This window comes from Zosterops lateralis (assembly GCF_965231275.1).
Source record: "Zosterops lateralis genome assembly, chromosome: 1".
NCBI classification, from domain to species: domain Eukaryota; kingdom Metazoa; phylum Chordata; class Aves; order Passeriformes; family Zosteropidae; genus Zosterops; species Zosterops lateralis.
The window spans coordinates 143,558,717-144,046,303 of record NC_139762.1 but is presented as its reverse complement, the minus strand read 5'-3'; the positions used below and the strand labels follow the sequence as shown (position 1 = coordinate 144,046,303).

The window sequence follows — 487,587 nt, the reverse complement described above, 5'->3', positions numbered from 1 at the left end:
CACTGCCAGGATTGGAGTGTCCACAACATCTCTGGGCAATCTGTTCCAAAGTCTAACCACTCTCAAAGTGAAACATTTCTTCCTAATATTAAATTTCCCCTCTTTCAATTTGTACCCATTACTCTTTTTCTATTGATGTCTTTTCTGCCTTAAAGTCATGAGCCAAACAAGACTAAAATGATAAAAGCAGTTGCCATTTAATGAAAGTCATCCAGGTGCATTTATGGCAGAATGCACATGTGCTGTAGGACTTCAGTGCTTTTATAAGTTTGGCAAGTTAGCATAATTGACAAGAATCCCCAAAGAGGAATATAGCTAATGAAGTAATTCCCTCTCTTAATATTGCCCCTATTGAAGTCTCCCTCTTGCTTCTAGCCCCACACTGTTTATGTCTAAATACATGGGAAAGTGACATGGCCTTGGTTCACTGAAGAAGCAAGATTAGAATAAGATTCCAGGAACACGTTTGTCTAACAAAATGCTGAATTTACCTAAGAAACTACATAATTATACAATAATAGTCTACAGAACTAAAATACATGAAAAATATAAAAAAAGCAAAAATCTTTTGGCATCACTATCACTACAGTTCTTGATGAAAGTAACTCTCCAGCTCCCCTGTAGGCCCCATTCAGATACTGGAAGGCTGCTATGAGAAACCTCCTTTTATCCAGACCAAGGAGCCCCGACTTTCTCAGCCCATCTGCTGAAATGTTCTTCTCCTTCAGCTCACGGGACTGCCTAACACAGAGAGAGTGCATCAGGGAATGCATGTCAGCCAAGCCAGAGTCTGGTTTGCCTTCTTAAACTGTATATTCAATCACTGTTGCCTCTGGTGTGAGGCTGGCGACCTGGTAAATCGGGGGCCACGGCGAACTTACAAACTGGCCGGACAAACCACGCGTGACACCAATATGATGAACGGTGGAATGCGATTTATTTCCCATGGGCACCTGCTTAAATAACCTCGGTGCGCCCACGTGACTCTCGGAAAGGGATAGACAGCAGGGTTACGGGGCAGTAGCATGGAAAGGAGGAGGACCCTATTCTCCTCGTACATCGCGTGATCTTCCGTGCGATTTTGCTAACTACATTTCCCCCCTCTCTATGACTAATAAAACTTTCAACTTATACAAACTGCATAAACATAACAACAACAAAGAACTGGAACAACTTGTTAGTAGAATGTGCGAGCAAGTTAAACTTGTTAACCAATAAATGCTGACATTGTTGTCTTTTCAAGCTAGCTGTCTTTGCTCTAAAAGCATAATGTCAATTCTGCTTAAGCGAGCTTTAACAAATTGGGTTATTTTGTTAAGCAAACAAGGGCCGAACACGAGGGCAAGCAATATGGTAACCACTGGTCCGATCAAGGTGGAGACAACGGGGGCAATCCGAGGATGTTGGCTGAACAGGGAATAGAACCAGTTTCGCTGCTGGAACTCTTGGCCACGGCGTATAAGTCTTTCTTTAAGTTCTGCCATGGATTGCCTGATCGGACCTGAATGGTTAACATATGTGCAGCATTCCTCGTTCAATGCAGTGCAAAGTCCTCCCTGTTGCATCAGCAACAGGTCCAAACCTCGTCGGTTCTGCAGCACCATCTCCGACAAGGAGAACAGAGATTCTTCCAGTTTTAAAATGTTTTTTGTGAATCTCAAGGAGGTCTTCATCAATTGCTCGCTGGAGCTGCAACAAATTCTGTTTCTGTGTGACCAGCGAAGAGATGCCTGTAGCTGCTCCTGTTCCACCTAGAGTTAGAAGTACTGCCAAACTGACAGCTGTTACCAGTTCTCTCTTTTCGCGATAGCGTGCTTCAAAGTGGAGCATCACCTCATCATCTGTGTGGTACAGGATCCTAGGGATGACAGCGACTTGAACACAGAAATCGTTAGTTGCATCAAACTGCCTGATGGAGACACATGGGGTGATACCTGTGGTATGACAAGCCCACACACTCCCTGGTGCTGGAATGGCCCCTGACTGTTGTTGGTCTAGGGTGATCGAGGTGTTACAGTGCTGTTTGTTTTGAGTGGCTAGGGATCTGCTGCCAATGCACAGTCCGTACCCTGAGATCATTCCCAGAGTAATTCCCTTGCGGGAAGTGTCCCACTTACATTGTTTGGGATTGGCTCTTTTAGAATATTCAAACATTGTGCTGACACCTATTCCTTCGTAAAAGGGTGGTTTGGCGTCATAGCACAACCAACATGACTTGGTAGGTTAGGTTGTGAGTAGTTTAGTGACGCAAACGCAGCGTATAGCATTCGATCAAACAGACCCTGCAAGGCTACTTCGGGTCTGGGACTGGCTGGTACTGAATCGGGCTCTGCCGTTGCAACGAGCGTTTTCTCTTTTTGTGAGGTTATCAGCTCGTTGGGCCCTACTGCAATGTATCGTGTGGGTGGATGAGTTCTGATGATCTGTATAACTGTGCCACGGCCAGGGGCCAGGCGTATTGAGTCGTCCCGACGCCTGTACACTGACCACAATCTGCCGATCGCCCATGTTGGGTCTTGGGGTCGCAGTACTGTGACTGTGAGGTGAGAGCAATTTCCCGGGGATTTACCTTGGTATGTACTTTTTGATATACAGCCGTGAGGCCAACTTGTTACTTTTAGGAATTCATCCTCCTTTGGAGGTTTCCACCAGTTACCTGTTACTATGGTTTCACAACCCCAATACCTACAAAACCAGTAACCTGATTTAGTGTAATAACTCTTTCCGGGGTTGTGGCTTGGACACCAGTATGTCACTTCTTCAATAACTCTTGCCTTACCGGATCAGTCTCTCGTAAAGATGTCTGTCAGACGCACCGTCCACGCGGGTGAGTTGGTTTCGGGCCGACCTATCACATCGCCGGTGATAAAGTTCCTAAAGGTCCAGATGCTGGGCTGGTAGGGATGTTTACCTGTGCCGAGATGAGCTGATGGCAGCGCAAAGCAGATGCACCAGAACAAAGTCGGAAGTTTGACTGGCAACCTGTAGTGGACAACCTGTGGAAAGACACTCGAAGGCAAATTGTTATCTAGTCTTTTCACTGGAAATATTCGTGCTGCAGCCTCCGGCAGGTCTGCAAGCGCTGTTTGCACCTTTCCCCAGTCTGTCAGGGGCATGGACTTAGTCTTTTTTCTATGTACATGCCTCATGGGCCAGTCTGTTTGTTTAAAGAAAACTGCTGGTGTGACCTCTGCGTCTGCACTAGAATCTGAATCATCACTAGACTCTTCACTGGTGTGGCTGTGTCCCTTATATTCAAATCCCTGTCCCTTGTATTCACGTGCCTGTTCCTTGCACTCACGTCCTCGTTCTCTGCACTCACTTCCCTGTTTCCTGCATTCACATCCTCGTTCCCTGCATTCACGTCCTTTGCACCACCCCTCTCGGACCGGCTTTGAGACCTGCTCGACCTCCTCCTCCTCCGAGTGAGAGGAAGTGGACTGGTCAGAGACTTCCTGTCTCCTGTGCTTTTTGCTCTGACTCCGCCCTCTGGGTTTCTAGTGGGCGGGTGTGCCACTCCTCCTGCTCTGCCTCCTTTCCAGAGGCATTTCTGCCTTAAAAGGAATGGCTGGGGAACCCGTTTTCCGATTGGGCTCCGACTTCTCCTCCCCTCCGCGGACCGCACCTCCCGCTTTGTAGTCACAAACGCGCGTGTCTGTGGCACGAAATTTCACGGAGCTCCGCCCTTCTTCTTCAGCCTCAGCGCCATGTTGTGGCGCGTATGGAGGTGGCCTTAAGTCTATTTGCCTTAAATTTGCATCCACAACGTTCTCCCCAGGGCTCGGGGGGCTCTCTGATAGGTTAGAATCGACTGCAGACTGGGACTTTAGGACCGGAGATGTGGATCGCGATCGCGTGTTAGTTTCAAGCGCCCGCCCGCTCTCCGCGCCAGGACTCCCCAGCACGGACCGTGAAAGGTTATCAGTTTCAAGCCCCCGTTCTTTCTCAGCGCGATCATTTTCAAACGCAGTCTGTGTGACTGCTCCGATGCCCAGCCTGGGAGTTAACCTCAGGCATTTTTGAGCCGCAGCCCACGTCTCCTGCTCCTCCAGCGCTTTCTGCAGCGCTTTCATCACTTTGCCCCAGCTTTTAAGATTTTTGCTGGTAGCAGAGACTATAACGTCTCTCGCAAGTGCATTAGTACACCTCTCCCAGCATTCTGAATGCAAAATATCAACGGGGCGATCAATTGCTCCCAGAGTTAAAAGCCCCTTAACCGCAGCATCAAAATCTTTTGCTTTACACTTAATTCCCCACTGTTCATAAATTTCTGAAATTACCTTGCTAAACATTTCCATGCCAGCGGTACTGAGGAGCGTCCTCCTCCATCAGGGTCGGTCGTAGCGCCCTGGTCGCCTCCCGTTACCAGCGTGTCACCCATCGCCCAGAGCGCACACACCCCGCGTGTCGGGGGTGGGGCGCGTTCCCGGGTTTCGGCACCACTTGTTGCCTCTGGTGTGAGGCTGACGACCTGGTAAATCAGGGGCCACGGCGAACTTACAAACTGGCCGGACAAACCACGCGTGACACCAATATGATGAACGGTGGAATGCGATTTATTTCCCACGGGCACCTGCTTAAGTAACCTCGGTGCGCCCACGTGACTCTCGGAAGGGGATAGACAGCAGGGTTACGGGGCAGCAGCATGGAAAAGAGGAGGACCCTATTCTCCTCGTACATCACGTGATCTTCCGTGTGATTTTGCTAACTACAAATCACTGGATTAGAGATAGAGAGAAAAAAATGCATGCCTATTCTTTAAGGTTTTTTGTCTATGGACCCTCTGCCTCTCTTCTTTTTTTATTCTTTCTCTTTTTTTTTCTGAACAGATAACCATAGTTCTAGCAATGGCCAGAAAATAACTGGATTTTCAAATTCTTCAAATATGTAGTAGTATGTACTCACTTTCTTATGTGAGTATTTACAGAATAGGTCTTGAAAGAAAATAAGCCTGGTTTTTCTTCATTAAATACATTTTTGTATTTCATTTTCACTAGGAAAGCTATGTCATATCCTCCTTGAATTAAATAAAGACATCTTGAAAGTTGTACAATGAGAATTTTAGCATGTTTTACATTCACACTTCAAACACTGACAAATAAGTGGAGTAATCAAATATCACTATTTCAGATTATTATTAAATTTGTGATGGACTAAATTTTTCTTCCATAGCACTACATGCATTTCCACAAAATTCTACAGACATGCCATAAAAAATTAAAAAGCAAATATTGAAAAAGTTTGGAAAATAATTGAGGGAAGAAAAACATACATGTCCCTTGTATTCAGGTACTCAGTTACCCTTCACTCTGGTGGATACAGCGGTCCCTTTGAAATTCAGGTCCTAAAGTATTTGTGTCAATACTGTCAATGTCTACCAGGTGGACTCACAAAGTCTATGATGAATGATCAGGTAGTGTACAACTTCATACTGTTCAACATTTCTGTAGCACATCACTTGATAAATGACTATGACAGTAACTTTTAACTATAGATTCAGGAGTTTCTTTCATGAATGTTTTTCAGCATATATAACACTTTGTCCCACCAACCAAACTCTTTTGAGCTGGTGAGAACCTAAGCCCACTTAAAATTATAAAGCCTATCCTCCTTTTTGTTAGCACATATAGTGATCAATAGTATTTAGCAGATATTTAAGAAAGGGGAGGACAAGTCCTACCTACTTTTACAATAATTTTATGAATTTCAGTTTTTGACTAAGCTGGTAGAAGGAAGTAAGGGAGCTGTTCCCTTTGCAGCATCATGAAGTATAAATTATTTTCTGAAAGATGAGCAAGTTTTAGTATGCTTCCATAGTTTAACCCCAACGTACACATATGTCAATATTTTTCTGCCCTGCTTTATGAACAGAAATAAAATGGAGAATGTTAAGGGAAGGAATACTAATTTTTTCTCTGTTAAACGCCATAGTTCTAGGTTGCTTTTTAAATTTAATATTCTAATATATGGTAATAGTTATTGTTTAACCTCTGAAGAATATGTAAGGGAGCGAGGAGTATGACTGCCATATGTAATTACACAAGTGGAAAATATAAGACAAAGAACACAAAAACAAAGGACATGGTGAAGAATGAAGAATAAAATGTGTTCATTGAAATCAAATTACCACTATACCTTAAAAATGAGAGCCTGTATCAATGTTTTCCTTTAAGAAAGTGAACTTGATCAAAAAGCATTGGAGTGGTGAGGGTTAAATATTACAGAAATAGTACCTACCCCACCTGAGAGTGTTCTCTGAAATTAGTTTGAGTACAACTTAGACAATGTATATATTTTCCCCGCTGGTGCAGACTCATACCTAAGGACTGAAAACTAACAAGACCAATCCATAGTTATATATGTACACCTTTTTATCTTGGTAAAAACAGATGAAACTCCCAATTTAGCAGCTAGTTTCAAGTGGTGCATTTCAAAGAAAAGGTCTATTACCCAGGGGAAAAAAGTTAAAAATGAGAAAAAAAAAATGAGAGTGACTATTTTAGATATAATAAGGACTTTTATCTGGAAGCACTGTTGTCACTGATATTAATCTATTCATTAACTTATTTAGCATGAATTCATAATCTGGCTGACATTTAAAGTAAGGTCTCCACTGTGTCTGAAATAATCAGTTTGTTCTGCATGGCAAAACTATTTACTCTTGTTATGTTAAAAATGAATCACATTAAGAGAATCTGACTTCAGCTGGCAGTTAATTGAGATCAGGGATACGACTCTGGTAATCGCTTTACAAATGAGTTACCTGTTTGCATTCAGTTCTGACTCTCAGCTCCTAGCAACTGTCAGGTCTTTGTTAATAGATCTGTATCAACAGAATTCTTCAGAATACATCTCTGATGAAATGAAAAGAACATACCTTTTACTATGCTTACTAGTGGCCTTATTGTATTGTGAACTGCTTTTGAAAATCAAGATACCTACTGTTAAGATTGCATTTGACCTGAGAAAAAGCAATAAAATTTTAATAGTATTTTAACAATAAAACAAAGCATTGCTTGCATTTGATTATGTCACAAGTAGTATTTTATTGCCAGACTGATTCATAAGAAACTCACTTGTCTTTTAAAAACACTGTGAGTAAAATACTCCAGGACAAACTGCAGCTCATGGAGATCCAAGCAGTTATTCCTGCTAAGAGAAAACTCTTGTGTAATACTTTCTGATAACAACAAGCTTAGTCTCCTTGACCGACCTAGAAGAAAAAGACACAAACAACCCATCTGACAATGGGACTAGAAGGTTGTTGTAGCTCCCTTCCAACTATTCTATTTGTCTATTCTATTCTTCTATTCTATTCTTCTATTCTATTCTTCTATTCTTCTATTCTTCTATTCTTCTATTCTATTCTATTCTATTTTATTCTATTCTATTTCATTATACACACACTAATTCTATACTCCTTCTTAGTAGATTATATGGATCTGCAAGGGAAGAGTTTAACAATAAATGCCACCAGTACTACAGACCAAGGAACTATGGAAGATCACATTAGTAACTCAAAATCAATCTTTATATATAAATTTAAGGACACTGATATTTGTATTCATAACTTTATCTTTTATGCAGTGTGATATGCAGGAATAAAAAAAAATTACAGATTATGGTTTCTCTTTAATAACAGATATTTAAAAATGTCAAATTATCCATTTTGGTTCAAAAAGTAACATTAAAACAGTGTTTCCTCATAAAATAGCCCAAATCTTTCTAAAATCAGCTGCTTGTGTTGAATTAGTTTAAAGGGTCAAGACGCACTCTGGATATTCTGTCATTAGTTGTGGATGATTCAGCTCAATTTCTTTTTTGCTTCTTAAAATACAACATTCTTCAAGTATCTTAGAGTACTAAAAACTTGCATCCACTTGCAGACCACATATATGAAATCCTCCTTTCTGACTTCACTTTCACTATTAACTGCCATGTAGCTATAACAGCTATACTTTACCTGTTACAGCACAGTGGGTGTTTTCTTGAAACTTTCTACATGTAATAAACTTTGCAATATATTGTTTCATGAAAGTGCAAGCTGGTGGCATATTAAGATACACTTCTGTCACCCTGCACAACCTTACATTCAATCTGTCATTGTAATGAAATATTGTACTCATCCTGATGTAGTCCTGGGGTAATATTACACTTAAAAATATATGTTTTGGATAAATCATAGAAATATTGACACTTACCTGACTCAAGCATTCTTCAGATTTTTTTAGTGTAGCCAGTCCCTGTTTCAATCTATCATTTCATGTCATGAAACTTCAGGAATAACTCAACAGAAACCATGCAAAATATTTTTATGGCCCATACTGAAAGATTTACTGCAAGACTACTAATAAAACCAAATAACAGTTTAGCAAAATACTACTTTTTTTAATATTATTATTTTGTCAGTCATATATGTTTTCTTATCAAAATTGTATCACTTGGAATCAGAATTTTGGAAATTAAATTCCTCGGTCTTGTAATTAAGTAGCCTGAAGATATATTGCATGACATAATTCTAAGCAAAATTTTGTTGCATATTTTCACAATAATACCCCGAAGACTACTATGTTATAACACATTTGTGTACCAACATTTCAGGACAGAACTTCCTCTCTGCCCCCTCACTTAATTTCAGATGTGTGATCTGTCTTCATTTCAGTTTGAAAAGTTCCAACAAAGTTTATTGCAGTGAGGAAAACAAGAAGTAATGTTAACCATGGACTTGTTTTTGAAATGAAAAACAGCTTGTTATAAATCAGACATATATTCCATGTGCCTTTTTTTCTTTTCCTGTGCTGTAACAATAACCAAAGAGAAAAAAAAAAAAGATGCACTACTGCAAGATCTACTACTTTTTTTAATAGATACCTTTCTTCTTGATTTTTAGATTAAAATACAAGAGGGTTTTTTCCTCCATTTTGAGAGCACTAAGCATACCCAGTGCTGCCATTTTCCCCTAAGTAAGCATTTATATTCCCGTATAAGTGGACTGATTTGGAAATATAAGCTGAAGCAAATAGATTTATAAATTCTGAGTAATCCTCGGATGAAATTTTAGTGCTTAAAATTAGGAAGAATTTTCCTAGAGTGATTCAGAAAGGTGGCTTTTATACAGACATATTTTTAATCTTGATATCGTATATTACATATATGTACAAATAGTTTACAACTAAATAAATGTTAGTTTTATCTTGGCTCAGTAGATTAACAAAGTTGGATCTGATCCTAGAAAAGGCTGAGTCCCTACACTTGCCTTCAACCAGAGAGGAAACAGAAAATGCTCAGCAACAACCCCTCAGTGCAAAGGGTTCTTTAAGATACTAGCACATCTACTAAAATTCCTCTTTCCCCTGCACACCTTTTTTTGATTTTTGGCATATACTATCAATACAAATAAAAAGGTATTTATTGTGAAGCCCTGTATTTTTCTGATAAAATGCAAAAGCTTAAAAAGGTTTTTGTTTCCTTGTCTTTTTGGAAAGTTAGAATGTGAAAGTTTGGAAAGCTAGAATGTAAAAAACATTTGAATAGTATTTAATTATAAGACTATAATATATAATTATTAATTATATATTTAATTATAAGATTTTTGTGAACTTCAGAACATTACTGCTTCATTAAGTTCAGATTAAAGGAAAGAAAACTAATGTACAAATTGCGCTCATTTTTCCATAAAAAATAAATAATTTAGTTATTGATGACTACAGAAGTCATCACTGTGTATAACATGAAAACAATATTGAGCCTAAGGATTTCGTAATAACGTGGTTTGACACTGAGCAAAACCAGGCATGCACAAAAACCATTCACTCATTTTCCTCTGCCATAGTTGAGCAGAGGAGGGGAACAAATAAAGGGCTCGTGAGTTATGATGAAGTTTAGGAGAAAAATGCCCTAAGAGAAAAACATGTTTAAGTTTACGCAGTAAGAAGACAATTTATTATTAACAAAGTCAGAGGAGGATAATGAGGAATAAAATAAGCCTTTGAAACACCTTTTTCTCTCCCAGCCCCTCTCTCCTTCTCACAGACAGCACATGGAGAGAGGGCATGAGGGTTTTGGTCAGTTTCTCACTTAAAAAATCTTTGTTCAGTTCACTTAGGGAGAGGAGTCTCTTCTGCTGTGTCACAGGGTCCTTTTCATGGGAGATAGTTCTCTGTGAAATTTTCCTGTGTGGTTCTGATTTTCATGAGTAGCATGAAACCTGCAACCTGAGTGTGTCCCTCCCACAGGCAAACAGGCTTCCCAAATCTGTTTTATATGAGTCATTAGTTCATGGGGTGGAGTCTTTTAAGGATGAGCTGTTCTAGTTTGGAAGCAAGGGTCTTCCTTCCCTGTTTGGGTGTCCCTCTACAGCTTTTTTAGCATCCACTCCCTCCAGCACGAGGACCTTTGCCCACAGGCTGCGAAGGGCTTTTTATATCCCCTTACATACCTCATAAATTACAGGGAAACAATTTGTTTTATTACGTTGTTCACCACAGTTTGCAGATGAATCTCAGCTCCACTGCCTGGAGCACTTTTTCCCCCTCCTTCCTTTCACTGACTTTAGTATCAACATGTTGTCCCTTTCCAAATGTCTTCACTTTCTCATTTTTCTCCAGCTAAAAGGGAAAAAATGCTGCTGGTTGCATGTGCCATTGCCAACAAATTCCACCAGTTCAAATATTTCTGCAGGACTTCACACCACTGAGGAGTTGAGGAGTTGAGGAGTTGAGGAGTTGAGGAGTCAGGCCCCTATGTTGGGGCATTGCTTGCCAAGCTCCTCACCACCACAAAGGAGCATGTGGTCCCCGCCACGGCACTGTCTCCATTCAATGCCGTTTTTTATGCAAGGTACCAAAAAGGAGAAGCCATTGCTGCTGCCTCTGCTGTTCTGCTCCCAGCACAGATGGTTAAAGGCAGCTGAGCAGGTAAAGTTCACTGTGAGGTGTGTGGAGATCTTGGTGGCCACATGGCCCCAGCACTGGCTGCATGGCCCCAGGGCTGGTCATGCCAAGATGGCCCCGAGTGGCTGTCTCCTCACCCCTGGAAGAACAACTTTTTTTCTTCTTAAATATATCATCACAGAGACGTTACCAACTTCTCTAATTGGGCTAGCAATATGTCATTCATCAGAGCCTTCAGGGATTGGCTCTGTTAGACACAGTAGAGGGTTCAAACAGCTTCTCTCTCAAAAGCTGCCTCTGTGGCTTTCCCTTCCATGAAAAAAATAAAAGCCAGGTTGTGTTAAACCAATACAAATAGTTGTATTTTTTTCTGTTGCATATTATGCAGTACAACTCAGAATCATCTGCAAGTGTCTTGAAATTAGTTTTCATCCTCTGTTATGATGGAAGAACAAAGTATCATTCACTGAAAATGAATCAACCAAACATAGAAATTTTACAGTTTAAACAAATCATAGAATCCTGATCAGTTGTGGTTTGCCTTCACATCTGTTGCATAGCAATCCAATTGTCAGAATATTTACCCAGAAAGGTGTGTTTAGCTTTCAATTTGACAGGAATTATCCATTGAGCAGAACTGAGTTCTACTCACCAGAATGCATGAACCTGTTATAATAACTAATTAGATGAAAACAAAAAATAAAAACAATATTGAGTTCCACAATGCGAGATTATTCCCAGGCTAGGCTGGGATTTTGCAAAACACAGCTACTGTGTACAGTACAGTGACAACAACAAAATAAAAGGCAGATACTCATTCGCCTTCCTCACAGAAAGCCAGAATAATGCCACTTATAATATCAAGGGGGGGAAAAATTACAATTCTTAACAAAAATGAAGTTATTTATGCTGTCAATCATAATTAAACTAAAAAAAAAAAAAAAATCCTCTAACTCAAATCCAAACCCAAAAAACTCAAAACCCCATAAAAATTCTAAACAGCTATCTTCCTGTGATTAGGACTTACTATAAGCACTTAGTATGTGGATTGATTATTCTGTTTTTCAAGACTTTGCTCAGAAGACAAATTTCTACCATACTGTTAAAATATGAATTTATATTTCATATTTAATTCTGATGTATAAAACACCAATGAGCAATATCAGAATTAACAAAAAGCAAGTAAGCTAAAGCAATATGGCAGATATCTATCAAATTTGTAAATAGGACAATCACTTACATGCATTGGTTATCTAAAGAAGAAAAAATGACTGTGCAATGATAGAACATTGTCTGTGGCATTTATTATTTATTTGATTCTTGGATGTGCATAAAAAGGACAACTTTAATTGAAAAGAAAGAATTCCTAAAGTCCCCTTGACAGCTGTCCTACCAAAAATCATAGTAATTTATAAACTCTGAATGTATATAATAAAAATAATGAAATAAGCAATATTTCATCTTCTGATTTGGCTCAAAAATAAATTGACTTTTTGGGAGCAGTGAAAAAACGCAAACCTCATTTGAATAGCTTCTAGCATCTGGTATTTCTTCCTTATGCTAATTCCAATTGTACCAGTATAGAAGAATAGCTGAAAGAATTTTAGTGCTGCAATCTTATTAATGTTGGTCCTATTTTTCTATTGTAGCAAATAGAAAAGGATCTATTCTATTTAACACACAAACAGAGATATTCTTATAGCAAGAAATATCTTTTAGTGAGGTAATTAGGTAGATTCAGGAGCTTCTAAAAATGTATGGCAATTTATACCAGTCAATGAGCTCTCAAGTAGTCTACCAAATAATGTATGTCTTTAAAAGAAAAAAATTATTACTTTAATTCATGTGTCTGTGTCTGCACTGATGACTAAGGTTTACCATATATTCTTCTTTTAGCTTATGCTTGCCAAGTGTTAGCCTCAAAAATACTTTAGCTGACCCTACAGTTAGGTGGTTATTTTCTTCTCTTGAAAATTCTGTTAAAATGGTAGGAATTAAGTCAAAACAGTCCTATGCTGTCTCACCCTTTTTAAGCAGCAAACATACACCATATACTACATGAGGAGACAGCCAGCAAGAATCCCACAGATTCATGTACCTCATTTTCTAACTCATTTTCTATTACCCTTGAGACAGTCCTTGACAACTCTGTTATCTTTCCTATGTTTAAGTATCAGCACATAAATGTTCTCATGTGTCCTTGGTGTCTATGCTCCCACAATGCCAATGAATAGTGCAGTTCATTAAAGTTATTTATCCATATGTGTGTAGTGCCATCCAAGATATGCCATGAAATCCACTTCACCTCTGGACGCTGCTGTAGAAAAACATTTTTATCCTGTATGCCCTTTGTATCATTTGCCAGACATATCAATGTCTTGGGTACTCTAAGTCATCAAAGTGATGCTGGACATCTATCTTCAGGGAGCAGAATTGTTCTGCTCATGAATGCAGAGAACAAAGCTGGGAGACACTGCATCTTTGCAGCAGAAATTGTAAAGGAAGAAAAAAAGCAGATTTGTTAGAATGAAAATATGAACCACAGAAATTGTTTCTTTTGGGAAGGAGTTTCTCCTTCAAAGATAAGAAAACTCATACTTCTAATGAAGTCTGCTTTAAAATGATAACTCTAAGCTTCAGTAATTATGAAAAGGAATTAAACTGGTTTAGTGTGAGGGCTTTTTTTCATCCAGTAGACCCAGTTCTCAGATCATTATACTGTTTATACAGTTGTCAAACCAAGAGGAACAGTTTCTTATTCACACCAGGAATTTTTATTTTTTTAATAAATATAATACTGAACGCAATGACTTAACGCTTTACGAATTTTTTTGTAAATTAATAAGATTCCAGAAAATAAATCTTATTTACAGACTGATTTATCTATTGAAGGCAAGTAGATGATGTTCTACATATTCATTTGCAGCTCTGGTGGGTCGATTCCAATCAGATGCCAAATACCCATCCTGCCATTCACTCATACCCTTCTATCACGTGATGGAGCAAAAAATGGTAATCAGAAAGATACATAGTTCAAGATAAAGTTTAATAAGAAAAGGAAAAAATACTTTTGGGAGAAAAACAAAATAAGAAAATCTTTTGCTACTTTCTACTGGCAGGAAGATATCTAGCTACTTAACTCGGGACATGGATGTGTTACCTAGGAAGACAAACATCATGACCACAAATATTCACCTCCTCCTTACCCTGAACTGAGCATAACATCACACAGTATGGACCACCCCATGGTTCAGTTTGGGTCAGCTGCCTTGGCTATGTCCACTCCTAGCCTCTTGCCCATCCCCAGCCTTCTGAGAGGATGTAATGAAAGGTAACCAGAGGTAAGAGTGATCCTGAAATAATTTGTTGTATTATAAAAGACATTAATTACCTATTTCAATTTGTTTTAGTAGTTTCATCTTTGGCTATAAATGACTGCCTTTCTTTTGGTCTTGGAAGTTAAAGTGGAAGAAGGATTGCTGTTGCTTCTACCTTTTAATAAATGGTTTAAGTCCTGAAACTTCAGAAGATTAAACAGTAAAAGTAAGAAAATAAGAAGGGTAAAGAGAATCTCAGGTAGCTACTTTGATACTCAACACAAATGCAACTTTGCACAAATGCAAACTCCATTTGCTTGAATGTCTATCCCCAGAAGAGAAATTGAAGATAATAACAGATTATTTTATTTTCTACACAACTTAGAAAAGTAGGAAAGCATTAGCATAAAATCTTTCTAAGCCTTTACTTGCCAATCTTTATCTTCATCTTTGTATTATCTACTGAATCATTAAACTGCCTACAACAGACATAATCTCTTAATATATATCTGCCAGCAGAGAAAGCTTTCCTGGACTCTGCTAGATCTATTACAAGCCTATGCTGCTGCTAGTATCCATTCCTGAATGTAGGTTATGACTTGCTCACTTGTGTTTCAACTATTTTCGTCCAAATCATGTGTCTTGGTTCACTTGTGGCTTATCACTGTTGCATTTACATCACATTTTGGCAGAATGAACATACGTTTCCAGTGATCTTATGCCTTTGCTCCCACTCATAAGGCTCCTTTCTGATATTCCTGCACCTAGTTTTTCTGCTGAGAATAACACAGGAATGTAGAAGTAAAGTATTTTTGTGGATATGAACTTCAGGCAAGTCAGTGGTAAGGTAAGCCTGGTTTTAGGGCTGTATTCTGAGAACAGAACCAAAGTTTGTGCTAGTCTTGCTTCATCTCTAAATTTCAGGTGATAACATCTCAAGTTAGTAAATTAATTGATGCACTGAAGTCTTTTGAATTGGCATAGCTGTTTTGTGGATTGGAGTGCAAAATGAAGCCTTGAGTTGACATGGTACTGTATAGATAGCCATCTGAACTACAAATCGAATAGAATTAAACTATTTTCACTTACTCTAACAGGGTTTTAAACATAATCAGTTATTCCTGTGGCTATACAAGAAATGATGCTATGTTTCTGTGTTTACTATGAAAGACAAAACACCTCATGCAGAATCTCTATTCAGGGTAATTAGATTTCTTCCATAAAACAGCTGGTCTTCTTTGTATTTTATGAACAGTTTAGGAAAACTACACAATAACAAAAAATTGTCCAGACATAAGTGGTACTAGCTACATACATGCATGACACTAAGAGTGTCTTCTCTATGAAAAGTAGAGTAGATTGCTCTTCTCCACATGAGTCTCTTCTGCCTTTCCTTATTGTGTTAATATGAATAATGTAAAGAATCTGTCAGAATTACTTACGTGCTCACCAGAGAAATCTGACTGTAGCTAACTATCCCGTGCCTCATTCCTTCTATTCAAAGAGAGGATGAGAGATAGGTATAGAAAGAAACTACAGAGATTTCTCTGCAGCAGAACCGAGAAGTGTAGCTGTTAACATTTTCCTTTATGTTTGATGGCCTACAAAAAAGATACAGTTCCTAAGTAGCAAGCTGTGTGTCGATTTGCTATAAAAATACTAGATTAACTTTCTGGAACCTTGGATAGCTTTAACCAGTCTCCACTTCCAGCTCCTTGCTAGGTTTTCTATATAATTTTTTTTTCCTTTGCCCATTTGCTACATCTAAGAGCAGGAATGTGATGTCACTGAACAATCATTAAAATAATGATTCATATATTTGTAGTGTCATTCTGGTACAAAAATAGAGCAAGTAGAAGAACATTGCTACATAGCAATATGAGTGGCAAGTAAATACTTTCCTACAATAGAAGGTGGCTCTGAGGAGGAAAGATGAACTTAACACAGAGCTAACCAGAAGATGGCGTTTTTTCTAGATAAATTGTTTCACCAGATGAGTAGATCAACTAGCTGCATGAGATGACCAAATCAAGCAGTTAAATCAGCCAAATGAATCAACCAGTTCCGCAACTGTTTGTCCTGCGTTTATCAGAAGACTAAAAATATATTCCTGAGTTAGTGAGACCAGCACGGAAATACAGATTTATTTCTTAGCAACTCAAATTGTAAGAAGTGGACAGTGATTGAAGGGAATTTCAAAGAAAACAGTTGTGGTTAACCCCACCCACAGTAGGATTAATAATCGATATGATGTACAACTTATTATATAAATATTAATGAATATTTAGGTATACAGAATTAATATCGTAAATGTCCTTAGAATTCAGCTACCTACAAAAAATTTAATGTTTACCTTCTTATGTGTCACATATTTTTTGTAATTCTTTGAATTAGCCAGGTAAATTTAACCTGGTAAGTTAGCCAGGTGCTAAATGCAACATGACTACATCTGCAAAAAACAAAGTTGAACCCTTTGTTTAACCTTTACTACAAAAGTTTTACAGAAGAATTTTTTCTGTTTTATGAATTATCAGTGTGAGCATGGACTGCCATCAGTCAAATTTTCTTAACTTTTTCATAATATTTATTTTCCTATATATGTTTTTGTTCCCCCTTACTCCTATACTTAACTGATCTAAAAGGACACTAATAGAAATTTATGAGGATGACATGAGAAATTTCTTTGTCTTAATAAATACCCTAAGTACTGGAGCTCACCTCTTCACTACTGTGAATATTGAGTCTGATTTCGAACATTTCATAGATGGGAGAGAAAGTATAGTTTTTCTCCATGATCTACCTAGCTTTGTGGCCTACATTAATATATTTCTCAGTTTTTACTAGTTTTAAGGGGTCTTTACTGCAGTTAATTGGCTGTTTGGAAACAATGAGATCGATTCAAATTGCACTGGCAGATGGAGCAAGAATTGAGAACTGGGGTGTCTAAGCTCAGCAGATGATTCAGACCACCTACTGTTCCTATCTGCCAAATCCTTGAGGAGCAGAAGCCTCAAACTGAGCTGTCAGCACCTAAAACTTCTTTGCGATTCTTGAACGAGTTGACAATTCACTCCCTTCCACAAAAGACCCCAAGAGACAAAGTTCGTTTGGTGTGTACAGACAGTACACTGACAGGTAAACATTGAATTCAGACCCATATTCCCTTTAAACTATCTGTTCATTGGAAAGAAATGCGTAGACATACTCCAGGGACTTCTCACTACCAGCATCTGACTCTACTGCCCTAATACTGTTCACACTGGCTCAGAGATGGATGGTGCCATGGAGTTATATACACACGAAAATAAAATGTTCTCTCTCTATGTCTTCTTCCATGATGTTATTTAAGGCACTGCCAAGTGATTCTAATTTACTTTTACCTGTGATAAAAAGACTGGACCAATTCTGATATGTCTCTACGTGCCGTGGTCAGTCATTCTGCAAACCATCATTATACATATGTATGCACACATGCTAAGTTATAGTATAGAAAAGTCTCTAAATATTTTATCTGCCCCAACATTTAACATTTTTAATATTCCTCTATTTGAATATATTTCTTGCACATCCTAGTTACAGTTCCTGTGCTTGCTTCTGCTCCACAGTATTTCACTTATCTGACAGATATTTTATTTAGAATGGATAAGAATTTTAACATCCCTTAATTCTGTACTTGCATGATATTAAAGGTTGGACTTAAAGGTTGAAGGTTGGGCTTCAACATTTTGTTGGTCTTTTCCAATTGGATTCTGATTCTTCAAAAATTCATGTCTGGAATTTAAACACATGCTTGGCTTCTTTTTAAACATGGGCCTTTTCAAGGCTTTGACCAATTTCCTTTGTCTACCTCTGTATTTTAATATAAATTATTTTGGCCCATTTTGCTTTACCTGCAGCCTTGTATTTGGGTTTCCAATTATTCAGCTGAACATATATGCTGCATGCATATATATATATATATATATATATATGTTGCCTTGTTTAATGTCACTTCCATGTCTCGTTAAGTGTTTACGTATTTTTTTACTATTCCCTGAAATTTCTACTGTTTAATTAGATATTTTTCCAGATCACATTAACAAGACTGACTTTGACAAGCTTCTCTATTTTTTTCCCTAAATGATATTTCCTTTAAACATTATTTTTATCTATTTAGATTTCTCTTAGTATGTCTATCACCTGCATGAGATATAGATAATGCCTGCCTCTCTAAATCCCACAGAAAACTTTACCTCATCTTTCAGTTCAATTTTTCCTCTGCTTTTTATAATCAAATTGTCATCTGAGCTTCTAGAAGTCTTGTGCAATATTTCCTATCATTCCAAGGGCTGTTTAACTGCAGCAACCAGTTGCCTATAGGTTAATAACAGCCTAATACTAAGTTTTCTATTCTATTGCATCTGCTTGCAATATATCCCAGTTGCTTCTCATTTCTTACAAAAGCAGAAATAGTTCCACATCAAACAATTTTTTAATAAACCCCTAAAAAATTGAAAAAAATTGTCAAAACAAGTCATCGAAATTTCTCTCTTCTTTTTTTTTTTTTCTTTTCTGTTCTCCAGTGCACAGGATTTTCCAGTAACAGCAGAGTTAGAGCATACAAAAAGCATGGACTGAAGTGCCCGCAGCATCTTGCCTTTGCTTAAGGAGATAGCTCTTATAACACCTATCCTGACCACAGGAAACTTGTTCTCAGGGCCTGCTTATCTCTAATGGGTCCAGATCAACCTGGGACCCCTTTGGGTCCAGATCAACCTGGGAAAAATGTCCTGAACACCATCGAGGAGGGATTCTGAAAGGGAAAGGATGGACTATCCTAGAATCCTCCTTGTAAAAATCATGTCTCTGTGCAAAGCAAGAATATATCAGTCTAGAAGCAGGAGTGTTTTAACATAGTTAAAGGGGTATGCCTTTACTAAGGTTCCTGGTTTTGTTCTGCCATTGAGCTGATACTCAAACATCATCCCACCTACACATACTTAATGCTTATATGCAGTCTGGGACATGATGTAGTATGATGAGAATAGTCAATGAACTTGAATAACTTGCTATCATGATTCAGAATCTGGTAAAGAGACATAAATTCAGTTGCCTAAACATATATATTTGGAACAACAAACTGAATTTATGCTGCCTGATGGTATTTAAAACCTCCTCACAGAGCTGGTAGATAAGAAACGAGGAAACTTATAAAGTCTCGGGACCACAGGCTAGAGTGCAAGCAGGTATTATGAGTATCTCAAATGATAAGCAGACTTTGGCAGCTGCATGCAGCCTAGAATATAACCCATGTACATACATTTTTAGATAACTAGCTTTTAACACCAGAAGAACAATTTTTGTTTCTGATTTTAATGTTCGACTTAATGCAAATGAAAGAAACACACCTAAGAAATATAACTTTTCTTTTTGCAAACAGACTGACCTTTAGAATGATGCCTAACCCTGACTTGAAAGGCTGAAACTATGAGAATACATCACATCTCTAGATCAGCTAAATAAAGATTTATTACCTCCAGGTTAAAAGCCTATTCTTGTCCAGTTTCAGCATCAAACTATCAAATCTCATTAGGCCTTTTTCTGCCAATTTAAAGGAGTACCTGCCAACAAAAAGACCCAAACCAACAAACCTGCAACGTATTTATTACTAGGCCATCATCTTGAAAGTTCAAATGTCCATGCATAAAAGAGAATGTGATTTTATTTTACCACGAGAAAATTGCAGGACTATCCATATCTTGAAGGAAAACACTTTCCATACTCATTAGCCATATTTCCTTAACAGTCCTCCTTCTCTCTTATAGACAAGAAGATTAGACATTAGGATCATTATTGGACATATATTTAGGACAAATAAAATTTGAGCACTTTATTAAGTAATCAGAATAAAAAGCAATGCATAAAATGACACAAAATATCTGTTCACTAAAATATAGTCTTCATAAACATTCTTCCCATTACACCCTTGGCAGAAAAAAAAATAATTAAAAAGCACCAAAAACCAATCAATTAAAAAACCCAAAATAATCAAACCGAACTGAACAACTCCAAAAAAAAGAGAAGAGATTTCAACAAGTTTCCAATAATTTTTAGTATTTGATGTGCAAAGGTATGATGGCCAAAATAAAAAGCACAAAACTAATGCATCAATTTTAACACTAATACCACAAGTTTACCTTGGAGGCCTTGGGATCTAATTAATGCTTAATTATATTACATAAGAAATCAACAGGGCTTTCCAAGGTGATAAAGACCAGAACTACCCAGCATTATATTTTTATTCATTTTATTGGAACCACATTCAGATACATCATCACATTAGGTGTTTTTCACTTATTAGAACAAAAGCAATCTGTAACAAATGGCAGACAATTTAGGAATACAGAAGGAAAAACAGGTAGTGAAAGACTGATAAATGGATATTGAGACTGAGAATATGAAAAAAACAATATTAATTACAGTTAGGTCGGCCTGAACAGCCTCAGAATGGACACACATACTTTATTTAATATCACAGAATCACACAGAGTGGCTGGGATTGGAAGGGACCTGTGGACATCATCTGGAGCAATCCCATGCTAAAGCAGGTTCACCTAGAGCAGACTGCACAGGACTGTGTCCAGGTGGGTTTTGAGTATCTGCAGAGAAGGAGACTCCGTCTCCTTCATCTCCAGGCAACATCTCTCTGACGACATCTCTGTGCAGCCTGTTCTGGTGCTCGGTCACCCTCAAACTAAAGTTTTTCCTCATCTTCAGATGGAACTTCCTGTGTTTCAGTTTTCATCAGTTCCCCTGCATTCTGTCACTGGGCACCTCTGAACAGAGACTGGTCCCATCCTCTGGGTACCCGTCTTTAAGATATTTGTATGCATTGATAAGATCCCTGCACACTCATCTCCTCTCCAGCATAAACAGCTGAGCTCTCTCATTTGCTTTTCACATGCTAAGCCATTGTTTGCTGGAAATGCAATAAGAGATTGACTAAGAAGTATTTTGTTTGAAATTTTAAAGAAAAAAGAACATTCTTTTAATTTTGGTTATTCTCTGGTTGAAGATAACCATACAGCAAAACAGAAAATATAGACAACAGAAAACTCCAAGATGTATCCTTACAAAAAGAAAAAAAAAATGCTGCTTTCACATGTAGACATTTTGAAAATATGTGGAGATACTAGTGGGCTCTCAAGATGGTTAATCTATCCATTACCTTGTCCTTATTTACTTGCTGGATGTAAATGCGTAGTTTTCTCTAAATATCTAAAATTTCAAGGTAACTACAGTGGTTTTGTGATGGTGCTTAACAGGATATAATCCACTATAAAACAAATATAAACCCAAAATATTTTCCAAGATCTGCATATCTAACTACTTTATTTCAGAGGAATATAAATTATGAGTATTTTTCAGAGTTTGTTCATAATATTTTAACTTAATAAACATCTACTTCACATCTCCTTGAGAGCAGTATTAGAACTGTGTAAAATATAAATTATAGCTTACATTACCATTTCTATGACAGGTCCTGAACAGGATTTGTAGGTGTGTACTGAAATTAATTAGTTTAAAATGAGTAAAATATAACAAGCCATCTTCTAGGGTTATTTTAGTAGTTTCTTGATAAAAAAAAAAAAAAAAGACAAAATATTCAACATATTCAAATAAGTTTTAATATGACAAGATGTGTGAAATATCTCTGATTCTCACATTATTTTCAGTTCTTTAGGATTTTCATATAAGAATTGAGGAACTTGCTTTTCCTATCATCATTAAGTTAAAAGCCTCTAGTAGAAAAAAGAAAAACAGAACCAAATCATCTTGTTCTCTGGTTTTCTATAAGGCAAAGATCAACTGGAGTTCACATTTTAACAAGGAGCAAGACAGACTATTGATCTGCTCTACAGGAAGCAGAGTAGAAAAGTGACTGATGCCATGGTGGAGCAGTGAGGATCACTCTGTGGATGAGCCCAAATAATTTCGATGTATTTTTCTCATGTAGTTCTAAATCTTGTAGTCCTGTTCTCCATGTCACAAGGTTACAACAGCTTTACTTTTACAGAGGTAACTATGGGACCCTTAACTGTTTGAATTTTAAAAATTTTATGTCATCATAGTGCTCCTAGATCTCCCAGATCCAATTCTTGATTTTATCAATAAGAGTATGAAAACTTTCATGAGTCAGCCTAACCAGGAGCACAGAATTATTTTTAATATGGGATATAATTGTGACAATAAAGGATTTGTGAATTTTGCCTTCTACCATATGTTATTGAATTCTGGAGGACAATAAAGTAATAAATGGTTTTGATAAACTCATGGGTATCTAGGGAAGTACACGGGCACTGCACACCAATCCTTTTGAAGAGTTTTGAGCATTTCAGAAGTTCTAAGATTTTGTTAACTTCATATGACTTCTGAGCAAGATGCAAGGGTTTTACAGTAGTCATTCACAAAGACTTACAAAAACCTATTTATTTCCTACTTGAAACTTAACTACTGAAATACCATTAGTATCTTCTAAACCTGTGTAATTTCAGTAACAGTCAGTAAGTTTCTGGCAACACAGAAATAATAACAATCTGAAATGCTTGTGTGATGTTGGATGAGTTTTCAATTGCCCTGAAAGTTTCTGTCTATAGTGCATATAATTACAGGATAATTGAGATTGTAAGGGCTCTCTTGAGATCACCTAATCCAATACACAAAGCTAAAGCAGAGTAGTTTCAAGAAGCCTCTCCAGAATCTTGCCCAGATGGGTTTTCAATATTTCCACTGATGCAGACTGTGTAACCTCCCTGGGCATCCTGTTCCAGGGCTCAGTCACCCTCTCCATGAAAAGTATATTCTGGTGCTCAGATTCAAATTCATGTGTTTCTAGTTTGTGTCCATTACTTCCTGTCCTGTCATTGGGCATCACTCAAAAAGAGTCTGCCTTTTATCTTCTTTGCGTGTTCCTATCGGTTATTTAAATAGAGGGATGAGAGCCCAGTGAGCTTTTCTTTCTTCAGACTGAATAATCCCAGCATTCTCATCCTTTCCTCAGATGAAAGATGTTTCAATCCTTCAATCATATTCTTGTACTGAGGAGTCCAGCACTGGACACAGTGCTCTGGATATAAGATAATCACATTGCTTTAAAAACTATTAATTAATTATTTAATTTATCCCCACCAAAAAGTCCATCTTTTATTACTACATAGAATTATTCACCCTCAAATTAAAATTCTTCACAGAGACATCATACATGCCTACTTCTATTTTCTGTATTTTTTTTCGTTTTAAATGGGGCTGGAATTCCCTTTTCAGAACAGAATTGAATGCCAGGAAATACCTTAAATGTCAAGAAGATATAAGTTCTTGCACTAAAGAATTCATAAAATGGAAACCTCACACCCAGCAGAAATTCTCTGTTGGTACTTTGTTTTGGTTTATCATTTGGTAGGCCATGTTTGAGCCATATGCTTATTTAGACATAGATCTATTAAAAGCATCTTTTTTCACCAAATCCTGTCTCACTGACACTGAATTAGACAAACAAATATCTTTGTTGTTCTCAAAGTACAAGATCTCCAAGGTAACAGTGAAAACAAGAAAAAGTAAAGGTGGGAGAGTGCAGTAAAAGCTTAAGAAAATAAATTACATTGGCATGTGTGAAGTGATGAAAGCACAGAAGTATTGATTTTTTTTTTTTTTTGGGATGTATTTAGAATTCTGATTTACAGTACCATGTGCAAATAGAGTAAATATATGAATTACTATATCCAATGAATTGCATTAGGAGTGGGAAAGAATCTTGTCCTAACAAGTGAATTTTTACAATAAATTCAAGGATGTAAATTTTGAGGAAACCTGTGGAAAAGCATGTTTTGTCTTGCATGAATTTAAATTCCTATACTGTGCAATGCCAGTCTCAGTCATATCACAAAGATTTTCAAATATCTTGCTCCAGATCATATGAGTAGCATTAAAAATTCCAATCATCTTGACTTCAGATATCAAGTGAATCAGCTGGAATATTTAGCATTTCTATTCGTAGTTCCTGTTTTTAGGTAGTACTTCTAGTCTTTTTTTTTATTATAGGCAGACACAAACATAGATATATCCTATGGATATAGGAAAATAAAACTGAACATATGTAACAGTTTTGTACATTTGCAAAAACAAGGTTTAAACACCTTTTAACCAATGTTTGCAGAGGAAGGGCATAACTAGTCAAATACAGAAGCCTTCATAGATAGCATTCAGGATTTCCAATCATTGTAAAAGGCTGCCATCTACTGGAAAATATTTAATTAAATCCTGAAGCCATCTTATGACCGTCCATCAAATATGGGAATCCTCTTACTGTCAATGAAAAAAGGAGAACCCTTTGATATTTCAAGGTGCCTCGTTTTTGTCCTTGAGATTAATGATTAAACAATTTGTATACGACAAGTGATTTCAGATTGTAGAATAGCAAAAATGAAGAACTAAAATTTTAAATTGATTTTTGTCAGAGAGCATAACTTAAAATTAAATACATGAGTACTTAATTTAATGTCAGATAAATTCTAACTTCCTTCAATCTGAAGGACAGATATCCATTTTTTATGAAAGGAATGAATGGCTGTGATTAATCATAAAATGTTTAGTGAGATTCAGTACTTTGCAGTCAGATAGTGAGAGTAGTATCTTCCTGAAGTCATTGAAAATGACATTTAGAAAAATTTGGAGATCATTAAGTGAGTAATATATACGGACTTTTAAAAGATTACTTAATTAGCAAAGACATAGCACTGCATTTCTCCACCTTTGTTTTCTTGTGAAGGAAAAGGAGGCAGTGCTGTGGAGATACCCCAGGCCAGCTCATCCCTTTCAAGAAAGAATTCTTTTGGTGAGTTCTTGGACCTATTTATTAATAAGAATGATGCTTGGTTCTTTCTTATCACAGTCAGAGTCAACAGGGCAAAGAATAATGTTGCATTCCATGCCACATACAGTCCTTGAATTAATCCAATCTAAATCTGTCCCTAGACATGTATATTCACAAATTACAATGAAAAAGAGAGTTCTGTGGGTTGGAACTCAACTTGTTTATAGCCACCTGTTTTAAAACCACTGTTATCAGGACTATACAATGATTTCTTTTCCTAAAGGAGCTGGATACCTAATCCTGCACATATTTAAAATGAAATTTAGAAATTTAACTCAAATGCCTTCATTAATATCTAGCGTGTATTATTAATGTAGTTAAGGTAGTGTCAATTAGTTACCTATTAAATGACAATCATTAAGCAATTAAGTTAAACATACCCAAGCATCACAGATTATAATCCTAAGAAAAGTAAAACTTAATTTCAGAATGAAAGCAACTTCATATCAAGGAAAGAAGATCTGGGAATAACTAATGACCGTTTCAGGAAAAAGGGAAACACCTTGGGAAAGATCTCAGTTTTGGGGTTCTAGATTTCTGTTTTATAGTTATGCTAGTGTAAACCTCTGTACTGTATTTGCTTTATGTCTCAGCATCCTCATGTATTGTTTTGGTTGAGATCTGGCTATTTGCTTGATTAAGCAATCCTTTTGTCTGTATTAAGTTTATCTGATGAAAGAAGCAAATTGATTTTAATAATTTTTCTGAGAACAAGAAAGCATTTTCATACTTAAGACATACCAAAAATTTAATTCCTTTTCTTTAAAAGAAAACACTAACAGTTCTCATGGCTCGTGAGAAGAAGCTTAAATATTCAATTTGAAAAGGTTCAGAAAATATAATGAGAAAACCACATGTACAAAGGCTTTGTCAGACAATTCTTTAATGGGAAGACATTTTATCAAGATTTATTGTTTGTCATTAATATTAATGGTATTTTTGAAATTTATTCATCTTAAAAAAAGATCTAGAAAGGGGGTGTTTGCATGCAAAGAAATGCATGTAAATGCCCTTTTGTTTAAAAAGTAAAATTAAACCAAAACATCTAAACTCTTATCCAAAAATTATTGGACCTACATGAAAATTAGAACTGATTGAAAATATTGCATTATTTAGTCCATTAAAAAAACGTTAATACAAAATATTTAACAACAAAGAATAAAAACAAGAGACTTTAAATTCTTAATAAGTAGTAGATTTCACACTCACAAGGAGAGAAAGAGCCTCAAACAGAGATACCTGTATGATTTATGCCTAAAAGCTACTAATCTTGCATTTGGAAATAAGAGAGAGAAAATGTGAGAATGAGTCAACATTAACTATTCTCAGGCTGCAGCCTTGAACTTTCTTTCTGTTTTGTTTCCAATTCTCTTATTACCCACAACTTCTCTGAGAAAGCTGCTCCAGTGTCTCATCACCCTCACAGTAAAGAATTTCTTTCTTGTATCTAAATTAACCTACTCTCTTTTAGTTTGAAGGCTGTTTCCATTGTCATGTCACTACATGCTCATGTAAAATGCCCCTCTCCAGTTTTCCTGTGGGCTCCCTTCATATTCTGGAAGGTCGCAATTAGTTCTCCCTGAAAACTGAAAAAATCCAGACTGAACCTATCCAATCCATTGAAGGAGAGGTGCTCCAGCCCTATAATCAACTTGTGGCTCCCCTTTAACTTTTTAAGGCCAGGTTGGATGCAGCTCTGAGCAGCCTGGTCTAGGGTAGGGGTTTGGAACTAGATGACCTTTAAGGTCCCATCCAACCCATACCATTCTAGGATTCTATGATTATCTGCTTAAGTAAATTTCTCCAGAGGAAATACTGGACCATTACATGTAAGAATTACTAGGAAGAAGGCAACAGAAAACAAAAACAATACAGAAAGCTCTTGTGATGGGAGAAAGTTTGCAAAAAAACCCAGAAAACCAAAACAAAACAAAACAAGCCCACCACTTTAAAATGTGTACATATGTGAGAAAGTGGCTGGAGACCACGGAGAACCAAACCTATCAGGCTCTCAGCTTTCATGCTGAGATGAGTGTGCTGACATAACTGCCTTAATATTTAAAACTCTCATCTCTTCTGGCTATTGTTTTGGAGAATAAGTCAGGCAACACAGATAGATGCTGTAGAAATCTGCTGAAGAGGGCTGCATACCATGTGGAAAATGTGACTTTCTTGCTGCTAACACTAACTGACACTGGTGACTGGGAGAGACTGATAAGATTCGCTAGAGGGAAAGAAGAGTTATTATACCAAAATAATAGGATTCAATTGTTGCCTCACTTGAGCCTTACTCAGTCTTGACAGAAGTAGCTCAACACAGTTTATAAACAGTTTAGAGGAAAAAACAGGGAAACAGATGTGCTCTTTTTTACAAGAGGCAAATACACTTCATATACTGGGGGATTCTGAATTAGTTGTAGCAAATGCATCTGGATCCAGATGCTGCTACTTCTGCATTATTTTAGAGTTATTAAGCTTTTTCCTTTTTTCATCCTAATCAAGGGTCTCAGCCCAAGGAAATAAAGTCTAGATTTGTTCTAGTACTTTTATGCCTGATTCTTATACCAGTAAATCAACATTTTTTTTTCACACAGGAGAAAAAAAAGTCTTGAAACACTACACTGATCAGAAAGCAACTCAGTGGTAGATACATTAAGCAGACAGCTCTATGTAACAAAATAATCAAAATGAATTTAGGTGTAGAAGGATTATGTTCTAGGACAATTTACAGACATATCCTTTCTGAATCTCTTTTTGAAGAAGGAACAATAAAGTCTGCTGTTCTTTTTGTTTTAGTTCCTTTAGTCACCAGTATGGCAAGAGCCACAGGCATAAGAATGCCTTTTTATAATAGATGTGACAGTAGCCAAGTGAAATCATTGTCTTTTGAAAAGATGATTTTTTTTACAAAAGCCACATGAAATATCCCAATTTACTGACACATTTTGCCCTGACAAAGTGTTAGTCAGTGACACCATACTCACCTGTTGTCTGGTTATCTGGGAAGAATCCAATATGATTTATCTTTTCCAAAGCATTGGCTCCTTCTCTCTGCCTTTTGCAAATCCTGCTAATAATCTATTTAAACCTAGTGGATATAGATATTTTCACAATCTGAATTCAAACCAGTCCAAATCATCATATTCTGGATGATAATGCATGTAGCAGACACATTTAGTGTACATGACAATTATTTGAGTTCCTCTGTAAAATCCCTATGTATCTGGCAAGAAAAGTAATAATAACTTTAAATTCTAGTTAAAATTAGTATTAGTTTTAGCATTTTCATATTTATATCTTCCTTCCAAACCCTAAAACTGCACCAAAACCAAAATGTGAGGCATAACCAATGTGGCCTAAAGAGAACAGGTCAACATTCTAAATGGAATTGCAAAAATACGAGCTCAATGAAAGAAATGTGGCCAGAGTATTTGAGAAATAATGCTGACATATATTATTAAGATGTTTGGATACATTCAGTTCCTTTACAGATTGCATGATATCACAAATTGGCATTTACAGTCCTCCAGCAACTGGATTGATTTGAATGGATTTTCCCTGTGAATGGTGTAGTGACAGGTGCTAGATATGTTTATATTTTCATTAGTGATATGGAAAAAAAAATACATTAAATATTACCTGAATTAAAATATTGCCTTAAAGTAAGATATTTTGTAAATATCTCCAAGATATAAAAATATGATAAATACTTGCAAGCATGAATAGCAAATTATCTAAAAAATAATTACAGTGGAAGATCCTGAGGAAAAATAGACAGAAAAAATAATTCATTTTATGTGTTTAACATGTTAGTTATGTAGAACTGCCTACAAAGGCCTATGATTATTATAAGAGGCTTCTAGTTTAGGTATGAAATGGAAATAATGATAATGGAACTAGTAGAAAGGCTCCTGCAAAAAGCATCTGAAGTTGAACTTAAAGCCCTTGGAAACATTTACTTGGATAATATTAATTACAGAAAAGGGAATGTCTAAGTATCTATTTTTTGTATGAGGCCACAGTGAAAAATATTGCAAGAGATGTTCACAGTACAGCTTCTTAATTTTCAAAGCTCATATTGAAGATCATTTGGGGTGCCTGTACTCAACAGCAAATTACTTTTGAACAATATTCCTCATTTTTGACACGCCAGTTAATTGATGAAGCAAGTTTCACTATCACTACCCTTCCTGACAAGGAGTGGTATTTATTCAAACCAAGACATTACTGTTTGATTTGAACAGGCTGTGAAATATTTTTTACTTTCAAGGCAAACCTAGGTACTCCTTTTGGAATTCCATTCTGGATAAGGTGAAACCAGTGGTTGAGTAAGAGAGACAGAAAGTGATTTCTTAAACAGATACTTTTGTGTGCATTTGTTAACTCATCATTATACGTTCCCATTTTCCTTGAAGAACAAAGGAAACAGAACTAGGCAAAAGCCATTATACATTGATGGCCTTAACAAACCAGATAGGAGGGCATATTTTAAACTAAAAGTTAAGCTATGGGAGGACATTGTGACATCTCACCCATAAGAATGAAGAAAGCGCTTAAATTTTGTAAATGCTCATGGTCAAAAAGAATGACAGAAATCCGAGGATGCTGAATCAAAAATTTTATTGGTAAATTACATATTAGACATGGAAATTTGTATCTTAGTCCCTGCCTCACTATATAAGCATGTGGAAGTGAGTTTTGGATAAAAGGGTAGTGTGAAAGGGAAGAGATTAATAGGAAAGGAGGAAGGAAGGAAGGAAGGAAGGAAGGAAGGAAGGAAGGAAGGAAGGAAGGAAGGAAGGAAGGAAGGAAGGAAGGAAGGAAGGAAGGAAGGAAGGAAGGAAGGAAGGAAGGAAGGAAGGAAGGAAGGAAGGAAGGAAGGAAGGAAGGAAGGAAGGAAGGAAGGAAGGAAGGAAGGAAGGAAGGAAGGAATCACCTGTCCTGGTTCCAGGATTCATCCTGCTGATGAGATGTCCAGCACCCCAGCTCCACCTGGGCTTGGGGATGGATACTTTCTTATTAATGGGCTTCTCCAACCTGAAGATATGTTCCTCATTTTCTATGAAGATTAGTTATGGTGCTCTTTTATCTATTACCTGCTTATTCTTATCTTCTATAACTGTCCTTGGTTGGATTTACCATCTGGCTATTGAGACTACCAATTAGCCCCTAATTTTCTGTGAGTCTACAGACATGCCTCCAAGATAACTGGTAAAATCAAATATAACAAGGAATTTTTTAAATGTAAAACACCAAGACTGCATTTTATTATAAGTTAAAAAAAAAATTAGAATGTTGCCTGGAACTTCAAGAAATTGAGTTCAATTGTTGAAGTTGCTGTAAAATCAAGAGTAAGCATTTTTTTCTCATGGTACTTTTTCAAACTACTACCAAGCATTCCTGGAACTTCAAGAAATAATTTTTGAGCTGTTCGGTTTACACGGTTGTTTCAGATCATCTGTTGACTCCCAGGGACGAGATTGAAATAACTTCAGCACAGCAGGCACAGTAGGCAGGAGGAACAATGGCAAACAAGTTCAACATGTGAGAATCATACCTATAAAGTTCCTGGGGAGTGTTCATAGCTACATCATTTCTAGAAGATTGATTAACTGTGGGAAATGATAAACTGCCTGGAAAAGCACATGCTGAGGAGGCAGGGTTTCAAAGACATATTTCTGACACCAAAGAGACTACTGTACCAAAGCACTGCATTGCAGGTCCAAAGAAAGCAAACAGTTCTGTTTGAAGATCACACCCACATAAGTTTGTTCTTGAAAAAATATAAAGCATTTGATACCCAGAGAATAAATTTTGTGAGCTTTTACCCTTCTATAATTTTATGATGACCTCATTATTATTTCCAAAATGTATCAATTATGTCATTTTGATGACACGTTTCTGAATTCAGATAGATTTTCAAAATAATGCTGATATAGAGAGGAAAACTATTTTAGCTTTCAATTGTGTAACCTTCATCTGTCTTTGTAATAAAGGAGTAATAATAGTGCTTCAGTTTCTGTTTAAAAGAGTTGATAACATTTAAGAATATATATGCATGTATTCTGTTTCATTCTATTGAAACACTTCTTACTTATTTGAACTCATTGAATAGTTTGTTTTAAAATAAAATATATCACGTGTTATTAAATCTCTTTTAGTACTTTCTTTAAACTCATATCTCAATCAACCAGAATAATATTGTCAGTCTTCCAAATACATCAGTGATAATACTGATATTTTCTAGTGCCATTACAGTTTTAATATTTTTCCATTTTATGTTCCAGTTGCGGTTTAATCCTAGTCAGCAACTTGGTACCGTGCAACTGTCCACCCACTGCCCTCCACGCCCCATGTGGCATGAGGGGAAGAACTGAAAAAGAAAGACTCATGGGTTGAAATGAGAATATGTATAGTAATTAAAAGAAAATGAACTACAAGAATACCAAACTAAGAATAATAAATATTAAAAATAATGAAAAAGACAGAGCAAAGTGACAAAATCCAAGAGAAACTACTGATGCCCAAAAGAATTTCTCACCACCCATGACAGACGCCCATCCCCAAGCAGTGATTACCCTCTCCCAGCCAACTACACCAGTTGATATACTGGGCACAAAGTCCATGGTGTGGAACATCCCTTTGGCCTGTTTGCTTCATCTGTCCCAGATGTGCAGCCTACCATCTTGCGCATCTCCAGACCAGCAGAGCATGAAACACTGAAACACCCTTGACTCTGGGTAAACACTGCTTAGGAATAACTGAATCATTGTGTTACCAACATTATTCTCATACTAAACCCAAAACACAGCAATGTACCAGTTATTAAGAAGAAAACCAACTTTATCTCAGATGAAACTAGGGCATTTGCTCATAAATAAGAAAAAATAATTTGGACAGTAACAGACAACCATTTAAAACCCTCTCTTCTGCTCAGGTAGGGTCAATACAACCTAGATCACCTACACAATGTTTTGGCATGTTTAGGTTTTTTACAAACTTGATTTCTCATTGTATTTGTTCTTTCTCTCTGTATACTAATATCATTCAGTTCTGGCAAACTTTTGCCACACATTGCCATTATAACTACTTTGTTGTTCTCTGTTTTTCCTTGAAAAAGAAAATTATAATTAAGACCTATAAAATGAGATGTCTTCACAGCCAATCTTCAGCCAAGTATTAATCTACTCTGTTTAACAGAATGTGGATAGACTGAGGATACTAGGTGATTTTATGTCTCATATTTAAATCTTCTTTCTATTTTAGGTCTTTTTTTTTTTTTTTTCTTCTTTTCTTTTAAACTAATTTCTGGATGACAAAAATATGATGCCTACTATGTTGTGGTATTCTGTTGCACACAGCAAGAGAATCTCAAAATTTTAACACAGGCAAATGGTGATAATTAAAAGAGACTGAAGTAATTTACCTGTAAAAGGCCATAAATTAACTTTTTTTTAACACTTAGTTAAAAGCATCATGTTTTTTTAACTTTGCTGCTTCTAAATTTTGTTTCTCAATTCTGAGATAAATTAAAGCCTTTCAAATTAAATTGAGTTTGTTCTAATAAACAGAAAATTGAATAACTTACAAGTGAAAAAGAACAACAGGTTGCAAACTTAATTTTTATCATTTCTTGAATAAATCATCATTGTAGTTATAGACAGCTGCTGGGCAGCTACCCTATTGTGTTACAGTTTCTATCACTTATAACGTGACCAGCCTCCAGAAGTGTGTTGCATCAGAAGCTCACATTATTTTCAAAATTAAGCATAGTTTGAAAGTGGTGAATAGAATGAAAAAAAAAATTGAAATTATTACACTTTTCACAGTTTATATTGCAGAATTTATTACAAGTCTCTCAGAGAAGCAATTAAACTCTGTATTTGTGTGTAGAAATTTTTCTCTCCTAATTTACGCAGGAAAGACTCTTTCAAACATACACCTGCTCTTTCTTTTAACAATTTAATGTTTTAGGTAAATTGCTTTATAAACACGAGACTAAACTTAATTTGGAAAGGTATGTTTTCCCAAAATTATGCAATTTATCCTATTCTATTTTCTTCTATTTTTTTTTTTTCTATTAAGAATGTCATCATCCAAGCATTCAAAAAGTAATAATTAACCCTCAACTTCCACTTTTCCAGCTTTCATGAACTAAGAATAACAATATTGTTAACATTTTTGACTGGAAACTGATTAGGTGTCAGAAAATTCAGAACCATTTATATAAGTATTTAGCTATAAATTATGAAAAAACTCTTCTGCTTCTAAAAAATAAAATTAATCTTTTAATTTCTTTTAAAAATAAATGTCCTACATGACTATCTCATTAGAAACCAAAGTAAACCCAGGATAACCAACAAATTCCTAATTATACTCCAAACTGCTATCAGTATTTATACTTTTTCTCAGAAACATGGTACAATTGTGGGTATGTATACTTGTCTCACATTATCTCCATTTAGCTTCTTCGTTAAAAAAACATTTTAAAGGGAAGAGAAAATGAAGTTTGAGTTCATCTTTGGCACCACAGAGTGACACTAACCTGCTATCCCTTAACCCCCAACATTATTTACTATCTGTTTATTTGCAGGATGGCTTGTAATTAAGAAATGATGTTGTCCTTTATAGGTACTGTGCTTGACTTTTTCCCAGTCTCTCAAACCCTTCATAGCTGTTACTCAGAGGCAACTCTTCACAATCTATCCTTTCCTCAACATAGAGAGCAACATCTCCACCTCTCTTTCCCAGGCTATCTCTTCTGAAAATCCTGTGGCCCTGTACTGCATTCCTCCTGTCGTGTAACCCATTCTACCATGTTCATGTGATAGCAAATAAATCAGAGTTTTGTTATTTCATTTGGGTTCCCAACTCCTGTTCATTACCCATCTGTGTGCACTGGTGTAGTGTACAGCTGGGCTATTGGCCTCTTCACTTTTTGGGAGACATGCTCTCTAATTCCTTTGGGAAGATTAACAGACATTTCCCTGATATTCTCTAAAGTGCTGTTGTTTCCTTGTTCCTTACTGATTCCCAGTAGAATATCTCCTCTGGGGCAAAAATTAGATTGTTAACAGAATCTATCATCTGCTTTCTGATTATAAAATATATAACAGTTTTGGTAACATGACTGGGTCTTTATTTTAATTAGTTACTTGACTCCTTCTCCACCTTATGAACACACAACTTATTGCTGATTGTAGAATGTTTTATCATTAAGACAGAATTCACAGAGAAGAAACTCCATAAATGCCATGTGCTTAGTATACAGATACTCCTTCAGCCATATGACATCCTGGAACCTATCCTTTTCACGCAGGTAATAGAAAATAAAAATAAGTCACAGTCATAGAATGGTCTATAAGAAAATAAAATTTATGAACATAAAAATTATCAGAGATTTTGCATCTTGAATGTTCCCTGAAATTTTCAAGCCCTTTTTTAAAAAATCCTGGTTTTAATCATAAAAGAGTTGCAGAAGACTGTTGACAGTTGAAGAAACAAGTTTTAGGCCAAAAAACCTGCCTATATACCAGGTTCATACACGTATGTCTTACTCTGCTTTCCTCTTGTTCTACTTATTCTTTTTATAACAAAGTGACATTCTATTTAGATCAAAATTTTAAAAGCTGTATATTTACATTAAATATTTAAATCAATCTGTATCAAGCAAACTTGACCTTCCATTTAACTGAGCACCTACAATGGAGTACTTAATGTTTGCATTTTCATTATAAATTTGTTATTGCAAAAAGATATTGCACATTCTGTTGCACTGCAACAAAACCAGCTTCTTACTTCTTTTTTCCCAAAAATGTTTTTGTAAGTACCTACATTTATGAACTTTTTGAATATTTTTATTTTGTTGAGATAGTTATACTAGTATTTCTTTTTTCTTACAGTTAGTATATTGTCCGAGTAGCTAAAATGAAGAGGTTGCAAGATAGATCAGAAGAATATTTTTTTCAAGATCTTTTTTCAGAAACTGCAACACAATTGATTACCAAAACATTTTAGTGTGTAGAACTACGGTTCTTTAATTTGTAGTCGAAAGTTGAACACGAAGTGCATTTTCTAGAAAAGTTAATCTTCAGCCAGAGACAAGTTACAACAAACTTATGCAATCCTTTATGCAATGATTAAGGTATACTTGAATCCGGTATGAAATAATCATGTTGTAATAATGATAATAGCAGAGAGAAATGTAAACACAAAAACAGTGCCTGAAAGAAGTAGCTGAAAACTCTGAGATGTGAATACATAGAGATGATTTAAAAGAGACAGCCAGTATAAATGCTTTCACATTCTTTTTATTCCAGTGGCAATAAAGTAACAGAAAATAACAGAAAACTACTTGGCCTGAACAAACAAAACGGAAGAGTTTGAGATATTGAAGTTCTTACCAATATCATATTTCCAGGGCATACTCAACCACCATTGCATTAAAAAAGCTTTTAAGGATCCAACATTGTATGGCCAAGTATAGACACGATTTTACGGACACAGATTTACATAAGATTATAGAATAAAGGATCTAAGTCACATTTAAGTGTTACAGAATAAGTATGACAGTAAGTATTTGGTATTTGACTTATTCATAAAATACTGAATGGAGAATTTTTACAAAGGTGAACTGAAACATGAGAATATTTAATTTTGAACTAAGGGACATATTAAATGTAATGGCTTGATTTTGACTAATTATTAATATAATACATTTTTATTTCCACATATACATATTATATAAAAAGCTTGTTTCAGCTACATAAAAATTAAAGTATCAGAAAAGGTCTCACTTTTTGCTTTCTCTCTCTTTAGAGAAAATGTTTCAATTTGAGACATAACAAAGGCACATTACAAAGTAATCAATCACAATAGATTTCCAGATGTAACATTTGACTCTATGTTCACATCTCTTGTACTAAGTGTTTATTCTGTGCTTACTATTATAGCAAATAATTTCCTGGTGCTAATTGCAGGTACTTAATGAACAGCAGAGTACAGTCTAACTGTGAGGAAAAGGAAAGTTGTTTGAGATAAAGGAAGAAAAGAAACCCCAACAAACTAACCAACCAAAAAGAAAAACCAAAAAAACCTAAAAGTTCCCAAACCAAAAAACAGAGAAAGAAGGTTTAAAAGAAAATGCAAGAATAAATCAAGCTGAAATCTAAGTGACATAAGAATTTAAGAAAGGATGCTGAAATATTTCAAAAAGTGAAATGCAAGAAGGCCAAATAGGCTATGCTTCCATCCTCATGCAGACATAAGGGGATTCCTTGAAATAAAATTAACAGTGCCCATATTAGCACTGTACCCTTGGCAAAGAGAAAGCTACATTTTAAATTTGCAGTCATTAAACCATATTTTATTATGTCTTTAGAGTATCATAAATATTATTTTAATAGATATTTTACGTGCAATTGGAGACACAGTGGTTCAAAAGGGATAAATTTCTACATGCAGCCCTCTTTTTAGTTTATTTCCCAAGTTGAATATGCTGACAGAAAAAGTTCACACAAGTTATATTCCTGTTACCTTGAGTCAGTTTTAAGAAAAGGATGCTTTTATACTAAATATAACATTTATTATCTGTTCCATCATCGTGAGTGTTTCCATTTCTGTAATCATCTGTACTGAAGGTCAGACATAAATCCAAAGAATTGGCTATGAAAATTTCACCCCATTCCCTATGGGCTGATCAATATTCTTACAACAAGCAATGCTATTTCTATACCCTTCCCAGGCATTAAATTTGCCCAAACTGATAACATTTGTGATCTACAGACAGAATCTACAGTATTATCCTGGTTCTGGAATGGTATTCTCCAATTTAGCACTCCCACTAAAACCACACCACTGCTCCCTCCCCTTCCTGCTCCTAGTGGAAGCACAAAAAGCACAAAAAAATCACAGGTTGGGATAAGAAGACTTAACTGGAATCAACAATGAGGGAAGAAAAAAACAATGACAGCAACAATATTAATACAAAAAGTTTAAGACAAAGAAATTATTTACATGGAAAGCCTACAACAATAAACAAACACTGATCTGCTCTTCTCTACCACCTTTTCTCCTGACCACTCAGAACACCCTTTTCCTCAGAAGCAAGAGTCCCTTTTCCCTGCCCCATTATTGACATGAGGTGGTAATTGAATAATATCATGGTCTTGGCCACTTGTGGCTATTTCAAAAAATTAACAGTGTCCTGGACAAAAACAAATATTCACTAATCATTTTATTTTCTTAACAATTAAAATAAGAATAAGGAAAGGATATACATAAGGTGCAGAGTTTTAGTGATTGAGATTTTATGTGACAATGGAAAAGTTTTTGAAATAGTCAATTTATTTGTATCAATCCTTTGAAATTACCAGAGTCTAGTTGTTTAATTAATACAGACCATTGCTTCTAATTGTACTAAAATTACACCATTCATTCTTTTATTACTGGTGCCATAGATGTTGCTCTCATTTATGCAGGGTTTTAAAAAATATTCTTAATATATTTTATTTCTCTTCTATCACTGCAAAAAAACCTCTTCATTTTTCTTCCCAGTCAGGTCTGGTAATTATGGAAGAAAATATAACCAATCTTTTCTTTACTTAGTGATCTGGAAAAGCAGGTCTTCTCATTCACAGAATACATTTTGGCAACAGTGAAATTTCAAAATACTGATATCAGAAACAAAATGTTTTCATTTTTGCATGATTAATTTAGCACACTTCCTTTTACCTAAAATTAATTATTAAACAATAGAAAAAATATTTACTCAATATTTTAAAAGAAAAAGTGAGATCTCAAATGGGTCTGTGGACCAAGACACTTCACACTAAGTGATCCAAAGTTAGTTGATATCACATATTTAGAAGGTATTTTGGTCTGTAGTGTGAAGCTGATAGTCATATGTAAACGTTTCGATATAAAAAAATGTTTATCAAACACAGGGAAAGAATAGAATGATATGGATACCTAATGCTTCCTTAGTTCATCCACATCCCACCAGATAATGAATGCAACCAGAATATCAGAATTTAACCGTTTATTTAATGAAATTATGATGATGAACCCAAATGTAAGGTGAGAACAATACAAATTATTTGGGAAAAATGCTAAGGTTTACAGATAAAGTGCACTTTCTAATGATTTCTTAAGCATCCATCTTCCACTACACAGCCAGACAAATAAGCTAAGAGTCCAGTGAAATAATTTTTGATTGCCAGTGGTATAAATGATTTTCTAGCTGGCAAAACATGGACATTCCCTGTAAAAGTGAAAGGTCAAATTTCCCAAGAAGAAATGTCATTCATGCACTAGAAGGACATCCTTAAATGGGAAGAAAGAGGTTTCTTTTCATTCATCTGTCATACTGTTACAAGTCATATAGCATCTCATGGACAAATCCAGCTCATGTACTGAGAGATGCCTTGGGACATAATGTCAGTAAGGTTAAAAAGACAAAAAACTTGGTTTTTACAGATGTATTTTCTTTGAGTCTTGCCACATGCTTCACAAAACCTTTCTGGACCTAATTGATTTTCTTTGCTTCTAACATCCAACCAAAAGATCTGAAACATGTAGCTGTACTTTTGTGCTGATGGTCTTGAATAACATTTGCTCATGACACTGGAAGACATATGTAACTGCACCATGGAGAATACCAGAAATCAGTTCTGCATGTTTAACCAGAACTCAGTGGTGTTTCTTAGATCTTGATATACATAATCAAAGGATGGCTCCACTTATGCTGCTGTCTGTGGTCAAATGCAGTCAGCATCCACATGCTTAAATTCTGTGCTCCTTCATGAATATTGTTATTTTCCCATGGGAGATTTATATGTATTTTTTAAATATGGCAACATTAAAATATTTTGGAGTTTATATTTTCAAAACGAAAATGGCCTTTAATCTTTAAGGTATCTTTTAGTCCAGATGTAGATTAGTCTTCCTTTAAAACTTATCACTGTTTTTTTTCCCAGGTGTTGTTCAAGTAATCCCTAGTAAATTTTTTTGCCACACATAATTTTTACTGTCTGATTTTCTGATTCCTCAAGGACCAAAAGTAACATGGAAATAGTAGAAGGATTTTTTCCTTATATTTTATTTATAAATATAGAGACATACGGATATTCTTTCATATGCATCTTTTAATAAATATGTAAAAATTTAAGTACTTGTTATTAAAATAATTTTAATAATGACAATGTGAAATGTACATATTTTTCACACTTCATATTCAGCTAATGAAGAATGCTTAAAGCAATGGCATTATTGGTATGCTTAGAGTTTTCAGAAGTGGAAGTTGGAGAGATAGAAGTACTCTCCTCATCTCCCAAAGTAGTAGTTTTCTAATTAGTCAAGTAATTTACAGCCTCAGATTTCTAATCTTTTTACTGGTTTTGTTGGGTTTAGTTTATTGTTTGGGGGTTTTGTTTGTTTGAGTTTTTCACAGAGTTACTGTAACATGGAAGAACAGACTTATTGATTCCTTCCATTGAACATATTTATAAAAGTATTTTTTATTATTTGCACAGCATTTTTCCTCATTTCTATTTTTATTATTTCACCTATTTTATTGTTTCACCTCTTTAATTTTCATTTTTACTACTAGGTATTCCATTACTTCCAGCAGCAGCAATTTCTCATACGTATTTTGACAAGCTGCTAACTATAATCTAGAAGTTGCAGCAAAGAAATATCAATAAGTAAATGAGAATAAACTAGTTTATTTAAAAACTGGAAAAATATTTGTATATAAAAATAACTTTGTGTTCTAGTTTCTACTGAAAATAAAATTTATTGTTTGCTTTAAGAATCCAGATAATCAGAAAAATATTTTCATGGCAACAATTCCCCAAAGATCCAACAAAAAAAGATGAAGATTTTGCTGGGCTAGATGGAAATACATACGAAAAAATAGATTTATTCTTTAAAAGATCAGATTCATGCCAGATATTGCAAATTTTGATGAAATCTTGTAATGTTATATTTGCATTAGATCTTATTCAGTTAGCAGGAGCATTAGCCTTGCTAATAAAAAATATGCTTGGAAAACAGTGTAAATATTTGTACTTTTCAAAGTGCAGATAAACAGTCACATTATGTCATTGCAAATATTGAACACTCTTATCAAAACTACAAAAATTTGAAACTAATATTTACTCTGTTCCCTTTGAAAACAAGACCAAAATAAGAAAGAATGTGAAGTTTTAAGTGAACTTAATAATTCTGAAATAACATTGCCCTTAACACTAGAAACACTAGAAACAATATTGTGCTTTTTGCTTGTTTGAATCATTTTTTGGTTCAAGACACAGATTAAATTTCAAATATAGTTTCAGCTGTTGTTACAGCTTGACAGTTTTTTGGAAACAAGCTTAGAATAGGAAGTCTTAAATGTCTGATGAACAACAACTTCTACTAATTTTCTAAGGAATAGTTATGAAAGCATTCAAATAGGACATAATATAGAAACTGATAAAAAAATCTTAATTTAAAATCATACCATTTTGAGACTTAAAACATAATTGTTTGAGATCCATTTATTGTTGTCATAATTCTAGGGAAGTACATGCCTAAACTCCAAGCTTTTGTCAAGAGGATATAGATTTATGTCTGCTGGAATCTACCAACAATTTTTATTTCAATAGAAGGGTAAGGGTTTTGAGAACATACACCGAAAAATCACTATGAAGAATCAGAAACTGCATAAGTTAGATAGTAAGATATGCTGATAAAAATGTGATTAAAACGTGTCTTTAGTCACTTTGTTGTCATCTTCAGTAGAAATGGATCACTGACATAATTCATAGTCTTCGGAATCAGCTGGGGATAGGATCCATTCCCATATTTACACTATCTTTTCAGTGGTTGCCACACCTGTTCAGACTACAAGGGAGTTTGAATTATTTATTATCTTTTGATTAACTTGATATGTTGGATTCTTTTTTATCTTTTGCAAAACTTGATATGATCTCATCCTCTATCTCTCAAATATAGTAAATGCTTTCAATAGCTGAAGAATATCTTCAGGCATCAACATAGTACACAGTTGTATGGGATGGCATGTGGAAAAATGATGTTTGTTTAACTTTGCCCATGTGGTCTGGAAATCAGCTTTTCTGATGATAATTTGTGCAATGACTTCTGTTGTTACATTTCCAGGTAGCAACTGGAATTCCTCACCCCACTTCTCTTCCTGCAAAAGCTTCTGCTACATTTGTCCAGGTCTACACCTCCTAAGAAAAGAAAGCTTCCCCTTCAAACAAATTGAAGAAACATAAATTTCTCCAAATTCTTTGAACTGGCTTTACATGAGCTCAGTGCTTCCTTTAAACTGTCCTTCTCCTCATCTCCTTGCATACCAGTGAATGACTTCATTACAAAATGTTAAGAAGCTCACCTGCAAGTGAATATTGATGCTCTATTCCTTCTTGAAGTGAATACTTAGACATCTGATGATATATAGGCACTGGGTTAATGACTAAAATCCACATGTCCCTATTTCAGAGTGGGGTATCTAATTATAAAGCTATATAGTGTCTTCTTTTGCTTGTTAAACAAATATTGAATTAGCTTTTCTTCAGAAAGACTAAAACTAAGCACTCTTTCCACTCTCCCACTGCTTTGGGATATTAGTTTATAATTTAGAATCTATATCTGGCAAAGAGAAAATTTCTCTAGGCAGAAGATCATCTGTTTCTCCAGATGCTTCCTAACCACTGAACTATCGGATTAAAGAAATGCAGAGAGTTGGAAATCAGGCATTTTACATTCCTGCATTTATGTGCTGAGTTCCATCTGATAGTGGTTCCTGAGATAGCTTATGAGATCAATTTTTGGAAGCAAAAATGTCAAAACAATGCTTGAATCTGATCAGACTTAGATCTCTAAGGTCTCTTCTTACAGTCAAAATGGTGAGATAAATGTTAGGTGGGATAGAAAATGGACTGAAAATTAATAGGACTCTTAGGATTTCCTAAATATTCAATTCCACACAGTTAACAGAGACAGCACAGTGCTGGGGCTAACAGTTTTAGTTTATTAATTATCCTGGAAGGTGGGACAGAATGCAGTCTCATCAGGTTCATAGATGACACCAAACTGGAGGAGACCTGTCAGTGTCCAGCACACTGAAACATAAATTATTCTATATTCTGACTCTAAGAGTCCAGAAAACAATGAATGATGACATAGTGACGAGTTTTAAGGTAAGGTCTGACACAATTGATTTGTCACTTGGCAATGGCTGCATGTATAAATCCCAGTACCAATTATAAAGGAATAAGATAATTTTCACTAATTTATAAAAAAATAGCACATTTACTATGATTAATATAAATGCAGCACTCCCATAGTAACAAAAAAAAAAAAAAAACAAAAACAAAAAAAAAAAAAAAAAAAAACAAAAAAAAAAAAAAAAAAAACAACCAAAAAAAACCCAAACCAAACCAACCAACCAACCAACCAAAAAAAACCCCAAAAAACACAAAAACAAACAAACTTCCCCCCCCTCCCAACTGAATTACAGTTTATTTCTATTATTTGGTGGTATGTCCCACAGATCTACGTAAATATGACACTTCTCAAAAAAAGGCTTCGAAAGTGAAAACAACTATTCTACTCTCAGGGTTTTAATCCGGTTGTTTCCTCACCCGAGATTCCAAAGCTGGCTGATGGTTCGTGTGGGCACGAAGGGAGTGATTTTCCCTCTGGACCTCTGAAGGATTTAGGGTCTGCTGTCTGACTCTGTGTCTCTGTGTTCTGTGCTGAGCTCGGTGCTCGGTGTTCGGCGCGAGAATGATGAGGAGTCTCAAGGTCTTGGTTTTCTGGTTTCTCGCGTTGTTTATTAGTTCTTATCTTACAATTCTCTGTGTCCGGCCAAGATGTTCACAGCAGCCTGGACACGAGGTGACTCCCCTTCCCCTGTGTCCGGCCATGGTGTTCACAGCAGCTCGGACACGAGGCGACTCCCCTGTGTCCGGCCATGGTGTTCTCAGCAGCTCGGACACAAGGCGACTCCCCCCCTGTGTCCGGCCATGGTGTTCACAGCAGCTCGGACACAAGGCGACTCCCCTGTGTGATGGGAGGTCACTACCTCTTATACAGATAACTACGTACCCATTGTTTATAATTCTATGCCAATGTCTATCACCTATACTAACAGGGTCATTTCTACTTTGATCCAATCCACTGAAACTATTTTGTGCCCACGTCACTGCAGAAGATGGATGCCAAGGGAGAAGATGAAGAACCCAGGGCACCGCCCTAAAATCACCATCTTGTCCCTTTGCATCTACATTCTAAAAATCCATAACTACAAAATCTTCTGCACAGTGATAACTACACTACTGTCAGTAACACCTTTGTGACTTGCAATTCTTCTCTGTGTTAGATGTTTTTCTCATGGACCAAAATCAAAGCCTGTGTCTTCCTGGGCTCTGTGCCAGGCAAATCCCCCTGCACAGACCCCAGACCCTCTTTTTTGGGTCCCAGGCCTCTCTACCGAGGTCTGTGACTTCCCAGGGCGCCCAGAGGGATGCCCTGGACTCCAACATTCTACTCTCTTTTACCATGGAATAACAGTCTGCATGTTGTCCAAACGAAATGTTAGCTATTTTAATTTAAATCTTCCCATTAATTACTTTCTTTTTTTAGTAGGTGAAAAATCACAATGCATTCTGCTCCAGAAATGTGAATTTTGAGTTTGCCATGCAGAGAAATTGGAAAGTATCTAGAAAACTACTTGCTGAAGAGTCCAAAATAAGAAGTGCTCCATTTTATTCTTCTAGCATTAAAATTTTAAATAATCATGAAGCAACTCAACTTTCCAAATTGAAGTTTAACTTTTAAATCTTTCCATGCCAAGGAACATGTAAACAATTGTGAAATAGATTCATTGTTAGGTAGAACTAGATATTAATCACGCTGAAGTTCCAAATTGTAAAGAATTTCTCTCTTTAGAAGCTTTAACATAGTATTTTAGAAATCTTTTTGGAAAAACATAATATGGTTTCTATGACATATGAAATGTAGCTTATGTGGTTATTTTGTTTATTTGAATTTCTAGTTTAGGTCTGTGGATTTATTACAGTATCATTAAACAGAGAGAAATTACTAAACAGATGCTCTTTGCCAAATATGTTGGAAAAATGTTTGCAATTCAGAAACACCTAAAGGCATCTAATAATCCAAGCATTTTTAGCATCAGCGGATAATTCCATATCTGATTAAATGCAGCAGGGGCACCTCTATCAGATTTTCAGCATGTGCAATTTCAAACATAACAAATTGGCTAAAACAAAAACATTCTGATGAGAAGAAATAATTTATACATTAGAGGCTTTCTCCACTGTATCTTTGCAATTCAGATAAATTGCTGGGTAAAACTGTGCCGCTGGGATGTTATGCCTCCATCTGACAATACATGGGTTAGAGAAAGGTAAACCTTATGAAGAAAATCACAAATTAAACCTTTGGTATGTCAACAGAAAACAAAAATCTAATTAAAGCATAAGCATTTTTTTTATTTCAGAGACCTAATCAGTATTATTGCTGTTGCTTTCATAGGAGATAGAAGCAGCTACTGCACTTCTATCTTATTGTGTTTGCAAAGTTGGTTACTAAATCAAATATATTCTTTGGGCTTCTTTTCTGGAGTGCTAGAGTTGCAAAAAGCTGTGGGGCACTTGAGATGTGTTCATTAATTTGCCCTAAGATCCATGAAAATGGAAACTTTTTCATAAAATCAACTGAAAAACCCCAAACATAGCTGTTGCTTGCTTTCTATAGTTATTATAATACAAGAACCAATGAACACTTGCTGCTAAAATAAAAAGTAATTTACTTTATACCTAAAATAAAGTCGAACAAGACCCACTACTTCACAAATGTCTAAATCATTTTTAATTTTCTCTCCATAGGTAGGACCAACATAGGTAGACCAGCTACAAAACATGTCACACTCTGTGCTGTCTATACTTGCAGCAATCTAGTTTCCCAGATTCTTTACAAGAAATCTGTTTCTTAGCACTTAGAGCATCTAGATAAGATTTAAAGTTTTTTATCAATTTCATTCAAAATTCTGAGCCTTTTGAAATGCTTCTGTACCTGGCAGGAATGTGTTTTCAACTTTTTTTTCTTTAAAGAAATTCTCCAACATGTGATTGGAAAACATTAGCTGTAAGATACTTCTGTACCAGTAAGCATGACTTATTAATTTCATTATTACATATAGCTCAATTTTTGGGCATTCTTATTGTTATGAAATAAATACAGATAGAGGATCATTGCTACTGGAAGAGAATCAACATCCTGTTTATCCAAAAATCATATTTACTGGCTTCCTTAATATTTTTGAGGACGTATTCTCAGAAAAAAAGTTTCATTATAAAAGAATGTAGTTATAGCCAACATCATAAATTTAGTTCAGTTCCATCAATAGGGCTGAAAAAAGGCAAGGATGAAAATGAAAACCAACAGAACACAAGAAGTTTCTTCTCAGTGTTTAAGAAAAAGATTTTTTACATCAGATCATGATCCCAAAAAATGGATCAGGCATGAAACTGTTCAGACCTCAAAAGTATTTGTGAGGTCTTTCAAAAGGAAAAAAAAAAAACAACAAAAAAAACCCCAAAACCAATAATCCAATTGTGTGAAAAACATTAAGATGTCTGAAAAGTTAAACTTTTAAAAAAATATTTTAAGCTGGAATATATGGGAATGTTTCACCTTTTGAGAAGTGTGACTACAGGCTACATGTGACAAATGTGTGGCCAAAATAAATAGATAATAATTTTTTCCTACATTTTTCCCGTGTCCGTGTGTATATATCCATGTAAAACCTTAAGGATATTCTACTGACTTCAGTTTCTCAGTATGGGTATCACTATAATTATCTTTTGTGTTTGACTATAACAGATGTCAGCACCTAGATGCAGTCAAAACATAAGGCATATTTTCTGCAGTTCTTGTGTTTGTGTGGCCAGAAGACACTTTAGTATATGAAAGATATTAGCTACATCTATTTTGCTGGCAATACTCAGAATTATATTTTCATTTATTGAATTCTCTTTTTATGTAACCAGGACAGAAGCGAAAAAATGTATGTATTCTGTTCTACATGAGCAACCATCATGCCACACAATAGACCCTACAGGTTGTTTGATTTATATATGCAAATCCCAAATACATAATGGGAAAAAGTTTTCTTTTGTTTTGATAAGCTTAGTGATTCACACCAATAAAACATAAGAGACAACTGCTAAGACAATTTTAAAATTTCATCTATAACATCATATTTTCTTCTAAAATAAACTACCCTCTGATAGGATCATCCCATTGGACATTACAAAATTTATTTTACCTAGTGTAAAAATCATTTAAACATTCCCAGTTGTTAAGCTTGATTGAATTTGAACATTACTTGGGGTTCATAGTCTGTTCAAGACAGAATGTGTAATGATCAGACAAAAGACTCTCAAAAACAAAACTGAAAAGCCAGAAAGACTGAAAAGCAGAGACTAGAAAATAAACTAGAAACCAAACAGGAACAGAATGAAAGGAAAATGTAAGGACATGGGCAATTCAAAACAGATTACCTCATTCCTCTGAAAGACTGAAACAAATACCAACAAACGTCTCAAGAGTGTGGTAATGGTTCTGGACCTTAGGTAGCTTTGAGCTACAGAAAAACAATTATGACATAAGAATATCAGCCTTGATCTCACTACAGATACAATTTTATGTTCCATAATTTTTTGTACGTTTTATCATGCAGAGTGTATGCAGATTTACTTGTTTACCAATCTCTATGTGATACATTGCCTGACTTCATAAATTAAGTGGTTTGATTTTTTAAAATTACCCATCTCTATTGGATTCAAATGAGTTAGTAGTCCATAATACCCTCATTAAAAGATGGAAAGAGCTGGCCTCACCTTTATTTTCAACTAAGTTTTCAAGCAAATATTATCTTACCTGCTGTGCTTTGGGATTAACCAATTTTAATGTTCTGGCATGTTCTATTGTACTATTCTCCATAGAAGTTACTAGATGGGAAAATGCCCTGCTTAGAGGACAAATTTAGGGATAAGGTGATCATCAACCTATTCAGTCTCAGCCAGATGGATTTCACTTCAAACACATCCACAGCATAGCTTTAAGGGCCCCAGGAGCCTTGGAGATGTAACCTTGACTGCACAGAATATTTTGAAGACAGAAAGCAGATAATTACAAGAAAAGAAAATGTAGGAATATTCAGGTGGGACATATTGTTGTTATGCTCAAAGGATGGTCTCAACTAAATTTGCTATTATAGGCCTTGTTTCAGTTTCTTTTCAGTCTAATTACAGATATATCTTACCTTAGTAACAAGATGCACCTCAAAATTATATATTGTTCTAAACTTTAAAAGACACTAGTGTTTATCACTCAAGACTTTGAGGCCCATACAGTCCCTAGGTTTTGCATTATTTAATTCCTCGTGAAAATGTTGAGGTTGAGGAAAAAAAATATAGGCTATTTCTATACCAATTTTAAAACTTCTGTAAAGAATAGACCATTATTTCCCTGCTCCAACTACTTTACAGAGGTCAGCATCTGCTCATTCCAATGATACTAGAGGTTGGCACAACTCCATCACAGAAAAGTTGTACTGGCAGTTCCTATAACATGCTAGTCTTGACAATAGAAAAGTCAGCAGGATCGGAATGTCACAGTTATTGACAAATATTAGTCAAGTAATACTTCTCTTGACTTCTATTAACGAAGGACAAGGTAAATCTGTTTCTGCTAACTGTGATTGAATTGACTTTTCAGTTTTAGAAGGAGGACTTTTAGTACTTGTTTTAGCCACTTAGAAGTACAGACAGACGTGCAGTTGTGTTAAAGAAAGGAAAAGATACACTTTTTTCTCAAAATGCTTTCTCCACCTCCCTCCTGAGGAACCAAGCAGAGTAATGACTATGCACATACCTCATAATTCCAGCTTCTCAGAAGCCAAAGCAGCTGCAGATTCTTATAGATTTTTTCCCCACATTATCATAGAAAATCTGATTACAGGCAAGTCAACAACTATCGATATTTTAACACGTCTAAGCTAGCAGCAATGACTGCATAACTTATAAATCATTATATTTCTCTTGAAATATCAAATGGTTCTTCCAATAATATTTTTGAGAACCAGATGAAGTAATACGAATTTGTGTCAAGTTTAGTCTTTGTTTATAGATCCAAAGGAAACAGGTTTTTTCTCACATTAGTTCTTGCATAAATATTTGAAATGATAATACACATCATAGTTATTTTACAACTGCCTCAGAATGGTCTCTCCTTTTGTGTTTACTACAATCAGGCCTTGTCTTCAGAAGTTTCAGTGATATCCAGTTATGTTCTAAGTTTTGCCCAACATTCAGTAATTATTGGGAGAAGAAAAGTTTTTGTTATGAAGACTTCCAAGAGGGAAAAAATGGTGTTTCACAGCTACATATATTAGTCTCATTTTTCCTACTATACTTATCTGTTCCTCATAGAAATTAAAAATGCTCCAGATTTACAAATTTGGTTTTGGCCTCGGTGATGATATTTGATTTTGAATCAAGGGGACCCATCAAAAGGGTGCCATCAAAACAACCCATCAAAAAGGTAATGAAATATTGAAACCTACATATAGTTTTAAGCCTACAAGCTACCAGCTATGATCTGATCTTCACTGGATAAAAACCAGCTGACTTGAAAAACCCTATGCAATTCGTACCAGCTAAGGTTATGCTCCTTGTTTCTCACCACGCTTGCAAAGAAGATTGCAAACTTTAGTGCTACTTATCAACCTCAATGTTGAAGTACAGTATCAAAATTTATCATATTACCCTGGGAAACTTACCTTCTAGAGTGGACCATGGAAGAGAAAGCAAAGAAAAATCTCCACAATCATATAATGGTGGTATGTCTACCTCACTGATTCACACAATATATCTGTTAAATAACATTCCTTCCTAATCAATAATATCTTATATAATGCAAAATTTTAATGTTACTGTCTATGTCTTTTATATATACTTGAAATTACAGGTTAAAGTATATTTACATTCTACTACAACTATGTATATTAAGGAAAAATATGCTTTAATGTGAAAAACTGCAGATTGCTGGAGTATATACCCCCAAATAGTCGGAACCATCAAAAATTAATAGTCATTGATAATCATTGTAACAGAACATTCATTTCATGAATGGCACATTTTTTAAGCATACTAAGGAGAGAGGGGGAAAAAAATGACAGCAAACTAATCTCTTAAATATCTAGAACACTATTATTCGTATACATCAAAACTCATGTCATGCCTACTATAATTAGACTAAAATCCTTACTTAGTCATAAATTCTGAGCAGATTAGGAACCTATAAGATTTGGGCTCTTGCCAGCTTTAAATATGGCTGTAAGCAAACACCATTTTGCAGCATGCAGGCTGCTTTTAACTGTAATGTCTCAGGAACATCTATTACATTTTCTTAATATCTACAGAGGGTTAAAAAAATCTTTCACAGAAGGCTGATTAAAAAAAATAAATTCTGAACCACTCCTGAACATCAGATTATAAAAAAATAGGACTAAGGAGTCATTTCAGTTTGCAGTGAGCATCAAAACATTGCAAAATGAGATGGAAAGAAAGATCAAGAGAATATCTGAATATTAGATCATATTAGAGAAAAAAATTCTTTGGATTTTTATGAGGCCAAATTCAAGGTCCAGAATATGGTCAGGGCAGTTCCAAACATAAATACATGCAGAGTGGAGAATGAATTAAGATCAGCCCTGAAGACAAGGACTTCTGTGGAGGGAGTAGTGAATGAGAAGCTCAACACGACCCAGTCATGTGCACTTGCAGCCCAGAAAGTCAGCCCGTCCTGGCTGCATCAAAAGTAGCATAGTAGAGGGATGTGATTCCTCCTCTCTAATGTGAGCTCATGACAGCCCAACTGGAGTACTTTGTTCAGCTATAGGGTCCTCAACACTGGAAGGTATGAACCTGTGGGATGGAGCCCAGAGGCAAGACATGAAGACAGTCAGGGGGCTGGAGCACCTCCCATATGAAGACACGGCTGAGAGCTGAGATGGCTCAGGTTGAAGTTACCTTGTGGCAGCCTTTCATTGCCTAAAGGGGGCCTACAAGAGAGTGGGAGAGGGGCTTTTTGCTTGGACATGTTATGATAGGAGAAGAGGGTATGGCTGTAAAGTGAAAAAAGTTGGATTTAGATCAGCTATTGGGAAGAAATCTTTTACTGTGCTGGTGGTGAGGCACTGGAACAGATTGTCCAGAGAAGCTGTGAGTGTCCTGTTCCTGTAAATGTTCAAGGCCAGATTGAATAGAGCTACGAGCAACTTGATCTAGTAAAAGATGTCCTTGCCCATGGTAGGCAGATTGAGACTAGATGATTTTTAAGGTTCCTTCCAACCCATACCATTCTACAGTTCTGTAAAATAATGTTCCCTTGTATGAAGATTTGTTATATATAAACACACAATTCTATGTACTATTTAGCAACTGAAAAGAGGAAGTATTCATTAAATGGAAGTTACTCAGACAAAATCAAGTACAAACACTACCATGTGAATGCAGATGCAGTTTACAGAATAACATTTTTTTCTTAACAGCAGCTATTTCTTCTGCTATATATGTCTTTGTGTCTATGAAACACCTGTAACATAATTCTATGTGTCCCCAACACAACAACTTAGAATACATTTATTGCTTATATAGATCTTGCCTACCAAGTAGCAGAAATAAATATATTTATTCATCATTTCTTTAAAAATATCTGAGATAGTTGTCACGTAGCTTGTTCAGTCACCATGCCAGTACAACACAAGTGCCACAACAGTCCTGTGTGCAGCTTTCTGGGACTGCCTCATTTGCTGCTTGGAATATTGTGCTGCCATAATTATACTGACAGCTGTACTAGAGAGATCTCATTTATGTCCAGTTTTGTCCACACAATATGCATTTTCTAGATTTCTATGTAGGCAATACCCTCAGAGATATATCTCAATTGAGGCAGGGTACAGTTCAGTGTATGCTGAACTTAAGTATTGACAGACATCTATTTCCCCAGTAATACTGCAATGTAGTTCTAAAAAGCAATCTATTAAAGACTTCTGGAAGAAAAAATATAGGCAAGTTAATGTTCCGCAAACCCATTCCTGTGACCCAGTCTCATGTAATGTAATTGTCCTTTGGGGATTATGAATTATTCTTCATGCATTCACTCACTTTTGATACCGCGTTTTTTCAGTAGAAATTCCTTGTTTTATACCCAAGACCTCTTTAATAATAAAAAGCTTCCCATCTAAAAGAAAAATTAAATATATGCTTTAAAAGACTATGACTATTATCCAGACATCTCCACATGATAGTATAATATAATTTGAAATGGAAATAAGAGGAAAAACATGCACATCTTGCATCCATGAGTAAACTTTACTATACAGAACAGTTTGTATATATAATAATTATAGTAGCTTGCCAAGAAAGACATCTTTCTTAAAAAGTCATTAAGTGAGGACATTTAATAGAAAGACACTGAAACAATTTCTATAATTCTGTTATGTATGGTATACTTACCTTCCACGGCAAACTGTCTTCAGTATGTTGTATGCTGAAAGTTTTAAAAGGTCAGTCTATGTTCAAGCTCATTTGTCTTCATTCTCATTTACTTATTTGCTTTATGTTCCACAAAAAAGAGTCTTCAAATGTTTTCCTTATTTATTTGCTTAACATCATCAATCCCACAAATAAAAAGTCAAGTGGCAAGATAGTAGATAAACAAAGGTGATTGGAGCAGAACATTATCTAAGACTAGTAAAATACAAGTCTCTGTTGAGGTAATAAAAGCCCTAAAAATGGTATTCAGCTGGCATAATGTCTAGAAAAGCTAAAGAAATAGAGGGTTATAGTTATTCTGCAATAACGCCTCCCCACACCATTCTATTTTTACAATTTTCTCCTATTCCAATGTGGGTCCTTCATGGAGAGTGGTTCTGACAGGATTCTCCTCTGGGTCTCCATGGGTTGCAGCTTTCTCTAGTCTGTTCTGGCATGGGGTCCTTCATGGGCTGCAAATGGATATCTGTTTCACCATGGTCTTCCATGGGCTGCAGGGCAACAGCTTCCTTCACCCTGGTCTTCTCCATGGTCTGTGGGGGAATCTTGGCCCTGAAGTCAGGAATGTCTCATCCCTCTTTTTCCCCTTTGACCTTGGAATGTACAGGGCTGTTTCTCTCACGTTTTTTTCACTCTCTCACAGCTGGTTTCTGAAAAATATCATCACAGAGGTATTGAAAGTATTGCTTGAGCTCAACCATGTCCTGCAGGAGATCCCCTGGATCTGACTTTAACCAGATAGAACCATCTGTACCTGGGATGGAACAGCCCCTCTCCTCTCTTCTCAGACGCCACCCCTGAACTGCTGCCGCTGCCAACACTTGCTCACATAAAGCAAATACAAAGGGAGAGAACAAAGACCACAGTTCAGCAACAGAATCTGCTGTGGAGTTCTTCCTATTTCAGAGGGGTCAAGCCTATGACAGCTTTCCTTACTCCTATTACTTTGTTTTTAGGCTTAACTACATGTTACCTGGAGAAGGGATGAACAGTAGCGCAGTTATTCAGCTTCTTTGATAAACTTCAATTAGGGACTCTCCAGTAATAGCTGTAAAGCTCCAGAACTCTGTAACTGGGTCCTTTAAAGGGGCTTATGTTTTTGTGGGATTTTTTCTTACCCTGATTTAGATGCAAGGGAGAAATACTGACAAGATATTCCCAAGAAATCAAAACAACTTTACTAGCAAACTTCAGAAAATTAGGGAACTCTGGCAAAAGTTTAAAGCAATATTCAATCAACATCATGCATTTCACAAACAAGCTCTAAGCCCATTCAACTTAGCAAATTCCAACCTATCTGAATTTAAGTTACTCAGACTTCATGAAGAATGAATTAGAAGTAGAGACACAGAAAATAGCAAATATAGCTACCCCTCAGGTTTCAGCTGATGTAAAATCCAAGGGAAGATAGACTCAAGGCATGTGCTTTTATTGTTCTTTGGCTTAATTACCCTTTGGCTTTCCTGGGCCCTGCCCCCTAGTGGGACTTCTGGTCTAGTGGCCAGTCAGGAGATGGGTTAGGGGCTCCAGGGGAAGATAAGGAGCATTTCCTACCATGTGCGAGGGCCTGGTGACCATGGCAGAGGCTGGGATGCCACCCCAGTGGGGTGGGGAGTGTAGAGCAGGGCATCACCTCTCTGGAGCAAGACCCAGACTGTCCTTTCCACTCACACAAGTGCCTGAAAAGTTTCAAGCCCAAAATCACCTCCAGTCTCTCACAATTGTAGATCACCAAAATTAAAATGTAAACCATGCCTGAATTCAGGAGTGCACAATAAACACTATCTATTTGTGAAATTTGTGTTTTGCCAAGTCTTGCATTTCTGGTGATTTGGTATCAAAGCTAATTGATCTCAGAAGAATAATTTCAGCTCTCTGTGAAGTTCACAGGAGTTGCAGATGATTAAACAAGGAAGATGTTGAGATTTTTTTAAAATTTATTTTTTAAAACAAAGGTTCCTCTCCTTCCTTCCTCTCCTTCCTTCCTTCCTTCCTTCCTTCCTTCCTTCCTTCCTTCCTTCCTTCCTTCCTTCCTTCCTTCCTTCCTTCCTTCCTTCCTTCCTTCCTTCCTTCCTTCCTTCCTTCCTTCCTTCCTTCCTTCCTTCCTTCCTTCCTTCCTTCCTTCCTTCCTTCCTTCCTTCCTTCCTTCCTTCCTTCCTTCCTTCCTTCCTTCCTCCCTCCCTCCCTCCCTCCCTCCCTCCCTCCCTCCCTCCCTCCCTCCCTTGAAAATGACTCAATCACTCTTTTGTTAGAGGATCTTTACCTGAAGTTTATCTTCCTATGAACTGAAAAGATCCAGCACACAAAGTAAATTCATATCTTCAACAGAAATAGAAACTATTTTGAGGACTGAGCAGGAAGCTGAAATGGTAATGTCCAATTGCAGAGAGTTCAGCCATGATTCTTTCTTCATACTAAGAACTAGACTGGGCAGCACAGAAAGAACACAAATGTTTCTTTCAGTTCAGTTCCCAAAGCTGTGGTTATCATGTAAGCATATGTCTGATTTATATTTAATCACCTGAATTTTATTCTTTCAGTCAAGAGCCAATTATATGGCAGGAGGTTTTAAATAAGTTTATGCTTCTTAAATAAAACAAAAGGATGCTAGATATTGGTTTTCTGTAAGAATACCAAGTTTTAACATACATTTCAGTCATACACAGGAATATTTATTAACCATTATAGTGGATGAGAGTCAATGCAAATTTAACACGTTTAGTCATCTAAATTTTGGATTTGGGCAATTCAGGTCAGTTGCCTCGATACAAGCTATTCTCATTTGAGATTACATATGAGAGGATCTACAAAAGACTGATGCTGTCCTGGGTTGCCACCTGAAGTCCAGTGCTTTCAAAGAAAATGGATGCCTACCTTTTGGAAACAAGGTCTGAATCTAAACAGGAATCAGAGCCTTGAGTAAGTCAGTTCATATCAGTTGCTTAAATACAAACATATATTGCTATTGTAACAGCAGCAGAGTATTCACGTCATCTATATAGATACATGAAGATATATGTCAAGTATGGTACAAGAGATGCACACTAGGGAGATGCCTAAAATTTTTGACCTGCAGTTACAGACAAGATAATAACAACTTGTGAACATTTAAATAATGCCACAAGACTGTGTTTGATGAACTGAACTATCCCATGCAAAGCAATCAAGCTCATTTTAAAATATACATTGTCACTTCAAATTTCACACTTATTTAGCTGCACTGAGAAATACTGTGTGCCAATGGGATCAACCAGCTGAGGAAATATTTTCAGACCCTTCACCAATTGGTTCTTCAGGGAGAATAAAAAGGCATCTCTACACATTTTAACTAACAATGCCTCTTTAAAGTCTACTGTAAGTGATGTACAACATCATTTAAGGTAAGAGAAACCAGTAACTGCAGAATTTGTCCAGTTGATGTATGTTTATTTTAGATAAGCTAAGCAATGTTTAAGTGAAATTTGACCAGCTGTTATACAGGTTCATGGAGAGTCTGAGTTCTCAAGTTGTTTTTCAGGCCATGATGTTGTTCCTTAGTGCTGCACTATCACTTGGTGAGGTTAGATTTGAATTTTCCTTTTCATTGCTTTCTTCTCCCCATAGTTCTACACAGTCATTCTTCACAGTCCTTCTTCATAAGATCTCAGCTGTTATGCAGAACTCATTTCTGTCTCATCTGGAGCTGTATCACACACACCAAGTGCAGGTGACCCTGAATTCTGTCTTAATTACTGTGGCCTTCAGTACTGCCTTAATCCAGTTAATATTCTTCCTGCTTTAATACTATGACAAAAAATGTAACAACAGAAAAGACAATCAGCCTTCAGAAGAACTAGCTGCTAATTCAGAAAAGTAAATGGGCTTAATGGAATTATGGCAAAGGATTTATGTCCCTGATATTAATACATCATGATCTTAAGAACTGGGAATAAAAGAAAATCCCAGGATATTAGGGGTGAAAACTTTTAATCCTTAGGCTTTTCTTCTAAGTAATTTAAAAAATCTACTTTCTTTTGTAGTGTCTCATGTAAATTGCTCAAGAACAATTGATATTCAGTCTTCTAAAAGATGCTTAGGAAGTTGAAGAACATTTATTTTCAACTACGATCTATTTGCTCTGTAGTTTCATTCAGAGCTATTCCCTTTTTGATCTATGATAAGATATCAGCAAGACTGATCCCATAGAGATGGTGAATTTCAAAATCTGTTAGTTCATAACAGCTAGTGTTGGGGCACTCAGTTTTATGTACAGGCACTGGAGCAAAATAACAGAAGGAAGCACAAATGTTTCAATCTTTCCTTTTGGACTGTGTAGGAAGCCTGCTCAAGACCCTCCACTGTACAAGCCACAACTCAGTGTTCTATGCTAATTAAATCACACAAAAAAAATCAGGTAGACAAAACCAGAAATTAGACCAAAACATATGCTACTGTTCATCAAGGGCAAGTCTCTTTTTAAAATCTCTTGCCAGCTTTCTCATCCTTAATCATTTTCTAATTAGGCATCTGTCACAAAGAATAATGTTTGTAAATTTATATGATGCCAGGAAAGCTGCAGCAAAGATGACACAGAGAAACATATTGTCATACTATGTGAAAAGTCAATAATCTTAGAAAATATCTCAGGGAAAAGCAAATTCCAAGAAAACACACAAATTGATATTCTCTCTCTCTCTCTCACCTGGAGACTGTAGGAACAGTAGAACAAGAATTCTGGGAAGCAGTGAACACAGGATCTCACTTTTGAAGAAACCCTAAATGGTTAAACTTTAAAATAATAATTCTAAAGAGTCTTGACTATTTACAAGGATGTTGGTTTAAATAACAGATATTTTTGATAAAATATGCTGTATCACCTAAGAAGAATCCCACAAGTACTCTTACAGAATTCTAAAATATTATTTTGTACCTAGCCTAATTATTATTTTTCCTTTTTGAATGTTTCATGCTATTCTTTGATCCTTATGTTGTAAATTCCTGAAATTGAACATGGACAACTTGTCTCTTTGATGTCTTTACCCACCTATAGAGCAACAAACTGACATTTCCAGTAACCAACAACCTCAAACAACAATCTCATACATACAGCAAGAGTATCGTGTCTATGTGACTCAGTAAAGAGATCAACATTTCATTTTGTAGCAGGTGCTGATTTTATTGATTCAATTGATTGATCTGTACCTGTGCAGTGAAAGTAATATGAATGCCCTGCTACATTGTTATAGTAAATGAGATAGTTCAACTCTACTGTTGAACTCATCTGTTTAATGCACTTTGGAAACTACAACCTGCAGTTGAGGAGCAGAATCACAAGAAAGAAAAAGATTGGAGGTGTTTGTATTATTGTTGAGGTTTCTTGCCATCTGAATTTTAGAGATTTTTTTGTGATTCTTATTGTTCATGAGTTTCATATCCTAATCAAGTACATGCTTCATATTTTAATATACTCTTGTATCTGTGTTACATAGTATGTTTGAACTGTTAGTTTGCAAAGATACGGACTGTTCATTTAATCTAATCTATTTAGAATAAGTCAATTTTAATTTATATTAAACAGGTCTTTGATAATGAGATTCTCTTCAACATGTCTTTCAATTTCCCCATAGACCTGTAGAGCTTGACAAGGACATTTTTGGCAGTTATGATTTAATTAAGTATTCCCCAAAGAGTTGTTATATAAAATAAAGTCGTATAAGCAACTGAAAGCCATTTAAAATCAATACCTTTAGAAGACATAATTCCCACCATTCCCATCAGTCTTGAAAGAAGGCTTTGATTTAGCATGGACTATCTCGTGGGATGGAAAGTTAAACTTTGTTGTTGTTTTCATAGTCTCCAGAAACGTCATTTATAAGACATGTCAGAAGCTTACTATTATCAATTAAGATATGCTGAAAGAACGTTTATCTTACAACCAGATTTGTATCCAGCCCACATTCTTATAGGATATGAACTATAATATCTGCTTATTGCTCAAACTACATCTACTAAAAATATTCTTAGTTGAAAATTGTCACCTTTTTTTCACTGAAAATTTATTTTTGAAGGATTAAAGAAAAAGTAGAGAAGAATGAGTATGAAGTATCTGTTTTGTGTAAGAGTGTGATATTCTAAAAGCAAAAGAAAACCACATCTAAATTTTGAAAAAATTAATAGAATTGTTTGTTTGGTTCTTTTTAACATGCTGTCGTTAATTCTAAGGAGTAGTCCCAAATGATGACTAGTTTTTGCTTTTGCTTTATTTCCAGTGAAGGTTGTCCTTTTACCTTTTCTCTTCCTATTTCGGTATCAATTTTTTAGTTTCAATTTCCTTATACTGATACATTTGTTTTTCAAAAAGATAAAAAATAGTCTGAGACTCTAAAATGAAGAATACTGTATGCATTTTTCTTTAGTGTGTAAACGCAAACAGTATCAGCAAAAATAAATGGAAAACCTAATGGAAAAGAAAAAGGAAATTTATTGTCCTAAATTGTGGACATGTTTTTGCGTTATATTAAGACTTTCTGCGAAGGAAAATTCTAAATTCTGCTTTGATTTAATTTCTTGACATTTTCCACTGTTAACGTTTTTCCATCTTTTAAAATGTGGACTTAATTTCAAAGATCACTAAGATTAAAGGAAGTTCTCAAGAAGACACAAAATGTCTGCTCAAGTCTAGAAAAACTTGCCTGTCAGGTAATTGTCTAGTTCCTTCTTAACACTCTTGTGTGGAGTATTGGCATACTCCTTGATATTAGTCTGTAGTCCTTCCCAAATTTTGGGTTTCATTTTACTGAACCCTTGATACAGAATTTCCTGATGCTGACTTAAAAAGATGAGTTGCTTTAAAAAAGCATTTTTCTATCTGCTTCAAATTTTCTGTCTTCCAATGAAACTGAACAATCACAACTTCTTATGCACCATTTTGAATAATGCTATTTCACCTCTTCATCTACACCATACACTAAACATGCCTGTTTTCTTTACCTGCTGCTTTAGCCTTTGCAGGATCACTGCAATTTTAGCTATCAATTCAAACAGAAGATTTCAACATAACATTGACTGGGCATCTGTATATGTTGTCCTTATTTAAAGCAGGTGAAAAATTGTGAATTCATACATTAACTAAAAATGGGCAGGAAATATTCAGTATCCACACTGACATATCAATACCCACAGTGTTACATGAACAGATAGGAGTCTCACCCGTGAGAGGAAAATAACTCATTATCTCCATTTCAAGAAGATTAATAAACCTTAGTAACAACTGTTTCATTTTCAAAAAAGACACATTGAACTCAAATGAGAAGGAAATGGAAGAGAAACAGTATTAGTAATATTTTCTCACACAGAATCTACAAATTGCATTTAACAGCACTGCTAATTTTACAAAAAAAAAAAAAAAAAAAAAAAAAAAAAAAAATTGGGAAGGCTTGGAACAATACCCACAGCCCTGCAAACATCACATATCATGTTAATACCAAAATATGAACTAGAAATATTTGACAGCTTCTTACATTTCTATCTATGAAATGGTACTACCTTAACTCCTGTACCATAGATGTAGGGTGATGTCTAGACTGATAAACTGTGAGGAAGAAGCAAAGACGTGCAAAGGTTACTAACCACATGGAATATTATTGAAACTTCTGTATCTGAATGTGCATTCTATCTTGTATATCAAATGCTAAACAAGAGAAGTGAGAAACTGGGATTATAGAGAATAAGGTCTAGGATGGCTTCCAATACCAGGAAGTATCATTACTTGATGGCATGGAAAAACATCAAGAATAATAATGTTACTATTGGTATTTACATCATTTTATGGTGGTGATGGGAGCTGACTACAGGTAAGTATGAAGTTTCCAATGCCAAAAGGAGAGCAATTTTATTCATAAATTGTGTAAAGAATTAAATATTTTAATATAAGCATTTGAATAATAGAAGTGTGATGCATCTGTCAAGATGCTGAGCTTCCAGAGAGGAATGTAAGCTGCGCCTATGCAGACATCTTTAACTGAGATAGTTACTGAGTTTCCTGCCAGTCAGAGAGAAATGGGTATGTGTGGGAAATAATTCAAGTCAGCTTAATAAAAATGTTTAAACCGGGTCAGAGTAACTGTCACCTGAACATTGTCTCATTTTACATTTTACATTAAGCCTTTTTTGGATAATTATCTTAAATAAAGCACTGTTGGCTAGAGAGAAGAGAGAGGAGAAAACTGATTTGATTTTTGTGACCCCTCAGTTCCACTAGTGCAAATAATCACTCAGAATTGTCTGCAAGCTATGGTAATTTAACATGAGTTACTCAAGGGATAAGGGACATTCTTACTGTGCTGGTATATTTATGTAACTAAAAGACAGAAAGATACAGAATAAACTCTGTCTGGATCAGGTGAAAAATTTAGGAATATTTGACAGTAACATTTTATTGTAATAACATAACATAGGTCTACAGTCAGTGGCTTTCACAGCTCCATTAGGTCAGAATTTGGCATATGAACCATATTTGTATGTTACAATCTTTCTTTCACCAATTCCTTTACTCTTGCAATCCATGGTTCATCAGGTGTTTTTTGTTTTTTTTTTTTTTTTTAGGTTTTCTCTTAAAAAATGAAGTCTAGGAACACTTTAAGAACAACTGCAAGCCTCTATCAGTGTTTAAATGCTGTTAGCTTTAACATTTGAAAATAGTCCCAATGAACATGTGGATGATGACAGACTCAAGACAATCCTGTATCCAAGAGCTGAATTTTTATTCCTCTTGCCAAAGGGGACTCTGCATTGGCAGCTTTTCTACTCCAGTGCAGGTGTTTTCTCCTCTGCCCACGGCTGTTGTGCATGACAGATGGATCAATAATGCAAAAAAAGAAAATTCTGAACTTAGAATTTAAGAGTATTTGATGGTGATTTTGGAACAGGAAAAACAGTTTGTTTATATTATTTTGATTATCTGAAACTGCTTTATTCTTCTTTTTAAGGATTTTAAGTTAGGAATAATCTTACGTTACAATATAGACTGAAAAGAGGGACTCTTCAAACACCGAGTAGCTGTTGTGCAAGATCACTTTGCTCAAATTAAGATGTATGCCATCTGGCAGGTGTCTTGTACCTGTCACTGGGGATGATGATCAAAATTAAGACTCTTTTTGAGCAAGGTTATAATATGCATATCTATAAGTCTTAACTTTGGGATTTAGAGGTGCCATTTTTCACTGATGGTCTCTTTTATCTTGTCGTTTTCATCAGCCCAGATTCTGAGATCTCATCCCAAAGAAAATATACAAAAACTGTTCTATTTAATCCATGTGAAATAAGTTGAGACTAATCTAGTAAAAATTCTGCGGGTCAGAGCATTGTTATATACTTTTTCCACATTTTTAATGACTGATATCTGTTTCTCACTTGTTCTAATACCAATGTAGAAACTCTCTTTTCCATCTTTCTAATCAGCTCTCAGAGACAGTTGAAGACATTATAAGTAAAGGTCTCATTGGAAGTTTTCAATTATGGACTGATTCCATGAGGTAAAAAAAAAAAGGAACTAACAATTTTATATGTAATTTTCCAATTACTATTTGATCTTTAATCAACTATAGGGTGAATATAAAATTGGTATTAACTAACTATTCTCTGAAAATATTTATTAATTGCAATCTTGGGTATAATATTTTTATTTCAGTGAAATATCATGTTAACTCAGACACACTCCCATTTCTTTAGCATTGATTGAGCTTTACTATTATCTAAGATTTCTATGTCTTCTGAATATACCAGCTTCTTTGGTGTGTATCATGAGAGATGTCGGGCAATACAGGTAAAAAATGAAAATATTTTGATTATATTTTCCTAAACTAATCTCCTTCCTTCCTTCCTTCCTTCCTTCCTTCCTTCCTTCCTTCCTTCCTTCCTTCCTTCCTTCCTTCCTTCCTTCCTTCCTTCCTTCCTTCCTTCCTTCCTTCCTTCCTTCCTTCCTTCCTTCCTTCCTTCCTTCCTTCCTTCCTTCCTTCCTTCCTTCCCTCTCTCCCCTACACACAGAAGTTCAAAAAGAAAGCTCTTCTCCCTTGCCTTATTTTCTTCTGCTATCTTTTCATATTTTGTGAATTAATTTTTTCTTGTTGCATAACAAATTCTATGAGTTTTCCTGGAAACATAGTTAAGACATATTGAAATCAAGGGCTCTAAGTTTTTATCTCTGCCACACATTTTCTAAACGTCCTGGGCTGAACCAATATTGCTATTTCTTGTTTTGCCCTAATAAGTTTGTCATGCTATTTCTTGCAGACCCACCTGCTTTGTTTTATTCTGTTAGTAACATTTCAATTGCAAACATAGATTCCACATACTCAGCTTGTCCCATCAGTGTCCTGCATCAAAAGCTGTAGGAAATATTGTAGGTCTGATTTGATTCTAAGGAAATGATTGAATACCAACTCCCTGGGTCATCCTATACAATCTTCCCTTCAGACTCCAACCTGCCATGTCACAAAAGTCATTCTTTGAGAAATAGCAGAAGGAACTTATTTCAGCATGAGTAAATTAATTTGGCTACCTGTCTACCCTTGTTGAAGAATATTCTGATATAAGCTCCAAAGTTAAAGTAATATAGACCACCACATTGTTTTTAAAGCATTCAAGTTATGATTGCAATATGTTAATAAAATGTAAACATAAAAATTCAATAAGAAAATACATACTTTTTTCAGTATATTTAAAGGTATTCTATGATAAGTTCCTTAAACAATCATGTTGATCTACCAAAGTTGCTTTCTCAGTTTTCTTTGAAATATGATAGCAAATTAACCTGATTGCATTGAGCATTATCTAGCCTCATCTGAAGCACATATTTTACATGAATAAAATATGTAAAATCTCCTCCTTCAGTCTGGTACTATCACGTGATGAAGCTTGTTTTAACTAAAGAAATATATATTTTTTTTGCCCTTACCTTTGAAGAATTGACCATATAAACCCCATTACTTTCTTCTAATGTATCTTTATTGCCAGTTGGTATATGCTTTGCTGCATGTATTATACAGAGAATAGTTTTAGTAATTGTTTTGAAAATTAGGATGGCAAATGATATAAGAATATATTATGAATAGGAGCAAGAAATAAAAGAAAATAAAAAAAACCCTCCAGCTTTTTCTAGCAGGTGGTACTTAAATATAAATTACAGTATGTGGGTTTACTGGTTTGCTCATTATTGTGACAATCAGATTAATAAATTTTCTTTGATTGAAATTGAAAATAAATAGCAAAAATACCAGTAAAAAATCTAAAACCAAAAGCGATGTTTAGACAATGATTTATGATGTGAAACTGTTGAATTTATGAAATACTATTGTCCTCTCTAATATGGTTCATATCTCACGCCCATGTGAGACACTAGACTTCTCACACATAAAAAGCATCACCACTGTAAACAGTGCAGTTTCTAACTTTGTTCATACATAAAGTCTGATGTAAGATATTTAAGACCATTTCCAACAATACCAGCAGTCTTTAGAGAAAATTTTGACTAAATCAATGTCTTTTCTCAGCTCTTCTTTGAATATATAACAATAATTACATTCCATTAAGAGAATATTTAACTTGTCATACTGTCAGAGTATACAATTTTTTTTCCATGCCATGTGTTTTCAGGAAAGTTCTATCAGGCAGAACATCAATTATTTTTCAGCACAGTTTTCTTTTAAGTCAGTTCTATGACTTTTTTTAATATGTTTTAGAGTTTTTTAGCTGCAATTAAAAGTCAATAATATGAGTATTTTTACTTGAATGTAAAAAACCAATTGTTTAAAGGATATAACATAGAAGTAACATTCTGGATAATTATCTAATGTTTTAGATGAAAATTAATCTGTTTGGGAAGCAAATATCATACATACAATAATGTGGTGCTTAAATACCTTGGTTCACTAGTCTGGAAATATAAATGAAAAAAAAAAAAGAAAAATATTTTGGAATAAAAAATGGAAATCCAACCAAAAACTTTAAACACCTTCAAAAATTTAAGTTTTTATTTTTCATGTTTTGAAAGTCTCAGGGTAACATCATTTCAAAGAGGATTCAGGATTTCAAGTTAAAGATGGAAATTTAAAGTGGAAAGCAATTTTAATAATTGAAGCTACAATTCATCTAGAACATAGCTGTGATAACAGTTCTGCTTAAAGAAATTATTTAAGCTCACTGAAAAGTTAATGTGAATTAGAAAGCCATTAGATCACTTGTGATTTAGAGTCACAGGACATGTAAAATGTAGGTTTTTCACAGCAGAGGTGACAAATCACAGTTATTTTGAAACTTTTGACCAAAACAAATGTGAAGAATCGACAGTCTGAGAATTATCTGTGCCTTACTCTCCATGAAGGGTGACAATGCTTCTAATAAGCTTAACTGCAACTTTGATTTTTTTTTTTTTCTGGCTTGCTTTGATTTTCTTTTTCTGTTGTTTTGGTTTGGTTTTGGCTGGGGTTTTTTTGTTGTTGTTGTTTTTTTGTTTGTTTGTCTGTTTGTTTGTTTGTTAGATTTTTTGTTTTGTTTTGTTTCGTTTTGTTTTGTTTTGTTTTGTTTTGGGTGGTTGACTTTTTTAGAATACATTTGTTTAACACTTCTCCGTATCCCACTGTGTCTTGGCTTAATGAATCTCAGGCCATTAAAATTTGGTATGAATTTGCACAAAGGTTTGCAAGAGAAGAAGAAATATGATATTTGTCAAATATGGATCCACTGCCTATCTAGGTGGTGATGTGCTTGCAATAGGCTCTGTCTGTTCCTTTGCCAATGACAAGTCACTGGTGAAAAATAAAAGTAATTCAAATCATGAGAATAATAGTCATGTTGATGAACTGGCATGTTAAGCATGTTGAGATCAAGCCTATATTTCCGCTGCTACATTTTTTTATTCTTCTTTTAGATAATCATAAAGGCTTACTGATTACATTTTTAGAAATCTCTTGTTTAAATATTTGTGTTGCAAAGTCTTGTAATTTTTAGTTGACAGAACACTGTATGATCCTTCAAAAGGAGAAACAAAGAAGTCTAAAATAATATTTTTGGTGCTTTGTATTTTCTGAAATAATACCACGCTTAAGTGTGTATAATTGCTAAGTAAAAAAAAAAATAATATTAAAATCATGGTAATTTAAAAATATATATTTAACCAAAAGTTTGACATATTCTCTTGGTCTATAAGCAGTGTAAAGAATGCCAGCTGAAAAAAATTTCTATAAAAGAAGATATCAGCCATAAAAATGTATGTTCTGTTATTGCTGAATAATCAACTCACTTGCTAGTTCTAACAGATTCTGACAGTTTCTGGGATGAAATTCAAATGTAGATGAGAAAATACCTCTTTGAAATCTTTAGAGTTGTCAACAAACTTATCAAAGTTGTACAGCTGCAAAGCTCTGTAAACACACTGGGTACAATGGTATAATGGCTGTTTCTGTGAGAATCTATCCAGAAAGAAAATGCCATCTCTTTAAAGATACTGAAGAGTATGTCTAAATAACCATAATAAACATAACTTTAATGACTTCTATATTCATATGGCTTTGGATCCAATATCTTGTGGTTATTAAAAATCTGTTCTAACATTCTTCTCAGCAAACACAGATTGAATATGTGATTGAAAATATACTGTCTACATAGTCTGTGAAAGTTTAGATTTTTATCCTTATATCCTTTCCTTATATATTTAATCCACTTGGCAGCTCTAGTCACAGGTCTATGACTCTTTTACTGTATGCTTCACAGCTTTTTACTTCACATTGGCCATTAACTGGGAAATTTGATTGATCAAATTGGCAATTCTAGGTACTCCAGGGCAAACTGCAAGTTCTCAAGATTACTCTTTTAAAATATATAATATATTGGACTCAAAACTGGCTGAACATCCAGACCAAAAAGTGTAATAATCAGTGTCACCAAAACTAGTTGGAGACAAGTCAGTGACAATGCACCCCATGAAGCAATACCAATTCCATTCTGTTTTCATTCCATTTTAATTTTCGTTAATGATCAGGATGATGAGACCAAGTGTGTCCTCTTCAGGTTTGCAGTTGACACTAAGTGGGAAGAGTAGCTGGTGTACCAGAGGGTCCTGCTGCCATTCAAAGGGACCTTAACAGGCTGGAGAAATGGGCTGACAGCAATGTCAGGAAGTTCAGCAAAGTCCTACAGCTGGAGAAGAGCAATCCCATGCATCAGAATATGCTGAAGGTTAACTGGATAGAAAACTACTTGGTAGAAGCAGCCCTGGGCCTCCTGGTGGATCCAAGTTCATCATGAGTCTGCAATGTGCCCTTGCCACAGATGAAGGTGTTAAGATCAAATTAGTGAGAGATGGCTCTATACCAATCAACATGTAAAGTCAACAGGGCAAAGTCAACTTCACTATTTATACATTTTTCCAAACAGAGGAATTAATGCTCATTGGCTATAGAATTCCCTTGTTCTATTGGCTAAGTGCTTCTAAATGCTAATTAGTCAAATGCTCACTCCTTCTCTTCTTTGAGTGTTGGCTGTGAGTATACGGTTGCAATCTCCCCCTGGCAGAATTACCTTTTGCACAGTCCAAATTGATTTCAGCACAACTGCAGAGCTGGTTTCCTTGTGGCCCATAAATTCTGCCATTATCAGTAATACATTCTTGTTCCCCAGCTATGTTTACGTCCCCTCAGGACTGAGGTAACATTTAGACATGGTGGACAATAGCCCTTCCTTTATCTTATCTTATCTCAAGTTCTCATCACTGGTGACTCAACAAGGGTGGAAGGATTTTGGTGGTCCCAGATACCATCTGTCCCATAACTGTGGATGATGTTTGTGTGACCATGTGTACAACCAGTTGCTTCTTTACCATTGTGTGAATTTTGTGTGGACTCATTACCCAGGATATACTTACCAGATCTTGCCTCCCTTAGCCTGGAGTTAGCCTCACCTTGTTGCTCCATTCCGCACTTATCTCATGGCAAAATCCTTCTGTGGTAACAGTGTTTGAGACAGGCAATTGTGCTTTTAAAGTCTTTACAGTAGGCTAGTGTTATACTGGGCTGCATCAGGAGGAGTATGGCTGGCAGGGCTCGGGGAGTGATCCTTCCCCAGCACTGGTGAGGTCACATCTGGAGTTGAAATAGCAAATAATAATAATATTAATATTAATAATAATAATAATAATAATAATAAATCATGAGGCTTGTTAATTTATGTATAACTAATGATTCCCTTGATTCTGAATATACAATACATTGCCCTAATCAGAAAGTTTTTTAAAAAATTATACAAATAATTTATTTTGCTGGTCAAGACATTGAACACAGTTTCGAGAGAAAAAAAAAAGATTTGTACTTGCACCATTTGAAATCCTGTACATCAAAGGAGGCTCCAAAATTTATATGACCTTTAGAATATATCTGCATATATAACATGCAGCTAAATTCTTAAGAAAGCATATGCTCATTTTTTTGCTGCTCTCATGTCTCAAGACATTTCATAAAAAATCAGAGGTATAAAATTTGTTACAAGGCTGTCCTTTTTCTCCTCTCTCAGTATTCATCTCTACTAGTGTAGATATCAACTATCTTGTTATGCTACTAAGATAAAAACAAATGTATGTTATCATCTTTTTTGGTTCTCAGTTGTTTTTCAGCTTCTTTGACAGAAGCATATGAAGAATACGAGTTATACTTAAAGGTCAAATTCCTCCTCCTCTTGAAAGATTGGCCAGCATTACTAACAATGATAGTGTTTCTGTTCATAGATTCATTTTTCTTTTCTTTAAAACTGGTGTGTCAGGACGAAGAAGAAAGCCAAATATCCCAGGAGAAATGTCAGTAGTACTTTAATTTCTCTTTTTGTCTTAACTGGTAAACTATATTTTGAAGTGATTTTTAGTTCTTTACTGTTCTAGAATTAAGAGCTTCTTTGACACTAATTTTATAGAAAAATCTTTATACAGTAAAATTCTTTGCAGAGTAAATAAAATTTCAGTTCCTCTCCATATATTTACCTTTTTCATATACAGGAGAAAAGAAAACCACATGAAATTCCTGTTGCATGATGCTCAAAAGCAGATACTGATCTTAACCAACAAATGCCACATTTCAAGAATAAGTAATCAACAAGGAAAAGAAAATATAGTTGTTTTCCAGAAATGTATCCAGTGTTTACCCTCAGCTCTCCTTAGTAATTTTGTCTTTTTTTATTTTCACTGAGAAAATATTCTTGATTTCCATTACTCGTGGATATCTCAGCTTGTGATGTCCCCAGACAAGGGTACTGTATTCTACTTTCTTCCTGTGGTGCTTTAAAAACAATTACTCCATCACCCTTTCCCTTTTGCAGCTTCTGACTGCATCCTGTTCTTTTGTGTCCTCTGTTTCCTCACATTTGTTTTCTTAATATGTCAATTTTTTAAGGCTTCTCATGTTCTCAACTGTCCTTTGTCTTCTATATTCTTCTTTGGCTTCCTTTTCTGCATTCCATAACTCTGTAAAAAAGTTGTAGATGACTTCAACTTATCAGGGTCTTCATATTTCTTTTGCTATGCATATTTATTTCATATTATTTTCTCTTTTTGGGGGACCAATGCAACAGCTTCTGCTGGTGTAAATGTCTGTTAGGAGTATGCCAAAATCAAAAGAATTTGGACAACATCAATGACCAAGTAAATGTGTTTTATGCTGTGAAGGGCAGTTTTCTGCCAGTTTATGTTTTGTGGGTTTTTTGTTTGGGTTTTTTTTGGTTTTTTTTTTTCCCCAAGGCAAACTATGTTTCATAGTTGCAAGTATTAGTATGTTTCTCACATGACAAAATTCATATTCATAATTACCTGAATATAGTGTGGTCACTAGGGCCCAGCTTGTATCTAAAAATATAGTGAAAAAATTAAATATTTTTTCTAGAAAAGTTCCATTTCTTTTACTTCAACTATAAATTTAGGTGTAGAATTTGCTATTTAAATAAGCAAATGTTGCAAAAAAAAGTGTCATATCAACTGAAATGTAAACTAGCACAACTAGTATATTATTCATGATAAAGTGACTTGTTTGAAACATTTTACCAATGCTACCATTGGGATACCAAATCAAAGTGATGTATAGACTTAAACAATAATGTCTTTGAACTGTGTGTGCTGACAATACATCTCAGGATTAACAGTAACCTGAACAAATCAAGCAAGCTAAAATCATACTTGTTCTGCTGATCTAGAGTTAGGGAGCATCAGTAACTATATTAACCCATGTTAAATTTTGGGAAAATAAAATTTTAAAGCGTACTGTTTTATCATACTATTAATAAAATATTGGATTAGTCAAAAAGAACCAGATAAAAATTGAAACAGCAATTCAGCCAAAATGATGTATGAGTAACAATTCTAAAAAAATAAAGAAGAGCTTTAATATGTCACCTAAAACTATGAAAAATTTACTCATATAATATTTTATGTACTAGTATAGTACAATAAATTTATCAGATACTCAATCCTCTGTTTTTCAAATGTAGAAAAAATTCCAAGTTATAAAAGAAATCACATTGACTGTAGGTTTTCAATAGAAGGAGGAATGAATATATTCAAAATATGAATATACTTCAAAGCATCATGACTGAAACATAAATGCATCTATGGAGATTACAAGTTAAGTTCTTTTGGTGAGCTACCCTTGCATTTCATTTAAGAGAGAAAAAGAAATAACAAAAAAGAGAGCTAGAACTTCTATGTAATTACAATTCTTTGTGGTAGAAATGAAGAATGGCATTGTTGATCAAAGGGTGCAAAGAAACAAGCCCAAAAGGCTACTACTTCTCAAAAAAATGCATTGATGCTTGAAGGTTGTAAAGATTCCCAGCTCCCAAAGACAGGCAATCGAGGGAGACAATAGCAGAAATGTGATCTTGCAGCATATTTCAGACTGAAAAGGCCACATGAAAAATGATGAATATCCCATTGTGGCATCTCTAAGCTGAGGATTATCAGATGACTAAATAATTGATCACTTGTTCATGTTCTCTTTTCTAGTGAAAGAATTCGTATGAAGTGACAGAATTCCATCAAAAGAGACTAGGAGAAACCCATCACAGACCTATCAGAGTGGTGGTTAAACCATTTATGTATGACCTGTAATATCTAATAAGTATATTACATCTAAAATTTTCAGAGTGAGTATTTCTTTATTTCATTTTAATTGTCTGATTAATAGGTTCTTATGTGAAGATAATGCCTGTATCCCTTGAATGATCAATGAAAGAGAAGGAGACAAACCAGAGTGGAATGAATCAGTATATTAGAAGAAGGATAACACTGCTTTCAAGAAAACCTTAGACCACTAAAATGTAGTAGAACTGACACAGAAGATATGACTGAGACTTCTTTCTAGAGTTTTTATTACCACTTCAATATTTCCCTCAGACTTCCTACATTGAGTGAATATGCTTCTTAGTGAATGTAGCCTTATGGCTTTAATTAATATACAGCTCCTTCACAATAAATTCAATACAGAAAAATATTCTGTGTTCATCCAGCACTTTTACCTTTAGCAGTGCTTCTACTCACTAAATCTCCAAGGGTGCTTCAGATGCATGAGTCCAAGCACCCCTGTAATAAATTGTGTTCAAAAGTTATTTCTATAATCTCTTAGAGCCATTTTGATGCTGTCCCTTTGCCCACTTTACACGTATACTTCCGATATATCTCAGGGTCTTTATGGCTATAAAGTGTGCATTCAGAATGGTCAGTCTAAAGGAGACATCTGAGCAGTCACGCATGATAATGCCAGTTTGGAGTAGCTTATTCTCTTCATTCTCAGTTTGGAGATGCCAGAAGGGGGAAGTTGAGTTTAGCACCGCATATTTTTATAGAAACGTTGTACAAGGCTTAAAATTCTGCTTGTCAGTTACTTAGAAATCTACATGTGAACCAACATGCAAAAGGATGAAAGTTAATGGAACAGAAAATGGAGCTGCAAGACATTAATGCAGAAAATGCCTATACTTAACATTCTGTTCTCATCCGCTCCAGTACCACAGAATTTTACCTTTAACTTTGAATTACAAATCTCAAACATAAAATTGTACAATGTCAATTGAACAACAAAGGAACAACCCTTTAAAAGGCATTGTATTTTTATTTCTAGGTAATTTTTCGGAACACATTCAGTCAATTGCTTTGTTTACATTTTTCATACAGTGGAAGTAGTGAGTAAAGCCGCAGACACAAAAAAGAAATACATTAAATTTCATTATGTTATGCCTTTTTCAAAACTGCAACATTATAGCATATAGATTGAATGTGTGCTGGAAAACATTAAGGATCTATTTTTTTTAATGTCGTATGAGGACTTAACGAGGCAATATTGACTACCTCAACTGTCTAATCAATGGTGACTGATTAAAATTCCACTTAGATCTACCACCAATAAATCCAGATACCATCCAAAAAAACTTTTACATTTAAAAATTTTTAAGGGAGGTGTGCTGGTTTTGCATTGATTGACATTTAGTCAGGAGGGAAGAACCCACCCAAGGAAATGATTTTTCGAAGAGAAGCTGCTAACAGTTTCCTTTGTGCCTGACAAAACCAATCAGTGGCTAGTTTGAATATTGACAACCTGTTAAACCAATTAAAGAGCTGAATACACCTCTGTGAGATTCATATTTTAAGACAAACAAGCCCAGGTTACCTGTTACCTTCTACCCTGGGAACAGGTAACAGGCCGTCCCAGCCTTCTCTAATATATATTAAAAAACCCCAATTTCCTTATACCCTTTGAAGTTTTGAGCCTGCTTTGCTCTTTTCCTAATCCTATCTCACTACAAAAAAGGAGTAAATAATTATAGTGAGTGCATTGGCTCAACCCCCTACATTATTTGGTGCGTTGGCCGCAAAATCTCAAATTGACAAACAAAAACCACTACAGGAGGGAACTATTCTCTCCTCTCTTTGACTGTCTTTCAAAATTGATTAATCTTTGGAGCAGAAAAATGTACTGAAATTTAAGGAGCTACCACGAGAAAAATTGTTATAAATGGAAAACCGCCAAGGAAAAATTTTGAAGAAAAATTGACAAAATAAAACATGAAGATTAATCCGTTAGTGAGAGACACAGAGAAGAGCACACTGAAATGATAAGTGAAACTTTGTATCAAGTGTGATCAGCTCCCAGTTACAAAACTTGGGAGTTTTAATGGACTTTTCACTTTTGAAAAAGTCTTTCCTGGTTTTTTTTTTGTGGTGTTTTTTTTTTTTTTTTTTTTTTTTTTTTTTTTTTTTTTTTTTTTTTTTTTTTTTTTCCTGTATGGTTCTTTAAACTGTAGCTATTAAATTATATGTTTCTGAAGACTGTGAGGACTGTACTGAGAAGGTATGATCATTGCCAATTTTAAAGGAAACTGCAGGAGTGTTTCTAGTGCCTAAGAGACTATAGAACAAAACATTAAAAATTATATTGCAAAGAGAATATTAAATATTGCACCTCTTAGTTTTGTATCCATATTTTTCTTACGGTATAAATGATAGCAGTCATATTTTGAGATAAATGAAATATTATCTTAACAAAATAAAGATTTTTGGGCTGCCAACTCATGGGGTTTTTTATACCACAGCAAGAGAGAAATGAGAGAAAATGATAGTTCTATCCCATGGAGGTAGTCCCTGATGCAGACAGAAAACAGGATAAAATCAGTCATAACTACAGCAATTGTCTCATTTGAAAAGGATCAGTCAAAAAGCAGCAGGCTGTAATTTGGGCAAGATCTTTTTCATTGTTACTTGCATTTCTCTATATTTACATTTCAGGTGTTTGAATTTAAGCCTGTTTCATTAGTGACTTCTTACATATGCCAGCACTAATGAGAAGTTTCAATGGGTAATTACCTAATTTCTGTAATAAGGAAAAACATAACTGAGTGAAAAGTGGCCAAAGGGCATTCCAAGACTCTCAGAGAGGGTATCTTCAGCACCTAGACAGCATACTGTGTTTAGTCAAAAAGAGTGTGACCACAAAATCAAAGTGAATGATGTTTTCCATTCATAAAGCACTTGCAAAACTCTATCTGAAGAATCAGCTACTGTTTTGGGCCATCTTGTACAAGGCAGATGCTGACAGTCTGAACAAAGTCTTGTGAAGAGCTTCCAAGGTGGTAAGGGGGTCTGGAACATATGCCATAAACGCACTGATTCAACCATGAAATTAAACCTGCCTTTAAGTAAGAGGTCAGACCCGATGAGATTTGGAAGTGTCTTTTAGGAGAAATCTTATCATGATCCTATGATTTGCAGAATGAAAATCAGATTTCAGATCGTTGCAGGCCCTGAAGCAAAAACTAAATAGTATCTTGGAGGGAATACATGCAGGTGAACCCATTCAATAACCAGTCTGCAGGGTAGTTCTCCTTTATTATAGGCAAGCATTACCAGTTTAGGAAGGCCGCAAGTACTGTATTTTGTGTAGTTCATGCTTATGAAATAGTTGTACAAATAATTTAGACATGAAGCAGACTCAGTTCTCTTATGTTCCCAGCGTTGAGAAGTGCTCACATATTTCTCATCTGACTTTTGTGGTTGCTCTTATTTCCTTTTTGTCACTCATTTTCTTATCCAGCTTAGCCATGCTGGCAACTTTGACAGTCTCACTGCGTCCAGTACAAGTGAACAAGTGAAGCTTATCAGAAGTTACCCTCTTTTTTTTTTTTTTTTTTTTTTTTTTTTGTGCCTTTGATCACAGAACTTGAACTTTTTGTACCTTTATCTTTTATCAAAACAAACTTTCAAATCCTTTGAAGTACAGCAGCCTCAAGAGTGCTGGTATCTGCCTTCCTCAATCACACATGGCTACAACTGTTTTCTCACTGCTCCTTTGTGCATGGTGTGGGAAAGCACTGCTTGAATGAGACAAATAGAAAAATATTACAATACGCCTTTACATCAAAACCATAAGAAAGGAAGAGTCTACTGAGATTCATGCACTTGAAAGAATGTCCTTGAATGATTTAAGAATGGTCTGACATTATGGATACAGCACAATTCAAAGATGAATTGAAGCAAGGTATTTAATGCCAGCTGTATCAGAACTGTGAATAGACTTTCTGGTTGAAATCTTGTCTCATTTGGAGTGTTCCTGCTGTTTAAAATTGCATATAAGGCATAACATTTTCTTCTATTTAGTGTTTCATCTTTCGGAATGTGTTGTCAGGCAACATCTGTACTTCCAAGGTGAGGGTGAACTGCTGAGGACTGCTCACTATTTTCACAATGTTCAGCATCCTAAAGAATTGGCCAGTGCCCTCCTGAAAATGTTCTTTATTTTGATGACGTCTGAAAAAATTATAATCATGCACGCAGAAGAGGAAGTTGAACCAATCATGTCTGCTAATACGTAGTGCACAAAAAGAATCAAAGCAGAAGCATATTATGGGCATCTAAAATAGGTAATATCACTCAAAGAGCCATAGATGACACAGACTGGAAAAGTTTCTAAGGGAAGAAAAATATAATAGCAACACTGATTGGCAATCTGTGACATGCCAAGTGAACAGCAGGAGTGTGGGAAACAGTGAGTGCTTTTTAGAGAAAATTTACTATGCAGAGGTAGACCTTCCAGCTGAGCAGGAATGGAAGCATGAATGTGAGAGAATGAAGCAGAGAGCATTATTGAGGGTTACTATCAAGTCTGGAATATAATGGTGAAAAGAAAATAAGGAAAAGCTCAGAGGCCTTAGGACAATAAAATCATTGTTTGAAGTGTATATTTTCCTAGTTTAGTACCATATTTATCTGTTAAATCAGTATTTCTGTAGATTGAGCTATAGTGGAAATAATACTAGCAGACATGAAGCTAAATTATAAATTGCTTTCTGGAGGAAGTCTGTAAATACTGTTTATAACACATGACTCATAGCAGGATGAAATACGATGAAGTATTTTGCACAATCATTTAGGAGAAATGAATGAGTTTTAATCAAGATTAAAACATATTCTCCTCCTCTTCTTAAGAAAACACCTCATACTTTTCATGTGTTGCTCATTTTTAAAATTCTCTCTTTATTTGTCCATATGCAGCTTTTCATGGACATAAAGTAAAAAATGTTTATAGTCTTTATCTGATCATACATTTGGGATTAAATTTAATGGGTCAAAATGCATAAACTATTAACATATGTTTCTAAACAGATAAGTTAAAGAAAAATTTCACTACAGATATATTATCATGCTGAAGATTTTCAGAACACATTAAGAATGAAAAGAAAAATAAAACTTTTTATTCTGCTTTGTGCTATACTGAGATAATCATGCCTCTGTTTAACTTTATTAAACACTTATTAATCCAATTTCACCAGGGTGTCATGAAGACATATCATTAAAAGGGACTGTATGAATCCAATTTTGTTATTACAAAAATTCAAAGCATATTCTAGAAGGATAGATGAAGAACATTTGTCTCTGTTTCAATCGTAGAGCTTTAAGCACTGTATCAGAGGTACCACTATGGAATATTTCACTAAAGAAAAGTGTGCACAGGTTTTTCAGTGTTAGCAAATATATTCACTACAAATTATTGTCCTTTGGCAATTGTCCTATTCTCCCTTGATTCCTGTAACAGAATGCTATGAGTCCAGGTCTTGTCTGGTTTTGAGAGACATCATGGAATTATTTTATGTTTCTCTATTTCTCAGGAAAAAATCATTTTCTAGGTACTATTAGACTCAGTAGTAGTAGAATTTAACTTGTTGATTACATTAGCAGACACTTGAATGCCTCCAGTAAAATCTTGAAAACCTATCTTATTGGTTACATCTATTTAGGGTTTTGTTGGTTTTTGTTTCCTGACAATGTATTTAAATATTGATAGCTTTTTTTTTTTTTTTTTTTTTGGTGAGAGCTATGTATAGATTATAGATAAAGCATTTTGAAAGCCTACTATTAGATTTTTATTTTAACAAAATATGAATGTGAAACATCTATGAGTTTATATCCAAAAAAAGAGTAGCTATTCAACCATAGAGAGTGACATTTGGTGATCTACCTAACTAACTACAAAGTTAAACAATTAATATAGCAAAGTAAAGTAATGAAATAGGAACAGCAATCACAATTTTTATATCTGTGAGACAAACACATCCATTTACTGTCAGTATTTCAAAGCTGGAAAAAGCTGAGATATGACATCTTTTATGAGAGATTTCCAGTCTAAACTTTAAATACAGTCAACTCCATCCTATGAAATATATAAGGGAAAGTCCTATAACAGACAGGTAATTCCATGTTCCCTATAACCTTGTTCATTGAAGGCATTGATATAGTAATTTCTGCAATGAATTTCACCATTCCCACAATAAATTTAACAACTGCTCAATGTCCAGATGGATATCAATGATGAGTTGTGTCCCTCAGGGGTCCATATTAGGACATGTACTGTTTAATGTCTTCATCTATGACATAGACAGTAGGATTGAGTGCATCCTCAACAAGTTTGCAGATGATTTCATGCTTGGCAGAGCTGCTGACATGCCAGAGGGACAGGATGTCATCTAGAGGGACTTGGAAAAGCTCGAGAAGTGGCCCATATAAAACTCATGAGTTTCAGCAAGGCCAAGTTCAATGTGCTGCACCTGGACCACAGCAACCCCCAGCATCAACCCAGGCTGGGGGATAAGCAGACTAAAAGCAGCCCTGCTGAGGAGGACTTGGGGGTGCTGGTGGATGGAAAGCTGGACATGACCAAGCAATGCGCTCTTGCAGGCAGAAGGCCAACTTTTTTCTGGGCTGCATCCACAACAAAGTGGCCAGCAGGTTGAGGGAAATGATTCTATCCTTCTACATCACCTGGAAAACTGAGACCCGCACCTGGAATACTGCATCCAGCTCTGGAGTTGTTAGAACAGGAAAGACATGGATCCTTTGGGGTAGGTCCAGAGGAGAATGAAAAAAATTATCATAGAGCTCCAAGAGTTCTTCAGTGTGAAAAGACTGAGAGAGTTGGGTTTGTTCAGCCTGCAGAAGAAAAGTTTCCAGGAAGACATCATTGAAGTTTTTAGTACTTAAAGGGGACTTATAAGCAAGATGGAGGCAGATATTTTAATAGGTCCTGTAATGATAGGATAACAGGTATATGCTTTTTTAAAAAGAGGGTAGATTTAGACTCCATATTTCTTTATGAGAAGAATGGTAAAACACTGGAACACATTTCCCAAGGAGAAATCTGCAACCCCTGCAAACATTCAAGGTCAGGTTGGATAGGTCCCTCAGGAACTGGGTCTAGATTAAGCTGTCCCTGGTCATGGCAGAGGGCTTGGAAGACGTGACCTTTAAAGGTCCCTTTCAACCTGAATCATTCTATAATTCTATTATTTGATTTCAAAAGAACTAGGCTGCTATAACTAGTTCTAAGGCAAATGGCATCTGGGGACAACCAATATTTCCAGAAGAATTTAAATCTCCAGGTATTCACTCAATTCAAGAGAAACATTAAACTCTCTGCTTGCCCAGTGTAGGACAATAAAGTCACGTTAACACTGTAACTTCTGCAGTATTCAAGGGGTGATGTTAATTAGACTCAAAAAAAAGGAAGCTATGATTTCCTCACTGGGCACAGGCTTTTCTGTACATTTCCAGGGTAATTTTCCCTGTGGCACTCTTTACAACTCCTTCTATTCTAGTTCTTGCCTTTATTCTCTTTGTCCTCATCTGTAAGGTCACTGAAGTAGCAGAGTATTTTGTACATCTCCAGCTCTATTCAATAAATAATAAAAGTCAGAAAATGGACTTTCCTTTATATCCATTTGCTGAAGTCCATAAATACTAAGCTTTATTACAAGAAGTTGTGGACATTTTTAAGATTAGAGAGACAGAGAAAAAAAAGGGTATCTGCAGTTTGTCACAGAAACTCATATGTAATCAGAACTGAATACTGAATGAAAGGAGTGAAATCCATACATTGCCTGTTTTCATTGCTTAAAATATAATATAGTCCTCAGTTGTCCTATTGCTTTCAGAAAAGAGGAGGAATGGTTTAAATTTTTGATAATGCAATGCAGAAACTTACAGTGATAGATGTCTTGTTTGGACATCATAAAAAGGCATGTAAGATAGGAACACAGTTGCCTTAATATATCATATACAAAGACAGTAGTGGGGTTTTTCTTTTCCCAGTTATTCATTGTTTTTACTGTAATAACAGCCTAAAAAGTCTGGAAAAAAAAGTCACTGTTATCTTTCAGCGGGTGCTGCCATTTACTAACAATAAATCCATGAGGACTATATTCAGTAGTCTACCCTCATACACTTATATCCCAGAAAACTCCCGGGCAGAGCTGCTTTGTATGTCTGCTGGCTTCGTGACCAGAGGTCAAGTCTAAAAGCTGAACCTGAAGGTTTTCAAAGAGATCTTCTCCAGGGAACTTAACACCTTAACATTTAGGTCTCTTTCATGATTAGCATTTAAATGTGGGTCAATAGTTCAGGTCTGAGTCAAGCATGTGAACCATGGAGAACAGGTTCACTGCCACCAGTCATGCTGTTTTGCTTCATTTGTCCTTCATTGTCCATTTTTAGTAGTAATGGATACTATAGCTCTTCTTGCTGCCTCAAGTATCACAGATTCTAATAAAAAATAGCATTAGAGTGTTTATATCTGTTAACATCTTAAGTACAAGATTACCTAATCTCTGAGAAACTTCTGAATAGATTAATCCCACACAAGTTTAAGTGGTATGTCTGTTCTAAAAGAATAATAATCTTTCATGACCAGTGATGGTTGATCATGATAGGGACATCATAGGGATACCACCTTGGGTCCTGGGTAAAATCAGATAAGGGAGAGCAATGAAAACAGAGAATAGGAATTAAATGCATGTTGAACATACTTATGTAGCTGTTTTAAAATACAATGTCGATTTGAAAACCAGTGAAGATATAGCAAGGTGCAGAGTATGTCAATCAAAGTAAATCCTCCATTTTGCTAAAAAGCTGCCATCTTGTAATTGTCTTGGCAAAGTGAAATACAGATTTTAAGGAACAGTTAAAATTCATCCTAGAATAAAGTGCGTAAAAATGAATTTTTAATTCTGTGCCTATCTGTAAATAATGTTTCAATACTCATACATGTATTTTACAGTCTATTTTCCCAGCATGTACCACAAATACTTAGTAAATGTAAGGTAATAAATACACTTGTCAACTTCCAGTATGATCAGTTTGGAATTTCCTACTAGGGCCAAGTAGAAACCCCACAGCAAAATTTAGCAAAAGTCACCCCAGCAAAAGGAGGGTTTAAGATTTGTACTAGACACTTTAGGGACATTAAAAAGAAATGGAGATACACTAATGAAGATGCTTAAGGCAGCAGAGGAGAGCACGGCAAAGCCAAGAATTAGATTGATGTATCCTGTACCTAAACAATTGTTTCATCCACTATGTCACCCAAAAAATAGGGTTTAAAAGCCTCATAATTTTAGACTGCACTTCTGTTATTTCTAAAATTAAAACATCAGGAAAAATGATTTAGAGAGAAATACTCATTTGAAAGATTGTGATAAGAAGTAACAGTCTCTGGTATTTACCAGAGTTTTAAATACCTTTTGTTCTAAAAAATTGTTCAAAACAAACAAGAGACAAAGCCATTTAGTGCAGTTCCCTTCTTATATAATCACCATGCCTGCAAATTTGTTTTATATTTAATTAAATGATTGCACATTACAGTTAAAATTAAAAGTAATTGCCATTTGATTAATATTAAATTAATGGCCTGAGGGAATTCACCTTTGTTTAGACTCTTGTATTATTAAGAGAAAAATAATTTTCAAAAAAATGCTTGATTTACTAGGCATAGAAAATGTGAAAATATCTCATGTAATTAGATGATCAAATACAGAGTAGTATTAAATTGAACTGCAAAGCAAGTCAAGTGGGATATGAAGTGATATCAGTCCAGTGACATAAACTCACTGTTGCTAGGGGCTTTGATATCAGCCAGAAATATGATGAGAAAATTAATTAGAGAAAAATCATTACTGAAGACATAATACCCCTGATAGTTATTACCCATCATCTAAAAAAGGACTCCCATAATTTGATAAATTTTGTTATTAATGTGGAAACGGATTAATGTTTGCATAATAATGCTGTATTTCACCAGTTGCTGTCAGCATCCTTGAAGAAATTAGCTACAACCTGGAAATGTAGTAAATTATGGAAATCACTGTCTAAATTAAGATAATTTGCAAAGACAAAATATTCAGGCTTTCCACTCTACTTTTTTTTTTGTTGTTGTTTCAATGTGAATTGCTTAAATATTTATCTCATTTAGGTGTGCTTCTTGTTTGTTTAATTTGCTTTCGTTGACATAATTGTGGTTACTTTGCAATTCCATCTCTGATGTATTCTTTGCTGTCTTAGAGCAAGATTTTATAACTATTCAAATTAAAAAAGAGAATAAAAAATATTTTCTGTTTCTTCGGGAAACTTGGCCCCTACTACTGTCAAGAGAGTGCAGAAAGTCACTACTAAGAGTTAATGGGTTTGCAGCACACTCAACCTGCTTTAGTATAATAAGCTAAATTGTGAGTGATAATTGTGCACCCACATGATCTGTATGAAAGCTCATCACAGCAACGGTCTCTGTACTGGAACAAAAACAAAATCACTAAAGGCGTGATTCCCAAGAGGGATCAGGGACAATTAGATCATAAATGCAAACACAATTTTTCCAGAGCATGCAGCAAGACATAGTAAAAACAGTATACTGGTTTTCCTGGAGTTGTTGTTTTGTTTGTTTGGTGTTTTGTTTGTTTGTTTGTTTGTTTGTTTTTTCATATATAAACCTCATTCTCCTTTTTGAACAATAGACTCATTATTATCTATCAGAAACTGTATTCTGGGCTACTATTGCAAACACTGTCAGTAAATATCCAAGCTTTTTTATACTCTCTCCAAGAAACTACTACCATATAATCCTAGAAAAAAAAGAATTATAAGCCATCTAGTTAGTTCCCTGGAAGTCTTGTAGTCCTAACTCCTAGTCAAAATGGGGCTAACTGGAAAATTAGATTAAATTGTTAAAGATCTTGCCTAGCTGAACTTTGAAAACCTCCAAGGATGGAAAGTCTGAAAATGCTTTGAAGAATCTGTTTCATGGTTTAACAACTCTGATTTTTAAATTCTTCTTACTTTCATTCCAACAGCTCTTGTTTATTGCCTCTGGTAATTTTCCTGTGAGCCCCTAAGATGAACCAGGCACTATCTTCTCCAAGCACCCTCCTCCTTAAATAATGTAAGACTGCAATTAGACCTATCAGGATGTAGCAACTGGAAGCAGGATGCAAGGGCAACACTAGGGAAGGCACAGACATTTGTGTCACAGGCAGTGCCCAGCAAGGCAAGCAGAGTACACGTCTGGTGATGGTAATCAGGTTTAACAAGAATACAGGTAGCCAAACAAGTCTCTCTTGAAAAAGCAGACCTGAAATCAACTCAGGAAGTTGAGTTCACGAGTCAAAGTTGGGATAGATCTGGAAATAATTAGCCAGGATTAGAAACCATACAGAAATTGCCAGACAAGGCTGTCACGATGAAACAAGTCTGAGGTCAAACCTGGAAGCCAAATCTGTGAGTTAAAATTAGTGGCTGAATGAAGGTTCTCTAACGTTGATACAACACGGTTTGGGCCAGAACCATACACAAAACCTCAGGTTAAAAACAGATTTCACATGAAGGGAGAAGACTCTGATGAGGCTTCTTAGCAGAGGTATTTGAGGCAGCTAGTCCTCTGATCCTTCTCCCAGACTTTCCTTGAAGACCTCTAAGGACATCTGAAGCTTCACAAATAGCCCTGATTATCAGGAAGCTGACTTTTGAGTGTACGCTCCCAAATGCTATCCCTTCACTACTGTCAGTGAAACCTGCTTTCCTGAACTCCTTACTGGTAAGGTCTAAACATCATTTAACACCACTACATGAATTTACCACCTCGGAATTCCACTCACTAGTGCATTTCTATACTTTTTGTTCATTACACAATGAAACCATTTTGAGAGAATGTTTTTGGGGTTTTTTCCCCATAAGGTTGTGATGCAAACACAATTTTAAAAGGGGCTGATTTTGCCCCAAACAAAGATGACTTACTTTCAGTCATGCTTCTGGTTGTATGTACAGATATAGCTATTGCCTCCAAATGCACTCATGAGGTGATGATATCCATGCCTGTTTTCTTCTTTCTTCCAAGGAGACCAGTGTTGATTGTCAGGCATGAGCCTACCTCATGTATTCTTATCCTGGTGTAACTACTGAGTTTAGTACTATACTTGATATACAGATAGTTATGAGAAGACATTGAAGTGCATGCTCTCTCCACAAAGTGAAACTTGACATCATTGAAAAAGTAGATGCTGAATATCTGAATGTTAATTTTGATTTTCATCCTTTACCCTTCTCTACACACCCAGAGTCACATCTGCCCATCTACTAACACTCATGGGCTTATTTTGCTTCATAGGATTAGTAAAATTTTATGTGGCTAAGCTAAATGTTAGACCAGAAGGAATGGTTATCCTATCAGTCAGAAGTGGCATCTCCCAGAGACGTATGTGTTTCATGTGAGCTAGATATATTGCAAAGCATTTTGAAGAGGAAATGAGTGGTATTCAACTTATACACTTGTAGGGCTAAACTGTAAATGTCACTGTTTCCTCAAAAGAAGGTAGGCATACTATTTCCAGTTGAAGAACTCCAGGCAGGGAGTATACCTGAATGCTTTGATTAGGTCTTGTTGGTTGTTTAAAACAAAAAAATCAAACAGTATCCACTTGTAAGAATTTCCATTTTTGAGAGTTTTTTTTCTTTAAAGAACAGAAAGCTTCCCTAAAGTAAAAAAAAAAAAAAAAAAAAAAATCTGGAGAAAACTCTTATGTAGCCTTTTCAAAGCTGCTGCAATATTGGAAATCATGGAAAAAGCAATATAATATCATGCGATTTTTAAAAAAAGTTTTGAGGGATGCCTATTACATTATTCTCCAATTTAAATCTAGAATAAAATGTTTAAATAAAAAGGAAGATGATTGTAATATGGGAATGGTAATGAACTCAGGATATGCCCTTTTTCCTACTCCTAGACACCTGCTCAGTGGCCCCTGGTTGTTATTTTAAATACATACTTACATAAACAGATGAGCAATCTGTGTTAAGATATGTGTTAAGAAATGGCATTAATTGTTTTTTTGATCTATTTTATAAATGTAGATACAGTCATTGAAATGGACTTAAACCATCTCAACTTACACCAATTCATAAAGTATTAGTACAACTTTCTGTGGATGGAAGATGAGGCAAAAAGTTTATCATCATCTGTTTTTCTCCTATAGAAGCAGATCTTTCTACTCATGTTTGATGATTACCACAAGAGTGACCAGATGTCTTAATGCTAAATGGAACTTACACACATATATATGTGTTATTAAACCTACATAACAGGAAAAAGGAAGAGATTTGTGGTTAAAAGCACCAGGCAAATGGATTTTTAAGGCACTTTCTTATAAGTATTAGATAAGCAAATGTCGACTGCAAAATTATATACCTGTCCATGCATTTTACATAGACACACATGTTTCACATCTCCTTATAAATATATGCATCTTTGAAGATTTGTATAGGTGCAATAAATTTCTTAGTTAAATAGTAGCAAACACTAATACTGACTCTCTTCTTTTCAAGAAGGTAATGTTTAACATTTTGATTTGCATCCAAAAAACAAGCTTATAGCTGGGATACAGTCATATTTCCAGCATTATAACAGACCTTTGTTACTGTGTGAATCACCAGTTTATGAAAATTTAATTTGAAACTAATCATCAACTCTACAATCATCCTCTACGTATTAGAAATAACTTTTGCCACTAGTGGATTAGTATTATTTTTCATATTATTCCTGTGATACACACAGACTATCAGAATTACAGTAACTCACCAGACAAAAGTTGAGGTTGAACTTTTATTATGTATCTGATCATGTTCAAATACATTTATTCTCAAACATTTTCTCTAAGATGTACAAGTTCTAGTATGCCTAATCTACAAGAGGCTTTTAGGACACACCCATATGCAATTATATGGCTCATGTGTAATTGAGTGTATCTAACAAATTGCTTAGGCAAAATTTAGTGTTCTGAGTAAACACTGACTTAAAAAAGAGATTTCTACAATGTCCTACTTACTGTATTGTCTGCCTATTTCATTCCCATCTGTGGTGGTGCTTAAATTCAATTCCAATTGGGTTTTCACTGCTCCGGTTTGGTTTTATAATTTGTGTTTTATAATTTTGTATTTATTTCTATTGTTTAAGATGGCCTCTCCTTCCCTCTCCTTCTCTCCTTCCCTCAGACTTTCCTTCCCCCCCCCTCAAACCTTCCCGCCAAAATCTTGGTTGTCCTGGTAACCCCATCCCATAATAGTTGTTTACCACTTTTCGGTTACCTGTCAATCTTTAAGTTATATAACTTCCCCACCCCCTCATCATGTATTCCTCCTCCCCAAGTTACTTGTTATTGGTTCAAAAGTTGTGCATTGCCTCATTATACGATGGCAAAAGGTTGTAATTGGTCCCACGCAATCCCACCCCTGAACCCACTCAATAAAAAGCCGTGCCATTTCGAGGCCAGCGTCTCTCTCCGGAGCGCGGCCTTGGGACCACGCATCCCTTGGTTGCACACCCTGAGAGTCCCGCCTTTCTATTCTGCGCACTATCCGCACCGTGGTCGAGTTTGCCCACGCCTCTGGCAAAGTGAGCCCCTGGATGTAGTGGCGGCAGGGCTGGCCGGAACTGCACCCATTGGAAAAGCCGATCCACTGCAAGCTGGCGCCCAACGTGGGGCTGTCACGCGTGGGCGAACATCTGGCAACTCGACGGCGGCGGCACTGACGCGGCGCACGCGGTTTGAGGGCGTCGCGAGCAAATCCGGTCCATCGGGACCTTTTACGGATTTTTCATTGTCGTCGCGCCTCCTGGTGGTCAGTTGCGCTCCCGGGAGGAAGAAAAGGGTAGCTTTGCAGCACCCAGCAAAGTCCTTTCCAGTGCGGATCGGATCCCAAACCAAACCGCCGTTTCCACGCAGGAACCAGGGACGGGTAAGCGTGTGAGCCCCTAGCCCTCACCCTACCCAAAAAGGGGGATCCAGCCCAGGAGAGACTGTCCTCGGGGGATCCAGCCGCGCGGCGCCCGGGGGGGGGTTGTTTTCCTCTCTCGGATTTTTGTTTCGCGGTTCCTGTTTTTATTTCGTTTTGTTGCTTTATGTTTTGAGTTTCCGCGGCTCCGAGCTGGTCCCAGCAGCGCTCGGGATCGGGGGAAGCGACACGGGCGCGCCGCGGCAGGTATCGGGAAGCCACGAGGCAGGAGCAACACGGCAGAGCCCGTGGTGTAGTGGTTAGGGCTCAGCGCTTTCGCCGCGGCGACCCGGGTTCGAATCCCGGTCGGGGGACCGGGATCGCGAGAGCGGCGCTGTGCTCGTCTTTTTGCCGGCCCGAGCGCGGGAGACCGGAGTTCGATTCCCGGTCGGAGACAGCCCCGGGACCGGGACCGCGGAGCGGCGGGACCGGCCGGCGGCTCGGGAAGCCGGGGCCAACCCCCGTTTTTGGTCTGCGCACGGGCACAGACAGGGTTTAAAGCGGGGCTTTTTGTTTTACGAGGCACCTCCGGGAGGGGAGGCAGGGGAGGGGACTGCCGACTGGAGTTTTTCGTGCTGGAATTCAATTTTTAGTTTATTTTGTGTTGCGGTAGGGTTTGGAAGTGAAAAATGGGTGCCAAGCTCTCGGCAGAGCAGAAAGGCGTTTTTCGTTGTTTTGTTGGAGTTCTCAGTTTTAACCATGTTAAGTTTTCTAAAGGAGAACTGAAGCAGTTTGTGCGCATGCTCTGTCTGCATTTCCCCAGAACGAACCCGGAAGTTGTGACGGACCCCCGATATTGGGAGCCCGTCGTTTTAAAACTTACCAAATTAGCTGCCTCTGGGGACAAAAATGCAGCGAAATACCTGTTCTGGTCGCGGCAAATTCAAACCGCCGTAAAAAACATGAAAGGAGTGCAGAAAGAGCGGTCTCCCCGAGAAAGGTCTGTTTCCCCCCGTTCTTCCCGTTCTGTATCCCGTTCCCTCTCACCCTGCCGTGGCATCCTCAGAGGCGCAGCGGGCATACCCCAGCCCGCCAGCCCTGGCGCTCTCAGGACGCCATCCCCCCGCCTGGGTCAGACAGAACCGTCTGCCCGGGATGTCCGACGGAGCACTGGCCACGCTCCCGAGGAATCTTCCCTTCCCCAAACCTCCCTAAACAAACCCCGAGTTCGGTTCAGTGTTAGCGGAGGAGAATGCACGCAAAATGCCCGCGCGGAGCCGCTCGGCGCCCGCGCGGGGGGCGCAGGGGAAAAGCCGCTCGGAGCCCGCGCGGCAGGCGCGGAGCCGCGCGGCGACCGCATGGCAAGCGCACGCGCCGCCCATGCGGAAAAGCCGCATGGCGTCCATGCGGCAGGCGCATGCGGCTTCCATGCGGCAAACGCACGCGGTGTCCATGAGGCAGGGGCACGCACCGCCCATGCGACAGGCGCACGCAGCTTCCATGCGGAAGGAGACCCCGGCGCCGATGCGGAATGCGCATGCGGCTTCCATGCGGCAGGCGCATGCGGCGTCCACGCGGAAGGCACGCGCGCCGCGCGCGTGGAATGCGCACGCGGTGCCCACGCGGGAGAAGCGCGTGGCAGCCACGCGGCAGAGGCGCTGGCACGCGGCGCTCGCGCGGCAGAGGCGCGGAATGGCGGCGGCCGCATGGCGCGGTCGTTCTCTTTGTCCGCCCTGCCCGCCGTCCCGCTGCCGGAGGCGCCGCTCGCCGCCGCCGCCGCCATGGCCCCGTTCCCTTCCCCTTCCCAGTCTTCCAAGTTTTCCCCCCCCAACCCTTTTCTGTCCCCTTCCACTCTTCCCCGAGGCTGTCCCTCTCCTGAAACCCCTTCCTATGACCCCCCCACCTGCCGCTTCTCCCGAGTCTCCACCCAAAACCACTCCTCCGAAGGCGTGCCTTTCCCAGACCCTGGCACGCCCCCCTCCCGTCGCAAGCCACCCCCCTTGGTGACGCCCAAGTCCCGCCCACTGCCTCCCGGTTCCCACGCCCCTTCTTCCGGTTCCCACGCTTGGGGCAAGGAGGGGGAGGGGTGGGATCCAGGAATTGATAACCCCCATGTCCCTTCTATCGCTCCAGTTACCTACAGGAGGGGTAGGGGAGGGCATGAGGAGGCAAAGTGGCAGCAGTTGTCCCAGAATGTTGTCAGGGAACTCATGAAGGCCCTCAAGGAGTACGGCCGCATGAGTCCGTACTTCCTTGGTTTGTTAGATGGCCAAGTTACCGGGAGTGAGGTTGTCCCCCATGACATCAAGTACCTTTTCAGGTGCTTGCATTCCAGAACTGAGTATCAGCTCTGGTTTGCAACCTGGAAAAGGCACTTGCAGGACGCTCTCCCAGGGTGGTCAAATGACCCTGACACAGCTGTGGACAATGAAGGGAACATGATAACACTGGCACATGTAATGGGTGAGGGAGAATGGGAGATGCCACAAAAACAAGCTGAAAGCCTCCCAAAGCCGTTGTTAAGGCAAATTGCTAAGGTTGCTGTCATAGCGTTTTCCACCATGCGGCCTTCTGGCCCCATGGAATCGTATTCAGATGTTTTTCAGGGACCTCAGGAAAACTTCCTGCTGTTTGTGGAAAGGCTAACGGTAGCCATAGAGCAGCAGGAAGAGGATGAAGTGGCAAGGGAGAGGCTGGTCACGTCGTTGGCGTTCAGGCATGCCAATGACGTCTGCAAACAAGCCATGCTGCCCCTTCCACGGATTCCCAAGCCGACATTACAGGACTATGTCGAGGTGGTAACTGAGGTGGTCCCCCTGATGACACCAGTAAAGCCAGAGAGGCCGGAACAGCGACGGAAAGCGGTGAATGCAGCAACCACAGAGACCCCAACCATCCATCAGAACAACGCGGCCGTGGTACCAAAAGGGAGGCGTCCATCTGGAAATTCAGCTGACAGGCCTTGCGCCTTATGTGGCAAGCAAGGACACTGGTGGCAGGCTTGTCCCCTGAGACGGGAGTTTCAGGAATTTAAACAAGCCAAAGAGGGAGGAGGAGGAAATGGGAGGGGAGGACGCTCCCAACAAAAAAACGAATAAGGGAGCGCGGAGCCACCCAGTGCGATGACCCCAGTCGGGTGGCCCAAGCCGGGAGAGGAGGAATGAGGAATGATGATTTGAGTTGTACCGGACATGACATTTTAACGGACTTGACTTTTTCTTCCCAGAGGCAGCAGAGGAGCCCTCTGAGAGGGAATTCACCGGACAAGACAAGAGACTCCCCTTTGAGGAGTCCTCCACCTGATGATCCTGACCCGAATGTGCCTGTTCCTTTCACAGGAAAGTCCTTGACGACAACAAGCGAAAGAGTGCCCTTTCATCTTCAGTTGTCTGATGCCCTGTGGATCCGTGATGATGAATGGCACCGCGTGGCGGTATCTAAAAATCGAGGTACCTGGCACAAAATTGGCACAACATATGTAGTCGTGGGGGATTGTAAACATACCCCGCCAGAGATTGAGATTGTTCCCCAAACCACTCCTGCGGATCCCGAGTGGTTTGAACTCTGGCTTCGCTGCACGAGTCCACCCATTTATCTGTCAAAGGGACAGATAGTCGCCCAGGCAATACCATCACTCCCTGAAAGGGTGTGTCCTGAGGGCGACTGCAAAAACTGCCACCCCCAGATAAGCACAGTCGTGTACATTACACATGACAGACCTGAGGAGGTGTGCAAACTAAGGGTGGGCGAGGAGACCACCACCATTAAAGGTCTCCTTGACTCGGGGGCGGACGTAACGGTGATCCCAGAACACCTATGGCCGTCACGTTGGCCGCTGCAGACAGTGGTGGAGCAAGTTGAGGGTGTTGGAGGCCTTCAATTGGCAAAAAAATCAAAGCACATGGTGCAAATTAAGGGGTCCAATGGGCAATTGGCAAACATCCAGCCCTTTGTTTTGAATTACAAAGCACCCCTGTGGGGGAGAGATGTCCTGGCCCAGTGGGGGGCAACAATTGAATTCCCTGACCCTCCACAAAATTTTCAGGCTGCGGTCACTGAACGGCGCCCCACCCAAAAACTGAATTGGAAAACAGATTCTCCAGTTTGGGTGGAGCAGTGGCCGCTTTCTAAGGAAAAGTTAAAGGCGCTGAATGAGCTCGTGGAAGAGCAACTCCGGAAGGGTCACATAGAGGAGACCACCTCTCCTTGGAACACCCCGGTGTTCGTGATACAGAAATCGGACAAGACCCGATGGAGGCTTCTCCAGGACCTCAGACAAATTAACGAGGTCATCGAGGACATGGGCTCTCTCCAACCAGGGATGCCTTCCCCAGCCATGTTGCCCCAAAATTACAATTTGGCCGTGATTGACATCAAAGATTGTTTCTTCCAAATTCCTCTTCACCCCGACGATGCTCCGCGGTTTGCGTTCTCGGTTCCTAACATCAACCGAGAGGCCCCGAGGAAGAGGTATCACTGGAGGGTTCTTCCCCAAGGAGTGAAGAGCAGTCCTGCCATTTGCCAGTGGTACGTGTCTTCCTTGCTGACCCCCGTGCGTGCAGCTGCACACCAGGCCGTCATCTTTCATTATATGGACGACGTGCTCGTGTGCGCCCCCAACGACGACCTGTTGACGCATGCGCTTGACCTGACAGTGGCTGCACTGGTTGCTGCAGGGTTCGAGTTGCAGGAAGCAAAAATTCAAAAGATGCCACCTTGGAAATATCTTGGCCTCGAAATTAATAAGCGGACCATTGTTCCGCAAAAATTGGCGATTCAAACTAACATTAAGACCTTAGCGGATGTGCACCAGCTGTGTGGGGCTTTGAACTGGGTGAGGCCTTGGCTGGGTCTCACTACCGAGGACCTAGCACCTCTTTTCAATTTATTGAAAGGGGGAGAGGGGCTGAGTTCCCCTAGGTCACTCACCCCGGAGGCACAGAAAGCACTGGAAAGGGTTCAAGAGTTGATGTCCACCAGACAGGCAAATCGATGCCATGCTGATTTGCCTTTCCGATTTGTCATTCTAGGGAATCTGCCGCACCTCCATGGAATGATATTCCAATGGGACAATGGGGTGACCAGCATACCCCGGAAGGACCGAGGCGGGAGAGATCCTCTTCTTATTATAGAATGGGTCTTTCTCAGCCATCACAGGTCCAAGAGGATGACACGCCCACAGGAGTTGATGGCTGAATTGATCCGGAAGGCCAGAATCCGCATTAGAGAACTGGCTGGTTGCGACTTTGAGGTGATCCACGTACCAATTCGGTTGAATTCGGGCCAAATTTCAAAGGCAATGTTAGGGCACTTGCTTCAAGAGAACGAAGCACTTCAGTTTGCCCTGGACAGTTACACTGGTCAAATTTCAATCCATCGGCCTGCCCACAAAATTTTTAATTTGGATGCTCAATTTAAATTAAATTTAAGAAGTGTTCAGAGCAAAAGACCGCTCGAAGCCTTGACAGTTTTCACAGACGCATCCGGAGGGTCCCACAAGTCAGTGGTGACTTGGAAAGATCCTCAGACTCAGCAGTGGGAGTCTGACGTTGCTGAAGTGGAAGGATCCCCTCAGATTGCTGAGTTGGCCGCAGTCGTCAGGGCCTTCGAAAGGTTCTCTGAACCATTTAATTTGGTAACCGATTCGAGCTACGTTGCAGGTGTGGTGTCCAGAGCGGAGAACTCAGTTCTCCAAGAAGTGACTAACATTGCTCTGTTTAAGTTGCTCTCGAAGCTAATAAGGCTGATCTCCCACCGAGAGCAACCGTTTTACGTGATGCACACCAGGTCGCACACGGATTTGCCAGGGTTCATAGCGGAGGGAAACAGGAGGGCTGATGCTCTTGCTGCCCCTGTCGCAAAGGCCCCGCTGCCTGACGTTTTCCAGCAGGCAAAGCTCAGCCACCAACTGTTCCATCAGAATGTGCCAGGTTTGGTCCGAGAGTTCAAACTAACCCGAGATCAGGCCAAGGCCATTGTGGCGACGTGTCCCAGCTGCCAGCGACATGCAGTCCCAACCCTGCATGCCGGGGTGAACCCCCGAGGGCTGAGCAGCAACGAGGTTTGGCAGATGGACGTTACTCATGTCTCCCAGTTTGGGAGGCTGAAGTACGTCCATGTGTCTGTGGACACCTTTTCTGGAGCAGTCTATGCATCCGCCCATACAGGGGAGAAAGCAGGGGATGTTGTTAAACACCTTCTCCAAGCCTTCTCTTTCCTAGGCATCCCTAAAGTCATCAAATCGGACAACGGGCCAAGCTATATTTCCAAGGAGCTCCGCAGCTTCCTCCAGCAATGGGGAGTAGAACACAAGACTGGCATCCCCTACTCCCCGACAGGCCAAGCAATTGTGGAGAGGACACACCAAAACATCAAAAGAGTCCTCAATCAACAGGGACAAATTCTAAAATTGGAGTCACCCCAAATTCGATTAGCCAGGGCCTTGCACACAATTAATTTTCTAAATTGCTCATTCGAATTGATGAATCCCCCAATAATTAGGCACTTTGGAGGGAACCCAAATTTAAAATTAGAATCCAAACCGCCAGTTCTCGTCAAGGACCCGGAGACCATGAGAATGGAAGGTCCTCACGATTTAATCACTTGGGGACGCGGATACGCCTGCGTATCGACACCCACCGGACTTAAATGGGTGCCGGCCAAGTGGGTGAGACCTTATGTTCCCAGGGCCTCCAAAGAGTCAGATAATCAGGTGAAAAATGTAGCTTGGCGAAGAAAAAGGAAGCCCGTTAGTCCGGAGGAAGAGAGGTCCGCTCCTTCCTTCCCCATTCCTCACTGGCTTTTTGTTAATTAATTTATTTTGTTATATTTTAAGTTACAGGAGAGACCAGTCAGATACCAACTGAGAGCCCCAGAAGGACTGGTTTGACCAATTGTTTGGGAACTGGGGACACTCAGGCTGGGTCAATTCTGCTGTAAACACAGGACTCCTAATTTTGTTTTTGTTACTTATAATTGGAATTGCATTTGGCATCATCCGACGAGTCACCCAAAAGACCATCACTGCAGCCACCTCTTCACTCAGCGTGAACAACGTCTGGGCCAGTGTTCCTCCCGTCGAGGAGATTGAGATGCAGCAACTCTCGCCATGGGAAGATGAGGAATACCCTGACCCAGAGGACTTCTTCACCGGAGACTGATGACGAGAGGTGGCTCACGGAACAGAACATCTATCCCCCAAGCAGACACTACCAAAAGCCATCACAAAAAAATAAAAAAGGGGGAGATGTGGTGGTGCTTAAATTCAATTCCAATTGGGTTTTCACTGCTCCGGTTTGGTTTTATAATTTGTGTTTTATAATTTTGTATTTATTTCTATTGTTTAAGATGGCCTCTCCTTCCCTCTCCTTCTCTCCTTCCCTCAGACTTTCCTTCCCCCCCCCTCAAACCTTCCCGCCAAAATCTTGGTTGTCCTGGTAACCCCATCCCATAATAGTTGTTTACCACTTTTCGGTTACCTGTCAATCTTTAAGTTATATAACTTCCCCACCCCCTCATCATGTATTCCTCCTCCCCAAGTTACTTGTTATTGGTTCAAAAGTTGTGCATTGCCTCATTATACGATGGCAAAAGGTTGTAATTGGTCCCACGCAATCCCACCCCTAAACCCACTCAATAAAAAGCCGTGCCATTTCGAGGCCAGCGTCTCTCTCCGGAGCGCGGCCTTGGGACCACGCATCCCTTGGTTGCACACCCTGAGAGTCCCGCCTTTCTATTCTGCGCACTATCCGCACCGTGGTCGAGTTTGCCCACGCCTCTGGCAAAGTGAGCCCCTGGATGTAGTGGCGGCAGGGCTGGCCGGAACTGCACCCATTGGAAAAGCCGATCCACTGCACTCATCATAGCTAAAAGGAGTGCTTCCATAGGTATAGAAAGGCTAATTCAGTGAGCAAAACACAAACTTATTCTGGATACCATTTCTACCTCTTTCTCTCAATTCCTTACTTAGGAAAGTTCCCTAAGACAGGCTTCTGAGGCCCATTGAAAGAGTGCTAAAATAGGAGTCTCTTATAGTTCATTTCTGAACTATGGATGTTGCATTGAGAAGAGGTATTCTTATGGTTTTCTTGTAAGAAGTAAGTGCTCTTTCCTTTCATCATATACACATATTGTCAGTATATGTCAGACTGATATGGACATCTTTCCTTATGAAAGCAGATGCTTACACGCATGCACAAGCACACAAGTCAATACATAAACTTTAGCCATTCAGAAATAAACTTGACATTTTACATTTAAGCAAAGTCACCAGGGTCTTCTGAAGAAGCTAAATAAGTGGAATGAAAACACATATATAATGTTTCCTTCCTATTTCCTATTATAAAAAGAACACTGCTGAATAAAAACATTAGTGAAACAGGTAAGATTCCTCTTTCCCTAGTGTCTCAAAAATTAGCCAGTAATAATTTACGCTTTTAAAATATGCATGAGAGAAGAGAATATTCTTTCTATTTTGTTTTTAGATTTCAGTGAGTTCTGAATCAGATTCTTTTCAGCCATACTAATAGCCTCTGTAGTACATTTTACAGTAAATTTCTTCAATTAGTCCTTAATTAATTAGAAAACATACATTAGGGTTGACAAGCATGAAAATGTTCTCTGAAAAACATTCCTTAATGAACCACATCTTGTAAGAAGCAATGGTCAGTTTTGTGTTTCTTTAGGCACTGTTTTAAAAAATTCAACTATATGAAAAAACTGGTTGATATTCTTAATCTTTGTATATAAATCTTTCCTCAAATACTTTAAGACACATTCAGCCAAATAATAATGCTCAGATAATAGCTAAGGTTAAATTCTAATTCTCAAACATTTCTACTCTATTGGAAATATCCACATAAGCAAAACAAATGTTGATTCCTTCATTCAAAATTCATCTTTCTTCTCTTATCTACAGCATGGGAAACAAAAAATTATTTCAATATTCTCTTTTAATGTATAATTTTACATCATTGAAAAGGTGGTAAAAAAAATGCAAAAAGAAAGGTCAGTATTTTAGGTTAGTGTTCTTCAGTCTAATATTTTCAGTTATATTCTGGTAAGAAGACTGAACAGTAGCAGCGAAATTGCTCCAGACACATTAGAAATATTGTTTGCCAATTCCATTTGCAACTGAATCTTTTTTCTTCTCAAATCACAATGCACAAAATATATATTATTGATTTGACTGATTAATATTTTAAAACACTGTGGAAGTTTTTCTGAAAGGTAGATCCAAATACAAGGTAAGGAAATTTTTAACTTAACTCTCAAAGGCATTTGTTGTGCTAGAGAGAGCTAGGAGGACAAAAATAAACCATGGACCTAGTTGAGAGAATGAGGAACAAACTGCATTACAAAGCTGACTTCATAAGTTTTATGAGAGAGAAGGTTGGAGACATAATCAAACATGATGGTAGTTAATCTTAAGATCAGGACAGAAACACTAAATGCAAAGAAAATCGTCAGAGGGAATAAAAAAGTGTTTTCACATCAAAACAAAGTACTGAAGACTGCAAATTTGTCCTTACTTCTTTATCAGTTTAATTCTTTGCAATTCTTTTTATCTCTTAAGTTTGAAAATGCTGCTGTCACATCAGTGAAGCCTTTTGCAGATAGCCAAGCACAATTTTTCTTCTTTCTAAATTTACAGATTTATACTTATTGATTATGATTCCTCATGATAAATATCATTAGCAACTCAATGTAGAGAGTAGTTTCAGGTGTGAATGACTTCTTACTTCTCTCTGGGTTGAATCCCTGATGATAAACTGTTCACATGACAAAAATTTCCTTGATTTTTTTTTCCTATGAAATAAGCTAAGATAGTTCAATGTGCAGTAACATTCCTGTGTCATTTCCTCAGAGGTCATGGACTCCTTCTTCTCTCAAACAACCCACCTGTTCAACCTGTAACAGGGTGGTAAAATGAAAATATTTTGCCTGTTAGGTTGGTTACAGAAGCCATTAACTTCATCTCATACACTTGTAGGAAGTCTAGTCTAACTTCTTTCTCCAGTCACAAATACTCCCAGGTCACCACACTAATTTCTGGTTTAATCCTTCAAGAAAAAAAAAAAAAAAAAAGAGCCAGGAAGTAGGGAAGACATAAATGGAATTTACCAACCACCTAGATGAGTACAAAAGGGAATTTCATGCTGTATCTTCTTTTTCTCTCACTGTAAGAATGCAAATGAATTACAATATCAGAATGTGGGGTTGGGAAAATTTATCGATAAAAATTTTCTACAGCCTATCTTGTATTGTGTTAAATGTGCATGGCTAATTGACTATTTATATAAGTGACAAAGGAAAAATATTTAGTGTTAAAGGAAAGACTATGGCTTTCTTGAAGAATAATAAAAAAAAGTAGTTTCTTTGTACAAGTTTTTTAAGAATGATTCATATCTAGAAGCTTCAGTAAAAAGAAGAGGTACAAAAAACATAAATCATCTGATATAAACCATCTGAAATATTTGCAGAAAACAACCTGCTTATGAAAGTTAAACAAAAGGTTAAAAAGACTGGATTTTTTTATAAGCTTCCTATTTTTATGAAAACAAACAACAAACCAAACAGAACCAAACCAAACCGAAAAACAACCAAAAAAGTCGTCTCTGACATCTATGATGAATAGATATCTAAAAATCAAGTTATAATCTAATACCATGTTTCATAGAGGGAATAAGGGTACTGAATTAAAAGGAACCATATCATAGCAAGATGGATAGAAGAAAAATAACTAAAGGTATTAAACTGTTAAAACTTTTATAAAAGAAACTGTGTTTAACAATACAAACAACTAAATGATGCATGGTGTGCTAGCATGAAAACAAATTCAGAAGATCAGTTCTGTATGTAATTAATACAAAACAATTGTTGACATGAAACTGAAGGTGCCTTCTGTAAGTGCAACTGTATTCACTGATGAAAGTATGATTTGATCTGTTCAGGTATGAAATGAAATGTACTCTTTGTATGAATGCCTGTACTCTTCCCTCGTTTTTAGAAAAATCCTGAAGTAGAACCAAAACAGTCACATGATGATCTTGATGCAATATTTATACTCTTAAATTCAATAAATTCAAATTTAAATCCATAGAATGAAGGGTTTATGTTCTGTTACTATTAAAATCAAGAACACAATAATGCAAACTCGAAATGCTTTTATCAACACGGAGCTTGTTTTGCTCAGTGTTGCTTCTGTCAACTGCTTTTTCTCAAACTGCATAGCTGAAGTCCTGAGATCACAAAGTACTCTTGAAAATCTTTCTTAGTAAAAAAGCCTGTTTAATATATTTTATCTTCTGTAAACTCTGAAGTATTGTAAGGACCCTAAAAATGTCTTATTCTGAAAAACATTTGACACAATTAGGAAAATATAAATCACAAATACATTATTCCTTGAGAGGTGTAACATACTTTCTCCCCCTTGTTGAGTCCAAAATTTTTCTAAATTTCAGTGTCCTCTTGAGTCATTGTGTTTTGGTGAATGAATTATCCTCTGCCATTTTTTGCTATGTGCTTGCCTGGTAAGATTTTATTCAGGTTCACCTATGCAGAGAATCTATTTCCCTCTGATGATGAGATACTGGGTAAAAGTCATCAAACATGAAAGCCTCATACTGCATCTGAATAGTGGCTTTGGTGATTTTTTGAAGAGCTATTTACTCCTTTGTTGTGGTGTCGTAGAACACATAAGAAAGATAAGAGACTCCAAATATTTCAGAAGCAAAGAGCATAGGAAAAAGGTTTATTGTCTAATTCTTACTACCTTTTATAAGGTGCTCTGATACAGATTTAACATGACTGGTGAAAAGGAATGACACCTCTCTAATCCCTTTGGTTAAACTTAAGAAACAGCAAACACCACCTGGAGAAAGGATAGTTGATAGATTGTTTTGAGAAGAAGCTTTCTTGAGAAATTTTTCCTTGGGAAAAAGTTAGCATCTGCTAGCAGGCTAAAATCTCTCGGACTCAGAAATATCAGGCCCACATTGCAGGGAAAAGTTTGAGCCATGTCATTGCCCTCAGATATGCTGCTCTAGATACTTTATTTCTGCTGTGCTACTATCACAAATGAAATGAGAGTCATAAAGACAGCCAGAGAAATGCCATGGATGTTGAAATGAAAACAAACCTTCATTTTGAAGCTCAAATATATCTGGCTTCTACACAAAATTCTTTCCTTTGAGAAAGTTCCAAGTCATGGAAAGAAGGGTGAAGTTACCACAGATGGGCTGTGCAATACAGTGGCTGTGCTTGCTTAGACAAGTTCTCCCCGTGTTGTCTTGGAGTATTATTACATGGTTGGGATTAGATTAAGAATTTGTTGCTGGTCAGTTAGAACCAACAGGTAGATGGGCAGTAGATATTTCCATCTTTGTAGTGTGGATATGAGATAGAGTAATCAATTGTAAAGCAGGCTGCTCCACTAAACCCAAATAATTGTCATTAGCTAGGAAGCCTCTGTCTGTACATACCTGTTGTGATTTGAAAGCAAAACGAGTGAGAGGCTCCAAGTCAGAGATATAATTTAATGAGAAGAAAGGTAAAAAGGTAAAAATAAAATAAAATAAATGCAATAACACAAAGAATCACTGACAGGGTCAGAATACAACCTGAGCAGGATGGTGGAAGCAGTCCAGGTGAAGTGCTCTTCCTGAAGCAGTGATCCTGTAGAAAGGTCTGGCAGCCCTGCTCCTCTGGGAATCCAGTGGGTAAGTGCTCCTTGCACTGTCCCACATACCAGCTTATATCCAGGTGAGGATGCTTGGCTCCTCCCCCTGGGCAGAGCATCTCACAATAGCATGAGAAGTGTGAAATGGGTCCTTGATGGCCCATTAACAGAGATAACCCCTGGAGGGAGTTACCTGTGACTCATGGGCCATTAGCAGAAAACACCTCAAAAGTCATTAGCAGAAAACACCCCAAAGGCGTTAATGGGCCATTAGCAGAAAAGGCAGGGGGCTTGGGAAAACACTAGCCCACCTGGTTTCAACAGTTCATGAAGATGGTGATAGAATAAATACTTTGTGTACAGCCTACACTGCAACCCAGGACAATACCTGGATGACACCAAAGATGGGAAAAAAAAATATCTTTTCTCTTAATTGCTCAGTAGTTCTCAAACATTCCTAATGATCCTCAGGTCTTTAGCTACTCCTTGGAAACCAGGGGATGGTAAAAACCCAAGGGTGTTTGTTTAATATTTCCTCTAAAAAATTAAACAATATTTTCTTATATTGAGATTTTGACCTTTCTTTGATTATCTGTGCCTTTGAGTCATACTTAGTTGCTTTGGCAATTGATGGGCACAGAAAAAAATTTATTTTGTGTTTGGTTTGAGTTAGATTTTTTTTTTAGCTTAATAAATGTCTTGAAGCATCTAGCTACAACTTTCTATTTCACATCATGTCCAAATTTCAACACTCTAGATGACAGCCTATCACCTACAGAAACATCCTTGTTATGAAGTGAAGTGTCTAATGGAGCTTTAGTGTATTTTATTTTTAAATGTGGTGAAATCTGATACACATTTGATCTGTGTACATAAGTATTCAGCAACTAAGAAGTTGAGGTAGATGACATTGGTCAGTCTTCCTTTGTTGACCATTGCCATCACTCCACCATAGAGGACTACTGGACCAGTCAGGCACAATTTGCCCTTAGTGAAGCTGTGCTGTTTTGGATCACATCCTTGTCTTGCATGTACCTTAGCACTGCTACCATTTGTTTCAATGAGCAGCATCAATCATGAAACAAGTCATTAAGCAGTTGTCTGCTGGGCAGGTGGCACAGAACATGGAAAAAAAAGATGCACACATTTTTTGCATTGTCTGTGATTCAGCTGACTCTGTTTATTAGGTTAATATACAAATCAGGGAACTCCACAATATATTAGTTAAAAATGGTCAGAGGTAAAGTAGACATTCTCAAAACAAGCATACCATGGTTAAAAAAAATTTGGCAGACTTAACTTTAAAATAGAAAAATAGTGAAAATAACTTTGACTAAAAAGCAAAGTCACTTAATTGTTTTCTAAAGAAAATGGCAGATTTTAGAATCATGAAGTAGAGATATGTAGTATAAAGTAGTCCTTTTTAACTGCAACTTGAGCATTGTAGCTCACAAGGTATAGCACTACTTCATGTAAATGCAGATTAAATCTAGAAAGTTCTGTTTCTCTAAAGTCTTACAATAATATTGAATATTTTCATGAGAAAGAAGGAAAATTTCAAAAGTGGTGTCTGAAGCAGAATTTTGGTGATAGTTCTAAATGTGAAGGCTAAGAAAATCGCTGTAGCCCTTTACTAAAGAAAACTACAAGCAGATAAGATAATTGGCAGCTACAGTAATGTTGCAACAATTTTACTACCTGAAAGAACACTATGACTGCTGTTCTTGACCTTGCTAACTCTTTTGTTGGTGGAGTTATTTCTCTGGAAAGACATAAAAATACACATATCTATCAGCAATCAAAACTTTTTCTGTTCTCCCTGTGTAAATCCCTCCAGTTTAGAGCTGGAAGAAAATTGCAATATCAAAATGTAGATAAATAGAAAGGAATTAAACCACAAGAACTGTCAATCTAACACTCCTCACAGATGATACTCATGAAAAAAAACCCACCAAAATTCAAGGAAAGGTACACTTTGGTAATGTTTTCAAAATAATTTATATCTTGAATTTCTATTAATATTGTCCTAGATATTGAAGGGCTGGTTAAACCCCTCTTTGAAGCCTGTATAGAGTTATAATGCTAAAGTATGTTTTTTAATCCATACTTTTAAAATGTAGTAAGTAATTCTCATCACAATGATTGATTGTTACAATCATAAATTTTCAAATACAGAAAAAAAACCAACAGTTCTTTATATGACTGAAGAATAAATTGAATTGTTTTGTTGCAAGGACACTAAAAAATAGGTTTTTCTATTTTGAACACCATTAAACATCAGATCCATCATATGATTTCTTTTTTTCCAATCTCTATTTTGCAGGACGTGTCAGACTAGCTTGGTAAACTGTAGGATAACAGCCACTTCAGTATTGTTCCTGCTGTCAGATTGAGTGACTTGGCTAAAGGGTTGATGCTTTCAGCTTATGTAGTTGATGAGAATGCAAAAGTATTAGTATTGATTTTCCTCCAGAAGCAATCAAAATTGTCTACATTTACCTTCTAAATTTAAAGCCATCTTCACTAGACTGGTATAAAATGACCAGTGTATATCAGTATGTAGTCATTGTCAACAAAACATCCATTTTAAAGACTGTATTTTAAAATGTCAAAATCTATGAATCTTATTCACTTGGAATAACACTTTACTCCTAAAGTAGACCATGAGCAGGGTTTTCAGCATTGTTGAAAAATCAAGCCAGTTGTAAGTTCCTGGCTTAGGGATTTCTATTTGTAAATGTGGTTCATGAGTCATCAGCTGAAAGTTGGCATCCTTCAGGTGAGACTCTACAAACATGTACTGCTCATATGCTTGACAGTGTCTTTGAGAATTGCAGTGCAACTTCTAGAATCTGGATTTAGGCCCAGTTTTACAAGCTGTGGCCATTATATTTTCCCCTTTTCCTTAATGAGCTGACTTCAGTGCAAACACCTCTAAATCTTTTACACTACAAAAGCACCCAGCATTTGTCAGGAGAATTATTACAATTCAAAGCACAAGAGCTCATTGGATTGAAAGTGAATCAACAAAGGGAAAAAGAATCTTCAAAACAACCTTACAGAAAGCAAATTGGATTGCTCAGTTATCATTTTTGTACTGTAAGCAGGAGTAAAGGAGACATGACAAGGTAAAACTGTTCAGCTGGAGTAAAGAAAAATCTTCTATGACCTTGACTCATTTTTGAAAATGTCAAATTTTAAGAAAAGTTGAATATTAATTTAAAGATTTTGGGGACATATTTTAACACGTTGTGGTATTCCTTTAAGTCCTGTTACCTGCAGGAAATTTTCTGGGTTTTTCAGTGAAACAATCACAATAAAATTAATTCAGTTATGAAAATATGGAAGAAGCATCCTGAAGCATTTTGATATCAATCATTAGAATAACCAGAGTTTGTTGAGATATTGTAAAATTTATTACTGTATTTTGTACTTTTTCTTAAATGGTCCTTTTTGGAGATTTGACTGTACTTTAATTCAAAATCTTTAAACGTGTTAGTAGAGAAATTCCTGAAAAAAAAGTAACAAAGAAGTTACTTTAAATGTATAGTTATTCACACTTTTTTTCTGGTGATGAAGTTGCTCAACCTTTTATTGAAAGAAATACAGAGGAAATATTAAATTATTTTTCTTCCACACTGCACACATTAATGGTTAAGATTTAGGGTCTGAGACATCAACAAAGAATGCTCCGACTTGTTCACAAGTGCTTCTCTATAAGAAATCTGACTACATTAAAGCTTACACACAGAACTATATTGTACTCCACGCCTCAAAAAAAAAAAAGAGGTAAATTTTTTTCCAGCTGTCTTTGAAAGTGATTTTTCACTGGTTTATTTTTCACACTAGTAGGGATGTGATGATTTTTTGTTTTATTTTTAAAAATAGAGCTGAAAAAGGAAAATAAAAAAAATTTCATTTTTTAAACAACACTTCTCATGGTCTTGCTTCTTCTCTTCCAGTTTTTTCCTACTGAACTTGGACACAGGTAGAATTATCAGAGGCTGGAGACCATTCTTGCCACTGAATTTAGATGTGGCTATGCTGTTTGAGAATGTTTGAGAATCTGAAACAATGGATTCGGGCTACATTGTGCAATTTGATCATTCAGACATTCCATGACTATTTATTTTACAGATTTACAGATGCAAATTCAAGTTCTTTGTATTCCAAGAATGGTGGCTCTTAATCTGCCTCTATTTGTCAACTGGTCTCGAGAGGAATCCATACTAGCTGTTCCAAGTCAGAGGTAAAACCACCCCCCACCTGCAGGTCCTGTCATCACTGATGTCTGATTCTGCTATGAAATCAACTTGGCGTGCCAGCTGGTAATCTAGCAGGGCCTACCTGCCATGTCTGCACACTACTCCACAATTCTAAATTTAAAATTTTTGCAAATGACTGCAGAGGAATTTGTTATATCCTCTGGTTTGTGGGTTTTTTTCAGCTTGCATTAAGGAAGATGAATTTTATTCATCTAACTGTGCCAGAAATGCATTTGGCATTTTGCATTTATACAGTTGTTTAATCTCTCTTTAGGCAGCAGAATCTTCTGATTCTTCTATTCTGTTTAGAGCCTGTCCATTGTCTGCTCCCACTGCAAACAACTGGAGTTTTTCCATTAACTAAAACAGTAGTTGCTTTGTGCTCAAAAATAAATTAATTCCTTTAGAAGATTTTTAAGCAGTTTAGTCCATCAGTCTGTCAGTCAACTTCATGCTTTTGCATTGTCTAAATTAACTTTTACATAATAATAAATATGTGATTTTTAACTGCTTAATTTTATTTCAAGCTACAATACTTTTTTTTAAAAGTTTATATATAAAATATTTCTCAAAAATGCAAACTGTTCTGGTGAGGTAAACTCTTCAGTCAGTCAAATTTCATATTTTCTATTTTTCTTCCACTAATGGAAATGGTTCATACTAGGGGATGGTGATATCTCAGCAAGTATGTAAATCTCACAGTACCTTGACCTATTTGCAAAATTGAAAAGTCTGAACAAAATTTGACTAAACGTTTGTGGGAACTGACCTTCTCAGGTGCTACATGTTTATTTATATGATGGAAGCTGTAATTATTCCTGAGATACCGCCACCTGAATATTGCCATTTTGCTCCGTGTGAGAAAAAGCCTTTCTGCACTGCAGCACCTATCAGAGTGTGCTAAGCATAATGCCAAAGTTTTACCTGAACCTATATTTGCTTTCAGCTGAGGTTAAGAATACCCATTAACTGTGTCCTCATAAATGATTCCTACTTATTATTGCTGAAATACAGTGAAGCACAGTAAAAGGAGAAGTCATACAGCATGAATATACAGATGGAGTAGTTAAAATGTAGAAAGAACATGTTCAGGATTCTAAATACATATTTAGAATAAATTCTTCACTGACTTGCTGTGATTTCAGCATGACTGCTATGAATATAAGACAAAACAGAATTTAGCTGTAGAGTTCAGCCATCAGTCACTTGAGAACAGTAGTCAAAAGACCTAATTAGGTTTCACAGATAAGGTGATGGGAGTGTAACATGGTGAAAGAGCAGCACTATTTGAACTTCACATTAAAGCTTGTTTTTTACATTCCCTAACTTTAATACACTAGCTTGAAGCATGGTTCTGAAATCTTCATACACTATATTTCAATTTTCTGTAGTCTTTTACTGTAGCTCTCTACCAAGGATCATTATTTTAAACATTTTTAAGGTTTATGCTTGCAGTTTTGATTTTCTTGGCTGGTTTGAATATGTTGCAGTACAGAAGGTTATGAAACCAATAGATGGATGATAATGTGCATATACACACATAGTCATTGCATAACACTGATAAAATTTGTGAAAGAAACAACAGTAAAAGCCAATCTTTTTCTCAATCCTAAAGAAAAAAATCAAGAAGCAAACTCTTCATTTGCAAAATCGATATTCAAGTTCTATATGTATTTTCTTTTATCTACTACATGGCTTATTGCATCTGTCCCCTTTCTTACCTCTTCCTGTTTACAATTAAAGTGTAAGCTAATTACACTTTAATTATAAACAGTGTCCTTCTCAGAAATTTCCCATCCAACTATTATATTTATTAAGCTAACTATATACTAGAAGAGTGGCACTTGATGGTAATACAACACTTTTCTCGACTTTCTAGGAAGGGAAAGAATCAAAGTTACTGCATTACTGCATGCAGTAACAATCAAACTTTCAACACTGGGTGATGCACTGGAAGTGTCCAAGAAGAACCTGCACAGCTGTAACACTGCCCTATCTTACACAGCTTTACCCACCAGCTGCTCAGACTGTAACTTTTGCAAATCAGGTGACTAACTCTGGGTGGATTTTTTTCCTCAAGTCTGCAATGGATCTCATTGCAGTCAACCATGTTAGGGCTTATATGAGGCTGATCAAGCATGGAGAGCCTTGTGCATCACCACGAGATTTATATATACATACCAGTTATTTAAAACTTTCACAAAGCTTTTCCTTAAAATACTTGCTACTTTGTTTCCCAAAAACTTTAAAATTCTATGTTAAAATACTTGAATTACTCTTCTGTATTTGTTGTAGGAAGAAGCCAATCTGAAAGCACTGCTCAAATAAGGAAGACCTGGACTACATCTCTTCTGTATTTATATATGTCAACCCTAATTGATTAGATTACTACTGTAACTAGATTACTACACAGAGAAGTGTGGATGGGTTTTGCCGTGCAACTGCTGCCAGATTTATATTATCCTCAATCAGCTGGGACAGAAGCTAAAGGAAAATAGTCACAAAGGTAACAATAAAAATACAGCACTATATAATGGGAAAGTAAGAGAGAACAGCTTGAAAATACCTAACTTATAAGTAAATTGGCAGCTAATGCCCACAATCTACTTTTAATCCAAACAAAATAAAACCAAAACAACTTGAAAAAGAAACAACCAAACATATCAATCCCACAACTGTGGCCCTGTGAGGGGAAACATATTCTGCTTGGTCCATGTGATTCATCACAAATGAACCAGATAGGCTTGGCACTTATCTGACACGAGTGTGAAGTGTGTGAATAAAATATCATGATGAGACTCACAAGGATTACCGGAGACAAGAACAAAGTTCTGCACCTACCAAGGAATAACCCACTGCACAAGCATGAGCTGGAGCCAGGCAGTTGGAAAGTTCAGAACAGGTCCTGGTGTTCTTGATGGGCAGCAAGCTGAGCATAAGTAAACAAGGTACACCTGTGATAAAGAAGGCCAACAGCACCCTGTGGTCACTCAGCAAAAATAGACAGCAGGTGCAGGGGGGTGATTCTTCCTCTCACTGATGGTGAGACCCCATCAGCATTCTCTGTCCAGTTCTGGCCTCTCCAGCAGAAAAGACAGGGACAAACTGGAACAAGGCCAACAAGAAATCATAAAGATGACTGAGGGACTGAAACATCTTTCTTAACAAAAGCAACAGAAAGGTCAACACTGCTTAATCCAAAGAGGAGAAGGTTCAGGAAGAGTCTCGTGAATGTATAAAAAATCTGATAAAGAGAAGCCAAAATCAGAAGCCAGACTCCTTTCAATGAGAGAAGAGGGGGCAACTGGAAGAAATAAAAATACAGAAATTTCCATTTATTTTTTTTTTAATTGTGAGAGATTTACACCCTACAACAAGTTGTCTGGGCAAGTTGTGGAAGGTTTAATCTTGGACACGTTCATAACCTAACTCAGCACAACCCTGAGCAATACATCGAAATTGAGCCTGCTCTGAGCAGTGGGGCTGGACTCTGTGATCTCCAGAGAATCCTTCCAGCTTCAAAGATTTTGTGATTCCATGACAAGAAATAAAAATGTATTTTTATCTCAAATAAGAACTGCTATTCACTCACTTTGCCCATCCTACTTAGGAAACAAATTTAGGTTATACATTACAGCATTGTGTGGTCTGGCCCTTACACAAAATCCTCAATGACTGTATTCCATAAATAATATTTCCAGTATTTTTAGTTTAGAATAAGTGTTTGCTTTTCTTAAAGTGCTTCCTTAAGAATTCTCTGAGTTTTAAAGCCATGCCTGGAGGAATCTGAAGTTCAATAATTCTTGCAAAATTGCATGGCAGATTGTATTGCTTATGAAATTCAATTACTCATAAATAAAATAAGCTTTTGATTTCTACCCAATTTATACTTGTGTCTGGTACAGGACTTTTAAAATTTGTTTTGTTTAGCACAACAGTAGCAGACTGGCTCCAAACCACAAATCTGTGAAGGCTGAGTTTATCTGTACAGGCAGCTCTTGTGCATTGTATCAATTTTGCAAAAGTATTGACAATAGCATAAGAAGTGCTAGCCTATTAATCACAAATCTTCTATGTGGATTGAGTCGATTTATACAAACTCAGGGCTTTGTTTTCCAATAAAAATTAAAGTTAATCATACAATGTTTTGCTTCAACACAGGAACTGAAGCAAAAGCAACAAAAATATATAGCAAATACTCTCTCTTCCAAATGCTGGTAAGCTATTCTATCTGTACCCTAATAAGTGAACATTGCTATAAGTCTTGTATACAAACCCTCAAATAAGGACTAACCCATGTTATTATTGGCAGGTTACCCATACAACACCAGTGACATTTCCCAAAAGAAGAAAAAAATATATTGAATATGCTCAAAATTAGAGATCCAGAAACAAAGTGATAGAGACAAAAGGAAAGACTAAAAGCAACACTTCAAGCTCCTTTCAAACTTAGTCTTAATTTCTGTCGTTAATTTATTTGTTCTTATCCCACTTATCACAGTCTTTTCATCTACTCACATTGACAAACCAAACAGTGGTATTGTTAGTATCAGGAACAGGTTTATCTGCTTTCTCAATTGTTTGAGTACATCACAAGTGTTGTTCTCTTTATTCTCACTTTAAAAATACTTCTATCCATGTTGATCTTCTTAGCAAATCTCATCTGTGTATATATGGTCCTAGAAATTTACATAATTATTTCTCAGTAGATTCTAAGAAACTCAGCGTGAAAAATCTAAATCCCATTATGAATCCACTCTGTGGTCATTTATTCTGTTTAGAATGTCTTATTACTATTTTACTTGAATTATCCACACATATTTTGATGTTTTAGACATCCATCTTTACTATAAGCCACAGAAATCGGTCATGTTTTCAGCAGCAATGTCTCAGTTGATGATGATATCTTTGCTAGTCATGAAATCTATACCTCTTTCTTTTAACTTAGAATTAGGTTTCTATGGTCATTATAATTCAGATTTTTTTATGTTTAACTTCTCTAGTTTTTGTAATAAATGAAAGAAAAGCTTACGAGAAAACTAAGAGCTAAATTCACTGGTATTACACAGTTTTTTACATAGCTTTTTACAAAGAAAGAAAGAAGAGCAAAAGACATAAGAAGACATAAGAAGAGAAAGAAAAGAAAAGAAAAGAAAAAGAAAGAAAGAAAGAAAGAAAGAAAGAAAGAAAGAAAGAAAGAAAGAAAGAAAGAAAGAAAGAAAGAAAGAAAGAAAGAAAGAAAGAAAGAAAGAAAGAAAGAAAGAAAGAAAGAAAGAAAGAAAGAAAAAGAAAGAAAAAGAAAGACATAAGAAGAGATAGAAGCACAGTTGTTTTTTTTTAAATTCTGGACCACTTCCAATAAAAAACCCAAACCAATAAAATATAAACTTATATTTATCAATAAACATGTGAATATAGCTATAAGACTTTATCTACCTGCTGTGAGTTGCAGTAGGGTTTTCCTCTGAATGATATCTTTTTCTTCAGAGCTGTGTAAAAGAAAGGAAAAAAAGAAAATATGTTCACTTTTAAAACGGTGTGGAAAATATTATTTTATAAGTCATGGAATACAAAAGGAGTTACGCAAAATATTTTGCATAAAAATGCATATCATTAAAATTTTGTTTCAAATGTTAAGAAAGCTGGAATTTACTGGTTTTATCCACTGACTTTTGCAATTTTCTGCTTCTTTTGTGAGCAGTACTTTCATAATAACTGTTTTGCCTCTCCCTGCACCTGAAATTGGGTGATATTCCCCTCTCTACTGGATGTTTTCTATCTTCCCCAATTCTTATTTTGAACAGAAGGTGTCAGAACATCATTTCCTTCCCCAGTTAAAGAACCTGGGCTGACAAAACAGTATTCACACTATCTTACACTAAAAAAGATCCCAAAACTCTTTGAAGAATAGGGTAGGAAAAAATTGAGTGTTCAGAAGGACTTTGAATCTAAAGGTAAGTTCACATGCTCAGCCTGTATAGAGGACAGAATATTGTGGGAGACTAATTCAAGAAATTGAAGCTAAGAAAGAAATCTCTAATATTTTGGGTTTAATTAGGTTTAATTTAATAAAACCTTATTTTTTATTAAGTTTAATTTTTTTTTTTTTAAGTGCAAATGAAAATTATTTCTGTTCTTGTTTCAGAATGTAAAACATTCTTATGCTGCAGTACTGAGCAGAGATAATATTGCTAACATGGTCAACAGAAGAAAAACTTTCTCAGTGATTAAAAATCAGATATTCCTAAGGACTGAACTTGTATGATAAATTGTAATTAATATTTACATTGAGTTTCTCCCTACTGGATTGTGTTTTTCACTGCTTTTACCACATTCTCTATTAAATTTTTCTTAGATTTAAAAGCAAAAGAAATGGAATAATCATATGCTTATTAATTTTAGCCTTTATTTCCTTGGCTTATATTCACAATGCGATGATATATATGTATATTAATAGACAGAGCAAAGCATTCAGAAAAATAACTTTCTTAGTGAAAAATATGCATGTATGAAGACATTTTGGGGTTTTGCCATTTAAAAAATGAGCCTTTTTTGTTTTAATTTTTTTACCATTAAAAAAGTACCTTTTTTCTTTTGATTTGGTTAGAATAACACTTGGAGTACAAGTGATCGTAATCCAAAAATAACCTTCTAAGAGAAAGACATGCCAGCTTGTTGAAAAACAGAGAAATTGGGAAATTCTTCATTTTTTTAATGGAGTGAATTTCTATAACTGTAAAGTCAGTAAAGCAGAAGCATTTCCTCAGAAGTGGCTTCAAGTAACTTTTCTGTCTTCTGGACAGCAGTCATGTGAATGAGCACTGAATATATATGACCAGTATCACATCCTAGTATGTAAACAGAAGTATGAACTGCGTCTGAAAAAATCAAAATCTGTTGGAAAATAGATTGAAAAAAGGCAAATGTCCTGATTCTCATAAAGAACTAGATGAGAGTAGTTCTATTTTGAGCAATTTTCATTATATTTTTATATAGTAAATCAAATGTACAAAATTTCCCTCAAGAAAATATATGCAGGTATCAAGGCAGAATCATTTTTACAAAAAAATTGGTAAAATAAAACCCCTTAACACCAACATAGCATTAGGAAGAAAACATTCTTTATTCATCCAGATCCTCATTTAAGTGATTTTTTATTGGAGCTTGGCAAGCTTTGCTGTTGGTTCACATTAAGGCTTTTTATACCTCTGTGTTGTTTCTGTGATGTGTATGTGATATAGAATATTAAGACTGTGTTTTATAGCAACTCTGATAAGCAACTTCCTTTCTACTTTCCTACTGAGACCTTCAAACCACCTCACAGCATTCTATTGGGCTGAAACAGAGCAAAAAAATATTTTCAGAAACAGAAAGATCACATGTTGGCCCTCCAGAACTGGAGAACTTGGTACACAGTTTCCTCAGGGAAACAGTCTCATTAAGTTAATGTCATTTTTAGTGAATCAGAAACAATTTAGAAAACAAACACAAACTGTTTAAAACATTATCACTCTTAAGTTGAGACAAAGCTGTTATTGGAGCTTTAATAAGTGTGGATTTAGAACAAATTTCCATTTTTTTTTTTTTTTTTTTTTTTTTTTTTTTTTTTGCTACAATTTATTTCAATTTATATGTTTGTAATCAAGATAAGCTGCTATTTCGTATGTTTTGAGATTTGACAGGTATTTGGAAGATACTGCATTCTAGACAGTCATTTCAACAAAGCAGTGGTAGTACCCACACCCAGATTGATGGGGTTGCCATTGTTCCCCTACTGAAACTTAAAAATCCCCAAATACATATTTTTAAATTAGTTAGATATAAGACAACTTGAAAAAAGTGATAGGGGTCAGAAGAAGAAAAGTACAGGCTTGAGTTCCAGATTTCAATGTTTTGCTGTAAATTTATTATTTTACTTCTTTCTTCTCTCCTATCCAAAATCTGTAATCTTTTCTGTGTGGATGGTGGTGCTGTGGAAACAGGAGAATTAGGAGGATACTTTGAAAGTTTGTTCCTTACACTTGTATTTTATGCAAGTAGCAACATGTTTCTGAGGATTGGCACAAGTACTGTGGATGCCTAGGGCACATTGTTGTGTGACAATGGGAGGTTGACACTGGGACCACAAGAAAAACAGCTCAAATATTATCATTGAAGTCATTATGATTTTTAAAAAGAGGTGAAGAGGGAAAAAAGTGGATGTCCTGATCATATAAGAAATGCCAGACAACTCGATATTTCGAGATGATACATAAACAGAGCCCTGAGACAAATAGAGATCTAATTCAAAGCTGAGCATGTCGTGTTTTCCTGCCTTAAAAGCTAAACCTTTATATTGCCAAATATGTTAAAACAAACATTAATTTCTTTCATAGGGATAAAAAAAACCATATCAATGTCACAACTGTCAGTGGCAATTTCAAAAAGTTTATCTTCAAGTCCTGCACTCTTGACTTTTTCATAGATTAGGAATTTACCTACCAGTGATTTAAGCTTGACTGCACTCTCTGTCACTGTCTATTATTCTCTGCTGTCCAAGGAATATTTTGACAGAGGTCAAAATACCACTCTTTGTTTGTGTATGTATGTTTTTGTCCCTTCCTAAATATTTTTTTTAAAGGCTTTCTTAAAAGTATTTTCTTCTCTATTGCTTTGCTTTATTTTTCATCCGGGGCATGTTTATGACTATATTATTTCACAGTAAAATTTGAATGTATGCATTTCCAGGGGAAAAAAACATGTTTACTGCAGTCAAAGTGAAAAAAGTAAAGATGCAGAATGAGATACTAAGCAATCATCTTCTTAAATGTTTTGCCTGAGAAGAATTTGCTGTTCTATTTTTTTTGTAGGACACAGGCATTGGATCATCCTGAGCACAAACTACTGAGAAGAGATCTTCAAAAACTGGATGCTCAGTGTTGAATTCAAAATTATTATCCAAAAAGTTGGAAGTGTCCATGCTTTTAAACTTTAGGATTACTTTTTTTTCCCCAAAGTATTCTATTAAAAAATTTGTTATTAAATATCAGAAATAGCACCAAACCTGAGAGAGTTCAGAAGTGTTTGAGTAATCCTCTCAGGCACATGATGAGACTCTTGGGAATGGTGCTGTGCAGAGCCAGAAGTTGGACTTGATGATTCTTCAGTGTCCCTTCCAACTCAGCCTAGTCTATGATTCAGTGACTCTGTGTAAACAAAAATTTTAAAATTGTTCTTATGAAATATTCTTAGTGTCCATAAAATACAACTTTTCTTGGGTAGCTTTTCTTAAAAAAAAAATCAAAGTGTGTTTCTCACTATAGTCTTGAAAGATTTGCATTTAATAAATCCATTTTTGATTAATAACATGAAATATAGTTTAATTAGCCAAAAGAGGGAGTCTTGAAATGTGTGTTAATAGAATAAAAGCTAAAGCACTGGCATTAAATGTTTAAATTATATGCACTTCTATCAAGAGTTTAGAAGAATTCATACTTGAAAATCATAGAAAAGGAGGCCTCTGATGACCTTTATGACGACCTCAGGGAGTTGACATCAAGCTCAGTGGTGGAGTTTACATGCTTGAAGAGCAGGATGCCATCCAGAGGGCTGGACAAGCTCAGGAAGTGGGCCCTTGTAAACTTTGTGAGGTTCAACACAGACAAGTGCTGGTACTGCATCTATGTCAGTCAGGGCAACCCCTGGTGTCAATCCAGGATGAGGGATGACCAGACAGAGACAGCCCTGCCACGAAGGGCCTGGGGGTGCAGGGGGATGAGAGGCTGGACATGACCCAGCCACCTGCACTTACAGCCCTGAAAGCCAAACATGTCCTGGGCTGCATGAAAAGCATTGTGGCCAGCAAGGAAAAAGAGAGGATTCTGCCCCTCTACTCTGCTTGCATGGTACCTCACATGGGGTACTGCATCCAGCTCTGGGTACCCCAGCACAGGGCATTGACTTGTTGGAGACAGTCCAGATGGTCCATGAAAATGATTAGAGAGCTGAAGTGCCTCTCCTGTGAAGAAAGGCTGGGACAATTGGAATTATTCATCCTGGAGAAGAGAAGGCTCTGAGATGACCAAATTTGGCCTTCCAGTACCTGAAGGGAATCTATAAGAAAGATGAAGAGAGACTTTCTTCAAAGGGTGTGTAGTGATAGGACAAGGGGGAATGGCCTCAAAACAAAAGAAACTAAATTTGGATTAGATATTAGGTAAAACTTCTTTACTGTGAGGATAGTGATGACACACTGGACCAGGTTGCCCAGAGAAGTTGGGTGTCCCATCCCTGGAAGTGTTCAAGGCCAGGTTGGTTGAGCTGCTGAACACCCTGGTCTAGTAGAATGTGCCTCTTTCCACGGCAGGTGTTTTGGAATTTTATGATCTTTAAGGCCCTTCTAACCCAAACCACTGTATGATTCTATGGTTCTTTTTAGGATGGGAAAGGTCACCTGAATCATTCAGTCAACTTACTGCTAGAAAGCAGGGCATCTGACTCCCCCACAAGAGTTTATCTGTTGTTTATTACCTGATCAGATAACTTAGGACAAGCTGTCATGTTGCGAGTTTTTTTTGTACCATAGGGTTAATACTGGTCTGGCATCTCCAAACTGTCAATAAATACCTACTATTACTGCTATATTTCATCTTACAGTTGAAAAACAATGTTGCAGGTACCAGATGATCTCTTTTTATAAAGATCTCCCAGTATGGATATGTTAGAAAAATAATGACTCTACATAAAGAAACTGATGATCAAGAGTTTCATATCTTTGCTACATAGTGACAAAGGACACACATTAGCTTGGGTCCTGTCAAGAAATAAAGAGTTTTCTGGACTTTCCTCTCAAGGAAAGGCCCTACAATGCAGTTAAAGCAACAGGAGATGCTTATGATTCTGCTACTGTTAATATGTCAGAGAAGGTCTATGAAAAATGCATTCAAGTCTAGTGATAAGTAAAATACTTCCATATAGTTACATTGCTAAACATGGAGCCAAAACGATGGTACAGGATAATGAAAACAATTCTGTAACTTGGGGACCTGGATGAGGATTTGTTTTGAATAGAAAAATGTGTTGAAAAACAAAAATAGGAGGTTCCATTTTAAACTTTTTTGTCTTGTGCTTCAGAAAAAAGGAAAAGTTGAGTGATGTCAATCAGCTAATCTTTAGTTAATTTCAGTTTGTAATTGTCTCCTAAACCTTTTAAAATCACTATGAAGTCTGAATACTATAAAATATAGTGAACATTTTTATTACTTGAGAATGCACAAAGAATATTTTGGTAGAAAACTCTAACATTCTGTTTGACAGTTGAAGCTGTCACTTCCACAGCAATTAAATTACAGTAATTTACACTATTGCATTTTGAGAACTTCTCATCTGTTTTACTGTAACTCCCACTCAGCTGCTCAGTCACTCACCCTCCTTGGTGAGGCAGATGGCACAAATAAAGAGAACAAGAACATGAAAGCCCATTGAGATAAAGCAGTGAAGTTGCTTGCTAAATTTGCTTTGGCTAAATTAATTTATTTATTGCCTATTCAGGGAAGGTTCAGATGGGCAAACACTGGAACAGGCTTCCTAGAGAGATGTTCAATGTCTCAAACCTGTCAGGGTTTAAGATGTATTTGGACAATGTCCCTAATAGCATGCTTTAACTTTTGGACAGACCTGAAACAGTCAGACAATAGTTGTACATCACTTCCAACTGAAAAGATTCTATTCTATTCTATTCTAGTCTATTCTATTCTATTCTATCCTATCCTATCCTATCCTATCCTATCCTATCTTATCCTATCCTATCCTATCTTGATAGATTAATGTACTGAGAAAAAAGGTATAAAATTTTTTAAAAAAATTTTCATCCACCCTGCCCTCAAGCTCAGCTTCACTCCTTTGATACCCATCACTCTCCCTACTCTCTCCTAAAGGACAGATGGTATGGAGAGGTCATAGTCAGTACTCAGTGGTTACTCTCTCTCACTTACTCTTCTTCACACTTTTCCTCTACTCTGCTATGGGCTCTTCCATGGGCTACAGCTTTGGTGCCTGCAGGATCTCTTTCTCCCCCTAGGATTGTGGTGTTCCCTCTGCCATTTCTTCCACTTTTCCCTCTCTTCTCTGATGTATCTGATGTTTCTAGAAAATGTTAACATAGAGGTGCTGACAGCTTGGCAGGTGAGATCAGCTGTGTCCTGTGCTGGCACCAGGTAACCCCTGACCTCTTCTTAAAGCAGCCATTCCTGCTACCAAAACCTTGTTGTGGACAGCCAATTCTCATCTAAATTTTCTTCCATAAAATGAAAACTACATAGAGTTGCAACTCTTAATTACATTTCAGATCCTATATTTCAGTTCAGATTCAGAAAGCAAATTTTATATTAAGGGAAAGATAGAAGATAAAAAATATACCTGAAGATAGGTTGAAATAATTTAATAGAGAGTAGAATTAGAACTATATATCTTAGAATCTTCCTTCAACAGCAACAAATACACCCATAAGTTTACCCTGACTTCTATCATTTTGTCTTTCCTATGTAGACAAAACATGAGATGTACAATTGCCATTTTATTTTGCTTTGCAATGTCTAGAGATATTCTTGAGGATAATCCTCCATTTTAGATAATTTCATAATGTTGTCCCACAAAAAAATAAGGTTATCTATTACAGTTAGGAAGGAGAGTAGGAGAATATGGGGTGGCTAGAAGAGACCCCTTATTGTCAGGGTAGACGATAATAGTGGTCTGGTATGATGCTCCTATTATTCAAGAATTATTATTTCAAATTGCTTGTAGTCAAAATGAATATACTCATCTGGTATTTGAACATATCAGAAACTTAATTTGATTTTAGTTTAGTTCTTATGCAAGTATAAAGATGTGGACAGTGTCTGCAAGACCTTGATTATAACACTGTATTCCTCAAACCTCCATCATGTTATTTTGATAAATATATAATGCACTATTAACTTAAAACATGAAAAGCATATTTCATTCAGAAAATCTGCTAGGACAAATAGTGAAACAAACCACCTGAAAAATTTATTCAGACATTCATTGAATTATTTGTAGCACAGGTTTTCAGAATTAAGAGCAAGCAGAAGAATATTCATTTTCTTCTTTGGTATATGTCAAGACCCATATGAATTCATATTACTTCTTCAGTAGGATATATATTGACACAAATGCACTAGAAAATATTGTTACAATATAGTGAGATTATGATTTTTAGAAAATATGAATATATATTAATCAGATGGCTTACTTACTATGATACTTACAGCATCTGTAAACAAGATTTTAAAAATAAGGACTAAAAAAGTTTATATTAATTAATACTGATTTTAAACTATTACCAAAAAAAAACATTCACTATGAGTTGCACTACACCCTAGAGAGAACCCAAATTTACTTTGAAAATAATATCTATTTTGGATTCAGAAAGTAATCAATATAAAATTGAACTAATAGAAATAATTGAGATACTATCTGAGAACACTAGTTAGGAACAATAGCAAAAAAAGTTTTATTTACATCCTTTTGTCTACTGGCATAGTTCAGCTTATAAAGCCCTGGAAAAAAAATAATTCATGTGTCCTGTTATCATATTTTTGTCAATGAACAGTACATTTTCTATTAAGTTATAGGGTGATTGTCATTGGTTTAATAACATAAAAAAACTTCAATTCTAAAAGATGACTAAAGATTTCCTAAGATATCCTAAAGCACCACACATATTTAAGTTTGTTATGAAAATTGAGGCACGCTTTCCACGTTGTTATTTAGGTTACCAGAATGGAGCTAGATTCAGAAGCTGGTAGGGTTATTGGGTTTCACTTACTGTCATTCTTTAGTGTTTATTTTCTAAAATAAATTTCCACTAAGGAAAATTACTTATACAAAGTACTAGGTTATTATGTTCTTTCTCCATTTTCTCACTATTCTTAATTGTAACCATTGCCTGATGCCATATTTGAAGTCATTATGCTCCATGAATTCTCAGAGAAGTTTCTAGCAAAAATTTAAGATCTGTAAATAACAGGCAAAAGTCTTGTTTCAAATAATTCAATGACTTTTCACTGTTATTGACCGCAGTCTTGATGGACTTACCTCCTTTATGCTACTGCCTCCATTTCTCTTAAATGGAGTGCCAGGGAAATGGTGAAAATACAAGTTCCATTGCAACTTATAGCCACATGAAGATATATTGATTGCACTTAGAATTGGGGAGGCCATGAAGACACTTTTGTGTCCTTTAGAATGAATAAAGCTCAGCTAAATTTCCATTGCCTTCAGCGTTGCATGGAATTCACCACACATTTATAAATTAATAAAAAGGGTTAGAATTAAATTCAACATAAGTAGCAATTAAAATTTCTGAAGTAGCATAATGCTCTACATTAGTATTTTCATGGTTTTTGCTTTTTTAAGTGGAGAGAGATTGCAAGCTGGAAAAGGAAAGAAATTGCTTTTGTTGAGCATTAAAAAACTTATCAGTGAAGATCTTATTTCACAGTCTTTGACTTTGATATTATCAGATCTGAGAAGGATCAGAAGAAACTACTTTTGGCATATGTAGGAATAAATCTTGGCAATTTTCTTGTTTGTTAGCTGTTTGAATTTTTGTAGATTATAAAATCCCCAAAACCAGAATGATTGTGAAGTGGCTTGTGAGACATATTTTCAAGATTATAATTCACAAATGTGGGAATAGATAAGACAGAGCGTGAGACAGATTTAATTAGCATAGTTAGTTTGATAACCAGGATGCCATGGCAGGAATAATCACACCTCTGAGATTACAAGAAGATGGGATTAAACCGGTTTACGGGAAGAGGAGAGATTCAATCAACCCCCTACAAGAAAGATATTGTCAAATGCAAGAGTTTGTATGATCTTTTAACCTAATTATTGCAGTAGAGATTATTAATCTTCCTGAAATGGTATATAAGCTTTTGGAAAACCTGAGTAAAATGAATTCTGATCACCAAATCAATTTTCCCGTCTCGCTAGTAATCGCCGATACATAAACACATTTACCTGTGTATTGACAAGACCATTCTAGATGAGAATTAATGGAGTCCAGTAAATTTGTGTCAGTGAGAAAAAATAGTGTTGATGCACACAATACTGCCAGATAAAAGGGTACAAATATTTTTTTTTCTAGATAAAGGGAGTTAATATTGTTGCTGACAAAAGCATATGCTTCTAATAGCAGTAATGCTTAATTTCCCTTCCTAGGAGTTACTTCTGAGCTAAATGAGCACGCAGTAAGGTGGAAAAACTGGCTCAATGATTTTCAGAGCACTGCAGAGGCTACTGATGAATGGCTGAAAGATTGGTCAAAGATGAGTCACCAGTGGTGTGTACCCCATGGGTCAATACTGATCTACTGTTTAACACCTTTATTAGTGAGGGGCAGAGTGTAAGTGAGGGACCTCAGACAGTTTGCTGACAACACAAAACTGGGAGGAGTGCCTGATACACCAGAGGGCCGTGCTGCCAATCCAGAAGGACTCTGACAGGATGGAAAATGGGCCAACAGGAACTTCACAAAATTCAAAAGGTGAAGTGCAAAATTCTGCATCTGGGAGATAACAAACCCACACGACAATATACACTGGGGGCCACACAGCTGGAAAGGAGCTTCTCAGAAAAGGGCCTGGGAGACCAAATTCATCATGATCTGAAGGAAGTGTGCATAATAGAGTCAAGCCCTTTTCAGTGGTGTCCAGTGACAGGACCAGAATCAGTGGGCACAAACAGAAACATAGGATATTTCTTCTGAACAACATGAAACATTTGTAACTGCAAGCATGATAGGGCACTGGAAAAGATTGTCTAGAGACACTGTGCCATGTTGCTCCCTGTAGATATTCAAAAGCCATTTGAACCAGGCAATCATCTCCAAGTGGCCCTGCTTGAGCAGGGAGGATTGTTGGACCAAATGAACTGCAAAGATCTGTCAACCTTTCTATGATTCTGTGTTTCTAAATTTATATGTATGTGGCAAGACAAGACTATATAAATGTTTGTATTAATTTATTGTTGTAACAGCTACATCTAAAAAATTCCTTAAAATATCATGATGCTACTCATCTTCATGGGTGAAATTTTTCTTCAAATCATTTAAGAATTTTCCTTTAGACAACAAAGATTTACAATGGGAGGATGAAAAATTCAGAGTTACATTGCTATTTTTGGTCATGTTTTGGGCTTCAGAGGATTTTTCTCCTTTCTTTATGTAATTACTATAACTTTGCTCTTTCATCTCTCCCAGCCACATACTCTTGTCATTCACTGGAAAGTCTTTCACTTTACTTTTTGTTTACATATGAATTTACTGGTACTTTATTCTCACAGTATGGTACATTTTCTTCTGTTTTTTTTTTTTTTTTCTTGATTATATGGAGTAGTATAAATTGAAAGCAGAATTTCAGTCTGCAAATTAATGCATTATCTGTGCTTCACAACAGAACATCAATGATTAAACCTTGATAGAATGCTCTTGGCTATAAGTGTCCTTAACTTTAAATTATCAGACATAATGCCTACTAGATGCTAGATGACATGGATGCAGTGTTCACTCATTCATTATACTCAAAAGACAATTCAGACTCAATAAAAAATAAAATTTCACTAGTAAGTGGAATTAGATATATCTCCATATGAATGAGTTACTGCTTTGCCACTTGATAGTCTTGAGCTATACAGGAAAAAAGAAATAAAAAAGATAAAGCTCAAAGATAGGAAATCTATCTTCATTTCTAAAAGACCCTGATTTTAAGAAGGATTAACCTTTCTTGTGCAAATGAACTTGTTATTGACTAGTGTCAGTAGCATGCATAATGGTTAAAATGGAAAATATTAATATATTCATGCATATGTATTTATCAAGCTTTGTGCTATTTTTTTGGCTGTTTTGCTTTACTAAAATATGGACAGGTCAGTTACGACTCTTTCCTATATTTTATTCCCTAAGCTTGCACATTCTCCATAACTTTTATTGTCCATATTAATTCTTGTGTCACTGAAAAAGCAATATCCAAATGTAAATGCTAGAGGTCTCAGTGAAAGGAGAAAAGGTTTTGTTTTTCTTTTCTTTCTTCTTTTTTTGTTTCCTTATTTCTTCCTCTTCATATATTTTTCCTTTCTTATTGTCTTTTTTTTTCCTTGTCCATGGTTTTTTTTCCTGTATTTTCCTGGTGCATTTTTTCACTTTCCTGTTGTAAAATTTTCTCAAGAGCATGGGCTCTAATTCTCTGAGTTACACCTTGTATTTTATAAATTTAAAAATTCCATTCATTTATTGTTTTGAAAATCAGTATTTTTTATCCCTTAGCACCATTTGATGAGCAATCATTCAATTCACACCTCCATGTTTCTCCATCACACAATGGCTTGTCTTGAGTGACAGGCTCTCTGGTTCCTTTCTTCATCTATTCTCCATGGTTTTGCTTTCTTTTTCAAACAATTGTGGAGGTAAGGAGTTGCTGAATCACAAATCTGATAATTTACCCATAATCACACATTTCTTCTTACCTATTTCTTATTTAAATGGTTTTCAGTTGTCTGTTCTGTGGGCGACATATCATGGAATGTGACTTTCTCATGCAATACATTCTATTCTGTCAAATAATTGATGGATGTTTTCATGATACTGAGTAAATTTTGTGCTTCATAAGTAGATAATTTACTCATTAAAACTATTGGTTCAAATTTTTACTAGTCGAATAAAATCTTGTAATTTGCACTATCTTTAAGTTCACTGACTGGTTCACTGACTTCATTAAAAATGAGAAAATAATTTTCACTGAAATCTAGTTTAAGTCTTCTTAGAAAATAAAATTATGTGAAATTCTACAGTTTTTCAATTTCAGTATTTTCACTAAAAAGCTCAAGAAAGGTCTCTGAAACTCTCAGTGACATGCTTCTTACCATAAAGTGGAGTAAAATATGTGCATGCTTTATTGCAGTGCTTGAAACTTCACAGCCTGACAAAAAAAGCTGGATAATTTATTACTGAGGAGATTCAGCTTAGAAACAGAGTGTGGTAGTGCAGTGTACCAACTTGGTGTGTGCTTTTGCAATAAAATGTAAAATTACTCCTGTGGTACTTTGTCCTTTGCTATTCTTTATTACTATTTTTTCCCAGGTCATTTCTTCAGCTTTAATTTATAACCACAGCAAAAATAATAAAACCAGTATCTTGTATTAGGTAACATTCAGAGTGTCAATTCTTACAGCATGACAGATATTACCTTGAATATCTGGTGCGTGTGCAGATTTATGATTGCAGAGAAAACACATAAAATGATTGAAAAACAGCTATCATGTCTAGGTTTCCATTTCTGCTTACATAAACCCTTTTATTCTTCAACATTTTTTGTCCCTTTTAATTTTTTTTTATTTCCATTTCCTTGCAGGATGGCTAAGACAGTTTAACTTCTTCCCTCTTGGATGTTCTTCTGTTTTTTGCTACCATTACTTTGGCAGAGAAGTCAATACAGGTAAAACTGATATGACTCTTCCACAGTCAAAGTCCGGAGTACTGAGTCCAAATGACTCAGCCACTTCAAATTGCATCAGGCTGAAGCTTGATAAATGAGCTCTTAGTATAAGGTACTTAAAAAAATAATAAACACCCTCCCCCAGAAACAGCCTCACAACAAAACAAAATCAAAACTTCTAAAATTAATAACCTGCCTAAAAATATGAAAGAACAATAATCTAATTAGAGAATTTCAATTTACCTATACTTTTGACAAGCTGTAGTAGTATTTCAGACAGTTGTTTTTTAAGCATCCTATTCTTTAAGTACACATTGCTATAATTATTAGCTAAAATATATGTGAAATTTATAAATCTTTAAAATCTTTAGTCACATTTGCTTGCATGACAATTGTGTTTTTTCTTCTAGTTTTCCATACATTTGATTGTTTTAACAATTTAAATATAAATTTTGTGCAATTTATAACTTGAAAGGCAATGACATTAAAAATTCACTCTTCCATTTAACAGAGTTCAGAAAAGGCCATTGAATTCCTTAGGAGCTTCATAAATTCAAATTCTTCTTCATGAACTCTATGAATAATGGTCTGACTTCTTTCAAACTCACTGTGTATAAAACGAACATGAATTGCAGCAACTTAGAATTATTTCAGTGTTACTGCTATAATTATTACCTTGCTAGGTATAGTATTGAGAAAATGCTTCTTTTCTGGGTCATCAGAAGTTGCCTATGTCTGATGCTTTAGAGATACAAGACCTGTATATTCTCGCAATAAATTCATATGCCCAAAACAGTTTCCAACAATTTATTCAAGTTTACACTTTATTTTTCTGTTTCATTGTAGAGCAGTAGATATCTGCTGCAGCCTGTAGTTTTATAATATCCCCTTAAGCAGCTGCTAGTATTATTTAAAATCCACAAACCTTACCGGAATTATAGTATAGAGATAATTTCCATAGATGCAAATATTTGTTACCATCTACACAGAATTATGTAGACCTGTGTACTACATTAAAAATATTTGTCCATTTATCTAGTACAATTATCTCTTTCATTACTCAACATAGTTCTTTTTTTCACAGAGGAAAAAAAATTTGTGTGTGTTTGTGCATATGTTGATGACATATGACACTTACATTGATGTGCATATGACACAAGGATTTGTCATACGTGGTTTCTGACATCTCTGTTCAATTGTTTATAATAATCTCTTTTCAGAGATTTAGGGCTGGTCCTCAGGGAAATATGACTTGACGCTTTAGTGCAAAATGCCCATCAAGAGATGCTGCCAAGATTCATCTTTTTTCCCCAACATTTTACTTATGAATCTGTATGAAGAAAGTCTGAGAGCAATGCCTTTCATCAGATAAAACCCAAATTTGTCCTTTTGATTTTCTAATTAAGTTCTCTATTCATTTTACTGTGATATGCAGATACTGTACCTGATTTCTTACAGTACCCTGATTAAACATGGTCCATCAGCAATGTCTTTCTAAGTAACTACTGCAGTCATTCATATGTGCTTCATTAACTTTAGTATCTGAGTATTTGAAATTTCAGGATGAAAAGAAACCAGGCTAATAATTTAGGTATAGTGGATTTTGCCTTAGCTCTTCTCTGTGCATGGTTAAATGACTAAATCAAAGGAAATGGAAGCAGAAATAGCAGTCTTCTGGGTCACTTCCTATTATTTCTTCTGTGATCTTTTTGAGGAAACCATCTCTTATCATATGGAAGTACATTTTTAAGGTCATGTGATGAGAAAGATGTGGCCTCAGAAGTAGGAACATAAGTTTTAAAACCAATCCTAAATAAGAAGGAAAATGAAGATAGTTAGCAGAAGAGTCAACAAGGCTTACAAATAAACACAAGTAAACTGAGGATAAACAAATTAAAACAGAAGGAAAAATACACGGAAGCTACTGAAGTGAAATAATGTAAAAATGGGAGAAAAAAATCTATAAGAAACCATAGCTGGAATGTTAAATTTATTTTAAAATACAGAAGAAATAAGAAAAACTTTGGGTCTGATAATCTATGGTGCCCAGGCCAGATGATGTATGGCCGCACTGACAAAGAAGGACTAGATAATAGCAATAAATTGGAAGCAAATAAATTGTCATTATTTACTATAGTTCCATGTACAAATGAGGTATACCAATACATTCATGTCATGTGACTTTAAATTGGCAAATAAATAATAAGAAAGTATAATGAAGCAACAATTCAATACTGTTTGACAGAAACATACAGTATTCAGCTATGAATTTTTAGGGGAAATAATGTGCTTATTATTTTCAAAGTCAAAAAAAGATTGCCAGTGATTTTCTGTCTTTTACATAAGTAGACACAAATTGCAGGTGTTTAGTCTTGCCCTTAGTAGTTGATTTTTGTTGTGGGAAAGTGCATGCTTTTAAGAAATGTTAATGGGGTTTTTTGATTGGCTTTTAACCAAAAATATTCCAAAGTATGTTCTCTTTATACCAGACCAAATAATAGAAAAAATATCTAACACCTCACTGCCTTTTAAAACTTAGGCTCTTTTAGTCTAAGAGTCTTTTAGACTCTGAGGGTCTATTTAGCCCCTCACTGCAATATCATAGAATTTCTGACTCAATCAGGCTGAAAGGGATCTCAAGAGGTCGGTAGTCCAACCAAACAGGCTCAGCTGTAAGAGCAGACCAGGGTGCTCAGGCAAATCTTGAAAACATTCAACAAAAGATACACAGTTTCACTATGCAGCCTCTTTCAATGCTTCACGGTCTTTGTGGAGTAGAAGTTTTTCCTTGTAAGTCAGACTGCTTCCATTTCAATTTATAACCACTGTCATTCATTCTCATATTCAGGCTGCTCATAAATAACCTGGCTCTGTCTTCTCAGTAACTTCTTCACAGCTACTGGTAGGGCTATACTGGGTACCCCAAACTCATCTCTTCAGCCTGAACAAGCCCAGCTCCCCCAGCTGTTACTCTGAGTGTAAGTTCTATAGCCCCATCCAGATTTGCAGCCTTCTAAACCCATTAGATTTTACCTAATTCATTCTTTGTCCTGGAAGTGAAAACTGAATGCAGTTTCCCTTATGTTGTCTGTATCTGAGGTTAATAGTCTGAGTATGTTTTCTGGCCTGAGAACAACTGTTTCCACAAAAATCTCTGCATTGCATAGCTTCTAGTACAGAAGCAGATGTAATAAATATCTGCTATGAACTTTATCTAATTCAAATCCATTTAAAATACTGCATTCTGTAATTGATACATTTCTCTAAGAACAAAAACCTTAAAGACAGCTTTTGTTTCAAGAAAGCCCTGTGCAGAAAAAAAATTACACTGCGTAGGGAGAGACACCTCTTATCTCTAATTAGTAGCAAATTGTGTGTTTACCTGAAAAATAGAAGCTCAGAGTTATAAAATATTAGGAATTTTATGCTTTTTTATACGCTGAATTTTACACCTATAATCAGGGTCATTTACTTATAGTAAGGAACCCTGTGGAAAGGAAAAAGGGTAATATGACTGTTTTGAACTGATAATGACATTTAAATTCTCCCTATTATTAAGAAAAATATTTGAAAAAAAAGCCAAAAATGCAAAAAAAAAAAGCAAAAAAAAAAAAAAAAATTGCCTAGTATGTACCTGCAATATTATAAATTGCCTTAGGATGCCTATTTAGACCTTTTTGCTGTCTTGCTATTCCAAGATGTTAAAGTCTTTATTCATGGCATTTTTATTTTAGTTTAATTCCATGTTTGGAAGAAGAAATTAATGGAAACTTTATAAAGTGGAAGAATCTGAAAATTAAGAAAGTAGAAAGAACTCTCATTGGAAGCTGGCCAGTCTTCCACCTTGAAATTTCTCAACTGAAATGTGTCATAAGATTATGTGAACAGAGCACTAAGAAACACAGTGACAGTAGATTTGTGATTTGTGGAGTTGTATGTTTGCTTTTTTTTAAAGCTGGATCAATACCTTGTTATGTATGGTGGCATAAATGAGAAGCTGAACATCAAAGAGGAGGGAAGTCAGCATTGTCACCTGAATTTTTTCCTTCTAGCAGGAGGAATGCAAAGTTCCCTAATGGTGGTTGTGACAGTTAGAGATCATCTGGCTTGGACCAAATAGGCTGAATTGTCATGGTTCACAGTGTTAAAATGAGCTCACAGGGTTGAACTGGGAACCCTGGCTGACTGGTTGGGCCAAAAGGGACATTGACAAGAGTCCTAAATATGGGCTGTAGGTCACTGATCACACCAATTTGCTGTTTCTCCTGAATTGGGATAATGGATTTTGTTAATTTCATTGTTTCCATGGAAACTAAAAGAAAATCTATGTTCATGCTTTCTTTAAAACCCTCTGCCTCACTTTCTTCCTGCAGTTCACACATCTTCAGAAGTCTTTCCCCACAATAACTCATCTTTTCAGCTTTCTTCTTTAAAGTAAAATTTTTAGTCTTTTTAGGAAACTGTCTACATTTTCCACCCATGTTTAACTTTTGAGTATACCTATATGTTAACACATATTCCTTGTGAGAAATCAATGGATTTAGATCATGCAGGTAATTTCATAGGTTACAATGACCAGCCCTCAGGCTAAGGACTTCCACTACATACTAATAAACTTTTCATCCGAAACTCCTAGCACAGTGGTCATAACATAGAATTAATCTAAATTGCTACTTCAGTATATAGCTGTTGATACAAAGCTTCTGAACTTAACTATCATTTGACAATTTTCAAACAATTGATTTACTGTTATAGTTATGTTGTCTTTAGTCTATTGTTTACAATATATTTAAAAATCAACTTTTCAGGAGATTTTGTCATGCCAATTCATCCATTTATTCTAAAAAGACCCGAATGGAATATAAACCACAACCCCATTAACAAAACATAGTTTCATGTCATAAAGCTGGAAGATGTACTTGAATTGTGTGTTATCTGAAGTATATATTTATACTGCGGTAGTTAACTAAAGTTCATTTTGTCTGAGTAGAAGCTGAGGAGAACTGAAAGACCCAAACACATAAACCTAGGATTTACTCTCTTACATCTGCTTCATACTGTGAGATATACCTTCCTTGGCTACTTTTTTATAACAAAGGTTAAGAGACTGAGGTGATGGACTATGAATCAGAATCACCTTGATGATTTCACTCCTGATGTATAAGCTCTCCTGAGAGCTCTGAGGAGTGCAACACAAGAAAGTCTTATGGCCAAGGCTAAGGTCACTGTGGGCAAATTTGTCTGTGAGCATCACGGACTGCTCAGGATATTGTGGCATGCTCAGGTTCTAGCCAGCATAATTCAAAACTCCTGTAGACCCTGCATGGATGGTTGTTGTCTAGATAAGGCTGCATGACTCTAATGGGAAGCAGCAGCTAAGACACAGATGTGAGCACAAATATTGCTGCAGTTGATGGTCTCAGGACAAGCCTCCAACAGAGAAGTCCAAATTAAAAAAAAAAAAAAAAAAAAAAAAAAAAAAAAAAAAAAAACACAATAGAAATCACATGATTCAAATAATTACCCTATTGAGATCCAGCCTAAATATCAGTAGGTTTTCTCAGACAAGACAGAAGGGCTTCAGACATATCTAGGTAAGTGACAGCTGAATATAATTTTGCAAGGTAGTGACTTTAGATCACCAAATTTCATCAAAGTTATGTGCCTTTTGGTTGGAAGAGTGAGAGCTAAATTACCTATTGGATCTAGATCTCAGACAGCTCTAGGGTGACATTAATCCTTAAAACCCTCCAAGACAACTTCCAAATGGTCAGACAATATAAACACCTTTGATGTAAATGCAGGCAAAAGTTATGTATATTTGTTATTGAAAGTTGTATCACTTACTGACAAGGAAAAGTCTCAGTAACTTAAATTTATTTATTTAATTTAGGTTTACTAAATTTATTTAATTTTAAAAATTTGGCAGCTGAAAAATATTCAAACAATTTCAGTAAAAAAAGAAAAATATGTAAACACCATGACATATAAAACAGGGTTTTTTAGCTACATGTCCAGAAAGAGAAAAAAACATAGAAGAGGATATTTCAGGATACACTCAGTCATAGACATCAGAAATGGAAGTCAATACATAAATACAACACATCCATATTTTAAAGATGTTATTTGTATTTAAGGTCACAGAAGATGTTTCTGAAGGTTAATATAAGTTATATTCATTTGACTATCAGTTATACATGGTATAGATTAGGTATCATGTATTTATATAAATATTTAAAGTAAAATATTTCTCTCTCCTTTTGGAAAGATAGCAAGAATTTTTACTATTTAAATATTTACTGAGAAAAAACTGTAATTTAAGTGCTGATTAGTAAATGGAAATATGTGACACCTCATGAGCAATAACAAGTAAAAGGACTTTTTAAATCAAGTACTGTATCAATGATTTATTTGATAGAAGCCTCCTACAAGTGGAAGATGAGCTCTAGATGTTGTTATCATAGATTAAAGAAATGATGAAACAAGAGCATTTGAGATGAGGGAAGGGTAAGTAGAAGGCACCAGGGAATGGGAGTGAGAACAGAGCTGAGCTGTAGTTATGAATATAAGAGATGAAGTATTTTTTTCTGGTTTTCCTGCCTGTGCTTAGTCTTCTTAAAATGCAAAGTTTGAAGTATTTTACTTTTTTTTTTAAGCTACCTTAACCTTGCATGATGCAATGAAACTTCTGAACTACTTTTTTACCCCCGTTTTATCCTCTTCTCCCATTTTAAAATAAGCATTCATTGGGAACATTGAGGTCATGGATTTTTGATCTTCAGAATTACATGAATATTGCATTGCTACTGTAATCTTTGGATCATATTTCTAGACTGTAAAGAAAGAAAAAAAAATCAAGAATCAATACAAAATAGAGAGCATACAGATGTGATGGCTCTGTGGGGGTGCAGCACGCCTTGTCTTAAACTATCATCTACCAGACGAAACAGTGCAGCACAATTCCTGCAGTCAGTTCCAAGGAGGAAGCTAAAAAACTGGCAACAGTAAATAAGGACATCCATGACACCTGGATGTAATAAATCACTGGAGATTAATCTAAATTAAAATCATTCAAAGCATTGAAAGTAGATCGTAAAGTTGATCGAGAGAAAAAGTTTTTTAAACTAATGATACTTTAATAGAGTAATATAATCCAGTTAATGCCTAGAGGGTTGTTTCTGAGGCAATTATAAAGGAAATCAACAAGAAAACAAAAAATATAATTAATCATAAGTGACGGAACCAGGAAGGACTTCTCTCATTACACATTTTGATCCTCAGCATTTTCTGGACAACTCATTATTATTTAATGTAAGATAGTTTTGAGCAATCCTGATTGTCTCAAATTCCTTTGCAATCTGAGAGTCTTCTTGACTGCTTTCCCTGTTAATAAGTTTTTCCCCTTTTTCCTTTCCTTTTTTTTTCTTTTCTTTTTCCTTTTGTACAGTTTGGACTTCTTTTTTAAGTTTTGCCATTGCATTTTCACCTGTCATATTCTAAGAATGTGATTAATTTCTTTTTTATATTAATATTGATATGATTTAGGATCTTATATTTCAAGCAATGATTGCATTTTAATACTGATTGAACCTTGCTGAAATGTATCATGTTCTGCTCCTTCACTCTTTTTATATTTACAACATTTATGTCTCTATTTCAAATCTTTAATTTTATTTCCCACCATAGTTGTCATATACTTCAAACCATGAAGCGAAGAGCTCCATATGTGAACACCAACTGTGAACCTTAAAACTATGTAATATATCATTATTACTTTACTGAAACACAGCATTGGTGTTTACTTCATGTCAGCATCATACTGAACACTTGCTTTTTGTTGTTGTTGTGGAACTATTACTGGATATTAGGTGTATATTTGGCTTATTCGGTGTATATTTGGCTGTGCTGCTTGTTTCTTTCCCTCTTACCATGTGAAGATCTAGAAGAGAAAGATTATGCAGAAAGTGTCTGGCTGTTTTGCATCAGGGCTTACAGTGATTGCTCCTCTTAAAAGAAATAACTCTCACATCCTGGCTCTGGGACACATTGAATATGTAGGAATCCTGCTTCAGTCAGCTGTCATATTCACAAAGCAATATAGTACATGCAAGAAGTTGCTCCCACCTCCAGTTGAGGTTCAATTCAGAAGCAGGAGTAATGATGCTTTGATATGTTAGTAAAAGAACTTAGTTTTGATGGTTTTTCTCGTAAAAAATCAGTGGCTTAAAAAGGAAAAAAAATATACTTGAGGGGAAAAAATTATCTGCTCTTCAGAGAAAAAGTCTGTTATTACTTAGTCCATAAAGTCTTCTGAGCTCAATCATCAACATAGTTATAAATTTTATAGCATAGGAAAGAAAGATAAAATATTAAAGGAGGATAATCCTTCTTTTTATATTTATTCACATGTTTAATTTCTTCAATTCTGTACTGTGTTATTTTTCATGGTACCCAATTCAGATGATTCATTCCAGCTTTTGTATATAATTCTTTTTCTATATTGTTTTGCAATAAAATACAAATAGGTGTTTAAATAACAGAAGAGCAGTTCAGAAAGTCTTTTGAGATTAAGTAAAGAAAATATGGAGTAAGCAACACATGAAATGAAAATCTAACTTAAAATAGAGTATATCAATATTTTTCTGGAAGACACAGTGTATTAGTAAGAGGAATTTAAACATATTTCAAATTCAAGCTGAACTTAGTCTTTATTATAATGGTATAGGCTTGAAAATATTCTCAGATTTCCTAGAATCATAGAATCATAGAAAGGTTGAGGTTGAAAGGGACCTTAAAGATCATGGAGCTTCAAATGCCCCTGACATGAGCAGGAACACTTTTCACTGGACAAGGTTAGTTAACTACATAATCTGAATCTGCACAATATACAGTTAAAACTACAATTCCTGGTTTTCTGAAGCATTATAGCTTTTGAAGATGGGGGAAAATTTATGTATGCTTTCATTTCCAAGGCCAAAAGAATATGTATCTTTTAGTAGTTCTCTCCAACTTAAAACTTTTGGGTTTGGGGAGTTATTCACAAAAAGGAAACCTAGAAATATGGGTTTGACTGTAGCAGGTCTGCCTATTTGTGCCTTGTGAAAAATGTGCTTCAACCACAATCCAGTAGGCTTTTCATCCTCTACCACATTTGATTTTTCAGTACAATTTTTCTTTCAATCCAGATATTATGAACTGGGATTAAAAAAAAAGGGATGCGAACATCTGTATATGTGTGTGTGTATCTGTGTGTTTAAGGTTAGAGGAAGCCCAAAGTAGACTCTTGTTGATATGCTGAGTGGTGTGAAGTGACTAGACATCTCAGAAGGGTTTATCCACTCTCTACTGCTCAAATTACTAGCCATAGGAAGACACTATTTCCTGGGATAAATGCTTTTAACAATATCCCATTTTTGGGATAGCAAACCCAAATAGCAACCCTGTTATTGTATGCAATAATTTTCTTGAACATAAGCCTGCTCTTAGTTCTGAGTAATGATTATTTTCACCACATAGACTCTCTTGAAACTCTCCTATTTCACTTTCTATGTTTAACCCTCTAAAAGATGAAATAGGAGCTGTATTTCCATAGCACTTCTCTGTGTCTTTAAAAGTAGCATTCTGAGAGCTATCTTCCCAGCTTTTGGGTTATGAAATTTTAATTTGCAACATGAAACTGAAGTATTTAGTGTCTATGCAGTTTTTGAAACAGATTTTTTGCAAATATTAAGATTAGATTTATGTCTTTCATTAAAAGCCTCTCATCAAGATTTACAAAATATTATTTCTATACAAGAAGCTGCTTGCCTCTTTTTAATGACTTTGCTAGTAATTGTGCTGTATATTCTGTATACAAGCAATGATTTTAATTTTTTTAAAACTTTATTAAATGTGTAAAAAACCAAACTATTAAAGGAGATTACAAAAATTATTAATAGTTGGTTTTAGGTGTAATAGACAATCATGAATCATTGTCATGATTGTTCACTTTGCCTCATGATAAACTGTTGTATCTCTTAGAGGGAAGTTTATCATATGAATAGATGGTTTAAATGCAGTATTATACTACAGTACAGTACTATTGTTCTAAGACACTTAATGGCCCTACATTCAACACTTATAAGCATTTACAAACACTTTATCTGGATTTTAAGCTCTTACTTGTTTTACAACGTGTTAAGATGTAAATGAGATAAGTTGTGTAGCTTTGGTAGGAGACCTTAGTTGGATTGTATTTAACAGTAAGAGAAGAGGACAAAAAGGGTCCCGTTTTCTGACTTTGTTTTGCTTCAATTTTTTTGTTTCCAACTAAAAAAAGGAAGCACCAGGTCACTTGAAAATAGAAAATTTAATGTTACAACGAAAAGCAGTATCTGACTAAATTTTCCTAGAAAAAAAAGAAATTGATTGTCCTATCATGATTTTTTTTCATATTTCCCAAAAATTCTCTTTCACTCTTAGCGGGACTCTCTGATTAAGCAAAACCATATGCAATTGCTCACTTGTATATCTGAAGATCTTGTTCTAGAACAGAAAGTTAATTTCTAAATTACAGCTTCCTTGATGTTTTCTAAAATTGTTCTTAAATACCCCTTTTTTTTTTTTTTTTTTTTTAATTATTTGATACGTGGGGATCATTTTCTAGCTTGAGGAATGTGGATTGCTGAAGTCACTTTTAATACTAAAGAGTAGGTGAGTAGGCAGATAACTGATTCCTCAAATTCATATTCTGATTATGACTTTAAATAATTTGGTGACTGCAGCTATTCCAAGCAAAGCTGTGGTTTGTAATACAGAAAATTTGGATTCTCCCAGCTCATACTGAGTTTTTTTTGAAGGTGTTTGGAGATTTCCTTAAATGTAAAAACAGCTGCAAAGAAACAAAACTGTCTTTTTATAGTTGCTTCTACAGCTTGCAAGTGTAATTTACCTTCATGGAACAGGAAAGTAGGAAGGTTCTTTGATTATCATATCTACTTCCATATTTCCCAATATGGTGGAAAATATCAGATAGGTCTAGAGAAAGGCACTCCTTCCTCATGATCACTCTGTCTATGACAGCAGGGTTTCCAGCTTTTCTCATTCTATTTTTCAAGGTGTAGTCTTGTATTTCAATAAGGTATTTCTATGTTGTATGGACTATGCAACTGAATTTTGCTCAGAATTCTTATTTTTTAGATATTTTCTTCAATTAGTCTCAAAGCCAACTATTAGAGCTTATGTCTTTTTTGACTCTAATTGTAGGACTGTGAGTAAGAACACCTCTTTTTATTGGCTGTGCTCTAGAGGGATTTAAATTCACTCTGAATAAATTGGGAAATTCAGCTCATCATCAGTGATTATTTCTAATAAATAGTTTTTTTTCCTTAAACTAAACGAATATTAATTGTTTCAGGAATTACAGAATAAAATTTCTCAGAGCTAAATCCAACCTAAATCATATTTTAAAATTCATGGTGGCTTTAAATGTCTCTATGGCTTCTGGCATCTGCTTCCCTTTTCTCCTGCTTTTCTTCTTAAACATAGTCTACATGCCTCTTTTGAAATGCACTCCAGGGAAGCTCAGTGTTAAAAGTTAATGTCCACTGGCTGAGGCTTCACACTGTTTCAGCAAAGACAACTCTCTAAAACACAGTGCCTATGCAATTCTAAAGTTTCTGGTTAGACAGGCTCTGTTTTCTTCTCTTTTTGCCCAAAGCAAGACTTAAATCTCTTCTGTTCATATCAAATATGATTTGGAAATTTGGAGAGAAAAACTGATTATGCGCAATAAATAAATATACTAAAATTATTTTCCTATTTCTTATATTCTACATTTCTACATTTCCTACATTTACTCACAAGACATAAACAAATAATACATACATTTATATATGGAAATAACTTTTATGGTGCCTTTTTTACTTGATTTTTTTATACATAAGCACAAAGGTATAATTCAAAAGGAAAAAAAAGTGATTACATAAGGTCATAGAATAATAGCCTGGCTTGGAGGAGATCGTAAATATAGTCCTTGAGGAAAGGATACCTTTCATTAGACCAGATTAGTCAGACACAACATGAATCTCACACAAATTCTTCAATGACTTCTACTCAAGCTGGCAAAGATTAGATTTTTTTAACGTCCAGCAGATGCACAGCTCCCTTCTGATCCCTATGATTACACTTGTTCTGCTAAATGAAGTATGATGAGGTATTTTCCCAGACACAAAGGCCAATGCATCCAGAGAATAATCTTGTAAGATCTCGCAGCCTCCAAAACCAGCTAGGGATGTTACTGTCCTAAACTGTGATTGAGAAGCATTTGGGGGGGTGCTAGTTCGCACAGTCCCAAAGTTCTAAATGTAAAGGACTATTTTGATCATTCATTAGTAAAGAGAAAATAATTTCTATGCCCAGTAATTATGCATGGCTCTGTTTGATTCATTAATCCAGACACCTGTGGATAACACAGGCCACCTGTGTTATCCCAACGGGTGTAACAATTCAAATTATGACAGAGCAGCTGAACCCAGCACAGGCGCTACTTACTAAGGTAAGAACATCTTAGTGAAGCCTGACCCTTTAGCCTGGATCAGCAACCTTAGCAACAATCTGCTGCAGCAATTCATCATATAGACTGTCTTGAGTTTGATTTACACAGACAGGAAAGCCACAGCAGGGATACTGGTACTTGGTGTTAGATAAAACAGAGTGCAGGTGAGTTTCTCTGAAGCAAAACTTCAGTGTCTGAAACTGTCCCTCGCCAGCCATTGTTCTCTTCATACTGGTAAATGATAGTATGCAGTTCATTAACAGATTGGAGGGTTCACCTGATCTCTCAATGAGGATGAAGTATTTTATAAATTAGGAGAATTGCAGGGGTTTACTACTATTCTCATGGGGTTTTTTCAGTGTTCTATCATAAGCTTTCCAAAGTCACTATCTTGTGTCCAGATATACAGAAAGTATTTAGAGGTGACACTTCAGTATTTTATACATTTATTTATCTCTTGTATAAAGGAGCCAGATGTTATTAGCCTGCATATATGAAGACATTAAGGGGTCATTACAGTGTTATAAAGAATAATAAAAAAAAGTGTATTTCATGATTCTTAAGGTCATACTGGCATTAGTTAAATTTATTGAGGAATGTCCCCAGTCACTGAGGCTGACAGTCAGTGAATGGCCTGAATTGATGCTCACAGAGCATGGGCTGCACCAGGGGCTGGCTGCAGGCAGCCTAACAGGGATGAATCTTGGAATGGTCTAACTCCTAAGCTGCTCCCAGGAAGCTACTCTCAGAAATGCAAAGCAGTTGAATATTTCTCATGTTACAGCACAGAGGAAGAAAATGAATTTTATGTATATACCAGTGTACACCTTTGCCTCCTGCTGCTACTATTAATTGCATGAAACAGCACAGCAGTCTAAAACGAAATAATTTCTCAAGAATCTGAACATGATATATCATGAGTAGCATTACGGCTAAAAGCAGAACTTTTCAGTAACAGAGATATTATTTTTCATGCTTACATTACAATATGTTTTAACATCTGTATACTGAAAAAAAAAATCTGTTTTTTTGTGACTATACTTTTGAATGCAAAATAATTAGCTAATAAAATTTTCTAGTAATAAAACATTAGTCTTTTTCATCTACATTATCTAAAACAAACAAAAAATTCCAGACAGAAACAAATTTCAGACGGGCTTAAACTGATGCCTTTGCTGATATCTGCATTTACTCTGTATCAATATATATCCAGTTTTTAAGATTTCTACATAAAAATATTAGCTCTGTCAAATTGAATTTAATGATCCTAAAATGTATTTTAAAACATATCATTATGATTATTCTGAAATACAAAAACTAAAATTTAAAATGTAAAATAGTCCAGGTTCATAATCTCATGGGTTTGAAACCGCAAGCAGTGCATTTATGTAGATCTCCAAAATAAAAATCTGATTCATCCAACTGAGCCAATGTGCTCAGCTAAACTTCTTATGTTAATGGACTCATCTTCACAGCCAACACAGAAAAATAGGATTTTTCTAGAAGTCATTGTGGATTTTCTGCTTTCCACTGTGCTGAACAGCAATTCACAGGTGGAGTTACCAGTTAGATCCAAACTTCAAGAGAAACACTCCAAAGTCATCTTCCTTTATTCTGTCCAGAGGACTCTTTCTTTGGGAGAATGTCACCAAAGAAGGCCAGCTCCTTCCCACCTCCTGTGTGTAGCAGTATCTTCTGCAGTGTGACTCCATGGAAGTTGATTCTTTTTCTTCCCACCTCTCCTGTTTCTCACAGCTCTGTCCAACTCTATTCTTTTACCTGTGATTACTGCTGAAAAAGACTAACTGGATACAGACAAGTAGAGCAGAGTAATTTCTCAGGAGCACTATAATAGTTCTGACCAACATTATCCTAAGAACATGGTATCTTCACCATCTGTACAGTTGTCAGTTGGAGGACACTTATAAACTCTGTGAAGAAAATAGCACTTTGAAAAGTTTATCATGTGAGTTTTGTTCAGATGTGTATCTCATTCTGCTCACTTCCTGTTGACCTCCAGATCTTCTTATACAACATCTCAAAAATTCTGTAAGAGTGAAATAAACACTAGATATACTGATCTGATTTCTCCTTAGCATTGACAAAGACTAGTAGTTGCACAGTAAATTGCTCTCTTTGGTTATGCATAAATCCCATTTGTTTTTCTACGGAGATTGTAAAACCTAAGAATTTAGGAATTTCCAGAAGATAATATTCCTTGGAACTTTGCCAGATCTTAAGTTGAACCCTAATATTGAGTTATGTTTTTAAGCCAATGATTTTGTAAGTGTGTAGGATATTGGATCTAAAATACTAAGCAAAGGGTAAGAGATTAATTTTTTTAAAAAAAATCATCTAAGAACATATGATAGGAAAAGGAAATAGGTCAAGAATGGCAAAAATTAGGAAGTTCATTTTCAGAGTTTGAAAGTGGTGATCAGCGGTGAAAAGGAAACTTCACTACCACATTTTCTTTACAAGTAGCTGGTGTCTCAAGCCAAATAATAGAAGAGCCAGAAGGACTGGTGTAACCCCTTCAGCTTTTGTAACAAACATAAGAGTCAGGCAGTTCAATATTCCTTCAGATCCCCTGAAGTTTGTAGTGTCATTTCCAATATAGGAGCAATATAAGACTATTCATAATAATTTTCCTTATCTCCATAATGGTGAAAAATAACTGTTCTGATATTTAACACCTTCCCTATCATCTGAAAATTTTCAAGAAGCAAGCACTCAGTTCAAAAACTGGAGCAGACAATAAATCAAACTGTTACTGGCAATCTTGGTGCAGAGCTGGGAAAATGGAAAATGCATCACCTTAGTAGTCCCCAAGGTCAAAGTCAAAGCACATTTGGAATATTTACAGAAAATCTATCTGAGTACACATTTCCAAAGTCAGATATTATACAAAGCATTGCTTTCCAGGCCAACGGGTTTCCCCCCAAAAAAATTATTACTCAAAATAAGCTACCCTGAACTTGTACAAAAAGTTTTTCTATACACACAGTCTTTTTTCAAGTCAAGAGATATGCCTCAAGAAATAACCCCCAAAAAACCAAGTTACATACGAATTCTTTGAGTAAAATTACAAAATGGCCTGTTAATTGTCCTAGTTATTGCAAATAGACACAAAATTTCTGAATAAGACAATGTTTTCCCCAATGAGTATAAAGCTTATTGGCAGAGAAAATAATTCCATACTTTCGGTAATAAATGAGTTTTCAAAACTACTAAGACTTGTAAAGGTAAGTAAAGGCAAATAGGTAAAGTTAGACTTCTTAAAATGCAAAGTTCAGTCCTTTTCACCTTGTCCCCGAGAAGATGCAATAGAAGTAGAAATGCTTTATATCAAAGCAGTGAATCTGATCAGGATTTAATTATTTCATATTTTGCCTAAATAGGCTTGAAATGCAAAATGAGAGTCCTCAATTTTTCTTCCATAACATGTGCAGAAAGAAACACACAGAATGAACAGAAAATGGATACAGGTTTTAATTTCTGAGAATAGCTATTCATGGTGTGCCATAATAAGTAACAGAATGTACTGCAACAGAATATTAACAATGTGAAGAGACTAACCAAATAATTTATTATCAGAAAGGACACTGGCTTCCCAGGATTAGTAAAAAAACAAATGGACTAAAAATCCTGTAGTGAGGCCTTTCAGTGTGCCTTCTGAATATTCATCTGTCTCTAAACATTTAATATTGGCAACATTGAGGGACTGGACCAATTTGAAAAAGTATGGCAATTTGAATATTTTTAGGCCAGAATACATTTCCTTCAGTATTTGTCAATTTCTGCAGTACTCATACATGTTTCTCCAAATACATTTTCCCAATATTTTTACCCAAGTAGGAATGTTAACTGTACCGTATTTAGAAGACAGAGAGGTTTTTTCCCCTCAAAAAATATGTAATAGTAATAAAATCAGAAGAAACAAGTCTGAAAATAGAGCTAAAAGGTGCAGTTTCCTTAGCAACAAAAATTCTCAGATATCCTTTAAACTCCAAAACCTTACAAAAACTGGAAAAAGCATCTACTGTGTTCACATTCTCCCCTCCCCTGTATTCTGAAGCCTTGCTTTGTAATTATGGGTATTCATACAGACAAGTGAAATGCTCTGTGAAATGGAGGACTTCAGCTCCTAACAATTTTCTTTACTTATATTTTTGAGGTGGCTTATAAAAGTGTACAGATTGACTATTTTTACACAATGGCTGGGAAAAATGTGAGGAGGAAACTAAAGAAAATGTCATTTTATATACACACACATTTAATACATATATATATATACATACATTATATGTATGTATATGAAATCTAGAAAAAAACCCACACACAAACAAATTAACTAATTAAAAAAACTCAAAGTCAAAGAAACTAAAAGAGAAGTGCTGCTGTTCACGACACACAAAGGACAAAGCAGGCAGCAGAAAGTCAGGCAGGGAAGGCGCTATTTTTATTTTTTGACTCCTTCTTATATACACTTTGAACAGTGGGCCAAGGATTGGCTATACAGGTTTCCACGTCATTGACTTTATTGGTGAATATCACCATCAATCATGTTTCTCCTCCCAGAAGAGAAACATGTAAACAAAAGTAGATAAGTTCTAAAAATACATTGTTTTCATGAAGCTGCATGAGAATCTTCACTGCAAAGATTTAAACAATGGAAAGCAAAAAAAATTCAGAGCGACAGAGAAGAGAAGATTGATAATCAGAGGATGGAATGTAAGTAAGGGGGTATTTCACAGCAATTTGTGTGGGAAAGGACTAAATGTAGCAGCAAGAAAAAATACAGAGAAATGAGAGAATTGTCACAGAGAAAAATAGGAAATAACCATGTGAATAACTCACAGGTAAAGAAATCGGATTTTAAATATATAAAAGGTAAATGCGTTTAACATAAAAGTTGATAAGAAAATTCAAGCAAGTATTGCTTTTCTATTTTGGTTTCCTGTATGTTTTTTGCAGAGTTTGGCCACAAGCCCATGCTGAACTACATGCGTTATATGAGTTTAAAGGAAGACAAGATGAATCTGTACAAGTGTTCTTCTGGTATCATCCGATGGCATCCTAACCTCCAGTGCAGTGGACAAGAAATACCATGCAAGACCAGGTTTCTTTCAGAAGGAAGCTCTCTGACACACTGGCAAAGACATTTTCTAGGTAGCTCCCTGTGATGGCATAGGGTTAAAATGTTTCTAAAAATCATGGGAATTCTAAGACTCATGAGAATACAATAGATTCAGAGGAGGTAGAAAGAAAGATTGGGCCTGGATAGACCTGGGAAGGGAACCAAAGCTACACAGGCCCTGGAAACAAAGGTTAGGTTTTGTCTTTACTAGATCATGTACAGAAGAAAGTGCACCTGCATAATCATCATATGATAAATGATATGATTGTTAAATGTAATGAGTGTTTGAATATGATTATTGTTTAAGAATCATGAGAAATGCTATTTGAGGGGCCTGATGGAAACTACAAGAATTCATGCTTGGATAAGATCAATGCATACAATAGAACAATATGACTTTAATAATTAATATATATAGTTATATAATAAAACATTATAAAAACATGTCAATTTTGAATCCATGTGGGAGTCAGATTTAGGTCTGTATCCTGTACCCCTGATTCCCAGAGCTCTTCAATAAAAGCACCTGCATATAATCATTCTGTGATTATGTGTTTCAATGCTAACACCTGTGTATAACCTGGGTACTGCTTCCAAAAGCACCCCCAAGGATTAGATAATGAGCCAGAGCTGAGGTCACTGAGCTCAATCAGTTGATAGTGGGACCAAAATTCCACTTCTTAGTATTCAAAGTAGGTTTTTTTGCAAGTAGTCTTTAGTGCTAGGTGATTTGATTTCAAAATATTGTGTATAATAAATAAAAAGTGATCAGATTAATTTTTTCTGACTCAGTTTAAGTTAGAAATTCCCTACTAATGCCAGAGATACGATTGATAATGATGTTGAATGCCTCTTGCTTTCAAACCCTAGAATATCTAATGTTTTCCTGGTGTAGTTAAAAATTAATTTCAAATGTTGAAACAATTGACTTGGATATGAAATTTATTTCCTTTCTTTATTTTATCATTAATCAAAATATAAATGTTTCATGCACCCAGCTGGATGTTTCTTTACTTCTTTTGTTTTCTTCTTGCCTCTGAATTCTTCTTTGAAATACAATTACTATTCATCAAAATATTTATTTAGAGACAATTTGTTTTTTCTGTATGTGTACTTATCAGTTAATCAATTAGTAACCCTATGACACTTTTTCCCTTAAGTCACTGCATGGAGTCTAATTCATGATAATTCATGCTGAGGAATGAAAAATAAATTGGCATATTTTCATTTTGGCAGATAATACTCTATTTAATTCCAGGCTGATTTAGTTTATGTATGAGGTATAAAGTATTCAAACTGAAGCTTATTTTTAGGTGGAAGTTCTATTGTTTATTATTTTTTGCCTTCTCTCCCCTTTCCCTTGTTGACATCATATTTTGCAGAAATATTTTTCAGTAAACATTCAGAATTCCATTACACTGTTATTGGATGGTTAAAACCAAATATTTTCCTAACTTACTCATTTGAGTGTGTCAGCTTGGAAAATTTTTAGAATATTCAGCTAAGATTCCTTAAAATCAAACAAAATTCAGTTCTTTGTAGTCACCCTTAAGTTGGTGACTCTAGATGTTACAAGGAACAAAGGATGTGTCTGCACTGAAATAAAACAATTTAGATTATATCTGCACTGTTGCAATCTCTGTGACTATTGTAGGAAATGGTTTAACTGCTTCTGTCATTTTTTCAGTGATACTATGAAGTGCAATTCAGTGCAGTTTATCCTGTTCTATACAAACTGAAAAACAACCTCTGAGCCAGGAGACATTGGCTTAATCCTTGACTACATGGTATATTTCCTACATTATTATAGGTGGGTTATTTAAGGTCAGCTCAGGAAAACCTCGGGTTATAATTTACATTCCTGAGACCAAATTGCTATTGCTTTCAATGAGAAACCAAAAAAAAAATCTATAGGGAACTTTTCAACAACATACTTCACTCTTGAAAATATTTGTTTTATCACCAGTTAATTGAATTTTTATCATGGACTTCCTTCCAAGTCCAAGATGGAGTTTCTGGTCAGAGCAAAAACTGGAGGCAAAGCCAGAACAATTTTTAATCATAACAGTTTCTCATATGTTTGAGCAAAATACAGATCTTTCTTCCCCCTATATTCATCTCTTGCCATGTGAATACTTAGTGGGATCAAAATCTGAAAAAGTGTTCTAAAATTATATTCTTCATTTCCAGATAACACTACTAATCAGCATATTTATTTTCTCTCATTTGCCTGTTCTGTTTATTTGGACTAAGTACTTGAGGAGCTTAAAATGAGGCTTTCCCCCATTTGGTACTTCAACTTATACTCATAGAAACAATTGTCTCTTCTATCATTCGCTGTTTCCTTTGCTATGCCCCAGCTTCATTCACTTCAAAGACGCAATTTGATAAATCCATCAGATGCTTTCTCTAAGTCAGAGCAATCATATATTTGTCTTGTTATTTCTTGTAGGAAGAATTCTCCTGCATCATTTTGTAAGACCTTGACAAGCAAATCTACTGAGAAAAAAATGACGTTTTGCTGCAGTTTTTACAGCAGTTGTGAGTTTTAGTTTACTACAGGTAGGTGTTACTTGTTATTCTTTTTTTTTTTTTTTTTTTTTCCCTTAAATACTCCTGTGCCTAGACAGAAGTTTCTTTTATCCCAGACCTGGTAAATAGAAAATTAAATTAAAAATCATTAGCCTTAAAAATTTATGGGGTTTTCCTTAAGTTTTTACCAATAATATTCAAATAGGTGAAGCCTGTGCTCATTAATGGCTCCTTTTAAACCTAATTGCTTCACTGTTCCTCTCTGGCCTTTGATTTCAATAGAACTTCTGACATAAACTATTGTTCAGTGTGAGGAAAACAAATTGCATTCATAGAGAACTTTTAATATTTTCCTCATTACTTTTGTTATTGTCCTTTTCACTTTTAGTTAATAAAATATGTAAAAAGCCCCTGAAACATACCTAACCCTATAGTAGCATACAATAAATACACTGTGTGCTGTCCATAATGGAAATTTATGTCATGGGTGGCATCTTTGATATTAACAATGAAGAATTTTCTAAGAGAAGAGAAGCCTGCCTAATTGTCTATGCTTGGTTTTGGCTTGGATAGAGTCAATTTTCTTCATAGTGCCTTGCACTGGACTCTGTTTTGGATTTGAGATGGAAACAGACTTTTAACAACAAAGCATAGCAACAAAATGTTTCATTATTTCTGAGCAGTGCTTACGAAGTGTCAAGACGTTTTCTGCCTCATCTTGCCCCAGTGAGGAGGCTAGGGATGCACAGCTAGGACAGCAAATACTGGTGATATTCCATACCATACAATGTTGTGCTTATGAATTAATTCCTTGTTTTATTTTGCTTGTGTGCACAGATTCTGCTTTACTTATTAAACTATCTCAATTAACTTTTTCTCTCCCCGTTCTCTTCCCCATCTCACCAATGGGAACAAAGGAGTGGCTGTGTGGATCTGAGTTGATGGCTGGGATTAAACCATGATATTGTCTGAATTGCCTAAACTTGGAATCACTTGACTCATGCAATGGCTGACACTGGAAGTGACCTATGGAAATGATCCTGTCCAACCCCTTGTTAAAGGGGGGCCATCAAGAGCCAGTTGCACAGAACCATCCCAGACTAATTTTGGTTTTTCGTCCTCCAAAGAAGAAACATCACGACCCCTCCAAGCAATCTATGCCCATATGTTTTTTAGTCTCACAGTAAAATGTTTTGTGATGTTCAGAGAGAATCTGCTATGTTTCAGTTTGTGCCCATTGTCTTGTTTTCTGTCACCAAAACCACTGTCAAGAGCCTGGGTATGTCTTCTTTGCACACTCTCTTCAGATATTTACAAACATTGCTAAGGACTCCCCTGAGCCTTCTGTGTTTGAAGCTGAACAGCCGCAATGATATATCAGCTCTCCTTATTTGAGATGCTCCAATCCCTTAATTATCCTTGTTGGACTCTCTTCCATTTGTTCATGTCTCCATTATGGGCCATGAAACTTATCTGTGTGTTTGAAGGATACATCTAAGAGTGATTTTTTTTTCCACATTCTCATAATCTTAACTGAAGTTCCCCATAATCTTAACTGAAGTTCCACTTTTAACCAACATCCAAAAATCTTTTCTGTATGCACAAATTCTTAAGCATGATTTAGAAGTTGCAATGCTGTAACATAAACCTTCTTTTCAGACGTCTTTCAAAATCAGATGCAATACTTACTACTCTCAGGAATTGCAGAAATCTCTGAAACTTCATAGTAGAAAAGAAGGGAAAGAACTATCTGTTCCTTTACACTCTCATTAACCACTTTCTTTACTTACCAAATGAGTTTAAAAAAAAAAAAAAGGAAAAAAAGGAAGTAACTGCAGCAATTAGATTTTCCCTTAAATTGGAAAAAAATGAAATAAACATGGACAGAATAATAAAGAAACACCAATTTATAAAAGTAAGATTTCATTCTGAGTCTTTGAACTCAAGTGTCTGAATTTTCAGACAACTCCCAAAGTCTCTAAATTCTTCTTTGTTTATTTCACTTTCTCTTTGAAACAAGTGAGGAGAAAAAGAAATCTATAACTAAGAAAGAAGAAAGGTAAACTTCAAAAGATTTCCGCTTCACAACATCTGAGTAAAAAAAAAAAAAAAAAAAAACTTGAGGAAGAATCTAAAGGGATTTTGTGATGCTGGGTTTTTTTGTATGTTTTGTTGTTGTTTTTCTTGTTATTGAAATTCTAAAAGATATACTGCTGTGTTTAAAATATGAAGATGCATGAAGTAAAAGTTATATGATATGTGATTCAATTAATAAAACTATAAATACATATATGACCATATGAGAAGGAAAGTTTTATTTATGACATTTTGAAAGGTTTACATTTCTGACATTTGAGAAAGCAAATAGGAGAAATGTTTACATTTTCTTGTCTTTGTCTATGAAATATATAGTGTTTCTGTTTAGAAATTAAGTTTACTAAATTCCAACATCTGTAAAACTTCATTTACAGAAAATCTAACTTTATATAATATTGCTAAAATATAATGCACTTTATGACAAACATCCTCCAGTTGGTTTTATAGTCTGGAAAAATAGGAACAAAGAAAAAAATTTCCTTACCTTCTTTCTTCTTTGATATACTGATCATCAAATCTAATCTTCTCCTTTAATTTAAAAGCCTCTTATTCTACAAATAATACCAGGTATTGATCATCTACTATGCCCCTGAGAAAGTTCTGACACTCAGTCAGGTTAGGACAGCATGTACATCCAGCTACATGATGTAAAGGGTTCATGGTTATTTTAGAGGAAATACTGGAAGGAACAGACTTTATGTTTAATTTCTAGCACTTCTACATAGTAAATGAAAACACTTTTCCACTCTAAACAGCAGATAGGGTAATTTTCAGAGTTTCATTGGAAAGCACACTGTGTCTAACAGTAGTATTTTACACAAAAAGCTTTATGAAATATATTTTTCTGAACTTTTGAAGAATTACAAAACTTTAAGCAAACTTTGGCAATGGACAGTCACACTTTTGAACCAAATTGTGCAGGGAAAGAGGGAGAGGCAATCCTTGCCTATGGCTTTTGAGACAAGTGTATATATATTGTATATATGCTGGTGCTAAAAAGAAAGGGTCAAGTGGTTTTAAATCCCTCTGTGATATTCCCCTCAAACCCCACAAACTGTATGGAGATTCATACTTTAACTTTTTTCCCCTTAATATTTCCCTGCTGTTTCAATGATGTTCAATGTATTTTGTCACTATGTAACTGGAAATTGGGTATCACTACAGCGGAAGAAAATAACCTCTCTTAAACAAAGATCTCATTGCATGGATAAGGAGAGAAAACAATTTATTTCAAAAGCATTAATCTCCTCAGAGGGCTGCAATTTAACTGACAAACCTAAATTTCTCACATATTTTGTTGTAAAAAACAGTAAATAATGAAGTGTGAGATCCAAAGCTTTCATTATTTGTAAAAGCTTTGTTAAGACAGAAACCAAACTGACAAGTTCTTTCATTTTGTTTCTGGTCTAATCTACAGGTTAGTTATAGAATCCATTAAGAGAGAACTATTTTCACTGTCTGCTTAAAAAAGATGTTTGTTTTTCACTGACTCAAGTATTTTGCAGAACAAAATGGGGAATAAGCTTATTTAATTTCCAAGAAGGAGAAAATAAGACAAACAGGGACAGTCAAGAATTTGTCTAGTTATCTTTTCAGGGAATCCAGGACCTCAGAGTATACTTAACAAGCTCTGAGCAGACAGAACAAAGGAACTGGTTTAATTACAAATATCAACCAATTTATTTCCGTCACAGGCAATAGTTTTTGAACCATCATGTTTGTATATAAGGGAACAATGGCAAACAGCTGACTTCCACCCTTTATTCATAGTTCGGATAGAAATACATTCCTTTAATGAAGGAATGTGAAAAGCTGGAGGAAGTAATTTATTTTCCAGCCAAAGACAGTCCTGCCAATTGTTATGTGATTAGTTATATTAATTGTTAAAAGATAATATGAGGATCAAGGGAAACATATTAATTTACTAAGATAAATGAGGGAATGGAAATATAGCTGTGCTATCTGAAAACATACCACTGTCTAGTTTAGGAAGCCATACTGGTGTTTTGTTTGGGGATTTTATTTTTAGTGTGTCTGAGTTTGCTTAAGGTACAAGGGTCTTTGTTGAAGATGATTGCTCCTAAAATATAGACATATTTTGATATAAAGACGTAAGGCACCTAAAATATAATTTTTTGTCTGCTTCATAGGATCATTTCAAACAAAAATCTTCTGGTTTTTAAAGCTTTGCGTATTAAATGAAAAAGTCTGCTTGCTAGAATATTTCTCTCAAATCAACTATTGATAATGTTCACAATGATATAAAATTTGAGAAACAAACATTTTAATGACTGAGCTGCTATATTTTTGTTTCTTATTAGATATCTTACACTGGTAATTAAAAATAATAATAATAATAAAAATAATGGCAGGAAGAACATTAGCAAAAGAAAATATACACATGCGAATAAGGTAGAAAAACTACATAACAGATTTTTCTCACTTGTAATGACACAAATGTTATAATGAAAATATAAAAAATATTATACTATTTTGTATTGCCTGGTAAGAAACATGATTCATTGATCAATTAAAATGAGCACTAAACAAGAAGTTTGGAAAGCTTAAAATAGTACTTTTGTTTGATATGTAGGGAATATTTTTAAAATGTAGACATGTAGGAAATTTCTCTCTTCTGGCTATTTCACACACTCAATTCACTTATTCTCTCCCATGGAGATGCTAGACAATAGATTGCTTTTGGTTCTTTTTGACATTCATTTATGGACCTATTTCCCATAATTTAACAAATCTTAAAATCCTACTGGTACCATCTCTGCCCACATCCCTCTGCACTAATAAATTACAAAAGTTTCTATTTGCTTACAAAGAATTTCTATCTTTCATTTTTTAATTTAACATTAAAAATGCCTTTTTTGTTCTTGTATTGCAGGATTTAATGAATAACAGTTCTGCACTCAGCTACTCACCACCTTGTACTAGTTGATCAAGATGGAATTTTCTTCATTGTGGCACATAGGGTGTAATGTTTTGCATTGGTGACCAAAACAGCCACAGAAACACATCAGTGTTTTAGCTATTGCTGGACAGTGCTCACACAACATCAAGGCCTGCTTTGTTTCTCCTGCTTCCTCATTAGCAAGAGGACTAAAAGTGAAAAAGTATTTGGGAGAGAGCAGAGCTGGTACAGCTGATCCCAACTGACCAAATGAATATTCCATATCATATGTTCTGTACTTGGCAATAAAAGCTGGAGGAGAGAAGGAAGAAGGGAAGGAATCTCAGAATTATGGTGTCTGTCTTATTTCAGTGTTTGTGAGCAAGTGGCTGTGCCAGGCTAAAGTGCTGACTGAATTATAGCCTACAATACACCCTCACAATACTGTATATGTAATTTTTTTCTATGTTTCTTTCTGAATTATAAAAAAAAAAAATACTTCAGTGAAGAGCTAAGATGTTTCAAGCATTGGCATTGCAATAGTCTGCCCACGGAAGTGGTGGAATCATTGTCTCTGGAATCCAACAGGCATGTGGATGAGGAACTTGGGGATATGTCTGTAACACAGCAGTGCTGGGCTAGAGGTTGGACTCAATGATCTAGGAGGTCATTTTCAAACATAATGATTTATGACTCTTTAAATATTATTTCTCATGTGCTAATATTCCATCCATTCATTATACATATATTTAATTATACATCTATATTATTCTGTATTTTTGAATATATATGCTGCGTTTTTACTACACAGTTATTTGCATCCAAAATGTTTAAAGTTCACAAATACTTAGCAGATTAGAAACAGAAATCCTTTAAATTGGAGAAGACTAATATAGGAACATATTTCTTCTAAATCTTAGAAATTTGATTGTCCCCACCTCCTTACATCACCTCAGTCTCATTTTATCAACATGTCACTTTGCAAAAATTCAACATTAATAAATACTCTGGTGATTAAAGCCTAAAATAATGGAGTACTTACTGTGGTACATCTGAGCATGCTGGGGAGTGTCAATTTGCCTTTTTAAATTGAGCAGACACTGACTTAATTTTCATGATGGCTGCAGGAATTAGAGCAAGATTGTGAAAACACATGACTTCACATGTCTTATTCTCCATGAATTGCTAAAAATTAAGATTAAACCCTTTCACCTTCATCTCAGCTAAAAGCTAATAAAAAGCCCCTCTTTAGTTTCAGTGGGGTCCTTCTAACAGTTTATCCTTTCATCTGTTCACTCCTCTGTTGTAACTGAATATATGCATATACTTAACAGCAATTTTGAAATTATAGATAAAAGTAATAGGAGTGTTTAGAATACTGACAAACCAAGCCTGTTTAAAACAGAACTTTACACAAATCTTTTGTTAGCAAAGCACTTTGTTTGAATGGCCAATTCTTGCAAAATAATGATCTTTAACACTGTGTATAGAACAGTTGACCTCTAAAACTTAACTGTGAATATACATTACGTAGTAGAAGCTATATATTTAGGATTGGTGATTGGCATTCTTGGTAGTTATTAGCTACTGAAGCTAAAATGATCAAGCCTAGGAGAAATTGAAACTGAAGTGTCTCCTCCTGGCACTCTTTACCATATTATTCAGTTTTGATAGGAATTTTGGTAGGATCTACTGCCTATTTGCATTGTCTTGTGTTTCATTCTTTTGATTTTGAACAATTTTTGTTACTTACAGGAGACAGATGTCCATCTTTTCTTTACTCCTTTAGAATCCATATTGCTTACTTTGGCTATGACTTCACAGAGTCATAATATTTATTTCTAGCAATCTCATAACACCAATACTCCAGCATTGCTATTTGTTTGGTAGAGTACTTGTTTAGTGCATCTGTAAAATTATATTTATTTTCAAGGCAATCTAATATCAATTAGATCCTGCATAATTCATTTATATGTCTCATGCATCTCTGTCTTGGCTACACTTCACACTGATCTCTGTTGTTGGTATATTTCAGCAATGCTGATTTTTATGTTTGAAATATACAATTCCCTTGTTGACTGACAGAAAGACAAAGAATAAATTGTCAAGTTTAAGAATGTATACAATTTCCCAGGCAGCATTTGAGACTGAATTACATGCTATTCCAAGGCCATCTTGTTAAGTAAATCTTACTGTGGTCACCTTTCAGCTGCTGAGATAAAGCAGCCAGAAAATACATTAGTCTTAACTTTATAGACACTAAACCTTATGACCAGACATCAGGTATCTTTCTTTGTGTGACATTATGTCTTCATGTTTTGTTTCTCTGCTCTAAATAGAAGGAAATTTTAGTAGTGAATATTAATTCTGCTGCCATGGTTGCTTACCCTCTACTATATCCTTTTCTTGGGAATTGAGAGACATTTAAAGCAAATTGCCTAATGACAACTCCTGGAGTTTCACAATACATGAAAATCTTTCGAATGGAGTACTATCAAATCAGGTTTCACCTAGGAAAAAAAATCATGGTAAGATGAATTTTCTATCCATTAGCTTGACTCTTTAAATTAGCTTCTTATTAGTAGGATTGTAAACAACTGAAAAGTGTTGAAAAATTCAATTATGGATCATGTATCTCTAATGGAGTCCATCTAGCAAGAGTTACAAATTGAACTAAATGAACTGCGGACATCTGTTCTCAGGAAACTTTTTGTGATTCCATGATGCTCTACCTTTTTCATCATACTCCTTTCTTCTTTCAAAATAACCATCTAAATTTAAAATAAAAGATGAAAAAAAAAAAAAAAAAAGCATATTTAAGAAAAAAATCTTCTGGTGTGTTGAAGACAAACTCTTCTCCAAAGGCTGATGGGAGAGAAGGAAGGAGGCATGAAGAATAGTATCAGCTTGTTTCATCTGAATGCGAACATCAACAAAACAAATTAATTTAATTTGTTTCATAACCTGCAGTCCAAAATTAGGAGGCTTAGAATTCCTATGTGTTTCACTACCATCCTGCCAAATAGTCACACTCTGCTGTATACTGAAATTATCATTAATGTAACATCATAACTTTTGGAATTAGAAACCACATAATTATTAAAGATTAAAGATGTACCATTTACATTAAATTTGACATGTCCAATAACTAATTTAATTCAGGTTAATTGCTAACAGATTTCCTTCTCATTGATTGTGCAGTACCCCTCTTCAGGCTGCATGTGACACAACGGATGGCTTTATTTATTCATTCAATTTCTGAAATTAATAGGTTTTTTTCTGATATGATCTCAGCCCCCTCAAAATTAGTTCTGACCTATAGCAGTTTCATATTGACATATACTGAAAATCCCAAAAAACAAATCCCCTTGGATTTTCCAGAATTATTGTGACTTTTTCCCCCACTTCCTTACTATTTTTTCAGGAAAAAAAAAAATCATTAAATCTTTTCAATAGGTCCTCTTCCCTTCCAATATGTACCTTTTAACTTTACAGATATGTCCTTTCCTGCTAATCCAAAGCACATTCAAATAGGAAAACTTTTCCTTTTGCATTTTTTGCTTTAGCAGAACAGGTTAGAAGTCACTCCAGCAGTGTCAAGACTTGAGACCCACTGAACAATTCTTGGGTCTTAAAATATATACCAGAAGAAGCCAGATAAAACTTGTCAAAATAGAACAGGTTGTTGTCACCAACACTGATCTGCCATTGCAACAGTGAACTTTATGGTGAAAAAGAACTCTCTAAAACAAAAATCCTGAAAATTGCTACATAAATTTTGTTGATCACAATAATAAAAGGCTGAGGTACTTTCGATAGAAGAAAATTATTCTAAGAAAAAAACATGTGAGAGAGGTAGATAACAACACAGAAGGGTTTTTTAATGCTTTGTTTCCATGCTAATATCCATCAAAATATTTGTATGTTTATACACATTATGTGATAAGGTGTCACTTTTCCTGTATTTTCATAGTGTTGAGTCTGTGCAACTCAAATGGAATATAGCTCCTCTGGAGTATTAAAAAATCACATACACTCAAAGTCTCTCTGATAAAACTGCTGGACAGTAAGAAAGGCCCACAAGGGGAGACAGTTATCTAGCAAAAATGTTTACAACACTTCGAATATTAGAAGAGCAAAATTTAATTTAACAATCTCTTGAGGACTTGTTTGTTTTTACAATTGATAGAAATTTCATCCCGTAATATCCAAATACTGTAAAAGATAATGGCCCCAGTTATGACCTGCTTTAAAACAAGTGCACAGAAGCATTTCTTGTTACTGCACAAAATATTTATATATAAGCACGGTAGCACCATGACCTGTCCACAGTCCCAATAAACCAGAACAAGTCCACAGAGCTTTCTCTGATCAGCAGGTCATAATTTCGTCATAGTTTGTTGCTCTCCAAGTATTTATTCTTCAAATTGCATAGGTCTAGGTTACACAGTGACTCAATTAATGGAAGCCATTTCATGTTTCTTACCATCTTTATAACCATTAGTTCTTATTGAAAGACTGTCATCATGACTGCTTAAGTATTTAAAATATTTTGTGTCAAATTGTATTCAAGCCTCAAGAATGATGGAGAACTTGGAAAATCTATTATGTCAGATGCTAAGAGATTTACACATTTATGCAGTTCACTGAGTGAATATCAGAGAAAGAAGCTGGGACAAGCTAAACCTCAGGGCTATTAGAGAGAAACAACAGGACAAGGAGTGTTGTTTTTGGCTTGGCTTAGTTAAATTTCTTCACAGTAGCTTGTATGTGGCTATATTTTGGATTTATGCTGGAAACAGTGCTGATAGTATAGATAATATAACACTGCTGAGCAACACTTGCACAGCATCAAGGTGTTTTCTGCTTCTCCTGCCATCCTAGCAGTGAGGAGGCTGTGGGTGCACAAGTAGTTGACACGGGATACAGCTGACTCCAGCTGCCTCAGGAGATATCCCCTACCATATGTCATCTGTTCAGCATGCAAAGCTGGAGGAAGAAGAGGGAAAGAGGACACCATTGGAGTGATGACATTTGTCTTCCCAAGTCATAGTTACTCCAAATGGAGCCCTGCTCCCTGGGGATGGCTGGACACCTGCCTTCTTGTGGGAAACTGTGAATTAATTCCTTGTTTCACTTTGTTAAACTGTCTTTGCCTCAACCCACTAGTTTCCTTTTACTCCTCTGATTCTTTTCCCCATCTCACTGGTGTGGGAGCTGTTGATTTGGGACAGTTTTTCCAGATGGGGTTAAACATAACAAAAGGATACAGCTGAACCCCAAGAAAAGTATGAAGGGAAACAGCAGAGACAGAATGCAAGTATTCAGGAGCAGGTGTAGATCTGGACAGTTCAAATAAAATACTCAGAAGCTGATCCTACATCAGATGAAATAATGTGTTATAGAGCAATGCCTAGAATCAAGTTTAAAGGCTATCAGGTGCCCTGGGTCCTTGAAAGGAGTGAGTAGCTTGTGCTTTGTCAAAATCAGCTGTGCGTGACAACAGCATCAGTGGCTGTATTGCTGGGGGAACAGCTAAACCCTGTATTCATGGCAACACTAATCACCATCCTTGCACAAGGAAGAAAATCCTTTTTCTAAACATAGTAAGGTATTATGCATTTTTGAAGACAAAATAGGGTGATTCCTTTACTAAGTCTGTGAATGGAGCCAATTTCTATTGCATTACTCTCCGAATCAAATACTCAAGAGAAAGTTAGTTTTACTTTCAATTGTTGTACTCTTTCTAAAGAATTCTAACACAATATTTATGCCAAATGCTAAATACAAAATGTTAAATATCCATTACACATGCTAGAAACCATTACAGAAATTTTAAAAAATACAATTCTTATGACAGATGGGAAACAAAAAAGATGATTCTAAGTTAGAATTAGAGGATTACACCAAAACAAATTAATTCCTGGCAGAAAGAAGATGACTGAGAAGAAAGCCCTGGAACTGGGAGAATATCTGAGTACTTCTGAGTCGACTCACAACAGAAAGACTTTTTATTCAAAAACTCCATAAAGAAAAAACTTCTTTTATTGTTATTCTTTAATATAATCTAGAGAAACTTTTTTGTGTGCCATGTGTTTCTATTTTCTGTCAGGTTCTGGTAATTTATTCTTCACTCATCTACTGATGGGTAACTTGCCAGTATCTTGATCTGATCCTGAAGACATACTGGTCCCATTTGATTGAACATCAAATTCTCAGTCCCAAATCTTAAACTATATTAAGTAACAGTGACATGACAGCTAGAAAAATATCACAGTTTACTCTTACAGTCTGTGCATGGGGAAGGGTTGGCCTCTGTTTTGGAGCTATTTATCACAGAATTCACCCAAATCCGAGTTCAGTATCAACTCAGAGTCATTTAAATTAACGTTCAAAATGTAATTATAGGTCCAGCTCTATGGTATACACATGATAGTAATAAAGAGAGGAAACTTTGGGAAGGTTATTCAGACCATGCACTTAAATAAAGTGATGTGGTTTCATTGCTACAGGTGAATTTCTTTCCTCAAGCAGCTGACCTCGGGGTAGGTGTGTTTCACTGCATCCAGAGTTTCAAGTTCCCTCAATTTCCACATCCAAGGGCTGAGCACAGTATGCTCTTCCTTTCTGGTCTGCACAGATGGGTTTCTTCTCAGCTTGCAAAAGATTGATGTAAATACAGAGCTGGGAAAACGGGTAGGAATTTCTCTTGGCTCTTCTGGTTGCTACCCAAACACAGAAACTAGTTACACAAGGTGCATGCTTGACTCCTGTGGCTGGAGTCAGGTAGTTGGGAATATTTCCCTCTCCCTGTGTTTCCCAGTGTTATTCTGCACAAAAGAATCTACTTTACAAAACTACAGTCAGCAGTGGGACAGAAGAGAGAAGAGAAAAAGCAAAAGTGAAAATTGGTAGGTTGATATAAGAATTTAATAAGTGAAAGGGAGAAAAAAGGGTTGTATAAAAGCAATCACTCAGCATGTCCCAGAAACAAATTGATGCCCAGCTAGTGACTGGGAAACAGCTGCCTTGGATAACACCTACTTTTGTTTTTGATGGTGATATTACTTAGTATGGAATATTTATTTTTAAAAAAATTTACATGCAAGGCTCAAGGCTGGCATTCAGTAGTGTTATGAAGGAAGTGTGGTTTCAGAAGCTCTATGTTCTGATAAGATTTTTGCTCTCTTTGCTCATCTTCCCTTTCTAATCTTGATATAACAAAAAATGGGGGAAGCCTTGTATATAGTTACAATGAAAAGGTGGGAATTCAAAGACTGAAGAACTTAAAGCAGTACAGAAATTATAAAGAGAAATAGACAAGCAAGCAAACAAAATTAAAAGGACAAGTTTTGGCAGGTCATAAGCATCCTTGATTTTGGAAATTAAAATTAAACTCATGTAGAAGTACCTAAATCCTTAAAAATAAAGAAATGCAGGAGAGAAAGTAGTCAAAAGCTAAAAGTCTTCCTTAATTTGTTTTTTTTCTCCTAAAACTGACAGGTGAACAAATCAAAATTTATTCCTATGGACTTCTTCATATATTGCAGAAGAACCGAACCAGTGACTTAAATTTTGGCTCTATCCTTTGAGAGATAGAGCCAAAAATGACCTTATAATAAAGTTTTACTGTATTAGGAAACCCAGATACAACTGATAAATTGTTATAAAATCCCCCTTTACAAATCATGCATTATAAGTATTGATTTGCTCTTACTACATTTATTTTTAGTAAAAAATACTAGAAAAAATAATTCTCATTTTAAAGATGTGCCCTTTAAAAGATAATTTTCCATATATTTAACCAGGTTTTCTGTACTAAGAACACATTGAAATCTTGAAAAAAGGAATAGGAAGAAATTTCATGATACCACTATATTTCCACTTAGGTAATATTGATACCAGAGCAATCACATTTAATAAAACCAAAGTTTGATTTTTATATTTACTGTAAACCCGAAGTACCTGGGAATGCACCACAGTAATGTCACCTGAGCTCTAGTGAGCATAAAAAAATTTCTAGCATTCTTTTATTTCCAGGATTAGATGTAGATGACAGTGACTAGCTGGAAATACAAGCATATTTTAAATATAAATAAAGTATTTTTATTTATATTTAAAAATAAACAATTTAAAAAAATAAAAAGATAAATAATTTTGCTTTTACTGAACTCCTTGTAACAGTGATCATTTTTCCATTCTATAACTGTACACTGCTTAGCACAGTGATAATTTTATTATTCACAACTGTGGTTCGTTAATGTTATGAAAATACAATTAAGGACGACAATAATTTTAAGATGATGTGTGGTTACCCACTGAACATTAGTATGGATTAATAATAAGTGCATGGATTAATGATTTCCTATCCATATTTGATATAATTTCACATTTTTAGCATTCTAAAGTAAGTACTGGTACATAGTATTAACAGAAACAGTGACACCTGTTTAATTCAGTGATATGAAATAATGCTGACAACTTTCCCATCATGTAATTGCACTACCTCCCTTGTCACTACACGGGAATTCCAACTGGTGCACATTTGGAGTGTAACTAAGAATCTTTGCTGGCATTTTTCCTGATCCTATCTGAATCACAGCTCAGCCCCACACAAACTCTCGTTTCCTTCCAGTGGGATGGGGACAGAACAGGAAGGACAAAAGCGAGAAACGTTGTTAATTGAGAAGACACTGTAATAAGGAAGCAAAGCCATCTCCAGTATATCATGGCTTCATCACATGTAATGGTGACTTGGGAAGACAAACTGCACCACTCCAAAAGCAGCCACACACACACACTCTTGTCTTCTCCTTCTCACAGCTTTCTGTGCTGAGCATAATGACATAAGGCAGGGAATATCCCTTGGGTCAACTGGGGTCAGCTGTCCCAGCTGTGCACCTACACCCACCTCACTTATGGGGGTAAGTGAAAAGCAGAAAAAACCTTGCACTGCTCAGCAAGAACAAGAACATCCCTCAATCAAGAGTGTTTTCAGAACAAATCCAAAGCACAGCAATTCAACAAAGGGAGTGAAAAGTCCTGCACCTGCACAGTACAGACCAAGTGTGAACAAGCAGGACAAGAGCTTTTCAGGAATAGGCCTGAACCTGAGCCAGACCAATGATGTGCCTTTGACACAAAGGTAACAGCTTCCTGGACCACAGTGGGAGAGTTACCAGCAGGCCAAGGCAGATGTTTCCTCTTCTCTACTCAGCACAAGTGAGACCTACCTGGAGTGCTGTGTTCTGTGCTGAGCTCCCCAGTATATGCAAGGTGTGCTCAAGAAAGTCCAGTGAAGGGACAGGAAAAGAAAGATGACAAAGGGGCTGGAGTAACTTACATTCAAGGAAAGTCTGAGCTGGGGCTGCTTACCCTGGAAAAGACTCAGGAGGATTTTATCAGTGTGTATAAATAGCTGATGAGGGCGAATCAAGAAGTATGAAACAGAATCTTCTCATCAGTGCCCAGTGACAGGACAAGAGGCAATCGAAACTGGTTGAAACAGAAGAAATTTTATTTAGAAGTAAGGCCCAAATCTGTGCTATGAGGATCATCAAATCCTGAAACAGACTACCCGAATAAAATTGTGGACTCTCCATCTTTTTATTGTTATTGAAAACCTGACTGGACAAAGACCTGAATTCATCCTGTCTGAGCAGGGAAATTGGATTTCCAGAAGTGCCTCCCGGCTTCAAAGATTCTATGATTTTATGAAAATTCATAGGAAAGTTTTGAAAAGGCAGTCCTTTTGTATTTTATGCACTTCCATTATTTTTCATGAATTTTAAATTGTTCATAGTAGGCCTGCAGTGGCAATTCATTTAACCTGCCAAGCAAATGCCTTCCAAATTGAGAAACATTAAAAGCTGCACTGCTAAGTAGTAAGGGTTTATTCTGCCTGACCTCCCTTAAGATTTCTAACATAGAACCAGATCATAAATATGCACAGCATAGCAGATGTCAATCCTTATGAATACATATAAATATTCATCAACTTATGGAATTTTTAGCTATCCACTCAGAGGTTTTACGTTTGAATAACACCAAGTTGGGCAGAAGTGTTCCCCTGTCCAACAGTAGGAAGCTCTACAGAAGAATCTGGAGGCTGAATCTGTGGGCCAAGGCCAATTGTATGAGGCTCAGCATGGCAAAGTGTCAGGTCCTGCACTTGGGTCACAACAATTCCATGCAGTAGTGCAGGCTAGGCTGGAAAGCTTCCTGTTCCTAAAGGACCTGGGGATGTTAGTCAACAGCAGCTAAACATGAGCCATCAGTGTGACCAGGTGGCTAAGAGTGCCAATGGCATTCTGGTCTCTACCAAAAATAGTGTGGCCAGCAGGACTGGGGAAGATCATCCCTCTGTACTGGACACTGGTGAGGCTGGACCTTAAACCCTGTGTTCAGTTTTGAATCCCTCTCTACAAGAAAAACATAGAGGTGCTGGAGTATGTCCAAAAAAGGGCAAAAAAGGTGCAGAAGGGTCTGGAGCACAAGTATTATGAAGAGTGTCTGAAGGAGCTGGGGTTATTTAGCCTAGAGAAAAGGAGGCCCAGGTGAGACCCTACAGGATACCCCAACCCCAAAAGTGTTCCAGGTGAGGCTGGATAGAATTCCGAGCAATCTGGTTTCGTGAAAGGTGTCCCTGTCATGGCAGGGGGTTGGAACTAGAATATGTTTAATGCCCTTTCCAACCCAGGCTGTTCTGTGGTTCTATGATATCACTCTCCATAGCTTCCTAAAAGGAGGTTGTAGCCAGGCGGGTGATGATCCCTTCTCCCAGTTAACAAACAATAGGACCAAAGGAAATGGCCTCAAGTTTTGCCAGGGGTGGGTTGGGTTAGATATTAGGAAGAATTTCTTCACAATAAGGGATGTCAAGCACTGAAACACCCAGGGAAGTGGTTGTGCCATCATCACTGAAGCATTTCAAAGATGTGTAGATATTGCACCAAGAGACACAGTTTAGTGGAGGACTTTGCAGTGTTCGGTTAATGGTTGTAAGTGGATATTTGTTTCAGGTTTGAAAGAGAATTTTAAAAATTTTCAGGTGCTAGGCTAAGCCAAGAGCTAGCATTCCTAAAATCTGCTCCTGCATCAATTACAATGGTGAATACAGAACTGAATCCAAGCAAAACAGAGTCATAGCCCATAATTATGAAGTAGATAATTTTCTGACTACTTTAGAATCTGAGAGTTTATCTACTTATTGTAGAAGAATTCAGATTTGTGCCCTATACTTAATGCTATCTGTCTGCAATAGGTTTGCATGGCAAGGTTTTGGTAGTGGGGGTGCAAGAGGAGTGTTTTCTCTGAGAAAGTGCTGGAAGCTTCTTCTGTATCTGACCAAGGGAATGCCAGCTGGCATCCATGCACATGATAACTTATCCAGTCCAGGGAAAAAAGTTCATTGCACATGAGCAAATACAGCAGAGAAGAGAAGAGTGAGGATATCTGAGAGAACCAGCTCTGCAGACACCAAGGTCAGTGAGGAAGGAGGGGAAGGAGGTGTTCCAGGTAGCAGAGAAGAGATTCCTCTGCAGTTTACATTGAAGACCATGGTGGGACAGCTGTGCCTTGCAGCCCATGGAGGTCCATGGTGGAGAAGAGATCCACCTGCAGCCCCTGGAGGACCCCCCACACAGGTGGATGCCCAAAGGAGGTTGTGACCTCGTGAGCAGCCTGCACTGGAACAGGCTCATGGCAGGTCCAGTGAACTCATGGGGGGAGGAGCCCATGCCGGAGCAGGTTTTTGGCAGGACTTGTGATCCTATGGGGGACCCATGCTGAAGCAGCCTGTTCCGAACGACCTCGTGGAAAGGGGTCCATGCTGGAGCAGTTTGTGAAGATCTGCAGCCTGTGGGAAGGAAGTTGCAAAAGTTCATGAAGAACTCTCTCCCATGAAAGGGCCTCCATGTTGGAGTTGAGAAGGCATGTGAGGAGTCCTCTTTGTGATGAGGAAGGAGCAACAGAGACAATGTGTAATGAAGTGACAATAACTCCCATTCCCTATCCCCCTGCACTGCTGCTGAGGGGGGAGAATTGTGAGTACAGTTAAGCTTGAGATAGGGTTAAGGATTGGGGGAAATTTGGTTTTAAGATTTTCTTTTACTTGTCATCCTACTCCGATTTGATTGGAAATAAATTCATTTAATTTTCCCAAATCAAGTCTGTTTTGGCCATGATGCTAACTGCTGAGTGATCTTGCCCTGTCCATGGAAGCCATGACACACCTCCCAAACTACCATATTTTCAAGTTCTAAGGTATATAGGAAAAATGTTCTGCCTGTCCAGATGTCTTGGGAAATTAAAGGCCAATTATTTTCTTTCCTATTCAGGCAGCTGGTTGACTGTGTCTCTAACTTTGTGCGCATTAACAAATTCACATTAGATATTTCATGAAATATTAGGTAACCCTAATAAATTTCATGGTCTCTGTCCTTCACAAGCAGTCTGCAGAAACCAGCAGGAGACAGGATTACACATTCATCAGTAAGAAACTCTCTTTCTCAGTCCTCTGTAAATTTTAAGAGATTTTCTGTCACAGCAGTTCCATTTAATATAACTTGTGCTGTAAGTTCTCAGGGTTCCAAAGGAATGACCTCATAGTCAATGTGTACTTTATTAGCTATAGGATTATAGTCCAGCCTTGTTCAGACATCAGAGAGAATCTCAGAACACTCAGACATGTATCACCATTGCATCAATATAAAGAAATTGTATCTCTCAACTGATTTAGGTACTCTTTTCCAAATAATTTTTTTAGACATTTCCGCACAGTTCTGCGCACAAAGTAATCAATATCTTTATGAGAAATGCTCCAAAGAAATGGAAGGGGTACTTACGTGTGCAGTATTGAGAAATGTCTTCCACTTATAGACAAGAGCTAATAGATGAGGCTCTACTGGAAAGACTTTTTACTTAAACTTAGCCTGCAACCTGAAGTAATCCTCTAATAACAAACTTAGTGCTTTTTTAGAATGAAAAAGCTTCTAGATCACAATTACTTCAGGAGATGTCCAGCAGTATTCAATCTCATTCTTCTAAAGGGTTTGGAAATATGCCTATTCTTCAAAAAACAGATATTCTTAGAGGAAAAAAAAATTCTATTTATTCATCCTGAAGCAATGAAATGTCTGAGCACAAAGAAAAGTATCATTGCTGCTGTATGACCGGCATGTAAAAGGATTTTGGAGTGAATATGTCAGAGCATATCATATTTTTAAGTGTTGTATGTCAGCTGCAGAATATATTTAAGGGTTCAGTGGCACCAACAGAACCAAGTCTAATCCTACAGGACAGAGAAGGGACACAGATTTTTACCTGTAGGCAACAATGTGAAGATGACAATTTTAGATTAGACTTAAAAATGACCCATTTAGAAGAAGATTTTGCATAAGGAAATTCTTGGTGTGCTTAAACCAAAGAATAACTTAGACACGCACGAGATCTGTTTCATTTGGGATCTGAAAACTATTCGCACCACTGAAAAATTAATCAAGACATTTTCTTTTTCTCTGAAATACTTACTATGTACTGATACTCACTTGTGTGCTATCAAGTAAGTAGAGTTAATGTTTGCCTGGAGTATATTTTTCTCACAGGCTTCTACCTCACCTTGTAAATGTTCTTATTACGCAATTAGCTACTTTCACAAAACCTAGTGGGTCTGATTCTTTCAGGAGGCACTTGACACAAGACGAAACAACTTCTTGATCATATTCAGACTGGAATATATGATTACAGACCATTTCTACAAAATTATTAAGTGTCTTCCTGATTTTAATATAAACTAAAAACTCTAAAGAATTATAAATGCACTGTATAATCAGTATTTTCAAATTTCTAAATTGCTTTAAATGCACATATGTATTTTGTGGACAAAATGTAGAACAAAAATTGAAAATAGAAAAAGTGGTACATACACGTAGAATGTACTGAGGCCATTTTATTTTAACTAGCACTTTCTATTTTTTTTATACAGTGTATGTGTGTGTGTGTATATGTATAAGACATTTTATTCTATGTTAATAGTGAAAAATTTTGAGTAAACAGAATGTGAATTTCTGGAGGATCTTTAAGAAGCCCAGAGAATAATAAAAGAAATACCCCCCAGAATGTAAATTAGGAAAACCTCTATATGTTTCTATTGTTAATCTGCAACTCAAGGCCAAAAAACTGTATTTTATTCAGATCATTAGAGTTACACGGTAAGTCTGGTACCCCATGAACCATGCATCTAATAATGAGTATTTGACCTCCAACAATGAAAAAAAACTGTGTCATCTTTAGACAGAGATTTGCCTATTGGAAATGTCATGAAGCAAAGAAAAACAACTCCTTAGTCACTTATGCAGTTTCTTGAATACTCAAACTTTAAGTTAAAAACCAGCAATTCATGGATGTGCTAGCAATACCTATAATGACATACAGATTGAATTAAGATTTGATTTAAGATTATAATTAAGTTCCAGCATTTAAAAATACTTGTGTAGATGTTGATCATGTTGTTTTAGCTTTGAACAAAGATGTCATGAAACTTACACTGGTAAAACATTCTCCTTGTGACTCTGTTTTAGAGGTTCTCTGATCAAAACACAATTATTTTTTCTGCCTTTGTTGAAATTGTCTCGATGTATTCTCTTCTTCTTAGCAGCATGGTCAGCATGGGAAAAGAAATTATGAAAGGGGTTTTCTGAAATCATACTCTTATATTAAGTTTAAAAATCATCTGCTCTAAATATGTCTTCCTGTTAACAAATTGATTCATTCCTACACCCATTATTACTATCTACACAGCACAATTTCAAGAAACGTGAAGGCTTTTTATGTAAACAAACCTGTGTTTTAAAAAATGGTACACATTTTGGTATTTATGCACTGGAACAAAAGCTTGTCCACTATCAATGATTAGTGATACCGCATAAGCCCAAATATTTTTATACCAAATTCACATTTGTGGGAAAATAGTTCACTGTGCATTACAAGAATCCTTAAGGCATTTTCTGCAACAGTTCTACATACAGAATTTCCTAAATAAAAAAATTTTGCTCCTATGAGACATACCAGTTAGCTCAAATGTAGTGAAACATTGAAGAAGCAAAGTTGTTGAGATGTAGGAGACATTTAAAATCATAGAATTAAAAACCGAACCAAACCGAACAAACCAAACCAACCAAACTAAAATCCCTATAAAAACAAACAACAACAACAACAACAACAACAAACAAACTCATGAGTTGGAAGGTACTAATTCAAGCGCCTCAAAAGAAGGACCATTTTAAAGGTAGATCCCATTTCCAAGTTACAGCTACTTGAGGTTAAATTCATTCCCATTTTGAATATCTGCAAGAATAAGGGTATCCCAGGCTCTCTGGACGGCCTGTTCTAGTGTTTAAACACGTTCATTGTCAGTATATTTTACTAATATCTAATCAAAATCTCTTTTTCTGCATCTTGTCCCACTTAAATTTCATTTCTTCTATTCTCCTCCTGTTGCCAAAAACCACAGTAAAATCCTTCAATTTTTTGTAAAAAATATTTTCATTTTCTTTCTGTATATCACATATTTCAAGCCTCTAATCATCTTTGCAGCCCTCTACTAAGCTTGTTTTGTTGTTTTTGTTTCATGTGTGTTTTCTACTGGGAAATGAAAACTTGATGCAGGACTCCAAATTTACTTTTAACATTGTCAAGGGCAGGTTACCCGCTGTCTCTACTATTGTTAATACAGTCTATTGTGCAATGGACTTTCAAGGTGGAAGATCTCCTTGACAAGTTATATTCACCCTGTTGTCCATAGGAAGCCCAGCTCCTTTTCTGCAGAGACAGTTCTCAGCCATTCAATCCTCAGTTGCATGAGATTATTAATGTATTTGACTTTGCTGGGCTTCATACAGCTTTTTTCAGCCCATTTGAGAAACCTGCCCAGGCACTTTATGACTGTCCTCTTCTCACAGACTTTGTTCTCAACAACAACACTTTCTAAACATGCATCTGTACACACCATAAATATTGTTAATGAAGACATTGAATAGTTCTGGCCCTGGTCTTCACCTCTGAGGAGCACCACTGTTAATAGTATCCAGGTGGATTTTACACAGCTGACTGTGGGCCTGATATTTCTGAGTCTGAAAGATTTTTAGCCTGCCTGAAAGAATTTTAGCCAAGGAAAAATTTCTCAAGAAAGTTTCTTCTCAAAACAATCTTGGCAAAGCATCCTTTCTCAAAACAATCCTTTTCCAGGTGATGTTTTGCTGTTTCTCTAGTTAACCACTAGGATTAGAGAGGTGTCATTCCCATTCACCAATCATGTTAAGTCTGTATTGGAACACTTTATAAAAGATAGTAAGAATTAAAAAATAAAGCTTTTTTTTTCCATGTTCTTTACCTTCTGAAATACTTGGAGTCTTTCTTTCATGTGCTACAGCAACAGCTGACCACAGTCCAGTCAGGCCAGCCCTCCTGCCAGTTTTCCATGTTGTACTACATCTTTCCAATTTGGCAACAAGAATATATGTGAAACACCTAATGAGTCAGGATAAATAGCCTCTACTGTTGTTCACAGGATCAGTTACTACAGAAAGCAGTCAGGTCCTCGAGGTATAATTTGGCTTTGGTAAATCTATGCTAGCTCTTCCCATCAGTCTTTGGTTTTGTCCAGCAGTCATGAGGAATGCACCTCACCCTAAAGAGAAAAGCAACAACAGGTTTTATTGAGGGAAAATAATATCATTCAATAAATTTGGTGAAATTTAAGACAGCTTAACATCAGTTACCAAGATTCCATAAGTTTAGTAGCAAGGTTCACCTTATTTACTGCATCAAAGAATGATACAAAGGAAAATTGAGTTAGGTTTGAGTTGGAAAGATTTGCACAGAGATCCTTCCATTGAGTCACAAGGTTGAGAGTGGATCCCTCCACCTTCTAAACTTATAGAGCATAAATGCATCAAGGTCCAGTCTTACTCTCAAACTCATATGATGGTTATGATGAATGGAATTATCTGTACAAAGTTTGTAATAATATTGAGTAGCTACATGGATTAGCAATGTTTCATTAGTTCAGCATGGTATCAGTCACTCACCAAGGATCTGTCACAACCAAGGCATCTCTCTGCCTTGCACTAGGAAGAATCTCGTAGCCTCAAGTAAGGGATCTCTAACCTTGAGAGACATTCCTGCTCAAGGACAAACATACCTGGTATGCAGCATAAATGCAATTCAGGAAGAGCTCAAATTAATTAATAATACCATCAGGAGGGCTTCATCCTGATGATAATATTTATAGAATGAAGGGAATGGCTGTTAGGCAGTAGTATAGACAGATAGATATCTTTATTTTAGCATTTTTATCTTATTCTGTACTCTAGGTTTCTTGCATATTTGGACTTGGAAACCAACTTTCAAAATCTTTTTCTGAGGCATCTTTCCTTTTATGTGAGCCAGGATCTCTCCAGCTCACAGATTTATTCCAGGGCAGAGTCCTTTTGCTCATTATTCTGTCCAATCCAAAGTATGGCTATGGATCAAGTGTATCCATCACAAGCTTCTAGTGAACCTATTTTGAAGTCCTTCTCAATAGGTTAAGAAGCTTATTAGCAAATGCAATATTTCTCCACCCATCAAGTCTCTCCAGCAATCCTAATTCTTCGGAGAAAGAGCTATAGTCAGAAAAGCCAAAGTTTTGCTTGAAATATCATATAACAAACCAGGCACTGGATTGCTAGATCCATCAGCTCATATGTAAGCCCTTCCTTTTGATGGAATTGAAATGTTCCTTGAGCTGCCATGTTGCATGCTTTACAGCCTATAAACTCCCTTGAGAGTATCACTGATGTCAATGTAGATGAGCAATAAGACATAAGACAGAATTCAGATGAACCTCAGCGATTTCTCTTCATTGTGCCAGATTGAGTTCCTGACAAGCCATAAACTTCACAATACAGAAAATCTGTTTGGGAGACAAAGGCTGATACCTGCAGAATGATATCTCCTGCTACTATCATTTGCTGCTTCCATTTGGTGCCAGTACATAGATCAAGCTGAACTGGTACAAATGTCTTCTCTGAAACTTCTTCTTCCCTATAACACATCATAACCCTATACCTGTTTTAAAAGAGCACATCAAGAAGTTAAGTTGGTTTTCGGTGTTTTTTTTGTTTGTTTGTTTGTTTGTTTGTTTGTTGTTGTTGTTTTGGTTTTTTTTGTTTTTGTTTTGTTTTTGTTTTGTTTTGTTTTGTTTTGTTTTGTTTTGTTTTGTTTTGTTTGTTTGGGTTTTTTTGTTTTGTTTTGTTTTGTTTTGTTTTTTTCCCAGAAATCAATCATACCATTCTATGACACCCATTTTAGAAGACTGAATCTTCCACTGGTTTAGTGCAGCCATAAGATGTCCATCCTTCTGCATACTGTGACACATTCTCACTGGGAGAAGCACTAGACACAGCCCAGAACCTGAGACCAGGGCAGTTGCTGCAGCCAGGCCAGGGACTGTCTATTGTCACACAGGACTGCCACAGTCATGTCCTTTCTATCAATCCCCTGAAGCCTCAGGTACCACCTCCACTGTTTCCTTTCTCACAAGCCATTAAGGGCTTAGTCTGTCTTTGGCAGCCCTGTTTGCTGAAGCCAGTATATCTGACTAATTCAAGAGCTACTTTAAAATTTTATGCTGGATGCTTCACTTTTGATCTTCATATGTGCTTGTGGTGGGTTGACCTTGGCTGTCTGCCAGTTGCTCACCAAGCTGCACTCAGTTCCCCTCCACCAAAAGGACAGAGGGAAAAAAAAAAAACGAAAAAATGCTTGTGGATAGAAACAAGGACAGAAAGATTATTTCCAAGTACTACCACAGTACTAACCAATCTCAGTTTGGGTAAACTAATGTAATTTATTGACATTTACTTATAAGAAAGTAAGAAAGTGAGAAATAAAATAAAATAATACTAAAAGATTTTCTCATCAACTCTTCTTTTCTCTCAACTTCCCTCTTAACTCTTCAACCTCCTTCACACCTGAGCAGTGCATGGGGATGGAATCTGCTGCTCCTTTCTTGTTTGCATTCTACCCCCACACGAGTGTAGGATATTTCCCATTGAATGCAGATACTCAAAAACCTCCAAAATAGTTCTTCCCATGGCCTACAGATCTTTAGGAACTGCTCCAGTGTGGGTCCTTTTCACAATCTTTCAGGTACAATCCTTCAGACTTTTCCAGCATGGGTCCCCCAGCCAGGGAGGCCTTTCCTGGCAAAAATCTGCTGTTTATGGCCTACCTTCCATGGGCAGCAGTTCCTACCAGGAGCGTTCTCCAGGGTGCGCTATCCATGGGGTCACAGGGAACATATGCCTGTTGTGTGTTGTCCTTCATGGTCTCCAGGGAGGGTATCTGCTCCTCCTCAGTTCTCTGTGTGCTGCAGGGCAATCTCTGCTCTGGCATCTGGAGCGCCTTCCCCCTCCCCACCCCCCCAGATTCTTCACTGACATTTGTGTCTGCAGGGCTGTGTGCTGTGTCAAACAGTCTTGCTCCTCTCTCACAGATGTTGCAGGGGGTTTTTACCCCTTCAGAAATATGTTATCACAGGGGCACTACCAACACTATTTATTTCTTCAGCTTTGGACAGCAATGGGTCTGTCTTGGAGTGAACTGAAACAAGCTTTGCCCACCATGGGAGCAGCTTCTCTCATCTTCTTACTGAAACTACCTCTGTAGTCCCTCTACTACCAAACCCCTGTCAGGTAAATCCAATACAGTGTCGAGTACTCTGGTATCTTTTAGATACCACATATGGACTAGAGATATCTTGTTCAGCTCAGCATAAGGAGTTCAAACCACGAAAATAGATGTTAACTAAAATAAGAATCTTATCCAAAATAAAATAAGCCTACTGTACAGAACAGTGAATATGTCAGCTATTGGTGAATTTTATTAGCTGTGGAGTCTATGCACACTGCCTTAGTGTACTAAGGAGAAACACCAGCACTGTGAGATGTTCTCTAAAGTTACAAAAATTGCAAATGCAAAAAGAAAATTCTGCAAACAACACTAAAACTTCCAGATGTAGGGCAGATAAGAAACAAGATGCATAAACTAGCAAAAACTTGGAAGGCTTAGTATTAATATTTTTAAAGTAGCTTGGCATTCAGTGCCAGAAGTTTACTACTTCACACACACCTATAGAAAAGTATGTCAAAATGAATATTTTTATTTCTTGTTTTCCATATGGACAGGAAATCCCCACTCTGCTAAGGCATTCTTATAAAGCATAATAATAAAGTTCCTCTCCAAAACAATTGGAGAAGATGAAAGAAAGGCTTGGAAGAATAACTTTGCTATGTATTGGTAGAAGTTACAGAAGGGTAGGGAGGAAGAGTTCAGTTAGGACATTTGTCTTCCCAAATAACTGTTATGGATCACAGTGCCCTGAATTTGTGGAGATGGCTTAATATGTGCTTACTGATAGGATGTTGTGAAGGAATTCTATTTTGTTTTCCTTGTTCACAGAACATTTTATAATTTACTAAACTGTTTTTATCCCAAACCACAAGTTTTCTCACTTCTGTCCTTCCTATTGTCTCCTCCAACTCACAGATGTGGCAGTGAGTAAACTGCTCTGTGAAGATTAGTTACCTGCCAGGGTTGACACACAACATTTTAGTTGGCTACATAAAGCTTTGAAACTTTGAAATGCTCATATCTTGCACAGACAAGAGCAGAAACATACTTTCCTCCAGGTTCTCAGTGGGAGAAGATACAAAGAGCTATCTACATTGCACACAAAGAACACAATTTTATATTCATTATAACAAATTTTCTGTATTCAAAGATGACAATATCCCATACAAATGTAATTATCACAGTGATTCCTATTATGAATGAGTAACTTAAATTATTAGGCAACAAAATGCATTTTTCCTTATGAATATGATTTCATGGAACAACATATTGTTGCATATTAGGAGCTCTTGCAAAACCTTGCAGAATGGTTTCCGTCTGATCTCTCCCTATTATCTTTTGTTCTGTTTCAAAATGCTACAAGAGGTACATTCCCAATTTTATGGCATTAGCTTCTGGAGTAACACATGGGGGTTACAAAGTAAAAATGTGCCCAGACCATGAGACTTTAACAAAAAAGGAATTTATACTTTCTTAGACTTCTAAAGTGCTTAGAATCATCATTTTGATTTGTTCTATTCCTTATGCAGCAACATTTTTCTCAACTACAGCATATTATATCCTCTATTTTGCTACTGGAGGAATTCCGATAAGAAACGCATTAAAATCTAACATTGTATAGGAACAAGGAATTTATAATTTACATCAAATTTAGATAATTAATAGTTTTGAAATCAACATATGGATATTTTATATATATATTAAAATATATACTAAAAACTATATACTAAAATATATAATTTAAAAACTATATAGTTTTAATAACAAGGAAAACAATCAATTCAAGTGCCATAAAAATTTTTCATATAGAAATGGGAGTGACCTACCTATTTAATAATTAGGTAATGTATAGACAACACTGTCATTTTAAACAAAGGGAGACAGTAAAATATAGAAACTTCATATTACAAAGAGCTACATAATTATTATTTAGTAATGAAGGTATTAATTCAGCAATTAAATTACATTTTTTAAATTGTTTTAAAATCTATGCTAGATATTAATGCAGGATTACTAAAATTTTCAGGTGTTCTTCAGATTTCAGACTCTTCAGCTCTAATTTGCTGTGGTACGTATGGGGCTCCTCTGGAATTAAACAAAGGACCATCCTCTGAATGACTTTCAGCAGGAGGACAGTGAGGTATTGTCCCTATTTCACAAAAATGTCTACTACACAGCACTAGCATATTATTTACACCAAAGATTGCTAACTTACATTTCCTTCTGCACCTTTTTTTGAATAACATCTTCTGTATTAAAAAAGAATTTCACTGAAATGCTGTTATAGTATGATTTCTATTCTTGTTGCATCACATACTTCTTGTGAAAGATGAATGTGTTAAATGGGTTCTGAAACGTGATTTTTTTTCCAGTTACCATTTAATTACTTCTCATATCTGTATGCACATTTTCATTTTACAAACTTAATTCACTCTGAAACTGACACTTAGTGACAGGATTTCTAGACAAATGAATATATCTAATCTGTAATGAAGAATTTCATGCCAGTATCAAAAGCACTTGGAGAAAGAGATTCAAATAGATACTTCGCTGAAGTAAAAAAGAACCAAAAGAGAATTTTAGATTATCTTGTTATCAAAGACTGTTAATTATGAGGTTCAATTTTATTCAGGTTTAAGCATGAACTTTGGAAACTTCTGAGTTTTAGGAAGTCATATTTATCTTTATGAAAGAAGTCACTCTGCTAAGATAAGAGGAAAAGGAAGTTGAGAATTCAGATAGGTCCCAGCAGCCTAGAAGATGGCAAATGATGTCCTGATTTTCAAGAAAGACAAGAAGGAGGACAACAAAAACTACAAACCTGTCAGGCTCATTTTGGTGCCTGGCAAATTTATGTAGAAGATAATTCCATGAAGTATTGTAAAACACCTGAAAGACAATGCAGTCAATGGTCACAGCCAGCACAGCTTCATGAGAAAGAAATCCTGCTTGTTTAACCTGATTTCCTTTTACGACAAGGTAACCACTAAATTGATCAAGGGAAGCCAATTGATGCAATCTTTTTGGATTTCAGTAAAACTCTTGACACTGTTTCACACAGTCTCCTTCTAGACAAAATGTCCAGCACACAGCTGGATAAATATATCATGTCAGGGGTGAGCAACTGGCTCATAGGTCAGGCACAGTGGGTTATAGTGAATGGGAAAACCTCATTGTCCTGTAACTAGTGAGGCTCCACAGGGCTCCATCCTCAGACAAGTTCTCTTCAACATCTTCATTAACCTGGATGCAGGACTCAAAAGAGTACTAAGTTTGTTGATGACACCAAAAACAGAGGAGCTGTTGACTCACTCAAGATTGGAGAGGCCCTGCAGAGACCTTGACAAATTGGAGCCTGAGCAATCAGCAACCACATGAAGTTTAACAAGGGAAAGTGCCAGATTCTGTACCTGGGATGGGGCAATTCTAGATGTAAGTGCAGACTGGGGAAAGAGATGCTGGAGAGCAGCACCATGGACAGGGCCCTGGGGGTCCTGGTTGATGGCAAGGTGACCATGAGCCAGCAGTGCCCTGGCAGCCAGGAGGGTCAACCCTGTTCTGGGGGACATCAGGCCCAGCATCACCAGCCAGGCAAGAGAGGGGATTGTCCTGCTCTGCTCTGCACTGGGGCAGCCCACCTCGAGTTTTGGGTGCCACAATACAAGCAAGATATTAAGCTATTAGAGAGCTTTTAGACAGCTCGCTAATTAAGCTGTTAGAGAGCATCCAAAGGAGAACAAAAAAGGTGAAAGGCCTTGAGGGGAAGCCATATGAGGAGCAGCTGAGGTCACTTGGTCTGTTCAGCCTGGAAAAGAGAATGAATGCAGACCTCATTGCAGTTGCAATTTCCTCGTGAGGGGAAAAGGAGGGGCAGGCACTGTTCTCTTCTCTGTCTGGTGACCAGTGACAGTACTCAAGGGAATGGCCTGAAGCTGTGTCAGGGGAGGTTTAGGCTGGATATTAAAAAGAAGTTCTTCACCCATGTGAAACAGCATGAAAATGTGGTTGTATTTTGTGTAGAATTGAACATTTTTTTGATCCGGAGTTGGTTGTAAAAGGGAAATAAAAAATCCATAACTTCTGAAAAATCCATTATTTCTCAAATAAGTTGGTTTTGTCAAAGACAGGAATAGTCAAAATTAAACACTGATGTTCCTATATAAAACATACAGCTTTATGTTTATATATGCTTATAATATGTTTATATAAATCCCAAGTTAAATACTCGTCAAGGCAAGTGATGCTGACAGTTTAACTCCTTAAAGGAATTTATTGATCTGGCTTAGGCTTTTTTCTGAGAAAAGACTTTCACATTTTGAATAGTTTATGACTTTAGAATGGGACATGATGCAAAAGTTCTCAACTTGTGACTTCTCTCAGGGAAGAGAACCCTGCTAATGGGTTGGCCTTTCCTTTAATTTTGGAGAGAAAATTTTCTAGAAAAGATAGATCTATATTTTTTTATCTTACGTAAAACAACATCTGACTTATAACATTAACAATGAAATAATAGAATGCGAAGCAGGACTAATGACGGGATGTAGGTTCCACTTGATTCACAAAAAAAATCCTAATTTTGAAGATGTTATGATTCTGTTATGGACATTATACTTGAAATAGGATAGTTCCTTTAAAAATAAAGTGTTTCAAAACAAAAAATGTGTTCTCTACAAAAAAAAAAAAAAAAAAAAAAAAAAAAAAAAAAAAAAAAGTAAAACCCCTGAAAATATAACTTTAAATTACTTGTAAAACATTACAAAAGAATAGTTCAGAGTAGAAGTCATTGTTCCGAGCTCTCAGAAACTATAACTTCTATGTATAATGTTTTTTCTCTTTGATCTAAAAGAAAAAACAGGAAATCATGAAGGGCAGGTCAACTCTATCAAAGACAGAAAGGGAAAGAAATTTGATCAAATGGGCATTTCTGTTGAACAGGAAGTTTCTCTCTGAGAAATTTACTCAAAAATGTCCATGAGAAATTGATATGTAGCTGGGAGTATTTAAGATTAATGAGCACTGCAAGAATGTAGTTGACATAGGGAAAGAAAATCTGCAAGTCTGGAGGTGGATGGCAATAAAGGCCCCTTACAAAACTAATAAATAATCCAAAAAATCTTGCTTTTAAGATTATGATCAGCAAATACAAAAATTGACATAAATGCAAATACTACAGCATCAAGTTAAATTATAGTACAGAGTTATAATTAATTATTTTATAACATGGTTAAAAATATGACTTTTGTTAAAATAAATGCCTGCAAGGATAGTCAAAATGAAAACAGAGTCAGGAAAAGAAGACTTAAAGAATTGAAGATTGCTTGAGAAAGCTCAAATTAAAAAGGAGTATAATGCAATGATCATAATTTGAAATATTTTGCTTAAATTGATTGCTTGCTCTAAAGAGAAATCTTATACCTAGCTTTCATATTGAAATTTAGCAAGATTTTTAATAAAATAACTAATTAAGAAAAGTACTTGATCAGTTCAAATCAGTAAACAAGTATGAACTGCAAATTGAATCAGAAATAAATATTAAAATCAGAAAAAAATCATATCTGTTATATCTGTTTCTCGTGTAAATATCAGTATATGATGGAATTCAAAATGAGTCAAACCTCTTCTGACTTCTTCCTTAAAAATAAAAGACAGGTGCAAATTCAAAATTAGACAGATAATACTGAATAATAATCTAGCAGAAAAATCCTTTTTTTTTCTGCTGACTCCTGTTATGATGAGATTGTTGAGGGATTCCTCTGCCTCAATCAAGGTGCAAATAAGGCCATATGTTGAAGTCAATAATATGAATTTTATTTAACAGTAAATGTGAGGTAGAGAGATAGAAATAAATAGGAAAGGGTCAGGGAGAGGGAAGGGAGAGATAGAGAGAGAGAGATGGGGAGAGGGGGAAAGAGAAAGGGGGGAGATTAGGCAGAAGATAGCTCCCATACATAGATCCAGAGGCATCCTCTGGGTTCTCCTTCACTCTAAGCTTCTCAGTACTGGGGTCTGAGTCGATCTTCTGGGGCTACCACCTTTATACAGTCCACGTTCTAGATATCCATGGGGTGGTCAAAGATGCAGTTCCCATAATTTTGGGTCATGTTTCTTTGACTGGTGGTATGTGTATTAACATTTGCTTCCTTTCCCAAAGTGGGAATTTTTGTCCAGATACACTAACCAGGATGTACTAACCAGATTTTACATCCACCAGGTTTGAAATAAGCTCCTTCCTGGCATATATTTCTCTTGACTATGCTTATTTTAAGTTGCTGCTGTGGTGTCTTACGGCAAGTTCCTTCTATGGCCTTCACAGTGCTTTGAGACAGGCAGCTGTATATTTTAAGTCCTAATAGCTCCGCACAGATTATTGATTACACCAAAATCTACACTATAAGCAGTTAAAAAAAAAAAAAAAAAAATCAAAGGAAATAAGACTCTTAGAGAAGATAATACATCTGTGACTGAGGAGCTTTTGAATTTTTTTTTTTTTAACCTTGCCTATTATTAATAAAGCAAGAACTTACATGCAATATACACAGATTTCGGTCATACAATGAGGTTTAATTTAGAAGAAAGATCTCAGAAATTAATATCACATTTTAATTTCTTGATAAGGAATTTTTAATAAAAGGAACTGTTATGAAAAAAAGTAAGTTATTGCTTTTGTTTTGCCAGGATGCGATGAGAAACAAGGGGAACTTATCTTAGACACAGCCCTATTTAATATGCTTATTTATATTCTGGAAGGTTTACAGGACACTGCATGAATATGATTCACAGGTGATGTATAATAAAAGGCAGAACAGTTACAAGAAAATAAATTAACAGTTCCAGAGAGATTAGACATATGACCACAGATTTCTAATGTAAGTAAAACTAAGTACAAAGTATCAAACTGATGCAATTCATACCTCACAAAATTAAAGAAACTGTAGGTTATTTAAGAAATTATTCAAGAAGGCAGTAAATTCTGGCAGTAATTTTAAGGATTTAAGAAAAAAAGACATTAACAAAAAGTATCAACGAGATTGACATTCCCTGGTGACATGATAGAAATTCCATCACTTGAAACATTTTGGAATAGCCTAGGAAGAATAGAAATGAATGTACAATAAAGTAAAATTAGTAATTTTGAAGTAAAATTTCTTAAAATTACTTTTTTAAAGCTCACATTGAGATGACTGTGTATTACTGATATAAAAACCAATTAACTGAATAATTTGTAGGTACTTCCTTTTCACTGTCATCTGCATCTGTTGTACCACTATAACACTTACTTTGGTAGACATATATTTTATTGGTATATATAGTGTAAAAAAATAAAAAGCACTTATCCAGTCAGTAATTCAGTGAAATCTTATTTTCTTTCTTCTGTCAATTAACTATACGACATTTACTACTTTTAAACAATATGGCTCAAAATTTTCAATCTGTCATTTATCTACAGATATGCAATATGTCAAAATCTCAATATAGCATCATTAAGATGTGAAATTTTTTCTTATCAGAAAGCCACTATTGCATAACATCTTGAAAGCTTGGAGTTTTGTTAAATACAGAGAATCACAGCTTGTCAGAATCACCAATTACCACCTGGGACATAGAGAAGAAGAAGAAAAAAAGAAAACATGAAATGTACAAATTTTACTTCTACTCAGAAGTTTTTTTCTAATGATACCTTGATGGTTTTAACTTTGGGTTAAAAAATTTGCTTAACATTTTCAATTGAAAATAAAAGTTTTTTACTAAATACATTGAGTTTTTGTGGCCATGAAAAGTTTCTGTTGGGCTAAATAATTCATATGATGTTTACTTTAAGATCATAAATACATCAGAAAAGTATTTCTCCATATCAGAAAATCAATCAACTGGCCAAACTTAAACTATAATAAACTTAAAGTTAAAAATTTTTAGAAACAATTTTTTGAGACAATAGAAACATATCGCAACAATATTAGCACAAGAAGGTGAAGGGAAAAGGAAAGATTAAAACACTGAGAATGCCCCCAATTACTGTAATGCAACATGAAAACAGCATGAAAAATCTCATCAAAAGTTTGCCAAATATGTCTTTGTTGCCATAGAACAATAGGGGGAAAGAGTATATCTCCTGACGTGCAATCTCTGAGTGCGAAATAATATTTATTTATTCTTGTAAAGTGGAAACATCACATTATTTTTAAAAGTAAATTACTATTAAAAATATTTTACATTTAGCAAGTATTATATGGTTTAAAATTTTAGTGAGTTAAGTGATAAATCACATTGTCAAGTGACCACTTTATGCTGCATAAACTAAGGACATTGGCTGGCTGTTATACTGTTAGCCCTTTGTTCATGATGTAGAAAATATGGAATCACATAGAAAAACAGATTTTATTAGCAGGTACAGTATACTGTGGTTGTGTTCTGAAAAATATTTAGAAGGGTATGTACATGCATTTGATATCAAAATAATTAAATATTGAGAACTAATAAGAGTTCAGTAAAACAAGGATTTATTATTTTTTTCATTTCATATTGAACCAAAAACTCACAAAAACCTTTTACTTGACTGAGATATTTTATTATTGAAAGTCAGTCAATATAAACAAGTTGCTCAGCATGTTACAGTTCTTTTTTGTTTTTTTTTTTACAGTGACATTGAAATGAATGTGAAGAAGAAAATATATGGTTTAATATTTTGCTGTTGATTTATAATCACTACCCCTGTTGTCTGCATGTAGGAGACCAGAGGAATGGTTGACTGGCTCAAGAAAGTCAGGTGAGAAATGGGTGAGGGAGCAGGTGGGATGGAGCACCTTCTCACACTCTGTTGAGTAGTGAACATGATGCAGGCCCATACTCTGCTGGGGGCAATCAACTACATAGGACCACTGTAAGCCCCAGAATGGTGCCAGGGATATTTTGAGATTGTGTGAAGTGCAGGCACAAGATTTTGGCACTGTAATTAGCATAGGCCAGCCTGGGGGTTCTGGAACTGATAAAAGATCAGCAAGAACTGATAAAAAATCAGTGTGATGTGCTCTACTACCCTGGATTTGACAGCTGTTGAGATCACATTGATTCCTAGGGTAGTGGTTATCTACTCTCTCTTTGTCTTTCTACTTCTCTTCTTCTGCATTCTTCTTGAAATACATTGTAATCCTGACTAAAAGGTCTAGTCAAAGCTATGCCAAGTGTATTATTATATCTGGATATTCTAAACTTTGCAAGCAAAGTTGTGTTATTGAACCTGCTTTGTTTCTCCCATGCACCTCTCAGAGTATACCCAACTACCTTTCCCTAAACGTGTCAAGTGGGATGGTCCATTACAGTGAATAATCATTCAGTGTTCATCACAATGTCCAGACAGTAAAAGTTATTCAAAAGAGATCCACAGTTAGAAATACAGAGGAGTTAATGGTGTTCCAGGGTCCCTGAACTAAGGAGACATATTGGTGCTGCCCCTCTGAGACATCCTTCCCACTCTTCCCAGGACCCAATTTCAGTGCCATGGGACCCCTAAGTCCTGTCTCAGAGATGTCAGCTGGGCCAGCCTCCAGCTCCCAGCAATTGCACCCCAGGAACTCCTGGCCATGAGATCTGACGATCACCATGCTCTCAGGAGCTGAGCTTAGGGCAAAGCTCACACCAAAATATGCAGCCATCCAGGTTTCTGTGGGAAGTAGCCTCTAACTAGTAGTGGATGACAGGAGTGAGAACAGCTATGTGAGTTGTGACCAAGTGGATGACATGATCAGCCTGGTGACAGAGCTACAGGAGAATTAGAAATGTTAAGGAGCAGCAGAGAGTCTAAAAAAAGGTTAACGGGTGACACCATTTTCTGCCTCCCCTGAGACAGAAACAGGAATAACCACCAGAAAAAAAGGCCAAGATAAAGAGGATCCTATAATCATCTCCCCAAGAAGCAGAAGGCTGTAGCTTAAAGGATAGGAATGAATGGAAGCAAGTCCACTCTCAGGGCAACAGGCAAACCCTAAGTCCATCTCTAAGTCAAAGCATCTATAAAAAAGATGTTTAAATGTATCCATGAAAAAAAAAATAACCCCATTCATGTAAAGCATCCATAGAAGGACCTTGTATCAGAAGAGAATCTTTCAAAGGGTTCTTTTGTCTTGACATGTCTGAATTCAGGTGAATGAGACAAGATGTACAGATGCAAATAACCTTGCAAATGAAATCTGACAGTTCATTTATCTGTCACTTCTGATCATTTTATAAATTTATTGGGAATATTCAGTGTTTCAATTGCAATTTATAACAATCACAGACAATGGATAGAACCAAAAGGAAAAGCATTTAATTTCCCAGATATTTGAATGAAACTAAAACACAGAATTTAAAAAAAAAAAAAAAAAAAAAAGGTTTTTCTTAGACCATATGTTCCAAGCTAGTGCTCTTCTCACTTAGAAAAACACATCTTTTAACTAGATTGATGAACAGTTTAAGAGTGATCAATCTTTATAGACAGGGAGTTATGTCAATATTGAAGTGCATAAATATAATTTAACAGTCATTCATAGTATCCAGCCATATAGCAATTCTATTTTTACAATATAGGGACAAATGCAAATAATTAATATATTTTCTATGACACAACCTAATTGTGATTAGATAATTGCTAAAGGGCTCTCAGTTAATCATCTGGTTTATATGCCTTGCATCTAGTATCAGTCTTTTCTAATATAATGAGTTTTTTTCTAATACTACACATCAGAAAATAAAAAAATAAAGTAGTGGTATGATTGTACATCACCAAATATCACAGAGCTTATTTGGATTAACACTGAGCTTTGTTTAAAGTCATATTTAAAGCCCTGATGTTCAGATGAACCTTCTCACATCTCCCGAAAGAAGAAAGGCAATAGGGCTGGCTTTGAGCACAGGCAGCAAAACAGCTCAGACTATGATTTAAAGATAATGCAGAGCCTCCTGCATGCAGAATCACACTGTTGTAAAAAATCCTGTAAGTTTTTCAAGAAGAATCTTATTAGTTTCTTGAAAACCATTGTTCTGTCTCACTGGTGAGCCAAATCTTTTTTTTTATCTCACACTAAGCCATCAGAAAAATTTCACAGGAACACAGAATATTCTGAGTTGGAAGAGAACCATAAGAATCATTGAATCCAACTCCTGTCTTTGCACAAGACAACCCCAAGAGTCACAAAATGTCCCCAAGAGTATTTGTGAACTCTGTCAGACTTAGTGCTGTGACACTTTCCTGGGAAACCTGTTCCTATGTCCAGTCAACCTCTGTGTGAAGATCCTTTTTTTAATACCTAAACTAAATCTCCCTGACACATCTTCATGCAATTTCCACAAGTTCTGTCACTTGTCACTAGAGAGAAGAGATCAGTAGCTGGTCCTTTGTTTCCTCTCACAGACTGCAATGAAGTCCCCCCTCAGCCTCCTGGAGATACCAAGTGACCTCAGCCACTCCTCATAGAACTTCCCCTCAAAGCCCTTCACCATCTTTTTGCCCTCCATTGCATGCTCTCTAATAGTTTAATATCTTCCTTATATTGTGGTGCCCAAAACTGCACAAAATATTCAAGATGAGGCTGTACCAGTGCTATTCCTTCTAACCCCTCTCAGGTCTGTGGACTGAGCATTGTCTGACAGCAAACTGGTGAGCCAGAAAGAGTTTTGGAAATTCCCAATATATAATCAGAATATATAATCAAATTTTTACAGAAGGGTGTCTGCATGAATAGTCAACTATTATGAAATAATCTTGAGAATAATGCAGTTTTGGTGGTTTGTAAAAGCAGTATCTTATGAGTAACTACTCTGAAATTACAGTTAATTCCTGAATGAATAAAATATTTTAATATAGAACCATTGTTAAATATTCTGAGATGTGCGTTAATAAAACAAAGGCCTTTCAGGAAAAAAGTCTTTTGGTGCTAGTAATATTAAAAATATAAACTAGGATATTGTAAGTAATCAATACACAGTAATTTTGGAAGAATATGACAGAGAGATATTGCTAATATTTCCCCAAGTTGCTGGGGGAGAGCATTATTTAAAAAACCCAAAAGTGATTTTGCAATTACTTAAATATATGGTAAACCAATCTTTTGTCATAGTTTAACCCTAATAGCATCTAAGTACAACACAGACACTTGCTCACTTCCCACTCGAGTGGGGTCAGGGAGAGAATCTGAAGGGTAAAAGTGGAAACCTCATGGAATGAGATAAAGACAGTTTCCTAAGTAAAGCAAAAGCACCACACAAGCAAAACAAAACAAAGAATTCATTTGCCACTTTCCTTGGGAAGACAGGTGTCAGCCACCCCCAAAACAGCAGGATTCTGTCACACGTAGTGGTGACTTGGGAAGACCAACACCATCAATTGAATGTCCCCCTGCCCCTTGCTCTTTCTTCCTCCAGCTTTATGTATTGAGCATGACACCATATGGCATGGTATATCCTTGGATCATTTAGGAACAGGTGTCCTTGCTGTGTCTCATCCCAACTCCTTGTGCACCTCCAGCCTTCTCACCAGTGGTACAAGAAGAAAAGATCTGGATTCTGTAAAAGCACTACTCAGCAAGAGCAGAAACATTCCTATGTTAGCAACACTGTTCAGCACAAATTCAAAACACAGCCCCATACCAGCTATGGTGAAGAAAACAAACTCTAACCCAACCAAAGTTACCACAACTTTGTTTTTATCAGCTAATGAAAAATGCTTCCTCTTAAAAAGGAATGTTTGCTTTAAAAAAAATATTTGTCCTCTTCTTTTTCTTTTTTTTTTTTTTTCTGACATTTTAACAGTAATTTTTTTAATATGTTATTCTTTGCAAGTTTCTATTCAGGCATTGTAACAATTTGACTGCTATATTTAAATGTCTAGTATGAGCTAATGAGTCCTCTCTGATCTTTTTTTCCTGATTCTCATTATCTCAGTGTTTTCAAAGATGTATTATAAACAAGCAAATTGCAAGTGCATATTTTTTGGTAATGTTGACTTCTATTTAATAAATGCCTGTTGCTGTCATTGCACAAAAATATGATCAATTGTTATAGTGTAAAAAATATGAGGAATTATAAGAAGTGAAGATAAAACATTTCATTTTGTACAGTTTTGATAATCTTTTCCCTACTGTGGAAAATTTTCCTCTCTAGCTTGAAAATAAAGGGCACACCCTAGTCCATAAGCATATAAATATAAAGAAATATTTTTCACTCTCTCTTCTACTTTTGCATTTGACAGAAGTGGAAGGATGGAACATGATCTAGAGTAAGAGACACAGAAATTCTTTTTAGAGTATATTTGTTCTTAAGAGTAGATAAATAGACTAAATGAGACAATTTTTTTTTTGTGCCAGACAAAATCTGTGTCTATCTTAAAAGGTCAGATTCTTTTTAAATGTGGCATTTTAAAGAAATAGATAAAAAAAAACTAGTCCAGTACAAATTCCTCTTTCTTTCTTGCTGTATTTAAATGAATTAGATCTTTTGTTAGAATTATATTTTTTAAAAAAATCTAGTGCACAGGAAATTAATCAAAACAACTCTGCTGAAATCGTAGGTCAATTAGTTCACATCCAGGACTAGCCAGCATTGTATACCAAGGCTCATTTCCACCAAAGCTTCATGCTAGTATTCACAGTGCCTCACATATATTGCCTCACATATATACACATGTATGTTTTTCTGTCCTTCCTCTCTAAACATCCAAGGAATTTTCTTTATAAACCACTGAGTGGTTTCCTTTAATTGCTCCAGGTTACATTGCAGACTAGATGCCTCTTTCTGGATGTGTGGCAGGTTAATTTCTGGTGTCTCAATTCAGCTATGAATCTTTTTTTTTTTCAAACTGTCTATTTACACCAGAAATTAGGAATTGATTATGATTTATGTATGTAACATAGCTACATCCTCAAATAAAACTAAGAAACATGATACTCATTAATGTATTTTCACCTTGAAACACAATCTCTCAAATGAACTGAACATCAGATCTGTTTTGAGTGATTTAACATATTGTGTTGAAATGTTTTTATTGAGCTGATTAATATCTCCAAGATTTCTCAAGTGAATCTTATTTAAGCTTTTCAGTGACAAGCTGAAAGCTTTCAGCTCATATTTTATCACAAAAATAACACAAATTAAGCTAAAAATGCAGTAATTGAAGACAACACAGAAGTTTTGTCTCTGAAACTTTGGTGTCACATACACAAAAACATCATTTGATTTAAATAAATTATTGCCTTTGTACAGTGCTGGAGCAGGATATTCACAGAGATGGGCACTGCCTAACAACACAGAATCTGCATGATGTTAAAGCATTCAATAATTTTTACTTACTCATGCAAGTTTTTATGCAAATGTATAAGATTTGGAACACAACCTGTATACTTTCCCTCTGACAGTGACTTTTTTATCTGTGCACCTTAAAAAATAACAGTTTCAGTCCAAATACAGTCAAATTCTTCATGAGCACAGTTTTCAATAGAATTGTATTTTATTCCAAATTATATTGACTTGAAAATGTTTTATTCCCAAGGTCTGTCTATTCAATGATAAGTTATGTAACAGCTAAGATCCCAAATGAAGGTTTAGATTCTCATAAATAACAATGATCTATAAAATAGAATATGTTCATCGTTACTGATATATTGCACAGAAAGTTCTGAATAATGAAGCATTCTGACTGAGGAAATCTGCTATCTAATTAATAATTGCATGGAAAATAAATATTCCTATAGCTCAACAAAAGTGTAAGATGTAATAGCAAACTCAACCTCCAGTTTCATTAGGATCAATCAGGTTGCTCAAAGTCAGAAATTAAGTTAAGTACAACTATCAGACAATTGTTTGGTGTTGTTTTATGAAAGTGAGAGTTCACAGATTCATTAATATGTATAAATATTCATATTTAAATATATACATACATACAAGAAGAGTGTAGTAGATAATTAAAACTGAGTTTAAAAGCACACAGTAGTAATATATATAATTTTATTTCCATAACAATTTTTCTGTATTGACCTGAAGCAATCAAGAAGCCAATTTATTTTATTCTATTTAGTTTTATGCTGAATTATTTTTTCTTCCGAACTATTTGAAGGACAAATAGTATTATATTTTCCTGCATAGCCAACATAATTTCTTTAAATGCTGTATCAAATGACTTTTGGATTTTTAGAGTTTTCTAGATAGCTTCAGAACAACATTTTATCTAAACAAAATAGACAGACTATTAAAAAAATTCTAAAGCCTTTGGATGAATATTTATTTGTTAAATTTGAATTATTGCTCTAAATGTGACCCTTTTTGTCCATTTTTTATGGCCATATTACTGTTAGCAAAGTCAGAAGAAAACCAATTTTTTAATTTATTTGAATGTATGAACATTTTTTTCATACCAGATCATTACAAAAGAAAATTTAAGACAGACAGCCAGACATAATTTTGTGGAAAACTCCGTACAGGTTGCTTACAAATGAAAAGAAAACCTAAACACTCCTCACCCTCAAATTCACCCATATGCAGATGTCAAATGTTATAATATTAGAACCTTAAGTAATAAAGCATTGTACAAACAATATCTGTATAAGAAATCATATTAATTGTACTTTCAAAAAAATTTAACAGTTTTTACTTTTTTTTTAATGTTTGTGTTTTCCAATCTTGAATATTAGTGTAAATTATGCCATAATTGCACATTATACCATAGTTACCATTATAAAGAATTATCATTCTCATTCTCTACATGAGGAAATGCTTTTATGAAGAAAAATATAATGCAGCAACATTATTTTAATACACGTAATTTTGGGAAGATGAATACACAATGAAGGCTCTCAATGTTTCATGTGATTTTCCTGTAATGTTTGTGAAACAGCTCATTGGGATGCAATTCATGCCACTTTTGTGTGACAGATTATTTGTAATAAGGACTGGGAATTCTGAGTCACTAAATGGCTAGTCAGTTTTTAAACTTTAAAGCAAAGCTGAATTAAATGAATTTATTTTTTTATAATCTACCAAGTGTTCCCATAGCACTTCATCCACTACAACTGAGACTGTGAATCTCATGTCTCCCCACCATGAGTCTCTCTGCCTAGACTGAGATTCCACAGGTGTCCTGCTGTTTCCCCAAATGAAAGGTGTTAAACTTAATTTCATGAACTTTCTCCACTCTGTGGACACTGCTGTAGTATATGGTACTGTAATTCACAGCCCTTGACTTCTCAGCTTGACTTCTCTCTACACAAAGTTCTGTTATACCTTGTGTCTGCCAAATTCTTCCCTCTCTGATCTGTGATCTGTTCCTCACCCCATGGATTTTATGCTTGTGAATATGTCTGCCTTCCCAACTGACTCACATGCCTCACCTGAAAACATGGGCAGGTTGGACCTTCAAATGCTTGTATCTGTCTGAAAACAGAATTTATGAACTTCTAAAGCTAGAGGAGAGCAAATTTACTCAAGCAAGATAACAGGGAGAGACAAGAAAAACTCTTCTACAATTTTTGTCTGTATGGAAGTCTTGGCTACCAAGAAGTAAGTGGCAGGTATCTCTGAGTTTGGGATTTGAAAGCTACCAGAAATCCTACACTAGAAATTAATGTTGCCCCATCATGATGGTGGTGCAATTGCTACAAATCTGTATTATATATTAGCATGAAAAAAACTCAAACCAATACAATAGTTCAGATATTGTATGTTTATTTCGTGTGTGATCTCTGAATGGTATGAATTATAATATTCATTTAAAAGAAAAACCTTAAAAAAGAGTAATTTTTCTTTTGTTTGGATTCATGACCGGGTTAAGCTTGTACACCATTATAAATGTAACATGATGATTCTTAGGACTTTTAGTTTCCCTGCATGCTCAGCAACTGGAGCAAATTTACTACTTTTGGAATAATAACAGGTGATAAAAGGTAAACTGGCTTGTTCCATAATTACAATGAATTAATTGCCTCTGAAAACATTAGAAGTAAATGAATAAAGAATTGAGGAAAAGAAAACAGTAGATGGGGGAAAAAAAGGAACTGCCAGTGTAGATACAACATTTTTTATTTCTCTGTAACTTAGGGATCAAATCAATCAAGTTCAATATGTGAAAAAGATTAATCCCACATGAAAACCTAAACAAAGCAGAAGTTAAACTCACAAGGACTGAAAATATTTTAAAAATATGTGGAAGTTTAGTCAGAAAAAGTGCTATCCAAAGAATACTACAGTTAGGTATATGGGGAATAAAAAAAATTCAAAATTAATATTTAATTGAACAAAAATATTAATATTTTAAACAACAAAGACTAAGAGGGAAAAAAAAAAACAAAGTAATTATAGTCCATTTAGAATATAATTTGAGACCTGAAACGGAAACAAAAGATGAGAGCAGCATAATGTGAAAGTCTTGTAGATCTGCATGATGTGAGAAAATTCTGTGTCATAAGACATGGCATTAGTAACAAAACATTAAATAACAAGCTGATGATATAATCAAAGTTTTAAAGGCTGAAATTTAGAGTGATTAAAAGCATCTCCATGACCTTGATTCTGCAAAGGTAATGGAACTAATGAATATATTGCCACATAAGAATTTTATGTGATGTTACACTGCATGGGAAACAGTGCCAAAAAATACGGTTTAAATAAAATAAAATTATCAGATACTGTCAAGTCCTGTTTAAAGTTAAATCTTGGGATGGAAGAAGAGATAAATTCTCAAAATGGCTGACTTTGGTCTTCCCAAAATCGCTATATCCCTTAAAGAGATTTCTGTCTTACATAGAATGCAAAAATATACTTAAAGAGGAGAAATTTGTCAGAATTTACAATATAAGATTAACAGCTCAAAAAGCATATTGCTATGTTCTGTTTTTGTAATCTGAAGGAAAACTTGAAACTGATTAGTTAAGGGGGCTAATAGAACCATTGCTTTGGTCCATTCTTGTCTATAACAGGAAGTTGCAAGCAACAAGCTGGAAAACTTTGAAGAGAAAAATTGAAAAATTCCATGTTTTTCAATGGACATATAAAATACATCTTATCCATCCCAACTGGCCATATTTAAAAAAAAATGTATATCACTGTAAGATTGTGATTTACTCTTTTTTTTTTTTGGTACAAATTAATTATTGAATAGTTTACCACAATTTTCCTGTTTTCAACAAGTGTGAAAAATGGTGAATATGTGTTTGTAGCTATCAAATTGAAAATGAGAGCAACTGTTGTTTAAATGAGAATTCTACTAGGGAAAAACACTGGCACTGTACAGCCTGTTAAAAGAATATTGTTACACAGGATACATCTATTTATTCCAGAGTCCTAGTTCAGATTAGCACTGAATTTGTTTCACATGTAACTGTTGCAGCAGGCTTCTCGTTAGAGATATAAATGAGCCAAGACACATATTCTCATCATGAAAATTTCCTGATTTATTCTTCCTCATAGCCCAGCCAACAGACTCCAGCTCCTCACTGACTCTGCAGCAGACTCCCTCTGTAGGCTTCCCTTGCAGTCTCTGACTGCAGGCTTTTCCTGCTAGACTGTGACTGCAGACTCCAACCACAAACTGACCTCACAGCAGCAATTTGCTTTCCCATTTGGTCAGTCCTCCCCTAGCCAGCTAACCCACTCTTTCATCACATTCATCCTTATTGGATATAGCTGTGGCTATTAAGGGCAAGGCTGTTTTCGATAATTAGCACAGCTAATTGGGGCAAGGCTGACTGTAATCAATTTTCCTACATGTAACTAAACTACAAGTGCATGTAAAGTGTTCCAAATAGTGGTGACCTTCAGTTTTAATTGGAGCTAAGGCTACTCCAGAGGAACTGCTCTGTCTATGTATATGTACATATCCATCCTTACATATTTATATATGCATATATGTATGCATATTATATATACACAGATAATACATCTATAAAGAGGGTTTGGATGCTGCTCTTCAGTCTTTGTTTCACTCCACAAGTTCATTCCTAGTGGGCATGGTACTCGTTGTTAAAGTCGGTACAGACACAAGTATTCAAATTGTTCTCTGGAACCCTGTTACTGAACACATTTCATCAGTCTGAACTTCCTTTTTAGCCAGTTTTAATGTCTGGAATTTTTTCCCTTTATTTTTGCATCAAACTTATTTATCATCACAGCTTCTACAGCCAAAATAATGCTGAGCCTCTGGATGCTTGAAAAATATAATATGCTAGTACTGGTGTTTCATATATAATAGAAATAGTCAGTACAGCTTAAAAGAAATATTGCAGTAGATTAATCAAATAAATATAATAATGAAATTATGGGGAGTTTCTTTGACACCTCATACAAAGCTTAAATTCAACCTTAAATTTCTTGAAACACTTGCTTTTTCTTGTTTGATTCCAAGTTGGGCTATTTCAGGATGATTAAAATGTTCTAGTCTTCTGCATTTAAGAATTCTGCTACTACATCTTCATGTTCCTATTACAATTACATTCTATCCCATCTGGACTATTTCTAATACAGAGTGATTATTACTGCCAAAATATAAATCTCCAAAGTATGGATATGTTTTCCAATTATTTCTCAACATTTTAAAAACTGTCTTTCATTTGTGTTCTAAACAGGCCCTGCCAGTCTTCCATCTTCCCTGTGGATGAGTTTGGTTTTTTTCATGAACGCCAGAACAAAAAGGTATGAGGAGTTTATAACATCTTTCTCTAGACAATAAATTAGCCTCAATGAAAACTGTGTGGTAGCTCTAAGAAAACAAAGCAACACAGAATTCTATCATAATCCAAAGGGCAATCAAAGTTTTTTCGAGACCAAGAAGGAGAAAAGAATTTTGCCACTTTTTCACTTGTAATGAAAGGTTAGACAGAGGAAATATTTTCATGCATCAAACTCAAGATTTGATTTTTAAAGCAAAATAAATATAGAACTGAATTCATTAAGAGTGAAATTGACAATGGTCCAGACCTTCCTGGACCCAAGATTAGGTAAATTCTTCAGATCAGTCTCTGTAATAAATATGGACAAACTACTCAGTGGGGGGGAATAAAATTGGAAAAGTTATTTTCCTAGGTGTTACATTGAGGCTAAAAGTTCTGGAGGACAATCAAAAGCAGGAAGACAACATTAAAGTTCTGTAGTTCTGTTTGTGGAAAAACATTTTATTAATCTGAATAACAGATTGCAAATACATTTTACTAAAGCAGAAAAATCCCAATTATGCAATTTAGTAAAAGATAAAAATTAAGAAGTAAGAAAGTGTGAATTGTTTTTGTTCAAAAACAAATGAAAGAATTACATTTAGCTATAAAGGAAATGCACTAATTTTGAATAGACTAACATATTTTTATTTTCAGGGCTTAAAAATTTCTATAGAACTTACAAATATGTTACAAAGTAGAGGCATTTATAAATAATTCAAAAGGTAATACTTACCAGTAATTTCACTATATTGTTCTGTATCTGGCTCCTTAAGGATCTGGAAACAGGTTAGAGTAAAATGGCCATCATGTCCAGTCCTAGAAGATCCTCCTGCCTCTTGAAACATTTTTTCAAAGGAACCCTGACTTAAATACATCTGCTCTTTAGAAGTTTTGCACTGTGATCCAATTTTCTGCCATTCTGTAGACAGGAATCCTGTGTTTTCTCTTATGCAGCTATTTTGGTTTATGCGGTTTCTTAGATTTTATATGATTATAATGGTAAAAATATGGGATTGAATTCAAATTAAAATCTTATTTGAAGATTGAAACAATTACACTCTGCATTAGAGAAAAGAAATTCCAGGAGTTTACATACTGGAATGACAGTGAATTTATTCTGGTTTTTTCCTCTTTGAAATTCGAAATTCTGGTTTAATGTTGATTGGTGCCATATTATGGGACATTGATACTGAAATGTAAATAGCATCAATATCAGTTAGTGTTATTATATTTGCTTTTGTTATAGGAAACAGATTACACATTCCACTTTAAATTGTACACTTCAGTAATGACAAATTTAAGTTCTTAAAACAGTCATAAAGTAACAAAAGCTGTGAAGCAGAGAAACAGTCCAGTCAACAGTTATAGTTAAATAATATTGACAAAAACACCAGTGCAACAGAGCTGTCAAAAATCACTGTTGTAAGCAGATGGATTAGGGATTGAGAAGATATGGAATATGTTCCAACTAGAAACACCAATTTATCAGATTCTGACAACACTGAGTCTGCAGAAAACATTGAAAGGGAGGGCAGCCAAGGCTCAAAATAAGAAGTGATAATAAAAATAAAATAAGAAGCCAAAGAAAGCACTGAGTGGGAGGACAAAACCGAAAGAAATCTTTGCACTGATGTAAAGTCCAGTCAAATAGTAGTCAAGAATAGAAATATAGAAAAGCATAAAGAAAAAAACCATTAACAGAGAAAAATATGATAAAGGAAAATTATTTTCTCTCATGAAGCAAATTTCTCCCTTCCAGGATATTATATGTTAAAGCAAGGCGAATTACATACCTTGTTGGTTTGTGGTTGGTTGGTTGGTTGGTTGGTTGGTTGGTGTCCTGGGTTGCAGTGTAGGATGTACACAAAGTATTTATTCTATCACCATCTTCATGAACTGTTGAAACCAGGTGGGCTAGTATTTTCCCAAGCCCCCTGCCTTTTCTGCTAATGGCCCATTAACGCCTTTGGGGTGTTTTCTGCTAATGACTTCTGGGGTGTCTCCTGCTAATGGCCCATGAATCACAGGTAACTCCCTCCAGGGGTTATCTCTGTTAATGGGCCATCAAGGACACATTTCACACTTCTCATGCTACTGTGAGGTGCTCTGCCCAGGGGGAGGAGCCAAGCATTCTCACCTGGATATAAGCTGGGATTTGGGACAGTGCAGTGGGCATTTATCCATTGAATTCCCAGAGGACCAGAGCTCCCAGACCTCTCTACAGGATCACTGCTTCAGGAAGAGCACCTCACCTGGACTGCTTCCACCATCCTGCTCAGGTTATATTCTGACTCTGTCAGTGATCCTTTGTGTTATTGTATTTATTTTATTTTACTTTTACCTTTTTACCTTTCTTCTTATTAAATTATATCTCTGACTTGGAGCCTCTTATTCATTTTGCTTTCAAAACCACAACAGTTGGTTGGTTGTTTTTTTGGGGGCAGGGGCGATTGTCGGGTTTTACGTTTGGGTTTTTTGTTTGTTTGTTTAGGATTTTTGATTTGTTTTTTCTTACTGTGTTTTGCTTTTTGAATCAGCTCCTTGTGAAATCTACCATAAAGTGGGAATTTAATCTCATAAAAAACAACTTGGTGTGTTTTCAAACATAATTTCAAATCACTTTCAATGTGCTTGAAACACATTCAGTGAACTGGGCCTGTCTAATCTAAACTTTTTAACAAGAATTAATTTTGTAAGCATGTTTTTAAGGTGAAATATCATATATAGACATTTAAACCAGGATACAGTGAAGGAATTTGCAGAATAAGTCTGTCTAGTCTTGTAATTAATGGAAGAAAAGAAGGGAAAGGAAAAATACTGTTATGGAAAAAAGGGTTAGTCATGAGCATCTGTGTATATATCATCAATTTTACTGCAGGTGTTTCTGAAAGGCAGACACCCACTCATAGCCTCTGTTTGTGAGACACATAGCACCAAATTATGCAGTTCTCATTCCAAATCCATTAAGGGTACTCTAAGGCTCCAAGTAATATCAGTAATCCACGTCAATGTTTACATAATTTTACATCAATTGTTAGGAGTCTGCACTTAAAAAAGGCAAAATCAGAATCTAAAATTACAGTTAAATGGATAAGTAAATAATGAGGGAGGGGCCAGCCAATCTTACAAAGCAAATTAAAAAAAGTAGATCTAAAAAAACTGCCTCCCTGGTCAGTGTCAGGTCAAGGAAGTTGAAAGCAAAATGCTTGTCATCGAAAAAAAGGCTCAGAATAGGTAAAAAATTTAAATAGTTTACACTTCTCAGAAAAAAAGTGGGTACCAACATCCCCTGAAACTCAGACTTGAAATAGTAATTGTGGTTGGTGGTTTGGCACTAAAAAGGAAGAAATTAAAAATATAGAGGATAAATTATTAGAATTGTGAATGTTGACAGTGACCTTTTACATTAAAAAAAAATATTTAGATTAAACCTTTTGAGAGTACTTTATGAAAAATTAAGTCAATGTTGTTAATTCTTGCTGATTTAAATTTTTTCTAGTACTGTGCTGTGGAAACCTTTCAGCCCCTCAGGAGAATCCCCAGGGCCTTGCCCTGGAAAAATATACCATAGAGTCTCCAGCTAGGCTGAAAGAAAAGGCTTCCCCCATAGTGCCTTGCAACACTATGTGATGTACCCCAGTTTTGCTTTCCCCATATGTCCCTAATTCTCGTGGTTTCTCCTTTCCCTGTTTCCCCATCGGTTATGGTATCCCTGGTATCTCCCATAGGGCACTACCCTGTGTTCTGCCCATTGTACCACCCCTGTGCCCTCAGACCACTGGTTCCTAACTCCTTACTTAACCACTGAGCACCACTTGGTCTTTTGTCCCTGATTCCCTTCGGCATGTTGGAATAAACCTTCACTGGAATTTATCACACAAAAGGCCCTTCTTGCCTCTCTTCACTGACCTAGCCATGTGTGTGACTGCTTTGCCTGAGTGCCTACCTGAGCTGCCTTTCCAAAAGAGATGCTTACTGGGAAATAGATAGCAGCAAACATCATCAAAAATCCCATGTTGCTACACTGTACATTAAAAGTATTCTAGTTTTCTAATAAAGGGTCCTACCCTGTGCCTTTCTTTACTCACTCCTTTCACTAGGCTGCTCTACCCTCAAGTGCTAAGAGGGAACTGACCAGGCTAATAAAATCGACTTCAGTTTTGGGAGCTCTGTGTTATGCAGTCTTTCCTCTCTGACAAATGCAAGGATTCTGACTGTCCAGCAATCAACTCATCAGCTCTTTTCAGTATTTTGAAACCTTCCTTGAAAGTTCTGAAGCAAAGGAGCTTTTAAAAATCTTGCCTGCTCTCATTAGGCTGATATTTCATGTAAGTTTATATCTGTTGGGGATTTTTTCTACATTGCATCCTTTCATTTAAAAAGAGATTGATTGTTTTCCAAAATAACTGTCTCTTATTTCTCATAAGGAAGGGCTATATAAAAGAAGAGGATCTAGAATTGGGACACTTTCTTCATCTAGCAGCACCTAGAAACTGGAAAGCTTCAAGAAACTGATAGTTCATGGAAGCACCTAATTTTTCTAAAATGTTTGGGTTGGCTTGGGTTCTTTGAAGTGAGGTTTTTGTTGTTGGTGGTGGTTTTTCTTCTTTTTTTGTTTTTTTAGGGAGTGGGGGAGGAGCTTTGGTCAGTTGGTTTGTTTTTCCCAATGAAGTTACTTAGGCTTTTGGCTGTTGGGAGGTGGGGGAAGAGGGGTTAGGATGTCCCACAGAAATAAACATCCATCTTTTTCTGCTTTGTTAGATAAATTACCTTTTTGACACCCATAGACTTGACTAATTCAAAAACAGAGATAATAAAACAAAGGAAACAACTGAAATTAAATTCCAGGGGATAAAATTATGGAAAAAACTTTGAAGAAGTTGTGCATTTGGTCTGTAAGGTGTGCTTGTGAGATTCCCTTTATTTTATTCCCTGGAAGTAAAGAGAAATTAAGCTTTTTCTAGTGAAGCACACTTTCATTAAAAAAAAAAAAACTTCCATGTGAATGTCTTCCCTTCTTCCTCACCACTTGCAGAATGGGCAATATGTTTGAACAAAGAAAACATACCAACTGAATCAAAACCAGGTATATTTCATATCTGTAAACATGTAATCAAAACCTATGGAAAAAAAGATTATTTTAGAAATTTAGCAAAAGCACAGAAAATATCCATTTGTAAAGTGCCAGATGATAAATTTACTAAGTTTTTTACAGTTCAATAGATATTTTACTGTGCATCTGTTCTCCTCCAACCTGCTCTGTTCTTTCTGCATCTGCAACAATGAAAGAGGAGCCCTTGTTATTCATTATTGAATTGAATGCCAGCAGCTCTTAGAACTTAACCTCAAGGTTAGTGAGGAACTAATATATCGCTTACTTTGGCTGGCTTCTTTGTAGCATCCTTTGTTAATAGGACCCAAGAGACAAATGAATAGGCATAATCATGTCAACAAAACATGCTACAATACTGCATAAACATTACTACAAACTGATCACTCTTATCAACATATCCAAAGGGACTTCATAGCCCTTGCAGCATTTTCAGAGATATAAGGATAAGTTAAGGGGGAGCATAATTCTCCCTAAGACAGCATGTCTCCTGCTGTCCTCATGCACAAATGCTTGAGAAGCCAGAGTTTAAATTGCTTTGGAGTTTTGTGGTAAGGTCTGTACATATAATGAAGTGTATTCAAAAGTAAAGCTCAAGGCAGTCCAATACAAGCAGAAACATGTAGCAAAAAAAGTCCTTGATTTTTTTAAAGCCCTGCTCATTTGCTCCACAAAAGGTCTCTTGTGACTTTACAGTAAGGCTTGCTTTTGGAATTGAGAAGGATAAATTATAGAGATATAGAGATATAGAGATATAGATAAATTATAGTCAAGTAGACTATAGAAAAATCTCAAAGGCATATTTTGACATTGATGTGCTCCTCTCTAAGCTCTGGTAGGCCATCATCATGCTGGCATCAGTGAAATTTGAAAAGCAACTTGCAGTTTACGGTCAAGAGAGGTACAGTGATGAGGTAGGTTTTATGGGGGAAAAATTAATTATTATTAAATCAAAGGAACTTCAGCACATAGCAAAGTTACTAAATCTTCCTCATGAGAAAATATGACAATGAGCCTGAATTCCTATATAAAGCATACCATTAGAGTTACCTTTCACTATGTTTCTTTTCTTCCCTTAATAAACAATAGTGAGTCATCTCTGGACAGCTGGTGAAGTTACAAGATTCAGATAAATGCTTTCCAGGTTGCAACTTGGCTACAACAGAAGAACACGACATGAAAAATAAATGAGCATACAAAAATGCGTAACACTATTCTGTGAAATCTAGCATACTTTTTCCTTCAGAACTTTTTTTTCTTCAAAACCAAATCTGAACTTGGAACAAAAATTTAGAGAATATGAATTTAAAAATTATTTTATATTCTTTCTAAAATTAAGAAATATGAACATGTATACTTTGGGTAGATCTTCTTGCAAATTGAAAATCAATAGTAATATAATTGCTGTTGTACCATTATTCAAGCCATGGTCTTCTGATTTCATGAAATAGATTGATTGTTGACTCATGAAAGTGTATCAATCCCATTAGAACTAAATGAAAGACAGTAAAAGTAGAGCTGCTGCTAAATTAGTTTGAAAGTTCTTTGTTGCTACTTGATACTGTGAAGTATCTCTTCTTTCAATTGGTTTTGTGAGGACCTCACAGTAGAAAGGCTAAAGTTACCGCTTAGAACTAAGAGTTAAAGAACAGATGAGTTTAAACATATAAAACTGGAAAATAGTTATTTCTGAATCAATACTACACATGCTGCATCAAAGAATCTGGATACAAAAAGAATGGTTGATGCTTAATACCAAAACCAGAAATCACTGTTGGAAGTTCAGTCACTGGAAAACTATTTTACTGTCTGGATTGTACCTCAGGCCTCAGAATGCAATGGGTACAAATGGATATATAATTTATTTAATATATGGCTAAGTATTTTATTGTATATTTAAACCAAAGAAGTACATTCAGGTAATGATGTGTTGAATTTATCATGACAAATTATGCAGAACAGAATAATTTCTCAATTATCATTGTTGTATTTATTTGGTATCATTCTTAAAAATATTCAGGTGCTATTTTTTTGTATGTATATATATATATATTTTAGACAGTATCTCATTTATCAAAAATATAATCCCTTCCACCAAAATATTGAAGAGCCTAGTTTTATATTATGCAAAAATAATTTTATTTGAGGTCAACTTTCATTCTATTTTAAAAGTTGAAAATAATTCAGAATCTAAGGAAACCAATTTTATATAAAACAAATGGGGTTTGGTTAATTGATTTTTCTTTTACTTTCTCTTTTACCCTAATTTTAGAGAAAAAAAAAATCCTTTAAAATGTTACTGGAAACATTTGGTTGCTCTTTTGAGACCCTCCAGTGAACTGAAAAAATCCATTATTTACTCAGCACTTCTCTTCAGCTTTGCTTATTTTGCACAGGTATTTGGCTGCCTGGGCTGCAGTGACCATGAAATGGTGGAGTTCAAAATCCTTAGGGTGGGAAGGAAGATGAGCAGTGAGCTCACTACCCTGTATTTTAGGAGAGCAGACCTTGACCTCTTCAGGGACCTGCTTGATAGAGGATGGTGGGATAAACACCTGGAGGGAAGAGGTAAACCAGAAAGCTGATTGATATTCAAGGATCGCCTGCTCCAAGTTCAGGGGCAATGCATCCCAAGGATGCTTTGAGGAAATCAGGCAAAAATGCCAGGAGGCCTCTGTGAATGAACAAGAAGTTCCTGGACAAACTCCAACACACACACAAAAACAAAAAACAAAAAAACAAAAACAAAAACAAAAAACAAACAAACAAACAAACAAACAAAAAAACACACCTACAGAGGGTGGAAGCAAGGATAGGCAGCCGGCAGCCTGGGTGGGATACAGAAAAATTGGCTGAGCAGTTGGGGACCCAGTTAGGAAAGATAAAGCCTTGGTAGAATTAAACCTGCCCAGGGCCATCACAAGCAACAAAAACCACTTCTGTAGGTACATCAATTAGAAACAGAAGACTAAGGAAAACATGTGCCCTGTACAGAAGGAGAAGTTACCTGTTCATGGAGAAGGCTGCAATACTCAATGACTTTTACACCTCAGCCTTCACTGGCAAGTGTAGTCACACTGCCTTAATCACAGAAGGCAAAGGCAGGTACTGGGAAAATAAATAGAAACCCACCACAGGAGAAAATCAAGTTTGAGAATATCTAAGGAACATGAAGGTACACAAGTCCATGGGACTTGATAAGATGTGCCTGTGGATCCTGAGGCCTAAACCACTATCCATAGTATTTGAGAAGTCGTGGCAGTACAATGAAGTTCTCACTCATTGGAAAGGGGGAAATTTAAGTACCAGTTTTGAAAAGGGAAAAAAGAAAGACCTCTCCCTTTTTCTATTTCTCTCTCTCTTTCTCTACCTCACATTTAAATGATCAACACTACTGGCTTTGGCATATGTTCTCATTTGCACCTCAATAGGCCAGAGGCATCTCTCTAATAATTTCAATAATATTGTATCAGCTGTTAAACAGAGACAACAGGAAGGCAGAAAGTTAGGATTCCTTTTAGGTTGTTGTTGTTGTAGCTTTAAATCAGCTAAGTGCTTTAGTGTCAAATACAGAGATGAGTCATGACTGATGTATGGAAGAATTTAAAAAGCTGAAAATATGCCCAGTTATTTGCACTAGTTAAGGCTCTCTGACATTTTTATGCTGTTAGTCTCCAACCAGAACTTGTTTATCCTCTCAGAAGTTACATGTCAGTGGAGATTTTGAGTACTGACAGATAACATTGACAATAAACTACAAACTGTATCCCATCATAGCTTTTAAAACAAATTGTATGCCTCATTGTCTTGTTTCATATATCATTATTTCAGTAGTCTACCAGGAAGGAAAGAAAAGATAGAATATTAAATACAGTCTTAAGGCACAGGATTTCGGGGGGGGGGAAGCAAAAATGAGGGAAATACAATGAGATGGAATGAGACAACACAATGTTATATAATGCTAGAAAATACCTCAAGTATTGTATCTTGTTTTCCCAACATAGAAAAGACAGTGATCTGCTGGAGTGGACCCAGAGAAGAGCCACCAAGTTGATCAGAGGAATGGAGAACCTCTTCTATGTGGAAAAGCTGAGAGACTCGGGATTGTTCAGCCTCAAGAAGAAAGCAGTTCAGGGTGACCTACTTGCAGCCTTCCAGCTCCTGCAGGGAACTTACAGGAAAGATGGGGCAAGACTATTTACAAGAGCATTTGCAGTGGGTTTAAACTGAAAGAGGAAAATGTTTCAATAAGACATTAGGAAAAATATTCTTTACTGTTAGGGTGGTGAGGCACTGGAACAGGTTGTCCAAGGAAGTTGCATACGCCTCATGCCCTGGAGGTGTTCAAAGCCTGGTCTAGATGATGGTTTCCCTGCCCACATCAGGGTATTTGGAACTAGATAATCTTCAAGGTCCCTATCCTGGGTAACCCAAAATATTATTGTATTCCATATCTACTTGTGCTCAAAATTGTTACTGTCTCTTTAAGAGCTGTTCCCATGGCTGGATAAGGAAGCACCAGGGTCCAGGTTTGTCAGTTGCATTCAAAAGTCAAAATACCCAAGCCAAGTTTCATTTTGCCTACTGTCTTTATCTCAAGGCAGAGACTTCGTGTATTTTGGGGTTTTTTTTCCTTTGTTTCTCCCTTTCATCTTGGACTGACTCAAGGCAGATTCCAGGAGTGCCTGCCTGAAGTTGTGGCCTCATGCCTGGAAGAATGGAGTGCCTGCTCCATGTCCAAGTGCCCACAGTTCTCCAGCAAGGACAGATGGCACCAAGTGTTTCCAGCCCAGCTGCTTTGCCTTGCCTTTCCTCGTCTTGCCATCTCCTGCCAAGGGAAATGTGAAGTATCTTCATGAGTTCTGGCTCTTGACTGAGTCCCAGCCACTAGAGTGTTCCAGACACCTTTCCTAACAGAGCTGCTGCTGCCAGAGAGATAAGTGAGGGGACAAAGCTGGTGCCCTTTTCCCTTTGCCTCCCTACATATGGTTACCCATGGCAGCTGCCATTCTTAGGAGAGGTCACTCTGCCATTTTAAGTTTCTCTTTGTTCCTGTGAGGAGGGGTTTGTGAGATATAGCAGTTTTGTATCTGTGATTATTTACTGTTAGATTTTTTTTTTGCCTGTTGCTGTTTTGCTTCTTACTAACAAGTACAACTCACTTGCCAAACATTCATTTCTCTTATACTGTCTTGTTTTAATTTAAAATTCTGCATAGAGAATAAATGCCTCTTTCTAAAATAGGTCTAACATCTTTTGCTACTAAACTTCTATATTTTTTTTCTACCAGACATCTTGATAGAATACTGGAAAAGAATAAGAGAAAGCAGAATATTATTTAGTATATAATGCCATATATCAATGGATGTGCTTATTTACAATGCAAACAAACTAGATATGACAATGATACTTTAGTATCTTTAGTTGTTAGTACTTTCCCAACACAGCAGACCTTTTCTATATGCAAACTGACAATTTTTATTTTCATCCTGAAATTAAATCATAATGTGAATGTCTGACAATATAGGTAACCAGATTGTCAATAGATTTGGCAAGGAATAGACAGATACAAAGAAATCTTCCATTTCTCAAAAACATGCTTATTTTTCTCAGCTGGAAGAGAAAATGCTTATGTTATTTGAATGGATATACTTCAAAAAGTACACTTTTAGAAAAGAAATCTGACACTGTGTAGGAATTATCACATATGAATATGTATGCCAATCTGCATTGTGATACACATGTGCATGCCATCAAATATGATATATAACATAAGAATGTGCAATTAAGAATTGAAATGTATGATTCTTCTGTGTCTAGGACCAGAAATTCACTTGTCTTACATTGATCTTCCACTGAAATACCTAATTAATTTGGCCTATTTTAATAACTCATAGTGAATTTAGTTGAAATCCTAAGATTTAAAAAAGCAGCTGCATATGTAGAAGAATAATCATAGAAGGGTTTAGACTGGAAAAGATATTTAAGATCATTGCATCCAGCCATTAACCCAGTACTGCCTAGTCCACAGCTAAATCATGTCCCTAACTGCCACTTCTACACATCTTCTAAGTATCCCCAAGGATGGTGACCTAACCACTCTCCTGATCAGCTTGTTCCAGAGACTGACAATCCATTCAGTGAAGAAACTTTTCCTAAGATTCAATACAAACCTCCCTAGTGCAACTTGAAGCTATTTCTTCTTGTCTTGCCAATTGTTACTTTGTAAAAGAGCCTGATTCCCATGTGGCTACACCCTGTTTTCAGGGTGTTGAGGGGAGCAATAAAGTCCTCTCTGAGCCTCCTTTTCTCCAGGCTGAACAACCCCAGCTCTCTCAGCAGCTCCTTGTAGGACTTGTGCTCCAGACCTTTCGTGAGCTTTGCTGTCCTTCACTGGACACGCTCCAGCACCTCACTGTCTTTCTTGTAGTGAGGGGCCTAAATGAGCACAAGATTCAAGGTGTGGCCTCACCAGGGCCAAGTACAGGCAGAAAATCATTTCTCTTGTTCTGTTGGATGCTCTTTTCTGACACAGGCCATGATAACATTTGCCTTCTTGGCTGGCTCGTGTTCGACTGTCTGTCGTGGTTTAACTCCAGCCAGCAACCAAGCCCCACACAGACTTGCTCACCCTCTCCTAGCAGGATGGGCAAGACAATTGGAAGGGTAAAAGTTAAAAAACTCATGGGTCAACATGAAGACAGTTAATTAAGTAAAGCCAAATCCACACACACAAGCAAAGCAAAATAAGGCCTTTGTTCACTGCTTCCCATCAGCTGGCATGGTTTTCAGCCAGTTGTAGAACAGCAGGGCTCTGTCAAACATTTCCACCTTCTTCCTTATTCCTCCCTCTCTATATACTGAGCATGATATCAGAGCCTGGAATATCCCTTTGGCCTGTGTGGATCTATTTTCTTGGTTATGTCTCTAGGGAAGACCAGCTTCCCATTCACTCCCTTCCTTCTTGCCATTGTGGTAATATAAAAACGAGAAAAGACTTTGACATTGTGCAAATGATACTCACCAATAATAAAAAGTCTCTATAATTTGCACTGTTTTCAGTCTTTTTGAGATTCAGTTATTAAAATTATTAGAGATACCTCTGTCTGAAATTAAGGTGTAAACAGGACCATATGTTGAAATCAATAGTATGGATTTTTATTTAACAGTAAATGTGAGATAGAGAGAAATTGAAAGAAATAGGGAAGAGAAAAAAGGAATAGGAGTAGAAAGGTGTATAATCTCCATTACAAGACTTGATTGCTGCAATTTACAATGTCTGTTGGCCAAAGCTGGTCACTGTGTCAAACTATCAGGGTGGAGAAAAGCCACCAAAACAGCAAAGTTCCCTCGGTTATATTCACTCCGGTTCAGGTACCTCACCTGGGGCGGGGAGTTTCACACTAAATGACATAACACCGTGGATTACAGGACACTTTAGAGACTTTGACAATTTCTAAATCGTTACTGCCTATTAGGGCAGTGCAGTTGAGTCAATTATGGCCCATTATGGCCCATAAGCAGAGATGAATACCTTCAAGATACAGTGCAAATGTCCCGGTACTTCCTGGCAAGCGAGTTATCACAGCTGAGGTCACTTAGGAAAGGTCAAAGAGGCAGTACAGGGTTTGCCTCTTTCCTTACTGCTTTTCTTATCTCATTCAACACCCAGCTGTAGCCTGAGGTGATGAGTGCTCACCCTCTGCCCCTGGGTGGTTAAGAGGTCGATTGTTTGAGTCATTAACCAGTGGCATTTTTCACAAGCCCAAATCCAAACCACAGCCCCATACTAGAAGAACTTCTAGTTACACTGTGAAGAATATTAACTCTATCTCAGCCAAAGCCAATTCACTGTCTACCAGCATCCCCAGGTCCTTTGATGAGCAGCTTTCCAGCCACTTTTCCCCCAGCCTGTAGTACTGCAGGGAGTTGTTATGATCAAGTGCAGGACACAGCACTTCACCTTATTGAACCTCAAACCACAGACTTTGGCCCAGCAATCCAGCTGGGCCAGATCCCTTTGAAGAACCTTCCTGTCCTCCAACAGAACAGTGCTCCCACCCAACTCGGTGTTGTCTACAAATTGACTGAGGATGCACTCAATCCTCTTGTCTGTATCATTGGTAAAGACATTAAACAGGACCAGCCCCAGTACTGAGTCCTGGGAGACACCATCTGTGATCAGCCACCAGCTGGATGTACCTTCCTTCACCACCCCTTTCTGTGCCCAGTTATCCAGCCAGTTTTTACCCAATGAGCAGGGCATGTGTCCAAGCCATGAGCAAAAGAAGCTATGCAAAATAGTGTCAAAGGCTTTAATCTAGTCCAGGTAGACACATCCACAGCCTTTCCCTCATCTACTAAGTGAGTCACCTTGATATAGAAGGAGATCAGGTTAGTTAAGTAAGACAGTAAGAGTGGATAGATGATTTTTCTCTCTATCAGCAAAGTTCATTAAAGCTGTGAAGGGAGAACATACTGGCAATCTATACAGATCCACAATCCTTGGGTGAAATACTCTACTTGCTGGTAAATTTTATGGGCTCTCTTTCAGTGGTAATTTTTCCTCACTCTAAGAGAGCAAGCTACCGTCAATATGGTAGAAGATCCCATAACCACTCCTTCATTTTTCTTGATATATTGTAATCAGAAGCAGGCTGAAATTGTTGCTGGACTTAAAAATAAATCAAAAAGATGTGATTTATAACTGAAGTGTTTCTTACTTCAAAGGTTCTCTAAAAAATGTAACCAAAGTGATTCTACTGTCACTCATTTATAAACCATTCTGATGACACTCAGGAAACTATAAAAATGACCCATTATTTTTAAACCAGTGATAATTTTGAATTAATGATAACTCCATTAGTGATAGAAATTACTTTATACCCATAGTGCTTACTTTATACTGAACACCCGGATTCTTGCAGATTCTATCCAAAACACTGTAGTGTCTAACAGCCATTAATAAGAAGAAAGCCAAAAGGACCTAAAATGGAAAACTATATTTTAAAACACCTGAATTGTTCAAACCTTAAAGAAAGACAGCAACACTGCAGCCAAAAATGAGCTTATAGCGTGATGCAGTGGCTTAAAAGAAAGTCAACCCATTGAAGTGTAAACTCAAGTAGGACAACACAACTGAGACAGCATATCCATTTGTGGCACCAGCTTTTAAACCAGTGGTGGAACAATTGAGAAGTGTGCTAAAAATAATACACTACATCTACAATTTTTCTCCTGATGAAAGTCCATGGAGACTGAATTGGAGCCTAATGTTTTACTACTCTGCAGTGACAGCACTAAATAGATTACATTCTTGTTAATTCAGCACTCCAGCACAATTTTGTCATTAGATTGAGCTGCTTTTGGCAAGAAGTTTTAGCTTCCACCTGGGATATTTCACATGCACATCACAAATTACACATCTTTTTCTCTCATCATACTGCTCAGTGTGGCTTTTTTATCATTAATCACTATGATCAACAAAAATGGGAAGACTAAATTGGTAATAAAAATGTTTATGCCAGTACAATCAATTTTACATGCAAATACTCAGCCTTGCACTCAGTAGGAAGCTAGGGAAATATCTGGAATGTGGTCAAGAAGTTTGGTAAAGCTACGGTTTATGCATTCCTAATAGCTAAGATATTTTCTTTTTCTCCAACAAATGTGAATTCTAAACTTGAAATGGAGTCAAGCATGACCAAATTACAGTTTTCTTTTACTTTGAGGGTTATTAAAGACTGGAACATCTCACCCAGGCCATGCTGCAGAATTTACACTGGTAAACATTTAAACCGCAGATTACGTATAGTACAAAAAGTAAAGGCATAATGGTGTAATTATTAACATCTATGACTGACTGTTCTGAAATAGACATGGATAATTTTCCTTTTGGCCTTTAAGTTTGTGAATCTATCAAAATGTAGTTCAGAAGGCTTATGTAAAGTAATGGTTGTAAGCTGTTTGACCAGAAAACTCTAAACATCCAGGGGAATCAAGTAGACCTGTGATTTACCCATAAAAAACAATATAAGAATGTTATCCTAGAATTAAAGACCTGGTTGAAAAAAGGGAAGGCTGTACAGTACAGTACAAAGACCACAAATTTTAACAAAATCTGTAGGAAGTTAATTTAAGTGGTGATTAATCAAGGCCACACACCAGGGTGTTTCATACTTTATAGTCTTGTTCTATTCCATTTAGGAAAGACAGTGAAAGCATCTACCAGGTAATGCTAATTACAGGAGTATTTGCTTTGAAATTTATGGAAAAAAGAACATGAAAAAAATTGCATTTAACTCCTGTTCATTTTGCTTCACTTCGTGTGCACTTACATAGCAGACTGCCATGAAATTACTCCAGTGTAGTTTTAAATGAGAACACATGGGTTTTACAGAAATCTATTTCTTATTTGATCTTGGGTTAATTTACCATCAAGACATAGTTACTACTTATCATCAAGACAGTGAGCACTTCCATTAAACACATTTCTACCTGTCAGATCCCTTTGAAGGCACAGGCAGGCTATTCAAAGACTGAATTGAAACAGTGAACACTTGAACTTTTAATACTGAGAATACAGAGAGTAGAATAATGAATTTATCTTACTAAAGTTAATTTCCTAAACCTTCCTTGGCCAGTAAGGCTCTAGGATCAATGTTTATGTATTTTTACTTGAAAAACTTAATTTTCAGAAATTCTGACTCTGCAAACCCCATTAAAGCTAATGAAAAACAGTTTTGAAAGCAATAACTGATTAGAAATGTTTCAAGAACATTTGCTGTATGTAGACCTACATCATTACATGAAATATCTACTTAGAAGGAACAGCATCAAGAGATGATTCTGTGAATTTCTCTAGAAAGCACAGGGTTTGCAGTCTTTATGGCAAACATTAACAATTTAAGCGAACATTAGACATGTACAAATAAATACATATTATTTATTTAAATTCTAATATCAAAATTAATTTGATAGTTTTTAATGAATTATAGAACCTCTTCTAAATAATGAGAGTAAAATTCTAGTCACTTTACCATAAATTCTACAGTCTCATCTGCCGGATACATAACTTGGTCTCTTATGAAGCATCAAAATTAACATGCTAAATTAAGCTAAAAAGAAAGTTGTTAGTCCTAAACTCTGAAAGACGATTCAGGGATTTCCTAACATGAAATCAGTTTATGTAATTCAAAGATAAAATTAAAAGAGTTTAGTCATCTTTATATTTAGTAAAACAAATATGTTGCCATTGCAATTTAACAAATATATGTAAAACAAATATTGTTATCACTCTAAAATGATTAGAATATTGTTTCATATGCAACAATGATTTCTTAAACAGTTATTCTAAAAGCATCCATTTTAATCTGCTTAAAAAAACATGACCGAGGGTAGTAGAAAAAGAGCAGTGCATTTCTGCTACAACTTTTATTCTGTAAACCTTCACTTTTCAAAAAAGCAATTTACTCTTTAGTTGAGTGCTTTGCTTTATTACAGTTTTATATTTGCAGTTCCTGTGGGAGAAAAAACAAACCCTGCTTACAAGGAAGAAGCTGCAGGTCAAGAGACAGCATCACCAGCATGTTCTGCATGTTAATCTTAGCATTTCAGGAAAAGCTTTGTTAATTCTGGCAGACAGTCATTAAAAGCAGGGCTGCATAATGCTCAAGATAACCATATGCCTTATTTTCTGTGAAGGGAACATAATGTCATAGGTTTCTTCTTTCCACTTGTGTAAGGATTTTTATTTATTTTTTTTGTAGAAATGGTCATATTTACGCCATCACATTGGGCATCTTCTAATGCCAGATTTCATTCACAACAATGTCCCAGAGGTTCTGTCTCCTCCATTGTTCTTTTTCTCCATAACCATTTTGTTAAATACCACTCTTGTGAACTTTCCCTTTCTAGCTGCATCTATGCTTTCTCCAGATCCTTTGGACACTCTCCCATCTGTTCCTCTTCCAACTGAAATTGAAATCATAAGTACTATGGCACATGTAATTTTGACTTCGAAAAAATACCTCATTATGGTTTTTATCCCTTTTTATTTTCTCCCTGTCCTAAAGTATAAAAATCAGGGAAGCTATTAATTACACTGAAAAAATTGAGGTTTTGTTATTCCACTTCACTTTTTTTAATATACATTTTCAAAGAGGTGGACATATTTGACTATTAACTCATTGAATATATATATATATACATGAGTACCTTGAATTACTATATACATCTTCAAGGAATCAACTGCATTAAGCTGTATGATGTAGACCTCTTGGGCTGGATATCTTACTGATTTTCACCTGTAGACAATTCCATCTGTGTGCACTGGCTGCAAACTGGTGAAAATGACTACTTTTCTGAATTAATGAATCTTTACATCCGCTTTGTTCTGATGTAAAGAAATAAAACAGATGACAATGAAAAATAGGACATCTGATGTGGAACCTAGCTTACAGTTGAGTTCATGACAGAAAAATGTGTCACAGGCAAAACTGAGGCAAAGAAAGCGGGAGGGAGGAATATTCCATATAGTATGAGAAGTTGGACCACAACTGTCATGAAAAACTCTCAGAACTATTTCTGAATGGCTAAATTCTTGGAACTATCTCTTTATAGTATTCTGATCTTAAAATGTCACATTTTATTACTCTCTAACTGGCTTATGCATTTAGACTGGTGTGGAGTGCCCTCAGGGCTCACCTGTGGCCTGAATAACAACAGATGTCAAGACAGAAATTTGAATATACACAATGTGTGCCAATGGGACTGCCAAAGTTCTTTCTGAGAGAGTTTGCCCTCATCATGTGAAAGATGACATGACCGTCAATCAGCTTAAAAAGTATTTAGGGGATTCACAGAATCATTTGAAATAAAGACTTCAGCTTGAAGAGAGATAACATAAAGAAACATGAATATTTTTAAACAGTGGGGAGAGATTTTGGGCTGAAAGCACCAGCCCCTGCTGCTCCCTACCAACACTGCAAACAATCAACTGATGTGAAGTGCCTGACTGCAGTACCAAAGTGAGATGTGGCACACAGAGACCCACACTCAGAGGACGTGAACCTGAGCTTGTGGAGGGCTTTCTCACTGGCATAGAGATTTGAAATTTCAATATGAGGTTTATATCTCATATAGGATAGACTTTTGTTCTCCATTAGCTTTCTTAAACCATGATAAGTTTACTGTTGCTTAACAAGGTTCCTTTTAAAATACCATAAAAATCAAATGTGAGCAAGAACATGTGGAAAATATAATGCTGATGCTAACATTTAACACCACTCTACAATTAGCTTAAAGGAAGTTGTAGGAAGGTAGGAGACAGTCCAAGGTAACAAGTGACAGGACCAGAAAAAAATGGACTCAAGTGCCAGGAGAGGTTTTGATTGGATATCAGGAAATATTTCTTCACTGAAGTCCTGGTCAGACAATGGAATAGGCTGCCCATTCCTGGAAGTGTTCAAAACAAGTGTGTAGCACTAGGGGAAATGGTTAATGATGAATGAAGTGGTGCTGGGTTAATGGTTGGACTCAATCATCTTGGAGGTCTTTTCCAATCTTAAAAATTCTATGAGCCTATGTTTGATCCTCCAAAGGGAAAGTGCAAACCTATAGATGGATTACATTCCTTTTGCATTGACAAATAGTGCAGCCAACACAGACTGCATTCCTTCACTGACTCTCCACAGAGCCTGACAAACACAATGCAGAGATCCATGGAGCTTTCCCCTATCTGGGTACAGGACTGAAAATAATTTTCCTGTATTGACTCGACATAAAATACTGGATTGTACAAGCTGGATCATCATATTTTTGTATTTAGCTACTGTCTTTGCAGAGCCCAATGCTCTGCTGAGGCACATAGTGTCCATGCAGTATTAAGTATATACTTATTTCTGAAAGCTTAACAATTTTTTAAATAGACATTAGTTCTATCTGCATTTTAGCCTCTACTCAAGTTTTTTTTTTTAAAAAAAAAAGGAAAAGAAAATTGCCTAAGACCTTCAGGAGAAGACTAGCAAGAAAGAACACCAATCAGTGGACTGTGAGCCCTGAACATCCCTAGCAAAATTCAGGATAAAAACCTCTGCCGATATCAAGATGTTTCCCATGTTTCACAAAAGTTCTTAACCATCTTGAATAAGCATCTATTCTTAACCATCCAAATTCTGCTTAAAAAATGTTATGCTATTGCTGACAGCTATAGAATCCATTTATCTCCACGCATAGTAACTGCAGCTGGGACATTCTTAATGTGAACAAAACAAAAATCTTAAACTGAGATTCTCCAGGAAATATTTCTGAACATTTGTTCAAGTTAAAAGAAGATGCTGAGGAAAATATATATCTTGTGGCTTAAAAATAACAGCAAACCCCATTCTTCAGAGAGTGTGCATAGAATATTTACCTATACCATTTTCACAGCAGGAAAGAAACTTCACTTACTTAAAATCTAGGCATGTAGAGTCTTCACTAATGACATTGTTTGGCCAATCTAAGTGTTTGCTGATATATATTTTAGAAAATATAGCTTTTTCTGTGTATCAACTGAATGAGTCCTTTTTAGTAGAAAATATTACAAAATATGTAAGAATTCTTAACATAGTGCCTCTTTGTTGTAGTTTGAAAGCAAAACGAATGAGAGGCTCCAAGTCAGAGATATAATTTAATAAGAAGAAAGGTAAAAAGGTAAAAATAAAATAAAATAAATGCAATAACACAAAGGATCACTGACAGAGTCAGAATACAACCTGAGCAGGATGGTGGAAGCAGTCCAGGTGAGGTGCTCTTCCTGAAGCAGTGATCCTGTAGAGAGGTCTGGGAGCTCTGGTCCTCTGGGAATCCAGTGAGTAAGTGCCCATTGCACTGTCCCACATACCAGCTTATATCCAGGTGAGAATGCTTGGCTCGTCCCCCTGGGTAGAGCATCTCACAATAGCATGAGAAGTGTGAAGTGGGTCCTTGATGGCCCATTAACAGAGATAACCCCTGGAGGGAGTTACCTGTGAGTCATGGGCCAGGCATTAGTGGGCCATTAGCAGAAGACACCCCAAAGGCCATTAGCAGAAAAGGCAGGGGGCTTGGGAAAACACTAGCCCACCTGGTTTCAACAGTTCATGAAGATGGTGATAGAATAAATACTTTCTATACATCCTACACTGTAACCCAGGACACTCTTCAAGCTCAATCTGCCATCTAAATAAACTGTCCAGGTGAAAAGAAGCCCTTTTCATTGATATCACTTAGCTTGCTTAGAGAAATCTCAGTGTCTCCAATATTCAATGGATATAATTTTTCAAATACATTCATCTGGAAAAATTCTCATATTTATGTTAATAGAATTCCATTATTCTATTATTTAACATACTGCAAAGTATAACAATTCTCCATTGACAATGTAAGAGGAATAAATGTGAGTCAGTAAACATTAAAATTAATTATGCCTTTGTAGCTTAGAAAAGTCAAATTAGCATCTTAACAATAATGGCAATTGCATGTTTTCTACTGCACAGAAATTTATCACCTTTTCCACAAAACATAATGGAGTCAAACACAAAATTTGCTGATTTCAATGGTTCTTAGAAGATAATTGTGATCAGAAATTTCATTTTAAATAAAACACTGGAGGGTCAATGATAATTACTCATAAAGCTGTCAGAGCAGTTCTTCAAGGACATTGAATAGCTGGAACTACAATAGAGTAGAATTCCAGACACTGCAAGTCTAATTTGGTAGATAGATTAATTCTACCTTGCAGTCAGAGCAAGATTCTTGGCCCACACCTAGTTTTTATCTTTCCTTTCTGTAATGAAATCAGAGGAAGAAAAGCACCCAACAGAGTTTTAGGTACAAGACAGTTACATTAAAAAAGGATAGCTATTTGCAGAGTTTAGCTAAGTGTGTGCCAAGTGGAACCCACATTTACCTAGTGTTGGTGGACATAACTTTTTCTGAACTAGATCACTCACTGAAAAGGAGATGTTTGGATTTTTTGGGAGGGTAATGGTGGATGGTTTCATCATTTTTTTTTCCTTTTTGTTCCAATGAAATGTGAATATTTCCTCCAGCATTTGACTCTCTGTCTGAAGTTAGGTCTGATAAAGCAAAGACTCGCTAAGACAATATCTTTATTTTTTTTCATTTTTTTCATAATAATAGTCTTATTACTTTCACCATCATAACAATGTCTAAAGAATGGGCTAATGCAAAAAAAATGGCTGAAATTAAATCAATTTAAATATGTTTTCTCAATGTATATTTTTTCTGTCCATCCACGAATTGGAAAGAAATATCACTGAAATCAGAGCTTTCTGTGTCTAGGTACCGAAGGGTAAGTGCTGCCTTAATACTATTGTCTAAGGTGAGGTTAATTAATTAGGATAAAGATTAATTAATCTCTACCCTTCTCTCTCTTTGAAAATAATTTTTATGTTGAGACCATGACAACTGTTAATCCATATCGGACTTATAAATGTAGAAATAGTGAAGGGGGCAAGGCAGAGGAAGATTTAAAGAACATTGTCTTAGAAAAAAAACCAAAAAACTGTTCTAAATTAAAGACAAATTCTACTTTTCTTTACCATGATCCATTGATTTATCTGGCACTTTAGAAGGAAGGATGCTTGGAACATGACTAACGGCTGCAATAGCATATTTATCTACAAGCTGTGATCCAGTCTTACAAGGCTCTGTTCAGAAAAGTGTTATTGCTAGAAGTGGTGACTCACTTTAAAAGAAGTTGAAGGTACTAGCCATTTAAGTATTTAAGTGGAGCTGCTTGCCTAGATTCAGATGACTGAGTTTCCCCTCTACTGTTTAAACTCTTTGCAATCTATATATCCTAGAAGACATACAAACAGCATGGCTAATGGAATGAATAATTGCACCAGTAGTACTGTTAATTACAGAATCAAAGTGTCTTGCAATAATCAGATGGCAAGAAGACAGAATTGGCTCAAAGAGATTACAGAAAGAAGAAAATGCAAAATCAAAACCAGAACAAAAAAAAAAACCCAAAAACAAACAAACAAACAAACAAAAAGAAAAAAACCAACCAACAAAACAAAAACAAAAAAACCCCCAAACAAACAAAAAAAACACCTCAAACATGAAATTTCAGGAAATTGTATTTTAAAAAACACATTCACAGACGAATACATTTTAAACTGCTCTATTGACTTGACTAAAAACCATAATTAGAACCTATGATTATAATTTAAATTTCCCAAGCAGTTCAGTACTGTCTTTGGAATTTTATTTTTGTGTCCTCTGTACAGCTGAGCAGCAGGTTGCCAGGGGTCAGTAATGGCTACTTCCAGGGAAACACACCATGGGACCTCGGGGTCTGTCCCATCATCCCAGCCAGAAGGAGGCAGCTGGGGGCCCTGGGGTAAGCCCAGGACTGAGGCACCTCCTTGGAGATGCAGATGTGCTGAAGTCAAGAAAGGACATGGGTCCTTTGGACGAGGCAGGGCCTGAGGGCCCTGGGGGACTGCCAGGGGGCCTTTACCCTCAGGCCATGTGAGGGGTGTCCAGGGCTGGGCAGGGACAGGTAGATCAGGGAGTACTTTCAGTACCTGGACAGGAAATTCACAGAGCCATCGTCCCGCAAATCAATTCATAAACTTCTTAACTTTTAGAATTTTAAATATAGAACTTTTTGTCCTTCTCTAAAACAAAGAATTTGCACATTAAGAAATAATGGATATTCTAGACTGACATTGGTCCAAAGCCACCAAGAAACTCTGTACAAAAGTGGGGCACAGATGTGCTGCCAGATGCTGTGAGGCCTCTTTGTTTGTCAAAAGAACATTTTCATGTTCAGTATGCTCGCATTTTTTGCATAGTCAGAAGGTGAACTAGAGAAAAATATCAGGAACCCTAAGAAGTCTTTCTAATTTACACGAACACTGTTTGATTAAGAACAAATGCAATTGCATTATATATGTACACGCACACATATATATGTATATATTCCAAGTCTTATTTCTAGTTGTTTTAAAGGGAAGAATGGGCAGTTCTTCTCTATAGCTGACATCCCACAGGGCAGAGTGGGTTTAAAGTATCTACTGAGTAGCTGACATTTATAAATTCTCCAGTCATATGTATAAAAACCCAAATATTTAAAAATCTTAGTTTTGGATACATCCTTGTGATAAATAGACTGTATTCCCCTGGTCTCTGCTCTCTTAATAATAGCTAGAGATCAAAATGTTCATGCCATCCATCCAGTCCAGAGTCCATGATCCTTCTCCAACATCATATTTCTATTTTTATTAACTCTTATTAAAATAATTGAACAGATTTGTTGGGTAGTTCACAAACATATAAATGTCATTACCAGAATACATTAAACAAACTTTCTTAACTGTTGGTACCATGTTAATGTACCTTCTTGGTGGAAAGCTGATTTGCATTTTAATCTTTTTGTGATGAATTCCACTTTTTGGTTGCTTAACAAATATTTTTGATTTCATGTTCAATTGGTAAACTTCCTGGTAAAAATATCTCAAGATGAAGTCTTTTGTCATGTGCACTGCAACATAAGAAAACTTCTTTTATTAGAGATTGTAGGAATGCAGGTTTTGTTACTTGTTTGTGCACAGTGTAAGACATGTCATTCATTCATTAAAAAAGAAGATAATAGTCTGCTATTGAATAATAATACATCTACTCTTTTAAAGGGTAGAAGCAGAAATATAAAGCAGAAATAACTCTTTAAAGCCATTAAAATAATTGAAAGTTATATAATTATATTTCTATGCATCTCTTTCTAGTTGTAGTGCTTCTGCACTACAAAACATTAGCATTTGACTATGTGCAGGATGACATTTAAAATTAACTTTTTATTCTCTTAATTGGCTTCATTTTTCTTTTGGTAAGATGAATTCCCATCACTTAATTACTTCAAGTGCACCAGCTGCAAAACCACTTGACTTTACCAGAGGGCCTGAAAAACTAATCCAGACAGATATGCTATTTAGGAAAGAAAGAAAATCCTCTTTATGTATAATTTTGGTAATTTTTTTTTTCAATAAAAAATGACTCAAAAAGGAAAACCATTTTTCTTAAACCACTACAATATAATTAAGTCCCCAAATTCAATATACACAGAATATTGCTTCAATCTAGTGAAATTTAGCTTTTAGCATTTAAATAATAATTTATTGCTCATAAACTAGAGAAAAGTTACATAAATCCATTCCTCATCTACTCCCAAATGCATGGTTTCAGACTGGAAAACAAATCAACCAACCTACATTCAACTTTGTTTTCTGGATCTACATAGTTCCAATTGTGTAAATTGTATCTAAAGATCTCTTCTTTGGCTAGTGTTTACTAATTTTAAACAAAATTTCTCTACAAATTTTCCCTTTACTGTTGTTCTGACAAATTATTTTATGAAAACTCTGCATGTCTGAATGTGGCACAGTACCCAAAAAGGGGACAAAAAGCTGTAGGCAAGATCATGGGAAACAAGCTCTCTGTGCAAAAAACCCCATAGCAATTTCAATCAGTAGAAACTGGTAAATTAATTGTTAGAAATGTAAGGCTATTAAAAAAACATATTTAACTTTTCATGCCAGATAGGAAATTTTAACCATCTGACAGGAGCAACATTTACTGGACTGTGTAATTAACCATAATTAAATTACCAGATGGATCAATATCTCACAGCTCTGCTTGTAGAATGGGTGCTTGGACTATAGACCAACTGCAGTGGCAGTATCCTCTCCATATGTCCTGATATCCTAGCACCTCAGTCATTCCTACTGAGATATGCATTTGGGTGCACCTACTCTCTACATACAGTTAATTTTCTTTGAAAAATAATCTGAATATGAAGAGGAAGTGGGAAATAATTCTGCCTACTCCTAACATGAACCCATATATTTGTATCACTTCTAAGACAAACAGGTCCAGTGTGTTTTAAAGTATTACCCTGCAATGTAGGTGCTTCCTTTCTTCATCCTCTCCCCTTTCAAGAAACTTAAGGAGGTTAATTATACCTTTTTTTTCTACCAATGATAAATGAAAATTTCAAGTGTGATAATTTCACAGCTTTCAGCAAATTATATTAAATGGAATGGTGGTGATACAAGAAAGCATCTTTGAGAATAAGATGATTTGTGTAGTCTATTGGACAATCAAGAGTTATATTTTGATTCCAAACTGGTATGGGGGATGTGCAAAAAAATACCCCATCTCCAAAAACATTGCTTTCATGGCACAAGGTGACAGAGGACTACTAGCAGGATCTTATTTCAAATGAACCATGCAAACATCCACCTGATGTGATTATCTGATCTGTATTTAGGACAAAGAGTCAAGCTGGGTAATGATGTTATGCCTACTTATATGGGCACAAATGTTATAATAAATTATATCCTATCAGTGAACGTGTGTATACTTATGGTAAATCATCCTGAAGTAATTACTGAGTGGTATTTTACAACTCTTACTCTAAATGGTCTGTTTTACCTCTCAGTACAGTATGTCAATGCTGAGTAAGTGATTACTGTAGGTTATTAAACTGGTAATATTCTATTTGTTTATAAAGCACTTTGTGATCCACTAGCATAAAACACAAAATGCTATCAGATGTCTGGATGTTTCTTATTAAATGAAAATAAAGGCGTGAACTACATATTGTGCAATTCCTGTCAGTTTATGAGAAAGCTTTAGAACAAAAAACCTTCTGATACAGCAGTAGATGGCTGTATAAGGCACAACAAAATAAACACAGTTCTACTCTGTGCAATGGAAGATTTCCCTTGAGTGAAATATCTTCAGAAAAAAAAGACAAAACCAACCAACCAGCTAGCCAAAAAAACTCAACAGGTTTTCTTTGGAAAAAAAAACCCAAAAACCTACTTGAAAAGAAAACTTGAGAGTAAATGAAAATTTGAATTTATAAAAAGCAGACTAACAGAAGTCTGGCAGACAAAAATCTAAATTATATAGCATAGGAGACTTACTTTTAGATATACATAAAAAGAAAAAACAAAATGTTCCCCAAACTCTCTAAAGTAGAAGAGAATTAATAGAGTTTAGAACTGACAGCACTCTCTTCTGAATTAAGGAAGAAGCCTATACTGCAGACAGTACTTCATAATCCTCTTCAATTAGAAACACTATTGAGACAGTTGTGAGAGTCATAGACATGCACTATTAAGTTTCTCTTGTAGTTAGCTGTTGCAGGAAATTATTTTCTATCCTTGCTAAGTCAGTGAGAGTAACTCTTGACTACCACTGTAACAACATCAGGAGTACAGATCACAGTATCACGGAGTCATTTAGGTTGGAAAATATCTCTGGGACCATTGAATCCAACCTTTGACCAACCACCACTTTGCCAACTAGACCACGGCACTGAGGGCCACATTCAGTCATTTCCTGTGCACCTTCAGGAATGGAGATTCCAGCACCTTCCTGGGCCATACATTTCTATGTTTAATAACTCTTTCCATTCCTCCTGACATCCAACCTGAACCTCCCCCGGCAGAGTTAAAGACATTTCCTCTTGTCCTGTCACTGGTTGCTTGGAAGAAGAGACCAACCTCCACCTGGTTACAGCTTCCTTTCAGGGCGTCCTGGAGGGTGATAAGGTCTCCCCCAGCCTTCTTTTCTCCAGGCTAAACAACCCCAGTTTCCTGTTGGGGAGATAAGCATCTGAGCCTGCTTCAACTGGTGAGTAATGAAGTGGTTTCAAGAAAGTTTGAAAATGATTTTTAAGGCCACATTACCTCTTAGATATCTAATCTTGCTGTTTCCCAGTGGAAAAAATTAGATTGTAGAGTGAATCTTAATCTTCGTAGAAATTTCTGATATCATTCCTTGCTCTACTTATATATAGATAATTCTATAAAACAACAGGGCAAAAGCCAATGTGAAATGCCCTCATAGAAATAAAGGTAACTCAACAATTTCTAAGAAAGAAATTTACATTATAATAAACAATCCATGATCATCTACACTAATAACAACAAATAACACAAATCTCCTTTTTCTTTTGCTTATTACTCTACATATGCTATCTTATAAGTAAACAGGTACATTTCTAATAATAATAAAAAAATCATTTACTTCTGAGCCACAGCCACTGCTTTTCACAACAACACTAAGAATGTTCAAGGATCATTATGTCTATAAAGACTTTTGTTTGGCTATTTTGTATTTCTCCCATATACTGAATCAACCGAATCAACAAGTCCTCCTGACTCAAGCTCATGCTTTTCTCATCTTCATGCTTTAAAGAAAATTATCTATGAACAACTGCTCCCACACTACTTCAGTAACAGGACTCTGAAACAAACTACTACTTTTGTGCACTCAGTGCATCAGGCAGAAAGCCTAAAATGGGGGGGACGGGGGGAAGCAAAAATCCCATCAATTCTGCAATTGCCTTTACAATATTTTATAGCTATTTTGATAGAAATGCTGGAGCATGCAAAATGGAACAGACTTAGGAAGGAAATCTTGTACTTTAAAAAGTAATATTACTATGACTAGTATTGTCACCAAAAGTTATATTGTTTCCAACAGTATCACCAAGTTATTGATCATTTAGAAGACATATGACATATACCTCTCCGCATTTCACATTGTCTGCTTGTGAAGGGGACATTTAACATGCAGATCTTGCATTCCCTACAGCATAGTTGAGAATGAGTAAAAAGGGAGTGTCTAAGGAAGATGACATCCAGTATGCATTCTACATAGAGCTGCAGCTGATATGAAATGACATGAAATCTGAAGCCTGTTCATAGAGTTCTCTTGCTTTACTGAGTAATGTTTCAGGCCAAAAGAATGTTTCAACAGTGTTCAGAGATCTGAAATCATAACTCTTTTTATTAGAACTGAAAATCAGAAAAAATTAGACAACTATATATATTTTTTTTTCCCCTTCTCTGGTATTCTGAAACACTACATCTTATCATGTTGATAGGACTAGCTATCTTAGTCCTAACATTGTTTTGAAGAAAGTTATCTATAACAGTGTTTTCATCACAAATGGTTCTTGGGTTTCTGTTTCACTTTCTTTTTGATGTTTGGATCAATTAATCTTTTCTACTTTTTTCTGCAGAGGGAAACATAACCAGTGTTTTCTCTGAAACATGCAGTTACAGCATTTAACAGTACTGAATTCCAATCCAGCTCTCGAAGCATTATGTGTCTCTCTCTTTGATGTGTCATAAAGAGAAAAATATTTGGGCTGATAACAAATAGATTCATTCTAAACTATCGAGCCACCTGTGAGTTTCAGCCACATGATACACTTCCGTAAGTCTTTTCCAGAATATCTGAAAATGCTTTGAGAAAAACTGAGTAATTCACAGATGTATGGTTTTATTTATACCCATCATCAAGATAGAACAGTTAGTTACAGTTATATTTGACCTCAGCTTAGAATCACTGATTTCATCTGAGGAATCTCAATCATAAGTTTTCACAAGGTTAACAAAAATATACAATGTTGTTTTAAAAGACAAGATTCAATTCATCAAAGTCATGTTCTAATGCATACATAAAGGAGGAAATGTTAGGGTAAAGAAAGATGAGGAAAAGAGTAAACTAATCTATTCCTGAGTTGTTGGCTTTAAGAACTGTGAAAGATGCCACCAAATCTACCAAAGGGGTGAAAGAGAGATGACAAGAGGTTCTCCAAATAAAGTAACATGGAAGTAATTTTTAGAAGAGAAAGACAGAATCTGCAAGGTACTCTTGTAGTTGTTAAAAGAACCAGAATGGTTAAAAAAGTTAACATCCTTCAGCATATGGATCTCTTTCAGAGAAATGTAGCCTGTGAGACAGAATGCTCAGAGAGAATCAATGACAGAAAGAGGCTCCACAAAACGTCTGCTAAATGAAGTATTTAGGTTTGACTCTTTTAGGTTTTGTTGTTTTTTTCTTTAATCATCCATGCCACCATAAACATTTGAAGTTTCACTGAAACATTTGAAGCTTCACTTTCTCCACGAGTTATTGAAAGCTAAATTTTTTTACTAGAATTTTGACTTCTTCTGAAAAATAGACAACTATTCATCTTCACGATGACTGTGCATACCTAGTTGGGTAAATCCTCTTTGGTTCTCACTCCAAAATGCTTTTCCTTGATTACACAAAGTAAAAGCAAGAAATGAGGAATATGAATCCTCATTTTGAATATTTTGCCAAACATTTATCAGTGGCTTAATCTCCAGAGGAAAAAATGTTTAAAGACTTAGATATAAGGAACTGTTGTGGTTTAGGAATGGTATTCCCAAATCTAGTTCTCTCACGAAGACCTCTCAAACCACACTGCTGCTTGCTTGCTTTCTCTCACCCTTCTCCCTTCTCCATCCCCTCTTCCACCCTCCTGCACCCCTGAATGTGGCTAGAGAAGAACATTTCTGGCACAAAAGGGAAAGATCACAGGTTGAGATAAAAATTTACTGAAAACAGCAATGAGATAAGAAAACAAACAGTAACAGAAACAATATTATTAACAGAAGTATACAAAAAGAGAGAACAGGTTCTTCCCCTGCTGCCAGGCTTTGATGCCTCTCCTTCCCAGAAGTGACAAAGTCCATATTCCCCACCCCTGTCAATGATGCAATATGCTATTGAATAACAAAATATCTGAGCCATGCTCCTTCCTACTGATCTGGGCCAGAAGCAGGACTAGAAGTAAATTTTAAATTCCTAGTTTAGGAAAAACTGTACATGTTAAAGCAACCAGCTCCGATTTACAGTGATGTTGTATTTAATTACAAGTAGTACACTGTTTGATAATGTTCTGAACAGTTTCCATTATTCTGTCAAGTTTGCACAATCATAGATATGATCTTGCAATTTTAGATAATGAAAGACAACATTGCATATCTGGAGAAAAGGACAAGGTTGGCACTTGATGGATATTAGACACTGACAGAATGAAAAATGTATCAAAATTTTAAAAAGAAGTCTGCCTAGCTAATTTTCCTGATCCAAAGAATTGATTTTTATATGCAAAATAAAGCCCTGTAATTTTCAATTCATTTGCTTTTTCAGGAGGATGGCATATCCTGGAACTGGTTTGTTAGTAATGAAACTCCACTGACCTTTATCCCAGGCAAAGAGGACTATATGGGACTGTCAGAGAGCTGATATATCATTTTCATTACTGAAGATACCCCTCACTACCATTCTTCATTTCCACTTAACATTTTGAAATACTGTGGTCTTTAAACCCACGTAGTAAGGTATTTGAATTATTGTTGCTAGCCAGTTCACAAAGAGACATTCAGAACTTTCTGCCATTCTCTAATCTAATCTAATCTATTAATTATACCTTCCTTGAAAAGGACTAGACTAAAAAACCAAAACCAAGACAAAATAGCAATAACAACCAAAAATCACCACTCAAATCCCCAAACACAAAAAGAAAACCATTCAGAAATTTTCTTTAAGACAAACTGCACTACATAATAAAGGGATTACCTACAGTGAAATATCACCATCTTCATGAGACTGAACAAGAGTAAACTATATGAGTCAAGTAACACCAAAAAGCACTTATTACCACCACTAAATTCTCTTCAGCCTCTTTGTGTATTTATTCCAACTCCTTCAGATATGAAGTATAAACATAATTTTTTCTGCTCAAATAGCAAATTTAGCCTACTGCTCACCAATTCAGAAACCAAAGGTCTTTACAGAGATGCCCACTGGAAACACGGAAAACTATAAGCAGTAGTAGTACTTGCAAGCAAAAAGGAGTCCACATCAATTCAAAAAGGAGGAAAAGCAATATGCCTTCTCTCTGATGTTCCAGCATGAGATAGCAAGGCGTATTAAAGAAACAGAACACATTTATTATTATTATTGTTATTATTATTATTGTTGTTGTCGTTAATTTTGTTGTTAATTGATCCCATTCTAAAAAATCTTATGTTAGCAGTAGGAACAGTACTCTACAAACATAATAATTTATTTGATATCCTTCCTTAATTCTTACAGAAATTACGTAATTGCACTAGGCAATCTCATATTGTCTTATACTTTACAAAATTGGAATATGACATAGTGTAGTGGGATGGAACAATATGACATAGTGTACTGGAACATCTGCATCCAAATCATTGCACTGAAAATTTCTAGTAGTATCCAACACATATCTAATTTACTTTTAATGGATTAAAAAAAGAAACAAACCTGCTCAGTAATTTTACATCAAAATACATCTAGATATAGAAAATACTAACATTTCATATTCTAGTCTAAAACTTGTAAATTCAAATTATTTTTATGTAACAGAAGAGTTTGTTCTGAAATGTATTGAGAAGTAACACATTTTTGTCTCTGGGTAATAAGCCAGAATAAAGAAAACAATTAATGCAGTAGTAAGCTAATATGAAGAATAGGCATTTGCCAGAGGATAAATTAGGCTTCAAGTGGGAGACCATTTCTGAGGCACGTCATGAAACATAGATGTAGAAAGACAGCTCATCTAAAGTGAAGGAAGTGAAACAGAAAGACAGGAGTCTATAATATTTTTTGACTATAAATTATTTATAAAACTTATTATATAATAAAGTTGAAAGACTAACCAGGGGTACTGATGTACCACTCTTAACTGAATAAAGTTAAGGTCACCTTTAATTTTTTCTCTGTTGTTTCTCATATTTCGAGCACCTTACACAGTTAATAATTTCTTTCAAATTAATTTACATTCTTCAAAGTAACAAAATTATTTTTCAAAACAAATTTTCAAAAGTCCTCCTTTAAAGATTATTATGCTATTGATTTGAAATTATGAAGTAACTATATTACTTTTTCCATTATCTCTCATCAGTGGTATTTTTAGATCCCATTTTACTTTCTATTTACATATCTCACATGTACATCTTACTGAGATTCAGTCATGACAATAAAAAGGATAGTACTCCATTCAAAAAGGAAAAATATATATAGGCTGTCTGAAGACATTATATAATTTTTAAGCCTAATAAAGTATTCTACCTCTAACCCATCTATTTTTTTTTCTGTCCCCATCCCCCCTTGCCCCCCCACTCCTTGAAGGAAACAGAAATATAAAAAAAAAAAACCAGTGAGTCAGTTAATAGCTGTTCTGGGAGATATAAATGAAAGAAAAAAATTGCTTTATGTTAAAGAATTGAACTGGAATTCAGAATGTCCAAGTGTAATCCTTGCTTTAGTAAGCCATCCATAAAGTTCCAGCAGGATAAGGCACTTCTCTATGCTCCAATTCCATCATCTTCCTTCTCCAATTTTAGGTTATTCAGGAAAGACTTCCTTGTAAAGTAGACAAAATTGAACTTTCCAAAGAACTATTGCAATAACCAATACAAATTGTTCTACTTGTGAGATATGAGACCAACACCTAAGTGACCTGGGATGTTTGAGTACCAAGAATGAGATGAAGGGAAGAGAAAAAAAAAATGAACATCACCTAACATTACAATACTCTTGTCCCAATTAATGGAAATCAATACACAAGTCATTCCTAATTTTATTCTTTTGAATTGAAACAGCTTCAACCTGAATGACTTCATAATGATTTATAGGTAAAGACATAAATTTTACAGGTGGAGGAGAAAACTCATATATGTATCCTACTTTGACACTATAATCCTCAAAAACATTTTATGTTCAAATAAGGGAATATGAGTATTGTGAGACATCAAAATTTACTACTAGTCTCATTAAAGTTTCAAAGACATAACTAATTTACATCATTTTTTATGGCTAGTCCAGTTAAAATGATACTAACATTCATAGTCTAAATTATGTAAACAACTTAGACCAAATCTTATTATTAATACACTTAGAATTTATTATATATAAAATTTCTTGTTCTCCCCTATGTCTGCTGTTTATTCCTAGACTGTTTCCCTGTCCATCTCCTGGAGGACAGTAATGTTAATCATGGAATTTATTTTGTTTTGGCAGGAAGAAATATGTTAATGGTCCTGATGATTTCTTCTTTATTGTGTGGATCCACTTCAGACTATTTTTCTTTCTATAAATTTATGTAGTTAATGTATTTTAAAATTAAGAATATATTTATATATTTTAGATACTCTTATTTCTTTTAACTACTGTAACCTTTGTTCTGTCTAACTCCCAATCTGCACCACAATAGCTCACACTGTTGAATTTTTCATAGCTTCAATCTTAAGTGTACATTTTTTTATCATCTCATTCTTACTTCTCTGCACCATGGAAATCTCTGTCTCACTTTTATTATCAGGGCCTCATATTTAATTCTCTACAGAAAAATTACTCCTTATTACTTCAGAAAAAGTTATGGTTATACCATGAAAATATAAGCAAAAGCACTTAAAAACCCAACCACAGTAAAAAAAACCACTGCACAGGCAAAAAAAACAAGGAAAAAACCCAAACAAAAACAAACAAACAAACAAACAAACAAACAAACAAACAAAAAACCCCAGAAAAATCTACCAAAAAAAAAAAATCAGTACAAAAATCAGTGTCCTGTTGCTAGAAATGGCAATGCTCTATATACTGGTCTGCAGGGTATAAGCCTGAGTATTATAGTAGGAGTTATATCAAAAAATACCTCTCCCTTTTGCTTTTTAAAAAAAAGAAGAATCATCACTGTGTTTTTCAGAGGATTTGATCCTGATGTCATGCTTTGACATGATCCTAGAAAATGCTGTAGACTGAAATCTTTCAGGAAAATTAAATAGAGGAACGAATAGTACCAAAATCCTGACTGGTCTTAATGCAAGCTATATTCTGAGCCATCCAGCTCTGTCAAGACGTGGTGTCAGTCATCAAAAATCTTCACAGGAGAAGGGAAGGCTATGGACTGTAGGTTCACCTCAAGGGAATAAATTTTTTTAGACAAGGAGGCAGATTTTTGAATTTCAGTTATGAATGCTGTTGAAAATACTGCACAATCCGCACTGCAGGCCTAGATGAATTAAGATTAGAGAAGTATAACAAAGCAATGAGGAAGAGAAATACAAATGAGCGACACCTAAAATAAAAAAAATTAAAAACTACAGAAAACACATTATTTAAAATATTTTGACCAAAGCCAAATATGATATTTTGATACACAAAAGGACGTGTTGTGCCCTCTATTTCTCACCTCTATGTCATGAACACTGGGGTAACATGTAATCAATAAAATAAAATAAAACAGTATGAAATGTATTAAAAATAGCATATTTTCCCCTCATTTTAGCTCTAGAGATACAGGACTAGTGCTATTTGTGTGAATGCACTTCAATCAGAAGACTTCTCATCTTACAAATCTTCTCATATTCTTACTGCAGCCCTAGATTTGGTATCGCTATTTTGAGAGTAAAGCTATTGATGTTTAAATCGAAGGAAATTGTGACTGAATTTAGAAGCTGATGAGTTTGGGGAAGATAACAGTCTAAAAGGTGTAGAAAATAATTAGTTGGGGAAGATTTATCCAAAATTGTACGCGTAAAGATTTCTGCATTCTGAAATATGGCACACAAAAAATGCTAAGAATGGTTGAAAAAAAATTAAATATAATGTTTGCTACTTAAATAGTATGTCAATAAGGAAGCCAAATAAGAGACAAATGTGTTTCCATACCAATTTTAAATATCTACAAGGAATAAGGTGTCTGAGGAAACAAGAAACAAGAAAAAACAAACTGAAATATCTTTCCCTAGATTAACATATTTATGAAATAGATGCACCAGAAATTTGTTGACAGTGACTGGCATGGTAAATGCAAAAATGAATGTGAGAGCCTAGTATGACAAAAAAAGAGAACTTCAATTCAAAAAGATTAACATATTCAGAACAGAGTTTAAGGGACCAAAATACTAATCTTAAATGACAATATACATCCGGGTAACTGTTAGAGAGTTACCTGAGAGAGTGTCTGGCCAGGATAATGACACTGATTACCAGATTCTCAGCCAAGAAAGTGAGAACAGGCAATAAAGCCTTACTGGATAGCATAAGCATCCTCCCATCAATTAGTGAAATGTCACTGTGGGAAATTAAACAGATAACATTTTAAGAATCTAAAACTATGTTTGTTCTAGGATCAGCTAATCAGAAAATCCCTCCAGTAAGAAAGTTACTAATGATTTGATGCAAAACAATGATACTGTTCAGAATCCTATAGAAGTATACAATTTCATAATTGTGATGATTCACTTAGATTCAATAGATCTAAAGAAGAATGAAGGACAAAAAGAAGCTTATAAACAAAGTCAAAAGTAGGAAGACGTTTCATTAAACAGTTGGATAAGAGACAGGAAAAAGGAGTTAAGAATAAATGTTCAGTTGTTCATGCAGCATTGACAGTGACCAGAAGTCTTCCACTTGCATTTATGTAATTCAGCATAGATATTAATTGTTAAAACAGATTCTGTGAGGACCAAAAAAAAAAAATTATTTTACCTGTACATGCATCTCTGAGTCACTGGTCAATGATATAGCAGGTGAAATTCAAGGCATATATATGGGGGAGAAAAAAAGAATCCAAACCATTATTTTGTACACATGTAAAACCAGTGTTACCTGAGTATAGCCACTCAGGAGCAAAGTTCTTCGCTGAATATTAAATCCATTAAAAATACAAGTTCAACCTGCAGAACAAATCAAAAATAGAAAAGCAATTATTAAGAAGCATTGAGAAAGAAAGCAGGGGACAGAGAAGAAAATGTCATTATGCCACTATTTAAATACATGGCTTACCCTCAGCTAACAGCACTGTTCTTCAGGGGTCAGTGCTAGGTCTGATACTGTTTGACAGCACTGCTGATCTCCATGGTGAAGAAATGCAGACACTCAGTTTTATAGATAATACCAAACCAGGAAGAGTGGTTAATATTTTAGAGTCTGCTATTCAGAGGGATTTCATCGAGCTAGGGAAATAGGATGATATCTGAAGTTTAAAAATGGCAAATGCAGAGCCTAATTAGTACAGATTAATAAAGGCTGGGGCCTGACTGGCTGGGGAGCAGCTTTACAGAGAAGGAAAGGGCTCTTGAATAAGCTGAGCATGAGGCAGCTGTGCTTCCTTGCTTGTAACAGTAAAATGAAGGGGAGAGAAAAATCCAGTGACGTTCCTCTAAAAGCTATAACTATTACCGTTTGATGTAAGGTGACACTATTATTAAAGGAATCTCACAGTCCTAACTTTGCATTTCTTTTTTTCACAAGTGGAAAGTTAACAATCTACAACTGAAAAAAAAATACTGAGAGTGGTTCAGGGGAAAGAGTCAGAACAACTTACTTGTAAGGATTCTAAGCTGCTTTGAAGGAATAGCAAACAACAGCCATGGAATATTTCACCTCAAGCACTTTTTAAAGTAGGAAAATTAGAGCTGATTTTTCTTCAAGCTTATTAAAAAGGGTGCACAAACTAATATTGTTATCACAATTGCCTAAAGAATTTCTGTGTGACTAGCAATGATTTTTACAAAGTATAAATTAGAACATCTATTCCATTTACTATGTAAAAGCATATAGAGAATGATCAGCAACATCTTCAGAACATTTGGACCTGGAAGACTTACTATGATTTTTTCCTTTTGTGTGTTACTGTTGAAATCTTTCTTTGACATAAGCAGCACTTAGTGGAGGAATATATCTGTGTGGTTTTGACTGAGATTAAATCCTTAATTCATGTCTTCTAGAAAATATTAGTACTGAAAAAGGGAATGTTATCTTTATTAAAACACACACATGTACAAGAGAACATAATCTACCTGCAGTAAGTATATCATAATCTATTGCACATCTCAGTAACTGAAATCACTAAAGTTCCAGACTGACTACAATCTGGTCCTGGTAGTTTTAGAGAATGAAGATTTAAAAAAAAAATAAATTTGTGGAGCATCCTGTATCCTTCTCCCTGCTATTTTTCTGCATATGTTATGTCTATGTACAAGGCTAGAGAGAGAGAATGAACTTGCCAGTGAATTCTGTTAAATTACACTTTCAGAAGTTTGTTTAAAACCTGCTTTTTGCCAATACCTTTGACAGTGATTCATTTGCCACACCACTCATTCACAACAAACCATTATATACATTAAAAAATATTAGGGGCTCTGGATACATATATAAAAGAAGTATAAAGGAAATAAAAATTATGTTGTTTTCATCATTGTATATCACAAACCTCAGATAGTTCGTGCAGGCAAAAGTTAAGCTCCACATGTTTTTCAGAATCTGAAACATGAAACAATAAATTGGTGATATGGCCTAAAGTAAGGTGAAAATTTCTTTTCAATACAAACTCTTTCTGTATTGAATAATAGGTGGAAGTATATGTGATGCTTATTGAATAATCAGATTATTTGTAAGTCTTGAAAAAGTAGAAATAAAAAGAACTTTGAACTTTGAGGAAAAACTAGTCAAACTATATATCCTTAGGGTTAAAGTTACCATAAGACTGTAAATAATATATTTGCATTCAAGATCACTGAACAAGAAATATAAGTTACAGAGGAAATTTCACCAGGATTATAATTTTTCTACTACACCCTGCATAGTTATGTGTAGTTAAAAACATAATACACGTAAGAAATCATTTGATCAAAACTAAATTGAGGTCAAAAAGGACTGTCTGAGTGTTAAACAGATAATTGCTGACATTTTCATTACATGAGAACATCAGGTCATGAGCAGAAACTGAAATTAACAAGGAGAAAAATATTAAACAGAATCTGACTAAACTGAAGTTGCACTTTATTTGGCTTAGTAAGAGAAAGTGCCTTGTGTCATATTTTTGCTGACAAAAAATTACTAAACTGTGATCTGAAAAAAATTGTAAAGATGCTCAGGCCCATAAATATGTCAGAGTCAAAGAACCTTAAGGATAGTGCTTGACTTTCTTAATCACTTCTCAAAAAAGAATATGAGCTTCTGAGCCAACTACTTTAAAGTCATCATACGGGAATATACAGAAATACAAGAAAAAGCTTTTGAAGAAGTAAAGAGAATAGTTTCAAATTCTCCATTAATGAAATTTTATAACCCAAAGGAAAGTCTAGCCTTAGAAAGTGACACATTACAGAATAGTGAGGAAACCACATTAATGCACAGAGAATGTCTAAAAGTACTTATGAGCTGTTATTTCTTAGTTAACGAATGAGAAAGAATTAGCGCTAGACCTTTAAAAACCTCACTAGAATGTTTCATAAGATCTGTCAGGACAAAAAAAGCTGTACAGTGTCATGTCCCCTCAACTTTGCTTATGTTTTAAATGTCTGGAAGCATTAATTTAAATGGAGAATGGAAAACTGGTTCATCAGCATGCACATCTAACAGGATCTGGCAGAGTTAGGATCTCCTGCAATGCTTTGCCAAACCCTACGACAATGCAAGTGTCACACCCATTCCTTCCATACAGTTAATGTTCCCCATTATCAGAAATTAAACCTGAAAAGCCATATTGCATTTTCCTCATCAGAATTATGTCACCTTTTCTCTTGAGAACCTCTTCAGTTCCTATATACTTTTTCACCCAAAACACTCTGTACTCCAAAAAAACTCATGTCAAGCAAACCAAATTTGAGTACTCACCACTTTCAATAAAATTGCATTTCCAGAGTTAGGTTGAACTTTAACACATTTCACTTTTAAATTCTTGAAGTCAGGCTGCCTCATGGGACAGCTGCTCTTTGGGGTTTAGGGACAGCAGGGACTGCCCAACTCATCAGGGCAGGGCAGGGCAGGACTTGGCATCCCAGGCCATTTGCTCCATCTCAGCCAGAGGCAGCTGGGGGACACTGAGGCAGCCCCAGCCCTGGGAAAGTCCTTGGGCACAGGGTGAAGCTGGGCAGGGATGTCAACTCACATGTAGGGGTCAAGAACAGGCCCTGTGAGGGAAACCAGGGTCAGACATGGTCCCAGACTGGCCAGGAAGGGTGTTTGCAGGAGGGTTAGGTTTGGTTATGCTCAGTCAACAGCTGGTCACCAACACAATAGATATTTCTGAACAAAAGCTTTTCTGCACACCCAAAAATCGTTTTCTCTGGGTGTTCCCAGGGTATCTCATCACTGGGAGATCAGAGGTAACAACTGAGAATCCAGTTGGTGGTTCAGTGGGGATACAGATATTCAACATGATTCTGCTTAAATCTCAAATTTAACAGATGCTGTCACAATCCAATTAATAAGTCTCCAATTAACAACAGGACCTGGTTAATAGCCATGTTGAATATGGTGACTGAGTCACAGAGTTTCCACTGTGTGACAACAAAACAGCAGATACTATACAGGTATGGTTGATTGCTGAGAACTCAATCAAAGACATAGATTTTTTTGTATTTTTGTAAGATAGAGAATATCTAAATTATAATGTCTTCTAGGTAACACATGTATACATAAGATAGAGTTTCTGATTGTTTTCAGCATCAGATTTTAGCCTTTTATGGACAGAATGAGTTTAATTAATGATGATATTTTCTTTTATTAAATTCAGAATAGCGTCATTTCAAATAGTTAAAGGGCAAAAGGAGGATCAATATAGTCTTTCAAAAATTCAAGGTAAAATTTTACCTTTGTATATTTCTCAAGAAAATCACTCAGACCATAAAGGATTCAAATCCTGAGACAAGCCAAAATACAAAATGTATTCAGTGTGTCTATAATCCTGTTTGACTTTGTGTCTGGAATTGTTGCCCTTAGCAATTGCCCAAAAGGTCCTTCCAGGAAGAAGCCTAAATCATCTTCTCAGTTTAGTCACCTACAGTAGTTATAAACAAGCAAACAAACAACAACAACAACAACAACAACAACAACAACAACAACAAAAAAGGTGTGGCAGCCAGGTATACAATGCCATGAAACATACACAGTTCACAGGAGTGGATACCTGCACTCTTAAGAAATTTGAGTTCATTTTTATCTGTATCTAAATGTGCCTTTTCGTCTGAGGTTTCCCTTCACCTGAAAAGCAGTAAAATGTTGTATCAGAGCTAAACATAAATTGCGCCAGCCTTAAATAAGAATGAGGAAAATTGGCAAGTCTGGTACTAAGGTTGACCTCAAGTCTACTCCTGCACTGTGTTCCCAATTAGGCTCACCCAAAACTTGATTTTAGCAAGTAATGTTCCAACCTCTGAACACTTAATACCAGGTGATATTACTTAACAAGAACTTTTTCATTTCTTATTCAGTATTTAGCTAATCCAAAAGCAAGCAGGACATATGTCATGCCAAAAGTCATGCAGGAAAAAGTGCTGAAACAGTTTATTTCTTCATGAATATTCATTAAATTATTTTAGAAAAACACATTTTTTTTGTGATTGGTATGCTGTAATCTACTTTAGCACTAAACACATTGCAAAATATATATCTTTAAGCAGATAAGGATCGAAAAGGTAATTTTTTGGGAATATTCTCAGTAACCAAGGACAACATCCTCCAAGAACTTTAAACATGAAAATAAAGCATAAGAACTGAGGAGAACTAAAAGGTTTTCCAGCTATTTAAAATTAGATATATTCTCTGTATTCCAGAGAGTTTAAGCATCGAAAACCAGTAATTTTAAGTTCAGTTAGTAACTTTTAGTACAGAAGTACATTCAGGTCACAGAATGATATAAGCTAAGAATAAGAATTGAACTGTTACACCTAACTACTCATGGTGTTGTTGCCAAACTCAGCAGAAGCTGCTAAATCAATTTGAGCAGCTAGTACATATGGTGCCTTATTTTTCTATAGATATAATAATGACAGCACCACCCATACACAAGTCCTTTCGACTACAGGGTTGGCACATTATTGGAGTTACAACCCACATGCAAATATTCATCCACTTACTAGTGACAACTGAGTTCTGATTATGTTATATATCTGAACAAAAGACAAAGAACTGCAGGCATTAAATAGCTAACAGAATAGTTCATTTTTCAGAAGAATATTGAATGTGACAAATAATAGGTTTCAAATGTACCTAAGACATATTTTTGCATATTCCCAAAGCTAGAAAATTCCACATGACATAATTTGTGGTTAACAACTCCTTGAGTCTGCCTGCGAGCACTTACGTTGTCATCGTTGAGCACAGTAAGAACAACTGAAAAATCAACAGAGTTGCCCAAGGTTTTCTGAGAAAATTACACGCTGGAGAAAATAGACTGTGATTGTGCTTTAAAATCCCAGCAACTCTCAACCAAAGGCTGCAGAAAGGAAACAAAAAAATCCCCAGTTCATTCAATGACTGTATCCAAACATCTCAAAAGAATCAGATGTAAGAATCTCTCCTTTATTATAACATTGATATTATTTCAAAGTGTTTGTACAGTAATCTACACTTGGCGGAAACTCTGCATAATTGTCATACTGTACTTGCAAAAAGTTTCAAAATCTGGCATCAAATCAAATTTTGGGAGGCCATTGTTTCCTTTCCACTGAATCTGATGGCTTACTGATATTCTATTAGACAGCAATATAAAATCAAAGCAACAGTTAGAAAATTAGAGAGGCACTTGTCAAAGGCTGTTAGTGTAGGGAAAATTAGTATAACAAATAGCTTTAAGAGCTGCTCTTTAAAATTAAAACTTTCAATTCACATTTGGCATTATGGATGAATTAGCTTACCAAACACCTACCAGACTTGCTGAGCACAGTGAGGACAGATGAGCACCTGCAAACTTGGGCTGGAGTCTATGTGAGAAACATATATTGATTGGTTCTCTTAATCCTGAGAAGACTTCTTATTGTGTACCTAAATATGGACATAATTATCTGATTTTAAGCCTCAGGGTCTGAGGCTGAGTTAAATATGTTTCTGCTTGGAAATGACACTTTGTATATCAATAATAATCTACAAAGTTGAGAACTGAAAAAAAAAAAAAAAGACCTGGTCATGCTGAATATATGAATATCTGCAGATTTGCTTTAGGACTACAGCCCTCACATGAACAATATTCTACAGATGATGAAGTAATGCTTTGCCAACAGACAGCAGATGGTTGTTAAATGACAGATGAGGGTCTACATTTGATAGAGTCAACAAACCAGGCTGTAACATATGTAAAACTAGTAATCCGTATGCATGTTTCAGAGACTAAGAGCTCACTGATGATTATAAAAAGTTAGTTCAAAATCATTCCTTTTTCAAGATGTACTTTGCCTCAACATTTTCCTGGTTGAAACCATGTCTTTATCACCTAACTTCAAGTGGTAAATGCTAATAACCTCATGTGTGATGAGAGAGAAAACTGAGTGGTTTGATTAGGAAAGGCTTTCTCTTTCATCAAATGCCATCCTCTCAGTAAATGAGAAGAGGCTCATCCTATTGACTCACATAAGAATTTGGTTTGATATTGCAAGAGATGATGACTGATCGGCATTTTTATGTGGCTGGTAATCAGAATAAGGCACAGAATCACAATACTAGAGCGCATAGACCTACAGCACGGTGTTGCCCTGGTCTGCTGATTCATGGGTTGTTTGTAAAAGAAGTGTTGTGGTTTGAAAGCAAAACGAATGAGAGGCTCCAAGTCAGAGATATAATTTAATAAGAAGAAAGGTCAAAAGGTAAAAGTAAAATAAAATAAATACAATAACACAAAGGATCACTGACAGAGTCAGAATACAACCTGAGCAGGATGGTGGAAGCAGCCCAGGTGAGGTGCTCTTCCTGAAGCGGTGATCCTGTAGAAAGGTCTGGGAGCTCTGGTCCTCTGGTAATCCTGTGGGTAAGTGCCCCTTGCACTGTCCCACATACCAGATTATATCCAGGTGAGAATGCTTGGCTCCTCCCCCTGGGCGGAGCATCTCACAATAGCATGAGAAGTGTGAAGTGGGTCCTTGATGGCCCATTAACAGAGATAACCCCTGGAGGAGTTACCTGTGACTCATGGGCCATTAGCAGGAGACACCCCAAAAGTCATTAGCAGAAGACACCCCAAAGGCGTTAATGGGCCATTAGCAGAAGACACTCCACAGGCCATTAGCAGAAGAGGCAGGGGGCTTGGGAAAACACTAGCCCACCTGGTTTCAACGGTTCATGAAGATGGTGATAGAATAAATACTTTGTGTACATCCTGCACTGCAACCCAGGACAAGAAGAAACAGAAATAACATTTTCATTTTTAAAGTATATATTTTTTGCAGATATTTGTGTAAGGAAAAGAAAATCAGTCTTCATTTTTATAGTCAAGCAACATTCTATCTAATTAAGTTCCTTTTGTAGCAGGAGATACTATCTAGGAACATGTATTTTTATTTCTCCAAGGGGTTAATTCTAGTGTTAATTAAAAGTTCTTTTGCAGAAATTTAGACCAAATAAGGAGCTGGAAAAATGTCAAGGAATGATTTTACCATCATGAGAAGGCATTTCGTTATTTTTTCCCTTTTCTCATCAGTAGGAGGTTATAAAAACTGTTTCCTTCCCAACACTCTGAATATGATTTTGTGTTTTAACTACTGCTGAAATCTTTATTTGAAAACCAGATTGTGAAATTTCTTATTTTTCAATTACATCTTTCAGCTTTGCTCTGGGGTTTAAAATACCAGCTGAGGCACAAGTCAAAAATCTATGCATACAGACTGGCTTCTACTATTCCAGAGATTAATATCTCTGCACCATTTCAACAGAAGACTAAAAAGGCTCTTAAATATTACCTTGAAGAAAGCATGAGTAATTAATTGTTTCTGCCAGAATTCTGATAAGTGAAGAGAACATTTTAATGACTGAACAATATTGCAGAAAATATGAAAATCAAATACTGGTTCTGACAGTGGAACCCTCGGGCCTTTTCTGTTTTATTTCCAGATTGATTTAAAGTCCATTGAGTTCTGATTGACTTTTTTTTTTTTAATTGTGTAGTTTAGAAACAGAAATGTGCAAGATTTATTTGTATATGGTTATTAATATTGACTAGATTTTTACACATGCATGTGGGCATGTGAATTTGATGTGGGATGTAGCTTTAGAGTTCTTTTCATCTTTGTATTGATGTTGAATTCTTTTAGAGCCTTTTTTTATAAAGTGCTCATGTGTGTCTGCTATTTCACCACACACAGAGGACAGGCAGGCAGCAGCAGGTCAAACAAGGAAAGCTTCTACTCCATTTTCTGACTCCATCAACTTATATACACTTTGTACAAAAGCCAAAGATTGGCTAGAAAGGTTAACACCTCATGGACCTCGTTGGTCACCATTGCCATCAATCATGTTCTCCTCCCAAAAGAGAACTATGTAAACATATAGATAAATTCTAAAAATACATATAGATTACATGAAGCTGTGTGTTTTCAAACATTGAAAAGCAAGAAAATTCAGAGCAACACTCATGCATGGAAATATTGTTTTTGGCTGTTCTTTCATTTATACTTATAGTACTTTTTACCTGTTCTGGGCCCAAGAAGCTTGGTACACTTCTGTAGGGAGGATTGAAAAACAATCCCAGTTAATAATAGATAAGAAAACGATAATAAAGAATGGGGTCAGAACATGATATGGCCCTTAAGCCTTAGACTGCAAGGTGACCTCTCTTCACATCAAGTGAAAGCACTCAAGGAATACAAGCCTGTGGATTTTGTGGGGTTTTTTTTCTGCACTGTGTTAGTAACCTGGAACAGAATAAATTACGATTTCAAGAACTGGAATAAGCTGAGAATTTAGATAATATTGTACGGCTTTCTTTGTCACTGCCTTTGTTATCATAGCTGTCATCACACCCTGGGGAGTAGGTCATGTCACCAGTGCATGTCTGCAATTTAGGAACAACAGGTGTGTCAGGCAATGTCCTAAATTCTCCTGCACCATTGCAAATCTAAACATGAGTCATGCATGGCAAGGCCCAAGAGGAAACCAGGTTGGTATGAATATCACAGCTGAGGATAAGGATTAGAATGTCTCTTGCTGACATTATAAATACACATCAGCTGAGACTGATGCTAACACTTTTCCTTCTGGCCGTATGATATAAAGCTTCTGTGATAGGTATAAATATACAAAGGACATTTAAATCTTGTGTGTCTGTAAACATACATGTTCCAGATCTAACTTTCAGTCTGAGAGAAAATGTGGCATCAGAAAATGAAACAAGCTGGGTATAGCAAAATTCTAAGAGAGCTCTGGGAGGCATGGAGAAAAGGATTTTGGGAAGAATGTCTACTGCACTTTGGTAAAAACTGGGAAACCTTGGATCTTCATTTCAATTTTCGGAGTGAATACTAAAGCCAAGGGGAAAACCCACAAGAATATCTTACCACAGCAGAGTGGACAATACTTCAGCACAGGCTGAAATCAATGCTCAGCATCATCCTGGTCAAGGAAGCTAAATATCTATTTGCTTTTGAAATTCTACTTTACAACCTCTAAGTATTTCTCAGTAAATTATCTCACTCATCATTTGTCTCATCATGGTAACAAAAATACTTCTTAAATCGGTGGAGTCGGGTGACCATAAAGATCTATAAAGATGCCCAATTTCCCAGAAGCAAGGCAGAAATATCTAAATATGTATTTCCTTAAACATTTGTAAAAAATATGTTCTTGTATTATTAGCATAAGCTTCTTAATTTCTTGATTTTTAAATGCAGAGTTTAATGGAAAGTCAATTTATGTTTTCATTTACTTTAATGTGACTCTGAAAATCCACAGAATTAGAAATGCACTACTCACTGATATTGGTAGAGATCATGAAAAGTCACGAAACTAGAGAGCCTGAAGGTTGCACAGTCCTGCATTCAGAAATGTGAAAAAGTCTTCACCTCAGCTCAAAACTGAGTACATATAATCATGCTCTTTATTAACCTCTCTGTACTCCAGCTGAGCACTCCCTCCACTTCCAGCTGCATTGGCTGAGCAAAGCAGGGAGCTGGGAACACCAGTGTTCTCCATGCTCCTGGTTTATGTGTAATGCTGCACGCCAGGCAGAAGCAGCAGTTCAGAAGAAAGCTCATTTTCTAATGTGCTCCACCAAGAACAAAACACACCAAGGATAAATCAGCTACCTATAAATATTCGGATAAATTAAATAAGTGACTGCATTTTTAGATGGCCACAACCTAGTCAAATATAACTGGATTTTGTATAATAAATATATTTTTCCTTTACCAAGCACTATTCCTTTGAAACACAACCAGACATGCAAACACCCATTCAAGCATGTACCCAAAAAATCCTTCGGATATCTTTTAATGCTTCCATTACATGGGAAAATTTGCCCCAAATTCAATCTTACTGAACAACTTTTGCTGAAATGATGAAAATTAAATTTATGTTCAGGAAAAAAATTATGTTCCATAGAAATTTTATCCTGAAAGGTAGTAGAGTTCTTATAAGCTGAAGAATGTCTTAGAATGAAAGGTGTCAGCAATTTCTACCTGCTGTCCTTATCGTAAACACAATTAGGTAATGTTGGAGCTCTTGAAATGTTAGTGTTTGCAAAGTACAAGGGAGCATGTTGCAAGTACAAACCCTGATAGTCATCTACCAACTACCGCTGCTATCAGGTAGTTGCAGCATGAAACTGGATTATTACACTTAGAAGATACCACCCCAAGTCTGGCAAGCACAGCATAGATAAACCAGAAATAAAAACATTTCCTGGTTTGACAGCAATTTTTTCAAGAGATATCCTGTAATTTTCATGTCTTACAGTTTAAGCAGAGGAGAACATAGGAAGGTATGTATCTGCTATAATAAAAAGTTTTCTTTATTCATGGTTGCTATTAGTTCATCCCCGATGATCTGAAGGAAAATTGTAGACGGCAAACTCAGGCTGAATATTACATCTCTCAAATCACAGAGTTCTAACTGGGGAATGTGACAAATTTTCTGAAAACTAAAAAAGGTAGTCAACTGCTTTTTTTAAAAAAAGTGCCTTTCCTTAGCATTTTTCTGAACACAGCTCATGATGTTTTAAGCTGTTAAAGTGTTTGGGTTTTTTCTCTTTATGCCACTTACTCCTAACAAAATCTACAGTCCCTAGTTGCTAAATCACTGCATTTCCTTCCTAGAATATTTTGTAATAATTATTTGATATGATAAATAATGCTTGTAAAGACTCCCCCATCTCAAATAAAACTAACCAAGGACCTCACCCTGCATATAGTTTCTAAGGTGCTTCCCATTAGAACAGATATAATATATAATATATAATATATAATATATGTTGGATAAGAGTTTCATAGACTGCAACCTCTCTTGAAGGTTTAGGTTTTTAATTAACCTTTCCTGTTAGGTTAAACAGATAGCTTTATTGCTACCTCGAAAATTACGTGGGGGTTTTTTTATGTGCTTTATTTTCTTGGTTGGTTATTTTTTTTAGAATCCTCAGTTTCTTACTTACTTGCAGACATCTTCATCAGTTGCTCAGTTATAATGGTTGGTGTTGTAGTGACGAATCACAAGTTTGTATCTCAAATTCAAGAGCAGGCATATTTATAGCAGCACAAATCTTACCATGAATTCATTAATACACAATACTCTAAATAGTATTTATTTTTTTAAACATGAAATAAATACTACAAAAATATTAAACTCTAGTTTTGAGGAAAAAAGCTAAAATTTGGGAGACAAAAAAACCCCACCAATGTTATAAAGTAACTAATAATGTAAAAAAGATATTTAGGAAAACACAAGTCTTAAAGAATAGTGTTAAAATATGTAATAGTATTCTTTCAGAGCTTTATTTAATATCTGTCACTTGCATTTTGTTAATTAGGATATTGTCAAATAATTTCTCTTGACATAATGTAACTACTGCAAAGCATTCCCCAAAATATTAGATGAAAACATTGAGTATTTAATTTAATTCATTAGTTTAATTAGCTGCTTAAAAAAATAACTCTGTAGCATACATCTAATGAAATCAATAAATTAATAGACAAGGAACACATGATGCACACTGGATTCATTACTCTCCTCAGTGTCTGAAACACTGATGTATTACAAATATTACCTGAATTCAGTCACCAAAGGAAGGTACTTAAAATTATATCTGTCATAATATTAAAAACTCAATCACAAGAATTCTTAGTTTAAATTTTCTCCAATTCTACTAAATAACTCTGCCAGTGGTATTTGATCTGTTCTGCTGCCAACAAAATCTTGCCATTTACTTCGAGCAAACAGGAAGCACACAAATGACTTCAATAATTTTTAAGGTATTTCAGAAAAAAAATCTGTACTAAGTTTTAAAGAGATAATTTAAAAATATTTCTGAAAAATGTGTACTATGAATTATTCTGTGATGAATATATTTGATAATTAAAAATTTTAACCAATATGTAATTTAAATATTTATATTATTTCCTAGTCAGAAAATAATTGCCTTCTAGTAGAATTCTAGTCTAAAGATTTCTCTGGCAAGCACCGGTGTCACAGAATTATTAAGTGCATGGCATAGCCTTTTAATATACTGGAGTATGTACTTCCAGTTGAATTCCACTTATAGATTGATTTTTTTTTTTTTTTTTTTTTTTTTTTTTTTTTTTTTTTTTTTTTTTTTTTTTTGTAAGCAAAGTCTAAATACAGAGACAATGATCTATGACTTTTTAGGGGATTTTTCCGAGGAAGAGAATGGTCTAAATATTCTCCTTAAAACTTCTTGTAATATTTCTTGCTTTGATCAATTTCACTTTAACATTACTTTAACTCTACTGTTTCTTAAAGCCTTGCAGAGAATCCTTTTCTACTAATTTACAAATTATTCCAAATACATTTCTAGTAAATTTCAAATCACCTTTTACTCTCTTGCTGCTTCAATCTCTGATCAATTATATAGACAAGTTTAAGGACTTAATAGAAGTAAGATTACTTTTGCTGTTCAGTAGAGCTAGAGGGAAAGAAAACATCTGCAGAAGTAGATGGGTGTGATGTAGGTTGCAGGTGTTCAGATAACACTTCAGAACTCAGCACAAGAGACTAATTGAGTGTTCAGAAGACTTCGAGGAAGACCTCAGAGACAAGTTCTTGTAATTATCTTACTCTACTTCTGTGACAATATGAAATGCATAGGTGTGAGTCGGGAACTTCTAAAAATTAAAACTATTTAAATGTGTAAGATATGGGGTTATAATTGTTAAGGCTGTTAAGGCTCATGTTTACCAGAAAGCCCTTTAGGAAGACACATCTGCAGGCTGGACAGTTGGAGATCAGCTGGGGGGCGAGAGATATTTATGACTCATGGACAGCACACTGCAGCTGAGCCAGCCAATGGTGCCCTTCTCCTGTTATGTTTTGGTTTCGTCTGGTTGAGATTAAAGATATAAAAGCGTGGTAACTTCTACAATAAAATTATTCCTTTCGCATGCACAAGGGGGACCCTGTCCTTTTTCCCCACTGCTACATACATGGACAGCTTTTAAATAATTGATTGAGGGATCAAAACATACCATATATAACATTCTAATAGAGCTATCAACTGGATTCAAATTGCAAATTTTTAAACTTGTAATTTTCTAGTAGTGAATCATAGAATAATAGAATATCCTGAGTTGGAAGTGACCCACAAGGATCATTAATATCCAACTCCTGGCCCTGCACAGTATCATCCCCAATTGCCACACTGTGTGCCTGAGAGTGTTGTCTAAACACTTCTTAAACTCTCTCAAGCTTGGTGCTGTGACGACTGCCCTGGGGAGGCTCTTTCAGTGTCCAACTGCACTTTCAGGGAAGAATCTTTTCCCAATATCCAACCTAAACCTTCCCTGACACAGCTTTAATGAGAATCCATAATCCTGAGATATATAATCTTTTCTAAAGTAAAAGTAAAGATCTAGTCTAACTTTAGCACTGAAAAATATTAGATGACAGCACTTTGTTGAGGCCTTAAGACTGTTGATAATGTCTTATTTATATATTGAGCCAGGAATCACAGGGTTCGTTTTTCTGAGTTTTCAGCTATTCATGCTTTTTTTCATGGAAGAGGGGGAGGAGCTCTGCCCAGAAATTTATCTTTCAGTGGAGCTTCAATATTTGATTGTTTTCCATGTACTAGAAGGACTTCTAATATATTTTTCTCCTGTGAAGATGAATAAAAGCAGGATATTGTCCTTGCAAGATATCACCTCTTCTGAGTGCTATATCAGCATTGTCATTTTCCTTTCCTATGATAAAAGCAGTTAATGCAATGTTGCCTGTCAGGAAACTGCCAAAATTGCTTGTGAATAGAAAGGAAAATACTTTGTTATTTGTAGAACAGCCTTGCACATTAAAAGGATGTCCTCTTCAGCCTCTGTTGCCTTGCTTATTTTTTTGTTTCTATTTTTTTTCTTTTTCCTAAACCTTAAATTTTTCTGGATGACATTAATTCTTGTTTAACTGCTTTCTTCTCATACGGATAAAACTAATAATTGCTCCCATATGCATTAAGTAGTCCACTTCCATTCCAAGTTTTTGGAAGTAAAATATAGACAATTTTCAAGGAAAATTCTTAACATGAAGTTTGGAAGAATGAAAATAATTTTCTTTACTTTCCTCCCACCTTTCTTGAAAAAAATCACGTTGAAGAATTCTAGAAGGAAAATAAATCCGAAAATCAGATGGAAAAGTTAGCACCTAAAATTGCCTCCTAGACTTTAAGCAATCATCATACAGCAGTTAATCAAGAGAAGATCAAAATTAAAACTAGATTTCATTGTATCATTCTCTGTAAAAGTTAATTAAAAAAAATGAACAAAAACCTCAAGCAAATAAAACAAAACCATGGTAGAATTCTGTGTGAATACTTTAAAATTTTCTGCCCTATTACGGGTAGATTAAATATGATGTAAAATAGTATTGTAATTTATTAATTATATTTTAAAAATCCAGCAAAACCCAACAAAATAAACCAGAGAATAAACACATAAAAAATAAACAACACAATGGAAAAAGTTAAAAGGGGATGTACCCCAACACTTATATCTCAAAAGTAAAATTAAACCTCTTGTGACCTTTGTAATTAATGACAAGAAGTGTTTTCTAAACTTTAATATACAACTATTGTAGCTCAGAGATGCTTATTTCTTTGAGTAAAATGGCAAGCTGAACACACTGAGTGGGATGAAGATAAGTGTTAGTGAACTCCACTCATAAATGTTATGAAATAATATCTCAAATTATTCTTACAATTATTCTAATTATGAAAATTAGCTTCTAATTACTATGAGATGTGGATTTGTTGAAGTTTTTTTAAATTTATCTGTTTGTAACCTGAAGATTTTTTGTGGAGCGTAGTTCACCTTATCCATTGACACAATAAAGTACTTAAATTCTTCCAAAAATGTGTGCATATTGTGCTGTTAAAGAATCGTTCACTTCCTGCTCATGAATGTATGAAGACTCAAGGTTCTGTCTGAAAAATGTTTATATTGAATAAAAATTTTTATTTATCAAAAATGACAGTTGTTAAAAATGCCCCATATGCTTGAAGGCACTAATTTATATTTCAAAAAGACCATGGCTCCTCTCTTGAGAAAAAGTAACCCACAACAGCCAATATAGACACCATCATTTTCTTGATCTTTTAAAAGTCCAGAAGAGAGAAATAAACAATGAAAATATTTTTGCCTTTGAAAGTGTTTGGTCAAGTAAAAAAGCAATGACAAGTTTCTGTCTTCACAATTAGTCATGTAATCTGCTGACTAGATAAAAGGTTTTTAATATCCTATTATTATTATAATAATTATTATTGTCGTTAGATAGGATGTTACAAGTCATTGAGATGTACTAATGAAGGTATTAATTTATCAGAAAAGCAAAGGCTTTCTTACAGATGGAATTGATACATCTCTCTTATTCTAGATAGATCAACGAGTAGATATGTCTGTTTTCGGAAATGTTTTGATTTGACAATACAGTATTTTTAAGGCCATAAAAGCACAATACGATCGCCACAAACTTGATGAAACACTAAATAATACAAAATGAGTGTGATACCAGAAAAGTGAGTGATACTGTGCTGGAAGCAAATTGCTAATGGAAATGGGTAAGTACCCATGTGATACTGTCATCATTCACCTTGCCACAAAAAATAGAATCTTCTCAAAACTGTTGCAGAAAAAAAAAAAAAAAAAAAAAAAAAAAAAAAAAGGAAAATAAAAAGAACCCAAAACACAGAAGATGAGGCCCTCATGTTTAAAAGAAATAAGGAAAAAAATTCAGTACCTGAAATCAGATGAAGTATAAAGAATAGGTATTTTTGGACTTAAACGGATATTAAATATAGCTGATACTGTATATTTTGTAAACATTTTTATCTCATGATAACTTTTTATGTATTAGCCTACCCCAAATTTCTTTTCAAAAATAGTAAAAATTAAAGTAATATTTCATAATGCATAATATTTAAACTGTTATGAATAATGTAGGTGTAGGGTTTTTGTAAATGTTTTGTAGATCTCAATACAACCATGAAATACTAACACTCAAGGTTGGGATATCAAACTCAGTGCTTCCTAATACCATAACCTATATTACAATTTCATTGGAAACAAGTAGCCACATAAAGGGCAGCCAAACAGCTCACTCATATCCAAACCTACATACACACACATGGCAAGGAGCAATTTTTTTAGCACTTCTAGCAGAATTTATTATCTCTGTTGCATAATTTGTACATCTCCTTTAACATTACAGAAGTCTTCTGTGCTTCCTGTGCATCCCCTTCATCTTCTCCTTCTGAAATGTTGGTTTTGGAAAGGAAGCACAAGTCAGCAATTAAGGATAGGATCAGCTCTCAGACTGTGAAACAACCAGCAATTTTTGTCTTCAGCCTGGAGGTCACATTTCAGACTAGTAGTAAGTAGTTCTGAAGAGGTACATCTGAAAGAGTGGTACCTCTGGGGTAGGGAAAAGCTGAAGATATTCCAAAATTGTGGCTTCACTTAAGCCAGTCCCCTTCATGCATTCAGCCTCCTGAAAAGTGGTTGTTCTGATCATGTGTTTAATCCCAGCTTAATGCACCTTTTCAGAACAACGTTTTGGGCTTCAGAGGGAAAGCTGAACAGTAAATGTTACTCAAGCTACACAGTATTTTAAAGATTAAAATATCTACCAGTTTATTGCAAGATCTGCTAATCATGTGCTGCCTTGTTACCTCCCAACAAGAAGAGTTAAACAGTCTTGCAGTGGAGTGGCCACACACTTAAACACTTATTACCAAGACTTCCAGTCAGCTATCCATCTCCATAATTTTTTCTAGACTATTTCCAGGCTGTTGTTAAGCTAAATTTGATCTCTCATGATCTAATTTCTGTAACTCTAAATATTTTATATGAAACTGAGATCTAGTAAAAATGCTTTCATGTGAGTAAACATCACTGAAATTCTTTTTAGAAGTAGCAAGGATACATTTAGTTACCCAAAGCACTTGCAGGGAAAGTCATTACCTTCTATCTTAACTTTTAGTTTAAAAGTTTTCAGTGTTCTTCATTTTTGAATTAAATCCATACAGTCAAGAGTCTTCAGAAAGTCATCTGGTTGCTATTCCCTCTGTATTTTGACTGGATGGGGTTTTGCTGGGGTTTGTTTGTTTGGGGTTTTTTTTGTTTACTTGTTTATTTGGGGTTTTGTGGTGTTGTTTCTTTTTTGTTTGTTTGTACTTTCTTATTTCTACAATCAGTTTCTTTTCCTTTTTTTCCCTTAGAGGTGTGACAATCTGGATTCATGGAGCTGATTCCCTTCTTGCTGCCTACATACACTCTGACATTACAACCCCACAGGCTGCAGGACATTTCCAGGGAAAAGGTTGAGCTCTATATTCATATTCGTTCCTGTGAAGTGACAGCTAGCAGCAGTGAAGGCAAAGCACACAGACATGTTCTCTGTGCTGATCAGTCCCTGTCCTTTGCAGAAATATGTAGTACTTCTGCAGCAAATTGTGGATGAATAAAGGTGTAAGGATGTAATTTATCACAAACACAAGTATTTTCTAACCCCTACCTCAGCAGCAGTCAGTTCAGTATTCATAAAGCAGAATCTGTGGAACTTGCTCCTGAGTGAGCTGGCTGATATTATTGCCAAGTCACTCTCCATCATACTGGAAAAGACATGGTAATATTTTAAAAAGGGGATAAAGGAAAATCCAGGGAATGACAGACTGTGAACCTCACCTCTGTGCCTGAGAATTTCGTGGAACAGATCATCCTAGAAGACAAGCTAAGGCACATAAAAGACATGGAGGGAATTCAAGGTAGCTGGAATGGCTTCACTAAGGGTAAGTTGTGCCTGACCAATCTGGTGGCTCTCTGTGATGGAACAATGGCAGTGGTTGACAAAGAAAGACTGACTGATGTAATGCATCTAGAATTCTGTAAAGTTTTTGATAAGATTTCATGTGACATACTTATCTCAAAATTGGAGTGACATGGATGCAGTTGATAATGAATCAGCTTGATGGATGTAGCCAGAGAGCTGTGGTCAGTGGGTCTATGTCCAATTGGAGATATGCACCAAGTAGGACCCCTCAAGGCTCTGTCCTGGGACCAGAGTTTTCACTGTTTTCATAAAGGACACAGACAGTGAGACTGGGTGCACCCTCAGCAAGTTTGCAGACAACACAAGGCTGAACAGTACAGCTGAAGAATGGAAGAAAAGACCCAGACCAACATGAGAAGTGGACCTGTGGAAATCTCATTAAGTTCAGCAAGTCCAAGTACAGGGTGCTAAGTCTGGATTGGGACAGTCCCAAACATGAGTACAGACTGGGAGTTTAGTCATCACTTTTTAAGCATTCATTTTGTTTAACCGTTGTACAAAAAAATTTGCAAGATATGGAAAGAGAAGCTTGTACATTCCAGCTGATGAATGTGTTAAATAAAAATATATGGCATTTTGTATTGAATATTAACTAAAAAGCTAACCACTGAAGTAATTCTTTTCTCTCTGTGTGAATAAATGTAGATACAGATAAACCATGTCCTTCCAAAGGAAAGTAAACAGTGTCTATTCAGCTGTGGAAATAATTTCTGCATGTAGTGTATATGTTTGCACAGTCACATCTGTACGTTATAAGGACAGCATATATTTTTCCCATTCTAGACTATTTAAATTCTAGACAGCTGTTAAATACTGACTGAATCTCTGGTTTAATAAAGCCATGGGACACTTATAAGCATAGAAATCTATAGACTTGTGACTATACACTTTATAGTTTCATGGGGCTTTAAAATCTTGAATGTTTATTTGAGAAGTTCCATGTTTTAATGGCTTTTTTTACCATAATCTGAAAAGAGTCATCCTGCCTGACACTCCTTGAGATATTAAGAAAGATTTATGTTCACTTGCTTTAAAACATAATATATTTCCACTTATTATGGAAATAGGATTCTTTTGTATAATTCTAGTAAAATATTTTCATAGAAAGTGCTAATTAGGATAAATTACATTTGAAAAATTTGACTTTCATTTCATGGACTGAGTAACAAAAGAAACAGTGTGACTATATTCTTACATTTGCAGTAATTTAAGATGATTTCAGGGCCCTCTTTTATTTTGAAGCTGTCTCAGAATCTAACTCAGTTGTTAAGATGAGACATATTGCAGTATAATTCAGGAGGCAGAGATAATTTCAGTTAATTATCATATGGGTTCATCAAGTGCTTGTATGTGATTCTGAATATATAAAACCCAACTAATTTTAAATCCAAAGAATAGGTTTTTTATTACAATAAATATCCATATATATGGTATTTATTCCTAATAGCATCTATGAATATGTCAAAAGTCTGAGAATATTGTTATAGTGTCAGTCAAAATCAAATGCCAGCTATACCAGCTACTGCTAAAAATCACAAGTTCACCAAATGAGAACCTGAGAGCTCAAACTGAAGCTCTTGCCTTTCTGGTGGCAACAAAAATATTTGACACTTCATGAAGCAATGTCACTGACTATCACATTCTTTAGTGACTGTTATGATTTAAAAAGACTGAGTGGACTTTAAGTCTCCACTACCTTTGCTCCTAGATATTACAATTATTTGATCCTAAGTCTTCTTTCTTCTTTTCTTGTTTTGTGCTTTGTTTGCTTATGGCGTGCTACATCCACACACCATTTAAAATATCTGTGCCCCATGTAAGTAAATTGCTAAACAGTAGGCATTTGACATACAGCAAACATAGTTGAATTTAAGGTATTTTTATGTCTGTGGTTTTTTTTTCTGATCTTTCTCTATTTCTTTTCTCTCTAGTTATAAAAGAAAAGGAAATTTTAAAAAAGGGATCTAAATGGCTTCACAAATAAGAGAAGCTAAGAACAAGACTTTTTCACCAAAATAAAGTATTTACATTAATTCAGGATGTGATTTTATGTGAGAGGGAGATTAAGTCACATTTTGTATTTGCACTCTTCGTCTTTTATCACTGCTAATTGTTTGATGTTTTGCTTTCATTGTGCCATATCAATGACAAAGTGTTGAAGACAGTAACTGTATGCAGACCTTATCCTGAAATGCTCCCTGATTCAAAATGCCCCTTGAGTTCAATGATATTCCTAAGCACCAATACAAATATTTATCAAGGAGCCATATATTTAACTAATGAATATAACATCCCTGTTTTCTTAGAGAAAATTAGAAATACAATATAACAGCATGAATACTACCTGGGATACCTCTGCCTTCTATTCAAGCAGACTATTCTAGGTAGACAAAAACAGATGTACAGAATAAGAGGAAAGGGAATGTATAGTACTGCCCTAAGCCTCAGTAAGGTTTTTGGATTATTTTTTAAACTGCCTTTTGAAGTTTCATGCTGTATCAAGGCAACTTAAGCTTTTTTTTTTTTTTTTTTTTTTTTTTTTTTTTTTTTTTTTTTTTTTTTTTCCCCAATATAAATGTGGGTTTTGGGGGTTTTTTTTGGTTGGTTGGTTGGTTGGTTGGTGTTTTTTGTTTGTGTGCTTCTTTGGGGTTTTTTTCAGGGTTTTTTTTCCTCCTTTCCCCTATAGTTTCTAACAGTATTTTAGGTTTTCAGGGGACATATCTGGTCTAAAAGAAGCTAAGAAACAATGTAGAAAAACTGCATTATTGTCCTTTGGTCAACTACATTAGGACTTTAACTATGCTTATTTAGAACAAAGCAACTGTGTTCCATTTTACTCAACTTATGTTTGTTAGTTCTTTTTTTTGATTTCTTTTAAAGTGATGATACATTTCTTGACACTGTGATGGCACTGAGTGCTTCTTCTTGTCCATTCCTCAAACAGAATTTCTTCAGAAGAGCTGTTGCTTCATCATTCCAACAACTCCTTATTTGCTGGCACTAATAAGAAATAAGCTTTTTGTAGAGGCAGTGTTAAGATTCAGTAATTATGAGTACTCCTAAGCCATAAGCCCTTTAGATGTTCAGAGACCTTTATCAAAGTTTATTCTTTACAAGCGAAAAATATAATTGCTAACGATCTGCTATGTGAAAACCAAGCTAGACGGAGAGGAGTATGACACTGAGGAGAGATTACACCAGATTTGGCTTTCCTGCACAATCCTTCATGAAGTCCAAACTTGTCCTTAGAAAACAATGAATAACAAATTTCAGGAAATAGATACTTCATATTTATAATCCAAATGGCAATGGTAATAATACTGTTATAAAAGTGACATAATATTAAGTAAACCTTTTACTTCCCATGGGAAAACAGTAAGGTAGAAGAGAAGAACCGTTGCATCATCTACTTGTATCTGTAAGCTTCATGTGTCCTTTCCAGATATGAAATGCTGTCAGCTATGTTGTGGTGGTGCAGGGCTGTGGTGGTGGTTGCTGTGGGGTTTGGTTTGTTGTTGTGGTGGTGGTGGTGCTTTTTGTCACTTTTGGTTTGGGTTCATGTTTTTTAACCTTTGGAAATAATAGAGCAATAGAGACACCTACTGGTATTTTTGCAACATGGAAAATTAATAAGTCTCTTGGGAAAACACTAAAATATTTACTGTGTATTATGCTATTTTGCTTCCTATTATAGGTTTTGAGATTTTAAAAAAAGAACATGAATCTAGGGAATAAAAAGCCACTGTCCATATTCAATTCATAATGTTCCAGATATGCAATGTCCTCTTATAATTCCTATTTTTTGATCATAATATATTTAAGAATTCTTAATGATGTTAGACTTGAGATTAAGAGACTATAATGCTTTTATTTCTTAATGTATAACTTAAATGACAGGTGGCCAAATATATATATAGTATAGCGTGGAATAAATTTATTGTAATGCTCTTAGACTCTTTTGGACACCTAATGCATTCTCCATTTTTTCCAGTTACTGGCTTAAATTTTGAAACTAGTAGCAAAGTCCTGTATTTTCCTTTCATTCTTGGAAAAAATAGCATACCTAGATAATTACTGTCTGCTTCTATTTCCTTTTATGATGTTACTGACAGTTCTTGAGTGAAAGAGCTCAGTGTTTACAACTACAGCTTTCTGGAAAATGTGGATAAATACCGTATTGAAAGTGCCTGAAAAAAATGTTAGATGTTTTGTAAGCAACTGGTGGCTTTCATTTAAGAGACAGAAGGCCAGTTGGATCACTGTTCTCATTTTTTTTCTTTTTAAAGTTCAAGAACAAAACCATTTTACTTTGTGATTCTTGGCTACCTGGCTTTCACTCAATTAAAACCCAAACTGATTATGTACTAATTATGATTCAGAAGATTTCCCAGAGGGAGTAGAGGCACAAATCTGATCTAATATGGTGTGACAGCTGGCTGCTATTCCTTTCTTATTATTAACGTCAGTTCTCAAGAAGGTCTGTGCCACAGCTTGTTTTATCTGGGGAAAAAACACTGAAAATTTGGAAAAAAATGTAATATCCTTGAATTGACTAGAGTCCTAATCCTACATCAGAGATACCTGGGTTTAACTCAAATTATTGCACTACATTTTCAGAGTGAAGAAAACTAGTTAAATCCTCATATTCACCACTGGTTCCAAATGCACTCAATTATATAGAAAATAACTATATAAAAAATGTTTAATTTGTGATTATCTCCTTGCACATGACCCTAGTGAGACTGCCTCTCAAGTGCTGAGTTCAGTTTTGGGCCTCTCATATTTAGGTGCTGAAGGGTGTCCAGAGAAGGACAATGAAGCTGGTAAAATGTCTGGAGCACAAGTCTTATGAGGAGCAGCCAAGGGAGTTGGAATTGTTTAAGCTGGAGAAAGCTCAGGGGACCTTATCACTCTACATTTCCCTGAAAGGAGGTTGTGGTCAGGTGGGGGGTCAGACTCTTCTCTCAAGTGATAAGTGATGTGACAAGAGGAAATTGCCTCAATTTGCACCAGGGGAGATTTAGATATGATATTAGGAAAGAATTTACTCACTGAAAAGATTGTCAAGCATTGGAACAGGCAGCCCAGGGAATTCATCGTATCTGGAGGTATTTAAAAGACATGTTGAGCTGGCACTTAGGGACATGGCTCAGTGGTAGAGTTGACAGTGCTGGGTCAATGCTTGAACTCTATGATCTCTTTTCCAACCTAAATGATTCTAACTGGGTCAATGGCTTGAACCCTGTGATCTCTTTTCCAAACTAAATGATTCTATTATATTATGATAAAAAAACTGTTTAAGAATTTTTGACTAGGGATTATGCTAATTTAAGTGAATCTTAATAGCTCCTTCATGTTCTGAAGATTTTCAGGCTTCTAAGAGGCATTGACCTCAACTAGAAGTTTTCCCAATAGTTCAGTTTTTATTGTAACTCTACTTGATTATTTATTTTAAGAAATAAATTCAGGAATTTAATTTTCATGAAGACCTCTATGAAAGTGGCATATGAAAATTTATTGAGATAATAGAAGACAGTATGTCATGTGAGGTCTTTGCTTGTTTTCTACAAAAAGTTTTCTCAGTATTAAAAATAGTGATGTCAGATCTCACCAGAGATAATATTTTCTGTGGTGAATTGGTCACATGATCTAGTATTTGATTAAAGGTTTCTCCTGCATCTGACATGGTCCTCCTGGGGTCCTAAGAAATAATCTTGTGTGTGTGTGCACAGTATCTGAAATAAGTGGATACAGCCCACCAGGGTAACTCACAGGACAGGGTAATATTCTGCCTGCCTATCACATGAAGGCAAAATAGATACTGGTACTTCAACTGCTGAACCTGAACTAGAGACTTCTTCAGGGTAAAGACATAAAGTCTGGTGGATACTGTTTACTAGAAAAACCCTCAGGTCTGAATCATCTCCAGAAGCATCCTGCTGAAGATTTATCTTGAAGGAAACTGGCTGGCTTGTCCCAAAAGGGGATGAGACACAGCATTATATAATAGAATCAAATGAAGGACCAAGGAGGAAACGAGGTAGTTAAATAATCACATGTGAAGATGCCATGCAAATACCATGTGAGAATTTATAAATTTAGTCTCTGTACAACATGGACATATCAGTCTAAAACACTAGAAATTCTTCCAGTTTCTATAGAACTCTTGCTTTGACGGTTTAGGTGTTCAGCAGCTGCTGTGAGTAGGGCATTTATTCCTGCAGTTTCCATATTATTTCCTTTGATTTTCTTGATGTTCGGTGAAGTTACTGAGCATTCTTAAATACTGATTCTGGACATATTCAAGGCTGAGTCAAGAAGTTTGTTGAATCTTTGGTGATATAGATAAGCTTTCAAATAGGAAAAAGAGTTTAGTGGGACAAGAAAGGGATTTTTGTATCTCCTTTGTTCATGAACTGACTTTAACTTGGCCATCAAAGACCGCCAAGCAGTTGTTGCCAAAAAAATGCTGCATGTCATCTTGTGATCTCTTAAGGAGTCAGTTACCCCTAATAAAACTACATCCCCACACTCCAGCTTTGCCCTGCAGTATGCTAATTACAGTATTTCTATAAACTTTATGAACCAGATTCATTATTTTCCTTCTTACAAGAGAGAAACACCATCATCTGCCTGTGGAATAGCAACTCTGATGTTGCATCTTAGCTTGTTCATAATTTCAATTCACTCTTGCTTTCATCCATTAATAACAAGGAATTATTAGACAACAGAAAGCAGTAAATTTTCCAGAATTTCTTCAGACCTGAAAGCTCAACTGGACAAGTGGCAAAAAATATGAAGATCTGTAGAATACTAGCCATAGTCTCTGTCAAACCCTGTCTAAAAACATTGTACATCATCATGGTTATTTATGAATATGTACTTTATAGCTATTAAGTATGTCATTGTTTTTATGGTAAGGATCAAGGACAGTGTTTTAGACAATACCAAACTTCATATGTAAATATATTTTTTTTCATATTTTCCATGTGTGAGGATGTCTCACAAATGTTTTTTTGAAAAAATCAATGATTCAGGACACAGAGACCTATGAAATTTCCTTTTCTCATCAAATTTCTATCTATAAAACCCATTCTTCCTGGAAAAATCTGTATAATCCCACAATATTGAATTTTCAGCAGTTATATAAGTATACAACTTGAATATTGGTGGCTAAAACAGAATAAAAAATATTATCACATGGTCTATCATTATTCCTCTTTTGTGAAATGCTAATTTCTGAGGACATTTAGATGCATCTTTACCCTATTCTGTGAAAAAAAGTATTTTTCAGGAAATTGCATATAGAATTATACTTGAAATTTTCAGACGGAGGTAGGAATCTGACTTTAAAAATAGAAGTGTGTTATGGTCTGCCAGTCCCATTAATCTAGTGCTACTGATGTTTTATGTCATCTCTTCAAAACAAGAGAGAGATAAAATTTTTTTGGTCTCAACTGATGCATGATATATATGAGAACACTCATATATATCATTCAGTTTTCTAAGCAGTGGTCTATGAACTACCTAAAATATTATGAGTATCTAGAAAAAAAATGCCATTTCATATCAACTCTTTTATAACACAAGGTTATTTGCATGTATTGAATGAAACTTTCATCTCTTCCATAAGTTTATCATGACTGCTCCTGCTGTAATCTTGTACCCACATCTATCTGTTTCTTTCAGACTGCTTTCATACTTAAAAATTACCTTTTAAATTTTGCAACATACTCCTCAAAAAATAGAAGAAATTGTAATAACTACAGCTTCTGAATCTTTAGAGAATACTATAAGTCTTATCAAGGTCAAAGTATAAAAGCCCTTGATTTCTTATCCAACCTTTTTTGCTTTTATATGTCACAGAGACATAGGAACCCACACAGAATTTGAAACGAGATGCTGCCAGTCGAGGAAATGAATGCTGTATTTTAAACAGGGTGTGTAAAATCTCTTCCAGAACTTCTGGACACATTGGATGTGGTTGATTTAGAGGCCAGACAGTTTTTTTAATTTAATTTTATTTTTTGCTCCAATAAAAGGGAGGTGATTATTTCAAAGCCACGAATATTAATAACAAGAACCTAACAGGTATTTAATTCCTTAATTTAAATTAAATACCTATTTGTCCCTCAGCTTCCTTTACATGAAGCTTTAAATGAACAAATAACATCAAGCAGCAGCATACAATCGAGCAGAAGCACCTGAAGCCTGGAACATTTGATGATGCAGGTAATGATGATGATTAAAAATAGACACAGCTGTCATTTGAAGAATAGCTTGAATTTTTGAGACTTCTACTATGTAGTTCATGTAGCCTCACAAACTTACCATATGGTTACCTCTTGGGGCATGTCTACACTAATTGGTTTATCTAAAACTGAGATGCATTGAAGCAAAAGCTGCAGTGTAACTGCTCTGATGCAATTGCATCTGAGATAGGTGCCAAAGCATGCTACTTCTGAAATTATTACTTCTACATGAGGGAAATTTATCTCAAAGCATGTGCTCAACCATGGCGCGCACATTTGTGTTTTGAACTGCTGCCTTGTCCTGTGTGATGCCTTAGGAAGACAGACCTGGAACAGAGACAGCATAGAGCTAGAGAATAAAGTAGATATTTATTGAAAGGCCTTTAAGGTACACTTTGGGCAGTACAAGAGCCTGGCCAGGGCTACACTCAAGGTGGACCCAAAATGGTCACAAAACAGACAACGGGCTACAAGGTCTCACAGTTTTATAAGTTTTGGTCCATTTGCATATTGGGGCTTAATTGTCTAATTACAACTTCAGATTAGGAAGTCCCCTCTTTCCTGTTTTCTCTCTGCAGTCCACCATTGTTTATGCTGTTGGGCCCAAAACTTGTATCCCCTGTCCTTGACCAGCAGGAAAAGAATTTGTTTTGTCTACATATTCTGTGAGGAGAGGTTACTAACACTTAATATGAGGCCCAGAACTTCACCCCTAAGCAGCAGAGAATCTGAAAAACAGGAAAGCTAAAACTTATGGTATCACGTGCACTGTGTGATCTTTTTTGGTGCAGAAAAGGAAAAATACTCCAATTATCCTACTCTTTTAGATAGAAATCTAATTAACATTCTTATTCATGCCATAAGCTGAAAAATTCATAAATGAGAAGACTTCTTTATAGAGTTCTTATAGGAGTGTGTAGGACAGTTGAGGAACACAACATTTTCATAAAATGTGTTTTTTAGGACAACATGGAGAAGAGGGGGTAAGGATTTGTTTCTCTTTATTTAAAATTCTCTACCATGTGTGCTGCAGCCTTGCACATAGTATCTGATTAGCAGATAGATTTGAGTAATGAACAATCCAGCAGCTGTGGGGTGACAGTGCAGTGTACCTTCAGGAGATGATTATCCAGCAGGCAGCTAGGCAGTGGCCAGCATTACTGCCCAATACAATAACTGTTAGAGGAAAACTGAACACTTTGCTGAAATCTGGGAGACAGAGACCAAGCAATGTGACTATCCAGGGAGCAGCTTGCCTGTATGTGACATCTCCTGAGGGCATATTATCTTCTATGCTTTTTACTCCACTGAAGAGTGAATATTTTGTTTATAGGAAGGTACATTAGTATGCTGTACCTGTCTTCATGACTTCTAAAATTTAGATAACAGCATATCAACAAATTTTTCAGGGAAGTCAGCAGAACTTCAGAATTTGTTTCTCAGCATCACTGAGGGATCTTATATAGGTTTAGAAAGATCTTTAGAAAGATCTCAAGTCTATGTGAAGGGCTGTTATGCATTTCACATGAAACATTCTTGTATCTTACGAGAAATCAAGGCTTCCTGTCAGGAAAACAAAAGAACTTCTTTGCCTTTCAATTAGGAAAAAAAAAATCAAAAACCACAACCCAAGACCTAAAATCAGCAAATGTAAATAAACCAAGTTGTAATTATTAATATTTCTTCACAAAAAGATGTTAACACAAAAAGTTAATCCTCTTAGAGATTTTAGAAGGGTAATAAACATTTTTCTAGGTGCAGGTATGTTCCGTGTTTGTGCTAAGGAGGAAACACAGTACCTTATCCAGTTAAATTTCTGCAAGAAAAAAACTGAATTGAATAGGTCAGAAACTGAAGTTAAGGAATGACTTCTCTAATAAGCTGAGGATTAAAGCAATAGTAGAAATATACAGGCAGTCTGTGTAGTCTGACATGTTAGAGGGACTCAAATGTGTATGTTTCCCCTTCTAAACTGTTTTCTGGAGACCGAAACCTGATTCCATTCTGTTGTACTCACACAGGTAATATAAGAAGAATTGAAATAAGAAAAGACGGATGATAGATAAAAACATTGAACATACATTTCAGGTATACTTGTTTTTTCCTGTTAATCCTGTTCATCAGCTTTGTGTTTTTATCCTGATCAATCCTGCATCTTCCAGTTAGGATGTGTCTAATTAAAATGAGGCCCTACTCTGTCAGATGCAGGGCTAAGATTGAATTCTAATCTCAATGTTGGAATGTATATCCCTGTCCCACAAAATGAAAAGGTAAAGATATCTCCAGAGGGTTATTTTGACAGGGACATAGCCATCAGTTTGAAAGCTAGTGAAAGACATTTTCAGCCTCTTATTTAAGAATGTTTGGTAACATTTGGTAAATTTGAGATCCCATTTTTCATTCCCCTTATCCTGTGTTACAGATTTTTCAGTGATGTGACAGTAATTTTGTAATGAGATAGAGATGCATACGAAGGGCAGCAATAAACTCAATATGCTGTTTGTGCTTTTGGTTTTTCTGCCTGTTTATTCTGTATATAATGCTCATATTCATTTCACTGCAAGATTGTAAAGAACATTGCTCAGGAATTATGGATCATGACCTTGAATATTTATTGTTTTATTAAATTTATACTTTTGTGGATTTTGAAAGACCCAATATTTTAGTGGGAAATCACTAAATTTTCTTTAGCTTCTTGAATTAATAACTATTGCTACCAAGATTTGTTACTTACTTTTTTGAACAGCTATGCTAAAGAGTTTACTATTGTTTCACATCCAAAGAAATACTCTATGCTCAAACTTGTGTATTTTTCCCTGTGTCTGCCTTGCTTATATCTTCAGACTGATAAGACTGAAATAGTAATGCTGAATTTAGAATTCAACAAATGAAATGAGGACTGGAAAAGGACAGCAATGTGTTCAGACATGCTCTAGATGCATCCTCATGGTTGCTGATAACTGATAACTGATAACTTGACTCAGGTATAAAGCATTACAAGTATGATGTTAGAATCCAAGTGACAGAAGAATTCAATTTTAGATTGAAAAACTTCTTTTGAGAGAAGTTCCATTATACACAATTTATTCCAGTGTAATTTGCTGCTGAAAAGGGCATTTTGCTGTCTTCCCTCTACTGCTGCTTGCTAACTTTTATTGCTGTCCCTACAGCTATCTAAAGGGCATGACATCTGGAGAGTTAGTCTGGCCTGTTTTGAAAGTAATAAATTAAAACTGGTTTTCTGTTGAATTAAGAAGCTTAGTTCAGACAGTATGCAGAGTTGGAGGGGAACTCTGAGTATCACTGATTGCAGCTTCTGTCTTGTCTTGTCACCCATTCTTGTTTGATCCAACACAAGTGATAGGGTTGAGATGCGCAGCTAAATTGTCAATCAGGAGCAGTTTGCATCTTATGAAAAATTTAATCAGCTCTCCATGAAATTTTCCTGGATCATATTTGAATTGGAGATGAAAATACAAAATAGAAAAAAGAAAATAGAATAGACCAGATCTTTCCACTTGGAAGGGACTTTCAGTTGGAAGATCTAATCCAACTGCCTGATTTAAAAATAATTAAGGCATATTGTCAAGAGTATTGTCCAAATGCCTCTTAATCACTGACTAGTTTGGGAGTTTGACTGACCACTTCTAGGTAAAGCCTGTTTCATTTCAAATTGAGGCAGCACCAACACTGAATACAGCAGTTTAATCACCCTTTTTGACCAGCTGATCATGCTGTGTTCGATACACTCCAGGATGTAGTTTGCCCTCTGGGCTGCCCAGGCACACTGCTGACTTCTATTGAGTCTGCTACCCAAGATCCAGCACTGTCAGATCCCTCTTTGAAGGGCTGCTCCCCAGCCAATGTCCCAGTTTATACTTGTGTCCAGTGTTACTTCCTCCTAAGTTCAGAATCCACCATCCCGTCAAATATCATGGAATTCATTTCCATTAATCATGGCCCAGTGCTCCAAACTATCTAGATCCTTCCTCAAGTCCTCTTGTCCCTCAAGAGGGACAATAGCACCTTCCAGTGTAGTATTATCAGCAAACCTATTAATGGTGCCTTCAATGTCTAAGCCCTGCTGTTCAGTTATTCTTCCCCAAGCACACCACGTACCAGCTCATCCTGCAGCTGGATAACTGACTACAAGGATGTTGTCAGGGACAGTGTTAAAAAGCCTTACTAAAATCCAGAAAACCTACACACGCTGCTATGTCCATGTGTGACCTTATCATAGAACAATATCAAGTATAGGTCCAATTTTTTTTAGACCACATCTTCCTAATAAGCACACTTAACAAAACTTGTTATTTGGTGCAACATTGGTCAGTCTCAACCCTGAGTTTGGCCTTTCATGTCTTCTCCCTGCATAAATGAATCACAACTCTGGGCTCTTCCTGTGAAGCCTTGCCTTTCTTCCCTTGCTTCCTGAAATCATATAGTTTCTTCTTTCCCTTGAGCTTCAAGATGACTTTCCTGGCCTGTCAAGCTGGTCATGAGCTCTGCTTGTTTGACTTGTGACACAACAGAATTGACTGCTCCTGTCCTTCTAAAAGGGGTTCTTAAAGACTGACCAGCATTTGTGGACTCCTGAAACCTCAAAAGCATACTCCCAGGATACTCTGTGATAAATAGCTTCCTGAATAACAACAGCTTAAGATTTGCTCTAATGAAAATCAGAATAGCAACTCTGCTATCCTGGAAGTGAATTGAAATTTCCTATTTTGGCCAAAATTTACCACATAAGAATAGATGGGTACTAAGCAAAAATCTTAAGTGAGAATGTCTGCAATTGTATATCAGATGATATGGCAACAATGATTATTCCATTTTTAAAAATGGACACATACTTCTGTCTGGCAATAAAATTACTATAAAATGAACTGGCAACAGTCCCAGTCTGCACTTTGTTGTCTTAGGATTTCATCTCTCTTGCTAATCAGCACCAAGAGGAAGCTCTGAGCCTTTCATAATTGTGAGCTATTTATCTTAATTTTACTACGTATTTTTTAATATTTATCCATATAATCTTGTAAAAATGGCTAATTTTCTAACATAAAAATATGATAGGTAACTGAAAGTATACACCCTGCTCAGAAGTCATAGGAGCCAAATTAAAGTTCTGCAAAGACCAAGAAGTAAAGCTCTTTATGGAACAGAAGTTTTGACGGGAACATACAACACCAGCAGCTATGAACTGTCACTACACACATTTCTTCTGGCCAAGGATGGCTTTTTTTGCTTGTGAGTATATTACCTTCCAGTGAATTTAAACCCCTAAATTTTATTATCTGAATTTTATAATTCATTGGACAGTATGACAGCGATTAACACTACTTTATTAGTGGGATCTCACTTACATATTATCACTATGGTAATATATTCCAAAATTCCTGCTCATTAAGAAAAGAAAAAAAAAATATTAGGGTGGCAAGATAAACACAAGTTATCTATTTGCAGCTAAGAGGATCTAAAACCTTTTTGCACAAACAGGGTCAGAAAACCTCTGTTTGAAATAATATCTATTGAGAAAATTCTTACTAATGTACCTAAAATATTATTTTGTACAAGAAAATTCTCCAAAGTTAATATCAAATAGTAATTTAATTACTGCTAAGTAAAACTAATTGAACAAGAACAATATTGTTCTAATTTTAGTTGGATCATATTTCTCACCTTAAAATTTGTGATGCTGTTTTCTTAAATGCAATGGCATTAAATTGAAAAATGGTCTACAGATAAGTTCATCTTTCTTTAAATTTATGCTCTGGAGTTTTGTTCCACCCCATGAAGCCTACCAAGAACTCAGTGAGCAGTAACATTTAACCTTTAAAATAAATTATCATTGAATTACATTAATATTAAAAATGCCTTTTATGCTCAAGCAAGGTACTTGGAATTCAGATTTTAAAAAGCAGTGGAAGCACAAAAGAAAATCAAGAAGTAATCTATAACCATACTTGTTTTGCAAATTAAGTAAAATGAAAAAAACCCTGGCAATATTGAGTTATATTTTTCTCCATTTAAAAAATATGCTGATATACCATACTTAATAAAATGAGAATACAAATCTTACTAGTTTCAATGCAGATTGTTTAACATATGGAATTTTTAAAAATATTTTTGTCAGTGAAGCATATCCTTAGATTAAGTTTTAGAGTCTTTACTTTCTTCTTTGTTTTCACTTAAATAGCCTGTATTTTGGGAGAAATGTTCTGGCCCCACTGAAGGCAACATGAGCTTTTGGAAAGCAACGGGAGTTCCTACCCTACAGCTCTGTAATGAGTTCAGTGCAGCTGGAACTCTGCATCTCCCTGAGTCTCAGTCAGGTCAGTGGCACTTCAGGTCAATGCAATGGACCACTAGTACAAAGGATATTTCAAGATAATTCCCAAAACATCATTCCTGCAGAGAAACTCAGCTATACTTAACTTTAGTGCTGACTTCAACAGGACAAAGAATATTTATAAGCTTGCATGACTTTGCTTAACGTTCTAGAGAGAAAATAGAGCATCTATAAGAAACTCTACTTTTGCAATATACAATCTAAAGGTAAATATATTTTTCAAGTAAGGAAATGTATATTCAATCACTCTCTAGTGTTTTACCACATATTTAGCCTGACCACACAGGCCATACAAACACATATTTAGTAAAATTTAATTAAGATAAATATTATTTACAAGAGTATAAAATCTTGAATTCCTGATTCTGATGTCTCACACTACCACTCCCACAGGAAAAAGAATAAAGAAAAGCTAACTAAAATAAACAAATCCCTAATCACCTGATACTTCAAAATGCTTAGTTTTGGATTAAGATGAAAAGGTAAAATTTGCACTCACTGCTGTTTTATATTTCAAGTTAACTTAAAAAGAGCAATTGTTTCACATTGAACTTCTGCCATTTCTGTAAAACCTGAGCATATAAAAGATTAATGTGTTACAGAACTGTACTAAGAAACAGAACCATATTTGTAATACTGTCTTTCATGTTTCATGTTATTGCATTTAGTACCCTGGCCTAGTCATGACTGCTTTCAAATGTACGGAATGTCATCATATATGTTCTAGTATAATGAGTGAGTCTTGCCCAAACATGTTGAGGTAGTATGGCAGCTAATGATGCTGAGCATAACACTTATTTTGGCTTTCCAAGGGAGATGTATAATTTAAAAATTTCATCCCTTTCAGCTCCCTCTACAGTCAGCAGAGACATTGTCAGCTCCAGATGGTGATACAGTATCTCTGTTCTCATGCCCTGGCTGCACTCCTCTTCTGAAGTTGGTGTGAAGTTCTCCCCTCATCTCTGAGTGTCAGCTTCTTCTGGAAAAGAGAGTGACTGTAGGTCTATCTTGTATTTAATATGTCAAACAATAAGCAAAATAGTTTTTAAAAGATGGATCATTTTGTTATTATTATTTTTAATTTACTAAGCTATTTGTTTGTGTGTTTGTTTTCTTGTAACAGCTGGTGTAACCACAAAGATACATATCAACAGTTTTGGTTCAGGTCTACCAGGAAGGTTTAAGTTGTTTTTTTGTTTGTTTGGGTTTTGTGGGGTTTTTGTTTGTTTGTTTGGTGGTTTTTTTTTTGTTGTTTGTTTTGTTTTGTTTCTAATTTCTCTTTCAGTACTGTCATTGGTCTGCTGGTTTCTATGCTTAAAAGAAAAGAAAAAAAAAAGTTATTCTAAACAGCTTTATTTTTCAGTCTGAGTTTTACATGAGAAATTTCACTGTAAACCAAAACTCACACCTATTCAGTGAGCTGTACAGATGTCAGAAAGTCAATAAGACTGTTTTGTCAAATTTTAAGTTTTGTTAAGACAGTAATTTCAATAAAGCTAACATCCCTGAGACTATCAATATAGTTGTTTTTGCAGACCTGGAGGCATCTGCCAAGAACGATTTCGTTCTGGAGCATTATTTTTGGATGTTTGAGCATGGCACCTATCATAACATGTCTCTGGTCTAAAGAAATCCATGAGATGTGCATCAGTAAACTATAATTTCTTGTCATGGTCTGAGGACGGCCCTTGCAACTTTATTTACACAAACCTGATCTTGAAATGGGGAAGAAAACCCATCACACAGGAGGAGCATCAGGTTAAAGGACAATGTTTTAAGAGGCAAAATCACTTTTCTTCAGTTAAGCTTTGGTTTGTATTTAAAAACTGATTGTAAATTTGGGATATTGTTATAATCATACTATTAAAAAAGTGTGGATCAAGAATATACCCAAACCCTGATAAAATACACCTTTATATTTTAGATATAGAAAATCCTGTAGAAAAATTTAAACTTCATGGAAGCTTAAGTTTGGGGTTTTTAAAATGGTATAATAAGTGAAATTCATGCTCTCAGAAATGGATTTATTTTAGGATATAGATAAAAAATGTAGAATTTAAATTTACATAAACATATACATGCACTTATTCTCATAAGGGAGTGATACTGGAGTTATGCAAACAGAAACCATTTGATAATTTTGTCCTCTAGGCTCATCATACATTGACACTTATGCAAATAAAACTTAATTCATAAACTTGGATTTACTCCCAATTTATATTTGTGCTAGTGAAATGAGAATCAGACCCATTGATTTTGTGACAAACTGCTACTATTAGTGTTTTTTTAAAGGTGTCTTGCTTTTAAATGAATGTAAAGGTTGATTGCTTTCATACTGCATACTTACTGCTTCCTTCTGTCCTTGACCTTTATCTGAGAGACAAAATTTCAGGATTACTTGGCAACAGACTTTTCAGAAAAACTTGAGCTGGTATTCTGTATTTTCCCTTTGATTTATATTTCACAGGGAAAAAAAATTAAAAGAGAACAAAAAGCAAATGAGAGTAGATTAAGGATGTTACAACAGTGAAAAGATATTTATATTTATATATATAAAGAGATCACATTTATATATTTATGCGTTTATATTTTTTTTAAATAGCTGAACATTTTGAAATTTGTAATCTCATTCATAGTATTGGGGCTTATATCATGCAGAGTGTTATGACAACCTGGAATTTGTCGAGATTCACAAGAAGAATCAGAAAGTGCATAGTACCCATGAAATGCAAAATCTTTTACTGGTAGGAAAAATTAAGGACTCAAGTTCCAGGCTTGTCTGCATGTGGCAATATGCAAGCCACCACTCATCTGCAAGTCTGTCTATCTGTCTCCAAGATTTCTGATCACCTAACTCCCCTGTACTTAGGTAAAGACATTTGTTCCTCTGCTCAATTAGCTTCAACCTCTAGGAATGAATCACCATTAATTTTACAGTCTTGCTTTTTAAAACTTGCCCCTAAAAGTCAGGAGAAAATGTTCCTTAGATTCCCTGCATATTTTCCCAAAGTATTTTCCTTCCTTTTAATATATTTTTTTACCTTTGTCCAAACCACTATGAATCTTTGTACATTTAAATACACAATATGTTGCTGCTTTTTAAAGAATTGCCAATGGGTTTGATTTATTTTTGCAAGAATATTGCTTTGCATTGTAAATATACTATGAATTTTCATCATGGAAAAATGTATAAAATAATTAAAGGTTAACCCCTTACCCAAGATACATATGAAATCTTTTAAGCATGATTGCTCCATAGAAATTACCAAGGAACATTCGAAATGCACAATTTTTAGTGGAAAAAGGTGTAATTATATGAGATTGATCAAGCATGACTTCCCTTTGAGTAATCCATGTTGACCACTCCTGATGACCTTATTTTGTACTACATGCCTTGTGATAACCTCCAGAATTACCTATTCCATCACCTTTCCTGGTGTGGAGGTGAGGCTGACTGGCCAGTAGATTCTTGGATCCTCCTTCTAGTTTACACACATTGGTGACCAGGACAGGTTAATGGAGCTCCTACCCTAGGAACTTACTGTTATAGTCTGATTTTTCTTTCAATCTTCACTGAAAATGCTTATAATGACCATATCTTAGTCCGTTTCCAGTGATCATCTCTAAACAATATTCCATGCAAACATATTCTTAACATTTTTGCTAAAATACTGATGCTAAGACTGGCAAGTCAAGACCAACATGTTATATTCATTTTCCTGTTTTTATTTAGTGAAAACATTTTAGATATTTAGCTGAAATAAATAATTTGTTTTAGATATTATGTACTATTATTCTACAGGCAAGTGTCATAATAAATATTTTACAAGCTATGTAAATACTACATTTCTTTCACCATGGCATAAAGAAACCAGGTGAAGGAACAAATGTGAGATAATAATAACAAGGGGATAGAAAAAGGTCTGGCCATCTGTAAGGAGTGTGCTGGCCAGAATGCTTCTCTGACTGTGTCCTACCCTGGTTAGTGCAGTCTGTTCTGTTTTCTAGTTAAACACCATTTCTAACTCATTTCCTGAGACAAGTCTCTCTCCTGTGCACTGGAGCATAAACAGGGCCTGGAGAGACACCAGCTTGTTGTGTGTCCAAGGTGGCAGCAGCTGGAGGGAGTGTGGGTGCAGGGGTCAGGCTGTGATTGCTAGCAGAGATCAAGCAGGCAATCCAGCAAAAAGGTGGCATAGTCTGGGAGACAGGGGGAGGAGTTTGTCTCTTGGAATGAGGCACCTGGACAACAGGGACCACAGCAGAGTGTCCAGTCCAACCCCCAGACAGACAGTGGAGTCTGGTGGTAGATGGAGAGACTCGTTCACTTGTGTGTGTAACTCATAAACTCCCTAAAGGCACTGCAACAGCCTGTCTTTTCTTAGACATGATCCTTTAAATGATCTAAGTTTCTCTTGACAGTTGTGGGGAGAGATAATCTTCTGTCAAAATAAACCACAAAAACATGTTTCCATATTCCTTTGGGCAGATTGTCTGACTTAAATTTGGAGGACCACATCTTAGTAAACCCCCTAAGGAGATTTTTACCACATCTACTTGTAATGTGGTTAGATTTAGAATACTTGAAGCATTAAGGCAGTAAGAGTTTCAGAATATTATAAAGTGCAGGGGAAAAAAAAATGCAGTGACTTTATCTGATACAAGTAGAATTTGCAATGAGAAAAAAGCATTCTAGCAATGTCAATTAATGATGAGTCCTTCTTTCAAAGATTTATCAGACCTTAGGAGAATTGTTGGTATGAATTTGGCTTTCTATATTCCAGATGAATATTTTAATCATCAAGATAGGATCTCAAACTCTCTAGAGTAAAATTCATGCTTAACAGTTTTATAGACATTCCAGTAGACAGAAGAAACTGAAACAAAAGTTGACTAGTGGCTAGGGAGTAGGAATGAATCTTACTCAGAAGAGAAAAATCCTACATGCAATGAAAGCCTTCCTAGTTCTTGTTGACCTAATATTTAGAAAAAAGAGTATTCAATACTTTCATTATGACATATGTATTGCGTGGGGTGAAAGATTAATTTTTCTCTAAATTAAACTTTACATTTGAAAATAGCTTCTCGGCATTGCTACATAGAACATTCCTACTTCTAAAATATTAATTTTCCACACATTAACATGTCACAATAATTTGTATTCATTATTATCTATTATTTATATAAAATGCACTGAATCCTGAGAGTTGACATAGTAAATGGATGTCAACCATAGCAACATTGAGAAGGCTGTTTTGGGAAGCAAGGCTCAGTGGTTCATGATTTATTTCTTAAAATCTGTACTTTTTTCTTTAGCACAACACTCTGATGTTATGATTTATCTCTATGTAAGGTCCATAAAACACCGAACCCTTGCAAATAGCTCTAGTGGTATTAATAGAGAAAGAAAAAAAAATTGTCTGCTTTCCTGAAGACATCAATGATGCCAAGAAATTTTTGGTTTTTATTTATTTTTCAAATATTCATAGCTCTGTAAACTATTATTGTATAGTTCTACAGTTTCTTAGCAAACTTCAGTATGTTTTTAGACAAACACACTCCTGGAATCCTATTCTCATGCTGCTTTTTCAGTGAACCAAGATCATTCCCCTTCCTCACACATTTAGACATAAACAATGTAGGGATAGAAGCAAAGGGGGAGGCATTTCTAGGGGGCCAAACCAAGAGAGGGAATTACTCCATTAACTGTACTTGGGAATTCTTGTCAATTATGCAAATTTACTAAACATAAAAATGTCAAAACCCTACATCACATATGCTTCTGCCATAAGTGCACCTGGAGGACCTTCAACAAATGGTAACCACTTCTCATTTTAATCTTGTTTGGCTTGTAATTTTTGGGCTGAGGCATCTTCTACAATAAGGAAGTGGTTCAATAATGTGACTCTTGTGTCTCTTCAGTACTAAAGAGAGATATTAGCCACCAGTAGGTTTGATTCTCCTGCTCCATTTTATTTACTTTCTGCATTCCATTTATTCTTTCATGTTATCTAAATAAATAATTTCATTACCCAGTAGAGTTTATAGTGCTCAGTTGAAAATGAGTATTCACTGAGAGTCTAAGGAGAGAGATTTGAATTCATTCCTAATTGACACAATGCTTAACAAGTCTCAGTTAAAGTGAGAGTTACTTTCTGCAATGAATGCTTGATATTTTGAAAAGTCTAGCAGTAGAATCTAAGTGTGACTACAGAAATATTCTTAACATTTAAGTATGCAGGCTGCAACCATAAGCAGTGGAATAGCATGATGTGTGACTGTACACATGTGCACTTAGAATTTTCAACCTGTCAAGGGGGAAAAACAATTAATTGCTTTATTAGAAAAGAAGTGGCCACCTTCCTAATATTAGCAGAAATGCTAATACTCAAATTTGCTTCAAGTCTACACCTTTCCTGTCACACAAAGCATAAGAAGGAGCTCACGGTGATTCAACTCAAGGAAAGAAAGAGACATTTATATTACTAGCAAGGCAATGCAGGAATTATCTAGAATTGGGAATATTGTTTTCTTTAAAATTATTGATTGATATTATATGCCAACAAAATTAATACAATTATGAATATGTATATATAATATATATAATGGATAATTTATTTTTTAAAACATGGGAACATTTTTTTTTCCTGTTTCAGCTTTACAATTTATTGTCCTATGTACAATGATTTTGAACACACTATCCTTATTTCATCTGCAAAGATATAGGATTCCAATAGGAAAGTGTTGAAGAAGAATATGACATTAAGTGTCTTCTAACTGAATGCATCCTGCCACACCATGGAAACTTTCTGTGCTTTCCAAGCTATTTCATCTGTACTAAATGGTAATTCTAGAAACAGATTAGCATTGGCTGAGGCTACAGTCTTTAAAGAGGAGCCATTGCATCTGAACGAAGAATAGATGGACTTCTATTCTGACTCTAGATTTTGCTAGCAGGTGAGTTAATGAATGAGAGAGATATTTTTGTAGCAAAAGCATACAGTAACTCCTGTACTGGTCCAGAATTTAAGATAAAAATTTTCAGGAAATATCTATAAGTTAACATGGAGATTATTTTCAAAAAAATAAAAAACACCCAAAATGTCAGTGGCAAAAGAAATGCCAATAAAATGGCATTGATAAAAGCATAAATATATTTAAATAAAGTTTTCAAAGTTAAGTATTCTGATTTCTTCTCCTTCAACAATAGGAATTGTGAAGTAAGCCAACTCTTACAATACAAATCTAGGACAGTCAACAAGGTTTGCTTATAACTGTTCTTGCTGTTAGTTGAACTCCAAAAATTCTTGCTGATAAGGTTTTCATAGTGTATGTCAATCTGTATTTTCTATTTCAATTTAAATTCCATTTTCTTCAGATATACTTGATACTTTATTCCACAAAATTGCTCTACTTTGAATTAAAGGTAATTCTCTTGTAATTCTTAATTTTCTACTTTTTTTTTTTCCTGTTTTGTGTCCTGAAGTAGTGGTCATCTTTTACAAAACAAACTGATCAAAAGGACTGGGTCATCGCTGAGATAGTTTAGCCTTTTCTTGCAGCAAAAACATGGAAGTAAGGAAAGTCTGATTTAACACAAAGTAATTTGTCCTTCAGTGGCTAAGAAGACAAGAAATACTCCTCATATTTTCCTGTTTAATTTTAAGTTAAACACAGAAAAAATATGTATAGAAAAAGAGTGCAGAGTGCAGAGCCAAAGAGGCAGCTAAATGCAAATTTGCCATTTAGTCGTACTAATTTTATAATTCTGGGTTTCAAATTTCTAGCTTTGCATTGTTTCCAATGTTACTTCAAAATTTAAATTGATATCCCCCAGAAAGCTATTTTATACTGCATTTATTTGTAATTGAAAATAAAATACACAATGGATTGTTTGGGTAATAAGGGTTTGGTAGCAGGAGGGGCTACAAGCTACAAGGTTTGGCTTCTATGGAAGCTGCTGGAAGCTTTCTCCATGTCCAGTAGAGCCAACACCAGCTGGCTCCAGGATTTATCCACCACTCTCCAAAGCCAAGCCCATCCATGTTGGTGGTAGTGCCTCTGGGGTCACATAGAGAGGAATTGAAAAACCTTGTGCAAACAAAACTGCTGCAACAGCAGCCAAACAGGGGAGTGAGACTATGGGGAGAAACAGCTCCTCCAACACAAGGGACGGTGTTGCTTCGCGTATCTGTCTCTCAGGTCAGCTCAGCGTCAGCTGGGCCACCCTGCTAGCTCTGATACGCCCAACAGTACCTTTGCGTGGGTCCTTGGCTCCGCAGCGCTTTTGCCTTAGCTGTCTCGGCCGTGGTTTGAAAGAGGGGACACTCCGGAGGCTCAGGGAGAAAAGGTTTTATTCGGGTAACTCAGGGGCAGTCCCTGGTTCCAGGCCTGTGCCTCTGGGGAGTGACCCCCAGCCTCGGTTACAGGGGGTTTTTGTTCCCCCAAAATCTCAGGGGTGGATACAAGTTACAAGACCAATCACACAAAGCCAGGTGGGTAAGGTCAAAATGCAATACACAACATTAACAAATCAGGTGAATTTGGGATGTGGTCCTGTGAGACCCACCAATCCCTGTCAGACACCTCTCCTGAAGGTTCTGGGGCCTGGGGGATGGTGGACATGTGGGGGAGAAACACAATGGGATGGGGGAAAATACAATAGGATGATCGAAACCCAGGGCAGAGGATTAGAGTTGTCTTGGCAACTCTTATCAACCTCTGATAAGCACAATCCAAGACAGGAACTTTACCAGGCTAGGGTTAAAGTCCAAATCACATCAAACCTACAACTAAGAAACTTATGATACCATTCCAGCACCCCCACACCTCCCCCTTTTTCTTTTATTTGTGTCACTGGTCTGGAGTGTAGATATCTGAGTCACACTCGCTGCTGGAGTCAGAGTCTGGTGGGAATTCGATGGCAGGTGTCACTGAATGCACTGAGGGGGCAGTAGTGGGGAAAATTGCATTCATGATCAGGCTTTTGACCAAACTAGAAGCAATGGCTACAATTAAGATGATGAACAGAAACAACAGTCCGGTTTTGATCCACGAGCTGGCGATGTTAGAGAGTCCAACACTTTTGAAGAGGTTGTCAAACCAGTCCCCTGTTTCTTCGCGTTTTCCCCTCTCTAAGGGCTGGTTTTCTGCAGCGTGGGACGACGGCACTGACGGCTTGTAGCATCTCCTTGAGAGGAGGTGTCGAGCCTGGTTCTCTGGGTATCAGATTTATTGCAGCAGTGCACTCCTCGTTCGCATGAGAGAAAGCCAACTGCTGAATCACTTGTTTCTGTCCCTCCTCTCCATCAAATTTGCTGAAGCAAGTTCCACAGCTGAAGCAAGTCGCTCCACAAATTTGACATAGGGTTCTTGTGGTTCCTGAAAAATGTCTAAGTAATATTGTGAGGGGCCATCTGGCCGCATTTTCAGAAAGGCTTTGCATGCTTGATTAGCTACAAACTCACGGACATTTTGGGGAATGTTGATGGCCTGATCTGAGGCTGCTTTCCAATCACCTTCACCTAACAGGTGGTTTAGGGTAATAGGATTGCCTGCATTATCAGTTGCTGTGGTTGGGTCCTCTAGCAAACCTGGCAATGCAGCTTTCAGCAGTTTTTTCCAAGTGACCTCCCATAGCTCAAACTCCATTTTGCTTGAGAGGCACTTGAAAATCTGCTTCAAATCAAAAGGTACAACTGTGATTCCACCAAAGGAAGTAAACAACAAGCCTTCGAAGTAAGGGCTATCTCGCCCATACTCCTTTAATGCCTTCATGAGGTCTTTAACAAGCGTCTGTGACAACGCTTTCCAGGTGGCTACCATGGTTCCCTGCCCCCTGCTCCTTCGGTATGTCACCGGAGTAACTGTGGGTACCCTATTTGTGTTCGCACCCCCGGGCTCTTGCTTTGCTCCCTCCCGGACCCCAGCCGCAGCCTCAGGTTCCCAGTTGTAAGCTGGGGGCGGCTCCCAGCCTGCCTGTGGCACGGGTGGCTGTGGCCGTTGAAAGCTTGGAAAAGCATTCCCCAAAGGAGGTGCAGTTGGGGACACCGTGTTCCCGAGTGGGGGGTAGGGCGGGGGCGGTGCCAGGGTAGGGGCAACGCCGCACGGCAGTGAGAGGGGGAGAGAAGCTCCGCCCACGCCACGCGGGGGCTGCGGGGGGGCGGGCTGGGGCAGGGGCGCCCCGGCCGCCGGTGGGTGCCACGAGGGGGGAGGGGGAGGGGGGGCCACGGGGTCCGGTCCGCTCAGCCACTGTCCCGGTAACCCGGCAAAAGCGGCGGCAGCGCCGGCATTCGGTGGGGGGAGGGGAGCGGGTGGCTGCGGCTGCGGGGGGGGGAAGGCAGCAGCCCAGGCAGTGGGCGGTCCCAGCTCCGGGAAGGGCGCCGGCAGCCCCGGCGGGGGAGGGGCAGCCGGCAGCCCCGGCGGGGGAGGGGCAGCCGGCAGCCCCGGCGGGGGAGGGGGGGCCGGCACCCCCGGGGGCAGCGGCGAGCCCCATGCTGTTGGGGTTGTGCCCTGATCCCCTCCCGGTCCCAGGGTGGGCAGGGGAGGTAGGGGATGCGGGGCTTCCCCGGGACCACGTGGCTCGGGGAAGCTTGGATCCGGGAAGCATGGCTGGGGAAAAAGGGGGTGGGGAGGGTAAGGAGTTTCCCCGGAGGAAGGAACCGCCCACTTCGGGGCTGGGGCGGGCAGGGGGAAGGTTCTGGGCGGAGTCGGGGCGGTGCCCTCACAGTAGGAGTTGGGTAAACCCCACCCCTGGCTCTGCGGGGGCGTGGGAATGGGCGGGGGAAGGGGCGGGGGAAGGGGCGGGGGCAAGCCTTGTGAGGAAAAAGGGGGCGGGTAGAGGGAAGGGCCAGTGGGAGGGGGCTGAAAGGGATTCTGGGAACAAGAAGAAGGGGGAAGGGCACAAAGAGGTGATGGCTGCACCTCGTGGCTGCCGCCATTATGGGGGCATTTTCCTTTGTTCTCTGGGGAGGGGGGGGTCTCCGTGTCTCCCTTTGGGGGTTCCTCACAGCCGTTTTCGCTGCCGGACCCGACCGGGGGGGTTAGGGACTGGTGGTCTTCCTCGGCGAATGAGAAACGGACTCTGGGTTTGTTGGCTGGGGAAATCGGGTGGGTCGTGGGGGGGGTTTGGGCGTTCTGGCCAGCCAGACTGCCCCGGGAGCCCCGAACAGCCCGGCCGTGGCTGCGGGGCGCGGGGGACCCAGGAATTCTCAAAATGCTTGGCGAGGGGGAACCGTGGGACGCCGGAGCATTTTTTAAAATACCTGGGGGGGTTTTGGGGGTTTTAGGGGACTTGGGGGGCTTGGGTTCTCTGGGGGAGGGGAAAAGGGGAGACCTGGGGGGTTTGGGAGATTTCGGGGAAGCCGGGGAATGGGACCGGGGGGGCTGGGGGGACTCGGGAGAGGCAGGGGGAGGGGTATGGGGGGAAGGGACTGAGGGACGGCAGTGAGAGAATGCAACTTCGTTATCTTGCATTCCTGTGATCTCTTTTAAGGCAGCTTTTATTTGCCACGGCCAGAATGCAAATTTTGCAGCTAGGACGTCTCCTGACTTCCCTAATTTTTCCAACTTTTTAGAAGCATTTTCCCAGAACCAAATGCTGTTCACTTGGTCCGAATTAACATTCGGAAAATGCAAAAACAAATACCTAATAAACTTTTTCAGTTCCTTTTTTGAGTATTTAACTTTAGCAACAATTAAAACTCCAATTAAACTTTCAAAAACCTCTTTCTGGGTGGTGTTTAGTCCGTTGCCCATTCTGACTAGCTGTTCTCCTTTTCCACCACCCCTTCCCAGCAAAACCACCCCCCAAATCCCTGTGGGCGTCCTTTCCTAGGGGTAAGGGCTTCCTTCGGGTGGACCCCCGGTCCCCCCCTGTCCTGTCCCTCCTAGGGTTCCCTGAGGCTTCCCAAGCCTCTGTGGTGGGTATTCTCTACTCCCTTAGAGGAACAATACTCACCAAGCCCTCGGGACACTGGAGACGTTGCTGGGGCAACCACAAGCCGGAAGGGGACTCCTCTGGGCAGGAGCTGTTCCCTTCTTCCACCAGGGGTGCTTTTTAGCAACCCCAGTGGCTCCGTGAGATGCTGAAGGCCTCGGGACACGACAAGGCGACGTCCTCTCAGAAGGTCTCTGGGTCACAGGGTCCGAGTCTTTCTCGGGCCTCCATGTCAGCCCCCACGGTACAGCGGGTCAAAAGGCGTCTGCAGGCCCCACGAGGTGGGCGCCAATCTGTTGCTTCGCGTATCTGTCTCTCAGGTCAGCTCAGCGTCAGCTGGGCCACCCTGCTAGCTCTGATACGCCCAACAGTACCTTTGCGTGGGTCCTTGGCTCCGCAGCGCTTTTGCCTTAGCTGTCTCGGCCGTGGTTTGAAAGAGGGGACACTCCGGAGGCTCAGGGAGAAAAGGTTTTATTCGGGTAACTCAGGGGCAGTCCCTGGTTCCAGGCCTGTGCCTCTGGGGAGTGACCCCCAGCCTCGGTTACAGGGGGTTTTTGTTCCCCAAAATCTCAGGGGTGGACACAAGTTACAAGACCAATCACACAAAGCCAGGTGGGTAAGGTCAAAATGCAATACACAACATTAACAAATCAGGTGAATTTGGGATGTGGTCCTGTGAGACCCACCAATCCCTGTCAGACACCTCTCCTGAAGGTGCCTGGGGGATGGTGGACATGTGGGGGAGAAACACAATGGGATGGGGGAAAATACAATAGGATGATCGAAACCCAGGGCAGAGGATTAGAGTTGTCTTGGCAACTCTTATCAACCTCTGGTAAGCACAATCCAAGACAGGAACTTTACCAGGCTAGGGTTAAAGTCCAAATCACATCAAACCTACAACTAAGAAACTTATGATACCATTCCAGCACCCCCACAGGACGGGGTTCCAGGGCTGGAGCAGAGACCCCCTGCAGCCCATGGTGAAGACCATGGTAAGGAAGCCTGTCCTGCTGCAGCCCATGGAGGCCCACAGTGAGCACAGATCACCTGCAGCCCCTGGGCAACCCCACACTGGAACAGGTGAATATCCTTGAAAGGGTCTGTGATCCCATGGGAAGCCCACACTAGAGCAGGGTGCTACCAGGACTTGTGACCCCCTGGGGCACAGGTTTGTGAAGTCTGTGAAGACTCATTTGGAGAAATTCAGGGAAGTTTGTCTCCTGTGGGTGGAACCCCAATGCTGGAGCAGAGGAAAAGAGTGAGGAGGAATGAGAGGAAAGACAACCCCCATTCCCAGTCCCTCCGAGACAAAGAGGGGAAGAGGTAATCAGTAGAGGGATAGGGGGAAGATGTTTTGAGATTTGTTTTTATTTCTCATTATCCTACGCTGATTTGATTGGTATTGAATTAAATTAATTTCCCTAAGTCAATTCTGTTTTAACAGTTCCTAACTGTAGACCTTAAGTATACAAGAAAACCCTTTAAAAAAATCTTGGTTTAAATTTCTTTTTTCATGGAGAATTACTGATCTTCCAAAGACAGTGACCCAGTTCAAACTTCAAACTACTAGAACATTCATGATGTGCCAGAGTGATAGCTGTGAGAAAAGACCCCAAAATTTACATATTGTAGGAAAATTCTTTCATCTTTAAAACAAAAGAAAAGGGTATTATATAAATATATATTATATAAATATTATATAAATATATTTGGATATTATATAAACATCTAGAATAGATGGAATGAATGATGTTAAGAAAGTATAAGAGGTCTTCTCAGATCATAGCATGGCCTAGGGGGCAGGATGCACCACCACAGTCCACCCCATGACTAAAGCAAACTTCTGTGGGCCTTGTATTTGTTTTTCTTTTAATGAATCTAAATGACAATATTAAAAAAAAAAATCAAATATTTTATTCTACCATGCCTACCTGTTAATGCTTTCAATGACAGTGTATATGTGTTCCATATTTGGAGCACAGCAGCTGGAAGATACTTTGAGAAATCTAAATGTGGAGAAGCTGTTGATCTTCTTTAAATTACATGAATTGATGGATTACACAAGTACATTCAAGAGAGGGATAAAATTTCTGCCACAAGATCACATACACAAACCTTGTTTTGAGAAATTATCTCCTTCCCAAGGCTACCCTGAGAAGGTAGGAAGGACCAAACTTCATTAGAGACACTGAATTTGCATTCCAGAAACGTAAGCCTGAAAAATAATTTCCAAAACTGCTTTTTGGAAACATTCCAAAGGTTGATCAAGTTAAATACAGTGGTTCTTAGAGATAAGACATTAATTTTAAAAAATCATTCCCCTGGAAATTTTGGGAAATTTAGCACCTAGAGAAAATATTGTATTGTAAAATTATAACATTTCCGATAGATTGTAATATAAAATCAAATTACTGATCCCCCCTAGTGGTTTTAGCATTTATTTTACTAATACATTTGGATCGGACTCATGTCTGGTCTCTGTAACAGACATGGAACAGCAGTGGTCCAGGGCTGTTCAACTTTTCACACATCTTAGAACATGCTCCTGTGCTTTGTCATACATACTTTGTTCTCACATCTGACATCCTCCTAGCTAACTTAGCTCTGGATGAGTGCAGTCCTTCATTATACCTCCCTGTGTACTGCAGAGGTACCATTCAAATTTGGTACACTGAAGAAGGACTACAATCAATTATAGAACAGAAAACAGAAAGTTAAAAACATGGAGTTCCATTTGTTAGCTTTATGACAACATAACTTGGTAGTATTTTTGTGTGCTTCCAGTATGTAGGGAAAAAGAAAAGGTAAACAGAATAAATAAGTTCTTTCTCTCCCCATGTCCTTCAAACAAATGAATAATTAGGTAAATAAAATTATTCCCTACGGCACCATAAGGCAACTTAGAGGTCTGGCCATGATGGAGCAGTTTACCTAAACCCAGTGCAATGTTAATTATGAACGTTTAAACAATTTGCAAAAATAACCTGTTCTATTTCTTTTAATATCAAGACAGAAATGAACATATAGACATGCAAAGTTACACATATTTGCATAAAACTCCTAAAACTGCAGATAACCAACCCTTTCATGTATTACAGGATAAAAATCTTTAATGAAATGTCTTTCAGGTTTTCAAAAATATGATTAATTCTATAATACAACTTGTATTACAAATTTTCTACATAGAGGTTATATAGCCCTGGAAGACCCTTAGCTACAAATGTCATGTAAAAGATGCCATATCGAGTATTATTGTTTTGGATGTTATTCATTATTAAACTTGTACTGTGGTGTTTGAGTTAATTTAATGTATTTCCTTTTGTGTATTTTCTAACTAATTCAAGAGAACACAGTTCTTTCCTCCCATCTGAGAAACAGTCGATAGCTTGCTACATTACAGGAATAAAAATGAATACAAATAAGCTGATAAAAATGAACTTGCATTGTTAAGTTTCACCTAGCAGGATGACCTAGAACTACAAGGGAAATAATACATGACTTGGATTACATTTATTACTGTAAAATGTATTAGTGCCTCAGATGCTTTCAGATGCTATGAGACAGGAATCATTATATAAATATATGTGCACATATCAACAAGATATCCAGAATTTGTAATAAAAGGATAGAAATTTCCCTTCTTACTAAAAGAGTTGAAATCCTAGACTGAATTATAAGCTATGCATACAGTAACTAGAGGTTAACATGTTTCAAGCCAGCTGTATATTCAACCAGGACACTAACTTTCATAACAAATTAAATTTAATCACCAATTAAACAAATCTATGTAAATTTTGAGACATTGTCTCAAACTTCAATATGACACTCGTTGAGGGGGAAAAAAGATAGCCAGAATAAAACCTGTGGAATGTGCAAATTTTTGCAATATTTGTTTTATGTAAGTTTAATTAGCAAAAAATGAGGTCTTTTGATTCACATTCAGGATAGGTAGGAAGGACCAAACACTTTTGGGGTAGGGGAGTTTTCCACTGTCTTTTGCAATAGATTCTGGATCTGTTGCAACACTTGGATCATGTGCATTCGTCTGGTGGAAAGCAGGAAAAAGCCTGAGGGCATTTTAGGAGCCTTTAATTGTTTTGAACACCTTCTAAGACATCAGAGCTGCTTCTCACATCAGCAGTTGAGTCAGTTATGTCCCATCAAGCCTTCCCCTGGGAGGATAGGGGAGAAATTTTACATCTAAGCACTTGTTCAGGGGAGGACAATCACCATGATAAAAGGTGCCAAATCCCAAGGATTTGCCTCTTGTCAGTGTCAAAAATGGCCTGTTTTGTCTTTTGGGAATTGCCACCACACACCCAAAAACTTCCCTCTTACCTCTCAGGGATGCAAACCTGGCCTCAGCAAAGCCCCCTGGCACCTCCAGGGTTGTTTTTAATCATTAACCATTAATAGTGAAGTCTCTCAGAAGGTGGAGGTGTGTGAGAGCAGCTTGGTGGGCACCTGGCAACCAACCAAGGTAAAACATTCCACATAACTTAAATGAATGAAGGTAATTAATTCCTTTGATGCTGTTAGCAAAACAGTATAAAATCATTTGGCATTAAACATCTTGGTCTGTATTTTTATTGGTAGAATGTTTGAAAAGTGAAAACAAAATGAAACAAAATATCTAAAGCTATCTACATCATAATTTCAACAATATAAACCCAGCAGATTACTTTTTCATCAGATCTCAAGCTTGAATATTGAAGATGATTGAGACACTAGTTGGAATTACTTTTAATTATTTTGTGTAAATGATATGGTGTTCAGAACCAGATATTTCCTTTTTGTGTTTAAGACTCATTTATAACAAAGAGGTTCTCTTCTTCTGATAATAATAATAATAAAAATAATAATAATAATAGATAATTATTTCCACATCTGATCATCTTTAGCTGGGCAGGTTCTATTTAGAAAAGCTCTGCACCCCCACCTGTTTAGATTATTTTTCTAAAACTTTGAAGGTGAATAAATTTAGTTTTTGCTTTATAACTACAGAAACAAGGCCATCTGAAGAGAAACTACTTTGTCAAAGACAGTTACATAATAATATAGAAGAGCTCTAGCAATGAGTTTATGAGAGGATAACAAAAACAATAGAATGGGCTGCAGTGGGACAGTGAGATAATATTTATCAGCATGTCAGGAAGCAGTCTGAGCATATAGATCACCCCACCTTTGCCAAGATCTCTTTTAAAGGTCACCACAGGAAAATTTTGATGAGAAATTTGAAGAAACATGATGCTGCATCTTTGTAGGTGTTAACAGAAATAAAGAACAAAGGTATTTCGTCTAAAAGTGACCACATGTGCTACAAATTTCATGTCTTGCACTCTTTGCTTGTAAGATTTACAGATGGTAAGTGGAACAGGCTGTTGCAAAGCAATCAAGCTATTTGTACTGGATATTACAAGCAGGTAGTAATTTTCTACCTTGTAACATTTCAAGGACATTTTTTCCACAAAAAATAATTGTTTTTACAAAAGCACAGTAGGGCCCATGATGAAAAACAGCAAAAAAAGAACTTAGGCTATTGACTCTTCCAAAATTCTCTCTCCTGGTAGGACAGTGGTTAATTAATAATGAAATAAGTCAGCTTTACTGAAAAAAAATAATCAGTTTAGATTTTGTTGCCTAGGAAATCTGGCAGTGCTATAGTAGTTGAGGTTACTAGATGAAATACAGGTGAAATCCCATAAGAAGGCATATTACAAGTGAGTATGAGTTGATCATTGTTACTGCCATGTAAACTCTTTTTCTTTTTTACTTTTCTATTGAGGTCTTTAGTCTTATATGATGTTTTAACCTTTTTTTGCTTCTATAAATTTAAAAACTTTCATAGCTCAGAAAAAAAAGTAATTTACTGTGATGCACAAGGTCAAATATCAATGACTATAGTTCTTAATTAGTACAATAATACATTTACTGAATGTATTGAACCCTTGTGCCATCCAAACCAGTAGAAGGACCTAGTTTCATGCATGATTGAGCTCAGTTTACATTATACTCCCTAAAAAAGTAGTCGAGGAGCTAAGCAGCTACTAAGCAAGCAAGTCCCCCACAAAGTCTGAACAATGAGATCAGATGCAAGTTGGAATGTTTTCTATTTTGAGGACATCCTTGGTGTCAATACTGTCATGTGCACTCCTTTTATCCATGCTTAGCCCAGAGAAAAATATTTCTGAAAAGTTTTTATGCGAACACATCTTTTCAAGTTTTAATGAGGGAGAATCCCAGTGTAGCATCCACCTTTTAAAAGCAGTTTAATTGAGCTGAGTTGAAATAAGCTTTGAAAATAATTTCCAAGAAGACTACAGGCAACTTAGGACATATTCTACATTATTTGTAATATCTAGGGCTATCTTATCTACAAGGAAAACAATAAGAATTTATGTGTTACCAGGTGGCTAGGAAAAGAACACAAAAGCCAATTTTAATATAGGGTGATAGTTGAAGTAAGTATAGTGTGGTAGGCACTCACTGGCCCACACTCCATAGTCTCACAATCTTCTTCAATAGGAGATTGCATGCATCCCAGCATGATGAATAGTCTCTGATATACCTATTTTCTATGAATTGGTGTAATCAGTGACCTAATCAAAATTTCAGGCTTCAATAAGAGATTCTGGCCCTGATTCTCCTTCTTTAATTATGTACTGTGTGAATGATTTTTTTGTTTGATTATTCCACAGAGTGCCCAACGTTTTTTTTTTTGTCAAATAGTAATCATTTCTCTATTCATTCTTTCCATACAAATCATGATGGTTTAGATGTGTAGCTTAACCTTTACTTCAATTTTTAAAAAATTCTTTATTGTTTTGTTTATTTTTTCTTTGCAGTTATTTTATATTTCAAATTCTTATTTCTTCTTTCTTTGAATATTTCTACAGACCAATACAAGTAATTCCTTTCAAGAACACAAGGCCAGAAAAAATGTAAAATTAGAGGTGTGGGTGATTTACATAGTTTACATAGTTTACTTTATTCACAATTAATTTCTTAGTGAAAGTTTATAGTAATATATTTCTCTTTTTGATCTTCACCTGTGTTTTACTATATATATTCAGAAAGCCAAGATTCTAAGGTGCTAATATTCTTCTAAGTAGTGATAGTTTAGGAACTATTATTGCACATATGTACAATTACTTTGTTGAAAAATAGTGAATAGCAAATTTGTGGAGTTGTCTAAACCCCCTCCCTACCCCCCAAAAGGTTTTTTTTCTTTATTTTAAATTAATTCACCTGTCTCCCCATATCAGGAAATTCTTCTACATCTTGTGTTTTGTTTCTCCTGAAACACACTATATCAGCAAATTCCAGTACTCACTAATCATTTGTTTTTCTGAATGATTCAGGTAAAAGGAATAATAGGAATTCCAGTAGAAATAGATGTAGTGGTTTGTGGTCAAAGTATTTCTTTCTTTCTTTTTAAATAAAAAAAAATCCTTTTACGTATAAAGAAATTAAACATTAATTTGGAGGTGGTAAAGTTTTCTACCATCCCTGGTTGATTTGTATTTTTATGTGCGTATGTAATTGATAATTTAAATATAAGCAATGGGAAAAAATTCTAATAAAATCTTCATGGAAATAATAAATTGAAGGGGTTATGCTGAGCAAGTTTTTGTGCCAAGATACAGAGAGATTTTTAAAATTATTAAAAATTACAGAATTTAATCTTAAATTTGGTGATATGGTAATGTGTGGTCCTAAGAGAAACAGAATAAGCAACAGACTGCTCTAAAATAACAGCAGTATTCATACCAACATAAAGAAGCTTGTTTTCTGTGCATATGTCTTGCTTACATAGATAATATCATTGAATCACATTCTACTTGAAAATCCAAAATCCTAGAATTCTGTATCATGGCAATACTGTATTTTATATAGAGCAAAGTCTATTTCAATAGCATGAAGTAATCTTAAAACAGCTGAATAAATATTATATTCTCCTAAAAAAAAAAAAAAAAAAAAAAAAGTTGACACATTATTCCTGAGCACTCAAGATCACAAAGTGATATCTTTGCTTCCTGCTTTGCAGTTGATACAAAGACCAGGGACCAAAGTAAACAAGAAGAGTTATAATTTTCAATGTTCTCTAAATGACTCAGAGGAAATTAGATAAAGAAGAGATGTTATCTATGTCAGTAACTGCAATGGCACTAATTAAGCTTAACATCCTTAGAAATGTTGACTTAGTCCTACTTAAAACTAAACAAACAGATTATGCTTGGCTCAGAAAACAGACAACTTGTTTTATATCAAAGTAATAAAGAAATTAAAGCAGCAATCTGTTCAGGTGAAAACATTTCAGCAGTCAAGGATTATCAGCCTTAACACAGGCAGCCCAGGAGTACCTGTAAGGGTTGTTACTTTTGCTTGTTTCCTGATAGCCATTTTTCTGGCCAAATAAAAAACTGGCAGAGCAGATGGACTTAAATAACTTCCAGTTTAGAATTGAATAAAGATTACTTGAGCTTTTCATCAATCAAAAGTGAAAATTTACATCAGCTCTATTTGCACTGAGGTAATTTTTCACCTGTCTCTAAACAGATTGTATTTCATGTTCACCCAAAACATATCTTATTCAGTCATAAACAGCCATTTTCTGTTTTAAATATTCTCTCTTCATGCCATTAAAAAACATCTCAAACATAAAAAAAATATTTTGTTGGACAATATTGATACTCATTTTAAAGTTTGATTTCTATTGACAAAAAAAAAAAATCCAAAGAAAGAAAACCAAGCAAACAATTTCTTCCAAAATTTAAAGAGTATTTTTAACTCTATGTTTTTATAATACAAGACAAAAAAAGCTATGTTCTATCTGATCCTGATTTCTTTTTTAATTTTGCTATATCTAACTGGCCAATGTTGATCAGTAGCACAAAATTAGATCTGAAGTCGACTTTTTTTTTGAACAGACAATAATTATGAACTAAAAATAATAAATTATAAATAATGCTCCCTGTTTATAATAATTTATGGAATCTTAAGAATTCCATGTAAAATCTGATAGGATTAACCTGGAGGAGGTAACCTTTTTTTCTTGTTGTTGTTATAGTGAGGAAACACATATCTGAGAAAGAAATTTTATGATAATAAAAATAATGGATAAAAATACCTGATTAGCATAAAATGAAGGACTAGAATGGATGGCTGCCCTAAAAAAACGTGTAGAATATTTTTTGGCATCAACACAAAATGTGAAGTAAAGGCAGAGATTATTGTACAGACTAATCTGGATGTTAAACTGTTATAAGTTTGAGACATTCTCATAGCCATTCTTCTTTTCTCTGAAAGACTGTGGATCTGAGAGGACGCAAATGAAAATAGTGAAAACTCCCTTTCTAAACCAGCACAGAGGGTTTTTGGTTTTCTTTCAAAAAGCAATTAGAAATATTAATTTACTTTTACATAAACCTGAAAAAGAATTGTACCAAGAATGAAAAAATCTTATGGATATGGTTTCAAAGAATTTGGATCAAAATGTTACTTTCTGTAGAAGCAAATTAGTCTGGTCTCTGGAAGAGACCAGAGTGGATCATCAGATCCAACCTATCCTAGAGTACATTCCACAGGATTTGGTCCAGACAGTTCTTGAATACCTCCAGTGAGAGAGGGAGAGAGAGAGAGATAGAGAGAGGGAGATCCACAACCTCACTGGGCAATCTCTTCCAGTGTGTTGTGACCTGCACAGTAAAGTTCTTCCTCATGTTCAGGTGGAACCTCCTGAAACACAGGAGCATTTTCCTATTATTTTATTAAGTTTAACGTCCTTAGAAATATTGACTTAGTTCTACTTAAAACTAAACAAACAGATTATGCTTGGCTCAGAAAACAACTTGTTTTATAATAAAGTAATAAAGAAATTAAAGCAGCAATCTGTTCAGGTGAAAACATTTCAGCAGTCAAGGATTATCAGCCTTAACACAGGCAGCCCAGGAGTACCTGTAAGGGTACTCATTCCTAGTCTTTGACTACTACATATTTTTATGCATTGCCAATGAGTTTTTATTGAAAAATACAGCAACCCTCCCCCCACTCTCAGCAACAGAACTATATTTTGCATCATGATGCAAGATGACTATATTTATTTCATTTCAGTGACAGGTCATATTTCAGAGTTTTTCAATTCAAGCATATAACACAAATAAGAAAATGTTTATTATAAACCTTGTTGATAAATTGCATTGATAAAAGAAATTCCTAATAAAAAAGGAATGAGTCTGAAGATCAAAAATGAACTATTTCCATATATAATAAACAGATAAAAACTTGTGTTTAATAACAGACTCTATGGTGTCAGCAAAATGGGTCTCACTTTGTCATCTTGGCTGGATTCTCCCAGTCTTGCTCTGAGGTCAGCAAAGCTGTAGATTTTTCTTGGGTGCTGTCTTGCACATATAGCCACCCCAGCATCTGTAGAAAAGTATTGGATATTGGTGCTTGCTGTTCCCTTCTCACCCTGAGAACCATGGTATTGCTACAAGAGAGAAGGCAACACTCCCCAGCCCCTCTTGGGTTTTGCTCAGACCTCAGCACCGCAGCCAAGAGCAGTCTGAAGCAACCTCAGGTAAGTCAGTGCAGATGCACAGACTTGGAAAGATAATTCTCCCGAGCGGAGGATTTCAGGAGGACTTATTATATAATTTTCTGATAGACTTGTTGGAGTTGTTTGGTTTTTTTGTTTTGTTCTGAGTTGTTATTTACTTTTCCTCAAAACCTCTGAAGTCTATGGGTGTCCTAGTACCTTTCATCTGGAACCTGAGAAAGAAAATAGTGACATTCATTAAAGGTTTATATTGTTTTACCTTTCTCCATCTCTGGAATGATTTGAAGAACTCCAAATAAGAAATGTAATATTAGTTTCCTACTTTGTACATATTTATTCTTTTCACTATTTGAATACATAAAATTTTATCTTTTCTCTCTTCATCCTTCATAATAAGAGGAACATCTTATGGAATAAATTCGAAATTAGAATATGAAAGTTGTAATGACTTATTTCAGTTATCATTTTTGGGTCTACCTTATACTTCTTGGACATCCTAGTGGGTCATTCTCTCTGTTACAGATTATTTCTTGTGTTACTTTCTTAATTTGGGAAATAGTAGACTATATTATTTTAGTCTGTCTACTTTAGATCTCAAGTACAGGAGACGTAGAGTTTTGAACAAGGTATTTTCATCTCTGTGTTTGGTTGTGTTCCAAACTGAGGTTGAATATAGTTTGTCCTTTTGATTTATAAGCTTTCACATACAAAAAGTTGCAGCTGTATACATGGGGACAGAATTAGGTCTACGGGGTTATTACTATTCATTGAAAAAAAAAGCAGCAGAAAATCTGCTGGTATTGCAGTCTTCCAAATTTAAAACCTGTTACAAGTGGAAGGTAAGATCCATTTATGGACTTTAACTATATTCTTCTGAAGAAGAATCTTACTTTTTGTCTCTGATGTCATTTAAAGGGCAAATACAGAACATATTGAAAGAAAATCATGTATCTTCATTCCTTCAAACAAACAGAATTAACTTTTCAGGGAATTAGAAGTAATATGGTTTTCATTAAGTGTTTCATGTTGTACAGTTTTCATCATGTGACTCAGCAATGGGAAAAAAATTGTTACTAATGGACAGATACACATGATAGCTTTACTTAAAATGCAAAGTTAAAAAGCTCAAAAATCCTGTTGAAGTGTTAATTTTACTTGAAACATCATAGAAGATGCTAGAACCTTCATCCTATAAAATGAATTCTAAAACTTACATTTTTGGGGAATTGGGAAAATACTCTTAATTTTCTTTTCTTTTCCTATCTTAATGAATAAATCTCCACTCTGTCAGTTTGCTTTAAAGAATAAATAATGATATTATAGTTTTTATCTGTGATGGTAAAAGTAAGTGGAATAGTTTTAAGGTCAGGCAAATGCAGAAGAAGGAATAACCAAAGCACAGTTGACAACTAAGTGGAAAAACATGCTTTAGCTATAAGTCAAATCAAATTGCCAAACAAGAAAACCAAATTTGAATAAAGAAAAAGAAAGTCTTGGCCTATATACACAACCAAGTTACATAAAAATAAATATTCCCTGTTTGCCATGAAGGAATGAAAAGTGAAAATGAATTCTTACAATAAAATATCACAGCTGCACGCTAATGAACACATTCCAAAGTGACGGGAAATGCACTCCAGGGAATCCTAGCACCTCAAGTAAATTTAAAATAAATAAATAAATAACAAAAAGAGAAATGAGAAAAAAAGGAAATATTAATGAGAACTCAAGACCAGCTAGTTCTAAGAAAAGCACAATATGACTTCCTGAATTTTCTTTCAGTGATTTAAAATATAGATGAAAAAGAGTTCCTGCTGTCTTTTTCCATGCCACAAACGACAAAATATAAGTAAGACTGCAGGAAAATGTAATCTAAGATGTCTGACTTCATTTCAGACCCCCAAGGAAGTTCTCACAACTAGACACACCATTTTTCACATCACATGTTAACTTTAACTAATGAAAAGAGTACTTGTATCTGAATCTAGTAAAAGAAATAATCGAATCTCCATGTATATGGAACTCCTATGTGATCTAAGCATATTTTCCAACTTTTCCTGTATTTGCTTCAGAAGGACATTTGTCCCCAATAAAGTCTGTGAAGGAAATAATGTAACAATAATCTATAAACGATTAATATGACAGTAGTAAACAAATAACTGACTAACCAAGAACACAATACCTTACTGCTGAATTATTTTATCTGGTGATTTTATTAACTGTGGTTTTGAAACAACCACAAGGTAATATCACAACATACAGAGAGATCATTAATTTACATCCTACAACAAAAGAATAAGGGTTTTGAAATCAAAGAAAATAAGAGAAAATCCCAATTTTTTCCCCAAGCAATAAGATCAAAAAAGATTAAAAATTTAATATTTTTATTTATAACTTGATTAAATGCATATTAAAATTGGTAACTATGAATATTTAGGCACAGAATTTTTTTCTGTGTTTAATCTGCCTTTTTTTCTGGTCCATATTATATGAAAGATGAGAAATTTCACATGTAATTTTGTAACTCTGAAGTATTAGATTAGATGATGCTTAGATAGATTAGATAATATTAGATAACACTAATATAAAAAAAAAAAAAAAGAAAAAAGTTAGCCAATATTAAAACTGTAACAGAAGGATAGTGTTGATTTATTTTCATTTATACTGGGTTTAATTGTGTAAATTCTTGAATAATTCTCGCCAGAAACAAATTTTTTGCTGTTCTGCTCCGAGAACAGCGTAAACAAAAGTAAAAGAAACCCATCTCAAATGAAAGAAAATCTCTTTAGATGTCCGAGATCAAGTATTTAACTGTGTTTGTAATGACTGGTACTGAAACTAATAAGACCCTACTCTGTACCTCGCCCTAAATAAACAAATAAATAAATAATAAGTAAATAAATAAGAGAAGGGTAAGGTGAATGGCTGAGTAGATTTGGGCTTAAGAACCATTGTCAACATGCAAACAAAGCTATGTACTTCTATATTTAACTTTGCCTTTTCTACTGAGCAACAGTAGCTTTGGAGAGTATTACTTCTTAGGGAAAGATTAGGCTAAGAGGCTTAGTTACCATGGCTATAGTATTTAGTATACATATTTGATAAGATTTCCTATGTCTTTTCCTCTTATCTTACCACTTTAATTTTATCATTTTATTTCTGCAGTAGAAAGGAAAGTTAATAACTACCAAAAACTTCAATACTTCTAAAGCAGAATATAGCCTCTCATTCAAAAAACTAGCCCTTAACAGCTTCCTTGCCAAGTTTTCTGTGTTTGTGTCTCATAAACCTTTACCTTAACAGGCAATGAAAGGATGAATAAGGAAAAAATTTCTTCTATTCCTTGCATAGACATCTTGAATCTGAGAGTAGAAGTATGAAACAGCTAAAGATGAAACATTCTCATCTTCTGTTATTAAAAAGGTCTTCCATCATCTGTTGTAGTCACAGGGCTTTATAGCAGTAACTTTCAGGTATTGAAGTGAAAAGTAGATTTAAGTCTTTGGTTCAATAAGTAGCCTTGTTAATATACCACATCCTGTACTATTGAGAAGAAGCTCAGACAGGGATTCCCCTTTGTAATACACATAAATTGTTATCACCATAAATTCTTAAACAAACAAACAAACAAATAATCCAAACCCCCAAAACTGGCAAAAACCCCAACAAAACTTAGTTAAAGCTGTCTTAGCTCAAACATTGAATAAAATCACAACTTCATTTTAGGATTCTGTACATGAGTGTACTATTTGCTATTAGACAAGATGATGTCAACAAGAGGTTTGTGTTGTAGGACTGCAATTGTCCATTTCAGAGTGATATTGAACTGAACATTTTTCCAAAACCCTTGTCAGCTGTTACATGCTTGAAATATTTCTAGTTGAAAAGCCTTTTTTTTCCTTATTATTTCTTTTAATGTATTGAATTGAATAATTGAAAGAGGTAACTTTTTTTTTTATTTATTTTTGAGGATTGGTCTTTTACATTCATAAATAAGGAACTTTCAGTTATACTGACACTTTAGTTCATTTACCTTCCCTTTGAAAGAATGTAGCAACATTTGATTGACACAGAAGAGGAGTCAGAACATTATAATGAGGATTCTATAATTTTTTGTATTTGTTTTGAAGGAACTTTTTCCAAAGCAGAAAGAAATGAGACCCCATGGGAGATGTATGAAAGCTTCCAACTTCAATTCCCAGAAGTAAGTTTATCATTATATTTGTACCAGTGGAGAAAGAGAAACATCCACAGCTTTATGAACCCCTTATACTAAAAAATTATAAGTAGAACAAATGAAAAATGATGTATGTGAGAGGTTTCTTTTATTTACATATTGCATTTTAAACTGCTAGGTGCAGTAATGTTTACTCTTCAGGTTTGCTTGAAGAGACTAGAAATGTACTGGGTTTAAAATAGAAAGCTTAAATTCTCATAAAAATACATCAAATACTGAGAGAATTTTCAGGGGTAAAAAAAGAAAAGCTGTTAAGATTAGAAATAAACTAAACTGAAATACTCAATACAGCAACACTGGAAAAGCAAATGAAATTAGATCACCCAACTTTGAAAAAAAATCCCTTCAACTATCATGAGTTTCAATATCCCATAGACTGAAACCTTTATCAACTACTTTTCTGCATATGTTTCCTAGTATAATAATTAACTATAAATTTGAATATTGAATTTCCTCAGTCCTTCAGTGACTCTTATATGTTAGTCTTGCATGTAAAAGACAACAGTTAATAAACAGGTATAGAAATGTTCAGGTATGTCAAATGTGGCCATTTTGCCAAAAGATTTCAGGAGAAAAAAAAAAATCCAAAAGTATCTGTGTACTGGATTAAGTGTAAAACCAGAGAAACTCTATAGTAGGAACTCTCTTTTACTTCTGCTGCAGATTCTGAGTTATGGGGAAGAAACATATTTTACTGTATGACAGTATTCCGGCTGTACAGTGTGTTATTATCAAGTACCAATGGGTAATATGGGGCTGTTTAATAATTTGGAGTTTCTTTCCAGCTTTGTCTATAAATTAACTAAGAAAATGATACCAAAACTGTCATTAACTTCGTAGGTTTCTAAAAGTTATAGCAAAATTAAATAAAAGTAGAGGACTAATTTCTGCTATAAGAGGATTTCAGGGTAAAATGCAGTTTTATTTATTCATTAAATATGCATTTAAAAAGATGTCTATGTGTATGTTCCTATCTGGGATGAACACTAACCTACTTTCTCTTTCAACATGTTAAACTCTGCAGATCTCTATAAGCCTTGTTGAACTTCACAGCTTTTCAAATGTATAAAAACTGTAAAATCAGAAACAGAGCCCCAGCTCTGTTCTAGATATTATGCATAAGAAATATTAGAATAAAATAAAATACTCCTCTCCCATCATAATCTGAATGATAGGCTTGATAATTATTATAGGCAAAATTTGTCAAAAGTTTTATCCTTAGTTTCAGTTTTCATATTCACCTTGGGAAAAAAAATAAATCATGCTTGGTTTAATAACAAGCCAGTAAGCTAAAACACTGGTTGAACAGTACCAAAAAATAAAAATAAACATTCTATATTCGGTTCAAATGAAATTGTTTGTTAATCATCAGAGATATTTTTGAAAATACAACAGCCACACCTGACTGCTGGCCTGAAGTGTCCAATATAGGATGTGGAAGTAACAAGAATTTAAACATATGGTGGACAATTGCATTTCTTGATGATAGGACAGGGTGAGTCGTCATAATTCTTTTCCTTAGTCTCCCACCTCATGCATTCATAATTTATTCTAATACTATATATTGAAACTTTGAATAGGTGTCAAAGGTTTCACTGCAATGTTTCAACTTTCAGACTTAGCATGTAAACTGAGATGATCTACATAACCTGTTTAATACCAAGTTACATAGAAAAATGTGGAAAATTATATTATAGCCAACCGTTTTGCCTATGTCCTCAAAGCTATGCGTCCAATGCATGTACAGCACAATGCAATGGAATATGAAGTCTGTACATGAGCCAGAAGGGTGTTCAGGTGGCATCTTGGCCTCTTGTCGTGGTTTGAAAGCAAAACGAGTGAGAGACTCCAATTTAATAAGAAGAAAGGTCAAAAGGTAAAATAAAATAAAATAAATGCAATAACACAAAGGACCACTGACAGAGTCAGAATACAATCTGAGCAGGATGGTGGAAGCAGTCCGGATGAGATGCTCTTCCTGAAGCAGTGATCCTGTAGAAAGGTCTGGTAGCTCTGGTCCTCTGGGAATCCAGTAGGTAAGGGCTGCTTGTATTGTCCCAAATCCCAGATTCTATCCAGGTGAGAATGCTTGGTCCCTCCCCCTGGGCAGAGCATCTCACAATGGGATGATGAGTTGTGAAGTGGGTCCTGGATGGCCCATTAAACAGAGATAACTCCTGAAGGGAGTTACCTGTGAGTCACAGGCAAGGCATTGATGGGCCATTAGCAGAAGAGAGCCCAAAGGCAGAGGGCCTGGGAAAACACCGCCCCACTTGGTTTAACAGTTCATGAAGATGGTGATATAATAAATACTTTGTGTACATCCTACACTGCAACCCAGGACACCTCTATCAGGAATAGTGTAGCCAGCAGGACCAGGGAAGCGATTGCGCCCTATACTTGGCACTGGTGAGGACACACCTGGAGTGCTGCCTTCAGTTCTGGTCCCCTCACTTAAAAAAGGACATTGAGGTGCTGGAATGTGTCCAGAAAAAGACAACAGGGTTTGTGATAGGTTTGGGAAACATGTCATATGCGGAGCAGCTAGCTGGTGGAGCTGGGTTCATTGGTTTACAGTAGAGGATGCTCAGGAGGGGACCTCATTGCTCTCTACAAGTACCTGAAAGGAGGTTGTGGTGAGGTGGGGGCCGGTCCCTTCTGCTGTGTCTGCAATGACATGGCCAGGCAAAATGGTTTTAAACTGAGATAGGGGAGATTAAGATTAGATATCAGAAAAAAAAATTCACTGTTAGGGTGCTCAGGAATTGGAATAGGTTGCCCAGAGAGATGGTGGAGTCACTATCCCTGGAAGTGTTTAAGATATGTCTGGGTCTGATGCTGGGTATCTGGCTTAGTGGTTTAGGGTGATACTGCTGGATTTGCAGTGGTAGTGCTGGATAGATTGTTGGATTGATCATCTTACAGGTCTCTTTCAACCTTGATGGTTTTATGATTCTACGAAATACATTTACTCTTACTCATCAATTTTTTTTAGATCTGCTTCCATTTTGCATTAGCAAAATGAAGATGTTTTAATTGTTGGACCATGTCTATATAATCTGAGATTTTTTTGTTTAAAAAGTCCTCTTTCTCATAATGGTGCACATAGTACAGCATAATACACTGAGTTTAATAACAACTCTTTATTTTTTAATAGCTTTTTCTCTTTACAAAATATAAATATAAAATTTTCTATTATATCCTAGATTTTATTTGATGCAGTGTGGCTGAAAGACAAACATCAGTGAAATAGAGGTAAAAAACACTCTTAAGGGAATAAAAAACACTCAGCACTTCCCACACTCACTAAAATGTACAAACAAGGAGATACTTCTATCTAGTGCTTAATCCACAGTATCAGAGAAACAGATACAAAACCTATGATACTACTTTAGTTTTTTTCCTGTCAGAAGCTTTACTTCTGAAGCAAACTGGCTGTAGTAATTACATAGATTCCCTTTATCTTGAGAAAGATTTTTTACCTAGCTTCAAGCCAGGTATTAATACTTTTCCTCTGTTCCCTTGTTATGCACAGAGCCTCACTCATGGGACACTGTCCTCCATGAGTTTCTCCAATGTAATTCCTATGGGCTGCATTTTTTATGTACTGCTGCAGCAAGAGTCCCCCAGAGGGTCACAAGTCCTGCCAGCAAACCTGTCCATGGTGGGCTCCTCTCTCCACAGGGCCACAGGTCCTTCCAGGAGCCTGCTCCAAGGTGAGTTTTCCACAGGTTCACAGCGTCCTTTGGGAACATCCTTCTGCTGTGGTGGAACTTCTAGGAGCTGCAGTGATTCTCTGTTCCACTGCACATATCCATGGGCTGCAGGGGCACAGCTGCCACTCTGTGGTGTGCACATCAGGCTGGAGGGGCGACTCTGCTCTGGGGCCTGGGGAACCTCATCCCCCTCCTTTCTCACTGATCTTGGTCTCTGCAGAGCAGTTTCTCTCACATATTCTCTGTCTCCAGATGTGCTGTCCCTGAGGCTCCACCACTAATCCTTGATCAAAAGCAGATCTGTCTTGCAGTCAACTGGCATTGGCTCTGCTGTACATAAAGGAAGCTTCCAGCAGCTTCTTGCAAAAACCAACTTTCATCTCATCCACTACCAAAACCTTGTCATGGAAACCCAATAAACTTTCAAACAGTTATGCATTTCTTCACTTTTTTCTGTAAAAATAATTTTTAATTGCTTCATTAGAACTTCATAAGAATTATTTTTAGGAAACATTACTAATAGACTCATTCAATCTATCTAGAAATCTCTTAGAGTTCCCTAGAATAGAATTTTCCTCTTTTTTAATTTAACAAATTCTGATGAGAATGTGTAGATAGGTAAAAGGTGATTTTCGCAGATACTAAAAGTCTCTTACTCTCTCATTGGTGATGAATCACACTGTGAGGAAGACCTGAAGAATTGTGATTTATACAGAGTGAGAAAAGGAAAGAAAGATTAGAAGCAACTTGAATTTAAACACAAGAAATGTTAAACTCTATGAAAAGAAATATTCATGTCTTAAAAGTGCATGAATAGCCAAAGGGAAAAATTCAAGCTATGTCAAAATATGCCCTGTATTCTGTATATTTTTTGAGTGGTCAGACATAGAAACAAATAAAAGAAAAATGTGAGAGGGGAAAAAAACTGTTCTTTTTTGTTTGCTTGCAGCTGTAATACCAGACATAATAAAGATATGGTACCAGATCACCTTAAATGGAGTTCACTAACATCAACAGAAACAAATTTAATTTATTATTGCAAGTTAAAAGTGCAACATTTTAATCTGCATATTGGTTTTGCATGGCTTTGGCTTTGGTTGGGAGGAGTGCTACAGGGGTGGCTTGTGTGAGATGCTACTAGAAGCTTCCATCATATCCAGCAGAGCCAATCCTTGCTGGCTCAAAAGATAGATGTGGCACTGGCTGAGACTGAGTCAATTAGAAATGGTAGTAAAACCTCTGTGATAACGGATTTAGGATGAAAGAAAAACAGAAAAATTGTTGCCCAGTTTTAATCACAACCAGAGAAGAGTGGAGTGAGAACATGTGAGAGGAACATCTCTGCAGACACCAAGGTCAGTGGAGAAGGAGAGGCAGGAGATGTTCCAGGTACCAGAGCTGAGATTCCTTTGCATCCCATGGTACACCCATGGTGAGGCAGCTGTGCCCCTGCAGCTCATGGAGGTCCATGGGGGTGCAGAGATGCCCCTGCAGCCCATGGAGGAGTCAGTCCCACAGCAGAGCAGGTGGATGCCTGGAGGAGGCTGTGACCCTGTAGGACACTCATGGAGAGACGGGCCCTAGTGCCTGTTGGAGCAGCCTGTCCTCAAAGGACTGCACCCCATGGAAGAGTGGCCCACACTGAGCAGTGTGAGGACTGTGAGATGGGCTCATACTGGAGAAGTTCATGGAGAACTGTCTCCCATGGGAGGGACCCCATTGTGCAGCAGGGGAAGGACTCCTCTCCCTGAGCAGCAGCAGAAGTCTCGGGTGATGAACTGATCATAACCCCCATGCCCTGCCTCATTGTGCTGCTGGGGCAGGAGGTAGAGCTGGAAGGAAGGAGGGGTAGGGGGAAGGTATTTTCAGGGTTTTATTTTACTTCTCATTATCCTGCTCTGATTTTGTTAGTGTAATAAATTCACTTCATATCTCTAAGCCTATTTTGAGCCTATTTTGCCCCTGATGGTATTTGATGAGTGATCTCTCCTGGCCTTTGTCTCAACCCATTAACATTAAATTCATTAAATTTTGTCTCCTCTGCCCAGCTGCAGAGGGGAGAGAGTGAGTGGCTTTCATGGGTGCCTGGCATTTGGTCAGTGTCATCCCACATTTGGTTTCATTACTATGCAACAAATTATTTCAAGTATGAAAAGACCATGAAAACCATGAAATATCGTGTAAAACTGGTTTTACAACTACATTCTGAAACTTCCCTTTATGTTTACCATTTGCCCAGTGGTTTTTGTTGTGGATTTTTCTGGGTTTTTTTTCTTGTAGTGCTTCAATAAATCAAAAACCTCTTTGGCTGAATGAGTTTTTAGGTAAGCAGGAAGAAAAAAAACCACAAACAATTTGGAAACAATGTCAGCTCAGTGCAGGTAATAAGAACAACTTGTTCTTGCCAAAGTCAGAATAATGTTTTTTTCATTGTTTAGAATGATTCATCTAAGTTTTCTAATACTTAGGATATCAATTGGATTTACTTGGGCTGACCTCTTTTATGGAGGTGAATGCTTGCCTACACAAAACAAAATTTCATTTTGCCTCTGGATAACTGTGTCTTAGTATATTTCTTCAAAAGCTGAAAAACTTTTGACCGAATTTATCAAACCGGGTCATTGTTTTGAGAGTGTTGCTAATATCTCCAAACGTCTCCAAATCTACACAGGGAATAATCAACAAGCAAAGAGACAAGTGGAGCAAAACTACTTTATGTAATAGAATTTCTGTATTGTAGACCCTAAGATGCTTTTCTTCCTACCACACAGACTGGAGAAATGGAGAACTAATTCTCCTTTCAGTTTTTTGTTTGTTCCTTTGTTTATTTGCTTTTCTGCACACCTGGGTTTTTTAAGAAAATAAGCTAGAACTGTAAGGGGACAATGCACCCAATTTTTTGAGGCAACCAAGATGTTTCTGGAGATCTGAAACTGGCATAAGCATCTGCATGGACACAATCTTTTAGATCTTGCCATCCTTCCCCTGAAATTTTTCATTATAGTATCTCTCTTACTGGGAGTGAAATTCACTCAAGATGTCCTGGAAAGCCAGGTGTAGCATGCAATTTCAGAAGCACATCTAATACAAATGGAAAAGCAAGCCACATGCATAGCAGTATTTCTGCAATTAATACATGTTGTGGGAAATGTCCCTGTAATGGCATTATGGAAGTTACAGCATGGAGAAACAGCATGATTGGATTTATTTGAACACTAACCCAAGAATATATTCTGTAATAGTTGTGTGGCCTGCATATCCTATTACAGCATATACAACCATCCAGGTGACACATGCCTTGTTGTAATGAATTGCAATTAATATTATAATGAAAGCTAAGGAGTGTCACATTCCAGTGGTGAGTTTGCTTTGCTAGATAGAAATCTCTGGGTATATGTGGCTTACATGGGGTTTGCACAGTATTCAGATGGGACAATTCAGATAGAAATATTTTATCCTTCAACTTCAAAACATGTCCTCTGCTTATCAGTATCAATTTAAAGCTCCAGATTCTTCTTGCTTGATTGTCTCTTGCAATATAGGAGTAAAATTGGCATCTTTACTGGCAGGTTCTGAAAAATGAAGTGATTAGAGTCTTGACAGAGCATCATGGAAAATGTTGAACTTTCTGTTGCTGATGTGGGAGATTTTGTGCTCTGAGACTACAAATCAGCATGCTTTAAAATCAGTCCCTTCACTCCAAAATGGCACTTCATTCCATCTAACTACATTAAAAAGATAGCTCTATTAAACACAAAAATTATACTCTCACGAGAAGTATAAGATATTATACAGAAATCTTTTAAGAACATATTTTACAATAATAATTTACTTCTAATCATCTTGAAAAGATTTTCAGATACTTGTCTATAAAAAATAAATTGTAAAACTTGAAAACAAAAAATTCTGTCAGTCAATCATAGTGTAGCTAGTGATGAGGTAATACATTTATATGAGTGCAGGAAAGACTTCTAGTTTTTCTTATAAAGAGAGAAGTAAATGAATGAGGGAAATAAGATTGGAGAATGTATATAAAGTCATTTTAGATTGCTCTGTGGGAAGGACTATCATAACAAACTGGAAATAACAGGGATTTAAATGTTAAGATTTAATATTATAATTATATAGGTTTTGAAATCAATAACTGTTGTGCTATAAGTCAGAACTAAAAAATATGATTGACAGGTGTATGATAATCAAAAAACCAAGGTACCATTTACTGAATATGAAAGGTTAAATATTTTTTTTATTTTCTATGTGACAGATCTACCAGGAAGATTTTGGAGTTCTCAGTTGTAGTCTTTCCAAATACAGAATACAGGAAAAGTAAAATAGCCTGTTATCCTGCCAGATTACATTTATTTGCTGAAAAAGAAGAAATGCAGACTGTCACTACCTATTATGTCATGTTGACTGGTTAGATGTGTTTTTAGAGAGTATTTAGACATTTTGATAAGAGATCCTCAAGATACACTGCATCATTCCAAGGAAATTATTTTCTGTTCTTTGTACCTAAACTGGTATTAAACTCTTGGTATCTTTTAGGATGGGAGGAAATGGCCTCAAGTTGTACCAGTGGAGATTTGGATTGGATATTAGGAAAGAATTCTCCCCTGAAAGGGTTGCCAAGCCCTAGAACAGGCTGCCAAGGGAAGTGGTTGAGCCACCATCCCTGGAGGTGTGTAAAGACTTCAAGTGGTGGACTTGGCAATGCTGCGTTAATGGTTGGACTTGATGATGTTAAAGGTCTTTTCCAGCCTAAATCATTCATGATTCAATGATCTCATCTGGAAGTATAACTCATTTGCATAATAGCACTGAAAATTTTATTTTTCTAGACCTCTCTTAGGAAGGTGGACAGCACCTGCTATGCTATAGGACTGCCAGAGACAAATGTCAATTCTAACATGATGCTGCAATAAAAAACCAAGGCAGCATTAGTCCCTGAAGCCCAAGAAGCCAAAAAACCCCAAATTACTTTTTAGATGTTTCAGACAATGAGAGTTACCACACCATTAGATCATTTAGTAACTATCATTAAAAGAAAACAACAAAACCATTTGTTAGCTCACTTCAGGTTACTGTCATCAATGATCATAATAATACATTTCAATTACATTGGCCATTATTTTTTAAACAAATCTCCTGCTTTATGAAACAATCGCTTCCTGGATGGATCAATACAGTAAAGATAGGAAAATAAACACTGCTTTTTACATTATCATTGCTCAAATGTTTATTTTCTGAACTTCAATAGCATACCAGCTATTAAGGATAATTCAAACTCTTTCATCAATTTTTTACTTTATTCAGTTTTGCATAAAAAATTAGTTCAAATACATGTGACAATTTTAAAGTCCTAAAGTTGTGTTGGATTTTGCTTGGATTGCCAGTCCTTGGTGTCAGTCACCAGTCTCAGGTGTTACCAGCAGAGTCCCCAGCTTCCCCCTCTATTCATCTATATGTCTCTTCTCCAATTTCACACACTTCCTCCACCTCCAGCATCTTTCCTCCAGCCAGTGGCTTCACCACTTTCTTTCTAGGTCCCCTCTTTCCAGGGCCACTTCTTTTTGGTGAACACTTCTCTTAGGCTTTTGTCCCTGGTTTTCCCAATCTATCCAGGCAGGTTTTATGTGCATAGACACAATGTATGATCAGTTTCCCAAGTGTTGTTTCTGATTCATGTATCTTCATTGTTTGAAGGATTCAGGAAAAGATACTTGATTTGTCATTATTTATAAAGTTTATTCTAAACCTAGACTTTGTGATTTTTAATCTGCAAAAGGAGAGAAGTTCTGCACCTAGGGAGGAGCACCCCTATACATCAATATATGCTGGGTGGAGACGTATGGAAAGCAGAATTGTCAGAAAAAGACCAAGAGGTCCCAGTGAACACCATGTTGAGCATGAGCAAACAAAGTACCCTTGCAGCCAAGAGGACTTATAGGATCCTGGGCTCCTTTAGGAAAAATGTTGTCACTGGGTTCAGTGAGGTGATCCTTTCCCTCTTTTCAGCATAGGTGAGGCCACATCTGGAGTACTGTGTCTATTCTTGGCTCTTCAGTACAAGACAGACCCATGGGAGAGAGTCCAACCACTAAGAGGACTAAGGCACTGCAGCGTCTCTCATATGATGAAAGATTGAGGAAGCTGGAACTGCTCAGCTTGGAAAAGGCTTGGAGGGAAGACCTTATAAATACTTGGAGGGAGGGTGCAAAAAAGGTGGAGCCAGGCACTTTTTAGTGGTGTTCATTGACAGCGAAGGGCATAAAGTGAAACATAGGAGGTTCCTTCTGAACATCACAAAATACAGTGGCAGTGGCTGATTTCTGACACAGATTAACCAGGGATGTTGTGGAGTTTCCCTTCTTTGCGGTAGTCAAAAGCCATCTGGACATGATCCAATCAACTCTACATGGTCTTGCTTTAGAAGAATTGGAAAGGATGAGCTTCAGATGTCCCTTCCAGCATCATTATTCTGTGGCTCTATGATTCTGTGATTTTACATAATGGCTCTGTGTCTAAAGGTTAATCTATTTTAATTTCAAAAAGAAAAGGAATGTTATTGCATTTTTTTTATTTAAAAAATAGAATAAAAATACTGCAGAAATATTTCTAAAGCCTTAAGGACACAAATAGCAAGGAATTTGTTTAGGTTTACTCATTCTTACAAAGTTTTTGAAAGATTTTCATATCAATATTTTAAACTAGAAGCCTCTGACATTAAAGGAGAATATTTTAGCTTCCCCGATGTCCAAACTTGTTTCAAGAATCTCAGAATTTATTTTTAAATTTTGGAAAGAGCTATGTAGCATTAAAGAGAAAGACTGAGAATATTAGGATTGTTTAAATAATTATATCTGGTTAAATCAGAGGCTGAAAAAATTTCAAAAATTTACCCTTCATGTTGGAAGGAAAACAAACAAATCAAAGTCTCATATATACTGCCTTGGAGAGATCAAAGTGAAATGTCTACTCTGAAGTACATTTCATTTTTGACAGACACTGTAAGAAACGAGAAAGTGAGTGAGACTCTCTGCCTTCAGCACACCTTAGCTGCTATGCTGAAGGTGGTGAGCTAGGGTATGAAACTGTAGCTTGAGTTTTAAAATAGACTCTGTGTGACAAATATTAGAGATGAACTGTGAACACTGAATTACTTGCCTAATTAATAATTCTAAGGAGAAATTGTATCTTATTGGCAAAGTCTCTCTGATTGAGAGGCTCCCATGGAATACAATATTTTGATAATTCAATGTATTCTAGAAGATTACATTTTCTTTGGCAAGTTTCCAACTACCTACCTAAAACTTACACAGGAGATTTATTTTTTTATTTGTTCCAGAAAAAACTAAACGCAACAATTCAAGAACTGTTTGAATTCAAGTATTTTATCTTATATTTTTATACTTGAAAGAAAGCTTAGTCAAAAGTCTAGAAAGGCCAGAATAATAAAAATTACCTAAAAAGAAGACAGGATTCTTTGTCAGCATCATGAATCATAGCTTTGAAGAAAATAAGGCAGAGTTCAGAACTGTATGTTATTTGTGTCTTTCTTTTCACTGATCTGGAATTTTATTCATTATTTTCATCTTATTGAATATAAAAAGTAGTATTGTATGTGTAAATTGATATAATGCTTGCAAATTTTGACGCAGCAGTTAAGTAGGTTATGTGAATGCACTTATGAAGAATGAAGATGTACACAATACGTAACCACAGAGGACATTTTAAAAATAGCTTTCAGAGTAGCCTTTTTTGTTCCATTTGCATTTCTTTTTTAGGCATTGAGAAATTCCTTCCCAGTTTTAAGGGGGAGGTTGGGCCTACGGTCATCCTGTCCCGAGACAATAGATCCAGACAGGAAATTCTTTCCCAGACATAAATTATTTCACTCCCTCTTACTTCATAAAATAAGACAGAACACTGAGATCTCTTCAGGAAAAGAAGCAGCATCTTTCTGCAGTAGTGTAGAAACAAGGCAAGTCTTTGCTGCATGAACAACATTTATAGTCTGGAAAGTCAATGAGTTAGAATTTCATGAAGTTGCAAATTGACTTGCATTCAATCTCCTGATTTTTTTAAAAGGAAGAATGAGATGTTGGAAAGTCTTTGAAGACAGCTCATTACTATTAATTTCTTAAAATCCAAAAGTTTCCTTTGAAGAATAATACCTGAAGAATTTGAAAATATTTCATTTCACTTTCTTCATTCATATTTATTTATCATTTATTTCTTCATACATGCATAGTCTTCCTGTAGAGATATTTATAGAGGAAGATAGACGGCAGAGAAGCACACTGCAAGGTTTTTGCTACTGCAGGGATGAGTAACAGATGAATTCTGAAAGTGCAATTGCAACATTTTTCATAAAAATCAACAGTAGGCTTCAACTGTCAGTTGTTGAGCTACAGGATTTAGTAGAATGGGTTAGGAGCCATCATCTGCTGACAGGTCATAGCACATTTCCTCTTCAGTTGCCAATATATTTTAGAGCTTTTATGTGCTGTAACATCTTCTGCAGAGTTGTCAAAACAATGCTAATGCCTGAGCACAGCTCAGGTCACATAATCTCCACCTCTCATCTTTGTCAAATGAGCCATGTACTCTGGCACAGATAAGAGATGTTGAAAAACTAAACCATAAAAATTCCGACATGTGATTGGTATTTCTGAAGTGACTCACTACCATCAACATAAAGGGAGCTCCTCCAGGCTGATCATTTCTCAGCACACTGTTGCCACTACAGTGTAAAGGCAAAGCTTCCAGTTAAAATAATCCCGAAGCTCTTTTTCTGACACAGTTAAACGGTAATTCCAAACAAGAACCAAAGGAGTAGAACAAATCTTCACTGCTCTGTGGCTGTAATTTCCAGCTCCTCCAGCCTTTTGCAGTTTACTTTCAGGAAAATTCATTCCTGTATTAGATTAAAAAAATGGTTGAGTTCAGCTTTCATGCAAGATTCTCTAATTACCTCCCAAAAGTGATTAGAATATGCGACCATCCTAGCACCCTGAAAAAGAAATTCTGTGCCTCTGAATCAATTAATTACATTCACAGAACTGTTCTTTATATGTGACAGGGAATCAAGAATGATTTAACAATAATCTCATTGGACAATGTTGTATGACTCAGGGGAAGGAAGGAAGGAAGGAAGGAAGGAAGGAAGGAAGGAAGGAAGGAAGGAAGGAAGGAAGGAAGGAAGGAAGGAAGGAAGGAAGGAAGGAAGGAAGGAAGGAAGGAAGGAAGGAAGGAAGGAAGGAAGGAAGGAAGGAAGGAAGAAAGAAAGAAAGAAAGAAAGAAAGAAAGAAAGAAAGAAAGAAAGAAAGAAAGAAAGAAAGAAAGAAAGAAAGAAAGAAAACAAGAAACAAAGAATAAAGTAACATGCATAAAGAATCATTTTAAGAGCTCATATATTTGTGGCGGCACTCCATATCTGTTAATAATTAGTGAAATATTTTTTAGGATTTGTGTGTATATATGACAAGGCATGCATTTCTCTACACATTTCTACAGCTTCTTTTTTTTTTTTTTTTTTCATAAAATAATTGTGTGAATTCCCCATAAGGGAATTCATGAGGATTTGAAAAGTTATTTAAAAGATAAATTCAAAACTATTATAATAAATATCCAAAATTATTATAATAAATATATGTGTGTATAAAAGTTTTGTAAATTTCAGTCTATGCTAAACACAACAAATAGAAATTATGAGGCTGAATTTAATTTCTCCATATATATATAAGCATATATATAAGCAGATGGAAAAGTGTGTTGTGTCTATGTCTAAATCCTTAAAATTTTTCCATTGTAGTAGGGCTAAATTATCTGCTGAAATGCAGTTTCAATTAATTTTTTTAGTGGAGTTCTAATTCATTATCTTATTACTGACTTCCTTGAAGAATAAAATCAGTTGCTAAAGCCTGATTAAAACATTAGGAGAAATGATAAATTTTGAATTAATACATTGTTCAGGGTGTTTATATTCTTTCAAAGTTAATGAAGGAAAGTCAACCTGGGTTACATTGTTGAGCAGCTATTTTCCATCCCCAACTGAGCAGCAAAAAACTTTAGTCAGTAATAATACAAAAACCAAGAACATTTTTAAGTCTTAAATCAGACAAGCAGATTTTTAATTTAGCCCTAAAGCTAAAGAGAGATATTTTACAATAGAAAGAAAAAGACTTCATCCCAGGCCTAGAAATCTCCAGGAGCAAGGGAGAAGGACATGGTTTCAAGACTAAAAGGTCAAGAGAATGGTTACTGACAGTCTTAACAGCTGGGGTGGATTTCTCAGTTGGATATTACAGCCCCAAATTATATGACATTTGGTGGAATTTTTTTTTAGTTTGTTTTTCTTGAAAGACTAAATTGACTCTTTAAATTAAAAGTATAAATTAGAAATGGATAATAATGTTAAGTCTCAGCCTTTCTTGTTGTCCACTTATGTGGAACAAGAAAAAATGTTTAACTTCTTTGAATAGGTCATGAGATTAAAAATGCTGATTAAAAAATATTGGCAGAAATGCAATATTTCAGGGAAATACTAAATCATATCAGTATTTCATATGGAAATCAAGGAACCAAATCATTCAGTTTCCTAAGTCTTCAAAATAAATTTAGAGTGATTCTCCCAGGCTCCTACAACTCATTTTACAAATTTCTGCCGCTCCCCATCTGCTGAGTTGTTTGTCTCTCCAACCTCATGCACACCACAGCTGTTCTTGCTGTGAACCAGCCAAAAAGACCACAGCATTGGTGAGCAAAGCAGCAGAGGTCCCAGAGAGGCAGACAGCAGCATTACCAAGTGTCAGGGCATGAGCTTGACCAGGTTTGCAGGCCAAGATTTATTTAAATGCATTTCAGAGGTGAAAATTTCAAGGTTTCTTTAGCTGATGTCTCTTTTTTCCTTCTGGTCTGCAGATTTGACCAAACATCTCCTGTAAGAATGCATTTCCCACACCCAGCAAGTATTTTCCATATAGGGAAAAGTCTAAGACTCACCCCTTGCATTTCTTATAAGGTAAAGAACCCAGAAACTTCGATTCCCTTTAGACAGGGATTGGCAAGAGAGAAGCATCTATTGAACTTTTTCACTGTTCTTCAAATCCTTTACCTCTCCCTGTTGGCAGCAAGCCAAACTGTCCCTCCTAAAACAAGCAGTATTTAGGAGGGAACACAAAGGAACTAAGAGGCATTTTGGACTGCTTGTAGCGGGGTGCCAGAGGTTTCCTGGACACCTGTCCATGGCTCTTCTTTTGTTTTCTGCAGCATTTGTTATTTTTCATTTATTAAACCTTTTATTTTACAAAACACCTCTGAAGACCAGTCTCGCTCAAATTATTTTAAGCCAATCTGCAAGGGCTGGACCCTCAGAGACTGATACACTTACAGGTGGCTCAACACTCTAGCCACATATTAAACTGCATCAACCTCCCAAGCTTTCCTGATGTCTAGAGGAACTCCCTTCCGATGTAGCTGTCCACCTCAGTGCCAGGCTCATTGGACTATTAACATCCCAAAAAGGCAGAAGTAGTTTTCCTGGAAGCAGCTACATTCTGTTAGCAGCTGTAGAAACTACCATCCAACGTTCCCCTTGCTGACTCATAGAGCTCATTTAACTATTGTACTGGTTTGCAGAAATCTTCTTAGGAAGCAATTCATTAAAGAACAGCTGGAGAAACTTGGAAACTCAGTGCAATCCTGTGGGATTTCAGTTCCATTATACAAAACCCAATACTTTTTAACTTTTCATGATTTGAGTTCGGCTGCAGCCATTTGTAAATGTTATACATGTTTTGCAGGTCAGACATTTTGTTTCTTAGGCAGCTTATGCAAGCAAAAGCTTATTAATGGCTTTGCAGGGATATCCTTGGGAAAAAAAAAAAAAAGAAAAAGTTGGAAAATTCAAAGTTATAACCTTTTATTTTTAGTATAAGTTATGTAATTAGCTGCTTTTGCTGATGAGAGGTACTTATTTTACAGTAGATTTGCTTCATGATAATTCTGCTCCTTTTTTACCAGTCATTCTGGTTCATCCTGGTATAGATTAAGATAAACATCCTAATCCTTACATTTATATTTTCTTCTACCCGCTTTTAGACAAAATTTTTTGTTTAGGAGTCTTACTCTATCGACATTAAGTAGGATTTACTGTTACTAATACTGATTACCAATGTGTGGTTACTGATTCTTTTCCTCTCCCCTATGGGATACCAAACTGCCGGATATTCCAATGTTTTGCCTGGAGTCCTAGAAGCATTAGCTACACTACTCAGAGTATGCAGCCTGAAGTCTGTGCACTCCAGGTCTTAAGTCTAAGTGCCTACATCGCTGTATTTAATTACTTGTCTGAACTCTGATTGCCTGCTACCCTAACCTGTCTTTTTATCTGCTACACTTAGTACTGAAACTGCTTTCTGAGAGAGACACCAAGCTGCTTTATCTGGCCATCACTAATCATGAGATGGTTCCTACAGCCAAAAAGATACATCTAGGGACTATAAACATCTGCTCAAGTGTTCTGATAAGCTCAGCTCCTCTTTTCCTATATTGATTATGACTACAGATAGCATTTGCTGAGACAAGTACTATGTGGAATAATTTGTCCCAGAGCTCATAGAAGATACAAGTGCAAGATTCACCTTATTGCTTGTAAATTAAAGTCTTAATTATTAAACTATTTTTCCACTTTGTCACAGTATTGTTTCCAGTCTTTGTGTTCTCTTGCTAGTCCTTATTATTTCTTACTTGTTCAAAAAATTTTACTCAATTTAAAGTGGCAAAAACTTCGTTAGAGTCTTTATGGTCCTTAGCTAAGCCCTTTGTATGATTATTGGAACATTAAGGCTGTTAATCTTTTAACCTTTAATAGTTTGCATATCCCTTGTTAGTTTTCATTGTTCCGTGATCACTTGTTTAATCCATTCACTGCTTCACTGACATGTAACAATGGTCACAGACAGAAACTCCAACAATCCCCTTGTATTTGAGATGTGAATATATCAGCGTATACTTTTGTCTAGTAACAGTAGTGTTCTAGCAGAATATGTATAGATGTTGTGCAAAATTTTAGTGGTAAGAGCCCCACAATATTCAGACCAAGATACCGTAGGAAAGATCTCAAATTTTATTTTCAGACTTGCTCCAGCAGTTCCATGTCCTTATGTTGGCGACACCAGAGCTGGATGCAGCACTCCAGGTGGGGTGTCATAAAAGCAGAATAGAGAGGCACAATCAGCTCCCTTGACCTATTGGCCGTGTTCCTCTTGATGCAGCCCAGAATACACTCGGCTTTCTAAGGCTGCAAGTCCACATTTCCAGTTCATGTCATTTTCCATCAACCAAATGGCAACCAAGAAACTAAAAGATAGACTCAGTAACAATCTATGACCCTGGGTGACAAATTGAGCTGCTGAAGCAGAAAGAATATGGGGTACCTAGCAGCACTAGAACATTTTCAGATCTCTAAGAAAGATGTTAGTCACTCAAGATAAAATATAAAACTACAGGCTCCATTTTTCTTGCCTTAGTTTGAAAAATATAAGTAAGGATATAGAGAGGAAGGTAACAAATAGTTGTATACCATATGCAGCTTACTGGAAAATCTTGAGGCAATGGGTAAAGACATTTGTTTATATACTCTATTTAATAGTAAAATGTATTTCGTTTCTTTGAAATTATAATACTGTTAGGTATCTGCAGTGTTGTAGTTGAGGAGCAAACTGTTTTCAATGCATTTCTTTTAGTCGTAAATGCTTGGATGATTTCCTCGTCTGTTTTTATTTTTCCTTGTGTAGATGTAAATTATTTTTTCAAAATGACAATGACAAACTTCTAGATCTGATTTCGAATATTTTACACTTATCCTAAAGAAGTAACAGAATTCCAATAAGAGTAAAATAACATAGAATCAGGGCCGTATAAGGCTGCACATTATACATGGAAATCTACTCTTTACCAATCTCTCCATGTTTACAATTAACTAGCTGAACAATATAAAGAATCCTCTGGAATGAAAAATATACCTTTTTACAAAATTACTGATTTTCCACTGGAAATTAAATAATCATGTCAGGTCACAAATAACGTTTTGGACCTACAAGTAGAAATGTAATAACAGAGAAAACTGATTCCCCAGGTTTCTTTATGACAAAGGGCAGAAAATGGACAGAAAAATGGCCAGATAAACCTGCAATGACATAAAATTCTCTCCTTAAAGAATTTTCAAGGAAATGATGGAATTTGCTATTTAATATCTATGTCTTGTGCTTGCCAGTTCCAAAGGACAATTCACTATTGCTATCAGGACACACACCAGCAATCTCCTGGCCTACAGGCTGTTTACGGGCAATCTTAAGACTGATTCTCTTTCTCCACAAGTCAGATAAATCACCTCTGATATCACAAATATATTTTTGGTGTCAATCTGCACAATTTCTATATTTCTCTGAGTAATAGTGTTTGAAATGAGAATATCTCAGTCTAAGAGCATGAAGATATTCTGGTTCTAATTACAATACTGCCAAATATAAGAAAGCATGAGATAAAGTGGGAGATACACATATTCATCACTCCTAAATGACAGCTCATGAAGTTAATACAATTTACTGTGCAGATTAACCTCCACCTGTGCTAGAGACAAGCTGAGTAAGTCTAAGTCACATTGGCTACCCAACTAAACATCTGCTCACTATAATGGGAGCTTAAACATGTGTAGTTTATTTGCACATGTGGAAACATGAATTTATTGTCTTAATGCTAAGTCCCAGAATGGACTTCTAGAAAGGCAAGAAAAGAAAGAACATGCACAGTTTTTTAACCTGGCATCACATGATGATTAAGTGTAAAATTCAGAAATTTATTTATATATTTATATATTTATTTCTATTACTTAGATATTTATTTGTTATATTTAGTAATTTATTTGTTCAATACAACTCTAATAAACTTCCATAATTTATTGCAATAGTACTGAATGCCACTTTGAATATTTATCTTGTATTTTCTTTTTTCCTAAAATGAACTAAAGCATAGAAAGCCCATTTTTTCGAAGCTGTTAAACTGAAACCTAGTAGCTCAACAGATTTTGAGTGAGATTCTATATCTAAACCCCAATAATTTTCTCACTCTTTGAAACAGTAGTGAAACTAGTACAGGATGTCAAAGGAGACGTATGGAAATGAGCGAAAATATATCCTCTGAAGGCCTCTGTACTATTTTTATTTCTTCCTGCCAGGGGCTGCAATCAAACAATGTACAATGAATATTCATTATGGAGCTGAGTAATCGATTCTATTATTTGCTTTTATACACTTCACAAAACTAAGTTCAGAAGAGAAAGACACATCTGGTTGGATGCTGCAGCAATGTCTCTCTGACTCTTTCACTTCCAGAATGCTGACAGACACAGTATTCAGGAAATGAAACATTCCCAAACTGTTCAAAAACTAATATGAAACACCATTTTTGCTGTTGTAAATAACTTACTTTTTTTTTGCTGACAGCAATATAAATGTGCATATTTATGTTATCAAATGTATGATCCTTAATAATTTGCTTTAAGAGGGACTAGGTATCATTCTATATGTGGAATATTCTTCATAAATGCCCTGATTTACATAATTTTCAAGTTATTTTTATTTACACTTTCATGTTACTTTTACAACAGATCTATCTCTAATGAAAATTGATATGATCTAAGTCTTGGGAGATTTATGGAAAAGAAAAAAGTTTAGTAAAAGGTAGTATATAAAATGTGTTTCAGTCTGGCAAGAAGCTGAAAGACAGAAACAAATAATTTTGTTTTCTTCCTAGGTTGCATCACTGCTACCATGTGAATGAGTTCTTTTTCATGTTCTCGTAGCTGTGAGCAAGACTGTCACGGGAAATCGTCTTAAACATTTTGCTTATCCAAACGTACAAAAACTTCTCAAACCTTCTTTAACTTTACAGGTCTAATGGGAGTAGAAATCTTTCAAAATGTTTGTTTCCACCTGTATTCTCTAACTTTTAGAATATTAATCCAAATCTCAGTGTGGTTCCATTGCTGCAATGCCAGTATCATTTTAAAAGCTTTCTCTTCAGAATGATTTTCACTCTATAGCTTCCCTCACTCTTTTATGTTATTCACAGTAATAAAGGCAATTTATGTGGCTCCTTAGTTTAATAGAAAACAGGTATTATTAATTCATGATCTGTAATATTAAGCTGAAACCTTATAAACTCACAACAGAAAAGACAGTGTTAACAAATATTTACACTAAAATTATTAAGAGATTCATAACAGTGCATATAGAGTTTGACTGGTATTTCTTCCTATAGATAAGACAGCACAAAACACAATTAAGAATACTTAGAAACATCTCCTTCACAATTTAAGAATGATTAATGTTGTTCTTTGTCTGACTGGAAAAAACTTTTGAATATAAATGTCTTAATTTCTGCTTAATCAACAAATAGTTCCACAATACACACACAATGTTATAGACAGTTTTCAAGTTTATCTCTTCATGAACTCATGTGTCTTTGTAGAAAAATCTAGAAAACAATTTGTTGAAAGAAGCAATTTAAGTAGTGATATGAATTTCAGAAGAAAATTAATTTTTAAGAATTAACCTTCGTGTTTCCATCACAGAGTTTGTATCCTTGTTTGTTTTGCCCTTTTCTTTGAATGTAGACTACTCTTACATGTTCTTAACTTTGGCAGTGGTTGATTTGCAGATGTTTTCGAAAGTTGAGCAGTGCAGTGTAACCAGTATTTCTCTGGAGACTTGTCAATAGAATATATGAAATTGGTAGATGAGGAAGAAGGCAATAGTCAACAGAAACTACACGCTCTTGGTTTACTGTGTGGAGTGGGAGATCTTTTTTTTTTTTTTCAAAAGCAGGTTTTGTGCTAATTTTTCAAGTTTCTGTCTCCTACCAACAGGGAAATATAAAAGCTATTGGAAATGCTATCTGTTGAACAATGGCTAAATGCATTTAGACTTTAGTCCCCACAAGTAAGTAATAGGTATTTGAGCCTTCTCCCCCATTTTTATAAGGGCAGTGAAATTGTGTGATCAAGAGCAAAAGTAATCTTTAATAACATAATACAAAGGATTTAGGCAATTTGGCTCAGTATCAGATAAACATTTACTCTGGGAATCCATGTAAATCAGAGGAATCACTATTTGTGAGTCTTGGCCCTGGACGTGCTTAATCAGCCAGAATTTTCTATTAATGACTTCTGAATAGTCATGACAAAACTAATTACTTTTAAGATGAGCAAAGAGTTTTGGCAGGAAAAGACATGACATTTTATAATGGTAAATAATATCTCTCCTTCTCAAAATGCATCACTGCTGTACTATGCACAGTGCATACAAAGCAGAAATGGGCTATGTGTTAAGTTCATCAATTAAGAATTCTAATGAAAGGGTTTTTCACAGTTCTGAGGCCTTCAAGTTATTCTTAACAAGAAATTTAGAAATTTATAGGATTGATCTCATAGTTTCATGCTTGTGTTTTTCTGCCTCTTTTGCGGCTGGATCTTTTTCAGTTTGGTTAGCTTTCACTAAAGTAGAGGTGAATCCAAGGAGAACAACAATGGATTAAAGAATAAAGCACTGTTCAGGATTTGTTGCAAGGCTATTACAGACTGTTCATCTCAGCTTTACCTCTCACTTGGGTCCAAATTCTTCAAGGTCATCTTCTTTACTTTTAAATACAACGTAAGTCAAATTATTAGCGTTGATATACAAATATATTCCTGAGGATTAAAAAAAGCATATAGATTGTGTTCCTTAGGATTGTTTTCCTTAAATCCTCAGTGATTTTGCTCTCAGCCTGTAGTTTAAGGATATCAGCATTTCCTTTATATTATCTAGTCATATTTCAGATTTGAGGGGGCAGTAACCACTTAGCAAAAGGTAGAATTTAAATGGATTTGCAATTTATTATGGTATCACTTGACATTTCCAAGCTATGGCATATGATACATTAAATTACAGCTATGATAACAAAATATTATTATCCAAAGAAGATTTTTTACAAGAACCACAAGTGCCAAATTCTCTTCCTTGAATTTAAATTGTTATAATATGCTATTTCCTCTTTTGTAATGATAATGGGCATATAGCAATTTTCATGGTAGAATTGTTAAACATTTTAGAACTATGCACAGTATATAATTGATATGAGATAATATAATGTTGTAGGGCTGTAAAAATAGGGGAACTTTTTGTAGGCTGCTATTTAGATTCCAAGCTAACCAAAACCAAAGGCTACAATACTTATAGTACTGTTCTTTTGCATTTATAGAAGAGTGTTTATAACACAACAGTGTCTTGGCCAGTGCTGAGCTGTACTCACAGAGCATCAAGGCTGTGTCTCCAGCAGTCCCTTCTTAACAATGAGAGGCTGGGGGTGGAGTAGAGGATGGGAAGGGACACTGCTGGGATGTCTTACCTAAACAGACCAAAGGTATATTTCATACCTGCAACATCTGCTCAGTAATAAAAGCTATGAGGGGGGAAATTGTTATAAAAATGCTTCTTCTGAAACAACCCTGAAGGTCCCCCCTTGTTTCCCTCAGCCTCCTTTCAATCGCATCCATTGTTCATGTACAATTTTCTTTTTCTTAGAATTAAATTCACTAGAATTTGTTCATTTTTTTCTCTAGGCTTTTCTGAAGAGTTTCTACTTCAAAAACAGTCCAATAAACTTCTAATAGATTCAGCAGTATTTAAGTATCTGTCTTCTGAAATCAGTCAAAACTTAAAAATCTACTTTGTCTTAACAAGACGCATTCAGCAGACTACTTTTATTTTGTGTCTTTATTAGGCAAATATGCCTTGACTGCTGTCTGATTGTTCTAAGGTTCTGCTTAAATTTATTATTTTGTTGTGGAAGACCATTCAAAGAAAAAGATAGCACCACTAAATTTAATGTTGCTGTAGTTTTCCTCATTAAAAGGCAGTGTTTTCCCACTGGCCTTTGGAATGTCTAACCATCAACTATTATTAAAAGATCAGTCAATTGTTTGAAATTCATTATGAAAGCATTTTTCAGATGGTATTGTTAATTGAATTTGACATTAGATGCACTTCAGGGTAGGGTAATTACACTTTGCATGATATTGACACTGTTTAGTCACATGTATACTTTATTTTCTTTGATCATTCTTAGAACAAAATATAACAGTATTTAAACAGTTCTACAGATTTAAGACCATCCCGATTTTTCATTTCACAAATTCTTTTTTCACTTGAATACAAACTCAAAATGATGGAATTTACAGTTTTAAACTGGTTCTTTGTTATGTTAAGGTATTTAAATGCAAGCTGTCTAATAAGACTTGCCCCTCTGACCAAGAGCCATAATTACATTTAAAAAAAACAAATTAAAAAAAAATCAAAGAAAATAAAATTATTGGGAAGAGGAAATCTGAACCTTTTTTATTTTTAGGTGCTGGCCCACAAAGGCCTTCTTTTCTTTACTTTGCTGAAGATATCTTGTATTCTGAAAAGTCTTCCTTTAACATTAAATAACATAATTAATGATCATTATCTTTCAGTTTTGCTTGCAAACATCAGAAGTGTTTCCTGATATACTATTTCACATATATTTTCTTGGTCTGAGCGTGACCTTGTGAGTGTCTGAGCATGACACTGTATGAGAGAATCAAGGATTCATCCCAATTTTAGCAACATGAAGGTTGAGTCCTACTCCAAGCAGTGTGTCTTGGTTCCCAAATCCCAGTGGAATGAGGAAAGGACAATGTTTTCTACCCTTCATGCATAGTGGTAGAACAGAGAACCTCATTCCTCCATGAAACACAGAGAGGTGTCACTTTCAGGTCACTTCTCCCAATATCTTGTGTTACGTCACATTAGAAATCTGTGGCAGAACTGGCAAGTTAAGCCCATCTGTGGACTCTCAAGTGAAAGCTGGAAGTACTGTTTGTAAAGAATGGAATATTTTGAAAAAACAAACCTATGTTCATAAGAGATGTAGCTAGGAAAGAGTCCACAGATAAATTATAAAATGTGAATCTGAAGTGAATTTTCTTTTTAAAGGTAGTACTTCTCTTAATATTGTAATAGGTACTATAGCTGATATTCAAAATAAGCTGCTTGTAAATGATAGTAAAAGCCTTGCACTGCCTCCTAAGGGCTTTTTCTAGTTATTTCAGGGAAAAACTGAAGTACATGTTGAATAATCTCATTTTGCCTTCTTCATCCTATTAAAAACTATCTTTTCTTCTTTTTTTTTTTCATTTTATTTTCTGCCTTCTATGGTTATGTTGCAAGAAGCCCTTATTTATGCTGGAAATTCTCACCATAGTTCTATTTCAGAGCAGTTTATTTCTATTTCAGAGCAGTTTATTTCTCGAGTTATCCTAAAAAAATTGCTCTGATTTATTTTTATAGATGTCTCAGTTTTCTTCTTCACCAGACTTAGCTAAGTAATTAAAAAAACAAAGTAAGTTCTATGAAAAGGTACTTGTGCTTTGACACTAGTTAAGTACTAGGACAAAAATTAACTCCATCCCAGCCAAAAGCAGAAATGCAATGTAAAAGAACCAGAAATGTTGGGCAATGATCTACTACAGCCTACAGTAAATGGTGATGGTAAATAACTACTTCAATCTCAGTATAACAGTAATGTAAGGAAGTCATATTGCTTAATTTTGTGGACGACCAATCAGTTGCACATAATGAAACCAATCACAATATAACAGATTTAGGGATTACACATAATATTACAACTGTCTTCCCCAACAAATTGATAGGAATATAATTCATGCAGTGAATATAAAGGCTCTTTTTTTTCCAATTAAAAATCTAGAGATAACTGTCCACTGTACAATAAAAAATATTTCCATTTCACTAGGGAGACTTTATTAAAACAAAACAAAACAAAAACAACAACAATAACAACAACAACAACAACAACAAAAACCTAACTAAACCCTATTTGTCTGTAACTTGTAATTTTTCTAAAGACTGCACTTGAAATTTTTAATCAGAAAAAGAAATCTCTTTCTGTGATATGTTATTAACGTCATATTAGTTAAAATTCTACTAGACTTTCAATTGTACAGCTCAATTTTTATCTGTTTATTACTTGGATCTAGGATCTTTTCTCCACTCTAAGTCTTATTCTGCCAGGACACAACTCTGGGACATTTATATGCAGAAATTATAGGTAATAATCTTTTGTGATGTTATGAATGGAAATTTGATTTTCAGTTTAATAGAGATTAAGTTTACATTTTTAGATGTGATGCACTTCCCTAAGTATCTTACCATAGCTGTTGTTCCATTAACACAATTCTCCTTTAACTTTCAGTTCAGTTCAAACTTCTGTTCACTGCCACACTACTGATGCTTAGTTTCTGATTCTCTGTACTCTCATTTAATCTTTAAACTCAAATAGATCACAGAAAATCATGGAATAACCTGAGTTGGAAGAAACACTCAGGTATCATTGAGTTGAACCCCTGGCCCTGTATAGGACTGTCCCCAGGAGTCACAACATGTGCCTGAGAGTATTGTCCAAATGCTTCTCTGCCTGCCCATCCACCCTCTGGGGTGAAGAACCTTTTTCTGATATCCAACCTTAACCTCCCCTGGCACAACTTCAAGCCATTCCTTTGGGTTCTGTTGCTGGTGACCAAAGAGAAGAGATCGATTATTTACCACAAGATTGATTCTTACTTCAACTGTTGTAAATAGAACAGCAGTTAGTCTTTCTCCAAATCCCTTTGAAACACCCTCTTCTATGACTAAAAAGCAAAGAAAATAACTTCCTGTGCTTGTTTGTACTAGGTAAATAATACCCTTTTATCAAAATCAGCATTTTAATAGATACAGAGTTTAAGAATTCTGTCAAAAACCTCTTCCACAAAAGCATACATCACACAACTACAAAGAATTGAGAACACAATTCAGATGTATATACAATTATTAAGCTTAGAAAGGGATTTTGTGGAATTAGTTTTGCGATCCTTCTTGTAGCATCAGAGAAAAAAGATGACCAAGACTGGAATATATGAGGTATGTCAAATATTTTCCCATTCCAATATTTTGGATCTCCATGTTTTAACCAATCAAGTTTTGCACTAGGGAAGATCATATTCAAATGTCAAGCGGGAAATTCAAGTGTTTTAACTGAAGGTTCAATACTTTTATCCTTCCTGATTATGAGTTTTATGGCATGTCCAGCCTAGATCATTCATTTTGTGTATGTAATCATCTGCTGTTTTGGCCCTTTCCTGAGAAGACCAGTCCTTTTCATGAGTCCTTTTCATACCTTGGCAAAGATCCCAAGCACTGTATGGATCTGCAACTCAGCTTCCCTACTTTTAAAACGTTCTGCTAAATTATCAACTCATCTCTGGAAACTGTGTTCCCTCCTTTTGTAAGATAAGACATCTTTGATTTGTAAAGTGATAATGATTATAATGGATACCAAAGGATGTATTGTATTTGTAGATGTGTATGTGTGCATTTGCTTACATATGTGTAGACAACATGCAGTGAACATTGCTATGATTCTTAATTTTTAGTAATTCCTTTAGACACAAGAGATGTCTAAAGAATGTATTAGTAAGATAGTTTAGTAGGGAAAATGAATCTCACCTTCTACAAAAGCTAAATGAAACAGCAAGTATGATGCTATGAAGCACATAGAAAAGCAATGCTGGCTGGAACTTAAGAAAAAAAAAAAAAAAAAAAAGGAGCAGTTTAAGTGTGGACACTAACATGTGTGTGAGCTTAGGCATGAAGTTTTAGAGGATTTTGAAGAGAGTGACTGAGAATTAAAATTTGGGAAGTGGGCAAAGACTTCTAGCAGTCAGATTTGCTGGCATGCATGCTGATCTTCCCAAGCACACAATATTCTGAAATCATTTCCCATACCTGTTCCTTACTTGGAAGTCTGGTCAGATTAACTATGAGCTAAAGTTTATGCTCTCAAGCAGCCTCGGGGCTTAGCTTCCAGCAATCCTTTAGAGTTAGCGCATTAGTCATCTTCAACTGGAGATGAACTTGAAAAATAGCTGAAATATCTTCCAAATACTAGCCAGATGCAGAACTGCCACAGGTTCTACTCATGGGAAAATGTCACTATGCCTGTTAATCAACATTTTATTTCAGCTGAATCTCTTTTGACAACAATGTTTCTGAGGACAGTATTCAGGCATGATATGAGAAACTCAATAACATCTCACTGCAGGTGTACAGGTTATGCCATGTCATTTGTGACCTCAGCCAGCCAAGTGCAACATTTTCATCCTGTGCCTCCCTTTCATAAATTCCAACTTTCTCCAAACTGCCTTGATCTTTCTCTAAATTCCACTTCTTTAGACAGGAATAGTTTTTAGACTTATCAGTATCCCAATGTGTTTATATATCAGAAAGAAATAGCATAAAAATAAATTCTATTCATCAGTGACAGGAAAATGCTTTAATTTTCATTAGTTTTGACAGGACTTAGTTTGCCATAGGTAATACACATTTACAAGTTGTATTTTATTAGCACATCACATCATGTTACAATGAATTAGAATTTGTCATGTAGTATTAATATTATGATGTATCTGACAGGGCATTGTTTCTATCTAAACACACTAAGAAACCAGTAAACTTACGGGAATTTAATGTGTTTTGCCTGTATCTTCAGCTCTTAAAAGGTGAGGGAGTTTGTTGTTGGTCAGCTGAACAGGTATGTTTTGGCACCAAATAGTAAAATCTATTGACAGAAATCTTAGAACTTTTTTTTTTCTCATGATATTCTGGCTTTTAAAGATTCAATTATTAACAAGTTTTAACACAGTGTATAAACTCCAACATGCAGAATCCACTAGTAGCCTAATACTGTGCCATTTAAGGAATTAGGGACTCTGTCACTACCTTCAGCTTTTTGTTCCCTTTTTGAAAAAGTGCTCAAGCTCAATTGCACTTCAATGTATGAAGTGCACTGTATTCTAAGCAGAGTTTATTCTGATTGTTTCATGGAGTACCATGGTAGGATTGAAATGCTAAGTGAAATCTGGTGCATACTGAGGAAAAGGAATTAGGAAGAATAAATTAGACATGTTTTCAGGAAATGATGGAAGCACACTGATCTGATGATTCCATATACAATCATTTGCATATTTGAAGGAGAGGTAATATCTCATGAGACTTAGAAGAAATTATTAATCTATTCAAATATTTATTTAGCTTTATTTATTTAGAAGAAGGGATTAAACAAATGCGTACCAAAATATATGTCTAAGTGATTTTTTCTTAATCTGCACGAGCTGTCAACATTAAATCTCCTTTATATGCATGGAGTTAATAAAACCCTGATTTTTTTTTTTTTCTTAATAATGTGATGAGTTGACTTTCTCTGGCTGTTAAGTGCCCACTGAGCCACTCTCTAACTCCCCCTCCTCTGCAGGACAGCAGAGAAAATAAGATCAAAAAATCATGGATTACAGTAAAGTCAGTTTAATGAAGACAAGCAAGGATACATGGAGAAGTGAAACAAAACAAAATGATTTATTATTTATGTCCACTCCTCATGCAATATCTAATGTCCAGCCAGTTCCTGAGGAGTAGACACTCTATATGTATCTTGTCATGTTTTATTAGCAAACTGACTAAATCACAGATGTTACTCAGGATTTCTTACATATTATTCTATGTTTTCTACTTGAATAAATCCTGAATGTTGCAATTTTATTGCTAAAGGGGGAAAGAAAAGAAGCTTCCTGCCACTATAACCAAAGGAAAAGAAAGTGCCTTGAGTCAAATTAATTTTTCTTTTTACTGGAACCCAAATTCTTAAGCCTTTCAGTAGAAAAAAAGTTGTAAAAAGGTAGCTTTGTACAAATGGCACCTTTTTAGAAGTTTCCCCTTAGCCTATAAGCAGAATAAATTTTAAACCACCTGGAAAACATAGATTTTTATTTTGTTTTCAACAGCATTAATAGAATAGAAGAATTCTAGGGGTTATTTGGGGTTTGGTTTTATTTTATTTATTTTGATGGTATATTTTCACAGTTTTCTATTAACTCTAAGTCAAAAAACCCCTTAGTTTTGATAGCTAAGGAGTACAAAAATTTCTTATTTCATAAGGCACTGCTAACACCTTAAATGTGAAACCGTTTTAAAATTAAATTAGACTAATACAGCTTTATACCTAAAATGTCAAAAATTCATATGCATATTTCAATGAGCATAAAATAAACATGAGAAAGACTATACAAAGTACCCTCCCCATATTCAATCTGAAACAATTATGCCTAGGAAGAAAGATGTAAGAATGATTTTTTTTTTTTTTTGTATATTTATGCTGAAAATAGTGTAAAAGATAGAAATAAACTGTGTTTTGTGATTACTTTACATATTTTCCTCTTTTTTTTTAAGCTTTCATGAAAAGAAAACATTTATCTGAAGAAGGACAATCATACACATAAGTTAATACCAGAATATCAGGTACAGCAAAGTGTTGTGTCTCACAAACCAGTTGGGGGCCATTTGTGAGAATAGTTAATAAACAACTAACACAGACACACTCACCTTTCTCATCTGGCTCACTAACTTTGAGAGAAGAATTTTACACAAAGTTTCTGCTGAGAACCAAAACAATTTTTTGATGCCAGGAATCTACAGAAGCAGTTGTGCTGGGTTTATTTCACGTGAATAAAGAAGAATTGGTTGGTGAAGTTCCTGTTGGGGACAACCTTGACTGCAGCTACTATGAGACAATGCTGTTTGAGATCCGGAGAAAAATGAGCAAGAAAAACAGCAGATCTACAACCACAAGCCTCTCTGTTTAGTGCTCTGCTTGGTGAGATCCTGTCAGAGACAGTCCTGAAAAGAAAAATGGCACCAGAGAGCAGGTTGGCCTCCAAGGACAATCTCCTCAAAACACAGAAGGATTCATTCTGACATGCAGGAAAATTGATCAGCTGGAGCAGAATGTCGGTGCAGATAAACAAGGAACTCCTGACTGAGCTCAGATACAGAAAGGAGGTGCATGGAATGGTGGAGCACTGGCCTCTTGAGTGGTACCAAAGAGACACTGCTTGTATGTGTTGGGTTGGAGATCCAAAAGCCAAAGCAGAGTGAGAGTTGGCACTCAGAACAGATGTCAAGGGTAGGAAGACAAGCTTATAGAAATTCACCGGTAGAAGAAGGAATGTTGAGTGAACTGCTGTCCACTGCTTGGTGGGGAGAGGACCTGGTGATAATAGACGTAGACAAAGCTGAGGTACTCAAAGGGGTTTTTTGAAAGCTTTACTTCTAGGTCTTAGAGGCCCCTGATCCTACATTCAGGCTTTGTGGGAGTCAAAGTCAAGGCAGAGTGAGAGGTCACTTGGTCTAACAGAAGCTCACAGCACAATTTTGCAGTTGCAGGTGCTGTCGAAGCTTGCTGATGTCTTTACACCTTTTTTTCAAAAAAAAAAGGAAAGAAAGAGTGTGGGGAAATGACAGTCAGAAGTCACTTCTCAGTTTCTGGAATTCAGGTCCAGGTAGCTCCAGAAAGGAAAGAACAATGAGCAGAAATCTGAAATGAGTTATGTGGAGAAATTTGCTGACACTGATAGCATTTTTGAGATAATTTAAAATTGCTTTTAAAAAGTTTATATGTCAGTCTCTAAGACGTGAATAAATCATGAAAAGCACAAGACCATAAATCAACTACTTGGCACCAGCACTTAGCTCATTGGCACCAGCAGTGTTCTTTCCCCAACCAGAGTTTTCTCTTAATCTTCTCTCTAATTTGTGTACAGATTTGAGTAAATGGTCAAGTAGTGAATGGGGTTTTTTTCAGAAAACTGAAGATTATCTAACAAATATTATAGACTTTCAGATGAGAAACCATTTCCATTTCGATAGCTGAAAAGTTATTTCTTTCGCAAAACCAGATTTTTTCATACCTATTTTGTGTCCAATGAAATCCCAATTGATCCGGGTATGTTCTTTGGTCTCATATAGTTTTACTTAAAAAAATGAGGGGAAAATGTTGCCTTAAATCCATGAAATGATGATCTGGCACAAAAGTCTCCTTTTTATTTTGCTATCAGTCAGCTTGTCTAGAGCTCCTGACAGTGCTTTGCCTCTGACAGAGTCATATATAACATGATGTATTTGTATGTAACACATCGTTGCTTGGATATGCACTTGATAGCCATGTTATTAAAAAATGAAATTACTTCAGGTTTTTTAAGATCACTAAAGAAATTACTTTCAAATTTTATATACAGCAAAGAATATAAAATATTTATACAAAAACATAAAACTGATGCTCCTATAAAATTCACAAAGAACAATTACGTTTATTGAGACTGATTATTTTATTACTGAGACTTTTTAAGCCATCAGTACATATTTCAATTTAAAAGGTTCAATTAAACAAAAATCATATATTTATTACTTTTAAAGAGGGAGTATTAAACAATGAAGTTTTAGTTCAGATTGACAGACCTCTACTGAATTTCATTCTGTTCCTTATCAAATCCCTTGGTCTATATTTAACCTGCTACAGAGGAAGAAAAGAAAAATCAAAGCAAGAACTCACTAGGCAGAACTTCTTGAGGTAGTCTCCAAATTAATCCATAAGGGAAATCAATATTCCATTTCTATAGGTATATAAAAAACCAAAAAACCCTAACCAACCAACCAACTTACCAGAATAACCCCAAAAATACCAAAGAAAACCTCTCCAAACTGATGTCCCTTATTGTGTTCTTCAATGCAATTTTTCTTATAAATTTAGAAACTAAAGCAAGCAACTTCCTGAAGCCAATGGCATGGTGTTTCTTTGGCGAAGAGTTCAAGGGAATGAAGATGAGATAAGCTTTATTACTTCTTGTTTAAGAAAAGTCACGGAATTCCAGGATGCACAACATCTGTTCAGAAGGACTGCTTGCACAGCAGGAATTGCCTTTCCTACATCTGGGAACTGGGGACTTGGCATGTACGTGAGGACAGCTGCCTCACTCTGCTTGTCATACACTGTGTAGATCAATTCTGAATAACCTGAATGTGCAGGGACAGGTTCAGGTGGGGAACTAGTCACTTCTCACACATAATTGGGCTGAGAGGATTGCCATATAGGACAGTAAAGCACACAGCATTGTCCTATAGGACAGCACTGTCCCAATGGAATAGCATAATTATTGTACATTGACAGGGGACAAGTCTAAACTAAAATGAGCCATTTGAATTAGACATTAGTGAGAAATTCTTTGCTGTGATGGGACTGATGTCCTGTTCCTGAAGTGTTCAAGGCCAGGCAGGGCAGGGCTTTAAAGCAACCTGACCTAGTGGGAGGTGCCCCTGGGCATGGCAGGGAATTTGAACTAGATTATATTTATGACTCCTTTTAAACCAAGCCATTCAATGCATCTACAATGCACTCTGTCATGCCTCAAAATGTGAATTCCTGCTTAGAGAGAGATACAAACAGACATAGATACAAACCTTTTTACAGTGTTTTCCTTCCCCTTCCTGTGGAAGTCAAGACAGCCCTGCACTCAAAGTGCTTCAATAAAAATTTCAGAGGGCTTCAAGTATCACCACCACGTTATCTAGAAGTCCTTCATGCCTTTTCTATGTAGCAATCCCATGGACAACTCCCCACAGCTGAGGCTCTTTCTCTCTTCTCCCTGCTGTTCTGGCTTGCTGCTTCCTGTCCCTAGCATGGCCACCTATTCCTGTCTGTCCCTCACACAACCTCCTGAACCTTCCTCCTCACAGCACAGCCAGCAGACTCCAACTGACTCTCTACAAACTAACTCACTATTTTATCACACCAAGTTGTGAGGGCAAGGCTCTTCCCACTCTGGTAATTAACACAGCCGCAATATATTGGAGGCAGGATTGCCTTTAGCACTATATCTGTCTTCCTACACCTTCCTCTTCCTCTTCCTTTTTCCTAGTCAAATCATGATCCCTTTAACTGGCCCACCAGTGAGTGTTAGTTCTGGTAAACTAATCTGCCAAGCTGATGTTGAACACCTCTCAGTGAGCCTTCATTTATTGAGGTGTTTTTCTGGTTCAGTGGAACTGGTGGTATAAATAATAGTCTGTTACTTTTTCCTTTTAACTATTTTTGTGTAGCTTTTAATCTGGGGGTCTCAGTCTTTCAAAAATAACTATTAATCCAGGAAAATGTAATTATTACACTATTAGTGTTTCTTGAACCACTGAAATGTTTTCTTTTCAGAATCAAAATATCTATCAAAATATTGTCACTTCATTCTGTTCACTTTAAGTAGGTTGTTCTGAGACGTCTGAGCTCATGCCAGTCTAGATTTTCCACTGTTGGTGCACACACAGTTCTAGCTATGAAATATGACACCTGGACTCTGTTGAACTCATGTCATGAACTGATTACTAAAAGGCTTTTTGAGCTCTTTGTCTCAGCTATGCAAAGCAGAAACTCATTCCATAATTGTTCATTACTGTTACAGGTCTGTAATTTTCACAGAGTGAAGATCTTAATTACAGAGGAATAGCTGCTACCTTGCTTGGTTTTTCTAGCTGGTTCCATGGCAAAATTTGTTGAGGGATATAGGAAGATATATTAAAATCTAAGACATTTATTCTTACAGAAACTTTTTATGGGAAGGCTTATGAATCTCACTCTGTTCATTTAATATTTGCCCAAAACAAATAAAATATTTCCTTAATATATTCCTCTGTTTCTCTAGGACCCGTTTATAAAATATCTGAAATGTAAAAGAGCCCAAAATTCTGAATCTTATTTTTTAAGACTGGTAGCCATTTACAACTTTGGCCATACTCTCCTCTTGTAAGCTGTATGAAGTAAACACAGTAATCATCTGCCCTCTATTTGTAATGGTATAATTTATTTAAATATTTTCTTGTGGCTATACTGGAAAAGTGAATCAGTCACTCAAATCTCTACATAAAATGCCAGGCAATAACTTCAGGAACTACATGACATTGCTTCTGGTGTTCAGCCTAGGGAACAAAACCACTAGACTATGTTGCTCGAAGCCCCATCCAACCTGGCCTTGAGAATTCCCATGGGTGGGGCATCCATAATTTCTCTGGGCAACCTGTTCCAGTGCCTCACCCCCTCACAGCAAAGTTTTTTTCCTAATATTAAACAAATTCTACCCTCTTTCAGTTTAAAGCCATTCCCCCTTGTCGTATCATTACACACCCTTGTCAAAAGTCCCTTTTTCGCTCTCTTGTGCCCCTTTCAAACACTGGAAGATGCTCTAACATCTCCCCAGAGCCTTCTCTTTTCCAAGCTGAACAACCCCAACTGCCCCAGACTGTCTTTATAGGAAACGTGCCCCACACTCTGACCCTCCTCTGCCCCTCCTCTGAACTCACTCCAACAGGTCCAGGTCCTTCTTATTTTGAATTTCTCCCCTACTCTGTCTCAGCAGCCTGTTCTCAAGATGACCTCGCTGTCAGAAGGCTCTATACTGCTGTCATACTGCTGTACACTTGTAGAGCTAAAAAGAGATGTGAACTTTATTTAAATTCAATTTGTATGGGCAAATATCTGGATGAGAACTTCAGAAAAAAACCTATCAAACTACAAAGAGTTCTCTTAAAAATTAAATTTCTTCAATTTTACTGTGACACTCTGGTGTGAAGACAGAAGAGATTTTGAACAGACAAGTTTCATGAATACTCCCTTTCCTAAGTTTCCTGGGTTAACTCTGCTGAACAAAATTTCATTAATAATGTAATTAAGAACATGCTTAGTGTAACTCTAATCAGCTACCAGCAGCCAGTGTTTTTTGCCATGGCATTGCAATGATTGCCCTTATGATGTGGTGGGTGGGGGGTTTGTTTGTTTGTTTGTGATTTAATTTGTTTGTTTGGGTTTTTTTTAATTAAGAACTGTGTTTCACCTTTGCGGAAATGTAAAGCAATATATTTGAAAAAGTATTTACAGTTTACCTGAAGGGACTGTGAATATAAGTATCCTTAACACTGAATCTTTTGGTGCCTAAGGCTTATCAAAATATCCTGACAGGGAAAAAAAAAACAACAACAAACAAACAAACAAACAAAAAAAAACACCCTGAAAAAAAGCAAACAAACAAAAATCTCTGCAAATGCATCCTAATAAAACTCTTTATAGAGGTTTTTACACATGAAGAAACACCTAATCTATAATTACACTGAAAGAGAGAGATTCCACACTCAGCACCTGCATTGATTTTTTGCTGATTTATTTAGGATTTCTCACAGACAACCTGAAAAACAAGTGTACTAAAACCAATCATTCAACTGTCAATATCCTGATGTCATAGTAATATTAAAGGATCTGAGATTACTTAATATTTCATAAAAGTTTGTCATGTGATCAAATGCTCTGATGTCAATGGGACCATCCATACATGGAAGTTAAATGTAAGGAAGGTTTTCAAGAAAGCAACAAAAATTCTGTTACATTTATCTTAACTGGACAAGAAGGATACATTCTGGTGTGGACAATATAGACACAAAATATGTCTTTAATTGGTTGGTTTAAGCACCTAACTAATTTCTACTCAGCTAAAGCTATACATGCACTGTGATTTAGACATCAAATGACATCTTCTTTATGACAAGGACCATTTGCTTAAATGTTTCCTGAAATTGGTCCAAGTAAAAAGGGAGAGTGAGATATGAAGAGATATAGGAAAAGGAATTAAACAAAAGACCTGAACATTCCATCAACTAAGATATTTTCCCAGAAAAAGAAAAAAAATTTGGAAAATCTTTCCACTTATGATGTAGTGTTAGAGAAAAAATGGCAGGATAGTGTGCTTTAAATACTTCTCTTTAAAATGTTGACAAAAATAGCAAAGGGGTGCTTCAAAATACTGGTAATCACTAACACTTGCAAGAGGAAGAACATATACTTCAGAAGTCCAGAAAACCAATTTACTTATTTTGATATGACAGCTGTTTCAGTGAGAGCAGTGATATCAGTGATTTTAATCAAATGTGTATCACAAAGTTCTGCAAAATTACTTCCCATGAGATACAAGATTCTATAATATTTATTTTTAAATATTTTATCACTTTTGTTTTTAGATGTCTCCTTTTTTTTTTTTTTCAGAAGACCTGCTTTAGAAGAGGCATTTATTTTAACCTTACTGTCTCTTTAGGAATCAGAGCTGATAATCCTCAGTGTACAACACAGTACTAGAAGGGCTATAATTATGTTACTGAAAGAGGACAGAAAGGCTTCTATAATTGTTCTGCAGCAACATTCAGTGCTGCAAAACACTAACAAACAAAAGATTTGGGTTTGTTATGGGGTTTACTGCAAGTTGAGTTTGGATAAACACTATAAATTTTTCTGGCTTACTATTTTATGACATGTTGTTGTAATTAGTAGAAAAAATGTTGAAATGCTTAACCAAAGCAGCCCCTATAACACTTCAGAAAAGCCTTGATGGTTTAGAAAAAGTAGATGGTTTCCTGTATGCAAATTAAGAAGGCAAGGCTGGGTGTAAGAGTGAGTATGAAAGCAGCGGAATTGGTTTTCCGGGCCAGACTAGAAAGCAGAGCAGGGTAAGTATTTCAGTATGTTTAGGGTCTTTCATTATTACCCTTATCCTGGAGCTAGATGTCTAATCAACTTTACAGAGAACTGACAGCCTGATGCATTAAATAGTCTGATTGCTCACCTTATTGACTCATCTTTTCCTCTAAGCTTGCCTTTTGCATCTGAGTTGAGCTTCCCTATCACTTACTGATGGTATGCCTGCCTTTCCTGATGTATGAGCTGACAGACAGATGCAGATTCTGAAGTTCCTCAGCAAAAGCTATCTGAATTTTTAGTGAAAATATTAGCTGACAGGAACAATAGAAGGTTTGTGCATCATGAAATATTTTGTATGAAATAAAAACATATCGCTAGCACTAAGATGTTTTGTAACCAAAGTCTGCCAATGTTGAAACATTTAGACTCTCTTTAGACTTGGATTTCCCTCTCCCAGATTCAGTGCTCCATCTGAGGGTGTTGGTTTTGCACAGCCTGGTTTTTGGTAGCAGGGGGGCCCACAGAGGTGGCTCCTGTGGGAAGCTTCCACCGTGTCCAGCAGAGCCAGTCCTTGGTGGCTCTGAAGGTGGACATGCTGCTGGTTGAGGCTGAGCGAAGTCGAGATGATGGTAATACCTCTGTTATAACAGATGTAAGAAGAAAATCAAAACAATGTGGTGCAGTGGAGTGTGGAGGTGTGAAAGGCAATTCCAGTTTGATTAATATTAAGTTTTGTGTTGAAGTTATGAAGTTGAAGTTATTATGTGTGTTTAATGGTTGACCCCTGTTCCCCCCTTTCTCCTTGCCTTAATGGTATGATCTTAAGTTGTTTACCCCTTTACCGTTACCTGTCAATCATTGGTTATATAACTCCTACCCTTGTCCATCACCTTGGGCCTCTCTCCACCTTCCCGAATCTTCTATACCTGGCACTGGGTGATTGGGCAAAATTAGGAGTTTCCCCCTCCCATAGTTATGTTATTGGTTTGTGTTATGATTGAAGGTCTCCGAGCCACACCCTGATGATTCCTGATTGGTCTCTCACTTACCCACCCCTTCTGTACCTCCCCCGTTTAAAAGTTCTTGAATCCTGAGTTTCGGGGTCTCTCCAGAGAACCGACTCAGGGGAATAAAACCCTCTGTTGTTGGAACCCTCAGAGTCCCGTCTCTCTTTTAATACTCATCCCATAGCTGTGGTCCTGCCAGCCTGACTCAAAGGCCCCTGTGTTGCGGAGGTGTCAGGGCTGACAAGTGCCGGCAGCACTTGGGTCGTCAGTCGCTCGACGGCGGATCCCCGCAGTGGAGCAGTTTTAATTTCAGATAGAGAAGAGAAGGAGGTGAGAACATGTGAGGGAAAACAACATGGCAACACCAAGGTCAGTGGAGAAGGAGGGCAGGAGCTGCTCCAGGCGCTGGAGCTGAGATCCTTCTGCAGGCTCTGGTGAGACCATGGTGGCGCAGCTGTGCCCCTGCAGCCCGTGGATTCATGAGGGATGCAGAGATCCACCCACAGCCCATGGGGATCCATGAGGGATGCAGAGATCCACCCACAGCCCGTGAGGATCCATAAGGGATGCAGAGATCAACCCACAGCCCGTGGGGGAAGTGCCCATGCCAGAGTGAGTGGATGCCTGGAGAAGGCTGTGATCCCATGGGAGACCCAAATAGAGACAGAGGGCCCCACTTCCAGGCTGGAGCAGCCTGTCCTTGGAGGACTGCACCCCATGGAAGAGTGACCCACACTGCAGCAGTTTTGGGAGGACTGTCTGCCTGTGGGAGAGACTCAGGCTGAGGCAGTTTTTGGAGGACTGTTGCTCGTAAGATTTGGAGCCACACTGGAGAAATTCGCAGAGAACTGTCTCCCATGGGAGGGATCCCATGGCCTCGCGGGGGAAGGATTCCTCTCCCAGAGCAGCAGAAGAAAACCTTGGGTGATGAATTGACCAAAACCCCCATGCCCTGTCTGCCTGTGCTGTCAGTGAGAAGGAGGTAGGGGTTGGTAGGGGAAAAAAAGGTGTTCTTTAAGGGCTTCTTTTACTTCTCATTATCCTCCTCTGATTTTTTAGTAATAAACTCACATTGTATCTGTAAGATGAGCCTGTTTTGCCCTTGGAGCGTTTTCTCCTGGTCCTCATCTAAACTCATGAACACTTAATTAAATTTTTCTCTCCTCTCCCTCTGCAGGGGAGAGTGAGTGAGCAACTTTCATGGGTGCCTGGCATTTGGCTAGCGTCAAACCAGGACACTGAGCCAAGCCCCCAGGCTGCAGCCAGACACTGCCTGAGGAGGGCTGCTGCACTGCTGACAAAGGCCAAAACTGCCAATTTGTAGTTGAGCAAATGATAAAAATAATGGTGTATCAGCACATTCCCTTACCCTATTTAGTTTAACTGTTGCACATATTTCCAAGCAGTCTTCTGTAGGGAAAACAATGCAGAGATACATGAGCTAGCATAAATTTACTTGGAGAAAAGGCAGCCAACAACAAATGGCATGCCTATTTTAGATAAGGCAGAGATACAGCAGAAATGAATTTTGATTAAATAAACTTTTTTTTTAATACTGCATAGTGGCCAAGACATTGTGCTGCACTGATGTGTGCAAGCACTTCTTTTGGACTGTTGTCAGCCCATAAAGCTGGGTGTTTTTAAGGTCTCCCCTACCCTAGCACTCCTCTCCACATTGCCATTGACTCACTAAGATGTGGAACATTATATGTCTGTTTTTCTTCCCTGACAATGGTTTCATGGAAAAGGTGGAAAAACTGGTTTGTTTACTGGGACAAACTTAGGCTCCCTAGATACCTATGCAATGTGAAAGTGATTGAGTGGGGTATTCCAACTAGTACATTAGTAGCACATTACAGGATTAAGCAAAATATAACCAAATAAAATACAGTCATGCAGATAAGACTAAATAACCAAAGAAATTAGGACAAGTCTTTTATCTTTATATTGTTTGGTGTAATTCAGGTCATACCTGTATTGATTTACTGTTAGCAAATTATTTTGGAATTACTAGAAAGTGAAGTTACTTTATCACATTTTCTACATTCATTTCCATTGCACATTATAGGTGCTAACTCATCTAGAGGAGTTAAGAACTGAAAGGATATTGATTATGGATTTTTCTTCTCATCTTAGAGATTCAAACTGAATTAGGTTCAGATAAGTAAGTTGGGTAGTATAGGAAACTTCCCTTATCATCTGAATTTGTTTTGCAAGTATATGTGTATAAGCCAGTATCATGATATTACAGTTGCCTAAAAAGAGGAAAATAAATTTCGTTTAATATGGTATGCTCTAAAGTCATCTAAGTGGATCAATAATTAGGTTCCAGAATTTCTAACTGTGAAGAGTGCTGTTCTCTTCAATCTTTACCTAGTAAACAGCAGTACTCAGAGACTTTGAAGCACAATCTAGTATGGGCACAGAAGTCACTAATATACCCAAACCCCATACTTCCATTCATTACATTTGGAACAAAGGAAAACCAATATCAAAACATTCTGTTCTCAACAGAATTTTCCATGGTACCTTGTAACTTGGAACAGTGTATCTAGTGTGACTTCCATGAAAAAAAATCCAATAAAGAATTGTAAGAACAGCCCTATTTAGGTCACCAAAAGAATGAGAAATTAATCAAATGAAGTTATTCCATGGTAGTGTTGGCTCAGCAGCAAAATGACACAAAGGCACATCCATGCAGTTTACTAAAGCTTAATTCATTTGGATACTTGTGATCAAAGGCTTCGAATGATTACAAAGAAATGTCAAGGTTGTGACATCGTGGCTAGAATAAATCAGGTAGAAAAAATAAGACAGGAAGGAAAAGAAATGAAAAGAAGAACCCCAACAACAAAATTACATTTCCAAAATTGCTTTTTCCAGGGGAAAAAAAACCAAAACCAAACCCTGCTTATTTTTCCCCCAGAAAATGCATTTTCTGAACTATGAAACAAAAGAGTTCCTCTCGTTTTTTCTTTCAGACTTTGTGTGACTGTCACAGTGCAATGGTGGCACCTATTGGTCTAAGATATTTATGAAAATCACACTCTGCAAAGGGCACTTTTTTTCTAAATTAATACAGTTCACTATCTTTCTGCATGCTGGGAGCAGCACTAGAATGACAATTCCTGCATTGAGGTGACAGCATGATTCATGATAATAGCTCTGAATTTAGTAATTTCTGATTCATGATTCTTCCCACATGTTGTGACTATATTCTTGAATTGAAGCAACTGCACCTGAGCTGATCGTTTAACAGGTAGTGGGTCTATCAGCTCCCTCCAGAATAACTGGATGGGTGCTCCGTTCTGTGCATGAGTCATTTCCTCAGGAGAGAGAATAAATAAGGGGAGAGTACACGTGAGAATAGGTAATGAGAGTCCTGTGTGAATCAATCTGTGCAAAATGGGGTTTGCTGTTTCTTAATCTGTCAGACAGAAAAGTACAACGAAAAAGCTGAGGTGGTGTGAGGAAACAACAGGCACAGTGCAGATGGGGGTTCACAGCTGTCCCTGAGCACACTCTCCTGAGCAGAGGTGCTAAGCAAGCACATTGGTGATCTGCAGTTGTTTAAGCAAAATGTGCAAAGTGTAGGCAAAATTATCTGTTTTGTTTCCTCCAACTTTTTTTTTTCCTGGATTTTCTCTTTAGGACAAAGGGCTTCTCAAAAAATGACAGTGAGAATCTGAATGTATTTTCACTACAAAAAATAAGTGCTAGATATTGAGAAATTATGATAGTGATTCAAATTACAAACCAAAAATGCTCCAATATATTCTGCTTTGAAGAAACAAAGAATCTCAACAGTAGCTGCCTTATCATTCCTTGCTTACCTGCCTTGCTTGGCCTTCCCTCTCTTGCCTTTGTCTTTCTTCTACATCATCCTAATAAAACTCCAGCATATATTTAGTCTTTTTTATAAATAGAAAATAAACTGGAGCTGGGCTATTTTTTTATAGAAAAGAATTTGAAATTTAGGTATTTTAAGTATTTTAATTTAGGTATTTAGGTATTTTAAGATTAGAGAGATATTTAGACTAGTCAACATATCTTGTAAGCTGAGACCACTACGACTTGTTATTGTCTCAGGTAATAACTGCATTCATAGTTAATTCAGAAAGGGAACTTAGTTAAAATATGAATGCTACACAGGCAAATCTGCAAGAAGCAGAATGGGTAAAACGAAGTGTAAGAGAATCTTTTTGAGACACACCATAATAGAAGTTCAGAGGAAAAGTAAAGGAACAAAATAAAAGCTTACATAGCAGAATAAAAGGGAAGAATAGAAATATAATATGTCCTTCAAAAGGTGGAAGTCATTCCCAAACCATGTAAAAAATAAAAAAAGAAATTTCTGACAAGAGTACAACTGTAAAAAATGAGGCCAGAAGATGTGGAAGGGATGTGAAAACTACCGATAAAATATTTTTTCACAGCTCAGTAAGAAACACTTGAGAGAAATTGAGGGCTGGTGGGTAATTGGTGAAAAAAGACCATTAAAGGAAATGGGTGAAAAAATTCTAAAATACTTCTTCACCTTGGAGTTTAATACAAACAAGTCAAAGGCAATTTCTTTCCAGACACTTTCTTTGTAGTACCGTCCTAAGGAATAATAACTTCCTGAAGCTGAATAAACTGCAAAGAAGTTATTTGGACCAAGTACTTTTTATAATCAACCTATTTACTCCTATTTAATAGATACTGTGGACAACTGAGGAATGGATGGTCATGGACGCAAATTTTAAAAACTTCTCTGAAAAAGAACTGGAAAATATAAGAAAAAAGTGTGATTTTCAATAGGGAAAACAGAAAATAATGTAATGAACAGAGAAGGCAGATACATGGAATAGAACCCTTAGAATCTATACATATTTAGAAAAAGATAATATTTTGTTAAGAATTCAAAATTATTTTAGAGCTTTGAGACATTCAATGAGAATTTAACTAAGGAATGAATATGTTGTTAACTGATTATATGATTTCTGGAAAGAATTATTGGAAGTTCTTGTTAAATATTAATTTTTTCCATGTTTGGTAAAAATTCATATTCTTTTAGTAGAGTATAGAAAAAGACACTCTGCTGTCTAAAGCCATGGTACCTCCTCAAAATAAACACAAGATAAAACAACATGGTAAGGTTTTCCCGTAGAAGAGAATACTTTAAATGTATGGAAAAACAGGATTCTTCAGCTCAAGAAAGAGGTGATTGAATCTGACAATGTACTATAAAGTTATAAACAAATATGAGAAATTAAAAAATATTATTTGCTATTTCTTGTAGCAGAAATTTAATCTTGAATCAACAAATCAAGTATCACATGCAAAATAAAAAGTATAATAATAAGCATGAGTTTTTACATAAAGAAAAAATATATATTATTTTTACCCTGATAATATTTGATATTTTGAACACCTTAAAAATATTGATTTGATTCTTACATGCAAGTCAATTTCTGTGAGCCAGAGGGAGAGGAAATCATTATATTCTCTGTATCCATAAATTTTTGCATGAATGTGAATTTTTGGCTGGTGCCTAACACCACATCAGGATGTTACACCAATATTTCAATCACTAGAATTTCTGTTGTGCTGGGATTAATGAAACTGTCTCATAAGCATAAATGTGCACCTATTTTTCATGATTATTCACATCTGCTTTAATTTTCTGGGGTTTATGTATTTCAGTGGTTGACTTATAAGGTTCACTATTAAAATCGAGGTATATACACGTTGGTTTTTTTTAATGCTCTGGCTACCAGCTGACACACACTGGTACTTCCCTGAATTCATACTTTTTGGCCATACCGTATCTACTTGGTCTCAATTTACTCAAGCCTTTGCCCTTTTTACATCACATTGTCTGTCAACTCTTAAATCTATAATTTGAAATATAATTTCACAGAGAGATAATTCAGCCAAAATTATGGCAAAGGTCAAAAACTCATTTGATTTAGTACTAGGTTGGCATGTGTTTAAATCTCCCCCAGAAGTTTAAAATTCTCATTTTCCAAAGGAATTTAATATTTGAAGAGATCACTTGGCCGCGATGTTCCCTGTTTCTGAAGACAATTATAACAGGTCACTCCCTTCATGAAATGAACTGCAGCAAAATAAAATTTCATGTCAAGGTAGTTTAGCATTTAAAAAAAAAAATGCTACTTCTTGAGAGATCTATACATGCAGGAGTCCCAGCTGTTTAAACTGTCTTTTTTTTTAGCCTAAGCTTACTATAAGAAAAATCTACAGGTACATGTAGCCTAAGACTACAAGGCAGTCTCATGCCCAGATGAAACAGATCACACTAGTGATGTTAATACATCAAGTGTATTAAAATAAACTTAAAATACTCATGTTTCCCTCACTCTATTTATATTTCAGTACAAGGAAAAGCAAATGAACTTTCAGGTGAAAAGAAATCTAATAATCTCACAATATACACTATCATCTAATGGATATTTTTTATTGGCTACACAATAGGCTGGGGCCAATATCATCAGTGTTCAAAGGATTCACTTCTGTGATATGAACTGGTGTCAGCATTCAGTGGGTTTATGAACTTCTAGCAAATTTAAAAAAATATTTTTATATTTTTCCCTTTATTCTGAGAATGATCATAATGGAGCATAAGCATTCTTCTTTTGCTCATAATATTTTGAACTGATCTGTTTAATATTTTGGTTGGACCATACTCTCAGGCACAGTGTGACTCTTGGGCCTGTCTTGTGTAGGGCCAGGAGTTGGACATTCATGATCCTTGTGGGTCCCTTCCAACTCAGGTTATTCTGTGATTCTACTAAATAACCAGTCAGTCTACGAAATACCACAATAATACAGTTTTTGTTCACATGGTGTTCAAACTAGCTTGTATTAAAAGATGTAAAGGTATAAATTAGAAAATATCTTAATTTTGCATCAAAGTATGACTTTGCATCTTTTAGTAGTTAAACATCTAGAGTATGCTTCTCCTGCCTCTCCAGGGACCATCTCAATCTAAGAACTAAAGAAAAATTGTAGGTAAAAAGCATGTGTAGCATGGCTATATCTTTATTTCATTCTCTTATTCTCTGATATACTTACCTGTGAGAGCAAATTCTTTTTGGTGGTGCTTGTATTGCAAATCTCTTTCTTTTTTAAGGAAGCTGAAATGTGTAAGTCTGCCTTCCTTTCTGTCTTCAAAGATATATAATGCAGTAATCTTTTCTGGTTGTTTTTTTTTTTTTTTTTTTTTTTTTTTTTTCATTGCTTTATAATTCCACTCCTTAAAATCAATGCATAATGTTTGTCTTTTGTTGAAACTCTAAGGATTCCTTGGCCACATCGAATAATATTACATGTCTCCTTGTGGTTTCCAACAGTGAATCTACTTTTCCTTGCGAGTGTTGGAAATTTGTGTAAATTGTGTAGATTCAGGGACAAAAATAGGAACATATTTAAAAATACAAAAAATATAAAGACCTCCGACATGATTTTGGTTTTTACAAGACAATATACTATCATATGGGTTGAAGAATAGACTAGTTCTGGTCCCACTTTGTCTTTAATCCAGTAATCTCAACAAGTTTTTTTTGTGAATAGTACCAGTCAGAGAAAAAAAAAATTACATCCACAGAATATTTTTTAAATCAGAGCAAAGAAGTCAAAATGCCTCAGTATTGACTAAAACAGAATAAAAGTTTTGGAAATATTTTTCTAACATAAAACATTTAGTGCTGAAGTCTTTTATATATTTAAATGAACAAAAACACAATGATGAAAAAATTTTCCACTAAGGTAGTTTAGAAATTTCAAGGCCTATTAGGTAACAGAAACACTCCCTCCTTGTTGACTTAAATGAGAGTACATCAATTTAATTTATTATATTTTAATTTCATTTGTTCCAGTCACTGGATTATATAAATTTCATATTTTACTACTAATGTAAAACATTATATTAACACTATCAGAAACAATTCTAATGTAATTGCATTCTAAGCTTCTCCAGCTTGTCAGGGATAAGACATATTACAGACACTAATGATATCACTTTAACATTCTTTAAATATTCCTCCACATGTTTTTTAATCTTCTGAAATTATGAAGAACACACATATATTAAAATCTTTATTTAATACAATTAAGTGTATTTTTAAATCTAATTCTGTTGATAACTTTATTTTGATAGCACTCTATTTTGCAATATCACTGTACTTGAAATAATATTAGTTAATTGTGGAGTCCCTTGTGCCCTTAATGGAATTTCCAAGTGCCTTGCCCTGGAAAAGCGAAGATTAAATATACCCCTCCCAGGTGTAACAATAGTTTCTCCCCCACGCATCCTTGCAGACATTGTGCAATCTTCTCTCTGGGTTTTGCAAGCCCATCACCCACCCCATGGTATCTCCTTTCCCTGTTTCCCCATTGCTATGGGGCCTTGGTGTCCTGTTCCTCTCTTCCCTACGGTCACTTGCCCCCTGTCCTGCCCTCCTGTACCACCCACAAATCTGAGACACTATAACTGAGAAATTCACATGATCCCCATCTTTGGCCTCCAGAATCCACCTTCAGCACACTGGAATAAATGCCTGCTGGAAATTGATTTGGGGCTGGGAGCTTTCTGCCTCTCTTGCTGAGCCAGCCTTGTAACGTGTGTGGATGTGTGAGCTTGAATGCTTGCCTGAATTCCTCTCAAGCAGTTTCCCCACTGGAGAAGCTGACTAAGATCTAATTAGGCTGTAGCTGCACTCAGAAAAAGATGCACTGTTACAGTTAATAAATAATCATTTTAATTGTTGCTCATATGAAAACAGCCTCACTACACAACCACCTTATGACGAACTTTGGTATTAACACTTAATTGTTATCTTCTCAACACACATTTTAAATGAACAGGCTAACTGCATCTGTCAAAAGCATAAACCTTTTCTCATGTAGCTACCATATATTTCTGTCCAAGGTTATACATTTATTTCTGCCCTAAGAAACTAATAGGACTCAGGTAAGTAATTAAAAAATATAATTTGTTTACGCCTGTGTAGTCATTTGTATGCATTATGCTGAAAGCTTTCATATAAACCATACATCAAAATATTAATATATTCAAAATCTATTAATGAAACAAAATTAAAATATACAAAAGGAATTACTATGTCTTTCTAGTTGTTTCCTCAATATCAGAAATCAAAATATTGAACATCAATATAAAAATGAACGAGACTATGTTATGTCTGTTATGGAAGACTTAACCTAAAAACTTTGCTTTTGTTATTTTATTAGACTTTTTTGGCTACCCACCATTGGTGTGAGATTTTCACATTTTCGCTTCTAAAAAGAACTTTTTTCAGAAGGGTGTTATACAATCTCAATATTTATGCAAGTTTATTAGCACAGTTCTGGAACCAAAATGGTCTGGATACATTTCTGATTTTCTGCTTTATGTTCTGTTCAAATACACTTAAATTATAATTCCTATAGACAACCTTTCCTTTCTCATTTATGTTCAACTCCTTTGCTCTACCTATCAAACAAGATTGTCTCTTCCATAAACACAAGGGCCACCAACTCGACATTAGAGCAGGTTTAATTCTTTAGGTACATATCTAGGGTGAGCTTTTTTATCTACGAAAGTTCCTGATTCCTTCTTTCTGTAGCTGTTGGCCATGGAATTATAAAACTTTAATTCAGCACAGGTTATTTTTTTCTATTAAGGTTAAATTTCTATTTACCAGCCTTTCAAACAGACTCTTTTCTGCTGCACCAGAAGGTGTAATTTTGTTTTCAAATTGCTGCAGAGAAGACAAGAGAGATTATCATAGTGTTGCTTAAGTTTTAATTTCAAAAAGTAAGATGATTACTATTGCAAGTAGCTTTGTTCTGTGTGCAAAAAAGGAAACATTCTATGTGCTACCAAATCAGTCCTGTGAACTTTGGGTTCTTTCTTTCAACAGAAAGAAAGGAAAAAAAAGGAAAGTAAATCTGACTACTATATACTTTTAATATATGTAATGTTTTTCCATAAAGTAAGAATGTCTCTGGGATTTCTTGCTTTAAAAGACCTAAAATTGATTTTTATAATTATGTTTGAAGATGTCGAATTGAAAAATGACACAAAGTAGTTTTGAATCCATGTATTTTTAATATGTCTATCCCTAGAATCTAAAGATTACAAGGAAAATTGTAGTGATTAAACTTAATTTTCACAGTCTGACTAACACATGGAATGGAACAATTTTATCTTTCTGTCTATCCTGTTATTTCTTTTAACTGCCACAGATATTCTTTTGATAAGCATCAGCGCAATTCCACCACCATTACTCAGATATTACTCAAAGAAATGTCCATTAAGAAATAAAAAAATAATTCAGGTCAAAAACTTTAAGGCTTTGCTTCAGTTTTTAGTATTTCCATTAAAAATATAGATGATAACTCTTCCCCCCACCCCCAAGATTTGGGATTTTTTTAAACATTTCTGAAACAATGTTTTCATTAAAAAATATATCAAAATTATGAATAAATTTTAAAGCAAAAAGGTGTTATATACGCAGCCACTTTGTTAGCTACCACAACCCAATCATACCTCTGTGATGAATTATGGAATGAATTAGCAAAAATTAACAAGGTCTTTCTACCAATTTAATGAAAACTATTGTTATTGAATAGGATAATAATTTTATAATGTTCTCTGTGTGAAGTTACTTGCACCAACTTTGTGAATTCCTCTCTCTGAACTTAGGTGACCATCCAATCCTGATTCACAGGGAGAGCCATAGCAGCACCATTGCAGTTTGCAGCCACTTGGACTTTGCATTGATCAAATAAAAAAAAAAAAAAAAAATTGGCTCTATACTGAAACAAGAAACCTTTCCTCCTGATGATCTCATTAGACTATGATGAATAATGTCTCCAGGGAAGTCATCAAAGCCATGTCATCAGCATTATTTAAACCAGAAGGTTTAAATAATCTATTTTTCTTAATCATTTTCATTAGCATTGTCTATAAACTTAGGCTGATTGGAAATCTCATTGTACTAGGTGCATGGTTAAGTGAAGTCCTTGCTTTGAAGAGCTTAACATCTAGTTAGACTCGTTAGCTGTGACAGCAATGTTCAAAATATCACAAACATTTTTAATGCCTGCCACAGGTTTTCAACCAGTACCACCTCAGGCTTGAACCTAAAAACCCATAAAATAGCAGGACCAGAATTTTCAAAGAAGTATCAGGCTTGTACACAAAATAGAAAATAGGGTCCTGAAGTGGGATAAATTAGAATCTAGAAGCCTATAATTACAATTCCTACCTCCTTTTTTTGATTTGTGCTGCTATTTTCATCTCCAGGAGAAACTTGTTTTCTTGACATAAAAAAAAAATAATGCTTTATCTAACTCTATCATTTAGAAAGACTGACATATTTAAACAATTCTATAAACTAGACACAAACCTGAGGTGAGCATAAATAATGCATGGTGTAAGTCGTGTCCAAAAGCAATCCTTACACACGCATTTAAACAAAAACTATACATACATGCAGGTATCCAATGGTACAAGCATTATTAAAGACACAAAAGACATTGAAACACTGGCAGCTTTTTTTTAGTGGCTTATCTATTTAGGCAAATTTAACCCCTGCCTCACTGGAGTGTGGAAGAATCATGCAGCCACACTGATCTGAAAATTGAGTTAAATATAATGTACAGTCTATGTCAGTGAGCTCCTCAGCACTGAGTCGCAAGACACTCACAGACATTATGTGTAATTACTTATACCATTCTTATCACTGGAGTACCAAACTTTCTTGCAGAGGACCGTTAAGCAGTGGGATAAGTTAATGCCAGGTATGTTGTTTTTTTTTTTCTCTCCTATTTGTCCTTCACCCAAAAGAAAACTTCTCTTTGCAGTAGTGTAATGTGTTTTAGTAGCATTATATAATTGTGAGAGACAGTGTCAGAGAATGGGGCCAGAGGGTAAACTTTCTTTAGCTCTCCAAAGACAAAAGAGTGAAAATGTGAATATGCAAGCATTTCAGCTACTTGCTTGGAAAAAGGAGAAAATTAAAGTGTACACACCTGTAGATAATGCATAATTTACACACAACTCATAAAATATACATAGTGCAATGTAACTATGTGCATAGTGCAATCACTTTAATTGCATATTACTTAACATCGCATATTGCTCTCATCATTATACACTAAGTAGTATTTTCTATGTATTCTTTGTGCATTATTACAATCTTACTACATTTAGTATTACATTTCTCTATATGGTGTGATACAATTTAACATGTGGCCAGAGTGTTATGAACCAGGTGTAAGTCTATCAATCTCTGAGGGTCCAGCCTTTGCAGATTGGCTTAAAGTAATTTGAGCCAGACCGCTCTTCAGAGGTGCTTTGTAAAGTAAAAGGTTTAATAAATGAAAAACAACAAACATTACAGAAAACATAAGAAAATGCACAAGTGTCTAAGAAAACCTCTGACACCCTGCTAGAAACACTCCAAAAAGCCTCTTAGTTCCTTTGTGCTCCTTCCTAAATACTGAATGTTTTAGGAGGGACAATTTGGCTTGCTGCCAATAGGGAGAGGTACAGGATTGAAGAACAGTGAAAAGGTCCAACAGGCTCTTCTCTCTTGGCACTGAACCAATTGCAATGAGAAGGGCACAGAGCTTTCTAGTTGAACTTCCTAAAACATCTAAAGGTAAACTGAAACTCTTCCTTTATAGAGAGGGGGTAGGGGATGCTTTACTAAAATGGTGATCAAAGGATTTAGGAAGACCTCAGGTGGCACTCTTCAACTAAACAGATATATTGCCCAGTGGGCTGGGGCAGAAGAGCAGAATTAGTGTACAGGAACTGTCTACGCGGCAGAAAGCTCTTGTGAGACATGCAATCAACTGTTTCAGCAATTAAAAATACAGCAAAGCACTCACCCATTTCAGGATCCATGGAGAATTTAGACTTCAAACTTTTTGCAGAGTTCAGTTAAGAAAACTACAGTGAGAAAGTCATAAAACAGAAGATCAAAGAATATTCTTTTGGGGAAGACCTAAAATATATGTGTTTTCATCCAGAAAACCTTATTTAGGCTGTTTTTCTTGCGCATTATCCTCTACTGTTGGAACCATGTAACCTTTGAATTAATTATTAAATATAAAGATTAAGAAAGAATGGCAGTACAGCCTGGTGTTCATGGAATTCCCCAGTCTGATGAATAGCTAGATCCTAATGCAAGCACCCTATGACTTTTTATATTTATAATAAAAACCCAATTACTTAAGTAGCTACTCCAAAACATAAATTCAGTAAAATACAGTTTCGTAAACTTTAATAACTGGATACAAAAAAAAATCATGGAAGGGAAGGACTTTTTTGACTTTGTCTCTCTTTCTCACCACTCTGTTTCTAATCGGCAAAAAATCAAATTAAGTAACCTAAGTCAAGTTTGTTTTGCCTGTGATGATTATTGGCAAACAAGCTTCCTGTCCGTTTCCTAGTCTGGAAGTTTTTTCATCCAATTTTCTCATCTTGTCCTGTGGAAGAGGGGAGTGAGAGGACAACTTCTTACGGGTCTGGTATCCAGCCAAGGCAACCTACAAAAAGAAAAAATCTTTAATGGATGTATGGAATGGAATCTGAGAAAGAGCAAAATAACATGAGACCGAGGATGGAACAGTGCCTACCCTGGTAGAAGACTCTAGAATGAATTCATAAATATAAAGAAATTTTGTTTATGAAATTGGAATCAAATCTTAAAAGAGGCTTCTAAAAAAGATGATTAATGACAAAATGTATATATACCATATTTATTTCTGAATTTGCTATACTGTCTTCTCATATAAAAGAAAGAAAAAAGAATAAATATATTGATTGCAAAGAAAATGTAATAAAGTATAAAAAAAAATCTGGCTGCATACATGAAATAATTTATTCATATCTCAACTGCGTCCTGATTTATTCTGAAATTCATAAAATAGGTTTACTGTTTGAGAAACAATAAATGTCATCCTTTTAAAGAGCCATAAAGGGTAGATTTCCAGACTTCTCTTGTCATGACTTTCGGTTTTTTAAATAGTAATAAATATATGCAGCATATCTGATTTTTTCAAAAGGTAGCTTCAAAGTAAATAATTTCGAAACAATAGGAAATGCCTTAGTTTTTCTCAGATACTTCTTTTCTATATTGATGACATAAATTAATATAAAACAACAAAGAAAAAGAGTTAATCGAATACTCACAGTTTAAGGTCATAATTCTACATATTCATAAGTGCATTTGGAATAAGCATGGATTTTTAAAATCCATGTATTTTAAATTAGTTGAGAAATTCGTGTTTCTGTGATTTTGCTATTTTAGCTTTTATATTCTTGTTGCTTTAGCTGCTCTTATTTCTAGTTAATAGATAACTGTTCTAATAAAATAAGATCAATATTCTAAAAAAATGAGGCAGTAACTCAAAACTCATACACTCCAAAAGTTTTAATAAATGTAATCCACCTGCAGAACTTAATAGTCAATTGCTTAGCTAAGAAATTTAATGTAGTATTGTTAAGCAAGCCAGGCCTTAAGTTATCCTTTAACTAGGGATAAATTAAAGGTTTAGTAGTAGTTGAAACAATAAGATTGGGACTCAACAGCAGGAAGGGAGCTATGGGAAGCCTTTATGTTTCAATGTATATTAACCCTGGAAAATTTTTCTTTCTTTGAACATCCTTGGTGAATAAATGACTGCTTGCCCATGATACTGGCCAACTTGTTGAAGTTTGAATCTTTAGATTCTCTCCTTTGACTCAGTAGTCTAAAAAAATAGTTTCTGATTTTCACATATGTCAAAGAAAATAATAATCTCTTTGCCTGCACAAGCACTGCAACTGGATGTACTCTTTTTCTTTGTGAAAAATAGCTTTTTATGAAGCAACAGACAAAGGCTATTTCAGGATTTAGATTATATTTTCCAGTGATTCAATACAAATTTCAAGAAATAGAAGAATGCTCTCTTTGGTAGCTTAACTCAGCTACTGGATATTATCCAGTGTGTAATATTCTTTTTTCAGGAAACAAAAATAAAGATTTCCTCCTCACAGTAAGTCTACTGAAAACAATTCTGCTATACCTGATATAAAACATGAGCAACACAGTACTAAAAATATTTTTCCAGGGCAGTATCTCTAACCATCCTCTAAATTAGAAAAATAAGCTGCTCAATCTCGTCTAGGATATTCTTATGCTGTATAATAAATCCCATCAGTCTCTGAAGTCATTACTATGTGGTATTCTCTCATCAGTCAATAAGATAAATGCATGGCAATAATCAGTATGATAAAATGATACATTTATGATTATGTGGGAAGATGACGGAGGGTAAAAACATAATTGTACAGAAGTTGTAGGGAAAAATACAGTTGTTACTCCCTGGACGGAACAGGATCAGCATACCCAACCTCCCATATACAGTAACATCAAAATTGGACCAAATGGAGGGTGGAACAGATTGGAAACACTGTGGCCAGGCTCTGTTGAAATCTTGCAGAGGGAGCTCGGTGGTACTTTTTAGTTCATAAGCCACACATGAAAACCAAGGGAGATAAAGAAAGCTGTTCTGCTCTAGAATTAGCAGCTCTGGTGAAATCCTTCTCCTTGGACAGACACATAAGCCCATCCACAGGTTATCACAGGTACTGTGCAGAGATACCCACCCCTAGGTACAATCACTCCTTAGTGAGTGTGATGTATGACTAAAGTCATTCATGCTCCACACAAACACATTTTTCAATCTTAATCTGTTATAACTTTATTAATAAAGAATTTTATACTGTAAACTGCTCATGTCAGTCCATCAACGGCACTGGCAGTCCCTGGAAGTGTGCAAAGGTGTGGAGACCCAGGAGGGGATTTCTCTGGCGGGTGACCCTGAAAAAGTCAGTTGAGTCATGCTCTGATCTAGTGAACTGCCCAGTGAAGAGTCCCCAAAATGGGATGAGGACACATTGGTTGGGCAAAAGGCTCTCAGCTTTTCTGGGGTGCTGGCTGACAAATCAAGCACCAAGAGTTTGAGTAAATCTCTGCTTTTCACGTGACAGATGGTGTCTCACATGTGATGACTTAACAAATGAATGTAAATGCTGCTTTCAGTTTCAGTTGAATAAAATTGAAACTATTCTTTTAACATTAATTTAGAATGAACTTGCTGATATTCAGAAATAAAATTTTGAATCCTTTTAAACTGCAATTTTTAACATATTCAGGGATTCAAACATAGGTATACCAGTCTGCATATTTTTCACTAACAGTTACTGTAGTATGTTTGCTACTTTTCAGTTAAAAGTAAGACTGAGGCTTTCAGGGAGACAGTTCATTAAACCAGAAAGGAAACTGCAATATTTTAATTTCTATCTTGCTTATAATCCAAATATAAATTTTAGAAATGAAATAGTGATGAGTTTTGATCTACAATACAGTACAAATTCAATTAAGCAGTACACATTCTAAATAAAAAAATGTTTTTATCTCCTGGTATTTCAAATGAGAAAATTCAATCACAGAAACAAATGAAGCATAGCAATTTTAGATACGTATTTATTTTATTCCTTATCTTCAAAGTCTTATTTCATTAGCCTGCTTGATATTTCAAACTACTCTACCAGACTGTAGATAACTTAAATAAGAACATATATTTGTGATAGATAAAGACATCATCATTCACTTTACTTTATCTCATCCATTGAGAAATTTTATTTTAATGTGATTTCATTGAATTCCAGGCCAGCTGACATTTATGCTTTGGTATAGTGAAGGCAACCTCTGATTTTGGGGATGAGTCACATTTTAAAGAGTTTTCCAATTAGACTACATAAAATTCAGCTGAGATGCAATAATTTATTACAGCTGCCACCAATTAATTAAAAAAAGGAATACTGGAGTTGATGAAAGTTTTTCCAAATTATCTGTGACATTATCTCAATTTTTTCAGAGAAAATATCAGGGCTTGGTGTTCATCTTTTTCTTCCAGTGAAAACTACATCTATGCTTTTTCTCCATGGTCTGACTCACTGCTACTGTCTCTATCTTATTAAGCTGGTAAGATTGTGTAATGAATTTAACATCTAGGATTTTGGGGGGAAAAAAACCATCATTGCCATTCAGGGATGCCCACTGCATACATGTGTGCTTGCAAAGAAAATGCTGTAGCCTAAATTAAAAAAAAAATACAGTTTATTGAACTCACAAAGATGCACATGGACATATACATGAATTAACAGCATGGAAAGAGTTAACGTGCTTGGAAAGAGTAAGACCTAGCAACATGAAAATGATCCAGAAGCAAACATACCATTCTGCAATTCCTAGTCCAGATATGCAAAAATGTTTCCTCCTAGATATCTTTTTAATCAAGTACTTACCCTATAACAGTAACTTAAGGAAATGCAGTTCATAAATTTCCGTCCTTCACTGGTCCACATATAATGCTAGATCTTTCCTAAAAATACATGCACTACTTGTAGCATCTGCTCAGACTGAATGCAAGTTGAATTCTTTCGCTTGTTTTGTTGAAGGCAACTTAATCTCATTTTTTCAGGAGAATGTCAATGCCTTGTAAGCTTGAGGTTTGATATTTCTCATTAGTTTTCTCTCACATCCATAAGAATCAAAGATATTCCTTCTCTTCCTACCCCTATTTACTTCCTTTCTCCCCTAACCAAGATTTAATGATAATTTAAACCTCTTCCTATTTAATTAGGAATTACCTACCCTGCTGAAATGTCAGACAGATTAGACCATCCTTCCCTGGCCTGCAATCAGTGTTTTTCTGTTAGAAAACTTAAATGCATAAAGCAGAAGTTCATATGGATCACACACCACTGTGATAGTCCTAAACCGATAGTATTTCAACATGTGGCAGCCTATTTTCTCTTGTTCTTTTGCTGGATACCACCAAGAACAAGCAGCTCCCTTTTCTTTGTTTCCCCAATAAAGCATTTATATATATTGCCAGGACTAACCCTAACCCACTGCCCCTCTCCTGCACAATGCAACTGAACTCAAAATTGAGACTCTCACTTCCCAAAACCAAGCCGTTTCAACAGAACTTAGCAGAGGGTACAGATCATCTCCCTCAACCTGCAGGCAACAGCCACTAATCCAGAGAACACAGTTACTATTCTTTGCAGCAAGAGCATGTTATTGGTTCAAGGCCAACCTGGTGACCTCCAGGATCCCCAGGCCATTTTCTGTACTGATGTTTTCTACCTGTTCTGCTCTTGACATGTACTAGAGCACAGGGTTGTTCCTTCCAAGGGCAAGACTTTGCATTTCTTTTGGTCAAATTTCTAAATTTCCTCTCAGCCCTGTTGAGGTCCCTCTGAACCGAGCACAACCCTCTGATTTATCAGTCACTCTTCCTAGCTTTGTGTCCTCTGAGAACTTGCTATTTATGCCCTGTCTCATCAAGAACAGCATTGATGATTATACTGAACATTACCGGTAGCAGTATTGAACCCTGTGGTAGACTCTTTCCTACTAGCCTCAAACCAGACTTCATGGTGCTCATCACTGTTACTAAGCCTGGATTTAAAGACAGTTTTCAATCTGCTTCACTGTCTGCTTAGCTAATATATACTTCATCAGGTCACCTAGAAGGATGTTTAAGGAGACTGTGTTGGAAATGTCATTAAAATAAAAATAAATAATGTCCATTCTCTCCACTCAACTACCATAAGCAGTCATGTTCTTCCAGTTCATAATTACATTTCACTTCACTAGCCTGAACAAGCCACATCTGTGATGGATTTTGTGTTTCCTTCCTTTTTATTTTTGCTATCTAAACCTTTATTTTCATATTCTAATTTGAGTATTTATCATGCCTGAACATCATTTATTCTGAAATACTTTTCTAACATCTATTTTTTTTCAATATGGAGTAAATTCTTCACCCTAATCACCAATAAGCCTTACTATTTATTTATAAACATCATCCTGGAACAAAAGCCACAGCAATAGTGTGCTACTTTCAATCTTCAATAGCAGATATTGACTTTCAAAAGCATTGGACTGTCTTTGAGTAATCTACGACAATCTTCTTCATCTTGAAATGTGCAAAATATAATCAGACTAACCTGCTCTAAACATGTCACATCTGTATTTTAAGTAACATTTATATAAAACTGACAATACAGCATTTAAAAATTTTATTTTTTTTCATACACAGAAAAAAGTACAGCACAAGCTTGTGCTATCTTATCATAATAAAAGATATTTTCAAAACTGTTTATATGCAGGCCATTACTTTATTGGAGAGTTATAAAACACCTTCCCTTATCCTCACAAAATAGCTTCTTTCTCTCATTCTTTCTGTTTTTCTCTTGTTTTGGTATATTACTGGCTCAAAAAAAACTGCTAGAGCTACCACATTTAATTAGCATAACAAAAAATGTATTTCTATTCTTCCAGGACTGCCTTTTGACTCAAATACATTTAGAGATGGTGAGGGGTACCGTTTATAAATCCCTCTTGGGAGGTTATGTGCTCAAGTCACGTTTACATTAAAGAGATTTGTTTGTGTAGCTCCCTATAGACCATTTTGAAGATCTGCTTCTTGGAATATCAAATTATATTTTATTTGATAGATGTGAAGTCTAGTAAGAATAACAGAGTGAATTTTGTTGCTTGCTTGTCCTTCAGCTCAAAATTAGCATCTTGAAAATTATTTAACTTAGACTGACTGATAGGCAGATAAGAACTGAAACTACATAGCCTTTCTAATGCCAGTATTAAAATATTGTCATATTTATAAAGCCCAGGTAGCACTGGAGGTTTGGGATTTTTTAATGCTATGATAAATAATTTCTTTTTTTCTTAATTTTTTTTCCTCAATTTTATAAGTTTCTATTATGCAAAGAGGAAGAATAAAGAGGCATTCAAGATGAAAAAAGAATGACATGTAAGAGGAGCTTTGATGGTAATATATGCAGTTTATGTATTTGTACTTCCTATAAGTCCAACAGATTCTCGAGCCAGGAAACCAATAATTTTCTCTTTATAGTCAAATAGTGAAAAATTACAGTGTGTCTATTTAGGGTCACACTGCCTAGGGTCACACTCAAAATAAGAGCAATTCCTGTAATAAGCAAAATGTCCTTATGATACATTTATATAGAGATAGATAGATAGATAGATAGATAGATAGATAGATAGATATTTAATATTATCATTACCTGAAACTTAGTGCACCTAAAAAAAATGTGAAGGCTACATCTGAAGTTAATAAGGATAACTGTCTCCTACAGATTGTATCAAAACTTCATTTCTTAATGAAGGACAGGATTCAAACCATAAGCCCTAAACTGATGACACTTCTCAGCACTTTGGGTTGGCTAATTTTGCTGCTTTGCCGCTCTCTGGTTATCTTTTTCTCATTATATTTTTCTATTTTATTAAGTTATCTTTTATTTAATGAAAAAATGGGCTGGAAAATATCGTTAGGGTGATTAACTTAATGAAACAAGTACTCTTTAAGATGAAAAATCACAACTACTCAATCTTACTTCTTTTTTTCTTATTAATATTAGTATTCATTGAGAAAAATACAGAGAAAATTTAATTCTTTTAGAGAGGAAAATAAAGAAGAAATATTAAGAACAAAACACAAGTAATTTACAGCTTAGTTCATAATCAGGTAAAGAATTACTTACTGTACAATGAAAGATTTTGGAGAGGATGGTGGGAGTTACATCAGTTTGGTCTGGATAAAAACACTAATTATAGTTACAAAATCTCTATTGATATTTTTGATTGATTTTTCTAATTTTTTAATTTAGCCAAGTTTTCCTATTTGATATAATGACGTAAAATAAGGAAAAAAGTATTAATGGGATAAATTAGATGATAATGTTTGTTTTGATGGTTTGGCTGTTCTGGTGAATACCCATGAACCTGCAAAAACCATTCTTAATTTGCTCACTTCAGAAATATCTGAATAGACACAATGTACCCTTGATTAGCAAAACTTAACTAGAGCATCTAGTAGCATTTCTTCTTTAGCATCATATTTTAATTTCTTTCCATTTCTAGTACTGAACAGAAGCCCAAGGCATGCCTCATCCAAAACAAACAACCTGACAGGAGGCCACTAAAAGCAAAAAGACACTGATGAGCTTTGCTGAAAGTTCTTTGTCATATTCTTTGGAGGTAAAGTATGGCTCTGGGACCTTGTCCTTCCCGTGTTCCTCGTGACCACTTATAGTTCAGTGGAGAAAAACAGAGGGTGATAATTCAAAGTGTGGGAATTAAAAAAAATAAAAATGTTTGAGACATGAAATCTGCTGAAAGTGGCAGCATAGAGTTAAGACTCAGGGGAAAAGAGAAATGTTACTGCATGAAACCGAAATTACAAAAAAAGGAAAGAAAAGTTGGACTTACTTGGACATCAAGACTGAGACTACCAAATACGATAGTAACAGCTGAGAAAAAGGGAGAGGTACAGGCAGAATGTTGAGATGGAGAATGACACAGGCTGCAGGGAGAAGCCCTTAAACAAAGAATGGGCTGGACTGGCAATAAGTCAAAGAACCTTAATGACCACCATAGGATAAAAATGCAAGACAGCACTTCAGAAAATGGGCAGAAGAGTGTGTTCACAAAACTATATTGACTGCAGATTATGAAAATGAAACTGGTATTCCCTGATGTTAACAAGTATTTGTAAAACACATTGATGCAGAATGTGGTGTCAACACTGTGATGTAAAATGTCAAGCAAACCGAGTGAAAGACTTTGTCATATTCTTCAGCCATTCCATTCTTCAGAGCTAGGAAGCAAACTTGGGTATTTGGAGATGTTATCATTTAAGCATGAATTCAACATAATCCTAGAGAAATAATTCCTGCAGTGTTATTACGTTCAAAAAGCAACCATATAAAAGGCAAATAGTTATCTTACTTGCTTTTGTCATATATTGATGGTGACTGGTCCATCAACTGCTGGGAGCAGTCAAGGGGCTGGACCACTTTTCTCCCATAAAGGGACACCTTTTGGATAAGAACCACACTCTATGCATGCTGAATGCTTTTATTGGGGAATAGAGATATTACTTTAAATACATTTTTTCAGTCAGATCACTGGCAATTCTTGAACCTTGACCTGTCACAATTTTATATTATTAAAAAGTGTTATTCCATAACACTGTTAGCATGAATCCTTCACAAGCACAAGCAGCAAATAATACCCTCAAATAAAGTGGGAAGACCCATTGAGGAGTCTCCTTTATGCTGTTGGTGTGTGTCCATGCCTAAGTCAGTCAAACCGCCCTCCGATCCAGGACTGTTCAGTGAAGGGTCCCTTTAATAGGACACTGACAGACTGGTTGGGAACAAGGGTCTCAGCTTTCCTGGGACACAGACAGGCAAATCAGATTCCAAGTGTTGCAGAAATCTCCTCTTTTCATGTAACACTGTTCCAAGGGACCAGCCAAGAAAAAAGTATTTGCAAGGCACTCTGAGTTGTAGGGGAAGAGAATTTACCTACATGGGCATAAAACATATTGTGCCATATTCCCTTGGGCTCAATGAATTCAGCCTGACCTTGCCCAGTATGTGGGATTAAGGTCAGATTTAGATTTATTGGAGAGTTTATACATAGACATCTGCATGGACACACAAACACAGGTGAGTGAAGTTAAATTCAGGTTATGCCATACTCATTTGTGAATTTACATTGTGATACAGTCAGAGGACAATCAGCATGTGTAAGACTCAAGTTACAACAGAGAAACATATTTTACATTTCTTAAAATTTCAAAATTTGTCCTTAAAACCTACACAACATTTTCAGACATTCCGGATTTTCTCCTAAGGAACATAGAGATCTAAATTTTTTGAAAGTGATTTCTGACAGTTTTTTGTGAAAACTGTCAGGAATCACTAAGACCTTAAAGACTCAAGAGACAAAAATCAATGCCTGAGATTTTAGAGGGAAGGAAAAAGTAATTTAGAACTCTCTTCTGTCTTCTTGAAAAGAGATAAACATAATAGCAAACCAAAGTCTGGGAACTGCTAGGTGCTTTCCTTTTCAAGCTCTCCTTTTTCTTTCCTGTTATTGTATTATGGCCTCTAGGTAGAATTAAAGTGATGCTTGTGCATTATTTTGGAGGACGTTTTTGCCTCATTAAGGTTTACCACTTCCTACTTGTACTTATTTTAGCTAATTGCAATATTGTATAATGTATGACATATGACACTTCTACTTAACAATTAATCTGGTAGGAACTTAGATACATCATCCAAGGGAATTTAATTTTTTTCCTTGAAATATTTTCACCCATCTAGATTAGTTATTTAGGAAATTCCTGTTGTTCAAAATGTTAAATTTATTACTCTCAGTTTTGGTTAACTTGTAGAACATAACAAAGCAATTAAAATTAAACCAGAAAGAGAGAAGAAGTTAACATTTCTGACATGTATGGGGTGACCTATGTGGTGCTCTATCTATAGGCAGAACGGCACTTCTTCAGTGCTATTGACAAAACAGGATATAGAAGCACAGAACCACATCATGGTTTGATTTGGAATGGATCTCTAAAGGTCATCTATCTAATTTTCTTGAAATGAGCAGGGATGGCTTTTCTTAGAGGGACAAAATCCACCTGTGCTCTTATATAGATGAAAGTTTTTTTTGGTTGGTTGGTTGGTTGGTTGGGGTTTTTTTTGGGTTTTTTTTTTGGTCATCCACCTGTCTTCATATATGGATGAAAGCTTTTTTTTTTCCTTTTGTCCACAAGTTATTCCACAATTGTCTGCCTCAGAACTCGTAGCATTATCTTTTGGGAATACATGGACCACTGATTTGCTTTTTATGCTTTATAAAGTTGAATATTTATATAGGAAATTGAGACATTTACATGGGATTATTATTATTATTTACAGTTGTCCTATACATGATGTTTCAAACCTAATAGATAGATACATTGATAGACGAGCCATTTTAGATAACTGGGTTGAATATTTTCTTTGGGAGCACGTAGATTCTGAGCTCAGTTCTTAGCAGGCTGCTAATGACAAACGTGGATGGTTATTATGTTATTTGTGCTACTGAGACTGTGCCGTGCCAAGATATTGCCATCAAAAACCTGTGGTCCAAGGCACATTTCCTTGCCACAGACTTTCTTTCCTGCTGCCTTTTTTGTTTCTGGACATATTTACTCTCCTTTTAAACAGAAACACCCTTGGTTTTAGTTGTTCTTAAGGCTTACCATGGAAAAGATTAGTGTTCCAACTCTCTCAGTGAGGTACTTATGCTAGACATTCACTGATGCTTGAGATCCCTTGAGACTTGGTATCTTCAGGTTTTACCATCATATCCACAGACACCCTAACTGCCTATTAAATACAATAGGGTAAGACATATATTGCAGACTATGTATGTCAAACTGCTGTATGCACGTGTCAGTTCAGATATCTAGAAAAACAGCAGTCAGACACATTATAAAGTCTAATATAGAAAGTTTTTCCCTATGAAGGGCAAGTGCTTTTTCTCATCTTCCTTCTGTATAGAAACCTAAATTGTTTAATTATGCAATTCAATTAGAGTATTTATTTTGAAGGCCTGTAAAAGAGATCTTTCCCTTCATATAAAAAAACCCACACAAACCTTTTCCAGAAATCAACATTTCTTTATAGAGCATTTCCCTTTCCTTTGTGTGCTTCTGCCAAAATTCAGATGAGGGAGGTCCTTTCACTAGTCAGATTTGTGAGTGACAGCCATCACACTTAAATAAAATTTACTGTAATGTAATTTCTTTGTCAGTTATGTGCTTATGTCCAAATAAAATGAGTTCTAGTAATAATTTCACATTTAAAAAAATACCTTAAATGGAGAAGAAATATAAGCATTCAAGAAAACTCTGTTGCACAGGTTATAGCACAATTATAGTACTCTAGGTATCAGAGAAGGAAATAAATTCCCTGTGTTCATCCACTATCAATAAAAAATTGATCTCCACATTATCTGCTTATTTGTAACACATATGATGCTGGAAGGAAGATCTCATGAGTACAGAGCCTCTGGCTCTGCCCCTGTCCTCTACTTTTCCCTGAGCATATTAAGTGCAATGTTTTTCCTTTCATTGCTCTCTTTTTATCTACTCTTCTAAACCTCTTTGTTCCTCTGTTTGGTTTTCATCTACTCTGAACTGCTGCTGTGGTACTGAATGCTGATGAAACAACAACTTATTCATACTCAGAAGGTTATTTTTCAGCTGTATTTCTTAGCATAACACAGCTATCCTGAATTTATACAGGGAATCTCTGCATCCATGATAAAGGCAACTAACTCAGCTGTTTGCAGGTAGCCTGGAGGTGTGAGGGATTGCAGGCACGGATCAATACTGCAACACAGAGAGAGATTGATAATGTGACACCCTTTCAACTCATCACTGATTCTGACCCTCTTCCTGCAATCCTAATGCCCTGCAGTGTTACTGCTGCTCACTCGAAGCTCTGTCATTGTCACCAGGCGGGGACATTACTAATCTCAATCCCAATCCCAGCCTTCCTCTGCTGGCTCCTCAGACCAGTCAGCTGACATTTCTGATCCCTTTCTGACCTGAGTGTGTCAGCTGCCACTTTCAACAAAAATGTATGGTCAGTTACATTAGCTCAACTTTTTTTCTGGTTCTGTTTTTCAGAACTGGAAGGAAAGTATTAAAACCCCTAGGACTGAAGTTGCCCTTTGAGGTCACGGAATCCACTTCCCTCCACATAATGGGACTGGTAGATCACAGCAGAAGTGGTCATGTGAATGCTTACATTTGTACCATGAAGGCACAGTACAAAACAATTTTTAACAGTCAGAAAAATAATAAAACACTTAATCAGAGAAAACAATATTGTGTTTTGTCATAGGAATAAAAAATCTCAGGAAATAAAGTCTTCAGAGGAAAGAATACAGTTTTTAAACTCATCCCTATTTTTCACCTTAAATAAGAGAATATGAAGGCAGAAGTGCTGAATTTGAAAAAAAATATAATATACACATGATGTGTATCACCATTAATGGGGACAAAAGTCAAATTTCTTTCACAAGCTTCATAAGAATTTAGTTTGAAAGGACACAAAATAACTCAAAAATTATTTCTTTTTAATTTTTGTTTGGCATCTCTGTTAGAGGGTGGCAATAGACTGAATATCTAGGTTCTGCATTGCTGTATAGTATTCTATCCCCTCTAAATTGCATCTGAAATCTTTCAAAACAAAAGCTGTTTTGGCTTTTTTTTAGTTCCTTAATAACTTCCTCTGTGACTGATATAGATAAAAAGCTGTGGTTTTTTCCATAGACAGTGTAGACCTCTTGTTTACCCTTTTCATTTTACAATAGTTCATAGTGATCCATCTTCTAGAACAAACACAAACAAGATGTGTTCAGCAATTTTTCCCATCACTGCAACCCTTGACAGAATATAGATTGAAAAAAAAAAATCAGTTCAGAGAAGGTGAACGTGATGCTGATCAATTGTTGGAAGCAGCTTGACAAAGTGGGAAAACTGAAGCTTTTTCAAATTGTGTAGTGAGCCATCACAATGTTGCTGATACTCTATGCAGGTACTGATTTTCTGCACAGAACTGAAAGTTTATTATTTCTGTAAGAGATACAAACTACTGGGACTACCAGATCTGCTAGTGCTGTTGTAACATCAGATAACATGGAATATATAAATATATATATGTATGGCTAGTAGCTGAAGATATGGTTCTTTTTCTATTTATTGTCATAGTATAGAACTTCTACTTGTACAACAGATAACTTTACAGAAAAATCCACAGGATTTAACAAGGAAACAGCATAAATTTACAGAAATACTATTTTCCTTACAGAGAGGATTCTATTTGTTCAAAAATGCTGTGAATGTAATTCTTACTATAAAAATTTCTAGAGAGTTAAAATTTCCCACAAATATAATTTGCCCCTAAAGGCATGTGGAGACTGATTGCAGCAGTGATTTTTTTTTTTTTTTTTCCTACAAGGTGTGTTACAACTCTCTCTTCGGCTTGCATTTGTTCACCTTTAGCTGTGATGTTATTGTCTAGGTATTCAAGGCGCTTGCTGCTTTGGGAGCAGTGTCTTGTTGTGCAAGACATCCTGGAAATTAGCGTCTACACCGAACAAAGACCAAGGACTGAAGAGAAGTTGCTGTTGATAAAGAAAAGGCAGTTCTGCCACTCTCCTGTTAGGCATTATTTTAATGATATACCCAGCACTCCCTTACTCTGATTATTTCAGTGGACTACTTCTTAGGAGGGTTTTAGGTAAAGACTTCACAGATTTTATATCTTAGACAGGAACAGCAGAGATTTGAGATCACCTCTGGCCCTGAACACATTTCTAAATGTACTGTAAAGATGGACTAACTAAAAAAGATCTGAAGGGGTGGATGGTTGTTTCAGTTTACACTAAGATCAGGTCACAGCAGGTACACACACCACAGCCCACAGGAAGCTGCTCATCTGGATAAGAATGTCCTGTAATTCCCTCCCACCTGTCATATCCAAGTCCCAGCTGCTGCCAGGACTTGAGGATTCACCAAGGAAGCTTTAGAAAACAAAGAATTGATGGTGTTACTGCTGTTCAGATGAAAGAATTTTTTGATCCAAAAGACTGGATCCAACAGCACCACATTTTCAGTTATGCTCTCTAGAAATCTTTTAACAATAATAAAGTGGAAAAATATTTTGCCATTCTATTACTTTAAAGAAGAGTAACATTTAAGATGTTATTTCACTCCAAGTGTTGATATCTAGATTTTAAGTGTTCTAGAGGGTTTTTGGGATTTATCTGTTTAATACATTTTATAACTCTGGTAGGTTGACCTTGGGTTATTGCCAGATGTGCACCCAGAAACTCTTATCCTCCTTCTCAGTTGGAATTCTCTGAAAATTGGGTGGAAAAGCTCATAGGAAAAAAATAGAGACAGGGAGACCCCTTACAAATTCCTATCATGGGCAAAACAGGTGTGACATGGAAAAATTAGTTAATTACCAGTTAAAAAGTCAGAGTTAGATAGTGAGAAATGAAGGCACAACAACATGGTCTCACTTCCTCCCGAACACAGAGGGAGTGGGTGCTACAGCCAGTCTATAATAGTTCCTTTCAGCTGTTTCCTCCTCAGACTTTTTCCTCTGCTGCAGCATGCACCCTCTTCATGGGCTGCAGTCCTTTTCTACTCCAATGTAGGGACTGCCAGGCTGCAGCTTCCTTTAGTACTTACCTTCCTGCTCCAGTGTGGGATTCTCCATGGTCTGTAGTGTGGATCTCTGCTACACTCTGGTCTCTGCTTGAGTACCTGGAGCATCTTCTCCTCCTTTTCTCTAACCTCAGTGTTAGCAGGATTGTTTGTTTCACTTTGTCCTCTTTCCTGCTGTGCAGTGTTTTTTATCATGTCTTACATTAAGTTCTCCCAGAGAACCACAAACTCCTCTGCCAAGTTCAGCTGTGTCCTGCAGTGAGCCCATTTTGTAGCCATCTGGAACTGACTGTCCATCAAAGAGAAGTCCCTGGCTTCTCCTCACAAAGGCCATCCCTGCACCCCCCACCATTACCAAAAACTTGTCATTTACACTAAACACCAATAAGTTATTAGATAAATTATGTTTATTGCAGATACACAGAGTAACATATACACTGCTTCCAAACATTCTATGACTTCTACACTTCTTTTCAAGTTGGTTAAAATTGATGAGCTTAACACACAAAAATTTTAAGAAAAGAGACAGCTTCAGGGACTGACTAAGGAATTGTGATACTTCTGGTAGGCATAATATTTAGGAAATTATTTTGTATTTTCCCTGTATTTTTAGGTTAATACAAAAGGAAGCCTGTTAAAATCTACAGTTCATGAAGAATAAAGTGGCCTAGCACAGACATATTTTAAAAGTCAATAAATTTAATCAGTCAAAAATTGGAGCTAGTGCAGACCTTATATCAAGGTGTTTGTGACTTTATTGTTTGTTTGTTCTGTTTTGTTTTATTAGTATTACATGTAGGTATGGAGCTGGAACAAACTCCAATGAAAGTACAAGGAGGTGAATTGTGTTCTCATTGAAAATATAAAGCAATGATTGAAGCACTGTACTGACACAGAACAAAGCAAGTACTAAAAGTTAGCAGGGCTACCAGCCAGTGTGGCAGTGGGGAGTGAAAGATGATAGGAAATTATTGAGGACATGATAGAAACAGATGGACTCCTAGGATATATGTTTTATTTATCCTATTAGAAAAATAGAACAATAGAAAATCTGTTCCATATTTATATTAAAAGACAGGGATGCACAGAAAAATCTAGAAATAATGCTTGACTGAGAATTCATGTGAGCATGCCAGTGGGAGAGAACAAAGTGCTGTTGCGATGGTCTGGGCAATAGATGAAAAACAATTAACTCAAAGGTTGCCAGTACAAATGGACCTGAAAACCTTCCTGTGGGTAGCCCCAGAGCCTACTTCTTTCACCCTGGTCCTTTTCCTTTGCAGGTGAATTCACATCTGTGAGTGCAAGCACCAGCAGAAGGATGGACAGAGAGCTGAGTAGGGGAAAACAGGATCAAGAACCAGTCTACAGAGAGGCTGAGAGAGCTGCTGATGTTTAGTCTGGAGAAGAGGAGGCTGAATGAAGACTGTATCCCTCCCTACGAACACTTGCATGGAGGTTTTGGAGGTGGGGAGGACTGGTCTCTTCTTCTTAGTAGCAAGCCACAGGACCAGAGGAAACAGCCTCAAGTTGTGCTAGGGGAGATTTAGATTAGATGTTAGGGGAAACAACTCTTCACCAAAAGAGCATTGGAACATACTGCCCAGGGAAGTAGATGAGTCATCATTGCTGGAGGTATTTGAAAGACATGTAGAGGTAGTGCTTAGGGATATAGTTTGGTGTCGAACTTGGTTAATGGTTAATAGTAGGACTTAATGATCTTGGAGGTCTTTTCCATCCTAAATGATTCTATAATTCTATCGCCTGAATAAATTTTTTGCTGTAGATTATGAAACTGTTTCTCCAGCTCTGCTGTTGTACACACAAACTTTGTCCAAGAGGCCTCTTCTTTAAAAGACCACAGAAATGTAGGAGCCATGGATAAACAGTGGAAGGAGTTTTTCAAGAATGGACAGGATACTACTGTGACAGAGAGTTTTGAGATTCTCTGTATCTCCTAAAAGACCTGTGAATCTTCCTTAAGTATCCCTTTTGTGCCATGTGGTGTGTTTACTTACCCTTCCAAAGCACTTTCCTTTCCTAACATTAAGCTTCCATGACTCTGATGCTGCTGGTATCAGGTGACTTTTTTTTGGTCTACAGTTGATCTTATTTAAAGAGGAGCTTAGAACCATAAAGTCTTTACAACGCCAAAGGGAACACCATTTGTTCCAGGGAATTCACATTTGAATGTATAAATGCATTTTAAAGATTTGAATTTTAAGCACATAGGAGAGAAAAGTTTTGTATAATTCTGCATACTATCTCTTTTGTGAGTAAAAAAATGCACCTATTTTACCTACAGTTCTTTTTTTTCATTATTTTTTAACAATAAGTATCAAAACTATTTTGGGTTTTTTTTCATAAAATGAACACAAATACTCTCTGAGATGTTCCCTTAAAAAAAAAAGGTGTACTGCACTCTCACCTACTGTTTATTTGCTTTTAAAGTCCTAACAAGACTTCTGGGTTGAGCTGTAGTTCAAGGAAATGGCAGGGGGAAAATATTATATAAACTATTAATTTTTTTGTCTATATTCAATTAAGGATGTCTTGAATAATCTAAGCATAAGAAGTATTTTCTGTTGTAAAACAATATCCTTCAAGGTGAAGCCTGAATTAATTAGGAATATAATCAAGTTTTATACCTTTTTCACTATTCAGTCTGTAAGTCTCTTAGGCTCTACAAACAATTCATTGTAATTCAGCAATATGATATAAAAGGTCTTGAAGGTTGTTGGGTTATTATATTCACCTCCTTTATCTTTTATAGTAAATCCATGTTAATAAAACTGAACATGTTTCTTGCTGTCTGGAATGAAATTCTTCTGACAATTTATTTAAGAAGTAAGAGCTAAAGTTAAAGATGAAAAATTAAGTTTATAAATTAAGATATAATAAAAAATTGGAAAAATCACAGAATTTATAAACATTTGATAAATTCACATTAACAGCCTTAATGTTGATGGAGAAATAAAAATTATGTCATGCTTCCTTTTTCTTTATGTTCACATGAATTTATATCTAATTAACTAATTATGGATTAAACTGGATCATATTGATTTTTTTCCAATGATTACTACTTTAGATTTAGCCAATAATTCAACCATTTCCCTTTCAAAAATGACTTGGCTCCTTGAATTTGGATTCAATGGAAAGTGAAATAAGAAAATTAAAACTTACTCTTCCATTTAACCTTTTTGGACAGTGAGTAAAATTATATCTGGTCAAAACATGCTATAGAAAGTGGTTATAATTAACAGTGATAATATTTTCTCAAAAGTTCTCTTTGTTTGTATATCATACCTGAAGGTGGTCTTTGGGAAAAAGATGAAACACAACAAAAGCAAAAAACCCAACTAAATTGATGACTCCAAGAGATATGTTCCCTCTATCTTATGTGATACTTTGTAACGCCCTGTTTTCTTCAGCTAAAAAGAAAAGTCTAGTCCCAGATCTTGAAAACTGAAGGTCTGATTAGGGCCTTCCAACACTAAAACCCCTACAATTTTATTTTACAGCTATTCACTCTAGGAGAGTAGCAGGAAATTCAGCAATAGCAGCCTGCCATATCCTCAGGTATGTGAAACTGCAGGTCATCAGTGATTCCCTCTGCCCTCTGTGCAATCAGAAACCTCCCAGCTAAAGAAGGTCAACAGCAATACTACAGCTTCTTGGTTAATTGGCAAATTTCCTACCTTTGCCACTTCCCTACAGTCTGTCTTCTGGGAGCTGCTGACAAATTTCTGAACAGGAGCAGGGAATCCTGATAATATCACCTACTAGGACTGCGAGGCATGCTCAGCTCTCAAATTTAATTTTAGGCTCTCTGGAGACTCACATGTATTCAGATACACTGGTTATATTGGACTGTGGTTGAAAGCTACTGTTACCTTAAAATAAGAGGTGTTTCTACAGCAGTTACAGGATTTGAAGAGCTTTTGTGCTGAGATAAATGTATTTTTTCCTACATCATGATGAATATATTGCTTTCTCCTTTTTCTTATCCAAATTAACTGATATATTTAAATAAAATAAGGGATTTTTTGCTAATTAATGCATTCGGTATATATGCAAACAATGCATTAATTGGCAGAAAATTACCTTCAATTCAGGATTCTTACAGAAACCACAGTTATGCATGTAGGGGGTGTGTTTGTATGTATGTGTTGTCTGAGGAACTTTGCATTCAGTTTTCATTTCTGATTTTTTAATCTTTGGAAATTTCAAATCCAGTTCAGCTTCTTGGAAGAGTACTGATGCCACAGATATAATTTTCCCACATATTTTGAGAAAATAGTTGATTAATGGATGAGGAAAAGAGACTCCCATAGAGAAAATATTTTTTTAGGTATCTGAAAAACTCAAGTTGGACTCATTACTGAACATTGATTACTTCCAGGAAGAAAAACACCATATCTGCCAACCTAGATGAGAAAAACACTAAAGGCAAACCTTCCATTTGCAATGCAACCCTTCACTTCTTAACTTACCTTTCCAAACTGAGAGCAGAGTTTCACAAATGTCTTCACCCTTGTGGCCGGTGACAGGACCTGGGACAATGGCATGAAGCTGAGTCAGGGGAGGTTTAGGTTGGACATCAGGAGAAGGTTCTTCAGCCAGAGGGTGGTGGGGCACTGGAACAGCTCCCCAGGGAATGATCACAGCACCAAGTTTGACAGAGCTCTCAAACACATGGTGTGTCTCTTGGGGATGGTGCTCTGCAGGGCTGGGAGATGGATTTAATCATCCTGATGGGCCCCTTCTAACCCAGAATATTCCATGATTCTATGCAGCTGTGAAATGTAACTTGAGAACACCACTTAGATCTGACTTGTAGCATCTTAGGTAATCTATGTTGCAAACACTGGAAAATTAATTTCTATTAATAATAGAAAACATTGTTAGGTCAAAAAGGATCAATGAGCACTGGGATTCCTGACTTCTACATCTCCTCTGGCCTCTCTTAGGAAAAAAAAGGGAAAAGGAAGAAATCCCTTTCCCTCTCCAAGCGCAAGGTCTCATGTCCTGAGACAGCTCTGCCACTGCCTTGGAATTTCCAGCCTCAAACTTCCTCTTGAAGATCATGTTTTCATTCTTTCTTTAAATATTAGTCACATGAGATCAACATTTCTTCTGTCTACACATTAAGAAGTATTTCTGTTAAGTGCATTTAGAACATTTTTTCTCGTACTTTTTTATACTTTGCTAAGCAGTAAGTTGTTTTATTATGATGATCATAATGTGCAAAAATATGAAACCTTTAGGTATACTTATAAAACAAATACATTTTAGTAATAAGATTTTGTCTAAACACTTACAGAGTTTCACAGAAATTCCAATCTCTCAGGGACTGTTACTTCCAAAATAAGAAATTTCAGGAAAAAAAAAGATTATTGAAAGTAAAAATCTTAGAGAAGAAAGTTGAAATTAAAAAACAAGAAAAGTCTTTGGTTCTGTGATATAAATATATAAAAGATGAGGTGTGTATATAAAATACAAAAGCTAGATGTTCTAATTCTAAAGCTTTTTACAGATTTTATCAAAATACAATGCACAGGCTTTACCTAACGATTCACCTTTGCCTACCCAGATGGACTATGGGAGTAAAAGGTGCAACACAATCCTTAATTGCTGCCATTTATTTGAATTCCTTATGTTAAAATAAATTGGCTCTGTTCCTGACTCATGTTCTCAGAGAAGCTCATTTGAGTAACAAATTATCTTCACAGCAATTCCCAGTGCTTACAGGTAACTTAGATTTGTATGTGGGGGGTTTTTGTATGGGAAAATTTTCCAAACTATTCTGTGAAATACTTTAATCAATATGCACACAGTGATTTAAGATTATTTCCACTACCCCCATTATTTTAAAAAGGTCGTGTTTATGACTGTGTATTTCTGTGCTATTTCTGTTATGGCTACTATTAATAATAGTATTTAAGCCAATTTAGTTTTATAAGTGGAATACTTCTACTGGCTTTGGATATCATACAGGTCTGATCAGCAATTACAAGAGTCATCTTTGTATTTATTTTTGCATTATTGTCCCATGCTTAGACATTTCCATCCCCCTACTTCCTCACTTAATTTGTTTACCTTAGAGACAGTTTTACAAAGTTAATAATTTCAAAATTCTGATTGATCTCATCTATTACTGGGCCTTACTGTATCTCTATTACTGGGCCTTACTGTATCATTTTCTTCTCATCTACTTTTTTCCCCAGTTTACGCATAGAATTTTATGCAGACTGGCATCTGCAAACATGTGCAAAATTAGAGTACTTTGATGAAGAAAAAAGGTATTGTAAAGGACTACTCATAAGTGCATGATCCTATCAATACTTTTGGAAAAAGCGTGGGTATTTATGTGAAAACCAGAAAAGGTATGTTGAAAACCCACATAGGAAGTTTCTGCAGGGCATTTCTAGAGCCAGGCAAAAGATTCATCAGCATTTTCTCTCAAACTCACCAGCAGCACCACAAAGAACAACAGCTCTAAGGACAGACACTCCATTGCTGAATATATGTTGAATGATGTGTCTGCTGCTATCATCCCTTCTTCTGACAATCTACCAGGACTTTGATGCATTGCCTGAAAACCCTCCTGGAAATTTGAGAGGGTTAATTCTTAATTCACATATTTGACATCTACAGGAAGTGTTGCTCACCCTTCTGATGAATCTTACTTGGCTTTCTTGCTTGGAGAACACCTCTGTGTTCAACAAATAATTTTCTTTTAAGACTGAAAGATGATGTATGTGTTTAAAACGTTACACTCAAGCAACTGCTTGAGATGCATTAGTTTCTTGAGAAGTTGAATTTACCTGATTTAAAGGCTATTTAAGTTTTATGAAATAAAAACAGATTTAGTCGTCAAGAAGGTCAAACAATGTAATCAACATTCCAAGTCCCTCAAGGAAAAAGTGTGTTTAAATTTTATTTTGTTCTACGTTCTGAAAAAAAAAAAATTAACCAGTACTGTGACTAAATTGAATAACCCTAAACAAATAATCCAATGTAGTATTCTGCATGATAAGGACAATTGGCTGCATCATTGTGTGACCTCTGGAATGGTTTCACTCTTTAAATGTAACTTTTATGGGCTTTTTGAACATTAGGCATAGCTGATAAGTCATATAGCTCTGGGAGGTCTTATGAAGCCCCTGTATGAAACAGTCATATTGTTTCAATGATGAAAATAGAAGGAGTTTATGAACAATAAACAAATTCATTTCAGAAAATAGAAAGCTCTTTAGGAAGCAGTAGTAGCTGTTGCCAGTGTAAATAAATAAAAAGCAATCATCTGTAATGTTTACATTTTTGTAGATCACACCTTATAACCCCAAGTTTGCCGCTCTGTCTTTTGTAGAAAAAGTATAGGCTGTGTACAGTTAAAATTAGCAGAATGTAAAAGTGTGGAGGTTTTTCTTGGTTTGATTGGCTGGGTTTTAAATTTAGTATATTATAGAGAATTACTGAATGTGACATGCATATTCCTTAAAAACCTGGCCTCAGTTCTGCCTGTCTCTCACTTATTCTGGAAGATTTATAAAATAATCTGGGGGCAGGAAAATGTCTCTTTGCTACATCCAATCTAAATGTTGAAGAATGTCCGCAGCCCAAGGTAAGATAACTAAAAAAGGAAAATTGAATTAAAGTAACATTGGTTAGATTATATAAAAAACCCTATTGAAACACAAAGATATTTCATGAGATATTTTAAATCCCAGTGCTAACATTCAAAAAAACCTTATAATTGTAATTTTGTTACTATTCTGAAAATCAAACACAAATGACATAGAGTTCTTAGTTTTAGGCAAATTCTGCTAGTCTTAAATAATTACTGACTTCAGAGAACAAGTTACTTCAGTGAAAGGTAGTAAACAGAAATGAGTACTATATAAAAAAGAGTAAGCTCCACTAGAAAGAGTTCTACATGAGATTTCACCTCTAAATATAAAGTCTCTTAGACTTTAATAGTGTCATCAAAGCTCCTAAAATATTTTCTGACTTTCTTGTTTTTCCATTTTCTTTGCTTATAAAACAATGAAATACCAAAGGAACCAACCTTTAAAGAAAATTAGTACCCATAGTACAGAGTAATGTATTTGTGCATTGATAAAACCACGTTAATCAGGTTAATATTGTCTATAGACATAAAATAATATAGAAAAGTATAGTGCATTAAAACCAAGGTGTTTGTAGAACTACTTGCATATCTTCATTAATTTTCTTTTTCTTACTTGTTTAACAAAATAAAAAATTACTCAGAAAGTGAAGCCTACGAAACATCAGGTATTCGTATGCATCCCACATATCCAAACTTCACTTGCTAATGAACTAATGATATTTAACCTGCTCTTTTAGTTACCATGCCTGTAGCTGAGCATCCAGCTTTTCCAGTGATTTATCTTCCTGGCTCTGCACGATGTCCTGCTGTTACAATGCTGCCTCCTGCTATCACAGGGAATGCACAGAAGCTCTGTCACCTGTCTGAAGATAATTACAGGATTTCAGTCTCCAGAGGAACTAATCAATGTTGTATTAGTTTTCCGGAGAACTCAATTTTCCTTAAAAAAAAAAAAAAAAAGGAAAAATAATTTAAAAGGATAAAAAGACAAGTCTCATTTCATGCAGTAGTTTCAGAACATCTATACATTAAGAACAATCAGTTTAATAATCTGGAAGAACTAATATTGGATATAATGAATTGTTATGGAAAACACTGTGGTTTTCTTAATTGTTTATCACTGCACTGTTTGTGCACACATGCTGATATAAAATCCCAGGCCAATGATATATCTTGATTGTTGTATTTCTCATATTCTGAAAAAGACCCATTATTATCCAATTTTTAAATTAATATTAAAATGTAACTACAAATTTTAATGCTACATCCCCTGCTACAAAATCGGTTCACATTTTTCCTATAAGATATATTGATTTATATATTTCCATATCATCACAATTTTAGTATCCTCCACTATGCTTATTTACATGAGGAGTACTGTAGTGCTTAGGTTCCTGAATGCTCAGTGTTGGCACCACCAAATATTACCAATGCCTGCAGAAAACATTCTCTCAGCTGACTAAACCAAGGATATTCTCTTTCCAGACCACAATTTTGAAAAGAACAGAAAAGGCAGAATTAAATGAATGAAGAAAAATAATTATATTAGATAGGGAAAGGTAATGCCTCCTACTTGCTTTCCTCATGGATTATAGAAGTAGGAATAGGGATGTGCTCTCTTCCATTTTTCCTTTCCTTTTTTTGTGTTACCTTTTGGCAAATCACAATTATTTTATTCCTGCCATGAGCAGATATGGGGAATAAGATGGCTGTGTTGGTCTTGGAGGGGACATTGTCAGTTATGAGAAGAGGAGAGGTGTCTCTATAAGACATACAATGAAGGACACACACACAGTCAGTCGTCAGGGCAAAAAGAGAGAGAAGTTTATTTTCTTACTTCAGTTTACATAGATTTTGGACAATGACCACGGATTGGGCAATAAGGTTGACACATCTCTAACCACACTGGTCAAACTAGAAGTTCATCAATTTTCTCACCTCCAGAGAAGAATGTAAACATCACTTAAGAATAATCTCAGTGAAATTTCCTACATCCCATCCCCAAGATAGGAACCTGAAGATTCCAATAAGGAAATGATTTGAGAAACTTAGAAACAGGTCAGACCTTAAAACTTTTGTGGAAGAAACCAAGCTTGTGGCAAGCGACACAGGTAAAGTTGTAGAATTATTCAAACGGAACTTTTTTTTTAGTCCCAAAACTACCTTGTGGACAAAAAGAAGCACAGCAAATAGCTGGAGTGGTCAGGATCTTCCCAGCAATCTTGTTGGGAAGTGTACAAAGTTCATAGTTCCTCCTAAGGTTTTGGCTTTTTTTAGTGCCCCATGTTACCACGACTTGCTTCCTTCTTACAGGGCTCCCAGCCCTGCTTCTGGTGCCAACTCACCCAGCTCCAGGGGACATCATGGGTGACTGCCTGTCCAACGGTGACTGCCAGGTTTATTTGACCTTGTTTATCTCTGTCCATCACAGAGGTTCAGCCCAGGCCAGGCAACGGTCCCGTGGCCACCAGTTTGCTGTCAGAGCAAGCTGGCAGCAGTTCTGGCTCAGGGAAGCTCTGTCCTGGCAGCCCAAGTTGATACCTGCTGCCATTTTCTAGTGTCAGAACTCCATTTGCTGACCCACCAGCAAGTTATGGTGTTTGGTTACAATTTTGGCCTTGAATCTTCTTTAAATATAGAGCTCTTTGGGTACAGTTTGATGGTGTGTCTTTGAAGGCACACCAACAATAACAAACGGTGGTGGTGCCTGCATGTATTTGCACCCTTTTGACAGAAACTTCATCTTGTAGAAGACTGAACTGATTGCTGATCTCTTCTCTGCTGCCTCTCAATTCCTGCCTGCATTGAGCACTTTTTCTTATCTAGAAAGATTATTTAAGCCTAACTTGCAGGCATTCTCTTCTTCAAACCAATGGTTTGGTAAGTGATTTCAGCATCAAAACCACAATGCTGCAAATTGATGAAATGTACAAAGTTTATTCTTGACCGGCTCACACACAACATGTGGGTTGGTCTGTAGGATAGAGATGCCCATACATGTTAACCTTCTAATAATAACACAAGAATGCAGTGACCTGAGCTATCACATTTAATATAAGGGCTCCTTCCTCTCTGTTAAACATTTTGAAATCTTGTGGATTTATGTATTTAGAATTTTATGTAATTTAGAATTTTACTGAGCAAGAGACAAGGAAAGATGCGAAAAAACACATTGTAGAGCAGCTTGTTATTCAAGGTGATGTAAATAGATGCTGTAAAAAAGAATATGCATTGCTGTTGAATTTTAAAAATTGCACCCTTATATATATTCATCTTACAGAATGGAGGAACAGAGATTAAGGAAACTAATGTTCTTCAAGATAGACACCAAATCAAGTTTCATTTTTTAAAATAATTTGTGAATTCTGTCAAGATACATAGAGCAATAAATGAAGCTGCCTTGTGCCTTACAAATCTGGAATGATGCAAATCCTTGAGAAAAGAGTACAGTATAGTAATTTATACAGAGAAAATAGGAGCTATTTTACTGAAAGAATGAGTAGCTATTGTATAATTTATTGATCAGCTATAAATAATTGATGGTAAGTATTAATATTTTTTTAGCCTCTGACACGACCTTAGTTTATGAAAATATCTTCCCTTCTGATACTGCTACTGGTCACACAATAAAATAAGAAACATATTGAAGAAGATAAAAAAGACATGTAGGTTGAAATTTAGCACAGGCTGATTCCTATATGATGCGAATATCAAACAGATAGAGTGAAGGTCTCTTTTCCTTGACAATTCCCTACATAATTGTTCTAACTCTGCTGAATGTAAGGACAACTCTATACATAAGTAAGTGAAGAAGCAGACAGTGTCTACCCTTACTCTCCAAGTAAACAAAAACCCCAAAGATAGAAGTTTGAGGCTGGTCCATTCTAGCACCAATAGGAATTCTTCTGCCCAACTTGTTTACCAGCAGTCCTGGTTTCCCTGGAGAGGTACCAGTTGACTGGGGTTAGCAAATATAAGGTTGTGGGAATAGTGCCAAACACCTGGCATCTTAACTAAGATTAGAAAAAGAGAATATTGACTCAAGAGGCTCTGCTAATCTGTGCCTGTGATTGAAGGTGCTGTGGGAAAACTATTTTGGTAGAAAATACATCACATATGTGTGTGACTTACTGAATTTGAAAACAATCACATGCATGGAATGCTTGAGACACTTTGTGCATTACAAAATCAGCACAGGCCCCAGGGACCAATCAGAAGGCAGTGGTTTATCTGTAATGAAATTAAAATAGAAGGGAGCTCACATGGGAAAAAGGGAGAGAAAAAACAAAACCTAGATAGCTCAAAACTATATTGCTACATCACTGCATCTTTTTTCCCATCACCGACAGCTTTATTTTTTACATTTAAAATTTTCTTTACATTTGATCTCATCCCCAACATAAGATCCATCTACAGAAGTGTTCTAAGGAGAACCCAGGAAACTACAGGCCTATCAGCCTGACCTCACTGTTGGGAAGGTCATGGAGCTGGTCATCTTGAATGCCATCACATGGCACATGCAGAAAACCAGAGGATCAGGTAAAGCCAGCTTGTATTTACGAAACACAGGTCCTGCTTAACCCACCTGAAATTAAATAAAAATAAATATTTCTTCATAAACAGGGTTGTAAAGTATTGCAACAGGAAAGTGGTGGAGTCATTATCCCTGGAACTGTTCAAATAATGTGACAGATATGACACATGAGGACATGGCTTATTGGTGCTAGGTTGATGTTGGATTTTATGCTCTTAGAGGTCTTTTCCAAACTTAAAGATCCTATAATTCTGTGATTCTATGACAAATGTGTAAAATTACTCTGAATTACCAATGATAAAATAAATTTCATTAGGTCACCATTCTGAATGCTTTGCAAGGATCTTTAATCAAGAAAATATCAAGGAAAATGTTCCTCAATAGCTTGGAAAAAGAAGAACAAAAAAAGACATAAATAACTTAGAAAATAGTTTGTAACAAAGATTTAAAGACGAGGTCAATAATATTATAAGGTAAAATAGTGAGTCAGGATATATCAGTGGGTTTAATTCTACAGGCTTTTGCACATTATTGTATTCCATATGCTGTGGTATTTTTAAAATATGTAACTATTTTACTTGGACTTTCAGATATTGTATCGGCATCATTAAAATCAGCTTCAGCTTTTTACAAGATCTTCTTCAATAAAACCAAATGAAAATAAATTCAGCACATGGACACAGAATACAGGACAGACCTCCAGACTGGTAATTTTCTTTTGAAAAGAATGTCATTGGAATAGGTTTTACAGCCTTATCTATCAAGGCAATAAAGATTGGACTGACCATAAAGAAATGCAAAATTTTCTCACACAAAGCAAACAATATGCAAATATGCAAATATGCAAAACTTAGGGGGGATGAATTTCAAGTGAAGTACATGGAGGAAGAAATCCAATCTTAACTAAGATAGCAAGTCCTGGATCCAAGCTTGCCATTGTTATTATGAGTGAATTATTGGAGTTAAGATAGTTATCTTTGGAAACATCATTTTGGTATATAATTGCAATTTTTAAAAACTAGTAAATTTTCTTTCCTTTGCCAATATTGAAGAAAACATCAATTTTTCTATGTTAATTCTGTCTTGTAGTCGCATGTCATAAGTGATCTGTTGTAAAGGGAAGGTTGTCAGTCAAAGGCAGCAAGCGTGTATTGACTTCTGTTTTGGACTTCGGAAAGTAAACCTCACTGTATTTAAAAAAAAGGATAAATGAGAAGGACTGTGTGAGAGGTCTGCCAAAAACATATGTCCTGGGGAGATTGGGTGGACAATGATTTTTTTCTCTTTTCCAGTATCAGCAGTGGATAAAAGACGCATGAAAGATAATCAAAAGGTGCACCCACAAAAAGGAGGTGAGATGTCAGGTGACTGAGCTGTGGACCTCAGTGCTAATAGAACTGGCTTTAAAAGAAGGAGAAGCTAAGCAACTTTTTGAGGGTTACTAAACACATAGAAATTGAGTCTCAGACAATAAAGCCTCAACTGAAACAGATCAAAAGCCTGGGGAGTTTTCAGAGAATTTTCATATGTGCTTGCTCTATTTTTAAATCCTTGTCTAGATATGCACTTTTGGCTGCTATCAAATGCAAATACTCTGCTAGATGGACCTTTACCCAGTAAGACTTTACTTATGTCTTGTGTATTTATGATGAACAAATGTGGTTGCTCTGTGTGGTCCTGCACTGAAATGACTTTATACAATTTTTGTCTATCTAAACAGTGGAGGATTGCAATGAGATAAGAATAGCAGAGATTCTGCCCTTGAACACTGTTGAGCTGTAGCAGAGGCACTATATATGTTTTCAGTCAGATCTTCAAGAAAGATAGACTGCAGAAATGAAAACCCAGAAAAGATTATATGAAAACCTTTATAGTAATGGATCAAATAAAATCAAGTGATCAGGAACAAGACAAAGAAGTCTTCTGATCACAGTCAGCATGTATACATACCAACATAAAAGATTTTTGATGAGTACTTGCGCTGGTTTTGTCTGGGATAGAGTTAAATTTCCTCATGTTAGAATATTAGGCTAGGTTCTGGGTTGTGCTGGAGACAATGTTGGTAACTCAGAGATGTTTTCATTATTGCTGAGCAGTGCACCATCAAGACCTTTTTCTGTTTCTCACCCCATCCTATAGTGAGTGGGTTGGGGGTGTATGAGATGTTTGGAGAGGACACAGTCACTACAGTTGACCCAAACTGAACAAAGGAATATTCCATAGCAACCTCCCTGATGTACCTTCAGGCCATTTTCTCGTCCCCTATTTCTAGCTGCCTGAGAGAAGAGGCCAACCCCCAATTTGCTATGACCTCCTTTCAGGTAGTCTTTCTTTGATTACATTTTTCTTTCTTTGCTATTTTACTTTTCATGACAATATTATTGGTTTTTTTGTTGTTGTTATTATTACATTTTAATTATTTAAAATTGCTTGTCTTAACCCATAGGATTTCTCACTCTTGAGCTCTCAGTTCTCCCATTCCTCTGAGTGTGGGTTGAGCAAGTGGCTGTGTGGTGCTTACTTGCCAGCTGGAATTAAACCAGGAGAGTGCTAACCTGTTAGTGGATTCTCCTCCTCAGCTGAAGCACAGCTCAAAGCCCTAGATAGCTGCCTTGCAAGTTACTCTTTTCATGCATGAAATATGATATGTACAGAGACTGTGCAATTATTGTGTATATAAGCTATTAGTTAATTTGTCTTTTTAATAATTTAAATCATACATATTATTAAGAAAATAATATGTTTCCAGTAAAATGGATTTGGCCAGGCATCAAAAAAACTTTATTTGTGAGATTTAAATTAAATATGTTCATGTGTTATAAAGGTACAGGAAAAAGACAAACTTTGAAAACATGAGCAACAGAGGAGCAAATCCTCAGAATTCTGGTACAGACCTTAACCATATATTTGAACTTTCAAAGAACAACTTACGGTTTTAAAAATAAACTCACAACTGAATTATATTGATATTTTTTAGTTCTTTCACTTTCTAGTCTGTCTGTAAATGTTGTATGTAGGTTGCTATAAACAAAATCTAAGGTGTGTAACCTTCTGCAGGTTGATTAACAGTTATGTCTTAATATCTTGTGATTGAGAGAAATGTAGTTTAAAAGAAAAAATAGCAATCAGTGGAAAAGATGATGCATTGCATTATTTGTAGGAAATAATATCACTATTCACTTCTTCTTACTAAAGAGAAAAAAAATCTATTCAGTTCTTCCTATTAATGAGATACTATTGTATTTTTTCATTCCAGGAGTAAAACCACTGTATTTTACAATCTAATGTAATTCAATCCTCCTATCTATACATTGAAACTGACTTTATAGATAGAAGAATCAGTAGACAAATATATCTTTAGAAAGGAACAAACATGTTTAAAGATATATCATAAAGTATGCTGTGCCTTACGACTGGATATCAAGGAAATAAATGGTTAGAATAAATATTTATCTTTTGTTTCAAAGCACAGCTTAACTTTTCTTGCTCACAAATGGTGTCCTTGATGAGAATAATAAATCTCTTTAGATGGAGGACAAAGTTCATGTTTAAAACTCTGCAATTCAATCTGGAGCGACCATGTAAATTAGTTGCCTGACAGAACTGGCAAAGATAAGGGATTTATTGTAAAAAACCTGGAAACATGAGTAGGATGCAAGAGACAGTCAGAGGGGTAATAGTTTAAGAACCTGTGGGTAGAGATAAAGATAGTTTAACCAGTATAACAAAAGCTCTGTGTGCAAGCAAAGGAGCTGATTCACCCCTTCCCGTGGGCAAGTAGGGGTCCAGACATCCCCAGGAAAGCAGGATTACTTGAGAATCACAGAAACACAGAATGAATTCCAACCTACAACCCAACACCACTCTATTCACTAGACCATGTCACTTCATACCAAGTCCGGTCTTTCCTTAAACATCTCCAGGTATAGTGTCTCCACCATGTCCCTGGGCAGTCCATTTCAATATATAATTACTCTTTCTATGAAAAATTCTTCCTAATGTCCAACTTAAACCTCCCCTGGTGCAGCTTAAGATTGTGTCCTATTGTCCTATTGCTTGTTTCCTGGGAGGAGAGGCTGACCTCCACCTGGTAGGTGTAGAGAGCAATAAGGTCACTCTCAAACCTCCTCTTCTCTAGGAGGAGAAATAGTTGTAAATATCCTCACCCTTCCTTCTTCTACCCCTAGTTTTATGTTTATATCTTAAGTGTGACAGCAGATGGTCTAGGATCTCCCTAGGATCATTTGGTGTCATCTGTCCTGGCTGTATCCCCTCCAAACATATAATTCAGAAAGACATGAAGCATAATGTTCATTATTTTTGAAATTCTTCTTATCATTTTTCCCTTTCAGTAGATTTTGATGCTCTACTAGATACGTATAGACCAAATGACTAAAGAATAAATTTGGGGTGTGGGCAGACAACTTTTAAGGAGGTTGTCTTTGCAATATCAATAAAGACCATATATGCTTATAATAATAGTAAAAGCCTGATTCAACTTAACTGGAAAAATATGTGAATCTTTTCTCCCACAAGAATTGAGTTACATCTTCAGCTATCATAGATCTTATTCATAAGAGCAAATTCCTTGGAGAGAAAAGTATAAATTAACCATGAGTGAGAATTTTGGGACTGACTTCAGTAAAAGAGATAGCAATCTTCTAGTTTACACCATTATCTAAATGCAGCAATCTGGAAAAACAGTGTCATTACAGTGTTATCATGGGCAGACATTAAATTAATCTAGTTGAAATTTTATGCAGGAAGAATAAATTCAATAAAGGATGAAGAATCTTGTCTTGCATACTAGTACCAATACAAAAATAAACTGAGAGTGACAATCTGTCAGAAAGGTATTAGTCAGAGTATCATGGCATAACTGTTATCCAATAAGTGTTCAGACTTTTACAAGAGTAATGAAGAAAAATAACTTAGTTTGTTCATGGCAGGATTTTTTTAATTCTTTTTTTATCTTATGGTTTGTTGTTTGTTTTAATTTTGTACCTCTTTTTGTCTCTGTCTATTGAAACTCAGGTGTCAGGGGCAGCACTCGAACACAAATATTTTCTTGTGAGATGTGTATAGTGAAAGCTTGGTGCAGATAATAGATGGAGATGAATAGGTATTTTGAGTAACTGGGAAAACAACACCCCAACACAAACCCAAACTATTTCATGTCTCAGATGACCAGTGTTCAGCTGTGGATAAACATTTCTTAATATAGATTCACTAGACAAAATTTAGATTCCTAGTGAACAATTATTTGATCATTTGTTTGAAATTCATTATTAGATATGAGGTTACGTGCAATCACTGTGGAAAGAAAGGGAAGGTTATTTTAAATATAACTAGAAGAGAGTTTGAGGCAGTACTCCTGTGTTAGCCAAGGGCGGGGGCTTGTCCTTGTCCCACCTGCCTACAGAGGGGAGCCATGATAAACACAGCTGAGCCCTTCAGCCAAGCTGGTGGTGACTCTGTGGTAAGGTATTTTTAAAAGCCAAAATTCCAGAGAGCAGAGAGGACTAGGGGAGGAAAACAACAAACACAAGAAATGATCCTGTGCACACTACAGTCATACATGAAGGAGGGGGTGGAGGTGCTCCAGGCACAAGTACAGTGGGTCCCCTGCAGTCCATGGTGAGGACCACACTGGGGCAGTTGTAGCCAGTGAAACAGGTGGATCTTTCCTGAAAAAATAACTTCCATGAAGAATCCATGCTGGAGCAGATATTACTGAAGGACCATGGCTGATGAAGGCCCCATGTTGCATCAGGTTTATCCTGAAGAAGAGAATCCATACTGGAACAGGATAACTGTCTGAGAAAGGAAAGATGAATTGTTACGAACTGAATGCAATGCCTATTCTCCCTCCACCCTCCACCCCTCAGGGAGGATGAGGTGGCAGAGAGTAAGAAATGAAAGGGTGAAGATAAGCCTTGGGAAAAAAAAGTCTAGGGCAAGGTGCCTTCACCTTCCAAATCTAATTGTCAATAAATTAAATTAATTTCTGTGAGGTCTAGACTCTTTTCCCCTCAATGGTAGAAGCATTAATTGATCTCAGCATCTTTATCTCAATTACTGGCTTTTTTTCATATTATTTTCCTCTTTTGTCCTACTGCAGAAAGGGAGTAAGAGAGTCACTGAGTGGATATCTGGCAGCCAGTGAAGGCCAACCTAGCACAGTAGCATATAAAAATATGGAAAGTGATCCCTAAAAGCATACGGAAACAAATGTAGTAAACTTGCAATTTTTTAAAAACCATCTTTATAGACTTCACTCTGTGTGTAGTACTTAGAGGCCCTTTTTCACTCTCACAAGACCTTTATTTGACCTGATGTTTCTTAATTTTACCTGTTGGTCTATTAAATATTCCACATATTTTTAAGCTTCCATACAGCATGCTCAATTAATTAGCTATAAAACAGCCGCTTGCAGGGTATCAGCAATGAGTAGAAAACAAGCTTGAGTGACCTCTGGTAGCTAATTCTTCACTATAGGATGATATCTGAGGGCAAAATTGTGACCTGTGCCCTGGGAATTGTTTTACTTCCCAGATAAACTGACTGAGTTTTCCTCCAATTAAAGTGTATAGCAAATATCTTGTTTGTTCAGACATGAGTTCAGAATACATGTAAAAACTTTTTTCTTGTATTTTATATCATCCTGAATATTTGAATGTAAAGTAATGGGACAAGAGAATAAATTACTTATCTGTTTTTCAAAGGAATCTCCCATTCCTATCACGGTGAGTGTGTTATTCTGTAGGTAATTACTAAAAGGATTAAGAAGACAACAGGAAGTGTTTTTCCAACATCTTTATTAAAGGCAAGAGAATTCATATAGCTTAATCCAATTACTCAAAGTACCCAAACATTGTGTAATGAGCAAGGGAATGTGCCAAGGGATACAATTCTGGTCTCATTATTTCATTTTGGCTTGCTTTAGTTAGTTTCTGAGTAAATGTAAAGATTATAAAAAGGGTTCTTAATGCCAACACCAGATACAAAGGTTCAAGATACAGCTATCTCAAATAGTTCTAGCTAACTTAATACTAAATAAAACCCCTAAGTAATTTAAAATAGCACATCATCCACTGGTTAACCCAAAGTGGATAATATCTACCATATTTTAAAGTGAAAGGCTATACTTTCCTTTTTCTCTGAAAATTGATTAATTTTAATTAGATATTAATAAGAGAGGAAAGCATGTATCCCTGAAGAAAGCACTTCAAAAATCCTATTAATTTTCTATTTTATACAAAAGGCATCTTCCAGTTTCCCTAAGCGTAAGAGGCCAGACTTTGTGTCTTGAAAATGTAGAGGGTAATTTTAATAAGAGAATAACATAGACTTAACATTTACTACAATAATAAAACAAAATGTAATTTACCAAGAAAATGTTTAATTAGAAAGTGGTGGGTTGACCTTGGCTGGCTCCCAAGTGCCCACCAAACCACTCTATCACATCCTCCTCAGCAGGACAGGTGGAGAAAACACAGATTGTGGGTTCAGATAAGGACAGGAAGATCTCACTCAGCAATTACATTTACAGGCAGAACAGACTCAACTCAGGAAAAATAATTTAATTTCTTTACAATTGAAAAGATAAGTATGGTAAGAATTAAGAATAAATCTAAAATCATAATCCTGCCAACCCTCCCATCTTCCCAGACTCAACTTCACCTCAGAGTAATTTCTACCTCTCAAGGGTGATGAGGGGATGGAAAATGTGGTTTGTGGTCAATTCATGATGCATTGTGTCTATTACTCATGCTCTTCTCCTCCAGCACAGGATCTCACATGCAGAAGACAGTCCTTCACAAACTGCTCCAATGTTGGTCTGTCCTATGGGCTGCAGTTCTTCATGAATTCCTGCAGAGTGAGTCCCTTCCACAGGGTGCAGTCTTTCAGGAGCAAGCTGCTCCAGCATGGGTCCCCTTTTGGGTCACAAATCTTGCCGGAAAACTTGCTCCAGCTTGGGATCTCCATGGGCTGCAGCTGACTTTAGGGCACATCTCCCTGCTACAGTGTGAGGTCCTCCACGGGCTGCAGGGTCACCACAGTCCTGTGTCACCACAGTCCTTCTCACAGACTTCACAGGAATATCAGCATCACCACATCCCCCTCCTACTTCACTAACCCTGTGTCTGCGTAATAGTTTCTCTCACATATTTTCTTTCCCATTGCAGCTGCACAGCATTTTATCCCTTTTTAAAATATGTCTTCACAGAGGCACTACTTCTGTCAATGGTCAACTCAGCTTTGACCAGTGGCAGGTCCTTCTTGGAGATGGCAGCCACTGGGTCTGTCAGACATGGGGAACATCTTCTGACAGAGGTTCTGTCAGTTCTGTAGTGTTCCTGCTACCAAAACCTTGTCATGTGTACCAAATACATAAATCCAATGCATAGGAAAAATAAATCAAACATCTGTCAAAGCTCTGATCAGAATAAAAAAGTGTCAGACTTACACTTTCTCCACTCTGAAGCCCAAGATGCTTTTATTTCCACGAATTTCTGGTAATAAAGTAATTAATCTCCTCAGTAACTAGCCAGTTTAGAACACAAAAAGAACAACTTACCTATATGATAATTGCATATGGAGTTCCTAACCTTAAATACAGTGGAGGAGCAAATTATCAGCTGAATGAATTGTAGGGTTTGAGAATTGAAATAATGTCTAACTACAAAATATGTCAATCATTTCTTAACACTCAAATTCATGTTCAAATTCAGTAAAATCCAACTGAAATTCAGATATATTTGCTTTGCAGAATTTAAATAATAGGAGAAATAAGCAAATATAAATACATATATGTCTGTATGTGAATACATTTCTTGGATTTTTCCAAACTTTAAAACCTTTCATATCTCAGTAAAAGACAAAAATGAACCACAGTCCAATATCTTAACTAAAATCAAACAAAATATTTTCCTTCAAGATCTTATTCTGACTTTTCATATTTCTATCCTCAAATAGACCATCATACCTAGTGGGTGGTGTACCTTGACTCAGAGATCTAATTCCGAATGGAAAAGGAAGCAGTTTCAACTCTTGGCAAGTAGAAATGGAGTTACAGCTCCCATCCTCTGTCTTTTTACTTACTCCCTGTCCACTAGTTAGTTCATGATGCAAAGAGGTATTTCTCTACCATATTAGTTTATTTGAAACTAATATATATATACCAAATTATATATATATATACTTATATATATACCTAATGTATATACCAAATTTGATATACCAAATAGGTACAAGATTTGGCAAAATACCATCTCCTCTAAAAACCTGAAATAACAAGCATAATAATTTAAGACTATTGAGTCATCTGTGTTTATTTCTTATGTACAATTTTGCTTCACAAATGAGCAAAGTTCTCTCTGGAAATCTGCAGAGGTACCTTCAAACCCGAATCATTCGGTGATTAACAAACTAGTCGCAATTTTTTTTTCCTTCTGTGTTCAGGAATCAGCTGTAACTTCACAGCTGTTTTAGAGTACTGTAAATGAATACACTAAAGCAAAAAGTTTTGTTCTTTCAGGTTTGCTATTTCATTTTTTTTGCAACAATAATCTTCTTTTTAAATTACAATTTTTTTCTAAAAATTCTAAAGCTACCATTTTGCATTTTAAAAACTTGACCTTTATTATTGCCATTAGGAGAACAAAATTAGGTTTCATTAATAATTTTTCTGGCAAGGACCCTCAAACAGCAGTCGAAATAAAGTGATTGAATAGGTATTTATGGGTGTATAACACAAGACTAAACACTTCTCTTTAGAGCAAAGGATACAACCTTAGCAGCACTAATGTGGTGCAGCTCTTGTTAATGGATATGTCACTTTCCCCACATATTTTTTTGGTCCATTCCAATTTTAACAAAATAAGTGAAATTTTTCTGCAATTCATAAGGCCAGAATAAAGGTAATCTTAAATTGTGACACTGAATTAGACTATAAATCTTTTAAACTATAAATCATTAAGGAAAAAAAAGTTGTCTAGAAGAATAGGTTCTAAAGACATCCAACACAGCAGCATGTCTAATAACTGCTGCTGAAAAACAATAAATTGCGATTAAATGATAATGGAATAAAAGATGTTGTTGGGTTCTTTCAGATATTTACTAAAGATACTATTTTCAAATTGATGTACTGAAAAATTTCAGAAAAAATTGAAAAATCAAAAGCTAGAAACAACATTGAAACAGTGGTCATGGAGTCTTAGGAATATAAAATTTTGTCTCACATTTTCAGAATGAAATTATCCTATACCATCTCATAAAATATGATCAATGTTGATAAAGATCTAGGAAAAATTACTGATAAAAAAAATTTGATGTTCCAATGCAAAGAATGAGACTCAAAAATTGACTTTGATAACATAACTAATGTTCTAGCATTTCTACCTGTAAATATATGCAGAAAAGGTGCACAAGAGGCAGAAAAAACACCAAAGAAATAGCAAATATTGATCACTATCAGAAAAGAAGTCTTTTTGGAGGGCATGCCATATTTGAAATTCATAAATATTTATAAGTGCAGGATCACATGAGGGTAACCCCTTAAGTTTTGTTTCCTTTAAAATACAGTACCAAAAGCTCCAGGGAAACAGAAAATCTGAATTTACATGTTTTGATGTTGCATGTCTGTTTGCTACATACTTACCATACCAAACAGGCTGTTCATCCTGCTCAGACAGTGCTGTTGCAGTGGTTAACCTTATTTGCACCTTGTCTCATTGAGTAGTCCCTGTGATGTCTGTGAACCATTTCTGTAGCACATGAGAAGTCAGTTAAGCAGAAAGCTTCTGGAGTAACATACAGAGGTTTCACATCTGAGGAAAGAAGAGGGCACAGCTCTTTAACACCACCACCTTTCTTTTTCTTCTGATTCTGCTGCCTTGTCCTGACTTTTGTAGCACACAAAGCCTTGCAGATGGGAAAGGGATAACATTTCCCTAACCAAAATCAAGACATGCCTGTCTTGATAGACTTTTTTCAGCCATGTTATCTTCACATTTTCTAGAATGTTTTTCAGATATGCATCCACATACACATATATCTGCACATTCATCTCACATTCTTAAAGCAGTTGCAGTTCAGGCAATTTTTCTACTATGACTTAACATTAGGAACACTGATTTCTTCTTGGAAAAATAAAGTGCCTCTAGTAGCAGTAAGTCTGCATTAGTTTTATCTATCTGTAAATGTATTATGGGCTCTCAGGATAAATACTGGCCTCAGTCATCATACAAATCACTTTTAAGTGATTTTAAGTGGACAGTTTTATTAAGAGAAAGAAGTAAAAAATTGTATTAAATTAAAAATATTTTATAAATAAAATATTATTATTCTTAAACATTCATCATACATTGAATGAAAAGAAATAAATTGAAAAATGATACATCATTATCTTGTAAATTTCTCTATGCCCAGGTATGAGAAATGTATGTCTTACTTCCAGACTTGTGTTTGTCCAAAAGGTTGGACTAGGACAGGAGTCTTGGTTACATTTCAAGGGAAGAGGCAGCCTGGTCTAGTGGAAGGTTCCTTGACTATGACAGTTGACACCGGATTATCATTAAAGTCCCTTCCAATCCAAACCATTCTAAGATTCTATGAAGATGTATAAATACTTTCAACTAATTCAAAGTGAAATAATATAGCTTTTAGGGCAGGTCATAATTGAAATTTACAGATTTGTATCCAGCTATTTTCCCTAAATCTTTTCCAATCGAGTAATAAAGATTCTCCCTTATGCATTCTCTCCTAATTTTTCTCTTAAAGCATTGGAATCCTGTGCACCGCTTGTTTAGTTTGCAACCAAGAATGTTAGAATATATCATAAAGCCAGAAAACATCTGGTTCTGTAATGATTTCTATATCTTCACAGTTTTTCAGCAGTGTTTCCATTGAAAGCCATATGTTTGAGAAGACAAATTTGCCAGCAGTAACAAAAGCTGCAAAGGAGTGGATTATATATGATTTTTGAAGAAGATATTTCAACTTCCCTTTGCAAATGTTCTAGGGTTTTGAGGAGAAGTTTTCATGTCAGAAATCACTGAAGAAGCTAAGATGAAAGGCAGTCTTTAGCTATTATAGACCTGTTCTTTAAAGCCAACAGAAAAACTAATTTTTCAATATTTTTTCTTTTATTTTGGATTGTATGATGATATGTTTGTCTGTGCTTAACCTGTAAAATACAATAAATACTGAACCACAAAAAGCTTACAGGTGATCTGAATGTCAGTGCTCTCTGTAAAAAGCTGAAGAAAAAAAATCACAATACTGAGTGATTAGGAGAATAAACAGAAAAGCAACAAACAAAAAAAGTAACATTTTTCACAAAATGAAACTTCTATACCTACAGAAAAGGGCTCGATTTAGAATATTGACATTCAGAAAAGAAATACTGGAAACATAACACTTAGTTTTCAAAAATGCCAGTTTAATACACAGAAATGTTAAATGTGACCTAAAAAATGAAAAACTATCCTACTGTCTTTAGAATTAAAGAATATACAGAAAAGGACAGAAAATACACAATATTTTTCATGTGAATACGGGTTAGTAGGGGTAGTAATCCCATCCCTACACCCCCAGCAGGTGCTTCCAAATAGGGAAAGAGGTTCAGTTTACCTCAGACATATTAGGAATTTTTCCTAGAGTCTTCCATATCTTTCTGACAAGGATGGGCTCAAGGCCAAGAAACACCTATTGGATCTTGTCACTGTTCTTCAAATCCTGTATCCCTCTCTATTCACTATTAGCCAGGTTATCCCTCCTAAAACATTTAGTATTTAAGAAAGAGCACAAAAAGAAAGTAAAGGCTTTTCGAGATGTCTTAGCAAGGTGTCTGAGGTTTTCTCTGCCACCTGTGCACAGTTTATTTGTTTTCTACAGTGTGTTGCCTCTGATGTGAGGCTGGCGACCTGGTAAATCGGAGGCCACGGCGAACTTACAAACTGGCCAGACAAACCACGCGTGACACCAATATGATGAACGGTGGAATGCGATTTATTTCCCACGGGCACCTGCTTAAGTAACCTCGGTGCGCCCACGTGACTCTCGGAAAGGGATAGACAGCAGGGTTATGGGGCAGCAGCATGGAAAGGAGGAGGACCCTATTCTCCTTGTACATCACGTGATCTTCCGTGCGATTTTGCTAACTACATTTCCCCCCCTCTATGACTAATAAAACATTCAACTTATACAAACTGCATAAACATAACAACAACAAAGAACTGAAACAACTTGTTAGTAGAATGTGCGAGCAAGTTAAACTTGTAGCCAATAAATGCTGACGTTGCTGTCTTTTCAAGCTAGCTGTCTTTGCTCTAAAAGCATAATGTCAATTCTGCTTAAGCGAGCTTTAAGAAATTGGGTTATTTTGTTAAGCAAACAAGGGCCGAACACGAGGGCAAGCAATATGGTAACCACTGGTCTGATCAAGGTGGAGACAACGGGGGCAATCCAAGGATGTTGGCTGAACAGTGAATCGAACCAGTTTTGCTGCTGGAACTCTTGGCCACGGCGTATAAGTCTTTCTTTAAGTTCTGCCATGGATTGCCTGATCGGACCTGAATGGTTAACATATGTGCAGCATTCCTCGTTCAATGCAGCGCAAAGTCCTCCCTGTTGCATCAGCAACAGGTCCAAACCTCGTCGGTTCTGCAGCACCATCTCCGACAAGGAGAACAGAGATTCTTCCAGTTTTAAAATGTTTTTGTGAATCTCAAGAAGATCCTCATCAATTGCTCGCTGGAGCTGCAACAAATTCTGTTTCTGTGTGACCAGCGAAGAGATGCCTGTAGCTGCTCCTGTTCCACCTAGAGTTAGAAGTACTGCCAAACTGACAGCTGTTACCAGTTCTCTCTTTTCGCGATAGCGTGCTTCGAAGTGGAGCATTACCTCGTCATCTGTGTGGTACAGGATCCTAGGGATGACAGCGACTTGAACACAGAAATCGTTAGTTGCATCAAACTGCCTGATGGAGACACATGGGGTGATACCTGTGGTATATGACAAGCCCACACACTCCCTGGTGCTGGAATGGCCCCTGACTGTTGGTCTAGGGTGATCGAGGTGTTACAGTGCTGTTTGTTTTGAGTGGCTAGGGATCTGCTGCCAATGCACAGTCCGTACCTTGAGATCATTCCCAGAGTAATTCCCTTGCGGGAAGTGTCCCACTTACATTGTTTGGGATTGGCTCTTTTAGAATATTCAAACATTGTGCTGACACCTATTCCTTCGTAAAAGGGTGGTTTGGCGTCATAGCACAACCAGCATGACTTGGTCAGGTTAGGTTGTGAGTATTTTAGTGACGCAAACGCAGCGTATAGCATTCGATCAAACAGACCCTGCAAGGCTACTTCGGGTCTGGGACTGGCTGGTACTGAATCGGGCTCTGCCATTGCAACGAGCGTTTTCTCTTTTTGTGAGGTTATCAGCTCGTTGGGCCCTACTGCAATGTATCGTGTGTGTGGATGAGTTCTGATGATCTGTATAACTGTGCCACGGTCAGGGGCCAGGCGTATTGAGTCGTCTTCACGCCTGTACACTGACCACAATCTGCCTATCGCCCATGTTGGGTCTTGGGGTCGCAGTACTGTGACTGTGAGGTGAGAGCAATTTCCTGGGGGTTTACCTTGGTATGTACTTTTTGATATACAGCCATGTGGCCAATTCGTTACTTTTAGGAACTCATCCTCCTTTGGAGGTTTCCACCGGTTACCTGTTACTATGGTTTCACAACCCCAATACCTACAAAACCAGTAACCTGATTTAGTGCAATAACTCTTTCCGGGGTTGTGGCTTGGACACCAGTATGTCCCTTCTTCAATAACTCTTGCCTTACCGGATCGGTCTCTCGTAAAGATGTTTGTCAGACGCACCGTCCACGCGGGTGAGTTGGTTTCGGACTGACCTATCACATCGCTGGTGATAAAGTTCCTAAAGGTCCAAATGCTTGGCTGGTAGGGATGATTACCTGCGCCTAGGTGAACTGATGGCAGCGCAAAACTGATACACAAGAACAAAGCCGGAAGTTTGACTGGCAACCTGTAGTGGACAACCTGTGGAAAGACACTCGAAGGCAAATTGTTATCTAGTCTTTTCACTGGAAATATTCGTGCTGCAGCCTCTGGCAGGTCTGCAAGTGCTGTTTGTATCTTTCCCCAGTCTGTCAGGCGCATGGACTTAGTCTTTTTTCTATGTGCATGCCTCATGGGCAAGCCTGTGTGCTTAAAGAAAATTGCTGGTGTGTCCTCTGTGTCTGTACTAGAATCTGAATCATCACTAGACTCCCCACTGGTGTGACACTGTCCCTTGTATTCAATTCCCTGTCCCTTGTATTCACTTTCTTGTCCCTTGTATTCACTTGCCTGTTCCTTGCACTCACGTCCTCGTTCTCTGCACTCACGTCCCTGTTCCCTGCATTCACATCCTCGTTCCCTGCATTCACATCCTCGTTCCCTGCATTCACGTCCCTGTTCCCTGCATTCACATCCTTTGCACCACCCCTCTCGGACCGGCTTTGAGACCTGCTCGACCTCCTCCTCCTCCGAGTGAGAGGAAGTGGACTGGTCAGACACTTCCTGTCTCCTGTGCTTTTTGCTCTGACTCCGCCCTCTGGGTTTCTGGTGGACAGGTGTGCCACTCCTGCTCTGCCTCCTTTCCAGGGGCATCTCTGCCTTAAAAGGAATGGCTGGGGAACCCGTTCTCCAATTGGGCTCCGACTTCTCCTCCCCTCCGAGGACCGCACCTCCCCCTTTTTGGTCCCAACCGCGCGTGTCTGTGGCGCGAAATTTCACGGAGCTCCGCCCTTCTTCTTCAGCCTCGACACCATGTTGTGGTGCATATGGAGGTGGCCTTGAGTCTATTTGCCTTAAATCTGCACTCACAACACTTTCCCTTGGGCTCGGGGGGTTCTCCGATGGGTTAAACCCGACCGCAGAAAGGGACTTTAGGACCGGGGATGAGGATCGCGATTGCATGTTAGTTTCAAGCACCCGCTCGCTCTCCGTGCCAGGATTCCCGAGCACGGACCGTGAAAGGTTATCAGTTTCAAGGCCTTGTTCTTTCTCAGCCCGATCATTTTCAAACACAGTCTGTGTGGCTGCTCCGATGCCCAGCCTGGGAGTTAACCTCAGGCATTTTTGAGCCGCAGCCCACGTCTCTTGCTCCTCCAGCGCTCTCTGCAGCGCTTTCATCACTTTGCCCCAGCTTTTAAGATTTTTGCTGGTGGCAGAGACTATAACGTCTCTCACTAGCACATTAGTACACCTCACCCAGCATTCTGAATACAGAATATTAATTCCCCACTGTACATAAATCTCTGAAATTACCTTGCTCAGCATCTTCATGCCGGTGGTACTGAGGAGCGTCCTCCTCCACCAGGGTCGGTCGTAGAGCCCTGGTCGCCTCCCGTTATCAGCGTGTCACCCATTGCCCGGAGCACACACACCCCGCGTGTTGGGGGGGGCGCGTTCCCAGGTTTCGGCACCACTTGTTGCCTCTGGTGTGAGGCTGGCGACCTGGTAAATCGGAGGCCACGGCGAACTTACAAACTGGCCGGACAAACCACGCGTGACACCAATATGATGAATGGTGGAATGCGATTTATTTCCCACGGGCACCTGCTTAAGTGACCTCGGTGCGCCCACATGACTCTCAGAAGGGGATAGACAGCAAGGTTACAGGGCAGCAGCATGGAAAGGAGGAGGACCCTATTCTCCTCGTACATCACGTGATCTTCCGTGCAATTTTGCTAACTACAACAGTGTTTTGTTACCTTGTTATTTTTACTTTATTAAACCCTTTGATTTACAAAACATCTTCAAGGAGCAGTCTCACTAATTATAATAGCCACTTTTCCGCAAGGCTGGACCCTCAGAGTGTGGAGTTAAACCCACATGTAGGTTAAGACTTTTTACTTTGGCAAACATAAGAAACAGAAGATATAACATAGGTCTGTAAATTCAAGAAAAAATAGGCAGTGATGACCCATTTTTTCATAATTCAAGGATTATCAGGCAGCCAGTGAAATCAGGAAGAACACTGGCACAAAAGGAAGCATTTTCCACAAAACATCTAATTAATTATAGAATTCATTTGACATAAAACATTCTGGAGGGCAAAAGTGTAAGTGTGTCCAAAATAATCAAAATTTTAAATGAAAAAGCTTTCTCTCTTGCTATTTAACAGGATGGTCTAAGTCCTGACATTGCTGAGACCTTTAAGAAAATTATGAGAATTTTCATATTTACATATTTTGCTACTGCATTTTTTTCACAATGTCTGCAAATAACTTTCAGGCAGAAGGCCTGAATGATCTTTGGCTTGACCCATGAATCAACTCAATGCTATTCAATTCTTATTTTCTTTTTTGTGCTTTTTTGTCAAAGATATATGATGAAAATTTCTTAACTCTGTTAGAAGCTGCACTGCAGTGTCTCCGGTTGCCTAGCAAAATTTAAGATGAGTTAACAATAATTTGAGTCTACTTTTCTTTTTTTTTTTTAACATTAGACATCTTATCTTAATACCATATTTTTAATAATAAATAAAAGAAAAATTATTTCCACAGAATTTCAATAAGATGAATGAAATTTAATAAAGAATGTTTGTTATATTTTTAATCTCAGTAAAAGCTGTATAAAAATACCTTCATTTATAGCTACATCCATACATGTGGACTAACACTGAAAATAACTCTTTTTTAAGTTCAAAATATTAGGGACTTCTTTTGGTTAAAACAGATATTTGTTATTTGCTTACCCAAAAAGTAAGATTAATGATAAAATTCACTTTATTTCTCAAATTAATTGAATTTGAGACTTTCATTAAAAAATACAAAAGATAACCAAAGTTCTTAGTGTTCTGCTTCACTCCTTAACAATATTTTCTTGTCACAAACAATTATGGGTCTCACTCTTCATGCTGAACTGCAGGACAAAATGCTGATGAGTTGTTATACTTTAGACTCATCCAGTGTGACCACAATAGCTACCAGAAAGGACCATATTTAGTAAGATATTGAGCTTTCCTGAATAAGATACTGTGTTTTCCATGCACAGTAGGTAAATTGCAAATTGTCTTTGGCTTCCAATTCTAGATAAACAAATGTAAGAAAAGAGAACAAGAAACACAGGAGCGGAAAGAAACTTTTTGGTGTCATTTCATTTCTATATTTACCCCAATGCCTTGTCTTCTGCATGCAGTACCTGAATATCTCAGAAGTCATATAATTGAGAGCAAAATGTAATGGAAAGTCCAGGATAGTAATGGAAAATCCAGGATAAGTCACTTTATCTTCTATATGGAGCCAACATGTATTTGCACTGCAGTTACTGCCTGTGTGAAGAATTTTTTAAAGAGTTGCTGAGATCTTGAGTATGCAAAATGAGCTTTTCACTTCACAAAAGTCAATATTTCAATTAAAATGCAAGAGGACTTTCAAAGAAATCCATTGTGACCAATTAATTACCTTTAGTTAAAACTTAAAGAAGCCTACTACCTTTCTCTTGCTAGTACAGAGAGTGATGAGACATCACTGAGTAAATGGGTGAGTGTCAGATAAGAATGACATAGATGTTAAATGAATTCACAGCAAGAAAGAAACCTTTCCAGGGATACAAAAACTCTACTGATGCAATGAATTAATTTGAAGTTATACTTTTTACACTACTGTATTAGCAATCTAAAATTATATAAGAGAAAACAAATATCAAAAATGAAGCAAAACAAAACAAAAGTTAACTTTCTGGTGAGTAAACTTTCTAAGGAACACTTTGAAAAAAGGAAACAGGAACAGCTGACCTAAAATATGATGAGAAAAAAAAATTGCAAATTGATCTTCATCACATGAGTATAAATGACAAATATCTATAAATGAATTGCATAAAAACTTATAAATACATGTAAAACTTTTCACTATAATGGTTTTGTTGCAGTTATATGTTCAGAAAGGCATTATAGATTGCTAATATACATATGAGAACACACTATTCTCTTGGTACTGACCATAGTAAGTATAACAGCACTTCAGTAACCATAAAAACAATCAGAGTGGCATTTCAGGGAGATTTGCTATGCCATGTTAAAAAATGAAACAGAAATTACCATTCACATATATGCCAGATGGCAGCAATATTCGACTTTCACATCCTCTGGAGCAGAAATCACATGACGATGTCATTGTTTGTCCGGAAAACATGTAAATGAATCAAAGAAAAAATGTGTCATGGCACCCTGAAACTCTGTAGATGTTGTTATTTAGGAGTTAAAAATTACGTAGCCATACAAAAAGATTGAGAACTTATACTTCCAGTAAATGATTTAAAATAATGGTGAAAAATGAGAAACTATCCCTTCATAATCCATCATTGACGAGGTAGCAGAACTGGGCTTTTTAGCATTAAAGTCAGGCAGTGAGGGGCATGAGGGTGAAGGCGAGGCAGTAGAAATGGACCTAGAGATTATTTTCTGTAGTCTGGAGACTCGACAGCATTGAGAAAAATTTCTTGCGTATAACAGATTGAGCCTCCTGGTTAATGGTAGATATATTTGTCTCTATGAGCAGAAAATAATAAGGTCAAATGTATAAGTACTTTTTAAAAAAACATGCGGGTATCTTCAGTTTTTAGGAATTTTAGATTGAACCAATAAGCCAATAAATTTATCTCCCATTGAAAGCTAAATCCAGCAGTCCTTTCTTTGGAAAATCTTGTCCAGGAGACTTGACACAGAACTCAGATGATTCTCTTATGCTACAGTTCAGTCACTGACATGTAAAAGAATGATAAATTCATACTATAATTTCTTTATATTCTTAGCAAAACAGTCATGGACAATCTACAGTAAGACTCTGGATTTGGATTTGGATCTGTAGTTAAACTTTCCTGAAACCCTGCTTAAATGTTTTATGATCTTTTACATAATGATGTGGTCAGCCATGCTTTGGTGGCGAAACCACAGCAACTTGGCAGTGAGGCTTGTAAATTAATTTGGTTTGTATATCCATTTATTTATTTGCTTCTGTCCTCAGGACTGCTCTACCAGTAAAATTATTTTAATAATCTGGAGGAAGTAATTTATTCCTAATAGCAGCTGTAAAGTATCTCAATAAATATTGCCAAGAATAAGAAAGTCTGAGTCATTACTCAGAATAACTTTGTGTGACCTATGGTTGCAACTTTTAATTAAACTCTCTCCATATTAACAACATTATCTTGCACCATATTTCTGCCCATATTTTATTTTAATGACTTGTATGAATCATGTTATGCAAATTTATTAGATATGAAACGTGTAAAGACCAATGAAATGTTCTAACCAAAATTGTTTTTCTCAGCTGACTGTCTCCTTGCATTATGGTGATGCCAAAGTCTTCTGTTTTCCAGGCTGAAAAAACTCTCTCAGTCTTACACTTTTGGAGTACTTTGCTACATTTGCAATGGCAAAAAAATAAAATGGAATTGCAGAAAAAAATTTGAGAGCTTCAACTATTCAGTGGAAACAACTGAGGCGAAAGAAATGGCCCAGGAAATGTAAAAAATGGGATTTCAGATTACCTGAAGTTCATGTACTGCCTGTAACTAAATCTGTAGTTTGTCCCATTCCAGACCAATATATATCACTTGGAGCTTGTCTTGCAATCATTTCCAGACTGCTTTAAGCTTCATGGAGCAGCCTGATGAGAGAAAAGAAATTTGATCTTGTGAAAGATTTCCAAGAAATTTAACACAAATGAGGAGAGTAGACAGAGCACAAGCATTAACTTACTGAGATGCTGGAGGTAAAATTTAACTTCCATCCCTTCCACAAGTTCCAGAATGGGAGGTAGGGTCAAGCAGGTTTCTGTCACACAGTGACACACAGGACACACAGTGATATGTAATCATAGAGTGGTATGTAATCACAGAGTATTCCTGATAATCTTGATCTGCACAATACCATCACCTACATATAAATTAAGATTATAATGTGAAAATTACTATGTTGGGAATTACTTCAGGATCAAATCAACTGATACAGGTTCAAATAAGGAATTTACATTTCAAGAGGCCTGAAAATAGTTTTATGCATATCAAGTAGGATCAAGAAATAAAATAAATTTTAAAAAGTGCATGAGAACTGAGTTTGTGATGTGCCATAAAAACTTTCCCTGTAATATGTACACTGAATCTCTTCTGGAAAACTACAGAGAGATTTGGAAAATGGTGGCCTAAGTGTACATAGTGGTAAAGAAAAAAAGGCAAAATACTATGTTGTCTCTCCTTGCAGAGGTGAAAAGCTTTCATTAATAGTGTTTTTAATAATAACTTCTGTTCCTTGGCACAGCAAAACATGTCTCATGCCTTTGATGGTAGTCCTTTGTGTATCACTCTGCCAATAATTTCTTACCATGGGATCTTACAGAAGAAACTAAAAATAGCTTCCTTTTAACTAACTTTTCCAAGGTTACCAAGCAACACTTTCATAGTGAGAATTAAAAGTAAGGAAAAAAAGTAATTCAAAATATTTTTAATACATAACTTGAATGGATAAGGTTGATCTTTTTGCCTAGTCAAGTGCACTGTTGTAAGTAATTCAATGTTGTCATCAGTCATTTTGAAGCTTCATATTTTCATACACTATCATTTGCAAAAGTGAATAGTTTTTCTATATAATTGTGACTTTTTTTCCTAAAAGCTTCTTTTAAAAATGTTGAATATGATCATGGTTTCTGAAGTATATACTCCTGAGAGCTGCATTAAAAGAGAAAGCTTTAAATATGATACTATAAAACACAAATGTATCCAAATCAGAAAATTATTCTCATACTTAAAACTCTTTTAAAATAAAGCTTTTTTTAAAAACAAAAACATATCATATGCAAAAACCTGTGAGCTCAAAATAATCAGTGGAATATTCTTGAATGATTAGTGATTATTTCCCTCAAATTATCCCTGAAATTATCATGAGATAGTCACAGAAGCTGCGCAAGGAAGCACATCAATATTAAGAAAGTAATATCTTAGGAAGTCAGATTTCCAGTTTAAAAAAAAAAAAAAAAATACATAAGAATGCATAACTGAAGGGTGATTTGCCCTAGGGAACAAAATTTAGAAGAAAGTATCCTCATCACAGAAACTTTATTCTTTCAGTCCCCAGACAGGCACATCTTTCTCTCAGAGATGTTCTCTGTACTTATAACCCAGGGAAGGTAACAGCCATCTTTAACCTACTTACAAGACAATGAGCTTTCAATTTCCCAAAAGCACATTCCAGAGTCATTTAAAACAATCCTCCAGCCAAAATGAAAGAGGAGGTGTGGGGGAGCATTGAAACCACAAACACCCATGAGAGGTGACCTGAGGAACCAGGTCCAATTAGTGAAAACAGGCACAGGTCCCTGAAGAGCTGAGCCTTCGCACCCCAGGTGCCCTCACACTGCTGGATGAACATGACAACCACCTGTAAGTACTGCACAACCTTCTTCAGGTAAGCTCAGACCTGTGTCACTTGGACACCAAAAGCTGATAAACTTCAACCTGTTGTGCACTGCACTTAACAACCAGCAAACACATCCCAACTTAGTTTTGAATTTACTGAGAGAAAAAAACCCACAGCACTCCAGTTAAATTTATCCTTTTGCATGTGAAGAACTTACTAGCAAGTAACTTACACATGGAGTGTTGAGGTTACCCCTCTCCAGAGGGGATCTGGGCTCAGAAGTGACCATGGCACCACAGGAACTGTCGTGCTCCCGTTGCAATTATTAAGGGCTCTGACACTGATTTTACATGACATGAGAAATGTGCTCTCAATAGAGAGTTATGGTGTCTACAGTTTAACGAAAAATATCTAGATAAACTGCAGCTGAAGATACCTGTGTTTTCCAGATAAATTCAGACAGCAATTGCCTTTTTTTCAAGGCATCAGGTTTTACACTGAAATACTTGGTGCTTACACCAGAGCAAGTAGCAGTTTTATGAGTATTCAAATATTTTTTTTTAATATTTTATCATCGACCCAATATAGCAAATCTAAGGAATTCAAAATGCAGGTCTCCATTAAACCAGAATTTGAATCAGTCCTCATGGTGGATATTCAGCAGTTTGCTTACCTCCATATTATAACCACATCTTCAGAAAACACACTCAGCTAATGAAGATAACTATATGAACTACATCTTTTCCAATGAAATGGTAGTTCCTATTTAATTTCAGTAGATGTACAAAGAATCACCTCTCTGTAGCAAGGTTTGGCTGTCAAAAATAAAAGAAAGAAAATCAGCTTTTGTCATAAATAAAGATTATAAAAAGATTTCAGATTGCTCTAAATAAAATCAGTCTTGCATGAGTGTGTCTAAAGGTGTTTGAATAATCACATTTTTCATTTGTTTGCTGTACCTAGAGTGAAGTGATAATTAGCTAGGAAATATACAGAAATAGAACTAATCCAGAAAAAGCTTCCATATTAAAGGGACACCTTTATCGGGCTTTATCAGTATCACTCACTGTGGTCAAGCTTTGAGCTACAAAATGCCAAATTTTATAATACATAAGTAACCTTGAACAAACTGTCTTGTCTGGCTAGTCTTTTCACCCTGAAAACATGCTGCTGCAGCTGGAAAAAGCATCTGTCCCAAATACATACATTACTATAGGTCAGACAGTATTATCTCAAAAATATGTTAACTTAGTTAAAAAAAAAATCATCAAGATTTCAATGGTGACAACAAAATCACTTCCTCACCTGACAACAAATAAAAGCATTAAGAGAAAAATAGTTAATTAAAAATACCTATAAAGTGACACTTTCATGATCTATAAAAACATAACTAGTTGTTAAGAAGTGCAACAAAGATGATTGTAGTGGAGTGGTATATATTCTTCCCCCAAACTTTGTAATGAATGCCTAATTATTGCAGTGAGAGATAGACTGAAAATACCTATAAACAGATGACTCTCTCTGGATGTCTTCTGTCATTAATTTGGATTCTGTCACAGAACTGAAATTTATTGTTATTATTTAACCCATTTGAGGGCACCTTAATTAACAAAATCCTGCTTAAGATGAGAATTTTCTATAGCTGTCACAATGAACATATTCAGATGTGTAGACACAGACATACATGCACACATATATAAAATTGGAGTAAATAATTAAAGCTGAGTTTAATCAGACATGAAAAAAAAAATCCCTCTGAAGAGCTTAAACCTTTTGGGACTAAGTTTCGCTTTGGTGTAGAAAGGTATCACTGTCAGAATAAAGTTGATTTTGATATAGATTGTGTTGAAGGTTTTCTAGCATGTTTAACCTCAATTATAGTTTATCTTAGAATGGCTAATTTTTTTTCCAATCAAAGCCATTAGCTCATGATTCGCAGGGGAACACAGTCTTATTGCTTTAGAAAGTTAACCTCCATGGTAATAAACCATAATGTTTCCCAGGACTTCTACAAAATCTGTTGTAATAAAAAAATGATTGCTTTTAAAAGCATTTTTATATCACTGTGATGGTTTACATTACATTTTAATAATTGCCTCCCTGAATAAGAAACTGTGTCCATTCAGAAACATTGCTTCTTGGTTTGCTTGACTCTCTTTGTTGGCAGCTAATCAATCGGCTACATTAGAAACTGCTATTTTCTAGTTGGTTGGAGGAAAACTTTCTCTCCCTCTTTTTTTCTTTTCTTTTCTTGATATTAACCCAAAGAACTTCCAATAAGATTCCATAAGTTTTCTTACTCTTTTTTTATATATGCCATCTTTATAATATAGTTTTGTCTAGATACAGATGATCCATTTATGCAAAACGATCACAAATTTATTATTCACATTAAAATGGTCTGATTGTGTGATGACATTTCTTGTTTTTGTTCTGAAACAAAGAATAATTCATGTGTTCACTATTTCCTTATTTTGTGTGTTGGGAGATCTTGTCAGTTCTTTTGTGCCGTTTGGTAGATTCCTTTCCCTCTTTTATCCTTAATTTAAAGCTTACTTAACAGCATGTAGGTTTTGCAAGCTTGAGGTCAATGACCCCTTTTAATTGCAGTGAAAGTATTCATGTTTTCATACAGTGCTCCAGAAGCTGGGTCTCAAGGTTGCCATTGATTCTCTTACACTTGGCAATAGTAATAAGGCCTACACTTTTCCCAAGCTAATTTCCATTTCAGGTATTATTATTAACATTATTATTTATAGATTTTAAAATCACAGTATTTGATTACTTTAGAATGCTTGAGTTTTCATTTGATGTTGATGGATTATCTTCAAAAATCATTATATGTAAATATTACTAAAGCCCCTACAGCTATGTTTTCTGGTTTTATTATAAAACTGAAAATGTATGGTTGTGTGTTTAAGAGATAAAGTACAGTGGACCAGGAATTCCTAAACCCATTAGGAAAATAAGGAATAAAATATTCTGTCTAGAATTGTTAAAATCTAGAATCTGTGAAGTTTTTATATTTCTCGGTTCAATTGAAATAGTGGAACTAGTTTGGTCTTTCTTTAAAGATTCTTTCATGAAAGGATGCATGACAACGACAATTAGATTGAAATAATTAAAAAGTTCTTGACCCAAACCAACTCTGTGAATGTGAAACACAAGAATTGTAGCAGACAGCGGTATAACCATGGAGAAAATAATTTAAGCACACTTTGTAGTGCGTCTTGTATGAGAGTTCTCCTCAAGTGACCGTAACAGCTCGCTATTTCAGAAGTATCACTCTACAAAAAGCTGAAATCAGGAAGTCATGTAAGAGTTACAAAACAAAAACAATACTCAATTGTTCTCAAAGTTTGCCAGAAAAAGCCCAGAAAAATAAAGATTGAGATGAAAACAAACAAACAAAATCCCAAACCTTCTAATGAATAGAACACTTCCAGCAGTCTAAATTCTTATTTTCATGACTGTGCAAAGGAAAACACGAGGAACAAAAACTGCAAGAATTGTGCTAAACTTCCATCTTCAATCAGTGACTATAAAACATAAACAACTTAAACATAATGTAATACTACCTAATTACAGGTCAGAATGAAGGTCATTTCATTTCCTAATTGCAAACAACAGTTTTATGATGACAGTTGCATCTGTAGTCATAAATCAGAATGACCAAGCAGAGGACTGAGAAGGTTCTCTAGAGGATGCAGGGCTTTTGTACTTGCAGGTAGAAGGATGTCCCCAGTGACTCAAGGCTGGACATCCAGCCACAGGAAATGAAAAATCACTTGTCAAGATTAAGTCAAAACAGAGCTACAAAACCTAACACAGTGACAAATTCACACCACAAAATGGTAGTGGCAATGACAGCAGGATTTGCTCCTGCCTGTATTGGGGAAAAAAAAAGAAAAAAAAGGAAAAAAAATAAAAGAAAATAAAAGAGAATATAAAAGATGAGACAAAAAGATAGGGGAGGGGAGGGGAGGGGAGGGGAGGGGAGGGGAGGGGAAAGGAGGGGAGGGGAGGGGAGGGGAGGGGAGGAAAGGGACTGCATTTACTAGGGAACAAAGGCTTAGATTAATTTAATTATAATAATTTAATTAGACAGGGACAGTTTACTTCTTGACCATATACAGTTTAAAGAAGCCTTAATTTTAATCAAAATTTTAATCACAAAGAAAAATATGTATATACAAGAGCTCAAATATAAAAAGTGTGGAGGTGTGTGGACGATTCCCAATGATCCCCTTTTTGTTATTTGTACTGTTTTATGATGTTAATGTTATTATAATTGTTGAATGGTTTCTTCCTGTTTCCCCCTCTCTTCCCCTTCCTTGGTTTCTCCCTAAGTTGTTTACTTGAAGTTCGTTTTATGTCAATCATTTAGTTATATAACTCCTGGTTCTGTCCATCACCTGCAGGCCTCTCCCCCATCTAGAAACTTCTAGGCTAGGCCCTGGGTGATTGGATGGAATCAGGAGCTCCCCCTCCCCTAATTTAAGTTGTTGGTTATTAGTTTGATTGATGTATGTTGAGCCACTCCCCTTGTTCCTGTGATTGATCCCTGCTCTACCCACCCTGTTAAAAGAGACCGCACACTGGGGTATGGTGTCTCTTCTGAGCACTGGCCCTGAGGAATAAACCCCTCAGTTGCTGAACCCTGAAGAGTCCCGTCTCTTCTTTCACTCACGCCGTAGCTGTGGTCCCGCTTGGCAGACTCAAAGGCCCCCGTGTTGTGGCGGAGTAAGGGCTGACCAGTGCCAGCAGCACTTGGGCGAACAGCCACCCCCGTCGCAAAAAAGCATGAATTACAAGAAATGTCAAGGGATAACCTGCCCTAATATGTTCCTACCTCAAGTTATTGTTGAATTTTGACATGTAGTAATACCAATACAGAGTCTAAATTGGGAAGGGTATTTTTGGACACTTGTGGCATCACAGTTCTGTACAATTGCAATCTAATTCTATGATTTAATCTTATGAAACAGACTGGAATGGACCTCATGAGGTAATCAGGCATAATCCCTGTCTTTAAGCAGGTCCACTTAAGATGATTTTGTACAAATTTTTACTGTCTCCAAGAACTGAGATTTTACAGCCTATCTATGCAATTCCTTGGAGTGTTTGATCACCCTGATGGTAAGGATTTTTCATAGATAATAATAATAATTTCTCATTTTGTTGCTTGTGCCCATTGTCTCTTGTCATACTCTGAGAACAGTATAGCTTTGTCTTCACTACAGCCTCCCATCCAGTAATAGAATACAGCAGATCTCCCTTAGCTTCCCTCTCAAACATTTCTCTCACCCTTCCCATTGCCACTGTACTTCCAGAAGGCTACACTTCACATCCCTCATGGTTTCTACCGCCTCTTCAACCGTTGCCTTTGGCTCTCCAATCCAGCACACCTGACCACATCTCTGTGGTCCTCCCAGATGGCCAGTCCTTATCTCCACAGCCCTTACACTTTCTTCCTTCATTAGAGCTCAGTCAGGGACTCCCTGCTCAATGACGCTGGTGCTCTGCCTTGCCTGATAAACTTTCTTCCATATCAGCATGAATCACTCTGTGATTTGAGGATGTAAACCTTGAAAATCAACGAGCTCTTCATGGTCTATTTTTCTCAGGCCAGATTCTCATGATATCTCAACAAGCACAATTTTAACAAGAGAGAATCTGCTCTCCAGAGGTCTCCAAAGACTGTAATTCTGCTGTTTTTTCTTTTTATTAATTTATCTTTGGATCTTAAAACATTCTGTCTCATAGTACTATAGTTAAAGCCGCCACCAGTAAACTCATCACTAGACAGTTCTTCCTTATTTATGAGCAACAGATCCACCACATCCCCTTCCACAGATGGTGTGCATGGAGAAGCTGCCCCTCAGTATTTATCAGAAGCTCCCTAGAGTCTTTACACCTGTTACACTGTTTATCCAGCAGATGTTGGAGTGGTTAGTGTATCCTATGTGAACCACGTCATGTAAGCATGAAATTTTCTCCAGCAGTTTAAAATGGCTTCATCTGATTCTTCACGTTTAATGAGCAGTGTACAGACAACACCAAAGTGTCACCATTATTGGTATTTTCTCTGATCCTTGAGCTCACAGATGACTTGCGACATCTTCCAAGGCAAAATTCTCCATAAAGCAGGATAAAAGAAATAAAAAAAAACCCAACATTTTTGCTTAAGAATTACTTATGGAATTCTGAAAGAAATAGCTACTAGTAAAGTATATCTGCATAATAAAATATTTATATTTCCTGGTCAAGAAGAAAATTTGGATTAACCATTTCAACTATAATCTATATGTGACATAGCTTAGATTTAAAATACTCACTGTAGTTGGTTTACATGGAAGGGTTTTGATAGTAGTAGGGCTTCAGGCATGGCATGTAGCCCATACTGGATAGAGCCACTTTCAGCCAACTCCAAAATGGATCCACTGAGTCAATCAGTGAAGCTGGTGGCACCTTTGTGGTAACCTGTAAAAACCACAATGCAACATTTGTGAGAGAGTAGAAAAACTGTAAGGGAACAAAATGAATATTTTAACATCCTGTGAAGGAGTGTCTCCTGTGGGTGGGACCCCATGCTGGAGCGGGACAAAATCACGAGCAACAGAGACAACACGTCATGAAGTGACCATAGCTCCCATTTCCCATCCCTGTGCAATGCTCAGTGGGAATAGGCAAAAGAGTAAGGAGTGAAATTGAGCTTGAAAAGAAGGGAAGGATGGAGGGAAGTACGTTTTATTTTGGGGATTTTTTGCTATCTTATTCTCATTTTAATTGCCAATAAATTATATTAATTTCCCAAATCGAGTCTGTTGAATGTATGATGATAATCAGTGCGAGATGTCCCTGTCCTTAACCTGACCTGTGAGTTTTTCATCTTATTTTCTCCCTGTACTCTGTTGAGGAGAAAGACTGAGGGAGCAGGTTGGAGGATACCTGTCAGCCAGCCAAGTTCAACCCATTACATCTGAGAAATCAACACAGAAAATGGTGTTTGCCCTTTTCGCTTGATGTTTAAATCTAAATTAATTAAATTCAGAACAAATTAGTAAATCTAAATAGGGACAGTTTATATATGGTAATTTATGTCATTTGCACTGTATCTTGGATTCTTAAGAAGCATTAAACCAATTCTACAAACAACAATTTAATATAGGTTTTGAGAAGAGAATATTTTTTCTCTTTTATTTAGTGTGCGCTTTTGAATTACAGCTGTTGAGTGTTATCAACCATGTCACCCTGTTTCATGACCTGTGAATAGTTCAATAGTTTATGTCAGGATATGAAAACACCTTGGCTTGAAAGGTTTGGAATGGAAGGGTTTTATCCACTTATATCACAACAAAATCAAGAGATAAAGTGACAGTATACAAACTAAAAAACAATAGCTTTGAAGTAACTTTTAAAAGAAATCTATTCCCTTTAGTAATGGGGGTTTTTTCACCCTCCTCTTGAGTTTTATTACATCTGTCACCTGAGAAAAGTACATTCATTCCAGACTCCTAAAAAGAAACTTCCATTGGCACTTGAAAACTGTTGCACCACTAGTTCCCTGAACAAAAATATTTTCAGACTTATTTTACATTTTTTTCCTTACTTAGATGAAACATCTTAAATACATCATGTTTTTCTTATGAAACTGAAGCATTTTTAGCCCTGTTTGTTTTGAATCATAGAGTGCAGCTGCCTAGACAGGAAAGATTTTTTTCCCAACAGTACTTTTTGAGTAGCTGACAGGATCCTTCAGCAGTTTATAATAGCAGATCTGGAGTTGCTTTGGTCAGTCATCTGCTTTTGCAGCTGACAGCTCTTTTGTCTTCTCTAGCCTTAAGGAAATGCATCCCTTTTCTGTTATCATTCATTCTTGTTTCTTAGAAGGTACATTCCTTCCATGTGACAGTTACATGGGTTGAATAGGTAATAATAAAATAGATCTAAAAGGCTATGATATTAAGAATATCATTCAGAGAAAGGTTGTGAATACTAAGTTTCAGATCCTCAGAAAAATTAATAGAACTAGATAATAGACATTCTTAGAAACTGAATGCTTTTCTCATAAGGATTCCCCATATTTGGACCAACACCATCCAGTTTCCTATTGCTCTCAGTTCATGAGTATTTTCTGAAAACGTGGTGTGGTCAAACTATTGTGATGGACAAGCAGAGAAATAACTACATGCAAGTGCTGTCAAGAATATATTACTAATCTAATAAAAAATTTTGTGGCATAACTAAAACCCAAAAAAGTTTATTATTAGGTGAAGTACAGAGATACTAACTCTCAGAGAGAATATAATTTGGTCAATATGTATCTCCCTAACAAGGTTGCATTTAAAAGTTGTTATACAATAAAAACTGGGAGGTTTTTAAACTCTCCTTTTCTTCTGGGGCTATGTTTACCGTTATGTTTGCACTGCTTCCTCAAGTCCAAAGGCTGAGGGCTTCTGTCTTTGGAATGCCAGGGAGGGATAACAGTGAGCTGTCATCAGTTGGAAGCCTTCACAGGGAGATTAACTGTGGGTGTTGCTTCTTCACTTTGCAAGGATTAGCAAGATGTTCATGCTCCCTTCTCATCAGCCTAATGTTCACTTGAGGTCTTATTTTTCTTCTGACAAACTTTGTGCTTTTTCAGCTCTAAACCATAACTCATTTTACTTTTGGCTTTGTTAGGTATCATGTGTTGAATATGAATTAGATGCTGGTTATGTATCTTTTGTGTTACATCCAAAACTGAGAGGTTTTTAATTAACTTGGTTTTGTATCCATAATTCACCATTGATTGGTGAATTGCTGAAAGCCTTGACACCTCAGGTATCATTTAATTATTTTCCTGTTAGATGTTGAACAAGCTTTCTGAGTTCATTCTACATACAGTGACTAACGGTTACCTATACAGAAATTATTTGTAGTAGGCATTACAACATAAAGTAACACCATTTTAAGAAAAGAAGTAGACAAAATCCACATGAGCATTAGCTGTTACAGCCAAGCAAAATAAAACAAACTCAGGCAAGAAGTCCAGACAAGATGAGCTCTGCACTGTCAAGTCAACACATAGTTACGGGGTCTATACTGATAATAGGAAAAAGTTTTAGTTACCAGGCTAGATTATGTCAGGTTTCTGTTCTAGAAAAGAATACTAACTGTCTCGAAAGCAACCTGGGATGAGCAGGCAGGTGTCCAGCACTTAGTTGTCTGCTGGGTTTAAACCATTACAGAGATATAATTGTGCTTTCCCATTCCTGGTACCTTGTGAAATGTTTTAAACAGTTGAACTTCCTGAATAGAAATGTGTTATATTTATGTAAAGCATGTGGTGAATAAAAACAGAGGAAATTACTTTATTTCAAAAAATCATAAGCAATTTCATCTAGAAATTCAGTAGGTAAATTGTGAATAATGGAATGTTTTATTTACCTCTTATGTTTAATAGATGATCTATGGAAGCAGAATAACAATTTCAAACACATTTCTCTGATGTCTGGGAAATTGAAAAAAAAAGGTAATCATGAAACTATATAATTTCCAGTACAAAATAAATATTGAATGTATACTCTAAAGTAAGCTCTCACTGTACATAGAGAGATGGTTATACATTATTATCACTAGCCTCATTGCAAATACTAGCATTGGTCATAAAGTTATTATACTTTTTATATGTTCCAGCCATAATATTTGACATTGTTATCATCTGATATAGTTAATCCTAATGGATAGTTTTCCAATTACCCAAAAGTCTTTTTTGTTTTTGGTTTTATTTTCAATATATATAAGCAAAGGATAGGCTAATTCACTTTTATGTATACATATAATTATAACTAGTTTAGTTTATTGTTATTTGTCCATGCCTTCTAAAGTTAAAAAAGTTAGAGATTTGTTTTACAGTATTCTTTAGATTATGCATATATTCTCTTTGCAAAATCAAAGACATCTGTGCTGGTTAGCTTATTTACTTCAAACTGTAATTAGAAAAGATAACCACCCAAAATATATAGCCTATCTTCAAATTATCAACTGTGTTAAACTAGGAAAACATTATTTTCCCTGAGATTTGAATGACATTTCATAATTGCATGTTACTAGATGTCTGTATATCCTTATTTAGAAACATAGTGTTAATGTATGAAAATCAAAAGCCAAACATAACCAGTAACAGAGAGTTAAATACAAGCAGTAATAGAAAATAATATCATTTATGTCATAGCTTCTCATTAGTTCTTAGCAGAACTTTCTAAAAACATAGTTCATCAAAATCCATGGTTAAGTTCATGTCATAGAAGACAGACAACATTAGGTATTCTTCTAATGGCAGTAAAATTGCAGAGGTGTCTGAAGATTATTTCAATGACTGGGAGAGGTAAAAGTATAATTCCCAAATTTCTATAAATTTACAACTCTTCTAATTAAAATGTATTTTATAAATCCAAAAATTTTCAGGCATTTTTTCACATACTCACCTGTATGTGAAAAGCTCATCCAGCTTTTCTGAAGCTGAGACAACATGCAACACATGCAGTAGTTAAAAACTGCCTGGGTAAGGTTGCTTTTGCAGGTTTATTGACAGATGCATGGGATGACCTGTAAGGCTGACTATGGGCTTTGTCACTTGTGACTGATGGAGCCATTCTGTGCTTATGCTGATAAAACCTTTATTCAGCTTTGTACTCTGATGCATTTTCTCTTACCATGTACAAAACAAATGTATCTTTTTGACCAGCTGTCACTTCATTTAGGGTAAGACAAATTTTTTGTGCTTCAGCTTTCCATGAAAAAAAAAAATAGAAAAAAAAAAAAAAAGGCAGGTAAAAAGGATTATTTTTTTCCTTAGCAATTCCAGTTACTAAGAGTGAATGGCACACAGTTGCAAGAATTATTCATTGCTGAAACTTGTCAATGTATGATATGTGTTATTCCCAAGCAATTTCATGTGAAGTGTCCCACTAAGAAATACTAGGCTTATATCTTAAAAATTATGCTGAATAACTAAAGACATGATATACCTAGTAATGTATTATTCACACAGATGCATTTGAAACTCTCAGACATTCTTGCAACAATTTGTTAGCAAATTCAAGCTGCTTTTCTGGGACTAAGACTGTAAGGTATAAATAAATTTGACAGGCCAATGGAGACTTTTGGCCCTGCAAATTTCTGATGTGAATGATCCAGAAATCTAGTTTGCATCTTTTTTTCAAACATCCTTTAAAGCTACATAATCTCACAAAATGGTTTATCTTGAAAACCTATAAAGTATTTTCTGAAAGAATTAGAGACTTGAGAGTGTATGTACTCCAATCTTTGCATATGTCTAAATATAGCTATTTAGAAATGCATAATCTTTTGTGGTTTTGTAATTTTTAATTAAAAAAAAAATTCAAGAGTGGTATTAACTGCGGTGGTCAGCTCCAATGGAAGCGGCTCCGGCCAGCCCAGCTGCCACCACAACCAGGGGGCCACTTAGCCAGAGGGGCGAGCGGACCCAACCAGCGTTGCGGGTATGCGAGGAACAAAGAGGCGGGACTCTCGGGTAGCTGAACCAAAGGAGTGCGTGTCCCCAAGGCTGCGTCCCAGAGAGACAACAGCCTGGGTTTGCCACGGCTTTTTATTAGCTAGCAACAGGGGGTGGGAACAAGGGTGGTCTCTCAACGGACAAATCAGGAACACTTTTCAAACTTTAACTGTGGGGTGAGCAAACTTTGGGCCAATGGGATTAGGGTAGTTACATAACAGGGGGTGGGGAAATTATATAACCAAAAAGATTGACATTTAACTGAAACTTGTAAACAACTATTATGGGTTGGGGTTGCCATGCCAACAGAGAAAAGGCGGGAAACTGTGAGGGAAGGGGAGGCCATTTTGAACAATGGGAATAAATGTAATTTATAAAACATAACTGTATGACTTCAAATAAGAACAACAGAGTCCTGTCGGATTCGCGCCAGCGCGCCACCACAATTAACCACTTTCACTAGTTACTAACTCTGAGGTGAGAAAATTACTCCCAAACCCTAAAAGCACTGCATGGTGATACTTCTTGTATATTTATGTGTCATAGTTTCCCTGAGGCTTAATTTATGCTGAGATAAAACCCCGTGAGTGTTCCAAGGACAGATGAGGATGAAGAGTGAAGAATCTGCATACTGAGTTTGGTTTATTTAGGGAGATAAGAAACCTGCCAAAGAATCCAGATGACTTATTTTTGGATGATGATCATAGGCCTTCAGATCAGATATTTTCTAAACTATGTGTATAACTTGGGGAAGAACATCTTTAACTTGCCAATATTCTGATAAATAATTTATCTTGTATCTGAAAAGCTCCTTTATCCCATAAGCTTCTAAATATTCTTCATACTTACATGGTTTCAGTATTGCTGGCAGAATGCCCTGTAGACAAATATAAAATTTTAAACACTTCCTTTTAATTTTCTTTTTAAATGCTGGCTTAAATTTGTTTTCCAACCAAAAGGCAATCTAAAAATTAACCCAAAGAAAATGTGAGTTTATACTTCAAACATTGCTTGAGGGATCCTTTTGCCAGAGGAGGAGACAGTACAGAAGGAAACCTTTGAAGCAGGACAGCTTCATGTTATTAAATGATGACATTTTATGTCTTGCATCTGCTGAATAATTTGTCTCAGCAGAAGATAAGTAACAACACTCAAACTTAACAAACAATCAGGACTATTCTTTGATTAGTTTCATTCAAATGTTTTCAAGGAAAACAAATTAATAGAATGGTCTGAATCAGGCGCTGACACTGATGTCCTCTACAAAAACTAAAGGAAAGTGTAAAGTACAATTTTTTTCTTTTTCTTTTTCTTTTTCCTTTCTACTTTAAATACATTTCAGGATTTTTCTCTCCTGTTTCTGTGCCTTAGGAAAACATGGACTTCAAAGCCTTTAGATTTACTGCTTAGCACCATAAATGACTCTAGAATGAAGGCTGAGGAGTAATTTGTGGTGCTTGACAATGACAATTCATGATGAACAAGACGTGTCAACAACCCATTTCCAGATTCATTAAGAAAGCAAGAAAGCTACAGGTACTTTCCACCACTGTAATGCAGACTTTAGCAAACAACATTATGATTTCTCTTACTATTTAACTTACTACTTAAAGGTTCCCTTCTAATAACTCAGAAAGCAACCATTCAATCTACATTTAAAGAGTATAGACATGTATGGACAGGTATAGATTGATATCAGGTCACTTCATCCAAATGAAAGAACAAAGTGATAGAAGAAAAAGCACAAAGCAATTCAATGCTAATATTGAACCTCTCAAGATCTCAACCCTCCCGAATTATTAATGTGCATCCAAGATAATTTCTGCCAAGGTTTTCAGCTAATGAGTTAGATTCCTTTCCAATTAGATGCCAATGCATTGTTAATTGGAAATGTTTTACCCAAGCTTTGCATTTTCTATCTGACTGTGACTGTTTGGCATATTTTCTAGATTTATAAGTTAAGGAATCATGGCTTTTTTAGCACTCATGTTCCATAAATAGGAATTCATTTAAAATATGCTAACTAACTTTCTCGTCCTGAAATATATCAGAAAACTATCCTACAGATAACTTATATTGGAAAACTATTAATACAACTTTATTGCATATTAATATATTTCAATATTAAAATTAAACTATTAATTGTTCTGCTAGGTAAAACTAAATATCAAAAATTTAAATGTAGTATACTCAGATAGCAATAGCTTTGCCATAGTGGAACCATAAACAGTAAAAAAAAAATTAAAAATAATAGTAAAAGTTCAAATGTTCAAATGTAAAAATTGCTGATCATTATCAATACATTATCAGCAAGAGTTATGTTTGTATTTAATTTACAGTAATTCTAATTTTACTTAATTCTGACATCTGTAATATTGTTATGGCTGTTAAATTATTCTAATAAAATGTAATTCTTCTACACAAATTAAATAGTGGAAGCTACAACAAAAATTTGAAAATTATTTCTTTCTTCTGAGACTTTTTTCTCTCACAAAAATAAAAAAAGAAACATTTAGTAGTAGAAAAAAATCATAGCCTATTAGTCCAACAAACCTTCCCAACTGGCTGATCAGCCATTTGCTTTTAATAGCAAACCCTGATCTTTTATGTATCATTTAATCTCTAAAGAGTCTTTTGCATAACCCAATGTCATCCAACTTTCCTTTATAACAGGAAATAATTAACCATTAGTATAATTTCTGATGTTATTGAACTATATTAGCAAAATTTAATCTTAAAATTTAAAATTGTCTTCATTTGTCAGTCTTCTAAACACTCCCAACAACATACATCTTTATTTCCATACCTGATATATGCAAATATACATAAATTAATATTCAACTTAAACAGTTTTCAGTCAAGTGACAGCCATATGATGCAACATTTAAAATAATCATCTTCAAGTGTGTATCATATTTTTTTAATAAGGAAGGATAATTTTTGCTTTGTAACTGTGTTTATTTAGTCTAACAACTGTCACAGGGAACTTTCTATCCCAGCTAAAAATTATACTTAAATAACATTTTTTTCTGTTCATAGTGTAATCTTTGTTTTCTTGTTCACTTGTTTTACCCAGGATTAGCAATCTATAGGGAACTCATCACCCCACATACTGTTCAAGTATCTGTATTTTATTGCACTTAAAAGAAATCTTTAATAGGAAGAAAAAACAAAAGTCACAGGATCCACTCTGAATCAATAACTTTTGCTAACAACAGGTCTATTACAAATTTTTCTTTCAGGCTGATCTCAGTTTCTAAACCTTGATGCAATTGGATTTTGTATTATAGTAAGCTAAATGCATCACACTTCATGCTTCATTTACCTGCTCTGAGACTGTAGTCTGTATAATAAACACAAAGCTGCATACTAACAATTCTGTCTGCAGAAATTAGTTACCTGCATAATTTTCTTATAGAATCTCCCTTCCTCATCATAGAATCATAGAAAAAAAATTGGCTAGAAAAGACGCCTAAATTCATTGAGTCCAACTATTAACCCAGCACTCCCAACTCCACCAATAAACCACTAGTGCCACATCTACACCTCTGCCAAATACCTCCAGACATGGTGACTCAGCCACTTCCCCAAGCAGCCTGTTCCACTGTTTAACAATTCATTCAGTAAGGAAATTTCTCCTAACATCCCATCTAAATCTGCAAGGGTTTGACCTGAGGCCATTTCCTCTTGTCCTATCTTGTAACTCAGGAGAGGAGGCTGACTCTCACCTCACTACAACTTCCTTTCAGGTAATTGTAGAGGGTGATGAGATCCGTGCTTATGATGGATTAGGCCACAGGAACTTGCTGTAAAGGCTGTTAACTCTGAAGGCATTTAAAATTCTCTGAGACTGTATAGATAAGATTAAGGTTAGTGGTAACCCTTTAACCTGTAAGTAAATTCTTGACTGATATGAGAAAATTGATTATTAATTTCTTTATTAATTTCCTTTATAGTTTTGTTTTGTTTTGTTTGTGGTTTTTTTGGTTTGGTTTTGTTTTGTTTTGTTTTATTTTGTTTGTTTTGCTTTGTTTTGTTTTGTTTTTGTTTTGTTATGTTTTTTGTTTTTTGTTTTTTGTGGTGGTGGTGGAGTTTTCTGGGGGTTTTTTGTGTGCAAGGATGGTTAGGTAAAATTCCATCATGGCTCTTCAAAACCACAGCAGTGCAGTCTAATAATATTCATTCCTACACTACACCAGAAACCTAAGCATATGGTGATCCCCTGAATAAAATTTAAACTTGTAATCATGATATATTTACTTGCTCAGTGCTGGGCTAGGCAACACAACAAAGAGATCTAGTAAGTCCAGCAGTACTAATCTGATGGAGGAAAGAAACTGCAGCATCAAATATCTGCTGCAAAGAATGCAAATTGCCTAGACTCTCTGTAGTAGATATCATGGACTCAATCAAGACTTACAAGCCTATTAACATAAACAATATGTTTAGACAAGTTAATTTAAATTTCTTCACAAATAGTCACAGATATATGGCCTTAAGATCTGCAGAATGCTAAGATCTCCCACATATAAATATTACAACTATGTTATTTAAAAGATTAATTGAAAAGGTTTAGTTTAAAACTAGCATAAAGTTTCAACCAAAAAACATGAGGATATGCTGAATAGATTCCCTAGGCATCTTTCTTTACCACTGACCCATGAATGATACATTGAAGAGTAATTACAGATTTTTTTTTCTTTTTCAGCATGCAACCCCATTGAGCTCTCTCCCTAGATGTGACCTCTAAAGGGCACATACAAGAATAATTAAAATATGTATTGCATCATGAATTTTTTGCATTGTAGACCTAACCTGGGAATGCTTATTTATGCAAACAGAGAAATTATTAACCTTATTTTGGTGAGGAAAAAATACTACCTATAAGAAACAAACAAAAAACAAACACCTTGATACATTAGAAAGTAAACATGCTTGAAAGAAGATAATTAAAAGTTTATTGATCAAGCTGCTTCCAGCTCAGTGAGTTAAGACATTGCAAAAAACCTCCAAACAAGTGATAATTTATTTATGAATGTAAATATATATAACAGAATCACAGAATGAATAAGGTTGGAAGGGATCACAGTGGCTCATCTGGTTTAACGTCCCTGTACAAGCAGGGTCATCCCAGAGCACATGGTGCAGGATTGCATCCAGATGGTTCTTGAATATCCCCAGTGAGGGAGACTCTGCAAGATCTCTGGACAATCTGTTCTAGTTCATGGTCACTTGCACAGTAAAAAGTTTTTCTCATGTTCATGTGCATGTGCACCAATTTTTACCCATTGCCTCTTGTCCTATTGCTTGGCACCACCAAGAAGAGCCTAGCTCCATCCTCTTGACACCTTCCTTTTAGGTTCTGATAGTGATAAAAATCCCTCTAGTCTCTCCTTGATGCTAAACAGGCCCAGCTCCCTCAGCCTGCCCGTGTAAGATAAATCCTCCAGTCCATTAACCATCGTTGCTACCCTCCTCAGGACCCTCTCCATTATTTCCCTACTGAGGAGCCCAGAACTGGACACAGCACTCCAGATGTGCCACCCTAGGGATGAGTAGAGGGGCAGGATCACCTCCCTTGACCCACTGGCAATGCTCTTCTTACCACTCCCTAAGATACCATTGGCCTTCATGGCCACAAGGGCACACCAACTTTTTGAATAATGTTTATCATTATTGAAACCAAAAAGACACCCAAAATTCTCCTTGCAGAGCATGTCTCAAATATTTCAAAGGACACTTTGTTTTGTTAAGGAAAATATTGCCAGATAAAAGCAGCATGTTAAAGTTTCTCGTTGTACATATAATCTTTGTGCAAGAGTCCAGCGTGCATGAGAGAAAAATAAATGTGAATAATTCTTTGGTCATTTCACAGTTTGAGCTGCATAGTGCCTAAGCAAATCCCAACTTCTGGAACAAACACAAAAAGAAAACATAGATAGAACAAACAGCAGACAGAGAACAAGCAAGTGAAATATGAAGTGAATCTTCTAATAGCAAGAATGGATTCATTGCAAAGTCAAAGTCTTTTCTTTCTTATATAACAAGTATGTATTAAAACCCAGAGGATTTTTACCTGTGATTCCTGAATAGACTGGTGAAACAAAGAGGAAATATTCACACTTATTAGCTCTTTATTACCTACTTTTATATGGTAAGTGCTAGAGAATTATACTATAGTGGATGAAGTATAAAACCTGCATTTGTTATGCCTTCTTTTGATGCATAATCTGAGACTCTTACTGGGCTTCATTATATAATATGGCCTGATGGCATCAAAAAGTGTGCAATCACATATATTTGTCCCATCACCGGCTGGAAGTTGAGAATGTATAAGTATTTTATTGTGCTACATTAACTATTCATCAATAACAGGGTTTTTTGATTCCTGGTGAGCTTCATAATCTAGATTGGTAAAGATGACATGCAAGGAGTTTCTGGAAATGTTTACAACTCCCAAGCTTATGCAAAAACTAAATGTTATGCCAAAGACAGACAAAACTTGGCACTACCTATTTAACAACTCTTCTACACAGAAGAGTATCTGACTGAAAACCTCCTGACTTTAACAAGTGTCTCTGAACTGTGGTGAAAGCTCTACATGGTGAGGCTGACTTACGGTGTTCTGCTCTGTGCTCTGAACAACCATTAGGAAATCGATCATCCACAACAGAGACAAATGGGTAAAGAAATGGGTATTGCTTCATACTGCACTGGATTTGATCCTCAGGACAAAGCTGTACTCACAGTAATGAATAATGTCAGAGGTTAAGAGCAAGGCATTTAATTTTTACTTGGTTCAATTTTAATCTGTATCGTGGAGAAATTAACACTACCATACTCAATATCAGACCCCTTAAAATACAGGAAAGGCATTAAATGAACCTTATATATAAGGAGTTTCTGGAATGTTATGATCAATACCTCTCTATGGACACCGCACATCATTTTTTATGAACCAGGAGAAATAACTCCTCTTGCAGACAAAAAATTTACATAGTGAGTAACTTGATATATGCTACAATTGGTTTCCCTGTTTTCATTCCTGAAACTTTTCTTTTGCTAGTGAAATACAGTTCTTTTTATCTGGCTAGTTGCTAACATTCAGTGGAGATCCATTAGTTAAGGTTCTATTAATTTGCTTATTTCAATAGAATTATAGGACTGTTGAAATGACTTTAAAAACCCACCTCATTCATTTTTCTATCCTAAGATTGACATTGTACTATAACTTTTATGGATTTTGTTTTGGTTCTTTACAAGAATTTTCATTTGCTTCCTTGAATAGTTTCTGGTCTTGATTATACATAAAAATGTGCTCTTTAATGTATAATTCAGTCATGTAAAACATATGTAATGATTTTTTTTTATACATGTCTTCCCCTATTCCAAAATATCCATATCTTCCATATCTTCTTATGGGAAGCTAAATGCTTTAGTGAACTATTCATTGCTTATAGTATTCTCATAGCTTATCTGGGCTGCACCACACAGAAACTTCACACGTATACTATTGTGGATTTTGTAAAGGAAGCATATCAAGTTCTTACACATTTATGGCAATTGTGAACTTATTTGTCAACTAAGAAGTTGGTTAAGAGTGAAAAAAAGTCTTGAAATGGTAGGTGAGCATGTCTGGTTGAACTTATTTCTGCCCATTTTATAAAGATTTTTTTTTTTTAGAATGCATTAGTAAAGAACTTCCTCAGAAGAGAAGTTGCAAAGGAATAAGAAAAATAGAGTAAGTTCTATTTTTGCTATTGTTCTATTTTTCTTTTTTTTTTATTTATTTTTGAAATTCTAATGCAATAAAAATTTCTAATCATCAGAAGATTTTGACTTGTAAAGTTCTCACACATGTCAGAGCCAAGGAGTGCAGCTGACCTTAGTACGGTTAACAAAGCTCCAAGCATAAAAACTGACAATATAAAATCTCTAAACTGGATCAGTTCAGAGATCTTAAAGTTTTCAGAGTTCCTTGCTGCAGGTAGAAAGCAAAAAGGCTAAGAAGAATAAAGGTAGCAGATCTATAACCAGAAGACTGAAATTACTTTAGATTTCCTATTTTCATACTGGATTAGCATTTCTTCTCCTAAAGCAATTGTCTGTAGTGGTGTGGGTTTGGTTTTATCAGTTTTATGTATGTATTTGTTCCTTGTATTAAGTTCATTTTTATAAGTTATAATGGTTTGCCCCATGCCACCCATATTCCACCCTCATTGGTTTCATCCCAACCCCAGTTTTATGTCAATCATAAGTTATCCAGCCCGTGGGCCTTGTCTGTCACTTTGGGGTCTCTCCCAAAAGTCTGGAAAGTTCCATAAAAAACCCCAAGTGATTGGACAAGACTTCAGCTGTCTCCCCACCTGAGTTATTAATTTGTTACAATGTATGTCATTTATCCAGAGAGCCTTGCCCCTTTGGCCCCTGATCTGTCCCCAGTTAGACCCATCCCTGAGTTCCTCCCCCCAATAAAAGGTGCTGCATTGGGGGGGTTCGGAGAGCTTTTTTTCCCTCGTTTTTCCCCCGCTGCTTCTGCTGAGGGGTGTCTGCTGGGGCAGATACCCTGATGAATAAAGCCAGCAGTTAACCCAGAACAGCCTCCTCTTTTTTCCTGCCGTCGTTGCTTCACTCCTTCAACCAAGTCAAGAACTCACAGAGGCGGTGAGGTTCACCCTGTTACCGAGCCGCCCCCTTTACTGTTGAGGTGTCAGGGCTAGCCGAGGCAGAAAAAGACACCTCAGCAATTGTCATATATGCATTTCTTTTCAGTAACAAAAATTTTATGTCCCTGAAAGCTTTCAGCCCTATGGCAGCCTACAAAACAGGATTCAAGTGGAGATACAGATATATTTAATAGGCAAAATTCTGAAATTGTTAGATTTCCTCCTAGGCTCAATAAATTTAAAAATATCAACTTCTACAGGTACAGGTGTTCTCACCTCCTCTTCTTTGACTGGGAGTAAAATCTGACTTTATTTTGATTTCCTTCTTACATGTGTCATCACAGAGCCCTTACCAGCCTCTCTCACTGGCCAGGTTTTGGCCAGCAGCACATCCATCTTCAGAGACATCAGGGATTGGCTCTGCTGGACATGGTGGAAACTTCCACAGCTTCCCACAGGAGCCACCTCTGTGGCCCAAAACCAAAAACTAGGCTATGCAAAACCATTACATGTGCATCCTAAAATCTCAAGATTTTTTAATTTACCATTTAACAAACAGTACATATTAGTTTATTCTTAGAATATTAACATTTATCAAAACCTGAAATCATAGAATTTAGAATACTTTCTTCCTTAAATTCAACAAGTTATGCTACCTTACTCGCATATGTTTTCCATCTGTTCAGAAATATTTTAATTGTTATTTTTTGCATCTTACTTAGGAACATACTAAAATAATACTAATGCATTTCTTACTAAATATTTCTGTTGTGTTCATGTGAGTTATCCAAAAATATCAGTTATCACACTCTTCAGAACCCCGGAATTATTTCTAAATCTGAGCTTTTTTATTTTTTAATTTTTTTTTAACTCAGGTTTTAGTTCACCAAGAGTATAAAGACCTTCTTCATAAGGAAAGAAATACCTAGATATAAATAGGCTATTATCCATCTTGTTGTGTAAGGTGTAATCTTGCAAAGAGATTGAAAACAACCTCTTTGTTGTTGGCCAGAGCGACGTCTCCTGTGTCTGAGTAAGCATCTCAACCAGCATATTCCTAAATAAAGGTTAACCACAGCAAGGAAACCTCAATGCCTCGTGTGAAAGGTCTGATTTTGCTAGCATATCTTTTCCTTTTCTAGGCAGGTCTCCAAAATCAAGCTCTTATATGATTTGATGCTATATTCTCCCTTTAGACCTGAGACAGAGTTCAGACCCAGCTAATCATCAATCACTTGGTTTTGCATGATGATTTTCAGTGATAGCTTTAAGTGTATGCAAAATCACAGCTCTGAAGACTGAATTATTTTTAACTTCAAAACAGACACATAAATTACTTAACAGATAAGCAAAGATTTTAACATTATAGTGTTGGCTTTGGGCATCATTTACCTCAGTCTTCAGTATTTGGGTACTAAAATATTTTACTGGACAAAAATATGTGTTGAAAAAATAGGGCAAGAAACTGGCCCTTGTATTCAAGAGTCACTGTTATAGAAGTTTAGGATTCAGGAGAAATATATTATTTTTCATCAACTATAACACCATCATTGGGAATCTCTGGGTCATTTTTAGTACTCTAAGCAAGAAATTGTATGCTCTAACTCAGGAATGCAGAATTGGTGTCAGGATGTCTTACCCTTCTCAGCAGGAGGCTTGCTGAAAAAGCTCAGCAAATAACTTGGTTCACCTTACAAGAAAACAAGAGCCCTTTCAATGATAAGAAGCATTATCATGCCAGGAAGCAGAATTACTACCACAGACTTATTAGTCAATATTAAATATTAAAGAATTTCATAAAGGTTAATTTAATTAAGAAAAATAAATGTTCCTATTAAAAATCCACAAACACTTTCTACATCTTTTCTCCAAGACTTCATTCTTACCAAAACCATCAAAGTTTTTGTTCAGCTGCTACAGTGTAATAGACCACAGATCAGGTGAAGCCCATTTCTTCTCATGTGATTTACAGTATCTGTAATTCACAGATAATGTAAATATTGAAAACGGTTATTAAGGAAATTATCACTTTTGTAATAGCCCAGTATGTCTTATCTTTTGTGACACATAAAAATTAAAATGTTCCAAAAATTAGATCATAATATGTTCTACCATTCCTGCTATGAAGTACTCCAAAATAGGCTAATTATTAGCTCTGTAAAATGTTTCATTAAATTCCTCAATGTGCTGAAATCACCTTTTATGCTGAATAAAAATTTCAGAAGCCGCTTGCACAAAAAAGTCTGTATATCCCTTCTTTTTAACAAAATAAATTGTTGGGGTAGTAGACCAACCCATGCTTAAACATGTTAAATTCAGATTGTCATCATAATGAAAAATCTTTTTCTTACAAATAGCAGTGATTTTTAAAAATCTTTTCATTGGCATTTTATTGTAAACTCAAAGCCGAGAGCAAAATAAAACTTGGACATTTCCCTTAAATTTAGATTTTCTTAAGGCAACCAAAGTGACACTTTTAAAAGAAATATTAGACTAATTCTTTAGAATGAAACAGCATCTGTGTTAAAATGCTTTTTTTTTTTTTTTTTTTTAACGCATAATTGACTGGCATCTCTGTTATTTAGCAAGTCCTCAATTAATTTGCAAGAAGGCACCATACCAGTCTAGGAGATGAGTAGCTGCCCTGGCAGGAAAAACAGTATGCAAGAGTAAGTGTAAAGGCATGATTCCCAGCTTGAAATGCTTCTTTACTCATGATTAAGAGGTTGTGTAATCACTAGCCTATCTCTAAGCCCAATTAGCTTTGAAAAAAAAAATCCACTATGCAACCACATATGGTGAGCTTATGACCTTGGTGAATTAAATGGATTCCTGTGCAGTTTCAGTCTATGAGCTAAACCTCAGCTTTACCATATTGCATTCAGCTGAAAGCAAGGGTGCAGTTCCAGGATAAATCAATAAAAGGTCATTTGTTAGACTAGAGCTTTCTCTTAGCAGGAAGCCATGTGAAAGACTTAGGCAAACAAAATTTATTCATATATCCCTTCAAATAAGCATAGGAGACTTAGAGACCCTAATCTTCTGGCCATGTGTGCAACAGCTCCAAATAAAAATTTTGGCTTGAAATAACTTAACTATAAAGAATGATTCATTTTTCCATTCCAAACACCTGCTCTAGGACAGAAGCCTCAATCTTCTCAGAACCTTACTTAACCTCATAGGGCTTTGTGGGAATTTTCTGATATACTCACAAAGGCTGTGGGGTTTTTTGAGACTGATTATCTCCTTTTTATTCTCTCTTTCCCCTCCCTTCCCCACCCCCCCACCCCCAAACACACACTTTTTGTAATATTCTCTTTGAGGACTTGTGGTACAAAGCTGAATAATCTTAGGCCAGCTGAGCTGCTGCATGTGTCTAAGGTTTGGCTCTGAACCAAAATGAGGTGGAATGTACTGGCTTGCATCTGAATCATTAACATATAAATAGTTATATTTTCTTGCAAATATGTGTGACATCTAACATGCACACAGTCAGCAGGTACAGTTCAGCTAATGCTTATTAGTGTCTAGGCCAAATACCTAAGCCCTTACAAACTGCATCTTTCTCATAAGGGTTCATGATTTCATCTGAGACAGATGACCATGAATGGTATCTTGGAGGATGGGTAAATTTATTCTTGCACATCTTTCATGTTCTATATGAAGAGACTTCAGCCAGCAGTCACAGGCTGTCTGTGACCTGTTCTGTCTGCTTTGGAAATACTTCTTCTCAGGAACAGCGCAAGAGCCAGGGGAAAAACACAGCAGATCTGGTAGCAGCAGCCTATCCATGAATGACATCTTTCATGGGCCCTACTTATATCTGGTTATCGCTGCATTCAGGCAACTCAGGTACTCAGCTGGCTCAAGGCACCACCACAAGGCAGTAAAAGGGGTATGGTGGTTTGCAGCCACCCTATGATGGTACAAGTCCTAACCCATCTCAAACAGTAGGATATCATCCTGGAAGTACTAAATGTAGAAATGAATTTATCCCCCCCCAAAAAGAAGCCTGTTTTAACAGAATGACAGTTAAAATAATCAAGACATAGAGATAAAAGGTGCATAATTTATGCCAACAATACAAGACAAATGACAAAATCACTACCAATGGTCTGTATCATTACTACTTGTGAGCTCAAGCAGCAAAGTTAGTTTCTTTTTTACAGGTTAAACTATACTAGAAGTAAGTCATGAGACTTTACTGGCTACCCTATTCTGCAAGCAATTTAAGTTAGAAGGCAATTTTGAGCAGAATGGGTAGAAGTCACTTTAACTATTTTAGTGGCAGACAATGGCCAGGATATCATCATCAGTATCCTCATTAAAGCGGTAGATATAAAATGTGCAAAGAGAGAATAGTAGATAAATGTGAGTGGATGAAGTTCTAGAGAGCATTGAAAAGATACATAAGAAAGAATTTCACTAAAAGGTCTCAGAAGTCTGTGGAATGTCACTTCACCAAGCAAAGGTAAAACTCTTAATTGAACCCAAAATCCAGCAATGAATATGCACTTCTGAGGACCTTACAGGACATCACTCCAGGCCCTGATGAAAAGTCTGCTCAACGGCCAAAGAGGAGATTAAAATAGCCTGCAGAAGGAGTTATAGACATTAACTTCACGAGATGATGAAAATGCTATACCACTTAAATTTGGTATCAGAGAAAACCCCCAATATTCTGAAGTAATTTTAGCTCTAAATTCAAAAGATACTTGTGTTCTAAAGCACATTCTACTAGAACTCATTTTAAATGTCCTGGAAGGGCTGAATTTCAATTTTTGCTCAGGCAGAGCTGAGGAAACCTTCATTCAGGTCCTTAGAGTTTTATGACCTACCTGTATCTGCTGGAATGTTTTTCAAGTTGTTTTCAATTATTTTGATGAATTAGCTTTTATAAGTTTTCTTATGAAAAAAAGTGTCATTTCATCATGTTTTTTAGCTGTTTTGAACTTAAGGGTGTTCTATTTCTGTCATTTTAGTAGTTACAGACACTTTTAAATTTATTAACATCTGGTGCCAGTTCTTTGTTCAGAAATTATATATGACAATTGAAAGTCCCTAGGCATCCCACAGAAGCTGAAGTATAAGAGATTGATTTTGGAGTATGCAAAAGAACAGTTATTAAAACTGTCAGAAGACAGATGAGGATATATAACTTAGATGGCAAAAAGACCTTAGCTTCTTCCCTGCTGTATGTGTCCCCAACTTGCAAGTATTAGGAACCTACTCAGCTGACTCCTCGTCTTACCATAGCAGGTAGAGCTTATTTAGACTGGGGCCAGTAGAAGATGTGACTGCAGCCCCACCACACAAAGATTTTTGTCATAGGGTCTGTCTGCAACGTTGTTCAGGCTCTCAAGTCACATCAGTTTTGTCCTGTACACCTGTGGCACTGAGTATATAGACATTTGGCAGAAAATAAATTCACTTGTGTTCTGGCTGGTCCTCAGAGAGCAGAGGGGCTGAGTGCATCTGGACTTAATTTCTGATTAGAATCATTCTGACACTGTAAATATGGTCAAGTTTAGTGATTACCTTCATGATCACAGACTCCTGAATAATGCACTTTAATGAAAATTCTATAGATTGTTGTTAGATTGCCATATAAATCACTAGACCTACAAAATATAAGTGTATATTGCTATGTCCAAGGGTATGCTCTGACATAGCCAAAGGTGCAGACTTTTAAAAAAGGTATTGCTGCTTAGGGGAGGAGAGAGGATTGAGCCCATCGACTTTTCTGTGAGGTGATTGCATTCTCATCTGCTGCTATGAAGGATTTCAAATGCCAAATTTATACCTTTAGAAAAAGTGGAGATAAGACTGTAGTCAAATATCCTGTTGTTGCCATCATAAATGGTGGTAAGGACAGGTAGTGAGGAATACGGAAAGTCACAAAGACAGATTACAAACGCTGTGGATCATGCACAAGGGTGGAATGGAACAGTAACGTGGTGGTATCACTCACTCTCACCTGGCTGATTGCAGTGATGAGGGTCATCTGGCCTTCAGCCTGATAACCTGCCATCCCCTCACTAAGCCATCATGTCCTCGTATTCCCTTCAACACCTGCCTCATGGCATTTCTCATGGCTTTAGCCCTCATTCCCACAATTGCTCCAGTTCATTTCAGAGCTGCATGATCACCACAGCACATAGACCCTACTTCTCAGGGTATACTAGAATTTCAGAAATTGGTTTAATTTTAAAGGAAAACATAATAATCTTTCTCTCTCTTTTTTTCCCCCCTTTTTTTATATACAGAGGTTTATTTATATACAAGCATGTGTGTGTGAACATTTTGTCAAAAAAGCAGTTTTACTTTCAATATATTTTAGTACATAAAAAAGACAACTCCCAAATACTACAAAATACTTTTTTAAAAATTCTCATTTTTTCAAGGTAAAGTTTTTTTATCAATCAGAACAGTTCCTTGACATGTATGAAAGCCATATACTGCAATTACCAGTTTTCCTAAAATTTTTGCGGTTTTCAAATTTTACAAATTGTACATTGTTGTTCAGCGCCTTTGTAGCACCCATTAAGAACAGTACAAATGATGGAATAATTCCAACACTTCTCAGTCAAAGTAAGACTCCTGGTAAAGCAGCCGTTAGAACTGTCCTTTTCAATGGCTGTAATTGTTTGACAGAAACCATGTCTTAAACTATAATGGACTTCTAAACATCAAATATAGTTTTCTCTAATGTATTCTGCCTACATTATGCAGAAACGTAACTTTCAGGATTCATGTCATACACTGTATTAGTGGGCAACAAGCATCTGGTACTCAGATTGACAGGTTGGGATATTGAAGTCCTCATCCAGTCCTTTCCTCGTGTACGTCTTTACATGAAGAATAAATGGGGGTTTCAATTCAATGGGGAATTCAATCAGTGTCATTTTGGCTAGGGGAAAAAAAGGAAAATAATAATGAAGCAAAACATCTGGTTAAATAATTCTTTTCATCTGTCTATGCACTGTCAGACTGTTCTAGCAATAATGCCATTCTGTAGAGTATTTAGAGAATAACTACTCCTGAGTTGGGAGAAATATTTTTACAAAACTATATCTAAAGCACAGATTAATTAATTTTTATTTGTGGTTTTGTGTTGAATTCTACTGGGTTTCTGTAACTATAGAATCAGTAAATTATACATCCCACACTTTAGCATTTTTACTTATGGATAACTGCTAGTTGGTAACATTGTAAATTCAGCTTTGTCCTTGCCTACACTGGTTTAAAAGTTTTGATCAACACCATGTTAGTTAACTTTCATCCAAAGATTGTGTTCTCGCAGCATAAATTCTTGCAGATCTTTAAAAATATTGTGAAGATGCAAAGAACAGAGAATAATTCCTCCTAGCATTTGGGGGAATGTTGATGTGATAAATTATTGTCAAAACTTAATAGCTCTTACAAAAGTGATCTTCACATGTGTGCTGGAGTACAAATGAAAAATTTATTTTGACATTACTTATAACCATTATTATTATTTCCAAAAATACTTCTCAGCTATTTTTTTTGTAAGAACACTATCTGAAAGTTTTACGAACACTTTTGAAAATATATTTGTTCAGAGATCCTTGACAGAAGACATAGTGTAAGCATCTTAAAGTTACTTTGATTTCTTTCTTATTTATAAATTATATGGTGATGAGATCAGGGAGTAGAAACAATTCTCTATAATGCACTTTGCCTGCTGGTAAATAAATAGCCTGATAATCCCAAGATAAATTTTGTGACCCAAAGCTGCAACAATAATTCACACACTTAAAAAAGGTGATGGCTCATCATATTACTTTGTGACATGAGAATGTGACTCCTCTAGAAACAAAGTGTAACAATCTATAGTCTGTAATGGATTAGCATAAAAAGTTTGTCGTCAGATATGAATCACGAATATGCTTTTGAATTAATCTTTATAAAAAAGTTCATAAGGGATAAAAAATCAGTTCTTCACTACATTCCTTTTTCTTAAGAGTTCATATTGTCAATCACTCTTTGTTCAGATGTTTCCTCCTTAGTAGTGCCTCTTATGATGAAAGCATAAGTATAAAAGCCACATGGAGAATTAGAAAAGAGTTATCTAATTTATTTGCCATGCATTTTGTTTCAAATTCCTTATACTGTATAAAGATAGGTATTGCAATAAAATTATTTAATTTGAATGGTGAGGGTAGTTCCTTGAGGGTAGGAAGGCTCTACAGAGAGAACTTGACAGAATCAGTGGGCCAAGGGCAACTTCAGTGAGGCAAAGTGTTAAGTCCTGCACTTGGGTTACAACCCCATGAAGCACCACCAGCTGGGGAGGAGTTTCTTGAGAGCTATTCGGCAGAAAAGGACTTGAGGGTGCTGTTTGACAGTGGCTCAATAAGAGCCAGCAGTGTGCTCAGGTCGCCAAGAAGTCCAATGGTATCTTGGCTTCTATCAGGAATAGTGCAGCCAGCAGGACCAGGGAAGTGATTGCCCCCTGTACTTGACACCTGGAGTGCTGTGTTCAGTCCTGAGCCTCTCACTTTAAAAAGACATGGAGATGCTGGAGCCTATCCAGCAAAGGGGAAAAAGGCGGGAATGGTTAGGAGACACATCTTATGAGGAATGGCTGTGGGAGATGGGTTTGATTAGTCCCAAGAAGGGGAGGCTCAGGAGAGACTCATCACTCCCTTCAAGCACAAGAGAAGGGTTTGTAGTGAGGTGGGGCCCAGTCTCTTCTGCTGTACCTGCAGTGAGAGAACCAGATGAAATAGCCTTAAGATGAGACAGAGGAGATTCAGATCAGATATCAGGGAAAAGTTTTCACTGTTAGAGTGGTAAGGAACTGGAACAGGTTTGCCAGAGATGTAGTGGAGTCACCATCCCCAGAAGTGTTTGATCTGTCTGGTTTTGGCTCTGGGTGTTGTGGTTTAGTGGTTTGAGGATTACAGTGGTAGTGCTGGATTGATATTTGGACTTGATTATCTTAAAGGTCTCTTTCAATCTTGATGATTTGATGATCCTATGATTATATTTGATGATTTTTTTTCAAATCCACTCAGTGTTTGGGTTTTTTTTGGTTGTTGAAAACAAACAAAAAAAAAGGTATTATATTATCATCTACATTTTTCAGATATTTATTTATGACATTGATTCAATTAGAAGAATATATTTCATTGAATGATTAACTGCCAGATCGTATCATTCCATGAAAACAATGAACTGTTTGTATTGGACTAACCAGTAAAAATCCATATATTAACAACAGAGCAAAAAACATGATGGGTCTGAGGGTTTGTTTGTTTGTTTGTTTTTAATATAGCTTTCACATTAAGTTGACCGCAGTTCATGTGACTTAAGGAATAAATCCTTACAAAAATAATGACAAGTCTGCCAGTGCATAAAAAAATAATGGTTGGACAAGTGATTAAGTATGTACAACTTTTGAAGGCAAATGTTTTGAAACATAATGGGATAGATACAATATAGCTGAGGGGGGAGGTAGATGTTATTGAACTGAAAAGGTGCAAGCACAAGCAATTTTTATTTTTCTTCCTCTTCACAGTGAAAGTAAGTGTAAGTACAAAGACAACAGTATTGGGAAACAAATAACTGATTTGATATCTGAGATCTTGAATGTAAAAACATTAATCTTTGACACTTGACACTTGACACTTATTCCTGTACAGCTGAAGAATTATGCATTTTACTTCTGGGGCAGGATCTTTTAATGTGACATCCAGACAATTTTATTTAATTTATAACTTCTGTGTAGAAACTTCTGAGAAAAAGATCTGCATGTTTGACTGGATTTTTTGATTTTCATTTTTTTAAACACCTCAACAATATAAACACTAAAATGACAAAGGCATTAGTATTCAAATGCTGAAAAGCAAACAGCATAATCTTAGTGGAAAAATGAATGTTTCATTTCAGAAAACGAACATCAGAATTTCTGATCGTTACTGTCTGGAATGGATGTAACGCCTTCTCAAAGGCTTAGTAAATCTCAGGATAGCTTTCCATTTCTGTGTCTGATGTTCAGCCTACAAGTAAACACACTGGCATTCACAACATAAGTTTCTTCACCAACACAGATTTACAAAGTTACTCCTTCTAAATCCTTACCATCATCTCTCTCTGCTACCTAATAAATGAGGAAAACAAAAAAGCAACCAAGAAAACAGAGAATATGTCTGACAATTTGCATAACACTTTCCCAATGCCTGACAATGAAGTGCTACAGAATATGCTTTATTACTAACATTCAGCAGGCAGAAAGAACTGAAACTATTGTGATAATATTGCAGATATTATGAAAAAAACATTCTGTTACTGGTTTGGTGTGAGCTGACATATTCACAGCTACATAAATTCCCCATCCAGGAAAGAAAGCCTTCAATACCCAGTCTCATTCTGAAAATACATTTTTATTAGAATGACTTTTGAAATAATAAATAACAGCAACAAAATTGCATTTTAGAGTTTATCATAAATATTACTGTGTATAAATAGTTAATCATTCTAATCCCACTGCTAAGAATGTGGTTTTTTTCATGAGTGCATTTGGCTACCCACAGCAGGCTGTAATACCTTGTCATAACTTCAGCAGGAAGCTCAGCACTATTGCATCTCTTTTTCATGTTTAGCTATGCATTTGTAATAATCAAGCCACAAATCAGTTTAATTCCTCATTCCAATTTACATTAGCTGTGTAAGCCATATATCATAGGCTCATTTTCTAGCTCAGTAGTAATAAATTCTACTCTCTTCCATAGGCAACAGAAAATGAAATCTCTTAATGTTCCAGTCAGTCTTACCTGAACTTCATAAAGAAGCAAAGAAATGCATACATTCTAAAATAAACTTTTAGTTTTTTCAAGATATGCTTCCAACCATTAGACCACAGGTGGCCAGTCTGTCTGATATGGTGAGCTACACACTTTTTATTTGTCTGGAAGGTTCCAGACATTTGTCCCATACTGGACACCCAAAGATGTCAACCTATGCTACACCTATGTGTCTAATTACTCTCTGTATTCAAGACTGCAATCTACCCAGAAGATCACCATAGGAGCCCTGCTGTTCAATTACACAACACAGTGAAGGCACGAGATCCACACTTACACTAACAGGTAACAGGGAGACCTACAATACTAATTTTGTACCTCTCTTCAAAATAAAATTAGTAGTCTTTGTTCTGAATTTATGATCTTAAGTTTTGCCATTTATGACTATTTCACTGGAAACTTCATATCCCTGTATAGAGGAACACAATCTTGATATTATTAATTACCCCAGCTGTCACACAAAAGTGGGGTTTCCTTGAACCTTTTATGTTTTCTCAGTCTGCTAATGCCTCAGGAAAGCCAAGACCCTTGTGAGCTATCCACCTGTCAGCGTCCTGCTATGGGGACTCCACTGATAGTCCACTGTACCTGGCAGCAGTTTGATTCACTTGTTAAGGCACATGCATTGATAATGTATCATAGCCAAATCTTTTATTACAGTTGCAAAAGAGAGACTCCTTAATGGATCTTCCCACTTTTAATGGATCTTCCCACTTTTGTTGAGTATGTTATAGCAGCTTATGACTGCTAGGACCCTTGCAGGACTTAGGCAAAGCAGTTTACAGAATAACTCACTTAATTAATAGACATTCTGATAATAGAAAATTGTGTCAGGTTAAGGTTTGAAAATTGCCTTAATGGTAACTGACTACAGAAATGTATTTAAAGCAATATACAGGCAAGCTCTAATTGCCAGTGAAAGTTAGCTTGAGATAATAATAGAGTGTGCTTAGACTATGTTTCTTACCCTATATGCATCCCTACAAGGGAAAAGACTGTCACCTGACCCCAGAAACTAGAATGGAGTCCTCTCTAACTTTTCCCCATCCTTAACTCACTTTTTTACCATTTCTTTATGTTTAGGTGTATCTTGAGTGACTCTGGTTCTACATACCTGTGTTACTGATAGGTGTAAAATTCTGTCACTTCTCTGTTAAAGATGTAATTAATAAAATATAGAGCACACACCTAGTGAGGAGTGGTGGTACCTTGGAGTTGGGTATTGTTGGGATGGAGGCACCTGTTAATATTAAAATTGGACTATAATAAAGCAATTTCATTTGCAGAAAAATATTTTGCCACAGTTGCTGATTCACTGGGACATCTTCTATCTCTCTTGGTTGGCAAGTGCTGTGCAGTTTATCAGCCATGATACATTGAGTTCCGACCTCTGGAAGGATTGCAACAGAGCTGCAGTGTCTCCACTCCGCTCCACCCTCCATTCCGTCCTTCTTAGGATGTGTTTAAGGGTGCAGGTTGTGTTGCATGGGGAATCATTGTGGAATTGATTTCATGCATGCCAAATGCTGCAGTGGTTCGGCTTTTCCAATGGGTGCAGCTCCGGCCAGCCCTGCCGCCACTACATCCAGGGGGCCACTTTGCCAGAGGCGTGGGCAAACCCGACCACGGTGCGGATAGTGCGCAGAATAGAAAGGCGGGACTCTCAGGATGTGCAACCAAGGGGTGCGTGGTCCCCAAGGCAGCGCTCCGAGGAGAGACGCTGACCTCGGAATGCCACGGCTCTTTATTGAGTGGGTTACAGGGGTGGGATTGTGTGGGACCAATCACAACCTTTTGCCAACGTATAATGAGGGAATACACCACTTTTGAACCAATAATAAGTAACTTTGGGAGGAGGAATACATGATGAGGGGGGTGGGGAAGTTATATAACTTAAAGATTGACACTTAACAGAAAAGTGGTAAACAACTATTATGGGATAGGGTTACCAGGACAACCAAGGTTTTGGCGGGAAAGTCTGGGGGAAGGAGAGAAGGGGAGAAGGAGAAGGAAGGAGAGGCCATCTTAAACAATAGTAATAATTACAAAATTATAAAACACAAATTATAAAACCAAACTGGAGCAGTGAAAACCCAACTGGAATTGAATTTAAGCACCACCACAAAATGCATTCCATCCAGGAAGTAGCAACTGCAGTTCACCTTTTCATTTCCTATTTTCTGTAACCTTATATTGCTATTATATTAGAATGTGAATATAACTTTGCAGATTTCTCTAATTTTACCCCTAGTCATCTTCCCACATCAAGTTTCTGTTTTGCAAATTGTACTTGCAGACAATTTGTAGTCTGCTTTTTTGAAATCCTAGGTAACAAAATATGCTTAGGATTCCTCGTTGTAAGGAGACAGTTTAAAAAGCTATAAAATGTTATTTTAGTTCATAGGTCATTTATTGTAAACAAGTTGAGTACTTCAAAACATTTTTCTATTCTCCTCTAACAGAGACATATTTCACTATACCATCACAAAATCATTACTCAGTTTTGCATGTCCTTTACTGGAATTCTACATTCTGAAAGAATAGCATGTAAAGAAACCATCTATTTTTGAGAGAAGCGGTGGGACCAATTTAATCACTGATGGTAGAAATACAGTCAGGGAAAAAAAAAAAAAGATGATTCAGCTTGAAAAAGTACAAGGTTATACATCTGGGGAGAAATAAAAAATCAGATTCTGTAGAAGAGTACTGTGGATAACAAGAATACTCAGAAAGACATTAGGACATTCTGTATAATACAGAAAATATTCTAAACTTTTTGCATTGAATTAACATAATCAATAAAAGAAATATTTTTTGCAAATCTGCAACGATCAGGAAAAGTTTTTAGAGTCATAATATAATCTAGTGAGAGTATACTTTCCCAAAATAGTCCTCAGAGGAGCATTTCTGTGATGCAGAGACCACTGACATAGACACTGACATTACACTCTTAACTTTACAGGTTTCTCACATACAACAAACAAACAATGCCTGGCATCACAATTCCACCAAAGCAGCAACTGTTCAGAAGTTGTTTTTAAAATATCCATCACTGGCTGCCTGCATAAGAACATCACAACTTGGAAATGGCTTTCAAGAAGAGGTGAAAGTGTGGAATAAGCCAACAGTTAGAGTGAATGAAATAGGCTATCCAAAGGTTCAACCCCCAAGACAGCTGCCTGCAAAATGACAAATTCTTAGAAGAATAAGTTTGCACCCATATTTCTCATATGATATACAGTATTTTTCCAGATGTTCTTCATCTCTCTGCCAGCATAAGAGCACATTTGACTCTTCCTCGTATTTTGCTTTCAATAAATCTATATTTTTTAAAAAAGAAAAAATTTATGTAAATTCATGAACAGATTTGCTTTTACACTGTTTATATAAACAGTAGCATTATGTAGGAAATAGATATGCCCTGAAAAAATTCTGAGATAGGTATAAAGCTTTTTCTCCTATATTTGGCATGGACATGCTTCTTACTATTTAATTTACTATTTATCAGAGGAACGCTCTAGCCACCTTCTCCACTTCCTTTGGTGAATCTCCTCTGATATCTGCATCACTTTCCTTGATGAATATGATTATGGAAGCCATTTACCTTATACAATATTTTAGGACTGAAATGTCAAGTCTGATTTTAGACATGGGAAATACATAGTAATTATTTTTGTTGGTTATATTTTTAAATTAAATTAGTATTAGTTTTCTTATACAGTGTCAGTATCCCTTACCATGGATACTGTGCCAGGATATTTTCCTAAAATTGACAAATATTGATGTACATAACTGTTAACAGTTTTCACTTATCAGTATTGTGAGAATTCAAAACACTTTAATCTGAATGAATATTAAATTTTAGCCCAAAACAAAATCACATATATATACAGTCATGGGTTTGTGTGAAAGAAAAAAGAACAGTATTTGATTTTGTTTGATTTGATTTATTATTTTCATGTATTGTTTTATTTTATATGATTAAATAAATTTTGAAATTTGAAAAGGCTGAATTGCTTGCAAGTCGAAACTAGTGAATGTTTGGACATGTTAAATCCACATAAATAGTTTCTATATCCATTGAAGCACATCATGTTCATCATTTTCATGCAACATTTTTTGGATAGTTTACCATTATTGCAATTGGCTACATATTAATTATGTGGACACACTCTTGAGGAAGGCAAAAGTGACATGTGGGCAAATAGAGAAAACTTCAAAATGAGTGTTACAGCATCATGATAACAATAACAGCATGACACAGCTAAAATACAGTGGATACCAGATCTCATATCTGAACTCATCTCTTTCTGTAACACACAAAAAATTAGAGTAAATGTAAATAGACTTTAATAAATACAATAATTAAATACATATATTTCTATATGACAATATTTTTTTAATTCTTGTGCATGCATATATTGCTGAACTGAAACTAGATTTTCTGAATATTAATTACTTAAAGACAACAGGCCTGAAAATATTGAAAGAAAAGCAGCCCTTTTACCAAACCAAAAGAACTGTACTGCAAATTTTGATTGTATGAAAAAGAAGATGAAGACACAAAACTCCTAAAGGAAAAATCAATACTATTGACATTGTAATAAATGGAATGGCAACATGATCCCATAAACAGACAAATTTCCAGCAACTTACTACCTAGGAAGTTTAGTAAATATCAATATTCTCCAAATCTGATTTTTCAAACAACATTTTCTTGTGATGAATGAGGCAGCTTTCGCTGAGTCTAAGAAAGTTTTATATTTAATAAAAGAGGAAGAAATATGAAAAGAAGCATAATAAAATAATATAGAAGTTAAATTACCTGGAGACACTGAGGTATATGCATCATAACATTGCCTTCTAGATACAGAAGAAGTCAAAAAGAAACAGGAAGACCTTATAAGGAGTAAGTTTTTAAAAGTTATCAGTACTGAAGTTATACTTTCAATGGAAAAAAATTAGTCTGAAGCAGACCAAATCAAGATTATTTTAATTATTAACAAGATACTAATCTCAAAAATGAGAGATATGAGTATGGAAGAAAGAAAAAGAAAATAATAAGTTTCTATGTCAATACACAAATTTTTTTGGCCATATTTCTGCAGCAAAATTTTCACTGATTTCAGCAATTGTTTCGATATAATGAGAATTGCATCCCTTCCTAATATCCAAGACAGTGACATAAGTAATATGGAAAGCTGCAGCTCCAAGATGATAGAGTACAGGAAGGGAGATATGAAGCATATGTAAGCCTTTCCACTTTCAAATTGCTGTTATCACTCCTTCTCTGGGACAGCTTGCTTGCTTTTTTCCTAATCTGTTGTCTTCAGATGTAATTAGAATCTACTTTTGTTTAATTAAAAACATGTACAAAGATACACAGTAATTCAATATATTTAGTCTACAGCTGCTTTCAGTAATTCCCAATTAAAACAGTTTGATCTGATATCCAATTTTAAGCTTTACTTCTTCAGTAGATATTGTGATTTACCCTTATTTCCATTCTTTGCTCTATTCTTCTGAAGTTGAAACATGTAAAATTAGTTTATCAGTCAAACTGAATATTTTATCACCAGACATTTCTGCCAAAGCAAAAGCTTTTCAACCTCAACTGAAACTTTACTTGGAAAAAAGTGCCATCATAAGATTTGAAAGATGTTTTGATGTGCTGCATAAAGAAACAAAGCAGTTTAAAAAGGCTGCATACAATCCCTGTAACAATGAATCTGCTTAATTTTTTCCATTATCTTAGACTTCTTCTCTTGAATATGCATTTTCATAGAAGACTGTGACTCTCTGAAAACTTTACCAAAAGCCCCCTTCACACCAATTATTCAAAAGGCATCTTTACTGTTCATATCATCTGGAAGAGAAGTCAAGTATCTACCAAACTGACAGTATCATTATCTAGTTAACTGTGACACAAAAGTGTAATTGGAAGAGGTCCATTAAATTCAGACAAACCAAGATATATCCCTACTTTTCCAGCAATTACAAAAGGAATTCCAAGCATAGATGTCTCTCTTAAAATAATATTTCATGTTTGGTTTCCCTGAAAGCTAACCCTAAACAAATCTAACAGAGCAATGGCATCCTGGTAAAGTAACTGAGTGAAAATTCTCGTGTTTTCTGATAATGATAGCTAGCTGGGCACCATTCTAGAGCACTGCTGTCTTTTAAGTCTTCTTTTTTCAAGATCAATATTGCTGTTTTTCAACACTTAATTACTTTTAATTATCTAATTATATTAATAGTTATAATGAAAATCATATTAATAATAATAATAATAATAATAAGTAAATTTTTTTTGTTATATTCCAAGGGAAATATAGGTTGGATATCAGGAAAAGGTTTTTCACAGAAAGGGTAATAAATTATTGGAATGGTCTACCTGGGGAGGTGGTGGCTTCACCATCTCTGGATGTGTTTAAGACTAGAGGTGGCACTTGATGCCATGGTTTAGTTGAGATTAGGGTGGGGTTGGACTTGATGATCCTGGAGGTCTCTTCCAACCTAATGATTCTGATTCTGATTCTGATTCTGATTCTGATTCTGATCAGAGAAGGGAAAAAAAACCTCATTCCAATTCAACAGCAGAGGTCCCCTTTTAGTCACGCTTCTCAAGGCTAAAGAGGCCCAGCTCCCTCATCCTTTCCTTACAGGAGAGAGGCTGCAGTCCCTTACTGATCTCTGTCACCCTCCATTGGACCCACTCCAGGAGTTCCACGTCTCTTGTCCCGAGGAGTGCAGATCTGGACTCGGCATTCCAGATGCAGCCTCACTACTGTTGGTCCCACTGAAAGTGCTCACCAAAGGTATCAGTTACTGTGGAATATGGTCATGAGAGAGAAAGTCTGAACTGTTCAATTCAGTGATTTCACTGAATTGTGGTGTGTGAAGACTCATTTTCTCTACTGATTAGCATTGTCCTCTATGGCAAAATTAGAAGCTATTTATCTGGCCTGACTTGCCTACACAGATTTACTCTGATGGAAGATAACTTAGGCACTATTTTATTCTAGCCAGGTGCCCTGATTTACTTTTACAGCTTGATTAGTAGTTCACTGTCAATTAAATTATTAACAATTTAGAAACTCTTAAAATTTTTACTGTGTCAGGTTTATAGTAGACAGGTAAACAGATTTTATGTATGAAATATTTGAGCTTTCAAAGATCATAATTGTGGTAGTTTATAGGCAAGAGAGTACTACACTATTTCAAATATTAGCTATTGAAACACTGCTGTATAAATGTTGCTAATCAGCCACTTAATTCTTTGGGAGTTTCACCATTGGCTCAGTAAGTTCAGCATCGTGTACTGTTCACAAATATAGAATTCTGTGCTGCATCCATGACCTGTAACCTCTGGCTTTTTTGTTTTGTTTTGTTTTGTTCTTTGGGTTTTTTTTGTATTCTTTGTGTGCTAACTTTATTGAGATCTGTCAATGATCATACTTGTCTTGAAGTTCAGTTAAAGATTGATAATGTTAAATAGTAACACACTGTTTTGTATTTTTATTTCATATAATTCCCTCCCATTAAAAGATAAAGGAGTGTTTCAAGTTTTACTTTCTTTCTATAAGATTACTTAATTGGAAGTAAAGCATAGAAACATACAATTCTACAATATGACCAGAAATGCCTGACAGATCTGGTAATACAAATGTCTAACCTCTTCAGTTCTAACAAGCCATTAAAAATAGAGAAACTTGATAAAAATAACTTACTATTATAGAAAATACAATAAAAATAATATGTTGTGCTTAATATTACTAAAGTCTTCCTGTCTCACAAGCAAGTTGATAAAATATATTCTGTCTCAGTAGTAAGGTCAGAAAAAATAGATATCTCTGATTTGATCTCAATGTTACAATCATAGACAATAAACTGCTGAACAGACAGGAATAAAATATTTGAATCTTTACGTTTCATGTAAGCAAATTCTGCAACACTATGTTCTTGGCATAAAATTGTTTGTAGTAACAGTAAGTACATGGCAGTACCTCAAATTCTAATAATGTTAAAGTCAGAAAGCAATTTTGCAGAACATTACAATAAAGAAAGAAGTCAATATGTACTGTAAAATATTTGTCAAAAAGGTAGCTGGTGTCCTGCTTGACTGCAACTCACAGGGTGTCGCTGTGCTGAGCCCTTTTGGGTGGTGTCCCAGCCTGACAGAAGACACTATGGAAGTGTAGGCTGAGGACACTGAATGCCATTTTTCACATCACTAGAAAATGGCAGCTGGCTTTGCACTGAGCTTGAGTGCCACTTATGCTCAGTAAGTTCTCCAAGGAGAACAAGCAGTGTGGTGCAGCTGACATGCTGGAGGGAAGGGGTGCCATACAAAGGGACCTGGGTCTTAAGAAGTGGACCCATGGGTTACTTAATTGGAGCCTTCCAGTAGATGAAGGGAGCCTACAACAAAACTGGAGAGAAACATTTTGCAAGGGCATGTAGTGATAGAATGAGGTGAAATAGCTTTAAATTGAAAGAGGGTAGTTTAAACTAGATATTAGGAAGAAATTCTTTGCAGTGAGGTTAGTGAGATACCGGAACAGGTTGCTCAGAGATGTTGTGGATGCCCTGTTCCTGGATGGGTCCAAAGTTAAGTTGAATGGGACTTAGAACAATTTGCTCTAGCTGAAGGTGTCCCTTCCCATAGCAAAGAGGTTAGAACTTAAGGTCTCTTCCAAACTAAAACATTCTATGATTCTATGATAAGCTCTATCTCAGTGAATGCCTGTTATTTTCACTCTAGACTTAAGGGCACTTTCTCAATAAATAAACATGTAAATTTTCTCTAATGTGATGCAGTCATCATGTTATGTATTGCTCAGTAAATAAATGGTTGGTTGATAGTAAGTTTAATTATCTGCTCTTGATGTCTTTGATTAAAATAGTCTATCAGTAAGTCAGTGTGAAAAAAAAAATATTTATCCATCCTTGTTGGAATACTGGAACCTGAGAATTTTAGGCTTTCTGTGCTAACAGGCACTGACCCTCAAGCAAGCACTACATTTGGCCTGAGGCCGTAGAACAGGCTTCCAAAACTGAGTGATAGCACTGTGAGTGTGTAGTTTGAATTGTTTTGTGTGAAAAACTTAGACTTTTCACTGTGTGAAAAACTTAGAGTTTAAGATTTTAGTATATAGTAATATATATACTATATATACTTTATATATTGGATGATGGAGGATTTAAGGTGTTGGCCAAGTCCTTCTTCACTTTCTTCTTCATAGTTTTGGGTGTTTTTTTCTAATTGGGTGAAAAAGGTACACATTGTGGAACTTGGGTGGTCAGTCATTGGGTTGAAAGCATAAATAATATAGGTGTCATCTCGTTATTGGATAGTTTATGCTTCAGAAGACTTTGGAAAGAGTTAGAGGCATCCATTTTCCACCTTGTTAACTAGACCTCACAACTTTATATAAGAATTAATAAACATCTGAGTCTGTATACAAAAAACTGTGTCTCCCGTGAATGAATCCCAGCTCTAGCAGGAAGAAAAGAAGATAAAAAACTCACACATCCTAGTGTAACTGATTCATATACTAGTAGAAAACACAGAAATATGTCTGAATTTATTTACCTTAAGAAGTGGAGCATATAGTCAAAGAATAGTGACTCATACAATTTTCCCCATCTCCCAACGCAGTCTCTTCACTGACTTTAATAAAATGCACCTCCACTCCTTCTTTCAATAACCTTTCTTTCAGTCATGCTTTCTTTCAATTGCCTTTTCTTTCAATAACTTCATTACTTAATTTTTTCCCAAATTTTAGAACATTTTCAGATTTTATCATCTCCCTCTGAGCTTTTCATAAACAATAATGGATTTTTATACCTGAGGATATTTTTTTCTCCAAATCAACTGGGTTTTTTAAGTTGTATATTTAAAAAATAAGGAATTTGAGGATACCACATCACAAACAAATAAAACCAAAAGGAAAGCGATTAACAACTCCAGTATATTATACTATATACCTAAATTTTATCCTTTCATTGAAAGACAATCAAATGATTATATCACACTTTCGTAGTTCTCTTAACATTTTCTTTTTTATCTAGACCTTTACAATGTCTACCATGCAGTTTTCCAACTCCCACTAAAGTTGAATTACTACTGCATTGAATCGAATTATTCATGCTGGGTTTATAATGTTAATTTTGAAGAGTTTAATTTCATTTGTTAAATGCACAAATAACACTTCATTTTTATAAGAATGGCAAAAACCCCCTACAAGGAGTAGGAAGGGAATATTAATAACAATCTTGAAGCATACTTTATCATACCTAATGACCTCAGGTATCTCAGTCTGTGATGTGAATGAAAAATTATGAACACTTGTCTACTCATTACATTACAAAATATCATGGTAGCCACCAATTTACATTCATTGTTTACTCAAAACCATAATTTTTAAAGCACTGTTTTTGTCACAATTTTAAGGTTTTTACTTACTCTATCAATCTACACCGAATTCAATACATTGTTTGGATATTGGCGACTTTATCAGAATTATCTATAACTTCTGGGCATCTGTGTTCCTTCATCACCAGATTAGGTCTCTAGTGACCAACGACCCTTTTGGCAGCTAAAAGAAAGAAATTCTCTAGCGTACTATGGTTGTTTTTAAATAAAAGAAACACAGCTAGCTTTTGGCATGTTCTAAACAGGTCAAAAGAGTACAAATGTTTCCTGGCCAGCTTTCCAATTAGACTTCAACCTGAACACACAGCCATGTGAACAAGATTTGCTAAATAAAACCAACACATCACCATGTAGGTGGCTTGTGACAGACAATCTGCACCTGCTCATACTAATCAGGGCTCTCTTTTCTTCCCACAAATGTGCAATAAATCTGTCCCTACTCATCATTCACAGTGTGTCCATGAATGAAAAACAAAAAGATAAACCTTTAGCTGATTACTTCTTACTTTCAGCAAAAACCAAAATTTTTTAAGCTTATAAGGTAAAAAACAAACAAACAAACAAACAAAAAACCCCACCACCAACAAAAAAAAACTTTTGAAAAAGAAAATATTTAACATGATATGTTGCTATTTTGGTACATTCAGTTTTCACACTTGCATATCCCTTGTTAAATAAGCAATTTGATATCTTCTGGATATACAATTTACACTAAATATTTAGTTCAAGTATGAGAATCTTGCAAGCTGAAGACTGACAACATAAGGTATTTTGAATTGAAACTGTGGAGATATCTAATTGTTGAAGTTTCTCACCTTCTTTAAAAAGGACCAAAGTAAATCCAACTAATTTTCAGATTTCTGGATTACTTGATTGAAGATCTTTCTTCTTCATATCAGCTCTTTCTCTCCCTTCTTCTCCACAGTTAGTGTCTTCTGCTAGTTTTTCTGAATATATGAGTTCTTTCCTATTCTCACACATCTGCATCTTCATACTTCATATGTAGCCTACCATCTTACAGCATGACAACCTGTCCTGACTGTCCATTTTTTGGTACCTTTCTAGATTACAGCTAAACCCAGTATTTTGTAATTTTTTCATCTGGACTCGGATCACAGAATCAGTAAGGTTGGAAGGGATCACTGGAGGTCATCTAATGCAACCTGAACAGGGTCCCCTAGATCATTTTACTCAGAATTGTGTCCAGTCAGTTTTTAAATAGCTCCAGAGAAGGAGACTCCACAGCCTCCTTAGGCAGCCTGTTTCAGTAGTTTGTCATCTATGTTTCATGATGAATTTTAAGTCCTGAATGTCTTAGTACACCCAGTGATTTTTTTTTTTTTTAAATGACAGCTGGAAAACATTGGGGAACTGTTCATAATTAATATAAATACACATGTATTTCACTTTAAGATATTTCTCAGTTTTATTCTTTATATTTTCATTTTTTCAGGTAATTACATCAGCTGAAATATATTACAGGCAGTTTATAACATGTTCTGGGACCTTTGAATTAGCAAAAGGCTTCTGAGATTTGGTGTTATCTCTGGTGGTCCTCAGTTGTGCCTAAATTAATATCAAATAGTCATGGCTTGGTTTGTTAGAGAAACATTAACAGTGAGACTGGGTCCTAGCAGTTTATTTCAAAGCATGCTGTGATTTATTGAAGACATTGTCTAACTTAAGGAGAGAGACATGCCCTTATAACCTGTTTATATAATTTTGTTTTAGCAGTCAGTGCTGATGGATCAGCAGGACATGACAGCCAAGGAGGTTATTTATCTCAGCTGCCTACAGTTTTGTTCTTTCCTTGGCACAGTGATGGCATGTTCTACCATAGATCTTTTTCTTTTATTCTCTGATTCTCTAAAAATACCTTCAAGTCATATCAACGCTTTGAATTGGGTAATATTCTCCTTAAATCAATTGTCAATAAACATAATTTACAGAAAAGCATTAGCAATATTTTCAATGCTACATACATTATGAGAGGTAATATGCAGTTTTCCATGTATTAGTTTTCATTCAGATTTTTTGATTACAACTTGAACAACTATTAATTGATGTGCACGTTAAACTGACGCAATTCACAGTAAAATGATATGTTTGGCTAGGTGTAGTTCCCCTATGTGCAAATAATTAAGGCACAAACTGAGACTAAAGTAGGACTGGATTCACTATATCATCTCTCTGTTAAATTCCTAGTATCCAAATGAATTGTCTCAGACAACATATTGTACAGTATTTGGAAGGTATTTAATTATTTTGTTCTCTTGAGGCTGTTTTAATTTAAATATATATTTTAGATATTCAACAATCTAGTGAAAGAGAATGTAAATGATGCTAATATCACACAACTTTTTTTTTTATCCAAGACTTGATTTTTGATTTTTTTTCCCTACCTCAAAAGCTTGAATGGGAGATTTTAGATGGCTGTTCTACATCTGTCATCTGACAGACACTTTTCAGAGGCAACTCTCTTACATGTGCACAGAATTTTTAACTGGGATATTTTTTATCCCTTCAGATAAGGCCATAGGGAGGTGAGCTGTATCAACACACACCATCCAGACTATCCACTGCATTTGGAAACTCTGGGCTTATTATGAATGCATGACACAGTCATTCTGCCATTAGTGGCTCTGATGCTTCTCAAAAGTGCCAGATGTCCAACACATTCCCAAAGGACTGCACACATTCACAACCCAGTTGCAAAAGGTATGTTTTCCTAGTTCAGTATTTCTTTAAGTATTTCCTTCAATGTACTTGCCTTAAAATCTGTTTCATCTTTTAAACAGAGAAAGTATTTGGCAGTATCTGCTGCAATGCAAGTTTAAATACTTCATACAACATGAATCAGTGTCAGCAGGAAAATCTGTGAAAACCACCCATCTAGAAATCAGGGAGACTCATGACAATTTTGATATTCATGCAAGCATAATAAAGAACTGTATCAGGGACTTCTGCAGCCTAGGACATTTCTCTACATATTTAACTTATATAAAAGGCTTGTTAACTGTGCCATTCTTTTTAAACATGAAAAGATATTACAAAGGAAATTTTGTGCTGCATTGACAGAATCTGTAAATAACTTGTGATTTACTAAAAACACTTTTTTTTCCTAGTATATATTCCAAAAACAGTGTATAGATCTATATAACAGTGAGATTTTGGCAGGAAATTATACTCACTGGAAGTTTGAGATAAATACATACCAAATTTCTTGTAACTAATGAAAAAAAATCTTCCACAATCTCAGGGAAATGCTGTGGTTGTTCTGTAATAAAATGCTGGACCCTGGAGCTGCCTTCTCTATATACAGTTGCTTCATAGGTAGCCTGTAGATGGAAAGTACAGATTTGCCTCAGCAAAAAAAGCAATACTTTTTTTATTGCACTTACTCATGCAATACTTCATGTATCCTAAAAAGCATGCTCCATTAGTATCTGAGGCAGTCCTTGGGCTCTAATGCAGGTGGCAAACCAGGCCAATCTTCTGTTAATTCAGAGCATGTCATCATCTACAGATATTTTGAACCTGGGCACAGTGTTATTCTGCAAGATCATGATTCGTATATGCTTTAACTCACAAGTGTTTGCAAGAATAAATTTTTCAGAGAATTGAAAATAGTCCTGAACCGCAGTTTTGAAAGCCCTACTTAAATTTCTATATCTTTAAAGATTTCTGCATCTTTACAGAATCTTATGTTTCTATAAATTTTTTTTCCTCATGTGTTGTGAAATTACATGGCGCTTTCCCACATCACAGATTAGAACACAAACTCAGTAAAGCAAAACTATACTAATATTTGAAGAAAACATAAAGCTAAAAGGAAATGAAGTAAATTAAACTAAATAATAAATTATAATAATTGGTTTCTTGTTTCCTGAAAAAAAAACCCTCCAATATTTCAAATTACAGTAATTTTCTATGCAGCTGTTCTCACTACAGTTTATATAACTGATAGCTAATTGTATTGATGGACTTTGGCTGAATATAATTCCCTCAGCTAAGTAATATTCGGATTAAATTAATCATAACCTTTCTATTTTACAAGATTCTAGCATCAGAAAAACATCACATTTTTAATTAATACATTTTATTGCTTCTCTTTAGAAATGCTGAACTTTGTCACAATTGAATTTTAGCTCTTCAGTTAGTATTACACAGAATATTGATTATGCAGCAAATACAGATAATTCAGCACCTACTTATAAAATAAAATTATATACCAATTTCTTTGTGAAGGCTGTGAAGATAATAAATACTCTCATTCTCATGCTACATAAACCAGAGAAATGAGAAATGAATCACTGGATTTTACATAGCTTTAGGACCAAATATCCTGAGGTACTTGAAAGTTAAAAGCAGAAACTCTCACAACCACGTTGTGGCACATCATTTTGACAGTTCAAACTTTACAGGCATGTTCAATTTTCTTCAGGCTCTTGAACCAGAATGAAGAGGAATACAGTGTCTGTAGGCATTCATTTGCTAATCATGCACAAGAAGGACAGAAATAAAGATGGACCACAAAACTGAGATTGAACTTCTGTCCTTAATCTGAGCTTTGGGCTACAGATGGAGTGTTTTGTCCCTTGAGAATTCCAGGACTCCTTCTGTTCCTTAACCAAAGGCTTCACCTGTGGTGCCTGAGGGTGTCTCCCCCTACCTCCAACTGCTGTGGGAAGCACCTCTGTGTCTCCCAGCTGCCAGCACTGGGCAGTTCACTTGAATGCCCTTGAGCATCAAAAATGGTTTGTATGTGGGCAACCGAGTCAAGTTTTATCAGTTAGCAGAAGTTTGTCAAAATATGTATAGTAAATTTTCCAGGAATGGTTCATGGGGGTTCTGGGTTTTTTTTGCCTTGATTTAATTACATTCTGAACTATAAACTCTATAAACTCAACAATCTGGGCCTCTACTGAAGGATTAAAGAGTACATAAAAGTTTTTGTCCCAGTAAGTAGTTCCTTATGCCCTCAGAGCTGTCTAAAAGAGGGAGGAGGTCAGTTGGGCATCTGTGATGCTGTTTTTAGGGCAGTCAAACATGTCCAAATTTTACGTGTTATCAAAATCAGTAGATCTCTGTTTCTGACACTGAAGTTCTGAAATATTATTTTTTTATTTCAGAGAAGGAAGTGTGTAGCTTTAAATTAAAACTTTGCCTCCTCTGTATTCCTTAGGAAGGAGGTAACAAAGAAGAAAGAGATTGGTCCTGCTGTCAGAAAACCTGCATTTCATACATAGAGCAATCCTGTGCACAGATGAAGTCCAGCACATTTGTCTTTCTATTTTTTTTCCTTGCTCTCCAGCTCCAGGGAAATACTGTCAAGTTCACAAGAGTTAAATGGCCACCAAACCATAATGTGGCTTATCAATCTCAGTGACAGCACTGCAAGGGATCAAGAATGTTTCATGCTTAGTGCCACATCTTCAAAATCAATGTGCATGTCTAAAGAGACAGATTTAGAGCCAAGTCAGGAGAGAACTGAAATTCCTTTACAGATGTACATGAAGCATATGCACATTATAGGGTTTTCTTCCATTACATTTCATTAGAATCATATAACTCCAAATTAATATTTTAGAAAGAGATATTTTAAATTATTTTCTTACATTGTCACAGATACTTTCATGTGGGTTCACATTCTTTTTGCTTGTCTTTTGAATTAATTGCTATATAACATTCAAAATCAAGATTATGCTATATAAAAAAAGAGCACAGGTACCTTTAATAGGCACATATCTGTTAAAAACAATTTAAAAGATTTTATTTAGGATTTTTTTCACTACTTTTTTTTTTGTCTATTTCCATAAATGTATGTATGTCTATATACATATATATATCTACATAAATATGTATGCAAGTATTCTACTTTCACAGAATCACAGAATTAGTAAGGCTGGAAAGAACCAAGTCTGTTCCAACCTCCCTGCTCAAGCAGCATCATCCCAGAGCACATGGCACAGGATTGCATCCAGAAGGTTCTTGAACATCTCCAGTGAGTGAGACTCTAAAGCCTCTCTGGGAAATCTGTTCCAGTGCATGGTCACTGCACAGAAAGAAGTTCTTCCTCATGTTCAGGTGGAACTTCCTGTGCATCAGTTTTTGCCTATTGCCTCTTGCACTGTTGCTTGGCAACGCTGAGAAGAGCCTGAATCCATCCTCCTGACATTCTCCCCCAGATACTGATAGACATTGATGAGATCCCCTCTCCACTGCCTCAAGACTGAACAGACCCAGCTCCCTCAGCCTCTCCTTATAAGAGAGATTCTCCAGACCCTTGGCCAACTTAGTAACTGTCTGCTAGATCTGGTCCAGGAGCTCCATGTCTCTCTTTTTCACTGAGGAGCCCAGAACTGGACACAACACTCCAGATGTGCCACAGCGTGGCTGAGTAAAGGGGCAGGATCACCTGCCTCAACCTGCTTAGACCTTCACAGGGACCCCCAGGTCCTTCTCCACAGAGCTGCTTCCCGGCAGGTCACCCCCCAGCCTGTGCTGGTCCATGGGGTTGATCCTCCCCAGGTGCAGGACCCTGCACTTGCCTTTGTTGATTTTCAGGCAGTTTTTCTCTGTGATCTCTCCAACCTATCAAGGTACCTCTGAAGGGCTGCACACCCCCCTGGGGTATTGGCCAGTCCTCACAACTTTGTGTCATCATGTGTGAACTTGCTGAGTAGGCATCTGTCCTTTCACCCACGACATTGATGAGACATTTCCATTGTAAATTAGGAATTCACTTGCTATCTTTGAATGAAATGCAGGTTAGCTTCAGCTGATTAAAATCTCCAGTGTAAGCTCCCCTTCTTGAAATTCAGGAAAGATTAAAAATATTTGCAACAGCAGATTAATGAATTTAGTGTAAAGATACATATTTAAAATTAAAGATTTATGCTAGGGAACTATAGCTATTTTTTAATATATATGAAGAATTCATATACAGGCTGTATTTTTAAGCCTATGATAGTTTGAAAAACAGATTTTTTTATTCTTATAACAATCTAATACATTATTTTTTTAGCCTCACACTATTTCAATGTATAAAACAAAGAAAATGTTTCTTCTTGCACAAGCAGTTTTTTCTTCTTTGGAAAACTGTTTCAAAAATATTGCTTTTGTTTTCATCCTGGTCAAGAGAAACCAATTCATAAGAAAACAATTAATTCCATAAATTATGGGATATGGAATGATAAATCTTAGAATGATAGAGTCATAGAATATCCTGAGTTGAAAAATACCTATAAGGATAATCAAGTCCAAATACCTGCTTCTCATAAGACTATAAAACTAAACCACATGACTAAGAGCATCATTCAGATGCTCCTCAAACACTGAATTTTTTGTTTGGCACCTCATTCTTTAAACATTTTAAGTTTGGTCAAATATCCTGGATTATCTGGTCCTGCCTTCATTTTGTACTGCTTAAAACTTCCCCAAGATTTAAAAATTAAGCTTTAGTATGTATTTTCGATGTGAACTGTACATCAAGTCATTAGACAATTAAATCTAAATTAAATCTAAATTAAACTGCTACATATGATGGTTGTATGAATTTTTCTTTGTACGAGTAGGTAGCTGTAGCAGTCAAGGTCTCCAAGAGAATATGTGCTGCTGTAAGAATGAAAATTCACTCATGCATCTGACTGATGTGGGCAGGGGGTGTTGTTTGGCTAAAGGTATCCAAGGATATAGTTCTGCCTTTGGACTTAATCTGCTATACTTAAATGTAGGAAGGGGGATTTCCGCTCTTCCTTTCTTTTGCCACATCTTTTTGCAAACCCTTGAGACTGCTCTTTTCACTCTTTTACAATGAGTTGAATGCAGGCAAGCAAACAAGAAATCCCAGGAGGTGGGGAAATGAGCCAGCCAGCATCTGTCAGAGATCCACATTTAGTTTATATAAGGCATAATGAGAAACCACGGAAATGAATGAAATAGAAAGAAATTCCAACACAGCCATCATAGGAAAAACAAATAAATATAACTGGTACAGTAAGAGTGTATCCCAAGAACATGAATATGAGAAAAAGTCTGAATAAATGGTTCTTGGAACTGACGGCTTATTGAACGCACTTTATTATACGCAGACAAATTGTATTGTGGTTCATTTCTCCAGAGCATAGATAAACAGGATTTTGCATTTTCCTTTGCAACTAGTCAGCTGCATAAAAGAAAAATGTAACCAATTATCACTTTCTTCACTTAGCTGAAACAAATATATACCCAAAAACTTCTGAAGATCTAAAAACTGGTTTTTTAACATATGCTAAAGTTGTGAGATAAATCAATTCAGAATATATACACTAGACTTTTCACATATTTTGACTCAACATCTCACATTAAATTTTTTAAAAGACCAATCTTATCCATTCTTTTCCTTTTTTCGTTTTTGTTGGTTTTTTGTTTGTTTGCATTTTGTTTTGTGTTTTTTGGGGTTTTGTTTGGTTCTTGGTCAAGCTTAGATGGAATCATAAAATCATAGACTCATAAAATGTTAAGGGGTTGAAACACACTTTAAATATCATCTAGTCCCAAACATTCTTTCCGTGGGCAGGAGCAACTCTCACTAGACCAGGTTGCTCAAGGTCTTACTCAGCCTGGCACTGAGCATTTCCAGGGCTGGGGCATTCACGCCCTTCCTCAGCAATCTGTTAGTGTCTAACCCTCTTCCTATTATCCAACATAAATTTCCATTCTTTCCAATTTTTACCCATTACTTCTTCTCCTATCACTACAGTTCCTAATACAAAGAGTCCCTCTCAGGCTGCCCTGTAGGCTCCATTCAGATTCTGAAAAGCTGCTATATCATCTCCACACAACTTTTTCTTTTCCAGGCTGTGTTCCCCAACTTTCCCAGCCTGTCTTCCTAAAGTAGGTATTCCGGTCCTCTGATCATCTTCATGGCTCTACTTGCTTCAACAGTTCTATGTCATTTTTGTGCTGGGGAAACCAGAACTGTATGCAGTATTCACAGAATGTTCACAGAATGTGTTGAGTTGGAAGCCACCCACAAGGATCACAGGGTCCAACTCCCAGCCCTGCACAGGACCATCCCCAAGAACCACACTACGTGCCCAAGAGCATTGTCCAAATGCCTTTTGAATTCTGTCAGGCTGGTGCTGGGACCATTTCCCTGGAAACCCTGTTCCAATGCCCAACTACTCTCTGGCTGAAAAACCTTTACCTAATATCCAATATAAACCTCCCCTGAAACAGCTCCAGACCATTCCCTCAGGTCCTGTCACTGGTCACCACAGAGAAGAGATCAGTGACAGACCCTCCTTGTCCTTTCATGAGGAAGTTTTAGACTGCAAAGAGAATCTTTCCTCAGTCTCCTCTTCTCCAGGCTGAACAGATCAAGTGATCTCAGACACTCCTCATATGGCTTCCCCTCAAGGCCCTTCACCACCTTTGTTCCCCCCCTTTAGATGCTCTCTAACAAATTTGATTTTTTCTTATATTGTGGCACCCAAAACTGCCCCCAGCACAGGAGATGAGGCTGCCCCGGTGCAGAGCAGAGCAGGACAATCCCCTCCCTTGCCTGGCTGATGATGCTCTGCCTGATGTCCCCAGGACAGGGTTGGCCCTCCTGGCTGCCAGGGAACTGCTGATTCATTTTCAACTTGCCATCAACCAGGACCCCCAGGTCCCTTTCCATGGCACTTCACAGAATCTCATTCCCCAGTCTGTCCATGCATCCATGGTTGCCCCATCCCAGGTGCAGAATCCAGCACTTTCCCCTGTTGAATTTCATGTTATTGGTGATTGCCTTCTCTTCTAACTTGTGTCTCTACAGGGCCTCTCTGCCTTTGAGGGATATAAGCTTCTCCCAGCATTCCATCATCTGCAAACTTGCTCAGTATCTCTTCAAGGCCCTAGCAAATTATGAAGATGTTGAAGAGCACAGGACCCAAGATGAAGCCCTACAGAACCCCCAGGTCATCAGTCTGATGTCACCCCATTCACTGTAACCCTTTGTGCCTGACATTTGAGGCAGCTGCTTATCCCACTTTTATCCAGCTGTGTGCTGGACACTTTGTCCAGAAGGAGACTGTGAGACAATATTGAAAGCTTTACTCAAATCCAAAAAAAGATGACATCAACTAGCTTCCCTTGATCAAATGGGTGGGTTATTTTGTCATAAAAGGAAGTCAGGTTTTATAGGCAGGACTTTCCCCTCATGAAGCCCTGCTGGCTGTAACCATCAACTTTATTGTCTTTCAGGTGCTTTTCTGTACCTTGCAGAATGATCTTCTCCATAACTTTGCCAGGCACTGAAGTGAGATTGACAGGCTTGTAGTTTCCAGGGTCCTCTTCCTTGCCCTTCTTGAAAACTGGGACAAGTTTTGCCAGCTTTCTGTCAGCTGGGAATTCTCCAGATTCCCCAGACTACTCCTTGCAGGTGGGGTCTCACAAGAGCAGAGTAGAGAAATAATTTCCTTTGACCTACTGGCCACATTCCTTTTGATGCAGCCCAGAATTTTCTTGGCTTTCTGGGCTGCAAGCACATACTGCTGATACATACTGAGTTTTTCATCAATGCTCACTCCCCAAGTCTTTCTCCAGAGGGAGAAAGACTTTTTTATGCCTTTATCATGCAATGTAAATAATTTTTATTAGAGTGATGTTTAAATTTTTTATATTTTCAGTATAAAATTCTCAACATTTTCTACTAATATGTCTGTATCAGATACTCAATCTATAAGACACTTCAATTTGAATTTGAGTTTATTCATGTTATTTATCATTTAATGGCTAAAGCTGTCAGTTTGATCCTGACAAATATTAGTTTGCAATTGCAGCTGAATTAAAAGTTCACAATGATCTTGTTAAAATGAGGAACACACCACCAAGGTTGTTCAAACTTAAACAATGAAGCGTACATTGTCATGAAATTATTGTGTGTTTGTATATGTGTTTGCTGTCAAGGTTAAAGTTTCAGCTTGGGTTCTCTTTGTAATTGCATTATTCTATTCTATTGACTGAAGATTGTGATAACTGGATGTCATTCAATGTTGCATACAATCCAGAAAAACCACAGAAATTTAACAAACACCTGTGCTTAACCTACTCTTTATGATAAGTACGAAATCAAGGTTGATTAGTATTGAACCCAGTACAATATGTATTTGTTTGGTCAGGCTTTCAACTGATCTGTAACTATATTAAAGTCTACAGTGAAGGCATAGTCCAAAGTCAGTGGAAACCTCTCCAATTTCTGAAATATAAGTAATTCTGATTTTTAAGATTTTGATATAATTTCTCAAATGTAAATATTATATGAAGGGATTTAATATCTGAATATGGGAATATTAGGTACCGATACCAATTCAGCCTCACTAAAAGTCTACAAATACTACTTAAATAAACTATTTCCTTCAAAAAGGAATCAAGCATTACAACAATCAAAATAAATATCCAATTCTAATTACCTAACAGAAATGTATCAAAACAAGGCTTCAGCTAGCAGACCAACATCAGTATAATATAATTTTGCCACTTTTAAAAAAAGCATGTATGTACTTTACTTTTCAAAATACAGAATATTATACCAGAATACTGGGATAATTCCACAGAAGGTTCAGTTCTGTAAATTACAACAGAGGACCACATTTTCATCTCAAGATCTTTATTTTACATACTGGAGAAAATCTCCATAACTCATAAAAGCAGAGCTCCGGCCACTATCAACCAACCCAAAGTAAATCTAGGTCAGGTAAAATTTATGATAGGAAGTCTGATGATTATCACTAAATCATAGCTAAGCTATTGGCAAAGTGCAGGCAATAACTGACTAATTTTCATAGAAAGATTTATATATATGACAATAAATTAGAAATGATACATCAACTTATAGGACTGTCAACTAACTATTAACCATGAAAGGAGATGTAAAAGCTCAGGACTTCAAGAATTTTTACAAAAACATCTGTTTTGCTTGTAAATTCTACCTGAATTTTTTTGAGAATTAGAAAGGCTATATGTGAATTAAGCCAGAAACTGGAGAAGCATTCTTCTATACAGTGTTAAAAAGTGCATTATTGTTTTTATCTGCTTTCTGTGCTATTCAGTGAATCACAAGGGAAATGGAAATTTAGACAATTATTCTAAAACACTGTAAATAAAGAATCTTTTGTTTTATGTAGTTTTGTTTCTTTGTTCCATGTCCTTCCAAATCAGTAATATTGAAAGATTAGGCATTTTGTACTACACAAATTTTCTTTCTTCGCTCAGTAAGCTTTATTTCAGAAATGAACAATGTTGATGCAAATAAAACATATTCACCCCAATCATCACATCTTTTAGTAGCCTTCCACTAGCACCATTTAGAAGAAAAATAATAAGAAAAAAGAGGCTCATTTGCAAGCAACTTGCAAATCCAATCCATTTTTATTTTTTTTTTAATATTTAGGAACATAAATTACATTTTTTCCTAAATGAAAAAAGTAGTTTTTTTAAATGTGGGAGCAAGACTTACAAAAATATCACTTCATATATAAGTCCTGAACTCCAGCCTTGTTCTTCAAGACATTATTTTCTCATGCATTGCTCAACCTACAAATAAAATACTTCTTTTCAAAGCAGGTCAGTGATGAGGAGCATCATCAAAGACAATGGAAAAAAGAAAAGAGTGTCTTTAAATCATGAAATGATTTATTACTTTGTGTAGTTTTTTGTAGTGGTGTGGTTTTGGTTTTATCAGTTTTATGTATGCATTTGTTCCTTAAGTTCCTTTTTATAACTTGTAATGGTTTGCCCCATGTCACCCATGTTCCAACCTTTTTGGTTTCACCCCAAGCCCAGTTCTATGTCAATCATAAGTTATCCAGCCCCTGGGTCTTGTCTGTCACTTTGGGGTCTCTCCCAAAAGTCTGGAAAGTTCCAGTAAGGACCCCAAGTGATTGGACAAGACTTCAGCTGTCTCCTCACCTGAGTTATCGATTTGTTACAATGTATGTCATTTACCTGGAGAGCCATACCCCCTTGGTCCCTGATTTGTCCCCAGTTAAACCCATCCCTGAGTTCCTCAACCCAATAAAAGGTGTTGCATTCGGGGGTTTCCTGACTTTTTTTCCTTAGCTTTTTTCCCCCGCTGCTCCTGCTGAGGGGTGTCTGCTGGGGCAGATACCCTGATGAGTAAAGCCAGCAGTTAACCCAGAACAGCCTCCTCTTTTTTCCTGCTGTCGTTGCTTCACTCCTTCAACCAAGTCAAGAACTCACAGGGTCGGTGAGGTTCACCCTGCTACCGAGCCGTGCCCTTCACTGTCGAGGTGTCAGGGCTGGCCAAGGCAGAGACAAGACACCTCTTCAGTTTTTTGTATTATGTTTTAGTATTTCGTCTTTTCATTCTATATGAAGACTGACAGCTTTCAAGATTTCACTTCTATACTATAGGTGTGACTTTCTGTATTTCCTTTATTGTATACAGGCAAAAAAGACCCCTAAACTTATATTTCCTTTTCATCAAGACAGTGCTTGAATTATTTTCTTCTAGCTATCTTCTAGTAAGTTCTTCTCCAATAGTTTAAGATGTCTCAACACATTTCAATAGCTAACTGTGATTAGATAGGTGATAGGAAACTTCATTTGACTATTTCATTCAACGCATTATGTAGAAAATTATTATCAGCATTAAAATTTTCTGCCCACCCCCGAAACAGGATCATTTGTTTAGGTCCCTATTTTCTCAGTTAACCATGTTATCTCTCCAGCCCACTGGCTAATGCTGTACTGTAACTCTCCATCTCTCTTTCCTGAATCCATATACTGTTGACAAGAAAAATTACCTTCTCTGCATGCTTGATTGATTTTTTTTGTTATGCTTTATTTGAAAACTTTGCAAACTCTGCTGATGTTGTACTAAACAGAAAGCATAGATGGGTTTTGTCAACGGCTCACTGGTCTGTGGTGATATTAGCCTCCTGCAGAAAGTAGACATCACAAAAAGTTTACCTAGATCTCCTTAATTATGCCTCTTTCAGAAACTGGTGGAAGATGTTTTTGTTGAATAAGGAGAAAGTATCCCATACCAAATGAAACCTCACTTCTTACCTTCCTATTATTATCTTCCAGGTGTACTTCCAAAAATATAAAGCCTAGTTTGATTTATAATCAGGAATCAGTTTTGGTTTAAAATCAGGAATCAGCCAAAGTATCGGTGACTCAAAATTCATAATTTTCTTCCAAAAAACTAAGACTCTGAATAAGGCTTCAATCATTAAACTAGATTCATGTGTATGTGGAAAGCATTATTAGTTTAAGCAAATGGATGAATATATCACACACATGGCTTTTACAATCACTCCTCTGTCTTATGCCATAGTTGAAAAGCAAGTGCAGAACACAGCTTGTCTTTTTACAGACATTTATTACAAACAATAGTAAGTTCTGCAGCCTTGTGGTATTTTTCACATTTGCTCATACTCTTTAACTTCGTGCACATAAAGACCTTTTTTTTAATTATGCTATTTCATAGTTGAAAATTAAATATCAATCTTTATATTTTTTTATTTTTGAAATACTTTTTTTGATGTTGAAAGCTGGGTAAATGCAGAAATTATTCCCCCCTGCTTTTCTTATGCATTAACAGCTTGATCTTTACCTGTTAGTTTTCTAAATACATGCTTCTATATAAAGTGGCCTTTTAATATAAAACGTATTTATGACTTAGGAAGGATAGTTCACTGTTTTTCTTTGCAAAGACCTGGATTAATTTCCTTTGTGCATCTATATTTCTGCTATCCTAAGGGTCTCATCTGGAAAGATCTTTGAGGCATGCCTTGATTTTCATGACCTCTTTCTTCATTGCCTGATGCTGGTCCAATGCTCTTCCCTGTGTAAATAAAAACTAATGATAAAACCTACTCTCAGAAAAAGTAGCACACTCTCAGAGAAATTAAGATTAAAAGCCAAACGCAATGCATCCCTAGTGAGACCAGCTCCATCCAAATTCCTGATTTAACATGAAATTATTCTAAATCTGTGCCACTGTCTCAGAGTTTGAGATAATAAAGTAAGGAAAACACATGTAAAATTCAGCTCCTGAGTCAGTTTAAAAAAATATTCTGTAACAAAGGTTCCCAGCTGCTTTCTTGCTCCAAACTGTCTGGTCCTGGTCTCTGGTAGAAAAAGTTAAGACACCTCTCCAGGTTTCAGCTAATCTACATGTAATCAGACCTGTGATGCATAAACAAAAGCTGTGCTTTGCACAGATATAAATTGTCATTTGACAGGAAATTTATTCTGGGTGAAATGCTTTGCATTTTGCAACTGCAGATTGCCAAATCTTTTAAGTGTAAAGCTCTAAGGCAGAAAATGACCTTATGAGGCTTTCTATTCAGAGCTGTATGACATCCTGAATGAGTTCAGGAACATGCAGATGGCAGCTGTAAAAAGACAGCTGATTGTAAAGCTCTTCAAGATCACCATGAGGAACAAATATACAGTCCATTTATTTCAAAAAGTTTAAGAGCATTTTCAATTTATTGGAATGCCTTTTGTTTTGTGCCTCAAATAGCAGTGCTATTCCAAGTAAAATATCCTGTCAGGATGCAGAGTAAAATGCTGAAGTAATATGCACTGACATTCTAACTTCAATGTGTAAAGAAAATATGTGAGAATCATACTAGTGAACATGGTTATTTTACAGCTACCACTGCTTTGCTTTGATGAAAATAATGGCTTTCTCTAGAAACAGTTGATCATGGTTAGCTGCTGTCTCCTTTTACAAGCAAATAAGAAAAGGTTGAAGTCTTCCAGGAGAAGAGAGGAATATGTACTTTGGAAAACTATTGGTGTAACACTCATGAGGCTTTTTTCTTTTTAATGAATTTTTAATATTAATTTCTGCTTAGATTACAATTCAAACTACTTTTTCAATTCAATTCAGGATTTTGTATAAAACTTTCATGAATTTTCTAACATGTATTTGAAGTGGAAGGAATTCTCATCTTCAGTAATTTTAAAGTGAATATGAAAGATTTTTCATAGAAAATTGATTTTAAAAATGTTATCATGAATTTTTATTCTGGAAACCTCATGTTAAAGGTACTTTACTGCATGCATGAGCTGATCAACTGCAGGATCAAATCCTGAATGAAAACTCAAGTACTTTTCTTATTAGTAAGCTATAAAATTAAAGACATGAAGAATGGGAGGGTTATAAGAATGTTTTTCTTTTCCATAATGGAGCTTACTAACAATAACTTTATTCTTAGATTATTTTTCTTAATGAGGCTTTGTTTTGTTTTGTTTTGTTTGACTTTGACAGTGCAATGTTATAAGACCCTTCTTGGAGACAAGTTCATAAAAGAAACATTCTAGGAATATCATCGTATATCATCTAAATTTCTGGATACAAATAGTTTTGAAAAAGCTTTTGTATTCCTACTGTACTAGCTTTTTTTCACTTGTGAACTGACAAATAAAAAATATATATTAGGTTTTACTCATATAATAACTCAATTTGAAAGGGAAAAATATTGATTGGGTTTTAAAGTTCCTTTTTGTATTATGAAACCCCTCATTGTAGGTTCAATCTGGAAATTTTTAACTGGACATTTTTACCTCCCTGACCACTTAATGAGATAACACTGCATGTTTTCATAATGTTAAAGTACTTTCAGATTTTTCATCAAATTTGAGGCTTTAAGAATAACTTTTATTTAATTTGTTTTTTCTTATGGTGTTCAGCATAAGGAATGAGCATCTCTGAAGGAGACTCTGAAGTGTTCACGCTTTTTTAATTATTTTTTTCCATTGCTGTTTGCTGCATTTTCTCAATTTACTTGGCATTGATTCATGAATGAGCTTTTAAAAATCTTAGAACCATGGATTTAGATGCTTTTCAAACTGCAGTTCTAGCAAAGGAAGCAATGGGCCATATCTAAATAAAACACTTGGGGCCTTTTCTCTAAAATCAATCATCTAGGATCCATTTCAGTTCATGCAGAGTCAGACCTGTCAGAAGGATATTGAAATCTAACAGCTCACTGATCAGCAACAGAAAAACAAGGAAAACAGATTTAGTTTTTCAGTCCCGCTCCCAGAGGGACATCCATGCTACAAAGGTTACAGCTCGTTGATACAGGTGGAGAATTTTCCTTGGAGTAGAAACTTTTGTTAGGAAAATGCAGAAACACAGGAGCAGGAAGAAGACGGGTTTTAGTATTACCTTATGAAGGTCTTGGAGCTGGATAAAGCTGTGCATCTAACCACCCATGCTTCTTGTTGTTCTTCATTCCCTCCCCTGAGTTAATTCTGGCCTGAGTGTTGGATATTCAGCTCTAAAAGAGACTACAGTGGCATAGCAGTGTAGAAGTTGTGATAAGGATGGTAAGATGTGATTTATACAGCTAAGACGAAATCTAGTTAGACTGAGCCTGATTTGTACTTCACCTATATTGGAAAAAAAATTGGTAAGAGTGAATGTGCAAAGACAAAGAGTTGGCACTGGAAACACTACACATACACTATTTTTGTTTAAGATGATTACTTTAGATCAGCTCTGGTTTGATCCTATAGATTGGATGTTCACCAGCATTTCATATGAAAGACTTTATTTAAAGAGACAATGACATACTGTTATTGTCCCTTACTTTATCTTCTACCACTATCAGAAGTTTATGCCAGAAAAGATGTAGCTCTTTAAGTGCCATTCAAACAGTAGGATGATGCTCTTGACCACCACTTAGCATCTCTTCTTCAAAAGAAATAAGCCCTCCTTGTGGGTCCTCTGCTCAAGGCCCCATAACAGCACAGTATCAATCCACTGGATTCACTCCAGTTTCTTAACACTCCTCCAGACATGGGCACAAGTATCCCATTGTAAGATATAAGCTTATAAGCACAAGTTAGAGGTGGAAAACCACTGAGTCCTGAGTTTCTCCTAAAAGAAGTCCAGTGTGTGGTGTGAAATGTGGACTCCAGTACAGCATCCAGTTTTGTTCTTGAAAAACTTCATAAGTTTTATACTTGCTTACTCAAGTTTATCATGGTCCCTCAGAACTGCAGATCATTCTTTCATTGAGTCAATTAGTTATTTTGTTTCATTATTTCTGCAAATTTCCTGTAGGTCTTCTCTGTCATTGTCCACATCACCAATAAAAATAATGGACAAGATGGATTCAGGTGTCCCCCTGACACTATTACAGTCATCAACAGAGCATCAGCTCATTGATTCACACGCTTTGAGTTTAGAAATCCAACCATTTTTTATCACCCATTATTCTGTTCTAAACCTAGCTCCAAACTAAGAATGACAGGGAGAGCTGGTGTCACAAGTTCTATCAGCATCCAGGAGTGTCAGTCACCACTCTCCTGCCATCCATAAAGACAGCAATTTCTTTGCAGAAAGCAAGAAGACTGAATAAGCATCATCCTTGAAAAAATCATATTGACTGCTCCTGATTTCTTTCCTGATTTTTTACATGTGAAGAAGCAGATTGATTCCATTACTCCAAGATCTATCTGGAGACAGAGGTGAGGCTTACTGGTTGCAATTTCCCTTCTTGCTTTTTTGAAAGAAATGTGCATTGCACTAACTTTGTTCTGGTTGTCATGAACCCCTCCCAGAAATTCAAGGTTTTCCACTAAGAGAATGCTTTGCTGCAGTTCTCTCTGTTTTCATTAAAACTCAAAAAGCTTTTTTCTCTCCATAGCAACTTCCCAGGGATTCTGATTAAATGAAATTAGCTGATGTCTGCTCTTCTAAAACCTTTCCTAGCATTACAAAACTCATATATAAAAATCTACAGAGTCCTCTTTTTTACTGGCTGCCAACTAGAAGTTGAGAGGTTGCCAAGCAGAAGGGAAGTGGAAACTGTACTTTCTGTAATGCAGTCGACAGTCCTTAATCAGGCCCAGAACCCTGAGGGCTCTAATGTTATTCATTCCACTCAGCTAAATGGAAAATTATTAAAATAACATCACATACTTTTATAATGCCTTCTCTCCAGGGTTCTCAAAGTGCTTTGTAATAATTAATTAATTAACTAAGCCTTGTAACATGACTTTGGCATAAAATACTACTGTACTCCAAACTACAAATTAATCTGCTCATAATGAACATGCATGTCAGCTGAAGAAAGCTGGTGTGCCTGTAAGCTTGCCTATTCTTTCAGTTAAAGTAAATGTCTAAGAAAAATGAGAATAATTGCTTTTTGTGATGACAATATTTCTTCATCACCTGGAGACTAGAGGCAAACCTTAAGCAACTCCCTTATATACAAAAGTAAATATTGTGCTAAATACCCATAAATTAAAAATGTAACCACCTATTGTAGCAGGATACTTCAATAAATTCAATGGTAAAGGATACAAAACAAAGAGGGGGTGAGGTTGTGTTGGAGTTTTTTAAAAAGTATTATCTATAGTTATGATGTAAACTCCTAATGGGAATTTTTTTTTTTCTTTTTTTCTTTTTTTTTTTTAAATTTGAAAGCAGCAAGAGGAATAAGCAGATGATTCTGGCACTCAGATAGGAATTGAAACATACAGATTCTAGGAACTAGTCTTCCAGGCTGGAGCAAAATCCTGAAACACAGGACTCTATATTGGCCATAAGAAAATATGTTGGCTTTTTTCTCAGTAACTATTTAAGTTCTGATTGCTGTCATAAAAATAGTATTTGATGTAAAATTCCCAGTGATATATCTACAAAACTCATAGATAAGAAAAATCGAGAAAACCAAATGTTGGCTATGAAACTAGGCTCTTCTCCTTGATACAAGTCAAGAATTTATCTATAAAATATAAAATTTGCCTTTTAAGAAAAGTTTTATATATCTATATAAAATCCACCTTCAGCATTAAGTTCCAAGATTTCATAAATTGATTTCTCCAGCACCTATCTGCTCTAGTGACATGGGGTAGTGTAATGTCTAGACCTACAGAAGAATCAAATAAAAGATTAATATAAATTAAGTTTTTAACGCAGAAAAAATAGTTGCAGAATAGTTAGTTCTACTGAATGAATGTCAAACACATGAACAAAATCAGAGAAGACACTTTATTATCAAATTAATGTAGCTTTAAGTCTGGTATTACCATATAGATCAATTTCAGTTTCATCTTCATAGTTTCATCATGCCAGCCGTGACCTTAAATTGAGATAAACATACTCAGAGGTTGACCTTTTAATCTGTTTAAAATTTTATTTTTTAGAGATGAACCTTAGCTACTTTTAATGCTAATTTTAAAATGTTTCTTTTAGGTATAGAGGACAGGATCATGGTTATTCCAGTTAATATTTTTGTTATATTCAGTCCGTCATCTGAGCATTCAACTCATTCTAATTAACTTGCATGAACTAATTTTCAAAAATATAGTGCAGAACTCTTATATAACGATACTGCTTAAAAGGCTTTTATGAATAATATCTGCACATAGTATTGTATTGTTTCCAAAATAACAGGAATTATGAATAGAATGATACTTTATCTGGCAATTAACTAGCTAACCCATACACAGAACAGCTATATTAACAGACTAATAAAATGAATTTGCAAATATTGAAAGGGAAATTAAAGCAAAAGGATGTTTCTATGGAAGTGAAAGAAATTAAAAGCTGCTGCGAAATGGAAAAATCAGTGTATCAGAGTTTCCTTGTTTAAAAATCTAGTGTGAGTTTTAGTATTTTGTTTTGCATTCTGCTTTGTAGCCTTTAATGCTACTTCTTACTCATTTTGCTGTTGTTAAATCTTACAGTAGTTTGGTTTGTTGTTTTTTTTTTTTCAGAAGGACTACATTGACAAAGTATTTTTCTGTATTTCTGAGTATACATTGGATTTTAATCTCTTATTTGCAGACTTTTTAAATTTCAGATTTGTGAACTGTTCCAGGTTGTCTTTCAAAGACTGCTGGTTTTAGCAAGCAGAGCTGCTCATATGGCCTTTATCTGAATTATTGCTAACAACGTAATATCTGTATTTTTCTAGCCTGAATGAGCTCTCATTACTGGCATTTTCCTACAGAGTTGCACTTCTTTTTTCTACTTTAGAGAGTTGCAATGTCATATATTAAGTGTGTGGCTAGTGTTACTTAGGTCTACAAGCAAATGTCAGAAAAGCATCATTTAATGACAAGATTAAAATAATAACTTTTTTCAAATATTATAATAATTTTTGTATTTGTTGTTAAAGTATCAATTTTAAAGTAAAAATAGCTACATACATAAATATTAAGGAAATTGTTGATTTATTATCATAACCTAAGGAAGATTTAAGTTTTTGTAGTCACTTTTCATGGAAAATACGTGCCACATAAATTATTTGCACAGCTTTCCCTTGTGAGAAAAATTGTAGTCTGTGTTGTTTTGTTTGTTTGTTTTTCCTGGAGTAAAGAAATTGCAAATAGAAGCAAAGGTGTGGAAAACATAGGAATTAAATTAGTGAAAAATTATAGTGTATGAAGTACAAAACACATTCTGTAGTGGCAATGCCACCACCTTGAAAACCACTAAGATCCAGCTACAACCCTCAGTTAGGAGCAATGATGGGAGTTATTAAAGAATACATTAATAAATGTCATGCCTAATGTAAAAAATGAATCCAATAATATCTAGCAGTTAATTTTAAGTGACTAGCAGGACGTAAATAAGAGGAGAGGAGAGCTGACCATGCAAGACAGAGGACATAATTAAATAATAAGTAAAGATATTGTGGACTGACTTACACATGTCTGATTTTAGCTAGAATAAATTGCTTCATGCATCTCACCACCAGTCATAGATGGGAACAACTCATACAATTCACCTCCATGATGCTTGCAAAGGAATATAGGTGGGAACTTGAGAAAGGGGAAAGCAACATGAACTGGGAACAATTTCTGAAAAACGCTATCAACATGTTAACAGAAAATACAGATGACTGCATTCAAAGTTCAAAAAGTTTGTTGTGTTCTTGTAGCAATATGAGAAGTGAGACTGACTACACTGAGACTAAAGATGTCTCTAGAAGAGTTATCACATCTACAAGAGTAGATGAAAACACTTATCTGAAGAAAAGCCTAAACACAAGGCAATTATGGAGTGATACTTTTCCAAGTACCCTCACATCTTGGATTTGTGCTGCAGTGACTTAATGAATCACATCATTTCTATAGTAAGTCATAGGAAATTTTTTCTTTTCCTGGAAGATTACTATACTGCCTTAAGCCTCTAAGTTTTTTATCATACATCACAGCCAGTGTGGGGAACTTCCATTTTTTATGATGGGAGTAAATACATTGCATGGTGTGTGCTCAACAGACATCAATAGCAATAAAGTTCCTCATGTTCAGCTCGGTAAACACCATACATTGGGCATCAAGTTATGAAGGAAACCAAAGGAAACCAAACTATCAAAACATTTCTAAGGTCACAATTTACAGATGCAGAAATATATTTGGAGGAATTTCGGTGCTCAAAATAAGAGGATACACCAATAAAAGATGTAGTGACTGACAAAGTGCAGCAGAATATTCAACCTGCATCCTAGGATCGTACAAACCAGACCATAAAACTGCATTTGTAGATGTATTACAGATTGATAACCTCATGCCAAAGAACAAAATTCTGTTCCCATATTAATATATCACAGCAAAAAAAAAAAAAAAAAAACAACAACAAAAAAAACCAAACAAAAAACCAAAAAACCCACAAAACCAAAAAACCCAAACAAACAAACAAACAAAAAAATCACAATTCCATCTTCAGATGCACAAGAAAACTAAGATTTTAAGATTTTAAGTTAATTTGAGCTCCTTATCCAAAACCCAATTGATCCACTTTTAAAATTAACTCCTATCCATTTTTTTTTTTTTACAAGGTCAATAAGTCGCCAATTGATTTTTGATTGACCTAACTTCTGCATGAATACTGACTTCTTCATCAACAAAAATGGTGACTGGGACTAAAGGATATTCAAATATTTGGCAAGAAACTTCTGGCAAGGGTTAGAGCAGAAGCTAGAAGAAATACGTATGGTTAGTCTGGAGCACTTAGGCACACAGGGGAACTGTTGACTATATTGCTGACTCTGTGACAACGAGGCCAGGATGAACACTTTTTATGAGTGATGAGTGCTTTATCAGACCAGAGTCATTCCACAAATATATTACAATTTCAGTGTTTTTTCTGCAAAGTTTTCTTTAGTCCAAGGTGGAGATACCTGTAAAATTTCAGAAAGAAGTGAGAGGACAAGGAGGAAGAAGACCTAAAATTTACCATTTTCAGTGAAAGCTTGTGACATAGTACATTGAAAATTATTTGGGAAGATTTTATTTTATTTCAAGGCATTAAGGAAATACATTTTGAAACCTCACAAGTTAGTATAACATTCAGTTGTCTTCTAGATAGATCTAATGACAAAGATACTTCAAAACTGAAGCATATATGAACTACAGATAAATATAGAAAATGCATCCATACCTAGCAATTCCATATGAACCAGACAAGTTTTCTGCTAGAGTGGTAAGAGACTGAATACATGTGGTAACAGAAGTTAATCAAGTGAAAACAAAATCTTGCAAATGGCTCTTTATACCTTTCTTTAGTTAATGTGATATTTTATTAATGAAAGTATTAGAGAATAGGAACAGCATTAAGCGTGTCAAATTAAAAAAAAAAAAAAAAAAAAAAAAAAAAAAAAAAAAAAAAAAAAAAAAACACATGCTATGCACCAAAAGACAATTCCAGGAGACCAGTACTCTCAGATTAATTTATTTACTACAGCCTGTGACCCATTTTATTATCCCTGACTCTTTTTGATCAGATTCTGATTTCAGAGATTAGATCTTGTTTTGTTATGTACTGTTGGGTTGGAGTTTTTTTTATGTTTTGTTTTATTTTTAATCTTACCAACTTCTGAAGCTTGTTTTTGAAAACACATCACACTTCACCTCATTTGTCATCTTCTACTGCTTTTCTCCAGACTTTGCTTCACCAACTTTTCTTTCTCTAGAAAGAGAAAGCTGTGATATTATACGTATTGTGTCACTACATATGTGATATTGGTTGGTTATTTTTTCCCTTAACTCTGTCTCCTGCCAAAGGTCACTTTTTCAGCAGGTTTCACCTGTCACACAGTCAGAAAATAGTAAGTAGGTGGCATTCCATAGGTATAATGTCCCAGCATGAATCTTTTAAAATGCAGCTTCTGAAAGAGTTCTTTAAAGGGACAAGAATTATTAAAAAAGTATTAGCACTGAAGTAAGACACTCTTCTCATTTCACAGGTTTTTTAAAAGACCGGTTGAATATGCTGGAAACAATTAAAATTTTTCTTTTGACCTATTGTAATTCATGGAAAATAATATTAAAAGTACAAATGAACTGAGTTTATATATACACAGAACAGGTCTCCCAAGTATTTCTAGCAACCAACATATTTTTAACAGGAAATGCTGATAGATTTCTTTTTTATTTTAATAAAAAAGTTTAAAGAACAGTATGAAATATTTTTTCCTACCAAAGGTGAATGTGAAAAACACCAAAATGTGTTCGAATTTTCTCTTATACTAACATATTTTTTCAACTTCAAATAAACACAGCTTCCATATAAGGCAATTGACATGTTTATTAGAGTCTTCTGCAAGAGCAATTTCCTTTCTGCTATATTCTTTCACAGATTGCATTGTTTAAGACAGAAGAGGAATAGGAAAACAGGAATCAAGATCAGATCTTTAACTGATAGAAAAGGATATCATATTAAAAAGAAATTAGGAATATATGCAATATTTTGTTATTCTAAGTTATTCTAAGCAGTAACAGCTATATGAAGATGCAATGAATTCTATTCATAGTAATAGACTCTCGATGGCAGACTTGAAAACATAAAAGAGACAACTCCATCTGGATAAAAAAAAGGAAATAATATTTGACCCAAATTAAGCCATCACTTTATATATGACCCCAGATCAAAATCAGCCATAGGCTAAAGCTTCATCATTTAAGCTTTTATGCCTGTTTCCACCAAATAGATCCCTGTTCTGAGACAAACTCTCACAAAAAGGTTGAAACATGCATCTAGAAAATGGCCTGCAATGCATGTTTTCAAAAGTCATATTATAAGACCCAGAATCAAACCCTCTAAGTTAAAAAATAAACACAATAAAATTTATTGCTAGTGTTTCATATAAAAATAATTATCAACAACACTTCCTGAGAGCATTTTTAACACATAACAAAATAACTGTTAACTTGCATGGTCTCTATACTAACCATATTTTAGTGCAAAATAAAAAAAACACTTCAGATAAAATTATCAGAGAATATGTGTGTTTTGTTTTATATAATTTTCAACAACAGACAATTGATACAGATATGGTATTTCTTTTTTTCACCATTCACACTGGGTGTCCTAAGGTGACTTAGGTACTTGTATCCCCAGTCATGTGTCCTGTTTATGCTGGATATTAAGTTGTGCACCTTTGAGACTGATTCCAAGAGCAAAGGGGGAGAAAAAGAAGTGCCGAGTTTGGTTTCAGAAACTGCTCTCACTCCTCACATTCTGCTCCTGGACTGTGTTGCCTGCAGCATGGTCAGTGGGATAGAGCTGTCCTGTGCTTTTAGTTAGTGTTTTTTAGCTGAGGCAGAGAAGTTCTCCAGATGAATGTTTTCTTTTTCTTGGAGCTGTTTAAACCTGCTCTGGACTGAAAACCCAGAGAGACACCGAGAGCTCACACCTGTGGCTCACCAGGGCCAGGATGAGGCATTTTTCAGGGCAGGAAGGACTGATAAGAGACTGAGTGAACCAAGCTACACCCCATGAAAAGGACTTTCTGAATTTGCCATCTCTTCAGAACAGCGAGAGGTTTTATTGTTTTATATTATTCATTTTTTATGCTTGTGAGTATTTTACTTGTTAAATAGACAGGGTTTTTTCTGCTTGTTTCCAAGGAAATCTTTTCCCAAACCAGTTGGGAAAGAGACACTTTAATCTGTTTTCTAAAAGGATGCCTTTAAAATTTTCCTCCCAAATTCACCCTAAACCGAGACAGTGGGTTAGCTGAGTGCCATGCAATCCAGCATCGAAGAATACATTTTGACTCTTTCATGCATAGGATACCCCAAATTACTTTTATGTTTAACTACATATATTAAGAATTATCCAAATATCAAAATTCCTGATGGACTATATCTCTCTCCTTTACTTTCCCTCTCTGCCCCCACGTATGGTGGAAGGAACATTTCAGGGTGCATTTACAAAATGCAAAGTGCAAGCAAGTAGCATGTCATCTCACAGTACTTGTTGATAAAATTAGTACCGTATGTTACAATCCACTATGTAGAACAATGGACTCAAAGGAATTAATGAGTGTTTGACATCGGCAAAAAATATTTTTCAGAGAAGTTATTTCTTAATTAGGATTAAGAAAGCCTACTTCCCACAGGCTTCTACATTACTGCTGTTATATGTCCATTAAGCCACTTCCATACAATTTTCAATCTCGTTCCCTCTCTCAGCCTTTAATTGGCATATCTTCTCTTTCTCATTCCTGGGGTAATGGCAGTTACTTTTCCTGCTCCCTAATTACTGAGTGAATGTAAGCCTGTTTCCAAACTATGCATCTACTAACTGGCCTGCTATGAGGTGGAAAGGGTAAGGGGAAGAAGCTTCAGTATTGCCTTAAAAAAGAGTAATATTCAAAAAACTCACAGGACCTTCATATTCCAAGAGGTGTTTACTTCTGCTAATGATCACAGATAAATGAACAGAGACTCAGCAACCCCATGAGCTTGTTTCCTGAGGAACTAATGGATAGACAGACTCCTTGGCTCCAGCCAAGATCTTGTCTCCTAACTCAAATTTTTATTCTGGCTTCTAGCCTTAATTTATAGTCTAATTTTAATAAGGGTCAAACTTTTTAAAAAAAAAAGCTCATAATTTTATTACACAGTTTAATTATGTTCAGAAAAGAGTCAAATCCGAAATATTCCATTAAAAAACATTGACTCTGCTGTGTTTTATATGTCACCAGAGAAGTTTACGTAAAGGTAAACTTAAAAAAAAAAAAAAAAAAAAAAAAAAAAAAAAAAAAAAAAGGCAAATTATAGTTTCTATATATATCTACATTGTCTGTAGATATGTTACATATTTCCAGTCTTGCTTCTGCCACAAACAATAAATTATGGCTTGATCTCTCCTATACACATCAGTTTTCCTTGCTAGCAAATATTTCACCGTAATCAGTATTTAAATCTAATTTATCATAACACATATTTGCAGAATTAGTTGTCCAGGCTGGGTCATAGATATTAGTGCTTACAAACAGAAATATGACTGCTAGATTCTAAGCGTTTTTTCCTCTCTTTTGGATAAGCAATCAGTTCTGCCTCCCCTCGAATGGGCACACAGTGTTCAGCTGTCCCTCTGCAGCCTGCAGCATGGAATTGTGCTCTTCTGCTGCACAGCTCTGAGACAACCAGGTGGCAAGTGATTAGCATAAGTGAGATAAGGCTGTGAGCAAGAGATTGGCTTGTATGCTTATGCACTCTGATTCCTGTCTCTGCATGATACTCAGTTTCATTTTTCTTCAACCCCAGTTCTAACAGAAAACATCTTGATACGACGTCCTCAAGCCCTCTTGTCTGAAGAAAAAGGTCTCATTTTTACCAGAGGCTTATGGTACTGAAATCTGTTCTCTCCTTTTCTCTTTTAATGCTTCCAAGATAAGAGGTCACATTACCAGAACACTCAGTCTGAGTCAGAGCAAGCAGCATGTTCCCTTAGTCTCTTATTATCTTAAGAGTAGCTTCCTAAGTTCCAGGCTATGATACAGTCAGCTGATAAGAGAGAAGCTTGAAGCTCTAACATATTTCACAAGGCTTGAAGCATTTCTGATTTGAAATTAGGGAGGGGAAAATGACTACAAGAGAGGCACTTTTTAAAAAGGAAAAAAAATAATAACAAAAATTATCATCATGATATTACAGACTCTGAGGGAACTACATAGTCCTGGATGAGTGGGAACCCAAAAGCAGTATTTTTTCCCTGTATTTCTGTTGATGCTTAGTATTTTGCTATCCTTCTCAAAAGTTTTCCTTTTTCACCTTTTGATCAACAACTGAGTTTTTAATGTTTGGTTTAGTTTCGTTGGGTTTTTTGGGGATTTTTTAGGCAGTTGGTTGCTTGGTGATTTTGTTTGTTTGTTTGTTTTGCCAAAGAAAACCTAATTTTTCATTTCTAAGCAGGGACTTCCATCTTCCTTTAAGAGAGATACTTTCCAAACAGAAAATGCATAAAATAATGGCTTACAGGTGAAAGTGATATCATTTGCAACAAAACTAATTAAACTAAAACAACTAAACTTTAACTAACTAAACTTAAACTAAAACAACACTAAAGCTAATATGTAGTAACTTCCACATTTAAAAATCAGTGAACTAAGGAATTACAAAAAAAAATATTAAAGACATTTTAAATATCAGTGGGCACCCATAAGGAAATGAATAGGTTTTCATTGATCCAACATTCAGAAATGTTTATAGGTTCAATCCATGACTTAGAAAAACTGGAATCTGATTTTGAGCAACAGTGAGCAAACAAAATGATAGAAAAAAGAAAAAAAGGTTTCATAAGGTCAACTTTTAAATAAGATAAAGTTGTCCATTGTTTTATTCCAAATAAATCTATCGATCCTTTTAGACATAAATTTAAAATGTTCCATTAAAAAAATACAACAATCATAGTTGATTAAGTCAAGAAATCCAATGCTATAAAGACAATGGCTCATGCATTGGGGAGTGATATTATCATTTGTCAGCAGGCCATTAAGAGTTTTTCATTTAATTAATTATGTCCAACAGAATCAGATTTTAGCAGTTACGTTACTTTACATACAGAGAAAATAGTAGTAAGTATCGGGGTTTTTTCTTTCAAGTTTTCTTTTAGATTAGTTTAGTTCTAGTATATTTGGGTTTTAATTATTTATATGGATAATTTTTATAGTGGAAAATCTTTCAAAGAATGCAAATATAAATATGACTTAAAGAAGAAGTCTTTTTATACTTTTTATATTTTGCAAATACAGTTTAGCAAAAGCCTGATTAATGGTCATACCTTTCTCAAGTTTTCCTTAGAGCTAGAGGAATGCAGCTAATACAGTTTATTACATCTCCCTTTCAAAGAAAGAGTTTCCTCAAATCTATTCCAAATTTCTCTTTCCTTCTGTTAATCATATTTATTAACTAGATAATGCAGTATTTTACCTGTAAAGACAAAGTTTTCAAACTGCAGACTATTAGTCTGTTCTGAGACAAAATCCATGAAGGAGAATCTGAATTTTATATTGCCATAAGGTTTCTTTCCCCTTTTCTACAACAAATATTTGCAGAAAGGAATTAAGTTCCTGAAAGTGAAAAGTTTAATAAAATCCATTTGAGAGTATAAATGCAGTGTGTGAGTTTTCCTACTCACCTAAGTAGGATAACTTGTGTTTTAAATAGATAGCTTAACTTTTTTTCTTTTTTCCAAAAGGAAGGTGATGGCAAGAAAGAAACTATTTTTGCAGAGATTGCATCCCAAAACTAAAATTTGTCATTATCAATATATTCAATTAAAATTACCTGTTATACTATACTCTAGGGACTGAATGAAAATTATTTACAAGAAGCACTAAGGTATTTATTTTTTTGCTTTTTTGGTGGGTGGCAAGGTTGATGTCTTTGTTGTGCAGAAAATAAAAAAATCAAAGTGTAAAAGTACAAGCCCTGTGTGCTTTCCTTGGAAATTTTCTGGAATTGCAGGAAAGGGTGTTTTGTAAAACAGCATTCAACTTGCTTCTTTTTCGTAAACATGCTTGATACTGCTGATATGGGTAAAAATTCTCAGTTCTTTTTAAGCCGTAATTACTGACAGCTTTAAGAAGTGTAGATTACAGCCACTCATCTACTCAGTAATGAATATGTCTATATGTGTCACAGGCTGACACCTACTCAGATGCACCACTGACAGAAAAGGAATCCTCAGCTGCATCCACCCGAATGACCACTAATTGGCTTTACATACAACCAAAATAAAAGAGTTTGATCTGGGGCTACAGGACCAATGAAGCCATTGGCAACTCATGCCACTCACGAGAGTTAGAAAGTGACAAATAATGAAAATGTTAACACCTTAGTGGGAACACGTGTCCATCACTGAGGAGGCTGAGTACCAGGAGGCACTTCTAGGCCCCTGGCCAGGGCTGGGACACACACACTGGATCAAAGGGAGTATTTCTGGACCACATGTTGGTCACAGCCAGACCTGAGCTGGTGGGCAAGTGTATTTTCAGGGCAAATTCTGCTTAACATCATTCTGGTTTAATTTTTGCAAGATCCTCAATATTAAAGTGTTTTCTACTACAAACATTGGAGTGAACTGCAATATTTGTGAGAAAAGACTGCTCTCAAATGCATATTAGGAATGAGTGAAAATGAGTCTAGCTTAACTGCTTTCAGAATACCTTCTTGACAGACCAGGGACTTATGTTTTTGTGCTTAGTAAAGTGATAAGACTGTTGCAAGAGAGTCATTAAAATAACTCTGATCCATCTATGAGGAATCTGCTAGTAATGGAAATTTCGTGAATTTTATGCACTTGATATTTTCAGGACAACCAGGAGATCAGATCCAGCCAGTATGAGTTTAGGAAAAGCAGGTTCTGCTTAACCAACATGATTTTCTTTTAAAACCAGATTTCTGTTTATGACCAAGTGATTCTTCTAGTGGATGAGGGAAAGTTTATGGATTTAGTCCACCTGGACTTCAGTAAAGCCTTTGGTACTGTCTCCCACAGAACCCTCCTGTGCTGGAAAAACCAGCAGCCCATTGCTTGAACAGATGCACTCTTTGCTGGGAGGCTGGGCCCAGAGAGTGGTGGTAAAAGGTGACACATCCAGTTGGTAGCTATTCACTAGTGGGGGTCCCCAAGGCTCAGTACTGGGGCCAGTGCTGTTTAATAACTTTATCAGTGATTATGGATGTGGGGATGGAATACATATATCCTCACTAAGTTTGCAGATAACACTAAGCTGGACAGGAGCGTTGATCTACTGGGGAGTAGGAAGGCTCTGCAGAGGGATCTGGACAGGCTGGATTGATGGGCTGAAGACAATATGAGATTCAACAAGGCCAAGTGCCAGGCCCTGCACTTGGGTCACAACAAGCCCCTGAAGTGCTGGGGACTGAGTGGCTGGAAAGCTGTCCAGTGGAAAAGGAGCAGGAGTGCTGGTTGGCAGCAGATGAACATGAGCCAGTGTGTGCCCAGGCAGCCAAGAAGGCCAATGGCATCCTGGCCTGGATCAGAAATAGTGTGGCCAGCAGGATTAGAGAAGTGCCTCTCCTCCTGTACTCAGCACTGGTAAGGCTGCACCTCTAGTGCTGTGTCCAGGACAGGACGACATGATCTCAAGTTGTGACAAGGGAGATTCAGGTTGGAAATCAGGAAGAATTTCTTCACAGAAAGGGTTGGTAAGCATTGAAAGAGAGTTCCCTGTGATGTGGTTGAGTCACCATCCCTGGAAGTGTTCAAAAAATGACTGGATATCAACACTTAGTACTATGGTCTAATTGTCATGGTGGTGTTTGTTCAAACTGGACTTCACTCTTGTAGGTCTTTTCAATCTCAGTGATTTAGCAATTCTATGTTTCTCTGTTCTTGTGAGTACTATTCCTGTGCTTAAAAGAATAAGCAGAATGGTAACAGGGTGCATATATGCCTACAAATATGTGTTGAATTGTTGTTAGGATTTAGTGTTTTAACATATACTTATCTGATGATTCTGAGAACAGTACCTTTCCAATGTAATTTTTCAATTAATCTTATATACAAAGACTATATATATCAGTATTTTAAATGCCATTAAGAATTTCCAAATGTAATAATAATGATTAACTATGGGTTTGACCCACACTCTGAGGGTCCAGTCTGGCAGAATGTGGCTATAATGATGAGCAAGAAGGTTGATCGTGAGTGCCTTGAAATATCAGAAGAGTTTTAATAAAGATGGAAAATAATACAAAATGCAAAATAACAAAGCTGAGCACAGCAAAGAGACAAACTCCTTGCTGCTACAGCACCTTGAAAAGCGAAAAGCATGCAGTTCCTCTGTTCTCTCTCTTTAGTACATAATAGCTTAGGTGGCCTTTTGGCTCTTGGCACAATGAGTGAAACAACAGTCTTTGAGTAACTGCAGGGTCCAATCTACACTTCTGGGCTGGCCCTGAGCCAATTGCAAAGAAAAATCCACAGAACTTTCCAGCCAACTTCTTAATATGTCAAAAGGTTAAGTGAAACTCTTTCCCTATTTGGAAGCACCTGCTAGAGGCGTAGGGATGGCATTACCACAGTCTACTTGATCACAACATCAAATTGTTCTAAATGCAAAAAAAATACTCATATCTGTGCAATAAATAAATTACATGTATAAATTATCTGTGACAGTTGAAAATGTTATAGACAGTATTACTACATTGAAAAGGGAAAACATAACTTTGGAATAAGAATTCAAGAATTCTCATTCTCATACTGTAAAATATTCAATATATATTAAAAAAAATGTTGACATACACGTATTTACTATCCAGGCTCAATATAATCTGCCCTAAAGACTTAAAGGCCAACATTATGGCTAAAAATCGTCTTTACGTATAAGAGAATTTTTCATTAACTGATTGAATCTTAAATTTTTCTGAATCCAGTGTCACACAAAGAGAAAAGCATATGATATTTTCATCTTCCTCAACTCCACTTCCCAGATTCCAAGATGCCTAAGAAATTTTATTTAAGATTTTATGCTAATAAAAGTTCATCTGAATGTACATTTCAATTAAATTCTCTGCCTATTTATATATAAGGTTATTGACATTTTTGAAAAAAACCCCATAGTATCTATAAGGTGATGAAAAAGCTACTCCTTTTCATTTGGATTATTTTGTCATTGATTACGAGAGAGAGCTAATATCAATCTAACTTTGCTTCAAGGAAGAAGACAAACTATGAAGGTCACTTGCATATGACATTCCAGAAACTATTTCATCCCACTGCAGGAAAGAAAAAAAAAAAAAAAAATTCTGTTAAAAAAAAAAAAAAAAAAAAAAAGTTACAGCCTTACAGTACTGAGTAACTTTCTGGCCTTTGACAAAATGTTAGCACTAGGATGTGCTGAAATTTTTTAATTTTGAGTCTTTTAGCCATGGCAGGAATTTTTTTTAATTTTTTTTTTTTTTAAGAAGGAACATTCAAGGAGTGTTAAGAACAGCTGAATTTGGGGTGGATTGTAGTAATTTTGTTCACAGCTTTGTTTTGTCACTTCTGCCCAACAGAATTATGCCTTGAGCAGACGACCATGGGAAACTATAAGGAACTTTTTTATTAAGCCACTACAAGGAGAGGACAGAGACTTCACACTTTTGTGAGTTATGAACTAGATGAAAGACCTGGCATCTTTTTCAAAGCTTTGTTTTGATCATGCTGTACTTCTAAGTGCAGATGTATAACAGACTCAGATGTTGTATTGGATTGAAGTAGCTAGTACTGAGAAATTTCGGAAAAGGACTATTGCAAAGATGTACTAGACAGTAAAGACAGGAGTTGAGGACAGGCTAGCCTCCTATAAAGGACATCTTGTTATACTCGAATTGGTGTTTTCAGAGCTGATAAATGAGAAGAGATAAATCCACTTAAATCCACTAAGACCTACGTTGGATATGTCTCAAATACAGACAGAAGTATCAAAAAAAAAAAAATGAGGAAAGCGTGTGAGGACAACATATCAAAAGAGAAGGTGTGATTAATCAAGCCATGAACAAGTGTGTGAACATGAAACTGAATTAGAAGACCTATCCAGGAAGGAATCATTATACCTACAGTCTACTAAGATACCTAAATATAATAAAGGACACAAAGACTAGAAAGCTCAAATAAATGTAAAAGTAAATATATATATATAATAAATATTTTTGAGATTTTTAACACTGTGATTTTTTTTATTTAATCAGTAATAAAACTAAAGATTTTACCTTTTAAACTGGAGGAATAGGCTAACGTCTACTTCCAGCTCTCTTAGGTTAAATCTGCTATCGCCAAAAAATCTGATATATATTGCATTTAATGGGCAAAGAGGAGAGACTAAACTGAATGTATTTTTTTAAATAAAGGTTTTCATTAAATATAATATTTTTTTCTTGACTATAATTTTATGTAGACTCTTTTCTATTTCATTTATGAGCAGTTTTAATAAAAGCAAATTAATATATTAATAATGTGAGTATATACTGGAACAAATTTTTAAAAAGAGAGACAATAACTTTGCAGCTTGGTGGCCAGAGCACTGAAATTATATCTGCTATAATACTGTTTTATAGCAAATGGAGAAAATTAAACAGCAGAAGCAGAGTACTCCAGAGTCCAGTAGCTCAGAGGCTGCAGTTAAGATCTTGACTTTTACAATTGTTACGATGTCTTTGTTCATATGGAAAAAGATATGCATGTGACCCTCCCATACATGTAGTATAATACCTCTCAGAGGCTGTAGAATTAGTTAGGAAGAAGGCTCTCCCTTAATGACTTAGCAAGGAGATACAAAATCCTCTTGTGAAACCACCAAAAAAAAAAAAAATCCACAAGTTTACCTATTTATCATTTTTCACCTGCTTCATGAGGTGTTGGCTACAAAGTACCCAACTGAAATATTTCTAACAACAATGCACACAGCATGAGGAACAAACAAGAGGAGCTTAAAGTTTTGGCCCAGTCCCAGAGATTTGATATCACTGGCAAAAGTGAAGCCTGGTGGGATGAGTCCTGTGTCTGAAGTGCCCAGATGGGTGGCTACAATTGATTACTGTGTCTCCTTTTACCCCATCATTCTGAGCTTTTAGTTTATTTACCCCACCTAAAATTTCCATGGTTGATTTTTGTGGAGACTGTCTTCACCAGTTTGTTCAGTCTGTTGACTTGGGCCAGGGTGGATCCAGTCTCTTGCAAGAAGGTTTTGATCCTTTAAGAGAGCTCCATGGTTGTAGAACCTGAAGCCCTACCCAAACACCAGCTATATAAGCTATTTTTGAGCCATAAAGTCTGCTGAGTCCTCCTAATGTCCTTTCTCCTCACTGGCAGGAGTCAAACATTATGTGTATTTCTGTCCACAGAGCCCTATACACACATTTTGGCAATTCCCAGGTGAGCCCTGTCTATCTTATTGGTACCTTTGTGGAATAACTGCAGAACCACAAAGCTGGATGGGGCATTGGTCACCTCTCAGGGAAGTTATGAATGAAAGCCCCCAGCAAGAAGCAAACCTCTCCAGGGGACAAGTCTGGTCAGCAGGTAAGAGCATCTGCCTTCTGTTAGTGGCTGTCACCACTACACGCCATTATTTTTGTGGTCCTGAGTGCTTCAAACTCAGCCACCAGGGATGCTGTTTGACAGTATTCCCTGTTCCTCATCAGCTACAAGGGTGATGAGCTGATTCTGCAGCTGCAAGTCATCAGAAAAAATGATGGAACAATCCTGCCAAGATTCAGCTGTTAATCAAACTCACATGCAATTGTTCTGCAGAGAATAATAGGGGTCCTTTTGTAAGTGGGAGGAGGGAAAAAAGAGAGAGAGCGAGAGAGAGTAGCAGCTGATCTGGCTTGAGTTTTAAGCTTTTTTTCTAGGACAGATTGAAACTAAAGTATACAGACAAATCTGTCAGTGCATCAAATGGAGAAAAAGGCTAAAAACAATATGTAGACATTTAGATAGATAAAGCTACATGGAGATTCATTTCATGTAAATGATCCACTTGCAGACTATGCCACTGCTTGATATAATAGTAAATTGAGAAAAAAACATTGCTACAAGGCATTACTTTGTTGGTTACAGCCAGAACAAAGTTCTCTGTTCTCTGTGATACTGTATTCTATGAACTCCACCTACTATATTCCCATGGTGCTTATACAGAACAATCATGTCTGTCTTATATTTCTTACGGAGGTCATTGAAAGCTCTAAAATCCACATGAAATAGCAGAAGCTTCAGCTACCTAAATACTTGAGATACACTTCAGAAAATGAAAAGGGGGCAAAAAAAAATCTGTGAAAAGAGGAGGATTTCACTACCTTAATCACAATAAAAAGAACTTCTTGATTTATTATATTTTTTCAGGGATTTTTTTATCTATACTGGTGGGAACCTTAAAAGCAACTTTAAAGACTGCCAAATAAAGTGATAAAAGTCATACAATAGCAGTGTTTTCTGGTTTACCGTTTGCTTAGATGTTGGTAATCCTAAAGTTAGTGAATAAACACAGAGGCATGGGCAATTTTATTAAGTAGGGTAGTCCAATCTGTTTCTTTTGCCCTTTTCCATCTGGTGTCAAAAATAAAGTGTAAAGAATCTCATATTTCTTTCTGCAAGAGGGGGTTAACTACTGAGTTGGATGAGATGCTTGCAATTCTGGAAGGGGTAAGAAAGAGCAAAATCATACATTGCTATGTGTTTACCACTGCTCTTAGATGGTATTGTTTGATATAAATATTGTAGCCTTTCATAAGTAAAGGTTTCGAATTCACTACAGTTGTGACCTCAACATGAAGGCTGGTGTTACCAGTAATTTAATATAGACCTGCAACTTAGAGATACTATTGACTGTATTAAACTGCATATTTGATATATGATTTCCCATTTCAATATGATGTTAAGTTGCAGTGGCTAGAAATTTGAGAGCTTTGCACATTTTTATCCAGGAGTAAAAGATTTCTACTTCTCTATTTAACTCGTTTTTTATGCTTAATTTCTTATTTGATCTATTTCTGTATTTGTTTTTCGTTTGTAATTACATGGCCTCAAGTACATTGCTAAAATTATTGCACGCCATTGAAACATGATTTTTAGAGATATAATATGTTCATAGCTGTTTAGCCTAGTGGTTAGGATCTCAATTTACCAGTAGGAAGAGGTCAAGATAAATTATAGTCTTTCCTGAATTTTGGACCTTAAAGAGTATTTGAAGATTTTATGTGACATCTATTTCTCACAGGGAGATAAACAGAATTATCCAGTTAGAGCTATGCATTCTGGTTTTCTGTATTTTTTTTTTTCTAATATGGAACAAGATTTTCTTATTAACTAATGCCTTAAGACATATTTATTTCCTTGTACTTCTAATTCTATATGGTTTAAATTTATGTCTAGAAATAAAGGGAAACAAAAATCTTCCAAATTTTCAAGATATTTCAAAAAATGTGCATAAGGTTTCCTAAGTTTTCTATCAAGGTTAATGCCAACTGCATGCATATTTCCTGAGTAAAACTCTTGCCTTTCTAAAGGTTTTGATGTTACATTTGTTTACTTGGGAGATGCTGGCCAGCAGAACTCAACAATCTGAAGTACCAAAAGACTCCATTAAAATGCCCTCCTAATTATTTTTTTTAAATTAAAATAAAAATTTTATCCTCTTCATCTGGAAAATGATCCTGTTTTGTTACCAATACTAACCTCAAGTAGTTCTCAGTTGAACATGATTATAGTTCTTTTAATTGCATCTCCCATTGGACCACTCAGTTACTTAACTGTTGTAGTAGAGACTGGTAGTAGCTCCATATTTGAACAAAACAGGCTCCAGAATTGTTTGATTCATAAGTGGTCTCAGCTACAGCTAAGAAAAAAGAAGAAAATGGCAGGATATCTGGGACATAGCCACAACTCTTATTGTGTAACTGAGCAGTTGTACAAGAGTTGCTGCAGCTGTAGTCTTTAGTATTATTTCTCTTTACTCTCTGATATATCCTCCTAATTCACTGGAGGGATGTGAAGGAATGCAGACACATGTGAAACCATATAAATTGTTTACAGAATCAGCTTTTGTGAAATACCAAAGAGAATTGTTTTCAAACTTTTAGGAACAACAAATCAATATAGTAAATTAAAGAAATTTTAACCCAAGTAAATTAAAGAAATTCAAAATAAATTAAAGTAAATTCTAACCAAAGTAAATTAAAGAAATTCTAATCAAATTAGAGCAAACCAAATCATGTTTTATGACAATTAGTTCACGCTCACTCCAAAACTGAATTCTGCAAGACACCAAAAAGCTGGTAAGATACATTAACATTATTTACTTTGTTCTGAAGAGGTTTTACATGATCCAGTCCCCAGTGGCATCATAGCAATAATATCTTCTACTTTCACTACTGTTGTGCATTCACTTCTGCATCTCTCATTCATGGTTTATTTCTGCATCTCAGTCCTTTGTTGTCTACTTGCTCTGTCAGCTAATTTAGTGAAATGAGGAATATTTCTTCATTTCTCAAAATTGTGTTGTTTGGAAGCTTCTATTCATTGTATCTGCTTTGTTTTCTTTAACATGATCAAACAAAACTGGATTTTATCTTTCAATACAAAGTGGTTGCTTAGATCTGGCATAATACAATTAGACAAATATTAATCTGTACCTGCTAAAAATATATAGAGAAAATTTTTTCCTACAGGTTAAAACAAACAACCCACAATACATATGTCTAATACCTTATGAATATCAAAAGATCTAATTCTGCTAACGAGCATTTTTTGCATTAAAATAAATAAAGAGGACATGACTATAGAAGGTGTCATGGCACAATTAAGTGCCATGTTTATTCATTTAATAAGGATTGGGTTATTTTTGTGTTATATATTTACATACAATCACTCCTACAGGAATACAATCTTGAACACAACTTTCAAATTAATAAAACTTTGTAGAATTGCTGATGTTTCCAATGGAACATTTGAGATTACACAAAAAATATATTTTGCCTAAGACTTTAGGGTGATTTTTGCTCTCAGTGACATCCCTTCCTGTGGTAGGAGCATTCTGTTTTACTGGGTGTGAGTTTAAGGCTACATTATGACTCAATGTGTGGAACAAGATCAGATTAGAGAGCTCAGATAATTCAGTTAAAGGAAATGTAGTGATCTAGGTTATAAATAAACCATTTTAGTGATAGTTATCATTTTCTCTTTTGCTAGGTACTTACACTCAAAAACAAATTGAGATATTAAATAGAAAATACAGAAAATTGTAGAATTCTTTGCATTTGAAATTCCTTTCACCAAGAGGTCAGTATTCTAAAAATTTTTAATCTGCAGTAACACTTGTGTTAAGGATATTTTGCTTTTTAAAGAATTATAATAAAAGGATTGTTGGAGAACAAGAAGTTTCCTGAAAATTTAGGGAAATTATGACTATCAGACTTTTTTTTACTGTTAAAACACTTGTTTTTTTTCAATTTTTATTAACAGAATTGCAATGGTGATTTGTCATATGCAGAAAATGATGTTGAATGAAAAAAATCCAGAAACAACCCATAGAAAATCCAGAATTATCTGATGGATGTCCTATGAGTGCCCAGTGCTTTGCAATTACAGACTTTCTGAGCCAAAGATTATATTTAGACTATTGTGTTTAGCAGATAATTAATTACTTTTCAAACCTATTCATACTTTTAGTTTCTAGACCATCCTCTGACCAGGACCTCCTCTGTTTAATTTCTACTTTATTTCATCCTGATGCTTATATTAAACCCATTAAAATGAAACATGAGTTCTCATTGTATGTACTGTTATTAAAAAATATTAAAAACTTTTTCATACGTCTCATGAAGATCAGAATACGACAAAAATTTATTAAGATGCATACCTTCTAATCCATTGGAAAAAAATTCTAAATAATAAAGTATTTCTTTCATTTTTCTCTCCCCTAAAAAAAATTAAAAATTATTATAGATACAAATTATTAAAGAAATAACATGCTAGATATTATTCTCAATGAGTTTTCAACTGAAACAAACTGAACACACGGAAAAGAGTAAAGGGGTTTAGATAAGGTCTTTCAATCTCAAAAGATACTTAGAATTAGAAGAAATTCCCTCATTAAAACATTCTGGTACATGATAAGGAAAATTTAGAACTGATAATTAAATGTGGTATAGACTTAAAAAACATAACAAAGGATTTTAAATGTTAGGATTATTCTCATCTATATTACTCTAATCCTTTGTATATTTTATGCATCATTATATTTAAGTGATCATGCATCATCATCATAAAGATTTCTCTATAGGAGTGTGTATTAACACTCATGCTATGTTAAGGACACTGATTTTTCCCATCATTTAAGGAGACTAACTTATATCTTTCTTTGAAATTCACAGCATAAACATTTATAAATAAAATTCAGGGGATCCTTTCTATTAGAAGATTTTCTCTTGTATATGAAACCTTGATGACAATAAATATATATAAAAATTGAAATATAATTGGTATATGATATCATAGTTAATTTGAACTGGAATTTCACTTTAGATGGGAATTGCTACTGGGTAGTACAGACAAAATGTAAGGATGTGTACATACTGTGCACCTCTAGAGAGGAATAGGTAGTTAGCACAATTTGATTCTTGGAAATTTTGCTTTTTTCAAGTGTCCCAATGAGGTGGCACTGAGCATTTCAATTATTATTGTAGGTGCACCTTTTGATCTAATGATTCTCCCAGTTTGAATAATTCCACAAGTATCTTGCACAGTGCCATGTCGGCACACAAATTAAATTGACCTTTGCAAAGGCAGCCAAGATCTGTAGAGACAGATGGACAAAAGCTGAGGTATGGAAGCAGAAAAGTATTAATAAATGAAGATATGTACTAAAAATTAGGGTATTGCACTCAGTGTGGACCTTCTTTTATAGATTGTAATTTAGCTTTCCTCAATTTTCTCTAAGGTAGTCTTAGTTCCAAATACTGTGAGCAGCATCATGCTCCTGTTTATAAGAACAATATTTGAGAAAAACTTATTTTTCCTTTAGATAAACTTTTGATTCAAATCATATTAGAACCATTACAGGTGTTTGCATACATTATTTTTAGATTATGTTATTGAGAAAAAAATAATATATAGAAAGTTTTGTTGGTTGCAGAGATCATATACCATCTATATTTCAATTTTGCTGCATATATTTAATGAAAACAGAAGCAAGTACAGGTTTACAGAGTACTTTACAGTGCTTGTCTTCTAGAACTTTCTTATGGTGCCGTATTTTTCTCATTTGAATTGATAAAAATAATGCAGAACCCTACCTCAGAAGATACTTGATACAGGATCATTATTAAATTAATCCATTTTAAGTGACCTTTTATTTTGCAGGCAATGCCTTCCAAGCAAATTAAGCAAAAGAAACCAGAAATAGTACAGTTTCTAGTGCCAGTAATGTGATTTGGAAACAATAATAGCAAAGCTAGATATAGAAAGTGCTTCATGAAGTCTATCAGACCTTACTCCATTCTACAGGATACTTGTGCTGATAACTGTATTAAAGTTACTTGGAATGAGAAAAAATTTACAGTGTTATTGTTTAGTCCATTTTGATCCACCAAAAAAATAGCAATTTCATCCTAAGACTACATCTCACATATACTTTACCATTCCTTTAGCAAAATGCATGGGTAAATCCTCAGCCATCTGCAGTCATTGCACTCCAATTAAGCTAATTAATGAGACTGATGTGACAGGATTGTTATATTGACAGTAAGAGCATTTAATTTGCCACAGAAATAGATGTAGCTTGTTAGTCATACCCATTTTGGAGATCCTTGAAGTAATGCAATCTGATGTCATCACTATTGCATCAGAAAGGTGTGGTGAAACACTCTTGCTTGATTTGTGGAACTTCACCAGTTATTATAATGAATAATAAATTCTTTCCTGTGCCCATTGCATCAAAGAGTTACAAGTTTGCTGTCGCCCTGATTTTTCAGCCTTCTGATGTGTTTACATTTCTACTGGAGCTTTCTCACACTTGTAAAATAAACAAAGACTGATGTTTGGTAAATAATACATTCCTTCCAGAGGGAAGGACAAATTGATGGAGTTCTGGGTTGACCAGTGCAGTCAGAGAGGTGTTAACCTCGTCCCCTAATCCCTGATCAAATTCCAAAGAATATATAAGTCAGAATTCAAAATAAAAGTTCTTCTTTTTCTCTCTTCTCAACCTGATGGGTGAATGTCCTTCTTTTCACCTCTGGTGAATGTTTGCCAGCTTATGACTCTTACAGTGCCAAGAACATTCATTCAATACAAAACTATGCACAATATCATGATTATGCATTGTTTCTCCTTGGCATATTTTTTAATATCTCATCCTGCACAATGTCCTAGTAATAACATACTTTTATCAGCTCTAACCAAATTAGCTTTTGCTTAGGAATAAAAGTACAAAATTTGTTATTCAAAGGGAAGACTTTTGTCTTATTCTGGGAGATAGGCAACTGCTAGTGACTTGGGATTTTGCTGATATCCTTGATATGATTTGAAGGCTTCCACCTAGAGTACACTCTGACTTTGAAGACACTGTGAGGGTGCAAACATGGAGTTTATCACTTAACAGCAACTCTTTATTATTGTTCAGTTTGATGTATTTCTGAAAAACACATTAATATGAGAGGCAATAAATATTGATAATACTGATATAATTACCTGTGATATAATTTTAATTAAATAACTCAATTTAGAGTCAAATTTATTTTAAAAAATGCTTTAAGTGTTTTATCTAATCTCATTTTTCTTTATTCAAACTTATCTCTTGGCCAAAACAGGACTCTCATTACTACAGAACATTTCATGAAAAAAAAAAAAAAAAAGAAAAGAAAAGAAAAGAAAAAAGAAATTTCTTTTGTATAGCTATTATTATTGATGTGGGGGGTTTTTTTGTTTGTTTTTGTTTGTTTGTTTTTGTTTGGGGTCCTTTTGGGGTTGGTTTTTGTTTGTTTTTTTTTTGTAAGGAAACATTCAATCTGAAAAAACTGTTCCTAGAAATTGTTCAGTTTAAAATTTTTTTCGATCACATATTTGCAATTATGTATAACTAATTCCTTTGATTAAGTGTAGAAATATGTTTGCAGAAGTATTTGGTGTTGAGAGTGAAATAAAGCTCTACTCAGTCTTCCAAAATTAGAAATCTCTATTTCTACAGAACAGTTAATTTTAGATATCGAGGCCGGTTTCCTATCATGTTTCCTAAAATTATCACAACATTTCTATTAAAAAGAGATTTAATAGATTTATGTTCAGCAAAAGCACATTTTTGAATAAACCCCACAACCTGTACTCCATACTGGTATAGGCAAAACTAGCTGACTTTTCTTCTGGAATTGGAAAGTTCCTTGCTAACGTGAAAGATTTAAAAGACATTGTAACATAGTTGAATTGTGTTGTAGGTGACAAAGTTTATGCCATCCCCACTGTTAATTAGCTGTCCACCCTGAGTTCACCCACTTTGCTCAGGTGCTGTGAAGGAAACCAGTCGTGTGACTCACTGAGTGCCTGAAGCTCGCTGAGAGAGCTAAATTCCCTGCTCTGACATGAGCATGGGTGATATGCTTGATCTCTTGGACACTGGAACCATGAAGCTGCCAGCTGCTGACAAATCACTCAGAACTCATCTGACAACAAAAGCGATACTGAGTTATCCATCATCTCTTAAATAAAGCAATTACAGCTGCTCTGTACTAATTATTCATTTCTGTCCAGCTTCAAATATTTAATATGTCCATCCTCATGTCATTCTCTCCTGGCAGATATTTCCTCAGCACAAGGAACACATCACCTGTGTTGTGTTGACGTTCACATTGTTCAGTATATATTGATTGCAGGCTGTTATGTACTGGGTGTTATTTGTCACAGGGTGTCACAAAGGGCACAGATAGCTTATGAGACAAAAAGCCGCAGCTGTATTAGTGCTGAATCCTTGAGAGAACATTAATATTTTAGCAACTAAGAGTGCAAATACAGTTAAGAATTCAGCATTTAATATTCAAGAGTGGTGTGTGCTAATTGTGGATTATATATGAATATATATGAATATATATGAATAAACTACAGCCTTGAAAAAATCCATTCAACAGAATTGTTCAAATTATATTTAGGAGAACAAAAAACCCAAATTAAATACTGGCATATATATATTTTCCAAGTTATGAGGTGATTTGGAAGGAATCTGCTGCCTATCTTCTTGCTTCCACATCAGACATTCTGATGTTGCAGATATAAATCTGAAGTTTGAAAAACAAAGTTGGTCCTCTGTCTCAGTTATGTCTATTCATCTCCATGTTCCTCAGCATTTGTAGCTTAATATCTAGATTTGTCTGACTTGTGGTCTGGTGCACTGAGCTTGTGTGACAGAGCTCAAACTGAAGAGCTGCACTGTCTTATCCAAGCCTCAGAATAACACAACAGATTCCTTGTCCTGGAGTAAATAGGTAAATATAGATCATATAATATCCTGAGCTGGAAGGGACCCACAAAGATTATTGAGCCCAACTCCTGGTCCTGCACAGGACATCCCAAGAGTCACACCATGGATGTGAGGGCATTGTCCAAACACTTCTTGAACTCTTCTCTATCTATTGCTGTGACCAATTCCCTGGGGAGCTGTTTTAGTGCTCAGCCATGATCCAGGTGAAGAACCTTTTTTGGACATCCAACCTAAACCTCTCCTGACACAACTACAGATTATTCCATTGAGTCCTGTCACTGGTCATCACAGAGAAGAGATCAGTGTCTGCCCCCCCTCTTCCCCTCATGAGGAAGCTGTAACTGCAATGATGTCTCCTTTCTAGGCTGAACAGACCAAGTTACCTCAACCACTCCTCTTACCACTTCCCTTGTAGACATTTCACTACCTTCAGACCCCTCCTTGGGACGGTCCCTAACAAGTTTATATCCTATATTGCAGTGCCCAAAACTGCACACAATATTTGAGTTGAGGCCACCCCAGTGCAGAGCAGAGCAGGACGATCCCCTCCCTTGCCTGGCTGGTGATGCTGGGCCTGATGTCCCCCAGGACAGGGTTGGCCTCCTGGCTGCCAGGGCACTGATGACCCATTTTCAGCTTTCTGTTGACCAGGACCCCCAGGACCCTTTCCATGGCACTGTGCTCCAGTCTCTTTTTCTCCAGTCCATGCATCCATGGTTGCCCCATCCCAGGTGCAAGACTGGACACTTGTACTTGTTGAACTTCATATGTTTGGTGTAAATGGCATTGGTTGTACATTTGCAACACAGCAATCAAGACTAGTGGCAAGGCCAAAGCTTGAACTCCCATATCCAATGAATATCAGCACAGTTTTGCAAACAAATAATACTATTTCACTTGCATTTGGAAAAGTGACTTAAAAATAGCATTCTAGTTTATCTATAAGGGTGTTCAATCTTTAACACCACAGTGTATTGAAGCATTGATTTAGAAGAATTAAAGACTTTAGTCAAAATAGATAGTGCTGAGATAATGTAGCTAGGACTTCCTTTTTTGTTAACAGAAGCCAGACTGAAGGAACTGATAAATCATGGAAGCTGACAAACTAGGCTTTTGCATCCTGAATAATCAATAGACCCCATGAATACAATACAATCATAAATCAAACAGTCCTGGAAAAAACAAGATTTAGCTGTCACTAACACTAAAGGTTAAAAAGTCAAGGGAGGAAGACCCATCTTGCTTCATCATTTTGGGACCCCACCCCATAAAAAGGACCACCAACCCATTTTAAAGAACAAACTATGCATGCTTAATGGCTTTTTGGGCTAATTACCATAAGAAGCGGGGAATGGGATGTACCAGAGTTATGAATATGCATTTGTGTTTTGGGTATTCAATATTCCTGTACATAAAAGACCCTGTGATGATCTGTAAATGGCACGTGTGTATTTGGGAGCGATCCCGCACGCTGCCCAGCATCGTAATAAACATACACTTTCTAACTTTAAACTGTAGAGAGTCTTTGTCTGTCATAGTTGGATATTGGTATTAGATTAATATCCATAGTATTTTTAATAAATCACTATGCCAGACCTTACCCTGCTGGATTTAGGGCTGGAATTTGCAGCCATAAACCAGTATTTCCTAGCTCTAAACCAGAATATCTTGGTTGGGGAGAGGGAGGCAGAGAATATGCCATGGCATAAAATGGATGTTGGTAGGTCTGGGGTCTCAGAGTACTTGAAAAGGTGACTTTTGTGTTTAGATTTACTGGAGTCATGAGCAGGAATAGCTACGCAGTTACAGACACCATAGTGCTAAACACAGACTCCTCTTTTCCTGAAATAATATTATCATTTTGTAACAGTTTTTTGCAACCTTCAACATCCTCATGACATATAATATTATCATAGATATCAATGTCTCTCAATATTCTGTAAATATTCACTATAAAAAGAAGCAATTCAATGGAGTGAATAGAACTATTCCCAAATAAAGCTTGTAGCATCAAGATTACACTAAGTATCAGGCGTCTGTGTAAAAGATGGCAATACAAAAGGGGCAAAAGAATATTCAACTGAAATTATTTAGCTTAAAAAATGTGAAGTACAAACTAAATTAAATTAAGTACACTCAGAAAAATCTTGAAATCAAGATTTCTCAAAGCTGACTTTTTAACATCCAATCTTGACAGTTAGAAGTAGTACATTTAATGGGTTATTTATCAAGAACCTCTACAAATCATGTTTCAATTTATGTTCTTAACACTGAAAAAGTAGGAAAGAGTGTATTTTAATGTTTATTCAGTGCTAGTTTCCTCCTCAATCTCAGAAGAAGCAATATCAAAAAAGAAAGTATGCAAGTGAATTTCTTAAATGTTCTATTAATTCACACTTTATTTCATTAATTTAATAATTTGAAGCTGTGGTTTGAAAACTTTTCTTATTTAATATACACATAATTTCTCTAGGTATTGTCACGTTGGTCTTCCAGCAAGTTATCTACTCTTATCAATGTCCTTCTCTTCACCACTTTCCAGTCTGGGATTCCAGAAAGGTGTATATGTCTCTTGTCCCTCTAGCTTCTAATAATTTAAAATGAAATGCAGTTTGGACTTTTAAAATGCAACATTGGATTTTTTTTTCCCCTGACTAAGGTGCAAAAATTTATAAAAGAAAAACCAATGAAAGCAAATGGTAATATTTTTACTATATACTCAGGCACTGAAATGGAAATATTATTACACAATGAATTTTTTAATTCATCCGTTAATGAAGCAAAGAACAAGTGTAATAAATGAGACAGTGCTGTCTTGCTCTCAGACCTGGTGCTGTACAACTTAAAGGCCATATGTTCCATTTATTACTCATTAGATTTACCTTGAGCAGCTTTCCCACAAAAGGCAGGCTGTACAGGTATACTGGTGGGAATGGTTCCACTGGGATGAGAGCAGTGCCCAAGTTAGCTTTCAGACAAAAAAAAAAAAAAAAATTGTGTGTAAACATAGTTATAAAATGGAAATTTTTTACTTATGTGATTGTGGAAACTGACAGAAGTTTGGATCTAAACAAATACTTATCAATCAGCATGGTTGTTACCAATGTCTAACACTTTACATTGACTTATGACTGTTCATGGAGACATACATTTAAGGTAAAAATAATTGCTAGCAATAGATTTACAGATCACTCTAAGCCTGCAAAATCTGTGAAAAACATTTTTTCTCCTATAAATTAGGTGACTTGAGAAGCTCTTCCCTAATAACGTGCTAGGTGCATATGGTGTGCAGTATGAAGTGTTTATTTGGGTTCTAACCAGGTTTAAAACAAGGCGTGAAATAACTAAAGGCAACATATTTTACATATGGAGCTAAGAATTTATTGTTAATCAAATTAAAATCTTGATCTGATCAAAATCTAGCAAACATCCATCTTTAGTCCTGTTAGAATGATATACATCTTCCAAATATAGAAAACTTCATTGATAATAATATGCTTGCAAACTGTTACTCCTGAGAGTATCCTCTGAGCTGCCCTGTTGCTCTGGAGTTGTTCTTGCATTCTTAATATCCCTCTGCTCAATGGCACCAGACTTCTTCATGCAGAGACAATGAGATGCCTAAAGCTTCCCAAGCTCTGTGCTGGGTGGAGGTGATGTTCAAGGTGGAATGGGGACATTTCTTTCTTTTAATGATCAGCGCTGTTTTTCCAGTGTTCTGTGGGGGTGCTGAAATGGTATCATAAGTTTCTTAGTTGTAGGTTTGATGTGATTTGGACTTTAACCCTAGCCTGGTAAAGTTCCTGTCTTGGATTGTGCTTATCAGAGGTTGATAAGAGTTGCCAAGACAACTCTAATCCTCTGCCCTGGGTTTCGATCATCCTATTGTATTTTCCCCCATCCCATTGTATTTCTCCCCCACATGTCCAGCATACCCCAGACCCCAAAACCTTCAGGAGAGGTGTCTGACAGGGATTGGTGGGTCTCACAAGACCACATCCCAAATTCACCTGATTTGTTAATGTTGTGTATTGCATTTTGACCTTACCCACCTGGCTTTGTGTGATTGGTCTTGTAACTTGTATCCACCCCTGAGATTTTGGGGGAACAAAAACCCCCTGTAACCGAGGCCAGGGGTCACTCCCCAGAGGCACAGGCCTGGAACCAGGGGCTGCCCCCTGAGTTACCCGAATAAAACCTTTTCTCCCTGAGCCTGGAGTGTCCCCTCTTTCGAACCACGGCCGAGACAGCTAAGGCAAAAGTGCTGCGGAGCCAAAGACCCACGCAAAGGTACTGTTGGGCGTATCACAGCTAGCAGGGTGGCCCAGCTGACGCTGAGCTGACCTGAGAGACAGATACGCGAAGCAACAGTGTTCTCACACCTGATTGCCTCTGACTGGTCTCCAGCCCCAAAACCTCTCCCAGCCCTGGGAGACAGACACCACAGTCCCACTGTGAACGTCTGCTTTGACCAGCTTCGTCCACTTCCGGCTGTCACAGAAGTTTGACTGAGGTCAAGCAACACTCTTGTAGCCACCAGGTCATTGTCACAGCAATCTGGCACCAGCTCAGGTTCAGGCAAGCCCCCCACTGAGCCCTGCCCAGCCAGGCACCTGTTGACATTTAATTATAATGTGGCAGAAATCCTCTTGGTTGGGTTACGTTTGACTAAAGTAAGTAAAATGAAATAGATTGCCTTAGTAGAATCTACGTAGATCATTAAAACTTACACTTTTCACAGTTCATGCCTGGGAAATACCTCCCACAACAAGAGTTCTACTGTTCAGTGGGATTTCCGGTTGGAGGTTTGTACTCATGTAATCTATTCATATCATCTACACAGTCAATATTCTCCTTCTTCAATTATTTTTGGTTGAACATTAATGCAAGTCCCATAACAGACAAGCAAAGAAGCATCACAGGCACAATTATCAGCTTGGCAGATGTAGCTGGAGCTCTAATTATGCAAGGGGAGGGAGGGTTGCACACTTACTAATGAATATTCGAAATAGAAATTAAGATTTCTGCCATTAAAAAGACGTCATAAGAACTATGCATCCTTTCTTAAAGAAAACTGAATCTATTATTTGTAAATCATCATCAGTATTTTGAATTAATTCTAGCATTTTTATGCCCTTGTCTCTTTCAAAATTTATCCCTTGGGGTTTTTTTTTATTTCTCTGTGCTGTTGTGGGCTGGCTATATTTACAAAAAAAAAAAAAAAAAAAAAAGCATCCTTCTTGGTTTTAACACACAAAAATGCCTTCTCTCTCTTTTTTCTGTATGAATTATCATTTTTAGTATACCTTTTTTAATTTTTAAAGGATTAATAATTATAAAAAGACAACAACCACAGAAAAAAAAAAAAGGTTTTTGTATTTTTCTAATATAAAAAATCATTATAAAAATCTGTTGCAGAATTTATTTGTGGATCCCAAAATCTAAGAATGGACAAAAAATCAGTTTATTGTCTTTTATAAATTAAATTCTAAGACATATATACTATAAATATTACTAGAAGTTAAAATTAAGCACTATTAGATATTATTTATATCAAGGTATTGTCTCTTTATCATGTTCACTTTAAAATGCATAAAGCCCAAAACAAGGGAGAGAACAGAGAAATTTACACTTAATGTGAAATTTACAGTTAATGTAATTTTTTTTAAAAAAGGAATTTGTAACAGTGAACTGCTTAACTGATTTTACTGTATAAATCTCTGTAAATACTCAACTTTTACATAAAATAAAAAAGTCACATAATGCGATGATTTGCAGTGCTGCCTACAGCTACACTAAAGCCAACAGCTTTTCAAAGGGAGAACAGGGGAGTGAGAATCACTCCCATGAGTAATGGACAGCTAAAGGGAAGAACTATAAACACTTTCTGTCTGCCACTGTGTTCAGATCTTGAAAGATATAATCAAGCCTCAAACTATCTTTCAGATGTCTGCAAAGTCTGCCTTGCAGTGAGTTCCATTTTTCCCAAGAGCAAAAATCTTTCTTTAGAAGTGGAATGTCTACACTGCCATAAGCAGACTGAGCAAGCAATAAATTATTTTAGAAGTGAAGCTGAATAACACAGGCATTTATGTATTATGCCTCTTAAGAACCTTATCTTTCATCACAGGAGTGCTAGACCTGTGTGGTGTTGTAGACCTGTTGTTTGACTGGCACAAAACATCAGACACAGTTCCTTGAGACTTCATGGCCACAGCTGTACAAACGGTCTGGGTGACAGCATATACAGATGTGATATTTATTGATAGCTTAATGCCTAATACATGTTTGAAAGAGATTTGTTTTACCGCATGTGGTTCCACCAGGCTGTTAACGTCTACAGTGTAGCACCTCGAATTTTTGGTGAAACTAATCCCTAAAATAGCAAGGTTATATTAAGGGCTGAAGGTGACATGAAGGATAATATTCATTGTAGCAGATCAGTGTGATTCTTATTTCCTGCTCTCCAGTTTCTGAGGACCAGAGAATCAGTCCACTCATAACTGAAGTGGAGGCATGTAGTCCAAATAAAATCTTCTGCAAACTCCTAATGATTTTGGTGAACTCTGTATCATCATCGTGGACCTTCTGTGGGTGTAAATGCTTTTCTCTTGCAATATTTCTGTAATTTATTTGAAGGCAAGTGTCAATGAAGGGGAAAAGGTGCATATTTGCTTAGGACCATGAGGACACTTATGTCACAATCATGGACTTAAAAGAAATTTATAGATATACTTAGTGGTAAAAGCTCTTATGAGAAACTACGTTACTTCATGGGCTGGAAACATTTTTAAGATATGATATTCATGCTCTCAAAGGCTAGTGACCGATTACAATTTAAGGGTTTTTAAATCCACTGATGTTTTAGGTCTTGCATGATTAACAATATGTTTGCAAAAGACATTTTTATGAAGGCTTACTGTGGAGAAGTTATCCATTACTATACCTAAATATAGGTATTAAATGCTTATTTTATATTTATGTAATAGTCACATTTGAGCTTTTTAAATTCAGTACATAATAAAAATCCAGATTGAGGATTCTGTAGACTGAAAGTCTTGTATCTGAACCATTGGGAAGGAAATGAAGGTTGTTCCATAAAATCTTTTTTTTTTTTTTTTTTTTTTTTTTTTTTTTTTTTGTTCCTGTTAAGAGAAAAGATCTCCTCTGGTAGAGTAGATCAACCTTTTCCAATGACACAGTTTGAACCTTTGCTAGCAGAAGGAAACATAAATTAATAGGATTATTTTCATTTTTTGAGAATATTACTTCCATCTTGGATTTCTTTTTGTTGAAAGAGGATGAATGGAAACCAAAATAATAAGACCTTTTAAAAGTCTTTGACATAATGTTTACGTTGGTAGAACTATATTTTACATGCTTCTTCTCTTTGATACTTACTGGAACTACTAAAATCGGCAAGTTACTGTAAAGGGATCATCAGACTAAATAATTTAGTGGCATGATTAGTTCCAGACATTGATACATATTGCTACATGAGAAACTACCTGCTATGATATTCCTCATAGAAAACAGGGCAAAAGCTGCTATATATAATATATTTACTGTATTTAATTACAATCTGACTTGCAAGGATAAGAAAGAGTAAATTGTGGCAATGACAAGTACACAATAATCAGATGGGGAAAGAGCTCAAAGAGCTCCAAATACACTTTTTATGTCTTACTTTTTTGATTTAATATATTTTTTTCTAAATATTCCTAAATATGTTTGATTTACAATTTACCGCAATTTCTACAGAAACCCAAATAGGTATCAAATTTTGTTATTGTACATTGTGCTGTTGTAATGCTTATACCAGGATTAGAGATCAATTCTGTACTTTCTAACCGAAGCATGTTGCTTGTGTCATTCCGCAAAAACATGATGGAGTTTTTAGGAAGTAACATCAGGTAGTATAAAATGTCCTGAATTACTGTTATACTTCTCCTAAAGTAATCTTTCCAGGTCCCTGTTTTCCCAGTTTTTTTTTTTTCTCATGAAACTAAAACTCTGTTTATGAAAAATAGTACTAGCTGCATGTTCTATCTCTGTGTTCAACCAGAATTTGTGGATTCTTCTATTTTTCTGTGTATGTATGATAACCAAGAAGCAGTTCTAACTCAGAATATTCTGTGATTCTGTGAACTCAGCAGTCTCTAATGGCTACTGCACAGTTCTATCTAAACATTACACATTATTTTCCCAGTGTCTAAGAAGAAAAATCATTGTAGCCCACAACGTTTTTTTATATAGAGCTGAATTGCTATGGCCAACTTAAAAACCAATACTCTGCAGTGCTTCTTCTCTGTTAGTATAAAGAACACACTCCCTTTTCAACATTACTCCTAGTAATGGAAATGTTCAGGAGAAAACAAGGCTTCATTTAAGCCTGAAGAAATGCAGAAAACAATGCTACATTTTAAAGATTTGCAAATCTTTCTCCAAATCAAACTGTTGCAATATTAAAAACATTTCTAATGAAATCACTAATAGACTACACTAGAAAACTCATTTCAGTGAGCCAGAAAATTATTGTGATGATCTAAATCTACAATTACTTCACCTTTAAGTCTTTAAATTATTTATTTATTTATTCATTTTAAATCTACCTTATAAACACATCATGGAAAGACAAGTAAGTAAATCACAGCTACAGACAAGTAAGTAAATCACAGTTCATGGGACCCAAAAGGCTCTCAAAATCAGCCATTTCAGTTGATAATTTTATCTTTTCTGTATCATTAGAAGCAGTCTATTTATTTTCAAATGTCCAATCATATACTAAATAATAATCATAATCATGCAGGAATAATGAGTAATGTTTGAAGTAAGCAGTACCCAATATATACTGTAACTATAACGAGGAATTATTTGCTTAAGTGACTCATACTGATGAATAAATTGACATTGCCAGGCACCTTTTATAGAGAAAAAGCCAAAATTATGAAAAAACTCTGACAAACTAATGAAAGTCTTCAGCCTCGTAATAAAAGCTGAACACCTTAGTACCTGTACACAGGCTCAATTTTTTATATCCTGAATTTTATAAAGGATATGTTGTATTTTAAATAGGCCTCATGTCTGTAAAAAGAAATACATTATCATTGTGTAAATCTTCAACATTAAGGTTGGTGTTACTCTTAGAATAGAGGGAAAAAATCCTGGACTGAAATGTACAGAATGTGCAAATACAAAAAGAACCATAATTCTTCAACAAAATGCATGGGAAGTCTGCCCTTTAACTCAACAAAAAATGTCGTGATATTTGCAGGTTGGAGAAAACAACACCTTTGACGAGGGCTATTTGACACATTGCTAAAACATATAGTTTTAATGCTTCTTGCAGTGTCATTTTGATCTCAAGCCATTATTCAACTATGGACTATGCAAGCTAAAGCACTGACTTTTTGGGAACAAGGATTCCATGACAACAATGATGGCACAAATGGCACAATCTCACTTACCTGCCATCCAGCTGTCACCTGGTACTAGCCTTTGAAGGATTTGTCCATCTTCCAAACACTTCAGTGCAGATCTTTTATCCTTATGTGACATAAAATAAATCTTTTGACCTGAAATAAGAAACTTTCATGAGAAAACTGTCAATGTTTAGAAAAGACAATCATTATAAAAAGAGACAGTCTGTAAATTCTTGGACGGTTAAAACCATATATAATGTGGTTCAACATATGTCAGAATATACCTACCAATAGCTCTTTTATACCTATGTCAAATTTTTCTCCTCTCTTCTATTTCAATCCAAAGATATTACAATCTGGGAAGTTATCATTCTCTCACATTTACATTGGTTTTATATGATGTGAGGTTCACCAGATTTTGCTTATCTGAAAAGGGTTTGTTTTCAAGACTTGCAAAATACTCGGGCTATTCATACAGAAAAAAAAAAAAAAAAAAGAAGAATTTGAATTTGTGAAACAATAAGAAATAAAAAGATATAATGTCTTCTTCTCAGGATAGAATTTCATTTGTACCACTCCTGAAAGACATTTAGCCAATTTGTTTTCAAAGGATGCCACATCTGGAGGTTTCACAACCTTTTTGCATTTGTTCACTCCCCTCACTGTCAAAGGTTCTTCCATCTCTACAATATTTTTCTATTACATGCTGTTGTGGTCACCAAGAATATGCAGAGTATTTCCTATTGTAAGAAACTATTTATGGACTTGAAGACCATATTATTTCCTTTTCTCTCTCTCTCTCACACACATATAAATATATATATCTATATACAATTTATTCTACCTTTCCTCATGAACCTCATTTTTGCTCCCATTAGGCATTCTTATTAATGTCCATTAGGCTTTTCCTAACTGGTTTATATGATTCTTTAATTGGAAAGCCCAGAATTACACAGATTGCTCTTGCTGGAATCTCACAACTCCCAAGTATCACTGAAGCATTATCCACATATCTTTTTGGCATTTACTGCTGCTACACAATGTGTGCAACAGTGGAGACACAACATGGATTGCTGCTTAATTTCATTATTAATTTCAACACTTTTCTGCAGACTGGCCTGTATGGTAATTTTTTTCTCTGCATTGGTGTAACTAAATATTCTAAATATGCTACATGCACAGTTAAGGTTATTGACTATTTCATCTTTGGGCCACTTATTCAGGATTGTTTAAAATCTTGGGCTTTTTTTTTTGTTTGTTTGTTTCCTTACAGTAACTGTAGACTTTACTATTTTTTTCTTTGAAATAAATTTTAATTAGCATATTTATGTGATGTCCTGTTGTGTAACTGAATACTGAGCAGGACTAGACCCAAGACAGTCACTTACAGAATTCTGTTCAACATATCCTTATCTTCTGTACCTGTGAAGATATAATTCTACAGTCCCATGGATGTAAAGGGGAACAGAGTGATTTTAAATAGAGGATATATACTTATCATCTGAGTAATCTGCCTCATAGCATCTAGAATTTGATGTATTGAAAGAGTGAGGGTAATTTGAATTAGGACACGCTTTGTTCCCAAAGAGATGTTGCAAATTGCAGGATTTAGCAAGGCTACATCATATCTACCTACAGGCTCCACTGAAATGCCAGATATGGTTAATACAGTGTGTCATAAACATACTGAATTCTATTCTCCTTCAAACAAATAAATCATAAATCATTCCTCTGTCACTGCACATTCTTACTGCCTATAAGCTGCAAAAGCAAAACTCTGTACATGTCAAATCTGGTTTTTGGTTGGCAGTCAGGGAACAAGAACAGTGCATGAGTCTGGCTGAAGTCAGATTAGATCATGGTGTCATACCCACAGGAGTAGCAGAGACATGGTCTGGCCATTTGAAAAGGAAAGAGCGTAGCTCAGATTTAGTGGCCTGGAATAAAGTGTCAGAGAAACATCCACTCCAAACAATGTACTGCTTGAGTGTGCAGCAGGTGTAAAATGATTTTGAATCAAAATGACAGCGTTGTGCTTTTACTGATTCCCATGTATGGCAGTTCTGCTCTGCTAATATATTAAGAATAATATAATAATATAAAGACAAGTAGGAACTACTGTGGCGTAGAAAAGAAAAAAACACATTCATTTAACAGTCAGCAACGGAAAAGATGGAAAGGAGAAGAGGTGTATGGCTCTAAACAGGAACATGCCCTGTGCAAGTGCAGCCGAGGGTCAAATATTTCTATGCAGGATAGCAAAGTGAAAGCAACAAGGGTGAGTATCGTAAATACCTTAGTCCTATCACAGTATTCATGTTGAATGTTGCAGAGAATCAGTCATATTATTTAATTTTCTCTGTCATCACCACCCCTATACTGACATTAGTAAAAGCCAAAACATTTTATTTTCGAGATTGTTACTAATAGTCACTGCAGCTATTTATCATAAACAAGAAACCAAAATTCAGGAGCACCCTGACAGTTCCAGGTACAGAGCAAGACAATGAACGTAGCAGCAACTCCTGGATATAACAGAAGGAATTATATGGTGTTTTGCTATCTGAATATTACTTCTTATTAACACATCTTGACTGATCAAAGCAATATATATGCAGCAATTTTCATGGGAGTGGAGAAGCAATTGCAAACCATCAATTTCATCATCTAGAGTTTATCAGTAGATGAAAGTGTCTACATATATGGCAACTGCCTAGAAATTCTAGGATTCAGTTTAAAAACACCTCCTAACTGAGAATTTACCAGTAATTTGTATTATGATAATGACAAACCAGCATGCTACCTTTGATAGTAACACAGGTTCAGTAACTCAGACTTCATTTGAAGTCCCAGCACGAGCCTGAGACAGGTCTGATACAGCCTCACGGAAAACAGTGCTAAAGTTCTGCTTAAGTAATATCAACATTTTATGTAACCTTTCTGCTCCCCTGGAGGTGATATTGTACCTTCATATATTCTGTTAAGAATATTCAAACTTCTTAGCTTAGTGGATTTAATATCTGCTATGCTAATTTAAAAAGTACCAAGTTGAAAGAAACTTCTTGATGTCTTTAGCTGTTCTCTCCACCAACTGTTTAAAATGTCATGGTTTAGGAATGGCACTCCCCAGTTTAGTGCTCCCATTGAGACCCCTCAAGCCATGCTGCCACTCGCTTTCTCCCCCTCTCCCCTGTGACAGGCTGCAGAGGAGAGCTGGAGACACAAAAGTTAAAGATCAAGGGCTGAGAAGAGAACAATTTACTGGAAATTGCAATTAAATAAGAAAATTATCAGCAGCAATATTAATAACAAAAGTATACAAGAGAGAGGTGAATAATTTCATGATTCACATGCAAAATGGTCATCACTGGTGTTACCCTACCACTCCCTCTGTCACACTCACTCAAAAGGAAGGGACTCCCTTTGCCCAGAAGTGACTCCTTTCCCTCTGCCTCCAGCAATGACACCAGGTGGTACAAAATAACCTCCAGTGCCTGGCCAAACCCCCTCCTAGGTGGAATTGGGATAAGGCAAACTCAAAACTGACATAGATCATGACATAACATTATATGCCTGCTATACTAACTTGATAAAAAATGAGTAGCAGTCTATCGTCCCTGAAAAGCTCTAGCATTTCTAAGACTAAGGTCTATACTAGAACCATTTTATTATCAAATTTTCCCACCTGAGATACAGGGTAATTTTAACTACATTTCCATAGCTTCTCAAAGATTTGGTGTTTCTTTTTATCAGAATTGTATTGATTAATGCAAGAAGGGTTTTGGTAAAACCATGTAAGAGATAGTATATTTAAACAGGAAACAGATGGCCCTTAACTGGGCATACAGGTGAAAAAACTTGTCTCATTGCTTCTTTCAAGGCTAATTTTTGTCTGCACTACCTGTTTTGGTGAAAAAAATGATGGATGGATGGATGGATGGAAGGAAGGAAGGAAGGAAGGAAGGAAGGAAGGAAGGAAGGAAGGAAGGAAGGAAGGAAGGAAGGAAGGAAGGAAGGAAGGAAGGAAGGAAGGAAGGAAGGAAGGAAGAGGAAGGAAGGAAGGAAGGAAGGAAGGAAGGAAGGAAGGAAGGAAGGAAGGAAGGAAGGAAGGAAGGAAGGAAGGAAGGAAGGAAGGAAGGAAGGAAGGAAGGAAGGAAGGAAGGAAGGAAGGAAGGAGTAAGCACGTGCCTAAGTGTCTTGGGTGGCAATGCAAGATGCAACCAAAAGTATGTATTGTAGTGCCATCTGTTGAAACCAGTTGGGGAGGTGTTTTTCTTCATCTCTTCCATGACCCATCCTTCCTTCAGTGGAATATCTGCTGTTAATGGGCCATTAAGGCTCACTGCATGACTGATAAAATTACATCATCCCATTGTGAGATGCTCTACCCAGTGGGAGAAGCCAAGAATTACTGCCTGGATAAAACCTGAGATTCAGAACCAGGACAGCCCATTTCCACTGGATTCCCAGAGGAAGATCAGACCCATCTCACCACCATTGGACCTTCAGAGGAAAACTACATCCTTCTACAGCATCATCTCTTCTCCAACATGACCACATCTGTCACTCCAGGAGGACTTGGACTGCTATCAACCCCTGACCAACAGGGTGTCAGGTTGTATTCTGACTGTCAGTGTTTTCTTTGTTTGCCTTTTTGTACTATTACATTTTTGTTTTTAATATTCCTAGTAAAGAACTGTTATTCCTATTCCTATCTCTTTGCCTGAAAGCCCCTTAATTTCAAGATTATAATAACTCAGAGGGAGTGAGTTTACATTCTCCATTCCAAGGAAGGCTCCGGCTTTCCCTGGCAGACACCTGTCTTTCCAAACCAAGACACTAAGCAATACAGAGAACATTTGAATGGAAAAAAAAAAACAAAACAACTGCTAAAAGCAAACAAAAAAAAACAAAAAACAAAAAACAAAAAAAAAAAAAAAAAAAAAATCAAACAAAAAAACCCCACACCAAGAACCAAGTAGCAAGTAAGAAAAATATTAAGTGGGCATTTCATTGAAAAGAGGAATTTAGCTGTCTAGAACTTGTAAATGGGTCAGATCCTGATACAAAAGTGCATGCAACTTCCTCAAAGAAATGTTCTTCTTTTATCATCTTTTTCTTCATTTACCCTCTTAAAAGAAAAAAAATGTTATGATGTGTTAATAAGAGGAAGAATAGAGAAAAAATATCAGAGTAGTACTCAATTCTCAGATTTTCATCTAAAAACCCTGTGTTTTCTAAGTTCCCATAAACCCAAGTAAATTCACTTCAAAGACCTAACAATGAATTCAACATGTTTCTGTGTTAACACAAGGTACTGAAAACTATACAGAAGTAAGTAGGGATAAAGGCAACACCACATAAACTTCTTAGAAAGGTTAATATATTCCAAATCTCTCAAAACCCTAAAATCAGTCTCATTTTCCTTTGCCAGCTAAATGGCAGAAGTGCTCAACTATTTGTAATTGAACTGGCAGGGTCATTGAACTGATCATCTTTTAAAAAGGTGTGCACTGCGTTAAGAAAAATTTTTCCAAGGTTTGAGATCCAAAAATTATATTTTTTTAGAATGTCTCATCTACACTAAAATAAGGAATGGAAGCTCCATCCATGTGAAACATTCTTCAATATGTAGAATTAGTGATCCAAAAAGTCAATACATTTGAATTCCTATCTATATTTCATTGCAACTTTGATGACACAAAAATTAAATTAATTCATTAGAGTAGCTTTCCACACGTACATTAATAGTTCAGGAGATCATATCAATATCTATCTGTGTGACAGACCTTAACTTACTTGCATACCTAAAAGTGTCTTGTTCTGTAGCAGGGCAGCACAGGACAATCCCTACCCTCAGTCACATTGAGTAACAGTCACACACCGTGTAGAAAACATCTTTCAGTCAAAAGTTCACATCTGCTACACCTTTTAAAATTTTCTTCATTGTGCCACTCTCCCCCTAGGGATTCAGAAAGATGCTAGGGCAACAGCCAGGAGGCACTTTGGCTTTCTTTTTCATATCTTTTTCAAAACAAAAATAAACTCTGGTATGCAAAATAAATATCAGTTCTGTCCTCCAAACTGTCCATATGTGAAAGCTCCTTTGCTCCTTTGGGCAATCACATTGTAACCCTCATATCTCTCTCCTGCCTGCAGGTTCCTTCAAAGGAAGAGAGCAGTGGAGCAAGGTTACCAATCAGCTACTGTCCCACTGAAAACCAGCAGTGACTTGTTAAACAGCAAGAAAAACACAATCAATCGTGTCCAACAAGAAAAGTATCTCTTTAGGTTTTGAAGTGTGCATTACCTATAGGAATTGTGTGGGAAATGGTCAAGCCCTGCAACTTCTTTTTGACAACAGAGGAAGCTTTTTACAGTTTTAGATCTAAATGTTTTCCTACAGCATACTGCATTTCTACTGAGTGATGTACTCAAGCTGCTTTTAAACCAGCTCATCAGAAAGGTATATGCACATAAACATCTGACAGCAGACAGTAGTCCAAGAGCAGCATGTGGTACTGATATTTTGTGAAACATCTCCTTCTAAAAAGAACTGCTTTTCTAAAAGATGTGTAGATTGTTTTAAAATCTGCAGAGAGCAGGATAAACTGTTTACTCCATGTGATCCAAATTTAGAAGTTACCAATTAACCTTTGTAGTAAAAAAAAGCCCTATGAAGAACAGCAAACCCCAGTATTTCGCTAATCTCTATTCATCTTATCTAAAGCCTGCAATTTATATGACTAACCAAATAATCAGTATATTTGCATTTGGAATTTATTGTTGGCTGTGTTGGCTACTGCCACTTTTGAGAAACCACTGCTTAAGATATTGTTAAAAGAAGATTTTAAATCAGTAGGGTAGGAAGTGCCAGTAGATACCAAAGAGAATCAAGAAAACCTTAATTAAGTATCGGCACTCAACAGGCACTGTGAGCCTGCACTACAAGCCTACACTGTAGATACAGATTTTCATAAAAGTAACTCTTCTCTTCTGGTCTGTGCACTCATTCCAAATATTTCAGATTTAGTCTACCTGCTCAGACCAACTTTATATCATGCCTTTCTATCCATGCAGAAAATAATATATTTCTGTCCAAAAATCAAGCATTCAACCTGAGCAGAGCATTTTGTGCCTGATAGTTAATGTATTTAACTGAACATTTTATCTCAAGCAAATAATAACTTAAGAACTTCAAAATCTTTGGTTCTAACTCTCTTACGAAAAAATTCTGATAGAAGAATTTTTCCTGATAGAAATAATTTCTAAGCTACCTACGTGAGTCCTGTAGACATGCAACAATATTTTCATAGAGCTTCACTAGATTGTTTCATCCCAATTAGCATTTTGACTTCTCTCCCATGCAATTATCCTGCTAAACAGTGCAAGGCAGAAAGTAAAGGCTCACCACCTGCTTGAATGAAAAATTTCATTCAAATGTCAAATAAACTCAGATAGATAAACACAGAAGAAATGCATCCATCTAGGCTGAAACAAGTGACTTCAACAGCTGAACAAAAAACTTCCATGAAAGACTTAAAATCTCATTATGCCCAGACATAAAATCTTATTATGCCCAAAAAGAGAACACACCTTACATTGAACCGAGAATTTAGTATTTGACCAATTAAGTTCTTCACGGAAGAGTTCAAATGCAAAGATTAGTTATAATTTATCCAGTGGCAATGGTGGTAGCACAGCTCAAATGATGTAATTATTTTTAAAAATAATTTCAAAACCCAGCCTGAATTGGTAATTTAGCTAATGATTAGACTGCTTAATATTGTTAGACCTTTATCATATATGGTTAAACAATATGTTGCAGAACCTATAGCAGTGTCATTGAAATATTAGAGATGAATTCTTTTTGAACTCCAGGTGTTTTTACAGTTAGAGCTGTTTCACTTTTAATTTGTTTTTTTGTTATAACATTTATTTGAAAGATTTTTTGAATTCAGTAATTTTTGATTAAGGAAAAGATAGAGGAGGAATAATGGTGCAACTATGCTTAGTAAATTACTGTGATAGTCCTTTAGAGAAGAAACTTTTTTGATCCTTTCTCCACATCCTGGATAATACCAGTCTGAACTTGAGTCTACATTTCCTAAACCAATGGCACAAGACCCAACCAACTAGACAACATAATCTTTCCATTCCTTTCCATTAAATATTGGGAAATTTTCTCTTTTCTTAAATTTCAAATTTGACTCTTGAAGAACTAATTACAGCTCATGAAAACTACAACAAAAGAAAAACAAAATATGTCATTGTGAATTACACGTTAAAATCTTTCCTCATTTAGTTGTAAAAGTCAGTGTATCAAACCAAGAGATGAGACTTCCAGCAAAGTACAGAGGTTTTCTAAATGGGCAGATTTTTCCAATGATACTGCAAGTGTACAGTACCTAAGTGACTATAACATTCTAGGAATGATGGAGCTTAGGAAATTTATTGCAGCCCAAATAATCAAGTTCCACATTATATTCCCATACTGCTCGCTTCCCAGAAATGGGTTTCCATTGCCATAAAGAAATTTCTCTATTTGAGTTTTGCAATGAAATTACTAACATTGATCACCCTGATATAAAAGCAGAAGTGAAACTAGAGTGTTAATGATTAATATCATTGTCTTCCCTTTTTAAAATAAATTTTAAAATAGCCTTAACATATAGTTCATTTTTAGAGTGAGGCCAGAATTTTATTTCTTTGTAATATTTCCTTTATGTCATTCTCATCTCTGGAGGAATTAGCTATTTCAAAATCTGTAAGAGTAGTATTCCAACTTTAGGTATATAAAAAAATAGTGTAGTAGTAAATTGATGTGAAATTAAAGAAAATATCAGTTTCTAGTACAGGTAATTACATAAAGTTAAAATTACTGTATTTTAACAGTGGTCTAGAACTACTTTGAAAGCAGTGTTGCTTATTGTAATGATGAATTAGCATTTATTACTTCATTAAACTAGAAGAGTATAATCCAATGATAAAATTAACTAATGTTTTATTTCTTATTCACATATATGATGGAGCAAGTTTTCTGCACCTCAAAATACTCAGGTATCTTAAAAAAAAAAAAAAATCCTGATTTAATCTTGTTTACAGAGAAATGGGAATTTAAAATCAGCTTACCTTGACAGATATGCGAATCTTGGAAAGCTATGAAGATTATCTAATCTTCTATGCCTGTGTTATGTCTATTTCAGTGTTAAGGTCTGTACATTAAGAATAGATTAATTTAAATAACTGTAAATCCCATACAGTTTCACACTAATTTCCAATGAGAACTGGGAAGAAAAGGTGTTTATTATATAATACCTCTTCCTATAAGGAAAGGTAAATGTCACTTTGCTATCTTCTTCCTTTGAAAACATGTATTTAAAACAAAAGTTTCTTAAATACTATATTTTTTCCCCTTCTGACTTCCTAAGCACAAATGAACAGTACAGATTTAATATTTTATATTCACAGTACAGTTTCCACTCTAGTAGGGCAGCAAACATAATTCTGAAGACATATTTTAATATTTAATTTCAGCTGAAAGTAAACATAAGAATATAATTTGGTACCTGCAAAAAAGTCATGCCCCAGCACTGTCTTGGTTGGCTTGGAGACACATGGCATTGCCTTCCCACACAGAAACTGAGTAGCCTTCTCTGTCTTGATTCAGGACAGCCCAACAATGACGCAGGGAAACTAATTCAGAACATAAAGAGGGTGTAAACCCCCAAAGAATCCAATGTACAAACATGTTGGATAAAGCCCTCAGTAACTAAGTTGGTGGCTTCTCAGACACTGTATGCTGAGTGCTTTTTGCTAAACTTAGGATAGACTCTAACAACTACTGTGCTTTGTCCTTTTCCTTCTGCTGATAGGAGACAACACATTTTCTGACTTCAGAGTAGTTTAGAAGGTGCACTCCAAGAGATGACACACATCCTTCATCAGTCCATAAAATGAACTATTTTTATAAATTACTCTGATTCTTTTCTTACCCAGTAGCTTTGATCAGAAATTTGCTGAAACGCACTGAATGTAATGTAGAAAAGGTTTTAGCAGCTTTATTTTCATAACGCCATGACACATCTGTAGAGTGGAAGAATGTTGCTTCGCGTATCTGTCTCTCAGGTCAGCTCAGCGCCAGCTGGGCCGCCCTGCTAGCTGTGATACACCCAACAGTACCTTCGCGTGGGTTTTTGGCTCCGCAGCCCCTTTGCCTTAGCTGTCTCGGCCGTGGTTAGAAAGAGGGGACACTCCAGGCTCAGGGAGAAAAGGTTTTATTCAGGTAACTCAGGGAGCAGCCCCTGGTTCCAGGCCTGTGCCTCTGGGGAGTGACCCTGGGCCTCGGTTACAGGGGGTTTTTGTTCCCCCAAATCTCAGGGGTGGACACCAGTTACAGAGACCAATCACACAAAACCAGGTGGGTAAGGTCAAAATGCAATACACAACATTAACAAATCAGGTGAATTTGGGATGTGGTCCTGTGAGACCCACCAATCCCTGTCAGACACCTCTCCTGAAGGTTTTGGGGCCTGGGGGATGGTGGACATGTGGGGGAGAAGTACAATGGGATGGGGGAAAACACAATAGGACTATCGAAACCCAGGGCAGAGGATTAGAGTTGTCTTGGCAACTCTTATCAACCTCTGATAAGCACATTCCAAGACAGTAGCTTTACCTGGCTAGGGTTAAAGTCCAATTTACATCAAAACTACAACTAAGAAACTTATGATACTATTCCAGCACCCCCACACCTCCCCCTTTTTCTTTTATTTGTGTCACTGGTCTGGAGTGGAGATATCTGAATCACATTCGCTGTTGGAGTCAGAGTCCGGTGGGAACTCGATGGCAAGTGTATGGCGCGTTTTCCCCTCTCTAAGGGCTGGTTTTCTGCAGCGTGGGACGACGGCACTGACGGCTTGTAGCATCTCCTTGAGAGGAGGTGTCGAGCCTGGTTCTCTGGGTATCAGATTTATTGCAGCAGTGCACTCCTCGTTCGCATGAGAGAAAGCCAACTGCTGAATCACTTGTTTCTGTGCCTCCTCTCCATTAAATTGCTGTTCCACAGCTGAAGCAAGTCGCTCCACAAATTTGACATAGGGTTCTTGTGGTTCCTGAAAAATGTCTAAGTAATATTGTGAGGGGCCATCGGGCCGCATTTTCAGAAAGGCTTTGCATGCTTGATTAGCTACAAACTCAAGGACATTTTGGGGAATGTTGGTAGCCTGGTCTGCGGCTGCTTTCCAATCCCCTTCCCCTAACAGGTGGTTTAGGGTAATAGGATTGCCTGCATTATCAGTTGCTGTGGTTGGGTCCTCTAGCAAACCTGGCAATGCAGCTTTCAGCAGTTTTCTCCAAGTGACCTCCCATAGCTCAAATTCCATTTTGCTTGAGAGGCACTTGAAAATCTGCTTCAAATCAAAAGGTACAACTGTGATTCCACCAAAAGAAGTAAACAACAAGCCTTCGAAATAAGGACTATGTCTGCCATACTCCTTTAATGCCTTCATGAGGTCTTTAACAAGCGTCTGTGACAACGCTTTCCAGGTGGCTACCGTGGTTCCTTGCCCCCTGCTTCTTCGGTATGTCACCGGAGTAACTGTGGGTACCCCATCTGCATTGGCATCCCCGAGCTCCTGCTTCTCTCCCTCTCGGACTCCAGCCACTGCCTCAGGTTCCCAGTGGTAAGCTGGGGGCTGCTCCCAGCCTGCCTGTGGCACGGGCGGCTGTGACCGTTGAAAGCTTGGAAAAGCATTTCCCAAGAAAGGTGCAGTCGGGGACACTGTGTTCCCGAGTGGGGGGTAGGGCGGGGGCGGTGCCGGTGGGGCTCCCCCTGTGGGAGGGGGCTGCGGGGGGGCGGGCTGGGGCAGGGGCGGCGCCTCGCTCGTGCCGTGGGGGGGAGGGAAGGGGCTCCACGGCGCTGTGGGGTGCTGCTGCGGCGGGGGGAGAAAGGGAGGGGGGGCCACGGAGTCCGGTCTTT

The 487,587-nt window shown here is 36.1% G+C and overlaps 1 protein-coding gene and 1 long non-coding RNA gene across 2 annotated transcripts; both read right to left on the bottom strand.

The window, feature by feature from the left end:
• Window positions 1-1,046: 1,046 nt before the first annotated feature.
• LOC310915537 lies at window positions 1,047-374,650 on the bottom strand. The gene is made up of 3 exons (XR_014591177.1): window positions 374,398-374,650; window positions 2,780-2,996; window positions 1,047-1,874 (listed from the first exon to the last, which is right to left on the bottom strand). It is a non-coding gene; the product is annotated as an uncharacterized lncRNA (long non-coding RNA).
• On the bottom strand, window positions 371,279-374,262 carry LOC310915629 (uncharacterized protein; the record flags this gene model as incomplete). Its single annotated transcript, XM_083872677.1, has 2 exons — window positions 371,279-372,003; window positions 372,909-374,262. 2 exons carry the CDS (start codon window positions 374,260-374,262, stop codon window positions 371,369-371,371), a joined length of 1,989 nt encoding a protein of 662 aa, XP_083728803.1. The 3' UTR covers window positions 371,279-371,368.
• Window positions 374,651-487,587: the final 112,937 nt, after the last annotated feature.